Source organism: Peromyscus maniculatus, chromosome 6 (assembly GCF_049852395.1).
Source record: "Peromyscus maniculatus bairdii isolate BWxNUB_F1_BW_parent chromosome 6, HU_Pman_BW_mat_3.1, whole genome shotgun sequence".
NCBI classification, from domain to species: domain Eukaryota; kingdom Metazoa; phylum Chordata; class Mammalia; order Rodentia; family Cricetidae; genus Peromyscus; species Peromyscus maniculatus.
In genome coordinates, this window is record NC_134857.1 from 89675993 (window position 1) to 90238524 (window position 562532).

A 562532-nucleotide genomic window follows, 5' to 3' on the forward strand; every position below is an offset into this window, starting at 1 on the left:
TCAAGGTTCGCCAGCAAGACAACAGTTACCCAAAACGGGGACCAGGGCCCTGCAGGTCCCCTTTTATTAAAAAATGAGCTTCTGACTTGGGTTGTGTGAGATGTTAGCAGGTCACCTTACCTGTCATGGAGACGCCTGCCCAGGCCACACAGGTGCTCTGTCTTAGGTTGGTGAATGCCCCCCAGGCATTACCCATCTCTGAATACTTATTATCATACCGGCTCAATCATGTGTGAGCTGCATGGTTAATTGCTGCCAAAGATCTCAAAGTGGCACTGGGCTTGCAATCTGTGTGTTCGATACAGGAAAGACCAACAGAGGTCCTATCTCACCTATAGCCAGTAGGCAAAAGGCAACTGAGCCATTCCCTTCCTTATCGAGCCATACTGTATGTTGGAGTCCTTGTAAGATAGTATCCCAAAAGCAACTGGAACTTGAATTTATAAATTTATAATTTTCAAAGCCAATCGAGATGTATGTAATTACTGAATTAAATTTATCATGCCCAATAGAATGAAAGATTAACTAACTGTAGTAGCTACTTTTGTTGCCAGGGTCTCCACTGTGCTAGCTGTAGTAAGCAATTATGAAATGGTAATCCCAGAAACAGTAGCAGCGGTGTGTGCCATTGTTATACCAGCAACAGTGGCAGCAGCAATGTCAAATTCTCTCCTGGATTGTGTGGACATCCACTGGCATGGATACAACTCCAGGAACACGAACCGCTAAGGCCCGTTTTTCTTGATCCGAGCATGCCTTTGGCTGGCAGCTCTTCTGGAGAACCCAATCTCATGGCTACAGTTCCTAGGCTTACATTAATGCTTGCTAAAGCTGGCCATATTGGGCTCTCAATCTCCATTGGCATCAGAAGGGTAGATTTTTTTCATGATGACCCATTAGGTCTCTGTCATGTTGGGCTTCAGCAGCAGCCACAGGGCGCGTTCAGAGCTCAGGAATCCAAAGAGGAGCCTCATTGTCCCGAGGAAAGACATAAACCAAACTCCGGGGCCACATCAGCACTAGATCGGGTCTCCTCCACGTGCTAGTAGAAAGATCCTTCCATCGTTCCAGAGGGTGATTTGAAACAGGAGCCCTCCAGTGCTTATCTGCATTGGCTCCTCCAGCAGAATCCACTGATAAACTCCAGCAGAATCCACTGATAAAAAAATTTAAAATATATAAAACAAGGGAAAGAATAGAATGTGGAGAGGAATGATGAGTCCCTAGTTCTCCCTTTTTTTAACTTTAGTAAAATGTTTGTTTGTTTGTTTAATATTTCAATTTTTTCTATTTTTATTGTTTAAAATTTATTTATTTATTTTTCTATTATCATCTTGATAGAGTATGTGTATTCTTATCTTAATAGTGAGATAGAACTAAAACATTTAAACACAAAAACCTCTACTCAATAAAGAATTGCATGAACAGTTCTTGGAAATACAAATGGCTAATACATATTTGGAAAAGCATAAAGCATCCTTAGCCACCAGAGATATGGAAAGTAAAGCAACATTGAGATCTATCTCACCTTGGTCAGTATGGCTGCCATGAAGAAGCAGATGAGAACCAGTGCTGACAAGTGTGTATGCGAAAGAGAGCCAGTGGTGGGAATGTGGCTGGTGCAGCCTCCATGACATGTGGAGCTCCATGTGACCCAGATATACCTTTACTGGGTACATTCTCCAAAGAAGTTAAAAGTTAGCTCATCACAGAGATGCTTGCATCTCTGTGTTAATTATACTAGTCACAATAGCCAAGATATGGAACTAGACCAGGAGCCTGGGAACAAGTGAGTAGATAAACAAAATATGGTACACACACACAGTAGGGTTCTGTTCCGCTTTAAAGAAGAATGAGATGATTGGTTTTGCAGGGAAAGGAATGGAACCAGAGACCATTATGTTAAGGGAAACAAACCATATCCAGAAAAACAAATATCATACATAAAAGCTAGATTTAAATAAACGTGTGTGTGTGTGTGTGTGTGTGTGTGTGTGTCATGAAGATCAAAGTGAGATTATCAGAAGGCAAGGACAGGTCTAAAAGGAGGGGAAGGGTAGGAAGAGAGGATAATTGAGGAAGGACAGATCATATTTATATCTGTATGTATATCTATATTTATGTCTCTTTGTATGACACAAAAGCAGAGGGGTAACTATTTGGGAGGGAAGGAAGTATGAGGGGAGGGTAGCTTGACAGGAGAATGTGCATAAGATGAAAGTTATATATTTGTGAAATGTCACAAAGAGAGCCAATTTTCTAGGTTACTTTTCTATTACCGGGAAGAGACACCATGACCAAAGTGACTTGTAGAAGAAAGTGTTTATTGGGGTTTACTGTTTCAGAGGGTGGGTCCATGACCATCATGTGAGGAGCATGGCAGCAGGCAGGCAGGCATGGTGCTGCAGCTGTAGCTGAGAGCTTACACTCCTTATATACAAGCAGAAGGTGGAGAGGGGGATATAGAGAGAAAGAGCTAACTGGGAATGGGGTGAACTTTTGAAACCTCAAAGCCTACCCATCCCTAGTGATGCACCTCTTCCAACAAGCCCACACCTCCTAATCCCTCCCAACAGTTCCACTAACTAGGGACCAAGTGTGCAAACATATGAGCCTATGGGGGCCATTGTCATTCAAACCACCACATCACTATTTTGTAAACTAATGATCAGTGTTGTTGCCTATGCCAGTGGCCCATCTTCCTCCTCGGTCTGACTGTGCCTCTTCACTGTCTCTGGAGAAAATGCTCATGCTCCGTCATGCTACTCAAGTCCAGTAAAAGAATTAGGACTCTGCATTTTGCTTGGTATAGATACAAGCTAAATGCCAAGAATGATGTTGGGCTATTCTCTCAGATTTGGTATTTTTAATTACCAGTGTTTTCTGCAAAGACAATTATGTATGCTAATACGACATTAAGTGAAACACAAGCCAGGCAGAATGTCGAGGAAGGTTTTTGCTGACAACTTCATTAAACATATATGAGGAAGTGAGTCAACCATTTCAGCTGAAAGGAGATCCAGTCGACAATGGGCAGGAAATAAAGGCATACCATCAGGGCTTAGAGATATAGGAACATGAGAACTATAGTTCTGAAGATGAGAATGATTGGCTTTGGCTTAGATGAGTACCATTATAGAGAATTAACGAGGTTTTGTTTATTCATTTATTTTTCCTGTATCATGTACTTCTACAAGACAATGGGTTGGAATGTGGAACAATACTGGGGGCCTAACAGCCTGGTCATTACAAATCTAAGAAGGTAACATCAAGACAACCATAGGCTAGTTGACAGTTTGAGAAAATCATTTACTATTATTTTTATTTAAAAAAAATCTCTTATTTTTCCCTCCCTTCTTTTTTCACCTATAGTGTTAAGAATTGAACTTAGGTCTTCACACATGGTACAGCAAGTGCTCCATCACTGAGCCGTAGCCCCAGCCCCCAAATCTTTATTTTTAAAATGTATAGTCAGAAATGTATCAAATTAACTGCACAGTTTAATGAAAAGTAAAATACATGGCTGCATACTCATGCTTCAAGAAATAGAACATTATAAAAACTGAGAAGGCCCTTAAGGAACCTTCTCCCAATGAACTTTTATCGTAGGTTGTTTTTGCTCTTTTTGGGGGGCCTGCAACCCAGCTCTCAAATAAACCACATGTGGAGGCTTATTCTTAATTATGAATGCCCGGCCTTAGCTCAGCTTAGTTTCTAGTCAGCTTTCCTTAACTTAAATTATTCCAGGTACCTTTTACCTCCAGGCTTTTCCTTTTCTCTAACTTCTGTAAATCTTATTCTTATTCTGTGGCTTGATGTGTAGCTGGGAGGCTGGCTCCTGGAGTTGTCCTCCTCTGGCTGCTAGATTTTAGATCTTTCTTCCCAGATTTCTCCTTCTCTATACACTCTCTGCTTGCCAGCCCCACCTATCCTTTCTCCTGCCTTGCTATTGGCCGTTCAGTTCTTTATTAGACCATCAGGTGTTTTAGACAGGCACAGTAACACAGCTTCACAGAATTAAACAAATGCGACATAAACAAAAGTACCACACATTAAAGTAATATTTTACTACAAACCTGCTCCCCAATGGTAATTACCCTGAAATTTGTACTAATTACTCATTTTCTGTGGTTATTTTCTTTCTGTATGTTTATCTGCACATTTTTGAAAATTGCAAGTACCTAAGTGAATCTAAATTAGTGCATTTTGTATTATATCTATATCCAAGACTCTAGGACATGTCTTTGGCCTTCCATAGTTTCTCACAACAGAGCTTTATGTTTATTATGTAAAAGGTGAGCCTAAGTGAAAGAAGCCAGTCTGAAGAGTCTACACCTTATCCAATTCTAACCATATGACACCCTGGAAAAGCAAAAATACAGAGACACTAAAAGATCAGAAATTTCCTGAGTCTTAGGGAGGGAGACTAGGACTGTCTTAGGGTTTCTACAGCTGTGAAGAGAAACCATGGCCATGGCAACTCTTAAAAAGGAAAACATTTAATTGGGGCTGGTTTATCATTCAGAGGTTTAGTGCATTATCCTCGTGGTGGGAAACAGCATGCAGCAGACATGGTTCTGGAGAAGGAGCTGAGAGTTCTACATCTTGATTGGCAGGCAGCAGGAAGTGAACTGAGACACACTTCCTCCCATCAAGGCGATACCTACTCCAACAAGGCAACACCTCTTAATAGCTACTTCCTATGAGCCTAAGGGGGCCATTACATTCAAACTACCACAGGAATGAATTGGTGAAGGATAGTGGATTTTTAATGTGGTGAGGCAATTAGGTGTGAAAGTGTAAGACAAATGTGATAATGACTTGTCAAAACCTGCAACATGAAGAAGGCTTTAATGTAAACTGTGGACTATAGTGAATAGAACTACTAAGAGGAATGCAGGGAAGGATGAGAGTACCAAATGGGTATAAGGACCTTCCCATGTTAGCTGTTCAAATGTCCTGTAGATCTAAACTTACACTATAAAATGTCATTCCATTAATTACTAAAAAATAATGCTGGGTAATATTGGCTCACACCTTTAATCTCAGCACCCGAGAGAGCAGGGGCAGGCAGGATCTGGTCTACAGAAGCCAGCCTGGTCTACAGAGCAAATTCCAAGACAGCCATAGAAAAACCTGTCTTGAAAAATAAAATAAATAAAGAATAAAACAATAAAGAGACTACAAAACCTTTTCAGTTTTAATTTCAAAGGTAATGTGTATACCTTTTTTATAAGTGATTTAAAATAAGTTGATATAAAGAAATATAAAAAATTATTATATTATACCTTACTTTAATATAGTACTATATACAAAGCAAGATTCAGTTTGTAAATGACAGGACATATCTCATTAAAATTTTATCCACTAAAATTTAACTTCTCTTGAACACTGGAGACATCAGATTAAACACCTTCTTCAAAATGCCCTGTCAACCATGTTTTAGGAGTTTCTAAACTGTATTTTCTAATGTTTTAGTCTTACTGATCTTAATCTATGGAGTTATCTATGATGCTCTTGGCTATAAATAAATCATTTTTTTTTGTCCTTAATCTCAGTGTAGATGTCTGTTGGCAGTTTAAGAGCAAGAATTAGCTGCATAGATGTGGGTAGAGATTCAAAAGTGACAAGTGACATCAGGACAGTCAACACAACTATTGTGTAGCCCTTCATTTATTTCCTGAAGTTTAGTTGACAGTGGTCATGTGTTCTATTTGAAAACTGTGCTCAACAAAATATATATCTGACAGAAAAAACGTGATGTTAGAAAACATATTCATGTCGCTTAAGAAATTCCTTATCTAAACTCTCACCCTGGAGATGTCATGACGGGTGATATCTTCAGTCAACAATTTCAGATGCACACACCTTCCCAGCCCAGTCCACCAGGCTTAGGTTGGAAGGCTATGACTAGCTCATAGACAAGGTCACATTCTGAAATGTAACAACATGGCATTTATATGATTGTTCTGTGACACAGCAACTGCTCCAAGATCATCTGCAGCGCTCTTCAGAGCTAGCTGGTCATTATCTCTTCTTGCACGAGATTTTGTGGTAAAACACAGAATCTTTAGATGTGATCACAGCTTTCCGATATGGATGATGAGATTCCAGATTAGCAAAGACAGGTAGCTAGATTTCTTCTTCACTGTCCTTTCTTCTTGGCTTGCTGCTTTGAAGCATACATGTGGAAAGTCCAGACAAAGGCTCCGGAAAAGTCTTTCACCAGCAGCTTTCCTTTGTTATAGCCACCTGATTCTCCCTGTTAGTTCATTTACATTAGGCCCAGTCTATAAGAAGAGGTGCTACTGTTTCTTTACTAGTGTGATACAATCCCATACTGATAAGGACTGTACTATTTTGATATCATTCACATAGTTTTACACTGAGTGTCCCAGCTTGGCACGGGTGAAGGCTTTCTTACTGAATAAGGAGGAATGTTGCCATTCCTAGCTTTGTGGGGGCAGAGCACAGGACAGCATACCTATGCTCCAACATGGAGCCAGGGATCCCATGAGCCAAACCGATATTTTCAATTCCAATTTAGCAGGCAGGGTAGATTAATTTTTTTTTAAAGTAAACCATGAGAATTTCTGTGAAAATGTTAACGTAAGACCTTACTTGCTTTATCCTGTAGAATATATTAATTGGTTTCAAAATAATAACAGAAATATTATATTGAAAATGAGACTAGTGAATAAAATTTATTTCTCTACAACTTGGTTCTTGTCCCTATACACCACACTAGATAATAGTTATTAAAATATACTAAGGCCACTTAAGTGAATACTTTTATTTCTCTAATCATCTTATGGTTATGCAACCAACTTGAATATACACCAAATTTATTAGTTAGTTCATGTCCATTTTCTAGTTTTTTTTTAAACTTATGTATCTCAGGGAACATAAAACAAAATAATTAAAAAGCCAAGCCATGTAATAACTTATGTTGAGATAAAGCTTATTTCTAATACTATCCTCTCCTCCTTCCAACAATTACCTTATTTTTTAGTAAAACATAAACTTATATATGTATGTTTTATATGTGCACATGAGCACAGATATGAACTTGCATTTTTTTTTCAAAAATTTTCCTAATCGCAGACACAATATGTTTTTGCTGAGTTAGTTCCCCAGTGAAAACACTTGTTGGTTGTCATATGCTAATTCAGTGTCTATTCCAGCTGCGACCTCCATCAGTTTGGAGCTACAGAACTCTGAACACTGATACCCATACCCTGAACTGCATCCTTGTCCTAAAGCTGAGTTTTAATTGGTGTTTGCTGTGCTCCAACTTCCTCGGTGTTATATTTTGTCTGATCTCCTTGGAGTTGAGAAGCAGTCACCTTCTGCACTGTATGAGTTCTTGAATTTGTGGGCTCTGTTCGATTCTCTCTTGTCCACTAAAGGATCAAATATCTGAACTTAGGTCAACTTCTGGCTCCTTGTTGGAAGCAGCCAGCTGTAACCAAAACATACAACTAACATTTTGTTTTCTGGACTCTTCACTAAGGCATATAAATTCACTTGACAGGTGATCTGCCTTCCAGGTTAGTGACAGTGTTATTCAATGCTTCTGACTGTGTAAACTGGATCACCATTTTAGCTTCTGACTACAGTTTCCGTTTTGCTGACACATAGACCACCAAGCCAGTGTCACAGTTCTGGGCTTATTTTATCTATCTATCTATCTATCTATCTATCTATCTATCTATCTATCTATCTATCTATCTATCATCTATCTATCTATCTATCTATCTATCTATCTATCTATCTATCTATCTATCTATCTATCTTTGCAGAATCCCACTTCTGGTACCAATTTTTGTGTCCACCAAAGTCCACCTAGGTTGTGCGAGAGGATCCCATTCTTTTAAAACTTCCATGGTTTAATGCACTGTTACAAGTTCAGTGAAGGTCAACAAAGGCCCTGTTTGTCATTTCTCCATGATAAAAGCTTCTATGTTCATAGGGCTAAGGAAAAACTAGGGCTGTCCTGGTCATTTGCCTGACGGACGTGCACTTATCTTTATCCCTTCTCTTACTTACTGTACAATACAAGAAGTTGGTATTCAGTAGCCTTGTGCTCTAAGCTCCTATGTCAGATGACTGATTTGTCAGTGGGAGGCACTGGGGGAAAATTACGGGAAATCTCTAAGATTTAAAGTGTTGGGGACAGCTACTGTACAGCAGCAGTTGTGCCGGGCTCGGTACTTGACTGTTCTGAGGCTTTCTGTCACTCCCTCCATCTGTCCTCAGGGTGGCTTTACTTTCCAAGACCCACAGGAATGTGGAGGATTTGTCAACCTTTTTTTTTTAAGCTGGTGTTGAGTATTTATCAACTTGTTTTTTAAGCTCAAGAACAATTTTATTAGCATTTAAAAGAAAAAACCCCTGCAGGGCAGTAAACTAATCTCAGCAGCATGCCAGTGGATGGGAGTGGAGGAGAGAAGGGAAGAAATCTAGGCCTTTTAAGTGGACATGGAGCCAGACATATGGCAGAGGAGCAGCCACAGGATGGGGAGGAAAGCTTTAGAGAGAGAGCAAAGAACCAAAAGTACCAGAGAAAGCTTCCCGAGGTTCTGGCCAGCATCTGAAAGAGAGATGTGGGTTCCCTTTGTCGGCATTTTTAGGTTGTTTTTCTTGGTTTTTACAGGATAAGTTTTGGGGAGTTTCAGTAACTTCACCCTACTGCTATCATTCACTTTGAGGAGGTCCTAGAGGGACCTCACATTTTCTTTGTGAGATCTTGGGGCATGGAGTTTGGGTAAATTTGGACTCTGATCCCCAGGGACTCCTCTGTGGCTGTGAGATCTCAGGAGAAGCTAGATTTCTCGCTGTACCAGCATCAGGTACAGACATACATTCTTTCTGTGGAGAGGGAGGCATTTGTTGCTTATCACCTTTATTCTGAGCATGGTTGAGATTTCCCTCGTTTGCAGGGCTCTCCATGTGATTCTCTGTGTTGTCTAGGACTCAGGGAGTTTGCTTTTCTTTTCCTGGGCATTGTGAGTTTTACTTCATTTGTCTCTCGGGTATTGCAAACCCTTCCTGTAGGGTTTGGTCCCTGCTTATTGTGGAGGATTCCTGCTCTCAGCTCAGTTTTGAACTTCATTTGTACCAGCTCTGGGATGCATTTTCAGTTATTTCTAAAACCATGTTTCAATCTGTATTTTAGATGATTTGATTGGGAAGGTTGTTCAAGCTGACTAAGCCTGTGATAGCAAAAGGAAATCCACTTCTCATCTCTCTTTTTGTAGAATGGGAAATAAAACACTCAGAAAACAGTCTTCATTTTAAAATACTAGGACTATACCTAACTGATGTGGGAAACAGAAAAGATGCTTAGTTGTGGATAACCGGGTTGGTAATGGTTTTTAACTAGTAGCATGGAATTGACTGCTTATTTGTATTAAATTTTTTAGTTCACCTTGGCTGCTGTGATGTAAGAAGGTATACTGAATGAATCTAAATAAAATTGGCTTGGAACCCAATATCAAATAAAAAAGAGAAATATCCACTCCCTGCAATAGAACCAAAGGCTTTTGAAACAGGGGAGGAGAATTGCTTTTAGGTTTGACAGATTAAGCTAATAACAGTAATTTACTTTAAGCATAAGTATATCCCAAGCAGTATTTGCAATATACTTCTGATTACAAATGCTATCTGAAATTAAGATTCAACCAGCAGTCCTGCCGTTTACCATCACCCCACCAATCTCTTCTCCACATTTCTGCTTCCAAAGTTCCTTCTCTTCTGTTTTGTTTACCTATAGCTGTAGGAGGTACAGTTTAAAGAAGGCATTGGAGGCACTGGGCTTGTTAAACACACTGGGATTGTTCCTCAGAGGAAGAAGAATGATGTCTGGTCGCCTGGAATGCTAGATTGAAAGTGATCAAACAACCTGGGGATCCTTTGCTGTTCTATTAGGTGCCAGCCTCCACCTGAATTTCCCCCAGATCCTGAGAATTGTTTATGTCCTAATCCTGGGCTTTGTCTCTCAGAGAAACAACGTATCCTGATGAAAGAGGCTCCATGTACTTTGCATCCTCCATCAATAGACTCCATCTTTCGCTTATTACAAAGCCTTTCTTTCTAGGCCCTAGCCCTGAGCTCTTGGTTTCAGGTGATGAAGGTTGAAATCAGGCTTGTGTGACTTCATGTAGCTCAGAAGGCAATATGAAGTAGCAGTTTGCTTATGCTCATTCTCTGAGCCCAACAGCCATGCCCACAAGTGGTCATTTCTCTGGTGCCCCTTTCTTTACCATTCCTGCCTTCTGTGTCTCCATCTTGTTTTTATCCCCTCCCTCAGCTCCTATTCTATTCTTAGATTCTTTCCCTACAAAAATCTCACAATTATGTGGAACAATGGACTTCTCTATACTCCGCTCTTTGCCCTGAATCCACCTAAGAGTTACAATGGACTTCTCTTTGCTCCACTCTTCGCCTGTCCTGAACTCACCTAATAGCTTTCTGCAACTAAGAAAAATGAAGAAATAATGAACAAAAGATCATCTCTGGACAGACTTCACCACCTAGTTTCGCAGATTGCAATCTTTCTCTTCCTTCTCCTCTCCACATGATCTGTTGTGAGGATAACTGATCAGGAAGGAAGACAGTGGAAAGAAAGACCTACTGGGTACATAGGGATGCAGCTTTGTTGAAAAGAATTGGGAACACCAAATGTTTATCAATTTGGCTTTCCTTTAACATTTTTAAATTGACAAGATTGTATATATTCGTTGAGTTTAGCATACATTCAAAGAATCTGGCTTTCTTGATAAAAAAAAACCATTGAAAGGCTCTTGGAGCATTAATGGATCCAGCAAATGTATTCATAATTTTCTTTAAAATGGGGCCAAAATAACACTTGTGATATAATAAATACCACCAGCTTATGTGACTGCTTTCATCTTGTGAAGATATGTGGTTCAAATGGCATGCTTTTACAGTATTTTATTGATTAACCATTCTTTATTAGCAATTCATTTAGTCATGCCATCAATAAACCAGTTTTTTTTTAAAGCATTATAAATATTACACTACTTCTTATTGCCTTGAGGTACTACAAGTTTTTAAGACTATCAAAATCACATATTTAAAATATTAACTGCCTCGTGAACAGCTTGGCCTATCAGGCACCTTCAGATGACGTGGTGTGACTTTGCTGCTGAGGCAAGTGTCCTGCTGGGAGGAAGTAGAGCATCTCTCGGTTCAGGCAACTCTTGGTGTTCTAGTTTTGTTTCCTTTTGATGTGACCAAACACCCTGGCAAGAGCAACTTAGGGAAGAAAGGGTAGATTTTAGCTGACAATTCCAGCTTACAGCTCATCCAAGTGGGGAAGTCAAGATGGTAGGAAGTTGAAGCAGCTAGTCATGTCCACATTCAAGAACAGAGGGATGGTGGGCAACACACACACACACACACACACACACACACACACACACACACACACACACACACACACACTTACTCTTAGCTTGATTTCTCTGTCTACTCTTACACAGCCCAGGACCCTGCCCATGAATAGTGCCACCCATATGTAGGCTGGATCTTCTCACTTCAATTAACCCAACTGAGAAATTCTCTCGTGGACACACCCACATGCCAGACTAATCTAGACAATTCCTCACTGAGGCTCCCTTCCTGGGTGACTAACTTATATCAAGCTGGCAGTCAGTGGTAACCACTTAGCTTGGACACTTGAATAAGCTCAGGCACATGCCTGCAATTCCATGCATGGGCTTCCAGACTGAAAGGCACTCTGTCCCCAGCTGATGGAATCCATGCTCGGATGCTCCTCCACTTGATGGTATAATTCTATGATCCACATTAACATTGGGCATCTGATCAGGATGGTAAAGAGGATAGAAAGATCACTGAACTTGAATCAAAAGATTTCAGCATGTTTTTAGGACCTTGGATAAGACACTCAACTCTTCACCTGTAAATGACATCAATATTACCCACTACACAGAATTTTTTTGAAAATCATTAGAAATTAGTAAAAGTTCTGTATTAAGAGTGGAATGGTCTGGAAATCTTCTAAAAGTTATCTCCCTCTCTCCACCACTCTCTATTTCTTTCCTATAGAGATTTCTTTCAGGACTTCTTCCTGCCTCTACTACTCAATTTCAATGGAGCCAACTCTCAGATACTTTCTGGTTACTGTGAAGGTGAGAGGCATGCGCTCCTTGTATTCCCTTCCACATTAGCTCTGTGTGTGTTTGCCCACCCTTCACTCCTCTAAGCATCAAAGATGACAGCGTTCCTCTGAGGGAATAAAATGCTTCTCCCCATTTCTAGAAAAAGGTTAGGAATAGTATAAGTTGCTCTCCATCCTGTAGAATATAGATCTGAAAGAAAGCCACACTGCTTACTGAGTGAGATGCTGTGGCCAATGGCTCTCTGTATATCTGGATTAAGAAATATCTTTTATTTGGCCTGGGGACTGAATGGTCTTTATGTAAGTTAAGGAGAAAAAGTTAAATCCTCATTGCTCAGTTTTGTTTATCATTTAATTATGGGTGAAACTTCCTTTCCTTTTAAACAAATCAATAATAAAATGAAATATTGAAGATAGAACAAATTGGATTTCAGCACAAGGAAATTGTCAATAGCCACAGAGTAATGGCCAGTTGAGTTGAAAGTGACCCTAGAAATAGCTTAATCTAATGAGCCACTCATTCTTGAGAGAGATGATCTCTTGCCAAACAGCCCAGCAAAAGGAAGCATCAGTACCTCCTAGAAAATTCTAACTTCACTCTCAAGGTATGCCCAGGTTTGGGATGTGATACTTTGCAGAAAAAAATATATTAGGGAAATATTCTCTAGAATTCTCAACAATATAAACTGGAATACTAAGCGGTCTATAAAAACTCAGAGGAGGAAAACATTTCCTATTTGTTTAGCCTAGAATGTTCCAGCTTCACAGAGACTGTATTGGTTTGGGGAGGGAGCTGCAATAATTACAAAGATTTTTATAGAAAATGAATGCTTTTTTTTTTTTTTTTTGGCATTTTCTCTTTTACACCAGTTATTCTTTATTACAACCCAGGTCATAAGAAACACGACTGATCTATTTTCTTTGTAATCCCTGACGTCTGATGGTCCTTTCTGGGCTGATGAAGTGTGGGTGGGAGGAGAGGAGTCGTGAGGGACTGGAAAGAAAATGTTAGCCTAGTAATTAGTCTTTCCGTCAGGCTTCATATCTGAAATCTATCCTAACTACTGAATTTGCTCAGAGTATGACCTTTCAAATCTGGTCAAATGGCTGCCCTCTGAACCTCAGTGCTCCCCGTCATGGAATGGGCAAATTCTAGCCTTCTTGGCACAGCCTCCAGGATGCCGAAGGCAGCATATGGATGCTGCAGTATCCAACCCTTGACTTTTGAATCTTTGTTGTTACGGCTAGATTTGGTATCAGTCACAGCACCCTAGCTCTCCAATGATATACCAGTAGTGATTCTTTGTAGTCGTGGCCCCACAGTGCCATCTCACCCTTCTTTTGCAGCACCTGGTTTCTGTGATGAAGTCATTATCCTATCCTTATTCAGGTTGTTTATGTAGCCATCCTATGCTCAACGTCAACGTCATTGCATCTGTGAATTTGCCCCAATGCTCCCCTATCTGGGTTCTTAGTAAAGGTGTCACTACTTGGTATTATTCTTGATTCTTAAATACATGTTTTTGTTTCTTGGTTTGTTTTGTCTTTTTACCTTATGTGTGTATGTTTGTCTTTTTCATATACTGAAGATAGAGACTACATTAGCCTCCAAGGCTGAACAATGAAGCAATGCAAACTGTGTGCCTTGGAAACAATAAAAATGTATCTGCAGGCTGCTGGCCTGAAATCAGGTGCTGGCGAAGGCATGTTTCTTTTGAGAACTGTGGGAGAAATCCTCCCTCCTCCTTCCTATTGTTACTGGTGGCTGGTGTCTGCAATGGCTGTTTCCAGGTTCCGACATCTTATTCAAGCAACTGAAGTAAATGTGCTTAGATTGTAAAGTAGCAAGGAAACTTAATTTAAAAGCAAAATGGTAGTATAGACCAGAACATGCTGTCAAGAGCGACAGGGTATCCAAAGACCCAGGTTATTCACTGGATCATCTTTTATGGGGTTTAAAGGAAAGAGGATGATTATTAAGGGGCATAGATTGGGCACTTCTCTATTTTGTTTGGCAGATTTGAGTTACATAAGCATTCCCCTAATGCCTGTAGCCTTTTCCATAATGCATTTGGTTTTGATCATATGCATGCTCAATTATACATGGGTATAAGATGGTAAATAGGGGGTTCTTCTTAGAAGTTTGGTCAGAGGAACCAGTATGTCTTATTGCACATTACCCCAAACTAGTTTAGGGCTGAATTTACCCCCATCCTTGGAGAGATCCTGGGTCCCACGCTCTGATCTAGTCTGCAGAGTCCTGTGGCACCTTCCCCAGCTTCCAGGCTTGGTTCAGGACACATATCCTGTGCCTATCCCGCTCCCTCTGTCTGCCAGACCTAATCAGTTTTTTCAAAATGTTTTGTTTGTTTGTTTTTGCTGTTCACTATTCTTCGTTCATTCACTCTTTTGTGCAGTCTGTCCATCACAACCAGGTACAGCTAAAATCACAAAGCCTGCAGGCTCAGACACATCCATGGTTAACTGAATATCAGTATTTTCTGTGCTGTTACCTCATCACCCTCAAGATTTTGCCTCTGCCTCTTCCTCCACAATGACTCAAGGCCAGCCACAGCACCTGGAGGAAGCATCAGGGATCACAGAGAAAATGAGGCGGCATACTGGTATTTTGAGGAGGTTTCATGCCAGTTGACATAGAACATTTATACTTAACATCTTATTGGCTGCACTGGGTCCCAGAAGACCCTTATCGGTCTTTATTTCAAAGAAAGAGTTGGAAGAATGTACACTGGAATAGAAGAGTTACCATCTCTGCAACACCTCATTCCACCCTTATTGGATTTCAGTTCAACTGCATTCAGTTTAGAGATGCAAATTCAAGGTAGTTAATACTAGGATATCAGATCTCTGTAGCCAGGTATAGCTTTGTCTTCCTTTTATTTATCTTCTGTTTTTTTAAATTCATATGCACTTTTAGTTTAAAGTTTATTGCTAGATGTTTTACAATCTATTTTGCTATATGAGCACTGCTTCAGTTCCACCGTTTTTCTATCTGGCTATAATCAGTTCATGAGGAAGCTACTAATTTCTGTAGATGATGCTTATAACTGGCTTTAGTGACATAATAGTTCTTCAGTTTATTGCATTTTAGTAGATAATTAAGATACTTAAATGTAATGATAACTTTTCTCCACTGTTACTTATTATTCTTGATTCTTTTTGTCATTTTATTGCAAAGGTTAAGTTCTCTAGAAAAATGATCAAATAGGGGAACATTGTGGCCAAATTAATACTTAAGATAACATGAAAACAGATTTGAAAGGGCAATGTATAGGGAGTTAGGTTAGTAGAATGGTACTGATGAACAGATAATAAGGCCTTAAATAGATTGTATGGAAATAGGAACAATGAGCAATGAGAATATTAAAGAAATATGTAGGTGATTAAGTGAACAGGACTTTGTTGACTTATTAAATTATCTGGCAGAGTGGGAGGAGCCATCTTGAAGAGACGAAACCATTTAATAAAAGAGACTGTTGCTGGGGCCATGGATGGCCCTGACTCTGAATAGCTGACCTGTTACCTTGTGCCCCAGCTGGTTCGTAAAAAAAGATAAGGCTTGAACAGGCTAGGAACATGATATTTATTTTTCTAGAGCTTCAGAATCAAATGCTTAGTTAGAACACCCATGTTCTTTAGAATGGACTGCTCAAAGTTGAATGAAAATGAAAATTTGTGCAAGAACAATCCAGAGTTCCAATAAAAGTTGAATGGAATGGACTTTGTTCTGTAGATGACTATGTGGAAATTAAACATATCCATGTGGGTGACAAATTTCTGGTTTGTTGTGGAATAATCTTTTTGTTCACTGTGAAGATGTGTCACTCTGTTTGATTTAATAAAAAGCTGAATGGCCAATAGCTAGGCAGGATTTTGGGAGCAGAGATGATGCTGGGAAGAAGAAGACAGAGATGCCAGGAGACTTAGAGCAATCAAGATAGGCAATACAGAGATAATGTAATAAAGCCACGGGGCAGAAAGTAAATGAATAGAAATGGGTTAATTTATCAGAGCTAGTTAGAAACAAGCCTAAGCTATTTGCTGAGCTTTCATAATTAATAATAAGTCTCCATGTCATTATTGAGGAGCCAATGGTACTGACAAAAAAAAAATCTGCCTACAGAAGTCCTCAGTGTAAGATGGTGGGTTGTGATGTTGACATCAGTAAATAGCAGAACGGTGGAAAGAACAGAATATAGTGCAGTTGTTGTGTGTGTGGCAGGAGAAAAATTTAGGGATGATGTAAGAAGGGGAAATGAATGATGTAACTGATAGAAAATGTTCTGAGGAACATGAGGCATATGAGGAATATGAGTGGAGAATGAAAAATCACTGAGTATGTGGTGGATGTGGAAGAGATGCAATAGAATATAGATACTTTTATATGTGAAATGAGAAATGAGGTGCTGTCGCCCAGTGACAGAGTGCATCTTTATCATGCCCAAGAAACTGGGTTCCAGTACCATCACCAGAAACAAGAACTTGATATGAGAAATAGTGACCGACTCATAGTGCACCTGAAATGGACGGGAGTCACGGGATCCTCACTTTCCATCCCATCCCATGCTGTCCCATCCCACTAGACATATTGGTATTGTAGACGTTATCATATGTCTATGCTGGACTAGACTAGACTAGATATGGGCAGTTGAGATGGAAAGAATAACAATGTTTCCAGAGAGCAACAAGGAGTTTAATAGATTTTTCTTTCTTTCTTTTGTGTGTCTTAGAACTTTCCCAGTCAGTGATAGGAAGGATTTCACAATGATGTCTCAACTATGGGTACTGGGAAGAGGTATAGGAAGAGGCTAGGGCACATTTTGTTCCTTTAATGGTTCTTCTTGGTTATTGTCATGCCAATTGTTAACTGTTACCACACTGTGATGGTGCCATTTAGCATGAGATGAGATTATAATGAAGTTATAGGTCACCTGATGTCACTCTGGGAGCCATCTTGGATCTAGTCAGTTTTGGCCAGCCCGCTTGTTAAGAAACTTTTGACCTTGTAGGTATCTTGTCCTCGAAAATGGACAGGATTAGGAGAAGTGGCCATTCATCTATGTCATGTAGGTGGTATAAGATTAGAGCAGGGCAACCAATCTTCCACTTTTAATTTCACTCCTCATTTTTGAATGGTGTTGAAGGGAGATGTTATAACTTCTTCTAGAGGAATTTAGGTGCCACAGGGATGCCCACTAGAAGAGTTAGAGAGTTCTCTAGAAATATGTTCGGTTATGGCCTGATCATAGGTGTAGCTGTCCATGTCCCAGAGTGACTGTAATCTGTAACTTCATGATTTGTAGTACAGTACTCAGCAATAAAACCAGACATCTGAAGATGGATGGCTGATGGGGTGGGAGGGACAGGAGAGCTATTGTAGGTCAATTGAGGCAGCGACAATGATCCAAGAAGCAGGTAGCTTGATGCTGGACCCCGTCTACCTCTCCTTCTTTTTCCTTTCTCAGCTCTTTCTTCTCTTTATCCTAGCTGTCATATAAGTTAAAGCTGATGGCAACTTGGAGGGAGGCCACTTCCAAGGCTTAGTGCTCAAGATTCTTTTATACCTTTCTTTTGCTGTCTTTTAAAAGTATTTTTATTATTTATTTCTAATATGCATTTGTATCTATGTATGTGTCTATGTGCATGTGTTCTTGTGTGTGTGTGGGGGGTACATGTGTGTGCACATGCATGTGAAAGTCAGAGGTCAACCTTGGCTGTCATTCCTCAGATACATTCCATTTTGTTTCTTAAGAGAGGGTCTTCCAATGGTCTGAAAATCACCAAGTAGTTTAGGCTGACTAGTCAGTAAGCCTCCCCAATGCTGGGGTTGAAAGTATATGGCATCATACCTGGCCTTTGTTTTAAACACGGGCTGTGGGGATTGAACACAGGCCCTTGTGCTTATATGACAAGCACTTCATAGATGGAGCCAGGCCCTACTCTCCTTCTATTGGTGGGGGTATGATGCAAAGGAAGAGGAAGAATTCAGATAGGGAGCCATCTTAGAATGAATTTATGTATAAATGTAAGACTTCACTGGTTCTCTGACCTTCCAGTTTCCTCCCCACGTCACTGTACAGAGGAGGGAGGCCATTACCACTTTCTGTCCTGAAAGGGGATGGGACTCCAGTCTCAAACTCTCTTCCTAAGAAATGCTGTCTCATTTCCATAAGCCCAAATGTTTGAGTTAGAAAATGGAATGAAATATGGTTTTCCATTAATTAACTAATTTTTCCCTAGTTGATCTTTTGAACCTCCTCAATCTCAAATTTCAATGGGTAGAGGGGAACCCCAGGGAAGAGTATGCAGTACCATTAGGGAACCGTATCAGGATTCATGCTGGCTGCACACTGGACTTCTACATCAGTATCCATCTGATGACTTGTCATCAGGCTGATATTTAAAGATCTAAAGCAGCTCCCTGGAGTTTCATTTGCTGACTTAACCTTTGGAACTTGCTGTTTTTCAAAGCAAATGGTGTGAGTTGCTCCTCATGAAGTTAGTGCTGTGGAAAATGTTGAAACCAGATGTCTTTCTCTACACTAAACCATCATTTTCACATGCCCTGGTATGCTGACATCCAAAATAGTCCATCCATGCTAGGCAACTATGATGCTTTGAAAGAAAAGGGCCCCCGAAAGGAGTGGCACTATTAGGTGTGGCCTTGTTGAAGGAAGTGTGTCATTGTGGGGGCAGGCTCTGAGGTCTCTTTTACTCAAGCTTCCCTCAGTGTGATAGTCAGTCAACTTCCTGTTGCCTGCAAGATGCAGGACTCCAAGCTCTAGCACCACAAATGCCTGCGTGCTGCCATGCTTCCCACCATGATGATAATGGACTGAACCTCTGAACTATAAAGCGAGCCACCCCAATTAAATATTTTCTTTATAAGAGTTGGAGTGGTCATGGTGTCTCTTCACAGCAATAGAAACCCAAACTAAGACAGCAATGTAAGTCCACAAAGGTGGAGTGGGTATGTTTCAACACAATATGCCTCTCATTGTAAAAGGCCTGAGATGTTCCTCTGTAATATTGGCCATCAAATGTTGTTCGTCATGGCCTAATGAGGAGGATATCAGTTTTTCAGAATAAGAACACTTTGGCACTCAGATCACACAAGACAGAGGTTTAAGTGTACTTTAAAGCAGTGTTAGAGGATTGTAATGGTGTTAGGCTAGAAGACTGAACACCAGAGTTGTAGCATTGCCCTTTAATTTAATAATCAATTGACCCTGACATCTTTTAGTCCATTTCTGGATAACTTTTCCAACTGCCAATACTGAGCAGATACCGACTTAAAGGTTCTTTTCTTGTAAGTGCCTTTGCTTCTTCACTCAGGCACTGTGATGGCTGGTTTCTGTCAGCTTGACATAAACTTAGGCATGTCTGGGAGAGGAAATCTTAATTGAGAAAATGCCTCTGTAGGATTGGCCTTTAGGCAAGTCCATAGAGTTACCTTGATTAATGATTGATATGGAAGGGTCCTGCTCACTGTGGGTGATACCATCTGCTGTGGGATGGTCTGTATGTCAAATTACTCTGATTGGTCAATAAATAAAACACTGATTGGCCAGTGGCTAGGTAGGAAGTATAGGCAGGACTAACAGAGAGGAGAAAAGAAAGAACAGGAAGGCAGAGGGAGTCACTGCCAGCCATGGCCATGACAAGCAGCATGTGAAGATGCCAGTAACCCACGAGCTATGTGGCAAGGTATAGATTTATGGAAATGGGTTAATTTAAGCTATAAGAACAGTTAGCAAGAAGCCTGCCATGGCCATACAGTTTGTAAGCAATATAAGTCTCTGTGTTTACTTGGTTGGGTCTGAGCAGCTGTGGGACTAGCGAGTGACAGAGATTTGTCCTGACTGTGGGCAAGGCAGGAAAACTCTAGCTACAACCATCCCTGGCAGGTGGTCCAGGATGATATAAAAAAAACTGGATGAGTAAGCCATGAGGAGCAAACCAGCAAACAGCATTCCTCCATGGCCTCTGTTTTGGTTCTTACCTCCAGGTTGCTGACTTGAGTTTCTGCCCTGATTTCCCTGGATGATAGAGTATGAGCTGTAAGATGAAATAAACTCTTTCTTCCCTAAGTTGCTGTTGGTCAGGGTGTTTATCACAGCAGTAGAAACCCTAATTAAGACAGGTACTCAATCTTTTCCTAACACATGTGATGCTAACACATTTAGAGGAGGAGAAAGCCACATTATAGAATCTGCTAAATTGCTAATTGCCAAATCCATTTTATATAGCATAATCTTTCTAAATTGTTTTGATGGAATATTTCTGAATAAAGCTTGTTCTGAAATGTATGAATTATCATCCATAAAGATGGCAAATGTTGGTTCTAAATAGCTACCGACTCTGTTTTCAGAACAATCCCTTTTACCTGTTAGTCTTTGACTTTTTGCTTGATATATTTTTAGTTACGGTAACAGTACACATTTGTCTTCTGTCTTGTCTTTGTTTTGGCAATAGGAGATACAAAGGAAGGATTGTAATCAAAACAGAGGTCTTTTGAATGCAATTGTATCTAAAAACATCATTCATAAAATCACACAACTTGGGGCGAAAAGAAAGTAAACATGATCGTATCTCTATTATCAGGCCACAGCAGCAAGATATTTTATCCATCTTTTTTTTCCCCCTGAATTTATATCTGGGTTGAAAGAAATTGGCCTGTGTTTCTGCAGAGGCCAGGGGGTGTCTCTGGTTCTGAGGAGCCCAGCTGCGGCAACCTTGGCTATCCTGTCCTCTCTGTTCTCTTCCCTGCTTTACCAGCTCTTAATTCTCAGGGACGAAATGACCAGCCAGGCCTGAGCAGGTGCCTCACATAGCTGATGTCAGTCTGTACTCTCGGTAAGCTCTTCATATGCCCATATCCCTGAGGCATCAGGTGTGAGAGAGAGACTCAGTTCTGTGACTGCGGAATGGTATGCTTTTAAGTGAGTCCTAAAGCAACCTTAAAATTCTATCTTCCCTTTGTGTTTGCAAAAGGGACCTGTTCACCTCGAACTGTCAGGGTGTCCTGTCATCATCCAATAACAGTGTACATCGATGATATGTTCATAGAGTAAGGAATTGTCAGTTGCCCCCAGAGAAGCACCTGGCAAACACATTACTTACTCTTGGTCTTTATATAGTTGTCCTTTGGCAGCAAGAAGGTTACATTTGGTGATTGTACCAAGTTTTAGTCTTTTGGTGAAAACCTGGGTTCTCTCTCCCTTAAGGATCTAGACAGAGCACAGTTCCCAATCCACAGAGCTAGCAGGAAAATATAGACCAAATGCTTGGGAGGAAGACATGCTAACAGATGCCTATTTATGAACTCAGATTTAGAAGTATGTTGAGGGTTGGCATGCTTGCTCAGAAATCTTCCTCTGATGGGCTTTCAGAATGGCTGGGATAATGGGATCCTCCAAGATCTCCTGTCCTAGAGAGATGTCTTTTGTCTGCCTTTCAACAACAATGCCATAACTTTCCTTGACTGCTTCCTCAAGCCTTTGAACTTTAAGGAGGTCTTGGATCATTGATGGAACTGTGCTGGGAGCCATGGTAGTGATGCTTGCACTCCTGCTATAATCCTGGAAATACTATGTGTTTGACTTTTTGGAAAAACATTTTATTAGGGCGAGAATACAGGCACATATAGCAGACACACAGAAAAACCCTCCACACAGCAGGCAGACCTGGGCAGCTGAAGCCTGGCCCCTCCTTGAGGGCCGAGGTTTAAAAAGTGTTGTTGGAGAGTCTTACTCCCATAATTTAGAGTTGGTCCATCTGAAGAAAGACAGGTTGGCTGATTGGCTCACATTGCTGAATAAATATATTGTGATCTGGCTTTGAATTTGTTGAGCCACCAAGGACCTGCCTGTGTTGGTACCTGTCAAGATATAACCAAACCTTTAGATCCCAGATGAAAAGGGATTATGTTCCCAAATATTAATGTAAATATTGAGTCAAATAAATAAAATGTCCATTCATGTAATTTATTTTATAAATCAGTTTACCATCAACTTCTAGAAATTAATTATCTTCCAGGTCCCTTGGGCCAAGCTTTTAAACTGGACCCTTACAAAATGGAGGAATACCATATTTCCTTTAGCATCTTTGTTAATTCTACACATCGGATAACACTCCATTTAAAAAAAAAAAGTCATTAAAAACAACTGGATCTTGAGCATTTAGTCTGGTATACACTAGGCCTGTTACTGGCATTGGTTCAAAAATCTACTTAGGTGTATTTATTCAGAGGATCGTAGTTCATGCTACATTTAATTTTTTTTTTCTGTTCTTCTGCAATTACATCATTAAAGCCTTATGACTGGTGTGGGACAGTCCTAGTGTTATGTCTATTATTTGGTATAAATATTAACAGGCCCCCTTTGATGTTCATGTTATCATGGTTTAGACAATCAAGTATACACTTTCAAGTCACCCTTGAAAGGATGCCATTACCCACTCATCCTAGTCAGATATTAACCTCAGGCTTGGCACTCTTTCTGGGGTGCCACTTTCCAGGTGGTGTGCCCACATCCCTGCCTCACACTGTTTCCCCAGACACAGATGGTGTCACACCCAGGAAGGGCAGGACATTTTCCCTTGCCTGGCTTGCTCAATGCTTTGTTCTTCCACTCTTTGGGAATTGAAGAGACCTTTCAACAAGATATTTTCAAGATTCAAATTAGATATCCTAGCCATAAACACTCCAGGAGAAGACACCGCCTCTGCCTGCTGGCAGGCTCTGCACACAGGATAAGGGTAAGGAAATCCCGAGGCCATCCAGTCTCTCCCTCACGGCATTGGACAGGAGCTTGTGATGAGCTGTGGTTGTACCCTCTTAGTGAGGCACACCTTGCAGAACATCTCCAATCAAGTATGTGGTTGCTCCGTAACCCAGTCTCATTTCCTCCTCACAATACCATCAGGTCACCCCATCTTCAGGTACCTGAAATAAAGAGAGGCATGGGATGTGGGCACAGAATCCCAACCCTTCAATGCTTGTAAAGGGTATGGCTTGAGTGACTGTCATAGGATGACTTTAGAGTCCTATGATCACTTGTCACAGTTAAGCACTCCAAATAACCAAGGCCTGTCTATTTTCCTTAAAGAGCTAAATCTTCCTTCTTATTTCTTTTGAAATTTCATGAGTAAAATTTGAAAGTGTTTTTTAATGCCCTTTATTCTCAGTTTTGCTGGAGTCTACTCCATGTCACACATATCATGTCACACAATACCAGTACATGGTGTCCCAGAGTTCACATCATTTTTGTTCTGGACATAGTAGTTATTCTTATAGCAAGAGTGTCCTGGACAAACTCATCATTCTGGAAGGCTATCCTGCCCACTCCCATCTACAGGTTTCCAGGCTTGGTTATCCTCAGACTGATACTCAGGTTGGATGAACTCTTGAACATTACTAGCTAAATTACCAGGAGATCTAGCTTCCCTCAGCATCTTTAACCCCCAGTACCCCCAGGAATTATAAAATGACTGTCATGTTCCCAAGCATGAACTTTTCTATTTGTAGGTAGCACAGGAACTCACTACTGGTTATGGTCTGAACAAACTCCAGAGCTGGCTGCTAATGGAGGATAGCTTTGAAGGTGGCCGAAAAAGAGGGATGGTTTTGCTTCTTAACCCCAGATCCAAATGCCAGTCACACATAGGAATTTCTTCTATTATCTATGCAATTAATCATAAATTTGCTGGGGATAGAATGGAGTCTCTAAGTAAGGCTGTTGATGTCAGTGGGGGTAAGCTGGATGTCACTACTACTACATGGAAGATTTGGCAGCCCCTCTGGGATTTTCAACTGGACCTTACCTCTACTGGACTATTGTCTTATTCCTTTATTCACCACTACTAAGGCAGAGGCCTTTGTGGTATCTCCCCTCCAAGATGGAGATCAGACTTTCTGATATAAACCTATCTCCAGATAGTTGAGTTGGGAAGCACTATGAGATGAGGGAAAATGTGTACTTGACATAGATCACGATCACTTTGGATCCTTCCTCTTTGTTGACCAGGTAAATCCACTGTTCATAATTCCTTCTACCCACATTATGAATTCCCTTCAGGGTTTTCTGAAATTCAAACTCAATCAGCCCTCTCATCCTCAATCTTTGCATCAGACAGTTCACAAACACTCTGGAGTCAGAAGGGAGGGTTTGGGTCTTCAGGAAGTCTTTGCTCATTCTTAGTCTATGAATCCATGGTGGTCATGGGCAGAGACAAAGTCAATCCAGGTCTCAGTGTGGATGGATATACTTGAAGGCACATGATGCCAGTTTCTCAGTCACCTGATCTAGGCCAGGACTTACCTAGCAAACTGTTGTCATATATGAACTAATAATTCATTTGAAAATAGAACATGGATCACATAGAATATTCTCTTTTATAGCCCCATGTTTTTACCTAGCACAATGGACACTATTTTATGACAATGCATATGTTTCTTGGCATTGTTTTTTAAACATATATATATTTAAATTGTTTTTAAACATATACATTTAAACATATATATATATGTATACACACGTGTGTATTGTTACTTTTTATTATGAGATATTTATTCACAGCTCCCCCCACACTTATGAGGTGATTATCCTGCATATCTTTGCATACAACAATGATTAATTTTTTGGAATAACTTCTTAGAAGTGGTATTTTCTGAGTGACATGGTCACACCTCCACCAGTAGCATCTGGGGTATGGTGAAAGGCTGCACCGGCCACCTACCATGAATGAGGGCATGGTCTTCTGGGTTTGCCTTTCAGTGGTCTCTGATGACACGCGGCCAAGGCCTGGAACTGGTCAGACAGGTTCCTGAGTGTCCAGTGAGACAGAGCAGCAAACCGTTCTGGTACCGCTGCGTAATTTTCACATTTGCTTTTCAGCAAAGCATGACGCCAGCTGTGTCTCAGTAATTAGCAGGAAGGGCTTTCTTTCCTCCGTGTTTTGTGTATTTGTAGGTCAAAGGAAGAGCTTTCATATGTCTTCAAAAGAATAGATAATAGTTGAGTGAGGGTAGGGAGACGGTGACATTCAAAGGGCCTCCTGTTCTGAAGCAGCCACAGGGAGGGCAAAGTACTTACTAGCTGGGGGGTGTTTCCCCCACCACCCCTGCAGTGTAAGCAGCCAAGTGCCCACAGTGGTGCTATTTGTCATGCTGGCCTTTGGTTTGTCACAGGGGATCCTCTTCTTAACCTTTGTAAGGCATCCAATGCCACTTTGGCTGACACTTGTGAAATACGTCTTCTTCCCTGAAGGCATAGAGAACTGTAAGGAACCATCTGCGTTTACCCTCAATGGGTGTGAGATGTAGAGAAGCCATTGGTCCTCTCCTCAGGCTTGCTCTTTCTGTCAGGGGCCTGTGTTTGATCCTGTCCCAGGAAACACGAGAGGAAATGGGACAGTTCCACAGCCACAGGGCCTATAGGGCTGGGCACTGTCCCTAGTAATTTCAGACTGCATTCATAGAACAGAAACAGGGGCAGACTGGAGTGCTGTCACTCAGCCCTCTGTTCTCTTCTTCTCCAAGTTCTTCCTACCAGAGACGCCTGCTGAGATGCAGGGCTGAAGAGGCAGAGGTGGCAACAAACATTCTATCTGAAGAATACATTTTGTTTTGTTTTGTTTAAGCAGCTATTATTTTGATTTTACTGTCTCTTTCAGACATACCTAATGACTTCACCAAGCAAGGGACCTTCTGGGCTGTGACGGTGCTGATGGAGAGGCGGCATGGATTTGACCTGGTTAGAGTTTACAGCCATCTCCTAGGTACCATAGTGAGAATGGGACAAATCAGAGGTAGATAGAGTCTCACAGCTCAGGGCATAGATGCAGCAGTGAGTAGCTTTGTCTTGGTTAGCTTAGCTAAACTGCCAACAGATTTCCAACAATTCTTGTCCCTGTTGGGTTTTAAGGATTGGCCTTAAAATATATTTCTACAAGCTGGGAGTGATGGTGCCTGCCTTTAATCCCAGCATTCGGTCTACATACTGAGTTCCAGGACAGCTCAGGCCATGTGATGAAGCATTATCTTAAAGCAGTGTAGACACACACACTCACACACACACACCACATTGGGAAGTGGGGGCATGAAGAGGCAGCCATGTTTATTTGGAAAGTTGGTGTAGGGTCAGGTACTATCACAGCCCACACTCACAGTCAGGGATGTGCTGGCTCACCTTCTTGGCATGAGGGAGCAGCTAGGGCTCAGGGGCCTCTTCACTTTCTCCAACTCCTAAGCCAGATGAGGGTTCAGACTGCGGAGAGAGGATGTTGGCTTCTGTTGTAGGTCACCCACACTGTGGAAGGCAAAAGCTTGATGGGAGCAGCAGACTGAGGCTCATTCTGGTCTGTCCTCTCGAGTTCCCACATGAAGTTAAGCCTGTTCTCTATCTCCACTTCCTGCCCATCTTTCCTTCCTAACTGCCCACCCTGCTGACTTCAAGCCAGCACCACGTGAAGAAGCAACAGCTGGATGTAAACCAGTCACCCACTTCCCACAGCGGCACAAGGTCCATCTCTGCTCTGAAACTCTTGTCATTCAGAAGCTCTTCTTTTCTGATTGAACTCTGTCAGATATCGGTTATGGAGTTTCTAAGAGCAAAGTTGTAGCTTTCTTGTTTACAACATTACCTCCAAAATCCAGAACCATACCTGGGAGTTAGAAAATGCTAAATAGGTGTTTTTGAATAGAAGTTTTCAAAAGGGGAGAGTTAACAAGATTTGGTAATTGTTTTGATGTAGAAGAGGGGGATGAACTTATGACCTGGAATTTTTTTTTTTTAACACCAGGGTAAAACCAGTGCTTATGTCTAGATAGGGAATCTAGGGTAGGGAAGAAAATCATTTTGGGATTGACGTTGCAAAAAAAGGCTCTGCTAAGCTGATAGTGAGTGGAGTGATCACAAGGCAGCTTTTGTACATTTAGGTTGGTGTTCTTAGGGATTTTTTCCCATCTGTATATTTCATGGTGTGTATGCATATTTGCATGTGTGTAGATGCACATGTGTGTTTACATGGAGTGCACTGCAGTCACGAAGTTGGTACTGGGGGTCTTCTTTGAGCACTTTCTACTTTCTCTATTGAGGCAGGGCACCTTGCTGAATGTAAGGCTCACTAGTTTCTGTGGTCTAGCCAGCCAGATTGCCCTGTGGTCCTCCTCCTCTGTCCCTGCTCTGTCTTACAGGAGACTGCCATGCCTGCCTGGCTCTTATGTGGGTTCTGGGGATCAGAAGGGCACACACTTTATTCCCTGAGCTATCTCCTAAGCCCACCAGGAGTTCTTAACGTCAAAGGATGGAGCCCAAGTCAGATAACTTTGCAGAAGAATATTGTTTCTATAGGAAGACAATGGGTTATATTTTGAGTGTATTGGATTTGAGAGGACTATGAGATATTCTTAAATTCAATTCATACTTAAGGTCTGGGATGAAGTTTTGGCAATTATCTGCTTAAAAGCAACAGCTGAAGCAATAAACAGGATTATGATAATTTAAATGTGATTAAGGGAACAGACTGGAGCCTTAGGGACCGAGACAATTTAAGTCTGGTGGCAGAGGAGGAGCCTGAAAAGGACAGTGACAAACAGTGGTCAGTGGTATGAGGACAAGCTATGAGAGTATGGCTGAGGAAATGACTTCAAGAAAGTAATGTGACGTATTAAACAAAGACTCACAGACATCCCTAACGAGGATGCCTGTGACACACTGGGGTGAGAAAGTGGAGTGATACGAGTTGAGGAGAAGACAGGAGATCGTAAAATGAGTGTTGGAGAATGAAAACTACTGTGTCTTGAAGTGTGGCTATGAGAGAAAGATACAAGAAGGGAGAGGAAAGAAGAGTGTGAGCGGGCAGAGGATGGCTGGAAAAGGACGCTGGGGAGAAACAGTTACAGAGAGATGCTCTGAATGGGGATGAGTCTGAAGGTGGATTAGAGAGTGAATGGCTGAGGCAGACAGTCACTGGATAAGCTGTGGAAGAAGTAAACAGTCTGTGAAGGCATTCCAGGTCTAGCAGGTGGCAATAAACACAAAGATAAACCCAAAAGTCCACGGTGAAGGATGAAGAGGAGAGGTTGTCTTTCTCCAAAGAGGAATGTCTTAAGGGCATCTGTAATCATTTATTCATTCACTGTTCAATAGCAGCAGATGCCTACACTAACAACTCAGAGGATTGGTGGAAGGTAACGAGGGGAGCCATTTACTGACCCAGCGGTCTTAGTTACTTGCCTCGTTGCTTTAACCAAATTCCACACAAGAAGCAGCTTAGGGGAGGGTGTATTTTAGCTCACAGTTTCATGGGAGGCACAGTGGTTGGGGCTCTGGCTGTGGTGGTAGGAGCCGTTTGTATAATTTATGGCATTTTCCAGAAGCACAGCCAGCATGAAGTGGGTTGGCTGTAAATTTCAAGACCTGCTGGCGGCCCACTTCCTAATTCCGAAGGTTTTATAACCTCTCCAAACACCATCACTGCTAGTGTTTATACACAAGACCTTGTGGGGGATAGTTTACATTTAAACCATAGTTGTATGGGAGAGAAAATGTGTTCAGATGGATGAGCATATCCTCTAGATAAATCTGTATTTCCTCACTGTTTAGTCCTGATTGCATGTGAGGATATTTTTTTTTTTAAGTACCTTGTTAGTCCTAGCCAGTCTGATTCTATCCAAGCCTCTGCGGGCAGCCCAGGGGCACTAGTGTTTGTCAAACTTCCTCAGAGATCCCTACTACAAAGCCAACTTGGTGAACTGCAGATCAGCAAGGATCTGTTGGCATAAGCGGATTGTACTGATGATGCTGACATGGTGCTTGATACTATTTTGGTGGGTACTGATGGCACCTGTATTTGTCATTAGGGACCTCAGGGGGCAGGATGCATAGGAGAGTTGCAGGATCTGGAGTGTTCCAATTGTCTGCAGCTGAAGCTCTTGGCTGGAAGGAAGGGCCTGTGAGGGAGCATCTTAACATTGTCTGCCTCTGGGTGCCTGAGGCTGGGTGCCCACACAGGAGAGTGATGCACAGGAGGGGAGGCAGCCTGGTGTGATTTCCCACCGGGTGGTCACCAGAGCTTTCTGTTTCTGCAATGTACTTTGAAGAACTGGACCTGTCTTGAGGGGACAGACAGGATAGAGGTTGAATTCAAGAAACCATGCCATGTTAGGAATGAAGGAAGAAACTAGGAACTGGAAGCTGAAAAAGCTTTGAGTGACCCTAATAGCTGTCATGAAGTAGCTAAAAGACTGTCATGTAAAATAGCTTAGGTTTTGCTTTAAAGACCCACATCTACTAAACATTTGAAGTGGTAGGAAATGTGTGCTTTTAGAGACGATCAAAGGACTGGATGGAAAGATTCTTAAATGGTCTGATAAAATTATATTCACACTTTATGTAAGCGTATGATTATACTTAAGATTTGCTAGTCTAAAATTCTAGAAAATTCTTTGATGTAAGTAGGGTAATTAAATGAATTAAAACTGAAAGGTTCCTTTCATATGTATTAGCAATTTTTTAGGCAAAATGAACTCTTAGATTTCTTTTTAAAAATCTAGTATTATATAGGTAAATATAGGTAGCAGTATTCAAGCTGGTCTTTTATAAGTGAAAATTGAGGACTTGCTTCTTTCAATGTGTGTGTTTATAGCTTAGCACATTAATAAAAATGTTTATGGGTCTTGACATTTTCAGAACAATCTGTTAGTTAATACTCACTGTGTTTTGTAGAAGTGGGTCAGTATTTTTATCAGAGGATGAATTTAAGCATAAAGAAATCTGTGACTGGAAGAAAGTCATAGCTTAAGTCATCAAATGAAGCCAAGAATAACCAGCTATCAATAGTTGTCAGGTATGCATTTCTCACAGCCACCTAACACAGATCAAGGCATGGGAAGTATGCCTGTGTTCCCAGAAGTAGGGATGTAGAGGTAGGGGGATCCTGAGTTCAAGATTACCCTCAGCTACATAGTGAGTTCAAGGCCATCTTGGAATACAGGAGGTTCTGTTTGGAAAAACAAAACAAACAAACAAACAAACTAAACCTCCAAACAACCAACCGAACAAAATAAAACATAGAGGTGACTATAAAAGGATAATTACTAGATAATTATATGAAATTAAATGGGAAAACTCTGATAATTCCCTGTCCCAAGAGCTGCAAAGAATAAGAAATAGTAACAGAGTGTTTGGTTGCCAATGATACTGACCTTGAATTAGGAGTGAGTAGAGAAAAAGCAGTTTGTGGCACATACAGATGTTGAAGAATGTGAAACATATCTAGCTGATGGGTGTGATGGTGGTGATGATGAGGGTGGCAGTTGTCCATTCTGACCTTTCAAAGTAAGGAAAGAACAGCAAAAGAGGAACAGAGCTACAGGTCGCCTGGTGAGGATCTGGGTGTCACCTGCACACCCTGCTGCTGATTCAGAGTGGAGGAGGCAATGGACCCCTACTCTGAAAGTGACAACATGCTCTGAAGGTGCAGAGGATATTAGGAAGTGATGAGTCTCCAGAAAGTATGAGTGGCACAAGCCCCAAGACATCTGATAATAGAAAATTTCTTCTTACAATAAAGAGTAGAAACAGATGTGATATTAGTGGCCACTTAGGAAAAGTTGATATGTTTTAGTGTACTGATACTATTTATTTTGTACTTAAGTATAAGCCTAATCTAAAATGAATTGTCTGTTTTTTACAAGTGGACTTATATCTTCTGTTTTATCAAGAAAGCAAAATGTGTCCTGAATTATGAACTGAACATACCAAGTATCCTTGCCTGGGAAGACCCTGGGATACCAAACGAGGTGACCCTGGTGACCCATGGAATCACATTTTATGAGTAAGAATACATCAATCTGTAGAAGGCAGGACATCTCTAAGTTGCTGTTATAACCTGTGAGCTCATCCCCATGTGTAAGGCTGCTTCTGGCAACAGATTATTCTTCTACTCACTTGCATTGTTAATGGATAAGTAAATGATGCAAATCTCAATCTGGGACAAATAGTGGGAAAAGTGTTTCAATCCCTGTCCAGGATACTGTGGTGGAAATTGAATGGTTAAATAGATGCATCTAGAAGTATCCCTTCTGAATTTGGCTTTCAGGACCACCCTGAAGGACTGTTAAAAAGCACACTTGTCCAGACATACCAAATAGAACATACACAAAGGAACTTGTGAGAAGATGCTGTGTATTGGGAATACTGCCAATCAAAATGATGAGATGTGACCACACACATTAGAAGCTAAGGTAGTTTAAAAAGTAAACTGGGGAACACCGAATGCTGGTGAGAATACAGAGCAACAGAATCTTTTCCTGGTTGCTAGTGGGAACTAAAAATGGCTGGAGAGATGGCTCCGCAGTTAAGAGCATGGGCTGTCTTTTCAGAGGGCCTGGGTTTGATTCCCAGCACCCATATGAAGGCTCAAAACTGTCTGTGATTCCAGTCCCAGGGGATCTGACACTCTCTTTTAGGCATCTGTGGTATTGCACCCTCCTAATGCATAGACGGGATGCGAATATACAGACAAAACACTCTTACACATAAAAATATAGAACTACTGTGTGATCCTGTTGTCCCACTCCTGCGTAGATATCCAAAGGAAATGCAACCAGTAAATTAGAGAAATATGTGTGCTGCCATGTTTATTGCAACACTATTTACACACACAAGAAACAGAAGTGACCTAAGTGTCCATCTTTACCAGTGGGTAAAGAAAATGTGGTACATATATACAATGAAATGCTACTTAGCCATGAACATGCATGGAGTCCTGCTATTTGTGACAACATGTATGGAACTTCAGATTATTGTGTGAAGTGAAATAAGTCAGAGATAGAAAGACAAGTACCATGTGATCTTATGATGTCACGTACATGTGAGATATAAAACGTTGGTCTCCTAGGCCTGGCTAGAAGAGTGGTGGTCACCAGTGGCTGGGGAGAGTAGATGGGAAGAGGGATGGGGAGAGGTTGATCAATGGATACTGAGCTTTGGTGGATAGGAATAAGGAGCTGTAGGAGGCTGTTGTGCAGAAGAGTTACATGGGTAGCCATTGTGTTACACACATCTCAAAAGGTAAAAGAAAGGATGTTAAATATTTTTCTGTCAAATATCCCCACCAGAATGGCTGTCATCAAGAAAAGAGGTGGCAAATTTTTGTGAGGATATTACTGTTGGTGGGAGTGTAAACTGATGAGCCACTATGCAAACTAGTGTGGAGGTTTCTCAAAAGAGTAAAAGCAGACTTACCATAGGATCCAGCTATACTACTCGTGGGCACATACCCAAAGAACTCTGTATCCTACTACAGAGACATTTGCAGGTCCATGCTTATTGATTCTCTCTTTATGATAGCAAAGAAGTAGATCAGCCTACACGCTCGCCAACAGATGAATGGGTATCAAAAATGTGGTACATTTACACAGTGGAGTATGACTCAACTGTAAAAAATGTATTATGAGATTTTTCAGGAAAATGAATAGAACTGGAAAATATGTATTAACCGAGGTCACTCATGTCAGAAAGACAAAACCTGTAGGCTTCCTCTCACTTGCAGATCTATTTTCTAGTTTGTACACACATGTACTTATGTGGGAGTGAGTGTGGGCTGAGGTCATGAAATCAGAAAGGGCTCATGATGTGGAAAAAGAGGCTTTAAGGAAGAGGGGTGGGAGGGTGAGAGGACATACTCACATGTTTGATGTGGAAGTGGAAAGGGATGTGCTGGGGGTAGGAGGGAACAAATGGGGAGGGGGTGGAGAGCTGAGGGATGGCTGGGCATGGATCAACCAGAACTAAGTTTGAAAATGCCATAAGAAAACCTGTTACCTAGCTGTCATCATAGAGCCTTTGTCCAGTGACTGATGGAGGCAGATGCAGAGATCTATGACCAGGCGCCAGGCTGAGCTCTGGGAATCCAATCGATGAGAGAGAGGAGAGATACTGTAGGCGGGGGACGTCGAGATCATGATGGGAGGATGTGCAGAGATGACTGGCCACACTAGTGGAAGCCCATGAACTGTGGACTGGTGGCTGTGGAGTACCCATGGGACTGGACTAGGCCCTCTGGATACGGAAGATGGTTGTTTGGCTCAAACTGTTTCGGGGGCACCCAGGCAGGGGGTTTGGGATCTGTCCCTGTGCATGGGCAGGCTTCTGGGAATCCGGTGCCTGTGGTGTGACACCTTGCACAGCCTTGGTGCAGTGGGAAGGGGCTTGGACCTGCCTAGACTCAGTGTGGTGGGCTCTGCTGACTCCCCATGGGAAACCTTAATTTGGGGGATGTGGGGATGCAGGGTGGCTTGGGAGAGAGGGCTGGGGGGTGGGAGGATGGAGGAGGGAGGAGGTGGGGTCTGTGGGTGGTATGTGGAGTGAGTAGAAAATTTCTTAATAAAAAAAATGAAAAAAGAAAGAAAATCTGTTACTATGTGCTGATTAAAAGAGTAAAAATAAATTTTGGAAAGAATGATATTTGAAGAACTTGATGTCTTTTACTAGATTAGAAAATATATGCATGTGGTGATATATCACCTGACACCCCATTAGTATGTAGAATTTTTGAAACTTCTTACTATGCTAATAATCTACTGGAGTCAACCACACAAACGTAAGACTCTGGCAAGTTTTGCTTGAATTCTGTTCTTTTTTGGGGTGTGGGGGCAGGCAACTGCATAGATGAGGTAAAGAATCTGCCCAATGTTTCAAGCCAGGCAGAGGGCAGCCTCTGAGGGGAGGAGGAAAGAGACGTGGGCTCCAGCCTCCTGCAGGTGTTTGTTTCTTCTTACAACATGGGAAGCAGACAGAGCTAGCTGGTGGGGTTATTGCTATATTGGATCTGTGCTGAAAATTATCAGCAATGGCTAAAAATAAACATTTCCAGGAATCAACAATTTCCTTTTTGTCATTGGCCATTTAGTATTGAGTGATAGGATAAAAAGTGAAAAGAACAAAGAACAAAGATATGGTTTGGTGGCCATCTCCTCTTGGGTACAATCAACCTATACGTTTTCATCTACAGAACAGTAACATGAGATGCCAATCTTAATACTTATTCCCATCAATAAGCATCATAAGTTAAATGATGCTAAGGGCATGGATTCTTTGAATTAGGTACATGACTTAAAAAAAATGTATCATATGTACAAAGACCAACATGTGCTTGTCACCAAGTCTAAATGAGGGAGGTGTATTGCCAGCAGAGTGGGTTATGGCCTTGAATTCTGGGGTCCTGTGCCTAGGAAAATTCTGGAACAGTGGTCTTCAAGTGTGGCCCAGGACCAGCTGTATTAGCATTACCTGGATGTATCAGAAGTACAGTGCTAGAGTCCAGCTCTGCAATTGAGCTTATGGGTCCAGCCCTTGATAGGCACAAAACCAACACGTGCAACCGATAGACGAAGAATGATGGATGTCTTAGTACTTGCAGCAAGCAAGGAGAGACAGGGATACTCCAAAGCAATGTTTCTGAACTCAACAGGCAAGGGATTTTACTGGGGGATGTATGTGCATCCATGTTGGAAGGGCTTGGCACTGCACATAGAGGCCAGCACTCTCCTGAACATGCTTAGTTCAGGGTCACGCCTTTTAACAATACATGTTCAAAGATGGTGACTAGAGACATTTCTAAGATGAAGAATTTAGTATTATATTGAGAACAAGGGATGGTAGTCATCTCTTAAAGAGGCTGGCTTCTTATTAAATGCTAAAACATCAGACCTACTACATCTAGAATTTGGGGCTGGAGTTCGACAATGTGTTTGCTAACGTGCCTTCCAGGTAATATTGATGCAGTAGAGAGCCACCAATCAGGGAGATGAGAAAGGAATGCTCTCAGCAGCATCAACTCTACCCCTTCATGTACGCTGAGCCCTGGGAGGGTTCTAGAAGGAGCCTCTGGAATGTTCTCTAAGTTCATTAGGATTTAAGGATGATCTGCAGAAGGTTTTTGTTCTTGTTTGTTTGTTTTTGTTTCATCCACAACATACTGAAATAACTTACCAACCTAATCACCTTTTAGAATGTGTGGGATCCCAAAGCCTTGCCATGTCAATTTGCTATATCAATAGCCCTGTGGCCTTGTAGTAAGAGGAAGGGGGATTCTGTCACAGGTAATAACAATTCAAAGTTAAAGGAAAACCACTGCATTTCCTTGACATTTAGACACACGTTTATAAATTATTGTTTCTGAAATAAAGCTGCTCACTGAAATTGAGCATATATTCAGTGTAATGGTTTCTCCCCACCATGCCAAAATGACTCATAGAGAACTTGTCTTACAACCCACAGTTCAGAGCAGGGGAAATCTGGTGTGAAAGGCAATAGAATGGCCTCCAAATCTACCGAGGGCAGTAAGGAAGCAATTTTATTTTTTCAATAAATTTTTAAAGATGATGTGTTTAATATTTTGCTGCTTTTTTTTGTTCAAATTGTTCCTAAGTGACTCACCAACACTGAACCCTGACCTAGTCTGGGCCTGGGAAGTCAGAATCCCTGTGGAACTTGAACATGAGTAAATTTTAAAGGAGCCATGTGGTTCTAATGTGCCTCCAGTCACAGATTCACTATGCAATGACTGGTCTATAAGTTGACTTTTAGACCTTTGAATACAAACTCATGTGTAGGCAGACTTTCCTGTCCCATCATCCAGCTCTCAAATAATCACGCAGAGATTTATAATTAATTATAAATGCTCAGCCGATAGCTTAGGCTTGTTACTGACTAGCACTTACAGCTTAAATTAACCCTTTTTTTTTTTTTGTCTATGTATCACCACGTGGTTGAGTACCTTTTTTTCAGCATGGCAGGTTCATCTTGCTTTTCTCTGTGTCTCCTGGTGACTCTGCCCTTCTTAATCTCAGAGTTCTGTCTGTCTGGTTTTCTTGCCTATACCTCCTCCTGCTTAGCTATTAGCCTTTTATTAAATTAATGAGAAAAACAAATTTTTACAATGCACAATAAGACTATTTTCACAACAGTCATGTCTAAATTTTGGCAGGTGATGGACACCCATTGCTTCAGTTTCTTTGCTACCATAGGCACAGCTGACAAAACGTCACTTCTCCTAATCCCTTTTCTAATCATGGTCATGTACTCTCACATCTGCAGATGTCTATGTCTGGAATGACACATCCACCTGAGGTCTGCACTCTTCACCTCTTAGGACCAGCTGAATGACTGGCAGATTCTCTTTGCCTGTTCTTATTCTTTAAATGAACTTCATTTAAAAACTGTGCAGCAGATTGGAACAAATACAGAGACCCACAGTCAGAAAGTATACAGAGAATGAGAGACCTTCAAACACTCAGCTCTAAAAGAGAATGTCCCAATCAAATCCCTCCTCTAAGCCTCATGGAAGGAAACAAGACCTTCTGAACAGAATAGGACTACTGTACATATGAACAACAGGGACTGAGGCAGCATGCACAAGCCTGCACAGGTTTGCATTATATGGGGTCCTAGAGCTGAAAGGAAAAGTGGACACATGTCCTGATCCCTAACGCAGAAGCTATCTCCAATTAATAACCACTTGCAAATGAAAATTTAATTTCTTCCAAGGGAGTCTCACCAGGGAAACAAACCACTCTTAAGGGCAGGCTCTGTGCCCAGCAGTAGATGACCAACACACAATGAATTCAACAACATGTTTGGAGGTTCTTTATCTCATAATGTTAAATCAAGGCTTTAAAAAAATCATATAGGTTCTTTTTAAATATATATTATGGCTTCCAGTTCTGTGTTTTTGTGGGATTCCTGTGTGTATGAATGTGTATGTCTCTGAGTCTATATGTATTTCTAATGCTTTTTATTTGTGTTTTTCTCCTGTTCATTTGTTTTTGTTTTTTATTATTGTATTGTATTTTATTATTATTCCTTAGATGCCTATTTGTTTTCTAAAGAGAAACAGAAAGGGTGTGGGTCTGGTTGGAGGGGAGAGAGGAGGAACTGGGAGAAGTAGGGTGAAGGGGAACAAACAATTACATATTTTAAGCCCATCTATTTTTCTGCAAATTATTTAACTTCATGTTTTCTTCATTATCCATTCATCTGTTGGTGGACAACTAGGTTGATTCCAATTCTTTGCTATGGTGAATAAAGCAGCAGGAAACAGGGAAGTAAGCATGTCTCTGTGGTAGAATGGAGTTCTTTGGTTATATGGTAGGAGTCGAATAAATGGTTCCTATGGTTGTTCTGTTTTAGACGTTTGAGCCATCTCCAAACTGCTTTCCACAATCTCTGTAATAATTTGTGTTCCTGTCAACAGTGAATAAGGGTTCGTTTCTTTCCACATGCTCTGCAATATTTGTTGTCGTATTTGTTGATGATATCTTTTAAAAAAATGAAGCATTTATATAAGCCTATTTCTTAAAACACATGTAGGATCTACTAAATTATAAATTTGTAATTAATATCAAGATTTGATCTAAAACATTATTTCATCAGGGCAGCTCTCTATATCCACTTGCTTACTGCCACCACCAGATTATCACCCTAAGGCGAATGATTATGGGCTATCCTTTGCTCATATAATTCACCATCAGGTTGTCACCCTAAGTAGAATGATTATGGGCTGTCCTTTGCTCATGTAATTAATTCACATCAGGTTGTCACCATAAGTAGAATGATTATGGGCTATCCTTGCTCATATAATTTAGGGTGCAAAGGCTGTCAGTATGAGGTCAATTTTGTTTGTGGAAGCTGGAACTTGTGTGACATTGAGCTAAGCCCCCCTTTTTCTTTAGAGCTGGGTATTGTGGCACGTACTCTGAATCCCAGCATAGGGTAGGCAGAAAGAGGGGTTCAAGCCTTAGCTACATAGTGACATCTGTCTCACAGAATAGTAAAACATTAAAAAGATGTATTAGTGAAGAAGTTGACGATAACTGACATGTGAGAAATTAAAAAATGTTCCTCAAAATAAACTAATGAAAATATAACATACACCCATTGGAAATCATTATTTTATAATACCCTGGGTATAGACTCACAGAATCTTATAAGGGGTTTTACATGGCCCTCAACTTCTCCCAAATAAAGAACTCTCTTCTGTGTGTCCCAACAAGCATGTATCTGTCTTCCAAATAGTTCTCATACTATAATTTGTGACTATGTTGTCATTAGCAATTTGTTGCGTCAAAATATTTATTGAAATGTTGACATTCATAATATTGATGCTGAATTGAAGGATTATACAAGTTTAGAGAAAATATGATAATTTTTTTTTGTTCCTACATCTAAGGAAAAAAGGCAAACAAGACTCTAACAACTTATCAATGGAGCACACGATTTGGGGGAGCTTCTGGGGGGAGCCCTTAAGCTGAGAACTAATGTTGCTTGGGACTGGAAGCTTCAGGGATTCGGGGAAGTGAGGGGAAATGACCCGTGAAGCAGGTCTCAAAGTGTGAGCAGGTTTTCGGACTGAAAAGAGACTGGGGAGGTGGTAAGGAGTTTTCAGCAGGACTGCTAAGGGCAGCTCCACTTCCATCCCTGGCAGCCCATGCTGCTCCCCATCTCTCCTGCTTCCTAAGACAAAGAACAGAATCTAGCATTTTTACCCAAGGTATGACTGTAGCTGGAGTTTCCTCTCCAGGTCCTGCCAAGCCCCGGCAGTCTGACAGCCCACTTATAAAATAAACACACAGACACCTATATTATTTACAAACTGCATGGCAGCAGTAGGCTTCTTGTTATCTAGTTCTTATATCTTAAATTAACCCATATCTATTAGTCTACTATAAGTTGCCACGTGGCTTGTGGCTTACCAGTATCTTAACATCTTCTCATGGCGGTGGCTCACAGTGTCTCTCTTGACTCTGCCTTTCTGTTCCCCGAATTCTCCTCTCTCCTTGTCCTGCCTATACTGCCTGTCTGGCTACTGGCCCATCAGTGTTTTATTTATTAACCAATCAGAGCAACACATTTAACATACAGAACATCCCACAGCATATGACTAATTTGTGCTCCAGCCAGCCGTCTTCGGATCACTTGGCAGCATGAAGAGCAATGAAAGAGATATCTTGACAGAGAGAGCCAGTATGGCGTTAGAGAGAAAACTGATGCTAAAGAAATGCCCAGGAACCCACAAGGGTTGACTCTAGCAAAGACTCCTAGCAATGGTGGAGAGGGTGCTTGAACTGGCCTTCCCTTGTACTCAGATTGGTGACTACTCTAATTATCATCATAGAACTTTCATCCAGTAACTGCAGAAGCAGATACAGAGACCCACAGCCAAGCAACTGTGCTGAGCTCATGGAGTTCTCTTGAAGAGAGGGAGGAGGGATTATATGAGCAAGGGGGGGGTCAAGATCATGACAGCTGATCCGAACTAGTGGGAGCTCATGGACTCTAGACTGACAGCTGGGGAACCTGCATGGGACTGAACTAGGCCTTCTGAATGTGGATGATAGCTGTGTGGCTTGAACTGTTTGTGGGGCTCCTGGCGGTGGGACCAGTACTTATCTCAGGTACATGAACTGGCTTTTTGGAGCCCATTCCCTATGATGGGATATCTTGATGCAAGGGGGTGGGGCTTGGTCCCGCCCCAACTTGGTATGCCAGCCTGTGTTGACTCCCCAAGGGAGGCCTTACCTCCTATGAGGAATGGATGGGGGGTGGAGAGGGGGGGAGGTTGGAGGGGGTGGGAGAAGGAGAGGAAGGGGGAACTGTGGTTGGTATGTAAAAAGAAAAAAAATTAAATAAATAAATTTTAAAAAAGTTTAGATTTCGACCCCATGTCTACTGACATGTATTTTAATCAAGGCCTCCAAGTAATCATGGGGACATTAAAGTTACAGCTTGTGTCTTTATTTTCTCACCCTCCATTCAGTGTTTGAAAAGTAATTATGGTGCTGTATAGTTAGCTAATGCATATGGACAGTGTAAATAGTCAGATAGTTCTGCAAAGCTCACAACAAAAACTGGCACTCTTTCTCTAACCTTTCCTGTCTCCATTAATAATGTCCTAGAACAAACCATTTTAATATCTTTTAGTTATCCTAGTATGCACCTTCATCTCTGAAACACCAATGATCATATTACATTTTTAGTGATGTATCTTCTTTTGAAGGAAACTATACCTTTTATCACAAGAGGCAAAAATTTTACTTTCTTATATCACCACCTTGACCTGTCTTTCTCCCCATTTGAATATAATTATAATAAACATTGGTTAACTAGAGTGAGTGGTTTTAGTTTTATGACCGTAATATCATCACTAGCCAAGTAATGCACTCTCTTTTTTTGTTCTGGAGTTAATGATTGCCTTGTTGTTTGCTTGCTTTTTTTTTTTTTTTTTTTTTTTTTACCTATCTGTGCTTGTCCCTAATTCTTCCGTGTCTTTCCAAGAGAGCTGCCCAAATCCTGTCCACACAGGCCGGGTTCTGCCCACTCGTATTCCTTGCATCTCATCTCAGTCTCTTCGTCTTTCTTCTAACCTGGACTGGGCACTCTGTGAGCACCTGGCTCAGTCGTTGTCTGAGAACTTTTTTGTCATCATTCTGGAAAACTATTTTATTTCTCTGTTTTAAACTCTGGGGTTTTATAGGATTTCATGCTCTTATGGAATCCTTCATTTTCATGAGGGTTATTTCCAGAAAGAAATATATGTGTGTCTGTTCCCATCTGGCACCTTCCACAATCTCCTCCTACGTGAGAGAGGCCAGAAGACTAGGGATATAGTTCCCAGAACCCTTCGCCGACAGGGCAGTGTGCTTATTTCGAGTAGGACCACGAAAGGCACTCACGGGACTTGGGAGGAAGTGAAATAGGGCTCACTCTTCTTCCAGCAGAAGCAGTGACAGACTGACATGGACTTCTTCCCCATCTCTCACACTAACTATTCATCACAAGCAGCTGCAGCTTTATGAACATCTATATGGTTTCCTGGTTTCTGGGTATGACCTTTCTAGCAATTCTAACTATTTCACACCAGTGTACGAAATCATTTCCTGCTAGAATAGATTCTAATGTGACTCATACTTACCAAGAGTGACTTAACAAAACCTTAGAAATGGAAATGAAAGTTAAGCTATTGGAGTTGAAAAGAGCTAAAGTTGTGATTTCTGAAGTATTAGCAGTTCATGGCAAAACAGTTATGTAAGTTATACTTGCATAGTTTGAAGTGCTGAACCTCAAAGGTACCGTTTTGAAAGACCAAGTAGCTGCTTTTACATTCAGATACTTTTGTAGTGAAGTCTCCATCTAGGTACTGTGGGTGATGGATATTTCTGAGTGCATTAGAAAGATCAGAGAAAGGAATGATGACCGCAGAGTTTGAAAACATTTTTCCAAAACGACTGTCAGAAAACCATAGAGTTTCTGTGACTTTCTTCAAAATATTGTCTTTTGGAGTAACAGAGCTCTAAATACCTCCAAGTACCAAATGTAACCAAATATGTGACCAAAAATGAATTTTGCACACTGGAGAAATGTAAATCAGGCCAAATTTACTATCCTGTCAGTGAAAGTAGAGATGTTATTTAAGAAAGACTATTATGAACTGAGCTGTGCCCTCCCCAAGTTCACAATTTGAATTCCCAGGCCTCGGTGTGGCTTTATGGGAAGACATGTCCTTTTAAGGTAATTAAAGGTCATTAATTTGACTTAAATAGTTTTCAAATGGGTCATTAAGGTAAAACAAAGCCATAAAGGTGGGACCTTGTTCCAATAGAGCTGGTGGTGCAAGAGGAAGATGTGCCAGGGCTGCCACGCAAAGTCAACCAGGGAGTGGGGCCTCGGGAGAAATCAATCCTATCTTAATTTGATTTTTAGATTCCAGAACTATAATTATAAGTGTAAATTTCCTTTTGTTTTAGCCACCTAGTGAATAGTGCTTTACAGCAGCCCTAGAGAGTATCCCAGCCCATAGTGCTTTATGGCAGTCCTAGAAAGTAATACACTCTCCTTCTGTCTTGTCGACATCTCAGAGGATATTGAGTATCTTTATTTCAAAACTCCCAGTTCTAAATGCTCCAGAATCCAAATTTTTCATCACAAAAGTTTGCCATAGTGGAAAATCCTACAATTGCTCCCACATGGTGGGTTATGTCAAAATCAAGTTTCACTAGAAATATGTAAAATAATGTTTGGGCTAGTTGTGTAAGTTTGTGTTCAGATTCATAAATAAACTTTGTGTTCAGATTCAGTCCCATAATTCAAGTAGTTCTTTATGCATTTGCAAATATTCCCAATTTCTAAATCCCAAACACTCTGGGATTATTTATTATTTGGAATAAGGGACACTCAGTTTATTTAACCTTTATTACATGTGTGAGAGGGACATCAGGCAAGGTTCCAGTTTTTTCTTGGGAAGCTTTCCAGTGTGGCTTTGAAGGCTGGGGTCAGCAGCTGCAGATGCTGCTTCATAAATGTGTAAATGTGGCTGATGGATTTCAGAGTGACAGAGGGGAGGTGACAGCAGTCGCTGCCAAAGTGAGACTAATTAGTGATAATCAGAATAGCCTGGCAGCAGGTACTTCTTATGATGATTAGATCGGCTCACCCTCAAGACATTTATATAACGAATAAATAGAAACCTTCAGGTCTGTGAGTAGAGACAATCACGGATGGAGAATTAGCACACCATTCCATTTCCAGACTTGAACCTGACCTTACATCTGGAAGGCTTGACTAGAAGGAAAGGCTTGCCTCCTGAGAGGAGAAAAATCCTGTGACTTTTTTTTAATAGCTGTGTGGTATAGACTCTCTACAAATAATTCTTCAGATTTTTCTGGAAGCACTATAACTGTCCCCGAGCTGACATTAGTTCCATAGGTTCCCAACTGTCACTGTGGTCCACTAGTTGGAGTAGAAGCTAATTCAGGTCAGACAAGGTCGTGAATTGAATTTAGTTTGCCTGATCCTCCATTTTTGCTCCCTGCAGCATCTTCAGGATGGGAGGATTCTGTTATGCAGCATCAGTTGCCGCTTTGGTCACTTTAGCTAATGATAAGTAGGCAGGTCAGGAGTGCAGTATGTTACCCTGGGCGAGAGCCTTAAGATGCTGTCTGCTTGTCATGTTTCTTTTCCATGAGGTCATCAGTTCAGGCTGCCATCATATCCAGTCTGTGATGGAAATGCTCTATGAACAGGAAGCTGTCCTTTGATTTAGTAAGATCCTGGTATTTGGAGTCAGTTGATATCACTGTATAAAATGGACCATTTTGGTTAACAAAGACATTAGACACCCCCAAAGCACTATCACGGTGAGATTAGTGGGTCCACAGGTCTATCCTATGGTTATTTTAACAGGCTCTGAATAGAGTGTTGGAAGAAATATACCAAGCAATCAGCAAGATATTCACTCTGACCTGTAGTTTATGCTTTATTCTGGTAGAAAAGACAACTTTATGAGCCAGAAATAATACCAAACACCAAGGGAATAGCAGAGATTAATGCTATAATTAAAGACTTGAAGGATACACGGCCCGAATCCGGTCATCATAAACTTCACAAGCTGGCGTCTTAACTGAATCTGCTATGGTTATTGTTTTCTCTTTGCTGTGTTCAATCAATCCAGCCTGTCACACCTGCAATCAGTCTGGAAAATAGATTTTTAACTTCCAAGCTGAATACCAAAACTCAGCAAAAGCAGTTTTCTCTTTCCTGGCAGGGTCTACAGTGTACCTCACTGTCCTAATTACTGAATATACCCCACCTAGTGGTACTTTTGCTACCTGCTGCTTTACGTTTGGTTCTTAAGGAAGAATGGCGTTACTTCAGGCTTGGGAGGATTTCCTTAGTTTTTGTGTTATTTTTATTGTTTTCATTTGTTATTATCTAGAGGGCTATAGGGGATGGAAAATAGTAAGAAATGAAGAGCGTTGGCAAGCAAATAAAAGGAGAAGAAAGGTGGGGAGAGGTGACAGAGAGACAGGACAAGAAGGAGGAGGAGGAGGGAGAGGAGGAAGAAATTGAGAAGATTACCTGTAGGCAGAAGACACAGATACAGCAGTGATAGAGAAGAGGCTATTGTGGGCACAGTGAAATGTAATCCCAACCTTACCAGAAGGTTTTCTATGAGCAAGCACCATTGTGAACCGATAATGTGGATCCCAGGTGTTTACTTGGACTATATGTTTTATTTTAGTGGGGTCTAGTGGAGACATTGTCAGGTACGTGCTGGTCCACTCTCCTGAGCCAGTTTTGAGCCTAATGCATTAAAAACACCGATCTAGCTCAGTGGTAGAGTGCAAGGCCCTGGGTTTGGTCCATGGCTCTGAAAAAACAAAAACAAAACATGAGGAAAACTGTGACAATCTCTCCTCTTTCCTCCATATGGTCATACTAACTCGCTCATCCCAGTTTCAGTGTTCCGTTCTTTACAAACAGAAGTGCAGTGTCTGTTGGTCACTTGCTAAGATGACACTTGTACCATCAACAATGTATCCACATCGGAGAAGTAATCAAGATAGCATATAAACTTCAATTAGTTCTGCGTTAATTGTCCTCGGAATTGTGGAGCAACTTTGGAAAGCTTTAGATCTTATAATTTTTACTGAATTAAAAAAAATGTGCACCATTTCTACTCTCTCAAGTTTATACTCACAGGTATTGACTCTTGGTTTTATGTGTCTTCCTTCCCTCCCTCCCTCCCTCCCTCCCTCCCTCCCTCCCTCCCTCCCTCCCTCCTTCCTTCTTTCCCTTTTCACTCTATACTTTTAAGACTGAGGTAATGCAGGGCCTTTGTGAAATATCACCAATATCTTCAAATGCTTCTCCACTTATCTTCCACCAAGAACAGAATACCTAGAATTTCGTACTTTTAAAACATGAAATCTTCAGTGCCAATTGTTATTCTGAGTATCTGGCCAATATTTAACTTTTCTCTAAAATAATTAACCCTACACTGCATGTCCAACACATTTCAGCTTGCTTTCTTCTGTTATAGACTCCAAGTGACACATTCACTTCCTGTAACATCCAATCACCAACCACATTCTTCTTACTTCTCAGAATCAGGTCCAGGACTTCCATCCCCTGTGGTTTCCTGTGCCTCTGAAAGATGAAGTCACCAGCAGGAAGGAGAAGAATGGCCAGGCACTTAGCCTGTAGCTAAGGATGTGCGTAATGGCTGCTGCTGCTGATGTTATTGGAATGATGGAACTCTACCATGCATTTTTAGTGACCATCAGGAAGACGGTGATGGTCACCCAGCTCAATGCTCTGTGAAACACACATACGTGACATAGCCATTTCTTTGCATTCTTTGTATTTTTAATCCAAATGTGTGTGTGTGTGTGTGTGTGTGTAAGGTTTTTTTTTTTTTTGGTGTGGTTTTTGAGACAGGGTTTCTCTGTGTAGCTTTGGTGCCTGTCCTGGATCTTGCTTTGTAGACCAGGCTGGCCTTGAACTCACAGAGATCTGCCTGGCTCTGCCTCCTGAGTGCTGGGATTAAAGGTGTGCACCACCACTGCCCAGCTCCAAATAAATATTTTTACTTTGTGCAAGTTCTTAGAATCATGCATTCACAGGTAGGGCTTTACCAGTGTATGTATTCTGGAATCCTGACATTTCTCAGTCTCCCTTTTTGTACTTTGTGTGTACCCTTTCTGTGCTAGACTAAAACATCATCTTTTCTAAGTCTCGTACTGCATTCTTTGTGCTGTCCCCGCTGTGCTTTGAAATGTAGCACTTCCATGTACATGAGAATTGTTAAACTATTATTAACCATCAGATCTAAAGATGTATGCTTGTATTATTTAGGCAAAGAATGCTGGCTACACAAACAAGTAGAAACGCATGAACTGTGGACCAATAGCTGAGGAGCCCCCATGGGACTGGACCAGGCCCTCTGGATAGGCGAGGTAGTTGTTTAGCTTGAACTGTTTAAGGGGCCCCCAGACAGAGGGTTCGGGACCTGTCCCTGGTGCATGAGCGGGCTTTTTGGAGCCCAGTGCCTATGGTGGGACATCTTGCGCAGCCTTGGTGCAGGGAGGAGGGGCTTGGACCTGCCTCAACAGAATGTACCAGGATCTGCTGACTCCCCATGGGAGACCTTGCCTTGGAGGAGGTGGGAATGGGGGGTGGATTGGGGGGGGAGACTGGGGAGCCGGAGGAGGGATGAGGGAGGAGAGAGGGATCTGTGGTTGGTATGTAAAATGAATAGAAAATTTCTTAATAATAAAAAAGGAATGTGGACTGCTGTAATGAGACATACCATCAAATCTCAGTTGTTTAATATAAAAGAGGTTTAATTCTTGCTCCTACAAAGTCCATCAAGGGAGTTTGTGCTTGACTGATGGCCTTCTATGTGGGTTTTGGAGATGTGCGTGTCTTGTGCTGCTACCCTCTGGTATATTCTTAGATTTTTAAAATAATTTTTACTTTATGTGCATTGGTGTTTTGCCTGTATGTATGTCTGTGTGAGAGTGTCTGATGCCCCAGAACTGGACTTATAGACAAGTGTGAGCTGCCATGTGGATGCTGGGAATTGAACTCAGAACCTCTGGAAGAGCAGCCAGTGCTCTTAACCACTGAGCCATCTCTCCAGCTCCCTAGATTTTTTCTATTCAACTTTTAGGAAAGGAAAGAGACAGAGAATACAGAAGATCATGAAGCCTTTTTTTTTTTTTCCAAGACAGGGTTTCTCTGTAGCTTTTGAGCCTTTCCTGGAACTCACTCTGTAGAACAAGGCTGGTCTTGAACTAACTCAGAGAGATCTACATGCCTCTACCTCCCAAGTGCTGGGATTAAAGGCATGCACCACCACCACCCAAATCATGAAGTTTTTAATAGAGCAGTTGTAGACTAGACTACATTATATTTGCCCTTATTCCATTGGCCAAAACTCAGTCACATGGTTCTATCAAACAGGGAAGGAGGCTGAGTGTAAACCAGCCATTGAGCAAGGAGGAAGGAGAGGCAGAATTGATAAGCAGCTAGCAAGTCTCTGCTGTCATAATTTAGTGACCATAGTCACAGAACACACAAAACTTGTTCACAGTTCCACTCTTGGCTTTACTACAGTTCTCTAGTGACCTTTTATATCTACTCTCCATTCTTAAACTACAATGACTTTAAGACAGTCCTTTCTTATGATATTTCTGAAGACACACTCTGTGAAACTATGGAGAACAGATAAAGTACTGGAGCACAACAGAATACTGTATTGTGGTTGTCTGTGTCTCCTCAATGCCTTTTATGTCCAGGTTTTTCATAATTTGCCTGTCTTGCTAATCTAGCATTTTCTACTAATCCCTCTTCATACTGGAGTCAACAGCTGAGGTGGTGATATTTGGGCTGGGATTTAAACTTCGAATCCTATGACAGCGCAATCTGCTTCCTTAATCCCAACCCTGGTCAGGAAAGTGGATCTTCAGGGTGATCTCCTTCAGACTTTGACTATGACCTACTACCTGGTGGTTGGGCAGGCCCTTTGCTCAGGCAGTCTCAGGTCATTAGGGTCCTTGGGGCCTCTCTAGACTTGTTCCCCTCCATGCCCACACCTAACTCTCATACTTTAGCATCTCATTATTCTGTTGTTGGGGAAAACTGACTCCAAGAAAAAAAAATACTTGGTTGGTTAATTTTTGTTACATGACTAACTATTCTAAAGCTTAGTGACCAGAAGCAGCAACATTATTATGTTTATCAGAATCCCAACTTGGTTGGTCAAGTTTTGAATCTTGACTTGGCTAAAAAGAATGCATGACTCAAGGCACTAGTTCTTGCCAAGTCTCTGCCACCATGACATTGACAGGCAGGGTGAGGCAAAGGACAGCATAGATTCTTCCTAGCTCAGGGTGTCTCTGAGGAAAATCATCAGGAAAAGAGTTTTCTTAGTGGTGGAGGCAGGAGAGGGGAAGGGAAAAAGAGACAGACACACAGACACGCAAATGCATGCAGAGAGGTGGTGGTGGTGGGAACTATTCTTTTAAGATGCCTTGAATACTGCTCAAATTTTCTAATGCATTTTCTTTCTTTACTTATCAACATCAGCATTTTCTAACTTTGGGGGCAGAAGAATGACAGGGTAAAGGAAAGGGAAGGGAAGAAGATTCTGGAACCCAGCCTAGGCTTGGAACTGTGGGCATGGCAGGGGAACAGAGAGTAGAAGGAGTGGAGACACTCATGGGAAGTCAAGCGGTGTGCAGACAGTGTCGGGATAGGAAGGCGGTTCAGGTGCTGAGATCTGCACATCCCTTCTCACCTCTTCAGCGTGTGCTTACACAGGAGTTTGCAACCTCCTCATCTGGCATGCATCTTGCTTCTATAACTAAAATGTCTCTTGTTTCAGATATTTGCACTTGTTTCCCATTCTTTACTCTTGGCAGGGTCCCAGCTCTATTTGGGACATCAATTTATATGTTGCATCTTCCTCCAGGGCTAGGGATATCTATGTAACACAGTTCTGGCTTATCTCCTAGAGATTTCTAGAAAATTTTTGCCTTTCTGATACAAGTTCTACCATGTCCTCTTTGGTGTTCTTCCTTCCTTCCTTCCTTCCTTCCTTCCTTCCTTCCTTCCTTCCTTCCTTCCTTCCTTCCTTCCTTCCTTCTTTCCTCCCTCCCTCCCTCCCTCCCTCCCTCCCTCCCTTCCTTCCTTCCTTCCTTCCTTCCTTCCTTCCTTCCTTCCTCCCTCCCTTTCTCCCCTCCCTCTCTCCCTTCCTTCCTTCCTTCCTTCCTTCCTTCCTTCCTTCATTCCTTCCTTCCTTTCTTCTTTTTTCTTTTCTTTCTATTCAGTTGGACTGGAGATGAATCAACCATCTCGTGACTATGGTGCAATCCTAAGACTGAGAACCACATGCTGAAGATGAAGTTAATAACATGTGCTCATGTAAATAACCATAATTAGATTCAGTATTATACACACAGCCATGCCCACATAAGCACACATATACACACACTCATATAAAACATATATACAAACACACAACACATACAAATATATACATACATAAAACTTATACACAAACACACAAATACATAAACACACACACATGTACACACAGAGAACCATCAAAGTAGGAGGGACACTTTGTGGGAAGAAGATGAGTTTTAGTGGGAGAAGAAAGGAGATGAGAGAAGACAATGGGGGGCCAAAATGACCAAAAGTCATTATATGCAAATACATACATGTGTGAAATTGCCAAAGTCAAAAAAGTTCAATTAAAACAGTGTAAGAGGAGGTGCTTGGGACATTGTTCAGTGGTTAAGAGGAATTCCTACTCTTGCAGAGACTGGAGTTCAGTTCTCAGCACCAGGTGCCTCACAATCTCCTAGAACCCCAACTCCAGAGGACCTGACACCAATCTGGGCTCTGTAGGCACCTGCATGCATGAACAAATAAAAATATATAATAAGCAAAATTTTAATATAAAAGAAGAGAAAGACTTGATGGTGGTATACAGTCATTATGGCCTCCATTCTTTGTGGTAGTCTGAATAGGAATGACCCTGCAGATTCACGTGTGTTTGAATGCTTGGCCCGTAGGGAGTGGCAGTATTAGGAGGTGTGGCCTTATAGGAGTAGATGTGGCCTTGTTGGAGGAAATGTATCACTGGCTTTGAGTTCTCATATGCTCAAGCTAGACCTATTGTGACAGTCACTTCTGCTGCCTGTAGATCAAGATGTAGAACTCTCAGCTCCTTCTCCAGCACCAGGTCTGCCTGCATGCTGCCATGCTTCCCGCCATGATGATAATGGACAGAACCTCTGAACTGTAAAGCCCCAACTAAATGTTTTCCTTTATAAGAGTTGCCATGACAATCTTACCAAAAGTAATCTCCAGATTCAATGCAATCCCCAACAAAATCCCAACACAATTCTTCACAGACCTGGAAAGAACAATACTCAACTTCAAATAGAAAAACAAAAAAGACAGGATAACTAAAACAATCCTGTACAATGAAGCAACTTCTGGAGGTATCACCTCCAGGCTTCATGATTTCAAGCTCTACTATAGAGCTATAGTAATAAAAACAGCTTGGCATTGGCATAAAAACTGATATGTGGACCAATGGAATCAAAGAACACCCTGACATTAATCTGCACACCTCTGAACACCTGATTTTTGACAAAGAAGCCAAACTGTACAATGGAAAAAAGAAAGTATCTACAACAAATGGTGCTGGCATAACTGGATGTCAATGTGTAGAAGACTGCAAACAAATCCATATCTATCACCATGTACAAAACTCAAGTCCAAGTGGATCAAAGACCTCCACATAAATCCAGTTACATTGAACCTGATAAAAGAGAAAATAGGAAGTAGTCTTGAACACATTGGCACAGGAGATCCCTTCCTAAATATAATACCAGTAGCACAGACACTGAGAGCAACAATTAATAAATGGGACCTCCTGAAACTGAGAAGCTTCTGTAAGGCAAAGGACATGGTAAATAAGACAAAACAACAGCCTACAGAATAGGAAAAGATCTTCACCGACCCCACATCTGACAGAGGGCTGATCTCCAAAATATATAAAGAACTCAAGAAACTAGACATAAAAATATCAAAAAAAATCCTATTAAAATACAGGCTACAGAGCTAAACAGAGAATCTTAACAGAAGAATCTCAAATAGCTGAAAGACATTTAAGGAATTGCTCAACGTCCTTAGTCATCAGAGAAATACAAATCAAAATGACTCTGTGATACTATCTTACACTTGTCAGAATGGCTAAGATCAAAAACACTGAAGATAGCTTATGTTAGAGAGGATGTGGAGCAAAGGAACACTCTTCTACTGCTGGTGGGAGTGCAAACTTGTACAGCCACTTTGGAAATCAGTATGGCAGTTTCTCAGAAAGTTGGGAATCAATCTACCTCAGGACCCAGCTATACCACTCTTCAGCATATACCCAATGAATGCTCAATCATACCACAAGGACACTTGCTCAACTATGTTCATAGCAGCATTATTCATAATAGCCAGAACCTGGAAGCAACCTAGATACCCCTCAACTGAAGAATGGATGAAGAAAATGTGGTACATATACACAACGGAATACTACTCAGCAGTAAAAAACAATGACATCATAAAATTTGCAGGCAGATGGATGGAACTAGAAAATATCATCCTGAGTGAGGTAACCCAGACTCAGAAAGACAAATATGGTATGTACTCACTCATATGTGGATACTATATGTAAAACAAAGGATAATCGACTACAACCCACAGCTCCGGGGAAGATAGGAAACAAGGAGGACCCTAAGAAGTACACATGGATCACCCTGGGAAGGGGAAATAGACGAGATCTCCTGAGTAAACTGGGGGTGAAGGGGGGAAATGGAAGGTAGGGGATGGGGAATGAGAAATAAGGGAACGAGATTATGGTGATATTTTATTTGTACTGAAATGCGATTTTAATTTTATGTTAATAAATAAAGTTGCCCTGGGGTCAGAGCTATTAGAGCCATAGTAAGAGCGTTGTGGTTAGAAGAGCTAGGTAGATTTCTGTGTGTTCAGGGATACAGCCAGTATTGGAGACATACGCCTTTAAGACCTGGAGGGCGGTACTTACAGGCAGTGATGAGGCAGTCATGTGGTTGGGTTTACAACCAATGAGAAGGCAGAACAGAAAGAATATTTAAACACGGACAAACAGGAAGTAGCTCTCTCTCGGGGAAGCTAGGAGCACTGCAGGAGGTAAGATTTTATCTCTGAGCTCTGACCTCTCGGCTTTCTCTTTTACATTGGCTCTGTGTTTCTTATTTTAAAAAGACGATTGGTTACATCTACACGAGATGGTCTAGCTGGAACAGGGACAGAGCAGGAGAGCAGCGAAAGAGATATCTTGATAGAGGGAGACGTAATGGGGATAGGGAGAAACTTGGTACTAGGGAAATTCCCAGAAATCCACAAGGATGACCCTAGCTTAGATTACTAGCAATAGTGGAGAGGATGCCTGAGCTGACTTACCCCAGTAATCAGATTGGTGAATACCCTAACTGTCGTCATAGAGCCTTTATCCAGTAACTGATGGAAGCAGATGCAGAGATCCACAGCCAAGCACTAAGCTGAGCTCCAGGAGTCCAGTCAAAGAGAGAGAAGAGGGATTCTATGAGAAAGTGGCATCAAGATCATGATGGGGAAACCTACAGAGACAACCAAACCAAGCTAGTGGGAACTCATGAACTTTAGACCAACAGCTGTGGAGCCTTCTTGGGACTGGACTAGGCCTTCTGCATAAGCAAGACAGTTGTGTAGTTTGGTCTGCTTAAGGGGCTCCTGGCAGTAGGATCAGGATCTATCCCTGGTGCATGAGCTGGCTTTTGGGAGCTCATTACCTATGGTGGACACCTTGCACAGCCTTGATGCAGGGGGATGGGCTTGGACCTTCCTCAGCTGAATGTACCAGGCTTTGCTGACTCCCCATGGGAAGCCTTACCTCTTTGGAAGAGGGTATGGGTGGTGGGCTAGGGGGAGAGGCTGGGGGAGGGAGTGGGAGGAGGGAAGAGAGAGGGATCTGTGGTTGCTATGTAAAATGAATAAAAAATTCCTTAATGAAGAAAAATAAAAGAGTTGCCATGGTCATGGTGTCTCTTCACAGCAATAGAAACCCTAACTAAGACAGAGAATAATAAACAACTTTATGCTAGTTACTGAGATGGCTGCACTTATCTAACTGATAGACCAACCCCATAAAGCAGCATCTACTTAGTGAACATTGATTGGTTCCCTTCCTCCCTGATATTACTTATATGTTGTGTATCTTCTAATCCTGCTATAACACGTTATCCCACATTTAACGGTTTAAAACAAGTCTTTGTTTTAAAGACTTACAAGTCTAAAATAGCTCATTGGGGCCATGCAGCCTGGGGAGGCTCCAGGGAAAAGCCATTTCTTTGATTTTTCTATAGGCTTTTCACTCCACCGAACATCTCTATTCTGCCATTTTGTCTTTCCTAACACTTACTTCCCATGCTTTCCTCTTTTGACTTTCCCTTTGAGTACCATGAGCTCGGCAGAATGAATAATCCAGGTGACCCTTCAATCAGAAGAGTCTCAACCACATTTACAAAGTGCTATTTGCCATGGAAAGTAGCATAGTCACAGGTTCTGGGCATGAAGACATGGATACCTTTGAGTAACCACTATTCTACTATTGAACATTCCCTATTGTACCAGGCTTTTTCTTTTGGGTCACCAACCAGCTCCCAAATCATGAGATGGAGACTTAGCTTAGCTTTTTTCTGGCTAGTTCTTTTAACTTAAACCTGTTTAAGTTAACTTTAACTTGTTTCTCTTTATCTACCTTTTACATTGAGGCTCTTTATTTTCTTTCTGTATATCTTACAGATACACAATGTCTGTTGGCTGGTGACTGCCTAGCTGGCTCCAGGCTTAACCCTCTTTCTCACCCGTTTTCTCCTTCTTCTCTTGTTCCGCTCCCTCTTCTCAAGCCTAGATTTCTCCTTCTACTTCTTCTTTCTCTGTCTAGCTATTGGTCATTCAGCTCTTCATTAGACCAATCAGGTGCCTTAGACAGGCAAGGCGAAACAGATACAACACACCTTTGCATAATTAAACAAATGAAACATAAACAAAAGTAACACGCCTTTACACAGTTAAAATAATATACCACAGTATAAACAAATGTAACACATTTGTTTACCTAGTTAAAATAATATTCTACAACACCCGATAGTACTTATGGGTGTTTAATTTACTTTTGTAGCTTTCACAATTATGATTATCAAAGATATATTTAAGCCCTTCTTTTTTTCAAGTATAAATCTTCTGGACACATTCATGTACCAGAGAGCTGGGCATACACCAGTTGCTTCTAGAATTTTATTCACAAATATTGACTATTTGTGATAAACATGAAACGAAAGTGTCTTTGTTTACTTGACTACAATGAAAATGTATTCATGGCTTTTATTTCTTGGGACTCTTATTTCTCATCAAGTGACTGAAATATATACACTTCTATAAACCCAAGACAGATCAGTCTCCTTGTTGGCTTTCAGCCATATGTTAGTAAGACTGAACAACACAGGTTCCTTTGGGCACCAGTTAAGGGGGCATTGAATTTGTTAGTCTTTGTACATTTTGATTTGAAGTATATTTTAATTACCAAACTTTAGACTTTAATCACAAAAATTGACAATATACTAAAAGGTGGAAAGACTGTATTTAGTGAATAGCTATGTATCTAAAATAGTGGTTCTCAGCCGGGCGGTGGTGGCGCACGCCTTTAATCCCAGCACTCGGGAGGCAGAGCCAGGCGGATCTCTGTGAGTTCGAGGCCAGCCTGGGCTACCAAGTGAGTTCCAGGAAAGGCGCAAAGCTACACAGAGAAACCCTGTCTCGAAAAACCAAAAAAAAAAATAAATAAATAAAATAAAATAAAATAGTGGTTCTCAACCTTCTTAATGCTGTGACCATTTTAATACAGTTTCTCATATTGCGGTGACCTCCAACCCTAAAATTATTTTCATTGCTACTTCATAACTGTAATTTTGCTACTGTTATGAATCATGATGTAAATAACTGTGTTTCTGATGGTCTTAGGTGACCCCTGAGAAAGGGTCATTCAACCCCACAAGGGGTCACAGCCCACAGATTGAGAAACACTGATCTAAAACTATATTGAATAGTGTACACGTGGGTATTTTTTGACAAGTTATTTTATTTTTAACTGTTATCTCTCTCCTTCCCTCACTCCCTTTATCCCTCCATCCTCTCCTCCCTCTCTCTCTCTCTCTCTCTCTCTCTCTCTCTCTCTCTCTCTCTCTCTCTCTCTCTCTCTCGTGTGTGTGTGTGTGTGTGTGTGTGTGTGTGTGTGTGTGTGTGTGCATACAGATGTCATGGTGTGCATCTGGCACTCAGAAGACAGCCTTGGATATTGGTCCTTACCTTCTGCCTTGTTTAATGGGTCTTTTGACCCACCGTGTAAGCCAGGGTAGCTGTCCCTGAGTTTACTCAGCTTCTTCAGTCTGTCTTCTTCCACTGGGACTCTGGACACACTAAAGCACCTGGCTTTATGTGGGTTCTGGGGATTGAACTCAGGACCTTACGATTGTGTGTCAAGCATTCTACTTGTTCAGCCATCACCCTAACTTTGCCAACTTACTTTACAGTGAATAAATTACAGCTCAATTACCTTTAATTGGGGCCGTAACAGTGAGAATTTATGCACATTTTCTGTTTCTTGAGATTCTTCAAAGGATGGCTGAAGTTGAAATCACCCAATTGTGTCATAGGTTCCCCTTCAAAAACATCTAACCAAGTCACGCAGACTCCATCCTTCCACCCACCAAAACATCTGCAAGCAATTTCTTCTCTGCTTTGAACACATGATCAACTTGGACTACATTTTTAAACTAGCCATGCCATCCTCATTCTTCTTACTTTCTTGGCTAGTTTTCTGGAGAAAAAAAAAAGTCACTCAATTTTTGTTTTATCTGGTGTTGAATCTCATTCCACCACACACCAGCAATGTTTGCATGGCCGGAGACTAAAGGGGCGGTTAATCTGGTCTTCAGGTTTTCTATGCTCTCACAAGAGCACCAGTTTGGGGGTGCTTTATTTGTGAGATTTAACATGCACTCGTTCAATGACTCTGTGCTTTTCACTTTTCTTTTTTTTCCTGCTAGGCAGTCCGTCCCCCCCGCCCCCGGAACATCTCCAAGAACTACCCAGCGCCAACATTATGAATGGAGAAAGTAGAGTTGTGTAAGTGATGAAAGCTTGGAAGTTTTATTCTACTCTCCTATTTCAAATGGCCACAAATGATCTCTTAAACATGCACTTTTCACTTGGAAGTGCAAATTCAGCCTATGTCTTAGAGGGTGGGAGATGCTGCTTTTGGTATGTTTGGTTGTTGTTAATATAAATTTAGTTTATCTTAACAACAACAACAACAACAACAACAAAAAGCACACCTCATAGGGAAATATTAGGGGGCAGAACAGAGTCAATATTTTTCCTCTTTCTGATTTTTTATTTTGTTTTTTTACACCTGCTTCTAGCAAAGAGGGTTATTAACAGTGGCCCTTTACTCCAAGCCTTGCTGAAAACTCCATTCATCATTATTTGAATAAAATGTTTGTCTTTCTGGATATAAATTCTTTTCCATACATTCATTAAATACATATCCAACTTTATTTCCCCTTTCCTCTGAAGACACCAATGTTCTTTCTAACCAACAATTACACAAAAATCCCATCAGTGGTTGTTATTTCTGTAAAAGGTGCAGGCATGTTTTATCATCTCAAGACAGCCTTCCTCTTTTCAGTATAATTTCTGGTTTTCGTTGTAGTCTAAACCAGCACATTGATTCTTCCTAAAATATTTGTACTCACATCTTATTTCCATACTTCCTTTTAACCTTGAAAAGGATGGACCTGGAAAAGAGTTGTGGTCACTAAAAGGTGCATGATCATTTTAGGGCTTTTTGTTCCCTCTATAAATTATATTGAGTCTGGACCTAGTGTTCAAGTTCACCTTGCCAAAGTTCAGGTGTCACTTTTTGATAGGAAATAGATCCACGTTGCTTATTACAAAGCCAGAGAATTTTGTTTAGGTCTGGCCTTTCTTTCAGCTGTTGGGACTTTTGACTTGTGAGGGCTGTGTTAAATGGGAAAGGGAGAGAAGGCAGGACTGGAGTTTGAGGTGAGGCTCTTCTCCTGGTAGTCTCTCCCTGTGTTGAGATGGGAGGCTGAGTTAGCCTGAGGCACGTCACAGGACCCTCCCATATTAGAACTGTGGCAGCGTCAACCACTTGGATCTTGACTGTACCTCAACGGTTCACATGTTGTCTATTTGGTCTGTATACTATTCCACTATTGATACAGGATAGTAGAACCAGTAATGAGCGCAAGGCTACTGAGGGTGTGACCTTGAGGGGATATTGGGGTGGTCCATTCCTCCCTCTCCCTTGAGGTGAGTGGCTTCTTTGCCGTTGCCTTCATGTAGGCCAGGGGACCCTAGACCAAGGACCAGCGGATTACGGACAGAAACCCCAGGAGCCATGAACTGAAACAAGTCCCCTCCCCTTTTGACTGGTTTGAATGAGGCTCAAACACAGATTTCCTGTAATTATCGCAGTTTATGTGAAGGAGTGCTTTTATGCCTGTGACAATTCCAAGGCACGGCTGCCTGGGATGGCAGCTGGAGATCTCTTTGCATGTGACATCTTGAGGCCATAGGGAAGCCAGACAAGTTTGATTTTCCTTATCATTCAATAAACATTTGCAAAGAGAATTTGGCATGCTAAGAGCCTGGTAGGAAAAAAAACTGTCTTTAAAAACATAGAGGGTCTAAAGTTTATTGAAGAAATTATGTTCTATAATAAAAAATAAAAGTTTTATTTATCTTAAGAATCTTATTAATGTCCATAGAAAATGATCAAATACTCTCTTTCCTTGTCTATAAAATAAAATATTTTATCCAGGGGATTTTTTTGCCCTTTTCCAGCTCTGGAATTCTAGGAATCTGTTGTTTCTGTTATGGTTTCTGTTCCCTGAGAACAAGGTTCATATATAGTTTATGGCAATGGGATGGACTCCCTTCCCTCCTAGAGACTGTTACAAGGCAGTGAACCTGGTTTTCTGGGGGTGGTGCTGGGTTTTAAGGTGCTGGAGTTGCCCTCAGTGCTCAGTCATATCATTTTTATTCCTTCAGTGTGTGTTGTGCTTGTGTGCATCTGTGAGCACATGTGTGCAAGTGCACACAACCATGTTTAGGCATGGGGAGGGCAGAAGAAGACACTGGTGTTCTTGGTAAGGCTCTGCCTTACTCACTGAGAACACTGAACCCAAAGCTCACTGTTTTTGGCTCGGTTGACTGGCCAGTGAACTCCTGAGCTTCACTGTGTCTGTCCTCCAGCTCCGGAGTTATAGACATTCATGACCAAGCCTGGCTTTTGTGTGGGCACTAGGGATCTGAACCCAGGTCCTCATGCTTTCACAGTGGTACTCTTATCTTCTAAGCAATCCACTCAGCCTCCACAGTGATTGTTTCTTAACACAATTCTTGGGAGATTTTGTCCATTTCTTCAATCATTGGAGGGTGCTGGTCAAAAGATATCTTTCTTCCCCACAAAACATTTATATATGCCACACGCTAGAAGTACCACCATTAGAGACGTGCTCCTGGTGCCTAAGCCCTGTCCTTCATATAGCCTGCAGTGAGGAATGAACAGCAGACTGGAAGTTGAGTTTTTCCTCTAAATAACTGAATACTTAACTAAAAAAAAATGACTTCACCAATAAATAATTTAGTTTCTCTTATTGGACAAGAATAAGCTAATTGCACTCCAGGTCATCTTTGTTCATATTTCTTTGGCTCTTCCTTCATTGGCACAAAACAGTTGTAGCAGTTGCAAGGTTCAAACTGCTTGAAAGGGCGGTTTGTCCCACGTGCTTTGTGTTAGTCAGCTTCCGTTACTACGACAAATACCCGAGAGGATCAATTCCTAAAGAGAACAAAGGTTTACTTTGGCCCACAGGCTTCGGTGCTCTCATCCATGTTTACAGGCGCTGGATGGCAGCCACTGGGTAACATGCAGTAGAACAAATGCCCACCCTGTGGCCAGGATGCAAAAGACAGGAAGAGGAAATGGTTTGGGACTTACCATCTTCTTCCAGGGCATACCTCTAATAACCTAAAGACATCCCACTGGATTCTACCTCTTAAGCAAAAGTTTTATACTTTCCTGTCCATACTGGAAACTAACCCTTTTCCACATTGACCTCTAGAGCGTGTGAGGGAGGGGGCATTAAAAATCCAATGTTGTCACATTGTCTTTTTGTTCGAGAGGAGACCCTGCCTTGGAGCCTTCATCAGTTGTCCTTTCATTGGTAATACTGTCTGTATATCCCCAGGCCATGTCTGTGTGTGAATATTTTATTAGCAAAGGTGGCATGGATAACAGACGTGAGAAGGTCTGTCACATGTGCCTCTTCATCTGTTCTGTCCCCCAAACTAGGCAGCTCTAACTGGATGGAAAGGAGTGGGTGATATTTTGTTCAGGTGAACAGGTGGAGGGTTCCCTTCTCTTCCTACGCTAGTCTACTACTCTTACTTTTGGGGACCCTGGAGAGCCACTGGTAAAGGGGAGGTTGAGCTTGTCGATCATGTGACATGAAGGCAAAGGACAGAACTGTATTGAGAGGATGATGTACTGACAGGTGAAGGACAGACGGACATCAAGTGAGGGGCTGAGCCTAATGCTGGAGAAGGACTGTAGAATAAGTTGTGGTCAGTGGGAATTGTGTGGTCTCTCTGGGCATCAGGGAAATTTGTAATAGATTCCTGTGATAGCTTGCACCAACTTGTAAAACTGACATGTTACACATATGTAGACTGTTTTAACTCAGATAATTACCCAGAAAGCATATAATTATCTTAGTTCTCTGACCGGCTGCCCAGGGATGGATAATCTTGATGTGGATAATGGGCTTTTGACTTTTGCTGTTGGAATTTGCTCTCTTGGGATCAGTTATTGCCAGAGTGGGCACTATTCTATTTTAGAATGTATTTTGTCATCCTCATAATAACACATAATTAATTTGCTCATATCATTTGTTCAAGCTCAGTCGAGTTTTTGATGTTGTAGAGTTGTAGTGAGTGCATGAATGGGAACCCAGGCTTTAGGAGTGGAAGGAGTGAGATATGCAGAAGAGGTGGCCCAGAGCTTATCTGGCACATAGCGGACACTCAGTATTTGTTCCTTTCCCTTATCTGGATTTTTTTTACCTAATTACTGTTTCCCAAAGTTTTCAGCAGAATAATCTTCTATTTTGGAACACCCCCTAGCCCCACTCTAGAGGAGAAAGAGGAGAAAAACCAGAATTCCAAGACGAAGTCAAAGAAATAGAAATGTACAAGAAAGACATGCTTTATGTGTGATGCGTGTGCTTGGGGTTCTAGCATGAGCGGCTGTTCCTATCTGAATGAGGAGAGAACTAACTTAAGGACAGAAACTGTACAGGGTTTGTATGAGTGCTTAGAAAGTGCATGCTGTTGGGCAGAGCGGAGAATGTTGGGGAGCCTTGCTTGGGATGGCATCTATCTCTGAGGCATGCTCCCCATTTCTGCCGAGGCACAGTGCCCAGGGTCTCTGCTGACTCAAAGGTGGCATGGAAGACATCTGTATTTTTTCAGAAGTCTTAAACAGATTCAAAGATCCACCATACCCATTTACTATAGATATTTTCCCCAGATGATGAATATCATAACGTTTTCAGGATTATCCCATTACTTATTATATGAGTTCTTAAATTTTCTGGAGAGAGATGGCAATGTCATTCTACGTAGACTGCTATCTAAGGAAAGCAGAACCATCTCACCAGTATCTAGCCTCATTTTCCCTCACTGTTGTCTGTTATCATATCTAGTTGATAATGTTTGCAAAGCTAAGTTTAGGTTCCTGTCCTTTGATGAACTACTCATCAGTTTGGGCCTAGAAAGCAGGGAGATCTGGAAAAGCCGTGAGAAAAATTCAGCCTAAAACTCCACTCCAAACCTCATAAATTACGTTTGCAGGGAAGTTTTGGAACCTCTGATGACTTGAGGAGCATGCGTTATGTGTGTCTCGCTTATGTAAGGAGTTGGTGTGGGATGAATGATGGGGTGGCGAACTGGTGGCAGAGGCTTTCACAGTACCTACAATCCTGCACTGGGGCAGAGAGGGACCGCCAGGTCCACGGCCTGTCTGGAGCCATATGCCTCTTTAGTTTCCTACTTTCCATCCCTGTCATACTTGGCCACCACCCCAGAGGAAAGCCACGTGAGCTCACATCCTCCATGGACTCTCGCTCGCATGTTGTTTTGTTCATTTTAGCCCCTGACTCATCCTCCCACTTTTGTGCTCTCTGCCAGCCATTTCAGCAGGTCCTCTGGAATTCCCGTTCACCCTTTCCACCCTCACCCACTCTTGTTTGTCACAGATCATTCCTTCTATTTCCTTACCACACTGAAATGCAGCTCGTCCCCAAGGACACAAGATTCTAGAGTAGAGGCAGCTCTTTTTTTTCAGAGTCCTAAATCAAAGGGTTTGGAGGTTTGGGAGTGGTTTCTTTTGGGTGGGGGTGGGGATTTGAGACAGGATTTCTCTATGTAGACCTGGCAGTCCTGGAACTCACTTTGTAGACCATGCTGGTCTTGAACTCACAGAAATCCACCTGCCTCTCGAGTGCTGGGATTAAAGGCGAGTGCCACCACACTTAGCTGCGGTTTTGGAGTTTTAAAGAGACTTTGGATTTTTAGGAGCTGCAGTTTTAAAGTGTTTAATTTGTAAAGACTATGGGACTTTGAAGTTTGTAACATGCTTTCTATTTGTAATGTTTATTAATATGAGATCTTGGGCATGAACAAAAAAGGAAGTTATTGAAATAGTGGTGTATTGGTGTGTTATGTCAAGTGTCTAGTTTTATGTCAACGTCACACAAGCGAGAGTCATTTTGGAAGAGGGAACCTCAATTGAGAAAGAAGTCCGTGTTGCCTTTTTTGATTGATAATTAATTTAGAAAGGTCCAGCTCACTGTGGGTGGTGCTACCCCTGGGCTGGTGGTCCTAGATGCTCTAAGAAAGCAGACTGAGCAAGCCAGTAAGCAGCACTCATCTGGGGCCTCTGCATCAGCTCCTGCCTCCAAGTTCCTGCCCTGCTTGAGTTCCTGCTTTGGCTTCCCTCAGTTGATTATGACCCTGGATAAGTGAGCCAAGTAAACCCTCAAGCTGCTTTTGGTCCTGGTGTTTTATCACAGCTATAGAAACCCAGACAAGAGGCAACAGGAGCCTTCTCTGCCCTCCCCTCTGCTACCTCATATTCTCCCATTAGTGTTTGCCTATAAAACCCTCCTTCATATACCCTCATAATAAATGAAAAATTAAGTCAGAATTGCTGGAACAAATTTCAATTCCAGGGCTGCCTCAGAAGCATACAGATGTATGAAAGGGAAGTTTCTCATCGTCTTAAACAGATTTCTTTCCCTTACTTACATAGTATTCATTGCAGAAGTTCCATGGTGGGTGTATTGGAGAGTCTGGTTTCCTGTTGCACCTTCTGAGATGGTCTTAGTTTGGATTTTTATTGCTATGAAGAGACACCATGGTCACGGCAACTCTTATAAAGGAAACATATAGTTGGGGTGGCTCACTTACAGTTTTAGAGGTTTAGTCAATTATCATCATGGTGAGGTGCACGGTGGCATGCAGCCAGACATGGTGCTGGGGCTGAGAGTGCTGTACCTTGCAGGCAATAGGAAATGATCTCAAAGTCCACCCCTACAGTGACACACTTCCTCCAACAAGGCCACACCTCCTAATAGTGCCACTCCCTTTGGGAGCCATTTTCTTTCAAAACCACCACAGCAATATTAGGTCTTTCAGTCTCAATTTCTCAAAGGTGTATTAGGAAAAATGAAAGAAGTCCTCTGTGCAGAGAGCTTAGCACAGTGCTGTTCAGTTGGAAGGTCTGCTTCAGTTATCCCCCCCCACACACACCATTTCAAACCCCGCCCCTCTCAGAAAGCCCACCAAGTGGCGCCTCCTCCCCTGGAGTGTGCCTACAGGGTGTTTAAACTTCCTCCTAGAAAGCGGCCATGTGATCTTTCCTAGTCCTGTCTCCCCTTCTCATCTCTGGAGGCAGGAAAAGGTCACCTGGGAGCATTTTGTCCAATAAATCTGGTCTTTTATTTTTAACCGGGCTCCAATTGGCTTACTGCGTCAGCGGAGATACTTAATATCGGGGTACGGAAATTCGCGGTACATTCGCTGGGAAGAGTTTTCCCGTGGGCCCCAGCCATGTGGAAAAGCCCTCTTCTCCCCGCCCCGCCTCTGCCAGACTGGATCGGCTTTTGGCCATCCCAAGTCATTGCTTCTGGAGTTCCAGGACCTCTCCCCGAGCCTACTTTTGGGGTACCCTGCCAGGATGTGGCCATGTCAGGACCCCACCCCATTTCTGGAGCAAAGACTGCCGTTATGCTGTGGGACCCCTTCCTGCAGAAGATGTTCTGCACAAAGGTACACCCCACACCACTCTCCACCCTAAGCCTATAGCAGTGGACACATCGCACAATCCTGTCGGACTTCAGGTTCCGACACAAGCTTGTGAAATGGGCAGCCGCGAGTCTAAGCCCGATCCCCGAACACCCTTGGAGTGTCTTTTGCAAAAGTTATCCAAATTGGGGCTGTCTCATACCAACAATGGTCTGAACTCCCTCGTGCAGGGTTGTGAGCTTTTCACTCTTGCCCCTTTCCTGTTTGCTGTTTCTCTGCACTCCCCCCGTCTTCCTCCCATCCTTCGACCATGCTAGAATTCCACCTGCCGGCTCCAACTGTAACAAATCCATTCTCCTTGAATAAACTCTGCTGCATCTCCCTCTCTCCTCAATAATCTCTTTTTCCAAATCCTCCACTCACTCATCTGGGCTTTCTTTCAGTCTCGGGTGGCCCGCACGACTACTCTGTTTTTCAGTTTTCTCTGCACCACCTTCTCCCCTGGGCTCAGGTGCGTGAGGAGCTGCTGTCTGAAAGCCTGCAGAGCCTCCCGCCTTGGACTCTGCTGCCCACCAGCCTGGCACCGTGAATGGCAGTACCCGGTCGCCCGTGGTGGGCTGGCCCAACAGGAGCTGCCCTATGGCCAAGAAGTCTTTTATTCCTACGGTTTCTTACATGCTGCTCTATGCTGTAAACGCTTATTTCCAGGATTTTTAAGTTGCTCATCTGACATGGTTTTCCACAGAAAGTTTTGTTTGTCTTGTTTAAAAAGTCCTGTTTGTTGTGTGTGTATGGATGTATCTGTGCCTGTACGTTTACTCCAGGCTTAGTTGGATGTATGGATGTATGTGGCCACTGCATGCTTATGTCTGACTCATCTTGTATGCCTGAGTTTACCTGTTCCGTGTGGTTGCTATAACAAAATAGCTGCCTGGGCTCAGAATTCGCCTCTGGGATTTTTCTGGCCCTGAACCTGATGTAATGACAGAGAAAGTTATTTTATGCTGTTCTACCTTATCAAACAACAACAACAACAACAACAACAACAACAAACAGCTAAGAAACTGGGTATGGTTGAAAAATCTGTAATAAAAAGTTAAATTAAAACTGGTAACTCCAAACTGGAACTGCTCTAAAAAACAACATGGTTTGCCACCATTTTAATTAAGTATAGCCACATGGGCAGCTACCATTTTGACTAAGGATGGAGAAAAGGGAGGTCATATGACTTCACCAACATCTTAAATCAAGGTGACCATATGAAGTGGGCCCATCAAGGAGACATAAGGTTTCCAAGATATTTTGGATTAGGGTAGATTTCTGTATGATAGTTCCTGTCCTGTCCTAAAAACAAGGCGTATGAAAGAGGGTTTAAAACAATGAAAACAATGCTGGTTTACTAAAGCATCAATGCTGCACCTCCAACCATTCATGTATAGGGATGCATCTTGCTGGCAGCCAGATTTTGTAATGTAAGGGTAATCCCCTTGATATTGATTTTAGAAGCACTAAATTTTTCCACTGTGAAAACTGAGTTTTGCCTTCTAGAGATACTAAACTGCTTATAACTAACAGATCCCTGATCACTTAACAGATAACGATCCCCTGATCCTCAAATGCTTCAAAGAGCTGAGAATATGGCATTTAATGAAAAAGCTCCTCATGATAGAGACATGCCAGCTTCTAGCAGCACTCTATCTCCTCCAAAGAAGGTGGATGGCCACAGAAGAACTTCCACCTGGAGCTTGTTTTAAATGTAGCAAAGCCAGCCATGGAGTGGAAAACTGCCTTGCACCTTAACAGTTGCTAAGACCCTGTCGAGACTGTGGATAAGCAGGACACCGGGGGATTGACTGCCCCACTTTGCCAAGACCAGGTAGGCTGGTCTCGCCAAATTCCTACTTCACAGGAAAGTCTGTCAGATCTTCTGTTCCTGGCAGCTAAAGAATGATGCTGTCCCTGTCCCCAGTGATCACAGAGAAACCTGAGACTGTCACCTAGTCAGCCAAAAAGCTGTCACACTTCTGCTTACTCAGGTGAAATTCATCCTTCTCAGATCTGGTGGTGTTTGATGACTAGGGTACTGATAGATTCACTAATTTAATAGCTTCCTTCCCCACCCAAGGCTACAACTACCTTGGTAGCTCATTAGTTTATTAGTTAAGTTTCCTCTTAAGAATTCCGACAGGTTTGCCTTGTTCATAGGCTTCAGCGTAAATCATAAACAGGTTTCTATGCTATTATTACACTGGAATTTTGGAGGTTCAGAGTTGTAGCATTGACAAATGCAGTTTTGATAAACTGATAGAGAACTGACTATAAACAGTTTTTTAGAAGTTCTTAGATTTCTGTGGATCTTACTGGTCCCGGCTTTGAGGACTGCATAGAGGCTTTTTCAGCATTACTGTATTGTCTCCAGCCACATAGGGCAAAACTCTGCTGAAATGCCAACTCCTCCCCGTCTGAAACTGGTTAGCATTAAAGAGGGTATGGAAGCCTGCAGGCAAGTTCAACTCTGTCCCTCCTCCCCTGCTCCTCAGCCTCCTTCCCTCCTCCTCCACTTGCTCAACCTCTTTTGTTCAGTAAATTTCCTATGGTTGTCTTCTAAGTACAGATTAAAGGTGTGTTTCATTGGCTAAAAGCAGGCCCTAGGAAAAATGTTCATGCCTTTTAATCCAAAGCCTTAGCCTTTGCTATGACACCAAGGTGTAAATCTGTTACAAACACCTGCATGTTCCTGGGAAAAGAATTCTGCTACTGTATCAAGATATCTGTCACCAACCGGGTGAGGACTGGCGGGTTGACTTCACCCACATGCCCACTCATAAAAAGCTCTATTATCTCCTAACTCTTGTTGACACCTTTACAGAATGGATAGAGGCATTTCCCATCTCCAGGGAAACAGCAGATGTGGTGGCTCAGGTACTCCATGAACACCTCATCCCTTGGTTTGGCATGCCACAGGTCATCCAAACAGACTACGGCCCAGCCTTCATTTCCAGGGTCATCGAGCTCCTGTCTGAAGCGCTCAACATCTCCTGGAAGCTCCATATCCCCTACCATCCACAGTTCTCAGGAAAGGTTGAAAGGGCCAACAGACTCATCAAACAACTCACTAAGCTCTTCACTGAACTCAAGTTATCTTGGCCCTCCCTCCTCCCCATGGCCCTTACCCACCTCTGGGCCACCGCATGCTCTCCTACAAGTCTAACCCCCTTTTGAGTTCCTTTATGGAAGGCCCTTATTCCTCAGTCACTACCTCCCTGTCCAGACCCCTCCACTGGCCAGGTACCTACGATACTTCTCCCTTCTGAGGTCCCTTCTCTGTTGGTATGCTGACAGCTATTTCCCTGGCCCCACACCAACATACCCAACTTCCCCTAATCTGCCCCACTCTCCCCAGGGGACTGAGTACTCCTCAAGCACCTATCTCCTAAATATCTAGAGCTTCCATGGTTAGGACCCTACAGCCTTACCACCCCTTCAGCTGCCAAGCTCCTGGGACATCAGTGCAGGTACCACCTCTCCAGGCTCAAGTGGGCACCTATCCGGGATAAATGGTCTGTCCAGCAACTGGGACCCTCCACCCTCCAGTTCTCCAGAATGTCCCAATGAAGGGCCTATCTGCTCTTCCGCCTTGCTCATTCATCTTTGTCAGTACAACAGGGCACACCTCCATTCATTCCTACTGACAATCTCCACATCATAGGGCCGATGATAACAACCTATTTTTTTCTCCTAGCAACTTGCCTTCTCCACTGCCTCAAGAAACAGATCCCTGAGGTCTCTAGGATGGCAGTTAACTGAATGCTTCTTCACCCATACCTCTTAGGCTCTGTGACCTGCCAACCTCTGAGCTGATTTTCTCTATTCGAAAGAGATCATAAGTTAAATGGGATTTCTCCCAGACCTGTGGGACATCAAACAAACAAACAAACAAACAAACAAGCAAGCAAACAACCAAACAAGCCCCAAAGGGATCATAGCGTAGGGGGACATCAGAATTAGCTGAGGTGATGTGTGGATGATGGTTCAGAACACTAGGAGGAAACAAGGGGTGGTGCGGGGACTCTGTTAGTTTTCCCCTGGACCTTGAGGCTGGCTAAAGCCACACTTGGAAGTCACCAGGACACCAGCCTCTCCAGGAGCCTCAATCCCGGCTTCCCTGGCAGTCGTAACTTTCTTCTCAAATTCAATTAAATCAGCCCTAATGAGTGGCTCTACAGAATGGGAGCTCCTGTTTGCAGAGCTCAGGGAATAGTAACAAGCCAGCATTAATGAGATGGTCACTGAAAATCAGGAGAATTGTTTCTCCCGCCCAGGCAGCAGGTAGAGTTCTGCTTTCAGGTATCAAGGCTCAGACTTGAAGCTCACGCTCTCTCGTGCAGTGGGAGGCATTTAGCTACAGACTTCCTGGGCTTTTCCTTTGTCCTGGCCCCTCTCAGTTCAGCCATTCCTGATCCATGGTTCCTCTGGCTGTTGCCACTACAGACGTTTCTGGATAAACAGACGCAACCACGTTTTAATGGAGATGGGGCAAGGGCAGGAGTCAGGGGGTCTGACATGGAGCTCATATTTACCCTTTGATCATATGTCATTTTGTCAGAAGACAGCATATGCCCTCCTTTGCTGTGTTTTTAAAATAGATTCAGAGGAAGTGTGGAATTAATCTTAACCTTAAACACACTGAGCCCAGTACTTCCTATCCAACTGTAGAATGCACTATCTAGTTTCCTACACCTCGCCCCTGCTAAGTTTAGGTCCTTTGGGTCAGCTGTTAAGAAGGAAAAGAAGTGGGAGGGGGCAGGGCTTCAGGAGGATAACGATTGCCATCCTACTTACTTCCTCACTGCTGTGTCCTACCCTGCTTTAACAGAACGAGGCTCCCCAGGAGCCAAGAACCCTTGTGGTTCTCAGTGTCTCACAGCAGGACTGGGATATTTCCCTTTTTCATTGTGTTTCGCTTTATTGATGTCTCCCAGGAGTGCTGAAAATCAGCCCATTAACAGCATACGTCTTGACTATGTTGCTATTCTCTAGAAGGCACAGCTTTGCCTTGCTTTTTCGAGACTGGCTCTAAGAAGAAAGAAAGTGACCACAATCTCCATTTTATCTGTTCTCCATGGCAGAGGGAGGCAGGGCTGAGCCACACGGCTTGAAGAATTGGTCTTTTCAGGTTTTTCTTTATTTAGATAAAGTTGTTGAAATGACTCAGTTGCAGCCAAGTCAGTCGATATTCTTCAAACTCTGAAGGTATTTATACTCTAGCCCAGGAAGGTGGTGGCACTCAGAGGCTACTGTGTCTTCAACCTGATTTCCCCAGAGCTGAGCTTTCACCCTAGCTTCTGCTGAGTGTTCCACCAATGTTGCTGGAGTGATGCTGCATTAGGGTCTGGGTACCCTTTGGGTGCCAGGGGCCATCTATAGTGCAGGTGAGCTGATCCCGTGAAGTGGACCCAATACATGTTTCAGTGGAGTGTTCAAATTCATGGATTTTTCACCCCCTTCAGCAAGCTGTTCTGCGTTTCCCAGGCCCAAGACTGGATGTCACCATGCTTCCTGTCAGAGACCAGGCCTCCACTTTTCACAGAAGCACAGACAATCACAGAGAGCAGAGTTTCTGGCTTCCCAGGCAAAGGGCTCCGATGAAACCTGGGGAGGAGTTTTGTAAAGCAAACAGAGTGGAGGAGAAAGCCTGCCATCAGTGAAGGCAACCTGATCTGTTTTGTGGAGAATATAAAACATGTAGTTAAAATTTTAAAGAGAGTAAAACATGAGTTCTCATGGGTCCATCATCCAACTTCAATAACTACCAGCTCTCTACTAGTTCACAATGAATCTGTCCTCACCCTGTGTGTCTTTGTGTGTGTCCAGTAGGATTTTACCTTCACAGCATGTGAGTCCTATCTATTCACATACCAGGGAGGCAAAACTAAAATTTTACAATTAAATACTTACTTGTTGAGTGTTTTTGTTGAGATTCTCTAATTTTTTTTTTTTAAGGCTCTGGGACTGGATATTCCAGAATGTTTCAATTAAATGCTAGCAACACAGAAAACAATCCCTCCCCCGTCCTCATGGCCTCTCCATCAGTGGCTTTCGGCCACTTCCTTCTGTCTGGTTGGATTCTTAAACGTGTCCCTGGTCGACTGCTGGTGGAGTCTGTGCTGCTTTGTGGGTCTGTCTGCCTCTGGCACCCACACACTGCCAGGACAAGCTTCCTTTGGGCATTTGAGACCACTGGGGCTCAAACTTTTCTTAATTGCTGTATTTTCAATGAATGTTCTTTTGTCATGGTGCAATGACCCATTTTTTTTTTTCAACCACAGAGCTGATGGGATCAGATGAGCTGCCAGATCACATCGGGGGGATGTGACTCAGAGAGGAGGTAGTGACTCAGAGGTCCGCACTCACGGTGGCTTGGTGGCATCTGTCTTTACGAAACGCTTTCATTTTATAGATTGTTTTGATTACTGCTCTCACCGTGAAAAAAAGAGCTAACGGCACCAGTTTTGATTCATACAGTAATAAAATAGGAAAGAATAAAACAAATCCATAAAATCACATGACTATTTCATGCGAGCATTCCGTGGCAAAATGCCACTCATGGTTCTAAGGCAGAAGCAATGAAATTTGAATAAATGAGGGGAGAGTGAGTGTTGTACACATGTTCCTCTTCCTGCAAATGGGGCTCATCTGTCGTTTTCCTTCTGCTTAAGCCGGAATACACTTAGGAGAAAGATGCATGTACGCTATAAAGGATTTGAAAGTAGAATTCAGAAAACTGGGCTTTGCAAGTGTGAGCATGCTGGATTCCACAGTGTGCTAAAAGGGTCCCAGGAGGCAGAGCACATTTGCTGGATCCTTTCCTGACCTTTCTGCTTCTAAGCCAGTTGGCTTCCTGTTGGCTTCAGGTAATGGAAAGATTATGGAGTGGGAAGAAAGGATAAGCTTGATGTTGGTTTCCTGTGGCTACTGTTGTAAATTACCACACACACACACACACACACACACACACACACACACACACACACACACACACACTTAGTGGCTTAAGCTGCACAAAGTTATCATTTTTGTGGTTTTGGAGGCCAAAAGTCAGAAATTAATCTTCAGAGACTAAACTCAAGCAGGGCTACCCTCGGGCAGGCTCCAGAGACGCTCCCCGATCTTTATAGGAGGTACCCACATTCTTTGGCTTGTGGCCACATCACTTAAATCTCATCCTACCTCATATCTGACCTCCCTCCTTTCTCTTATCAGGTCCGTTGACATTGACATTGAGTTTGCTTGAAAAACTATGGATCTTTCTCTGTTTGAAGACACGTCCACCAATCACAGAAGCAAAGTTCTTTCTATGTAACTGTAACACATTCACAGATTCTGGGGATTAGAATGCAGATGTCTTGTTTCGGAATCATTGTTCCCACGTGTCCTGCTAGAGACATTTCTCCTCCTTCATGCACAAGGTGACCTGGGATTATCTCTCGTAGTCCTCGTAGCCTAGAGCAGCATTCTGCTGCTCAAAGCCTCTGGGTGGCTGCCCTGTTCCCAGGATGGCTCAGCACCCTCTTTGGTAGCAGATCTCCTCCTCATTACTGTTTGGCCAGCTGAAGTGGTCTTCTGGCTTTTGGATGAGGGGAAGTGGTGGTGCTTTAGTGGCCTTTGTGAAGGTAGAGCAGGGGATGCAGGGATGTCCTAGGCCCTTGGGTAATGATGAGCAGAGGCTTAGATTTCCATTTGACAAGAGTTCTGTCCCTCTCCCTTCAGGTGAGGATGCGTGAACAGGGCGGAGCTGTCTGGAGGGCAGCAGCAGTGTGGTATCAGAGGCATGTGCACTGGACCTGTGACTCAGAGCAGTTCAGCATCTGGGTGCAGGCAGCTAGCAGGTACCCGTGGATAGTACCACTAAGAAGAAGTTGGCAAAAGTGCTTGTGAGAAGGGGCTTGATTTCCAGTCAGGATCCTTAACCTTAAAGTTTCCTATTTGTCCTCTTTATGATCTTCAACAAATCTCTGTGTCTCCAGCATGTGTCCATGAATTTGGAAGTGGGACGGTGATGCTCATCACTAAGGTTTGCATCAAAGGTAAATGAAGTAATGATAGAAGACATATTAAAGGCATGTATGTCTTCGATTCCTTAAAGAGTTCTAGAAATTCTGGGCCCCTAACCTTGGGCTTCTTACTGTCCTAAGTCATTGCTCTCCTGGATCTTTTTAGCCCACAGCAATATAGAGACACCCAAGTGTATCTAATTACAAACTTGGCTTAGAAGAAAACTAGAGATGGGAAACAGAAGACACACAGGCTCTGGGGTGGATAGTTTGAGTTATGCTAAATGACCTAAATTAAGCTGATGTGGCTGGACCCAAAAGAGCAGGAAGGAGACTGTGGAAGGTGAGGCTGAGGAGGGAGGCGGGGCCAGACATGTAGGGCTTGGTAAGGGCCCTAACAGGTTTTATGTTAGGATTCTGGGGACCTGCTGAAGGATTTTTGGCATCAAGCATGTATGTGTATTGGATGGAGACTTGGGAAGCACCTCTCTCAATGCTGCCTGGAGAACAGATTGGAGAGAGGGCTGCTTCGTAAAAGCCCAAATGGATGTTTCGAGTAGGGAATGTGCTGTGAGGGAGAAGCTGGGGTCCAAAAAGGGGAGGGCCCTGGGGAGGACCTGGGTTGATTGAGTAGGGATCAATTGTAACTATGGTACTGAACACAAAGGGATGGAAGAGCTTTGGAGACAACTCAGAAAAGATTTTCCCAGCCATTTGGGAGAGGTCTGCTCTGGAGCTAGAATGTACATCGTAGACTTATAAATAACGAACCTCGCCATGCTGTTAAGGTCTTCCAGACAAGCTAACATGCATTGAAGTGTTAGTCTGCAGACAGAGCTCTACATGTGTTACTGTACTAACTCACTTGGTATCTATCACAGCCTCTCGAGATGTTTTCTCTACTTTTACAAACACGGAAACGGAAGCACCAGAGCTCTCCTAGACCTTGCTCAAGGTCAATGACCAAAGCTTAAGAACCAGGATCCAAACTCAGGTTGGCCCTAGCTCGGCTGTTTCTCACCACTTCAGCACACCATCTCCTGGTGAGCACATCATCGCATTCCCAGGACCTACACCGGTTCTATCACAGGACTGGGCTCTGTCCGGTGGACTTGGCTGCCAAAGCTGCACCATCAGTTTTCACGAGTACTGGAGATGTTGGTGTTTCCAGTTGCCATGGTTTGCATAATACACATTCCTCACCTGCTGGAATCTCCTGCCCTGAGTAGCAGCTGCCAGGGCCTGCAGACTGACACATGCCGGAGCCCCAGAGAAGCGTGTGCAGAAGAGGCTGCAGTACACAGCCCCAGGCGGTGATTATCTTTTCAAGCAAAAACATGTTTGAAATGTTGGGGTTACCACAGGGCTCTGCCTCTTTCAACAGGAGGAGGCTGGTCCCCGCCCCAAATAAGACAACTGCTGCCTATAGTAAAACTTAGGTTATTGTTTGTAAGCCAGAAGAACTTGGCTCCCCCGGGCTTCATTGCACCCAGAAAGTGCGAAAGATGCGTTGCCATGACAAAAGGTCTACCAACTTCCTCGGCAGCCCTAGCAGCGGCTTAGCCCAGTGGGATGCCTTCAGCGAGTAAACACCTCCTGCTGCCTGGGTGTAGTCCCCTACCTAGCTTGAGTGGAGCCCAGGGTAAATTATGTAAACTTCTGTTCAGAGTTACTGTAGACAGCTCTGTCTGTTGTCTTGTGCTTCACTACAGCAAGGGTCATGTCCTTTCCTGGAGTGTTGTCGCAGCTGGTAACTGCTTCAGCCCAGTAGCTCAAAGCCCCATAAAACGATTAGATAAGTAGGAAGGTGGGATCAGGTTTGCCAGGCTGGTGGCGCAGCTGAAGCACATTAAAGGCAGTGAGCATGGAGGCAGAGGGTGAAACTGTGCCCTGGATTCATCCCCTCCTGCCAACCAAGAGGTGCGTAGCCGCCTACGCAAGGAAGAGAGGGGTGGAAGTGCGGCTTTCAGCCGTCCTTTTCCCGGGATGCTCTACGGCCTCTGAAGCTCTTTTTGCTTTCAACAGTGGAGCCCCTTGATGAAAAGCAATGTCAGGGGCCGGGGCATGGCTCAGTGGGTGGAGTGGTTTGCCTAACATGCTTAAAGGTCTAGGTGGATCCACAGCACTGTATACAACCGGGCATGGCAGCACAAAAAGTTCAAGGTCAGGCTCACTTACATAGCACAGTGATTTTGGGTCCAACCTGGTCTACACGAGTCCCTATCTCAAAAGAACAAACAGACAACAAGGAGAAGGAGGAGGAGGAGGAGGAGGAGGAGGAGGAGGAGGAGGAGGAGGAGGAGGAGGAGGAGGAGGAGAAGGAGAAGGAGAAGGAGAAGGAGAAGGAAGTCAGGGTTCAAAGGGCATATGAAACAACTCTTTTAGAACAGCAAAAGCTGAGCACTTGTGTGTACATTTCAAGGGCAGCTTCAAAGAGAAGGGAAGCACAGGTCTTCCAGCCCTTCCTCAGGAGGATCATAGTGATAAATCCAAGGCAAACTGACTGGTCTGTGACTTCCAGAAAACCTGGTAGAGCTCTGAAAGAGATGTTAAAAGAGGGAGAGGAAGACACATGGTTGGCAATCGTAGCTCTTCACCTAGGGTCTGATATCCCCACAGATGCCCGCTGGTAACCCCAGTTGTCTTGGGAAGAAGGAAGGCTTTGACAGGATATATTTACGAGTGAACAGGAGGCCATGTGTTAAAGAGGTTCTCACTTTGAGGCTTGGACTTATCGACTTACTCAAAGGTTTTTCTTTTTCAAACTCTTAAAGTGGTCTTTCTTCTCTCTCTCAACTAGAGTTTATTAAGCAGTTGTTAAGTACAAGATATGCAAAGATAATTTGAGTCTAAAAGTTTTCTGTGTTGTGGGACTAGATCCCAGCATCCTCTACAGATAGCACTGTATAGAAAATTGACACTTTTTAAATTTTTTATTATTATTGACATGTGTTTGTTGTACCTGGTGTGGGTTTCATAAAGACAGTTTATTCAAGTGTTTAACCCCACGTCCCTCCCTTTCCTTCCCGCCCCTCACCTGCACCCTCTCCTTCCTCCAGCTTCACCCCTGCCTTCAGGTCACACATATGTCAATAGTTTTATATTGCTCTATAAAATCTAGATCTACAAATGAGGGAGCATGTGTATTCGTTTTTCTGAGTCTGGCTTAATTTTGCTTAGTATGATAATTTCTTTCTTTCTTTCTTTTTTTTTTTTTGGTTTTTCGAGACAGAGTTTCTCTGCGGAGCTTTGCACCTTTCCTGGAGCTCACTTGGTAGCCCAGTCTGGCCTCGAACTCACAGAGATCCACCTGGCTCTGCCTCCTGAGTGCTGGGATTAAAGGCGTGCGCTACCACCGCCCGGCTAGTATGATGATTTTAAGTTAAACCTATTTCCCAGAAAAGAATTTTTTCTTCATAATTGAGTAAAATGACATTATACATACATACATACATACATACATACATACATATATAACACATATATATTTAATTTTAATTGAAATATAGTGACACCACTTATGCTAGTCTGACAAAGTGAGAGTCATAGATTCTACAGACCAATATCCTTGATGAACATAGATGCAGACGTCCTCAATAAAATAAGCAAACTGGATGCAAGCACATGCAGAGAAGAAGTGCCCCGCCAGCTGCAACATCTACCAACCACAACAATTACCAGCATGGCAAGATTCGCAGAACGATGCAGTAAGTATCACTCACATATGGTTGGCAACAAATAGCCCTCTAATTAGACTTTAGGCCCACCCAGTGAGAGGCCGAGCATGCTTGGTCCTGGAAACCTAGCCAGTTTCACAGGGTTAGAAAGGTCATGAACCTTAGAAAAAATGTTATTCATTTCTAAGTCAGGCAACACAAGCCCAAATTCAAATATCCCAAGCCAATCTGCTTCCTACCTCTGTCCTTCAACTCCTCAGTACTTGTCCCCCAAAGGAATCCTGGCCACCACTGACTTACGTAATTCTTAGAAGGAGAAGCACATAAAGAAGTGTATGTGTGTACATGTACACACAAGTACATGCTTGTGTCATGTGTCACTACACACAGTGTTCCAAAATGTTACCTGGGAAAACGTTTCATATCATTGCTTAATTAAATTTAGTAGTATTGATATACTACATTAATCTCCAAACTATACATTTTTGATATATATTTATAGTGATACTATACTTTCAGTATATGCTACATATGTGTGCTACTAGGGTATATTAGGATATACCATTGGAATTATAAATAAATTCTATCCATAATTTATTTAAGCTCAAACTGGTTTAATTTGATGCCACCCTCACTTCCCCTTTCCTGTGAGAATGTGAAATCCCACAGGGACAAGGAGCCTATGTCGTCTGTCAGTGTAACCCCCAACAGTTGGAACACCGCTGTGCTGGCTGGTTTTATGTCAACTTGACAGAAGCTGAAGTCATCTGAGAGGAGGGAACCTCAATTAAGGAAATGCTTCCAGAGGATCAGGCTATAGGGGAGCCTGTAGGGTATTTTCTTATTTAGGGATTGATGTGGGAGGGCCTAGTCCATTGTGAGTGGTGCCACCCCTGGGCTGGTGGTCCTGGATTCTATTAAAAAAAAAGCAGGCTGAGCCAGCCAGTAAACAGCACCCTCCATGGCCTCTGCATCAGCTCCTGCCTCCAGGTTTCTGCCCTCTTTGAGTTCCTGTCCTGACTTCCTTCAGTGAAGAACAGCAATGTGGAAGTGTAAGACAAATAAACCCTTTCCTCCCCATGTGGTTTTAGTCCTCATGTCCCATCACAGCCACGGTAACCCCAACTAAGACAAGCAGGAACATGGCAGGTGCTCATGAAGGATGTGGTGGCTGAATGAGTAAGTTTTCAGGGGAAATTTTTAAAATTTATTTAAATGTCCTTTATTTACTATTAAAGAATTAAATTAGTTTCCATGATAATAGCCCCCCCCCCTCTCTCTCTCTCTCTCTCTCACACACACACACACACACACACACACACACCAGGAAAACAGAGCACTGAGCACCACAGCTGCTAGAGATCCACTCTAGACGTTTTGCTATCTTTCCTCTATACATATTTTAATGTACTTGTGATTCACTTTCCTGTAATTTTTTTAACTTGCTTTCTTTCCAGAAAACTATTTTTCCACGTTAAGAAAAAGTTTATAAGCATTTCTTCCTGAGACAGGGTCTCCTGGAGCTCAGGCTAGCCTGAGATTTGCTATGTAGCAGACAATAACCTTGAACTTCGGCTCCTCCTGCCTGCATCTCCCCAAAGCTGAGACTGCAGGCATGCACCACATCGTTGGCTTTTATGTGGTGCTGGTCACTGAATCGAGAACTTTGCATTTTAGGCAAGCACTCTACCAACGGAGCTACAGCTTGGTTCCTCATAAGCATATTTTAAAAGGGCGATTCAGAAACGGAAATGAATTCTTTAAATTATTAACATACTTTTCTCTTTTGTCTTCCTAAACACCTGGGCTTTATCTTTTTGCATTGGCTTAACTTGAGGCTAATGTCCAGAGAAAGACCGGATGTCTAATATTGCTAATGCTCCTGCAGACAGGACTGTGGTGCAGGGGAGAAAAGGATTGCTACCTTTCTCTAGCCACTTCCCTCTCTGCATCATGAGGTGCAGCCAGGATGACCCAGACCACACTGTCTCTCATGGTGTAGAGAAACATACTTCTGTCCTCTGCAGTCAAGCACGAGCATGTAGCGCAGTGGCTGCAGGGTATGCAATATAGCAAATGAAAGCTTTCTTGTTATGTCCAGAAGAGAAAAGAGAGGAAAAAAAAAAAGAAAAAGAAAATGAAGGAATTAAATGTGGATCCCAATTTGCTGTGCACTTTGTAAGTTGAGCGCACAAATAGCCCTCAGCAGGCTGTTCCTCCTTACCAATTCCTCTTTGGGACTCTAAGGAGGGGATGTTTGGGCACGATGTGTCAGTCTAAGCCAATTAAGAAAGAGAGAGATGGCTGATCAGATCCTCCTCAAAAAAAAAAAAAAAAGTCTGTCATCACATTCTAGAATACCTCTGTCTTTGCCAGAAGCCGAAACTGAGTTCAAGACCAGTGAGAACTTGATGGGCTAGCTGTGGAGGAACAAGGTAATTTTGCAGCAAAGCCTAGAGTGGACTCTAAGGCCAGGGACTGGATGGAGGGTATGATGACTGCTTAGAGATAATCAGATGCTGGGCACCAAGACCTAGGCTGTTCATCCAAGGACTCAGGGCTTAGCCAAGCCAAGAGCCACTGGGATGAGCTAGTGGCATCTCTATTAGTGGTGCCAGGAAGAGCTGAGTAGCCTGGGGTCTGGTCCAGGGACCAAAGGAGGAAGCCAATGCCATACTCTAGGGAGCCCCTGCTTTTCCAGTACCGAAGAACACAGAGGACACCCATATAACTAGATACCACCTGAATGAGGGGAATAGGGGGAGTGAACTTTAGGAAAGATTTAGCCTTGCTCTTTAAAGACACTGCATAACACCTAAATTATGGATACAAGTTAGTATTTGAATCAGACAAGACAATAAGATAATTCTATTTGCCCCACTCAGTGGACTAAGACAGGAATATGAGACTAAGCAGTTGCAGTTTTGGGGCACATAGATGATGTAATGTAAATTAAATTTTGCAGTTCCTTACTAAGTATTGATAAATTCCTCTGATGAATTTACTTAGTTACCTCAGGTTGAAAATCAAGTTATTAGAATTAGTGCATTATTAGAAGTATTGCATGAACATCTTGGTAAGCTTATATTAGTAGCCTGCAGTAACCACCAAATAAACAATACTTAAATAAACCCACCACTGGGAGTGTGGACTTTCTGATGAAGGAGATCTAAATGTTCATATGACAAGGTAATGATTTTCTTCTTATCGTGGATGACTAATGACCGGGTGTGACAAATGAGACCTGTTACCTTCTCTTCAGTAGAAATAAATAGAACTTCACAAGTATGGGAGACATAAACAAGAGAGAAAATGGTCAAGAATATAACTGAAAACCAGAGTCCAACTCAGAGAGATGACCAAGAGACTGTTAGGCACAGATGAGGACTGGGATGGATTTTTGTCTCTGTTCTGTTACATGCATCATCCTGCTATTGCTCTCGTCTCTGATAAGGCCTTTCATCCACACAAAAACATCAATGATGGTTTTATTTTGCTGACTTGTTGGCTAAGGGTAGTGGACATTAAAGGATACGGTCAACTTCAATGTTTTGACCAATGCTATATGAGGAGGGCATATCACAAAACCGACACAATTAGATGATGCATCTTGAGTCTGAAAGAAAGCATTGCCATCTAAGAGGGAGCTTGAATCTGGAGTGACTGGAAGAAGATTGACACACTTCTTCCAAGTCAGAAGTGGTCCAGAGGCCATGGAAAATTTCTAGCCAGTGGAATGAGGGATTGAATTAGTCTTAAGAGTTATTAGAGTCTGGGAGACACCAATTGACAATTGGGGATTTATGTATGTCTTTGACAGCATTGTACAATGAAAAGAGGCTTTCCTTCAATTGTCTTGGGGCTTCCTGCTCATTAGTGTCCTTTAGCAGAGGGTAAAACCTATGCTGGGATGAAGATATTTCACGAGAGAAAATAGAGGAATATAATCTTAGGATCCCACATTATTAATTTTAGTGGGCATAATTTAATAAGCCTGTTGGCTTTTCCAAGATGACTGTTTTCCCCATACTCTATGCCAAGTCTAAAAATTTGATCCATTCTTATCAGGGAAGAAACAAGTTTCATGGGGACCTTAAGCCTATTTCTTGTTTTCAGGCTAAAACTTATCTTATAGATACTCCATTAGTTATTTTCTATTTTTTTTTTTTTGGTTCTTTGGGGCTGCCACCAGATCCCAAATAAATTCACACATGGAGGCTTATTATTACATATGAATGCCCAGCCTTAGCTTGGCTTAGTTTCTAGCCAGATTTTCTTAAACTTATCCCAGCTACCTTTTGCCTCTGGGCTTTTCCCATTCTCTTACTTCTTTTATTACTCTTAGTGGCTTGCTGTGTAGCTGGGTGGCTGGCACCTGGAGTCCTCCTCCTTCTCTGGCTCCTCCCTCTTCCTTTTTAATTCTCTCCTCCCAGACTTCTCCTTCTATTTATACTCTCTGTCTGTCATCCCCACCCATCCTTTCTCCTGCCTTGCTATTGGCCGTTCAGTTCTTTATTAGACCATCGGGTGTTTTAGACAGGCACAGTAACACAGCTTCACAGAGTTAAACAAGTGCAGCATATCTAAAAGTAACACATCTTAAAATAATATTCTACTACACACCATGACCAAGGCAGCTTATGAAAGAAAGCATTTCATTGAGAGTACAGTTTCAGAGGGTTAGAGTCAATGACGGCAGTGAGAAGCCATGGTGGTAAGAACAGCTGAGAGCTCACAACTTGATTTGCAAACAGAAGGCAGAGTGGGCACACTGGGAATGGTGAAAATCTTTTGAAATGTCAAAAACCAAGTCTAGTGACATACCTTTTGCAACAAGGCCACACCTCCTAATTCTTCCCAAACATTCCACCAAACTGGGTCTGTGTATACAAACATATGAGTCTGAGGATGATCTGTCTCATTCAAACCACCATATCCCCAACCCAGCCAGTTCCTCGAGGGCTCTACCTCAGGCGAGATGCTTCCATTGGTAAGTTATTCTCTGTCTGGTCACTCACTTGTTCTGTGCTGTGGTAGGAAGCCCTATCCATTCTCTACCCCACACATTTGAGGCCTTCCTAGAGGTGTTGCTTAACCTTAACACATCCTGCTCACGGTGGCCTCGTGCATTGACTGCCCCCACCTCTCCTCCCCCCTCTCCTCTTCCCTCTTTTCTTTATTTCCTCTCAGTTTTGCTTAGAGGCTCTTTGCTCACTATCCTCAATACAGGAAGTCAAGCCTTCCTGACTGATGGCTGCATTCCTTATCAACACAGTAAAGTCTTATTGATCATACAGTTCCCTTCAGAATGAGACTGGCTTACAGTGCAGGGCATGCATGTTTAGGCAGACTGACTTTCCTCAAGGCATCTTAAAAATGGAAAAAATAGACAAGTCATCACATCACATAATCACAGCCTCTGCACGGGGCTGCCAAAGCCGCCTCAAGGTTGTAAAACAGAGGACACTGCAGAGTAGTCCGCTAAAAGCATTAAGCTTAATTTTTTAAATGACTAAGTTTTATAAACTGCTGACAGGCTTGACTAGAATATCGAGTCTGAGTCAATTTCACATTTCTTCACTCTTGCCTTAAGCAATCAACTGTACTTGGCAGAGCAGGCTGGGAGATAAAGACCCTGCCCAGCACTGGCCAGCTCCCTACACCTGCCAAAAAGTCTGGAGTTGAAAGTAGCCCGAGAACCTGACTGCAAGTAATGTGAAGCCTGGTACAACTGTATGACATGAGGCTCTTGGGAGAATGATGATAAGCCCAGTTGGCAGGCTGCCACTTTCCTAGCAATGGGACATGGGGATAGAAAATATGCAAAGGGAGACGAGGAAGAAAACCACAACCACAAGTCCTCTTTGTTACTTTCTTGTTCTTCAGAGAGCAGAGTGGGAAGTGTGGGGCACAGAGGTGGAGGAAATCCCACCACATCTGTAGGACAATGAGTGTCCATAGGAAGTTTCCCTGGGTTAACACACATTGCTAGTGTTTCCAAGAGATTAACTTCTCCTCCTTCCCTCCCTCCCTCCCTCCCTCCCTCCCTCCCTCCCTCCCTCCCTCCCCTCCCTCCTTCTTGTCCCGGTGCCTCCTGCATTTAGTCATGGACCTTTATACCCCACTATGCCTTATCATTTCAGATAATGTCTAATATATAACAAGACAACCTGAATGGATAAAGATGAGGTTAAATAAGATTCATGTCATTACAAAAACTGATGAGATGAATAGTGTGAATGTTTTTCCAACTTCTCTCCCATTCTATAGTTAAGGAATCTGAGACCCAGGGCTTCATTTTCTCAAGTTTAAACAGATAACAGAATCAAAATCATGATTTCTGAGCTAGAGGCACTTGTTTTTTTCTATTGTTAAGAAGACTTTCATCTCATTGATAAGAATTTGGTTGTATGAGCTCTTTCCTGACCACAGATGTTTCTGCCTCGGAGTGGAATGTATAAATGGATGGGTTTTCTTTCTGTGAGTGATACTGGCATGAAGTAACTGCACAGTGAACATGTCAAATGTATTGTAGGGTCAGGCAACTACAAAGGCGGAAAAAATAATGCCTTTGTCCATGATTTGCTCAGTCTTTACCTCATTCTTTAGAGAGATGACTGGGAGGAAAAACTGTGAAATAACTTAATGGGTGCTCTTAGAGGCATTGTGAGCAAGAAGTCGTGGGAATGGTGAGGCTCCAGCATCTCCCTGTGCATGGGAGAACTGAGGAAGAGCATGATGTAAGGAGAGGTGTCTACCAGGCATGTGCATAGAGTGGAATTAGAACACACACAGTGGGTCTGCAGCATGGGTATGGAGTAGGGAGGTAGAGCTGGAAGAGGGCCAGCTTGTAAGGTCTTTGTAGACCAAGCTAAGGAGTTTGCATTTTATCATTTAGAGCAGATGACTAGAAGATCGTAAATAGGTAAATTGACTTAAAGAGGAAGATTCGATGAAGTGGGTTTTTGATATAAGCCTTTTGAGACTCAATGTAACTCTCTTGAAGATGAAATTTCACACAGCTGGAGCAATAGCTCGGAGTCTTTAGTGTACACCAGAATTCCCTGTGGTGTTTTTCACACACGCAGATTGCTCGATAGCTTCTCATATTTCTGATTGGCTGGAAACTGTTGGGGAATTTGCATATCTCAAGAGTCCTCAGATGCTGTCCAAGCTGATCATCTAGGGTCACATTTGAGACCTTTAGTCTTTGGTGCTTTAGTGCTTTGGTGAAGGATGTGGAAGAAAGGTTCTACCTATCAATAACAAAAAAATCAGAACAGGGGTTATTTATTCTGTTATTTGGTTTGCAATAAAAGTTTCTTTTCATCTTCTTCCTCATTCTCCTTCTCTTCCTCTTCCTTTTATTCTTTTAAAATCTGAATAAAAGGTGGCAACCATCGTCTATTCTGAAGGACAAAAGAAATATATGCACAGGCTCTGGGCTCACCGCTCTACAACACCGGCTGGCTAGCCATGGCTCTTCACCCTCACAATGCACGGTAGTGTCCCAGAGAGGGTCAGGCCAAACAAGCTCACCTCTTACCAGCCCTCCACTGTTCTTATTTCATAAACACAGACTAGTAGCTTAGCTAGAAGTTTCTATATATTGTAAGATTTTCACTTAAGTTCTGTTGTGTTGGTACAATTCTATTGGGAGGAAGTATGGAGCAATGCTAGTTATGACTGAGAGTCATCTGACAATTAATCAGGTGGAAGTAGAAAGCTGGGAGCTGAGTAATAATAGGATATAGTCCAGCGTGGGGGAATTGGCTCCAGACACTGCAGGGATTTTTGTTGTAAAGTAGATGTCTTTCTGAAATTCTCTGACCCCTGCTGTAGGGCATGGAATCCTTTGTCTCCATTATAGACAGTATCTGAACATGTCAACAATGGTTACAGATGAGTCTTCCAACATCAGCTGTGACTCACCCTTTCTGACCTTCAGTCTTCACGCTCATTGCAGGGAGTCTGTTTCATGAAATATTCATGGAGAAGATTACTCCAGGGCAACGCACACAGAATGAATGATGCTGCTTTGATGTGTTAAGCTATCTTCCTTCCTTAAAGATTGTGAGGCAAAAAATAGCCATTAAAAAAAAAAAAGCATGCTTAGGAAGGATGCTCATTTGATTGGCACTAGTACTTAAATATGCGTGGCAGACCTGAGATCTTTCTTCTTGTAAGTAGCACTAAAACTGTGTTCCCTGATAAAGGCCCCCCAAGCTCTGACATGGGCTGAGTGCTCTGCTTGCAATACAGAGGACAACACCATTGCTCATCTGAATTAGTGCAACCAGCTAAAACGTTATGTGTATAGCTCTGGTTGGTGTGTTTGCACTCCGTTTCTTTAGAGCAGGGGTTTTCAGTTGTCATACGCAGGCACACAGGCAGACTTGAACCTTCATAGGTATGATACTAAATTTTACGTAGTAGATGAGAATAGTTTTGGCTACAACCAAACATCATAACAGCAGCAGCGGCGACCCTCTAGCCCTGCCTCCATGCTGTACTTCTCTCAGCACTTGACACACGTTGATGCATTTCGTTCTCACCAGAAACCTAACAAAATGTGTTCTGTTGTCCGAGACATGCTCAGATGAGGAAACAAGCACCAGAGAGGGGGCACTTTCCTACAGGTCCTGGAATAGTAAGTGGTGGCTGTGATTTGTGGATCCGTGCTCTTGCTACAGTGGTGGGATGAAATAAACACTCCTCCATCGTATGCTTGCTCAGCAACCTCTGCGAATCCTTTAGCTCCAGCTCAATGCCCCTCTTTTCTGCAGGTCTTCATGCTTTTTTTTCTAACAACTCCCCCAAGAAAAAAATTGCTACTTTATCTGTACTCTAGAACTCTCATGTGTACCCAGATAATAATCCCATTACTGATGTGTGCTGACACGCCCATCATTTTGCTAGTTAGTGAGGGCTACTGGCCTGCTATTTCTTCATAGGTCTAAAGAGCTAGAGACAGTCCATAATTCTTGTCGTTGGGCTGAGACAATGGATGCCAAGTTATTGTCTAACTCTTCTTCGAAAGATATATAGACACATGTGCTTGCCCCAGATAGAGCACTTACAGACCGAAGAAATAATCTTTATCCAAATCCAGCTCGGTGAATTATTGACTTTACTGTGGTTATATTTGAGAGGCTGGGAAAGAAGTGACTTTGACTCTTGGGCAGCTACATTACTGACAAGCTCCGACTCAGAACGGATGGTGATGACTCATGAAAGCTGCAAGGCTGGAGGTCCCACCCTAATCAACCTTCTACCCCTTATACACTGTACCTTCCCCTCAGCCATGCCTGGACCCCCAGTGGAGGCAGGACTATGCATGGGCAGCTGGAGGGAGTAAGTGGCTGGAGTCTAAGGTGAGGGTCTGATGAGCTTCCACCTCATTCCGTGACAGCGGTTCTCAACCTTCCTAATGCTGCCATCCTTTAATATAGTTCCTCATGTTGTGACCTCCAACCATAAAATTATTTTCATTGCTACTTCATAGCTGGAGTTTTCCCTGCTGTTATGAATTACAACATAAATATCTGATATGCAGATGGTCTTGGGCAACCCCTGTGAAAGGGTCATTCAACCCTAGAGGGGTTGCGACCCACGGGTTGAGAACCGCTGTTCTATGAGGTCCAACAGGCCTTACCTTCTTGGGTAATCACAGCCGCTCCAATGTCAAGATGGTAACAGCAACCTCACGTCCAGTGGACAGAGTTCCGCTACAGTGTGTATGCGTACATGTGTATGAGACAGGAGCATGGATGAGAAGATGGGAGGGAAGAGAGAGAGAATGTGTGTGCATGCTCACAAGTCTGGGTAAAGGCCAGGACTGTCTACATGGTTTGTTTCACTTTTATTTCTTGTGAAAAAGACTCATTGCTAGCTCCAAGTGCCAAAACTGACAGCAGCTATTGAAGATTCACTTTTCCTCTTGAAAGTTTAATTCTATAGAGTTAAAACTTTAGCTATAACATCCGACAGCCCAATACTCTAACCTTGAGCCAACCAAGGTGACAAAGGCCTGTTCAATGCACATCAAGACAGTGTGGCACTCAGAGCTCTCTACTTCCTTTTTTAAATTAGGTTATGATGAATTTAGGAGCTCACCATATCAGGTGACTGAAACCTTTCCAAACTGACAAGATCTATGTATGACTCTGGGCATGTCTATGCAGTCTGTTTATAAGGGGCTTGTGGAATACACATGCAAACATGAAAATAACAAATTGGTTTGTGACTTGAGGTGTGTTGACTTAATTTTGTTTGGAGGTGTGTGGTTTGCTTAGAGGTTTGTTTCTAGAATTTATAATTCACATTTCCTAACTAAAAGATGAATACAATCCCTTGTATGTAGCTGCTGTGCTCTGGGATAGAAGGTACTCATTTGATTACAGTTAGAAGTCCAGTTCCCCAGAGAGACGATCACCCCCACCAAAGAGAAAGAAACCTGCTTTGACCTTCTAAGTGTCTCTGGGTTTCCATTTTCTTCCCTTTGCTTAGTAACAAGTGAAAATGTGAGCTTGGCTTTGGAGCAGAGGAAGTCTGCACAGGCAGCTGTGCTTTCTCATCGCAGGTTGGGCTGTGATCTCCACTTTTTATGTAATTTACTGATTGAATCTTTCGGTCAATATTTGCTAGGTGACATCAGAGGTGTAGGGATGGGAGATCGGTGAGGTCACATTCTTTTCTTTCAGAAGCTCACAGTTCTACTAAAGACACAGATACATGGGTCATAACCATATACGATTTAAAGAAAGACTTATTTTATTTTATGTGTATGAGTGTTGAGCCTGCACGTATGTAAATGCATTGAGTGTGCATCCATTGTCAAAGAGGAAAGCCAGAAGAAAGCTCTGGATCACTTAGAACTGGAGTTATGGGTGGTTGGTTGTACGTGGGTGTTGGGAACCCTCTGGAAGAGCAGCAAGCCATATACATTTTAAAAACAGAACTCTTTGTAGAAACACACACACACACACACACACACACAGAGAGATGTTACAGTTTTGTAACAGTGTTGTAGAGTGTTGTAGAACCTAATGTGAAACATTGAGTTTCAGTGCTAGAAATTAATACATTATTAAAAACAGCATTGGACCATGCTTTCTGTTTCTCTTAGGTAAATATTTTGTCTGCTCACCATACAAACGGTTGATTGAGTGATCTCTGTTCAGAGAGGCAGCGGAGTGTAGCAAACAGGAGGTCAAACGATAGATGCTGACATTGGAAAGATTCAAATCAGCTTGTCACTGAAGGTTCCATGACTTCAGGAAACTGTTTCTGTTATACAAAGGAAATGGAAAAATGGTTCTCAGAGAGTGACTTTGTCAAAGAATGGAAATCAATTCTGGCATTCTGGGCAGTAAGGACTGGACAGAAAGGAGCCATCAGAAAGCCCAGAGGAGTCAGATTCACACACAGACATCCTCCTTCCTGGGTGTTGCAGGCCCTGAATCTGTTGCCAAGCCTGGATGTGCTTAGTGTTATTGCAGCTGCGGCTGTCTTGACTTTGGTTTGGTGTAGCCCGAGTCCCACACCCTTTTATGAACTCTGGATCTTAGTGACTTTGAATCTTGAAAACTACATTTCCAAGCATTCCTACCAACAGGGCTCTGCTTTAGGTCCACCAACAGAGGCATCAGTGTGAGATTTGAGAGGCAGAGGAGAGAGAGAGAGAGAGAGAGAGAGAGAGAGAGAGAGAGAGAGAGAGAGAGAGTTGTGGAATCATTTCTCCTCCACGTTGGAGGTTTATAGCTACTTCCAGCATTCTCCTACAAATCACTGCTTCTAAGAGATTTTTGAAATTTCCTATTTTCTGAAACCTAGCAATAAACCAGAGAACAGCTTTTCCTGTTCTGTATTTTTCAATGGATTTGTGCATTAAATTCCTGCATAGATATTTTCCTATTTAAAATATTCAAGGTGATGTCATTTTTTTCCTGGCCACCAGACCTTCCTGGCAAGCACTTTTCAGTGTCCCTTGCTACATTTCCCTAACTACTCAAAGTAGAAGAGCTTTAGAATTTGGTCCCAGATCCTGTTAATGCTTCAGTGCCTATGTAAACTCACTCAGTCCTAAGTCTTTAACTTCCCCAACAGCTCTCCAAATTATAACCCAAGCCCAGGCTTCCCTTGGGATATAAATCCACACAGTCAGCTTTACCCAGTGTATCCACTCTAGTCCTTCAAGGGGTCATCAAAAATAAGTGTAGATGACACTGAACTCAGGATTCTCCTCTTGTACAGCATCCCTAACTTCCTCCTCCTCTCCCTCCTCCTCCTCTTCCTCTTTCTCCTCCTTTTTTTGGGTTATCTTTCTAATGAAATGAACTTTCCTTCCTCCCTGAGGCTTAGTCTGGAAATGTATGTCTCAGTCTTGATTCATACATCTCTCTCAGCCCCCACCTGCCACTACTAACCAATTCTTGCTGATTCTGCTGCCATGTCATGAACCTGACCACTTCTGTCTGTCCCCTGTCACACCAATCTTTCCTTCATCAACACTCCTAACGGGACCTCTATCCATCTTCCTCCACCTGTGTCCACCTGTTGCCTTCTGTTTTCCATACTAGAACATCAGTTTTTGACGCTTCGTGTCAGACTGTAGTGTCACTTGGTCTAGGTATTGTTTTCTCTAGTACAGCTGCCCCTATACCAGGAGAGCTGTGAATCCGTGCCCAGGCCTGAGGGGCCCTGGAAAGTCTCAACCTATTCCTTAGCCATCCCAGAGTCTCGCTGTCAAAAGCTGCGGCCTTTTTTTCTGCACACCAGCTGGTTCTTCCTCCCTGGAATCCTGCGCCTGCTTATGGCGGACTTGGAGAGTCTGAGTCAGAGTGCTTCTCATGACTCACTCTCGCTGAGCGCACATCTGCTTAGGGAACTTCTCTCACATTCACACGAAGCAGTTTGTTGGGAGTAGGAGACTTTGGTTTTTCTGTTTCAAATTATAAACAGCCTGAGAGCAGACACTTGGCAGTCTCACTTGTTAGTATAATATCAGATCCTGGCACAAAAACGACATTTAATAAATGTGTTTTCAATGAATTAATAGTGCCAAATGTTCTTCCCCATCCCCTCTCTCTTTCCCTCCCTCTCCTCTGTCTTCTCTGTTCCCCTCCAAAAGCTACTACACTTTCCCTTGACCTTACTCTTGTTTCCCACTGGTCTGTCTCTTTCTTTCTTCTCTTCTATCCCAGTGTTTTCTCTGGAATTAGTGTGTGCTAGCAGATTCTCTCTGTGTGTCTCTCTGTCTCTCTCTCTGTTTACGTGCATGTGGTGTTACTTTTGTGTTTCCCCATGGGGTTGAAACCATTTTTTTTAACCTAGTTGAGGTAGGAGGAGACAGATTTCCAGGTGGACGAGAAACAAGACGGCTTCTGTTTCCTGTTAGCATGCTTTCACCCAGCAGTGGACACCTCCATCAGGAGAACTGACCATCAATCATATCTAGATGATCGCTCTAGAGCAGTGATTCTCAACCTTCCAAACACTGTGGTAACCACCAACCATAAAATTATTTTCTTTGCAACTTCATAACTGTAATTTTACTATTGTTATGAATAATAATGTAAATATTTTTTGGAGATAGAGATTTGCCAAAGGGATTGTGACCCACAACTTGAGAATCACTGCTCTAGAGGAAGGAAAATGGGTCAAAATAAGACTAATTTGTACTATATCTCATTTCTAAAAGAACTGCATAAAACAATATTATAAGGTAAACAAGACAGAAATAAATGCTTGGCTCCTTTGAAAAGAGAAAAAAGTACATTGAACCAGTCAAAAGATAACATAATTAGTCAACAGAAAGATTCTTGGCAAGCAGAGCAAGATGAAAAACTATAGAAACAATAATTATTCATGTGAGAAGAAAGTGAGCATAGTCAGTCAGAGGGATGCTTCATGAAACACTGCCCACAGTCTTCTTTTCTTTTCCCCCCTTAATGTGTATTGTATTGACTACATTCTCCGTTTTATTTTCAATTAAATGTGTACACTATAAACTCTATATTCAGTAAAGTTTATAAATATCTCTTCAATATCTACTGCAGACTGGACAAAGACAAATATGGTATCGTGTCTATTTTTACAATATTATAAGAATGGTTTAAAATTCAAGCAGTATGTCATGGGCCTCATATGCTAGGCAAGTATTCTCCCCTGAACTCTATTTCCAGCCCCTTTCCTACCTTTGCACCAGGTTGTCCAGGCTAGCCCTGAAGTCACTTGCCCTCTTCTTGCCTCAGCCTTTTGAACAGGTGGGATTGGAGAGAAATCTCTTGAAAATACGCATGTGATCCTATCGGGACTTTTCTTCTGATGCTCTCCATTGCTGTGGTTCAAGAACATTCTCTTTCATTTGAAGACAGTGGCTTTGGGTGGAGGGGGACATGTGGGATTATCATCTGATAGTCTGGAAGAGACGATTTTTCTAAAAGGGAAGAGCTTCCTGAGTACAAGGGAGTAAGAGTCCCCGGATGACCTCACAGCTTTAAGAACGAAGGGGAGTCTGAAGAGGAGCTTCCTGAGAGAGAACTGGTGATGTGCTCTAGCCTCCGCTCCTCTATGGAGGAGCACTGGTGGTTCTCATTAAGCCTGGTGGGAAGAGCTTCAAGGACACCATGCCCAGAGAGGTTGCGTCTCCTGGAGTCTCTGAGGACATTGAGACTGATGCTGAACCTGTGACGGATGGGACAGAGTATGGGAAGTGAGAGGTGAGGCTCTGAAGGAAGGCACATGTACACAGCTGGGGAGAAACAGGTTTCCAGGAAGGAACTGGAAGTGAGAAATCCAAGGAAGTATAAAGAGAAGGTGATGTCTCTGAAGGAATCCCTTACTGTTCACTGAAGACAGATGCTACTCAAAACATTCATGAATTCCAGTCCACTTTATGCACTGGGAACTCAAATATCATAGGAAAACAACCAAGTGAAAGTGGTGTCAGAATCTACAAGGACGACCCCAGCTAAGACTCCTAGCAATAGCAGAGAGGTCTTCTCCTGGAATCAGATTGGTGACTACTCTGATGAAAGAGAGCCTTCATACAGCAACTGATGGAAGCAGATGCAGAGATCCACAGTCAAGCACTGGGTCAAGCTTGGGAATCCTGTTGAAGAGAGGGAGGAAGGATTGTATGAGCCCAAAGAGTCAGATCACAAGGGAACCCGCAGAAAAAAACCTAACCTGAGCTCATAGGAGCTCACAGATACTAGACACCTGAGGAGCCTGCAATGGGACTGACTTGGGCTCTCTACATATGAGTGGTAGTTGTGTAGCTTAGTCTACTTGTGGGACTCCTAGCAGTGGGAGCAGAGCCTGACCCTGATGCTTTGGCAGGCTTTTGGGAACCTATTCCTCATACCTGATTGCCTTAGCAAGCCTTAATATGAGAGTAGGAGTTTAATCCTACCTCAACTTGCTTTGCCATGCTTTGTTGACACCCATGGGAGACTTGCCCCTTTCTGAACAGAAACAGAGGAGTAGGGAATTGGGGGGGGGGCAGAGGGAGATGGGGAGGGAATGGAAGGAGATGAGGGAGGAGAAACTGTGGTTGGGGTAAAATAAATGAACAAATTTAATTTAAAAAATGTTAAAGTGGTGCCTGTCAAATGAAGCCTCCTCTGTCTCTACATTCTCTCCCAGGATCCTTCACTGTACTTCAGTCCAAAAAAGCCAGGAGCATTCTAATAAGCGGGGAGGGGAGGCTGGGAACTAAGGGGGCATGCCTACCACACATTCCCACCACAGGATTTCCATGTCCACCAGTCTTAAATCAAGAAGGAGAGAAACTTTAATTTTGAATGAAATAGGAATATTTGGATATGGGGTTGACTAGACAATGACTAAAAGTCAACGTCTTGCAATAAGGAGCAAACAGAGGACTTTGTTATCCAATAGCAGCTGGAAAAAAAAAAAACACAACTTACGTTTGAGTCCATAAAAGGGTAGGGAAATTTTCATAGCTTTTTGCTGTGTTTGCATGGCCCCTGCTGAAAGGAAAACTGTGTGTTGTTGCTCCTAAGAATCCTTCTATGTGTAATATACTTCATGACTTTAGCATCCATATCATGGTCGTTCTCTTCTACACATGACACCACTCCTGGCATCTGCTGCCCCCATGTTGAAGGAGATTGGATGATAGTTCAGCAAATGCTTATTTCTTTCCCCTTCCCATCGATGACAGAGTAAACATCCCTGAACTGTTGGTGTAGAGTTTGCTACCAATCAGCTTGTTTTCATCAATGTAGTGTTTACAAGCATGGTATGCCTGTCTGCAGGGTTCAATTTTGCTTTTGCCATAGTGTCTTAGTTAGGGTTACTATTGTTGTGATGAAACACCAAGACCAAAAGCAACTTGGGGAAGAAAGGGTTTATTCAGCTTAGGCTTCCACATCACAGTTCATCATCAAAGGAAGTCAGGACAGGCACTCAACCTGGAGGCAGGCACTGATACAGAGGTCACAGAGTAATGCTGCTCATTGGCTTGCTCTTCATGGCTTGTTCAGCCCGTTTGCTTACAGACTCTAGGACTACTATCCCAGGGATGGTACTATCCACAGTGGCCTGTCCCCTTACACTGCCCCCATCAATTACTAATTAAGAAAATGCTCCTACAGGCTTGCCTACAGCCCCATCTTATGGGGCATTTTATTAGTTATCTCCTCTCCGATGACTTTAGCTTGTGTCAAGTTCACATAAAACTATCTAGCACACATGGTGATTTGTTTGAGATGATTGTGTCTAAGAAGCTAGTGCTCCATTATCCCAGGCCCTGGGCAAACACAGGCATAGATGACTTGGACCAAATCCAATACACTAGCTATTGGGTCAACCCTGGTTGGCCTAATAATCTGTAGACTTGAGAACATGGCACTAACTGTTGGATGTCATTGACTTTGGGGAGGCTTATTATACAGCACTATTGCAGTAATGGGTCACCAATGTAGGCAATGAGTATCATTTTCAGATGTTGGATTTTCTTGCATTCAGTGATATTTTCTCTCATCTTAGCCATCTCCTTCCATGGCCATATTCTAGGTTATGCTGCTACTAACTACACCACACTGATACACTGATTTCAAGAGACTTACTCTGACTGCCCTTTTTTAGCTCTCTTGCTCTGTTGCTTAGATTCACATACTATGTTATGCATCCTCTCTTGCCTTGTCCTCACCATTTTTCATATTCCAGCCTCTCCATCATTTCCCCACTTACCTTCTAACCCAGCTTGTTTTATGTTCCATTACAATACTTGCTTCCAGGCAAAATAGCTGGGAGAGACTCAAGCACCTCCACCCCAAGCCGAGGAGCTATTGACAACTGGTGGCTGTTAGGGGAGAGAGAGTCAATCCTATTGAGAGGTGGATTCTTGGTAAGTTGACCATGCTCCAGTGCATGGCCCACACTCATGCATAATGAGCAGTGTAATTGGACATGATAGGGGATTAAAAAAAGAGGACAAAGAGTGGGAATGGGGGCAGGGAAGGGGAAGGTTGGATCCAGAGAGTAGGAGGCGCATGAAATTTTCAAAGAATTTGAGGATAGAGTTAAAAGAAAATTAATTTTCATTTTTCATGATTCCCAATAAATAAGTGATGGGTAAGATAGTCATTAACTCACATCCTGTATGCCTGGAAACCTTTTCCTCAAATCTATGAAGCTGACATACTTATTTCAAGGCATCTCCCCAGCCACATCTATTGTTTTTTTAATTTTTAAATTATCATTGCTGTATATATATTAACATGAAAGCATGCAATAACTATAACATGATAAACTTACATAATAATCAAAACCAAGGTGGTCTTCCTCGCTCTGTTAAACCTCCAGTCAGGTTGATGATAAACCAAAAAGTATCTAAGATTATTATGTTTAATCGTCCTAGCAAGGTGATCATGTGATTATTCCATTTATTTTTGTAGGCAAGGAAAATGAGGGGATACCTCTTGTCAGCTATGGACCTAGAAGGATCACCACCACAGTGTGCTTGCTCTCATTTCTTGATTGTTTTTGCTCAGTCAAAACCCCCTTTGTCATTTTTGAGGAGACTTACAGGGGATGAGTGGTAACTTGCCTTGGCTAGCCTCTGTCCTTCTCACCTGGCTTCTGTGTTGAACCTGTTAACTATTCTACCCATTCTGGTTGCCTTTTGCCTTGGGTTCCATCCTGTTCAACACAACATTGCACTATATAATAACCAACAATTGTCCAGCCCTGACTCACTTCATTCTAGAACATGCCATCTATACTGCTGGATACGACTCAGAGTCCAAGGGACTGCCTGGCACACTCTTGACCTTTCTTTCACTGAAATGAGAGTTCTGATGGCCAGGAATCTTCTCTGGAGAACCACTATCACCTCTTCAGAGCCCAGGGCACTGCAAGCCTTGGTATCTTGATCATTTACTAAAAGAACTTAGTGAATATTATGTGCTTCAAGGGGAGGCTTGTGTCCATGCCACTATACTGCTGGAGACCTTTAATATCTGTGGACACTGAAAAACTAAATGACTTCAGAGAAAGTAACTGCTAGAAAAAAAAAGACAATCAATTTGGTTTTCTCAATATTTAAATACCTATTTTTTTATTCTTTTAAAAATTACTTGTGTGTGTGCCTGAATGTGAATATATGCATATGAATGTAGGTGTCCTTGTGGGTCAGAGGTGACAGATTCCTTATAGCTGAAGTTACAGGCCATTGTCAATATCCTGAGGTGGGTGCTGGGAACCCGATTCAAGTCCTCTGGAAGAACAGGAAGTGCTCTTAACCACTGAGCCACCTCCCCAGCCCCTTTTCTGGGTGCTCAGAATAAGATTAACTAGTATGGAAACAATGTAAATGAACAAATATTCACTTTAAAACCTTGAGACCTCAGGAGATTCAGGGACGGTTGTATTGACATATATTTAAAGTGCCATAGAATTAAGTCACCTAAGGTGTGCAATCTGAGCTTTATTTTAAACTATTTTGCAATCAAATTTCAGACCATCTCCACCTTTAAAGAAACCCCAACATGTTAGCAATTACTTCCCATTCTCCTCTTCAGTCTCTGGAGACCACTGATGAACTCTCTGTCTCCATCCATCTTTTATTTTGGATATTTCATAATAAAATGAATCATACACTGTGTGATTTTTGTGGCTGGCTTCCTCCTCTCAGTCATTCTTATCAGAGTGTTTGGAGGCGAGTTATGTCCTTATTCTCCTCTGTTCTTTTTTTCCCCGTTTTCCAAGCCTCCATCCTGAGCAATGACTATTTTTTAATGCTTCTATAACATGTAAGATACTTGTTTATTTGTTGCATCATTTCATTACACTTTCCCTTTCACTACCACACTACAATGCTGTGTGTATTGCCTTTTGTATCTATGCCATTTGTATCCCCAGTCCCACACGAGGCTTATTGGTGTAGGCTCCTGTCACCAGTGTGCACTGGCCCCCGGCCCTCATCACAAGCCTCTGTAGACAGCCAAAGCCCTAAGAGGCTATGCTTGAAACTCTTCAGGTGCTGAAACGCCAGATGGAGACAGCCAAGTAGAGCATTAGTGGTGTGAGAAAGACACGATAAGCATTCCCAGGGCATTTGGGTTTGCCTTTGCAGGACTCTTATCTCTGGGCAGTGTGACTCACTGGCTATAACTGACAGCTGGACCAGTGGTGGGTGGAAAAGATAGACCCAGTCTCCCAGCCTGAGACTAGACAGCTAGGGACTGACAATGTCCAGGGACTATAGTGTGAGTACATAGTCCCCAGGGGATGTTTTTATCGACACATTTACTGGCCATTCCTTCTTTGTAAGGCAGTGATGCATGAAGCTAAGCTCCTTTATAATGTTGGCCATCCAAAGTCTTCACAGCGAACCAGACCGTTTTCTCCTGCAGCAGAGTCCTGGGTGGGCGTTGCTGCAATAATAATGTTTTGGCCCAAACCCACTATTTATTTTGGGTACCAATTCTCTGTTTTAAGGGCTTCATATTTAAAGACATGGGGATTTGGGGCCAGATAAATCAGAGACTTGGCAAGGGTCTTCTGTCTATTGTCTCCTTTCTTCTGAGATCAGTGGAGACTTGGTGCACTCAGGGCCGTAGACATGTCACTTTATTTTTGTATTTTCCCTTAAATTTTCATCTGAATCTAAAAACCCATCTTCACCAATGGGTTATAAATATTTAAATGTAAACGGAGAATATGTTATTTGTTAATTATATGTTGTGTCATATAACAAATGATTATGCTGTATAATATATCATACATCTGTATCATATATATGATCAGATATATATTATGATATTTAATATTATATTAAATATTAAATAAATTTACTCTCTTTACAAGGGCAATCATGATCCCATCACCTCCCGCTAGACCCCACTTATTAGCCGTCCTATCACCGCTCAACACATTACCCTGGGAAGTGTATCATAATATTCTGATATATATGATCATATATATGTTATATGATACAGTATATAATGTGGTCACATTTATAGCTGGTCTAGACATGTAAAAGGCAGGTGCAATAGCAATCACTATGTGCTATGAAGTATAAGTGAAGGTATTGGTGATCACACAGGATCTGACCAATAGTAGGTTTTCAGAAGATAATGACATCTCAACTCTAGGGACCTGGAGGCTAGGTTGGCATTTACAGGCTAGAGGAGGAGCAAGCCTTTCAGGCATGTTTTGGGATGCTAAGTGGTCAAATCCCACACTGAAATGCCCTCAGGAGACAGAGCCATAAGGAACACTTCACACCATGTCTTCTGCAGTTTTGGCTTCTCCTTTTACCCCATTCTTGCTTTCACATGTGGAGGGCAGGTGCTGGAAGAGACTCTGCATAGGATTCTTCTATTTGCTTGATACTGTAAGCATCTGTGTGCTCTGTTTGAATACACTAATATCATATGAAAGGTATTTGATACATGAGAAGCTAATGGATTTGGGAGAGGTGATACCAGCTATGAGCAAGGATGTCTTATGTGGTTGATATATTGTGTACACCGATAAACTTATCTGGGGGTCAGAGAACAGAACAGCCACTATATTTAAACATAGGTTTAGGCAGTGGTAGCACACATCTTTAATCCTAGCATTCAGGAGGCAGAGATCCGTCTGGATCTCTGTGAGTTCAAAGCCACACTGGAAACAGCCAGGCATGGTGAGAAATGCCTTTAATCCCAGAAAGTGATGGCAGGAAGCAGAAAGGAATATAGAGCATGAGGACCAGGAACTAGGTCTTGTTAAGCTTTTAGGCTTTTAGCAGCAGTTCAGCTGAGATCGATTTAGGTTAGGACTCAGAAGCTTTCAGTCTGAGGAAACAGGATCAGCTGAGGAATTGGTGAGGTGAGATGGCTGTGGCTTGTTCTGTTTCTCTGATCTTTCAGCGTTCACCCCAATGTCTGGCTCCTGGGTTTGTTTTTATTAATAAGACCTGTTAAGATTCATGCTACAAAATGGATGGAACTAGAAAAAATCATCCCGAGTGAGGTAACCCAAACCCAGAAAGACAGTTATGGTATGTACTCACTCATAGGTGGATTCTAGATATAAAATAAAGAACAATCAGACCACAACCCATAGAACCATAGAGGCTATATATATAGCATGGAGGTCCCTAGGATGACTGTGGCTTATAATAAATTTCAGTTTTACTCAATTATCGAAAAAAAAATAGCCAAATGAATGGAAACACATGAACTATGAACCAAAGGCTGAGGGGCCCCCAGCTGGATCAGGCCCTCTGAATAGGTGAGACAGTTGATTGGCTTGATCAGGTTGGGAGGCAACTAGGCAGTAGGACCGAGTCCTGTGCTCATTGCATGAGTTGGCTGTTTGAAACCTGGAGCTTATGCAGGGACACTTGGCTCAGTCTGGGAGGAAGGGTCTGGACCTCCCTGGACTGAGTCTACCAGGTTGATCGCAGTCCTTGGGGGAGGACTTGTCCTGGAAGAGGTGGGAATGGAGGGTAGGCTGGGGGTAAGGGGAGGGCGTGGGAGGGGGGAGAATAGGGGAACCCATGGCTGATATGTAGAACTGAATGGTATTGTAAAATTATATATATATATATATATATATGAAAAAAAAAGATTCATGCTACAGTCTTACTCAAAGCTTGGAAGACTGACTTCTGCAACCTCAGACACACAGTCTTTCATACTTTAGTTTCTCTCTTTTTTATACCTAAAACTAATTCATGAATGTGGTTAGCACTCAAATTTTAAAAAGTCAAGAAATAGGCTTCACAAATGGTAGCTTTCTTTTTCCAATTGAGTATTCATTTGTTGAACAAAAAACATATTCATATTTGAACACAACTAACCAATTCTGGGCAAATTTAAGTGCCTTGTGTTATATTTTAGTTTACATAATATTTTGGGCCATTTTATGTTGCTATAATGAAATATCTTAAGAAGAAAAAGGCTTTGTTTAGCTCATGGTTTTGGTTGTTAGAAATCCCAGTTAGTTTGGCAGCAATATCCAAGAGCTGCCTTGGCTGTTACACAGCATTGTAGTGAAGTAGAAGGGGAAACCAGTGGAGAGAGAGAGAGAGAGAGAGAGAGAGAGAGAGAGAGAGAGAGAGAGAGAGAGAGAGAGAGACCACCTGAGACACTGAGACAGGAGGCAGGTGAGCATGGAGGATCCAGGCTTACGGTTTTGTAATAACCCACTCTTACAAGAATAGATTAGCTTTAATCTCTTTACAAGGGCAATCATGACCCCATCACCTCCCACTAGACCCCACTTATTAGCCGTCCTATCACCGCTCAACACATTACCCTGGGAAGTTAGCTTTGCATGCAATCCTTTAGGGGATGAGACCTATCCAGACCATAGCACCTGCAATTATCAGGTGGAAACCAGGAGCTCGGAAACTCCTAGAGCCTGTTAGATAATAGTGTCCTCAGGAAAGAAGACAGGCAGCAAAGCCCTCTGAATGAGGCCATGGAGGTTGCTGTGCCAGGAAAGGAGAAGCTGTTACTTCTTGGGCATCTCCTGTGCTCCTCCAGTCCTTTTCAACAGCTCTTCTACTCTGCTACAAACTAACCAGGGGGAGGAGGAAAAGCAGGTGCAGAGGGATGAAGGAAGTGCCCATTGCTTTCTACACTCTGATACAATGGATAAGAGATGCTCAGAAGGCACCTGATGCCAGATCCCTGCCCTGTTTTTCGGGGAGCAGGAAGCCACCATGGCATCTGAGGTTGGAGTAATTGTTGCCACTGACTGTGAAGGAGAGTCTAAAGATTAAGCTGCTGTACCAAAATGACTAGGCAGATGAAAAATAGTGGTATGTGGCATGGGATAGACTCTGTGTGTGACTGAGGGTTTTTCCAGGAGATGTGAGCATTTGAATCAGTAAGTCAAATAGACTGTCTGCACCTGTGTGAGCAGGCATCATCCCATGCACCGAGATCGCCTACAACAGAAAGCTGGAGGAAAGGCATTTCTATGTTTTATTGATCCTGGGCATTCAACTTTATCCTTGACCCTGTGTGCTCATGTGCTTGAGCTTCCAGGCTTCAAGTCTGATAGCTGCAGCCCAATGATTCTTGTGCATTGGTCTTGGACTAGGGGTGATAGTGCTGCTTCCTGCTCTCAGATCAGAGGATTTGAGCGAATTACACCAGAGTTCACTGGTTGTCTAGCTTCTAGACAGCATATCACAGGACCACCTGGCCTCCATAGTCACAGGAGGGTTGTATGCCAGTAAATCAAATATAAGGTGAAATGTTGTAAATGGAAAATTCATTTCATACACATAACCCACTGGGCATCAGAATTTGGCTTAGCTATCCTTAACTGTACTTTGAACATTTACACTGGCTCACAGTTAAAAAAAAACTATCCAATAAAAGCCTATTTTATGATAATATGTTGACTATAAGGGTCATTTATTGAATAGTATGCTGAACCAGAAAACTAGGATGACTTTGTGAGCACACTTTCATCTCAGTGTAAGACTGCAAATGAATAAGTTGAACCAGCAAATGCCAAGTACTGTCTGCATATCCTATTAGTTCAGCTTCTCTGGAGATTCCTGCATGATATAGAAAGATGGAGAACAGTCTGGATTTGCAGTTGGATTTTTCACAGGACGATTAGGGCCTTTGCCTGACAGGCTGTAGCTGAAGAAAATGGTTCCTTCACACCCTGGGACTTTTCAGTGTCTGGGCTATCAGTGAGAAAGTTAATAGTCTCTCCTTAGGGGTGAAAAGGGAAATGAGAGATGAATTATGTTTCATAAAGTAGATATCTGGATCACAGAATTTTTTAACTGAAAAGGGTATTAGAGAGGATTTAATTTAAATGTCTCTTCCTGCAAAAACAGCCTTGAGATGGAGAAATAAACTGCCCAACACAGCTTGGCAATGGTAGAACAAATAATTAAACCCAGATCTCTCCATTCATGGTCAATACTGTGGTTTTTTTAAATTAACTTTAAGTTTCAAAAAAAACCCACTTTTCATCATTTCTTTGACTCATGTTGAGGATAACTTTAGGAAATCACTATAGATTATTTCATGTCTAGATAAAACTCTTGAAGATTCTGGAACAGTTTTCAGTTAACAATATTAGCTAGGAATACTGGGCTGTCCACCATCAAGACAGCCCAACGAACACCTTGGGGGAGGTGAAAATGGAAACTTTGGTCCCATTGATGCGGCCCATACCATATGGTGCCTGTATAGTCCAAGGCTGCACAGGGTTAGACATCCCTGGTGTAAGCGTTCACTGTTAGCTTTGTGATTGTGGCTAAGTTATGTGCCTTCTTCATGCCTCAGTTTGTGAGGTATAATTAATAAGATCATCGGTATTCTCAAGAGGTGAGTCTTTAGAGTGAAAACACCACCCTGGCTGTACTTGGAATCCCCCAGAAGTGTATACCTGAAACAGCCCTGGCTTTCTAAAGTGGTATTTGGTACTATGTAATGAGAGCATGGCAGCCTACCTATAATTGAGGTAGCATTTCTGCATCTCAGGGCCAAGATGAGCTCCCACATGCCCAAGAGGGACTCTGAGGAGGTACACTTCCAAGCTGAAAGAATTTACTTTCTTAATATTAGGAAGCATGCCAAACAAGCATATTCTGCCAGGCTGGAAGGGTCCAACAAACACCACCCTTTCTGATTCTAGCATTGGTAACAGTGTGTCTTGTCTTGCACTATAAGTAGTAAATGTACTGGAAAATGCATGCATCTCACCTCTGTTGACTTGAGAGTACCAGGATTTCTGCTTGTTTCATTTGCTACTTTGTACAGTACCTAATCTGATAGAATAAATACTTGTTGACTGAAACTTGGAAATGATGCGGGAAGCTAGACGGTCCTTTTTGCATTGTGTGTGTGATATGGCTATGAGGCACTAGAAAGAATAGTGCATATGTATATGTATATGTATATGTATATGTATATGTATATGTATATGTATATATACATATATATGCATTGATTAATAAAAATAGCAAGTAAAAGGTTAGAAGTTCTGAACCTCATGATAATGTTTCTGAGAAATGTAGAGTTACTCATCCATTCACATTAATCAGGGAGAAAAATTTTATCTTTCTTCTCTGTGGATATTTCTGGAAGCACTGTGCATTTGATGTCAGGTTAGTTACTGTCCTCAACTGTAATTAGGGAATATGATTCAGGCTAAGTGTAGGTGGTTGATAAATCAATAGCTGGCTCATTATGAATGTTCATTTCATAGGATCTGATGACATTTCATGGGAGACTACAGATCCAGTGTTAGGTGGTATGGATGTACAAGCCTTTTAGTTAAAAGACATATTCCCTTGCTGGAAGGCTTTTAGGTGGTCTGACTGCAATTCCAGACTGAAATCCCTATTGAGAGCTGAATGGCTACATTTACTTAATTCCAGTTCTAAATACATGTTCTAAATACGAGATCATGTTTCTAATGAAGGCCCCTTTTGCCATGGGCCTATTTATACATGAGTCATTGGTATGTTCGAGGGAGGGTACTTCTGCTTTGAAGGTCTATGCTATTATGGTTTTCTCCATTTCCCAGCTAGCTCTCGCTATTTTCTGTAACTATATATCCCAGGCATTTGAGCCAACCATTAGGTTCAGCCATTAAGGTTGGACTCATGCACTTACCTCCAAAAGCAAGTTTCTGTGTGGTGAAGGCCGGTGTGGGGAGACTATAACCTCCTCCTGCTATTGTAACATCACCATCTGTGATCTAGACTCTGAAGTGAGACATTCCCTAGCATTCTACCAAGGATGCCTGTTACTTCCGGCACATTAAAAACTAGAAAAAGAAATCCAGAGTTGGGGGGAGAAATGACATGAATGGTCCTTTTAACAGGGGATATTACTGCCTGATAGGATTGGAGGGGAGCAACTGTCTCTTATTATTGCAGAGAGGCTGACCTCCCCTTAGAACAATACCACAAGCGTCTTAAGAAGCTACCACGAGGAAACAACCTGCCCACCTCCTCCTCCACTCCCTGCAAATGCACTGTGCCAAAAAATGCATTTTAAAAGACCCTGGCATAGAAAAACAACTCAATGCGGCGGGAAACATCAATTTGGTCTTTGGATGAGATAAAGAAAGCAGCCGGCAGCTATTCTTTACTTACAGCATGATTCCTTTCCACCCATCTTTCAAAAGGCTGAACAAAATGTAGCTATATTCATTTCTCTCCAGTGGACTCCAAGGTAAACTGTTCTGAATTTCGTTTACGATAATTCAGCAAGAAAAATCAGCCAGTTTCCCTCACCTGTTGGGAGCTGTGCCTGTCATGTTCATCAGGCTTTCAGAGGCGATTCATCAGGCCATTAGAAATTACTCTACTGTAGCCCTGCAGTCAACCCTTTCCACACTCAGTGGGGCCCAGAGCGCAGCATTGAGTCTGCAGCTTCATGGAGCCGGGTTTGTGAGTCCAGAGCAGAGTGTATGTTTATTTTGTGGGTGCCTGAATTGACTCCCTCTTTTCTTGAGCTCTGCTGCGCTACTTGGTTTCACAAGAAAGCTCTCTGCATTGTTTGGGTATAAATAACCCTCTCTCCCTTCTCGGTACAAAGTTCTGTTGAAAGCTTGTGTTCTATATCTGTCCAAGAACTGCTTCAATATCAAGGTTTTTATTTTTCTTATCCAGTCATGGCTCCCTCGTTCTTCAAACAGCTGCTGATGCAAACCTCGCCCCATGCAGACCTGAAGTCCGACTTCCCCAAGAAACAGTATATTGGGAGCCCTCAGCTCAGGTGGCCTTTGCTCTAGCGTCAGGTGGCTCTTTCACGTTGGTCTGGTGTCATTTCACTTCCTGGATTGTAGAACTCCCACCTGGACCCAGCACGGTTAGCTGCTTCTCCTTGGCTTGTTCTTGGTCAACTAGACTCAAAGGATGCTCGGATGGGTGCTTGATCCATGTGCAGCTGGGGATAGTGAACTTGTTTTCCATCTTCCTCTGCATCTTTGTTTGCAAGTTGGGTATTTTATATGTCAGTTGATAAATTAACAAGAAAGTTTCATTTTATTAAAATGTATCCATAATGTTTACATTGATTTAATTAATTTTTCCCTTTGGAACGGTTAGATAATTACTTTCTGCTCTTTTCCTATACATACAATAATATGAATGGTCTACAGTATAAACATGGCCTATTATAATGGGAACACTTTGGGTTCAGCAAATATTTGCTGAAGCATGATTTTAATAAGTAGATGTATAAATGCTAGTTAGTCAATTTCCAGTGGTTGGAATTTATATTGTACTTCCAATATTTTCTTATCGCAAGCTGTCATTACTATTCCTATGTACAAAGTTTGGCTGACATTTCAGGTTATTTGCTAATGATAAACTTAGATTTAGAGTTAATGGGTCAAAGGGCACAAGCATTTTTCAGATTATTCATACTATGTCACCAAATAGCTCTGGGATAAATTATTTATACTTCCATTAGCACTGAATGTGATTTCCTATTTCATTACGCTTTTATCAGAATTACTATTGTTTTGATAATTTAATATGTTGAGATAATATTGCATTAGTGTTTAAATTTTTTACTTCCTTATTACTTTGCAAGGTTTTCTTTTGGTAGGACTAGGTTTTCTTGTGGTGGCCTCCAACATGCTAATAATGTGTTTTGCCCCAAATAAGATTATTATTTTGTGAGTTTGTGTGTACCTGTGAATTTCTCTCTCTCTCTCTCTCTCTCTCTCTCTCTCTCTCTCTCTCTCTCTCTCTCTCTCTCTTTCTGTATATATGTGCGTGTGCGTGTGCGTGTGTGTGTGTGTGTGTGCGTGTGTGTGTGTGTGTGTGTGTGTGTGTGTGTTCCTATGCATGTATGTATGGGTACACATGCTCATAGGTGCCCAGTTGCCACACCCAGTTGACATTTATGTTAATTTCAAGGATCCAAACTCCTGTTCTCACCCCTGCACAGCAAATGTTTTACCCACTGACCCAGTTCCTCTGACTCAAGATTAACTTAAAAATTTTATTTAGATATAAGATATTTATTTAGATACAAGTTGAAATTTACTAATTAAAAGAGCAGAACTACAAAGTAAAATAATAAATTTAAAGTATATTCAGCAGGCATTTTAATCTTTTGTGACTTATATAAATGGTCACATTCTTTGCTTAATTGCATTATTTGCCATTGTTATATAGTGGCTTTATAGATTTTTTTTCAGTTTGGATTGAACGTATAATATTTTAAGAATATTTCCCTGGACTGATGAAATGCTTCAGTGAGTAAAGGCACTCATAGCCAAACCTGACAGCCTTAGTTTGAGCCCCATAATCTACATGGTGGAAGGAGGGTATTGACTCCTGTAAGTTGTTCTCTGATTGCCACCTGTGGGTACATGTGAACTCTCTCTCTCTCTCTCTCTCTTTCTCTCTCTCTCTCTCTCTGTCTCTCTCTCTCTCGTGCGCGCGGGCACGCACACAGGGCGGGGGAGTGTCGGACTATTTTCTCCTTACTAGGCATTTTTGCTGTGTGTTTTTTCCCTTTTTAGTTTGCTGTTTGCCTCACCCTATGTCACAATCATCTGATATGGTGACATTTTGAATTTGTCTGTCATTTTTCTTTTCTTGCTTTTGTACTTCGATAGTCCTTTTTCAGATATAAGATATGCATTGATTTAAAATTTCTAGTAATTTAATATACTTGTACTCAATTTTTGATAATGATAAACTCAAGTTGAATTTTACTGGAGAAAAAATGCTACCAATTTTTCAAAGAACTTACACAACTATAATTTTTTTCTGAATTTGATATTAATTTATCATTTTCATATAGGAAATATATGATATATTTGGATGTCCGTATTTTTTCTTTCTTTTCATGGTACTGAGGTCCTTATGCATGCCAAACAGTCCATCACTGAGCTATACTGCCAATGATAACTTTTTCTGAACTATCTATTCTAGTTTATTAATTCATCTATCTTCATGTATGCTGTAGTGTAGCATTTTATTTTTTAGAGCTTTACAATAATTTCATTATGGACAATGAGCATATACAAATACAATTCTACAACCCCATCTACTTCTCACTCAGCTTCTATAACTGTTGGTTCATGAGCAATCTTGTTTGGTATTTGCCCTTCCAAGCACTTCCCTTCTCCAGTAGGTTTTTAAACACATCTGTCATAACATTTCATCTGTAAATGTTTCAATATGTTCATCTGAAAGATAATTTTAAGAGAAATAGTCCACAATGCTTTTTCCCCACATCTACACATCTACCAATTTATAATGATGTCTTAGTGAGTGTGTGTGTGTTGCTATAGACCAAACCCTAGGACTTCCACTTAGTAGACAAATGCTCTACCGATGAGCTACATTCCTGTCCCTAAAATAACTTCTTAATAACAGTGTGTGATAAGTATCCATTATAACACCAATGTTCTTACTTTAAACTTCTCATTTAAATCAGAATCCCAGTCACATCTCCATGTTGCAATTAGTGTCTCTTAAATAGTTTTTTTTTGCTTAAATTAATTGCTAATAAATTTGTTTCATTTATATTATAAAGCTTCCCAAGGATTTACAGTTTGATTTCTCACTAACCTCATTCTCTTCCTGTAAACTTGAAACTAATTTCTATCACAAAATTGCTATGAAAATTAAAGACACAAAGTATGCATATCCTATAGTGTAATACTAGGTTAGTGATTGATAAATATAATTTATACATGCAATTATAATTATTGATATGCTCTTGAGGCTGTTGAAAAAACATATAGCAAAAACTGTCTCATTAGTTTGTCACTATTGATTAAGATTTATGAACTTTTTCTTACATCTATTATTGGATTTATAATTTTTTGGCCCATTTTTGTTTAAAGTTTTTAAGGAAATCATCAGTTTCATTAACGTTCTTAAAAATTTTAGTGTATCATTTTTGCATTTTACATTTACTTGTAATTTCTTTAAAATGCCTTTAAATCTGTCATTAAATCCAGGTAGTTTTATTTCTTAAATATTGGGGGGGGGTACAATGTATTCTGACTACTGTCCTCACCGCCCTCTCTTATCTCCCTCTCATCCCTACCAACCCCCTTCATCTCAACCAGGCTTTTCTCCAGATTCATAACTTTCACTTTTAATGACCCATTTAGTTTAAACGGGGCCATGTGTGTGACTCCTGGATTGGAAGTATCTATCGGAGCCTGGTAGGTTCATCAGTGGGTTCACAACTGAAGACAATGATGCTCTGCCCACCCCCTGCCCTAACTCTGTCATAGATAGTCTGGCAGAGGGGTGGGGCTCCTCCATCTGCATCTGACTGTGAGTGGGCCTGTCATTGTGCAGCTCCAGTGCAAGCATCTGCAGCTGCAATGAGTCTGTAATTGGATGGCCATGTCTTACCCAGAAGATGCTGTTTCTCAGCCCTTCTTCCTATTTTCTGGTTCTTACATTCTTCTACAGGGTTCCTTGAACCTTAAAGGGGATGGTACAAATGACTTGTTTAGGACTAAGCACATCCAAACCCTTTGTTCTTATCACCTTGTGCAACCATGAATCTCTGCCTTCACCAGTTCACTGGAAATCTGGAGTGCTCTGATTAAGTCAGAGAATAGCATTTATCTATGGCTATAAGCGTACATATTTAGAAGGCAACTTGACATTTTACATTTATTATTCTGGAGCCTTCAGGGCAACATGACTATTTCTTGAAACAACTACATATGATGAAAATCATGAATAATAAATTGGGTCACTTTGTATGTTCCTTTGTAAAATAAGTGTGTGCATATGTAAAGAGGTCCTTTCCTCTCACATCCAGGTTTCAAAACCTGTTTTAAGTTTGGTACCAAATTATCAAGTTTATTGTGGTGTTTTTAAGGAAAATGGCCCACACAGGGAATGGCACTATTAGGAGGTGTGGCTTTCTTGGAGTAGGTATGGCCTTATTGGAGGAAGTGTGTCACTGTGGAGGTGGGTTTTGAGGTCTCATATCTCAAGAAGTATCTCAGACTACTTCTTGTTGTCTGAATATTCAGATGTAAAACTCTCAGCTCCTTTTTTCAGCCCCATGTCTGTCTGCATTGCTTCCCACAGTGATGATAATGGACTAAACCTCTGAACTGTAAGTGAGCCGCCCCAATTAATGTTTTCCTTTAATAAGGGTTGCTGTGGTCATGATGTCTCCTCATAGCAATAGAAACCCTCACTAAAACGGAAGATGTTGGTACTGGGAATGGAGTATTACTAAGGCCTGACCGCGATTTCCTTCAGAGGAATTTGGCCTTGTTTGGGTTAGGGAAGCAGTGGGATGCTCTAAGTGCTGCTTCATGGGCCGTACCAGTAGGAGCATGGAAGACAGTGGGGCTGAGAAGGATTTGAACTGTGGGGGGCTGGCTCAAGAGGTTTCAGAGAAGAATTTTAGTATGTTGCCTAGAAATCATTCTTGTGATATTTTGGTGAAGAATGCGACTGCTTTTTGCCCTTGTCTAAAATGTTTGCCTGAGGCTAAAGTGAAGAGTTTTGGATTAATTCCCTTGGCAGAGGAAATCTCAAAATAGGCTAGTACAGACTCTGTTGTGTGGTTACTAGTGTTAACTCTAATGAAGATTTATAACGAAAAGGAGCAAGATGAGCAAGGAAAAATATCTGAGGAGAAAAGGAGCACCAGGAAGTGGGATGGAGCTAAGTCCTGTGTCAAGGAGATAAACAGATTAAGAGATAGAATAAAGGGAGTGGTGACCTCTTGGCCAGAGCCCACCCTGCTCACTTGCCAACCTTGTGTAAAGGAATGAAAGAAAAGCCTAGAGCTGGGTGTGGTGATGCAGGCCTTTAATCCCAGCACTTGGAAAGCAAAGGCTGGTAGATTTCTGAGTTTGAGGCCAGCTTGGTCTACAGAGCAAGTTCCAGGACAGCCAAGCTTAGGCAGTGAAGGAAACCATCACAAACAGAAAACTGGAGAAGATATAATTGAAGAAGGGGCCATATTCCAGCTCAGGCAAGCAGCAGAACTTGGTTCTGGCTTTAGAGTTAAGGATAGAAGAAAGGAGTTATGGAATTTGCCTCTGTGTTTAAGGAAAGCCTCTGAGGTCAGGCTTGTGTCAAGGGCTTCCCTGAATAGAGGCCGAGAAAGGCCATTTTGTGAATCTGTGAAGGGGAAGCCGGGATTGCCTTGGAGACCCTAAGATGTTAGAGATGCCACAGTCGTGGGATACCTGCCAAGGAGAGCTGCTAACAGGGAGGGGAACCAGCCCAAGAGAAAGAAGTGTGCTGCAGTCAACAAAGGTGAAAGGAGCTGGAGTTCTGTGGAACATCTTGATGTCAGACATGGAGAAGCAGAGTTGGGAGTTTGCCCAGCTGGTTTTTGGTCTTGCTTTGTCTAGTATTTCCTTACTATGCTCCTTTCCCTACATTTTGTAATGGTAATGTATATCCTCTGTCATTATATATTGGAAGTACATGATCTGTTTTTTATTTTTATTTTACAGGGGATTACAGTTAATAGATTGTATGAACCTCAGAAGAGACTTTGAACGTTAGACTTTTAAGTAAGTTTGAAACTGTGATAGACTATGGGGACTTTTGAAGTTGGAATGGATGCATTTTTGCACTGTGGTATGGCTGTAAGCCTTTGGGGGTAGAATGTGGTGGTTTGAAAGAAAATAGCCCCCAAAGGGAATGGTACTATTAGGAGGTGTGGCTCCCAGCACACAGGCTGTGTCCCAGTCTGGTGGCATTTCGTGGTTGTCCCTCATTGTCTGGGCATAAACTCTGATAGCGACCAGAAACTCTGATAGCTCCTGTTGCCAGGCCCTCAGGCAGACTCCAAGTGGGCTCATAAGGAAGTATATTATGTGCATGCCTTGGCAACTGGTTTGAGCCATTTTCCTCAACCCTATGGACTTGTCCTACTACACCTGTTGCCTGTATATCAAAATATAAAACTCTCAGCTCCTTGTTCAGCCCCATGTCTGTCTGCATGCTGCCTTGCTTCCTGCCATGAGGATAATGGACTAAACCTCTGAACTATAAGAAGCCACCCCAGTTAAATGTTTTCCTTTGTAAGAACTGCCGTGGTCATGGTGTCTCCCCACCGCAATAGAAACCCTAACTAAGACATTTATTATACCAGTAGCTTAAATGATTTCAACAGAGAGATAACTAAGAGCGTGTTATGGGTGTAGGGAATGGTAATAGGGATAGACTACAAACCAGTGTGCTTAGCTGATTTCGGTTATGTGCTTGGTTGGTTACAACCAACTCTAAATAGATGGAGCTTGTGGATTTGTGTTGCTTAACTGTTTCCGTACTCAGGGTCCTGAAATATTCTAATGTCAAATACATGTTAATGATCTTATCTATAACCCTGCACTGGGCCAACTTATCCAGACAGTGGAAAATGAAATTCAGATGCTCTTTTCTGCTGAGTATGACTTAGGACAATTTCTCCACCTACACTTAAATTATTTTCTTTCAGGAATTTGGCAGAGGAACAAGCATCAGATGCCTTACGACATACTTCAATGTGGTTGAGGCCATCCATCAACAGAGTTACAGAATGATGTAAAGAACAGTTGTAAGTACTTGTCTTCCTAATTCTCCTTGCTGATCAATAAAAGTATTTTGATTGTTTGCATTGAATGGTTGTGTGCACCATTGCTTTGAAAACGTACTAGCATCTGTTTTGGTTCAGTTTAATGTATGGGGAAGATATTCCATCCCTGTTTTTGGACATTTCCTTCCTCACATCCTACCCCATCAAGTATGAAGCTCACATTCTCACACTTCCCATTTTACTTACCAACTTCTCAGCTGATGCAAAGCTCTGGTCACCCAAAACACAAGTATAATTGGGAGGACAGTGGAGCGTTTGGGGTAAGTAGTGATATTAAAATGCCTCTTCATTGTTTGGATGGCATGAAGCTCTACGGTAAGCTTTATATGCTTAGCTCTCCTTACTTTATTTCTGGCTACCTGCTTTTTGAGAAAAGAAAACAAGAATGGTGAAGGGGATGAACCTATAAGAGTGAGGATGTGAAATAGAGTAAGAAAATGGGAGGAAATGTTTGAAATTCAGGAGTCAAAGCATCTTGCTGCTACTTGTGGCTCAAATGTTAAAGCCATTTCTGGAAGCTGAATGTCATCCCATTCCTATTCACAGTCAGAATTCAAAGACAGATTGTCATGCACTCAATTTTCCTAAGTATCTGGCTTTTAAATTCAGGGCACTGGATACTTTTTAGGGCAGGGCTAGCTTTCTATAAATTGGCAAGTTGGCACTGTTTCTGACTTAAGCTCATCCTGCGCTCTGTCTTGTCACCCCCCCTTACCAGAAAGTGTTGATATATGCCTATGTCATGTGTATATAAAAATTTAGAGCCTAAGATATATTCACAGTTATATAAAGTTTTACTATTCAATAAAACAGCCTCTAGCCACATGTGATTATTTAAATTAATTAAAATTTGTTTCTGTTACATAATTAGTCATTTTCCAAGTGCTCAAAGGTCACATGTAGCTAGCTAGTGGCTTCTCCATCAGAGAGTAAAGATGCAGCTATTTCAATCCTCTTGGGGTTAGCTGCTGGCTGCACAGGAGGAACCCACTAGATGTTCTTGTTGCCTTGTGTATCATCTTTCTTTAGGGCACAGTTCACAAGGACTAGCAGGATGACTCTTGGGAATGGACTTCATATCAACCAATGGGGTGTATTCCCCCTCCTCCCAGGTCACAAATTCTTCATCAGCAACATTACCTGCATGTAATGCATCTACTGTTGTTCCCTAATGAAAGGTTTTGGGGTCCCAGGTCAGGACAGGGAACTCTCCTGCTGTCTAGAAAGCTGATAAAGAAATCTTGGGGGAGATGGGGTTTCTTGGGCACTCCTCAAATTAGAGTCATAGTTGTCCCTCTAGATTGACAGATGATCCAGCAAAACTGGAGTTCACTGGTCCACATCTTTTTATCTTGAACTGATCTGCCTTCCTAGCAAGCCTTGCTACTCATTGTAAAAGGAAACAAAAACAGTTAACATATATAATCCATGGTGGTTTTAAAATATAGCTTGAAGCAACACTTTAAGCAGCTCTTAAGGTGACTTCTATCCTTCACTCTTGGGTAGTTGTCAATCATTAATATTGTCACTGCTACGTTCTCCTAAAGGTCACATCGGTAAGACACGGCTGGCACTTGAACACATGGTGTGACTGATGTGAATGGTGACAGAGAGGGTGGCTGATGTGCACTGGATTTGGCTGTTATGGCTCTGTCTTAGCCTCTGGTACAGTTGCTTGAGGTCAATAATCTCACAGGCATTCCTGCTCTCCCTCCCATACATCAGCTCCTGCTGACCTGATGTTATCCACTACTGAGGCCCTCCTCCTCTGAGTTTCTTCCACATCCTCCAACTGCCTCCTGGCTTTGGTGGTTCATTTTGCATATAGATCATTGTGAATGGACAGAACTTCCCCTTGGGTTAGTATGAGAAACTTCTAAAATCAGACTCCCCCCCGCCCCCGAAAAAAAATCTGTAAAGAGGAGGTCAAACTTAGAATCTGGAGCTCTCCAATTTATAAAAGAATCTATGTATATCAGTTGATATAAACTGGTGATTATAGTTCAAATGAACAGCCTCTAATTCCTTATGATGAACGTCTGTGGATTAAGTCTGCAATATCTATTGCAAGCTTTACTATCATGCTTTGTCACAGAAGGTTCATCCCTTGAAGATGTTTTTAGTTTTAGTTGTAAGTTGCTGATCATCCCAGGAAGCCTCTGATTTCCCTAGAGTTCTCAGATTTATCTTTCTGGCCTGCCTGGTCCCTTCACAAGGTTCGTTGTTCCCTCTGCTCTGGTGGGCAAGGGATGATGCAGAAATGATAAAGCACTGCATTTGCTATTATCAGAGAATGAAATTAGATGGTCTTTAAAACTTTTTAATTTTATTTTATTTTACAATACCATTCAGTTCTACAAATCAGCCATGGGTTCCCCTATCCTCCCCCCCCACCCCCTCCGCTTACCCCCAGCTCACCCCCCATTTCCACCTCTTCCAGGGCAAATCCTCCCCCAAGGACTGGCGATCAACCTGGTAGACTCAGACCAGGCAGGTCCAGTCCCTTCCTCCCAGACTGAACCAAGTGTCCCTGCATAAGCTCCAGGTTTCAAACAGCCAACTCATGCAATGAGCACAGGACTTGGCCCCACTGCCTAGTTACCTCCCAAACTGATCAAGCCAATCAACTGTCTCACCTATTCAGAGGGCCTGATCCAGCTGGGAGCCCCTCAGCCTTTGGTTCATAGTTCATGTGTTTCCATTCATTTGGCTATTTTTTTCAATAATTGAGTAAAACCGAAATTTATTATAAGTCACAGTCATCCTAGGGACCTCCATGCTATATTTATATAGCCTCCATGGTTCTATGGGTTGTGGTCTGATTGTTCTTTATTTTATATCTAGAATCCACTTATGAGTGAATACATACCATGACTGTCTTTCCGGGTTTGGGTTACCTCACTCAGGATGATTTTTTTTCTAGTTCCATCCATTTGCCTGCAAATTTCATGCTTTCATTGTTTTTCTCTGCTGAGTAGTACTCCATTGTGTATATGTACCACATTTTTTTCATCCATTCTTCCATTAATGGGCATCTAGGTTGTTTCCAGGTTCTGGTTATTACAAATAGTGCTGCTATGAACATAGCTGAGCATGTATCTTTATGGTATGAATCAGCATTCCTTGGGTATATGCCCAAGAGTGGGATGGTTGGGTCTTGTGGTAGTTCGATTCCTAATTTTCTGAGAAACCGCCATACTGATTTCCACAGTGGTTGTACAAGTTTACATTCCCACCAACAGTGGAGGAGTGTTCCCGTTGCTCCACATCCTCTCCAACATTGACTGTCATTGGTGTTTTTGATCGTAGCCATTCTGACAGGTATAAGGTGGTATCTCAGAGTCGTTTTGATTTGCATTTCTCTGATGATTAAGGATGTTGAGCATTTCTTTAAATGTCTTTCAGCCATTTGTAGTTCTTGTTTTGTGAATTCTCTGTTTAGCTCTTTAGCCCATTTTTTAATTGGACTGTTCAGTATTTTGATGTCTAGTTTCTTGAGTTCTTTATATATTGTGGAGATCAATCCTCTGTCAGATGTAGGGCTGGTGAAGATCTTTTCCCATTCTGTTGGCTGTCTTTTTGTCTTATTGACTGTGTCTTTTGCCCTGCAAAAGCTTCTCAGTTTCGAGAGGTCCCATTTATTAATTGTTGTGCTCAGGGTCTGTGCTGTTGGTGTTTAATTTAGGAAATGGTCTCTGGTGCCAAGCGTTCAAGAGTGCTTCCTACTTTCTTTTCTATTTAGTGTAACTGGATTTATGTTCAGGTCTTTGATCCACTTGGACTTGAGTTTTGTGCATGGTGACAGATATGGATCTATTTGTAATCTTTTACATATTGACATCCAGTTATGCCAGCACCATTTGTTGAAGATACTTTCTTTTTTCCATTGTATAGTTTTGGCTCCTTTGTCAAAAACCAGGTGTTCATATGTGCATGGATTAATGTCAGAGTCTTCAATTCGATTCCATTGGTCCGTATGTCGGTTTTTATAACAGTACCAAGCTGTTTTTATTACTATAGCTCTATAGTAGAGTTTGAGGTCAGGGATGGTGATGCCTCCAAATGTTGCTTTATTGTATAGGATTCTTTTAGCTATCCTGGGTCTTTTGTTTTTCCATATGAAGTTGAGTATTTTTCTTTCCAAGTCTGTGAAGAATTGTGTTGGGATTTTGATGGGGATTGCATTGAATCTGTAGATTGCTTTTGGTAAGATTGCCATTTTTACTATGTTAATCCTACCTATCCACGAGCATGGGAGATCCTTCCATTTTCTGATATCTTCTTCAATTTCTTTCTTTAGAGATTTAAAGTTCTTATCAAAAAGGTCCTTTACTTGTTTAGTTAGTGTTATCCCAAGGTATTTTATATTATTTGTGGCTATTGTAAAGGGTGATGTTTCTCTGACTTCTTTCTTAGCCCTTTTATCATTTGTGTATAGGAGGGCTACTGATTTTTTTGAGTTGATCTTATATCCTGCCACTTTACTGAAGGAGTTTATCAGCTGTAGGAGTTCCCTGGTAGAGTTTTTGGGGTCACTTATGTATACTATCATATCATCTGCAAATAGTGAAAGTTTGACTTCTTCCTTGCCAATTTGTATCCCTTTGATCTCCTTTTGTTGTCTTATTGCTCTAGCTAGAACTTCTAGTACTATATTGGATAAATTGTCTTTAAAACTTTAAAGTGTGTGAGGACCAGGCATGGTGGTACCTGCCTGGTATGTTCCAGTATGCAAGAAGCAGAGAAATGAAGATCGCTATTAAGTTCAAGGCACCCTAGTCTACACAGAAAGTTCCAGGCCAGCCAAGGCTACACAGTGAGACCATATATTCTGAAAACCAAAATAATTTAACTGTATGACCAAAGTATTCTTCCTTTTTACCCTTTCTCATTAATTATCACTCTGATTTGCAGTTTAAACACAGATGGAATCAGAGCATATGTCATGTTATTTTTTTTCTGTAGTATGTCGATCTTTTATCTGGACTCCTTTGGTCCAGCTCCAGCTTTGTGGCTAAGCTTTAATGGAGAAGAACCTGACACATGACTGTAGAAATGATGATCCTGGCTCTTCCAGATTTATTAATATCTTAAAGAAGTTTAAATATATTCTGTCTCCAAGGTTAGTTTTTAAGCATACCTTCTTGAGCATGAAGGTAGATGGCAATTCTTTTGGCACACTTGGTCTATTCCATCCTGAGTCTTTTATGCCTTGTCTTAAGGCAGAAGAATGAAGTGAAACATTTTAGAGAAGAGAACTTTATTGGCTTAATTTAGTAAAAATAGTTTTTTTTCTTTTCTTTTTTTCTAAAAAGACAGTGTCTCCTTAATGTAGCTCAAACCTGTCCTAGAACTTGAGATCCTCCTGCCTCTGACTCTTGAGTGCTCAAATTATAGACATAAGCCATCAAATCTGGTACTTAATTCAGCATTCTTAATACAGCAAATATTGATGGCATGAAGACGCAATAAACAGCATTCCTTTGCCTAAGCTCCCAGCTATTTGTATTCACATAGGACCTGTCTGCGTAGGTTTAATGCAGGTCAAACTTTCTTCCTCTTGGTTTCATTGTGTATTGAGCATCTCAGAAGGAAACATCACTTGGGAGATGTTGGAGAGTCTAGGTCCATTTATCAATTGGTGGTCATTGTTGGTGCCTCAAAGAGATCTTTTTACCACCAACTTCTTTCAAAAGTCAACTCTTAGAGTTAGCTACAATCTTATTAGTATGAACAGAGCACCATTTGAAGAAACTTTAAAACAAAAATAAAATAAATTAGATAGTTAGAAATAGCAAGCATTTCTATGTCTGTGGTATATATTTCTATGTCAGAATATCAGTAAAAAGACCACACAAGTGAATAACTATAGGCTTTCATGCCTACTTGTGGAACATTCACCCTTGCTGAAATGCTTCTTTAATTGTTCACCACCCAAGAAGTTTTGGTACTTAGTTCAAACTCTTTATTTCCTCTAGTATTGAACTCTTCAAATGGCTGGTTTTGAAGAGCTTATTTGGGTCTCTCTTAAGACAACAGGGAAAAATCTGTGGCAAGTACACTCTCTGGTTATATTTTAAAAACACTCTTCTTTGGAAGCAAATGTGTTTAGAATATTTACAGGTGAAGATGCACCTCAATGACTCATTATCTAGCCTTGTGACAGAGAGTTAAGGGTTCAAATTCATGATCTATTTATCCTGTACTATAACTCAGTTTGAGATTGCCTTTAGATTCCTGCTTATTCAGGGACTGCTTAAGTAGTATTTATGGCTGCACATTATCTTCTGCGTAGATTCTTGATGATTAATCACATAATCATGGAAGTGAAATAATAATTGATTCCCCCAAGTGTTTTATTTTCTTGATGGAGTTCTTGTTGTCCGAGCGGTTAAATGGGAGTCTGGGAAGGAATTCAGCAGGGACCAAAATCCAGATTCCTTGATATCCATTCAGTCTCCATTCACTTACTCCATCCCTCATTCTGTGCTCTAGCTTCATTCGTTCATCAGCCATTCATTAATTCTCTATGTATTGAATCCTGATCTTGTATGATTCATGTTCAGAACATTATGAAATATTAGTAAACCAAGTGTGAATTTACAAAACAATCATAATGCCTTGCAGTGGGATTTACTTTTGACTCAATACACAGAGGCCAAAGGACTGATACAAGTAAAGGAGAAAACACTGGGCTTTCCCCTAGCCACAGAGAAGCAGCACAAAGCCCGTGTATAATGTCTCAGGCCGTTGCCTTTGATATCCTTTGCCATTCTGGAAACAGGCCCATCAGTCTGCTCAGTTATGCGACCAGTAGGTCAGGCCCTTGCTCAGCATCTCTTCCCTGAAGGCCGCAGAGCCCAGAGCCAGCTTGTCTGTCGCTCCAAGTGTGATCCCCCTGCTTGGGGCATGCAGAGGGGAGGCAGACTTCAAAGGCTCTTTCTGTGGGTTGAAAGGCACAGTCTGGAGCAGGGCGGCTGCCAAGTGCACTGCGGGGACCTTCGTTTTGTTTGGCTTGTGGCCAAGCAACGATGGAACAACAGGTTAAATGTGAGCAATGGGCTACCCTGACTCATGGAGCTTGTCAGCAGCCGGGGAGGGACCGTGTCTGGAGGATGGGCAGGGACCAACGGGAGCTTCTCTGTCAAGAATCTATTTCCCAAGCCAATTCGTGACCCTGAGCACGCATGCTTTATTGATTTCTATCTAGAATTGATTCTAAAGTTTTAAACAGGCCTCTGACTCTTCCTGCCTTTGTGCCAGGGATGGATCACTTAATTAATATTCAAACTCAGTGTCACAGGCGGGCCATTTCTTCAGCGGGCTTGAATGGAGTGAAACCTGAGGTGGCTGAATAGATCAGGGTATCACTCTTAGTGATTTTATTCTTGGCAGCAGCAACACTATGAAGAAAATACCTGTCTCTCTCTCTCTCTCTCTCTCTCTCTCTCTCTCTCTCTCTCTCTCTCTGTGTGTGTGTGTGTGTGTGTGTGTGTGTGTGTATGGGGGATGTGCTGAAAAAAGCACCCCATGCAGCAATGTGCAAACACACAAGACTGCATTTTCAGTTGCTGCAGCAAATCTGTGTTCACAGTGGGCTTGCTTCTGTTGCCCCCCTTAAGGAGCCCTGGCCGGGTATAAACACTACGCTCTCTCTTGTCTATAAGCCCATGTTATGCAAATTTAAACACAGATAAATAAAAATCACTCTCCTAGAACATATGTGGATTGAAAGTTACTCCAGCAAGGCTAAAAGTAAGTAATTAAATTCAGTCTTATACATGCTGAAATTCTGTAATAACCCATTTGCTAACATAATGAGCTCTGGGTGTTTGTTATCTGGATTCACATTGGTCAAATATGGGAAATGTTTTAGCATTAAATGTAAGGATTATGTCCTTAATTCCGTCACCAGCCTGCGATGGCGTCCCAGCCTAAAAAGCCGGTGTGCCCTCTCTGTGCCTTCTTTCCGCACTCTCTCCTTCCGTATTCTCTTCCCTCCACACAGTCTCTCTGTCTCTCTGTCTTTCTCTGTCTCTCTCTCTCGCTCTCTCCCAATAAAGCTCTAGAAAGGTAACCATGGCTTGTGATTCTTCCGCCACTGCAACATCCATTGGCATGGCCACCGTGGGAGGTGGCCAGCCATGAGCGCCTCCGTTTAACCAACATTAAAACTGATTATAGTACTGGAGAGATAGCTCAGTGGTTAGGAAAACTGGCTGCTCTTGTAGAGAATCTGGGTTTGATTCCCAGCACCCACATGGTGACTCCAGTTCTAGAGATCAAATGTCCTCTTCTGGTCCCTGCAGGCATCAGGAATGCCTGTGGTGCAGACATACCTGCAGGGAAAACACCCACAGACATGAAAAACAATCTCAAATAAAGGCCCTCTCAGTTTTCATTCTGAAGCCTGAAATGCCATACAAATAATTCAAAAGTCTTCTTGTGAGAATGACTTCCAAGAGGATGCAAAGAAGCATGTGAATAAAGTTAGAAAATAACATAGGAACAAAATTGAGCCAGGTGAGATCCTGGGAACAGACAAACAAACAAACAATGTTTGCAATGAAAAAATGCAATCAGTCAAATGCAAAAATAATGGAAAGCATTGACAACAGACCAGATTAAGGAGAAGAAAGAATTTTAGAGATGGCAGATAGGGCAGGTAGATGGTAGATACTGCATTTAGACATCAAAGAAAAAGAAAAAACAAAAAACTAAAAAACAAATAGGAAACCACACTTGTAAGGACTCTGGGCCATGATCAAGCGATCAAGCTAAAAATTCAAGGGTTACAAACAGTACCAAGGTAGAAATTAAAGGCAAGTATTTCAAGATACAGGTATATGGAAGAACTTTTTTTTTTTTTTTTTTTTTTTTTTTTTTTTTTTTTTTTTTTTTTTGGTTTTTCGAGACAGGGTTTCTCTGTGTAGCTTTGCGCCTTTCCTGGAGCTCACTTGGTAGCCCAGGCTGGCCTCGAACTCACAGAGATCCGCCTGGCTCTGCCTCCCGAGTGCTGGGATTAAAGGCGTGCGCCACCACCGCCCGGCATGGAAGAACTTTTTAAAAGGACTCCAATACCTCAGGAGATAAATGATAGCAAGATTTGCTGAATGGCAGTGAGTAAAATTAAAAAGCTTCCACAGATTGAAAGAAATATTTAGCAGAGGGTTGAGACATATTTTAGAATGGGAGAAAATCTTTGCCAACTATATATCTGATAGGAATTAATTTCTACAATCTGCACAGAATTCAAAATAGTAAACATTAACACATCGTGCGCGCGCGCGCGCACACACACACACACACACACACACACACACACACACACACGGAAAGTCAGAGTGTCTATCATCAGAACAAATGGCAGCAAGTGCTGGTAAGGATGTTTGGAAAGATGACCTTCCTGTGTTCCTGGTGGGAGTGCAAACTTGTGTAGACACCATGGAAATGAGTATGGATGTTTTTCAAACTACATGAACCTAGACCTACCCTATGACCCAGCTACACCACTCCTGCACACACGTACTCAAAGCTGCACAATTCACAAAGCTAAGAAATGGAACCTGCCTAGATGTTCATCAGCATATGAATAGGTAAAGGAAATACGCTACATATACCCAACGGAGTTTCACTTACTTCTCAGAAACAGTGAAGTCATGACATTTGCAGCAAAAAAGACGGAGTAGGAAATTGTTACGTTAAAATGAGCCAGGTTCAGAAAGATACATGCTATATGTTTTATCTGATATGCAAATCCCCAGATTTTAATTTGTATGTGTGTGTATACATGCATGGAAATGAAGATATTGAAAGCTGAAGGGGGCCATATCACTAGAAGAGAAAGGGTCTGGAGAGACGGCTCAGAGAGATGTCCTTTGTAGGTGATCCGAACTTAGTTCCCAGCACTCATTGGACCCGAGTTCAATTCCCAGCACACATATGGTGGTGCATAACCATATCTAACTTGAGTTTCTAGGTATCCAGTATTCTCTTCTGGCCTCTGCAGGCACCAGGCACACATATGGTGCACAGATGTACATCCAGGCAAAGCAACCATACACATAAAATAAAAATAAATAAATCTCAAAAAAAAAAAAAAAAGACGGGAAGAAGAAGTCTTGGTAGAGGAGAGAGTGATATAAGACATGGGACAGGAGAGCGGAGGAGCCAAGCCAGCAGGGATGTAGGGGTCAATAAGAGAGTGTCATAAACGCTGTCTGCAGGCTCATGACTCTGTACGCTAGTTAAAAAAATGGACAAAAACACATTCTAAAGAAGAAACAAAAGGCAAGAGAGTAAGACCGTGTGTGGGGAGAATGGGTCACAAGGGATGGAAGGGGAAGCATAACGGAGAAAGAGACGAACATCCCATTTTCTCTCATACGCAGAAACTTGGTGTTTTAATACATATTCTATACCATGGGAGCTGGAGGGGTCTATTCGGGAGGTAAAGGAAATAGACTGGAGAAGGAAGAATGAGAAAATGCAATGGGAGAGGGAATATGAACAATGTACATTGTCTAAATATTGCAATGAAACCTATTATTTTGTATGCTTACTAGAAGTTAATTAAAATTATAATGATCAATTATGGTACATCGGTTCCTCAAACAGTTCCAGCTAATCCATGATGATGTCCCAACAAGGATCAGGCAGGTGGAAAGCTAGAGCTTCACTTTCATAATAAATGATTGGTGATGAATTTAGAAGAAATGATACATCAGGAAAAATATCTATTTTGTAGTTGCTGACATAATAAAGTATTCATCTAAACACCATTGAGGATACTGAAACTACCAGGGGAAAAGATTGCTGGAGCACAAGATATAGTATTTCAAAGCATTCTCCTGCAAATGCCTTAAAATTACTAAGGGTAAATGGTACATTTGCAATAGTGATATATATATATATATATATATATATATATATATATATATATATATATATATATATACATTTTAACACTGCTTGATCCAGGAGATAAAAATTAGCATACCCACTATTAGGTAAAACTGACCTTAGGTATCTGATGTGATATGATGTGTTCTATACCATATCATGCTGTGGATATCATTCTGTATAAATAAAACACTGGCCAGTGGCCAAGGAGGAAGTATAGGTGGGACAAACAGAGAAGAGAATTCTGGGAAGCAGAAGGCGGAGGAAGGGAGACACTGCCAGCCGCCGCCGTGACAAGCACCATGTGAAGATGCCAGTAAGCCATGAGCCACGTGGCAAGGTATAGATTTATAGAAATGGATTAATTTAAGATATAAGAACAGTTAGCAAGAAGCCTGCCACGGCCATACAGTTTGTAAGCAATATAAGTCTCTGTGTTTACTTGGTTGGGTCTGAGCAGCTGTGGGACTGGCGGGTGACAGATTTGTCCTGACTGTGGGCCAGGCAGGAAAACTCTCCAGCTACAATGTCATGTATGTAAAATTCTGGACAAAGTGAGGAAACAGCCAGACGAACTAAAATGTAGGAAATCTCCTAAATAACTGATGTAGACTCTTGAAAACATGCCAGTATCATAATAAAGATCAAAGATAAAACAACCAAGACAGTCTTCCTGGGATGAAAAAAAAAATGTGCTGAAGGTCTATGACAGCCCATAATGCAGGGGTCTGGACTGTAATATGACTTGGGGTTGAGGGAAGAGTTATCTGGGATATGAGAGAGAGAGAGAGAGAGAGAGAGAGAGAGAGAGAGAGAGAGAGAGAGAGAGAGAGAGAGAGAGAACCACAACTGAGTTCTTGTTGGGATTCTCAAAGCAACAAAATGAAAAAAAAAAAAACAGCATTAAATTTTATGGATGAAAGTACTCTTCAGCAGAAAGAGAAAACCTAGTCCAGAGAAGTTAGTCAAATGATATGGCTCTGCATGCTTTTTACAGTTTAGGGAGAAATTCAGAGACCAAACGCAATCTCTGTCCAGTGTCCAGTGTAGGGATGGTTAAGGAACACTCTGGATCCTGACCACAACTGAAATAATGAAAGAAGTTTAGACAATTCCTCGAGACTTGAGAGTGTCCTGCTCATAGACGCTGACCTCAGATTTCCTTCTACAGCTATGAATATGCCAAATTTCTTCTGAGCACATTTGGAAGGACAGTTTTTCTTTACAATCACTGTATCTAGCACGGAAGGTGCTTAATAAGTGTACAGTGTTGGTGGTAGTGATAACGTCAATAGTCTCATTGAACACTGGAACACTGTGCTGCATAAATGTATTTATATTTATGCAGTGAATGAATGGACATATGCCTTCATACAGAGGCACATAGGTCATCTTGTTCTGATTGTTTTAGGGACACAGACTCTGGTGCTAAGCTTTGCCATTGGTCCAAATGATAGATCTGAGACTCAAGCCTTTGAGTTTTGTTCATTCTGCTTATCATTCACAGCACCACATCCATGTTCATCTGGAGGGAAACTTTGAACCTGAAGGAAATGAAGGTTTCTTTTAAATATGCTTAACTACAAATATTAACACACAGTCAAGGAATGGTGCAATGCAGTTTGCTATGTGGCTCCTGCAAGGTAACACACAAAGCAAATTTTAAAAATTAAAACAAACAGTTCAGCTGGTCCCCATGAATTTTTGCACATTCATCAGCACATTCCCCTGCCTAAGTAGGATACTGTGAACTTTAGTGAATCTCTCTTCAATATAGACTCTCACAATGCCTGTAACTTGTATCAACCATCCTACAGCAGCATAATGGAATAGGTTTGGGATAAAACTATTGGATGAACTATTATCTCACTGTGTGGTACAACTTTAGGGCCAACCTATCATAGGTCCTAGTTGGTTTTGTTACTATTTATTTATCTGACCTTCATTAAGAACATGATGGTGGCTGAGGAGGTATAGAGATGGGAGAGGGGGAATTGAATTCAAGATTCTAATTACCTGGGTTCCCATCAATGTAAACTTCAAAATTTTTCCAGGTGTTAGGCATTTGGATAAACATTCCCATCAGGCTACTATTTGAAAGGCTCGGTCTCCACAGTCCATGGTGCTATTGGGAGATGGTGCAGGCTTTAAGTGGAGCCTACTGTGGATTCTTCTAGTTATGGGGGGAATGCCCTTGAGGGGATACTGGGACCCTTGACCCTCCTTCTCTCTTTATGTCCAGGGGGTGGTGGCTTTGGCATATGCCCCTGTTTCACTGCAGGCCCCAAAGCAATGGGCCAAAGCGACTACAAAACCTCCAAAACTGTGAGACAAACAGATTTTCCTGTTTAAAATAAAGGTTTATTTATTTTTATTTTATATGTCTAAATATTTTGCGTGTGTGTGTGTGTGTGTGTGTGTGTGTGTGTGTGTGTGTGTGTGTGCATCTTGTGCCTTCCTGGTGCCATGGAGATCTGGAAGAGGGTGTAGGATTCCTTGGAACTGGAGTTATAAATGGTTGTGAGCTGCCATGTGGGTGCTGGGAACTGAGCCCACATCCTCTGCAAGAACATTCAGTGTTCATAATCACTGAGCCTTCTCTCCAGCCCCTAAGCCCTTCCTTTTAAAAAATTGATTACCTCAGGTATTTTATCACAGTAATGGAATGCTGACTGCCACAGGGAGTGATTCTAAATGTGGATGCATATGGAATAAAGTGAATGCACATGAACTTTGAGAATGGAAAGAACAAAGGTTTTAGAGTTGGGCAGCCCTGGCTTTGAATCCCAACTGTCTGTGAGATCGAGGGCTGGTTGTTCTACCTGTCTGGTTTCTTTCTTATAAGAATGGCATGATAATAGAGCATAGAATTGCACAAATTGAAATGAAATGCTCGGCTTATATTAGGCATTCTGTCAATTTTTGTTTCCTAAATCCTCTACCCCTTGTCCCCCCAGTCATATACAAGGGGTGACTCAAGTAGATGGCTAATTAGATTAATAATGCTTTGTCCTATTCTTCAGAGGATTCTGAAGATTTTTGCAGAACTAAAACGTTATGGTAATGGAATGTATTCAGAGGTTTCACTGACATTATTCTCCTTGGTTACAAATGATGAGTCTTACTAATGGAGGGGAGGAAATGAACAGAGTTGATGTTCTCTGGTCCTTTTTTTAGGTGTGTGTGTGTGTGTGTAGTACGTACACATGTATGACTATACGTGCATGGGTATGAACATAGGTGTAGAAGTCTGAGGAGAATGTCAGGTGTCTTCCTCAAGCACCATACACTTTTTTTTTTTTTTTTTGAGACAGAGTCTCTTACTGGACCCTGAGCTTGCTGGACTGGTTGACCAGTAAGTCCCATGGACCTGCCTCTCTCCACCTCGTATGGGTTCATAGTTCTACATGGGTTCTGGGGGATCAAACTCAGGTCCTTGTAGTTCCGTGGCAAGCACTTGACTGAGTTACCTTCCTCACAGTTCTCAGGCAGATTCCAGATTCGAGAAGTTACTGTTTGGGGCATTGTGAGTTGTTATCAGACATTTCAAAGTGGTAGACATGAGTAAAAGGTGATATCCCCGTTTTTTGTCATCCCATCTGACCTCCACCCCACCCCATATCACTTCTTGCTGGAAGATGCAATGGGGCAGAATTAAAAGGGACAGAATTCCAGCTTTGGAGAGGAAAGGGAGTGCTCAGCAGCCCGCTCTATCCTGAACTGGCCACGTGGAATTCTTCTGCAGGGCAGACAGAGATCCAGTTTCTATGACAATCCCAGCTGTTCTGCCAAGACTGCCAGTCAGGGTGCCTGCACAGCTAATTGCTATGCGCACATCCGTTCCTTAGACTTTGACCCAGAATTACCATTGTCTTTCACAAGGTAGGCAGTGAATCATTGTTTTGGGCCCTGGCTTTGTCTCTTTCAGCTGTGGTTTGATTTGTATTAGAAGTACAAACTATGCAAGCCATTACCTCTCTTAGTCAGGAAGGTTGCTGAACTTTTACAAGAGGCTAAATGCTTTACTAGAAAACAGACATTAGTTGTCTCAGAGCTCAGAGAAGCTGAGTAGGACCCAGGGCTGCTGCTCAGTGCCTCTGTGATATTATACAAACGGCATTACTCTCAGGGCCTCTGGGATATTATACCCATGGCTTTATGATGCTGAGCAAGTTATCACAGCCGTGAAACAGGGGTAATAAAACTTCTATCTTCAGAGTTATCATCACGAGACAGACAAATGAGGTGTTAAGAAACTCTGATACCTGTGTTCACATCTGGAGAAGGCACAATAGGATGGACCAAAACATAGATGATTGGCACTCAGGTTCCATGTGCGGGTGGCCCGCCGCCACCGTCTAGACCATGTGTATCTCCCTACAGATGTTGCATCCTTTGTAAGTCAGTGTATTGCCTCTCATTCTTTACCATCTTTGAGTTGGAGATTACTAAAAAGCTGCAAAGAAACCTATGACAACCAAACAGCCATTTGAATGGAAAACAGTTATCATATCCTATTAATCAATCTAAAAGGTTCATTTTGTGTTTTGTAATTTATCCTTTGTACTAGAATCTTACTCCTAGAATTTTTTTTTATTTTTTTATTTTTTTATTTTTTGGTTTTTCGAAACAGGGTTTCTCTGTGTAGCTTTGCGCCTTTCCTGGAACTCACTCTGTAGTCCAGGCTGGCCTCGAACTCAGAGATCCGCCTGGCTCTGCCTCCCGAGTGCTGGGATTAAAGGCATGCGCCACCACCGCCCGGCTTTACTCCTAGAATTTTAGAGAGAAATCTCAAGGTGGGATACTTTATATTGTATAGTTTGAAATGGAACACACTAGAAATTAAATTCAAGTGTGTCCCATAAAGAAGACCAACGTCCAAAAGTAAATATTTGTTGAGTACCATACCTGTGGATCTAAAGGCAGTAATATAAATCTGGGGTCTCGTGATTACGAACAATAACCTTCCAACTTTCTCCTCTGATAGTTGCAAACAAATGAGGGAGATTTGAATCTAGGCCCCTCCACATGCTGGCCCTGGGAGAGTAACCTCTGCCAGCTTCCTGTTAGACAACGCCGTGAAGCACAACATCGGACGCGAGACTCTTAGAGAACAATGGCCTAGTTTTCTTACTTGAGAACCCAAGGTGGGTGTTGTTGCTGGGTTTCGTGTATGAAACCACTGGAAATGAGCACCCAATTTCCTCCAGGGCCCTTTGCAGAGGGAGGAGGGAACTCGGCATCACTAACTTCCCACCAGCCGTCTCATCGGGGCTTTGCGACAGCAGAACAATTTCCAGCTTTTGTTCCAGTGAGGCTTTCTGTTGATGCAAAACCGCTGGATGGGAGCATTCTAAAAAAGTACATTTGAAAGTTCTCATATTTTCAACGACGCAGTGCAACTATCCAAATGAACTCTAATTTTCCCCTGAGGTTATATTCTGGCTTCGAATGAGACCAATTAATTGCCACTGTTTCCAATGTTGCCTGGTTGATGTGGGAGACACTTCCTTGACTGTGTGTGGCTCATTGGAAGCAACTGTCGGAGTAGAGGCTTCTCGGGCTCGGCATTGTTAGCTGCGGCAACTTTTGGCTTTTGTCTGTGGACGTGGATCCTCGCCTCCTCTACACAGAAGCCTTGCCTCTTACCACAGTCCCCACACTACCTAAACAACAAACTTACTGCTTCTCTGGCTGTAGATATCAATCCTTGTCCAACCCATTTATCAAGCTGCTGCTCTCTCTTCTCCCAAACGGACCCTGCTTCGTTCCTAGGAGGACTCGGAGCAGGCAGCGGAGTCTCAACATGTTCCTGGTGTGGGAGGGGATTCTGTGAGAAGGAGTTGGCTGCCACATCTGGGGGAGGGCAGTGATGAAAGATGGCAGCTGGGGTGAATGAGAGAGGAGCCGGTTTCCGGGAGGGAGGCAGGGGGCAGGCTCCTCTATGACTCCCTCCACCTTATCCAAATACCATTTGTGTGAATCAGCTGCCACTTGGCTGCCAGGTGCTCCCTGCCCCCTTCTAGAAGCAAGAGCCGAACCCTTCCTGACCCCTCCACCTGCAGTAGGAGTCTTCTAGGGCCACACGGTGGGTCCAAAGAGTGAACAGCCTAGCAACAGGCCCGTAGGCTTTAAAACAAAACAACATATGCTGGATAGGACGTGGAGTGTGATGACGAAGGGATTGGAACTGCTCTCAGTCACATCATTGAACACGTCAGCTGGCACATTCTCTAACTTAGTTGAGCGTGCAGTGAGTGCGTGACTCTCCTAAATGCATTATCTGCACCATCTCATTTATCCTCACATCAACCCTGTGAAATGCTTCACAGCTGGGCTAAAGGAAGCGGGATTTAACCTCCAGGCTCACGGAGCTGTCCTAGACACTCCAGAACGTGAAGCACTAGGAGATTCTGCTGTCTGAATTGGAAGCTGCTGAGGAGGCTGAAGAGTCAGGAGATGAGCCTCTCTCCAACCTTGGCAGGAGCATGGAAGAGCCTAACCTCTAAGGCTCCTGGCTGCTGTGAGAACCCTCACCCTCTTCTCTCTGAGAAAAGTGCCAGTTGGGATACCAGGTCAGAAATGCAGGGAGGCTCCTGCAGTGGCCCAATAAGTCACCCTCAGGCTCTGCCATGGCAAAAAACGACGGTGCCTTCCTTGTTATTGTGGCCGTTTGCCCCAGGCTGTCCTGCCCCATCCATTTGACATTGCCCTGAATATTTCCAAAATGCCACCTCGGTGCACAGACTCCACCTTCTTATTTTGCCCTTCCCTGAGTCAGGGTGGTGACATAACTAATCCAGGACACTGGCCTCGCTCATGTGACTGCAGAGCCTTGTTTCTCACAACTGGTTTCGTGCTTGACACAGTGTCCGTCGGCCTGTGCTTGCAGAATTTCCCTTTCACATTTAGCCTCTGACATCTCTTTTCTCATCACCTCGTGCTATTTTAAAGCAATGGGTAAATTTTTAGTGATCTCTCTATGAAGCTATAACTCCACCATTCCTGTCCAAATCTTTCTTGTCTGTAGTTCTCTTGTGGGTAACCTGTGAGTCATTAAACTAGATTCAAAAGATTGCTGAGGTGCATGAATTGCAATGTATCATCTAGGATTGCTGGGTTGCCCATGACAGAAACTCAGCCATAAGCAAAGGAGACAGAGGGAAGAAGGGGGAGAGAAGGGAGGCAGAGACAGAGACGATAACCATTTCCTAATCTGTCACTCCACAGGACCATTTTTAGGGAGGCGCTCTAGCTCGACACAGGTGCCCTGAGCAGAACACCTACAGACTCTCCTAGTGACACTGGTGCTGTGGGTCTGGGACATGCCTGAAGGAGTCAGCAGAAGGAGGGGAAACGATGTCTCCCAAGCTGCAGGAACAAATGGAGAGCGGAAGAGTCTCCAACAGCTTCCCCACCACCTCTGCAGTGCGACTGTTTTTCCGTTTACTTACCTCATGGCCTGGAGTGGAAATAAGAAGTCTACTCCTCTAAGAGCAACATTTGCTAATAAAGTCTGGTTTTAACTTACATTTTTAAGGAGGACGGATGACTATGTGAATATTGTTGGCGGGAGGGCACAGTGGCAGCTCTATTCTGCTCTGGGCATGGCAGGGCAGGGGCCTGTGGAAACCTGTGTACTCCAGGTTTGTGCCCGAGGGGTGTATGTATCTTGCTAGCTTAGACAGCATTAGGCTGTGTAGCCCACAGACTCATACTTGAGCCTCTGTGCCTTTCATAGCCGCCCACACAGATCCCCAATGTTTGCGTTAGTCATTTTGCCCTGGGCAAGTGTAGCCTTATATTCAGAAACTGCTAGGCGACGGCCTGTCCTGGAGTCTCTCTACCCCCGTTTCAACAAAGTCTTCTATTCTTCTATTTACCCATATTAGCTACAAAAAAAAAAAAAAAAAAAAAAAATTTTTTTTTTTTTTTTTTTTTTTTAAACAGTGTGGCTTGCACAGCTTTCTTGCTCTGAGAATCTAGGCACAGCAAAGTCTTATGTGTGTTTTCTCCGAGGTGGCTGTGGAATCTTCTAGAATTTTTATTATAAAGTGGATTTCAGCACAGTCTGAATTCTACGAAAGGATTTGCATTAATGACTTTTCCCACTGATCTGACAAAAATGTCTGACAAAAGCAGGCTGAGGAAGAAGGACTTGTTTTGACTCGTAGTTCAAGGGGACACTCTCAGTTGTTTGGCAAGCGTGGCGGCAGGAGTGTGAAGCTGCTGATGGCGCTATCTATGGTCAAAAAGAAGAGATGAACGTTGCTGCTCACTTGGATTTCTCTCTCTCTCTCTCTTCCATTTTTAAATTCAGTCTCTGAAATAGTACCTCCCACATTCTTTCCTCCCCAATTACTTAGAAATACTGTCACAGGCAGACCTAGCAGTGCATCTCCCAGGTGACTCTAAGTCAATCAAATTGGCAGTGAAGATTAGTGATCACAGGTCTCATTAGTAAGACAGCAGAAGGTCCTGACGCGGTGTTTTCAGCTTCAGGCATAAGCTTTGAGGACGGTCTACTTGAGGGACTCTGGGATCCTCCACAGACCTGAGTGTTCTTGTCGTTCCAGCCTTAGTTCCAGCTCTTTGTTTTATAAAACTCCTTCTTTTCACTTCATGCAATATTTTGGTCTATAAAATTTTCTGGTGGTGTGTGTGTGTGTGTGTGTGTGTGTGTGTGTTTAATATGTGCTATCCTTTGTACCAGGCTTTCTTTTGGGGCCACCACCCAGCTCCTAAATCATGACACGGAGACTTCTTAATAGTTATGAATGCTCAGCCCAGCTCAGGCTCATTTCTGGCTAACTCTCTTTAACTTAATGAACTTGTTTCTCTTTATCATCTTTTGCCTTGGGGTTTTTTACCCTTTCTTTCTGTAAGTCTTATTTTCCTGCTTCCTCCAGTGTGAGGCTGGATATTGGCTGCCTGGTGTCTGGTCCTGGGCATGTCCCTCTCGCTCTCCCTCATTCTCTTTTCTCTTCTTCCTCTTGTTCTAGTTTTCTCTTCCTATTCATCCTCTCTGCCTGCCAGCCCCACCTACCCCTTTCCTGCCTAGTTACTGGCCGTTGAGCTTTTTGTTAGACCAATAAGGTGCCTTAGGCAGGCAAGGTGAAACAAATGCAACACATCTTTCCATAATTAACAAATATAGCATAAACAAATGTAACACAGTTTTACATCATTAAGTAAATGTGGCAGAAATAAATGTAACACACCTTTGCACAATTAAAATAATATTCCACAGCATGAATAAATGTAACACATCTTTGCACAATTAAAGTAATAGTCCACAGCATGAACAAATGTAGCACATCTTTGCCTACTTAAAGTAATATTCCACAACAATTCTTGTTCTTTCACACTCTTGCAAACACCTTTCCCTCCCCCGGTGGCTTCCTGCCTTGCCTCTCCCTTCTTGCTCCCACCCCAGGCAGCAGGTTTTTCTTCCTCTGTGCAATATGAATCTAGCTTTATTCTAATACCTTCTTGTTTATAATCAAGCTTTGGTGGTATCTTCCTTATGGTAAATAATCTTTTTCACGTGGCTCCTGATGCATGATAAGTTGTAATGATAGTGACAGGAAGTAGAAGAGTACAGCCAGCGTTCTCTCATAATAGCCAGGAAGGTCCAAGGCAGTTGTCTGCACCTAAAGCTACTGACCATGGTCCTTTGGACCGAAAAGGTGAGTTGGCTATAAAGAGCTTGATGCTTCCTATACATGTTTTAAAAATTTGCAGGTAGTAAGTAGTATTTATTAACTTTTGTAGAAACTGTGGTTGGAGATTGAAAATATAATGGAGACAGGCCCTGCCCATCATTGTTTTGAAGGTCATGTTTGTTACAGTTAAAACACAATGCACAATTAAGTAAAAGAGCAAGGTAGTATTCTGGAGCCAGTCCATCTCTTTGTGGCTGGTTGTTCTGCTCTAGGAAGGGAAGGAATGTCCCCTTCCCAAATTGCTACAGAGCCATATTTTATTATGTAAAAATGCAGATGGTCTTTATCTCAGAGTTCAATCTGAAAAATCATTTTATGAATTTTATTGGAAACTTTTAGCTTCCACTGAAAAAACTTTAGTATCCTAAAAGGAGAGATGGGAGAGTTAGTTTAGGAACTTATTACCTTGCCAAGGAATTCAGGGTCCTGTTTTACATCTCTGATTCTGGCAATTTTTATATATAACCTTTTAATATATGTTTATTTTGTCATTCATTAAAAAATGTATTCACTTTGTAGTATTAAACTATTTAAAAATTGCAGAATATTTTTATTTGCAAAATAAGCATTCAGGTTTATTTATTGAAACATAGTTTTTTAAATAGGGGTGTGTGTGTGTGTGTGTGTGTGTGTGTGTGTGTGAGAGAGAGAGAGAGAGAGAGAGAGAGAGAGAGAGAGAGAGAGAGAGAGAGAGAGAGAGAGAGTGAGTTGTTCACAGGACCCAGTCCCTCATCGGGACAGCACTGTCTGTGCCTAATCTAACATTTCACAGTCTGTGACCATCTAGTGACCTCCTTGGGACTTGTGAAAGTTCTGTAAAACTTGTTTCTCCTTAGTCCATTCTGTCTAAATTAATCAAAGACAACCTTAAGTCACTTAGGTTCAGACTCCTTCACAGAGTTCTATTTTGGTCCAAAGGCATCTTTCCAACAAGCATTTCATGGGTTCTTTATACATGGTCTTGCTGTTTATTCAGCTCTTGGCTCTGTCTTCAGGATAGTCATGCTCTATCCTGTGTGTCTTTCCTCCTTAAATCCTGGTCATTTGTGGCCTTGGCTTCCATTTCAGCCTGTTAAAATTTTTTCACAAAGGCAAAAGTTCTCTCAGTTCTTCCTTTAGATGCCCGCAGAATGGCCGCTTTGATGGGGTGGTGCTTAGGAACTACCCTGGTCTTTTTTCTAGAACCCCTACTCCTATACCAGCACAGAACAAGGGCAAAGAGTCCACTGGCCCAAGGAGTGTGGGCTCCCTTGGAACCTGTATCCTTTCTCCTACAGCTCCAGTGCCCAAGACTCTCATATTCCCTGATAAGACTCTTCCACACTTGTGTCCAAGCCCTTCACAAATCTCTTCCTCATCTTTCTTTCTTCTTGAGGACCGATAAACTACTTGAGTGTCCGTTCTCAGGCCTAAGAGATGGCTGTGGGCAGCTTTCCCATGCAAACTTGAAGGCTGAGCTGAGTTAATCTGTACATCACTGAGGCCCCTGTGGTGTGGGAGAGTCTAGACTTGTGGGGAAAAGATGTGGGTCAGGGCAGGGCCAGGCTGGATCACCCTGAACTTCCACCTTCTTACAAGAACCTCACCCCCATTTCTAATTTGCATTGTTAGTCATGAAAGCATATTTCAGGGTAAAAGCCAAGGGCACATTGTATTCAACTGTTAGCTTAAATGATAACTTTTAAACATGTAGGCATGGACCGTTTCCATTTATCCTCTTGCCCTAGGGCTCGCCAATGCCCAACAGCAAGCCAGTCAACATTCTAGCATGGAGAAGGAATGGGTTCTAGAGGGCCCACCACTAACTACAGAATTATGAACACTTTGGGGGCAGGGATAGTCTATTTTGATTTTTGGTGGTTTTTTTGTTTTTGTTTTTGTTTTTTGTGTTTTTGTTTTTTCCTGTTTTTTGAGACTAGGTTTCTCTGTGTAGTCCTTACTATCCTAGAACTCTCTTTGTAGACCAGGCTGGCTTTAAGCACACAGAGATCTGCCTGCCTCTGCCTCCCTAGGATTAAAGGTGTGGGCCACCACACCTGGGTGCAGTCATTTTTTTTTAAGGGTGTTGCTCCTGGTAGGTCGACCATGCTTCAGTGGTTGGTTCCATACCCACAAGCATGTGAACAGCACAAATGGAAATCCATGGATTATTGAATTAAAGCAAAGAAGGAATAAAGTATGGGGGCGCAAAGGAAGGTGAGGATGTATCTGGGAGGTGTTAAGTGAGGAGTTAGGGGTAAATATGATAAAAACATATGAAATTATATAGAGAAAAATGATACTTTATTGCAAAATTATATACATAAAAATAGAAAGAATACATATTAAATGTATTATAGAGATAGAATTCTTGCTTCTGTGTATAATATATTCTATATAAATGCACATATATAATTTATTTTGTATTCATTTTAGATTTAGAATATATTCTCATTTATAATATAAAATTATACATATAAAATATGAAATATTTTGCATTGTATGTATAAGTTTTTGTACATAGAAATTTAAGACTATATGGGAGGAAATATTTGAATTCTAGAGAGGTACAAGATCTCAGATTTCTTTTCTCTATTAGTCATGTAACAATAAAATGGTCGTGTTTTGTGCTATGTTATACCCAAAGAAAATCTTTGAACAGGATAAAATCTTCAGGACCCTGGGAAGTTTCAATTGAATTTGTATAGTATTATGTAATTCCAGTTTTAAGCAAGGTTAAGGGTCAAGATAGCACACACATTTGATGTAACAAAGCATGCTTTTCATGTTATCTGAATATCATTGTTAGGACATTTGTTGGTTTCTTTATAAAGAATCAAGTGGACTCAGCTTGAATTTTATGTACCACAAAAGAGTATTAAGGTTTCCAGCAGATTTCATATATTTTGTGGTCATCAAATAAAATAATGAAACTTGTTAGACAGACAAATAAATGTTCTATAATGATTTCACAGATATTTCTGAAACTTGGGCAAAAGTTACAAAGTTCTGGTTTCTTTTTAAAAAGATTTTATTTTTTATTTTATGTGTATGAGTGTTTTGTCTGCATGTATGCTCAAGTATCACATGCATGCCTGGTGCCCATGGAGGCCAGAAGAGGGAGTAGGATCCCCTGGAACTGGTGTTACAGATGGTTGTGAGCCATCATGTGAGTGCTGAGAACTGAACCCAGGTCTTACTTATTGAGCCATCTCTCCAGCCCAAGTTCTGATTTCTTGAGAGACTTTTGTGGTTCCCAGACTCACTGACCCATTTTTTTCACCAGTGGTTATCACAGATTGTTCATCATGTTTATCTGTCGTTCTTACTAAAGGGAATAGACTTCTTAGATTTAATTTTTTTTGGCTAATACATCTCTACCAACATTTAGTGGAGTTCATGTTTTTATAAACTGATGACATCTTCAGCCATTGGATTTATTGCTCAATAAATTGGCCACAATTTGTATTTTATGTGAATGTTTGTAAAAGTTTTGGTTCAAAAAAGCCTCCCCACCCCCTAACTGTCCAGTCAATGGTATTTTATTAGACCCTTGAAATCTTGAAATGGCTCACATATGGGTAAAGCAGTTACCTAATTAACCACTTAAAGTTACTATTAATTATTCAAAGAAAAAGTTTTCCCAACTCTACCCTTGAGTCACTGGAACATTTAAAAGGCTCAGTATTTTCTTTTTTTAAACATTTATTTATTTTATTTTGTGTGTGTGTGTGCGCGCGTGCTCATAAGAAATTAAACAATAACTTGAGTTCTTTCTTTCTACCATGTGGGTTCCTGGAGCTCTCAGGTCTTCCAGCCTGGTAGGAAGTACCTTCATCCCCTGAGCCATCTCACTAGGCTAAACAGCTTATGTTTCCCATGTGGAATTGAAACACTGACCTTGTGGTTAGTAGCTGATTACACTATCCATTGAGCCACAGACACAGGCCACTGCTCAGTATTTTCCTATCTATCAGCTGTGTCTCTATGAAGGTATTTCTACCACACTATCTCCAGCTGGACCTGGGGAAAGAAGAATGGGTATATCACATGAGAAAGTCATTTGTCATGAGAAACAGGGGTGATGGCATGCATTCTCCCCTGATCTTGGATTCTGACATCAGACAGACCAGGTGTGGATGCTATTTCTACCATCTGGTAGAAAACTTTGGCATCCAGGTAGAAGTTAGCAAGAGACAAGTCCCAAGGTGAGTTCCAGGGCCCTCAGTGTTATGAAGACCTTTATTTAAATAACATCTCACTCTATTTTGAAGCGCGTCCAACAGGACGGACATTGAGGAACCACTGAGAGTTCCGAGTTAGGAATTGTGGTGGTAAGACAGAGGTGGCCTGGGAAGAGGATGCGGCCCAGGCAGGATGCACTAGCAAATGAGGCTGGGTAATGATTTGGATGAAGTAATGCAGCAAGATATTTCATGGTAAATATCTGATGGACAGAGGAACACTCTAGAACCAGGATTTTGAGGCAGAAAGCACATTAGAAATAAGCTATTGCAATTCATTAGTCAGCAGGCGAAGGAAACCTGACGCCCACTCCCATCCCCAAATTACCCTAGGTTACACAGCCAAATGGAGGGGGGCAGGAGGAGATACAGATCTGACTTGGCACTAAGAGAGCGTCAGCTGCTCTTGGATGTTAGACAATTTGGATGGATAGTGATTAGAACCAGTTTACGTTTTTAAGGAAGAACACATTTCTTTTGTTCTTAAGGAAGAGCACTTCTCTTCTGCTTCACAGAGAATCAGGACTCTAGATATTATACATGTGATATCATCAAGATGGGTATGGTTATTGTTCTTCAAAAAACTGTACAAAACTCACTTTTATTCTGAGAATATGTTGTTTAGCAACTGACTGTATATCTTGTTAATTTCTTTTAACTCTTGGTTGAAAATTCTGGTATATTTTGTCCTGTGCAGTAATTAGGTCACGAGAGGGTAGACATGTGTCGTCTTGGTGCTTTTTCTCTGTACAGAAGTCATGGGGTTTAAATTTTGTCATTCTTGACTATTTCTTACTCAATTGAAGTTGCAGGTTTTATGTCTGAAATCAGCCAAATTATGATAATCCCAAATATTGATGGGAATTTTTGGGGGGAGGAAGGGGTACTAGTTTTTCTCTAATGGACAAAAACTCCTTTTTAATCTCACTCTGTGAACACTTCGAATTCTAACACTAAAACACATTCTTGATGAAAGCTGACATGTTATGGAGCCAGGCAAGCTACAAAATTGATTTTAATGTTTAAGCAAAATGGATTACTTTTCCTGACCACTGAGCCAAAAATATCTCTGTTGAACACTGAGATATAATCTTCCATTTAATACTTTCTTTTTCTTCCAGTTGATGATGTCTCTCTTAAAAGCAATCCTAATAATACAGGAATTTTCTCATTATACCACTTTTATGAAAGAGACAAAAAATGAAGATGGAGGAAGATAGTTGCAATTGTCATTTACATGTGAATAAATATTTAAACTTCTGAACTCCTAAAAGAGCAAGATCAAATCCGTAAAGCTAACACAGAATTTATTTCCCATGTTAAGCCTAATGCCTCTGAGTGATACTTCTTTCTTGAGAACCCGTGTTCAATGAAGAAGCAAGTACCCCGTTAGCATGAATCACTGTCTCACGAGCATTGTGGTGGCTAAGTAGGTATCCTTTGGAGTACTAAAGTTTTCTTAAAAAAAGAAGTATTCTAAATGAATAGAATCCAAACGAATAAAAGCGGCTCTGTGAGAGGGGGTGGGGGAGTGGAAGTGGAGGGGGAGGAGGGGGAGGGGAAAGGATAGAGGGAAGCAGAGGTGTGGGGAATAGTAAAGCGAGCCTATAGCATAGTCCATTTTATCTTTTACTACCTGGGTGGGGTAGGTGAGGTGGCAAGAGGCTCCACCCAGCCGGAGCTGTACTCTGAGCCCTAATCTGTCACTCATGTTTTGTGCACCTCGCTCTTGTCTTCATTTCTGAAGCATCCTGTGACCTGCGTACTAGAGGAAGTAAGGAAGCTTGGGTATTTTTTGCTCTGCTTGTAGTCAGTACCTTTGATTTTTACATTCTCAGCAGGGAGGTGCAAATGGATTGGGGCTGGGGGGGTGGTAGGGAGAGCTTCCTAGGGACTCTCACTTTTCTCATTAGCAGATGCTCTATCAAGTGACAGCCTTAGGGACAATGCAAGAGGGGTCTGTCCCAGGACAGCCCAGCAGGAGAATACCCTGGGGTGCATCAGTGGTGAGGGGTAAGGGAACAGCTGGTGTCATTGGAGTTACCAGAAAGCTTCCTTAGGGAACTGGGAACTGTTACTGACCCCATGACAACTTGAAGGGCATCTTAGTGTGGACAGAGTTCCAGTGCTCAAAAAGGCAGTCCTGGTGGGTAGCCGATGTGCCTCCTACAGTTGCTCCTAGGGAGCATTCTTTAGGCTTTGTGCTTTCACAGTCCTCACTCAGAGCAAAGTCAGAGGGAGTCTGCCAACTCCAGACAGATAAAGGGTTTTGTCCGTCTTACCACAGAACCTCCAGCATCAGAAAAATACAGAACGTTAGCAAATATTTGCTTACTATGAATTCATTATCACAGACCAATTTAGAATCCTAGAAGGGGAACCAGTAGACTCAGGCAAAAGATTAACTTCCCAAGCAGAGTTGGCACCTACCTGAAGCCAAGGAGCTTCAAGAGCTCCTAGTACCCTAGGGAGGAGGAATTATGGGCCAGCATGCCTTCACCTGCATGGAATCTTTCATAAGGGCCTATCTACATCAATATTTCATGAAGCAGACCTCATTTGCCATTAAGTTACTTTGATCTGTGCGTGTGTGTATGTGTGTGTGTGTGTGTGTGTGTGTGTGTCTGAATGCACATGTTAATGTCTGTATTTCTTTAAAGACCAAATGTAAAGGCTTCTGGGGCTCTGAAAGTCAGATACTGACTTGGAGTTGTCCCTAATTTATCATCTAGAAGTCACTATAGAAATGGCATAGTGATGGTTTTTATCATTTAACATCAGTCAAGGGCAGGGTATAAAGGATGTCCCCAGGGGACCAGCATGGGAGTGATCCTCTGGTGGGCACTGACCTGGACTGGGTGATACACAGTCATATCCTGGTTTCTCTCCAACATTGTCTCTTTTTCTGTCAGCCCCCCACTGTGAACAGCACCCCAAAACCAGTAATCACTCTCCAGTGAGTTCTACCCTGAGCACACGGTTTAACTATTCTCTGTGCTAATGGTCTAAGCCCAAGGCCTGCCACACTGCCACCCAACCTCCTGCTTTTTGCTGTCTTCAATGTTACCTATTTTGGTAAACTCAGTTCTTCCAAATACCCAGTTACAAAGATATGAGAGTAGTTTTTTCACATGTCTTCCTGCTATCTCTCCCAAGTCCATTTGACTCTCTCTCAATCATTTATCTTTTCCGTCTTACACCTGACTCAGAGGACTTACTTCTGAATGACCATCCTGCCTCCTGAAGCGATCTTTTCCAGACACACCGTGGCCGCTCCCTAAATGATCCCTTATCATCTTTCTTCCCCCTTCAGAACTCTCAGGACTCCCTGCTCTCCTCGTCCAGCCTCTAAGATTTTCATGATCTTCTGAGAACTTCCATGGCCTGGGCCCCCAGGCAGTCCAGCACAGGTGACTCTGAGCCAGCCTGCCTGCTTTTGGTTTCCTAGTTCTCCAAAAAGTTTGTATAATTTGGATGCTGTACTTTTTGCTCAAGTTATTCTTCACTTGGAAAAGTCTTTTGTTAGAGAGTCAATCAAGTCTTATCCCTTCCATAAAGACTAAAACTATTGCATTCTGGGCTCTCACCTTCTAACACAGCTGGATTTACTGTCCACATTATTCTTTTTGGACTTCGCTCGAAGGCTATTTTGAAGTATGACCTAGTCATCATACATATGAATTTTATCTTCTTTCCTGTGTGCGTATGTGTTTTGCACATGTATGTAGGTGCACAAGTGTTGGCAGGCATGCATGTCAAGGCCAAAGGTCAATATTGTGTATTCTACTATCTCTTTCCACTGTGTGGTTTTTTAAATTTTTGTTTATTTATTTATTTATTTATTTATTTATTATTTGTTTATTTATTTTAGGTAGTGTCTCTCACTAGACCGGACAACACTCATTCACCAAAACTATCTGGCCACTGAGCTGCAGGGATTCTTCTGTGGCTACCTGTCCAGTGCTAGCATTACGGGTGTGTGCCACCATGACTGGCTTTTCACATGGATGCTGGAAGTTCAAACTCAGACCCCCATCTTGTGCAGCAAGCATTTTGCTGACTGAATCATCTCCCTAGTCCCCATTCCATCTTCTGAATTATATGTATCTTTAACAGAACGACTATATGTGTATTTTTATGTATGTGTCAGTTATCAATCTGGTGTCTGTCAATACAAAAAAGAAACCCTGTAAGCACACATTTGCTACAGTTTAATGGAAAGCAAGCCTTACTTAATAGGACATTTCTGAGTTTTCTTCTTATCTCTGTTATTCTAAAGAGTATGTAGAATGAGACTGTTATTGTACCTCATTGGACATCAATCCATTTTTGAGACAGTGTCTCATGTAACCCAGGTTGGCCTTGAACTCACTATATAGCCAAGGATGGCTTTGAGTTCTTAATTTTCCTGCACTTGCCTCCAAAGTGCAGAGATTATGAGTGAGCTACCATACTCAGTTTTCAAATTTTATACTTTAAAGAACTACCTGGCTATTTGACTCAGTGTAGATGAAATAGGAGCATCACATGGCAAAATCCAAACAGTTAACAAAGGTACCTACAGCTTTGGTTGATAACTATTAAAACTGGGGATTTAGTAGCTATTCTACCTATTTTTGAAAAGGTTTAATTTTTTCTCTATGAAAGGTAAGATAAAAATTATCCAGAAATGCTATTTTAACATAACTCAGAACAATGAATTAGTAGATTCCTGTATATCCTCCAAATATCCTGATTTAGTGGCTCCAGAAAAGTTCCAGAAATCTTATTTTTAACAGCTTCACTGTTATAAACACTGTCTATCTTTCTGAACCTTCATCCTAATCTATAACTGGAGCATTACATATTCTCTTCTAGTCTATTTTACGTGAATATGATGTATTAAAATATACAGTCCAGTTCCTGGTTCATGATATGACACAAAATGCTTGCTTAAATAATAGAATCCTGGACACTACACAGAGGATAGCCAATTCATATATACGATCAGTGGCCATTCGATTCCCAAAGATGAATAAAAAAGGAGTAAAGAAATTATCTGAGTGAGAGCAATAGAGATATGTCCTCTCTTTCTCATGTTATGCTAAGTGGTTTGACCCCTTCTTGGAATAAGCTGTGATAATTTTAATTTTAAAAGCTCAGTGATAACAAATTGCCCATCACCACTGTCTTTCATGATGTCCTCACTAGACTGGTGGGTGACTAAGCTAAATTTCAGCAGCTGGAAGGACCTGTGTCTCTCAAACACATTACTGCGCAGGAATGAAAGAAAAAAATATTCTGAACAGCGTCAAGCCCCCACTTTCTGTAAACAAGATGTGATTTTGGAACTAAACAGAGAAGCATTCTATGATTTCTATTAACCATCCTTTTGTTTTATTGTATTTTAATTTACTTAAGGTAATCACAGTAAAATCACATTTAATATCAAAGTTTAACTAAAATATTGACATGACCATGTTCTTTAGTTTAATGAATACACTATGTGTGAGTTGCATTTGTGGCTTGCCCATGGCCTCACCCCCTTATTTTACTCTATGGGCTCTTTCTAACACATTTCTACACACTGAAAAATTGTTCCGAGAAGGCAAAATCTGGACAGCAGGTCAAATATGTACAAAAAAAATTCTAAAAATACTGTGCAGCGTTTTGTGGCTTAGAGACTAAAAGTAGCCCCTGGGACCACGTCTAACGCTATTTGTTCTTCATCCAGTCAACAAATGCTTAGTATGCTTTTGGCAGTTGCCAGAAGACCTAGACTATCGCTATTCCTTTAAAGATGCCTCCATCAATCCAACTATAAGACCTGTAGACTATGATCAGTAGAGGATGGGTGGGTGCTGATGGGGTGAGCCACTAGTCATCAGAGAAGGCTCTTGAGGAGGCTGTATCTTTCGGGCTAACAGGTGTTTAATGTAGGTGGCAGGGGCTGCTCTAGCTCAGCTGAGTTACCCTGGCCCCAGGTCATGCTTAGCAGACAGTGAATATGACCATGGCTCAGGTTAAGCCCAGATTTTTGTGACCACAGACCACAGGCCCCGTATGTGAGGCTTCCACAGCTGGTACAGAAATGGAATCCACCGGCAACATGCATCAAACAGCTGCTCTAGAATTTGCCACAGTGTGTGACTGGGATGAGACGCCAATTTGATTTCAGATCCTGTGGCAAATTGACATTGCTTAGCTCATTCTTGAAAGACCCATTGAAAGGCAGAACTCAAAGCCTGGGTTTCGGCCAGTCTATCTGCAGAGGGTGAGAATATTGTGGAGAACTTTGGACCACAAACTATGGAAGAGAACACATCACATGCAGGCAGTGTCTTTAAACCCGTCTCTCTTTTGGAGTAGTTTCTCTCCACAGCAAGATGCTGTCTACAACTTCAAATGCAGAGAAGCTGAAAGAGGATGGTTAAAGCCGACTTCAAAAATCAATTATTTTGGAAGAGATAAGTCTTTCTTCACTGACTCAACTTTCTGGCTCCTTAGAGATAGAGACTATTTGAAGTTATTGCTATCTGTGTTATTAAAAAATCGTTGGGTTATTAACCACCAAATCAGAAAGCTGTACTGGACATTAGGAAAGCAATTATCAAATTGATATCTGTCATAAAATGCTCAAAGTCAGGGCAGTATTAAGAAAAGACCTTCAGTTACTGGATGAGGGCTCTATGATTACAGTTAGGGTATTCAGCCGTCTGAATGTACCAGGCTCTGCTGACTCCCCATGGGAGACCTTGCCTTGGAGGAGGTGGGGATGGGGGGTGGATTAGAGGGGAAGGCTTGGGGGCGGGAGGAGGAGGGAGAGGGGAATCTGTAGTTGGTATGTAAAATGAATAGAAAAATCTCATAATAATAATAATAATAATAATAATAATAATAATAATAATAAAAAGACCTTTCTGGTTCTCTTAGTATCTGAGAAGTGCTGGCTCTGGGTCAAGAGCATCTGTGGCCTTTTTACTTTTACTAAAAACAAAACTGAGCTGGACATGTTGGTGCAAGCCTTTAATCCTAGTGCTCAAGAGACAGAGACAGGTGGACCCATTTGAGCTGGAGGCTAGCCTGGTCTACAGAGTGAGTTTCAGGCCAGGCTGGCCTACAAAGTGAACCTCTGTCCACCCCTTGGCCAAAAAACTTTTCTGCATCATCAAATTTCAAGACTGTAATAATATTCGGGACCACCAAAGTTATTCCTAGCATGTGGCCTTTAGAGTGGCTAGGTAGATAGAGGGGAAGGGGTACAGTTTAGAAATGTCAGGGTTCTAGAAGATGACAGTTTTTGTTGACTGGCCTGTAGCTGACCTCATGCAGAAAGTGTTCTGCTGGCCTAGCAATACTTCCAGCCCAATGCTTGCCCCTAAGCTGATTCTAGTTTCAGCAGCCACAACCAACTGACAATAAGTATAAAATAGTGCCACCACACAGACAGATCTGGACTGCCTACTTTGTACTGTTTCCCATATCTCATCTTGCACTGGTAGACTTTCACAGACAATTGACATAGAGTTCTTTTTTACTTTTTAACTCATAAACACACATAAAAAATGAGAGGCATTTTTGTGCTTTAGAAGATACTCGAAACATTTATTAAATAATGTAGGCAAATTAAATTTAACAGATAGCAGGAGTTGGGAGGGATAAGGGACAAAACTTCTCCCATCTTAAAAGGTTATTTTTCCTATATTGTAAGACTTTTAAATATATATTAAAAGTTATATATTACAATATATATTTAAAATTATATACTAATTATACATTATATATGTATATATATATATATATCACAATAAACTGTCACCTTAAACATGGTAGAGTGACTTTTATCAAAAAAGCAAAAATAGGGAGGCTGATTGTCGGAGCAGTCTATATCTCAGGGGTAAAGCACTTCACTACCATGTGTGAGATCCTAGGTTCAAACCCAGAACCTCAAAGAAACAAACAAAGATTTCTTTATGTCTACCAATCACTCTAAATTATTATCATATTTTAGAGTGATCCTCTCCCAACTTCTCTTTCTTTCTTGTACTGTGATGTTATAGTCAGATTTACATAGATCTGACTTTTAGTTCCTTCGATATGTCAGAAAGAAGAAAAAGAAAGATTGCTGGATGCATGAGCTGTTTCCTAAGTCTTGGAAACTTTTGTAAGAACAGCTTGGAATTTCTAGCTAAAACACAACACAGCATTTGAGGCAGAAGAAGGACAGTTTTTCTTTCTGGCCAGACCCAGAATTCTTTCAGAGGAGTCAGCGAATGTTCCTCTTCCACTTTGTTTGTATGACTAAAAACCACTGCATGATTTTACAGGTAATATAATACACAGATTGAAATTGGAGCATACAGTCAGCAGAAATCTATGAGTGTGTGTGTGTGTGTGTGTGTGTGTGTGTGTGTGTGTGTGTGCAAGCACATGCATGTGTACCACTAACATAAGTAAGATATATTCTGCTGCTGTTCCTGGTGTTGGGGCTTTCTCAGTCTGTTCCTAGAAAAGCTCACCAGTCTGCACTGAATTCCTCCTGTGTTGTCATTGTTCTGGTAATCAAAGGAAGTGCCAACAGGTATTGTAAAGAATAGCATTTCAAAACCTCATGTCAGCCCCAAACAAAGTACAACATAACAAAAGGGTTACACCAAAAAAGGATAAACAGTGTACTTAAGGAAAAAAAAAAAAACCAAAAGCATTTGAAATTGGAATGTTTTAAGAATAATACCAAGTGACTCCACTAAATAAATTTTTATTCTATTCCTACTATCTGAATAGAAAGAAAGGGGGATTTCACTTCCATGAAAATAAAATAGACAGACACGGTTATGAAGCTACCAGGATGAAATACACTGTCTTATATGCCAACCTAAGAAACATTATTTAAAAAATGCTAAGAGAGGCTGGGGTAAAGCCCATCCCAGCTGGAACTGAACTCAGAGCCCTGAGATGCTAGGCAATCAATCACTCTGCTACTGAGCTATGATGGTTTAGCCCCCCAAATGTATTCTTTTTTTATTTTTCTTTTAATGATGAAGGGTTCTTGCTATGATTCCTGCCCTGGTCCCAAACTTCTGGACTCAGGCAATTCTCCTGCCTTACCCTTCCAGTCTGGGGCTCGTGGCCCTCAAAATCACTTCCAGCTCTAATATGCAATTTTACCTGGCAGCCAACATGGCAGCATGATGATTCTATTCAAAGGGCTTCTCTCTACTGCTTTTTGTTTGCTTTTGTAGTGCCGGGGCAAATCCAAGGCCTCACACATGCAAGTCAAGTGCTCAATCACCGAGCTACAACCCTGTCGTACTCCGTGTTCTATTATGACTGTGAATTGAATAAGGACAATGAAGGCATTCTTATAAGCCAAACAACCAAACAACCCCCTCCCAAAGTGTCTTACTGAAGCTTGCTCATAGTGTCTTTTGGATGGGTCTGTGTCCTACATCCCCAAGGAAGCATTGTGGCATCTTGGTTAAATGTTTGGAACTTAGCATCAGGATGCTAAGTTTTCTGCCCCTTCTCTGCTGCTTTTCTTCAGAAAAGATAACTGAGCTTTGTTATCCTCAGCATGAGGTTTTACAGTCTGGCCTTACTTTCTGTTGACACTTAGCTTCCTGACTGCAACACAATGTGACCAGCAGACTTCCAGCTCCCGCTGCCATGCCTTCCCTGGCATGATGGACTGTATCCTCTAGAACTGTGAGCCAGAGTAAACCCTTCTTTCCCTAAATGGCTTCTTCTTAGATATTTGGTCGTGGCAATAAGAAGAGAAACTAACACGAAAAATTAATACTCAGTAGTGGCCCACTTCTGTGACCAACCTTACCATGGGTTCTTAGGCTTTTGAAACTGGCTTACAGGAGGCATGTGGAAAAGTTTGCAACTATGGCTTAGAAAAGCCCTAGGATGCTGTAGAGTTTAATGGATCATTGTGGTGGAAGTTTGGAAGGCTAGAATACTGAGGGAAATGCAGATAGTCAAGGTCTAGTTCATAAGGTTTGAGCAGATAAACCTTTTATCAAAAAGATTGGCTAATGGTCATTCATGTGATATCCTGGCAAAAACAACAAACAAACAAACAAACAAACGAACAAACAAACAAACGACTGTAATTGTCCATGTCTTGAGAACTGGAATGAGCTTAGATTTGAAGATAATTGAATAGTTTGCTTGGTGAAGAAAATTTCAAAATAAGATGGTATTCAGGCGGCATTTGGCTGTTGCTCACTGCTCTCATCCAGGGAAAGAGAACAGACAGTGGGTCAAAAAGTAAGAAAAATGTGAAGTATGGTGATAAAAGGATTGTGAGCAACCTTAAAGTTTTTCCCAAAGAGAGTGTAGATGACATACACCAGTGATGAAAGAGATTGGCTCCACTAAAGAGAAAAAATGGTGTTCTGAACTGGGACAATAAGAAAGGTGTCCAGAGGCAAGACCCAACGCCTCAGATGTTCCATCTTGTGAAGATGCAAAGAGAGAGAAGGAAGAGAGAGAGAGCCTAAGCTAGGAATGCCATAGAAGGTTTCCATGCTCAAAACAAAATGACACAGGGAAGTATTTCTTTAGAGTCGATACCCAGCTGTGGTCCCCTGGGGCCAGGTTCCATCTCAAGTGTACAGCAGAATTTGGTAGCATTCATTGCCTGTGTGATAACAGTTTTGTAGGCATGAAAGATGCAGAATGAGGGGTCACGGATTCTTGATCATGGCTATAGATGGCTGTTGAGTCCAGGAAATGCGAGACAGGGTCAGAGCCCTTGCAAGGTGTTCCTGGGAGGCCACTGCATGAAGCTGTTAAGGTGAAGCCTTAGTTGCATTGGAGATTTTAGACTGTTGGAGATGCTAGGGTCAAGGAGATACTTGCAGGCATGTGGTGGAGCAGGCTAAAGAGAGAGATTAAATATGTTACAGATGAAAAACATGAGGGAAGGGGCTACCTGAGCCCTTTGGGTCCCAGACGATTTTATCATTACCCTAGATGCTAGACACGGAGATGCAGGATTTGGTGTTTTCCCCATTGGATTTCACTCTTCCTTTTTTTCTAGCCATTATTTGCTGTTCCATCATTCTTGCCTTTAAAAACAGAAATGTTCCCCTGAACCTGTGTGTTGGAAGTATATAATCTGCTTTTTGATCTTACAAGGGCTCACAACTAAGAGATTATCTGGAGTCTCAGAAGAGCACCTGAACTTCTGAACAGCATTGGAATTGTTACAAAATATGATGATTTTAGAAGTTGGAATGAGGGCTGGAGAGATGGCTCAGCGGTTAAGAGCACTGACTGCTCTTCCAAAGGTCCTGAGTTCAATTCCCAGCAACCACATGGTGGCTCACAACCATCTGTAATGAGATCTGGTGCCCTCTTCTGACCTGCAGCCACATACCAGGCAGAACACTGTACATAATAAATAAATAAATAAATAAATAAATAAATAAATAAATAAATAAATAGAAGTTGGAATGAATGAATTTTCTATTATGAGATGGTCATGCACTTCTGGGGGCCAAGTAGAGAATGTTATGGTTTAAATGTAATGTATCTCCCACAGGCTTTGGTGTTTCAATATTTGGTTCCTACCTAGTGGCTAATGGCACTGCTTGAGAAGGTTGTAGCATTTTTATTTATTTTTTTAGGAAGTGGAGCCTTGCTAGAGGAAGTGAGTCAGTAGAAGAAGGCCTTGTGGTTTTATGGCCTGGACTCACTTCCTGTTCACACCCAACTTCCTGACTATGGAATGCAGTGACGATCTGGCTTCTAGCTCCTGCCTTCCCCATCATGATGGACTGTATCGTCTCAGTGTATATCAGAATAAACCCTTTCCTTTTAAAAACTGCTTCTTGTCACAGCAACGAGAAAAGCAACTAATGTAACCATTTTCCTGATTATCAGGAAATTTTGAGCACAGAACATGATAGTCAGCATCTGCCACCTTTTTGCAGCCCAGGATGCCATCTGTCTACTTCTTGTTTTCATACTGTGGTACGAAGGCAAGATCAAAAAGCGTAACAATACAAGAGGGAAGCAGAGAATAGAATTCTCACCCTGGACACCTGCAAAGTCCTAGGCTGGAAGAAAAGAGTTTGATTTCATGTGTTTCATGTGTCTTGCACAAAGAATACTGTTAGTTCCCCATGATGCCTTCACTGTGGCGGAGGTAGGGTAAAATGAGGAGGGGTGTGTAAGAAGGAACAGAGGGGTAACACAGTCCATTAGTGTGTGCATTTGTGCACTCAGCTAAACGACTAATACTTACTGAGAGTGCATGGTATAACAAGCACCGAGAAGCACCGTGGTTGGCTCTGAGAATTTGAAGGTGAGTGTTACCACTTGGGTAGTCCACTATGGCGGCATCCATCTAAGTCAGTAGATTCACTAAGAGGGGAGCTGCACTTCTGAGCAGAAACAATGCAGATGTGTGTGTGTGTGTGTGTGTGTGTGTGTGTGTGTGTGTGTGTGTGTGTGTAATCCAACCTTGCTTTTGTTAAACCTGTAACAGGAGCAAAGTACTTAACACTTTGGATCCACAGAGCCTTGTCTTCATTGTCTTCATTGATAGAGCTCGCTGTGGAGGATGAAACATCTTATTGCAGATAATGTATGTAAGTATTCAGTTTGCTTGACCCCGTGGGCAGTGAGGGAGTGATGGGGTATGAACATCCCTCGTGTGCCAATAAGGAAACATTTTGATACTCTTTCATGGCAGGACCCAAACCTATATTTCCACGTGTACAGAAGAAACAGTTGCCAGTGTCTTCCAAATCATCCTCTCGATGACATATTAAAATTTTAAAGCAGAACACAGCTAAGATGAGCAGTCCGTTGATATTTTTCATTTTTTACCTACAATGCAGGGCCTCCACATACTCAGCAGGTGTTCTGCCCCTGAGCCATCCCCTCCCAGTCCCCACTGCTGGTTTTGTTGGCCAGTTTCAGACATTTTACCATCCCCTGTTGTCATTTAGCTCCTAGATTACTGGAGAGCCCTGCAACTCCTCTAAATTCCTCTTGTAGATCCCCCGTACCACCTACCTGCCTTCATGCCCTCCACACACTTTCTGGATTAGTATCTGAGTATTACGTTTGGAAGCAATATTTTATATATTACATGTGATACATAAAATGTAAACAGTAAAAGGATTTATTTGGCCCTTGGTGTGTGTGTATGTGTGTGTATGTGTGTATGTACAGTGGCTACTATTGAATAGTGTTTGTGAAGCTCTTCCTGTGACATTTACACTCTCTATCAATGCCTTTCAGTTTTTGATGGAAACACATGTATCATCTGGGGACATTCAGTCTGGGTAGGGCCGGAGAGTCTCACAAGGTCCACAGTGATACTCCTATCTACATGTTGATTCTGACTAGCAAGGCATGGAATCATTTGATTCTGACAACCCAAGGAGGCAAGGACCATTTCCCTCATTTTATAGGTGTGGAAAATGAAAGTCAGAGAAATCAAAGTTGCCCGAGATTATCAGAAAGCAGCTTAACTTGGGTTCTAAGTCCTGGGTTGCTTACTGCCACGGTACATATGATCTGGATTTTTTGAAATCTTTTTATCACTCGAGGGTGATCTGATGCTATCTAAAACCAAATGCACAGTTTGACTTTGCTTTCTTTCTTTCTTTATCATTTTTCTTCCTTTCCAGGGCCATTTCTCCTTATGCAGGGGCACAGTTTAAATGGTGGGCCAGGCGCATTTTGTTTGTAAATGTCTATGATGTGTAACATGACTTACAGTACTTGCCTCTTCTCAATGGTTTTGCAATTCTGAGTTTTTAGTAAAGTGGCAGTCAACCGCCAACCAAAAATATCACATGGAAAATTCCAGAAAGTAACAGTCCATATGTGTTAAATAAATTTTATTACAATATATGATTATAATGTCCTATTTATTAGTTGCTGTTGATATTTGTGCCTATGATATGCTATATAGTTATGGTGACATAGTATGCTAGGGTTTGGTACTCCTCTAGTTTCTAGCTTTCAAACCTATTGTGGTCTAGGAAACGTTGTGCTATTGATGGACTCCACAGTGAGCACAGAGGAAGTTGCTGGGGACGGATGCACGCGAGGAAAGGAAATCCTCAGGCTGATTTATTGTTGAAGGCTGGCTCTGTACACAGTGGGCTGTGCTTGCCATAGCCACGCATAAAAGAACCCAGCCTCTGTCCTAACAGATCATGTGTTTTTTTTAAAGTTACTTTCTTGTCCTGTAAAATTTATAAAATAATATGATCTACAATGGGAAATTTGAGCTACAAATATCTAATGCCACTTTAAAAAAATGATATAAAATCCCACCGAACTGGATTTCATTTAAAAAAAATTTTCAGAAATAAAAGCCTGCATTTACAGGGAGCCGTCAGAGTTCAGTGTGTTAATGCCTTGCTATAAATAATGAAAGCACCGTTTTCAGCTTTGAAGGGCAGTGGGAATAAAAAGGACTTGCTTTTGTTTTTTAAAGAAACGTGAGTGCTTTGCCTCAGTGTGACCAAGAGTTGACACGTGTGTGTGTGTGTGTGTGTGTGTGTGTGTGTGTGTGTGTGTGTGTGTGTGGTGGTGGTGGTGGCATCTTCCAACTTTCCCCAGGGTTCTCCAAATATCTTGTCCCGTTTCTCCCAGGGCTGAAGCAATTTGAGCGCAAACCTGGTGGCAAGTCACAGACGCATGCGCAGTCTTGCCTCCGTGTCACCGGCCTGTTTTTCTCAGGCAGGTTTTTGAGGATCATCAGCAAAAGGGGCAGGACTGTATTAGCGAACAGTTCCGAGCCTGAGAGAGATGTGAAAACCACCTCTCTCCTCCACATAGGCTGAAGCTGCAACTGTCCCCACCCCACACACTTTTAAGGTGTCAAAACATCCTCGCGAGAAACCAACTTGGAGGAAGGGGCCGAGGATGGACCTGGAGGAGGCGGAACGAGGGGCCGGTCACAAACTTTCCACGCTGTGTTCTCCAGATGCGCGGAGCGCAGGATTCCTCCTGTCTCCCGGATCCCGGTGTCCCAGTTAAGCGGCCGCTCCTCTGAGACCCTCTTAATTTAAATCGAATTCATTGTTTAGGGTGTCCCGGGGGACACCCCGGCGTATCTCAGTGTTCAGCCACACTTCCTAGGAAGCCACGGCGATGGGCTAATCCCTGGACGCCCGGGGTTGTGCAAGCTCTGCGCATCGGAGGGTTCGCGGGCGGGCGGGGGCTCCGGGATCCCCTTTGTGGCCACCGCCCCCACTCGGCCCGCTCCTCCCCCAGCCGCCCCGCCCTCGGCCCCCGACCCCCAGCCAGGGCGGCGGGCACGCTCGCACCCGCGCCTCCCGGGACTCGCGGACCGCACAGACCGGCCAGGCGCGCTGGGCATGCTCAGTCGCGGGGCGCCGGGCTCGCGAGTCGGAAGCCTGAGCACGGCCGGGGCCGAGGCGCACGGAGAGCGCGCAGCACTCGCTGCTGCAGCGGCGGCCGGGCTGCGGCGCATCCGGGCGGGGAGCCGAGGCAAGTCCCACGCGGCTTCCCCGAGCCGCCGGCAGCGGCGCCCGCTCCGGAGAAGCAGAACAGCCCGGGGGCCACCGCCGGCTGGCGTCGGCGGGGCGCGGAAGATCGGCGGCGGCCACCTCAGAGTCGCCGCCCGCCCCGGCCGGGCCGGATCCCGGAGCCGTCGAGCATGGAGCCCTGGAAGCAGTGCGCTCAGTGGCTCATCCACTGCAAAGTGCTGCCCGCCAACCACCGGGTGACCTGGGACTCGGCGCAGGTGTTCGACCTGGCACAGACCCTCCGCGATGGAGTCCTGCTCTGCCAGCTGCTCAACAACCTGCGGGCACACTCCATCAACCTAAAAGAGATCAACCTGAGGCCGCAGATGTCCCAGGTATGGAGGCCACCCCGCGACCCTGCCGCCCGCCAGAGGCTCCCATTAATCATCCGGATAATTTCTTTGTGTAAATGCAAACATCTAGGTGCGCTCGGCTTGCCCTGCCTCTCAGCTCTCAGCTTAGGGGCTTTTCCTACCTTGCCTTGAAATGGTTTAGCTTCTCAGCTAAATGCCCGGAGAGGGTGTATGGAATCCTAATTGCTTTCTGGGAGGCGGGAAGAAATAAGTTATCTTAGGGCACATTTCACCTTTATGCGCCCCCCTCCCGCCCCCCCCCCCCGTGTGTTAACAAAGAGTCTGATCCAGCTCTAAAATAACAATGACAAAGGGTGAAATGAAGTGATGGAATAATTTCCCTTTGAGTTGTTTTTTACTTTGCATTTTGGTCTCCACGTTCTGGAAAGAGGAACCATGCCATACATGAGGACTCTAGGAAGTGGAGGGCGTTTGGTACCGTTATCTGTATAGAAAAGACCCTGGTCAGAGGAAGGAAAGGGAGCAGGACGCAGAGATGCTTCCAGAAGCGCTCCCCCCTCCCCCTGGCACCCCTCAGCCTGTGGCCCGCTGGCAAACTGGATGGTTGTGTTTACAGCTTGTCTGAAACCAAGAAGGGAGCCAGTCCAGCCTCTCTCACAGGCAGGAAGTGAGAAGTTTCACTGGAGATTCCGCTTTCTTTCATTGGGTCCTGTGCTCAGGTAGTGTGGGGGCCTGCGGCCCTTGCCTGGCTTGGAGCTACTTCTTTGGGGGTTCTGATGAAATGCAGCCCTGGAAGGCAGTCGGTTCCTCAGAGTCAGCTCAAAAGTCACAGTGCAGCTCAGTGCTGCTTTTTTTGGTCCTGTCGGAAAGTTTCTGTTCAGAGGATGTTCAACACAACTCAGAACGTCTATTTTCTCTTTCACAAAAAAAAAAAAAAGGAAACCTTGCAACTTAAAAGGGAAAGGAAAGAACCCCTTTTCATGACACATTTTAGCACTAGCCCTGTATGATACAAGTTTCAGCCGCTTAACCAGAGCAGTGTCCTTCCAGAAGGAAATGACCTTATGCCATTTAATAATCTCATACTTAAAGCAGGGGCACCCACACCCAGCTCTGGTCGTCAGTATCTCATCAGGGTCCCTTCTCACTTCAAATTCTGCATCCCCTGACTGTCTGCCTTCAACCTGTTGGTAGGCAGTCCCCAAGAAAAAATACAGATATGTAAGTGGTGAGTTCCATATGTACTTACACTAAGGATCAATCATTTTACACTCTCTTACAGACTAACCATGACTGCCACTTCTGTAGACTTTTCCAGAATTGTGCCAACTATAGATATCTTGGGGGAGAGGTTCAGTGATTGTTTCCATACCTTCAGAGCTACTGCGAGGAATCAGGTCCTGCAGTGCACAGGAGTAAGTTCCTGGAGCCCAGTTCCGCTGGAGTCGTCGCCTCAGCAACAGCATGGATTAGGATGCTTGCGCATCACGTGCCATGCACATTTCCTGAAAGTTCAGCTTCTGGAATTTTTCAGCAGTTACTCATTCAAGTTGTCCTTAATTGCCAAGTTTCTCTCTTTTCTTTTCTTTCTTTTTTTTTTTTTTTTTAAAACACCTAGGTAGTCTTTGGCTCCCAAAGCTTTATTTGACTAACAATGGATGGAATCTATTCAAATACTCTTTCGTCTTCTTGTGAAATGCATTATCTATAATGTAATCTGTTTGATGAGTGAGGATCATTATAGGCATCTTTAATGAAATGGAGTGTGCATGATTCTCTAAGAGTTCTATTCCTTGTTGAGGGCATCACAGGGAGCATACCAAGATACTTACCCTGAAGGAATTATTACCCACTGATATCAATAAGCCACCAGGTTGTAATGAGGTAAGCAGGGCAGTGAAACTATTCCTCATTAAGTTTTTCTTTTGAGCTCTTAAGTCAGCCCACCTCTGAACTTATGGTTCCAAAATCAGTGATTTCTCTTGTGATGACTTCAAGAGGACTTCTTCTCAAATGTGGTCCTGGAAAGTTAGTACCTGAGTGGGGGAGTGTCTGTTCTTGTTTCCTTCTTGATTCTCGGGCCCCATTGCAGAGAGGTTGAGAGCTAGGTATATGCATTTGCATAATACAGGTTGTCATTATATCATTAAGTGAGACTTAGTAAATGCTTGCATAAAACATGGTGGCATGGTCAACAAACCCACAATCCTCAGCACATACTGTATGTTTAGTAAACATTCAGTATTAGCAAAACTACCTACAGTATTATATCTGCTATTGTCATGTTAATATGGGTATTAGGATACAACTGAAAATCGAAATTGCAGAGATCTACAAGTTCCTGTGTGCTAGCATCTGTATTTCTGCCTCATGCAACTTCTTTGGGAAAGGCTCTGGTTGTTCCTGGTTATGAGGTTCTTGCCCTGTCAGCTGCCATCACAGTGTATAAGGTCAAAGGTCTAGTGTATCAGGTGTGTCCTGTGCTGGAGGCATTCCTGTTTCTTCCCCCCAAGCATCTACACTTCTGTATTCCCTGACTTCCCGCCCCCCCCCCCCAGGTCTTCCACCTAGTTGTCATCTTTTCAGGAAGGGTTTGCTTGGCTTCCTCTCATAAGTTACGTAAACTACCTTTTATAGAACCACGTTTTCCTTGGTTTACACATCCAGCTCCAAAATGAGCTTTGCTAATAGTGACCAGCATCCCAGCACAGCTTGCTTTTGTGAAGTTAGAGGCGCTACTCCTAGTATTTTTTTTGCTATTTCCAAGAGTCGTTCCTTCTATACCTGACTTTTTCTGTTGAAGATATTAACTTGAACTGCACTACTTCCTTACGACACATGATCTGCCAGAGCGGGACATAACTAAAAAAGATCATACGTAAGAGTTTTGGGGTATTCTGAAAATGTTTTGACAAATGCCAACAAAGAGGACTTTATTTGTTGTTTTGCTTACTCGTGTGTGTGTGTGTGTGTGTGTGTGTGTGTGTGTGTGTGTGTGTGTGTGTGTGCTTTCCCTGAAAAGCTATAAAATGCGTAGCCTTTTCAAATAAGGGTGTTTATTCTAGAGGATGGGATGTCATTTCATTTCCCTTTTGTCAGCCTTCTGTCTTGTTTGCATTAAAATGCGACTAACACTGCAAATGATGATTGTTCAATTATAGGCCTGAATCTTGCCGTATTCATAAGCTAACAGGCTTCTTAAAATAGAAACATAAATGGGGTCCTACCTCTCCTGTTTGTTGTTTTTCCTAGCCGTGGACCACAGCATCGTTTTGGTCTCACCATCTTTGATAAGAAGACGGTCTTCAATTAAGAAACAAATACTATGAAATACTAATGTAGAATTTGCTTTCATTCATAATGGCTTAAGGAGGTTACATGGATATGGTAGGGCATGCCTGTTACTACAGTGCTTGGCACTCAGGAGATGCAGGCAAGGGCACCGGGATTTCCAAGTCACCTTGACTGTGAGTTTGAGGCCATTCTTGGTTAAAACAGAACAAAACAAAATAAAGCAAAAAAGGTAAATGTCACACTTGTTCTATATTTAGCGTGTGCTATTATAAAGATTAAAGTTAAATAGATCTCTGATGACCATTGAACGTTCAATACTTTTGTGTCTGTGTATATTAGATAGATTTATTTTTCAATACAAACAGTATTATGGCCAGGAAATAATGAACATCAGTGATTCATTGAGGACCCTATGGATCATTATGCTCTTGTAAAAGGTGGATGGGCTTAGTGGCTTGATGTCATTTTTAGTGGCTAAGAAGTTCTCCACCAATATATAAAACTAATTGGAGATTTGTAATTACTGAGATTATTTTAGTAGTATTGTTTTATTTATTTGGGCCATACTATATCCTGGAATGGCATTCATGTATTTGGCGAGGTTCTTGACCAGTTTATACAGTCTGGATAAACTTTGAGTTGTCTTAACATGACTTGTTCATTCTTAAAGAGTTTCTTCAACAAATAATTATTTGTTCTTACAAAGAGCCTTGTCTAGGACACTGGCTTAGAGCACTAAACTAAACACATGTTACAGAGTCCTTGCCTTAAAGGGATGCGCATGGTGGTGGAGGAAATGGTCCATAAATAGATGCCTATGTGATGTAATGTGCAGTGAGGACGTTTGAAGCTGGGTAAGGGAACAGAGAGAGATGTCATTTTATAGAAGGTAGGTTATATAAGAAAGCCTTCTCCGAGAACGTGATTATTAGGCAGAAACCTGAAGGGAGCCAGGGAATGTAGGAATGTAGAGGTCTCAAAACAAAACAAAAGCATATTTTCAGCAGAGGGTATAGAAATGGGAAGGCCCTGAGGGAGTTAGCAATAGGCACACCAGAATAGCAAGAAGACCAGTGAAGCTGCAGGACAGTGAATGTGGGCTAAAATGGAATGAGTTTGGGGAGAAAACGGGGCTCTAAGTTTTAGTACCCGTGGGTCCTCATATTGAGTTTTGACTTCCATAGGATGAGGGAAATGGGATTCCATAGGGTGGTTGGAGTGACGTCATGATGTGACCTAACTTACCTTTTTAGCAGGGTCGCTCTGGCTGTTGTTTTGCAAGGATAGAAGAGTTGGGTTGGTGCTGCCATTCAATCCAAAGGCCTGGCAGCCATGACCAGAACACGGGCAGCAGATGGTGAAATGATAGACTTCTGTGTGCATTTTGAGGGTAGAGACCAGCTGGCTACCCTGGTGTGCTTAGCTGAGAGGGTATGAGAAGAAGGCGGGAATCAAGGATGACTGAGAGTCTGACCTGTGCGGTCATTGACAGAGATGGAAAAGTTTAGACAAAAAGGTTTTGGATATATGTGGAAGAAAAAAAGGAGGCAGACCTGAAGTTGGCATGCTTGGATGCCTAGTAGCCATCTAGAGGAAGAGACTGAGCGGGTACTTGGAGAAGTTGAAGATGTAGATGCAAATTTTGGAGCCACCAAAGTATAGGCAGCATTTGAAATAATGAGATAGGATGATAGATAGCATCTACTAAGTAGTGGTGAAAAAAGACACAAAGCCTGAGTGAGCTCTGGGCATGCGTGTCATGGAGGTTTAGGAGGAGGAGAGTTGAGAGGGAGTGACCTTGGGTTAGGAAGTAACCCTCGGAGTAGGGGTCTAAGAAGTGAATAAAGTGCTTGGAGAAAGAATGCTCTGATGTGTCAGATGCTGCCGATAGATGAAGGAGAATGAGGACCCAGGATAGGATATTGATTTACATGGTCTGAAATTCCTTGGTAACCTTGACCAAAGAGAAATTTGATAGCCTGGAAGGCAAACACCATAACAGAGGAGAAGAGGAATTAGGAACAGGCGGATAGCTGGTGTAGACATTTCTTTGAGGGTAATTTTGTTAAAAACAGAGTAGAAAATTGAGGTAGTGGCTAGTAGGGAAAAAGGTTAAAAAGAAAGTTATTTTCTAGTGCATAGAATTTTTATTTTCTATCTATTCAAAAACATTTTTGGATTTATACGGATTCTGAGTCAGGTGTTGTGGTTTATACCTGTAATTCCAGCATTTGGGGACTGAAAACAAGATGATCAGGAGTTCAAGGCCGGCTATGACTCTGTGAAACTGTGTCTCAAAAGCAAAAGACAAACCACAAAAGGCCATGCCAATTGTGTGTTATAGTACTCCTGTATATGTTTGTGTATATGTATGTGCACATGTGCGAAAAGGTATTTGCCTGTGAGCAAGCATAAATAATATGAATTCAAAAGGTTCCTAAACGTTTTCTTCTGAATACCATTTCAACCCGAATTACTGCTCTCTACGTTTTTCTATATAATATTGGCCTGTAAGCAGAAAATTAGTGATGTGGCATTTGTAAAAATGACTGACTGTTTTACACAGGGTTACCTTCTAACCTCCTAACACCTGTTTCCTTTTTATGTTACTGTTTTCTAAGCGTTATACAGAGAGAACCTTATTTCTAATGTGCATAACCATGTGTTTAAAAACCCTATAATTGTATCACTTCAGGCACTGCTGTGTGTATTACATGTCTGCACTTTCTGTCTCCAGCATCAAGTGGCGGTGCGTACAGATTATTAGATTAAAGAGAATGGAAGCACAAAAAGCTCCATTGTCCGAAAAGAATGGTTTCTTGGTTACATTTCTAGTTCATCCAGAATAAGGCATTTTTCGTCTCCCCAGAAGTCAGCTACCCTTTTATTTGTTAAATTGTTCCTTTGGAACATCTCCCTGTGTATCAGTCCGTGCTGATCATGGTGGCCTTTTCTGTCAACGTGGCTACCATCATTTAAGGTATTTTAAACATTTCTTCTGGTGGCCTAGTTGGTGGCTTAATCAGAGTTTCATAGAAACTAAAGCATCATCTGTGAAGCATGGTCCAATAGCTGTCATGGTGAGGACAATGAGTCCTTTCCTTTTTTCTTTCTTTTCCTTCCTTCCTTCCTTCCTTCCTTCCTTCCTTCCTTCCTTCCTTCCTTCCTTCCTTCCTTCCTTCCTTCCTTCCTTCCTTCCTCCCCTCCCCTCCCTCCCTCCCTCCCTCCCTCCCTCCCTCCCTCCCTCCCTCCTTCCCTCCCTTCTTTCTGCAGTGGGAGAAATTGTCATGTAAATGAGATTTATCCAATCTATGAATCACTGGATCTCCCCTCTTTTCATAGCCACTTTTCATAAATTCCACAGCAGTTGGAGCTACTGACCACTGCCTTCCTGATGAACCATTATCTTCCCATCACACACTGCAGTCTTATGCTTCTCTTCTGGCTCTTATTCCTGCTCAGTTTCCTTCACTAGCTCTTTTTTATCTGAACATTCCTTTAGCACATTTGCATTTTCACCTTAGTTAGATCTAAGCGTAGTCTCTCCCCTTGATCATCCTGTGGCATCCATGTTGTTAATTTATCACGGTGGACCCTTTATTCACATTGGCAGCTCATATCTGCCTCCATTGTGACAGTTACTTCTTGGGTGAAGTCTGGACATGGTAGAAAACTTAAAACAGTTAGGATGGATTTGCTCTGGCAGTACTGGGCATGGACAAAAGTGTGGATGGAGCTGGATCAAGAGAGGGAGAGGCCAGACCAATGGGTGAGTAGAAGTCTGGAGAGGAATATAGAAGCTTAGAGAAGTAGTTAAGGCATGCAATGGACAGGCTTCGGGGAATCTCTGAATGTGGACAGATTATATCTGACCTAGGCTGAACCCCAGCTTTCAGGCTTGGGTGGCCGGAAGAGATCAGTTCAGGGCGTTGAACTGGTTCTTAGCAGTTCCCCTCTGGTGTCTCGGTTTCAAGCATCCCACTAGGTCACTGCCCTTCTTTCTGGCTTATTCTGCTAATACCTAAAGTCCAGTGATCTTTTGAACTCCTCGCTTTTACCGCCTCTTCCCTGCTGTCCTGGCTTTGCTTCCTTCCTACACGGCTGACTCTCCAGAACCCTTTCGAGTCCTTCCTTGGCTTCGCTTATTTATCTTGCTCCTTTGGGTAAACAGAACCCCCGGCTAAATCCAGAATGTTACTTATTCCCTGCTTACAACTGAGCTGCTAAGGGTGATGGAGGAAAACCATACTACAGGGACGCTTCTCACTCGAAGTTCATGGTCTCCGAACCTCAAGTGAGTGCTGGAATCTACCCTGTCATGTCAATTCTGATTATCTAGACTAGATGTTCTCAAAGCTGGGGAACGCCGGGAAGTTGCAGAGAGCCTTTTGATGCATCCCTTGAGGCCCAACCTCCTTTATAATATTAACACAGCATTCTTCTTTTAAATTCTCTTTTTCTTACAAGTCTACACTGGAGTTTTCCGAAGGTTGCATAGTACTGATATCATTGATCTGACTGACGGTGGACTATGTGCTTGTGTATAAGGTTCTCTCAGTTTTGATTTTGAGTATGTTAAACATTGGTAGATAGACCTCCACAAACACAAGCTGCTAACAGATTTCATAGTCAGGTTTTAAAAGAGTGTGAAGGCGTTTGAGGACTGTTCTAGTCATTGATTTTCTCACTGTCCAAGATGACTCCTTAGTACATTTTCTTTCCTTTCATATATCTTCCATTGCTTCCTTCTCTTCTATCCTTCCTTTAAACTGATGCCCCTGCTTCCTGTTCTGCAGAGAAAACAGACAAAATCAGAGGAAGGCTTTCTTCGGCTCTTACACCTGCCTCTGTGCCCATAGGCGGTACATTCTCTCTTGTGCCATGAGTGAATGAACAGTTCTCCTGGGTGGGTGGGGGGGATAAGTCTCTCCTTCAGCCTTTCTCTCATATTCTCCTGCATCATTAGTTCTCTTCTGTGTCTTTCCATTCGCAAGCCTACATGTTATTTCCCTTACTTGTTTCAGGGGATGCTTTCAAGGTGAAATCACAAAGATAACGCTGATGAACATTGAGTGTATTGAAAAGCAGCTCTGGTTTTGACCCGTACCGCTGGGGCAGATAAGTGGTTTCTCAACTTCCTTATAACTGTTTGGTGGTTCCTGATGGGCCTCAGATTAACTCCAGAATCCTTAGAGAGCGTACAAGCACCCATGGTCTGGTCCTCTTCCATCTTTCGAGGCTCCCTCCACTGTGCTCCTGACTCGTTTATGCTTAAGTGGATGAGCTGCGCTTTTAAATGTCAGTGTGCAGATTTGCATGCCGTTTTCTCTGTTTCCAGAGCTCTTCCTCATTTGCTTGAAGATTCGGTCCAGCATCCCTTTGTGTAGTAGGTCTTCCTAACTCCTCTTCCAGGTGTGGCTTAGTACATGTTGCTTTGTGCAACAACCTAGTATGCATAGGTGGAGTGCAACGTGCCTTGTTCAGCAGTTTTTATTTTTTTCTTATTCATCTCCCTGCCTTGCTGGGACTTGTTGGAGGCTGCCATAAACTACTGATAAGGTGTCTTTGGAAGTTTACACAAGGACTCACACCTAACAGGCACATATAAGTGTGCATTAATTCATTGCTGGGTTAAAAATGATGACTCTTTGTTTACTGTCCTTTCAAAGATAACTGCATGAATTTTTAGACATATTCAGCTCTACTCATGTCATTATAAACCTCAGATACTCGTCCACTCAGTGATGATGCTGATCATTGCAGATAACATTATCCTTCCACTTTACAACTGAGTGGTCTTTTGGAAGTGACGGGAACCTGCCATTTCTTTGAGTTTTCTTATTCCCTAAAATGGACCTACCCAAAAGCATTCCACCTGATTGAACTCAGTCTGTGACTGGCTGTCAGTGCACACTGGATGCTAACAGTTTTTATAAGAATCATTACCACCACGTCTGCAGAAATCTGCTAATAGCGTCTACATCTCACTTAGGAAGCACCTGTCACATATTTTCTCATTCAAAGAGGCAGGCAGAGTGATAGACACTGTGAGTCCAAGCTGGGTTAAGTAATGTGTACTAAGAAGTGGTTCATGGTGGAGTCAAGGTTGGAATTAGAACATTTAAAGTGAACTGAGTCCTCTCACCAAGGCCATTGGCACAGCTGAGCATGAAATGAAGAGGGATCTTCTTTCCTCCATTGTATTGCTGTCTGTGACACTATTTTGTTGGAGTGTTCTCTGATTGGCCTGTGGATGTTGTTAATGACACTCTGTGCTTGTCAGATACTGAATTCAAGATATCAAACACTGCATTTGGATGATTCGATACTGATTATCTCACTATTCAGAGTAAAGTGGGGTTAGACCTTTGGCAGGTGTTTGATGGACAAAGAGAATACACTCATACAGGAAAGCGAAGGGAATTAGTGAGGCCTGGTTAATACTGTGCTTTGTGATAACTGGGCCAGACTACGTGTGGTTTAATGCTATGTCTGGAGTTAGGTATGCTTATGATTACTTGGGAGCCAGGGGAACCGCTGCTTTAAATGAACGCTATGGCATGGTCTCCTCTCTCTTCTGTGTTGTAGCTATGCTTATTAATTCATATACCCGTTATTAACTAGTGTGTGGAATAATATCATTCTATAGGTTCTCTCCTACCCTCTCATCTCTACTGCTCATGAAGACAGACTTTGCATAGGGCTATGGCCAATGTAATCTTTATTTTTTTGCTTTTTTTTTTTGTCTTTGCCATTCTATGGAAAGAACCACAGACCAGCAAAATGTCATTGCTTTTGATTCCCGTGGACAGCATGTATTCGAATGTGTTTTGTGCTCCTGTCTGAGTGTCCTTCCAAAGTATGTGTTGCAGAAGTGTGGTTGGCCTTTGAGCGGCTTCCATAAAAGAGAGCTAACAGCATGGGCTGTTCACATGGGAATTCTCTAAAGGGTCAATTAATATGGAATATTTAATGATACACTTGATACCAACCTTCCGTGATTTTAAAAGTGCTCCTCTTAAAATAGACTTGGAGCAGCTGGTCTGAATAAATAAGCGCTGCATCTCTTTATGTCCTTCCCTGGGATCCTGGGGGCAGCGTGGCCAAATGAAAGGTCTTCAGAAGGTCAGGGATGGGGAAAGCTGGCTTCTTGTCCCAGCCCGGCCTCCAACATACTCTGCGACCTTAGCCAGTGACTGCTTCTCTTTGTCTCCACCTGTGCATTTAGAACAGTATCGGCAGCTGTGGATTCGGTCTCACTTAGAAGACATTATGGTTTTAGGAAGATCAGGGGTCAAGCAGAAGTGGCTGAATTCCAAAGGATGACCTTGGGAAGGTTATTTTACCTTTGGATCGCAGTTTCCTCTTGTGATGAGCAAAAAGTAGTGAAACCCAGTTTTGCAGGACTAAGGTGAGAATTAAGCAATGCATTAAGAGGCACCGTGCACAGTAGGTAGTCAGCAAGATTATTTCCTTCCACCTCTGTTGTCCTTCCCCGTTCTCTTCAGTCTGTAAGGCAGGAAGAGGATGGTCTTATCACCGCTCTGCAGAGGAGGAAATTGAGATGTGCATGGGATGAAGGGCTTTTTTTCAAGGTCATACAGACAGGAAGTGGTAAAGACAAGATTGGAGTCCAACTGTTCTACTTCCAAATTCAGCAAAATTTCCCATTTTCTGCTGCCAAACTCTATGGTTATCTGGTGATTTGCATGAGGAAATGTCTGGGAAAGTATTTGCCAACAGCAAGGCATGCTCTGCAAATGGGACATAACACTATGGTTTTGCATTGAAAGTCTGTTTAAAATAAACACACGTCTATAGTAATGATAGTCTTGGGGCTACCTGCTTGCTGTTTGGCGTTGTCTTCTTGGTAACCAGTGCCCGTGGGCTGATTAATTAAACTATCAATGTGTCTGCTGCATATTAGACTCTGTGGTCGATCCTGAAGACGCAAAGGGAAGTAAAATTCACTTCCTGGCTCTAGTTTCTTGTATCCTGCATTTGGCTTGCAACCTCATCCCCATCAAACAGGGCAGGGGAGCCGTTTAAATTAGTGTGAGTGGACTGATAGCTGTTTGGTAGATAGGGCATGCTTTGCTCAGTTTTGCGTGACATTAATGTCACAAAATTGATTTCTTTTTCATGTGCAGGGGGGTTTAGAGTGTTTCTTCCCATAGACTTTGCCCAGTACTTCATATGTGTGGGGCACAGACAGCATAGAGATAAATCACACAAAGTTTCTGCTTTTGGGTGGCAGGGAGAAAATAGATTTTGACCTGAGAGTCAGACTTTTACAGAATGCAGAGAGGAAGTCAATCGTTGGATGGTGCAAGCCCAGTGCGGCCATGCATGCAGCTGGGGGAGCCAGGCGAGACCAGGAAGAAGATGGAGACACACGTGGTTCCTAGAGAGGAAGAAGGTTTGAGAAAGAAAGCTGGGTGGGAAGAGAGGAACGGGCAGTGACATCCAGACCTCAGTAATGCCAATGAGACAGTTGTGCTGAGCAATGATGAAATACCCTTAGTAGCCATTTGCATCTGGCGTCCGAAGACGCGAAAGCAGCTGTCTTTTGTGTGTGGACAGTGGCTTCAGTGGATATTCAAGAGAACATCTGGAAAGCTGAGGGGGTACACGTAGCAAGGCTCCTCGGTATGTCTAAAGCAAGGTGCCGAGAGGCAAGAGCCCTCCCCACTCTGGTACCGTTAGAGTTAGAATTGCCCCCCCTACCCCCGTTTTCTCCTACCAGCTGAGCTGTTCATCCCTCCCTGGCTCTTCGGTTGATGGGCACTCCCTCTGTCCTTGGCCCAGGCTTGGCTGGCGACTCCTGAGTGCATCCACCACTGGCCTTTTCACGTTCCCCCCTCAAACCCTGGCTTCCTTGTAACGTTTTGTGGTTTTTCTCTACTTCTTCACCGTGTCTCCAACAGACTCGTGGTTTCTAGATTTCAAAGTACAGACTAGGGGAAAATGCAAAGCTCTACTTCTAAATCCTCAGCCACCACAAACTCCAGCTTTCCAAAGGCCAGATACCCCAAGTCCACAATTCTGCTTGAGGCCCTGCTTGTCATCATCATAACCACCCTTGTCTTCATGAGTCTTAACTTGTCCCCAGCCTGCCCCATCCCACTTTCCACATGGTGACCGTTAGTTACTGCAGATACGAGAAGTAACAACTGTTCTGAATTTTGCAAGTTACTTTCGAATGGACTATTTATTTATTTATTTATTTATTGCTTCCTGACACTTATGAGTGAGTTTTGGCCTTGAAGAGGACAGTCAATAAATCAGAATCCCAGAGAGTTCCCGGAGCTGTGAGAAGTTTGACTTTGAGAAATAGGACACTGTATGCTAGATGTACCTTTTCTGATTTCTGGTCTTCAGAGCCCAGTGGTGTGAGTGAGTACAGTCGGTGAGCCAGTAAAATGCAGTAACTGTCCTCCACCAGGGCAAAGCAGGACTTGAGCTCTGAAGCTCACGTAAACACTGGCACAAGCTGTGGGTTCTTCCAGAGGTGGTTTAAGAGGAGAACATGACATCATTACTGCTCACATCAGTGTTAGCCCCATAGAAAAGCTGGACTCTACTTATGAGGTAGCTCAGACCATTATATCCTTACTGAATTCTCAAGCCTTTTGAATACATAGTTCTGTTTTTTTTATTCGCTTTACATACCAACCACAGATCCCCTTCTCATCCCTCCCCCTGCTCCCCCCTCACCTTCTCCCCCATCTCTTCCTCCAACAGGGTGAGTTCTCCCATGGTGGGGGGACAGCTAAGCCTGGTACATTCAGCTGAGGCAGGACCAAGTCCCTCTCTGCTTTATCAGGGGTGAACAAGGTGTCCAACTATAGGTAATGGGATCCAGAAAACCAGCTCATGCAACAGGGATAGATCCTGATCACACTGCCAGGGGCGTCTCAAACAGACCTAGCTAGACAATTGTCTCCCGTATACAGAGGGTCTAGTCCTGTCCCATGCAGGTTCCACAGCTGTTGGTCTAAAGTACCTGAGTTCCTTTGAGCTTGGTTCAGTTGTCTCTGTAGATTTCCCCATCATGATCTTGATCCCCCTTGCTCATATAGTCCCTCTTCCCTCTCTTTGACTGGACTTGTGGAGCTCAGCCTGGTGGTTGGCTGTGGATCTCTGCATCTGCTTCCACCAGTTACTGGATGAAGGTCCCATGATGATAGTTAGGGTATTCATCAATCTGATTACTGGGGTAGGCCGGTTCAGGCACCCTCACCACTGTTGCTAGTTGTCTAATCTGGGGTTGTCCTTGTAGATTCCTTGGAATTTCTCTAGCACCAGGTTTCCTTCTTACCTCATAACATCCCCCTCATAACATTTCTATCAAGAAAATACCATCTTGAGTGAGGTAACCCAGACTCAGAATGACAAACATGGTATGTACTCACTCATAAGTTGATACTAGATGTAAAGTAAAAGATAATCAGACTACAACCCACAACTCCAGAGAAACTAGGAAATAAGGAGGACCCTAAGAGGGATGTACGGATCACCTTGGGAAGGGGAAACAGGATATCCCGATGAGTAAACTGGGGATGGGGGGCCAGTAGAGGGAACAGGATGGTCAAGCTGGGGGAGGGACAGAGTGGGAGAGCAATGACATGGTTCTGGTTAATGACCACAGTGAAGAGAAAACTAAGGAGAAAGATAAAAGCAGTTTACCAGGATTCTCACATGTCTAGCTTTGTGAGGATTTGATTTTTTTCTCTGTCGTGTCTAGTAAATGCTTCCATAACTTCAACAAAGAATGTCAATTTCTTACCTGTCTGGTTACCAATGAGCCAGCCCTTTGACAGTCTTGCTCATCCTTGCTACCAAATCCCCACCTCCCGGGGGCTTACACATGATTAGCTTGATAAAAAATAATGCATCTAGAAAATGGTAATAAAAATATTCTCGCCTCTTGGTAGAGGAAGAAATAAAATATATTTATTAAACTCTGTTTATCAAGCTACACATCTTTTTCTGCCAATCTTTACAGGTCCTGAATTCTGACTTCAAGCTGGAGGACTTTTAATTAACTCCCTGTTTTAATGGACCTTCAAGACAATAGGTTCTAGTAGACCTTACATTGTCCTTGATATAACCTGGCCTTGAGTCATAGCTCTGCTGCTTAAGTACTGGACAGCTTAACTGATTAGATCTTTAGTTTTCATGTTTATGAAATAGAGGAGATGGCATGTAATTGAAGTGTTGGTAGGACTAAGGTAATTGCAGTAGTGCATGTAATGTGTTCAGTTCAGTATTTGGACTGAGAAGCTTTGCATCATTTTCATTAAGCCTGTTTTAAGGACAAAGATGCTATTATATGTAGACTGAAAGTTATAGCACAAAGGAGGGATAACTGAAAGTTAAGCTGGCAGTATTCAAAACTGTAAACTGTGGACTTGAGAAGCCTGAATCGTTAGTATTGGACTGTGGAGCCTACAAGAGCCTTCATGCACAGCCCGAGGTGCCCAGGAAAGACAACATGGGGCTGGAAGTTCTTTAGAGATAATTCTAGACCAGTAATTGGTTTGTACAATGAGCAGCCTCAGGCTTCTGATGTGTGCAGAGATTTGATCAAGGTCACTTCATTTGGCAAAGCCCAGACCCAGGTTCTCTGAGCCATAGTCCCTACCTTTTCTAAGAATAGTAATGACCTAAGAAAGGTTTAAGTCATGCTTATATAATTAAAAATATGCTTATAAAGATTAGAAAATAAGCCAGATGTGATAGATCATGCCTGTAATCATGGCACCTGGGAAGTGGAGTCAGGGTGGGGGTGGGGGAGTGTTAGGATTTCAAGGTCACCTTCAGGGACCCAGTGAGTTTGAGGCCAGCCTGTGCTACTTGAGATGATGCCTGGGCGAGGATTAGGGCTGGAGAAATTGTTCAGGGGATAAAGTACTTGCTGTGCAAGCGTTAGGGTCTGAATTTGGATCCCCAGGACCCATGTAGAAGCCAGGCAGAATGTAACCTCAGTGCTGGGGTTGGAGCGCAGGCAGAGAAAGACAGATAGATCACAGGGGCTTGTTGATCAGTCAATCTGGCCAAAAGAGCGAGCCCCAGGGTCAGTGAGAGAATGTCTCAAAAATAAGTGTGAGAGTGATAGGGGAAAACCTTAGACATCAACTCCTGGTCCCTGTATAAGCAGGAATGGCTGTATGCAATACCCCAACTACATGCACACATTAGAAAGTGTTTTGGTTAATAATAATTACTCAAGTGAAATACATCTTATTTATTTATTTACTTATTTATTTTGCACTTTGGGACACAGTAAGGGTAGAAGTTCAGGGTCTCAAGTTTTGGATCCCAGAGCCTCCTGGCAGAAATGAAAAATGACTAAAGATTGAAAATGATGACATCAGAGAGCTGATCTACATGAGCAAAATCTCAGCCATGTGGAATCTCAGCCATCCAGCATCATGGAGCTCCCAAGAGGGCTGAAGGGTTGCTGTTTTAAGCCAAATCCTAAATTTTCAAAAACATGAATATTCATGTGTATTAGCACCATTGTAAGTTTTGCTTCTGAATTGTGAGTTCTATGAACTTGGGAACTTTGTTTTACAGCCTATATTCTTAGATCAGTCCCTGCTACAGAATGAGGACTTCCCTATGTGGGTACTGAGTACCTAATTGTCCCTGATATTGCTTAGGTAAGAAGGTGATAATACTGTTTTTCTGAAGGACAAGAAAGGTAATGTTCTACGAGTGTCTTGCATTGGGAGTCATCATGTTATAGTGAGAGAATGTGAATTTTAATATCAGCAAATCTGGATTCAGGTCACACCCAATTAGGTGAATATCTGTGGTAAAGTTCCTAAATCTCTCAGTGGCTTCCTTTTCTTGCTATAAAATGGAGACAATTCTTTTTTTTAATTAAGAATTTTTTTTTATTCATTTTACATACCAAAGATTCCCCTCTTCCCTCCTCCTGCCCCTCCAGCCTCCCCCTCCCAACCCACCCCCCATTCCCTCCTACAAGAAGATAAGGCCTCCCATGGGAGGTACATTTAGTAGAGGCATGTCCAAACCCCTTCCCCTGCCTCAAGGCTGTGCAAGGTGTCCCACAATAGGAATTGGTTCCAAAAAGCCAGCTCATGCACCAGGGATGGATTCTGATCCTATTGCCAGGGGGCCCCTTAAACAGACCAAGCGACACAACTGTCTCACTATGCAAAGGTACTAATCCAGTCCCATGCAGGCTCCACAGCCATTGATCCAACTTTCATGAGTTCCCTCTAGTTTGGTTTGGTTGTCTCTGTAGGTTTTGCCATCATGATCTTGATGCCCTTGCTCATAGAATCCCTCTTCTCTCTCTTTGACTGGACTCCTGGAGCTCGGCCTGGTGAAAATGGAGACAATTCTTAACTGCAGAATGTTGTAATGTGCAAATGAGCTCAGATGGGCAGATTACCCAGCATAGCACCAGGGCCATTTCAGACACTTGGCAATCCTCTTTGTCCATTTCATCATCTATCATGTGGTCCCGGGCTCTTCCCACCATTCTTCTGAATGACATTCTGAAGATCTATGGAAAAGTTCTCTGCTTTGTTTTTGATTTTATGTTTTTCCAACAGCTGTCTTACTTATACTCATTCTGCCTAGGACTTGAAATACTGTAGTTTTAAAATGATTTAACTGACATTTTTATCTGTTCCTTTATTGGCTGTTAATTTTATATGTGGCAGCCATTATGTAACGTAAAGCACAAACTACCCTTTCTGGAGTTGGAACAGTTGCGTTTCCATGCTGGCTTGGGTCATCCACAAGATCAGTGATTCTTGAGCCTCACTGTACTCAAGTGTCTCTGAGGTTCAGTTTCTCCTTGATAACCAGGGAAGAGCAGCCTATTACAGTACAGAAAAGACAAAGCTCCTGTGTTCAGTGTTTAGCTTTACTGCTGATGAGTGTGTGATATAGAGCAGGCTCCTTTACCTCTCTTTCCCTTCCGCTTTGCCTTAGGCTGTTATGAGGAGATAATGTATCCCAGGTAACTTGCTCAGAGCTCTCTACTTGGTAAGTTCTCAGGCAACCGGCAAAGATGCTACCAAGATGCTGCAAAGACACCTTCTAAGAACCAGGATGATTAGCATCGCCAGCACTCATTTTCCGAGGTGGTTGAGAGACAATTGAGAGCATGTATTACATTAGCTGAAGGAAAACACTCAGCAATTTTCTCAAAGCCACATAGGAAGTAGTGATCATGGAGTAGTATATAGCTGTGAAAATGAAGAACTGTCCCCTTATTAATACACTTGCCGAATTTGGAACCAGCCCCTCAGGCTACTTTCCAGTTTTCTCTTGTAGGCAGCATGCCCCTATACAGATTATTTTTTGTTTTGGCTTATTGACTTCAGCTTTATGGTCCAAGGTGAAATTTCTAGGTCAGAGACTGACATTTTCACTGATTTTGTCAGAATATTGCCAGATAGTTAACAGAAAAATAAAAGCCAACAAAGCCATTTCAATGGGTTGGAAAGGGCAAGTTTCCCAAGTCTTGTTTAAAAAATGTCCTTGGTGTCATTTTGATTTGATTCCAGTTTTAGCTACCCATTTGCTGAATAACTGCCCTCTCAGATTCTAACTTTTCTCATCTGTAAACTGGGATCCAATTAGACAGCCTGCCTGCCAAGCACTTGCTTGGCACAAGGTATTCACAGTGCTCAGCCTTCATAATCTACATTATTTCTCCTGTACTCTAGTTATTCTCCCTCTGTGTGTTAGACTTTATTACAATCCATTCTCTCAAATGTATCATCAGTAACCTTAAAATATGAGAAAGCCCTCCCCAAACACCAATGTGACTACAAGGGTGTAACTTTGTAACTACAAAGATGCTTCCTTGTGCTCTGAGGAAGAAGTCCGAAATCCCTCAGTGACACCTTCTGTAGTCTGGCCTCCTCATCCTCTGCCCTCTGTAGTCACATTGACTTATTTCCCTTTTGAATTCTGCAGCAGCCACAGTAGGTGTTTTTCCCTTCTCAGAATTTGTAACCTCTTTTTCGTTTTTCTGATTCCAGGACTTGACATTTTGTTTTTATTTCCTAGCTTTGAAATTCCCCTTTTATATAATTCACCTTACAAATGATTATTTCATTCTGGCTTTATGATAGCAGGGGTCACTTACATTTTATTAACCGATGATTCCAGGGACCCAACATAGAGCCTAGCACTAATGCCTAATAAATACTTGGGAGTGCTTAACTAAATATTCACCGACTATTATTATTACCCATAAACACAGGCAAGGAAAGGAATTCATTTTAGGTATAACTTGTTAAAAGTCTGGTTTCAGACTGTTCTGAAACTATATATGCATCTATTACTTTCGGGGGTATTATAAAAACTGGAGTATACTTTTAATTAAATAGGATTTTGCTTCATAAGAGAACCATCATCTTTCATGTTAGTGAAGACAAGCCTGAAGAGAGGGCAAATACTTGCAGAAAGCATAGTTTAATATCCAGTCATCTTTCATCTTAGCCAACATTTTTCATCTAAGACCTGTGATCAGAGAACCTGAACAATGTAGGAGTCTGGCCAGAGAACCGTCTTGAGTCAAATCGCATAGCAGGAGGACTTAATGGTGAAGATGAGCATTCCTGAGAGATTAGATTATGCCTGGTCCATTTCCTCTCACTTGAGATCTCCAGCTCTTTGGGTTTTCACGTCCCAGAAGGACCAGCGATCTTATATTACACTCTTAATGTCGGCAAGCTCAAAACTGCATTTTGTTCTTTCGGGAGTGGACTTCCTTTTTTGGCGCATCTGTCTGACAGGACTCATTGAACACACAATCAGCGATTAGGCATTGCCAACAAAGCAGAGAACCAGGGCTCGAAGAGAGGTCTGTTTAAGGGGAGGTGTTTTCTCCCCACCTCATCTTTATATGTAGAACTTCTGTTAGAGCATTAGCATACTCTTGGGTATGTGTTGCTTGGTTTCTTTGGGCTCTTGCCTTTGAGACCTACCTACCTACCTGTAGAGACGGTGGTTTTCTGTCTACTCTCATCCACATGCCAACTAAGTAGAAGAGATCCTATCTTCAAGTGCAAAGCCTATAACACTGATTTTATTTTTGTTTGTTTGCCTAAATGGTGGGTGTAGGCTAGGTAAAGATAGGGAAGCTTCATCCTCAAGCCCATTTACTGGTTCTTATTAGCTTTTATCAATAAAACACATTTTGACCCGTGTGTGTGTGTGTGTGTGTGTGTGTGTGTGTGTGTGTGTGTGTGTGTGTATTACCCACTAGATTTTTCACTCAATACAAAAAGGGAATGTTTATTTTGCCCCTGGGGGATGGTGAAGCTGATGGCAGCCAAGGCTGCAGGTAAATGGTCATTTTTGCCAGGCACAGCTGTTTGTGATGAGTGTTGGGCAGAATTAGTGCAAGATGAACTGAGGCTATACAGAGGGACAGGCTGAATTTGGGGGAAGCTTAGATTTTGGGGATTTTTTTTTAAATATTGCTAGCACTGACATTTTAGATGAGGTGAAGAAAGAGATTGGACCTTAGTAGTCACTTAAGATAGAACCGATTTGACATTCTCATTGTATTTTGGTGTAGGCTGCAGGCCAGGGCTGCTAACTGCAGAAGTGACATTTCAAGACTGCTGTTGTGTCAGTGTCCTTCCTTCAAATTATGAAAAGCAGGCCAAGGAAGGAAGTGATAAATTAGCTTTCACACATACAGTTAATTTCATTCTGGGGCAAAGGAATGGGCTTGAGGGATGACATTATTTGGTTGTTTATCGACAAGATCTTGATAGCCCCCCCCCGGCCCCCCCCCCCCCCCCCCCCCCCCCGTCTTAGACCTAAATGAACAGGTCTCAGAGAGGACCGGAAGAAGCTGAGCTATGTATAGGACAGAAGTATTTCTAACTCTAGCGGAAGTTCCTCCATAGTGAACCACAACTTGTATTTGTACGGGGTTTGTTAATCATAAACGCTCTAGCCATTAGATCCTGAACTGTACCTTTGCCAGCCAAGCATGAGTTGTATTTGCTGTGGGTTTTAATTATGTGAGTCTGCGTGTTAGATCATGGCCCTGCAGCTTCACCTAGGGAAGAACTTTAGATTTTATTGATAATTAGGAAGGAATGGTGTTATTCTTACTTAAGAATTGTATGTCTGGGTGTGGTGACATATACCCTTGATGCCAGAACATGGGAGGTAGAAGCAGGCACATCTCTAGTGAGTTCAAGGCCAGTCTATATAGTGAGACCCTGTCTCAAAAGAGAGAAAGAAAGAACAAAAGAAAGAAAGAAAGAAAGAAAGAAAGAGAATTCTGTGGAACATTCTTAAGTTCAGAAAAGACAAAGTAGTCAGTGTGATCATTGCAAAACCAATATTAAGATGATTGGTTAAAGGGGTGTGCCTGCAACACCCACATTTTAAAGGTCATATTTTTTTTAGGAAACCGAGGAGAAACAAGGGTGACTTGATTGGTCGTATTAGGAAAGCAGTGGTAGTAGACTGAGAAACCTAGGCCAGAAGAACAGTCTGCATTTATGAACACAGGTGAAAGGGGGTACGTGAGGTCCTGAGGCAGCGTAGGCCTGGCCAGATGTGGCCTCCTTGGAGTGACCTCTTGGTTGGGATCCCCTAATGCTGGAAGTGAAGGCTGACAAAATTTGCCTGAGTAATCAATATTTATGAGGACATAGTCATAACTTTGCAGTTCTCCTTCATAGAGGAGGTACTAGACTATACAATATTGAGGACTCTTTTAGAATATTAGAAAAGCCATGATCTGGTACAGGAAAGAAAAGAAGTGAGCCATGGTGTTTCCTTTGCAGAGGTAGCTCTGGACTGGAAGGGAGGGAGCGAGCACCTTTGAGTCTTTGTGTGTGAATTCAGGATCAGCGCAGAAGAATTAAACGTGAGGGGGCATGTTTGACTTCTGGCAGAAAACAAAAGTCCTGAAGACCTGGCTTTTAAAATGCTCAGGAATGCTCATGTCTGGGGCGTCTACACAGCACTGCAGGTCGAGGGCTGTCCTGTCCTGGCATCTGCTGGGGCTGGGTTGGCGGAAATGGGAGGTCTCAGAAATGGCCTTCCTCAGGAAGCAGTTTTTTTTACAGCGCAAAGCAATTACATAGCAAAAGGCAGTTGCAACAGATGCTGTGGCCAGAGACTCAAAATTCCTGCTTGTGAAAGACTGTGGTGGTGACGAATGTGAGGCAGAGCCCAGATCTTGTCCCACCCCTGAGTGACAGAAACATGGGTTTAGGTGTGACTCCGGAGATGAGAAATGTTCCATGCCCAGGGTCCTTAGGGACTAGGGTTGCACACCTCTAAGCCCGACAGAAGCAGTAAGCAAATGCTTAGGACTAAAACTAACCTCATTAGGTTCTGTCTCCGAGTTGACTCCGTGTAAAGCCTTGTTTGTTTTTGCTGTGCTCAAATACATATGACATAATCATAGTGATTACGGTTACATGCAACTGTATCATTTCTAAGTCACGTTTCAGTGTCGTCAAGCATGCTCACTGTGTTGTGCAGCCACCATTTCTTGTCTTCAGAACTTCATCATCTTTCCCAACTGAAATGTATACATATACATTTATACAGCTATAACCCCTCCCCCTCCCCACTAGCCCCTGGCAGGGCAGCCACCGTTCTGCTTTCTGTGTCTGTAGATTCAACTCTTCATGTTGCTTCGGATAAATTGGGCCGTTCAGTTAGGATAAAGCCCATCCATGCTATAATAGATGTCAGGATTTGGTTTCTTTTTAAGGCTAAGTAACGTTCAATCGTTTGTTTTCCATCTAGTTTATCCTTTCATCCTTTTGTGGAGACTTGGAAAATTGACATAGTATTACAGACAGCCTGGTGCAGCAGACAGCGATGTTATTGTAGTTCTCTGTATTCTTCCATCTTTCAAAGAATAAGGTCTTTCTTTTCTCTGTTTCTCTCCCCTGCCTGTCCATTCCTTCCTCCTTTCTCCCCCGACTCCCTCCTCTGTAGTTATATGGGTGTGTGTCATGCTGGGCGTTGGGAGCCGCTCTTGAGGACTGACTCTTCTTTTAAAGTTGGCAGCATTGGCAAGTGACAGTCCCACTTGTTCTTGACAGTCTTTGGGTCCTTGAAAAGTAAAGGATATAAAAGTTGAGATGACGCTGGATTAATGTCCAGCATTCTGAAAGAATTCTATCCTCTCAATTATATATTCAAAAAAAAAAGAAGAAGAAAAGGAAAGGAAAAAAAACCCCAAAGAAACAAAAGGAAAAAGAAAACAAATGACAGGGACGAAAAGCCCCACCACACTGCCCAGCATCAGCAGCCGCCCAGCCGGGGCTATAGCATAAGGGAGCGCAGAGGATGCCCTTGGGTTTCAGGACTGTTGGACTTCATGCTGGCTGCCTCCTGAGTGTCACTGGAAGATGCCCTCTGCCTCTCTCCTGCTGCTCCATCCACAACAGCCCGAAGTTCCTTGCCGGTTGCTATGAACTACACACGTGCTTTTGGACAGCACCTTCTCGGGGGCCTCTCACCCTCCCTTCTCCCTTCCCATTCTTCCCGCTCTGAGCTTCTCTCACTACCGTTCCTGGTTGAAAGGTTGTAGACAAGTAGGAGCACATAGGCAGTTTTGAAGAGTCATGTCAGAGTGATGGGTTCTTTTGCCCATTGGGGGACAGGAATGGTCAGGTGAAATCATTTTTTTTTTCCCTCCAGGAGAGGGCAGTTCAGAAGCATGCCTCCTAGGACTCCCAGAAGGGGGAGTGGCCTTGAGCGCCCAACCCCAGCAGTAATGCTCACTTCTGTAATGCCTTCTGAGCTTTCCCTCTCTGGTTCTCCATTTCAGTTCCTCTACTACAGTGTTCCTCAGCTTGTGGGTCGTAACCCCCACAGGCAGGGTCACATATCAGATATTTATATTGTGATTCATAATGGTAGCAAAATTACGGTTATGAAGTAGCAACGAAAATAACTTTATGGTTGGGGTCACCACAACACGAGGAAGGTATTAAAAGACCGCAGCATTAGGGAGGTTGAGAATCAGTGCTCCACTACCTCATTCCTTTCTGGGATCGCTTCCCCAGCCGGTCACCTGCATGCAAGCTTTAGCTTTAGTCTTTACTTCCTGGGAAACTCAGGCTAAGATATTTGGAGTGGTGCAACCATTGCTATCGTTTAGAATGCAATTCCTTTGGAATCGCACATTTTCGAACTTATAATTTGCAAGAGGCAATGGCAACTTGAGAGGAAGAGGAGCTTTTTTTAAAAAAGTATATTGTATGTATATTTGTGTATGCATGTGTGTGCATATTTGTGGGTGAGGGTATATGCTTCCAGGGATCCTTCTATCTCTACCTTCTTAGCGCTGGGATTATAGGTTTTTTTTTTACCCCTGTTCCCAGTGTTTTTAATGTGGGTTCTGGGTATGGAACTCAGGTTCCCACACTGCTGAGACAAACATTGTCTTGATTGAACTATCTTCTCAATCCCAGAAAAGAGGGTTTCATTGAACCACCCCTGTTCTCTACTGGTCAGGGGCACTTGCCTCTCTGGATTGACTGGCCAAAACTGCTTTAAGGAGGAAGGATCAGTTTTGGCTCATGGTTTAGGTGACTGTCAATCCATCCAGGTGGAGAAGTCGCGACAATGGAGCTGGTCAGGGCATGGTGACAGGGGCCTGCCGTGTCTGCTTTTCACATCTTCGTAGGTCAGAAACCAGCAGGCTCGGTGCTCAAACCACAAGTAAATCACCCTGAAGTCGTCCCCTGCTGATTCACTTCTGCGAGCCAGAGCTCCGAAGAGTCCGCAGCCTCCTCACATGGCACCAATAGCTAGGGACAACTGTCAAGCATGCGGTCTTGTGGGGGGCATTTCAGAAATCTTGCCCAGAAGCCAAGACTATCAGGGGGTTTTCAGCTGAATTTTCTGTTTATATTTATCTCTGTATTGGGATTTTTGTTTACAGTTCTGTTCAGAGCCCTTCCCCAGTGATTCTAGAGGCTACCAAAAGGACAGTGGGTTGGGCAGGAAATGGCCTTCTCATCCTTAGCAGGGAAAGGAGTTTTTATTAAACTGATCTCTCTTCCTTGGGAGACAGCCATACTACCAATAGCCCGGGGGCCTTACTGGGTAAGAAAAAAATTCAAGTGATTGTTAAGGAGCTTATTTATGCTCAGGCTTTCTGCTTTCATAATGAGGACTTCCAGTAGAGTAACATTGCTAGCTTTTGTTCTTTCTTATCCAGAAGAGAGGTGACTTCTTCCTTGGGCAGGTGTGATGTGACCCCTCCCGTGTTCTCTCTAGGTTCTGTCGCCCTGCAGTAAAGACACGTTCTAGTTTGCTTTTTACTTTGGCCTCTATCTTGCATTTGCTTCTAAGTGCATATGGAGAAAGAGGGATGCTATTTGTTAGAGTCCCTGTGTTATCAACTTTTGAGCATTTGAGGCTTGGAGCTGGAGGAACGTTTTTGTGGTGTCTTTGCAGAGAGGCCATTAAAGTCCCACAGGCTTCTAGAAAATGAATGTGCTTATAGAGAAGCATACCCAGTGCACATTAATAGGTCTAAATGACTTTAAAGACAGTAAAGGGTGGCCTTAGCCGTCCACACTCATTCCTTTTTCTTTTCCGGGTGAGCTGATTAACACATGCAAGGTCACAGTTTTGCTGAGGTCACACGAAGGAAATCTCATTTTGCAGCAAGGACAAACCATCCCCTTCTCATTATTATTTTTTTTTGTTGTTGTTCCGTAAATACTTATTAAATGGCCTGTAGTTTCAGCTGTGGAGGTAATTAAAGCCACATAGCTCTTAAGGATGTGAAAATACTTGAGTGTGTGTGTTATGGGCTCAATGTCCCGAGATAATGGCACACAAATGTGGCTTATCCAAAACAAGAAGCCTGGAGAAGAAGGACAGCCAGTTCCTCTACAGGGCCTCCTCTGACTTGTTTTAATATCCCAGTCTCTTCCCCAGGGTACAAGTTCTCCTTCAAGGACAGGGTTGCCCTTCCTTGCACAGTGCTCCTCCCCCTTGTTCCTCTCTCCATCTCTCTATTCTTCTGCCTCTGCTGGGAACAGACATTTCTGCTTTGAGAATTCATGCCTGCAGCAACTTGTGGTTCAGCTAGCCCTCTGAGAACCAGGGTTCCTGAGGGCCTTTGCGTCTGTCCTGCCTGGCTTTACTCGGCAGCTCTTTTCCCCTCGGTTTTTCCTGAAGGCAGGGGTTACCTTTGGCCCTTGTGCCTGAAGCCTGGAAGGGACACACATCTGAAGTTGGCCACCTAGGTTTCTGGCAGTGGTCCCCCTCTTTTCTTTTGGACACACTTTCGGTATTTTCAGCCTCTTTAGCTTCCACCCCTCCTGTTTATGCTTGAGGGGTCCAGCCTGGTCACAGCTCTACTCTATTCTCCTTGGCCTCCTCAGTGAAGAGAAGGTCGTGGCTTCCTGCCAGATAGATGTGTGTGTGTCAAAAAGATTGCTAACCAGCCCTGTGTGATGATAGGTTTTGCGATGTTTAAAAACCAAGGAGCTAAAGGTCCCAAGATTTCTTTTTTCTAATTTCAGTTTCTTTTTGAGGTAAGGTGTTAACCTAAGAACTTCAGCGCTTTAGCCTTATTTTCTTGGGAAAATGGACCTTGAATTCTAAGTACTACAAATTTTGGAATGGAGCCCATTAATTTTTTTTTTTAAAAGAGGGCTTTTTATACCTTATACCTGCATTGTGGTGATGCCTTATACCGGTATATGATAAATTGCTGGTAAATTATACCTTTTAATGTTGATATATTAAATTGTCTCAATGATTGAGACTTTAAGCCTCATCCAGAGTCTTAGAACTTTATTTAGTTATTACAGTTGGGAACCCTGTGATAAACCCAATGGCCTTTTGGATGCAGTGTATTTGGACTGGATGATTATGCATAGTTCCAGCAGAGTGCCTGGAAGGTACATGGCTGAGGCTGAGAAATAATTGTCTGTCGGTGGTGGGTGTTCTGTGTTTACTTGGCATTCAGCTTAAATTTGTGGGATGCTTTCTGGTTATCTCACCTGGAAGAAAATAGAGCGGTTGTGTTAAGTATCAGAATCTCATGGTCCCTGTCCTCCAGCAAGCAGAGCCCAGCAGGAAGGAAATGACATCCTGGGAGTTGGCAGGCAGAGAGGGAAGTTTTATTTGAAGAAAACGCTTTGTGCTGATCTTATGGCTGCAGTCTCTAGCCACACTCATTGTGGAAGAGCTGGAGTGTTTCGCAGTCAGTGTCTTTTCACACACTGGTTCCATCTTTTAGGAAGCATCACTTAAGTGGTGGTATATCTTATGTAAATAGTTATGTACCTGTATCTTGTGGTATCTATTGCTACTTCTCCAAAGACTGTGATTTGTGTGTGTGTCACATGTATGCTTTTTGTTAAAGCAGAGCAGTGACATGAATGATGGAGGTTTTGGCGGAGGGAGGTGCTTGTATACAGAGTCTCTCCACCTTTGCAGGCATCCTCACCCACCTGGTTTGAAGGTGTGGCACTGGAGGAGCAGTCGTTCAGGGCTTCCCATTTCCCACAACCTTTCGGAACCTGATTGGCAGCATTGAGAAAAGTAGGTGGGGGCACCTTGCTGCTTGTTGCTTCCTTACATGGAATGGCTTCTATGGAGCGCGAGCTCAGTCTGGGAATGAGTGGAATGTGACCCAGGTATATTGTTTCTGTTGCTTGAGATGAGGCCTAAACTCTTAAATTCTAACCTTTGGAAGGAAGTGCAGAGATGCCTCCTCTCAGGATATTCTTATCGCCCTGGCTAGATGATTGCTTTGGCTCCCTGTCACAAATTCCCCAACTTGAAATTCAGGCCTAGTGCAAGAACTTGCCACTCGGCCGCGGCTGCTTAAGGACAGGAACTCTGACTCATTCATAGCTCTCCAGCCAGCTAGAGTTTCCTTACAGTCAATCAAGCAAATACACGAATCAATTAAAAGCAAGCTGTAAACTCAGACTAATCAAAGATGGGTGGTAAGTTGTGCATGCCATCATCTTTGTTTCTCTAGATGATCAGGCTTGTGGACACTCACTGAGAAACCAGCGCTAGTATGTGGATCTCTTTTTTAGAAACCCCGGCACAGAATCCGATGAGCCTTTTTGGTTCCAGTCTAACCCTATTGTAGTTTAATTCACAAGTAACCTATATGTTAAGTATACAATTTTTCCTGGGTTAAATTCCCATTTTCCCACTATTTTTAAAAGCGCTGTAAGTTTTATTAAGATATTAGTTGGTTATTCATATTATTTTCAGATTTATTTAATTTAAAATTCTGTTCCTTGAGAATTTTGTACAATTTGTTTTGATCATATTCACCCCTCCCCCAACTCCTCCCAGATTTTTGCTCCCCTTCCCTACCTCCCCAACGTTGGGACCTCTTTTTCCTTCTTTAAACCCGTTAAGTCTGAGTTGTACAGCCCAGAGTGTTGAGTGTGTGGTCTTACCCTGAGCTCAGTTGCCCTACTAGAGGCTATACTTTTAAAGAAAACTGACTCTCCAGCTACCATCAGTTATCAGTTACCAGCAATTCTCTGCTAGGGTAGGACTTTGTACCCACTTCCCCTTTCTGTGCTTGGATTTGGTCTGGGTTGAACTTGCACAGGTCTTGGGCATGCTGTCCCAACTGCTGTGAACTCATCTGTCAGCTGCCCTGCTGTCTCTGAAGTGGTTGTCCAACTCCAGCTTTTACACCCTTTCTGCTCTCTCTCCTGAAGTGATCCCGAGCCATTGGAACAGGGGTGTGATATAGATGTCCCATTTGGGCTGGACATTCTACAGTCTCTGATTATCTACATCTTAACCAGTTGTGGGACTCTGTGTTAGTCATCGTGTGTTGCAGATAGAAACTGCTCTGATGAAGATTGAGAGCGGCTGGCATTAATCTATGCGTATAACAGTAAGTCATGTCCACTCAGTGGAGTTGTAGTATTAGGCTCTCCCCTGTGGCCTAGATCTATCTAGCCACAGGTTCTCAGCTCTGTTAACAGTGTAAGGCATGGATTTCATCTCATGGAGCTGATCTTAGAGCCAATCAGAAAGTGGTTGGTTACTTTCATAACATTTGTGCCATTATTCACTAACTGGTATATCTTTTTTTTTTTTTTTTTTTTTTTTTTTTTTTTTGGTTTTTCGAGACAGGGTTTCTCTGTGTAGCTTTGCACCTTTCCTGGAACTCACTTGGTAGCCCAGGCTGGCCTCGAACTCACAAAGATCCACCTGCCTCTGCCTCCCGAGTGCTGGGATTAAAGGCGTGCGCCGCCACCACCGCCCGGCCTAACTGGTATATCTTATCAGACCAGTTGTTAATGTAGCTTACAGGGGCTCACAGGTAGGTGATATTGATGATTACCTTTCTCCTTCAGTACCATGGTACCTTCCAGCATTATGAAAACTAGCAGGTAGAGATAAAACTTTTGAATAAGCACCAGTTTGATTTCCCCATGTTCTGTAGCTCAAGAACATGGTGACTTCAGCAATAGGGACTTAACATCAAGTCCATTTTAAACACACACATATCATTAGAAGCACCTTCTTAGATTTGGGCAATTCCAGGAAACTAGAATGTTTCGAGGATTGTGTTCAACAGGAAGGAGAGCTTATGAATGTCCACCAGAAGTAGAATTCCAACCATGTTCTCATTGGAAAATGTGGCTGATACAGATGCTGGCCAAATACATTCGTACTCTATCAGTTAGCTTGATCCGTGAGGAGGAAGACTATTTTATGGAAGAGAGTGATAGAGGAAGTTTAGAGTTTATTGCCAGTGTGCAAGGGCTTCTCAGAGTAACTAAATGCCTGGGGATTTCTACCATCCTGCATCCTGGTCAGAGCCACAGGAGAGCCTTTCCTTTCTTTAATTCCTTCCTCATTTTCTTTGATTCCAACTATATATTATTCATTGTCTCTTTATCTCAATAAGAACCAACTGGTTTACAAACTTCCCCAAAGAGTAAGCATGCGTTCTGAAATTTTCTGAATGTGATATTAGTTTTAGTGGTTTAGTTTTCATCCTATCTTTGACACTTCAGATTTCTCTTTAGAGTTTTTTGATGTGGAAGATGACTACAGGTTTTAAGAGAACTATCTGTTTTTGGTTGGATAGATCTCTATTTTCCCTAGGAGTCATTGGGATACATCTTTGCCAGAAACAATTAGGGATTTGTAAGTAATCACTATTATGGTTTATCTTAGCTAAAAGACAAACAATTCATTTCACACCTGAGGTTTCCTAACAGAATCTGCTCAGTTCAGTGTGAGCTGTCACAGATAGATGAAAACTTCACTCTGCCTGAAGATTTTGGTGTACAACCACCCAGCTCGGGATTCCTTCCAGGCAGTGAAAAAGCTTATGATTTTACACTAAGAAGAGCTATGTCTGTTCCTTGTCTTAAAGATGACATTGAGGAAAGGACTTACATTTTTTTCAGTGTTTTCATGGAGATATTTAAAAGGATGCATGTTTTTTGGTTTGATTTGAAACAGGGTCTCATGTAGCCCAGGCTGGCTTTGAACTGGCTTTTTAGTCAAGGATGACCTCTATTTCCTGTCTCCACCTACAGGTGCTGGCATAGAAGGTGCCCTTGGCCATACCTGGCTAATAGAAACTCTAGACTTTACTATTTCTGCTTCTAAAGGATGTTAGTATCTTAAGGATGAAACCACAACATTCTTAGAGTTCTGAGTAGACATCCCCTTTGGAAACTTTCCTTGAATAAATCCAAGTGTTTTGGATTAGAATTAAGAAATTGCTTTTTTTGTCAAAAACTGATCTTTATGCCCTGTTCACACAGGGCAGCCTGAGTCCCGAGGTAGTGCTCTCATATTTTGATCTGGTCACAGTTGAATGCCAAGTTTCTGTGATAAAATGGAACTAATCTTACTTGTGGTTATAGGAATGTTACTTTATTCATGCGTAGAATGCTTTACGTATCCTTTTCTGTAAGTAGAAAGATTCAGTTTTTAAGTTTCAGTTCAGTTTTATGTCAGTTACAGGAAATGAGCTGAGGAGCTTTAGAATTCTTCCCCGCTAATCTTCCCACTTGTCAGTGTACTAGTTAATGGCAACTGATTTTGAGGACATTGATATTCAGGATTGTGTGTGTGTGTGTGTGTGTGTGTGTGTGTGTGTGTGTGTGTGTGTGTGTGTGCGCATGCGTGCTTGTATGTATGCATATGTGCTTGTGTGAGTTGTGTATGTGCATATGAGTACTGTACCCATGTGTGTATAGGTGGATGTCAGAGGAGGATGTTGATTATCTTGCTCTATCATGCTTCATCTTATTCTTTTGAGAAAGGTCTCTCACCGACCCCTGGAGTAAGGCTGGTGATCCTCATGACTCCATCCTCTCCCCCAGTACTGGGGTTACGGAAATGCAAGTGATTATACCCAGCTTTTTACATGAGTGCTGGAGCTTTGAACCCAGGCCCTCGTGCTTGATTAGCACCTATATTCATAATTTCTAGTGAGCAAAATTTAAAGAGCAGCAAGTTCATCTTTATTTTCAGTGCTACATATTGGTTTTTATCTTTTCTGTTCCCCAGACTTCATATGGATAGAACCACACAAAAGACACTCCTCTGAGTTTTGCATCTTTTATTCTGTGTTTGGTTTGGGCACTTCTCTATGTCACTCCTTATCACAATATTTCATCCATCTTAGGTGTTTACAGTTTATCTGTCTTCCTGCTTTCAGTCACTGGCATTATGAATGATATTATATCCTATTGTATTTCCTGATGACCACATATACACTCTTCATTTGGGTATAGAATTAGGGGTGGCTTTGACCTGTAACCGTCTGATTTTGTACCAGTTCCTAGATTTACCTCAACTATTTCTTATATTCCTCTGCATTATTCATATTTACTAAGATAAGAATTTTCAAGCAACATATGATTGATCCCAGCTGTTTCATTACTTAATATTTACTACGATAAGAATTCTCACGCAACATATGATCCCAGCTGTGTTTTTTTTTTTTTTTTTTTTTTTGCTATGGATTCTACAAAGAAATAGGATACATATTCTGCCCTGCCATCAACTTTCCAAATAGATTTGAACATCCTCTTATAGTTGCTGTCAGTAGACATCATGTAGTTCTATATGTAGCTATGCACATGATGAAGTTCCTTAATGCGCATTGCACTTACAGAAAATGATAAAAAATCCAAAGGTACAAACTAGTTTTGGTGGTCACATGCTCAGAAGTTGGCAAAAATGAGTGGTGACTAGGAGATAGCATTTCCTTTTTGAAGCAACAGATTTATATCTTTAATTTTGGGGATTGGCAGTATTCGTTACTATGTTTACTAGAAGGTTAAATTATTATCATCCTGGCAAACATTTAATAACATTCAAGACGCTTTATGTGGTAAAACCCTAGAGCAGCTGATCACTTATATAGGCATGAAGGCAGGGTCATAGTGTTTTACACTGGTTTGCTTTTCATTTATTTTTAGTGTGTGTGTGTGTGTGTGTGTGTGTGTGTGTGTGTGTGTGTGTGTGTGTTGTGTGTGTGTGTGGTGTGTTGTGTGTGTGTGTGGTGTGTTGTGTGTGTGTGTGTGTGTGTGTGTGTGTGTGTGATGTGCACAAGCATGCATGAGTGAATGTTTACCACAAGTGTGCAGGTGCTTACAGTGGCCAGAAAAGAGCATCAGTTCCCCGAAGCTGAAGTTGCATGTGGTTTTGGGTCACCTAACATGAGAGCTGAAGTCAGGTCCTCTGCAGGAGCAGCGACTGCTCTTACTGCTGAGCCGTCTCTTCAACCCCTGTACATTGGAATTTTAAAAGATTCTCTGTCTTCAGAATTGCAATGGGTTGTTGACAGATTTCACTTCTTCCGAATAGGCATCTGTGGAGAAAAGGATGTAAAATAGAAGTTACATCCAAGGCTACCTCCATTTTTTATGTCATAGAGTCCAGTGCTCTGGAAACTGTTCTGAAAGGACCCATTGTGAACAGTACAGGGTTCCAGGCAGTAATATGCTTGTCTGTTTGTGCTACTCTAACACACTATCACAGTCTTGATGGCTTAGGAACAACACGTGTTCTGCTTCAGGAGGCTAAGTCTAAGATAAAGATGCAGGTAGATTTGGTACCTGGTGAGGGCCTGATTTCTGATTCATACATTCACAGTCTAACTTCCCCTGGGTCTGTTTTATGTAGCTGCTAATTCTATTCATGATTGCATATTCACATAGTGTAACCACTAACTTGTGGGGTGAGGAGTTCACTGTATGAATTCTGCAGGGCTATACATATTCACATGATGAGAAGTGCTGGAGATGATGAGGTAAGACCTCCCACACTCTGGGAGAGGTTACTGGCTGGGATTGGGTTAAGCAATTTGAAAACAAAACAGCCAAACTCCCTGCCCCTCAAAGAGAACTGTACTATATGAGTTTATTTATATAAAAGTTTGGAAAGTGCAAGCTACCTATAATAACAAAGAAAAGTTTGGTACCTGCTGGAGACATTGGAGGATAAAAGGAGCCCAGATGAGGTGGCATGGAAAAATGCCAGTGAGTGGTTGGAAGTGATGGAAATGTTCTCTACCTTGTTTGTGATGGCGGTTTCCCAGATCTATGTACCTGAGAAAATACAGCAGATTTTTACTTTCATGTTTGTGGCTTGTTGACTATCAATCACACCTTAATCAAGCCATTAAAGTGTCATCAGTATATCAACATAATTTTTGCTTGTGTGTGTATGCATATGTATTTGTGTGGATATGTGGGGCTCAGGATTGATATTACATCTCTTAATCAATTGTTGTGCATTTTATTTTTTTGAGATAAGATTTCTCATTGAACCTGGAGTCCATGGACTGCGATAAGCTGGCTGGTTAATGAGCTCCCGAGATCCCTTTGTCTCCGTTCTCCTTCCCCAGAACCAAAGTCAGACTTGCAGCCATGCTCAGCTTTCACACGGTGCTTGTTCCAACTTCAGGTCCTTATGCTTGTATGGCAAGCCCTTTAGTGGCCATCATCTCCCAGACCCCATAATTTTTCTTCATAGTCTTAAAAATGAAGTGAGTAGTGATGGTTGGGAAATTACCTTCTAGTATGTGTTTCAGGGACAAAACTCAAGCTATTATTACATAGTATTCCATATAATGTAACTTTATTGGGTACTTGTGTCCATACAGCTCCACATACAGCTCTACAAAATAAGAGTCACAACATAGATGTCACAGTGTGCTTAATATGTTGCCGTTCCTGTTAGTTTTTAACTTTGGTAAAATTTGCCTTCAGCGTCCCTTGTTCTTCTGCCTAGATAAAATGAAACACATATTTTTTCTTGGATGCTGAAACGAAAAGAAAATAAGACATTTCTGCTCTATGGGGGTTTTTATTTTGGCAATTAGACATGTAAATACATTTTGTGATACAGGTTGAAATGGGTAGCCCCTGAGGTGGTATGTGGGGTGGCATGGTGATCAATTTGCTGGCTGGAGTGGGGACATATGATATATGAAGAAATGCTTCTTTTTCTGTAGTTTTTCTTATTCATTTGATAACTCATGTAGATTAAACAGCTAATTCATGGCTGTCATAACCATTGAACCTTTTTTAGAAGAACCTATAGCTTATTCTGTGAACCATGTTTGCAAGGCATGTGAAAGGTGGTTTGTACACATAAAAATGAAGATAAGAAATAACTAACTAGGTTAAGGTTATTCTGTTAACCTATATGGTAGCATGGGACAGCAGTAATATTTTTAATTCTTGTACTTTGTTTATCCTCTTACAGGACTTCATAGATTTTAAAAATCAAACCCATATGTACAATCCCTTCTTATTTTCAAATTATTCCAGAATGTTAGAGTAGGCAATTTCACCATAGAAGTTAGATATTTGGAAAATTAAAAAAAAATCATTTAACTATTATGGGCTTTAGCATCATAATTGTCATTTAAGGGTGTTTCCTTGGGTGCTTTGTTGAAAATAGGCTATGCTGCCTGAAGGATGACAGGTTCCATGTTTGAGTAGTGTAAATTTTTCTGCATCTTCTAGAATTATAGTAGTGGTCATGTCTTATGTATCACTCTAGGATTTAGTGTTTTAGGCAAGTATTCTTGTAGGTGATTTCTAGCTTTTTGTTACTAAGGGCCTTCTTAGAATTTAGAAAAATTTAGAATTTACTCTTTCAGGCTTCCTAAGATCAGCAGTGTAAGAGGGGACTATGCAGCATGCACCAGGCACAAGGTAAGGACTGAGAAGTTCTCCGCCCCCCTCTCTCTGTGCTTTCCTCCCTCCCTCTTACTCCTCCCCCCCCCCCCATGTAGGCATACACATGCAGAGGTCATAGGACTAACACTCACCTTGTTTGAGCCAGGGTCTCCTGCTCACTGCTGTGTGCACAGGTTACCTGGCCTGTGAGGTTGTGAGATACTAGGGGTTATTCTGTCTCTTTGTACACTGTCATAGGAGAGCTTGGATTATAGATGTATCACTGTGCCTGGCTTTCCATGGGTTCTGGGGCTTTAAACTCAGATCTTTGCTCTTGTTCAGCAAGTCCATTACCCACTGAACCACCTCTCCAACTCCTGAATAGTATCTTTGAGGCAGGGGTGTAATGAGGTTACAGCATTGATGTGGAGTGATGATATGCATGAATTTCCCCAATGTATCAGAATAGGAAGCTGAAGCAATGGAAGAAGCTAGACCAAGGGAGATCTGCAGCCAGTAGTGGGGTGCAGTAGCCATACAGGAAGGACCTGCATATGACTTTGACCTTTGTGGAATTCAGAAGGCATTGAAGGATTTTATGTAGCAGAATAATGTAATCGGAGCATTGCTCCAAATAATCCGGAGGAGCATAGTGAGACTGGACTGTAGCAGAGGCAGAAGCCAATTAAAATGCTTTATGATGGTGTCTGTACAAAATCCAATATTAATTAAAAAGTTAATAAGGATTTCACACTACTCACATATCTTCCTATTTTATAAATGACACGTCTGATGTTACATAGTAAAGAAAGTATAAATAAGGATCTTTTCTCTCCAAACTTAAAAGATACAGGGAGGTAAGAGTACATGCTCTCTCTCTTTATGTGTGTGTGTGTGTGTGTGTGTGTGTGTGTGTATGAATATATGTACAAATAGATATATGGTTCTATGTGTCTATATCAATATGGATTATATATATGTATATATATATATACACACACACACACAAATAATAAGGGAATTAATGTTGATCACTGTACGAGGCATAAACACTGTTCTGGGAAATTCAGTAGGAGGTGGGATCCCTTCTGACTGAAGGAAAGGGAAATATTTGTATTTGGGTTTTATTTCCATTTGCTTTAATGTTTTTTCAAAGTATTTCTTTAAAAAAACCACAAGGGCTGGGTCTGCTGCTTAGTAGTAGAGTGGTTGCTCAGCATGCATAAAGCCTAGATTTGACCCCCAGAATTGCATAAAATATATAAATAAAGTAAAAGAGTTTTCTAGTAAACCACACAGGGTAGTTGGGGAGCTTCTCTATCAAAAATAAGTCATTTGGGGAATGGAAACTAGCTGGATAGAATTTTCTGATGTAGACATGGATGATGTAAATGGAGAATCTGACCTCACATCACTATAGATAAGATAAAATGCTCTCCCTTACAAGGCAGCAGTTGGTGGACAAGCTTGTCACTCTCCTTGGCAGTTCTAGGATATTTTGTACTGAGATTTTTTTTTCTTTACAAACTAATTACTGCAGAAGAGTTGGAAGCCTCTTATTTCCTCCAGAGTTTTGTTTGTGCATGACTATGTTTATATTCTGCCAGGAGTAACTGAACTGCATTTTCACTAGCTTTCTAACTACTGATACTTGGTGTAATTCTGTGGTTCTCTACCTGTGGGTCACAACCCCTTGTGGGGGAGGGTAGCACGACCCTTTTACAGGGGTTGCATATCAGATATTCTGCATATCAAATATTTACATTATGATTCATAAGAGTAGCAAAATTACAGTGATGAAATATCAATGAAAATAATTTTATGGCTGGGGGTCACCTCAACATTGGGAACTGTATTAAAGGGTCACAGCATTAGGAAAGTTGAGAACCACTGGTTTAATATGTCCCTTAACATTGCATCATCACACACTGTACACTGATCCAGTTCAGCAAAGCCTTGGGCTATGGTCCTATTTTAATGAGTTATGGATCTTGAAGTTTTCACACACCATGTTCTGGGAAGAAAGAATAACTCCTTCCTGTTTTGTGGAGACCAAAGACAGCTCAGCAGCTTTTGTACCATGGAGATAAGATCAGGCATGAAAGACATCACAGCTGCGTTCTCCCTTCCAGTCCTTTCAAGTGAACTCAAGGTGTTAGTCGGTAAGCCATCTTACTTTTTGAAAATCAGCACCAGTTTCCTTTCCTCACTGACTTTCAAAAGACTTACCTTTGTTACATGTTAACGTTTTATATTTCTGACTTCTGATTCTAGAACATTGAGTCTGTTTCTTTTAACTTTCTGTCTCATTTTGAAGTCTCATTTGGGATCAAACCAAACCATGGCTCATTGTGATTTTATGATAGTTTGAATTTGAGAGATTATATTTATACATGTCTATAGATCTCTGTGTAAGCATACTACTATTTGTATGTTTCCGTGCATATATATTAAAATATGCTCGAAGTATTATATAGTATTTAGAGGAAATTATGCAAAATGTATGCATTCTTCTCTCTTTACCCATCCATTCATCCTTCAATGCCTAAGATCTATGTCTGTCATGTTGGGAAAATTATTTAACCTTTCCTGGTCTTCATGTCTCATCTTTAACACAGTAATACCAAAAAAGATAAATTTGCAGACTATTTGCATTTTAAGATGTCTGATTTACCCAGAATTATAGAAAGCTTCCAAATGGTATTAAGAATAGGCTAAAAGGTCAACTCTCAAAACTTATTTGCCACATGAAAACTTCATTAAATAGGCTCTTTGGAACCACACAATAGAATTATTACAGTCAATACACTTTATTCTCCTCTTCACTTTAATGAAATCACATACTAAAATTGCTCTGTAGCAGTGTAATACCTCTATAGTGAATGTGATTCATACAACAGTTACATTAAATCTTCTTTGTAAATACCCAGTGCTGTTCAATAGAGCTTTCATCTTTTGCCTCTTAAAGTAGATATAATATTTGGTCATAGGTTACTGAGTATATTTCATTTTGTTTTGAATTTTCTTATATAAATTTGTTTTATTTTTTAAGGATCGATTTATTTTTGTTTTATGGGTGTGGGTGATTTTCCTGCATGTATGTCTGTGTACCACATAGTGCAGTACCTGTGGAGGTCAGAAGAGGTCATCAGACCCTGTGGAACTGGAGTTATAGGTGGTTGTTATGTGCCATGTGGGTGCTGGGGATTGAACCTGAGCCCTCTGGAAGAGTAGCTGGTGTGCTTAACCACTGAGTCATATCTCTCTAGCCCTTAAGTGTAAATTTATAAACAGTGACTTGCTTGTTGCTGTTGTAAACAGTGACTGAAACATACATTGGAGAAGAACTTGTTACCTACTGTATCAAGTTCATAACTATAGGTGTATTGTTTGAAGTATGCGTCCATGGTTTTTAATAATATTTTTTATTGATTATTTGGGAATTCCTTATCATGAACCCCTTATCCTCACTTCCCAGTCCTCTCAGTCCTTCCCCTTTACCCTTGGGACCTTCCCCCTAAAAAGCAGAAGAAAGAGAAGGAGGAGGAAGAAGAGGAGAAGAAAGGAGGAGGAGGAGAGGAAGAGGAGGAAGAAGGGGAGGAAGAGGAAGAAAAAGGGGAAGGAGGAGGAGGAGGGAGAAGAAGAAGAAGAAGAAGAAGAAGAAGAAGAAGAAGAAGAAGAAGAAGAAGAAGAAGAAGAAGAAGAAGAAGAAGAAAACCACTCCAATTTGTGTTGCCCATATACTCACCGGAGCATGGTCAAACTCCTGGTAGTCAGCCCCTTAAAGAAAACTGAGTCCTTCCCCACCCGCACCCCCGCCAGAAGCCATCAGTTCTGGAGAGCTACATTTCAAGCATCCTTATCATATTTTTTAAGAGTTCTCTTTGACGGCTTTCTCTCTAGGCTGTTACTTTCGGTGGGGTGGGGTAGGAGTAGGGGTTGTCATAGAAGCCTTCTTTATCTCCCTTCTCAACTGTGAGCCTGCAGTCATCAATGCCATGGCAAAGTGACTTCCTTGCCCTTTACAGTCAGCAGGAGCACAGATCATGGGCTTACACTTGGTTTCTGGTGACAGTGCAGACCGTGGACATGCACTGGCATCAAAGTGTGCTACCAACCTCAGCATGGTCTCCTGTGGCAGTACAGACTACCGACATCAACCCAGCCCTCTGCCACTGCCCAGGCCCCGGACACCATCACATCCCTCAGCAGCAGCACAGGCCAAGAACATCAGCATGGCCTCAGGTGGCAGTGCAGGTCATTCACATCAACATGGCATTTGGTGGTAGCATGGCGCACGGACGTCCACATGACTTCAGGCTGCAGCATAGACCATGGACATCTGAATGGCCTTTGATGCTTCCATGTTCTTTTGTCATTTGGCACAGGCAGCTTTGGAGATGCATTTAAAAATATACCTTAAAAAGTATTCCACATGTTTGCAATAAAAATTCATGGCCTTTAAAAGCTCATGGAAATCCTGTGTAACAGGTTACTTGATCTTTGTGGTTCATTTTCATGAAGTCTTTTCTTTTTCTGTCAAAATACCCAATTACTTAAAATTCAGATGCACTGAAAAAATTCTTCTGAAGAATGCTGTGCCAACTAGCCTTTGTTTCTTCTACATGTTTGATTCCACTTCAGCCTCCGTCTCTTCATTGACCATTGTCCTCTTTCTAATGATCTGGGTTTCACTGGGAATCATTCTGTGTTCACAGAGAGCTAAAGGCTGGTCCATGTTGGTGCAGACATGTGAAGACCTGGGCTCTACAATCCCTTTTAACAGATGCTAGCAGAACTGCTGTCATACGCATTGCCGTATCTATTTCAGACCCTGTGTTGAAATCTTATTTGGGTTTTCGTCTCCCTCTGGTAGGGATTTGGTTTCCAGCATGGTCTGTCTCAATTCCTGTGCTGTCTTTCCCACCCATGAATTTGGTGCTCCTCTAATATATACGTACACTGCCAAGTCCCATTAATTCCTTTCTCTGTATCCAAATTTGTAAGTTACTCAAGGACAGAAACTTTCGTCTTATTTACTTTCTCAGTTTAGCCTTGAGCCTGGCATAGGAAGGGTGTTCACAAAACATTTTGATGGGCTAATTGAATGGTATTACACCCTATTACTGTATTCAGTTGCTTCTTGGGCCTACCTTGAATGCACAGTCTACCTTGTCTATCTTGGACTCTTCTTTCCTGAAGTGGACACGTGTCCTTGGCTATTTGTAACTTTAACCAACACATCTAAAACCATGTTCTTTGATTTGATTGACAGCATCATCAATCTCCTGGCCATTTAGCTTTGAAAATGTCTAGGAACTTAGAGTCCCTTCGCAGCCTCATAGCTTAGTGGTTCAGATCTGGAAACTGAGTCAGACTACATTCTCTACCTGTAAAAATTCCCACCCCTTGGAATTGTTTGGAAGATTGTGCCTAAATATTGGGGAAAGTGCTTACTGAGGCCTCTGGTGCATGGTAAACACTGAACACATTATCTGGCTGCAGGTGGTTTCCAGGGGCCTTGAGAACTGTGGTGATATATTGTGTCCCCCAATATATTGTGCATCCTAATAAATTTATCTGGGGTCAGAGGACAGAACAGCCACTAGATAGACATAGAGGCCAAAAAATGGTGGCATACACACCTTTAATCCTATCACTGGGAGGCAGAGATCCATTCAGATCTCTGAGTTCAAAGCCACACTGGAAACAGCCAGGCATGGTGACACACGCCTTTAATCTCAGGAAGTGATGGCAGGAAGCAGAAATGTATATAAGGCGTGAGGACCAGGAACTAGGGCTGGTTAAACTTTTAGGCTTTTAGCACCAGTTCAACTGAGATTCATTTAGTTGAGGCCACAGAGGCTTCCAGTCTGAGGAAACAGGATCAGCTGAGGAACTGACAAGGTGAGGAAGCTGTGGCTTGTTCTGCTTCTCTGATCTTCCAGTATTCACCCCAATATCTGGCTTCTGGGACTGATTTTATTAATAAGACCTTCTAAGATTCATGCTACAGAGAACATTCTGTTGGTACTCGTGGGCTGCTGTGTCATTTCTGTTTAGGATGCCCTGCCCTCACTCTTATTTCCCTTATGCCTGAACTTCCCAGTAGGCTCTCTGCTCCGCCACTCCAGGACGCTACCCATGGACATGTTCTGATTGCATTTTTCCTCAGCAGAAACACTGATGACGCTGTAGTCAGCTTGGTAAAGTTTGCATGCCTCTGCTTAATGGTTACACCTTTGGGTAATATGACCCTCACCAACATTTGTGTCTTATTTTTGTTTCATTTGCACCAACTTCCAATCATTGCCTCGCACTTGGCATCTCCTCACCTTTTCATTGTTCTTAATCTTTCCCTGATGGTCATTGTTGGCCCTAGATTCTCGTTTTGCATGAAGATTTCACACAGCACTCTTTACAACGCTGCTTTCCTTGCCCAGTGTGCACACGTCATTCCCTCCTGTGATCCCCCACTACCTGTTGAGACAGTGATTGCAGCCACATCTTTGCATTTCTAGGCCCTCCACGCTGGTGATTTAAGAAGCTGTGAAGACTGAACTCTCCCTGAAACTTGGATATTTATCAAGATTTGTTTGTTAGGGAATGGCGTCTTCGTGTAATTTTATTTATTGGACCCATGGTGTTTTTATCATTTGGATTACATGCTTCTTGATTTCTTGATATATCCAAGTTTTTTTCTGTATTCCTATATATCTCATCTGATATTTTATGTAGAAGAGAAACCCAGCAAATACTGGTTAAGTTGGCTTGAGTTTTGAAATTTCCACTAGCAAACGATACCACTTGGGATACATTTTGAACCAGGGAGACATATCCATTGTTCCTCATGTACTAGATCCTTTTAACAGAAATATCTGCATAGATTGCTTATAGTAATTAAGGCTTTTATGATAAAAAGTTGGTTACATATATCTATCTCATTTGATATTGCTTGAACTTATTTTTTCTTTGAATTTTTTTATAATAGTCATTTTTCTTTTAATATGCTGTATGAAGTAATATTTTAAAAATTAGCTCATTTGGAACAATATACATTGAAGGATTAGCGCTTTGTGCTATTCTAGGGAGTTATAGAAGTAATTGATAATGGTTGCTTGGCTTGATGTCTTTATGACCAGACCCATCGGATGTTCCCTCTTCAGTCTGTGCACTGTAGCCTCTGAGATGCCAATTTGCCACACTTTCCCACAGTTGTAATTTCTCACCCGGCCATAGACTCGCTGAAGGCAAGAGTCCTTTCTGCTTTTTCTTTCTGCCACTTCATGTTCCAGGGCTGAGGAAATGTACAGCACGTAATGCAAAGGGTGCTCTTCAGTGATGTATTGCATTGCATTCGATGCTCATTAAATAATCAAAGACTTACGGCATCCCTGCGCATGCCAGGGACTGAGGCAGGCCTCTGCATTTGCAATGAAGGTAAAGCAGAGCCTGCGCCCTTGGGGAGCTCATCAACTAGAAAAATGGCCGGTGTAATTCTCCCTTGGTTAACATTTATACACTGCTGAAAGGCTCTAGAATTTCCTTCCATATTTACGCCTCAAAGAAAAAGAAAACCTAACCATGAACAGGGATTGTTTTACTCTGAGGGACAGGGACAAGTCACTCAGGTTTACACTGGAGGGACCTACATTTTTCCATCCCCTCAGTGGTCCATCTGAGACTTCTGTGGCCTCAACTTGGTGGTGGTGACAGCCATAGGCACTCTGAACTTCACTTATGAGAAACCCAGTCTTCTGACTTGGGGGCCTTTTGTATTTGCCTTAAAAATGTGGCAAAGAGTTAAGGTTAGGAAATGAGCTGACTGCTGATTGAGGTTGAACATGCCACATAACCTTTTTCTCATCAGCCCCAGCCCCTGTTCCTTTGAGAGTGTCTCGCCACTGTTGAATTTTTCCATGGTTGTGTTTTGTTAAGACCATTGGCTTTGTCTAGTCACTGTTTTGGTCTATCGGATGATGATGATGTTTAAAGATCTTTGCTTGGTGGGCACAGCCCCTGTTGTCTGAAGAGTTCATGTTTCTTTTCCCACCCTCTGTTGAAGACGTTGGTCTCTGGTAGGGTCTCCAGAAACACTACTGCCTGTTTTATGCTAGATCATTCTTCAGTGCCTTTTATACACTTCCGGTCTGGTCTGTTACAGTTGGAAACACCTCCTGCCTTTAGTTTTTGAGGTCTCGTCTACACACTTAGCCCGCAGTCACTTATGGTTCTGTACTTTGCTGCTGCTGCTCCCTGTGAGCTCGTTCCTGGGGAGACACTTCTCTTACAGAGCCAACACCAGCCCCCACCTTCCTTTTCTGTCCCCTCAGTGTCTAGAACCGTGTGCTGGCCTGTGCCCCTGCTAAGTCAGTGCTGCACTTTTGACTGAAGTAACCTTTAACTATAGAGGTTGTGTTTGGTTGTTGTGGCTGAAAACCTTTGTGCTTTACAAATCTTAGGGTACCCTGGAGAAGGACAGCTGGAGGAGATGCCATCCTCTCTCCTAGAGCAGGGGCACTCCTCCTTTGTGTGTACGTGACCTGTTGTTGAGTCCTTTTACGCTCATGGGTTTTCTTCTCACACTCATGTCATGGGAGGAGGTCCTTTAATGCCTTCCAGGCTGATAGCATCAGCACACGGTAATTTAGCTGTTAATCACATGCTGGAGCTGTACCTGATGACACCTGATTACCACAGGAGGGACAGGAGTCACAGGAGCAACCAGGCCGTGAACTCCAATGGGCTGGCCCAGAAATGCATATTGCACATCATCCTTGCAAAATAAACGGAGGGTTTTTGTGCCAGATGTCCACTGACTCCCTCCATGCACATGCTTCTGCTTAGGTCTGCTGGCACAATTGAGTCTGTTTCTTCTTGCTCAAATTTCACCACCAGTTAGTTGTTTACACCCACCTATCATCTGTCTGTCACTTTTGTATGAAGTATATAAACAATTAGACATTTACTGTGTGAAAACAATCCAAAGCCTTAAACATTGTAAGAATCCTGGTTGTGGTGATTAAGTATTTCGTTGGTACTTTTTTTCACTCAGGTTGAGGTTTCTGTCTATGGGTTGGTGAGTGACTGTTGCCAGCACGAAGCTAGAGATTTCAAACATCCTTGTTTTGAGGAAGGCAGATCCTTCTGTGTACTTGCATACCAACATTGATCAAATCCAATGGGATATATCCTTGGATATTTATGCAGAGTGATAGGGTTGAATGCATTTCTTTCTGTTGGTGGCATAAATTGGGCTGGGAAAACATTTCTTTAGTTATCTGATCATAAATTAGAGCATGCAAATTTTGGTTTTGATTAGCAGTGTAATTTCATTTTGGACTCTCAGTTTTGTATACACTCTGCACACAGAAATTTGAGGACATCAGATTGGGGATTCTCACTTCAGCTGAGGCACATTCTGTGTCAGTATTTCCTGTCTGTGACCTTCTCACGTTTCTCCAGGGAACATTAGCTTGTGAAAGTCTTCCTAAACATTTCCTTTGCTTTTGGTTTATACAATTGGCTGCCAAACCATTCTAAACATGATTAAAAATTTAAAACATTAAAAATAGATTTAGATCATAGACAGTATGTACTCAACAAAGACAAGACCGGCTTCTGCTATGTTCTTGTTATAGTTGTAAGAAAGCCACAGGAGATCTGGGTATATGTTCCTGATGTAGTGTGGTTGGAATGATAAGAACAAAATTGGTAACATAGACATTAAATTTTAGTCACCATTTGCCCTAAGTAGTAGTGTCTTGTGATGGTTGGAAGTCTAAAGTTATCTGAGGTTGCCTGAGCCCCAAAGCACAGGCGGTAAAAATGCAGCAGATAGGTTCAGTTTTTAAAACTTTAGTCTGTCTTTGGAATGGTTATTTCCATGTCAAAATGATTTTGGAAAAATGATAATTCCAGGTATGTTTTCCATATGTTGTACAAATTACCCAAAGCTTCATTTTTCATAGAAAAAGTCCTCTCTCTCTCTTTCTTGACTTGGTATATGATTTCTTTTTAACTTGGAAGTTGTTTAGCCCCAGTCTAGCTGCTCCGTATTATTTATGCTTTGTGGCTCCTGAGTCTTTATGTTAAGATCAACTACATTTTTAAAAATCTAAACCAATGCTGTTTGCAGTAAATTTACTGTATTTGTGTCGAGATAAGATGATTGAAGACAGAAGAATCGACAAGTTCTGTCCAATCGTTTGCGGTAAAATTATAGACAAAGGCTGCTAATCTCAGGCTGTGCAGAGTTTCCTTTTGCATCCTCCTTGGCAGTGCAGCAGAGCTGGGAGTCTCCCCAGGGTTTATAATGGAGGTTGTCTCCTTCTCAAAGGGGAGGTCTAACAGCTAATTTGCACCTAGGTGATAATAGTATCACTTTTTATTTTCTTTCTACACTAGCTACCTTTGTGGTGGCTTATTGCACCAACAAAACTTTTTTAAAGTATTAAGAAAGCAGATAAACTTTTAAATGGCTTGATTTATGTGTTATTTATTTTAACCATCTGGTGAGATTAAAAATGACTGAATCAGTTTTCAAAGTAGGTGACATATCCTGCTATAGTATATTCAAAAATTCGTTTTGTTCTTAGAAGTGCAAGGAGGCTCAGAATTTATTTTATTAGGTGTTTCTACCTAGGTTACCTCCCCTTTCTTATGTTCAACTTTTTTTTTCTTGAGTCAGGGTATCTATCATTATGCAGCCCAGCCTGGCCTTGAACTTGCTATTCTACTGTCTCAACCTAAGTGGTGGACAGGATTACAGGTATGTACCACCCTGCTGGACTCAACTAATTCCTTCTTTGTCTATAACACACACACACACACACACACACACACACACACACACAAGAGAGAGAGAGAGAGAGAGAGAGAGAGAGAGAGAGAGAGAGAGAGAGGATATAAGGCTGGGAAGATAGATAAGTCACTAAGGTGCTTCTTGCCATTTGAACATGAGGACCTGAGTTCAATTCCCAGAACACACATTAAAAACAAAGAGGAGCAACAACAAAACTTGATGTTGTCAACCCTGCTAGAACAATCTTAGTGCTGAGGAGGTGAACACAGGTGGATTTCCAGGGCCTATCTGAATTAGGGACTTGCCAGCCAATGAGAAACCCATTTTCAGAAAATAACGTGGGAGGCTGAGTGTCGCTTGAGATTGGCCTCTGGCCTCCACAGACACACAAGTGCACCTGCACCAATACACATTAACCTATATACATACCAAACTTAAAGAAAAAAACCCCAAATATTATACAAATATGTGTGCAACTGTTTGTAAGACGACAAGTCACTTTTATAATTTATAATATTTGTATTTTCTGGCTTTCAAAATCTTAAACTTTTTTTACTTAAAAAAAAAATCTTTTCACCTAATGTATTTTGATTATATTCTTTCTCCTCTCCAGCTCCTCCAAGATCCTCCCCACCCACCTTCATGCTCACTCATGCCCATGTCGTCCCCAGTCATAAAAAAGAACATTAGCAACCAAAACCAAAACTTTAAAAAACCGACAACACAAAAAGAAAAATCAATGAGACCAAAAAAAAAAAAAAAAAAAAAAAAAAAAAGAAAAGAAAAGAAAAAAAAAAACCTCAAACAAAACAAAACAAAAATCAATGGAGTCTGCTTCGTGTTGGGAGCTACTCCTGGGCATGGGGCCTCCCTTGAAGTATGGTAAGACACTTAGTGACATGCTGAGACTGGAGACAACGGATTTTTCTCTTGGCCAGGGGGTCAGGGAACATCAGTTTCCAATAGCTCCTTGGTTATGGGTGGGACTTGGTGTTTACTTTCCCTTCTCAGGGCTTGGATTTTGTCTGGTTTGAGCCTGCGCAGGTCTGTGTACTGTCACAGTCTCTGAGGTCATCATGTGTGTATCCATCCTGTTGTGTCTAGAGGATGCAGTTTCCATGGTGTCATTGACCACCTCTGGCTTTTACAGTCGTTCTGCCTCCTCTTCCGCACAGATCCCCGAGCCTGGAGGGAGGGCTTTGAGAACACCTAGACTCACTTCCTGAGATGGAAACTCTACCTGACACTGCCGGAGTGGCCAGAAACCCGAGTCTAGCTAAGTCATGGGCCAAAGGGGAACTTACTGCTATTATCTGCTAAAGGACTCCGAATGACGTGTTGCTATACAGGTAGAGCAAAGCCTCACTTGACACTCGTCAGAGAAACTTCTTCTTGAGTAGATGATAATTAACAGAGAGACCAACAGCTGGACAGTGTGCGAGGGAGAGGAACATTAGAGCATTCACCCCTAACTGGGATCTCTGTAGCTTTTAAAACCTTAGCTCATAATATTCCTATCAAAGGAAAAGAAAACTTTGAAAACCTTTCCACTTTAACGGATTGTGATGAGTTACATTCTCACACATTTCTGCTGTGTTGTGGAAGGTAGGAGGAGAGGATTGTTGCTAGGTTTAGGGCAGGAAGTCCCAAGGAATGGTGTGTTTGTCCGATGATGTAGCACAGCTGGACACAGGATCTGCCTGAGTGAATTTCACATGACTCACATAGAACCTTTCAAAGCCCAAGTTTTAGTTTTTCAAACTTAAGATGAAATTTCATGGTATTAGTTTTGCATATTTTTAGATTTACTATGGTTGACCATAATATATTGAATCCAGTTTAACCTTTTTCTGGAATCAGGGCTACTACTGTGACTCTCACTTATTTTAATTCTGACCTTTCTCTTGCAGTCAGCTGTCACTGATATGGGCTCTAAACATGGAGCTTAGAGGCAGCATTGAATGTGATTGGCTTGCTGGCTGAAGGGTAGGGTGAAAGCTTCTGTCACTCATGGAAGCCAGTGGTTGCCTTCCCCAGCATCTGAGAGGGGAGTTTATGATTTATGCTCCTATAAGCATTTGAATAACTGATAACCCAGAGGAGATACTTGCTTTGTCTTGTTTTCATTCTGGTGTGTGGGAAGGTTAGATTAAGCGTTGGAAGTCTTTAGAGTTAGAGAGGTCTGAAAATAAATTCCAACACCACCACTTACTAGTTATGTGATCTTAGGTGTTCCACTGACCCTTGTCACCATCACCGTGGCTTCCTTATCTCCAAAGATGATGGGTGTCTTTTCATCACAGAGCTGTGAGGCTTAGAGGAGGATTCTAACATTGTGCTTATAATATTTCCTGAGCTTGTTCGATGTGTGCAATCAGTAATAACCATAATAATTGTGGGCTGTGGTGTTAAAATGAACTTCAGTGATATTTGTCTCTTCTTCGTTTCATTATTCAAACAATTCTTAATGGGTTTAGAATGTGAAGGTGATCAAAGATGGTTGGAGTGATTTATATAAATGTTAGTTTTGTACCTGTATATAGCAGCTATCCCTATTTTGCTGAGGTGTGCAGGGAAGTTCTTCCCTATGGCACATACTTACAGAGTAGTGTAATGAGTATTTTAAGGAGTTTAGGGGTGTTGGTAGTTGCATACATTTCCCCCCACCTTTTCTGACTCCTTTCTTCTCAGTGATCACCCCTCACTCCATCTTCTGTCTTTTTCCTTTTAACATGGGAAGCAGGAAACCAAGATTTGAAATGTTGTTAGAAAAGCATGCATAGTTTATATATGCCAAGGACCTAGAGAGGGAATAAAGGGATGAGCTTAAATGTAACTGTTGAACCTTCCCATCCCTAAACCACCTCTCCTGGCACACCTGCAGCATATGTTTATTTTTTTAAAGTCAGAAAATACAAACAACAAGAAAAAGGTCGTTTGCAATCTCACTATATGTGATATTTTATCTGTGTACATTAATAAAACTTATCTGGGTTTAGAGAACAGAACAGCCAGTAGATTAGACATAGAGGCCATACAGTAGTGGCACACATCTTTAATCCTAGCATTTGAGATTTCATGTATTGCTTGGGAAAGACACATGTCTTTAATCCCAGGAAGTGATGGCAGAAAGCAGAAAAGTATATAAGGCTTGCAAATGAGGAACTAGAGTCTTTTAAAGCTTGTAGGCTTTTGAGAAGCAGTTCAACTAAGATTAATTTGAGTGAGGATTCAGAGGCTTCCAGTTTGAGGAAACAAGAACAGCTGAGAAGTTGGCAAATTAAGGTTAGATGTGGCTTGTTCTGTTTTTCTGATCTTTCAGTGTTCACCCCATTACCTGGCTCCAGGTTTGCTTTTATTAATAAGATGTTTAGAAATTTGTCTACATCACCCTCTAGAAATCATTGTCTCTCTTGATAGCTAAAATTGGAAAGAAAAAAAAAAAGTTATAGTATAGGGGGAGATGCTTGCCATCATTGGGACTATTTCAGGGAACGAAGAAGGCTGCAGCCCCAGGGAGCATCCATCTAAGATGCTAGCCACCTCAGCAGAAAAAAGTGCTGGAACTTTAGCCAGGAACAGTGTGTGTGAGCAGTGGCCTCACATCTGTCTCCACTTTACTGGTCATTGTTTGGGGGAAATATGGCGTCTTCTCTCCAGTCTTAGTTCACATGCTGTGTTTTTAAATCCATGAGCCTAACATAGAAGCTTGCAGGAATATGTTGTTTGCCATGGGTGTTATCAATTGCTTTAGTATATGTATTTCTAAACCTTGAGGTCTCTGTGTCTCTGTGTCTCTGTCTGTCTGTCTGTCTGTCTGTCTCTCTGTGTATGTGTGTTTTGTACTATCTTTTTGGGTGGCACTTTGAATTCCCTGTGGATTTAATGACCACTCAGTTTTGGGTAACTTAGATTGTTTTTAACTTTCACTCACACACCAGTGGTTGTTGGAAACCAATGGCTAAATCTTGTGCGCAAACTTACTTTTTCTCCTTGGGTAAAATTCTACAAACTTTAATCTCTGCTATAGATGGCATGGCACAAGGCCTTTTTGAAATGGATTTTGTTTCTTCCCAGGTACATTTTTGCTTCCCATTTCTTAGGGAACTGGGTATCAGAAAGTTGTTCTGATACACTAGAATCCAGGGTGGCTTTACGCGCTAGACTTGTGGTTCTCAACATATGGGTCACAGGGGTTGCATATCAGATATTTATGTTACAATTCATAACAGTAGCAAAATTACAGTTATAAAGCAGCAACAAAATAATTTTATGGTTGGGGTCACCACAACATGAGGAACTATTGTAGTCAGAATTTTTTTTCCAGTCCCACCTGGTCCCTGCAGTCTAGTGGCCTGCTTTTATAAGTGATTATTATAAAATAATATTATTTTATAATAATCACTCAGAAGCTTATATTAATTATAACTGCTTGGCCACTAGCTCAGGCTTATTACTGACTAGCTCTTACACTTAAATTAACCCCTAATTCTTATCTATGTTTAGCTACGTGGCTTGGTCCTTTTTTCCAGTTCTGCCTTGTCATTTTGCTTCTTCTGTGTCTCACTGGTGACTCCTGACTCTGCCCTTCCTCTTCCCAGAATTTGCCTTTTCTGCTTACTCTGTCTATATTTCTGCCTTGGCTACTGGCCAATCAGTGTTTTATTTATCAACCAGTCAGAGAAACACATATTCACAGCATACAGAAAGACATCCCACAGCAAACTGTATTAAAGGGTCACAGCATTAGGAGGTTGAGAACCACTGCTAGACCCTCCTGAGTTTGGAATCTTTTACTTAGTCATATGAGGTACTTGAATCATTGTGCTTGCTTCCCATGTCATGTCCTTTTGTTGTCAAATTATGGGTGGTTTTATATAAAATTTTGATCTTAAAATTATTTGGCTACTAGTATCCCATTTAATCTATAGTTGGCTATAATTATTTATGGTGACTGGACATATGGAGGATTCTTTTAGATTAAAAAGAATCTAACAGAAATTAAAATTTAACAAATGCTGAATTAAGTGAGCCCTTGTCCTTATACCTGTGACATTTATGGAATCTAAAAATTGTGAATTTTCTGGATTTTTTCTCTGTTTTTGTGATACTACATTTAAAAACAATTTTGGGGGCCTTTGATACTTTTATTATTCTGAGGTATTTTGTCCCTGGGTCCTAAGAGCCTATGCTCTGAATAGTTAGGAGACAGAGATAAGAAGCATGACATGGTGGTTCAGAGAAAAATGCAGTTGGAGACTGCTACCAGGTTAAAAAATGACATACCGTAACTAAAGCAGCAGGGACCTGAAATTGCACATGCAATCAGTGTGGTTTCAAACTTCAACATGATTCCTAAAGCCACATGGTCTTGGGACAGTTGCCAAAGTCTCCAAGCACCAGTTCCATTCTTTGTAAGATAGATAGAATACTTAGCTTCTTCGTGAAGTTACAATGAATATACACTTGAGAATCCACACAAGGCCCATGGTACGCTCCTAGCAGATGCTAAATAGTTGTACATAGATTCTTTTTAAAAATGTTTTTATTTATTTGTTATGTTTAGTAAAAATTTCCTGTGATTGAACAGAGGGCCTTGATCATACTACATAAGTACTCTACCATTGGGCTACATCCCCAAAGTGGATGGGACTTTTGTTCATTTGGTGCTGGCTGCATGGAGTTGGGGATGTTCTGTGTCTTACACCCAAATTACAAGGTAACCTATCTGGGATGACTGAAGGCTCTTGCTCTTGAATAGGCAGAGTGACTGTGGGGTTCTTTCTTGTTGGCATGATGATGATGCTTTTTATGTGAGAATTGCATTTAAAGTCTGACTTCATAAAGGTGTTTTCCAGGCACTAATTACAAGGACTAAGTACCCAGTATTATCTAGCTGTGGATTCTTTTGACATTTTTCTGTCTCTTTCATTCCATTAAATGATACAGCTCTAAACTCCCAAGTGTGGTGAGGGTATGTTGACACAAACATGGCCAGCTATTTTCTAATTTAAGTGCTAGAAACAGAGGGGATGTTTAAGCTACAGAAAGAAGACATTTTTGGAGGAGGAAAGGAACTACATAATGATAATTGTTAAGAATATTAAAGCTTAACCACCATACAGGAACCAACAGTCCTTCATGTCTGTCAGGCATATTTTGTGAAAGTGGCATCATGCAGGATGTTTGTAGTTTACATAGCAGTTTTGATTTTGATTACAAGAACCCCTGCCAGCTAGGTGGATCTTTGTAAGTTCGAGGCCAGCCTGGGCTACAGAGTGAGTTCCAGGAAAGGTGCAAAGCTACACAGAGAAACCCTGTCTTGAAAAACAAAACAAAACAAAACAAAACAAAACAAAACAAAACAAAACAAAAACAAAACAAAACAAAACAAAACAAAACAAAACAAAACAAAACAAAAAGAACCCCTGCCACAATAGTTACCGAAGCTTTCCTCAAGAATGTAATGAGAATCTCTGCATCTTCTTCCATCAGTTACTAGATAGTTTATCTCTGATGACTGTTAGGGTAGTCACCAATCTGATGGACAGTAGATGGACAGTCAAGCACTGAGCTGAGCTCAGGGACTTTTGCTGAAGAGAGGGAGGAGGGGATTGTATGAGCCAGGGGGAGCCATGATGGAGGAACCCACAGAGATAGCTGACCTGAGCTTGTGGGAGTTCATGGCCTCTGGACCACCAGTTAGGGATGCTGCATGGGACTGACCAGGCCCTCTGCATGTGTGTGACAGTTGTGTAGCTTGGTCTGTTTGTTAGGTTCCTAGCAGTGGGATCAGGACCTGTCCCTGGTGCTTAGCTGGCCTTTTGGAAACCTGTTCCCCATGCTGGGTTACCTCGCCCAGCCTTGATCCAAGGAGATAAGCTTGGTTGTAGCTCAACTTGATGTGCCATGCTTTGTTCAAGCCCATGGGCGGCCTGCCCCTTTCTGAATGGAGGTGGAGGAGAAGTGGATGGGGAGTGGGGGAGAGAATGAGAGGAGTGGCTGGTATGTAAACTAAATGAAAAAAAAAACTTGTTATTTAAATAAAGAATGTAATGAGGAACATGCAGTTCCACTGACATCAGTTACAATACTACATACTCAGGCACACCTGTCCTCCCCCTTCCCTCCCCCTCCCCTCTCTCCCTTCCTCCCTTTTTCCCTCCCATTTCTTTCTTAGCTGTCTCTTCCCCTTTCTTTCTTTTTTTTCTTTTAGCATCCTGTGAAGCAGACACACAGTTTCAGTTGTGGAGCTGGTTTGGGTGTGTGTTCTCACCATAAGGAAGCAGACCCTAGGAAGCCATCATGAGAATAAGAAGCCAGCCCTAATTGGGGCTTTGGGCCACAGTTACAGCTTTCTATCTTTTTGATGCACAGGGGTTTATAGATGTTTTCCCTCCCAGCCTTCTTGGAATGGGTTGGGGGTTGTCAGTAGATCTCCTGGCATTAAAGACTGCATCCTTGGTCTTTTAAAGAAATGAATGACTTCCAAGGCAGGAGATTTCATCTTCAGTATAAGACCAGACCCTTGGTAATCCCAACGTTCTGCAGGGACCCAGGTCTTGACCTTATTTAATAGACACTCCACTTGTGTACCAGGAAACTGTACATGCCTCTTAGCCAACACCTACTGGAGAATCCCTGTTTGACTTTGACTTTGCTCTTTTATTATTACTGATAGCTTTCATATTTCCTTACCAGACCATACCCATTTCCCCTGTTTAGTTTTAAAAAAGAAATGTCTTTAATTGATGGGGAGAATTAAAGATTTTATAACTTAGCAATATTGCAGTAAACCAAAGTATCTGAAATGACACATGAATGATTAAATTACTTCATAAAATCAATAAAATTGAACCAACTGAAAAATTGATTTGCGTTATCAATATGCTTTTTGAAGTATTTCCCATTTCATTTTTCTCAGTGGATTGCCATCTAGGTGTCAATATAAACTTTCATTGATAAAAAGTGTTATGAGGTTCTTATTTAATGGAAGAGTCCTTTGGCAGCAGTTTCTAGGGAGTGATTATGGGTATAAAATGTATAGGGCATTCTGTTGTATCGGAGAAACATGATTTCAATTCCACTGTCTGAATGCAGCTGGGGATGCACCCAGGGTATGCATCTAGAGAGAGAAAACACATACAGAGTAGTATAAGGTCAGGCATGAACCAAGTACAAAGAGCAGGATGTGTGCTCATTGGTTGTGTCAACCTGGCAGACGCAGCGAAGGTTATGGGGAAGAAGAACATTAACTGAGAAGATACCTCTATCAGACTGGCATGCAGGCAACTCTGTGGACCATTTGCTTGATTAATGATTGATATGGGAAGACCCAGCCCACTGATGGCAGTGCTACCTCTAGGGAGTGGTCCTGGGTTGTAGAAGAAAGCAGGCTGTGTGAGCAAGCCATGGGAGGGGGGGGGAGTCAGTAAGCATCATTCCTCCATGGCCTCTGCTTCAGTTCCTGCCTTTAGGTTCCTGCTTTGAGTTCCTGCCCTGACTTCCCTCAGTGATAGAGTGTGACCTGAGATGTATAAACCAAATGAATCCTCTCCTCCTCAAGTTGGTTTTAACCATGATATTTATCAAAGCAATGGAAAGCAGACTAGAACAGTGTGTGCTAATTCGATTTTAAGCAACTGGAAATGCAGTATCTTGAAGAAAGGGGAAAATGCCTCTTGTAACACATATAGAGGGGATGTTTGGTCAGTGCCTACTTGGTGACCTTGAATGAAGAGAAGTCCACAAGTGCTTATTCAGCCTGTTTTTGATGCACAAGAAAGAGGAAGGGCATGTATAGAGAGTTCTAGAACAGGTCCTGGGTAAAGTTTATCTGAGGCAGAGGCGATAGCAGGGACAACAGAATATGGGCCAAACATCTCTAATAAGAAATATTTCTTATTTTGAAGTGCCAGGGGGTTGGAATATTTGCACAGATGTTAGCAGTTGAGCATACCAAATCCAGAACTCCAGAATCAGAAGTTTTGCTCAAAATACTTTGAATGTTGGAGCATTTCAGATTTTGGATTAGAGATATATTTCTAGTGTCGCTTGAGATAGCTGACAAAGGGTCACATTGGATGTGACTGGGAGCAGATGGTCAATAATGATGTCAAGGCCATCGAGTAGGGTGATGAGGAAGATATAAGTTAAACAAGTGAAGGTACTGGTTCTGAGCATCGGAGGCTTTGTTTTGACCATGCTTACTTTCAGATGGCTGGGAATGCTAAGGTAGAGGTTTCTGTCAGGCAGATGGAGTTCTTGAACAAACTTAAAGGAACTGCTTTTGTCCCCTTTAGCTGAAGTCATGATGTGGTGCCTTAGCTCCTATAGTATCTTGGGGGTATTAGTGGCCATGCCACCTTGAGAGACTGGTATTGTCATTGTACCTGATGTTAGAGAGACTGACCCTGTCTGTCGCCTATAGCTGGCAGCCAGTCCTGTGTCGCTGCTGCCTTCAGAGCTCTCACTGCTGCTGTCTGTGTTCCGTTCTGCTTCTGCCCTTGAATGGCACATGGGACGTGGCTAGCGGGTTTGGGGGAATTAACAAGGTCCTGGCAGAATCTACTTCCCTGCTGTCCCAGTTCTTTCCTGAGGGGCTCTATTTCTTCTGAAAAAAAAAAAAAAAACAAAACAAAACAAAAAAAAAACCCAGAGATTCTCTTCTACCTGCTCATATTTTTCTTTCCCCCAAATGTTCTCATGCTCCTCTTTTTCTCTCTATAATATATTCCCATGCCTTGATTTTGATGTTTTTTATTCCCTTCCTGTGTATCGCCTGACTGGGGAGAAGGCTGGAGGCCCAGCTCAAGCTCTGCCAGACAGTTAGAGCTGCTTCACACTGGCAAATGATCTCATTTAGCTCTGCCTTTTCACTCTCACCAAAGGCAAACTTAACAACTCAGACCTGTCAGCCGTTGAAATCCATTTCTTAGTAAGGAAACACTGGCATCCGTGGCTAGGAAATTCATAAGTTATGTATTTGGTTTGGCCAATATGGCTATGAATATACATAAGCAACTTGTCTTCTTACAATTATGTCAGTGAAATATATTTTTGAATTTTTAAATTTCACTGGCTTCTGACCACCCCACTTGCATGCATACATGTAGTCTCTGGATGCATGAATATGACCATAAGATGTGTAGCTTCGTGACAGGTGGCATACTGGTATAATTTCATTTTTTTTTTTTTTTTTTTTTTTTTGTGGCCCGGTGAGTTTAATAGTGGTTGCTTGCCTGAGTATGGCCACACCACAGAAGAAAATGACTCTCCCTTTCCCAGCAACCATTAAATGCTGGTCGCTGTGCAGGGAGGGGTGATGGGCCTCATGAGCAGCCACCCACCGCGATAGAATGTTGACAGGTAGCAGTGTCTTGTGCAGGTAACCGTAGCTCTGTGTGTTCATGAGTACAGTGGCCGCGCCATACCGGTAGAACATTGGTTCACATCACTTTGCCCTATTCTCTCTCTGGCTCTTACATTCATTCTGCTCCCTCTTCCATGATGTTCCCTGAACCCCGAAGGAAATGAGATAGACGTCCTGTTCAGGGATGAGCAGAAAAACAGTCACTTATTATCAGCTTTTAATAAATAGGAGTCTCTGTGAATTAACCGTAACCTACGATTAGCAGAGAATTCTGAGACAGGGGCTGAGGGCAGCTCATCTGTGGGTATAAACATACTTACAGAAGACAGTTTGACACTGTGTTCATTTAGACAAACAATGTTAGTATGTTACCTACTAGCGTCTATGACTTCCACATCCATGGGCGTTTGATGGAGTCACAATACAAGGTCTGAGTTCCATTCTGCAAAGCTGGCCAATCAGAAAATATTTGTTGACATCCCCTGCCTCCATGACATTCCTGTCCCTCTTGAATCAGTGGACATATTTTGCCTGGTGGGTTGGTATTGTTGCTTCCAGGATTAAAAGCTAGGGAGGCAGTTTAGGATGGTTTTTTTTTTTTCTTTCTCAGCATCCTGTACCATGTAGTACCATGCAATCTAGTCAGTAGAAAGACTCCCAGTTCAGTTCTCTATGTCCTGCAACCAAAGTGTGTGGAGTCTTCAGCATTGGGTCTTACCATTACTAGTTCTGGTGGGCAACTAAGGACAATGGCAATAATCTGTATTGGTTTGGGGTATCCATGGGACCTCCATGATCAACAGCTCATGGTGGGAGGTATTTCATACCTGACACTGGAATTTTTGTGTAATAACTTATGGCTTCTGGGATAAATGTTTTCTTGAAGGTTTAAACATATAAGGCCTTAGACTATTCTAAAATGCATTGAATGCAAGAGAAAATAATAATATCTGCTTACAGTTTAAATTATAAAGGAATTTCAACCAGAAATCTCTTCTGTTGGGTTACTGGGCAGTGCTTCTACATGTGGCAATAAGGGATAGAGAAGAGGTGATGTTACACAAAATGGAAAGGTTATTCATCCCAAGTGTGAAAGAAACATTACTTAATTGCTTACAAAAACAATTCTCATATTTAGACAAATGACACAGGATGAAAGATGACCAAAGTTAATGTGCGAATGAGGAAAATATATATGGTAACAATGATATCTCCATGTATTGTATGGATAACATAAAATACTACTGTACATTCAGTTATCAATTGCCCTTTAGTCATATTGGGAGTGTCGCAGAAGAGCGGGTCAAACTTTTATTTGACTCCTGGTCTGGCCTTCTGTCCCCTCAAACTTTACTGGTTTGCAGAATATTTGTCTCTATTTCTCTGTTTCATCCCTAATCCATAACCATGTGTGCATCTTGGAATAGTACTACTCTTATTTTCTTTTCTACATCAAACGTTCTGTAGTCACTTGTACATCCCAGCAGTTCTTAATGTCCAACTACAAACATATGTCCCCCAAAACAATGCAGTGAGCTCATTCTGGAACTGTGTAGTAATTCCAGCTGGCAGTCAGTGTGGTGTCTGACAGATGTTGAAAGTCCCTGCAATGCCTTTGGAAATACAAAATAACTTACCCTGTCCCCATGACATTGTTTTTGTGTTCTAGGGTGTTCTGGACTTAGTTTCAGATTCTCAGATCAAAGATCATAACTAGTAGGTCATGAGGGAGATGGAGAATTACTTGCCTCATATTAAATTGTCATCTTCAGTGTCTGGGACATAGCAGGTGCCAGCCTACTTGAATGATCTTTCTCTGGTCATATTGCAGTCATATTTTTTTAGAATTGTTTGACCTATTGTACATTTATAGTCTAATAATTTTTACTACATAAGTATCATATATCTTATTGTCAGTGTTTGAATTTATTTGTCAGTGGGTGACATTTATTAACTGAGTCTCTGGCATAAGGCAGATGTTTTGAAAGCCTTATTTACATAACACAGTAGGGCAAAGAGAAGCGTTCATTAGCAATGTAAGTGAAGAAAGAGCATGTGGGCTCTGTTTTCCTGGGAGCTTAATTGCACAACAACATTGCCAGGAATAGCTCTGTGTAAGATGTGAGTCTGGGTCAAGCGTCAGAGGCTGCAGAGTCACTATTATGAGGTTGTAACTTGATGCTGGAGCCATAGGTACTTCATGCCATGATGTCACGATGAAGAAAGCTATTTCAGAAGGCCATTGTAGGAAATGAAGGGAACTATGGTGTCAATCACACCGCTTACTATATAGCATTACTTTGCTTGTGGTGTAGAGGCAAGGAGATTGTATTCATCAGCCTGCTCTCCTGGGTAAGGAACTTATCTTGACAGCAGATCCAATCCACCAAATATGGAACCAGTACCGTGTGGCCCACTCACAGCTTTAGGTATTATAAGATATAACAACGTTTCTTTTTGAATTCAGGAGAGAAAATTTCTCACCTCTATGTTAAACGTTGAAGAACTTGTAGTTAGAATATCAGCATCTTTTAGCCATTGTTGCAGACATTCCAGAAGAATGCATAGACAGTATCACATATGTATGCAGTGGTAGGTGTGTACTGTGGTATCCCTTATAACTACATTATATTAGGTTTTCACTTCATATAGCCTGTTAATTTCCAATGGGCTACCTAAATGCCATGACTTGTCTATCATGTCACAAAGGGATCTTTACTCATGTACAGTTGTTTCACATTATCAAAACATCTCTATGAGTTTTACTTTGCAATCCTTCCATCATAGATTCAAGTTTCTGGAAAAGTAGAGGAAGAAGTGATTTTAGTTAGAAATGCTGGTTGATCATAACAAGTATTCTGTAAGGAGTCTAAACTATTGATTCTTTAGAGAGAAAGTATAGTCAAAAGACCTAAGGACTTTCTTGACAAGTTTCAGAGAACTGAGATCAAGCCAGTCAGGATGTAGACAAAAGCCAGTCTGTGTAATTGCACACCTGCTCTGGGAAAATCCAAAGCAGCCAAGTAAGACTTTTGATTTACTTTCCAAACCGGATTGTACCAGTTATTAGCTTGGCTTTAGGCGAGTTACTTCACCTAACTGTATATACCTCACCTAGAACATGGGAGGAATGCCTACTTTATAGGATCCCAAGAGGGTAATGAAGAAACACTACAAAGAACCTTATTCAATCTTGGTACATCATACTGCTTTAGAAAGGCCCACAATTGAACTCTCTCTCCAGAGTTCAAATGTGGCTGCCTGCTTCTTGCACCTTCCCTGAATATATATCACCCGTGACTTGGTAACCATGAGCATGTGCTATTGTGGGGGTTTATTAAGGCAACTACACGTAGTTTAAAAGGAGGTTTATTTTGGGGGTAACTTGCAGTAAAGGAGTTGGTTAAAGGATCTGGGAGAGTTTAGGTGCAGTCCAGCAGGGTTCTCTGGAGAACTCTGACTTGGTCTGTCTTCCAGCATCCAGGATCACCAGGAACGAAGAGGGCCAGCTCATCTGGATCTCGGGTCTTAAGGGCTCCCATCTGGGACCCACCCCAGGGGCAGGTCATAGGTAGGCATGGAAGTTACCAGAAGCCTCACTAGGGGGTAGTACTTCCAGGTCAAAGCTGGAACAGCTATCTACTACATCACACTGTAATGGCATTTATTAAAATATGTTGGGATAATTGCTTGTTTCTCTCCTACAATATGCTGTAAAGTCATTGAACATGGTGGGACCTACTATTTGTTACCTTGCACAGAGTTGGGCAGGCTCCAGAAATGATGCTTAGTGAATGTGTTGATGGGATGGCTGCTTCCTTCTGCTGGCCCAGCTTTCCTTAGGCTCATTGTATTAATATATCTGTATGGCTATACCTTTGCTATTCTATCCTAAGTTTTTTTATGTGCTTGGTAAAATAAGATGCCATCATAATTCATATGCAGTAAATCATATCTCAGGGAAACAGGTTATCTAGGAAGCTTTTTAAATCTCTCCTTCAGAGAGAATAGCCATTTCATTTTGCATGCTCTTAGAGAGCAATGAATAAACTTTCATCAGCTCCATCATATGCTTGAACTCACGTTTGCATACTTATTTCCCTAATGTATAGTATGCTCCTTGAGGGGAGGTGCTGCATCCATTTCATCTCTTCCTCTGAGATTTAGAAGGTATTGACAGTGTGTCTGCAGGTGTTTCTTTCTTAGGCTGAAATGTACAGCTCTTGATGAAGTATTTTTAAGTATTTAAAACATATTTTCAAATTGAATTCCAACATCTCCCTCTAACTCCTTTCATATATTCTCCACTCCCAACATCATGTATTCCTATTTTTCTCATAACCCACTGAATTCGGTTTGTGCTGTTCATCTACAGATAAGTATGGGGCCATCCCCTGGAGCCTGGTCTGCCCATGAGGGACCACACCCCTAAGTAAAACCGACTCTCCCTTCCCTAACAGCCATCAACTGTCTGTGGCTTCTCAGCTAGGGATGAGAACTTAAGAGCCCCTCTTCCATGCTGGAATGTTGACTGGCTTGATCTTGTCGTGCAGGTCTTGTGTAGGAAACCACAGCTCTATGAGTTCATGATACATAGACTGTGTCCTGTCCATGTCACCAAAGTCATCCCTGACCTCTGGCTCTTTTATATTCATATACAATATATTCTCATGTATGAACATTTTACTAATATATTTTATGAAATGTGTGATTCCATAGATGTTTTAAAATATCAACGGACTTTCAACACCAGACAGCATTTGAATGTTTGAGTCCAATAAAATATAATCTACAGAATGCTTTCTGTTACCTCTTGGGGACTCCAAGACTGGAATCTTTACTTTGCAAGAGTCACCTTTATGTTAATAATGTGAATGTATACTAACAGGGGCTTTATGAAAATCCCATTGTCTACATGGCTGGTGCATGGGGTAGGTCATGCTTTACCCAGAAGGCTACTGGCCATTGTAGAAACTCACTGTTCCTTCATGGAGTTGATGGCAGATACTTTTTATTCCACATTATTCTTTTTCTCAGTTAATGGTTTCTAGGAGCTTTGTGGGAGACTTGGACAATGGAGGGTAGAGAGGTGATTGAATCGATACTAGTAGTTGATACTACCTTTTGTGTGAAAACAAACATAGCTATCTAATGGAATAGAGGGCAAAATTGACATATGACAAAGAAATTCTGATGCTACCATTAATCCCAGCACTGGGAGAGTCAAGAGTTCAAGGATAACATGGAGGCACAGTCAGTTTGATGCCAGTTTGGGCTACATAAAACCTTGCCTTAAAAAGAAAAAAGCATCAGTCAAGACAGAAATTTTAGATGTATAATAGACAGGGCAACTTCAGACAACTAGGACACTAGGATGTGTTTTTCTGCTCTGTTCTTAGGAGAGCTTCTGGGATATGTTTGAGAATATATACTTGTTAACTCTAGCCAGAACAGACAGAAACTTCAGATGCCTTTCAGCTGCTGTTTCTTAGCGCACAAGCAAAATGCTGCAGCATTTGACATACACCAATACAAAAATCCAGGCATTACTAAGAAAGCATCCATCGTCTTCAGTCATCCATAGTCTCATCTTTAGATTATCTGTGTATGCCTCTGTCTTCCTTTGAGATATGTCTGTCAAGATTTAGGAACCTCCTTGGCTTTTCCATGCTCCTAATCATGAAACTTCATGTGTTAAGAGATGTGTGTCAACTACTTATGATGAAGTTTTAGGGTACTTGAAATTTCTGAGAGTTATTCTGGAACTTTCTGCAGTCAGGGAGAAATGACTGTGGAGGAGGACAATTGACCCAGTAATCTGGTGCCACTTTAAATGCCGGTTTTTCCCTACCCTCCCATCTTTAAGAAGAGAAAATCGCATTTTTATCTCGTTTCTAAATACTCATTCTAGCCTACACTCATTCTGAGACTACCACTGGCTATGAGTTTTGCTCAGAGGTCTCTGCCTCAAAATTCACTTTAATTAGCATTTAATTGCTGCTAGGCATTTGTACCATAGTGACTCTACCTGCCTGAAATGTTCAGTGCTCTTTCTAGATGTATATGAGAAATACTTTGGGCATTTGTAAGTGTCTTTGAAAGAGGATATTGGCAGCCATGGAAGTGTGGCAGCCCCAATCAGTACCTTGTGTATACCCCAGCTGGCTTATGTGAGTTACTTTGCTGTGCCCCCATAGACATCCTTTATGGAACCAGTATATTCATGGAACATCATGACATGTTATTTTTACATGGTAGGGTTTTTATTACTTTGTGATCTTGTGGGGATATTAATAACCATGTCAGCTTAATTAGGAAAAAAGTTGGCCATTGTAAGAACACTATTATATTTTGTGCTTAATTGTTTAAAAGTAATTTCATATACCTTTGTTCAGAATGCATAGGCTCTGAAAAATCAAATTAAACATTTTCTGTGTGGAATTTGTCTTTCTTATGATGTTGGGAATGGATATCCTTGTGAGAAATATTTTTCCTAGACACAAAGATCAAATCTGAAAAAGAAGTCAGTTTGTAAGATAAGAGAAAGGCAGCCAATGTATCACAACAAGGCATTAATAGGTAATCATTTAAAATGTTATTGTAGCTTCTTGCTTACAGTCACAAAATGAAGTCATAGTGCTAAAAGTGTACCTGTTGTTCAGTGAAAGAATAACTGATGGCACAGATCATGTGACTCATCTATCTATCTATCTATCTATCTATCTATCTATCTATCTATCTATCTATCTACCTACCTACCTATCATCTATCTACCTACCTACCTACCTATCATCTATCTATCTATCTATCTATCTATCTATCTATCTATCTATCTATCTATCTATCTATCATCTATCTACCTTCTACCTATCATCTATCTATCTATCTATCTATCTATCTATCTATCTATCTATCTATCTATCTATCTATCTATCTACCTATCATCTATCTATCTATCTATCATCTGTCTGTCTATCTATCTATCTATCTATCTATCTATCTATCTATCTATCTATCTATCTATCTATCTATCTATCATGTTTTTGAAGTCCAAGTTTTATTTTTGTACTTCCTGATTTGGTTGAGCTTTTCTGGTTGTTTCATCTAGAACCATTTAGCACATAGTTCTCAACCTGTGGGTTGAGACCCCTTTGGGGGGTTATCAAAGACCTGTTCACAGGGGTCACATATCAAATATCCCACATATCAGATATTTACATTATGATTCATAACAGTAGCAAAATTACAGTTATGAAGTAGCAATGAAATAATTTTATGGTTGGGGTCACCACAACATGAGGAATTGTATTAAAGGGTTGCAGCATTAGGAAGATTGAGAACCGCTGATCTAGGTAGTCCTTTGTACTACTGATGGACATCACTTAGCTTAGTGCTGACCCCACAATAAAATTCTTATGGGAAAGGAACCAGCTGAGAGATCACTAATGCTGACATTTAAAATGATTTGGAACAGAGAGCATCTACACTAAGAAAAGCTTATCTTGTTTGCAGACTACAGTCTCAGGCACATGGAGAATGTGGCACAAGAAAACCTGTACTTGACTGGCAAAGATCAGGAGAGAGATTCCTTCTCTCTCTCTTTTTTTGTGACTCATTCTCCTGCTCATCAACTCTTTAACTTGGTGACCTGAATTTTGATGAGGTTTAATATTATTACCTTATATAAGGAAAAACGCAAAAAAAAAAATGAGTTATAAAATCAGTAAAATATACCCAACTCTGTAGATAGACGTATGATTGATTCATAAATGGACTGATGTATAAGTACTGTAATAAATATGTTGAATTAAATGCATTTATTTACAAATTATAGGTAGCCTATAGGTAATAGACACACAAATCTCATATTTCAATTTTTGTCAGGATAGTGACTTTGCTCAGGTACCAAGCTGTCCTGCGGAAACTAGGAAGAAACGCTGAACATCATTTTACTGTAATATAGATGGTAAAACCTAGAGCATAAACCAGAAGGAAGGCTCCATGTCAGGTAATAAAACTAAACGTTGGCAACACAAATAAGTGGGGATTTACCCCAAGTTAATTCCCACAGTCAGCTTCCTTCCGTTTTCTGTCTTTGAGTCAAAATTTCCCTGTGAACTTAATTTTAATCAATTAAATGTCAAGTCCTTTAACGCCAACTCTAGCAAACACTTTATCTTCTATGCTCTTCAGACTTAACTGTCTTCAGTCTCCAGACACTTAACCATTTTTCCACCAAATTGAAGGTGCCTTTGGGTTGTATAACTTGCTGAGTCAAGTTGTTTCTTTAGTATGATAAATATCCATTGCCTCCCCAGGCAGATGCGGTTTATATAGTTTAAAAGATATTTTAAAAACTATAGTTTCATTTGAATTGTGCTGTGTGATTTTTACCGGCCATTTGCAGTGCACGCCCTATTTCTAAAAGGGAAGATGGATGTCATTATTATCCATGGTGACTCTTTTTTAAGTTCTTTTAGCCTACTGCAGTATTTAAGGTAAAAATGCCCTAGCCTGGACAATGACTTACAGAGCATTCTTGATTCTTTTCCTCTGTCTGGAATATCCCTCATTCTCCACAATACCACTGGACTTGTGTGTGGAGCTTCCTTTCTCACTCAGTGCTGGCCCTGGTCATCTCAGATGCTATATCATTTTTGTCAAACATTCCTTTGGTAATGGTCACTCAGTTGTGCAGGGAGAGAATTGAGTTTTCAGCCATTGTTGTTTGCCCATCAGTGCTCACTTATTCCTGACTAGGGGAACAGAACAACTAGGAACAAGCAAAAGTGTGGTTGTGGATCCTGACTCTGCCATCAAAGTTTTGTCACTTCTGCTATGAAACAGTTTGGAAGCTGCTCAAAAACCCCAAACAGAACTACCACATGATCCAGCTGTACTCTGCCTGGAATAATGATCACCAAAGGAATTAAAGTCATATTACCCTGCATATCAGTTTAATCAGTGCTCTAGTCATAATAGCCAAATTGTGAAATTAGCTTAGGTTCCCATCAACCGATGAGTAGACTGGGGAAGCATGGTTCATACACACAGTGGAATACTGTTCAGCCACAAGACAATGAGCAAAATAGCATTGGAAGAAAAGCAGATGGGAAAATGTTAAGTTGTAAGCGTAAGTGTACATGTTTTCACTTATTAGTAGAATCTTAAAAAATCCCAGAGTAGACGTCGGATGAGAAGGGGAAGGGGAGAGGTAGGAGTTCAGACTGAGGAGAAAGAAAAGGAATAGAGATGGCATATGATCAAATGATACACATATATATGTATATATACATATATATGCAAAGAACAGTCATAATGAAGCATATACATATAACTTTGTATAATTTATATATGTTAACAATTATAACTGATAAAGGTTATAGGAAGATCATTTAGTTTATTGATTCATTATGGTCCCTGACAGATTTGCATCCATATCACCCACCCACTGGCTAGGTTTACTTGAGAAACTCTTTTTTTCTTTCTTTCTTTTTCATTAAAAACCCATTTTTAAAACTTTATATTTTTTTCACGTTTCCTTTTCTATTTTTCTTTTATTGAAAATAGTTTTTTTCTTTACAATATATTCTGATTATATTTTCCTCTTCCCCAAATCCTCCTGACCATCTCTCATCATCAAATGAGGCCGCCAGTACAAGGAATGGGTTACATCTAATCAGTTTGTGACTCCATGGGAATCTCCAAACCACCCAGGCATTGCCAAAGCTATCGGGGAGATCTTTTAGTTGTTCTAAGCCCTTGACTGCAAAATGTCAGTGATCATGTCCTTTGACTTATGTAAAAGTTGATGTTGATGCTAAATTTGGAGGGATGTAGCTACAGAGACAATATGAGAGGTTAGAAATGTGGGGAGATACAGGGTGACATTTAGCACAGAAAAACAATGACTGATAAGATGTGGATAATTTTGTTCCAGACTTAATCTGTGTGAACTTCAGCCTACTCTGAACATCTTAAGATATAATGTCACAATAATAATCAAAGAAAAACAGCCCATCCATTGGAGAGGAGGCATGGGAGGGCTTAGGGAGAAGAAAAGGAAGGATGGAAGTGATATATTTTAATTAAAAATGTATTAAATAAAAAAGAAAGAAAGAAAGAAAGCTCTCTCAAGCATCCTGTGGGGTAAGGTGGTTTAAAGCTAAGGTTTCTGCTGACTTGAATTGCCATTTAATATTTTGTTGTTTTGGTTACTTCAGAGAGAAGTTATTTATGGTTCTCCTTTCTGAAGTTGAACTCAGGTGGGGAAATGCTGTGTTTCATTTTTAATTGCACCTCAGAAGTCTCCCTGTACAGTTACAACGATCCTGCGGTGTAAGGTTAACAGCATTGTCCTCTGTCTTATTTAACAATGCTGTAAGATCATAAAGTAGCCATTAATCTTCTTTTAAAAAACTTTTCTTTATATGCAGAAATTAATAAAGATTTTGACATTAAGAATATATATTTTTTAAAATCATCCTCAAACATTTTTAGAGGGAACCAGAATAGCAGACTGGTTGATAGAGCCTGGATAACCTGTTTTGTAAAACTGATCATCTTTTCCCCCCCTTATTTAATGATTTATCATCCCTACTTTATTGTCACAAAGAAATGAGCAAGCAGAAATTAAACTGGGAAAATTGAAGGCTTGAAGGCTTGTCAGGACAATTTATATGGATCCCAGATAGAGAGATCAGCCCACACAGAGTCATCAGTCAAGTATCTGAGCATGGTGGCTGTGATGTGTGGGTTGCAGTACCTTAGTGACTCCATGCAGAAGTGGCATTCCTGGGCCCTGGCTTCATGTGATTAGACACTAAGAGTTTTGAACTGAAAATACTATGGCATTTGCCTAGCAATAAATTTCTTTTAAAACTTGTTAATATTCAAATTTGGGAATTGGGGAATTTATCATGGAGCTAGAAGGAAAATAATATCAAAACATAGACTTTTTATCTAAAGAAAAACAAAAGACAGAATGAATGGTTGCTGATTTTATGTGTTGTGATAATTTAGGATATAAAGTAATTCTACTCTAAAGAATAATTAGTGAGGTATTTACATAATGCTGATATAATGGACTAAAATCATTATATTTTACAATTACTCTCATTAACAACATCACTATTACCCAAAAAATCATTAAGGTCAGTTCCTACTTGAACCTGTTGAGATCAAGCTGTCTTCCCGGAGTCTATTGAAGTGTGTTTTCTTAACCTTTGCTATTCTAACTGGAGTAAGATCAAATGTCACAGTAATTTAATTTGTGTTTCCCTGGGGGTGAGGATGATGAATATTTTGAGAATATTTTGTCGCCAATCATAGTTCTTCTGAGAGCTCTATCCAGCTCCATAGCCCACTTTTAAACTGGGTAGTTTGTTTGATTGGTGTTTCATTGTGTGAGATTAAGGTCCTTCATCAGATGTATAGTTGGCCAAAATTTGTCTCTGTTCTGTAGGCTACCTCTTCAATCCCTTAACCATTTCCTCTGCATTCAGAACGTTTTTAATCTTATGGAGTCTCACTTATTCCCTTGGCAACCGGAGAATCAGAAAAGTCCTTCCCTGAGCCTATATTCCGAAGTGCACTACCTACTGTCTCTTTTAGAAGTTTCAGAATTTCAGGTCTAACATTGGGATATTTGATCTATTTGGAATTGGGGGGTGGGAGTGGATCTATGAGGAGTTAGTTAATTGAGGAGTTGGGAGGATATACAATCAAAGTACATTGTATGGAATTCTTAAAAAATTAATAAAAACACTAATAACGAAAACACAAAACACATTTAACATTTGTTCCTAGTATGTGTGAGAGGCAGATTTGTAAGGCTTACCTTTGAAAGTGCCAGGCTGCAGAGGTGAGTGCTGTTCTCTAGGGAGGAACTGCCCTAGCCTTCACCCTCCTGAGGTGACAGAAACAAGGTGATTCTGTTCCCTGGTCCAGGAGAGACTTGTTTTTTTGTGTGGCCTGCTGTTCCGAGGAGCTCCTGCCTGGGATGGTCCCTCAGTTTCTAACCTCGGTGTGGGTGCGTGGGCTGGGTTCACCCTCTCCAGGTCCATTGCCACTCTGCTTAGCACTTTCTCACTTCTCCTGCTACTCTTGTTAACCACTGTTGTGGCATCACTAGAAACCAGAGTGATGGTGACTATCGGCTAGGGTTCCCTGAGAATCAGCCAGTAACCCACCATGGAACCATGCATTGGAAGCTGAGAACCCAGACGAAAAAGTTATGACCAGCCCAATAATCTGAAATCTTATTCATTTTATTTGTAAATACCAGTACCACCAAGTCCTTAAAAATGTTTAAGATTTTTAAAAAATTTAAATATGTGTGTGTGTGTGTGTGTGTGTGTGTGTGTGTGTGTGTGTGTGTGTGTGTGTGTGTCTGTGTCTGTGTCTGTCTGTGTGTATGCAGGTGCACACAAAACCCAGAAAAGGGCATCAGGTCTCTGGATCTGGAGTTACAGGTGGTTATGGGCCTCCTAACTTGGGTGCTGGGAGCCAAACCCTCATCTTCTAGAAAGAGCAGCAAGTGCTCTTAACTTCTGAGCCAACTCTCCAGCCCCTCCAAAAGGCTTTGAAGCATCAATAAAAAAGATACATTGCCCTATTGACACAAAGGTAAAAGGACATGATGACAGTTTAATGTAAAAATGTACTCTGAGTTGCCTGACGGCCTAAAGATGATTTGTTGTTAGTTTTTTTTTTTTTTTCTTTCTTTCCCTGTAAACAAGCTGCTTCAGCATCCATTCAGAAGTTTATTTAAAGCCAGGTGCTGTTGGAAGGGCTCCTGGGGTACAAAGGTGGAACATATATGCTCTGCTCTCAAAGTGTTTACAGTTTCTTGGGACAATAGTTGGGCAAACTGATATTACAATCCAGGGCGCCCATTTCCAGAACAGGTGTGAGTCAGGGGCAGCAGAGCAGAGCAAATGGATGTGTGATCTGCAGGTTAGCCCTACACTTTAGAGCATAATCATTCCAGTGAAACTACACTTTCCATGCATGTACACTGTCATTCAGTAAGTGTCAAACAAACAAACAAACAAACAAACAAACAAACAAACAAACAAACAAACCAACCTGGTGGACTAAGGGGATGACCCAGTGAAAAGCACTTGCCGTTCAAACACAAAGTGCTGAGTTTGGATCCCTGACACCCGTGCACAGCTAGCCACTGTGTCGAGTGTGTGCATTCCCAGCACTCAGATGGCCACCTCCCTGGTATACATAGGAGTGAGCAGCAAGAGAATCTGTTGTAAAGCAAGGTGAAAATCAAGGACTGACCTCCATATGCGTGTTGTGGTATCTACCTCACCCTCAAAGATTAAGAACAATCAAAGAACAAGAACTCTAGCTGAAGTTTTCCTGTGTCCCACCTGGCCAGCAGTAGGTAGCTAGTGTTTTCTCCAGTCCTGCCCGGGCCTGCAGCCACTCAGACCCAAATAAACACACAGAGGCTTATATTAATTAAAACTGCTCAGCCATTAGCTCAGGCCTACCACTGACTAGCTCTTACACTTAAACTCAGCCCATTTCTGTTAATCTAAATGCCACCACCTGTTCCATGGCTTTACCTGTGTGTTGTTACATGCTGCTCCCTGGACGGCGGACTGGCATTTCCTCACTCAGCCTTCCTCTTCACAGAATTCTCCTTGTCTGCTTATCCTGACTACCTATATTTCCTGCCTGGCTACTGGCCAATCAACGTTTTATTAAATCAGTGTACAAAAGCATTATTCCACAGCAAAAAACAAAATAAAAAAAAAACTTTCTGACTTTAAGTGCTGTTAATTACTATATTTTGAGTGAGTGATTTAAAAATATTACTGTGATGATGTTTTGTTTGTGCTCTAACAAATAAAGCTTGCCTGGAGATCAGAGTGCAGAGCTAGCCACTAGTTAACCATAGAGGTAAGGCAGTGGTAGCACACACCTTCAATCCCAGTACTTGGGATCTCATGCCTTTGATCCTGGTACTTGGGAGGCACTCACACCTTTAATCCCAGCACTAGGGAGGAGGAAACAGAAAGTGATATGTCTGGGTAGAGAGAGGAATATAAGGCAGGCAGAGACAGGAGCTCAGTACCCTTTTTGGTCTGAGGATTCAGTAGAAATAAGAAGGCTGCTTTATGTCTCTGATCTTTCAGCATTTATTCCATAACTGACTCCCGGTTCTTATTATTCAGAACAATTAGAATTCATGCTACACTTTACAAATAAACTGAGATCAGACTGGGAGGAGAACTGTTCTGGCATTTTGAGTACCTGGCTAGTATTAAGGAACCTCTTTTCCCCTCTGTCTGCCTTCTTCCCTCACTGTCCTTGAGGTTATTGTCCTATTATGGTCCAGATGAAGTACTTTGAAGATACCATGCTACCAAGTTGCATTTTATTCACAGAACAATGCCCATGAAACCCCATTGGCACATGCTGATAGGAAAATGCACAGGTATGGTCCTCAGCAAATGAAGACATGTTTTTATTTTGCTTTCAATTTCCAGGAGTATAGGATTTACCCAATTTAATTAAGGGGAGGGGGCGGTGAGGTGGCTCAGCAGGTGAAGGAGCTTGCCCCAAGCCTGACGATGAGTTTGGTCCATGGCACCCACACAGGAGAGAACAATCTTCAGCTTCTTGCTGCAGTGCCTCAGCCAGGAGTGGGCCTTTGTGAGCTGCTCCTGTACCCATGCTGGGATTTTGACTGACAGCCGTGGTCTCTGCACTAGCTGTTTGATTAGGTCCAGAGTGCTTTGGCCCGTTGTATCTTTTTAGGATGTCACAGGACTTGTTGGTGCTTTCCTTTCCTTTTTGAAGGTCACACACAGATGGTGAGTGCCTTTCTGCCATTTCTGTAACTCCAGTTTGAATACTAATCTATTTGTGTCTTTGTTTAGGGGCAGAGAGAGACGAAAAGGGCAAGTGAATGCTAGGTGGTTTTGCTATTAGAATTCACCACTCAATCCTGGGTATTCCTGAGAGGCAAGTCAGACCCACACATGAAGAATAGAATTAACTGCCTCAGCCTGTCATCTCTTTCATACACTTTACACTCCATTTGCTGTTACCATTTCAGTGACTGCCAGTGCTGACTGTTCCGTGACTAGGGATATGGGTGCAATCTTACGTCTTTCTTCTCCCACCCCTTAGCCTTTCCATATGACCTGGAGTTCCTTCTTTTCCTGCTTCCACCCTTCTAGACTCAATAACTGTCATCCCTTGTTAGGTTAATGCACCTAGTATAGTTCTAAGTGTTTTGTGTTTCCTGTCTAACTCATGTCATGATAAAAAGAAAGCTGTATTTTCCTTCGTGCACTGCAATGTGAAGTTGGTGTAAGTTAAGGGTGTAGGCATTGAAGTCAGAAGGCCTGGACTTGAATCCAGACTCCACTACTTTGGCAAATGTGATTTTGTAAGTTTGAATAAGTCTCTAGTCCTCTGTGGATATAAAAGAAAACCAAACTTTTCCTGACTGGGTTGTCGTGAGGACTAAATAGTATCAATATTTCTCATAGAACCTGGAACAGAACAATCACTCAAAACTCCTGAAACGTAATGCTGAGCTGTGCTCAGTTCTTCTGCCTAAGACCCTTTGACCTCAGCACTTCTAGGATGAGATCTCTTTGGCCTGCTCGGTAACCACAAGCTCCCTCAGTCCTCTCCAGTCCCTTCCAGGTCTGTGTCCAGTGTCAATCACTTCCTCTGGCCACCGTGGACCATGCCTTACCTCTCTCTTCTTTTCACACACACCTTGATGCTGGCTCATCCCTTCCTCATCCAAACACCAGCCATTTCATTTGTAGCGACTTTTACCTCTGAGGTTGCATGGTGTTCCAGTATTTTCAGAAAGTTGCCCCCACGCTCCAGGACTCCCAAGGAGACTTCACTCATTTGTGTAGTGGTTGCCACCCTGTTGTGCAACTCCAGGTTTCTGTTCTGTGCTCTGAATGACTGTAGTGAGGCTTGGATGAAAGATTCTGGGTTCTATTTACTTTTGGACCCAATTTTTGGTACTAATAAATCAGAATCCACTTGGGGATGTATCTTTGGAAATTCACAATATCTGACACATAATTGGCATCTCATGAATGTTTTTCAAATAAACATATGGCTATTTGAATTTCATGTATCCTTATTAAATATTCATCTTGTATAGAAACATAAAATTTTAAAAATTAAGTTATTTAATTCTGATTCTTAAAGTTTTACATTCTAAGACCACCTAAAATGATCTCATGTAAGTAAGTGAGAGGGTTTCATAGAGTTGCATAACTTTTGGTCAAGATTAAGAGATGGTTATGAAATAATAAGATGGGCTTGTTTTGTGCTGTGAAGTCTCTCTCTGAAGGCAGTTTGTTTAAGCTGTTGCAGATGATACAAAAGACTAGGAAATGCATTTGAATCCCAAAGGATGAATAGACTGGAGGAAAACTTCTGCTGACTGACATTGTGGGAGCCAAATTTCTAGCCATGGGTCTTCTTCAGTCATCTCCAGTTTCCTTTCTTTAGAAAAGATTGAAATGCATGTTGGCTTCTTAGGCACTCTAAGAAGATTATAGGGTTCTGCCAAAGGTGCATTCAAGGCCTCTTGGCCAGTTCTGTTTAAATGAGGTCTTTCCATAGAAAGTGCTAGGTCACTTCTGCATATGATTCACTGATTGCTGTTGTCTGTAATCTAGGAGTTGCTGGATGCTCTTTTGTTTTCTAAATACCATTTACAAATGAAAACAGATTTGCCTGGGGCAGTGGCTGATTTCAGAACCACAGATCATGAAAACTGTGTATTGGAGAATTTGATGTAAGAGAGCAAGAACTCAAAGTGTAAGGGAGATGTGACAAAACGACACAGGGACGAGTTCCAAGGGTCTTTCAGGGCAAATCTAGTTTCACATGAAAATCAGCTCTTATTCAAAAGGAAAAGTACAAGAAAGATGGGAAGATTTTTTTATTTTTAAATAAAAGAGTGTCAATTAATACATGAGGAAGAAAGAAGTGAAAAAAAGTCATTATTTTACAGTCCCAACTGGAGGAACTGATGGCGAGGATGGTCAGTGGTACCCCTTGTGAGAAATGGTTTAGAAAGAAAACAGACAAAGGACTTTCACATTCATGCTATGTAGGAATATAAAAACCAGACATAGAAAGGTGGGGCAGTGACCAGGAACCATCTAAACCAAATGGTGGACCTTAGAACTAGCCAGGAGATGTGACAGCTCAACATTGTGTGCCTTCTGATGTGATGAAACGCAAAGTTCGCAACCTGAGTTATTTCTGCCAATTAGACTTCAGTTCTCAGGCAGTGTAGATGCTAGAAGAATGGGTTAGTGAATCTATAGTAAATTATCAGACAAATGAATAATGCAGGATGTCTTATAAGACAATCAACCTAGGCTCTTCATAAAACTCAATATAAAAGAAGAAATCTTAAAATATATTATATCTGCTCTGAGTTTACCTCTTCTAGAAATGGCTGCATAAGCAAGACATGAACAATGCAGTATCAATAGGCATGCTAATGAGGAAGGGGAGAAGTCTGGGGTCCTATCCCCAGACAAAGAACTATAGGCAACTAATGGCTGCCGAGAGAGGGAGAATTAGCCTCTCTCAGGGATGAGCCCCCTCCTTGGTCACCCAATAGAAAGCGGTCAGATCTGAAACCATACACACACAAACAACAAACATGGACTTAGCAGGTTGTAGTTACATATCAGTGTGTGTAACAATGATGTAAAAGATTAGAGGCTATCAAGTTGAGGAGTAGCATGGGGGGGGGGTGGCAGAGGGAGGGCCTTGACATAGGAGGGGCCTGAGGGAAGAAAGGGAAAGGGGGAAGTGATTTGATTACATTTTAACTAAAATGTGCTAAAAAAATTATATATTACAAAGGTAAGATAGCTAAATGCAATTAAAACCACTGGAGTAGATCTTAGCTTGAGTGAAAAATATTATAGAAAGAGATTGAGGATGGAATGGTAGAAATTTGAATAGCTAATGGATATTAGTTGTTAATTTTTTTTTAAAAACCAAGTTTGAAAATAAAATTGAGAGCTGAGTTTTTGATGTGTGCTGATGTTATTGGTATGTAGGAAACATTCCGACTTCTCAGAGATGCATGATGAATAGTTTAGTGGTGAAGAAAAATGTCTGTAACCCTTCTTTCAAATAGGACAGACCAAAAAAATGTATAATAAAGGACACACGCAGAAAAGCACGTAGAACACTATTGTGATTGTCACAGATTGGAGTATGTGATGTATTATTCTTTCAACATTTGTGTTAGATTTCTTAAATAAACTGGAAACAATGAATAGAAACAAAGCATACCAAATATCTTAGTGGGCAGGCAGTCTGATGGGCTCAGCTGTGTTTGGGCCTCCCTAATGATGCCACAGCCCATCTCATCTGTCCCTCAAACTCTTGTTTCTGTTTGTGCACACAGCAGAACACCCAGGAGTGTACAGTGCATGGCGAGCTTAGTGCTTTCAGCCAAATTTTGAGGTGCTGTGTAGATCCCCTGGGAATCTTACTAGAGAAGCGTAAAGCAGAGCTTTTTAACATGTCCAGCATCTATGATGTTGCAGGCGTTCAAAAATGGTTGGCTAAAAGCAGGTGTCAAACAGGATAATCAGGCTTGAGGCTTGCCTGGAAAAGCAACAGCACCCGAGTGACATTGTTCAAATCCAGCCAACCACTTGTGGAGCTCAATAGAATTGAACTTGTGAAAGTTAAGAAAAGTTAACATTGGCTCCAGTAAAGGCACTGCCTGTTTTTCAGGCTTCGTGAATGTTTTTCAACTCTTTCAACTTTGAATGATGGTTCTTGCTTTTCTGACTTCATGATCAAAGCACTTTAGTAGAAGTTTTTCCTACACTTGGGGAAAATGTGGGTTTGGTGAGACATCTTCAGAGGGTGGCATTTGCAACCATGGTGAGCTATGAGTCTCTTGTCACTTAATTATGTAAAAAAAAAAAAATACTGCAAGAGAGCAGTTGCATAATCCCCCAGAGAGTAATTATTGCCCGGCTTGGCAGAATGCAAGGCTTTTAATCTGTAAATAAGCGACTCCGTGTGGAGGGGCAACCTGCAGAGTGGTGCTGTGTTGTGAAGGTCTCATGAATCTTTAAAGGGACCAGCAGTGGCTGCAGGTGCTGATTGGTTGCTGTGTGCATGTCAAAGGGTTGATGATGCTTCCCTTGTGGTTTTAACCCCTCCTGAAATATTTAAGCCTCTGAGAATAATTCCTGTAAAAGGTGTCTAAGTTAAGTCCATGACAAATCTGAATGCAGAAAAAGCAAGATGAGCTTTCTCCAAATTTATCAATACATGAAACTAAAACAAGATACAATATTGACTGTCAGCACTTTGGGAACAAATAAAAACAAAGATGCAATAATTATCTGATGCGTTACTCATTTATTGGAGTTTTTTTTTTTTTTTCCTGTTCCTTAGTTTTGAGATGGTCTCATGTAGCCCAGGCTAACTCTGAGCTCACTATATAGCTGAGGATGACTTTGAACTAATACTCCTTCTATTGCCCATGTAAGTTGGGATTACAGGCATGTACCACACCAGCCATCAGAAGATTAGGTTTATGAAATTATTTTGGTATTATTGACATATAATAAGCCACATTTATTGGAAGTTTTGACATAAGTACATAAAAATTTAAGATGTGTACCATGGCAGCTCATATTTCCAAAAGAATTAATTTACCAAGCTGAGAGTGGTCATTGCTTATGTCTGTAACATCAGTGCTCACTTTAGAAACTGAGGCAGAAGGATTATTTTGAGTTCAAGGCCATTCTGGGCGACGTAGTAAGTTCCAAGTTAGCCTAAGTGACAATTTAAGAACCTGTCACAAACAAGCAGGCAAGCAAACAAACCCAGAATGAATTTGCTTCTGAGATATGTGTGTAGGTGGATATGTGTCTTTTAGATATCAAAAGTGAACCCCAACATCTGGTTCTTGAGTTGTCCATAGATAGCATCTTCCTGTTCACCTCCTGTTCCAGCTCAGCATGCTCCAATCCAAGGTCAGCCTCTGCATCCCAACACAGGAGCCCCTCTCCTTTGCTCGAGGACTTCGGTGTGTAACGATGCCTCTTTCTGGGTAACTTTCTGATCCCCGTCATGTTTCCCTTTGCAGTGCCCCTCCACAGCCTCTGTCCTGCCTCCACTTTCTCTCCTCCATCCCCTGCCCCCTGCAGCAGGATCTGCTCCAAACAACCTTTGCCCCAGGCCTAGTCCCATAGATCCTCCTACTGCCCAGGACCTTATTACCTTAACTGCCAAGTTCCCTAGGCAGTACTAATCTCCATCTTACCGGGCCCCTGGAGCATCTGACTTAGTTTGTCTCCCCATACATTTACATGGCTTTGGGGACACCTGCTCTCCTGAATTCTCCCCTTCAGCACTGGCCACTCTTTCTCAGACTCCTTTGTGGGCTTCTCTTCTTGATCTCCTAAGACTTTGCGGCCCAAGTCTGCCTCAATCAATGTCAGGGTTAATGCTCTCTCTAAAGTGGTGGTTCTCAACCTGTGGGTCGCGACCCCTGGGTGGTCTCATATCAGATATTTACATTATAGTTCATAACAGTAGCAACATTACAGTTAGGAAGTAGCAACAAAATAATTTTATGGTTGGAGGTTACCACAACATGAGGAATTGAATAAGAGGGGGTCCTGCAGCATTAGGAAGATTGAGAACCCCTGCTAAAGATTCCAAGACTTAGCTCTGAAGTCCATACCTCTATCACCTGGACTGTAGACCTACACATCCAGTTACTGACAGACAGTCAGTGGCACCTCAGACGTAACACAGTGCGAGTGTTTGTCCACAGTCGTGTCTCACTTGGTCTTAGTGCAGTGGCTCCTGTGTCCCTGCCTTGTGCTTCCCCCAACGTCCTTCAATCTGACTCCAACACGGCAGCTCCTGAAAGACCCTTAAAAGCCATTGCCTTTTGTCTCACCGTTGGCCCAAACATCTGGGGTTTCCCATATCAGAATAAAGGCTACCCAAGAGGCCCTCCCTTGTCTGATCCCTCCCTTTCCAGATCGCCTTGATTTTCCTCCCCAGCTCTAGTGTCTCTTCCAGACACTCCTACCTCAGACCACCTCACATCCCTGTCCCCACTCTATAAGATTGTGTCTAATCCTAGGTAAGCTCTACTTGCCCGTTTCCTTGCTCTCCAGATCCCTTCTCCAGGCACCATGTGAAAACATAAATGAACCGTTTAATTTAGGGGTTTGCTTCCATGTTTGTGCTTAGGTGTCATCTCATATTGCAATATAAGTTTCAAGAGGTTACAAACCATGGTTGTCTGGTTGCAGCCAGTTCAAAGGACTGCTGGCTGGTCAGAAGCACTAAGGTGGCTTAGGACGCTGGGTATTGCGTATTGTCACTGCTGTGCAGAGTCTAGATTTGAGAAAGACATGAAAACAGAAGGGGGGGTATTTGCAAAGAGGAAGGGAACTAGAAGGTGGCGGGGGTGGGGTGGGGACAAGAGAGGACAATAGGTGATGAATGTGACCAGCTTATACTGTTTACATGGAGAACATTATTTTGTATGACTCATAGACACATGAAATGATAGAGCAAGAAAAAAAAAGCACAGATTGGTTCTTTTGTGCTTGACCATTTTATAGTAGCATATGTGTCACACTTAGAAAAATTCACTGCATACTCTTGTTTTCTCTTCCTCAGTTTCTCTGTCTGAAGAATATCCGGACATTTCTGTCAGCCTGCTGTGAGACGTTTGGAATGAGAAAAAGCGAACTCTTTGAGGCGTTTGACCTGTTTGATGTTCGTGACTTTGGAAAGGTATTGACTGTCTTCTTGATAATTGTTTTTTGAAACATGGTTCTGGGAATTGAACCAGAGTCTTGCATGTAGGTAGGCAAGTGCTTCACTGTTGAGCTACATACATCTCTAGCCCTTGGTATTTGACCAAATCAAAGAGGTCGGTGTATCTGCATTATATAGTTGAATGTCACATGCTGGTGGCTTAGCAAATAAGAATAAGGCACATTCCAGAGAGCAAAATCAAACAGCAGCAACAACGCTGGGGGTGAGTTCAGAAGTCCTTGGTGATTTAAAGCAGGGCACCTCTTATCCACTGGTAGTCCTCCTACTCCTGCCTCCTCCAAGGGAGGTTGCCATCCCACATGTCCCAGGGCCAATATGCTTTTCCTCCGGCCTTTTTTCTGTCTGCAAGGCATCTCACTTTTGGAAGCTGAAAATGTGAACTTGCCCTGTTCTCAAAGTAAAAACTTGGAACAATTATTTGAAAAAAGATGTGAAGTATGGGTATGGGGTAGTGCTAGGTCAAACCCCGGGCTTCATACACACTAGGGATGTACTCTCTCTGAGCCCCGGTACTGCTGTGAGATTACATTTCAGTGACATTTTTCACATGGAAAATGGTTTTAATATTTATGTTATTTGGTGAACACTAAGCCCACAGTGAAAGAAATCATATTTTTGATCAGGTGAGATTGCTCAGTGGGTGCCCATGCTTACCACCAAGCCTTGTGGCCTGTGTGTGATACCCAGGACTCATGTAGGGGAGAGAAGTGACTCTTGTGAGTTGTCCTTTGACCTCCACATGCCAACCATAGAATTTGGCACCCCCCCCATAAATTAATTAAAGTTAAAAAAATCATACTTTCAAAAATCACAGTCTTATCTGTGGAGTGAGGTGAATCTAAACTCCTTTCCTGTGAGTAGCCCTGAGTCAGTTAACAGCATTGCATTATGATAGCAGGCATGTGTGAAGAGGAAGAAGAGTAGGCTGAGTCTGGGGTGCAGCTCTGTGTTTCAAAGCCTGTCTGACATGTGCAAGGCTTTGGTTTTGATCCTTAGCTGCAAGTTGGGGCGGGGTGGAAAAAGCTAAGTTCTTCTTTCTCTTAAGAACTTTTTACTTTATTTGTATGAGTGCTTTGCCTGCATGTTTTTCTGTGCATGTACCTGCCTGCATGTACCACAAATGTGCCTGGTGCCCTCAGGGGCCCTGGAACTGGAGTCACAGATGGCTGTGAGCCACCCTGTGGGTGCTAGGAATCCAACCTGATCTTCTGTAAGAACGAGTATTCTTAACCTCGGAGACATCTCTCCAGTCCCCATCCTTGTTCTTTCATTTGGTTACTAGTATCTCCCCAAATATCTACCTGAGACTGGCATTTCGCTCAACTTCTAAGATGTAATATTTGGCCATGTAACAAAGGCCAAGCACTGGATGGGTTTTCTTGGCAAAAACTTGTCACAGAGATATTAGAATTTTCATGCTGATGTAGAGCAAAGATGGGAAGCTTTTTCATGTCGGGAGGGTGAAGGCTGAGCCTCTTTCTGGCTTAGACTAGAGTCAGTCTGTGATCTTTGAACAGTTCCCAGCCCTGTGGGTCATCAGGCTTTTTGCCAATGTGGATGGAAATGGAGGAGGTAACAACATGGGTTGCCTTTATCTTTGACTGCCTGGCATTTAACTGACTTGGGGTCACAAGTAAAGTGATGGAGGGTAAAATACGGTAGCATAAGGAACAGGAAGCCAGGCCATGAGTGAGCAAAGGGAACCCTGTTTCCGGCTGTGCTGTCCCACCACTGAAGATAGGGAAATCAAGTGGAGGTCCAGATGGTGGACACCGAGCTATGCTGCTGTTCTGGAAACTACGAGAGTTGTTCCTGTTTTCATAATTCTCCAGTCCTGTCCCTAACCCGTACATTATCTTTTGAGGAAATGGAAAACGAAAATGATTTAAGGAAATGAAAACTGAAAAAAAAATTGTCTTTTTAAAGCTTATTAAGGAGCCTCCCCCATTTAAGTTCACAAGATAGTTTGATAAAGATGGGAAAGTTATAGAAATACCTTTACAAATGCATAGGTTGGTTTCAGTGGAGTTATGTGGCCTGTCTGATTGATGAGACAATAGAAGCTTTGGAGGAGAGCTGAGATTCCCAAAACTTGAATGTAAAGGAATGAACTCTTTAGTTCTTGGGGACAAGCAAATTCTATTTCTGGGTTCTTAAAATGTTTTGACAGTGGTAAGACTGGGAAAGCATAAAGCCTGGGTTGGTGGTTTGGACTTGAACCAGTACTGGCTACTCTACAGTCCTCAGCTTTTGCTGATGATTGTATTGGTGATCTGTCTCTTCAGATGGTGTTTAACATAAACTGGCAGAAAAATGCCGTTGTGTTACTACTATTAAATGCTCTGAGTGTGATTGGTTAGTGCCATCAGTTACTAAACACAAAGCTGGCTTTAAATTTTTTTATGTATATATTAATTTTTAATTCTCATACAGACATAAGGGAGGCACTGGTATTTTCCTCATTATGCTAGTGAGGAAATCTGCACTTCAGATCACATATCTAACATGGGATGGAAGAAGGGTTTGAACTCAGATCTGGCTGATTCTCTGCACTGCGCTACAGTACTAGCATGGTTTCCTGGCCATTACAGGGCACATGCTCCTTGGTGCTTTGCATATTTGTGGGTGTAGTTCATTTTCCAATCCTGCTGAGTAGCTACTCTTCTTCTTGATTACTCCTAGTTTGGGAGTGACAGGCCTGAGGTAATTCATGCAGTTCTAAATTTTTTAGTATAAAAATATTGAATAGACTGTTAAATCAGAGATAAAATAATTTCTAATATTGGTGATAAGTTTTAGCACCCCTAAGGCCTCTCCACCGATGCTGCAATCCAAATTAAACTGAATCAGACCAAATTGGAAAAGCCCAGGTTTAATGGGTAAAGTATTCCCGGTGACTCCCTGGCCCCTCAGAGAGGAACCATGTGTTTCTTTTCTGGGATGCAGCTTATATACCCCGTGGAGTGTGGTCTTGAGCCTCTCTGGGAGAGGAGCTGTGACTGGCAGGCTTTGAAGGGGCGGGTTTAGGGAAAGAGATAGGGGAGGGGAGTTGAGGTGGATCTTCCACCAGAACAATTGGGAATATGGATGTAAATGGACTTGGACAAGGCTGGTGATATAGCTCAGTGGTAGAGTGCTTGGGTAGCTTAAGTGATTCTGTGCTGTAGCATGCCACCTTCTTAGTGTAAACAGCCATTATCTTCATCAAAGCAGCTGTGACTACTTGAAAGCAACACCTAAGATCAGACTTGTTGATTGTTGATGTTAACTCATAGAAGGGGGTGAGGAAGGGGGTGAGGAGAGTCATCAGACACTCACTCACCCGATATATAGGACCTTCCTGCCTGCTCCTCTCAGCCAGTTGTATGTAATTCTGTCCTAATCACACAGGGTTTTGTGCACCCATGGGGGACTTGTCATCCATGCTGGGGTAAGACTTTCCATGCTTTGAGGTCCTTCATGCTCTTTTAAGTAGCCCCTCACCTGTACTCTATAAGCTCACTGTTCCCTCAAGTTGCACTCAAAACATTTGGTTTGTCCTTGGAGTCCTGTAAGGAGGGCTAGCAGTGAGTGTGTAGGTAGGAACCCTACATACACACCCAAGGAAAGAGTTACTGCAATGCTTGGTGTGGTGGAACCCAAGCTGAGTTTGGAAGAGCAATGCCCTACCCTCCTCCAACCACTCCCCCTCCCATGGTGGCCAAGGAGCCAGACAACTGAAGCTAAGCTGTCTGATGGAATGTCTCGATATGGTTGTCTTTCTCTGTGGTGTGAAATGGTGTACCCCCTTACTGTCATAGCAATTGCAATGTCCCTGTTATGGGTGGTAGGGTAGGTAATTATAGCTGAGCCTTTGGGGCTGAGGTTTCCGGATGAGGAGTCTTCTTGTCTATGATATGGAGTGGCGTGCCTGCTTGATGAGTGGGAGTGGAGAATGTACTTCGGTCCCTGAAAGAAGCATGTATGGGATGGGATCTCAAGCAGGCTGTGGCATCTGGTGCCTGGCTTTTCTTGTGGGAGCTAAGACATGCAGCCAAAGCTGAGCTGTCAGCCCAGAGAGATTTGCACATCCTAAGGGAGAAATTAAGACAAGAAAACGACATGCTGATGTTATCCACGGTGTCAGCCTCCGATTTGTCAAGTAAATTGGATGAAAGAGAAAACGAGGTAGAAGTGTTTCTTTGCTGTTTCTTGGGGGTGGGGAGGCAGAAGAGAAAGAGCACAAATTAAATCTGTGTTTAAAAACCCTTCCTGGTACTTAGAATTTTGAAACCCGTGAGAAGAATCAGAGGATGAGATGGAGAAGTGGTAGGAAACACCTCCTCCTGGTGAGGAAGGGAGAACCTGTGATTCTGCATGCAGATGGAGACCTTAACAATGTCTCAGTCCAGGAGACTGTTAACCAGGGAATAGTCCATGTCTGACCTGCTTGAATTGCTCTAGTATACAGGGCATGGGAGGTTAAGCAGGTACTCTATCTAAGCAATGGGAACTCTTCATTTATTCTGGGGTGATATATTATGGTGGTGCAGGCCCTTTGAGGTAACCCATGTGGACATATATGTTGAAGTGCTTCAATTCCTACTCAAAGTAAATTTAGAACTCACATTTATTTGGTGGCTTTGGGGGTCTAGAGATATAGTGACAATATCTTGTATTGTTTTTAAACTGCACTTTGAAGTTTTCAGAGTGCTTGTTACCAGTGATTTATGTGATTCTCAGAAGCGTTGTGAAGGTAGCCTGTAAATGTGATGGGTAAAGGAAGGCACCGAGGGTTAGACCGTGAGGTTGAGGCCACCTGCCTTGGGATAGGAACAGGATCTGGACTCTGGCATTCTGGCCTTTGACCTCTCTACTCTTCCTTGCTGTCCTCTTTTTGGGTCTCACCGGATGATCAGGGAAGAGGTTGACCATGTAGGAGAAACCAAAGTTGTGTGTGTGTGTGTGTTTTTTTTTTTTAAATTAAAAAGCATAAGAGATTCATTGGCTTTGAATCCAGTATTGGCCTGGTCCAGCTGTGAGGAAAAGTAAGATTCAGAATGCTGTGTGAGGCACAGGGTCATGGTGGCTGAAGTGAAAAGTCTAGGCAGACAAGGGTGTCATAGGTTCTCACTTATGCACAAATATCTCCTCTGCCCTTTGCCCCCTGTGACATCATGCTGTCCCCTAGTCTCTGCCTAACCTCTTCTTTAGTGTTGGTTTTGGGAACATATTTAGAATCATAGGCTTGACATGGATGTGTTTGCTTTTGGAAATTAGGACTCTCCTGGGAAAATGTCAATCAACCTAGATGAATGATAGTTTTCTTATGGTGAAGAGCACATATTTTTGAGTTCTGTAGAATGGCTTATAATTATTTTGCCTTTCAGCGGTTCCCTGATTCCTAGTTTTGAGTTCTTTATTCACTGCCAATTCACTTCAATTTGCTCTGAATTAACATCAACACAGATTCTAATTGGGTCTAATTATAGTTTGTCTTATCTGTCAGAGAAAGGTTGGGATGCAGCGTGAGCCCCAGCATAAGATGGCTGCTGTTTCTAACTCAGAGTGGACATGCATTTCATGAGGGGACTAGGGCAGGGCTCGGTACCTTGAACTCTTTTAGGAAACAGCAGAGGCCTGAGGTTAACAGATGACTGTAGGTTTCTTGCGTGCTGAAGAAGAGGTAGGGTCCCTACCTGCCTCTCAGAGAGGCCAGCCTGCTCTGGAGAGAAGCTTCATTATTCTTTCAGACCTCTCATACAGTTTCTCTTTGTCTTTGAGTTTATATTTTGAAAAAAATCATAATTTTCTAACTTTTCAAAATAATGGATCCTTTTCTGGCTTTATGGTAATGACCATAAGTAAAATCTTGTTAGTTTCTTTGCTTAAAACATGTCTTTTTAAAATCATGTTTCCCACCCCTGGAATTATCTTAGAAATTCCTTGTTCTATTCTTTTCTCAGAATCTGGACATTTGTTCGTTTCATATAGTGCTGTTGGCTATTACTATGTCCTGATTGCCATTTTGATTGACTCAAGCTGTTTGGAAGTGTTTCCTCCCACGTTGTCAACTGGTACATGTGTGGTGCATGAGAATGTGGGGGTTTCTTTAATGAGGTCATTTTGAGCATGTTGTAGGACTCGGGCTGAGGCTTCCATGCTACCCAGGTGAGTGATCAATGTCTGTCCCAGCTGCCCTTGACCTGTAGACTTTGTGTCCTTGGTTCCAGGGCTTTTAGGGCACCTTGAAAGTATGAAGTGATCAGTACATCTTTTTGAGTCAAAGAGAATCACACCTGGCCAAAGGTTATTACAATAGCCTGTAGGACAGTTTCAAAATGTAAAGGTTCAGAGCAGTCACATCAAGAGGAATCTAGAGTGTCAGCGTAGAGCTGTGTCAATGAAACAGAGAAGAACTTGGAAGAGATGGAATTCTAGTTTGGTTAAGAACAGTGTTTCTGAGGCAGATCTTGGTTTGACTTCTGTGTTCCTTACTGGGCTGTGGTCTTGAGTGACTAATTTAACCTCCGTGAGCTCCAGCGTCCTGATCTATAAGTTGAGGATCAGTGTATCTTTAGTAAAATAATGTATGTAAAGGGAGAGTGCATCTGTGTAAGGTTAGGATTCACGAAACACTAGCTATTACTATATCCATTGCTATGATTATCACTAATGTTGTATTTGATTTTACTCACTGGAGGTAGAACCGAGGGTGTTGTACATATTAAACAAGAACACTACCTCACTGTACATATCCTCAGCTGGTGCCATTGCTTCCCTCTCCCCTTCCCTCCCTCCTCCCCTCCCTCCTCCTAGCTCACTAACTTACCCAGGCTGACCTTGAACTCATCCTGTAGTCCAGGCTGGCCTTGGATTTGCTGTTTTCCTGTCTCATTGTTCCTAGTAGCTGGGATGACAGACTTGGGATACAAGGGCTGGCTAACACTGTTATTTTTAATAAGTTTGAGATTCATTGGTAAACCTCTAGAATCCAACTTTGAATTAAGTGTAAGAACTCATATCACTGTGTGTGTGTGTGTGTGTGTGGGGGGGGGGGTGGTTAGGAAATCGACCGTGGTCTTTCAGCAGTATTCTGCACAGCCGCCCTTCTCCCTTTTCCGCGGCCTTACATCTCCTTTGGGAAAGCAACTGTTCCCTTTCTCCATTTGGTTCAGCTGGTTTGTTCCGCTGGGCTGCACGCTGCCTCTGATGTGACGGGATCTGGGGTGTTGTGTGCCATCACTTCTGATTTGCTCCCTCTGAGTTAGAAGTGTTGCACGCGGGTCCATGAGACTTGGAGGGGCCACAAGGCATCTGGGTTCCACATTTCATTTCAAACGGTCCCAGTTTGGAGGGACCAGAGCCTAGGAGGAGGATGCTGACATCGAGTGCCCAGAGCTGAATGCCTATGTCTGTGGATTTTTCCATGACTCCAACCAAGATGTTCCTCATTCTCTTTTTCCTTTGAGCCAATTTCTCTTAGTTTTCTCAAGCAAAAGTGGCAGAAAGTAATGAGATTGGTTGTGTTTTACAATTCAAATGGTTTTAAGCGTACAGAAATGTTTCATCTTTTGTTATCCTTATACCTGGGAGAACATCGGCGCCAGTCTTCCTGTCTATTGTTTCGTGAAGGGGAAGAAAGAGACAGTGTCCCAGACCCTCTCTGCTTTGAGGTATATTCATGGCTAGCAGAAGTATAGTGCTGGCGTCATGGTAAATACTTTCCTTATCATCTTAATTGACTCAAAGGATATCAAGGTTTTCGGGTTTCAATGGTTTTCAGGTTTCATAGTCATCAGGAGTCTTTCCCATTTCCCTTTATGCCTTGTGGGGATCAAGGAAATGAACACAAGAACCTCTGCAGGTTGCATGTGACTGACATTGGGCCTGTTTTGAACGATATGGAAAGGACAGGTTGAAAGGCATTACAGAGCCCTCCCTCTCACCCGGAGAAGAGAGAATGCCTTGAACAAAATGGTTGCAGAAGGCCGCAAATGCTGCAGTAAACGGTTTAGTGAGACCTCACCCAAGCCTTCTGGTTCTTTGTCTGTTGATGGAACAAACCATACATGATTGTTGTGTTATGCAAATGTCTGGCTCACTGCCCCCAAAATGATTGAGTAAATGAATTTAGAACAAGTGTAGAGCTAGTAGTTTGGGTAGATACAGATCATTCAGAGTGCTGAGTATGGGCATGGGTAGGGTCAGAAAGAGGACTTCAGTGGCACTTTTGCTCAAACTCAGCTTGCTTGATGACGTGATAATATGCATTCATTGTTTATACCCTATATTGCCCTTGGCTCATATAAGAATATCTTATTAGATGTTTTTGTGTGGAGACTTAGATATTGTACTCTGTAGTGCAGCTATCACTGAAGGCAGCTGCTGCATTAAGCTCATCAAGTTGTATTTTCTTTAAATCTGTAGCTGCATCAAAATAGATTTAGGGTAAATGATGAGTAGAGCCTTTAGCACCTTAAATGCATTGGATGTGCTGAGAGAATCAAGGGGTACTCAGTTAACTTAATATTGAAAAGGGCTTTTAAATGATTTGTTTGGTAGAAATCACCACCTGTTCTCCCCACCCCTAGACAGATTTTTCATGGTAACCTGCTGCTACCCTTCCATTGTGAGCTAAATTAACTTTTTAGCTCATAACGCCTCATGGTAGGTTTAGCTAGTGATGTTGCTAAGGCTGCTTCCTACAATTTGTGTGTTTTTACCCTTCTCCCTTTCCAAACTGATGTGTACACCCCACCCATATCTATGCCTAATGGACCAAGGACCTTTATCTGCCTAGTCTGTGATGAAATGCCTGGCTGGCTTCCCAACCCTTGGTACCTGGATAACTGAATCATCTCCACATCTCCCTTCTCTACTTTCAGTCCTGGTAGACACTGAGAATCTCACCTTTCAGAGTACCTACACTAGCGTCCTGCATTTTGATGCTTGAGAGCCTGTATTGGATTATCTTCTGGAACTCTTTGCCTGGCTTTCTCAGTCATAAGAAACTCTGACTGACCAAAGGCTTCTGAGTCTTTCCTGCCTGAAGATGCTCTAGGAACCTCATGTTGGGTGGCTTGAAAGAGCCTTCTTATCTAGCACAGGCACAATGATCAACAACTGTATATGTAACCAGGATGAACTGAGGTGGCATGTAAAAATAGAACTTTTCTCTCGGTACAGTAACTTGTTTGGACTCTCACTCTTACTAATAGTGTTACATTTCTCTTTTGAAGTCTTACCCACCTTACATTATGCAAAACTTTCAGAGGTTATGTAGGCTGTAGGGCCCTAGTTGTTTCAAAACCCTCAAAGGAGCTGATCTGCATGATTTCTACGAGCCTGGTGCTGTTACAGACTGGTGCTGCGTGGTTCCTGGGATGGTACCCAATGCTGACATGCTCTAGCTTCCATCACTGTTCAGCTCAGGGGCCCAGCCATCCCCATAACAGTTTAGCCTCTGCACCAAGTCTGGTGAGGCCCTGCTTCCTTACTTTTATAGCACTTTTGTTCAGAGGATCCTTGGAATCCATTCCTTCCAAAAAGCTTGGGTCAGGTCTTCTTTCTGTGTAGCCCACATAGGTACCTTCCAGCCCCAGAACAGCACCCAACATCTTCTGTTTCTTCCTCCCAAATGACTCTGGACTTTTTCTGAGTCAGCTTACTTCCAGTCTATTAGAATACGCCAAGAGTCAACAAATGGCTCACAAAGGCCCCCTTTACTTTGTCTCCTTGAAGAGGAGAAGTTGGTGTGTCTTTCTATAAGTAAAGAGTGAGTACTTCATAACAAAGATCACCCTTTCCCAGCTCTTCTTGTGTGTTGATTTAAACAGAGAAGAGGAGCACAGCTTTCAGCCTTCCCCAGTGTGTGTGTGTGTGTGTGTGTGTGTGTGTGTGTGTGTGTGTGTGTGTGTGACCGGCTGTTAATATAGCTCCTGCCTCATTGGCTGTATTCTTCTCCTTGATTTTGAGACAAAGCTGACCTTTTCCAGGAATGTAGACTTGTCTCACTCTCTTAGGGGTATTGAATACCTGGGTAATTTTCCCATTCTTATCATGTCTTGTAGAACTCTAGTACCTGACCTGTACGAAGGTCGCTCTATACCAGGGTTTCTTAAACTCTTCTACTCACTGTGGGAGCCCGTTCTGGGGTTCCTCTTGGCTTTACCCAGCAGGTCCGAATAGAGGATGATCAGGACCACGGGCCTGAGTGCAGGTGTCTGAGATGGCCTGCACTTGGCTGTGCTGGGGGAGGAGGTCTTTTGCTCCACCCCTTGGCGTCTCTATAAAAACCCTGGACCAGAGACAGTCCGGGCCCGTTGGATTAGGTTCCAGGCCCTCTCGAGGCTATCCTTTATTTTCTATCTGTTTATCTCCGCAAGATTCTCCGCTATAAATCCTTCTATCTAATATTTCCTGCTGATCGCACTCAAGAAAACTCTGGGAAGCTGTGGGGGTGGTGGGTAAACGCCCCACAACTCACCAGCTCTTGACACTGGAGAAGTTTTTCCATGGCCCCAGAGATATAAGGTATATAAAACAGACATGCAATTCAAACATTCAGTGGTTATAAATAAAAAATTTATGCCAAAATAATTCCTTGTTATTACATAGATTTTTACCATTTAGTAAGAATGAATGCAAATTTACGTACTAATTAAATGAATATGCTTATTAGAATATGCTTATTAGTCTAATAGTACAATCCAAAGTTAATCTAATTTGATACTTACATGTGGAGGAATGATGTAGGAAAATATTAAGCATGTGTGTTTTTTCATAATTATACCCTTATTTTTATTAGAGCAGGAAACTGTACATAAAGTAAAAACAATGCAAAATCTGTTACATACAATGAAAATTTACCATATACAATAGACACCGTATATTTATAATATATAGTTATCTTGAATCTGAGCTGGTGTATGTCTGGCTGTTTGTTGGTGTTGTATGGCATAATGGCATGTGCAGTGTGTGTGCTGTGTGTGCTCAGAATGGAGGCTTCAGTGAAGCCATGTGATACAACTTGGGTGAGCACTGCCAGAGATACTTTGGATTTGCTACATGCTGAATTTCAAATTCATTTCTGCTTGGTGCTCATTCAGAAACTTCTCATCATTGTCATTTTCTTCATAACCTCCACACCCATTTACATCACCCTGCATACATGGTGGAAGTAGTTTTGCTTTATATATTCAAGTTCATCAATTTTGCGGTCTGCTTTTTATAGTTTCGGAGCCCGTTCTAAGTAAGTAAATAACCACCGAGAACTGTAATCACAGAGTTGAAAACTTCTGTATTAGTATTTCCTAAGTAATTTCCCAAGGAGCCTTAGTATTCTAAGAAATATTAATAGGAAGCTTGGGAAGAAAACTTTCTTGCTGGGCAGTACTGCATGGTCTGTGAGGTGTAACAATACAGGCATTGAAGGTCTTGCTTAGTCTAGGGTTTCTCATGACTGTATAGTTAGGGGTTTAGGTACCCCATGGTTGTTTCATACTTATGTGTAAAAACCAATCTTTCTTTCTTTTTTTTTAAACTTATTTGCTGTGAGGTAAACCTATTGGTTCATCCTGCCCGGAAGCACACAGTAACAAAGGCTGCTTCGTTAACTGTGCTTACTCCTGCCTTATGAAAGCTCTCATTGCAGGGGTTGAGTTACTTCTCACTTTGCTGTCAGATTTAAGTCATTTCTTTTTTATTATTATTAAAAATTTTTTTATTCCTTTTACATACCAATCACAGACCCCCCTCTTCCCTCCTCCCGCCCCTCCAGCCTCCCCCCCCCACTCCCTCTCCCCCATGTACCAGCTTTAAGTCATTTCAAAGGAATCTTCAGATTAATTTTCCATAGCTCCAAATCTGACAGTTTCACTTGGGCATTTCAAACTTGTTAGTGGACCCTTGCTACTTGTAAGGAAATAAAATACCCCTTTAACATCTCTACATGGCCCTGGCCAACCAGGGCCTGCTTCCTTTTTCCTCTTAAGTCATTATCTTATGTGGCAGGCAGGTCTCACTCTCTATGGAGCCAAGAATGATCTTCCTGCTCCTCCTTCCTAAGTGCTGGGATTACAGAAATGCACCATCACAGTTGAGTCTAAGAGGTGCTGGGAACTGAACCCAGGACTTTCTAGGCAAGCACACTATCAACGGAGTTACACTCTGAGCCCTGGCTGATAGGAGAAAAGGTCTCTGTAGAGTGTCTGGTTTTTTGTGTCATCTAAGGTAGTACTGGAGTTTGTTTTTTTTGTCCCTTGAAGTCAAGCCCTGAGGAAAGGGCGCTTCGTGTACGATGTTGAATAATGTTATAGACATAACAGCTGCAAAGGGGGGTTAATTTTGATATTTGTGATGTTGCTCAACTGTCTCCTTCAACTGAGTTAATAAATAACCACCATTCTGCTAATCTACAATGCAAACAAAATTGTTAGAAAGCTATAGCCATTAGTCTAGGTCATCTGGTTACGGGAGACAGTTGTTTAGCTCGTACTGTTTGGGAGGCCCCCAGGCAGGGGGATCAGGATCTGTCCCTGGTGCATGGGCAGGCTTTTTGGAGCCCAGTGCCTATGGTGTGACACTTTGCACAGCCTTGGTGCAGTGGGGAGAGGCTTGGACCTGCCTCAGCTGAGTGGGACAGGCTCTGCTGACTCCCCATGGGAGAACTTGATTTGGAAAATGTGGAGGTGGGGGGTGATTGGGAGGGAAGGATGGAGGGTGGGAAGAGGGAAGAAGTGGGATCTATGGTTGGTATGTAAAGTGAATAGAAAATTTCTTAATAAAGAAAAAAAAAGAGGTGGGATGGGGGAGCTATAGCCAGCCTCACCTGATGGTGCAGGCTTTTGGCATGCTCCTCAGGTCCTAAGCTAGCCTAGAGGCCTAGGCGTTGGTACTCTAAGGTTATAGGTGGACTGACTACCACTGCAGTTTGAGGCAGGATTTTGCTTTGTGGTCTTTGTTCTCCTGCTCTCACATAATGAATACTGGAGTATAACTATGCACCACGATGCCCAGCTTTCTGTTTATGAGATAGGATCTCTCCACATAGTCCCAGATAGACTCAAATTTACAATCCCCCTGCCTCTCTCTCTCATCTAGTGTTGGCCTTGCAAGTGTGTGCCATCACATCTGATTGCTGCTTCCCTATTAAATTCCCATTAAATTACTAATCATTGTGACTCATTAGATTAATACTTACTAATATCATTTTCTTTGCCTGGAATGCCCCTTTCTCCTCACATCCATTAGCTGCTTCTTTTTATTGATTTAGTTCAAGATAATACACCCTGCTTCCAAGCTGAGAATGTATGCTTTATCCAAATCTTTGAGTCTAGTTGTTTTCTGAGAGGCACTGTTTCTCCTTCTGCCTGGCTTTTGCTAACTTGTCTCTGGTTATTCTCTATTTGTGACAAAGACCCTTATCTTCTCTTCTGTATCATGCAAAACTGACCTAGCCATATCAAATTGTCTTTCTTCTTTGAGGTTATGAAATCAGGTAAAACTGCGTTTGTTCTTTCCTTGTCCCATGTGATGTATGTATGGGAAGTGTGTGAAAAATGGCCCTGACGGTGATCCCTACTCCATGGAGTTGAATTGAGGAGTTCGGGTTAGACTTTGAGGGTAAAGCAGTTCGAGCGGGATGGAGCAAAGAGTAAGGGTAACTTTTGAGTACAGGTTTTCTCCTGATGCCCCTCCCCCACCTGAATCTGAAGCTTTTGCTTTCTGCGGTTTTAGTTAACCATGCTTGCGCATAATCATAAAATGGTAAATGTCAAATTTCAAGGTGGACTCATTAGTTTTGAATCTGTTCACAACCAGTGAGAGAAACAAAGGTAAAGATACAGGGATTATTAATAGCTAGTCAGGCTAGGGAATCTTAGAAGTTCTTTCTACTTCTTCTGCTTAAATAGACTTAGATGAATCTTAGGGACAACCATGGCTGATTGTTCTGAGTGAGGTGAAGAAGCTAATGCTATCTCATTTTGACCTGAGTTGGAAATCACCCTTTTGTCCAGCATTGTCTGGACTGTGTAGCAATCCTTATTTTACTTAATTCTAGTGTTCCCTGTACCTGTATTCAACCTTCCCAGTGGATACCTGAACACAGTACTGAACCCTCTCACATATATAGTTATATATGGAGATTTAATGCCTTCTCTATCACAATTATTTGCATACCATGGATATAATCTTCATAGTACTGACATTTCATAGCCAAAGTCATGCATGTCTCTTTTCCCTTCACAGTTTCATAGGTGAAGTTTTGTTCTTGTCATCTACCCCAGCAACCCCAGGATACATTATTTTCTTCCTTTTAATTAAATTGAGAACTTTTACCTTTTCACCTACAAGGGACTCTTTATGGCTTCTCGTTGTCACATTCAAATTGCCACTGTTACTGCTCTTGTCCTTTTGAGATGCTATTGAGTTAAATGAGAGTCATAACCTTTAAACATAAACCTACACCATTGTGACAGTCAATTTGAGATCCAAGATGGCTACCAAGCAGCTAACAGGGAGGTAGTATTTATAGTGTGGATATATTGGATGAAAGGGATGATGTTTGGGCTAGGAGGGATGGAGTAGTATGGCCTGAGATGTTATGTTACTCAGGATGGCTAACAGGAGAAAACTTAATAATTATTTCTAGAATTTTCCATGAAATATTTTCAGACTGTTTGATTCTAGGTAAGTGAAGCCAATTAAAGCAAAACTATAGACAAAGTGGGAGAACCGTCGTGGTCTCTAGCCACAGAGTAGTGCTCTGTTCACCCGAAAGGTTAAAGTTCTTGACCTAAGACAGGCAAAACAAAACAAAAATGTTAAGTACTGATGCTGCTGAGATCTCTGACAGCAATGAATCATACGTCTGTGAAACTGTGAAAAGGAAGAAAGAAATGTGCTTTTGCTTGCCGTGGAGCGAGCCCCTCATATGGAGAAAGCTAGGACCACAGTTCATGGTTACAGTTGTTCATGACAGACATGAGCAGAAGAGAGAAATGTCTTGCACCAGAAAGCATTGAGCTCACACAAAGACTCCAGCAAATGCTCTCACGTGAGTGAGGCCAAGGCATCGCTGCAATAAGGGATGGTCAATTAAGAGTTAGACAGACCCCGGGGTTCCACCGCTCACAGAGAGTGGCATAGCAGCAACAGGTGTCTTAGAAAGTGGTCTTTGTGGATAAGGGGCCATTTGCCATTCTCCTAGTCTCCTCCTTACACTGAAAATACTAGAAGCCAGGGATGAGTCACTGATCTGTAGGAGCTGGCAGTCAAGGTCTCTCTCTCTGGCCCTTAAGGTTGCTGAGTTGAGGAATCAAAACAAACAAAAGATAATTACAAAGTTACAGTGGGAAATGCTACTGAGGAAATAAACAAAGTGAAGGGTTGAACAAACCAAGGAAGCCTGGCAGGCAGGGGGGAAAGGAAACATTCTGAAATGCTAAGACCTCAGGAGAAGGACCGGAGTGTTACTGTATCACTGCACATCTAACTTACATTTTAAATAACTCCCAGAGGGCTTTTTAATTGGATTCTGGCTTTACCTTTTCCAGTATGTCCCCTAGAGTTAGTTCTCCAAGTTGATCTCAGTTTCCTTCAACCCTAAAATCCCTTCTGGTGGTCAAACAGCCACCCCCTTTGCAAAGGCAATGCGTGCATGTTGTGTTCTCCACGGATGGCTTTGCTTTGGTGGTGGTTGTGTAATCCCCTCCAAAAACACCCATGTTTCGACTTTTCCTTTTCATCTGGGTCTGCTCCACTTTCAGGGTAGTGACAGTCTCTTAGTACTGTGAGCTTCCAGGAGGCACAGAGACTTCTGCTCTACCCATACTTTGGGGAGATAAAGGTATTCTAAAGAGAGAGGAACAAGTGCAGGATGTCACTCTGCTTCTGTACCTCCTGTCCACCTACCCACTGAGAACATTATGTGCAGAACTGGAAATGTAGTTGGAGGATTTAAGTTTAACTTCCAAGTCCTTCCATAGATTAATTAGTAAATCTTTTGGTTAGATTTTTAAAAATTTGATTGAGTTTCAAATAGTAACTATGTAAACAAAAATCAGTTTATATACCAAGATGTTATACACACACACACACATACACACACACACACACACACACACATACACACACACACACAAGATTTTATACATATATATATATATAAAATATTCTCCATAGAGGTATAGTAGTGTACTGAACTACATGTTTATAAATACATGCACACACCTAATTTATGTTTCCCAACTTACATACATTCATCAAAAACCCGATAGCTGGATGTTGTAATTCTCATTCTGTGATGACTTGAGTTTCATTATAGCTCTAGTTTTTCATATGTAATATACAATCTCTTGAAGAGGCTTTTAGGACAGAAGTGCTGTTGGCTTTGTTTTTAATAAATGCATCATATCATATAATATATAAGTAAGGAAATAAATGATTTGCAACAATAGGCATCAGGAAAGGTCCTCTGAGGGAACATGGGAGAAAGGGATCTGCCCCACCCTTCATATGGTGAAGGAATACTCCTTGAATTTTATCCTTCTACTGAATCCAGACAGGGCAGCAAGGATGCTGGTGCTGGCCATCATTTTACCAGGCAGTTACCTTATTTTTATGTCCTATGTAGCCATTTCGTTCTTTCTCTACAACAGTCCTGTTATGTTGGCATTATCCTTATTTTATGACTGAGGAATATTAGGTCAGAGAGATGAAAATCGTAGCTACGAGGCATTGGCAGAGAAATCTGAGACAGCATCTGTCTAGTCTCAGAGACATTAAAAAATCACTTACTGCCTTGCTTCCAAGCAAAGGTGAAAAGATGCCTCTGGTTAGAGAGAATGCCCTAAAATAAGGCACGGAAAAGGGATCCCCTTGGAATATTGGGGTCCCACATATAATCCTTGCAGCTCAAGTATAAGATATAACCAAATGAGCCGAGTCTTGAGGTCCAGCAGAAACTGAGCAAAAGTGTAAGACTTGGGGCCTTTTAGGTGTGCCCTGGGGGTTTGATGAGCTCGCTTAGCAGATGTGAGCCTCATGAACTCCATGCCTGAGTCAAGCACTCTGTCAGTGAGAGGAGGCTGTGTGGTTGTCATTGCCAGCAGCAGGACAAACTGGTGTGGCTGAAGTACTGTGGTTAAAAAGAACAGTGCAGACCTCTGAGAGTGAAGACGTGAAGGATGCATGGTTGGAAAGTCTCTGGGTGTTTAGGAATTGACATTAGCAGAGAGAGGGAGACAACAGAGGGACCAATAATTCCTAGATGACTGGGAGGGAGTAGAGTTTACAGAAGGGAAACCATGGGTGCAGGAACAGTGCTCCTGACAACGTCTTAAAATTGATGGGGAACATTAAGGGCATTTGCATTTACTCACTGTAAATATATTCAGCAACTCAGTAGGCATTTTACTTTAGCAGGTTTTAACTAAATTTTCCCATTCTAAACTTTCCTATAGACCCCCTTTGATGTTTTTGTTTTATTTTCTTAGTATTCGGCAGGAGCTTAGTCCCTGTAGTGTACTTAGAAACGTTGGTCTCGTTTCTTTTCAAGTGACTTTCTTTTTCTATTATTAGAGTCTTTGAAGGAATATTTGTCTGTATTTGCAAGGCTGTAGCAAGTTCCCACATTCTTACTGTCAGCCTCTGGCTGGACCGTATTCCATCTTAGCTGTGCTGAGAGATCCTTGACCCCATTGCCTCGGCTTAAGGCTAAGCTATGGTTTATCTAAATTGTACAGGGCACTTGGCAAGTCTAATAAGTCATTGCATATGATGGACGAGAATTCCACAAGGATAATTGGTGAACTCCGAGGAAACATCTCTCAGTAGCTGGTCCACACCAGCAGCAGTAATGCAGAACTCTGAACCTTGGGTCCTTTGGTTGTGATGCCCTTGTGTGTATTTCTTATATCCACACGACTCCATCAAAGGCTTATTTGCATAAGGAATATAGTGATGATGGTGGGGATGGAAATGCCCGGATGCTCTTGCTTGCCAGGGCTTTGTGGAGGAAGTGTGCTCCGGGAAGAAGCATGTACCTGACAACTGCAGGCAAAGGAGCTTGCCAGCCCCTGCAACTGTGTGGAGCCTTGACAAGGGAGGCTATCCCGGTGTAGTTCTGTGTCACTTGTTTTCTACCCAAAGCACCTGCATCTCTGCAGGGCTCCATTGTTGATCACCAAGCCTTCTCTGGCTCATCTCAGTGCCAGGTAGAATGCCTTTTGAATATGAACCAACCTAATGAATCCAAATCCTGTCTGAGGAGCAAAGGTGTCAGGACTTGTCAGTTCATGGAGGAGTCAAACAGTTAGGTTAGAATGAATGTGTTTAAGTCTAGAGTAGTACCCATGGATGCATGTGCACACAGACAATTTTATCTGAACTGTGCTGGGTGATTTGGGGTATAGGTTTTTTCCTTGCTACCCTTGGCCTGTTTTTTTTTTTTTTTTTTAAATTAAGATTTTTTAAATTCATTTTATATACCAACCACAAATCCCCTTCTCATCCCTCCTCCCACTCTACCCCAGCCTTCTCCTCCCCAACCCACCCATCCCCTCCCCCAAAAAGGTAAGGCCTCCAGTGGGGCATCAACAAAGCCTAGTACATTCAGTTGAGGCAGGTCCAAGTCCCTCCCCCTGCATCAAGGCTGTGCAAGGTATCTCAGCATAGATAATGGCTCTAAAAAGCCAGCTCATGAACCAGAGATAGATCCTGATCCTACTGCCAGGGGTGGAGGGGTGGGGGGTAGGGGAGCTTAAGTAGATCAAGCTACATAACTGTCTTGCTTATGCAGAGGACCTAGTCTAGTCCCATGGAGGTTCCAAAGGTGTTGGTCTAAATTTCATGAGTTCCTACTTGCTTGGTTCAGTTGTCTCTGTAGGTTTCCCCATCATGATCTTGATGCCCCTTGCTCATAGAATCCCTCTTCTCTCTCTTCGACTGGACTCCTGGTGCTTGGTTGTGGATCTCTGCACCTGTTTCCATCAGTTACTGGAGAAAGGCTCTATGATGACAGTAGGGTATTCACCCATCTGATTACTAGGGTAAGCCAGCTCAGGCACCCTCTCCACTATTGCTAGTAGTCTAAGTTGGGGTCATCCACGTGGATTCCTGGGAACTTCCCTAGCATCTGGTTTCTCCCTATCCCCATGATGTCTCCCTCTATCAAGATATCTCTTTCATTGCTCTCCCACTCAGTCTGTTCCAGCTAGACTATCCTGTTCCCTTATCTTATCATCCCCTATCTCCTACCCTCTATTGCCCCCCTCACCCTCAGTTTACTCAGTAGATCTCATGTATTCCCCTTCCCAGGGTGATCCATGTGTCCCTCTTAGGGTCCTCCTTGATAGCTAGCTTCTCTGGAGCTGTGGGTTGTAGTCTGATTATCTTTTGCTTTACATCTACTATCCATGTGTGAGTGAGTACATACCATGTTTGTCTTTCTGAGTCTGGGTTACCTCACTCGGGATGATATTTTCTAGTTCCATCCATTTGCCTGCGAATTTCATGATGTCATTGTTTTTTACTGCTGAGTAGTACTCTCGTGTATATGTATCACATTTTCTTTATCCATTCTTCGGCTGAGGGGCATCTAGGTTGTTTACAGGTCCTGGCTATTATGAATAATGCTGCTATGAACATAGTTGAGCAAGTATCCTTGTGGTATGATTGAGCATTCCTTGGATATATCTTGGCCTGTTTTTTTTTTTTTTTTTTTTTTTTTATGAAGACAGAATATAGATAATACTTGCTTATGAGTTAGCAGGCAACTTATAAACACTAATTATATATATATATATATATACATATATATATAATATTAGTTTTGAATTGGTATTAGATTTTACTTTTAAGCAGTGAACTAATTAAAAATTTAAGGACAATTATTTTGGAGGAGAGATTAGAATGAATGGAATAAAACTTATTTGTAGAAAAATTTTATATAAGTCTCAAAACAAAACTACGTTCTACCCTTCTATCTTATCCCTTTTGTAGTGAAGATATGGAAAGTAAACATGGAAATTTTCTTACATTGAGTAGACAGTCTGTCTTTAAGGATGGTTACTTTAGTTAACAGATGGTTGCTACCTTGACAAAATTCCTAAGGTTCCAACTTATAAAAGGAATGAGCTTGTTTGCTTCATTGCAAAGCCAGAGTGGGTATAGTTTGTTCAGGATAAGTTTTCATCACCTGTATTGTTATTATATACTAAATAAATAAAACTACTTCCTATTTGGGAAATGTCAGTCATACAGTATACATCGTATGCTTTTCTATGAGAGGTTGCCCATGTGACCTGCACAGCTTTCTCCCCATCCTCCTTTTCTAGCACCCACTAGTCTATAAGGAGCAGCTGGCCTTCACTCCACATCATGGGAAGCACAGCAAAGCCTTCAGATATTCTTTTTTAGCGACAAGCCAGTCGACATATTTTTGATTCATTCTGTACTCATCCTGAATATTTTATGGCAAAAGCTTTTAGTTTTGTTAAAGAAAAAATTCATCTAGATTTGCCAAAAAGCAGAAAACAACAGACTCACAAGACCATCTATAATGGTGGAAGAGCAGTTGAAGATGCGCTGAGGGAGTCTTCAGGGCACAGTGTCTCCTATCATACTAAGTCCACACAACAGATTGTCCTGGGAAATAAGTTTCTACAGTCTTTCACCTTAGAGTTTCAAATAAACCATAAAATTTGTGTTCATATTTAGGGATTTTTGATAGCACCAAATGTACAACTTCATATCATATTATTTTAGTATATCTTTAGAATACAATTTATTGGTTTTGGCTGAAAAATTAAATATGTTAGCAACTTAATCATCTCAAGACAGTCTTTGGCAGTCTTTATTCTCAGCCAGCTTCTGTTTGGTGCCTGTGTTTGCTGGTTTAAAGCCTTATTAATTTTTCTTTAAATGAATGTGGGCTGTAGGATGATAAAGTCTCAGGCAGCTTTGATGGTGATTCTACCTAATTGTTCAAGGAAACTCATTTAGGACAGAAAAAAATGGCTCCTCACCATAAATCAAATTGTTTTACCTATCCTGCATCTGCATGGCTTTTATTAAAGCAGGCAATATTATGTGTAATGTCTTCAGCATAATACCTGGAAAAATCTGTGCTCGGAAAAGGCTCACTGACAAAACACGTGTTTTGACTTAATGTGTAGGGCAGGTGGGCAGTTCCATTACATTTTTGTCTACATACCATTCCTTCTTCTCGACACATAACCTCTCCTCCCGTTACAATTTGTGTTGCATGCATAGCCTCAGTTAGAGTTAAAGGTACGTGGTTAATCTTTGCAAGGAAGAAGTAAGAGTTAAAGAGGGATAAAAGCCCAGATAAATTGTAGAGAACATTAGCTGATCGCTCCATAGTATTCAGTAGCTGTTACAATTCATAGCTCTTTAAAAATCAGATGCATAAGCTCAACCATAAGAAAAGTTGAATTCTATTTTGGTTTAACCTAGAGTTTTGCCAGGACATTGGCTTTGAGGTAAGAAGATCATGAGATGTAGATGATGGGGTTGATGTTTTCTACATGCCTTTATTTTCTCTTAAGCTATATCCAAATGAGTGCACACTGCAGGAAGTCAGATATTCCCCTATCATAAAGAGGAATTTAGAAGCAGACTGTGTATAGAAGAAATGCTTGGAATTAGTCATGAGAACTAGGTTTCCTAATAAGGAGTTTAGTAGTTCTAACTCTTATGATTGCCTGGCACCTCGTATGTTGAAATAGGCATTTCAGGGGAAAATTTAGTGTCAACATTTTGGAAATCTAAATTGTCCAAAGTTGGACCTTAAACTAATAGACTGTGTATGTGGAAATTGTGTTTTACATTCAAAATGATTATGTTAGCAATCACTGCTTAGTGGTGTTGTACCAGTTTGTCAGATTTTAATTTCTTCAAGAATAGCATTTTGTGGTAGCAAAACTCAAGAGATTTAAACTTGTTCTAGATGTTGATTGAAGCTCTAGAAAAGAAAATATTTACAATAGTGAATGAAATAACTTTGGAATAACTTTCCCTCCCTGCTTCTTGTTCATCAGTGGTAATGGTCAGAGGTCATTTTTAATGACAAACGTTTGGTTTGCACAAATATCAAAATATTACTGCATCAAAGGGTGATGTTAATACAAATAGCTCCTAGAAAATTGATAAATGAATGTTACACAGGTCTTTGAAATTTTATGAAGATAACCTCAAAAATCACATGCGGATAAACTGAGTATCATGTTCCATGGGAACTGTGTCAGTTTTAAGAAGTTATGCAAACTGTAAATCCAGTGATATCTTTGCTGAAGAGAAACACTGGGATTTCAGGAGAAGATGGTGACATCAGATTATAGATGGTCTTTTTAATCAATTCTCTTTCCTTTGATTGTGCTTATGAAGAATGTAACTGGTTATGCTAATAAAGAGAGGGAATGCTCAGCACTAAATTGGACACACACAGAAAAAGAGAGAGAGACAGAGAGAGAGAGACAGAGACAGAGACAGAGACAGAGACAGAGACAGAGACAGGAGATAGCATAGATAATAGTCACTGTTTGCCATGATTATGTGGGTTTTAAGGCGTGGGGCTGAGATATGAAAAATGTCATATTCCAGAGTGCACATCCTCAGCTGCTGCTCCCCTACATCAAGACACAAAGCTCCCGAAGAATAACACTCAAAGGATACAGAATACTTGTTCTCACCTCAAATACTCCCCTATATGGGCATATGCTTGAGTCTACTCCTTAATAACAGTTATTGACAGACATGCTTACACATGTTCAGAATTATAGCAAGAATCAATACAAATCAAAACCCCCACAAATTTAATTTTTGTCTATCAGATCTAAAAATCTGTTGTTTGAAATGGAAATGAGAGTTGATAAAAGTAGAGTGAAATGTAGGTGGTTGTGTGGTTAAATAGAATTCTGAAAATGTTCTTTATAAACTGTTGTTGGTAAGATTGGTATGATGTATCCAAATCCAGACTTTTTATGGTCTGATATCATCAAGCATGCTCTCTGTAGCAGCAGGGAATGTCAACTGTAGCAGCTTAAGAAGACTGTGCAGAGACTTCTACTCTAATGACATCCTTGACTTCCGGCAGAGAAAAAAAAAATTACACGTTAGTGAAAGTGAAGCTAGAATTTATTAGGAGTAGGTTTTAAGATAGTCATCAGCACAATCAGAGAGGTGAGGGAGAAAGAAGGCCAGAAGAAAGGGGAGGGGGGGGGAGAGAGAGGGAGACAAGAGGAGTGAAGGACAGTTTCACAAGCCCAGGGTGAGAGTGGGCACTAGTTCAAGAGAGAGTGAGTGTCACATATAAAGGTCTAATGATAGCCATGGGTAAGGTTTGGTGCCTTTTCAGCTCGAGTTGTTCAAAGGATTTCGAAGAGTAAGCAAAATGTTTGGTATGCTTATTTTAATCTAACCTTTGAAAAAAATGAGTGAGATCTTAAGGTGGTTTATGGGGTACACTGTACAGGTTCACAGGCTGGTAAGATAAAGACACAGCTTAGAGAAGGCCAGAGGAGCCCTCCTTATTCACCAGTCATGGGCTTGAGGCTTGCTTTGACTCTTAGCACACTCCATGTCCTGCTTGTGAGAGTCTCTTGATCCTCAGCCAACAGGGGGGAGGGGCTCCTTTCCCTTCCCATGTCTCTTTAATTTTCCCATTCTATTCTCTCCCATTACCTTCAGGATTTCTCTAAGGAAATAAATACTCATAAAATCTCACCCAGATACCATGTGAGAGATGTGATGTTAATTTAATAATTTGTAATAAAAGATAGTAACTCAAATAGCTGCCCACCAGGGGCGAGTTACCTAAATGAGTTTTCAAAGATGTGTAGCCTGGAGAATTCTGCAGCTGTTTAAATATTTTACAAAGAAGAAGAGAGGGACATAAAACATCTCCATAAAATAGCCCCATAATAGATGAGTGAAAATAAGTTGTAAAGCGGTGTGTAAATTCTGATGTTTTCTTGTGCTTATATGTACATAGAAGTGCAGAAAGAAGTTACCAACATGCTCATGTTCAAGTTCCCTCCCTCCCTCCCTCCCTCCCTCCCTCCCTCCCTCCCTCCCTCCCTCCCTCCCTCCCTCCCCACGTGTGTGTGTGTGTGTGTGTGTGTGTGTGTGTGTGTGTGTGTGTGTGTGTGTGTGTTGTTTTTCCTTCTTTTGAGACAGGCTCTCACTTTGTAGTCCAGGCTACCATTACATTTTTAATCCTCCTGTCTCATCAGAGGTTACAGCCATGTGCAACTGATCCCTTGTAGTGTATATATTTTTAGAGGTTATATTAGATGTAGTTTTTGTCTTATTTCCCCCCCTTTTTTGGCAAAGTATATGCAGTGGATAATTCATCATCAACCAGAAACAAGTATTTTTTCATTTTAAAATTATTTATTTGAAAATTTCATGCTGCTCACTCCTTAACGTTTCCCATCTCTTTCCCATACCTGTCATGACCCTCTCCCCACTAATTGTTACTCTCTCTTTTCCAGATTCATGATTTGTTTTTGTGTGACCCATTTACTTTAATGGGTGTTCTGTGTGAGTACTGGATTGTAGCTATCTTTTGGAGCCTGGTGGATTGTGACTCCCTAAATCAAATGTTGAAATTTGAAACGGGGTACTTATGAAAATGTCTAATTAGAAGTAAAGAATTTTCTGGAGAAACCATTTTGCTTAAAACCATGTGTATAAGAAGATATCAGAGAGTCTCTTAGGAGAATACCTGCAAAGTTGCTTTACAGTTGTTTTTGGAAGGTTGTAAACTGCTTCTAAAGGAACAGGGCAATGAAAAAGAGAAGCAAGAAGTTGAGAATTGTATCATTCTTACAGGGTAAACCACACTTCCTAAGCACTTCATCTGAAATCTGTATTAAAGGCATAGGTTCAGTCAGTTCTGTTTAAATAAGCAACTACAGCCTCTGGTAATTGTTCTCTGCCATTAGCCGTCCAGGGCTATCATCCCAGGATGGAGATGTAATAGCTCATCTGTGCTTCATAGGCATAGCCTTTCCAGGAATTGGCCATTTCAGTGAGAATGACCGGCTTAGAAAAAGTCTATAATGTAATCGAAATTAAGAATTATACTTACATTCCATTGTAGCTCATAAAACCTGAAAATTTTTATATAAGTCAGAAAAATAGGACAAGGGAATCAATGTCTCTATATTTTCCCTAAATATTACATTTAAAAAGCGCTGTATTGGATTGATGGCACAGGTTGTAAGTGGGGGACATTTGTGTACTGACGCAGGCCTACCTGATGCTGCCTAATGTCGAGCAGATATGTTAAGAACATCTTGTGTGTTATCTGTTTATTTCCGGCCACATCCTGACCTAGCAGGAATTATTTTTCAGAGCCTGTTCCCTTTGGGGCAGCATCCTGTGGGAGTGAGCACTGTTTCCTCTTGACTTCCTGTGTATTTAGAGCTCTCTTAACAAGAGCTAGTGAAACATATGTGCCGGTTTTATTTTCTCTTGCCAATACAGATGAAAATATTATTCCTCTCTAAGTTTAAAATGCATAGAACACTTCCCAAGTCAATAGGCAAAAGTCCAGATTAAAGGTAAAATGAAAATTCACTATCGAATACAAAGCTCATCTCCCCCTCCCCAGTGTTTATGAATTAAGGTAGGCTGGGAGATGGGACCGCAAGACTGCTTGATACTGATGGAGGGGAATGGCTGTGAGTCACATGTTTAACCCCCCCCTTCCCTCCTCTCTCATGTCTCTTTCCATTAGGAGTGGGAGCTGTAGTCCATTCCCTGGGGTTGTGCTGATTTGTACTAATTCCCTGCTGTGTCCTGTGCCAACTTGCGTGTTGGATACTAGCTGCTGCTTTGCTGCTGATCAACGCCTAGACTATAGGACATCCAGTACCTCCTGTCCAAGTCCCATTTCTATGTAGGGCAGAGCTGAGTGTATGTTCACTGTGGCTGCAGCTCACTTTCCCATCGTGCAGCAATCCAAGGGAAACATAAGTGTGGTGGACTGTAATAGGTGTTGTGAGGATGACTAGCTTAAAGTGATTGATTTGTCTGTTCCATAAGCTCAAAGGAAGAAAAAAAGTGGTTCAAGTAAAACCTTTTCGGGAATCTCCATCAGGAATCCTGGGTTCCCACCCTCCTTCCTGTGTAGTGACATTCTCTTTTCCTCCCGCTTCAGGAAGAATCCTTTTCTTTGAACCTCCACAGTCAAAACCTCCTCCCTTGGTTAGGCTTATGTTTTAGTTTATGATTGTACAATGCTTCATCAGCCAACAATGAATATTCGCTGTCTGACCTGATTAGCCTAGAATAGCAATGTGGGGAGAGGGTGGCCTGCACAGAGGAGTTGGTACAGACAGTATGGTATGAGTTCCAGTTTTCTATGTCCCCACCTCTTCTGAAACTCTTTGGTAGGGTAGAAGTTTCAGGGTGCCTCTGTATTCATTTCTGGCAGATTGCTAATGGCTTGAGCCATCTCTGTTTAAAGTGTGTATACACAATTTTTTCCCTTCCTATACCAGTTATCATTATGAAGATAATGTAAATCTATATTGGTGCTGGCTCAGTGATGTAAAGTACATCTTAGTGCTGGCTCAGAGCTGTAAATGGTAGAAATCTGCTTGGGCCAACCTTGGCACAAATGACTGACTGTAATATGCTGAGGGCCTCATGTAAATTCTAATGATGGCTTCGTTGGGTATGGACGTTTTTTCATTCCAAGTTTATACAGGAGAAAACTGAGGTGCAGAAGGCCTGGGAACAACATATTCAGGATAAGTATTAGGGTCAGGATTTGGTAGCTCTGTAATTAGGCTTCCAATTACAGAGCTACCAGCTTCATGCTGACTTCAGAGCTGATACCCTGTGCTGGCCATAATGGGGAGAATTTACTGACTCTTCATCTCTTCCAAATTTGGAACAGTGAAGCTGATGGAGAGAGTAGAGTAGAGGAACCATTGGAACCCCAAATTTAAATACTCTTCTCTGCATCTATTATCTGTCCCTTTTCTCAGTACATCTTGGTTTTTATTATATACCATCCTCTTCACAGGAAGAGCACAGCTGTCAGTAGATCTTGATGGGCAGTCCTCCTTATGGGAGGAGCATGGCTGTCAGTAGATCTTGATGGGCAGTCCTTCTTATGGGAGGAGCATGGCTGTCAGTAGATCTTGATGGGCAGTCCTCCTTATGGGAGGAGCATGGCTGTCAGTAGATCTTGATGGGCAGTCCTTCTTATGGGAGGAGCATGGCTGTCAGTAGATCTTGATGGGCAGTCCTCCTCATGGGAGGAGAACTTGATGCTCAGTAGAACTTGATGTTAATATTTCACATCTTTTTCCACTATGGAAATTTTTTTCTGAGTTACAGTTACCGAAATCAGGTGGGAGAAACTTTCTGAGAGATAATGACAATGACCTAAATTTATGGCCTCTCCAAAAGTACCCTGAAAAAAAAAAAAGAAAAAAAAAAGAAGAAGAAAAGCTAAAAAAAAATGCACAAAAGAACACTCACAACATCACTAGAAAATCAAGACCTGCCAGTTAAGGAAAAGAAGAAACCAGATCTCATGGAACCTTTCTCTCACATGTGTGCCTCAAGCTTTCCACATAGAACTCTTAGAAGCTACATGTAAGAAAAGAGGGTCCTAAAACTAATGTGGGCCCACATCAAAGCCAAAGACCACACAGTGGGTGAAAATGCTTAAACCATTTTCAATTTGTTCCACAAAAGCCAACTCTACCCTTGTCTAATAGAGACACAGATCATAGATAAAATGGCTGAGCGCCAGAGTGTGGGCTAGCCTAACCCCTCTGAGTACACCGTGTCCAGCTGTGCAGAAGGCTTTGTTCATCCAACTCCCTTCCTCAGCTGTTGAGTGACGTCCAGGGAGATGAGCTCATTTAGAATTTGGTAACTTCCTTTGGAACTAAATGTTTAAAGCGGTATGTGAAAGAAGAGAGACATTCTCACAAAAGGGAGGTCCAAATACACATTTGAAGATAAACAGTTGTGGGAGAGATTTTTTTCTAAATTCTCTCTGATTTTCTTATTCTTACTAAATTGACATTTGTCAATATTTTGCTGCATGAGCAACAGAATAGAAAAAGCAATTAATATATAATAAAATTGCTTTGAAAAATGCTTTCCTCCAGAAATATAACTACAAATGCATTCCATGTATGCAATTTAGATTTTTCTAGTTAACACAGTAAAAAGCAAACATAAATTTATTAATGTTTTGTTGAATTCACATCTAAAATACAAAGATTAATGAGATAGCTTTTGCTCCCCCACTCCAAAACTCTTACTCCTTAGAATTCAGTTTGTATATAACTTGTAAAAACTAGCAATTTACAATAGCATTGTTTCCAGTGTTTCAGGTATGTACAGTTCAGACCTAGAAAAAGAAGAATCATTGAGTCATTTTAGTCTTAGGAATAGAAAATAATACTCACCTAAAATTGATTTATTCATTTGGTACATAATTTAATATCTTGGCCAACTGAGTCAAAGTGTATCCCATTAAATTATTTTGTGTTTTTAATGTTAATTTAACTGTTTCAAATAGGAGTATTATCTTTAGCCCAATATAGTGACCACTTTTCATTTTTAAATGAATTTGCCAGTAGGGATAGAGTGAAGAAAGATTGCTCTCTCATCCGTTAGCGAGCTATTTGAGTAAAGGCCTTCATTATAGAGGCTTTTCTGAGTAGGCAAAGCAACAGTAACTCTACCTGCTCACACATCCATATCCACAGTTCCTGTACCATTTATATTGTTTTCTTTTCTTTGTAACTGTTGTTGCATCCAACCTATCTTCTGTGCCTTCACAATTGTTTCTCTATTTCCTTCCCTTCCCCTACACCTACTAGAACATGAGGTCTTTTGAGGGTGGCAGCATTATTTTGTAGTTACTGCTCTGCAACCACATCCTTTGAACAGAGACGCTTAGCATTTCCCTGGTGCATGAGTGAATGGAGACCTCACAGCGTTCATTCTTGCTGTGTATACAGAGGCTCCTGCCGTCATTTCCTGTGTGGTCTCCTTTTGTACCCACCATCTCATTGCTGTTGGTCAGCCCATCTCCCAGTGCCTCTAACAGGGACCACTGCAGGAAGAGGTTCAGAGTCTCAGACTCCCTACCCTCTTTGTACCCACCATCTCATTGCTGTTGGTCAGCCCATCTCCCAGTGCCTCTAACAGGGACCACTGCAGGAAGAGGTTCAGAGTCCCAGACTCCCTACCCTCTTTGCAAGTCATTTGTGTGCTGAATGAGAGTTGCATTTGTCCCTGCTTAAAACTCAGCTCTTTCCACAGTTGTAATGTTTTCCACTCTGGCCATTTGGGGTCCCTGTAACTTGTTGGGCCTGTGTCCAAGTAGAATATTTGCTTCAAAAAATGAATACATTGCATGCTTTGTCCTCTTCTGTTCTTTTCTGCATACTGCTTTTTAATCCCCAGATATCTTTGTCCCATTCTGTCCTTAGAAGAACTCCCGACTCTACATTGCTGCTGCTTCTGTATTTGCTTGGGACATGGTAAGGACTTTGACCAAGGAAGCGCTTCCCTGACAGGGTAGAGGAAGCCTATAAAATCTGAATAGACAAGGGCATGTCCTCAAAACAGTATGCTTGACAAAGGTGCTGGTGGTGAAACACCCTGGGAAGCAGCATTTGTGGCCAAGTGTGTCGTGAATGTCTGTTGAAGCTCAGGGGCACTGAGAAAAGGTATGTGTGGTATGTATGTCCTTGATAACCGAGTCCCAGACTGCCATGCGTCTCTAAGTGGTGCCGGCCAAAAACGGGTCCTCAGACAACCTTAAGAAAGGGAATTCAAAGGAAGAATAAAGTGATACCTTTAGCATCCAAAAAGATATCCTCTAGTGTCTCAAAGCAGTGACTTTTTCATTGTGGAATGGAAAGTCACCTTCCATCACAGTGAAACATATAGGGCTTTATCAAAAAAGATACATTTAGGAAATGTTCCTGGCCATCAGTATAAAAATTAATATAGAGGAAATAGTGTTTGGGTATTATAAGTTCAATTTTAGATGACTAAGGCTTTGTAATGTCTACTTGGGCGAATATAAGGAACATGAAGCTTGATCCTGTGAGTTGCATAGCAACAACATTAATAAGTGATGATTGGCAACAAGGACACAGTTTTCATATTTCTGTATGTCTCTTATCAGGCTTTCTCCAGCTACTGAACACAATCTATCTTATACTACCCAAGACATTGATGGCTGTTCTGTTACTTAGGAATTTACTTTAGAATGCTTTTGTTTGTTTATTTATTAATTTTGGTGCTGGGAAACAAACCCAGAGACTAGCCTGTATGAGGCAAGTGCTCCACCCCTGAGCTATACTTTTAGCCTTGTTCTGGGTTATTATCTAGAGTTTTTACTATGTGCCAGTTAAACAGATGCTTAGTTTTATGGTTTCATAAGCCTCATTTTTGATGCAGTTGTATTTATTTTGGTTCACGAGAAGAAATCAGTTTGGGTCATATCATAGCTCTTTGCTGACTATCCCTTTGCTTTAGTAAGTCAGTTTGAGTGTCTGATAGGTGAAGTGACCTCAGTTTATTCAGAGGCTCTGTCTTTTCCCTTTATTCTCACTAGCTGGTAGTAGATCTTTTTCATGTCAATTTAATGATTGATATTCATAACTCTTTCTCCATAATTTTCACTGATTTTTCTAGATACTAAACAAATTATGTATATCTCTTTCCACCTCCTCAGTATTGTGTCAGGCTTTCAAAAATCATTTCATAGTCAAAATTCCAAGTGCACAAAACAGAATCCCATAGACATTCATGCAGCCACCATCCAGCAATGATAGAAGCTTTGCTGTAGAAGCAGATGGCGTAGTTAGGAGAATGAGAATGAAGACAGTTGGCCAGTCCTTTGTGTTTTTCAGTGAATAGTCAGAAATATATGTCATCAGAAAGTAAACAGACTCTTTTAAAGTGAGTGTTCAGATTGGATTATAGATGATAGAATTTTAGATTTGAGGAGAGCTTTTTAGTTGGTTTAACATTTTATTGAGATATCACCTATGTGGCTGTCTCATCAGCTGACAATTTTAGTTATTAATAAACCAAAAAGGAAATTTTTTGTTGGTCCTAAAAACAATTGATATATTTATAAATCAAAATATGGAAGTCTTTTTTTTTTGTCCAGCATGACTATATTCAAGTACCAATTTATAGATGCTATTTGCTTTGTATACATCCTATTTCATTTAACTACCTTTCTTTTCTTTTTCTTTCCTTTCTTTTCTTTGTTTTTCTTCATTTCTTTCTTGTCTTGCTCTGTACATCTTTGTACTCTTTGTGAGACCCAGGTTTGTCTCTAACTCATGACAGTGTTCTTGCCTCAGCTCCCTCTGGGTTAGGGCCACAGCTGTGTGTCACCCTTCTTGGCTTGTAAGAGGAGGGAACAGACTGTAGGTTGTGTTATCATGGCCATTCTCGCATTGCTGTTGTATCTCGTTAGTCCCTTGGCTGCTAGCCTCTCGTCCTCCCTTCACCCCCTCTTTCATGGTCAGTTGCATGTAAGACCTACTTTCCTTTCTGTCCTGTTGGTTTGCGTACAAGCTCATCTGGTTTTAGACCAACTTCGGGATCCAGTTCAGTAATCTCTCATGGGCTGAGTAATGGCACACGCAAGTCCCTCGTTTGGGTTCTGCATTGGTGATTGGTTAAGGAGCTTTTCAGCCAAGGGCAGCTTTTATCTGAACTCAGCAGACCCTGCTCACTGCATTTGGTCTGAGTTCTGGTGCTTGTTCTGTCTACTATACAACAAAGATCTTGAGAGCCAGGATATCTTAAAAAACAGAAGCAGAAAACTTAAGGTCCACTTTGAACAAGCTTACATTGATCCTGTGGGTCAAATATACTTATAAATGCACAGGGGAGACTATATCTAAGTGCCCAGGTGAAGAGAAGGGAAATCAAAGGACAGAAAACAATTGACTGAGAGAGTAAACTTTACTTGACATGTGCTGTCATGAAACAGGAGGAAAGGCCATTCTGGATAGACAATGTTAAAATTTACATTGTAATACGTATGGAGGGATACTTTTTAATTATTACATTTTTTGTATATGTAAAACTCTACTCATCTTTGGTCATTTCCCCTGTCATTTTGATCTCTTTCTATTTGCTCATGTTATATGAAAAGAGGGACAATTCACTGAATTCCATTTTAGTTAATCTCAAGACAGTAGTATCAAGTCGGTATTATCTGGGTGTTTTAGCTTACCTGGGTAATTTTTAAAAATTATTTCCTCATATGTTCATATATACAGGCTGAAACATAGTACTGAAAAATCTTTACATTTAATTTAAGAGTGTGTATGAAACCCTATAGTCTAAACCTCCATTTTTATCATTTATCTTATTATTTTAGCAAGATTGCCTTAGAAATTTTGTGGTTGAACCCCACATCCGATTGATCTCTTCTAGTACTGAGTAAAAATTTTAGAGGAAATTACATTCTCTAGTTTTGGAATAACAAACTAGTTTTGAATTAGTCAAGATACCATCTTACATACAAAATAAGCCTTCCTTCCTGTGGGTTGCAGTTTGTTTAGACTCCTTAAAGAAATGAGTTACAAAATAAGTAGTGGCCTCATGCTTCAGGAACCCTCAATTTAGGGACGCATCTTCCTTGGTTGTCTTTTCTGGTATGGCATGGGAAATCCACTAATATTAAAAGTTGAAAGGAACCACGCCGCAGCACTGGTCTCTCCGGAGGCTCTAAGGCGCTTGGCAAACACGCACTCCCTTTGGAGGGAGGGTGCTGATCTTTGGTTGAAGAGTTGTGAGTTGTGTTGCTGTATTGGCTCCTGTCTATTGTTCTGTCTCTATTTAAGTCCTTCACAGAAAATTAAAGTGCCACGGGTATGTGAGGTAGCAGATGTCCAGACTCTGAGATCCTTCTGACAAAAAAAAAAGTTTCCAAGGATGGTATGAAAGACCTCTGTTTGTTCTAAGTAAAATAGGTTAACTTTGGTATCTGTCTTATAGCTGTACAATATTTAACATCTTACGGATCCTTTTTAAAGCATCTACTTAGCTTTGAGTGGAAATGTGGAACTGAAGCAGATGGAGTAAGTGTTGATAGACTATGTGTGACTACAGCTGCCAACTGTCCCCATTCTGAGAAAAAAAAATGACGTGATTATTTCACAGGAAATACTGTACAGGACTGTGGTTTATGCAGAGGAAATACCCACAAAGAAACCAAAATATTCTTAGCACTTAATGGTATGGCTTATTTGAAATAAACATGAGTTGCTATAAACAAATGTTTTGCCTGGGCTTTGTGTTCAGAGTCTGAACTGCAGTGCCGGACATGTGATGGCTTTGTTTTTGCATGCCTTGCGGGAAGCATGCCACTAGTTGAGGACACTCCATAAAGGCTGTGTAAATAATGAGGACAGATGGCGGAGAGACAATTGTCTGACTTTGATAGCGTTGCACCAGGAGTCAACCCAGATTCCAAACACAATAGTGCCGTGGTGAGCAGTGCTGTCCGCCCTTTCATCTGCCCTGAGACTAAGCAGATTTGTGGCTGTCCTGTTATATTTCTTTCCACGCATCATTGGTCTGTTTTACCAGCGTCTTTCTGCGTAATTGGCTTATCTCGGCGAATGGACTGATTTGTGTGTCTAGAAGGGATAAAGGAATGCGTGTGTGCTGCCCTTCAGCAGCCATACTTTGTAAGATGCTGCTTGTTAGAATTCTTAATACAGACCCATATGAATAAGGGCTGAGGAGTCTTTAGAAACCGTGTATTCATCCTGTCACCTTGCAAGGGCAGTAGACTAATGGCCGCTCAGAGATAGGCCCCCCTGACCTAGTCGTTGGAGACTGAGTATGTTACCTTAAATTACAAAAAGAACTCTAGAGATGGGGGCAGGAAGATAAGTATGGCTGGGTTTAGCTAAACCTTAGTGCTAACTTGTTAAGCTGTTATAGAAGACCTATCAAGCCACCCAGTCAGGAGTTAAACAGTATTATCTCCTAGGTCTCTCTCAGGGGTGAGTGCCCAGTGGAGTGCTCAATCAGGTGCTTCTGAGGGCTTAAGCCTGGCACCCCTTACCCGAGATGTAACTCAGGATTGGTAAGAGGAAGTGCTTGCTGACTGAGTAACCGAGATACAAGGACCAGATGTTCCAGAGGAACCAGGTGCTACAGGTGGCTTGCGGCCATGGCTAGTTTATGTTCACACACCAAACGCTTTAGATTCAGGAGGACCTAGAGTACTACCTCTCTTCAGGTGTGTCCAGCTAGACCTATCTCCAGTGCCCCAGAAAAATCAGGGTCCTTCTGACTAGTTCTGAAGCCCCGTTGATCATAAATACATGTGAAATAAATTCACAAACAAGCAGACTTCTAGCTCTGTTCCTGAATGCTGATCCTGCTTCCTAGAGAGATCTTTAAAAATAATTTGTCATTGACAGAACTAATGAGATATAAAATAAAATCAGTATTAAATCTGAGATTCAACAGGGACAAGGGTATAACCCCCGCCATCCTAATCTGGAGGTTCACATCCATTTCATGTCATACGCCAATTCCGGTTTACTTGTTACGGCTTTTTGGAACAGTGTTGAAAGGTTGTTGAAACCAAGTCCTTTATTAAGTAAAAAGAATTCTGATGGTGTCTGATGTGGGCAGCTGGGGTAACACTCATCCACTTCCTGGAGTTCTCACCGTGGGCCAGTCAGTTCTGTAACCACTGCTTCTTGCATGTGCTATTTCAGTTGGTTCTAAACCCACCTGAATGAGCTTTACCCCACTCATGGAGTCTTCACTGGGTCTAGGATGGAAAGATATGACAGGATGAATATGTGAAATATGGGGAGCCCAAGCCCATTGATGATAACACTTGAAGGATCAAGAGTAGGTTGAGCGAGGCCAGAAATAACTTGCAAACAGCCCTTTCCTTTCCATTCCTGTCATAGGCTGCTCTTTCACTTTGCCTATGTTTGGCTTCATTGCAGCTACTTATATTTGGTTACTGAACTTTTGATGTCATCATAGATGATTCAGGATATGAGAAAATGGAGATAAATCATATTTAAAGGGAGAAGACAAAAATATATTAAAGAAGGTTCTATGGCTGGAATAATACTTTCTTGGAAAGTTTGGGAACTGAAGTGTGTCCAATTTTTAGGTATATTGAAATATCTGCATATATCTAATGAGGAAGGGACACAAATCTAAACACAAAATTATCTTTACACATGTAACCCAGAGGAAGGTAATTTTATACAGGTTTTTTTTTTTTTTTTTGACAACTTGACACAAACTTAGATGTATTATTTGGGAAGAGGAAAGTCAGTTGAGGAATGCCTTTGTCAGGCTGGCCTGTAGGCAGGTCTGTGGGGGGCATTTTCTTGATTAATGATTGATGTGGAAGGGCCCAGTTTACTGTGGGTGTTGCCATCCCTTGGGCAGGTGGTCCTGCTTATATATAAAGCAAACAGAGCCAGCCATGGAAATTCAGCTAGTCAACACTGTTTCCCCATAGTCTCTGCTCCAGTTCCTGTTCCACTTCCCTCAGCGACAGTGAGTGATGTGGAAGTGTAAGACCAAAAAAACTATTTCTTCCCTAAGTTGCCTTTGGTTATGGTATTTATCACAAAAACAGAAAGCAAACTAATATAGTGTACTGCATTTTGATTTTGATACATCACTAGAGGCTAGTGTGGAATTTTTCACTTGTTTTTAACATGGCTGTGTTCAAGAAATTTCAATTTACTTAAATTTATAGCATTTTGGGGTTTAGATTTTTGGGTTAATGGCACTTAATCTTTATATTAAAAAAACCTTTTAGCAAATTAAGTCTTAGGTTATTAATATTTTTAAACCAACATTTTATAAGATTCATAAGGACAGTGGTAGGTATAAGTTAAATTTGTAGCACTTTTCATATGAAAAATAGAAAAAGCAATAATATTTTAGTATTTAGTATTTATCTGTTACCTGCTTCAGAAATATAAAACCAGACTGGCATTATATCTTTTATTTTCCATTTGTATATTAGCATGCTTTCAGATCCTCTCAGGAAATCAATTTGATTAATGCGAAGCAATCTCTCTGACTCACCTTGCAGCATAGCCTTTTGTGAGAATGCTTTGTGTATAATGAGCAGTTGACCCATCTATTGAGTATTATAAGGCTTAAGTGCTGGAATCACCCTGATTCTTCAGTTGGGTGGAAAGGAGAGTCAATCTAAGAAGCATCGAACATCAGTCAAGAGGGCCGTTTGCCAGCTTAAGAAGGCAGAGCAGAAATGGAAACAGGACCTTACAGTTGTGTGACAGCTTGATTTCTTCAGAACACTCAACACTTACATCAGTGCATTGAACTCCTCCACTGTGAACTGCACCATGGAAGGGCCCCTATTCTTATTATCTCTATTTGCAAATAAAATACAGAAGAGTTAACCATTCTCTAAAACCAGTAGGCATTGGGATTAAAAGAAACAAATTAGCAACCTTAAAAGTGTACATTATAGTTTCTAGTTGAAAATGTATTTCATACCAATGAACCCTTTAAGTCTAATTGTATAGCCCCTACCCCCAAAATAACAGCTTAGACAGAAAGCCGTCGAAGAGAACTCTTAAAAACTGTGATAAAGATGCTGAAGTGCAGGTCTCCACAATTGATGACTACTGGTGGGAGTGCAGGAGGGGAAGGACCCAGTTTCTTTTAAAGGGATGGCCACCAGGTGTTTGTTTGTTCTCTTTTTCTTCTTTTTGGGTGTGGAGAGGGTCACAAGGGTGCAGGGGTGGACCTGGGAAGTGAGTAGGCTCAGGGTTCTTGATGTGAAATTCCCAAATAAATAATAAAAATGTTATGGAAAAACAAGGAAAAGACTGAACTTTTACTACCAGAGACCTGTGATGACTGATGCCATGTTCTCATTAAGAGGGCATGGGCCTCTATTCTCAATTACTGTTGATTGGGTTGGACACAGGATCATGGGAAGTGACTTGTTTCTACCAGTTTGCCTGTTGTGACCTTTTGTATAAATTGGCACCGATCTACAGTAGTGCCAGTGTTACAGAGGTGCCGTGAACATAGGAGGGAGGCTCAGCTTTGGCTGGGATGAGCAGAGGGAGATGGACACAGGTGAGCTAGCTGGGCTTTGAAAGATGGCTGAGAGACTCGTGGCTATTTTATGAGTGACTTTTATTTTGATGGAAAGGATTGAGGATTACATTCTGGCAAAGGCACTAATGTAGGGAAAGACTAAGTGTTTGTGGGAAGAGCAGGAGACAGAATGAACATTTTCTTTGGGAGAAAGAAAGCTATTACTTCTCATGAGAATGAGAAATCGTCAGAAGCCCCTCTTATCATGGGTCTCTGTCACTTTTCCTCCTTCTTTAACCTGTTATGGAGGATGATCTCTGGCATTTTTTTCACAGCACAGCACTTCTATGCTGGTTAATTTTTGTCAGCTTGACACACTCTAGAGTCACTTGGGAAGAGGAGACCCCAATTGACTCCATTAGATTGGCCTATAGGAAAGTCTGTGGGGGCGTTTTGTTGATGGATGTGGAAGGACCAGGCCCACTGTGGGGGGTACCACCCCCAGGTAGGTGGCATAAAAAATCAATCTGAGCAGGGCATGAGGAGCAAGCCAGTCATCAACATACCTCCATGGCCTCCGCTTCTGTTCCTGCTAGAGCTCCTGCTCTGGATTCCTCCATGATAGACTGTAATCCAAATAAACCCTTTCCTCCCCACGTTGGTTTTGGTCGGTGTTTTATCATCAACAAAGAAGGAAACTAGGAGAGCTTCTGAATATGGTCTGTGGTTGTAGCTCAGTAGCAGAGTGCATGGTTAACACATACATGGCCTTGGCTTCAGTTCCCAACAGCAAGTCGCAACACACACACTAAGTGTAGTAGAAGAAATCTATTATCGTCTCTTTGGTAAAGGGCAATTGTATTAATTCTCATGTTTATTTTTAGCTATTTACTTCCTGTTTCCAGCTTTCATTGTTTTGTTGAAGCAAAGTATAGGGTGGAGATAGAAGGCAATGAAAGAAAGGCCCATTATTGGTAAACATAGGATGCTGCACCCTATTATTATTATTATTATTATTATTATTATTATTATTATCCTGCACCCATTGTAGGATGGTCCGTCTGTAGTCTGGCAGCCCTGCCATTTTGCAGGTTATTCAGGTCAAGGGCCAGTAAACATCTTCTATAAAACATGCATTCAGAAACACTTAGGCCTTTTAAGTCACAAAGTCTCTGTTGCACCTTGGCAAACCAGCAGGTTAGCGGCAAAGCAGTCACAGCACATAAGGGTATGGGCATGGCTTTGTTACAGCAAAACCCGATTTCAAATACCGGTGGAGGCCACCTCTGAGGCTTTGCTGACTTTCATTTTTGGTGATATGTGACCAGAAGATTTTTAAATAGCCAGAATCTAGATTTCTTGACTCCCTAAGCATCTGTGGGCTCTTAAAAAAATTTAAAAAACTTGTAAATTAATTCTTTGAGAATTTCATACCACTATTCATACTCTCATTCCTAATCTTTAAAAACAAAACAAAAGCTGAGCCCCGTTATTGCTGCTTCTATACTCCAGGGTGTTTATGGGTCTCTCCCTTTCATTTTGTGTTTCTTTCTTTCTTTCTTTTTAAATATTGTGTTTATATTATAGTAATTCGTAGTAAGATTTTGTCTGGGCCCGAATGCACACATCTTTGTAACTATCTAGTTATTGTTGGGAATTGTACAGAATACATAGGCTTATAGTTGAATCATAAAATGCACTGCTCATTTTAATCACTTATTGTTCTGACTCCTGGTTTCCGCGGTGTGGCTAACAGTGCCGCAGAGGTGAGGTGTGCTGCCACTGTAAGCACAGGTAGAGATTTCATGTTCAAATATTTTAACTAAGGAACATCTGTAAGGTATTGGTTTGGAATCGTGTTTGCTTTCTGAAAGGCTAGCCTTGTTCACCTTTGATCCTTCCAGGAACCTAGCAGAAAACCATACATGATGGTGTGAAACATTGGTAGGACATATCTTATATTTTAATCTCTGTGTGAGGCCATTCTCATAAATGTGTTGCATGTGTTACTACGTCTTTGTTGCCACCTGTGACTCTCAGGTTCATCACGTTGCTTTTTTGCCGCCAGCCTACCCCAGTAGGGCATCTTCTTCCTTACTGCACTAACAGTGGCATACATCAGCAGCACCCCAACACTGACTGTCCCCGTCCCAGGGCATTCTCTGTCCTCAGTCACCCTTTCGTCAGCAGGGAACCCTGTTCACCCCTTTCTGTTTGTTGAAACCTTCCCTTTGCTCTGCTTCCTCAGAATGGCAGCATAGCAGTCATTTTAGCTATAACTGGGCAGGGGTTCACGTTCATGGAGTTCTAGAGGCTCCAAGTCCAGAGTCGAAGAGTTAACACCATTGTTTTCTGGTGAGAGCTCTTTTCCTGTTTGTAGACGGTGGCTTTTTCACTGTATGCTCACATGGCCTTTCCTTGGGGCTAGACATGGAGAGAGGTTAGGAAACTCAGGGTCTGACTCTGGTCCAGGCTGGTTGGGAATGCACCGTGCAGACCAGGGCGGCTTCGAACTTGTGGCATTCCCATTGCCTCCTGGTAGCTACTGCTCTCAGTTTGGTTGGTTCCTTTTTTTTTTTTTGTTTTGTTTTTTGAGACACAGTGTCATATTGCCTAGGCTGTCCTCAACCTCACTGTGTAGCCGGGGATGTAGTGCTGGAGATTGAACCCAGGACCTCATGCGTGCTAGGCAAGCAGCTTATCAACTGAGAACACATCTCCCTTTAGTTTCTCTTCTCATCAGGGCAACATTCCTATTTGATCGGGGCCCCACCCTTAGGACCCCATTCAACCTCAGCCACTTCCTCAGAGGTCTCATTCCTAAATACAGAAACAGTAGCGGTAAGATTTCAACATGGTTATTTTCTTTTTTTCAGGGATCAGTCTGTATCAGGTATTTTCTGGCCTTCCTATTACCTCACTGGCTAGTCCCCTTTCTTCCTCTGCTTGACTTAGAAACTGTGGAGGATTTCAGCTCCATATTCTAGCTCCATCCTTGTTTTACACTGCAGAGCCCACTTGGGCAGTTTCAACCAACCCATCCATCCCATGTGTTCACTTCATCTTTCCGTTCAGATTCTCTCAGATTCGCATCTCATATCTCTGAAAAACTCCACACTCGTACCCCGTATATATTTCACAAGGCTTCAAATTTATTTATCAAAAATTCCCACCTAATTTGAAGACTTTTACAGGTACTTACACTTCCTAAACCTCTATTTTGAAAAAATGGCAGCATCTGTAATTTTTAAAATCACAGGCCAGTTTGTAACTAATTCATTACTCCTCATTTTTTTTTTTAAATTATCTCTTGAGGTGCTGGGCTTCACACATACTATTATAATATACATAACATATTAGTTAGGGTTTCTATTGATATGAGAAAATACCATGACCAAAAGCAACTTGGGGAGGAAACAATTTATTTCAGCTTAGAGTTCTATACCACACTTCATTCCTGAAGGAAGCTAGGGTAGGAATTCAAAGAAGGAACGTGGAAGCAGGGACTGAAGTAGAAACCATGGAAGAGTACTGCTTTCTTGCTTGCTCTTTATGGCTTGCTCAGCCTGCTTTTATAAGCACCCAGAACCATCACCAGTCTAGAAGTGGCAATGCCAACAACGGGCTGGGTCCTCCTACATCGAGCATCAATAAAAATAAAGGCTCCATGGTCTTGCCCACAGGCAAGTCTGGTGGTGGTGTTTCCTCAATTGAAGTTTCCTCTTCCAAAATGACTCCACTTTGTGTCAAGTTGGCAGTAAACTAGCCAGATCACTAGGCAAGTGCTCTGCCATGGATCTGGACCCACAGTGCTTATTTCTGATTCTTTAATGTTATATGTAAACAATCTGATGGATTTGATCTAGATTTACCTGGAATTTCTTCAGCTTTCTCCTTTTTTATGCTTCCAAGTATTTTCTCATCAATTAGATCTTTGATTAAAAAAACAAAAACCAAAAAACAAAAAGAAAACAAAAACCCACAAAGCAACACAGCCATTCTTGATTGTGTTTTGTAGTCTTCACTAAATTGTGTCCTCATCATCCTCCCTACTTCATAAACTTCATTTATTGTCTTCATAACATCTTATCAGCCAACTTTTATGACTATTTAAAAATTTATAAGAACAAAGAATCTTGTTGGCCCCACTGATTTGCACCATCTAGATATGTCTGAATCACAGTAAGTGTTCAAAAATGTTTATTGTGGAAGGAATGTATCTATTTCCCAATCATTTTGTCTACCCCGACATAATCCTTTGCCTATACTACTGTAGCAGCATCTTAACTTACAAGTTTCCCCATTCTGGCTCTTGCCTTCCTCCAGCCTCATTCCACAGGGCCAGACATGTAAAATTGCCTCCCAGGCTGTGTAGCCATCAGATGCCAGCTTTTCTTTGGCTCTGATATGTGATTTACCCCCTCTGCCCTTTTCTGCTGTGGACATAGGGCTATCTGCATCTCCTGGAATGCACTCAGCACTGCCCTCCAGGGTCTTCACTTCTGAATCTTTTTCTCCGGTCCTCCCCTTCCATGGCCTCTTCTCTGTGACTCCTCCATAGAGAAACCCCTTCTCTTCAAGGTGGATCTCTTTTTTTCAACAGCTCAATAACAAGAAGAGTTTCTTCAAAGAACTACACACCATCTGAAATAGTTTTGTGGATTTACGACCTGTTTCCTACATTTGTATCATGAGGAAAAGGTGTTGTCTTTTGTGTGTGTGTGTGTGTGTGTGTGTGTGTGTGTGTGTGTGTGTCTTAATGGTCTACCTCCTTTCTTGGTGATGTCTGCTGTTTCTAAGTCAGTGAATATATGTGCGGGTCCTCTTACATCTCTCCTCTGTGTCTGAGAGTACTTTACCCATTTTTAGAACTTTGTCCTCTAATGAAATAAGAACAGAAGTGATCATTATAGGAAATTTGAATTCAAGATGAAATCTTCATCTCTGATACCTTCATCCATAGTGACTACACAGGGAGAAGATTATTTCCTGACTCCATGTTTCTCCAGCCTTCTGAGCCAGTGATGCATTCCCACACATGGCTTACAGGGCATAGTGGAACAGGACACTGCTCACAGCCTTTTAATGCCTGTAGTTATCTGAGTCCTTAGGACAGCTGTGCTTTCTTATTATATAGGTACTAAGAAAGGCTTTCTCACTTATAAATGAAAAGTGATGCTGACTGTTACTTCTTTTAAATGTATTAGATACAAAGGATTGCAAGAAAATAACAGGGAATGTGACAATGAAACAGAATTATTTCTATCTGGCACCTTGGTCTTGAAAAGAGGAAAAGGCAATTGTTGCTGTAGCTGTCATCGTAGATTTAACCCAGCAGTCATCACATTTCCATGTTAAGAAAGCAGTTTACAGTAAGTCCTTGGACAGTGTATTTGGTTCAAAGGCAATATAAAAAGCACTCCAAGTTTCTCCACCCTCATTTTCCCACTTAAATTAGAAAGTGGTATATTTCCATTATTCCAAGAAACAGCATTTAGAAATATTTATATTACTTACTCATCAGTAAGATTTAGGAAATAGCCAACATTTTGTCACATTTGTTTCAGATCATTTGTTTTAGACAAAGTCTTACTATACAGCTCCAAATGGCCTGGAACTCACTATGTAGATTAGGCTGCTCTCCAACTCACAAGGATACACCTGCCTCTGTCTCCCAAGTGATGGGATTAAAAGCACGTAGCACTACATTCAGATTTCTCTTCTTTTCATAAGAAGTATTGTTTTATATGTAGCTAATACTTCTTTTTTTTTTTTTTTTTTGTTTGTTTGTTTTTCGAGACAGGGTTTCTCTGTGTAGCTTTGCGCCTTTCCTGGAGCTCACTTGGTAGCCCAGGCTGGCCTCGAACTCACAGAGATCCGCCTGCCTCTGCCTCCCGAGTGCTGGGATTAAAGGCGTGCGCCACCACCGCCCGGCTAATACTTCTTCTTACTGTCATGTGAGTTTCTTGCCCATAATTGATTCTTTTCTCTCCTAAGCCACACACACACACACACACACACACACACACACACACACACACACATATAATGTATAGAATATATATTATTTAAAATATCTTGAATCTCTATGATAACAAGAAGAGAAATATTTCCTATTGCTAAGAAGTTGATAGTGATGCATTTTGAAGGCAAAAGAGGGAGAGTTCAATTATTAAAAACAAAAGAATTAGTTCATTGAGAGACTCTGTTTGCTATTTCAGCTGGAGGAAATGTCAGAGGTCAGTTTGGCCTCCTAAGTTTGAGTTAAAGCAGAGATCACTAATAGTTAAGAAAACAATCAAAAGAACTGACACAGTAATAAATGTGTGATTTTAAAAGCAATTCTGTGGGGTCATAAAATTTAATGGAACAAAACTTCATATACATTTTGACTACCAAAACCCAGTATGTCAGAGAAGTCATATACTTGATGAAAGACTGGTGAAGTGTGGTGTGTGTGTGTGTGTGTGTGTGTGTGTGTGTGTGTGTGTGTGTGTGTGTGACAGAGAGAGAGAGAGAGAGAGAGAGAGAGAGAGAGAGAGAGAGAGAGAGAGAGAGAGAGAAAGAGAAAGAGCGAGCGCATGTGGAGTCCAGAAGTTAACCTCAAGTGTCATTCTTTGGGAAGTATCCAGTTTGTCTTTTGAGGCAGGATCTCCCATGGGGATTAGAGTCTAATTGATTCAGCTAGGCTGGCTAACCAGCAAGACCCAGGGATCCACCTATTTTTGCCTTTATGGTTTTGGGATTACAAGCATACCTCCATACATCTGATTTAAAAATGTTTCTTTTTCTTCATTTTTAGTTTTATTTGTATGGGCATTTTGCCTGCAAATATGTCTCTGTACCATGTACCTGCTGTGCCTAAAGAGGCCAGAACAGGACATTGGATCCCCTGGGACTAGAGTTACGGAAAGTTGTGAGCCACCACGTGGGTACTGCAGATGGAACCCAAGTACCCTGGAAGAGCAGCCAATGTTCTTAACTGCTGAGCCCTCTCTCCAGCCCCAACATCAGGATCTTTATTTGGGTGCTGAGGACTGAACTCAGGGTCCTCATGTCTGTGCAGCAGGTGCTTTACCAACTGAGCTGTTTCCACAGCCCGTCACCTTCCTTTGCTCTTTGGACGTGTCAGTGAGGAGGGCAGACCGAGAAACTAGCCAGTGAGACACTTGCTTTCAGGAGTGTCCTTGGCTTTCACCCCTGTGATAGTGTATACTTTTACTACCTTTGTCTATACTAAAAAGCATTATTTATACTGCCTATATGTATCTAAATTTACATTTATATATTATATGCACATTTATATATAATATATAAAAATTAGAATTAATAACACAATCTATTGTTTTTATTTTTTTTTGTCGCTTTTGTGGTTAAACCCCAGAGATACATCATTTGAGTTCATAGTTTATCTATTCCAGATAATACTGCCATATAACAATTTTAGTTTATTAACCCGTCTGCCCTTTCCTTTCCTCTCTACTCTCCCTTTGTTCCAGAACTTGGACCTATGTGGTTCTCAGGTAGTCACTGCTGAAAGCATGATTGGCATTTCCTGTTAGAACACTCTGGGCACATTTCCACTGAACTTAATGGGGACACTTGGACCAGAGAGAATGCAGCTACATTGTAGAGGGATGCTGATTGGGTGGGACAGCAACCTTTGGGGTTGACTGTAAATCTGGAAGGCTGTCACTGGTTTAGACCAGTTTCCGTCACATGGTGCAGAGGAGCAGATCCTGCCCCTCACTCCTGAATTCGACCCAGGAGGGAACCAGATGGGAACAGTTGGTATAATTGAGAGTTCCTATGTGCCATTTAGTGATTATTCTGCCCCCCTGGTGTCTTTTCTGAATGTATTGCTTATGCGAATGGGTATCCAGTGTGGTGATATTGTGACCCCAATGTATTGTTCACCCTAATAAACTTTTCTGGGGTCAGAAACAGAACAGCCACTAGAGATAGAGGCCAGAAAATGGTGGCACACACACCTTTAATCCTAGCATTCTGGAAGCAGAGATCCATCCAGATTTCTGTGAGTTCAAAGCCACATTGAAAACAGCCAGGCATGGTGACACACGCCTTTAATCTCAGGAAGTGATGGCAAGAAGCAGAAAGGTATATAAGGCATGAAGACCAGGAACTAGAGCCTAGTTAAGCTTTTAGGCTTTCGAGCAGCAGTTCAGCTGAGATACATTTGGATGAGAACTCAGAGGCTTTCAGTTTGAGGAAATGAGATCAGCTGAGGAATTGGTGAGGCGAGGTTAGTTGTGGCTGGTTCTGTTTCTCTGATCTTTCAGCATTCACTCCAATACCTAGATCTGGGTTTGTTTTTATTAATAAGACCATTTAAGATTCATGCTACAATCCAGAGCTTTTGGGGGTAGCCTGTGGGGCATTGAGTCTGCTAAGTCTTGGTTCCTTGATGAGCTTGTGAGTACAGAGTGGCCTAGTCCTCCTGGGAGATATTTGTTAACAGAGAGACTTTTTTGTTGGTCTTCTTGTTCAGTTTGCACTTGGAACAGGTACAGATGTATCTATACTTCCAGCTCCAAGAGATACGGTCCTGTCTGATTATCTGTGCCCTCTAATGGTGTGATTGCTGTTCCTGAAGTTCTCTCCTTCCTGTCTTTACGCCTGCCTTCAGATGGCCCTGCATTTTGCTTTCTGGCCATTGCAGAGGTTACTTAACTGGCCTCTCTGATTCCCTCTGTCTTCCTTCTACTCAGTAATTCCTTAACTCAGCTGTTTTCATTTCTCTTTGCACTTTTGTTGGCTCCCCATGCTACAGAGGGAAACGCCTGCCTTTCTTAACACAGCTTGGAAGACTTTCCTAATCTACCCATAATCTGCTTATTCAGTGTCATGTCTTATCTGTTTTTCCTTTTTGTCGCATGGGCCTTGCTTTGGCTGATGGCTCCCCTTCCTTCCCCAGACATACTGTGCACCAGCCGGCACCATGCTTCTCACCATGCATCTGCCTCTGTAGTTTGGAGTGCTCCTCTCTCTCTGTGGAACTAACCCTTCAGGGCCCTTTATGCCCAATGCACATGTTACCATCCCTGCAAGCCTTCAGGGATTTCTGCTGCCATGGTTGGAGTTTTACTTCCCTCCAGGGTCCTTTTAGATCTCCCCTGACTCCTTCAGCCTTTTAGCCCTGTTGTTTGTCAGGCACATACCACTCACCCCCCACTGAGTACTAAAGCTGCTTTAGAGACTGGAACCTTTCCTTGGAAGGATCCCTTAGGACTTTTTGGAGGCTCTTGCACTTTTTAGAATCTGATGCTTGTCATAGGAGGAACATTGCTTTGGAGACTAGGGAGTGTGATACCACTTCAGTCTCTGGACATGCAAGCTAGACGATACTAGAGTCATGAGGCCCAGGCTAGAGGGCAGGACTGTAGCCTGAGTGATGCCAGCGAGCATCTGCAGATACTGAGTGACAGCTAGTTGGTATATGAAATGGTGATAGAGGTGATGAAGAGGCCCTCTTTGCCCTTCTCCATTTCATTTTGCTCATTTGGAGCATCAGAGTTTGAATAGACATTCCTTTAGATTGCTTCTAGCTGTCAAAGGTTTGTGTTATTGCCCTTGCCTTGCATTCCCCATTCTTTCTAAATTGTCTACTATGAGGATGTATCACCCTAAGAACTTCAGCTGCCAGGCTCAGGTTCTTACGACTCACAGCAAGCAAAAGAAAATGAGCTAAAAGAAACACATTAAGCCTAGATACCAAAAAGCACCTACAGGCGGGCCCATCTGGCGCCTAAGTGAAGTTTATTAGTGGCTCATTTGACAGTGCCAGGAGGTTGGCAGAATCAGGGTCAGAGAGGAGACTGTAACCAGGACTGGACAAGGCTGCGGTTACATAAGGCTGCAAATGGCCTGTGTTTGTCAACTAAGAAGCCGGTGCTTACTCATTTCAAGACCCAATCAGGCACATTTGACACGAGTTGAAGATTTTTGTACCTATGAATCTCATTTGACTCCCAGGATTGGCTTGAGTATCACAAAATTCTGTGTGAAAAATGGGCTCAGGTGTGTGTAACTTTCCTAGCTTATTCAAATATTCACTGTATTCTAAAGTCTGTGTTCTTTTTGTTAATATAACATGCTACTTCTCTGTTAGGCAAGGAGATACATGTCTAAGAGGGCTATTGACAAGACCTGGAACTTGGAGATACTGTCCCCAGATTCCTAATAGTCTAAACAGAGAGTGCCCTAGGATAGACAGTGCTTGAATCCTATTGCAAATTTCCCATCTTCAAACAAGCGTTTTGCTGAGGGTTCACACGTTGTTCTCCTCTATGTCTGTAGGAATCTGGATTTGTAGCTGTAAGTCAAAGAAACAGATGCTGGCTGAGGTAAATGGTAGAAAGGCTGTCAGGTGGAGCCCATTAAGTCACTCCTTGAGTCTCTGGCAGGGCCTTGGTGCCCAGCAGGCAGGAAAAGTGTCTGCAGTGATCTGTGGGGCTTGTCTGGTCATGTGAGCTGCCAGGCTTACTGTCTTTGAGACAGGGTGGTTGTCCTGGACTCAAGCCACTGCCCTGGAGCCCTGACTTTAGATGTTGCTCACTGTTTCTGTGAGAGTGCAAAGACACATTTGTTTGCTTCCTTCATGAGCTTCCAAGTGGAAGACTGGAACTGGGGTATCTAAGCAGCATGAACTAGGTCATGTGGGCAGGCCCTCCTAAGCCTAGGCTGAGGTACAGACTGGGATGTGAGTGATGGACAGCTCTATGTTAGAGTGGAAAGTGGGCTCCACCTCTTAAGATAGGCATTCTTCATGCACAGGGAGGTGATAATGAACACAACATACAAGCAAAAGACAGACACTGGAGCATATAACCGAGTCTTCATTATAACTTATTTCAGTGGAACGGGGCTTCTTCTCATTTCAAATGTAAGGAAAACTGAGCTGGGATTTTCATTCCTTTGGGCCCAGAGCTTTGGAACTCTCTCTTGTGCTCATCACTGGGAGTCAGTTACCACTGTAATCTGAAGATGCTTTTAAATCAGGCAGCCTCCTTTCCATGATGGGGGCCATCACACCAGCGTATAGCTTCGAGACCTTGACTTTGGAGTTCCTCAACAATCTTTGTCTCCTGTTACTTTAGTACTTTCTCCTCTCAGATCGGCCATGCCCATGGCTGCCAGCCACTCCCCCAAAGTCCTGCTTTCCTCATGCCTCCTGTTGTGCACACCAGCCATTGGCTAGTCCAGGAGTCAGTGGCCTTTGGATCACTTTTGGCTTGAATTCCCTTCCCCATCAACTAAGGATGGGAAATGTAGAGAGTGAATATTCTTGACCTGTCATTCCTGTTCTTTCCTAATGTCCACTTTCTGCCTTTTCTTGGGTTTAGTTGGTCTCTCCTTTTCCTTGACATCTTCATGCCACCACAATCGCCTTATTCAATAATATTTTCATATTTAATTATTTATGACATGCATTTGGGTTTAGAATTCAGTGACATTTTTCCTTTCCTAGTTCAAAATTCATCAAGTATTTTTAATTCCTATATTTTTATATTTTTCCTACCCCCTTCCTCATCTTTAGAAGGGTGCCCTTTGCATATATATGTTTTCCTTCCTGTGTTGAGGATTGTACTTACAGTACTCATTCAAGCATGTGTAAGGCCCTATTGCTGAGCCACATCCACAGCCCTTGTCCTACTAATATTAGACTCCAAATAGGTTCTTGATTGATGATTAACTGAACAAGAAATAAGCCTTAGGTGATGGTTTCTATTTAGAGAGGGAGAAAGAGAGAGGGAGGAGAGATAGAGAATGCAGAATGTGTGTGGAGGCCAGATGTTGATGTCCAATATCTTCCTCAATCCTTTTCTCCCATCTTCCAGTGCTGGTATTATATGTACACATTGCTGATGTTACAAGAGCACAGGGAGATTTCATCCCAAATCTTCAGGCTTCTGCAGCAAACACTTTTCCAATGAAGCCATATCCTCACCCCAGTGTTGTTTCTAAATTACAGAACAAGGGAACTTGATTTAGCAGTGCAACATCAGTCATTTACTTTGGCTTGTGAGTTTTGTATACACTACTCTCCATATAGAATTAATACTGTTGAATGTCTTGAATAGTTGTGTGTGTGTGTGTGTGTGTGTGTGTGTGTGTGTGTGTGAACTACTCATAGCTGATATTGTGATGTTGACTAGCTTCATATATATATAACTTCCTACTCTTTGGAAACCAGACTAAGAAATAATAATGATGGGCTGATGAGATGGCTCAGCAAGTAAGGGAGCTTTAGCCACTAAGCCTGAGGACTTTTGTTTGATACCTGGGACCCACATGGTGGAAGGAGAGAACCGACTCCCACAAGCTGTCCCTTGACCTTTACATATATACTGTGTGCTGGGCCTTTGTCAAAGTAAATTAAATAAATAAGTAAAAAATAATATGGAAAATACTGTCGCTAGAGTTTACTGGGTTTACTACAAAGAGACACACCAGTCACATACATAGGAGATAGTTTTTGTTTTTCCTTGTCTGTTATGAGATTTCCTTTCTGTATTATTTACTTTTCTGTTGCTATGATAAAAATACCCTGGCGAAAGCAACATAAGGAAGAAAGGGTTTATTTTGCCTTACAGTTCCAGAAGGGTAGAGTCAATCATGGTGAGGAAGGCGTGGCAACAGTCAAGGGGAAGCAGGAACTGGAAACTGATGGCTCTCATTTTCATCCACACACAGGAAGCAGGCAGGGGATGAGAGCAGGAAGTAAGACAAGGCTGTACAACTTTAAAGACTGTCCCCAGTGACATACTTCCTCTACCTCCTAAGGGTTTCATAACCTTCCCAAACACATCATGTGGGAATCGGGTGTTCAGACACAGGAGCTTTTATGGGAAGCTTTTCATTCAACTCAGCAGTACTTTATGTGTTTTTCAGAGCTATCACTCTATCAAGACCATTTCTCATTGTGCATAGGTACTATCTATATTATCTATGCATAGGACCGTCACCTTAACTGGCTCATTGGTAGAACTGTAGTGTATTCAGATAATTTACTATAAGCTAACCTCATAGAACTCACCCTCTGTCTGAGCTTCTGTTAATGATATTATTTAGACATTTCTTTCAAAGTGTAATTTTATTAGGAAATGTGAATTTTGTTTAGTTTTGTGCTTTTGTTATACAATCATAATTGAAAAAAAAAGGTGTCAGTGTTTTCCTGTTGCAACTTAAAAAGCCTTACAACACCCTTTCCCCCCAGCCTCTAGTTTCTGAGCCATGGATTCTTCTTGTTACCCAGAAGGCCCCTGAGAAGTGGATGCTTTGTGGTGTGTTTACAGTCCTTTGTTCTCCTCTTCTGAGTGTGTGCCTTGCCATGATTTTTTGTGGTTATTAATAGTTTTCATATTGATTTGCAACTGTTGTTTAGACGCTAAAAGCATTTTCTTTTTGCTAGCAATGTACTTGCCTTTGATTAGGTTTCTGGGTAACGATTCTGTTCTTTCATGAATTCCAATCTACTGAAATGGTCTCCTATTACTTCTCTTCTTCCAAGATGTTTGTAATCTCACACAAGTTTGGGAAATATTTAATCTAGAATTCTTTTGGTATAAATCAAGGTATAAAGCAAAATATATTTGACTATTTTGCTAAGCATCACTCTCCACTTTCTGTTATTCATTGTTGATGCCTGTCCAGATATTCCTACTTTGCTTTTAATCCATGGGGCTCCCTCAAAATGTCATGCTATTTTGAGCATGATGTCAACCTGCTTCACTTGTATAAATGGCGAGTCATGCCCATGTCACTCCATGCTCTGAGTGTCAGGCTAGTCGTACACTCATGCCCAGGTGACCCATGAGTGTACCGAACAGGGTGTCTTGGGGTCATCACTCCAGTGTTTTGCCCAATAGATCTGTTCACATTCTAATGAGCTTTAAAATAAAGCAGCAAAGCATGGCATCTTTTTTCCTTCTGTCTTCTGTATGTGGCCTTTGGTATCTCAAAAGTTAAAACTGTTACCCAGGCACTGGTGGCGCACACCTTTGACCCCAGTACTTGGGAGGCAGAGGCAGGAGAGTCTCTGTGAGTTTTAGGCCAGTCTGGTCTACAAAGTGAGTTTCAGAACAGCTAGGACTGTTACATAGAGAAACTCTGTCTTGAAAAATAAAAAATAAAAACAAAAGAAAACAAAAACAAACAAGTAAACAAAAAAGTTAAAACTGTTAATACAGGGCATGCATGAGGAAAAGCAAGTTCAAAAGTTGAACCATGTGTCATTCCCATTTTGACAATGACATCTTCCCATCTATTTACTGCTTTCTGGTCTTTCTCTCACTTCATATGTTTCCTGTTTAGTTCCATTTTCCTCTACTGTTTTGGTGGCTGCCCATGCTGCATTCCCTTTACTGCCCATTCTTTCTTCTGACTGGCTCACTGTCCACTGATGACCTTGACTCATTTCCTGCTGTCTTCCTTCCTGCTCTCTGTAGGTTGATCTTAGGACATCCTGGGTGAATAGGAAAAATGTGTTTGGAAGGCAGGTTCGGATATGATCATCTACTCAGAGATTATGTTTGGACAGAAAAATAAGATTGCTCAACTGAAGAACTGAGAGGAATTGCCCCTAGATTAGTAATTGAAAAGCCTAAAATTGTAAGAAAACATCTTAGTTTCATCATGTAAATATAATGATTAGAATTAGACTATGTAATAGTTTATCAATATTCATTAAATACTAATACTAGTGAGAATGTTCCTAGTTCCTACCAGCTTGGAGTCTATCATCATTTCTTTGGTCATGGATGAACATGATTACATAAATTTCAAAGATTGATCTCAGTTTCCTAGGCAGGACCATAAATTCTTGAGTTTTGGTTCTGAGAGGAAAACATGTAGAGACTCCCATTCCTCTGTTTTTTTTTTCTCTCTGTTCTCATCTCTGGTGTTCTGAGGTTCTAAGGAATAGGGACCACTGAAGGAGAGATGTAGATGCCACCCATAACTCACAGGTGCCCGAGTGATACCAGCACCTGTCTGGTGACTTTAGAGGCTGGAGCTTGGGGAGGTGCTGAGATCGTGACTAGGCTGCTGTTGTTAAAGAGTTCACATCTGTTTAGATTTTGTCCTATTATTGGCAATGTCTCAGTGGAATTCTTACCAACTTTTTCTTTTGTGGTCAAATATTAGCAGAGGAGATGTTATTTCTGAAAATGTGACCTCTCAAAGCATTGTTTGTTTTGAAATCTGTTGTGTCTCTTGTAAAAGGTCCTTTTTAGTAAATGACACCATAGCTTGACTACCTTTAAAGGGCTTCTAGTGAAGATTTTTTTTAAAGGAATCCAGATCATTAATTGGTTCCAAATAGTCTTCTATGCTGCAGTGTATAGAAATACAAGGGTATTTTGTGATATTTTCTTCTCTCAGTCTCAGTTTCACCCATGGCTCATTTGGGGAAGAAGATGTAGAGCAAATTTGATATTACAGTGTTGCTTTTGCTACTTTCTCACTGGGCTACAACACAAGACAGAAGCAACTTAGAGGAAGGAGGATTTGTGGTCTTTTGAAGTGATTTCATGACAGGGAAAGCGTGGCAGAGTTCATGGTGTTGGGAGCACATGAAGTAGCTTGCTGCATCTTACTAGCTGATAGCAAGCAGAGAGAAACTTGCACAAGAAGCTGATTGAGCTCTTACCTTCAAAGCACAACCCCTAACATCCCACTTTCTCCAGTTAGGTTCCACAGCCTCCCAAAGAACTGTTGCCAGCCAGAGACCAAACCTTCAGACAGTATGAGCCTGGGGGACACTTTACACAGTGGAAGGGTGGTATTAAAAGGGATTTGTCTATAGAAATCTATTGTAATTGTGGTAACAGGGCAAGTTGGTACTGTTGTCTTGTAACTTCTACACTGTCATTTGGGAGTATTTAAATGTTTTTTCCTATTGCAATGCAGTTTGAATATACTCTTGATTGCTTCCTCAGATTTAGGATCACTCTTTGATTTTATACATTCTGCTTTTCTTACGACATTTAGAACAGGACCTTGCATGTTGTAAATTCACATAGAACATTTTCAGTTTTATTTAGCTATGAATTAGAGGCATATTAAGGATTCAGGAATCTAGAGGGTGCCTGTGCCCCAATAATTATTACACTACCCAGGGATTAAAGAGTTGCTCTGACACTTCACCTCTCATTTCTCACTGGAAATATGATATTCATTGACTGTGTTAAATACTTTATTCATTCCTTATTGTCCTTTTCCTGGGAAGTCGAGCAGGGTTGATTTCCCCCAAAATTAGTTTGTATCTAAGTATAGTAATGATTCCACCCCAAAATGTTGCTGAACTCAGAGGGATAAAGGAGAACTTAAGGAAGTGAAGTTCAAGGAGAGGAACTATAAGGCTTTGGTTATTTTCTTATTTGCCAAGGATAATGTAAGAAATGCTCTAAGAAAGGGAAAATCCCAAGATCATCTCTGGATGCTTCTCAGGGATTAGAGAGGGAAGAATCTGATGATAGTCAAGTAATCTTGTAGGTTTTAGGGCAGGTTTCACTCAGCCCCAGGAGCAGCTTAAGGAAACATTATTCATAGGGAAGTTAAAGCATACACCACCACCACCACCACCGCCACCATCACTACCACAGCCACCATCACTACCACCACCATCACCACCACCGCCATCACCACCACCGCCACCACCACCACCATCACCATCACCACCACCATCATCACCATCACCACCACCACCATCACCACCATCACCACCACCACCACCATCACCATCACCACCACACCACACCACCATTACCACCACCACCACCACCACCACCATCACCACCATCACCACCATCACCACCATCACCACCATCACCACCATCACCACCATCACCACCGCCGCCGCCGCCGCCGCCGCCGCCGCCGCCACCACCACCACCACCACCACCTACAAACCTTTGTAGTCTAGTGATCTTTATCAAGAACTTTTAAAAACATAGACATCTTTTGACTCAGTAGCTTAACTTCTAAGTATTTATTTTTAGGAAGTAATAGGTAATATGCATACATATTTACATAAGAAAGTATTATTCTTTTAGTTGATTACAATTACGACAAACTGAGGGAAAACCAGGGCATTGGGAGATTATATGAGGAATAAGAAGAAGCATTATGATATCTCTTACACGATAAATGGTATAGATCTAAAAATCATCTTAATATGGAAAGTAAGAGCATGTGCTCCAGATATTAGGGCATATCACAGTCTGCTTTTGTTGTTATACCAGAGTGTCTGAGGCAGGTATTTTATAACAAAAGATGTTTATTTGGGTCCTTGACTTTGAGGACTGGAAAACCCCAAATGTAGGGCTACATCAAAAGAAGAACACAATGCCACTTCAACACATGCTGAATATGGTACAGGAAGTAGCTGTGTGTGGAAGGGATAAAGTATAACAGGTGACCTGGCAGGCCACATGTGCATGTGTACACCTCTGATCCTGAGCCCAGAACAGCCAAATGCAGGAGGATTGCCATGAACTTGAGGCCATTCCAGGGTACTATATAGCATATTCTAGGTATTCTTGATTCTTTCAAGTTGGAAATTTATTCTAAATTCCACAGAAACTGTAGCAGGGTATTATTTCAGTTTGGAGCCCCTCTGAACTATCCTGCATGGGGCTTGTGTCACAGAGTTCTGGATTGAGGGCGACTTGTGAAGGCATCTGACTTTGATGGAAATTTCAGTAATGAATAGCTCTCAATGTAGGGTTGGAGGAAGGGGACCAAACACATGACCTACAATGTAGAACAATGGGCCGCTTTCTAACTTCCTAGTTTTACTGCTATAAATTGCCTTTTCTTGGCAGTTTTGTTGCTTGGCTTCCAATAAAAAATATTATCCTATAAAACAGTGCGCTGAGTTTTAAAAGCAATTTGAAAAAATATGTGTGTATCTGCTTTGAATTTTACTATTTTATGAACATTTTTTCAACAGTGCACTTTCATCTGGGGCCTAGTGTGCCATATCATTCATCTTCACAATGCCTGTGTTCAGCAGTTGTCCTCGAACACAGGCAGTTCAAAGAAGTAATGTCACTTAGCACGTGTCCCATATTTCTGTTACAGATAGAAACTTTTAAAAGTTAGCTCTTTGTTTCTTCCTTTTCTCATGTGGTCTTCATTTACCATGGTCTCCTATTCCTTGTTCTCCCTCTCTGTTCTTGATCCAGCTAGGATCTCCCGCTCTCTTTCTCTTGACCCTCACCCTTCATTGCTCCCACTCATGTCCAGGCTGTTCATGTAGATCTCATCCATTTCTCCGTGTCTTTCTTGGGGTCCTGTTTTCCAGGTAGCCTCACTGGTGATGTGAGTAGCAGTCCAGTCATCCTTGTTCCACATCTAGCATCCTCCTATGAGTGAGTACATACCATATTTGTCTTTCTGAGTCTGGGTTACCTCACTCAGGATGATTTTTTTCTAGATCCCTCCATTTGCCTGCAAACCTCATGATGTCATTGTTTTTCTCTGCTGAGTAGTATTCCATTGTGTATATGTGCCACAATTTATTTATCCATTCTTCAGTTGAAGGGCATCTAGGTTGTTTCCAGGTTTTGGCTATTACAAACAATGCTGATATGAACATAGCTGAACAAGTACTCTTGTGGTATGATTGAGCATTTCTTAGGTATATGCCCAAGAGTAGTATAGCTGGATCTTGGGGGAGATTGATTCCCAATTTTCTAAGAAAGCGCCATATTAATTTCCAAAGTGGTTGTACAAGCTTGCATTCCCACCAGCAGTGGAGGAGAGTTCCCCTAGTTCCACATCCTCTCCAGCATAAAGTGTCTTCAGTGTTTTTGATCTTAGCCATTCTGACAGGCATAAGGTGGTATCTCAGAGTTGTTTTGATTTGCATTTCCCTGATGATTAGGGATGTTGAGCAATTCCTAAAATGTCTTTCAGCCTTTTGAGTTTCCTCTGTTGAGAATTCTCTGTTTAGTTCTATAGCCCATTTCTCAATTGGACTGTTGGTCGTTTTGATGTCTAATTTCTTGAGTTCCATATCAGCCTAAGCCTTCCAGGACATATCTCTATTTCAGGACACCATTAAATATGCATATTGGAAGCATTTTCTTAAAAAACAGAATCTGGCTTTGGAATCAGTTGTTATTTGTCAGGGGTATAAAAATAGCCAAATTTGTTATGATAATCTGAGCATTGTATTTCTATGAAACGTTAGTCCTAGTTTTTGGGAGGCAGATACCAAGAGTTGATTTCAGTGGGTTTAAAGTAGCCCCCTTTAGAGTGATGAACACTAGAAGATAAAGTCCACTGTACATCTGTGGTTGTATCAGGGCTGTGGAATCTTCAGTTCCACCCTACTACTTCCTGTGTCTTTCTATCTCTCCTGAATGCCCTCTGAGGCTCTATGATTACTTTCTGTCAACTAGTTGCTAATGAAGCCTCCTAACCCAAGGTTAATTTTATTTAATTAATGCAAATGCAAACTTGGGGTCCACAGTGTGACTGAATATCCCCCAACACAACATGCTTTTTCAAGGTCCTATGTACTTCTTGAGAAACGAGGAAGTTGTTATTGCACAAAGGCCTCTGGACCTCTGCCTCTCCCGTGCCTCTTTGCCTTACCCACTGTGTTTCTGTCACTCTTCAGTACTTGGCCTCTGATCAAATCTAGTTGTGTTGGGGTCTGTGAGTCGTCCCCAAAAGACCACCATTCACATATGCAATTAGCAAGAGTGTTTATTTCTTGAGAGTAAAAATTCCAGCATGCAGGGGTTAGCCAAATGACAAGATGGAGATGACCATGAGGGGAGTATGTAAGCTCCTTTGAAGCTGGGGAATTCCAGCTGTGGTTAAGTGCACTTTGAAGTGATTGGGTATAGACCCTTACTGGTACAGGAATCATTTTATGATTGGTTCACAACTGCCTATTAACTCCAGCTGGAGGGGATGCAATGCCCTCTTCTCACCTCAGTGGACACCCATGTAAATGTGGCATATACACATATAGATACACATACAAAATCAAAATAAAAGCTACATCTTAAAGCATAAACTGACTATGACTCCAGGCCCCTAGAAGTACCCTGTAGGGTTGTGTCATTCCAGACTTTTCATAAGACTGAAACACCAGCAACAATCCAAGAGTTGCTGAGTTAGGGATTCATGGGCTTCAACAAGCACAAGAAAATCTTGTCCACCCAGCCTTTTGTTTGAAGGAGGCTTTCCAGTGAGTTATGCTGAAATTGTTTCAGAAAACTATTAGTGATGTATCATGTAGCAGCAGAGGATAAGGATATCTTAGTATCTGAAATGTTAAACAAACAAAAAACAGCTATAGAACTTAAGAAAAATTAGGTGGAACAGTGGTGGTGCATGTCTTTAATCCCAAGTTGAGGCAGAGGCAGCCCGGTCTATAGAGTGAGTTCCTGGGCAGCCAGGGCTACACAGAGAAATGCTGTCTTACAAAACAAAATCAACAAACAACAAAAAGAATAATAAGAACTTAAAAAAATTGTGTTTGCCTCCATGACGTCATTGTCATTGCCTGAGAAGAAAGGTAAAAATTAGCAGAGAACCAAAGAGTAGAAATAACCAATTACATTTAACCTTATTTTAAAAAGTTTTTCAGCTTTTAAAAGATAAGGTCTTACTATATATAGATAGAGGGTGGCCTTGAGCTTCCAGTGACCCTTCTTCCTCAGCTTCTTGCATGGTGTGATTATAGGTATGTATCACTGCAACTTCTCATTAAATTTTTTATACATACCTGTAATATAGGCTGCTCCCTTGTAGATATTTAATCCTTCTGTTGGTCCCAAACCATTATACATTTTAAAAAGAAATTGGAGCTCAGAAAGTTGGTGGCCATTAAGTATTAAGACAATCCTGTATTCCATACATGTGGTAGAAAATCCAGATCCTTTCCATCATCATGTAAGAATCTGTAATCACATACATCAATGTATCGAATATGAATACATATGGGTAGTTGAGCAAACCAACTCCAGTGCATGCCTTGTTTCTGAAAGAACATAATCCATAAAAAATCACAAGTGGTGAGGCCATGCCCTATTGGCTCACTGGTGAGGTCCAGAGCTGTGGCCACTTTGTTGGGTCAAGTTGAAGTTAGAAACCTGTAAATTATTGTAGGACTTTGTCTCCTCGGAGGTTCATCTGCTAGAGGCTTGTTCCTTGGCATGGTGATGCTAAGGTGGCAGAAGTTTTAGGAGGTGGGCCTAATGCGAGGTAGTTAAGTCAGTGTGGATGCTCCTTTGGGTGGGTTAGTGAGTTATCTGGTGAGTAAGTTGTTACCTAGTGAGTGAGGCTAGCACATGCTCTTGTCCTCTTCTGTTCACTGTTGTTTGCCATTTACTGCCATGTGTCACTGTCAAGGGAGCCCTCACCAGGGGCCAAACAGTTAAGGTTGCCTGACCTTGGACTTCCAGCTTCCAAGATTATGATAAAATACCATTTCTCCTTTATCCCCTCTCCACTCCCTCTCCTTTATTCCTTTTCTCCCAGGATGATCTTGAGCTCAGAGGCTCCATCTGCCTTCGCCTCCCGGGGCTCGGTCTACAGGTGCACACATTTGGACCTGGCTAAGCTCCATACCTTTGGCAAGCGTTCAGCTTTGGGTATTTTATTAGGGTGATCAAAAACTCATTATATAAGACCCATTCTAAAGCCAACAATTGTTAGAGATGAGGGTCTGAGGCCCAGAGCACCCCAACCATTTTCTGACAAGGCAAGGCTGCAGCCAGGGTCCAGAGCTGCTGATTGTGTGGTACTTTGAGGCAGTCATGTTGGCAAAGCTGTTTTGTATAAGCCACTTTGATACAGTGTTTTATGCCAAGGACTTTGTGTGTGTGTGTGTGTGTGTGTGTGTGTGTGTGTGTGTGTGTGTGTCCTGGAAAAAATGCCATTAGGTTCTTCTGTTAGCTTTGTTCTGATTCAAATAACCAATTACCCAGTTATTGAGATTTTGTTTTATAGTCAACAGTAAGAATTATAATCTTATGGGATGAGAGTTAGGAGTCCCATTAGGATCAAGGAGGGCAGGGGTTTGATGGGGTTTGGAGTGTCTTTCAGTTCCTTCCTTCTCAATCAACAGCTTTTTTTTGACTAGAAATCTCCCTTGTATCTACTTTGCAACATTCCACTCAGAAAGTCCCTTGGTCTGGATCATCAGAATATCAAGACTTAAGCCATCTGCGTCACCTGAGGGCTGTTGATATCTGCTCATATTTTCTTCCCCATGATACTGAAGGACTCAACCACTTACGCAGATGTTTGTAACTGGGTACAATATTTGAGTCTGGCCTGCCACTTTAGGGTATTTCTGCCTTATAATTCAAATTGTTGTCCTTGTCTGTGGGAGAAATTCTAGAAGATCATCCTCATTTAGAATGCTTTTGAATGTTGCATGTTTTCACAGAGTCCTTGTTTTTGGAGGAATGTAAGACATGGGATAATCAGAAGAAGAGAGGAAGCCAGTGAAAGGCTCAGTGGGTAAAGGCACCTGCTGCCAAGACTGATGACCCGAGTGCATCCCCCGAAGCCACACAGTGGAAAGCGAGAACCCACAGCTGTCCTCTGACCTCCACATTCATACTTTGGCATGTGTGTGCCCATACATATACATAGGAAATAAGTAAATGTTAAAAAAGGAAAGCAAGCAACAATATAAATAAAAAGAAGCAACGTTAGACCACAGTGTATACTATGGAGTCGAAGTCAGTATACAGCAGGCTCAGTACACAGTAGGTCCACCCTGCTTCTCTGCCCAAGGAATTTGTTTACTTACAATATGTAAAAGTTTTCATATATAGCACCATAGGTACTTTGAGGATACCATCATGGCAGGCATTTCAAGGGTGTGGATAGGTTAGACATAAGTTATTTTAGTGATTTCATCTGTATACATGTGATTTCCCATGTAGAAGTTTTGTTCCATTCCTAGACTGTCCATGGGAAGATGGAGCTGAGCTCTGTTTGACTGAGCCAAAGAGTGTTGGCTGTGTCCAGTGTCAGAGGTCCATCTTCAAAGATTGTTGGAAAATGTCTCGGGGCCAGCTTTGGAAGAAAGGGGCACTGCTCTTTCCTTTCCTTTCCTTTCCTTTCCTTTCCTTTCCTTTCCTTTCCTTTCCTTTCCTTTCCTTTCCTTTCCTTTCCTTTCTTTCCTTTCCTTTCCTTTCCTTTCCTTTCCTTTCCTTTCCTTTCCTTTCCTTTCCTTTCCTTTCCTTTCCTTTCCTTTCCTTTCCTTTCCTTTCCTTTCCTTTCCTTTCCTTTCCTTTCCTTCCCTTCCCTTCCCTTCCCTTCCCTTCCCTTCCCTTCCCTTCCCTTCCCTTCCCTTCCCTTCCCTTCCCTTCCCTTCCCTTCCTTTTCCTTTTCCTTTTCCTTTTCCTTTTCCTTTTCCTTTTCCTTTTCCTTTTCCTTTTCCTTTCCCTTTCCCTTTCCCTTTCCCTTTCCCTTTCCCTTTCCCTTTCCCTTTCCCTTTCCCTTTCCCTTTCCCTTTCCCTTTTCCTTCCCCTTCCCCTTCCCCTTCCCCTCTTTCCCTCCCTCCTTCCCTCCCTCCTTCCCTCCCTCCCTCCCTCCCTCCCTCCCTTCCTTTTTTCTTTTTTGTCATCCAAGTAAACTCCACATGTTCTTCCAGTTAAAACCTCCCATCCAAGGTTGAGATGAATCAGACTATAAATAAAAAATTATGTGTGAGAGAAAAAAGTGACCAACTCTTCCCCATTTAGTGCAGGGGACTGATGTCCCCCTCCTCTCAGGGCTGCAGCCTAAGCAACAAGCTACTTTGCTACATCCTCTGAGAGGATTATTTTCTCTGATCCAGTTCTTGGTAAATACTCAGACCCTAAAGGAAATTCAGATTATCCTGGATTAGTCACTTATACTCAGAGCGGCAGTGACTAAAAAGTGTTCCTTGCTGGTTGAAAAATATCTGAGATTCAGAAAGAGACGCCTTCTGGGGATCACAGGCAAACATCTCCCTGAGGAATTAAAGGTCACAGATGACAGAGTTTTAAAACCACAGATATTGTCATGCTGTTTCAAAAATATCTCCGTATGCAGTTCTGTGACAGTTACTTAAAGAGGGGAAATCAAAGAGGTGGGGTGGGAAAGAGGAGGGCCCCCAAGTGCAGTTAAACAAGAGCAAATGCTAACCTTCAGCTTTTGCGTGAGTCATGAGCCAAGAGAATGTTTAAAAGCCGATTAACGGTAATACGTGAAGTTGAAAGTAAGAGTTGATGTGATTAGGTCTGGCCCTGAGCCAAGGCTGACACTAAGAAAAGGCAAACGAAGGAAGAGAAGCCCGTGGATCAATCCAGTTTCCACAGAAATCCTGTTTTATTAGTATTCGGCTCGATGCCTGCTGGAGTGGCGGAGTGATCAAGTGACATTTATGGACAGGGGAACTAGGGAATAAATAAATCCTGTATGGAGGGTAGTTGCCTCCTCCTCGCAGGACTCACCACCATAGTCTCCCATCTCTGTGGCCCTCCTCTGCCCTGCTTCAAAGGGCAGAGTAAATCTGGAGAGTGAATTCATGGGATGTGTCCTTGGGGTCTTCTCTCTCTCTCTCTCTCTCTCTCTCTCTCTCTCTCTCTCTCTCTCTCTCTCTCTCTCTCTCTCTCTCTCTCTCTCTCTCTCTGTGTAGCAGAGGCCAGTGATCAGTATCTTCCTCAATTACTCTCCAACTTAGTATTTGAGAGAGGGCTTCTCACTAAACCTGCCATTTGGGCAGAGCTGGCTGGTCTGACCCTGTCCACTGACAACAGGTGTTAGAGATGTTTGCAACTGTTTTTTTTTGTGTGGCTGGAGATCTGAACTCAGGTTCTTATGCTTGCTCATAAAGCACTTTACCCACTGAGGCACGTCCCCTGCCTCACACCATGTCACATTCATTCGATGTCTTCAGTCCATGCTTTCTGTCATTGAGGACATGGCTCCCTTTCCCATCATGATCTGAGTACTCTGAAGAAGGCCTCTTCTAGACCCCTCTTCTCCAGGACAGCAGTCCGCAGCCACATGTGGCCACTGTGCCTAAGATGTAGCTGGCATGAATTGAGATGAACTGTAATTATACTTTTGCATGTGAGTTGCTGAAGATTGATGGTGGAAAAACAATAATGTAAAATGGCTTGAATTTTACAGTAATGACATGTTGGAATAATATTTCACTCATTGAATAAATATATGCAAACATTCATCTTTAATGTTCTTGTAATGAATCATTTTGCAAACTTTACGTTATGTGTGTGTCTTACATGTTTGCGCTGACTCAGCTTTGGTATGGAAGCTACAGAACAATGAGTTAGTTTACCTGCATTTGAAACTGTTCAGGCACATATGAAAAGCAACACTTCCAAGCAGGTTATAAAATGACCAGTGTTAGCAAGCTAGCTAGAGTGTGACCGCCATTTTATGCTTGTCCTGGTGGTCATTTCTGCCAGGTGGTTTGCTGATGTTTGTCTCTGTATTCTCCCGTAGGTGCCCTGAGGTTGAGACAAGGCGCGGTATCTCCAGTTGCTAGTCAATGCCACATTCTTCTTTACTGTGAGGCCCCCTCACTCCAGCATTGCCTTAATTTTTCTTTTTTCTTTTTTTTGTCGTTCTTCATGTCATTCTTTAAGGTGACCATAGTCATTGGCCACCCTCAAGAATCAGTGTCCTTCCCAGCCAGTTGTATGATTTTGAAAGTGAATTGTGTTTGGAGAATATGTTGACTTTGCTCCACCTGTATGATGTGTGGGCAACTGTTTAAAATTTTCAAGTCCTTTTAGCCACACAGAACTTCCTTAGTCTCTGTCAGCTCATATCAACACCTATGACCTGATGGGAACACATAGGCCATGCCCCTGGAAAGTAAGCCTGTGAGTCAGCAGTGGCTTCCCTGGGAGCTGGTCATGGCCACAGCCTCCTCTCCACTGGGATGGGGCCCTGAGGAAATGTTGTTCCCTCCCTTATGTTCAGCTTAGTTCTCGTCCTTGAACTTGTTTAAAGCTGCTATGAGCTCTCAGTAGCTTGTCTCTCTAGCCCCATCTTAAAGGCAGGGTGTGGTTCACAAAGGCGAACACATTTGCAGAATGGTTTCTTTTATGGATGTGAATGGACAGTTGAGTTTCTCATTCAGGATATCCTCCCAGGCATTTGGACCAGGGTGGTAGAACAATGAAAAATTTCTCCCAGTCTTCCAGTTGATGTGAGAACATTGGCACTGTTGTTCTTGGTCTGCCGCATTCCACCTGTCTTTTGGCAGGAAGCATTTAATTTTGAATACCCCTGTGTAAATTATAGCCTAAGCAGTGGTTCTCAACCTGTGGGCTACGGCCCTTTTGGGGGGGGGTGTCAAAGGACCTTTTCACAGGGGTCGTCTAAGACCATCAGAAAACACAGATATTTACATGACGATCTATAACAGTAGTGAAATTACAGTTATGAAGTAGCAATGAAATAATTTTATGGTTGAGGGTCACCACCAACATTTGGAACTATATTAAAGGGTCGCAACATTAGGAAGGTGGAGAACCACTTCTCTCAAGGTAGGATTCTAGGACCTGCCTGGAGCACAACAAGCAGTGTGGTTGGATCTGGCCTAGTATTGTCATACTATTGTCAGAGGAGCCAGGGAATGGGCTGGAGGGACAGAGAGTGTAGAGACCCTGGAGTGTGCTGCTCAGCAGTTACAGCTCTTTACATGAGGAGCACAGGTATAAACATTCAGGTGGGCTGGGGATATCACAATAACTGTTTGGAAATGTCCTTCAGCCTTCACAGTAGCCAGATAGAGGGTGAATTTAATGAGAGAGGAACTGGAAGGCAGAGACGAACAAACCAGGTAGTTATTATTGCACATGGCATGAGACAGAGGGCCCTAGAGCAAGGCAGAGGTACAGGGAGAGAGGAGAAAATTGCATCTGAGCAGAGTTCAATGGGTAGATTGACAAGGCTTAGATCTGGGCAGGCTTCTAGAAAATCTTTTGATTGTCTGACTCTGGGCGAGACAAGAGTGGGATTTAGGGGGTCACTGAGAGAGGAAGCAGGTTCTAAGGGAAAGATGCTGCTCTTTGAGGGTCTTTGGAGGTAGAGGGTCGAGGCTGGCAAGGCAGGAGGGTAGGACCATAGGAGCACGGGAGTGCCTCCTGAGACAAGTGTACACCCAGAGTGCTTCATTTTCCCCTCACAACAGGCTTGTGTCACAGGAAATATTTTCCCTGAAACTTCACATGTGAGAGGGAACCAAGTTAGAGTGTTCCATATTAACCCAGTCCGTGGGAGGTGGAGGTTGGATTTGAACTCAGAAAATCTTACCCCAGTCTGCTTATGTAACAACCTAGCCCACACTATTCCTAAAGGAGGTAGTTACTCTTGATAATTTCAATTATGGTGCTTAAAAAAAAAGAAAGAAAGAAAGAAAAAAGAAAAAAAAAGATTTTTATATTTGTAACCACCGAGGTCAGCACATGCTGTAATTTGACCCATTTAAGCTATGTACGTACACTGTTCTTAAGAACAATGGAAACCCGTTTTCCATGGCTTACAGTCTTGATCAGAAAGGATGCTTCGTCTGTTTCCCCTGGCTGTATTTCTTTGCTTGGCCCCTGGAGATGGTGTTCGGAGCCTTTTTCTAATGGCACCCTACAGGCAAAAGCCACAAAAAAAGCAGCAGCCAGTGTTCAAGGAAATCTCTGAAACATGTGGCTGGAAGTGACGCTGAGCGGCAGCGTATCCTAATGGGGTAATTTACTGTGTGAAATTGGAATTGCAAAGAAAATTAATATAATGAGTTCTTTTGATTTCCTAGGAGACCGAAGGTGAAATATATTGCTAATCTCAACTCGCCATCTGGCTGGGTTTAGAACTGGGCTTCACTGTCAAGAATCCAGAGTTAAGGGCTTCTGTGTGATATGCTGGTTCCCCCGGTTGCCTTTGGGTCACAGCTGACCTCTCCTGCTGCTTTTGTCTGACTCCAGACCCACACCCCGAAGCCCCCATTCCCAGTTACCTATTTTGGACCCTGTGTTTGTCTCTACTCCATAGGGCATTCGCTCTGAGCCTGCGGGAGCCTCGATGCCGCACCTGGGTCTCCAGCCACAGCTGCTCACTTGGGCTATTGGGCTGTCTGTCGTGCTATCCATGACAACGCCCTCCCGAACCACTGAGCCAGTTTTAGTACTCATGGCTCAAGCCTCTGGTTGCCCCTGCACAGCCCACCCCTCTGTAAAAATCACTGCTCCAGGAATTCTTATGGAGCCAAGCTATTGGATCAGAGAATAGGTGAAGAGGGAAAATCAGGAAGGTACATTCACAAATATATATATGTATATGTATATGTATATGTATATGTATATGTATATGTATATGTATATATATATATTGCTGATATGCATGTTGGACCCCATTGTTTCCTTCAGCTATTCTCTGCAACTGTGGCTTCCTTAACTCAAGACCATCCAAGGAGCTTTAGCAATGCTCCTGTCTACGCAGATGGCTTGCTTCAGTTGCAGGTTCCAATCGTGATATTAATGTGCCGGATAAGCCAAGAGTGGGATCGTGTCAGGAGTCTCTTGAGGAGAATAGTTAAAAAACGGGAAGTTTGTCCGTTACTCAGTATTGCATTTAGCTTTATGTAATGGGGCTTTTAAACGGACAAATGGAGTGGTAAAACAGCTCTAACCAAAGAAAACTCATCGTCAACCGAAAAAGTGACAGGAGCCTCCTACGCTCCTTGTTGGCTCTAGGGTTGAGGAGCTGGGTGAGCTAATATTAATTTTCAATGGGAGTTCCTTCTTCAGTTATTTTTTATTTCCCCCGCTTGCGCCAGGCTAGCCCTTTACACATTCCAACCCCTGCGATCTAGGATCTTCTCAGTGATTTTTGCAAGGCAAGTATTACTTGTTCACTTACTCGGGCAATGGCTAGTTATGTCCAGTGACTCTATGGGAACCAAACAGAGGGCAAGTGGCTTGGGTCTCCTGCCCTGAAGACATTTCCTGCTGTTGGAGAGCTGAGTAACTATCACTGGAATCCTTGCTGCATCCTCACTGGCCCTTCAAGAGTGTCTAAGTTCATGTAAGCAGTTTAAAGAATGTTCCTCATTCCTTCCCCCATGCGCAAGCACCCCTCTTTACCGTTCTTCCTACAGCAGAGCCTGCATATAATTGAACATGCATTTGGCAAGGATGTGACTGCTTGCTTTGTAGCAGAGTGTTATAACCACTTACTGATGGGAAAATGGCAAAATCATTAGATTATTTACATATGCTGGAGTGTCACACAGCATTAAAATGAACAAAGTACATCTGTGCGTGATGGCATGGCTGTGATTGATGGTTAGTGACAAAGCATGACTCTGAATGTTTTAGAAAACTCTTAGAAAGATTTGAAAAAACAGCTTTATAATAAATCTCACTGTTTTTGAGACAGGGCCACATTCCATAATGTATACTCCCCTAGAACTTGCTATGTGTCACAGGTTGGTCTTAAAGTTGTAATAATCCTCCTGCCTCAGTTTCCTAAATGTTAGGATCACAGATGTGAACCATCATGCCAGGCTAGGAGCCAGGGATTCATTTATTAGAAGAGGAAGAAATAAAAGGAAAAAGAAAAAGAAAAAGAGGATGCAAGAATTACAGCAGATTCTTAGCTGTGGTCCCCTCTGGATAGAGCTCAGAGAGGTGGCGACTTTCATATATTAATATTTTAACTTGAAAAAAATCTTGAGTTCTTTTGAAAAAAATTGAAAGCTGATTTTAAAAACCTTAAATAAAGTAATAAGTGCCAGGGCAGAATTATAGCCATGGTCTAAGAGAGGGTACATGAGACCCAGGCATGGGGTGGGAGTGGATCAGAGAGAAGGTCCCTTGGAGGAACCAGCAGCCTTGCAGAGCTCTGGCCACACCCCATCAAAGCTATGGGACTTTGAAGTAGGCTTTCCAGGAGGTGCATCTGAAGGGATACTCCTGCATCACCCAGGCTCCTCTCCCCTCCTGAGCTGTCACAGTGCTCAGCCACAGTTCCCAAGGACATCTCACATCCCAAGGTCTCCTTGTGGCTACCTTGGAGTACCCTTGAACGATTGAGGAAATTCCTGTGTGACTTCTGGCTACTGGCTGCTCCCCATGACTTCCTGTCCCCTCTGTTCACTCCCCGGGTTCTCCTTCCCCAATGCAATTAGCCCTGTTTTCTCCTTTCTCAAACATTCTCAATGATCCTATGGCTTCTGGGATGTAATCTTCAATTTAAAGTGGGAATGAGAAGCCTTGCTCACTTCTCTCGCCTTCCTCACACAGTAGGTCTAATTTATCTTACCCCAGTTATAACCTTGACTTCTTTACAGATGCCTTTTCATACCCACGAGGCTAGAGGATGTGGGTACAGAAAGGAAGTCCAGGATGTGGAGTCAGTATAGCTTATTGTTACAACATTCTTGCTATCTCATCCTCCTTTCTGGGAATTGATGTCCATAATTTATCATCTTGAAATAACCATTTAAAAATCAACCTATTGAGCCGGGCGTTGGTGGCGCACGCCTTTAATCCCAGCACTTGGGAGGCAGAGCCAGGCGGATCTCTGTGAGTTCGAGGCCAGCCTGGGCTACCAAGTGAGCTCCAGGAAAGGCGCAAAGCTACACAGAGAAACCCTGTCTCGAAAAACCAAAAAAAAAAAAAAAAAAAAAAAATCAACCTATTGCATGGAAAAATAAACTTCTTAGTGTCTTTCAGTATGTTTTCTTTCATAAATACTCTTGCCGGTCTGCTTCAGAGGGGCAGGCCAGAGAATCCACACAGAGGGTTGGAGGATCTGGCATTGGTTTGTGTACTCCCCACTTTCAATCTGTAAACACTATCTTTATAGAATAGACGTTGTTCTAAAAGCACCACATGGACCAAACAGCGTTTATTTGGTTTGGCTAAACTTAATATTAGAACTATGTGAAATAGGATAAGCATAAAAGTGAGGGGTCTGACAGCTAGTCATTATAAGATCACCTTACACTCTTTCTATCCCTTGTAGCATGAATTTGTATCTGTATTGTCTTTTAGATTGATTAATAAACAGTCTTCATTGAATAAGAGGAGTTGCTTTAGCTTAGTTTTCTGTGCTTAAAGGTAGTCAGTAAGACTGAGGTAATAGACTATCGTCTGTCTCCCTCTGGTGGCTGATGGATGTTACGTGACAAATCAAGCTGTTTTTGTTTTGTTTCTAGTTTCAGCTTCCCCTCTGCAGTGAGGGGGTAGGCACGTGGATGTAAAAATACTGTAGTTGTTCTGAGTGTTGGAAGATAAAAGTCAAAAAGCGAATTATTTTGTAAATCTATAATAATTATACAACTATCTTCGAAGAACCAAATTAATTGCCATTAAAATGCATATGAAAGTAGCACTAATAATATATTATTGCTATGTTATTTTTCTTGCTAAACAGGGACTGAGACCACAGCATAAAATACAACAAGAGGCAGAACGTTCTCTGGGATTCTGTAGCATTGGCACATCACGGTAGGGTGTGTCTAAACTCAACACTAGTTTAACCAAGGGTCTGAATACTACTTCTCAGATTATTCTAGAAGCTTTTCCAAAACTAGACTTTTCACCTAGAAACACGTGGTTTTGGCACCTTCAGATTTCTGTTCTTTCTCTTTCCTAGTGTCTCAGTAGGAGACTAGCATTAGATGTAGAATTTGGGGGTCAGTACCTTCGTAACCCTGGTTTCCAGATCTCTTGCTTAATTGTACCCCTAGGAACTGCCCTAAAGTATCTTCTGTCCCTTTGCTCTTTTGTTAAAAATGTTGAAGCAGTTTTTGGTTTATTTGTAAGTTAATAAAACTATACACATGTCATGTATAACATGCTGTTTTGAGCTATGTGTGCACTGGGAGAGTGCTTCCATAGAATTGATTGATATATGTGTCCTCTCTACTTTCATTTTTTTTTTAGTGCTGATGAGCCACATCTATTCTTTTCACAATTTTCAAGAATCCAGGACAACAGGAAATTGCTATTTATAGTCAAAATATAATTACAATTCCCTGTGTAGCTAATTTTGCTTTCTGTAATAAAACTTCACAAGCATTTGATGAGCATTCTCATTTTTTTCCCAATAACTCTGTGCAGCAGTTAATTAGCTGTTTTTAATCTGTGTTTTCTAGAGGCTAGCAAAGGTGAGTTTATCTGAAAACTAGCAACCATGGCTCCAAATAGGCTCACTAGTGAGCCAGGTGTTTTGAGACCCCACCTGTGGGGCTGGTACCCTTTAGAACTTTCTCTGAGGGAAATCATTGCTTACATTTCTGCCTTGGAGCTGAGGAGTTTTAGAAGAGCACTAGACTATCTCAGTCCAGGCAGACACCTTTCCTCTCGTTTCTCCCCTTACTCTAAATGAATTGCACAGCAGAATCTCCTTTGTTGTGCTCAATTATGAGAGTTTGAGCACTTGTATTTGTCATAAAAATAAGGAAAAGTCAATGAGGAAAATGCATTCTCAATCCTGGTTTCCTAGTGATGTCTCTGACAAAGGTGATGTTAGGTCCAAATCATTGAAAGAAAGATGAGTAGAATCACTAGGTATGGTTGCCAAAACTGTTCGCGGAGTATCCTTGGGCTTAGGTGCTGAAGTTCTTCATGAGGAGCTTTTGAAATGCATAATTAAAAGTAATTTAGAACAAAAAATTCTTGAACACACTCAGAATTAGAATAAAGCAATTTGTTCTAAGTTGGCAATTATAAAGAATGGGTACCTTTTAACCATTTTGCATGTACTGTGTTATTTCATAGTCTACAATAGTCTAATGATCACTAGCTAGTATCTGAGGCCTTATCTAGAGGAAGAAGCCAAAACTAGTGAATGTAGCTGGTTGCTTAGAGTTACCGTAATGATTGGGAAACATGGGTTTGAACTTGTGTCATCAGGCTCAAGAGCCGGCAATCTCAACCACTTTGCTGCTTAGCAATGCCTGCTGTGGTGTGGAAATATCCGATATCTGTGTGCTCCAAAAGGCACCAGAAACCGTGATGACTGAGTGCTTCAAATTTGGCTAGTATAGTCAAGGAGATGGAATTTATGTGGTTGGTTTTTTTTTTTAAATTTTGACTTAAATAGCTTCACATATCTAGTGGAACACTGATTTATGTGATATTTAAGGTTTTTCAGTATTAGGTATTAGTTAATGAGTTTAACTCCCCATTTTATTGGAAGGAGACTGTCACTCACTTCTTAGTAATTTGATTTAAGTCATAAAATTGGAAGGAACACAGGTATAACCCAGGTGTTTAAGCTTCCCAATCATGACACTTTCCATTTACACTTTTTGAATCTATAAATTTATCTTTCTCTAACCATTGTTAATATTGAATGGGAAAACAGCTGCTTTTGAGAAAACCGTTAAGCCTTGTTAAATACATGTTCAATGAACATTTTCCTCTTTTTTTTTCTCCAGGTTATAGAAACATTATCTCGGTTATCCCGCACACCAATAGCGTTGGCCACAGGAATCAGGTAAGTTCATGCCTCTGTGGTCCTGTCTTCCATGTAGCTCATTGCAATGTTTTTTTCTTGATTTCTTAAATGGCTATTGTTTGCAAAAGTCTTGATATATTAAATGCCACACACACACATTTGAGATTTACTGAGAAATTAAGAACTGATTCATAGAATTGAATGAGGTACAATGACTGAACGTTCTTCTCAGCTCCCTGGTGACTGCCACTGGTTATGGCTCCTTTAAAATTTTTTCTTCAGCATTTATATATGTATAATTCATTAAGACAAATGCAAATGTTTTAGTACATAAATATTTAAAAATATAATGTATCTGGTTCCTGTAGAAGAGACCATAAAAATAACTCACAACTTTTATGGGTTTAAGGAACAGCCAGACAAGCATTAAATGGTAGATGCAAAAGGATGTGTGTTGAAGGTTGGGTAATACATGAAAAGTTTGGAAGTAGATGTTTATTTGTACCATCTCCACGTAATAGAGTATAATACAGTTGGTAAGCATGGCAGTAGAGATGTGTTAGTTGTTCAAGTTTTTTCTCTTTTAGAGACTACACACTACTTAAGTTGGAGATGTCAGTAAAGAATAAAAGAAACAGGGAATGAAGAAGATATAGCCAGGCTACATGGAAATAGAATTTTCATTTTGTACCTTATTTCTTCAAGACTTTGTGTTCTAGACTCCATCCATGATAGGGCTTTGTAAGCCTCTATCTATGTCCTTTGGTTTCATTTTTCTGTGCCCAGGTTATATCACTGGGAGGGAGGGGACCCAAATGTGTTCCTGAATGCCATCACAGTGGTCTCTGGGAGGACGTCCTGAAGACCGTTGCTCAGAAATGGGCCCTGATTTGATCACTTTTCTGTAGGAATAGATTATCAGCTGGTTCGTTCTTCAATTCCTTCTAATTTGCTCTTCAATAATGAGTACCTGTTCATGTCAATAAAAATTTTGTGTCATTGTATGTATGGAGTAGACTTTGAAACAAGCATAGTCTTGTTTTGTATGTATTTTTGATTCTGAAAGGACACCTATCAGAAGTCTCTTTTTTCTTGAAAATTTCTTGTCTATATTTATAGCAGTGGACTATAATTTTCTATAGTGAATCTATGCAAATATGAAAGCTTGAGAAAATGTGCCTGTATCAAAAAAGAACAACTCTGAAAGCTTGGTGACATGTGTTCATTTATTTGAAAAAAAATGTAGGTCCTTTTGCTATCTTAAGTATGAATTAATTCATGATATCTCTAAAGTCAAAATTGTTTTAAAAAATAAAAATATAGCCAAAAAGTCTGACTTTCAATTAAACTCTTTAGCTATTATTTAAAATTTATTATTTTGATGGTTCCTTTTTTATAAACATGAAACATACTTATTGGCGAAGAGTAGAACGTTTGCTATTACAATATAATTGCTATGGTGATTTTGTTAGGCATACTTTTAAAGCATTATTTTGGTCATAAGATGAAATGTTATGATCCAAACAAAGATGTCAAATGATAGGAGTGGGGAAAATTAAAGTGTGGTGTTTTTAACAGGGGACAAAAACAACTTGTCGGTCTCTTTGAAGTCTACTTAGTTATGTTTCCAAAAATGAAAATAGAAAAAAAAATGCAACTTAAACCGTGATGTCTAAATAGGAAAGTCTGCCAGGATCCAGATCATATGTGTGATGTCTTTGCCTTCTAATACTCATCACACTTCCTAGCGAGCTGAGCCATGAGAGATGCTTTGCGGTCAGAATCTTTATTGGGTCAGATCTTACAGCTGGAGTGAGGGTGCTGAAGGCATGGGCATGGGCAAAGCTGCTTGTCTCCTGAACTGGGCACTGTGCTGAGTGTCATAGGGTGGCCCTGCAGGTATGTGGCAGGAGGGAGATCAGGTAATCACATTAGCATGTCCCCAGCTGCACGTGTCTGCGGAGACTGGCTGTATGCTGGAGATGATTTAGGGTAGCAGGTGTTGCTGTCTCCCCAGGGGAACCCCAGGCACAGCTGCTGGGCAAGCACTTTTGGAGAAACCCTAGAAATCATTCAGCATGACGGCTTGTTTGAGTGGCAGCAAATTTTACTATTTAATTGGAGGTAAATGCTCATCTTGATGGCTCACTCTCCCATGTTTTTCCTTCCTTCCCAGGCCTTTCCCTACAGAAGAAAGTGTAAATGATGAAGACATCTACAAAGGCCTTCCTGACTTAATAGAGTATGTTAAATATTTTCAGTAAAATTAAGCCACTGCCTGCCCAAATTTGTGCTCAGCGTAGATGTGAACTGTAATAAGCTCTCTGCAGGGTAAAAGTGATGTGATGATTAAGGCATAATAAATATTATCTTTAAAATGATGATAGGACGTTTCACAGGAAATATGCTCCAACTGGCTGTTTGTTCTTTTCCTGTGTTCCTGTGAAGAGAAACCTAACTGTAGAGAAGTAAAAACTGGACATTTCTCAAAGGCATAATAGAGAGGTAGATAAAACTGGAATTACACAATTAGGGAATAATAAAAAGGAAATAAAGTTTACTACTGGAGTTGTAGGGCTGAGAGTGTGTGCTTTGTTGCCAGCCCAAGGAAGGACGGATACAGGCTGGAGCTATTCAGGGATGTATCGGTAGATGGTGCTTATGCCGAGCAGAGGAGAAGAGGATTCTATGGGCTTTATTATTTAATAGTCAAGAAAGGCAGAAGGTCTTGCAGCTGATTATCTTCTGCTGATTGAGTGACTTGTGAAGATTAAGAATAAATATAAAGCATGATCCTCTCTCCTCAAAGACCTTATGGCACAGCTCAGGCATGTTTGCAAAGAATTCTAAGAGATGGATTATGCTCCAGGGGCAATTCTTGGAATCTGTGGGAATCCATTCTTTCATCTGTCCAACACTGAATGTGCCTTTCCACTGGCTGTTCTATCTGCTCGTATTGCTGGCCCCTCACCATTTGTCCATCTCAGGCATCTCTTTACCTCCTCTGGTGACCCATCGAAAATAGCCACCACACCCTTTCCTTGCTCTGTGATTTCAGAGTGTTTATTTCTGGCTATGGCAATGTGGCTCGCTTCGCTTGCTGTCTGTGTCTGCCCTCCAAGGCAGCGACAGCAGGAGCTCTGGGCATGTCTGTATTCTTAGAACTTTAAACTGTGATGGACTGGAGGGATGGCCCAGTGGTTAAAGCACCTATACAAGCAAAAACAATCTGAGTTTGGATTCCCAGAACCCTTTTTGAAATAGTGGGTAGGCATGACAGCTTGCCTGTAATTCTAGCCCCAGGAAGCAGAGGCAGAGGGGTTCCTCTAGAGCAAGCTGGCTAATGAGACTCGACATATGGGCGAGCTCTGAATTTGATTGAGAGGCCCTGCCTCAGTGAATAAGGTAGAAGAGCCATCAAGGGAGATTCCAGATACCAACTTCAGGCCTATACACTTATACTTAGCTACACACATATGCACACATACCTATATCTCTACACATGCAAACATGCGTAGGCACATGCAACTATACCATATACACAGATACATGGAAAAATGAGGAAAAAAGAGATGAAGCTGTTTGTGGTGTGTACACATGAATAAACCAAAGGAACGTTAAACACCTACTGTGTGCCAGGCATTATGCATTAGGGTTGAGCTATCCAATCATTCAATAGTAAGGGTGCGTTGTCTGCTCATTTGCGCACTAGCAAATTCTGTGCATTATCTCGTGTAATGACTGTGTTACGTTCCCACTGTTATAATTTAGTGAAAAACCAAATTTGTACATCCAACTAACTTTTGTGAGATGACCTCACTCATGGTAGTCCTCGAACCCAGATGTTTCAGACCCTGGAGCTAGAGGTTCCTCATTACTGTCCTGGAAGAGATGTGTGGTGGTGACTTGGTGCTCTGGGAGCGCTCAGGAGAAGAGCAGGTGAGAAGAGTCCTACTGGTGGCCTTAACAATGGGCAGAAGGCAGCTTTTTCTGGACTACGTGACATTTGGAGTGGCCTTGAAGTCATATATTTTTAAATGCCCTTTGAAGATAGCTTCTTACTGCTTCTAAAATTCCAAGAACTCACTACCATTAAGTAAAGTAGATGATGATTATCTCCTTAATTGGCAACAATGTTTTATGAAGTGACTGTAAGGTTATTGGTCTTGTAATAGGATCTCAGGAAGAACACATTAGATCCAGTGCTGTGATGATGTTCTTTTCAAAGCCCCTCATGGGCTGAATACCACTGATGGCCACTAATGCCTACCATCTGCCACCTTGTCCTGCTTAGTAACATTGTTAGGTGAGATATAGTTTGGAGGGGATGTTAGGTGTCAGGTAGGAGGAGACTTTCAATTCACACTGTCAGGGGATGGATTCCACATCCGTTTTGCTTCTGGCCAGACTCCTCCCACCAGGACCAGCCCCTTCCTCAGTTGATTATCTCAGTTAGCCGCATCCTGATCTCAGCAGACTTCTCTGCCCTTTGATGGGTTACACAAAGTGCCCAGAAGCACGGCAGCCAGGGATGGCATAAAGAGACCCCATCTCACCCACCCCGGAGACATAATGAGACAAAGTGCTCCGACTAACCCAGTCGCCCCACTGTTTTCTAGCCAAACTCCATCAAGTACCCTGCAGTGGGAATCACAGAGCTCCCAACATGGCTTGACTCCTCCGAGTTCAAGCCAAAGTGAAAGGCATCTTTCATTCTTTCTCCTCGCTTCCTAATTCCAAATAGTTTCTGTGTCTGATGTCACAGTCCTGTGTTTGTCTCCTTCCTCATCAGCCTTTAGCCTGGTTGCAGCTCTCAGCCTCACAGCGTTGGGCCTCTTGGCTTCAGGTCCCCCCTGCCTGTTTTCTCCTCCCCACCTTCCCTCCTCTGCAGTGCCCCTGCTGCTTTCTAGATATCCCAGTCAAGGCTGGGTTCACTGAGTGTGTGTCTCTTTATAGTTTGGCTTCAGCTCTTCCCTCCAGTGGCCCAGCACACTGCTGTGAGGGGTTGCCAAGCTCAGCATCCCAGGCTGTCTGGACTCCCACCTTCACGCTATCGCCCTTTTCAGGAGCACAGTCTCTCTTCACTTGATGTGGGTGTGTGCCAGCCTTATTGGTATGGAAGTTCCACTAGGGTAGGCCTTGTGACTGCAGCTGTGTCCCCCTAGAAAAAAGTATTTTTACAGCAGATATCTATTGAATAAGCTGACATACTCATAATCTAGCTGAGCCATATGACCTCTTGGAAGCCTTCCTCGACTTTCTTTAGTGATTTTTCTCTTCCTTGCTTCTTTAGTTTGTGTTAATTTCTCTTGTTTTATATATATAGAACTATATCTTTATAGGATGTTCTCCTGAAAAGTCAGTTTATGTGTACTTGTGTATTGTGTATGATGTGCGTGCATGATGTGCATATGCATTCATGTGTGAGTGGGGGTGCATGGGTGCCCATGTGTGTGTTTGGAGGTCAGATGGCAACCTTGCCTCCTACATTATTTGAGATTGCATACACAGGCTGGCTAGCTGGCCCACACACTTCCAGGGATTCTCTTGTCTCTGTCTTCTATCTTACTGTAGGACCCTGGGATTACAGATGTGCTAACATGCTAAGCTTTATGCAAATTCCGGGAGTTCAAACTCAGGTCGCCACACTTACATGATAAACACTTTACACACTGGTCCGGATCCTCAATGGGAGAGCTTTTGATCTAGATGTTCCGAGTCTTTGGAGCGTGGAATTCAGTCAGTTCTTCAAAAATATCTGCTGGATGGATGAGCAGATGGGTAGGTGGGTGGACAAGTATTTCTGAAGTGAATTTTTCTCAGAGCGTAGTTCTCTCAAGCTTCAGTTCCCTCCTTTAATATACCTTCCTTTTCTCTGGGTTTTGACAGTTCGCTTCTGTCAAATGCCTCCAAATAATCTTTCATGACAAACATAAACAGCCTGTGATTGTACCAGCTTTGAAAAATGTTCCAAGTTGCAGAGCGTCACCGTTATAGTGTTCTTACTTTTGTTCATGTCAATTTATAACATTCAGCCTGTACAGGCTGAAGAGGGGTGCTCAGGGCTGGTCATATGAAAAGGTGGAATTTCATTCTCAGAGAGATTAATATTGTATTCCAGCATCTCTATATTGGTCAAGGCCATTCTTTAGGGTTATGTTAGTAGAAGGCATCTATAGAAGTTTTAAACTAGGAGGGAAAACTGGAGAGGGTAGCAGTTATAAAACGGAGGGCATGCCATGCTTGACCATGTTCATAGTTTCGTAGGAGGGGCTTGGGAACAGTGCCCTGGTCAGCCACTGGTAAAGTCCAAGTGCTCATGGAGGACTGGAAAGTACAAATATTTCTAAGAAACCGATATGTGGTATTTAATGGCTTTAAAGTAGATTTTTTTTTAATATTTTAAAGATCTTTGCCTATCTCCCCCTTTTAAAAATAAAATACAAATAGTTAATACAGATAAAGGCAGTTTGCTTGTAGAGAGGCATCCATATATCTTCTAAGTGCGCTGCTAGAAGCATGGTTTGCAAAGAAATGGATTAGGTAATAATAACGTTACAGCAACTGTTGCCGTTTCACTATGTCACCTATTCCTTAACTCTCCTGTCCTTCCCACACTGGGCCCTTTAATAATATAATGAAGCTGAGGCCATGGAACACTGGGATGCAGAGGCAGTGTGACGAGACTGTTAAACAGTGTAAAACAAGCATGTTTTTAGGTCATGACTCTGCTGTAGAATGGATGGGTTACCTTTGACAAGTCTGGTGACTTCCAGGTCTCTCAGATTCATCATTTTTCATAGATCAAATACTAAGCCATACCCCTGTGTCAACCAGTGCCCAGAGAATTGGAGCTGTGGCTAGCTGCAAGATGATCATTAATATGGTTCTGTGAAAGTAAATAGCCAGTTAGGTATTAATTAGCACTGTCCCCATTGCTGGATTCTTCTGTCTGTCCTTGAGATAATTGGGAGGGACAGAGTTATAATGAGAACTTCTTGACTCTTTCCACTAATTCCATTTTCCCTCTTCTCTGAATTTTCTGCTGAAGTCAGCAGGAAAATTTCAGTCTATTTTGGACTAAAACCTATAGGGCATGTCTCAGTGTTACATCCACTGTACTAGAACACAGCCTTTATAACTGCATTCCTTGTTTCAGCGAAACCCGTGTGGAGGACGAAGAAGACCTCTATGACTGTGTGTACGGCGAGGATGACGGCGGCGAAGTCTATGAGGACTTGATGAAGGCGGAGGAAGCTCAGCAGCCTGTAGGGCTTTCACTTGTTTTTAAAGGAACTCTGAATGGTTTTTATTTTATTTTATTTATTTTTTTTTAAGGAAGGCTATTGGTTAGAAGATTAATTAATGTACTTTGAACTTCTGTTGAAATACTTAACCAAAACTCCTTGTTTGCTTATAACTTATGTAACTAGAACTTATTTGGAAATGGAAGCTGCTGGTTTTGTTTGTTTAAGTTCAAAATGACTGTAGGACTTTTTGGTCAACCTTTCTTTTCTTAGTGAGGAAACTGAGTCTTAGAGGCTAGTGCCATGTCAGTTGGCTGAACAGTGGCAGAGTGGCAATAAGATACAATTTCAGCAAATGATGAGATTGTAACTGCGGAAGTCATCTTTTCCAAAACAGATACATTCTTTTCCTTTTAGATTTAACATAAGTTTAGTCAGTAGCTGTTCCCTTTTGCTCATTAGCTCTTGTCAGAAGTGACTCTCCCCTCTTGTTTCCTTTCTTTTTTTTATTTTTCTCTAATGCATTACATCCCAACTGCAGTTTCCCTCTGCTCTTCCCACTCCCACCCCCAGCTTTTCCCTCTCCCCCAGATCCATTCTTCCTCCGTTTCCCTTCAGAGAAGAACAGTCCACCCAGGGATATCAAGCGAACGCCGTATAACAAGTTACAATTAGACTCGGCACAAACCCTCATATCAATGCTGGGCAAGACAATAAGTTTTTTTTTTTTTTAATGTCTTCAGATACTAGCATAACCAGTGTGTCCTCTCAAAGCTTCCATCCATGCATATATCTAGAATATCCAGAAAGAACTGCTTTGAACTGCCTTCTCATCCATAATTTGAAAATTTAAAACGTCAGCCACTTAGACATTTATTAGCATATTCTTTTATCCTAAAGACTTCTTCATCAGCTGGGTGGTGACTTAGCTTCTTCAGGGGTTTCACGAGTTGGCTCTGCTCTCTGTGCTCTGGCTTTTAATCAAGGGCCGAGGGAGGTTGTTGGGTTCCACACTGGGGAGTAGAGGCACAGAAGTAGGTTGGAAATATAATCACTGTGTGTTTAACTTGATGTATGAGAGGTGGACTCCCCTGGCAGCATTTTCCAGAGGGTTTCAGGTGCATCTCTTCTGTAGCTAGTGCTTCCAGGCACTCTGATCTTTAGGGTCTCCTCCACCCTCAGGACAGTCTTCCCCCACTACATAGCTCTGGGTGGTTGCCATGGGCTATAATTAACAACAATAATAATTTAGACTCCCTGGCAAGGTGAAACGTGCTTTACATGGCTTTTGTCACTTGGCACTCCTTGGGTTTAGTGCTGTCCTCCTGTTTTACAGAAGCGAAAACCAAGTCACAGAGAAACTCAGTAACTTGTTTATAGTTATAAAGATAACAGAATCAGTGTCTGGACTGAATTCTGTTTTGTCTGTAAGTCTCTGACCTTGATGTTATACTGAACTTTAACACTAAATGGAAGAACCATGTATTATGATAATGTGTAAAAACAATGTTTGAAGGATTTTACTTAGTGTGTGTGTGTCTGTGTGTGTGTGTGTACGTGTGTATATGTGTATGTGTGTATGTATGGGTGTATGTATGTGTGTGTTGCTGATGACTGATACCTTGGCCTGATATATGCTAGGCACCTACCCTGCTAATGAGCTATATCCCCAGCTCTCACATTCCTTTTAAGTATTTAAAAAATACTTTTAATATTTTATAGTCATTTCTGTAGTACACGTGTAATCTGCAATGTATGAAGGAAATGCTTAGACTATGTTACCAGATTCATTAACATTTGAATAAAGGAGGTGCCTTTATTTAAGTAGAATATCTATTTCAGAAGCTTATTTTAGTCACTTAAAACCTTTTCATTTATAGTGTTGAAAAAATAGCTCCAACAAAATATATCACAAATGCAGCTAAGTATGTCTTTTTTAGGATGGAAAGTGATTTTGATCTTTTCCTAGATAAGCTGATATGAGAGAGAATTCCACTAAATGACCTTAATTTTACCTTTCTATATGCAGAAATCACAAGAAAATGATATACGAAGTTGTTGCCTAGCAGAAATTAAGCAGACAGAAGAAAAATATACAGAAACTCTGGAGTCAATAGAAAAAGTAAGTCATCAGGTATCTAAGCCCCAAGGTTGCTTTGCATAGTCTATGTGCTAGACCAACTCCTTTTGTAGTGTGCATATGTGAATGTATATTCTAAGATTTACACCAGATGCCAGGCTCAGGAAAGCAAATACCACATGTGCTCACTTGTAAGTATAATCTAAAAACACTGCAGTCATTCAAGTGGCAAGTAGAATCTGACATTAGTATAACCTTGGGTGGTAGGGATTGGAATGGTAGTTCAAGGATATATGCTTATATTAGAAAGGAAGATTTAAAAATCTATACCCAGACTAGACAAATGTACAGACAGATCACACACAAAAAAGCAATTGCCTGGAATTTTAGGGAAGAGTAGTGTGTGTGTGTGTGTGTGTGTGTGTGTGTGTGTGTGTGTAGTAGGGAGGGTGGGTTGTCTGAGAGGAAACAATGGCGCATGACCACTAATGTCTGTGGGGTGTTCTATGTGATAAACAGTTTTAAGTTTGATGGTGATAGCTGTATAGCTCTGAACTTCTAAGAACCATCAGACTGCAAACTAAATAGCTGTGTTGTGAGAAACATGAATTATGTCTCGATAAAACCCTCCCAAAGAAAAATAAAGATATCAGAGCAGATTTATACATTCTATAACCATTTATTGCTATCTTGACATCTAAATGGCACTGTTTCAGGAGCTGAGGACACAGTGGCAGAGGCAGGAAGATGGTGGGTTCTTTTGGTAGTTTCTGCATCATGAGAAAGTTTAGGCTGGAGGCAAATAGGTGTGCCATGTGGGTGGGGTTACCTGAAGAAAAACCAGGAAGAGGGGATGGATGGGCATGGGTTAGAGATACCGCATTGAGTCTGGTGATGGTAGACCTCTGTGTAAGAATGCGGTTCTTAGTTCATCAACTGAGAAGGTTGTGGGCCCAGGCCATGTGTATGTTCTAGTGAAGAGAGTTCTGGGGGAAAAGCTCTCTCATGGTGGAGTGCCCTAGGGAAATCTGATGGGAAAGGACTCAACTTACGCATCATGGAACAGCAGTGGTCCAGTGTGGTAGATGGAATGGGTGGAGGAGACTGAGAAATGGTGGAGGCCAGAGAACTGGTGGGCTACCCAGTTACATAGGGACAAACGCTAGAGGCTTTGAGCAGACTTGATGTAAAAGTGTGTAAGCTTTTAACGTGGCACTCTGGCTCTTGTGAAGCAAGAATGGGAAGGAGGAGAAAAATAGAAGGATATTAAAATAACCAGAGTGACAAGAAATCATAGCACCGAGGGAGATGATAGGGGAAGTCAGACTTTGGGAATAATTTGTCTAACTAGAGCCTACAGAATTTGATGGTGTAGGCAAAGGATTGTGGAAGAAGGAAGAGCCACAGACAGCTGCTAGAATTTGGGCTGTGTGAATGCATGAATGGTGATGCCAGCTAACAGGATGGAGGGCAGGGAATCATGAATCTGTTGGACATGTGAGCCTCTTGTTCTCCCTTAGACTTCCACTGGGATATATTGAGGCAGATATTCAATATGTAAGTCTGGCTTTGATAGGAACATCTGATTTGTATACGGATAGGGCCTTTAGGCTGTAGTACTAAGCAAGGTCACTTCAGGAAAGACATGTCCTTAGGGAATAGGTTTGAGGCCACCCCTAGTGAGTCACACATTTAGAGGTTAGCAAAATGAGAACCAGGTGAGAGCTTTTTTTTTTTTTTTTTTTTTTTTTTTGTAGTTACAGGAAAAGAGAAAGTGTGGACGAGTTGCTTAGGAGAGTGAAAGAGTCAGTTTGTTGGTTAGGAGAAGTGTGAGCATGTGACATTACTGAGCCCCTTGACCTTCGTGATCTTATTTAAAACTAAAAAACTAAACTATCAGTATAGTATATGGATCTGTAAAATATATGGTGAGATAGATAGAGCCAAAGGTTTTGTGTATCTAGAAAAATTGAGTGGGAGAGAGAGAGAGAGAGAGAGAGAGAGAGAGAGAGAGAGAGAGAGAGAGAGGCATTCTGATGGTGGTTCTTGGGCTGTAATTGGGTAGAGATGGTGGTTCTTGGGCTGTAATTGGGTAGAGAGGGGAGCAAGGCCATGAAGGATGTGAAATGCAGTAAACTGGACACAGTAGGGCTAGAGAATTCCCTGAAAAAAATGAGCTTCATGGCTGGATATAGGGCTCAGAGAGATGGCTGCGTGAAATTAATGTGTGAAGCATGCACAGATGTTGATAATGACAATGTCTTGAGGTGTGACCATGAGATTTGTGAGTTGAGTTCACAATTGTTGGAAATAAAGGAGCCGACAGGCCAAGTTCCTAGAAGGGCCATCTATACAGATACTGAGATTGCTAACAATGAAAGAGAAGTATGGGCTGGATGCCCAAGTCTCAAGTGATGAATGGAAACGGTGTACAAACTACATGAGCAGATTATTCCTCTCAGGAATCTGTATTAGAGATTTGGAGGGATGGTCTACATACATCCTCAAATATATCTCCAGACTATTGCAGTTGTTTGCCTGCTTGGCCAACAGCTTCTAACTTTTAGAAGCATCTTGTTTTACAATTTAAATGTTTCAGCTTATACTTATGCCTTTGTTTGCATGCATATATGTATATGGTATGCATGAACGTGTGCTTGTGAATTCACATGTGTGTGCACATGTGTATACAAGTGAGTGGATTCTTGAAGTTGACATCAGATGTCTTCCTCTATTGGGGTAGGGTCTCTTGCTGAAGTCTAAGATCACCAACTGCAGGAAGTCCCCAAGAATCCTTGACTTTGCCTTCCAACTCCTGGGATTGTAGGTGTCTGTCACATTTGCCCAGCTTGTTCATGGGTTCTGGGGACCTGAACTCAGATACTCATGCTTGTGTGGCAAGCACTAACCATGTCTCTAGTCCTTATTAAGTCCTTATAGCTGTTCAGTGTAGAATTTTAAATAGAGAGAAAATAATTTCTACAATTTGTGTTTATAATGCTAATAAATAATTGACTTTTAACCAATTTTGCTGGTTAATAAAAATTCATTGTATAGATTAGGCAAAGTTATGTTTAATTAAAGTTACTTTTCTCTTCTCTCTTGGTAGTATTTCATGGCACCATTGAAAAGATTTCTGACAACAGCAGAATTTGACTCAGTATTCATCAATATCCCTGTAAGTAAAGATGTGACAGGTAGAGCTGTGCATTTCTAGAAAGTCTTTACTTATTGGTGGATTCCAGATCCACACGCTGCCTTCTGTTTTCTGTGAGCTTTGCTTCCCAAGTTTTCATATCCTTTTCTCTTTGAAAAACTGACATAATATCTTTAACCCAAGTTCAATTACGAATGCATGCTGTACACAAACGGATAAGTAAGGTTCATGTATTATCCATGCCTCATTATTGTGAAACGTACTCCCAATTAAGCAATCATGGTGTTGCTGTCTGTTTGTCTGACTATTCCCTGATGTAGCCACTGGGATGTCATTTGCCTCCCTCCATTGACAGTTAGATCAACTGTTTCTGATTGTGCCAACCTCAACTTACATTTTCAATTCGCAATATCCTTTCTTCTTTTTTTCCTTCTTCCTCTCCTCCTCCCTTTCTTCTTTTTTTTTTTTCTGAGACAGTATTTCTCTATGTAGCCCTGACTGTCCTGGAACTTGCTTTGTAGACCAGATTGCCCTTGAAATCAAGAGATCCACCTGCCTCTGCCTCCCAAGTGTTGGGATTAAAGGTGTGCACCACCACCACCCAGCTCTTCTTCTTTATTATTGACTTATAACTGGAAGAAAATGTTCACAATATCAAATGGAGATGTAACATTAAAAACCCAAACCTGTACATTGTAGGAACCCTGAACCCCTATGGTGTTCTCATTCACCGTATTTGATAGTCCCTACTCTTATGGTTTTTATCCAGCAACATACTAGAGATGACTTAGTCATCTTAAATGTTCAGCGTACAAAGAATGGGCGTGCTGTTATGTTTCTTTGTGCTCCAAGGCACAGAGGAAGAGATAATGGGGAATTGGTACCTTGATTCAAATTCCTCATTCTCTCTTTGTGACATGCAGTCCCTGACTGCTGAAAATGACTTGCTTATCAGAATGAAAATGAAATTCTGACATTTGAGTTGCTCCAGCAGACTGTCTAGCACAATTTATTTGCTTCATATTTGTGTCCTTAGTTATCTGGTTTCAAGCAATTTAGTCTGATTGTTGTTAGCTTAACACTAGGACACCACTAATTGACCAAACTGATTTGCAACTCTGTGTCCCAAGGACAGGAATCATTACTTTAGTCTCTCAATAAAACAGTAAGTACTTGATGAGTTTTATTTAAAAATTTGAAGTGATTATAAGATTGAAAAGCCACATATATTTTTTATGCAAAGGAGAAATTGCCCTATAATAGCAAGTAGGATAGTTTCTGTTTTCACCGGGCACTGATATTTCTAGTCCTATCTGGAATTGCTATTATCCATGCCCATATCTTTCTCCCTCTTCTCCTGCTTCCTCCTCTCCTCTCCTCTCCTCTCCCTTCCCTCCAGCCCCTGTACCCCTCTCCTCACTGAGCCACAAGTCTGGCCACAGTGGTAGCTCTGGAAGTAAGGTATGGTTCTTTTTGCTTCTGATTCCTTTTTTTCTTTCACAATGTTTTCTTTTCTAAGGACCTTGTGAAAGTTCATCGGAGCTTAATGCAAGAGATTCATGATTCCATTGCAAATAAAGATGACCAGAACTTGTATCAAGTTTTTATTAACTACAAGGAAAGGTAACTTTTACATTTAAACACATGTGGGCATTGATTCAGAATTAGAATGAATTAGTATTAAAAATGGAAAATGTACATTTCTTTTGTTTATTAAAATACTTCCAGGCAGAAATTAGAACATAGCATACTTCATCTTAGGGAAGTAGTTTGAGCTTTACATGATGATGATGATGATGATGATGATGATGATGATGATGATGGTAATGGGCTGGACAGATGTTCAGCAGTTCAGAGTGCTGGCTGCTCTTGTGAAGTTCAGTTCCCAGCACTAACATGTCAGCCTACAATGGTCTTTAACTCCAGTTAAAGGGGATCTAATGTCCTCTTTGGCTTCTAGGCACCAAATATGTATGTGGTGCACATATATACATGCAGACAGACACTTACACACATAAAATAAAAGTTGTAAAAGCATGCCTAGTACAGTGCTCAGACTTTTACATGGCAGAGCAATAGGCTGCGGGCCTTGTTCAGGGCTCATCACTCCTGAGTGATGTAGTCTTCACTGACTCACACTGATGCTCACAGTCTCCCTTTCCTCTCTGTGGTGATGGGAGAGGAAGAGCTGGTACTCTAATATTTTACAATTTATGATTTCAGAACATTAGATTTATAGTAAAGGCAGCAATTTCTTGGTCTGGGGAGACAGCTTGGTAAAATGTTTACCATGTGAATGTGATGAGTCCTCAGAATCCTTGTAAAAATTTATATTCCCAGCACTGAGCATGGGGGTGGGGCAAGCAGACACAGGCAGATACTTGAAGTTCCCTGGCCAACCAGCTTAGCTCTAGACCAATATGAGACACATACACAAATGCACACATAGGTACACATATACACACACAGACACATATAGACATACACAAAACACACACATATAGTCACAAACACACAGACAGACAGGCATACACACAAAGACACACAAATGCACATATACATGCACACATACAAATACATACATACATACATACAAACACAGCCACATATGGACACACACATATAGTAACAAACACACAGACATACACACAGACACACATACACACAAATGCACATATACATGCACACATATAAATACATACACACAAACACACATACATATACATACAACACACAGATACATACATTTACACACAAACACATATACACAGATACACACAACAATATACATAAGTACACACAGAGAGAGGGAGAGACAGAGACAGGGACAGGGACAGAGATAGATAGATAGATAGAGAGAGACAGACAGACAGACAGCGACAGAGATATCAATCTATTTTTTCCTAACATGGAATATCTTTTTTTGCCTAAGATATACGGCTGTCTCATTTTAAATCAAGTAACATAATTCCTAGTACTAAGAAGTGGCTAATGAATTGCTTTGTGTCAACTTTTAGATAAATATTAACAGTTTATTAGTACTTTTAACCAGAGGAGAGATAAGAACAGCAAAGCTAATAGGCTTTTTGCAAAGTGTCTGTATTGTAGAACTGTCCTTGGTGAGCGGGCTCAGACCCATGCAGTGTGAGTTATCTTCTACCCGTGGTGTTCAGGCCTCTCTTCTCGCTTCTGAGATGATGTATGTTCCTTAATTAAATGCAGTAAGGAGTAAAAGGTTTATTAATGAGTGGAGTCCTGGTAATTGTAATAAAATTGTAGTAGAAAATATAGCTGTCTTGAGGATGAATAAACAGTAAAATTTTACCTCCAATAAAAGCGTAAAGAATTTTTTAATTTAAAAAAATTTGATATATATATTCAAATAACATTAACAGTCATTAAGCCCTATTGTAAAATCTGTCTTCCATAAAACATACATGGACTCAATCTTATTCTAATTTGGAACCAGAATTGTCTCTTTGCTGCTGTAAATGTGAGTGGCCCTCACTCCGCATGTAGTGTGTGTTAGAAAGAGTCTTGGGCCTGGAGAGAATGCTTAAGGGTGGAGAACACTCGATGCTTTTGTCGAGGACTTAGGTTCAGTTCCCAGCACCCAACACCCCAATTGCCAGTCACTTCAGTTCCCGGGCCCCCAGCATCCTTATGGCCTTGGACCTCCATAGTGTGGTACACATACACGCAGACATGCACAGGTGTGTAGTAGTAGCCCCGACGGTAGCTTTAAAGACTGAACATTCTCTCTTTCTGCCTCTGCTTGTTTCTTTCAGCCTCACAGGTTTCTCCTCTTCCCTTTCAGATTGGTTATTTATGGACAGTACTGCAGTGGAGTGGAGTCGGCCATCTCTAACTTAGACTACATCGCCAAGACGAAAGAAGACGTCAAATTGAAATTGGAGGTGCCTGTTTATTTTTATTATTTTTTTATTGCTTGAAGTTAAGCAATGTATCCTTCTACTTGATGAATGCAATAGTACATCTCCTCATGGGTGCGAACTCTAACTTCACTCTAGTTTTATAAAATATTTCTAAGGATAGCTGTGGTAGTCAAAGCTGTGCTGATAATCGTAGCAGGAGCAGAGCCTAACTTTGTGGCTGTGGGTTTTATATACATTATCTCCTTAGATCCTCTTTGCTGTGATGTGTGTCCTAGTAACTCTCTCATTCCATGCTTGAAAAGGTTGAATGCAGGGAGATTATGAGTGAGCTACCAAGATAGTGAGAAGTACAGGATGGATGGGTCTCTCTCTCTCTCTCTCTCTCTCTCTCTCTCTCTCTCTCTCTCTCTCTCTCTCTCTCTCTGTATGTATGTATGTATGTATATATGTATTTCAAATGTTTTTGAACAGCATAAGACATTTTTGCATGTATAAAATGCATAGGTATTGCCCATAAGAAAGAAGAGTGGACAGACAGATACAAGCATAAAAAGTCAAAGTGCTATGTGACCATGACCATGAGAAAGCCTGTGAGCAAGTTGGAGCCATCCCTTTGATGGACTAGATGGATAAGACTGGAGGCTTATGCTAAGTCATGGTTTTGGAGGTGAGAATGGTGATAAACATCTACAGTCCCAGCATTTAAGGGCCTGAGGCAGGAGGATTGCAAGTTTGAGGTCAGCCTGGGCCACACACAGACACACAGACATAGACACAGACACAGACACAGACACAGACACAGACACAGACACAGACACACACACACACACACACACACACACACACACGTCTGTAGATATATATGTGTGTGTTTGTGTGTGTGTGTGTGTGTGTGTGTGTATCTTGAGACCCTGTCTCAACCTCTTCTCTTCTCCAAAGTCATAATTTATGTGTATTAATTATATTGTACAAGAGTTTATACATTTAAAGGACTTCTAAAAATGTTTGTTTTATGAATTAGCATCTTTAGGGATACTTTTGTGCTGTTGCCTCTTCAATATCTCCTTTCTCTTTTCCTTTGTTTAGTTTATTCATGAAGTCAGGTGAGGGAAAAGAGGGAAAGCCTTTCAAATCCTAGTCCTTTCTTGATTTTAATACAACGAGCATGATTTCACTGTTTCTATCTTCCACTGATGAACATTACTGTTAGGAGGTGTGCCCAATATAGCAGGGAACAGAGTCTTTTATAGTGTCCCTTGACGACGGTGACCTTCTATCTCGAGACAGTTTAGTCACCACTAAATGACATCTTTAAAGTATCATTAGCACCAAGGGTTAATGCTCCTCTTAGAGAATGGATACTCGTAAGTCTAGAGGTCTAAGTTACCTTGACTCAAATTAGATATGGTAATAAAATAAAACTTTACAGCTCATGTTATTAGTCCGGAGTGGAACAATAGTTAAAGCACTTCTTTTAAAAAAGAGAGATAGAAAACTATGGTTCTAGATGGGAGTCAGCACATCATCTATCAGGCCTCTATGGTTCGCAGCCCTGTTGAGGGACTGCTCTTCTATCAGAATCAATGTCAAAGCTCCGCACAGGACAAGCACACCAGGACTGTACATCCTGTACAGTTTCTTCCAGTCTCAGGAGAGGAGAGGCCTCAGGCTGAGTTGAAAAAGCTGCCAGCGAGAAACTGCAATTCAGCATGCAGCCTTTCACTCAGCTCAGATGTCTTCTTCTGAACAGGGCCTGACATGGGAGAATGTAATGAGAAAGTGTAGCATGGGCACCCCACGGGATGTTATGAAAGCTGTCTTACTCTCGATGCCCATCATTTCCATCTTCTTTCCTTGATGGTTATTTTTTCTTCTGGTTGTTATTATTTTGTATTATGTGTGAGTATGTGTGTCTTTTCTGTGTTGGAGTCAAGATAACGTAGGGTATGGGGTAAGAGAGTCTACCTTTTCTTCTGAGTCTAAGGTTAAACTCAATGATAGTCCTTTTGATTAAGATTTAGTTTAGGGCAAGTGGTGATAGATTACTTCAGAAGAATTATGTATGTCCCTTAATTACTTTCAGTGATGAGAACTTAAACCCCAGTCTCCATCTGCGATGTAGTTGATGCCAATAACGTTCCTCCCACCGAACTTGAAGCTTAAACAAACTGATATCCCTCCCAGTAATTTTAAATAAACTTCTGTGATTTTATATGTACAAATTTCTATTCCTTGCACTAAGTTTGGATGGCCTAGAATTGAAAAAAAAAAAAAAACAACTCTTCCATCCCAAAGAGCTTAAAATGCAATGGAGGAGAGAAGACCCAGTCATTATAGTAATGATTTGACCTCCTAGTTGAGACTCATGATCTGGAATGTTCAATAATCTGTGGAATGCAAGAAATCAGTTGAACTCATGGGCTGGGGAGATAGTACAGTCAGTAAAGAGCTGTTCGTGTAAGCATGAGGACCTGAGTTCAACCTCCAGAACCCACATAAAACAGCTGGATGTGATGGTGCATGATTATGCTCTCACCTCTGGGAGGTGGAGATGGGAAGACCCCCATCTTGAGACTTGCTGGCCAGCTGGTAGAGCCTGTCTGCTGAGTGACAGGCCAGTGAGAGACCCAAGAAGCCGTGTGAATGGCTCCAGAGAAATAACGCCTGAGGTTGTCTACTGGTCTCCACATGTGTGTGCACAAGCTGTCACACACATGTTCATCCATCTACATACAGGGAATCTGTTGAAACATTTATTTTCCTAATGAACTGTGGTAGTTAAGACACAGATAACCAATCAACACGTTTTTCTAGTTCATTTTGCCCTAGCTCTGTAATCAAACAACACTCATAAAGTCATCATGGTTATTAGAATCACTGATGTTAATGCCATAGCTCCCAGGAATGCCTTTGAATGTGCTAGAAAACCTAAGACCAAGTAAAGGAATAAATTCATGACCCACATGTTATCTTAAGTAACTCCATACACTGAAGAAGTCCTTGGTCGGGCACTTGCAATTGTATGAGAATGTTGAACTCACAGGGTTTCTCTCTAGCAATTCTTTGACATTTTGACATCTTTGGGAATAACAATGTATATATGTTTTAGTCAAGGTTCTCTAGAGAAATTGATAGAAAGAATCTATACCATACTCTTGGTACCAAAATTTTTATTAGTCAGATTCTCTAGACCCTATCTAGAAAGAGGATTTATTAGAATGGATTAGAGATGGTGGTTCAGCTAGTCCATCAATGGCTACTAATGGGAAATCCAAGAATCCAGTAGTTGTTCGATCCACGAGGTTTGATGTCTCAGCTGTTCTTCAGTATGTGCTCAAATCCCAAAGAAGTAGGTTCTAATGCCAGTGAAGAAATCAACTAGTCAGTAAGAGAGGGCAAGCAGGCAAAGAGCAAAAGCTCCCTTCTTCCATGTCCTTTATATAGGATTCTGCCAGAAGGTGTGGTCTAGATAAAAAGTGGATATTCCTACCTCAAAAGATCTGGATTAAAGGTGGAGCTTCCCACTTCAAATTATTTAATAAAAAAAATCCCTTACAGGTATACTTAGCTACTTGGGTTTTAGTTAATTCCAGATATACTCAAGTTAACAACTAAGAATAGCCATCATTTTACACACACACACACACACACACACACACACACACACACACACACACGTTAGTATATATTATATATTATGATGGATATATATGAGAAAGGGTCAAGGGAGGATAGTATTTGCCCAAGTCACATAGCCAGGGTTTCATATATTAATACTTAAAATTCAAATTATTTAATCCAAGGTCACAGCTGCAATCAAGAGTGAAGAAGTCAATATTAAAGTAAACTTTTTGGTTTTTTGTTTTGTGACAAAGTTTACTGTGTAGCCTCAAGCTTACATCAATCCTCCCATCTCAGGCCCTGAGTGCTACAGTTATAGGCATGCACCACTATGCCCAGTTTAAAGTATTTTTAAAAGAGGATTAAATAAGTAAAATCTGAGGCTTTAAAAATATTAACTGTGGTAGCAGGTTTCTATTTTAACATATTCAGTCACATTTTCCACTTCATTTAGTTCAATAAATATTTATTAAGCAAACAGAGAGTTTTAAAAAAAATAATTTTAGAGGCTTAAGGGACATGTCTTTAGTCCAAAAGGTTATATTGGGGCAGATACTCTTTACAGTGATAATTAAATGGCCACAAGGTGTACATGTACACAGACCAAAAGAGGGAGGGATGGAGGGAGGAGGGGAGGAAGAGATAAAAGAAATGATTTTGATTGAGATTCATCTTAAAGCCTAGCAGAATGCTTTTGAAAAGGGATGTTTTTTTTTTTGTTTTGTTTTGTTTTGTTTGTTTGTTTGTTTGTTTTGGCGTGGGGGCGGGGGGGGGTGGAGGAACGACTGGAAAGTGTAATTGGATAGAATTCATGACACCAAGCAAGAAGGTGAATGAACCCACCACTTTTAATGAGTGGGGGGCTTGCTGCTATCTGCTTCATAAGCCTATGGGGAATGTGGGAGTCCACTCTAAAGGAAAACTCTGGAGGGCTAGGATTATGTGCTATAAAAATAATCTTCACTGATGAAATAGTTCATTTGATTCATATTACGATTATGAAATATTCTAAGACTTGCTTTAAAAAAACTGAAGACACTTTATTGTTTGAACTGAAGTATTGTGAAGGAAAAGAGCAAAAGTATTTTAAAAGGATTCTACTTGTAGACTTTTCATCTTGTAGTGTTTTATGACGTCCTTTGAGAAAACTAACAAATTTGAAATCCATTGCATTAGGAATGTTCAAAAAGAGCAAATAACGGGAAATTTACTCTTCGAGATTTGCTGGTGGTTCCCATGCAGCGTGTACTGAAGTACCACCTCCTCCTCCAGGTCTGTACTTTAACCACGCTCTACCCTGCATTTGTTCATCCCACAGGACACCGTGGCGCATCAGCAGCATGCTGCACGTTCTCTGAATTATCAATGTTCAGTGTGAAATGACCAGGACAACTAAGCATTTTATTTTCCTTTTAGCAAAAAAAAAAAAGATCTGTATTTACTAAAAAGTCACATTTTGTGTTCGTCAAACAGGATAGAAAAAAGGAAAAAAAAAAAAAGGGAGTGGAACAAATACAGATATGCTTTCAATGGCATCTTTCGGAATTAGCAATAACCATTTGCCAGTGAGTCAATGTACCTGAATCTGATCAGATTAACCTCATCAGATTCTCCATCTTATCACAATAATTAATAGAGGAGTGTGTTGTGGGCTGTATTGCTTTTTCACGGCACTAAATGTAATAAGGCTACACTTACTGTGAGGTGATTCTTACTAAAGCCCACGAAGTTTATGGTTTCCACAGTTAGTCTTCTAATGAGGGTGGAGAGTCTTATAAATTTAATTTGATAGCTATACCAGGAGGCTTATTAGTTCTGCTCCAAAGAAATGTCTTATTGTATTAGTGTGCCAACCCAGCTGATGCTCCTGGAATGTCATTGTAAAAAAACTACTACCTGTACGTGAAATAGAATTTTGAGTCTTCTGTGCTTTGTATATCTTGTATATTACATTTCTTGAACTGTAGCCATGCAATTATTAGTCATTTCTATTTTGGTTCTACTGAGAAATCAGAAAAATTCAAGCCCTGATTATTTCTTAAAAAATGCATTAAAACATTTATGAGACCTAAACTCAAAGCAACTTAATCAAATTGAGTTTTATGAAAAAATAATAAGGACGACTCAGGCAATCAGCTTTCAAGATATCATGGAGGTAAAAACATGTCCAAAATAAGATAATGATTTATTTTGTTGCTTTGATGGAGTGAAGCAGTGATTGAAGAATTCAGAAGATTTCAGATCAAGAGAAAGACTCTGCGACCTCTTAAGATTTTTGTCCAGCCTCATAAACTAAGGAATACAATGACATGGTTTTGAAACTCCTGACTTGACCCACTGGTTTTTTCTCCTGATGTTTTGTATTTTAGATTTCAAGAGATTCCATGATGGTGTTTAAAAATAGGGAGCTTTATTCTGGGTACTACATGGAGATAAAAAGTTTAGAGTTTTTTTTTTTTTTTTAATTTCGATGTGTTTTGGAGCAAATGTCTGGTGTCTAGAAATTTGTTAAAAATGTGGTTATTGGTTTGTGATTTTTCTCCTTTCTATTGCTCTTTCATGATTTTATAAGGAAATCATTTTCAGCTGTTGGCTGATTTGATGATCATGATTTATAAAATTTAAAACATTTTATAGGGGGAGTTTTGGAACCATTAAGAGTAATTTTCTATTTTATTTAACAAAGTGAGAATAAAAACAGGATTTTGGCGGGTTTTTATACTTGGTAGTTCTCTCTTTCTGTAGGTCCTGTTTGTAACAGGAAACAGAACCAGCACTGAGGCCTTTAGAGAATTTTGAGTAGCTTTTTTTGTGTGTGTGCCAAACAGTGTTAGGAATGTATTGTGTAACAGGACCCACCCCAGTAAGCTGACCTCTGAAGTCTAGCAATGTGATGGGCACACAGAAGGGACACAAAGGAGTCCACTATACCTCAGTTCGCTGGGGACCCCAGGAGAGGCTTCATCTTCTATCTTCCTAGAGGGATGGTTTGTGAATTGGTCTTTGAAGGACTAGTGTAAGTTTGGCAGGTGGATGAGGGGAGGAGCTTTCTAAGAGAGAACACCATGTCCTGTGCATTAATAAGAATACCCTTTGAGAACTGTAGGTTACTTAGTGTGGGCAGGAGGTAGGTTGTCTGGGTGGAAGTTGAGAGAAAGGGATGAAGAGAAGTTTGCAGAATCCAGACCCAGCGTGTGAGAGCTAGGAGGTATTGGGTAATAATGGAAGCCTTTGGGGACTCACTGCAGTCTAACCAGTGTGGGGACAAGGTAGAACTCAGAGTTTAGAGACCTGCTTGGTGTCAGAGGCATGAACAGATTATTGGAAGGAGAGAACCTAGGTCCGAAGTCTAGTTCGAAGCACTTCAGAATAACCTGTTGAAAAAATGACCGCCAGGAAAGTAAGTGCCCTCTAGGGCAGGATCAAGGTTAGCATCAATGAGACATAGGGGAGGAGAGAGGATGGAGAGCCTGGGACACCATTTCAGGCTTTGGCTTCAGTTATCACACCAATGGGAATGCCACTACTTAATCCAGCACCGTCAGTGGTCCTTTCATCCTGGATAAGGGTGGAACAAGTTGGGGATTTATTGGACTTAGGGCTCTGTGGGACTATTATTTAGTTGGACGTGTGAGTCTGGTGTCGGGTGTGGTTTCTGGGTTGAGCAGGTAAACTGCAGAGTGATGGCCTCATCGGGTGGCAGTTGATATGACAGTGGCTGGGATCAAATTTGGAGGATGTGTAAAACGAGAATAAAAGGGTTAATATTTAGGGAACAGCTACTCTCTAAAGAGAAAGGAAACTGAGACAGAAGAGTATGTAGAGATGTAGGACATTTAAACAAGACAGTAACAGCAGAACACACAAAGCATCCTCTTGTCCCCAAAGTGGAGATGTGGCATTAGAATCGACAGTCTTAGAGAAGCAGTGTGTGTGGGATGGGATAGAGAAGCATCCATTCCTCAGAGGTTAGGCCATCCTGCATAACATCCGGGAAACCGACGGGCGTGACGGTGAGGGTAGAGTATGGCTGAAAGGGACAGTCAACATGAAAATTATCACGGTGTGGAGAGGCAGATATTGGCGTCTTTAATGTTTTTCTCATTGGTGTTTTAAAAATGTTCTGTTTGTTTCTTCAGTGTTAGTTTTAAATTTAAGGAAAGCATTGCTAACCTGCGTCTTCCAAACAGGAACTGGTCAAACACACCCACGATGCTACGGAGAAGGCGAACCTGAAGTTGGCCCTGGATGCAATGAAGGTGAGAGAGCTGCAGCTTGCTCGTGTCTTCTATTCCTGCCTAGAGACCATGGGACTCGAACGGCTAGCGTGCATATGTGTGCCCGCCAACATGCATGCTTGGTATGGGTGAGAAGAGCAAAGTCGCTTACTGAGGGAGATATTTGTTATGTCGTTATTGGTGTTTTTTTTTTTTTTTTTTTTTTTTTTTTTTTTTTTTTTTTTTTTTTTTTTTTGGTGGTTGTTGTTGTTTGTTTTTGTTTTCTGAGACTAGAACTTCCTGGTACTTGCTGTCACCCAGACTGGCCTCCATCTGTGGCACTCTTCCTGCATCAGCCTCTGAAGTTAGAATTTTTATATGGATTTAAGTGCTAGACTAAAACATGCCAAAAACCGAGAGGTATGATAATACTACTTTCTGCCGTTTGCTAACTTTTATAGCCTCCAGGAACGACTCGCTATGTGCTGTTTATGTGCCTGTTGGCTTGAATAAGCAGAGGGCCATAGGAACACCAGTGTGGTTCTCCTTCCTCAGACTGATCCTCTGCCAGGTTGTCCATGGTGGATGCTGTACAAGGATTTCACTTAGGGATTTTGTTCCCAGTTAAACCTGAAAGTCAAGAAGGCACATAGAGGGATAAAGGCAGGTGTTGTGAACTTGTTGGGGGCATGTCCAAAAGCCCAAATTTCACATTATGCTTAGTCAACTTGACTCTGAGCTCTAACTGAAACAGAGTCACGTACTTGTTTTTTTGAAAGGCAATGACGGTGCATTGTCTAAGTATTTAACAGTGCTCTGGACTACTCTTCGCACTGGCTCTGCTGTTTAGATGATGTTAGCATGGGTGTCATGACCATTACTCGGTCATTTATTGTGGCTAGAAAAATCAACAAATGTTGTGTCCTTAAGGAAGTCATTTATGGATGGCTCCTACCAAAAGCCAAGCTTCCCTGAGAACATACTTAAGAGTTGCTGTTTGCAGAGTTCTGTTCCTATTGGTTGCTTAAAACAGGGTAAAGAAAAAAAAAAGAGAGAAAACAAAACTTAGAAAACAGGAAAATGTAGATCACACAAAATAAAAATAGCCAGTTACAGTATGGGAGGATTAGCTAATGCTTTTGCAAATTTAAAAAAAAAAAAGCCATTTTAAGTTAAGTGAAGGCAGGTCGAGAAGAATGGCTGGAGGTTTTTGTTCTCTTTTTCCTGTTTTTGTTCAGCTCTGTTCTTTACCTCTCCCATGTTTCTCGTTTATTAACTCTGAAATTGAACTAGCCTTCTTGACTGAGCCTTCTCTGGAGCTAACAAGACATTAACTGGTTTCAAATGACCGTCTTGCTAGGGCACCATGTAACTTTGTTACTTTTTCCTAGCTGCTAATCCTTCAGCTCTGCCCTTCATCTAACCCGGGAGAGATGCACCCCTGTCAAGGTCGGCCATTAATGCTCCCGGAATTTAAAATCTCCTGACCTACTTTCCGTGTGGCTTTGTATTGCTGCAGATTTTTTTTTTTTTGTCTTTTAAGGCAGCAGCAGTATCCTTCCTCTCCTCAGGGGTGTGGTAAACGGCAACTCTTCAGACTTCCCAGCTGCATGCCCCACATTTTAAAATGGGCTTTGAGACGCAGCTTTGATTGACTGAGTGTTCATTTCATTGTCACTGAGAAGTGACGGTGGTGACTTTCATCATTGATGGAATTAATGATGTGTTTTTCTTTCAAAGCAGCTTGTATCGCTAATCTTCCTGTGTGTTCTTTCTGCACCCTTCTTCCTATTCTTTAGGACTTGGCACAATATGTGAATGAAGTGAAAAGAGATAATGAGACCCTTCGTGAAATTAAGCAGTTTCAGCTATCTATAGAAAATTTGGTATGTAATTATCCTCCCATCCAGCTTCCCCTTGTCCCCAAATCTTGGGACGCCCTGAGTGCGGCTGTTGAGGAAAAGATGGTTTACCTTCAACTTTCGGCTGTCCGGCCTTGGTTTTTCCCCCTCCTGTGTCTGTTTGGTCTTCACACTCGTGTGATGTCACCTGTGACTTCACCATTGCCTGGGAACCTCTGGTGCTTGCCTCTCTCCCTCAGTCTCTCACGGCCTCTTCTCCCAGGAGTCCTAGAGGACAGTAAAGAGAGTCCGAGTTGAGTTTAGGTGTTAATGGCTAGAGAAAGTCCTTTCATGTCACTTCATTTGAACTGGGTCCAGAGAGTGAGAAGCCAGAAGAAGAAATATTGGGTCAGTGATCCAGGCAATGCCTTGAAAGTGGGAAGTCCAGAGATGGGTAAGAAGCATTTGGTGTGTTCAGGAAGCTGAGAGGCAAGGGTGGCTAGAAGTGATGAGAACAGAAGGTGATGAGCTCTCTGCAGTCACAGGGGATGGGAATAGCTTGCATAACCTTGGATCCAAGGATAGGTTAGGGCTTCATTGTGACTGCTGCGGAAATCTAGGACAGCTTCTACCTGCCCTAGAGTGGAGCGTCCCAGCTGTGTTTGTATTTCAAGGAGTCCCATTAGGGAGGCAGCTGAGTTGCTATTGAAATGGTTTCCAGAGAGAATGGAGGGCTGGCTCACCTGTAGGAAGTGCACAGAAGAATGGCTTTGAGGTATTTTTGGCAAAGTGATTTCACCGCTGTGTTCCGAATGCCCCTGAGCATTCCTTTCTTTTCCCATGTACAGCCACCTCTGTTTCATTGGTGCCATCGCCTGCTTCCTTGACAGTCCCTGTAACCAAAAGTCTCTTTATATGTTTTGTTTTAAACAACTGTTTTCTAATTAACCTTCTTTCCCAAGCTTGCCAAGACTTTTCCTGTGGTTATCAACAATCACCCATTTAAAAGTACGCAATGATGAACTTAAAACATTTTCTGAACTCATTCGGTGAACAACTGCCCACATATTTTACATCATGGGACTTATGCTGTTTTGTAACTCTCCAGTTTTCTAGAGCTTTTCGTGGTTCTGTCTTTGAACATATTTTATTCAGAGCCTAGAGTATTCTTCCCCATTATAGTGTCTCACATTCCTTCAAGGTCCAATCTAAAGGCAATCCCATTTCCTAACCTCCCATCACCCTTTCCCTTTTAGAATTCCATAGTGTATCTCCTGACAGGTACATAGCATTGACAGTGTGATAATATGAGTAACATTAAATTGACCACCATAAACATTTATGTGTACATATGACATTAAGTATATTTATAATCTTGTATACCCATTGTTTCCATCCAACTCCAGAACTCTTAATTCTGTGAAACCGTGTTCACTGAGCACAGACTCCCAACTCTGTTCTCTCGGCAGTCCCTGGCACCATTCTTTCTGTCTATGAGTTCAGCCCCTTTGTTGCCCCATATGGTATTGGTGCTCTTGTGACCAGTTTATTTTATTCAGCCTCATGCCATAAGCATTCATTCATGTTGCAGAGTGTGAGTTTTGTCTAGGTAAGGCTATCTGATGTATCATTGTATGTGCAGATCCCATATTATATCTTTTTATTCAGAGGACATTTGGTTGCTTCCTCTTTGAAGTGTCATAAATAATGCTGCGGCGTGTGGTATGCCAATGTCAGTTTGGATGTCCACTCCAATTTCTTTAGGTTCTATAGTGGAATTTCTGAACTCTATGGTCATTCTGTGATTAAATTTTGAGTAATATCCACTCCATTCTGGAGAGCAGCTGCCCTTGTTTGCATTCTTACTAGCAATCTAAATGGATTCCAGCTTCTCCATAAACTTGACCAGCACTCATTTTCAGGCCTCTTTTTAATGTTTCATTTTTCTAAGCACACATGCAAAATATATATCCAAATGGACATGAAATCATGTCTGCTTCTGGTTTTGATTGCATTTTCCCATGATTAAAAGTATCGAACACTGTTTTGGGTATTCATTGGACATGTTTGGAGAAATGTCCATCTGAATACCTTGGCTAATTTTGAGTCCTGTTATGTGATGTGGTGTGTGTATGTGCCTGCAGATATGTGCATGTGTGTTTGTAGGAGTTATTTATACATGTGTATACCCATCAGTCCCTGTTCCACGGGTACTTGAGACCCTCTTCTATAGATAGCGTTGGTGATGCCCTGAGTTCTCATTTACCCACCTTTCCTTTCTTGCCTATACATCCATCTAGTGTCACATTTAAGAACTCATTTCTAAATTTAATTCTGTGAAGCCTTTTCTCTATTTTCTTGTAAGGCCTTCATAGTGTCAGCTGTTACGTGTAGATCTTTGCTCCAAGGAGTCATTTTTTTTTTTTTTTTTGGTTTTTCGAGACAGGGTTTCTCTGTGTAGCTTTGCGCCTTTCCTGGAGCTCACTTGGTAGCCCAGGCTGGCCTCGAACTCACAGAGATCCACCTGGCTCTGCCTCCCGAGTGCTGGGATTAAAGGCGTGCGCCACCACCGCCCGGCTCCAAGGAGTCATTTTGAGATACAGTATAAAGTTAAGGTCCAACTTCATTCTTTTTTTCTTATAGACTTACAGTTGTCCTAGCATCATTTGTTCAAGAACAGTGTTTTCTCCCATTGAAGGTTCTTGGAACTTTTTGAAAACAATTGTGGCTAATATGTGAGTCTTATTTCTGGGATCACTACTATTCCACTGGTCTATTGATCTGCTGGTCTTTATGCCAATGCTGTACTATTTTAGCTATTCTAGCTTTATAATAAGTTTTGAAGTCAGGGAGTATGAAGTATCCAACTTCGTTGTTTTTCAGGGTTCATTTAGTTATCCAAGGGTCCCCTGAGGTTCCAGTATGATTTTTTTTATGTCTTGTTTTTGTTTTCTTTGACAGGTTTTCTCTGGGTAACAGCTCTGGCTGCCCTGGAATTCACTCTGTAGACCAGGCTGGCCTCAAACTCACAGAGACCTGTCTGCCTCTACCTCCCAAGTATTGGCATTAAAGGAGTGAGCCACCATCACTTGGCCCCCTATATGAATTTTAAGATGAAGTTTTTATTCTGTTTATTCTAGAGTATAACAATGGGATTTTGACAGCAAACATTTATTATTTTATCATTTTCTTGAAATCACATATCTTTTATTAGAATGAACTTTCTAGATGTCATTTATAATGTTTAGTTAATTCTTTTTTTCTCTTAACAAGTACTGTGTGTTTATTAGTAGTTTGAAAATATTTTATTTCTTTGCCTTTGTGGAAATATCTCATTTAATTGTTATATCAAAATTTTTCATCCTGGAGCTCTTAGCTTAAGGAATCCATCCCTGAATCCCTAGATGAAATTATATCCCCTTCCTATCCTCTGCTTTTGGGATAATTATGTATCTGCAATTACATGCTTCTGTAAGTATTGCTTCCCTGTGGGTGGTATGTTCTATGAAGATAGAGGCTGTGTTATGCCACCCTGAATGTATGACAAATATTAGTTACTAGAATCTTCTTCCAGTTAAAATTATTACAGTATTTCTTTTTTTGGAATTGAACTTCTTCTTTGAAATAATATTTTTTATTTTTTGAGATTATAATGTAATTACATCCATCATTTTTTTCTTCCCTTTACTCCCTCCAAACACTTCCAAGTTACCCCCCATCTTGTTCTTTTTCAAATTCATGGCCTCTTTTTTGCTAATTGTTGTATAGATACAACCTGCTCAGTTTGTATAATGTTACTTATATGCATATATTTCTGGAACTGGCCGTTTGGCATTGGATAACCAATTGATGTACCCTCAACTCAGAGAAGGCTATTCTCTCATTCTCAGCATTTCTTACTTGTCTTTATTTTTTTTTTATTTATTTATTTTTTTTTTTGTCTAGGTTTGAGTCCTTGTGATCTTTCCTCTTCCGCATTTGCAAGTCTATCTGTCTTTGTTCAACTCATGTTTCGGAAGTCCTGCTGGGGAAACTTCATGGGTATAGCTTCTCTGGTATTTTAGGAAACAGGGTCTCACAGAAAACTTGCTGTTCCTTGGACTTTTACAGTTTTTCTGCCTCCTTTTCTGCAATGGTCCCTGAGCCTAAAGTTCAGGAGTTGTGTTGTAGATATTTGAGTTAGGACTGGGCTCCACAACTTTGCATTTTAATTGGTTGTGCTTTTTTGTAATGAAGTTTCCTTGGTGAGGGGTGGGGACTACACTTACCTGTGGGTATAAGAATCACTACTTAGACTGTAGTTAGGGATTGTGCTAGTTCAGTAAAGGGATGGTAGTAGGTTCTCCTCCAAGATCTATGACTTCGCTAGCCCTAGCTAACTGGATAGGTTTCCAGTCCCGGGCAAGATTTTTTTTTATTGATGGGCCATAAGTCCAATTAGAGAGCTCTTGGTTACTGTCAAGTTCTGTGAACGTCTATGGTTATTATGCCATGCTGGTCATTGATGTGTTTCATAAGCATCATAGCTGGGTGGGACGGCTGGTTGCTTCCTACCTTTGGAAGCTTGAGAGGTACCTTCTGGTACCATGGCATGTAGTCCTCAGGGAGGTTAGATCCAGCTCTGGTCACTTCCCTTTTAAGATCACATGTAAAAGTGGTGTCGGCAATATGCCTGCTGTAATTACAGAGACAGATGGATTTTTGTAGCATATCTAATATCAAAGTCTTGTGTGTTCAGAGTAACTGTGTTAAAATAAATAAAAATGATATCAATTGTAATAGGGTAGTTGTCCAGGAAAATGTCTTTACTAATGTTTACTTCTGTTTGTATGTGATTGTGAAAAGGTCAGACACACATGTTCTATTTATTTACAAATGCGTTTATGTTTTAGAACCAGCCAGTTTTGCTCTTTGGGCGACCTCAGGGAGACGGTGAAATCCGAATAACCACACTGGACAAGCATACGAAGCAAGAGAGGTGAGAAGATCGGAGCACTGCGCCCTTTCACAATTAGTAGTTGCTGTCACAGGCACGATGGCACCTTGTGTCCGTTGTTCTAGGACGGGGTGGGGGTGGTCAGGCACGGGGACAGGCCAGTCGGTGGTCCCTTACATTCTCTAATGTAGGCTTTATGGATTACCTCACTTTCTAGTCTGTACTGTGTTGATTTGCCTAAGTCTTTAAGGGCTAAATGAAAACCCTTGAAAATAAGACAGGTGAAAAAATGACTCCCGATTGTGAAATGCCACCAGACAATTGCCACAAAAACCATGATTGCCTTTAAAAAAGCAGATTCATTTAAAAATTAACTAAAAATAATGCAACGCACCCAGAGAAGAAAGGTCAAATGGGGACTATCTAGTTATATTTTTATTTAGGGAAGCTTTTGGACAGTGTCCTTGAGCAGTCGCCACTAGGAAACATGATTGTCAAACTGGTGCTTTTGTGGTGATTTCCTGGACTCTTGCAGAAGAGAAAGTCTGCCAGCAGGGGGCAGCATCAGCTCTTGCTTCCGCCTTGACGCCCGGATTCCACAGGTAGCTCTCAGGAGCCACACTTCTGAGTCTGAGGATGAGGAAAGTGTTTGAGCACCGTGAATATGTCATTGTCACAATCGTTGGTTAAGAATATGTGTGTTAATCACCGAGAGTTTTAAAAAAGCACGCATCTATTGCGGCTGGATGATAAGGTTAGAGGGTTCATTTCCTTCCCCAATTAACATGGCTTTTAATAAGGAAGAAAAAAAAAGAAAAAGAAAAAAGAAATATTAGCACAGAAACTTAACCATCGCTTTCCTGTTTTTGCAGTTTTCTCTTACACCCAAGCTGTGCTTAAGGTGACCCATTAAATTGTGACACCCAACGTAAGGAGCGAAAGCGCAGGCTCTAAAGTTAGCCTGGGTGTGATCTTACTCTGTACCACACCATCAATATGACCTTTGGCGATTCACACACATCCCCCAGCTTGGGTTCACTCACCTAGAAGGACAGTAGTTCCCACCTGAGTGGGGACCCTGGGAATTTATTTTCTGCCTTGTCTGTGGAAGGGATGAAGAGTTTTCCAGGCTTTGAAGGTAGTAGGAGAGCTACTGTCCTGATTATGAACACTTTTTCTGAGTTTTTGGCTTTTAAATAAGAGATCAGTTATTCATGAGTAGCTTTATGGCTTACCTCACCGTGTACTTTCAATATATATTTCAATGTAGTCTATATGCTGCTCTTCTTAGGGTGCTTCCCTTTCTTGTTGTTAAGCTGAGGGGAGCTGGGGTGGAGTGGCACCATTTCTCCACCGATGTTGTGGAGGCCTGTGATGCTTCTGTGAGCCTGCATTCCTCATCGCTTCCCATGTGGCCCGAAAGAAGAATGCTTGGTTGGCGTAATCACATCCAGGAAGCGAAATGCATGAGCTCCTAAATCATGTCTGTCAGTCAACTGCGCTGTCTCTCTTTTTCAGGCACATCTTCTTATTCGACTTGGCAGTGATTGTGTGTAAAAGGAAAGGGGATAACTATGAGATGAAGGAAATCATAGATCTGCAGCATTACAAGATAGCCAACAATCCTACCACTGACAAAGAAAATAAAAAGGTGACCTTCCGGGACGTTGCTATTAGTAATTTATGTAGAGCTTTCAATATTCAAGTGCAGCTATCCCTTGGTGTCCAGACCACCCCTTCCATGGCAGATGCCTAAATCTGCAGACACTCAAGCCTTTATACAAAATGGCTTAGTGTCTGCATATAGCCCATGCATGTCTGTCCCTATAATTTCAAATATCTCTAGGTTCTTTCTAATACCTAAGACAACACTTAAGTTCCTGTAAGCAGCTGTTGTACCATATTGTTTAGCAAAAATGACAAGGGGGACAGTCTGAACATGTTGAGTACAGATGTGGTTAATGCTGTTTTCATCTGCAGTTGTTGAGTATTTGAATATAGAACCTGCAAATCTGGAGTCAGATGCACATTAGTACACCTTACTGCTGCTTACTGGTTCAGGAATTTAGTTTTCAGAGACTGATTTGGTACAGGCTCCTGTGAGCTATGATGGGATCATTACATAGCTAATCTGATCATTTTTAATTCCTAGGATCGATATGGTAACAATGATTTTCTCATCAATATGAAGTTGGTTATAATCATCAGTATTAATGCTGATTGAGCTATAAGGTTTTATGTGGAGGGTTAGGCACTCCAATAAATTTGGATTTTTTTTTAACAAATGATAATTATTAACTTGAAGACTATTCATTTTCACAGTGGTCTTATGGCTTCTACCTCATCCATACCCAAGGACAAAATGGGTTAGAATTTTATTGCAAAACAAAAGATTTAAAGAAAAAATGGCTGGAACAGTTTGAAATGGCTTTGTGAGTATTTTTACTTTAAAAATTTATTTGTGTCTATGGTGTGCACTTGCACACACATGTGATGTGTGTGTGTGTGTGTGTGTGTGTGTGTGTGTGTGTGTGTGTGTGTGTCTGTGCCGGGGGCATGGCAGGCTGGAGTATGACATCGGGTATCTCCCTGGTGTCTGCCTTTTATGTAGTGAGTCAGAGTCTCTCAGTTGGACCCAGAACTCACTGATTTGGCTAGACCTGCTGGCCACCTTGCCTCTGGGATCTCCTCTGCCTCTCAAGCTCTGAGATTAAAGGCCAGCTGTCACCTCTGCCCAGCTTTTCCTTGGGTGCTAAGGGTTCACACTTGGGCATTATGCTCGGCTGGCAAGTGCTTTCCCCAGTGAACCATCTCCCCAGCCTACATTTCTCCTTTCAAGCACTCTTGGTGTCCCGTCCCACTATTTAAATCCTTGATGAGTCACAGCAGCTGTTCTCTGCTAGTGCTTGGTAGCATACAGAGCCTCTGAGCATGGGCATGGGCAGACTGAGGGCTGGTCATCTGGTCTCCGAGGACAGGAATGTTGGTGAATTTCTTCAAAAGAAAGAAAGAGGGAGCTCAATCCTTCCCTTTAACTTTCTTCTCTCAGGAGTATTTTCAGTTTTTACCTTTTAACCCCTCAAGAAATGGAATTATAAGGACAAGATTTTCCTGCAATTACTATGTTTTAAAATATATCCTTCAACTAAACAGAAAACCCACACATATGTACATATGTGCAAATTCTTTGCTTCTAATATAAAGACAGATGCCCTCCCTCTGTTTTAAACTCACTTATTGTTTCATTCCTTGCTGAGTTTCGGGTATATTCAATGAATGCTTCAGGACTGGGTTTCTTTCAGTGTTGTTTTTCCCTGACTTAAAGAGGATGCTCAACAAAGTGGTGAAAATACCCAGGTCTACTTCAAAAGAAACAGGGCACACAGAGCTGTACCCAGCAAGAACACGCTGTTGGGTGTTTCTTTGTAATTTTGATATTTATAAACTAAGGAGGTACATAATGACCCTCCTCGTGGGAACACATTGGTTGCCCTGAAAGGAAACTGTTAAAAAAGATGGAATTAAAAGGGAACACTTTGGAGGTTTGTCTCATTGTGTTCTGGCATTGTTCACCACTTGTTGACCAATTCTATCAAGATTTATTGCTTGTTTCTATTTTAAGAAATGCTTGTGTTAATACAAAATTTGAGATTGAATTAGGATGGTTTTTGAAGTTCTGGTGAAAAATATTTTATGTTTTTATTTATTGTGCTTGTGTGAGCGTGCGCGTTTGTGTGTGTGTGTGTGTGTGTGTGTGTGTGTGTGTGTGTGTGTGTGTGTACATGCATGTACAGCACAGCATGTCCATGGAGGTAAGGGAGCAATTTTCAGGAATAGATTTTGTTCTTCTACCACCACATGGGTTCTAGGGATAGAACTCAGATCATCAACTTGAATATGAGGAACATTTACCTGCTGGGCCATCTTGCTGGCTCAAGACTCCCTTATCTTTTAAAAGACAGGATTGTATAGATTTTTTTTTTAATTAAGTTTAAAACAAGTCTGAGTTGTGCTATAATTACAGGTGTAGCTCTCTGCAGTCTTCACTAAGTTATTTGTCCTCTGAAAGCCTCAGTTCCTGCATCTGTAAAATGGGGATACTGATGTTTAGTCAATTGCAAATACCATCTCAGTGAAGTTCCAGCCAGATGCTACAATGTAAGCCATATGGTGTTTATTGATAAAAGGGTGCTGTCTCTTATTACTGCTGCTAGTAGTAGTATTTTATGTTTAAGATCATAATATGTATATGAGCACAAAGCTAACATTTTTAGTTCAGTATAAAAGGTCAGCAGTATTAAAGGTTGCCTTAACATGGTGCCTTCATTACAGGTTGCATTCACTTTTGGCACAGGTGGTAAGTGGGCAATGTTGGTCTAGTCTGTGATCCAGAATGGTCAACCTCATGTACCTTGTGCTCCTTCAGTGAGGCACCTGGAGTTGCATGGTCCAAATCTGTAGCATGGGATGCTGGGGACAGTGAGTGTATCCAGAGGCAGAGTGGATCTCAAGCTTTTGGTCTTTGTGGAAAGATGTAAGACTGGAATTTTCTGATGTTTTTCTTGGGCTGTAGAATCTCTGAGTGAAGGAGTTTCTCCAGGGGAGGGCAGCTAAGTGTCTTGTCTCAGAGGAGGCAGGCTCCTAGGACTGAATGATAGACATATCAGTGACCATTTTGTTCAGTTTTTTTTAAGTCGAATAGCTCATCTGTACTACAAGATAAGTGATGAAGTAAATGCTTATCCTCTCTCATGTACAAGAATCTGTAGTAAGCAGAGGCTGTCTAATAGGGTGGCTCTCCGAGGATCAGCTGTCTGTCAGGCTTACGCTTTCTTCTGCTGTCTTTGCATCTGCCTTCTGTCTTCAGTGTTGGTCATTTTAAAGTATAAAAGAGCTACTGGAATTCTAGCTATAAAATCCACATGGTAGGTGGCAGAAAGTAATCCCTCTCTTTTAATGAACCTTTAACAACGTGTATTTTTCTTAAGTCAAGCCAGAACTTGGTCATATGACTGCACACGAGAGGGGAGGCTGAGGTTATCATTCCTGATTCAAGTGGGTTTGTATCTGGGTTGGAATCAAGGTTCTCTTGCTGTGAAAGACGGGGTGGGGGTGGGGGGAGTGGCATTTTAGACACAGGCAGCTAGCAGTCACAGCTTTACAAGGTACACAGGGGTGTAGATAGGCTTCAGTTGCTCCTCTGCACTCAGGGTGGCTTCTGCACCTTCAGGGAACGTGGCATTCTACATCTGTGAATACTGTTGAAGCAGCCCAGGAATATAATGAACTATGAATGAGAGTCATATTTTTATTTTGGAGTTCTGTTGACTGCTTGGGAGAGGTAGAAGGTGGACATGCTTTTCTGCAGAATTACTCAGAGTTGGACCTGAGGGTGTCTATAAGCAAAAGTTATAACAAGTAGGGCCCGATAAAACCAGGATTTTGTTAAGGTATTGGGCTACCCTATTATCTTTCTTCCTGCTTCTTTTTGAAGCTCGTTATACCAGGAAGCCCTAGTAACCATGCTGCCAGATTTCTAAGACAGGTCTTACCTTGTTCTTCGTGAAACAGAACAATCTGGGTAAATCCTGATGCTTACAGTTTTGCTCAAGGGTCAGATTTGTCCCGTTTTGTCCATTATCTCAAATCATTATGCTCTTAGAACTCATGGAAAATAAAGAAAACCAAGAGCCCCGTGGTATTTTAACAATGACGGAAATGGAGCAAGCCTCCACATCTCTGCAGGTCAGCCCTTGCCGGGGATCCTTAGCCCTATCCTGAGTCTTGTAAGCCTTCCTGGAACTCTCTGGACTGTGGCTTAGAGGTGCATTGAAAAGGACCGTGGTGGCTGATCAGCAGAATTGCTATTTTTAAGACAGATGAAATGCTTCCTAGTGTTATTTACCGAAAACGACAGTCCTGTTCATAGGATGACTAGACTTTTTTTTTTTTTGTTTGTTTAAAATAATTGCAGACACCTTTAAGGCATTTAAATCCTGCTCTTAATTTGGGACATTAGAGAGGAAGGCAGAGAATCTGCAGGCACCGTAAACAATGAGGATGTACTGAAAGCAAGGCATCTCCCAGAGGCCACATGAATCTCAGCCTCTGTCTTTCCCAAGCACACCCCCATCCTTGCTCAGCAGCATATTCTCTGACCTTGTTTGGCCATAACCACTTCCAGCATTTAGAATATGCAGTGAACCACAGTAGAACTTGGCAACCTCCTTAGAAAAGGCTGAACAGAGAGAGACAACAGTGACCCACTTGGACAGGGAGGGAAGAAGGAGTTTTCTCTCCTTTTCCCTGCTAAAAGGGGTGGTGGTTGAGACTGTGGAAGGCATTATGGGGCTAAATGATGCTTAAGTGCTGAAGAGCTGGGAGCCTTCTCTAAGCATCCATTTAAATGCTTAAGAGGCTGACTGGTTGGGAGGCATTGCCTGCTTTTGTTTATTCCAAAAATGATTTTTGTTGCCATTCGTCTCCTATAATTCCATTTGGTCATCTGAGAAGCAGGGTGGCAAGTGTTTATATTCAAGAAAGCTGGTTTTCATATGGATAGGAGTGCCCGCAGACAGTGGTGCTTGAACTTTCGTTAGGAGGCTGTTGATATCTTCTCAAATCCCCTATATTTACTGTGTTTTTAAGAATTCTCTGCTTAGCTCTAAATGAATAAACATCCCACTCATTTTCCAGTTTAGGAAACTAGTAATCACAGGACCATATCAGCAACACCGAACAACATTGAACAGCAACATTATCACAGAGTTTGGTATCTCAGTGCACAGGGTTGTCTTTATCCAGGAGGGCATTAAATATCCAACTGCATTCAGATTTTGTTATTTAAAATAGATTATTTTTAGTTGCTTTATTTTGCTTGTTTTTATTATGAATAATACACAGGGGTTATTTATATATATATATATGATTGGTGTGTGTATATGTGTATGTGTGTGTTTGTGTTAGTAGTGCAGGAATAAGTTCAAACTGTGTAAATTATAAAATAAATGGACTCAAAGAACAACAAAGTCTTCTTTTCTTTTCTTTTCTTTTTTTTCTGAGACAGAGTTTCATATAGCTCAGGTTGACTTCATTCTCATTAGTAGCTAAAGTTGAACTTGAACTCCTGGTTCTGTCACGTCCAGGTTTCCAAGTGCTGGGATGGCAGGTGTGTAGTGTGTGCTACAGTCCAAAACCTTTTAAAGGAAGGGCTGGAAAGAGAAAGAAAAGATAAAGTGAGGAGAGAAGTAGATAAAGCAGGAAGTTCAGAATTGGCCTCTGTACCATTTAGGGGCAATGGAAAGGTCCTGTTGCCTTGGATTTCTCCTGACCAGCCCAACTACATTCTTGAATTTTTAGCCATTTTTATTTAGTCCTTTGAAGATACACAGGCCATTATCATTGGCGCCACCTCAGATTTCTTAACTGTGTCCTGGAGGGCACAGTGCTCAGGCACAGAGCTCAGGCAGTCCCTGCTGAGGTAGTTAGCCCAGGATGTTCATTCACTAAGTAGCAGGACTGATGGTCAGGGCAGGGAGAGAATGGGAACGGAGATGGAGAGCATAGAGTTAGGGAGGGGCTCTGGGCCACACTGCTTGTGGCACACCCGTCATCTAGACAGGTGGCTCCTGAGCTTCCAGTCTCCCACGATGAGCTCAGGGAGAGCTGCCCCAAAGGAGGGTGGGTGGAGATGTAGCCACAAAGCTCCACAAGTTTGAGGTCCATTCACCGTGAGATCCGGTGTACCTTCTTAATTTATTCACTCTCTCTTTCCCAAAGGAATGGAAGTCACAAAAAGAGCACACATGCCACAGAATTAAAAAGAAAAATTTAAATAACCAAAGGTCAAATAAAATAGCATTTCCTTCAAACTCACACTCTACCAGGGAAGAACATTTTCTTGAAACATAGTTTCTATATAGAGTGTATAAATGTGTGTTCTTTCACATTTCAAACTCAGAATTATATTTTATCAAGTATAATTTGTTTTGATCAGAAGTATTGCCTAGGTATTCTGAATATCAGAGGAGTAATTACAATATAAAATTGTGTTCATTCTAAAAATTTTTATTGAGTACTTCCTTGTTGCTGGACCTATTAGAAGCTGTGGGCATAAAACATGATGGGGCCATTGCAGTTGAAATTAGACACATGTATTTCTAAATATAGTAGTGTTCAGTTAATGTATAGTTGATTAAATTTCAGTCATGAGCCCTTGATGTTTCAGCCCAAGTTGTGTCTTCCAGTCTCATTTGCTCAAACATCAACAGATGGAGGCCAAGAATGGCATTCCCATAGCCCTCTGCCTCCACCTCAGATCAGTCTCCTACCAGGCTCTGCTGGCTTGCACTCTTCCTCGCCACACACTCTTGTGTGAGTCCTCTGCATCCCTAGCTCCTTGCTTCTCACCCTCTCAATCACTCTGATTTCACTGGACATGTAGGCCATCTGATCATATGCTGACCCACGTTCAGTCTTTGCAGATGTCTATTGTACTTGGTAAAATATAATTTTATTTTTACCACGACCAAAGAAAACCCTGCATCTTTTTTATCCCACCTCTCTTTCCAGTCACACCTCTCCCCATTGTCCCCTGTGCCAGTTTTGCTCTGGCTATATTGTTTCAGTCCCTAGAGAATGCATGGTACTCAAGCATTCATGTACAATAAATGCCTGGAGACTGCGTGGAGAAGTCTGTGGTTGATAGCTGGTCTAGATGCCACAGGTCTTGGCTTTAAATGTTACAAATGTGCTACTCCTGACCTCTATGCCAAATCAATGATCCTATTTCCCCCATATTCCCTCACAATTTAAATTATTTTGCAACATAAGGAGTCTCCACACACAACATCTGTGACTTTACCTCCACTCAGTGATCACCCTTCCATTAAAGAGAATCTACCACTTTTTTTTTCAGTTTAGCTTATATTGTATTCTGCTGAAGAGGAAGGATTCTTTATTCCTTATTAAGATAGATGCCACAGTGAACATCACTGTTAGAGCTCAGAGAGGTAGATAAAGAATGTCTCATGGGTCTGGAGATGCGTCTGGAGGTTTAGGTTTTGGTGTGAGTTAGTTTTATTTCAGGTTTTGGATTTGGAGTTAGTTATGAGGTCTGAGAGGGTTGGGAATGGTATCAGGAGATGCATGTCTGTGAACTGTGAAATACATTCCCTTTTGTGTTCTTCGAAATACTGAAAGTGAAATTACTTTTGTATTGTTTTGACTGCTGTGTTTGTACATTTACAGTTCCTAGGCTGACCTGCCTGGGGCCTTTGATCTTTGTGCCTGTCTGTCTACTTATGGCTGCTTCCTCCACTGGACTGTGAACATCATGGGGGCAGGCAGGAATCTCATTAGTGTTACTCATATTCACAACCTCTCTTAGCACATCACATAGAACATAATAAGTTATTATATTTTATTGTAAATTCAAAATTTTGCTTTTAGAATTTTATGACAACTAATGAAAGCAAAGAAACAAAGACGTGATGGGCTAGAGAATTCTAGTATGTAAAAAACTCTCAACAGCCCATGGATAAAGAGACTTCTTTAGTGTTGTAGGAAGGTATCCACTGTTGATTCTTCATCAGGCGGCATTGATTTATTTTTGTAACTTAGGAAGTTGGTATCATTCTGTCTTATGCCATTATTAGCTTTCAAATATGACATTGTGTTTTTCCTAAGGCATTTTTATGGACAGGTGACCTGATATTAGATAGACTGCTTTGTGACATTCTGAGTCGATGCTTCGGTAAGATTCATGGAACAAAGCAGGATGGATAATTTTCACATTATCCAGCCTGTCTTTTAAGTAGCATTGATCTCATCCTCACATGAGCTAAAAACTGCAGAAATAATTTGCAGCTTGTGCTACGTGCAGTTTCCTTGTCCCTAGGAGATTTAAGCAGAGCTTCATCCAAATTGTATTCTAGAGCTGGGATGCTCAGAGTCCATAGCTTCCTCATATTTGTCTCCTCTTCCTCCTCCATATTCCTGATTCCCGGTGGCACTTGCCTCCCCTCACACTCCACCTTCAGCCCTCAGTCTGTCAAATTCAGAAGCTTTACTTGTCCTCTATTCTTCACGTATAGTCCATGTGGTTTAACTTACGTGTTCTGATAGTATGGCAGGGAAGACTCTTGTCCTGCCCCTATCCTTTCCACTGCTCAGCAGGTTTCCTTAACACCCTCATCAGCACCTATGGTGTGACAATTCTCCCCATAATGGCCAGTACTCCTCAATTCATCCTTTCTGAGGAGCCACCACCCACTGGTCCATAAAGAGCACCTCTCTACTCATCATGAAATTAGATTGTTAACACCATGTCATGTGTCCCCTCAATTCCAAAGAAAGTTCTAGGAACCTCAAAAGGGGATGGTCTTTGTTACTGCTTTTGAAAGACCCATGCTGATGATAGCAGATGTACACATCATTTTGACAGGCACCATTTCAGATTTCTAGACTCTGTACTTGGTAGCAGGCACAGTCCTACAGGGAATATCTAAAAGGAAAGGAGCACAGAGGCCAGTCTCTGGAATGCTATTAAATAGGGGTGACTGGAGGTGATAAAGGAGAGAATGAGAATGCAGACCGTAGAGCTGGGGAGCCTACGACTGACTTTGTTTATACTTTTGCTCAGCTGGACTTGCCTCCCTATACGAAGCTCTGCAAGAGATTTCTATAGCATGACCCTTCAGGAGCTGCCTCTTCCTCCTCCTGTGCCACTGCCTCCTTTCTTCATCATTGTCTTCATGAGCGGGCTGGGCTGTTGGAATCTCCTCAACTGTATGAATGTGGGTATATGTTGTGACAACAAATTTTAGCTTTTGGACCAGGGAATGGTAAGCTTTTTCTAGGAAGCCAGAGAATAAATATGCTATGTAGGCCGTCAGTCTCCTCAGAACTGTTGGGTTGTATCAATGTTGAGCACTAATGCTACAACAGATAACATGGAAATGAATGAAGGTATGTTCCAGAAAATGGCTGGGGGGATGCATATTTGGTCCCTACACTGTACTTACTGATTCTTGTGTAGAGCACAAGAAGATGCTTATACCTTGGGAATGCAGTATATATGTGTCAGCCATCAAGGTCTCAGCTGTCATGGACCAGCAGTAGGGCCAAACATTTGTAGAACTTTGTGGTTTCGTTGTTGTTGTTTGTTTAGTCCAGTAGCCGTGATCTAGCTCCAGAATGCTCTCCATCCCACCAAAACAAAAACAAACCTGTGTGACTTGTCCATATTTGGCAATATTTTTACTGTCCAGCTGAATAGCATAATTGCCTGCTCAATGAGTCGAGGGTGCCTATTTTAGTAAGTCTTATTTGTGGGTTTTTAGAAACAAGACTGAGGATGAGCCCCATAGACTCTAGGCTGGACACAATCGCTCACTGAGCTTTGATCTGAACACCAGCCCGAGAGGACCAGTGAGAGAAGACTTTAATTCACGATGATCTTGGTGCACTTGAAGCATTATCTTCCCAGCATGAACGCACTTGTGCCTGTTGTTTATCCTGACACTTTATCCAGGGAATTCACTGAGGAACACTAGAAAGTTCAGAGGATACTGGTACAGTAGTGCTGGCTAAAGAATGGGTCTCCTTGGGTAGGGTGGTGAAACGGGTGACATTTCCACTGTGTTGATACCTGCTTTGTCTTCTTCTGGATGTTTAAAGCCTGCCAGTGTTTTCATGGGAACTGTCAGGCTTCCTGGCATAATACCCCAAATACCTACTTACAAGCTTTCTCACTTTTTATCTGTCCATATTTATATGTTGGTTAGTTTGAACTGTCACCTTGTACAACCTAGAATCACCTGTACCACCTAGAATAGAGTCTTAATGAGGAATTATCTAGAGCAGTTGAGCATGTGTGTGAGGATTGCCTCCGTTATTGATGTAGGATGATCCAGCCCACTGTGGGCAGCACTATTCACTAGGCTGTCCCCTCAATGAGGAGAAAACAACAAACAAGGGTCAAGGTGTTTATTGCTCTCTGCTCTTGACTGCATCTTGAGTGTTGATGTGACTAACTTCTTGAGTTCCTGGCTTTCCTGAATTGATGAGCCATAACCGTAAGTCAAATAAACACTTCCTTCTCTAAGTTGTTTTTGGTCAGGATATTTTGTCACAGCACAGAAATAAAACTTAAGTGTATATATATATATATATATATATGTGCTTGTGTGTGTGCGTGAGTGTGTGCGTGCGTGTGTGTGTGTGTGTGTGTGTGTGTGTGTGCGCGCGTGCACGCTATAAAAAGCAATTTCTTCTAGTTTCTCAGATGTTTATTCTACCATATGAAAAGACTTTCATGGGCCAGTGAGATGGCCTGACAACTTGAGAATTGAGCCCCTGGACTTACATGGTGGTGAAATGAGAGAACCCCCAGCAAGTTCTTCCATGATTGCTGCACACATATGCACAGGCACATGATTGCACACAAACACACACAATGAATTAATACATGTAATAAAAATAAAACTTAGATAGCTTTCCTAACCAGTTTTAATATGAAGAGTTTGTTTACAGGTGTGGAATTCAGGCTGGCATGATTTGCTACCCCTGGATGGAGCTGAGTCTCACAGAGATATTCATATTAATCTTCCATGTTGAAGCCAGTTCAACCTCCCTGAATCTAATGCATTGTCTATAACCTTTTAAACTTGGCAGTAAAGTTAGTATAGGGAATTATATTGGCAGTCGTAAAAAGAAGCAAGATAGGACAATGCTCAGAACAATCTCAGCTGTCATTAAGTGGAGCCTTTTAGTATCTTTCTTTGTCCAGAAACATGGGAAAGTAGTTCATGCACAACAAACCATTCGTAAATATTAAGCAGTACTCTGGTTCTGGTTCTGTTTGGTGGGGATCAACTTCTCTTTCTCTGGTTGCATTCAATGCTTATTTGACATTTTTTTGGCCCTGGCTGAATATGCTTAGGAGGAAGGAGAAATCACAGGCAGAGGGAAAGATGAAGGATTGCTATCAAAAGTTCCATCAGCAAACAAGCATTACTCTGGTTAAGATGAAATGCAAATAACGTTATTAAGCAGAGTTAGTGTTGGTTCCCTGAGCCTTTGTAACAGAGCCTTTGATCTGCCAATTTTCTTTCAATACTGGACAATCACAGCATGACCAGGAGAGGTTCACCTGTCCTGTGGTGACTGTGCTGTCTCCAGCTTGTCTGGAGACTAACACAAAAAATAAGTGTGCTTTGGAATTGGTGGTTGTACTGAGTCAACTTGGCATACGGTTTCTGAGAGGAAAATGACATAATTGTCACCTAGTGACTTTGCCAATATTAAATAAGATTTATCCAGTAAAATCTCAACCAAACAGCAACATTTAGAGTATTTATTCATAAAAAATGAGAAGATCTTGATCCATATAACACAAGTAAATGTGCATTTGGAAATTGCTAATCTTGGCTGTGGAAGCAGGAAGGACTTTGTTTCTGTTCATGATGTAGTAGGTAAGTTCAGGCTGGCTAGAGAGATTGGAAGGTTGTCTCTGAAACAACTTTTAAATATCAGTGTGTATTGTACATCTCTCATCATTAGTTTGTCATGTGTTTTGAGTATTACATACATCTTCAACAGACACTCTAGGCACTGGAAATATTTGTGATAAATTATCTTTATTGGAATTCATGTGATAACTATGTGTTATATACTTTACATCCATGGATAGTATTTTCATGTCAATCTTACAAGGCCCATGGAATGGCTTATTCCCCCTGCTGTCTTAGTCTAGGGAGAATGGCACTGGGAGTGTCAATAAAGAAAAAGACCCATGTATGTGATGACACACATTCAGTTATTAGCCCACTGGGGGTATAAAAATTTAGGGGATCTGCAACGGAAGACATTTACTTTTCCAAGAATTGTACATTGTGCTTCTTTCCAAGTTCAGCATGTACTTGAATGCCTTGTGTGATGAAGTTCCTGGTGGAATTATTTGCTTCATCTTTGGTCAGCTCTCATGGTAAAAACATGCTTCCTTACAAAGTGCCAATGGCTCTCTACTCAAGTAGAACCTTCCATTGCCATAGTTCTTGTTGTTTTGAGACAGGGTCTCATGCAGCTCCTGTTAGTGTTGAACTTGCCAAGGATGACTAGGACTCCTTGTCTTCCTACCTCTACCTCCAAAGTGCTGTGATTCCACATTTTCACCACCACACTTGGTCATCGTCACTTCTTGAATCCAAGCAGAATACTTTTAACTCTCCCTTAGATGACCCTCTTTAGGATTTGAGGAGAGACATTTTTCCAAGTCTGTACTTAATACATATTTTCTTTTCAAAGGAAAAGAAAATCCAGTTTGAAGCTTTCCTTAACTACTCCAATTAAATGCTAAGTGAGATGAAAGAAAGGCATGGATGAATTCTTTAATTTCTGTCCAATATCATGGGCAGGTTCAAAGGAATGCTAGATGCTATTACTGCAAAAAATTATAGACTTGATATAGTTGAGATGTTTACGAACAAATTTTGGGATTCCTGGTTGAACTTTGCACAGCTTTGTATTATCTTGATTCTTAGTGTGTTAGGAAAGATTCAGATTTTAAATCTTCATAGTAGAGTGTTTAAACTCGAGTAGCATATCGTGATAATTCCTTGCTATTATACAGTGCTTTAAATTTCAAAAGTGGTTTTGGGATAATACCTCATTTGATACTTAAAGAATCCTGCGAGGTAGCAGGGAAAGTATTAGTCCTTAAAAAATCAGAAAATAGAGGAAAGATTAAGTATTCTGCTTGTGGTTTTTATTTTTTTTCTCAGTTAACAAATGGCAGAGGCTGAGCTTCACCTCAGTCTAGGTCTTTTCTGCTCTCCATGTTGCCTCATTTACAGCAAGAATGGCTACCACTGTTCTCTGGGGAGAAAAGTTGCCCTGAATTTGTTTCATAAGTGCAAGATGCTCTTGAGTAATACATTTGTACACTAAATCAAACATAAGACTTAGAATTTAAATATGTCGACTTTTTAGTGTTTTTATAAAACATATTTGATGGTTTTATAAAATCAAATAATAGGTAACATTGTACATATGAGAAACAATTTTTAAAGATGATGTTAGCTTCCAGGAATTTCCTTGGAGCAAAGGAAATAAAATATTAACTTGTAAGTTAATTCAGATCATGATTTTGAGTTGCTGTATTGTGACCACAGTGTTGAGCCTAATAAGAATTGCAAATCACTTTTATTTTCTTTGTTTTGATAGTGTTTTTATTCTTCCACTTGTTTCAGTAATGAAATTTTAGTCTTGGAGTAAAGGAATTGGGAAGAAAAAACCCCATGGTCTAAGAATAATGCCTGGCTAGTTTTCAGGGTGAATTAAGATGAGTCTGAAATCTGTGTCTTTTTCATTTAGTACTTAGGTGACACTGGGTGCCTACCACACATGTTGATGAAGGGAGGAACAGCAAGATGCACCCTCATTCACCTTCATGTTAAACCTGGGATTAAGGGTTGCAAGGCTTGATTGGACATAGATATCCCAGCCATCTGTCTGATCCACTTGGTCACTTGTTTGAATAGTAGCATCTCTTCCAACCATCTTCCTCTGGGAAAATACTAGTGCTTAGGAACTTGCATTATCTACTTTAGAGGTGGCTAGAATATTCCAGGTACCAATACTCTGTGAGTCATTAGTCCTTGTATTTTATATATCTTTACAATTACACCATCTCTGTCTGCACAAAACAGCCAGCTCTTCGAATAAGTGGAGTCACAAACAGCTTGACAACCTGAGTTGGATCCCCAGAACCCAAAGTGGAAAGAGATTACTGACTCCCAGAAGTTGTACTCTCACCTCCAAACCTGTGCGTTAGACTATATGTTCAAATACATACACAATAATGATAAATAAAATTAAGTAAAAACAATAATGTGGAGAGTAATCAAGGTAGACACTGAGGTCAACCTTTGGTTTCCACATGTGTGCATATTCATATGAACATATGCATGCAGCACACACAATAAACCTAAGGTTTCTACCTCCTAAGGTCAAACTTTGGAGTTCCTATATTTTGTTTCTTTTCCTTGCCTCAAAAGAATGTCTGTAAGAAAGTTCTCTGATTTGCTCGTATCTACCAAACTTGATTTCTGTGGCCTTTGACTGATGAGCCATTGGTCAGAATCAACTCAGGGGTCTATTCTCTGATAGTACATTAATAATATATATGCACTAAAGCTTCTTCCCAGAGAATATTTGAGCTTTGACATATTGAACAGTAGCATTTTAAATTAAATCTGCTGCTGTCGGTGCATTAAAAAAAAAAAAAAACTGGATAGCTTAGAAATAGCGTTTCATACATTACAAAACAAACCCGAGGTCATATGTAGTTTACTAAGACTAGCCTGTTTAATTGTGGTAGGGGCCTGAATTGAGTTTTTCAATTATCACAACCTCAATGTCTTTCAGAGCAAGAAAAAAATTAAACTGTTTATTCCCACGTCTCAGACTTTGATTTGGTAGGGAAAAGAAGAGCATAAGTAATCTAATGGATTCTTTTCATACCATGAGGGTTAGTAATAAAGAATTATGGATTCGTCGGAGTTCTTCAAGTTAGGAGGGCATCGAGATTAAAGGGCTACTTCAGAAAATAATGACTACCTAATTGAGCCCTGAGCTGCATTATCACTTCTTATCTTGAAGATACTTTTGTATTTGGTTATATTAGCCAAGCATTCCATCTCAGGAAGGATTTCCTTCTCAGTGCTGGATTAGTAGTGCATGTTGGTACATAGTCTTGTTAAATATTTCCTCAAGGTAGAAGAGGGGACATAGTACATATTTTCACACACACACACAGGAGAGTCTTGAAGAAATTTCTCTAGGGAAATGTAAGTCCCGGGTTTGGAACACAAAGGTCAGGAGGACTTCCAACTTCTCTCAGCCAGTTTGTAGCTTGTCAGTTAACAGATAATTTTTTCCCTTGAATTGTCTACATCTTAGATGATCTCAGACTTAGTTCTCATTCATACTCAGGACAGGTTTACCCGAAGAACAGCTTTTCCAGAGCCACACAGTATCAAATAGTAGATACCAGCCCTTTAGTTCATAGCTTTCCTTCTCCCCTGGAGGCTAGCTTATGCTAGAAAGTACCATTTCTTTAGAGTATGGGCTTCCTTTTCTTCTATATCCCTGTCAGGAAAATGTGCCAGTCCCTGCCAAGAAACCAGTGGATGAGTGTAGGGAAGTAAGCTTCAGCCTCAGAGGAGATTAGTAACAGTACCTATTGCCCACCATCTATTTGCCATTAACACAGGGCTTCCTGTGGCTAGTGCAGACCAACCTTCAGCATGACATTCCTGACCCCTGAATACTTGGCTGTAGCATGAAACATGCTAATTGCAGACTACAATGAAATCTAAAGTGAATTAGAACTTTAATTAAATTGCTTGTGTGTTTAATTGCATAATGCATTGCACAGTCCAAGTTTCAATTCCTTATTCAATTACAATGAAACTCCCCTTCAATTGAGTTTGTTTGGGGTTTTAAAACCAACTCTAAAAGTGTATTGATGCTTTAAGAGAATCCTTGGTCTTATAAAATTTCACCCTAAGAGATGGAGTGTTTTAGTATTAGGTTTGTATTGACTCTCGATATTGGTACGAGTCTAGATGTGCAAAACCCACAAAGGCTAAATCCCAGGGGCTTATGTTTAATTTAAAATATGGCCAGCTGGCCATTGTGAACAGATCTGATAGCTTGACAATCTGAAAATATGACTGGTTGGGGAAACGATCAAATATTAATTTTAAATGTTTATTAGTAGACTGTTTGCAGTTGGTTTTTAAATTCATTTGGAAAGTGAGGATTCACAGTTATTTAAAATTTTCAATAAACCCCATTTCATAAAGGTGTTTGGAGGTTAAATGCCTAATGATTAATTTATGCATAAGTAATGCTCTTAATAATTTTGAGGAAAGGTAAGGCAGCTGAGGATAATGTTAGAGATGAATAGTAATGAGGACAGAAAACCTCCCAGATTTAAATGTGGAGCTCATATTCATTAGCCTGAAAACAGAATAGGAAACTGGATAGAAAAGAGATTTTTAAATACTGGAGTTCAAAGAGTATTGGACAAGGAGAGGGGAAAAAGTTAGAGAAGGATGTGGCCACAGGACTCCAGCCTGAAATTTTACTCATTCATCACCTAAGGAATGTTGAAAATTATTTATGACCAATGTTTGTCCCTTTTGGCAAGAGAAAATGGAGGGAGTATAGAGGTTAGTTGGGACATAAAAATAATACTGTCATTGAATATTTTATTTTTAGTTTCTACATAGGAATTGCAATGTGTTTCCCTTGGTCTGGTTTTCTGATGATCTTTGTAAATACAGTGGATGGTTCCTATTCACTGTAAGTAACAGAGGGTATTTAAACATAGACATGTACATGGACACACTGGACAGTTTCCCTGTCACAGTTAGTTATCATTGTAAACCTGACTAGACTTAGAATCACCATGGAACCATACCCTGGCTTTATGTCTAGGAGTATTTCCCCAGAAATGTTTAACTGAAGAGGGAGGGCGTCTACCTAGAATGTGTGCAGCACCATCGCTAAGTGCTGTGGCTCCAGACTGAATAAAAAGGGGAATGTGAGACAGAACTGACATTTATCCCTTTCTGCTTCTTAACTGTGGACACAGTGTGTCCAGCTGCCTCTTACTTCTGCTGCCGTTGATTCTTCTCTACGATGGACGGTGCCACCAAATTGTGAGCTTAAAAAAAAAGCCCTCTTCCCTCAAGTCCTTTCTTGCCAGGCATTTTGTCATGGCAGTGAGAAAAGTAACTAATACAGGTCTGTTTGTTAAAGCTTTCATGTGCTAACGCTGATTGACTGCTTCACATTTTCTGTATTGCATAGGCTTTATTTCATCCTTGGAAATATACACAATGGTAACATAATGATCAGAATGAGTTTCATTGGTTTAATTATAAATGAAGGCACTGTTAGCATTCAAAATCTTCTAGAAGAAGCAAGACTGACAGTGTGTGCTGATTCAACAGGGTATATCCTCTTGTAAAGCTCAGGGCATTAAATGTGAACCCATGATCAAAAAGCTCAGCCTGTGTGTGATCCAGGGAACTTGATTACTGGATTTTTTGGAGGAAGCCTTTTGATATTAAAAGCGCAAGAAGCCAGAGCATTATTGGGTAGAGAATTGATTGATAATCATTGCCTTTCTCAAAGACAGTTTTGAGACATGCCCTGGGAAGCTGACAGGAGCCTGCCTGCCCTTAGAGGTCAGCACTGTCTCATGAGGAAAGTTAACAGAGCGCTCTACAGAGCCAGGGCTCCTCTGTGGGAATTCTTATTGTTTGTTGCTTTGTGAGGATCAGAGCTAAGTACAGTTTAATAAAATTCTGCTTCAGAGTGATTTGTCTGTCTTCGGTGAGCAATTTCTTTCCCTGCTTCCCCTTTTCCTTTCTGATTGATTTATGTATCTGTTTGTATACTCCTTGTGTGCCTTCCCCCGCTCGGAACCCAAAGCACTTTGCAAATATCAGAGCTCAAACTGTAAAAAGATCATCGATTTTCCCCCACAGCCCTGAAGGTAAGCCGTCACATATCATCATTTATTTCTGAGACTGGGGTATTGATAGCATAATATTAAATTCTTTCATTAGAGTTTTTTTTTTGTCTAGCCACAACCTAAATTTGAAACATTTTGTATTTCCCTTCATCTACCAGAATTACTATTTACAAGTATGTACATCCCAGAATTGTGTGGTTGGTTACCTTGTTCAAGCTATCAAGAAAAGGGATCATGTTTCAATAATTATTTTCTTTGCCTTAACACTTCTTTGGTAACTGCCAAATTATTACACAGGAGAACCAAAAAGCAGGCCTCTGACTTCCTGGTTTACCCAGTATGTCCAAAAGTTTTTGAGTTTGGTCAGTGATGGGAAAACCCTGAGTGTCTTCTGGACCTAGTGACCACACCCCTTTCCTCACTTCCATGCACCCCTTACCATCTATAAAGAAAGCTCAATTCTGCATACTCTAGTTTTTCTACCCATATGACCATTGGGAGGATTTAAGGCCCTGCTCATGATGACATGTCTCATGCAGAAGCAGTCTGGAAGAGGGAAAATAGGGGACAATCTATGATTGCTCTTTGGGCCAGTTTGCCTCCTGTGATCTTAAGGGTATGCCCTGTAAGCACTCAGCTGATTTGTACAAGAGTAACTCTTCAATACCAACCTCCTAATCCATGTGACTATTTGGGTTGCTTTCGTCTTTAATCTCTGACTGTTTGTTTTCATTCCCAATGCCATCGTCTTAGTTCAGGTCTTGAAACCTTTTCACCTTCTCTACGGAACTTTGGATTCAGTCAGCTTTGTAACATTATTTCTGGGAGTTTTCTGTCTAATATAAGTAAATAGGACCTGGCTGTCTTCCTGGAGCCATTGGTGCACGTTCGTGGCCCTTGGAACGAGGAACGATTCCTGGATGATGCTAGAATCTGGCCTTTATCCAGCATCAGTGTTATGTTGTCATTATGTCTCCTACTGCAACCAGAATGAATTCCTGTCAGTTGCAGAAGATAGCAGGGCCCCTTAGACCTCTGAACTTTTGACTGATATTTTTCACTGACTCTCTTGAGGTGCTAGGGAATACCTCCTTGTTATTCAAGACTGAGAATAAAACATGGGACATACACTTTAAGATCTAGGTAAAGGTAAGGACTTGGTGAGCAGAAGTCCAGTAGCCCAACAATATTCCTGAGAATCAACAAAAGGAACCACATGAAATTTAAAAGTTTTTCCATAACAAAAGACATTAGCATCAGAGCAGACAGACAGACAGACAGCCCACAGACTGGGAGGAAATTTTGCCAGCTTCACTTCATTCAGGGAGTTAATATGCTGAATTTATAAAGAACTGTAAAATTGGGCACCACTAACCCTGTTAATCAACAAATGGGCTAATGAGATGGGACCTAAACTACAGAGATTGGTAGCATTTGGAGTGATAGGGAAGAAAAATATTCATGAGAAGGAATGGTGATTTGCAGCAGAGAGGTAAGTACTTAAGGATACCTTGAAGTAAATGGGTCTCTTTTGAGCCCATGATGGGATGATAATAGTAGAGATATAATTTTCCTACTTCAAGCATGTTTCTCTTCATGACCCACATTATCATCTCCAAAGTACTTAATACTGTGAGGTGACTAAGAACACTGTGTGTTAATTGCTTAATGGACTTGGGTAAGTTGCTTGGATTCACTGAGCTATCATTTGGGAGTCACAAAATTGAGATAAAGTATCTCATGGCATGTGCTTTGTAGCATGCAAACAGGATAGCACTGTTCACTTGTCTTTTGTCTCTTCCTGTCTTCTGCTACGTGCATTGCAGTTTTTCATATGTCTTCTTCATTTAGTCTTCATGTAAGCTTTTTGTTGATTAAGAATTATATTTGTTCTACTGCTGGGCAGTGGTGATGCACGCCTTTAATCCCAGCACTTGGGAGGAAGAGGCTGACGGATCTCTGAGTTCAAGGCCAGCCTGATCTATAGAGCGACTTCCAGGACAGCCAGGGCTGCACAAAGAAACCCTGTATCAAAAAACAAAGACAAACAAAAATTGGAAAATGGCTATATTAACAATAGAAATGTGTAAATATGAAAGGCATCATTAATTGTCTTGGGGTTGGGCAGTACAAGCAACCTGTGTATGATGACTGATAGCGACATTTAATTATACCAGTATATCATGAGACTCTAGAGAGAGTTGGGTCTGTTCAATTGTGGCTGCTCTATGAAGCTGATCATTTTAATATAGCTTCAGTTCACCAGCCAGAAACATGGCCCCAAGATTGCTTGTCATACTGAATGCCTTTCTGGGAACTAGAATGGAACTGTGATGAGATGATTAGAATGGAACATCCTATGGTTACAGCTGAGTGCAATGGGTTAGTGTGACCATAGGCATAAATAGACATTCTGTAGAATGTTCTCATGGGCTGCGGATGTTATTCTGCTCATTGTCTCAGCAATGGCCCCCATGAACATCCCTAGAAACCAGGACCTCTTAAAGTTCTCTTTTTATTAAACTCCAAGGTCATAGAACACTTGAAAGCATTAACTTTGGAATTTAATAGGAAATAATTGAATCATGCATGACACTTTTTTCTAGTTTTGTGACCCCTAGAAAATTATTGAAGCCTGCTAAGCAGCAGTTTTTTAATCTGTAAGTGAAGATACCAGTGCTTTGTCTGCTGCTTGCAAAGTTATATGAGAAAAGTCATGTAAAGCAGTGGGTCAGTGTGCTCTAGATATCCTGAGCGCTTAGTGATGGCGGATGCTGGAAATTCCATCCTTCCTTCCAGATTAGTGTTGTGCCAGGATTCTGGTCAACAGTTCTGTACAATGACTGTGAACCTGTTTGGTCAGTTCTTACAGGTTCTGATTCCTGAGGCCAAAGACATAATCTTAGTAATAGCAGGATATCTAATGATGCTAAGGGTTCTTTCTGTATATGATAGGAAATAAACAAAGAACTTTTCCCCATCTGCTGTATTTAGACTGATCACATTAATTTTCAGTAACTCTTTCTTCTCTGAAAGTTGGGATAGAATTCCAACCCTGTGATCATGTGGTTGGAAACAGGACCCCCCCCCCCCCCCGTTCTGAAGCTGGCCAATATGGTTATAAGGAACAATCTCATTAGAACAAATGATGCTCAGGATATCACAAACATGTGGAAATCGGGGTTAACAATATTATTATAACAAAAGATTTTCCTAGCAATTCAATCTGTAAGGGTTTCAGAGACTCTGTCAGGATTAAGTTACGAAGAGCACTGTGTCTTAATGTTTCACATGTGTCTCCCTTAGCTGGATGTTGTAACGAGAAATCTAAGGGAGTCTGCTTAAAGGGTAAAAGGAATTTATCAGGAAAGAAAACTCACTAAACGGAATAGGAGAATCTATCGTAGCAGGGTCCTGGAAGGCTGAGGTACTGTCCCACGCTGGTCTGTCACCTAAGTCAGTCTGCACCATCCAAGCCCATGTGGGAGAGAAGAGCGAGGCCTACAGGTGAGGCCTACAGGCATCTCAGGTCTTAAGGGCAGCCCCGAGTCCATGCTCCAGGGGCTGGTACTTCAAGGTCATAGGTAGGTAGAACAGGTATCCACTAAAGGTTGTTTGCGAAGAGACCCAGGCTCAGAAAAACTCCGTTGCAAATTGAAAAGAACTAGAGGTCTGGGAGGGTTCACTTAAGGGTTGAGTGTAGCTGAAACATTTGTATTTGTGTGGCAGGGGAATGTATGTGCAAGCTCGTGTGTGTGTGTGTGGGGGGGGGGGGGGTGTGGGGGTGTGTGGGTGTGTTGGGGTATACATGTACTAGGAGGCCAGAGGAAGAATTTGATGTTTGGTTTTACCAATTTCTGCCTTATTCCTCTCAGTAAATGGGAGCTAGGGGCTGGTAGTTATCAAGCCCCTCAAATATTCCTGTTTCTACCCCTCAATCATGTTCCTAACCATGTTCAGTTTTTCCTAACACATAGGTGCCAGGATTTAAACGCAAGTCCTAATACTTCTCAACAAACACTCTTACCCACTAAGCCATGCCCCTGGCTCAGCCACAGGACTTTTATGGGCTGTTTGGTTTTTGGTTGTGAAAAAAGCCCCATGAGTACTATATGTTGTGGGCACAAGCCACAATGAACTCTGAGGCTGTGGTGAAAATTGGACATATGAGACTTGAGCTGGGAAAAGAGGCAAGACCTTGAGGGGAGCTATTATATTGGGGGAGGCACCTTGAAGCTTACGCATCACTCAGCCTTTCCTAATGCTGGGACCTGGAAGGCTTTGAGGGCTTGATTGAGTCCTCTTGGAAAACAACCCTCTAAGGTCAGAGACTTAATCCTATTTTTATTGCATATTATCCAGTACACAGTAGGTACTCGATAAATATTTTGAAGTCCTTTTGCTAGGATGTCTTGAGAACACTTTTGAGAATTTTTGATAGATTATCATGGTGCCAGTCAGACTGTTGTGAATTTTGTTTTAGGAGTAGCCACCTGAGCTTTGCTCTTCTGTATGCTTTTTGTCTCATTTGGGACTTTAAATTATTTCAAAATGGATAGACACTGTAGAAGAGGAAGTCCCAAATCACAAGACAATTTGAAGTTCATTGACAAGGATAGTGGGAAAAGTGTGCTTTGCAGAATATTTTAGTCTGAGTTTCTCTAATGTAATTAGTTTGGAGGGGGTAAAAAGCAACATTCAGCAGAAAGACTGGAGTAGAGGATCAATCTGATACTTGACAATGGAGAGTGAGGCTGGCTTGTGCATCTGAACATTCTGAATCACTTATGCACAACTATCTCCGCAGAAAACAGGCTGCCTTGAAATACCCCTTTCCTACTCATTCTTTGGCATTCATATGGGAACCTCACTGGGATATCATGCCCAATTCAAACCAAAGGTTTGTGGATCCTAAAACTAACTTGCCTTCATGTCCCAAGAAGGCATTCTTTGCAATCACAACTCTGTCTCAGGTTTGGATTAGTTTTCCTTAGACATATTTGGAAAGTGTTACCATCCTATTTTTGTAGGATGGATCTAGAAAGAAACAGTTTGAATGCTCTGGGGTTAGAGGGAGTAGAAGTTATCTGGGACTCCTGCTTGAAGGGTGGATAGTTAGTGTTGGAGACATCGAGTTTCTTTCAGGCTCAGAAACATTGCTCAGAAGGTTCAAGTTCCCCCAGGCTTCATGCGGGCACAAGGGCAGTGCTGTTTTCTCCCATAGGTGGATGCTGTCTGCGCATGGGTGGGTGTGTCTGCATTTGTTTGCACTTACCTGCCCTTAAATTGAAAGCACCACTTGCACTGTGCTTCTCTTCTTCTTTCCCTGCTCTTTCTGTTTTTTTTCTGTGCCATAGTCCTTTCCTGTCGAATCCCCTGCCCCTTCATGTTTGCTGGCCCTGTACATGGAGGTGATTTGCCTTCTCAGCACTTTCTACACACTCCATCTTGCCCCACCACTGGAAGCCTTCTGGGCTTTGGTTGTATTGTCAGCTCTCATATTCACCTGTTGTCTTAGTTACTTTTCTGTTACTGTGAAGAGACACCATAACTAAGCAACGTATAGCAGAAAGTGTTTAATGGGGGCTTGATCACAGCTTCAGAGGGTGAATCTATGACTCCCAGGGAACATGGGAGCAGACAGGCAGGCATGGCATTGGAGCAGTAGCTGAGAGCTTGTATGTGATCCGCAAGTTAGAGACACAGAGGAAGAGCTAATTGAAAAACCCACCCCCAGTGACACACCTCCTCCAAAAAGGCCACGCCTCCTGCCTGATCCTTCTCAAACAATTCCACCAATTGAGGACCAAGCATTCAAATATATGAGCCTATGTGGGCCATTCTCATTCAAACCACCACATCTGTAGCAGCCTGTGCCCTGTTCCAAGAACGCCTAACATACTAGGATAGACATACTGCCAAACAGGTGTCTTGAGACAAATCACATTATCTTAATTTATCTCCTAAATGTCTTTCTCTAGCCCTGTTACCTATCTAGTTCTAACTCAGTTCTTATATATTAGTGTGGTCTTGATTTAATGACCCTATCCATTTTTTTTAATCTATCCTAAAACTTTGGTCAACACCTCACAATTTGTTCCCCCAAACAAGTGTTTGCCTAAGGTTCTCCTTGGAACCCCCGTCCCTCCTTTCCAGACTCTAACACAAATCGCTGATGTTTCACTTCTGCCCCACCTCCATCAATCACTCCCGTAACAAGACAGCCGCCAGACCTCGCATACCTGTCTTTTGCTGACCTCTAATTCTTGTGGTGGAAGTGACTCAAGCAGACCCTAAGTCCTGCTCAGATTATCTTGTCATAGGTTGTTGAATTTGAGTCTTGTGTTTTCAGCTTGTGGGGAGCTCAAAGAGACAGGTACCTTATAACCCATATGTCCTGCCAAGCCTTGAATCTCAACAAACAACCCTTTAAAACATGTCTTTTGGGGATGGAGAGGTAGTTCAATGGTTAAGACTGCTTCCTGCCCTTCCAGAAGACCCATATTTGGTTCCACGTCAAATGGATCATACCTGGCTGTAACTCCAGTTCTGTGTGCATGCACATGGCATGGTGCCGGCACACACACACACACACACACACACACACACACACACACACACACACACACACTCTACAAAATTAAAATAAACAAATTTAAATCTTTAAAAAATATAGTTATTGGCCATTTTATCAAATAAGGTTTGCAAATTACTACACATATGATTACTATCCTTTAATAAGTGGATTTAACATTTTAAAGCTTTCTTCAAAGAGTAAGTTTTGATATTGGTGGGTTACAGTAGACTTAAGTTATGATGAATTTATTGAAATCCTTCTCAATTTATAATTTTGTATACATGTCTAGTATCTACACACACATATGTAACAATAATAAATAAAGAATGTAATGGGTAGCTGTTCTAGGTTTGACCTGGAAGTACTACCCCCACTGAGGCTTCCCATAACTGTCATGCCTAGGAGGTGGGGCCGAGAGAGGAGCCCTTAAGTCCCGAGATCCAGATGTGCCGGCTCTCTTGGTTCCTGGATCCTGGATGCTGGAGGTAGACCAGGTAGACCGAGCAGAGTCTTCCAGAGAACACCGCTGGACTGCACTCCACCTCTCCCGGACCCTGTAACCTATCCCTTTACTTGTAAGTTAGTCTGTGAAATCAACCTCCCTTTTAACTACATAGAGTTGCCTTAATACTTCCACCAATAAAAGAACTGCTCATTAATTTGAAAAGTGGGTACAGGAGGAAGGCAGGGGAGGAAGGGAAGAAATAATATAAATTCAATGCTCATGTGTGAAACCCTTTAAAAAGTAAGTTAAAATAATAAAGTAACAGGAAAAGGCTTTGTATGTAGAGGATGAAATGTTGATTAAAGGTCTTTTTTCACCCATAATTATTTTAGACATTTAAAGGGAAGCATTAGAAAGCCTGTCACTTCCTCCTTTTGTTCCTTACAGCTTTCCTGGTAACAATATCGATACTGTTCTCAAACACATTTAATAGCCAATTTCATATGTCATAATTTAAAATTTTCTACAGCTTAAATTCACGTCATCTTTTGTGTTTGAATTATGTAACTGGTGTGTTGGGTCAGAGAATGAAAATCTGTAAGAATCCTTAGAAACCAGTCCTTACCTAGAAGGCAAGATATCTTGTTTAAACATGAACACCAAGATACCTCTCTTTGTGTTTTCTTCCCTCTCTTGTACTCACTGATGTGCAAATGGACAATACATTTTACTGGGAGAATTGAAATAAAGCACAATAGCCTGGCTAAACAAGAAATCCATGATTATAGTTCTCAGATAAATAAGTCCACCGTTGTGTTCCCAGAGTTCTAAAATGGCTAGCCCATAATAAATTTTCAATTCATTTGTTTATCGTATGAACAAATAAATTGTATTCTTAGCAAAGAGAAGTTTTACTATGCTTAATACAAGGAAAGCTTTATTCCCATTTATTCATTTTTGAGGTGGTAGATATGTCCTCTCTACCTTGATAAGGTCTCTAATTTTTCTACTAAATATTTGGCATTTATGGTGACAAAAATAATAACAGAATCAACATCCAACATACAGTGATTTCCTTCCTTTTATCAATAGAACCTATCAAAATGTACATGTGTACATTTTTATTTGTCCTCATCAATTTTGAGTCACACAATGGATAACAACAAATGAGGTCCTTGTTCCTTCTCCTTCTCCTGAATGTTGGCCTTTTACCTCAGGAATAACAGATCTGATTTTGTAATTAAGAAAGTAAAAATAGAAAGACCATGTTGGATGGAAAAAAAAAACCCCGTCATTTCAAGTGTATAAGAAATATATCCCAAATTACCCATAATCTGACATTTTCCACTGTAAATTTATTATAGACTTAACTGAGTTTACATTTAATTCAATAATTTCCTTGAAATGTCACTGAAACATAGTGATGGATGTATATTTGAAATTACTACAAAACCAGCTTTGAATAAAATGAAGGAATGCAATATATAATAGATAAGAAAATACTATTTTTCAGAGCCAAACATTATCTTCTTTTTATTGGTATTTTGGACATCTTTATTCATTTCCCTGGAGAAGAGACTGCGTGATTTGGAATATAAGAAATTAAACTTGCAGTGATTCATACATCTTTTTTGCTTTCCTTCTTTTTATCGATCCTTAGGAAGAAGTTCCTTCTGAACTCTGTTATTTTTAATTGTTTTTTGAAGGACCTGATTGTTTTTTTTTTTCATTTTCTTTGTCCTTGCAAATAACCAGCAGCATAATTAATTAGTCTACCATGTTGTTAAGGGAATACATTGTGAAAGAAACAAGCAAGAACTGAGCATTGTTTATGAAAGATCATGTGGATGTGTTTTTGGTAATTTCTATTACTGACATAGGGGACTCAACTTCAGTTCCACAGAGTAGGCCATTTTTAAATACTTAGATTTTACTTTGGAGTTTTCCGTTAGAGAAAGGAATTACCAACATTTAAAGATACTCTGAATGTTTTATGTGTATATATGTATGTATGTATTATAGAAAAGCATATACATTTGAGATGCAAAATGATTAGTCTCGTTTTGAGCCTTAGGTGAAGAACGTTTCTTTGTAAGTGGAGATTTTAGAAGTGTTTCTGATTTGACAGCTGGGTCAACTCTTGTGATCTTTAAAATCTAAAACCATTATGGTGCATGTGCCTATGTGTGTACACATTCGTGCACATATTACGGTGTACACATAGAGTACAACTCTCAGTCAGTGCTCTCCTTCTACCATGGGTTCCTGGGGCTGAACTCAAGTTCTCAGGCTTGTGCAACAAATGTTTTACCCACTGAGCCATCTTGCTGGCCCTCTTCTGATGTACTTTACTACTTAGTTGGTGGTTCTAAAAGGATAGGAAGCATTTTAGCAAGCTTGATCAGTGGTCCAGCTGGCTCAGTGATGTGTTGTGTAGTTGGGGCTGTGTGGGGAATAAGAGGTCTTGTCTGTCAGTCTCTGTCTTAGAAACACTAGGTCTTCTTTGGCCTTTATGGATTACCTGTACCTGATCTGTCTTTAGCCTTGATGGAAGATACTATTACTCATGTAAGAAAACATCTTTACATTCATCATAGCCCATTTTGTTTTAGAGATGATTTGCAGTGGGCACTGACCAGCTCTACTCTACCCTTAAATCTACGATTCTAAGGGAGTTTTGGTGGAGGCACCGCATGCATCTTACTCCATTGTGAGCTGGTGAGCTCTGGACATTTGTGTGTGGCTTTGTTCGCATGCCATTTTGAGATATCTTTATCTTTCCTTCATTTCATTACTCTTCAGTTTCTTTTCTTGAGTTTCCCTAGTCATTCCAACAATGCCATTTCTAAAGGAGAATTTTGGGTATTCTCCATATATTAAAAACATCTTTCCTTCATATCTGCCTTGCCATATTGCATTGTTGAGCTCTTTTGAAAAAAGAAAGATTGAGTAATATAATGAGTTCAGGAACTTTGTTTAATTTATAACAATTACAATGTGCATGTTTTTATATTGAGTATGCTTCTTCCTTCCTCTCCCCTCTTTTTGAAAACAGGATCCAGCTATGTAGCTCTGAATTGCTTGGTATTTGCTATGTAGGCCAGGCTGGCCTTAAGCAAATCATAACCCTGTCTCAGCTTCGTAAGTGGTAGGATTGCGGGCAAACACCATTGCATCTGCCTTTTACCTACCTACCTTCCTTCCTTCCTTCCTTCCTTCCTTCCTTCCTTCCTTCCTTCCTTCCTTCCTTCCTTCCTTCCTTCCTTCCTTCCTTCCTTCTGATATCCCTTATCACATTGTAGAACTATTTGTAATAACTACTATTCATAATACCTATCTAGTTTGCTGCCATTTTGATCAGAAGCATGTAAGACCTTCTCACTGTTACCTCTTTTATGGGGCAGGATATCTTTTTGTAGCCCAGGCTGCCTTTGATATCCCTGTCCTCCTGCCCTAGCCTTCTGATTGCTGTGGTCACATATGTGTACTTCCTATGTATGATACATTTGGTTAAATTTCTTGTTTGGCATCTGTTGAAAAATGAACAATACTTTTGAGTTCATTAATAATATGATAAATTGTTTTAAGTATGCACATTTTAAAAGTTTTGAGGATATATATATATATATATATATATCCTGAAGCTAAAATAAAATTTTTAAAACACCCTCTAGAAGACAGGTTAGTTTCAGCAGTATTACTTAGAACTATTTTTTGCTACATAGGTAACAGAGGTTAAATAAAGGTTAATAGGAGGATCCAGTAGAAACATCCATCTTATTATTTTGAGAGTCAAAATATTTTAATAGAATAATTATAATTGTTTAACATCTTCATCAAGAATAATTAGAATGTAAATTTTCTGAATTTGAACAATAAAAATACCCATATCTACCCATACATTTTACATATCTGTGGACTTTGAGTAGACAAAGCCGCCTGGATTCAGGGTTTTGGTTTTTGAATCACCAACATTTGCTTTTATCTCTCATTTTAAGCACAATAGGATGGAATCACTAGTTCATATATTTTGGATAATTGTCAAACTGTCTACACTGGAGAGTTTTAAATATGCATAATACTGATAGGAGATAAGATGTTATCATAAATTGATTATAATATTATTTCCCGTGTAACTGATTGGTCATGGCTGTTTTATGTGACTTCCTTTTGCTAGTATTTGCTTTCTGTGTTCTAAAATTATTTTAATATAGCAGTAGTTTATAAATTAAAGTCTATGGTTAAAATAGAGAAAAATGTTCATTTTAAACATAAAATGTGTGTGTGTGCGCGCGCGCATGTGTGAATATAGAAGTAACCATCTTATTAAATAAGAAACACAGAGCCAATGCAGAGATGAAAGCCCAAGTGGTCAGACCTAAGAGCCTTACCCTTCACTGCTGCAGCTATCCTCTTCAGCCAAGAGACTGACTTCCTGTGTGTTTGTCTTTATATAGACTTTCTGTTCTGCCTTCTCATTGGTTGTAAACCCAACCACATGACCGCCTCGTCACTACCTGTCTGTACAGACCTCCAGGTCTTCTATGGTTGGTATTGAGATTAAAGGTGTGTGTCTCCATGCTGGCTGTATCCTTGAACACAGAGAGATCCGCCTAGTTCTGCCTCCCAAGAGCTGGGATTAAAGGCGAGCACCACCACCACCACCACCACCCAGCTTTTGCTATGGCTTGCTAATAGCTCTGACCCCCAGGCAACTTTATTTATTAACATACAAATAAAATCACATTTCAGTACAAATAAAATATCACCATATTTCCCCTTTTCTATTTTAATAAAAAGAGAAAAGGAAAAAGGTTATAGCTAACATAAGAAAAACTATATACAAAAGTACAATAACTATATACCATATATACAAGTAATAAATACCTAAACAATGTCTAGTCCATTTGTTTTTTTTTTTTTTTTTTTTTTTTTTTTGGTTTTTCGAGACAGGGTTTCTCTGCGTAGCTTTGCGCCTTTCCTGGAGCTAACTTGGTAGCCCAGGCTGGCCTCGAACTCACAGAGATCCGCCTGGCTCTGCCTCCCGAGTGCTGGGATTAAAGGCGTGCGCCACCACCGCCCGGCTCCATTTGTATTTGACAAATTCAGAGAAAATAATTCCATTATCTATCCTATTTTGGTAAGTCCAAAACATACCTAATTCACTTTCTATCCTAACTAATCTTCAACTATAACTAACTAATCTTCAACTCCCTCAGAGATCCAAGAAGGAAAATAATATTACCTAATAAAAAATGCACGCACACGCATTTAAACAGGCAGGAGCAGAGGGGGACATCAGAGAGGTCCTGCACTATTACTTTCTATTCTATTCTCTTGAGTCAGTGTCTCTCAGTGAACCTGGAGTTCTTAATGTTTGGTCAGTCTCACTGGCTAGCAAGCCCCAGCAAATATCCCTGTCCCCTCATTTCCATCAGTGTTGGGATTAGAGCTGCCCTTGGCTGCACGGGCTTGTGCATGGGTCTGGGGATCAGAACTCAGGTCTTCATGCTTAGACAGCAAGTGCTGATACCCACTGAGCTATCTCTGCAGTCCCTAAAACTGTTTTTAATGGCCATATTTATCACTATACTATTTAAAATATATTTGTGTGTGAAATTATAGACTTTATACAAGAGGATATTAGTTTTTCACAAAGAAGAGGTCTAGATAAATCAATACAAAGTATAACATTTAACTGAAATTCAGTTAATCATTATGTTTCTCTATTGCATCTCGTATTATGGCAAAGAGCAGACTTTTGAAAACAAATGCAGAAAATGGTACAGTGTAAGTACGTTCCCCAACTGAAAACATTTGTAAGTACCTAGCAATGGATTTTTCTGGTTCAGTTTTTGTTGACTCTAAAGAAGAGGCAGGTTAGGAAGGGGATATCAGTTGCCTTGTCCTCAGTCACATAGAGACATGCAGTAATACAAACTTGCAGTGTTGTGTGGTGATGTCTTTTAAAGTTACACAGTTGACAACCTCCTCAGGAGTCTGTTTAAGTTGCCATTGGGTATCAAGGAACACATTGTAGAAGCCAAAATACCTGCAATTGAGCATTGCAGTCTCCCTTTCCACTGGGAATTGGCCACTAATACCTATGTACCTATCATCACACCACTGCCGCCGCCGCCGCCACCACCACCATCACCACCACCACCACCACCACCACCACCTCCATTTAATATGCCTACTTACTCAGGATTTGACACAGAAAAAGTTGTGTGTGTGTGTGTGTGTGTGTGTGTGTGTGTGTGTGTGTGTGTATGTAAAGGTTGAATGTCTGAGGGGGTAATTTTAAGGATGCATCTTTAGACTTTGGTTACTGTTTTAGGGAAGGAGAAACACAGTATGAAGGAGAGGGAAACGTATTGTGTGATTCAGAAATTTCTAGGTTGGAAGATGAATTAGATGCATCAGACATGTCAGATAGGTGTCTAAATGGGTTTTATATGTGCTACATTTAAGGTGCCCAGGGAGCAGTTGGGAGAATTAAGATCTGGGAAGGTATCTGGGCTGGTGGGAGGCAAGCATGTCTCAGCTTGGATCTGTGCTGGGGTGAGGTAGGAAGAAGAGCATGTCCAGTGTGAAGAGGCCAAGAATATGAACACACCTCACTCAACACACATTTAATTGCCTTTGCTTTTAATAAAAATGGGACCAGTGTAAAGTGAAAAAATGGGAGCATATTTCTCAGAAATCTGTGAGACTGCATCCAAATTCTCAAAAGTTATTTTTTTTTATTGTTGAAGTCTCTATGTGTAGCTACATGACTGAGCTAACTTGTTTCCTTCTCAATGCTCTTCTGCAGAGAACCCACAGCGTCTTTGATTTCTCTATGTCTTCTCTTGCCTCACTACAAGGAATTCGATATGGAATAGCCACTAAGACTTGTTGTCCTTTTTGATCAACTAAATGTGATGTAATTTTTTATACAAAATCTTATTTCTTCCCTTGCCCCTGTTGGCCTCTTAGCTCATGTAAATCGCCCCTCTTCACTTTCTAGGCCAGGGCTGAAGTCTCTGTCTTCTCTTTTATCCTCAGAAAAAAGCCTTTATAGTAGTTACTCAGTAACTAGACATGAAATGAGTGGGTGAGTGTGCTCAGATTTCCTGTAAGATGTCCAATGTGGGAAGACATGTGGAGAGCTTGGCAATATGTGGTGTGCATTAGAGGTGTAGGTTAAATGCCATTTTTGACCATTCTTACATCTTTTCAAACCCACAATCCTGATTTTTTTGCTGGCCTCTCTGGATCCATTCTACTCTTCCAACTCTTCTCATCAGTGATTCACTTTGTTTGGATTCTACAAGCTCATAGGCTACAGGCCATGTGGTTGACTTCATTAAATCCTCTGGGTTTTTTGCATATACGCCTTCTATTGAGTGATTCTGTTCCCTAGTGTACTTAAATAGTTCTGTTGAAGCTGGAGATGTAGCTAAGTTGGGAGGCTAGCTGTCTAGCGTGAGTGAAGTCTAGGTTTGATCTCTAGTACCACATATAATGGGCATAGTTACACATGTCACCTAGTTAAAAAGTGGAAGATCAGAAATTGAAGATCATCTTCATCTTCATAGCAAATTCAAGGCCAACTTGAGCTACATGAAACTTTGCCTCAGATAATATTAATAAATAATAACAACAACAACAATGACAATAGTTATTATTATTATTATTATTATTATTATTATATTTGGCTTTGTGGTACAAAGGACATCACTGAATAACAGCTTCCTGAGTATGAAGTCTTGGGAGAAGAAAGATCCTCTGGGGGTTTCATTGTGACAAACAGTGAAACTTGACCACTCAGGAAGCATTACCCTGATCACACTACTGTCCGGTGAACTTGATATTCCCACTCCATTAATGATAGCCCATACTGAATACCAGCTCTGATTCAGGCAATGTCTTAAGCACTTTATATACATTACTTTGCTTTTGAGTTGATTCTATTAGTATTCCTGTTTTATACTTACCAACTCACCTGAGGTCACTCTGTTCTGATTTGCAAGTGAGGATTTAAGCCCAGGTGGTCTAATTTCAGATTCCTACCCTCAACTGTGCTTTTGTATTCAATAGTGCCTCTACAGCAGTTCCAGGGTCATAGAGTTAACGTTTATTCTTTAATGTTTGATTTGAAACTTTGAAAAAATAATATTCAGCTTTAGTTTTAAAAAAGTCACAGTTTCTCCCTATCATTCTGTTCTATTACTTCAAATTTCATTTCCCTTAAGGCAACTACTGTGAACAATATTTTCAGAGTTTTTTTCCTAATCATAAGATTAAAAAACAAAAAACAAAAAACACCTGTGGTGTGTTTGCAATTTTCCCTTCAGCTTTTTGTCTTCTGAAAAGGTAGCCTGTTCTCAGCTAGCTGGTAAAAGTTTTAAGTAAAAATGACTTAAACACAACTCTGGTACACATGCATGTGTGTTCTTATGTGTACCTTGTATATATCTTATACGTACTTGTATGTATAAGTGCATACACACATACATGTTTACTGTGTAGAACTTGGATCGATTCCAAGGGAAAGGTGTGCCACCCATGTCCAATGAAGACTGATGAAGTTAAGTTCTTAGCTGCTTGGGGATCTACATATACAGTTTTCTACCTGATAGAAACCTAGTTTGATTTGGAAACTCCAGGTGGATGATTTTTTTTAAATTCTCAGGAATGGAAATGTTATTTCCTTCAATTTAGAACAAGCACTGCTTTAGAATAAGCTTGACAATGTATAGATGACTGAGTCATTTTGATGCTTCTTGAAAAATGAACAGCAGCCCTTTTCAGCTATGGAAATGGGTTTTGAGGCAGCTTTCGGTGCCTGACTTTCCGGCATCAGTGTGAGAGTTTTGTTTCTAGATCCTTCTATGAAGAAGGGCACTGTGATTTCTAATCAGCAACACACAAAAAAAAAATAGCATAGTGGAAATAGCCATGCTTTTCGTCATGCACTGGACCATTTTCCTAAAAAGAGAGGTCACCAGAAGCACGTAGCAGAGAACTCCCAGATGGCCCTCAGATTTGATTTCCTTTCAGCAGCTCCTATTCAGCAGATGAATGGGAAGGCTGACCTCTCTGACACGTCTGCATCACTGCCTGCTACTCCAATTGCCTTGGTGAATGTTTTTTCATAAGGCTTCTCCTGGTACCTCAGAGATTGATGCCTGACTGCCTGCCTGTGTTATGCTTCATTACGCTGCGACTCTGTGAGCTTGAGAGATGCTATATTCTATAAAAAGGGGAAATCCTAGCTCATCAGAATCTCAAACGTATCTTACAGTCTCTCATGTTGTGTGTAATGTCTCAGAAGATATTATCTTTCTAGATGAACCTCTAATTCATATCCATCTAAGGCTTATTTTATTTTATTTTTCTGTGCTATGGCTAGATTAAACACAATGCAAACAGTGCTCTAGAAATGTCTATATTTGACTGTTTCCAGCACACCCATTAAGTCTTAAAGCCCTAGCAATTTAAATGTAGATATTGTTGATTTTCTTCTATCACTGTAGCTTTAGTGGCTGAGAACACATACCTTGGTAGAAACTCTTCCTTTGCCATTTCCATCAATTTAGGGGAAACCAATGCTTTAGGATAAGCGTGCTTCCTTATTTGTGAGCCACGGCTGTTATTCATGCCAGACAGTCAGGACTAATGTGAAAGTTAAACAAGCAATGAATGGCAAGTGTTTTCTCTATCTCCAGCATTTGCTAAATGTACACTGAAATGTTTCTTTGAGGTATACATGAGCATTTTAAGTGCCTTAGCATATACCATAGGTATAATTCAAAACACAAAGTGATTTTGTTCAGGCTTATTTGGACTGTGAAGCAAGCAGATTGTTAAGGAAGAAGTATTTTCCTGATCAGATTGATGCATTGATGGTCAACCTTCTCTATGAGGACGACTTCACTCCCTTCTGAAGACCCTCACATAATCTGTGTGCTTTGTTAGAGATGAGCTCTAGAGACACACTGCACTCTGCCTTACCTCCCATATCACCAGCAGGTTTATATTTTTATGACATGGCAATTCAAAGAAACTGTCACCAAACATGAATATCCAGCTGTTTCTGGTTTCCAGAAGGCTGACCAAGGTAGTATTCTGCAGAGACCTCTATGACCTGCGGTTCTGGGATGTGTCAGGTTGCAGTCTTCTCCTGTGTCACAGATCTCCACACAACTGGGCTTCAACACAGGTTTTAGTGCTAGCAGACTTTGGGCTTGGAAGCCTTTACACACTGGCTGGCTCACCTTGTAGCTTGAATTGGATCTCTTCTTGATGCAGTTTTGATGAACTTTGTTCTTCGATTGCCACTTTGTTGTGAAACTTTGTTTAGGAAGTGACTTTTCCATTTCCACAGATCTAACATAAGGCCAGACTACGCAGACTCCAATTTCCACGACTTCAAGATGCACACCTTCACTCGGGTGACGTCCTGCAGAGTCTGCCAGATGCTCCTGAGGTAAGCTTTCTTGTCAGGCCTGTTTTCTAGTCTAAATGAACTGCTAAGTATTTAAGACTTTTTAGCAAGCTACAAAGGTGTCCTGAATTAGAGTTGTTACTTTCCCACTTGAGACACAGTAGGTCCTTGCTGGCCTTGGGCCTGTGATGGTTCCTCAAGAATCCCATAGTGATAGAGATCTGATGGTACTTTGGACAGCATCATGATCTCCTCTTCCTAGTCCTTGGACTAGTGATTTTACAAAGCACAGCTTCCACATTTTAATACACATTCTCCACTTTTACCTTGCAGGGGAACATTTTTTCAAGGCTATTTATGTTTTAAGTGTGGAGCAAAAGCACACAAAGAATGTTTGGGAAGAGTAGACAATTGTGGCAGAGTTAATTCTGTTGGTAAGTCATGTTTATTGTTGGGATTTTGTTTTTAATGAGGACATAAAACTTACTAAATACAATTAAGGCCCAATTTACTCTTAAAATGTGTTTATTGGAACATATCTTTTTGAATACATCATTAATAAGTACAATTAGAACATTGTTTAAGATCTGTGTGACTTTTCCACATGACTTGGTTTTAAACTATTTAATATTTATTTGACTTTTATATGTACTTGGAAGCAGATATCTTCAGGATACACTTGGATGGTTTCATGGCACTCCTTTCATTTACCTCAGTCCCATAATATATCACCAAGTTGTTTGAATATTGCCAATACAAACAGTAATGAAAACAAAAGAAAAAAGAAAATATTCTTCTATCTTGAGCTCTTAAACTTTTTCTCTTTTAAATATTTATATCAGATTCGTTATTGGTTCCAGAAGCAAACATTACACAGACTAATTCAAGAATTCATGAAGTGAATACATTATCATTTTCCACATTAAACAAAGCATATATCCTTTGGATTTATGTAAACATTTTCTGCTTGATTTTTAAAAATAGCACTCTATAGCTTGTTGTATGAGCTCGTTGCAAATTATGCATTCAATAGCCTTTGCCGCTCTCTGCTCCTCTTGGGCTGTCTCCCTTCTCTTTCTTTTTTGGCCTCTTTATTCTTTCTCTTTCTTCTTCTTTCTCTTTGTCCTTTTCCCCTGAGTTCCTCTGTGTTTTATCAATAAGACCTTTCAAAATCAGGAAGAGTTTTTGAACACAAGAAAGGATCTTTAACAGCTTGAGTTCAAAAGGTAGCCATGTCAACCTTTGATTTTCCCAGAGGAGAAGGTGGACATTGAATTATTTTGGATAATGTGAAGAAGAGTGTAACAGAAAATATCTTATTTCAGAGCTGAGTTCAGAAAATGAACAGCTGTAGAAAAGGTGAAACCTATTCGAGGGCCGAGATCACAGCACAGCCCTGTCCCTCTGCTCCTTTAGTAGACAACTTCAGAGGGCCCCATGTGCCATTCTCTGTGCCATGCAAGGACAATCATGCTAGCAAAGATCTTGACATTGACTGAATACCTCCACTGTGTTGAGTACTGCCATATCTTACAGAAAGTATTTAGTTTTTAGAATAGCCCTTCCCATGGCCAGTAAGCTCAGAGGGCTTCTGCTACTTGCTGAAGGAGGTAAAGTGAAGCAGATAAGGTTACCATTTTCATCAGTCTGAAGGTCACAGCAGTTTACAAAGTGGTGAAATAAACAGCAATACTATACGTTATGACTGTTATTCTTCAACCATCAGCCTGATATGGCAAAACCTAGTTTTATTGTTTCACCCATACACATCTTACTCTTCAGTGAACATACTGTTTGCTTATGATAGGCTAGCATGCTTGCAAAAGTCCTCTAGTTTCAGATTTGAATGTCCTGAATTACTGGATGAGGGCCAGATGTTCTTAGTGGCCACACCTGTCCTCCCCATGTAAGAAAACAGGCTTGTGAAGAGTTGAAAATAAGGCAACTGAAGATTAAGAACGATAGTGTCTGGTAGGCTCCAGATAGTGAGATACAGAGATATCATCCATTAAAAGGTAGCAGCATTCTTTAAATTCTGTTTTCATAATTTACCATAAAGCAGAGAAAGGGTTGTTTTTGAAACCCTGGCCACATTACATGAGCACACGCCTTTGGGCTCTTGAGTCTCTGTCACTGAATCCCCATATTGACCTACAGTCCCCCACACTTTCCACATCCACAACGTTCTCCTCTCTTCTTATGCCCTTTCCTGCTTCAGACTTCAGACAAGAGGTGAGTGAGTGGCACTGAATTCTCATAGTTCACTGGGAGTATGACATGTTAAGAACCTGATTAGCAGGCTTCTCTTTTCTTTCAGACCAGGCTTTGTAATTTAGAGGCCTCATCTTCAGGGTGAAGGGGCTCTCTGTGATCACTGCATCAGTACTTTTCTCCCCTGTCCCTCAGCAGGTGCCCTCTAAACACTGGAAGACATTAAACTCTGTTCTCAAACGCACTCATCCCTGGACCAGTGTGGATAGAGTATCTGTCTGAACTGGAAGATCTGCTGGGAGTGCGGTAGAATAGACATTAATTATGTTGGGGTTATGGGAAAGCTACTCTCATGCTCTCTTCTCTGGCCTGCTGAGAATCCCTGAATGCCATGTTTTGCATTGAGATTTCACTATTTGGAAATTGCACATTTGGCAATTCATTTAACCTAACTTCTGCAGTATCTGGGGCAACACAAGCTCAGGGCAGGGAGGAGGAAACACAAGGTGCATTTGGGGGTAAAGACATGGTTTACTTGAGTGGGAAATTTGTGTGGAGTGGAGTGTACTGCTTAGAGAACTTGACTTTGAGGAAAATGACCCCAACAGGCAAATCGAAAACAAGTTACTAGTGTTGATTTAAGGCAAAGTTAAATGCTTATGTAATCATTTCCCATGCAACACAAATCATGGTTTGAGACCCATTCTTACTTTATAGGGGTTTCTAGTTCCAAAGCTTAACCTAGTCTAACTATATTCTCAAGAGACAGGGAGATTCTGGCTGGTTAGTGTGAGTCAGGAGCATGTTTGTAGATCAGGGTGCTGTGATGAATATGCCATCCATATTGTAATAAACCTTGGACAGCTGTGGAAGGAGAACATGCAGCTTTCATTTGAATTGGCCATGCACACAGAAAGAAGTGTGGAGGTGAGGAAGCACAGGTGTACAGCATGACAGAGTAGACCAGGGTCTCAATGAAGGCTCGAGAATCCCTACTTTGCTGTCATCGACATATCCTCGCACCTTCCGGCCATCTCACCACAGGCCTTGCCTCTCTCACTTTTTCTCATTGGAAACTGTTAGCCAGTCTCCGTAATACTCTTTCACACCCCATTGGCCCACAGGCAACCTTTGAAGATCGGACTTATTTCTCTCACTTAAGTTGCAACCCATATCTAATGAAGATTAGTGTTGGCTCCATCTACATGTTTCCTGAAACCTGGATTTAACACCTTCATCTTCAGCTGACATGTCACCTGCCAGTTGCCTTCAAGTAACCTCCAGTGCTGAGTCCAAAGCCATTTTGGACTCAATACATGCTTTCTTAACTTTTTATCCACATACTTACCCAAACCCAGGTGTAAAGCTGGTGTTTCACCCTCTTTACCCACCTATTCTTTTCCTATCTTGCTTAGAACCTACTGCTATAGCATTGATTTAAATGGAAATCTCATTGTTTGTATTTTTCGTTCTGCTTTTCATCTTTTTCCTTCTATAGACTTTCTGAACGGGTCTTTCAAAATCTATTGTTATTATATTACTCACTTTCTCCTGTTCTTTCCATTTCCTACAGAATACTGTCCAAGCTTTCCCCTCAACAGCTAGAACACGTAGTTCTGGGTCATTATCTGCCCCCTTTGGACCATCCCTTAACTTTCCCCGCTGACATTGAATTTCTGTCTATTCATAGTTCTTCAACTACTTTTCTCATATATCTTCTTTATTTCTCTTTCAGTCTTCCCTTCCTCATTTTGTTCAGTTTGAAGACTCAATGCAAATATTACCCCACTTGGAAGACTTTCTGGAACTCTGCACACCTGGCCTTTCTTAGTCTACCAGTTGTCTGTGTTTTCCTGCCATCTTATAATTAACTTTATCATAGCATTTATCACATTTATTATAATTGCCATCTGGCTGATCTCTCTAATTAGGCTCAACCATATGCAGTTGATGTTTTGACCTCAGGGAAGACTTGGTGTGTGGATATGTGGCTGGATAGCCCACAAGAGTGATAGACAGATGAATGAGTCAGGTTCCTGGGCCCTGAAGATCATTATCATCTTAGATCTAGAAGCAGTGTGGAAGTTTATGCAGGACTGGGTTCCATGCTTGTGGAGGTAAGAGCTTGATAAGATGGTAGACAAATGAAATAATAAAAATAAACCCTCATTCTGTGATTCACTGGCTTATACTTTAAGAATGAAATAAACTAAGTAGACCTTTTACATTCCTTTCTGAGTAGTTATGTAAGGAAAGACTTTTGCCCCAAGCATTGATTACCAGGCAGTGCACCTGGGGTAGGTTAGTGAGAGACCAAAAAAAAAAAAAAAAAAAAAAAAAAATGAACCAGCTCACACAGCACCTGGTGCTTAAAAGGAAGCTTCTTTCATATAAATCTACTTCCTGATCCAGCTAGTTCCATTATTAGGATTCTTATTTGGCTCTTATTGCTACCTCTAGATAGAATATTCCCTCTTTTCTCCTTAGCAATCCCGTCAGCCCTTCCTTTTCTTAGGTCCTATCCTACTTCCTTGCCAATCATTAACATCACCTTGATCACCAGATGGTCATGTGAATTCAATTCTTTAATTAGCTTAGAGGGTAGGACTCATTTAGTTTTCCAATGTTAGGCTGTACTGTGATAGGTGATAGCCCTACCCCCCACCCCAGACTCTAGTAGCTTTAAAGTTTAATTAAGTGAACACACAGTTTACTGGGAATTCATAGGTCCTCCAGAGCAGGTCCCCCACCAGGCATATGGCCGTGCAGTTCCATCTATGCCTACCAGCATGACAGGGTGGCAGCTTTTTACACACATGTCCTGAAAACAAACATTTTTTAATCACTGCCATTGGTGAAAAGCACATACATGGCCCCAGCTCAATTACATGGGAAGCTGGATTGTAGTGGAAGCTGGGGCTCCACTCCAGGGAACATTGTTGTCTTTGCCCCTCATACTTTCTCTCATAGGTTATATCTGCCTTGGTGTAGAAGTGAAGGGAAATGTGGGGAATATGTTTCTTATCTTTTGAATCCATCCTTTGTTCCAAGTCCAAGGGTAGGACACTTAAAATCAGGTTATCACTTTCCCCACAATAGAATTATTTCAATATAAACACAGTTCCAACAATACAATATATGGCTAAACATTAACCACCAGGCTTTAAAAGATCTCATACACCTTCAGTTGTGGAAGTTAGCTTTATTGTTTAGGTGTTGTCTTCTCTTGGTTTAGAAACCTTTTTTTTTTTTTTTTTTATTTCACGCTCTATTATTCTTCAAATCTATTGAGTCTTCATTCACCCTGGAAATAATAATTACTTGGCAAGAGATGCAGTGCATTTTTGAATGAAGCAATCTATTCACATTAATACATGACCATGACAGATTATTACCTTAAGTATATCTGAAGTATGAGAAAAATATGCATGTATTTTTTTAGTAAGACAAAATATGCAACTTGAAAAGAAATTTGAAGGTTGGCTAGTTAGTTTGCACCTTAATGCCTGGGGATTTGCATGGACATAAATAAAGGCCCGGAAGGAAATTCTGCTCTACATCTTTTGTTGAACTTGACTTGACTCCTGCATGTTCACTATAGAAGCTTTGATGATCACCACTCACACAGGCTCTGAAGTCTGTGCCAAAACTTTCCAATGATAGTAATGAATAGGTATAAGCGCCATTATATGAGACTCTTAGCAAGTTACTGCAAAGCTGATGCAATTCTAGGGTGGTGTTTCCTTCTCACAGTACACCATGGGGGAAGGTCTAATCCCAGATTGCAAACTTCAGTAACATATGACTAAGCCCCTTTGGTCCCCTTCCTACCCTGATAGTGATCAATACAGCACACAACTTTTTTTTTTTTCATCTTCCAGATTAAATAAAGAGAGTAGCATTGGATGCAAATATCACTGGAGCAGACAACTTTGGTTTAATGTATTTTTTCCTTCAGTAAGAATGCAAGCCTCAGCTGCTCTAATGTTTAAATGAAGCAGGTCCCCATTTGCTTATCTGTTTAATTGCTCCTTTATCTAGGTCAGCTGCTGCTGCTGCTGTCATAGCCAGCTCTAATAGAAAGGAATTTGCCTTGGTATCCTAAAACTTAAACCTGGGATATTGTTACCTAGAGCCTGTACCACAAATTGGCATCTGAAACAGGCTCTTTTTTTTTTTTTTTTTTTTTTTTTTGGTTTTTCGAGACAGGGTTTCTCTGTGTAGCTTTGCGCCTTTCCTGGAGCTCACTTGGTAGCCCAGGCTGGCCTCGAACTCACAGAGATCCGCCTGGCTCTGCCTCCCGAGTGCTGGGATTAAAGGCGTGCGCCACCAACGCCCGGCTTTACAGGCTCTTTTATAAATAGCATTGCATATTTTAAGATGAGGTGTAACTTGTGGAGTAAAACGTTAGTTCAGCCTGCTACCATCAGACATTTTTATCTTGTTAATTTAACATAAACTGAGCCTTGGTCTCTGATTTCATTACCAAGAGGTGACTTTGCTTCTGTGTAAGGGAGCTTAAACCTTTTGTATAAATGAGTCATTTTTTTTTTTGATTCATCAAGACAATTTTATATGCAAGAATAGTTATTTTACTTTTCACTTGACAGTTGGGGTCAGCTTAGTGATATATTAATAATTGTTAAAAATAAAGAATTGGAAACTGTCGTGTGATTAAATTCAAGTTGAAATCAAAGCGTTCCCCCCATGAATTATATATAGCTTGTGGCTTTCTGTTCTTTTCCAAAACACCACTGTAGATCAGAGCAGTGAGTATAGCATTCACGTACCATCTTCCTAACATTGTTCAATCCTGTTGTATGTTTCATAGCAATAGCACGTTAGTCATGAAGGCTAGGTACCTTCCATTATAAAACCTGTAATTGCTTTTATGCGGCCCTTCTTATGACAACCAATCTTACTGGGCATTGGTTTGTTTAGTCTTAAATAGAACTTCAGATAAAAGACAAAACAAATTGTGTAATAAGGTATGAATTGAGAGCCACTTCTATTGGAAAAAACAAACAGAGCAGGACTGAATTTGGTATTTAAACAAGCATATTATGGAATGTGAATCCAAAACTTCAGCGAAAATCATTTATCATTCCCAAATATGCCCACTGAGCTCTGCTGGCTTTGGAGATGGAATTCGGCAAAGGCTCCAAGCACCTTCGTTACAACCACTTCTTAGAATTATATTAAACCAGTTGAGACACGATGAAAGAATGCAAGTTATACCCCTTGAGGGTCTGTAAGTCACCATCTAGAAAGGTTCCTGAAAGAGTTAGAACGTTTTATAGTTTGATCAATAGGAGCCTGAGAAGTAGGCTGCAGGATAAGGAGAAGTTGAGGATTAAAAACTTTTAGAAACTTGAAGAATTGCATAACTATCCTGAGAAAGTTCCCATGAGAAAATAAAAGAGGTACAAAGAAAAAGAGATTTTTCTTCATCTCTCAACCATCCTTCTAGGTCAGACTTCAGCCAATACTTGAAGATAACCAGCCCTTATTATCCAAGACGTAATTGCTGTCCCATCCACATACAGAGTTTTCTAGCAATACAACCTCCTGCCACAATAGATTTGGATTCATACCAAGAGACAGTAAAGGATGGGACTGAAGGCTTCAAAATGAGCTCACCTTTCCCATAGAACCCTTCTTGATCTGTTTTTCCAACAGGAAGAACTTTTACTTTGAAATATACCTGAACTAGTACAGTGATTGGCCTTGTCTCTCATGTTACCATTGCATTACTATAGATTAATGATTTATTGAAGTAATGTTTATGTGACCTAAGATTATGTCTATAAAGGAGTCAGTCCAGTTTAATGTTATTGTAACTGTCAAAAAAATAAAAGTATGGGCAAAGGATCCTGGCTAAGAATTTCTGAACAGAATAGATTATAAAACAGAAAATTACTATACGGTATGACCACATAAGAACTCAGATTTTAAGAATGTGTTTATTTGTGTTTTATCAAACAGAGCCAGTTCAGAGTACTGGCTACTCTGTGAAGAGTCTATGGAAGTAAGGAGCCCATGTCCCTAGTGGCCATGAGGATGGGGCATAGACAGGGAAGGAGAAGGGTCAGCACCATGTAACTGCTGTTACCTTGGAACTGGAGACTCATCCAGCTCTGAATTCCTTCCTGTTTTCTTAGCTGGTTTACACTGAGAAGCTTTGTATAAAGTGATTCTTAGTGCCTCAGCTCAGCGTGGTGAGGAAAACTGATTATCTTGGCATTACCCTAAAGCAAGTAAGGAAGCAAGCAAGCAAGCAAGCAAGCAAGCAGAAGATGGTGAGAAGAAGAGGAAATGAAGGAGGGAGAACACACTGAGTAGACTGAGTCAGCCTAGTCATAGTTGTTTTTTTCAGTGGTATTAGTCTGATCTGAGCCACCCCAGACCTTTATGCTTTCCCGAGTTCTGTGGTTGCTAACACTCGGGCCAAGAAATGACTGTCTTGTTTGTAGCTAGCCCTACATCATGAGAGGGGAAGGCTTGGGAAGGAGGGCCTTCTGTTCCTCACATGAGGAAGAGGTGCAGTTGTGCCCATAGTAAGGTAGAAACTTTAATCCCATTGCTTCCTTTGCCCAAGCAGCACCCAAAGAGCCCACCTGAAGCTGAGTGATGAACACTGCCACAGGGCAGGTGTCAGTTTTACTCAACAAATAATACATTTAAAAAAGGTTGTAAAAGACCTGCTTTACAAGGATCAAAACACTCCCATGCACAGAACCAGAAAAGAGGGATGTTTTGAAATTAAAATTAAGGTGCACGGTAAGCAATGAACTCCGAATGTGAAAGATGTGGGAAGCCTCCACGTCTGGATCTCTGGGCAGTGCCTGAGTTTTTCTTACAATGGGAAGCTTAGGCTCTATTCCTATGGCTTATGGTTGGTACTTTTGGCTGTTCATCTGACTTACCAGTGGAAGAAGATGGTAGTTTAGGGCATCCTGGAACGCACAGGATTTTCTGGGTACACCAGTGAAGAAGGGACTCCAGGTGTACTTCTAAGGAGACAAGCTTAGGGGCTGGGATGGGTCAGAGGGTCAAAAGCTTGCTGGGCAGGTATGAACATCTGAGTTTAGAACAGCTCTGAACCCACATCAAAGCCAGATGCGGTAGAGCACCACAGTAACCCCAGCACAGAGAGATGGAGACAAGTGGATCCTGGGAGCTTGCTAGCTAGTGAGCCTGCCTATCTGCAGTGGCAAGCTCCAGGTTCAGTGAGAGACCCTGGATCAAAGAGTAAAGTGGAGAAGCAATGAAGGAAGACATCAGATATCAAACTCTGTTTTTTACCACACACAGGTAAGTTTTTCCACAAGGATATACCACCAATACGGGCAACACACACACACACACACACACAGACACACACACACACACACACACACACACACTATAAAAACATGGGTAAAACCAAACCATACCAATCCAAACCAAACCAAGCACCAGAAAACCCAAGTTCAATTAACCAACGTTCTGAGGCTGGCTAAGATAGAACTCTCATAGCCTCCCTTCCCAGTTGGCTCTCTTAGGTCTTAAATAGTCTGTCTCCTGATGCGTGTTTCTATAGGGGAGAAATAGAAGTGAGCTAGCCTTTCTGTCTCTGTCCAGGAATACTCCTTTGTAAAGGCTGATTTCAGGCCTGGCAAAGATACCTTCAGAGGGGGCAGTCAGTCATCTGTGAAGCTAGGGTGATGGGGTTTGAAATTGACAAAGGGGGGGCAGACTGATCTTTTCTCCTCTAGAAGGTGACTTTCTGCTCATGGAGCTTCCATTGCCATTAATCTGGAGTTGTCCTTTAAAATGAAAAAAGGAAAGAAAAGAAAAAAGAAAAAAGTGAAAGCCCACAAAGGGACCTCCTGTTCCTTGCCCCAGGCAGTGTTCTTGTGCAAGCAGACCTCTCCAGTAGGCCAGGTGTCCTGGTAGGGGCTGTCCCTGTGAACTCTGGCCCCATGGCTTCTCCCAGCCTTTTAAGGAAATATCCCACAGCGCTCCTATCTAGGCCTGCCTTTGCTTGTCTTTGGTTGCATCTGTTTTTTCCCCCATCAGGTCCTTTCTTAGAGATTATTTTGGATGGGAAGAGTGCAGGCATGGGCTCTCAGTGGTGAGGGATTTTGACTCTGTCTGGAGAAGTTATAACATGTTTAGATGCTGCTAGATGTAGGGAAAGGAAGGAGAAAGGCGCTCATCAGTTTTCCATCTGCAGTGTGTGCTCGTACTTACTCGGCTGTCCTTTGGCCGCTCAACCAGGTTACTCATCTGAGGGTCTCAAGACTCTGCCAGTGTGAATTAGTTTTAGGAACCAAACTATAGGAAAAAAAAATAAAAAAGATACTGTGTCTGTTCATAAATATCTGAAGTAAAAATGAAACGTTGAACAATTGAAACAATGAAGTAAAAATGTTGGAACTGGATTCTGACTGAGGTGTTTAAAAAAATTTCTATCTGTAAGCCAAAGTATAGTTTATCTAAAATAAAAAGTATGATTACCAGTTAATGGAAATTTTCTCATGTGGAATGCTGTGCTGGGCTCAATTTGCAGTTGCAGGAACTAGTCTACACAATACCATTTAACAGTGTGTTTAGATGTTAAAATCAAATGTGTTGAAAGAAAGGCTTGCAACTCAGGATCATGCATATATATATTTAGTGCAAGTCCTTGTTTTAAAGGAGTTTTATGAGGCCAGATTGACATTGCTTAATAAACAATTGAAAAAGTTAAGCGTAAGCCACAAGTCATTTAGAAGTATGAGTCACTCTCCTGACAAGCCAATAAGGTAAGAGAACCCGGGTTGCAAAACAATTACCAGCCCAGCCCGAGGGACCCTGGAAAGGTATTACAGGTATCAGTTAAGAAAACAAAGCGGTAGTGTTTGGCCACTCTGCGGAGGACGGGCTAAGGCTGCTCACCAAACCGAACGACTGCACTGACCATGCCAATTTTTACATTTGTTTCAGAACAAGGGCCATTCAAACCACCAGAGGTAAGACTGACATTTCAACTCTTTACGGAAGCGTTGCATTTCGAGGTGTTTGCTAACTTAAACGGGCTCGGGCTCTTACGGTGTTAAATGTGCCTTTTCCGATGGATAGAGTGAACGAGAGATGGAGGGAGCTGCCAGGTGCTTGTCAAAACATGAATGGAATCAGGCATTTTCACAGCTGTTGTCTGGAAGCCTCGGGTTGAGGAGAAAAGTGGGTATTTTAGTCTAATGCGGAATGCAGTAGGGGCTCTGTGTGATGGGAAGGGTGGCCCTTCTCTCGGAACGATGGCAGACCTATTGCCCGCCGTGAACTGTTGCTTCCCAGCCCAGTAGTAATCTGTGAAAATTCTGCCGTAGTTCCAAGAATACAGGTTCAGATTTCTAGTAGCTTCCCCTTGCCCACAAACTTGGTCAGTATTGTGCCCCGCTCATCAAATCAAGCTCTGAAGACATCTCCTTTTGGTTTAGCATAGCCTGACTCCCAGGGGCTCAACAGTATGTGGTTCCTGAGTATGGCTCTCAGAAGAAAGTAACGTCAAAAACGGAAAAGAATGTAAAATATGACAGATTCCACACCACCATTCTTTTGGCTGTCAATCAAAAGTAACACAAATTTTACCTGACTCTGCAAAAATACCATACATAGCAAACATTTAAGATAAAAATTAGCAGAGGGAATTAAATATAAAATGGAAGTGAAGTGAGTAAAAAATAAGGTTACCTGAGAATTTCAGAATGAAAGAATAGCAGTCTATTTACTGAACTGATTAGCACGTTTATCTGTCTTTGAAAATATCTCCAGTTTCAGCACCAAAAAATATAGTAAAATAAAATGTCTCCAGGCCAATAATGCAGCTACATTATTGACATGCTTTCATCAGCTAGTATTTACATAGTTGGTGAAAATATGGACAGTGCAGGGAAATGCCTTCAGAGGTCTCTGTCTCTCACTTTTAGTGTATGTATGTAACTTCTGCATGCAGTGTGTCAAGGGTGTGGAATGCGGAACCTTGTGAGAGATGCAGCTGCTCAGTGTGCTAGTTCGGTGGGTCTTGAGAGCTAGATTTTAGACCAAGGAATGTATAATAAGTCAACCATATTTTCTGAAAATAATAGAGCATAATGGCTTACTGCAGGCTAATGCCAGTTACCCTAAATATCTGTTACTGTTTCTTAGGGAGGGAAGTTTTTGTATCAGGGCTGTCAGGATCCTTCCTAGGGTGCATGATCTTGCTAAGCATGATGGTTTTAGATTGTTGAGAAGGATGCCATGTGGAGGCTCAAGCTTCAACTCAAAGGTAGTTCACATTTATCCTATTAGACGTGTGTATTCTTTTTTCCTAAGAAAATGATTTCACGGAAGTAATGTGAAGTGGGTGTATTTGCAGATGGAAAGTGTGCTAATAAGAAGTGGTTAATCATTCTAACATGATATTAAATAATTCTCTCAGACACATTTATACCCTTAAAATTACATGTGAGCCTATTAATAAAAAGGAATTAATTTTCATGTTGAAAATTTAAAAATGTAGCATCGGTGTTGTAGTGATTGTCTTAGCTTTTGAATGTAATAAGTGCAATTTTCATTTAATGTGTAACTTCACTAATAACCTCAACTTTGTCTGGATAGAAGATTACAGTATATTCTGAGGCTAGCCAAGTCACTTGGAAACTGCTTCATGTTAGGAAGAGTTATAGCAAAGAATATAATATGAAGAATGTGGTTTTATTTTGTTTCCTTTTTTTTTCTTTCAAACCTCCTGCCTCTTTTGTATTGGATTAGCATTCTCTTTCCCTTTTGGTGCCAATGGGTGTATGATTATAAAGTTTTGTTTTAAAATTTCAGCTTCATTCTCAAGGCAGGCCAGTTTTTTCCATGGCCACGGGATCCTTAGGCTTGCGTAGCTGTCTGGGGGTGTTCACCTCACTTGTCGTCTAGGCCTTCATGGCTCCTTCTGACGACACAAAGCAAGTTTATTCTTCTATGTCTACTCAGCCACTTTCTACCTGTTCCCCATTGTGGAAAAACCAAAGCTAACGTCTATAAACAAAGGAAGCTTTCCCTTGTGTGGTTGGTGAAAATCCACAGAGAGAATTATTTTCCTCCAAAGATGCAAGAAAACCAGGAGAGTTTTAGATAATAAAAGTATTTAAAAAAAATAAAAAAAGACAAGACAGTGAAGCAAGACATAATGGCCTTATTATAATTATAAAATTAGGTTTGCCTCCCCAACCCCTCTGGGTAGATCAAAGAAGAGTCAGACTCCAGAGTCATGACTTTCATGTCCCTGGGCCTGAGACTTGAGAGCTCCCAGAAGAGGCAACCATTTATGTCCTTTGTTTCCCATCATCTACCTGCAGACCAGGTCTACCCAGCCCTGTCCAGGCTTTTGAGAAAATAGGTGCAAAGGGGATATATATTAGAGTCAGGGACATTAAATGATGCATTTCAAAATTTTTGTTTTGATAGAAAATGTTTTTGAGGTGTTTTTTTTTTTTTTGGTTTTTTTCAAGACAGGGTTTCTCTGTGTAGCTTTGTGCCTTTCCTGGATCTCACTCTGTAGCCCAGGCTGGCCTCGAACTCACAAAGATCCGCCTGGCTCTGCCTCCCAAGTGCTGGGATTGAAGGCTTGCGCCACCACCACCTGGCATTTTAAGTATAGTTAATCATATTTTTTTTCCAAATGCACTTTGTCTAAATAGTTGAGGTTTCCTTTGGTGTGCAGAATTTCTTTATTCTATAGTTTGTTTTACTGCCTGCTTCTCCTACAGAAAAGTTTCTGTTTTGAGGGTGAGTGACTTAAATGACTTTCCAGAAGTAAGAACATAAAGCAGTCAGTAGGGCAATTGGGATGCAGGCATGCATGTCTGCAGTCAGTCATGCATGCCTGCAGTCAGTCATGCATGCCTATAGTCAGTCATGCATGCCTGCAGTCAGTCAGTCATGCATGCCTATAGTCTCAGCTCTGGGGAGGATGAGGCAAGAGGATCTCTTGTATGTTTGGTTCAAAGTCAGCTTCAGCAGCAGAGTGAAATCTTGGTTCAAAACCACAACAAGATATAGAAGCTATAGTTTCCCAGAATATATTAAGTTTATATAGGATAGGAACACTAAGGAATCACTTCATGATTCCAAAAGCTTAAAAACAAATGAACCATCACCACCATCCCAACCAAGTAAGCACTAGAATAGTTTTTCCTGGAAGATGGGAAAACCCAGCAGAGCTGTTTTGATTTTGAACTTAATCTCCTTTTCTATATGATTATTAACCACATTGTGTCACCTACTTTAATCTTAAACTCAAGGCAAAACAGGCAAAGACAGTTTCTGTTGTCAGCTGGGAAGGTGATGGTGTTGGTGGGAAGCATGGACTGGCAGGCTGGACCTCACTATTTATTTTCCTGTTGAATCTATCATGAGTTGTATTGCTTGGGGCCCTTTCTATAGAAAGCTCAAAATTTTTAAATAAAAATTTGAGTAAAAATGAGTTTGTCTTTGACATCAGTTTTCTTCCATATTTTCAGAAAGGCATCTGTAGCCCTTGGGCCTTCCTTTTTATATCTTAGCCACCAAGTAGCCCAGGGCACCAATTTCTCTCACAGTGGTGCCTTATAATGGTTTTCCTAGTGTAGATACTCTGCTTGCTCAACAAAGAGTCCATGCAGAGTTTAATGATCCTATTAGTCTTTTACAAATACATTTTGAAAGTAGTTGGAGTAAAAACAAAAATTACCTGTTTAAAGTTTATTTTATTTGCTTTACCTAAGAACCTTAGAATCTTCAGGATATGGCTTTGAGCCCTGGAGAAGGTTAAAAGACCCCATTTCAACATTTCAGTGACTTGACTTATGAATGAAATCAACCTGAGAAGCCACCCTGAGAAAAATCCACGGCTTATGTGTGTTTCTCAAAGTGAGGGATCCTCTGACTGTACACACAATGGCAAATTCCAACACACATAAAAAGCAAATTCCTCTCATTAAAGTCTCCATGATACGGTGGTCCTCCATGTAACCATGTCTGCTGTGTAACAAAAATTAAAACAAATCAATCCTTCATTAGCAAGATTACTGCATTAATTATAGCTAAGAATTCAATGCTTGTGAAATCAAATGGTAACCATGCATTTTCAGATTTAAAAATCCCTTGTCTGCCTTTCATAGCATGCAGTTTTCCTTAGGAATTCCTTTTCTGTAATATTTGATTTTGTGCTTTACTTAGCTGCATGTATTTTGTTTTATAAAAAGGTATCAAGATACAATTCCTCTGTAATTAAAACACATTATTATTTAATCATTTTCTGGAGCCAGGGCTTTGGGCCTTTGGTTTGAGACTGTGCTTTCTTCAATCACTGGTCTGTCAAGGCCCAGAAATAAATAATTGAGTTAGAATTTTTACAGATCTGCTTAACACTGTATTATTCGTATTTCTTTGCTGGGAATATTTTCTAACCTAAAATGGTTCTATGGGATTAGTCTTCCTAGTTTCTGTAATTGTAGGATTTTAAGAAATATTGGGTCAGAATATATAAATTAGGCAAATAAAAGTATTTCTGTTTGTGTCAATGGTTTATAAAATGTAAAGATATTCTAATGGAAAACTTACCAGGGGAATTATATTAAATTATAAATACGAACATTAATATCATGTTTTGTCCCATTTAGTCATGTTTTTAATTGGAACTAAGGCAACATCGATTGCCAGAGCATCAGTGTTATGATTTTATGCCATGTTACCAATGTGTCATTGTGTTGTTTTGTTTTATTTTTCCACACAGAAACGGACCAATGGACTCCGGCGAGCTCCCAGACAGGTGGACCCAGGTGTGTTTCTCATTATATATTCTATGATAACTCCAGTTAAGTGATTATGAAAGTATATGGGAATTGCTGTGAGAAGTTGGCTGCATGGCTGGCCTTTGTTCTCATAGTTCAGTCTATACCTTGTGACCAGGAGGTGAAGGTCTAAAGTGCAAATCATTCCCGGGTGACTAACCCCCAGCTCTGTGCACTTTCCACAGTCAGCAGGTGAGCTGGTTATTTGCTTACTGAACAGCCTCAGGGTGCCTGCATAATGCTAACATACCCAGCACCCTCCCCATTTTCCTCCTAAATCAGGTAAGAATACCAACAAGCTCACTGCCACTTAAAAACAGTGTGTTCTAAGAGGGTAAGGGAGAGCACATGACTGCTCCTTTCCCCATTTGGGGAAGTTTTCTTATTCTCCATCTGTATGATTTTATATCAGGAATATGGTTGTCAGGACACCATGAACATGTGTCCTCTGGAGACCAGTGATTCAGCTGCAGAAAACGGTAGTTTTTCCTAACATTGTGGTTTGCCTCTATCATTATCTTAATATAATCATTTTTTTTTATCCATTAAGAAATGCCTTCTGCAGTTTAATCACTGAACATTTTGTTCTGTTCATGATCCCATCCTTGGAGGTATAAAAGGTATTCACAAGTACAGCATCCACACATGTGAATTTGATGCAAGTCCATCCAGTAGCCTTTCTGGGAAATAGTCTGGATTTCTGTTTGGCATTGTGTTCTCATCATTGGCGCTGTTCTTCTAGCTATAAAGAGGCTTTTTCAAAGCATAACATCTTTTAACTGAAACCACACCCAGGCTGGCCCTGCCGGTTTATGAGATGATAGAGATTATGGAAGCCCTGTTGCCTCTGGCTAGAAATTGCCTCATTTACGTCTTGAGATCAGTTTAACTCTTTTAACTACAGAACAAAATTGATGCCATTAAAAACATAGGGTTCCATTTTCCTTTTTAATAGTTCTAACTTTCCCAAGCCAAGATCTTTTGCCGGGGTCTGTGTGATGCCGTTTAGAAGAGATATAATTTGTTGTATTTAGTAGGAGTACTGTATGGTTGTGTGATGTGTTTTTTGTTTGCTTGTTTGTTTTGTCTGAGCTGTATTTCTATTTCAGAAAATAATCTGGCCTTTAAAAGTGTTATTTTGAAATTTCTTTTTCACCTCTGTGCATTTTTATTTAGACTATTTCCTCCTAGAGAAATGCATTTATTTATAGTGTCAGACGATGCACATTTAACTCTTCACAATTTACTTAACCAGTTTTCTACAATCTTTTAAAGGAAAATATAGTGACTTTTCAGCTTATAAATATAACCATGTACATCAGTAACAAAATAAATACATACCACTTTATCATAAAGTACTGTACGAATTTACAAATATACAAGAAGTACTTCTGTACATTTTGGAATATTTTCCTGTAGCTATGATGTATGTATGTGAGTATATTTCTCATTCTTCACATTTCTGTGAAGAAGTAGATAGCTGATGATCTTGTGGTTGAAGCTGCAGTGAGGTTCTCCATGTTCCTCACCTGAGCCACTCCTGGATTTAGGCCTGAGCTCCTCGTCTGACTTGGTTGCTTTTGCATCCCTGCCTCCTTCTGCTAACCTGCAATGCTTCTGTGCTCAGAATGAACCCTTGTTTGCAACTGTCTTGTGATCAACTGATGTAACTGTCATTTAGCAGACCTTCACAGTTCTTGGGAGATGCTTATCCAAGACGTTTAAAGAGATATCCATGCAACTGAGGCAGAGTCAACAGAGAGCATTGTCTGCCATTTGTATTTTGCTGTGGAGGTTGCTTTGACCATCCTATCTCCATTTCTAACTAATATAATTGACTTCTCTAAGTCCTAATATCCTGATTGCTTTCTAGAATCCCATAAAGGGTGTATTGTAGAAAAATAAATTATTTGAGGTGATCAAGTGTACTTACTTCATCGAGTTCAGATTTCAGAGTCATGGGCAAAACTAAATCACACATGGGCCTTTTGTGTTGGAAAAGGACTTTCATACATAGTTATGTGGACAGAAGATTTTATTAACTTTGTTACACAAATTAGTGAGTGACCATGTATTTTCCTTAGGTTTTGACTCTCTTGCTTTTTATTTTTATTTATTCTTTTAATCATTTTGGATAAAATATAATTGTTATAATAATTATTGTTACACCTGAGTCTCTTTATGTTCTTTGTGTGCATATGGTTTCAGGGCCCATCACTTTGTATTGGAGAACCAATTAAGGGGCTCCTCCCTGGGAGAGGCTAACTCTCCCTCTCTCAACAGTCATAAGTTCTATAGTTCCTCATCAAGGAGTGTGACCCCATAAGTTCTCCCCACTTCCTAGTTAGTATGTCTGTTGATATTGCCACTGTTTAGATCTTGATTATGCAGCCATTTCTATGAGAGACTGATTCACCACAAACATCATGGTGTAATGGCTACTGGGATCTATGTGCCCCATCTTTTATGTTGGTTTCTGAGCTATGGAGGCAAGAACTGAGACACAGATGTATGCGTTGGGACTGGGCTCCCCCCATGATCTATTGATGTCTTCATTGTGTCCAGTTGTGGTTTTATGTGATGGTCTCCACTTGCTGCAAAAAAAAAAAAAAAAAGAAAAAAAAAGTTTCTTTGATGAGAGGTGGTGGTAGCTACACTTAACTGTGGGTGTGAGGATAAGACTTAGAATGTAGTTAGGAATTATTCTGATCTAGCAAAGTGACTGCAGTAGATTCTGTTCTAAGATCCATGACCTCACCAGCCTTAGGAAGTCAGCTAAGTTTCTTGTACCAGGCACGGCTCCCTCCTGCTAGTGGGCCATTATTCCAATTAGACAGCAGTTGATTACCACCAACATATGAGTGACACTTATTCCACCTTTATGGGATATCTTGCCATGCTGGTTACTGTTGTGGTTTCATAGGTGTTACAGCTGGGTAGGACTATTAGTTGCTTCTCTCCCTTGTCAGCTTCCAAGTATTTTATGGTAGCATGGAAGCTAGGCCACAGGAAGGAGGTTTTCAAGTTATATCCAACTCAAATAATCTAAGTCCTGTGTTCTTAGTGTGCAGCGTTTTCAGCAATAGGGGCCTACCTTCAAGTCCTGTGAGGCAACCAAGGACAAGAGCCATGGTTTGGGGACTCAAGTGAACTACCCTGACTAACCAACCATTCTAAAGGCGATTTCTCGTGCCTGGTACTGGGTTTTTTTAATCTACGATTCTTGTGGGGAATATTGTTAATCCTAGTGTCATAACTTCCTTTAAGGTGTGTGTGTGTGTGTGTGTGTGTGTGTGTGTGTGTGTGTGTGTGTGTGTGAACACTTATATGTATTGTATATGATTTTAGGTAAGGGTGTTTAATAAAAACCCTTGAGGCTTTATCAAACAACCTTGGTGACACTGTCCCTTTGCCCTCTTTCTCCTTCTGTGTTGACCTCGCTCCCACTTTTCCCATTTGGAACCCCTCCCTCCCTTTCCCTTTCCCCCACTTCATTTCGCCTGTATCGTGCTGTTCTCTTACTGTTTGAATTCTACCTGTTGACATAGTAACAAGCCGTGTCGTGGCCTGGTGTTGGGAAGTGTGCCTCTGAAACCTGTTCGAACTTGAGGCTGGACTTAGCTCTTTGCATGCTGCTTCCCCTCTTCAGTTCACTTCCCCTATTGTGCTGTGGTGTTCATATTTATGAAAGAAGATTTGTAAGACTACTTGCCTCACAGGTGTTGTGAATATGATGTGAGGACTATTGAAAGTGCTTAGTAAATACTCATTGGTAGCAATAATTATATTGATTAATTTGTCCTACAGCAAGTGATTTCATATTGGACACTTCGTGAAGTGGAGAATCAATATTTGCAAGTTAAATCTTTGAAAACAGATGCAATTATATATTGAATTTATATTGAATCAAGAAGTTGCAGCCTGCTGTGCTGGTGCACTTCTTTAATCCCAGAACTAGGGAGGCTCTTGATCTCTGTGAGTTGGAGGCCAGCTTAGTCTACACAGTGAGTACTAAGACATTCAGAGCTCCATAGTGAGACACTATTTTGAAAAAGTAAACAAACAAACAAAAAGTTGTATAATTATAGTAATTTTCATATTTCCCTTTGTTTCCTGTTTGCCAAACAGTTTTTACAATCTTTTGATTATCTTTACCAAAAGATGCAATAAAGAAAGATGGTTGAGAGTGATTTATCTTGGGTATAATTGTTATAATTTTTTATTTCAATTAAGGCAATGAAAACTCTAGTTGAAATTTGTGTGTGTATGTGTGTGTGTGTGTGTGTGTGTGTGTGTGTGTGTGTGTGTGTATTTCTATCACAACCCCAAAAACATGAGAGCTACATGTTTGTGTTGTGGCTTGTCTGGACACTTAGAACATTCTACTATATTGTACCTAATCTTTATACACCATGTTCACGACAGTTTCACTCTGTTTCCTTCTTCTCTACTGGGCTAAGAATTTTTTTTATCGATTTTTTTTATCATAACTGCTTTACAGATGTAATAATATGTCAGATGCGAATTCTGGTAGCTCTTTTGAGTCACTTATAACGTGTTTTCGTCAGTTTGTACCTCTCTGCCTGACACAGATGTTGGTATCAAAGACAACAACACTTGTACCAGACAGATCAATTATTTCAGGAACATGGTGGTGCTGGGCCTTTGTCAAGAACATGAGATCTTAAGTTCTCAAGTAAATTCCAAGCACTGCTGTAATATTTTTCACCTCAAGTGGCACTCAAGGTCAAAGTTACCAATTAAATTTTAATACTTAGATTCAAAAATTTCCTTCTATCTTAGTAATGCAGATTTAAGATTGATTTCTGTGTGCATGCAGTATATCTGTATGCCAGAGCATGTGGTCTTTTCAGTGAGTTCACATTTTTAGACTTTTGTAAAGTTGCCGTACATTTGTGGACCTCATAACCTCCTGTATGTGAGTCCATAGTCATTAACTTAACAAAAAAAAAATCAGGTTTTTGTTCTTTGTTGTGCTGTCAAAATATTAGATGGAGAGGATGGGAAATGTTTTGGTAGCTTTCTCTCCTCTGAGCTTAAGCTGCTTAGGTGCACTGTTATAAACTTCTGTAATAAATGATCAGATAATGGCTAAGTGGATGAATTTTTTCAGAGAGCAAAGGCTCATTGTTGCCCTCCCGATTATAGAAACAATACCTATGACTTGGAAAGGCTGCGTTCTTATACCCTTAGGAGGGGTCTTAACCATTTCTTAGCAGATGCATCTTCAGTGATGTTCATGATCTCCTCCAGATGAGCGGGACTGATATTCACGTTCTTCCTGTCTTTATGTGAAGAAAGGATTAAAGTAACCTGTCATCATCAACCTCATGCCTTCTGTGAAATTAAACATAGCCAAGTTGTGAATTATAAAAACAACATGGTCCTTCTCCATAATATTTATATTCTTTTAGGAAAGGAATAGATAAAAACACCAGGTTTCAGTTGCATAAAAGCATATGTATATACATTAGTTGTAAGGAAATTTAACATTGTGTAGTATTCTGCATATAGATCCTTTGGACTGTGGGATAACTATAACATAGTATCTTAGAAAATAGTCTTACAAACATAGGAAACTATCTTTAATTACATAGTCCATGCAAATAAGCTAAATGAATTAGAAAAGACAAGAAATTGTGGGCTCAGATTACCATTAAACTGATTTATGTGTAGATACTTTACATTCATGTAAATAAACATTTTGTTATGCTGGCCTGTGGTATTGAATTGAAATTTAATATGGTTCTCCTTGGTCCTTTAATTTCAAAGGATTGCATTCTAAATCTAAATAGAATTGCTGACTTCCTTTACATTTGATTTTAAACAGAACAACTTATTCAATAGAGAAATCTTATATTTTAGTTTCCAAGTGATGAGAAAAAAAACAAACCAGCAGCTCATTATTTTTAAAATTCTGGCTCTAAAAGCTTATTTTAAAAATGATATTTTTCTTTTAAATGAGGGAAACAAATGTACCTTCTTGACGGTTTTTGTAAGTGAGCCTTTGTCTGCAATAAACAAGAGACAAATTCAGTAGATTGTCATATTTCCATATTAATCAGTCACTCCCACTTCTATCTTTTCTTTCAACCCTAGAACTAATTTTTCATGAAATATATAAGTCCGATCCTAAATGGTGGAAGCATAGTTATAAATGTGTAAGAATACATTTCACATTAAGAGAAATACACTTGAAAAAGTAAAATGGGGCAAGGAGAACCTAGTGATTAAGATTCATTGCAGAGGAATGAGAAATCCAAGCTGTGAACGAAGCTGGAGAGTGTGCTCTGGTTTTTAAAATAGCTGATTTTCCTCCAAGCTTCTATTAAACTACGAACAATAAGACTAGTTTTGCACTGAGGCAGTTGATCCCCCTGTAGTTATTTTTCAGGACTACCTTTCTAATTCCCTTTGCCAGGATAACAGATTTCTGAAATGAACATCACAGCACCTGGCTCACGTCTCTTTTGGTTTGAGGATTTATTTCTCCTTTTCAAGGCTCATTCTGAGTTCACAAAGGACCACTACTGCTTTCTGGCAGGTCTGTACAAGCCTTGCAAAGCCAGTCTTTTATACAGCACAGGTACCTTTAAAATAGGAACAAAGGGGAAGTGAATATTCATAGATATACATGGGGGGTCCTTTTAGATGGCAAACAGTATCAGTTATGTGATTATTGAGAGGACAAAATATTTGTGCTATAATATACAGAATCTACTTAAGGTCATTTATAAACTTGTAGCATAATCTCATTAATAATGTTATCTTTAGATGATAAGGTATGCATCTATTAAATGTTTAGAAAAGCATTCCAAAAAGGAAGTCATAAATGTAGTGAGCTACTTTGAACATTTATCACTGATAAAATGTTCTTTACTTGGAAGATGAGATATGACCTATGTCTCCTTCTCTATATCTGTGGCCATGATCATTAGCTACTGCTCCATATGAGAAGACAAAGTATGTGCCATGCAATACTAGATAAAAATAGAAACTTCAGAAATTTGTTATAGGCCAACCACTTCTGAGAGCCAGATAATCTCATTTCAGAACTGAGGTCCCAACTGTTAGATGAAAGAAACCAACTGGATCAAAACTTATTACTCTCCAATAACAGTATTTGGTGTAATATCTAACTGATCCTGGGAGAGAAGCTATTGATAAATTAGGTTATGATTATAGTATTACCACAGTTTTATTTACAAATAGGTTTATCACATTAACTGGAACATGGGAGTACAGTTTGTAAAATTTCAGTCAAAATAGCATATTTGTAGTTATTTTTTCACCATCACCAAATTGATTTTTTTAATTTGAACAAAAAGAAAACTTTACATTAGGTTCTTAACATTTGTTTTTACAGATCATTTGGTAATTTGGGGGACTAACACATTTTTTTTTTCTGTGTAATTAAAAGTAATATAGGGACATTTCCTTGCTTTTTATGAACATTTTTTTTTCCTGGAAGAAGGAGAACTAAAACATAACATGCTTAGCAGTAATACTGTTCAGCCTATGATGAGCTGCCCAAGTCAATGGTATAGGTTTATGAATGGGATAGTCAGCAGTTAGCAGCTGGGGAAGAATTTCATTGTTGGTGGAGGCAAGACAGAGCGAGAGGAATGAAAAGGTTGCAAGCTATATCAGTAATTTCAGTAGATTTGCAAATTTCCAATGAGGTGAAGTAATATCAACCATTATGCTTTTGCTTGTGACAAACACAATTCAAAAAGTTTAAGAAAAAGGGGGGAGGCAGCTTACCAGTAGAGGTAAAGGGTAAGTCCAGAGTGCTTGGTTCAATCAGAATTGTATCCGAGGGCTCAATGGAAACATTCTGAGTTCAGTTTCCCAACAGTGTCTCACCTCTTCTCTTCAGACTTCCTGTCATCAGGCACCCTAGGCACGTTGGTCTCATTTCCAGGCAAAGATGTTCTCCTGTAGCTCTCATTGTTCACAGCAGCCAGTGAATCCAGAGAAAGCAAAGTGCCTCTCCTTCTCCAGTATGCTAAGAGTCTAAGGAGAGCTGTAATTGTCCTGGTCTTGACCAGGTTGTCATCTCTGCAGCAGTGGCTGTAGTCAGAGAACCCTGCGATGGGACAGCCTGGTTTCTATGCTCGCCTTCTCTGATGGAGGAATGGAGAACTGGGGGTGACAACCTAGCTGCATAGACTTCCTTCCTTCCTTCCTTCCTTCCTTCCTTCCTTCCTTCCTTCCTTCCTTCCTTCCTTCCTTCCTTCCTTCCTTCCTTCCTTCCTCCCTCCCTCCCTCCCTCCCTCCCTCCCTCCCTCCCTCCCTCCCTCCCTCCCTCCCTTCCTGTTCTATGTGTATAGAATTGAGAAGCAAAAGGAGAACACATTTTTTTTAGACATTTCATTCTTGTGTGTACTGTGACAGGCTTTCCCACATCCCCTTCATTCTTCTTTTACTACTTGTAGGTTCTTCTAAAGTAAATAAGGAGATGCATAACCTAAAATAGGAGGCAGAGGAGACCAACAAACACCAATCCCAAATGGTAGCTTTCATTGGCAGCAAAGCCAAGAGAGGAGCAGTTTTCTTGTCTCATGGTTTCATGGTTGTTTGTCTAACCATGTCCTTGTACCTGAAACACCAAGCTGGCATTCTCCCATGAACACAGACACGGGCCTTTTAGAAGGCAAGAGTTCTTTGTTCCACTATTACCTACCCAATGTTAGTGAAGATTGGTTCATTTGATTAGAAAACCGAGCAAACAAGATGCTAAAGTATCATGCTTTGTGGGGACAAATGGGAAGAAGGTGCCCTAAGTGCTCGAAGGGTCAGGAAGGAAAACCATAGACATGGATGTATCACTTTAGGTCATAGCCTGCAGCTGTGACAGAAAGCAAATAATGAGGGAAAGGAAGGGGCCAACCATAACTTTGTCTCTGTTAGTCAGTGTGTGTGTGTGTGTGTGTGTGTGTGTGTGTGTGTGTGTGTGTGTGTGTGTGTGTGAGAGAGAGAGAGAGAGACAGAGACAGAGAGACAGAGATAGAGACAGAGACAGAGAGAGAGATTCTATATTAGATGTCCATATTACTTTTTCCAAAGATCTTTAGTATTATTTATTTCTCAACATATATTCTCCTTTACCTTGGCCTACCCTCCCTCATCTGAACTTAACCCTTTTCATTCCAGCATTCCTTCAATTTTCACTTATTTCAGAATTTCCAGAGGCTGTGGTTTATACTGAGGGCTCTGCATTGGCAGAGGTCAGCATGGATGTATAATCTTGGGAGAGTTTGCCCATGTTTATCACCTCCACAATAGGGAGAAGTAGCAACTATTTTCTTGTGTCATAATGAAGGTCGAATTGATTAATAGATGAAGCAATTTCCCATAATGTTAGCACATAGTGATTTGTAAGTGATGACTGTCACCAATGCATATACACACCTGCACTGGTTCCATACAGGTGTGTGACAGGTTGTCCTAAACAACATCTTATAGTTTCTAGGACTCTGACACCTGAGCATGGTTTAGCTCAGGTTTCTCTGCTGCAGGTTTGCTCACAAAGCCTCATTTACTATGTAAGGTGATGCTAAATGTCATCTGGAGGCTCAGCTGGGGAGTAGTCCCTTTTCAACCTCACGTATCTGGAAGCAGCATTCCATTTCCTTTAGAGGACTGAACTAAAGGCCCCAATGCCTACCACACATTGCCAGATGTTGCTCCCAATTCTTTGTTGTGTGAACTTTTTTATGTGGATGTCTGCTTCACCAGATCATGCAAGCCAAGAAGGCAGTAGGGCACCCTAGCAATTAAAGCCTTACAGGACACAATCATGGAGTGAAGCTGTTTCATAGATTCTTGCAGAATCATGCAGTATATGCTGGGTACCAAATTTACTCCTACTGTTTGAGCCTAAAGTACCTCTAAAAGATCTGTGCTCTCTACTATCTTTGAACAAAGAAAGCTTATTTCCCAAGGCTTAACTGCATAGGACACTGAAAATTAGTAGTGGGGTCTGGTCTGTTTTGCAGAGTTCATTAGTGGTTGCTGTGACAGAGCAGATTCATGGCTGATTTTATTTTATGCATTATTAATTTTGAAAATGTTAATCTCAAATTGCTACAGTATTTCAATTAATTTGGACGATTAAAACTTAGCACCAGAAGAATCCTTTGCAAAAGATAAGGCGGCTAATTAGAGGCTCTGAAACAAACAACTGGTAGACCCTGGCTCAGAAACAAGTTGGGTTGATGACTCTGGCAGAGCTCACTCCTCTGAACAGTTTTGAAATAGAAAGGATGATTTCTGGCAGGCTACATATTAAAATTGAGTTTTTAAAAAACATTTTCAGGCATTAACTGTTTAATATATAATTTAAGATATGATGCAGTTCTGAAAACTGCTTTATGTTTACTTTGCTGTATTATCTTTTGAGCAACAATAGCAGCAACAGAAATGTAACAATTATTCATTGTTCAGTTATGAGTTAAAGGGGTGAGGTAGAATTGAAAATAATTTGACTTTCTTTAATTTTGCATTCAGAAATTTATTGTAAAAATTTCAGAAAACAGCCGGGCGTTGGTGGCGCACGCCTTTAATCCCAGCACTTGGGAGGCAGAGCCAGGTGGATCTCTGTGAGTTCGAGGCCAGCCTGGTCTACCAAGTGAGCTCCAGGAAAGGCGCAAAGCTACACAGAGAAACCCTGTCTCGAAAAACCAAAAAAAAAAAAAAAAAATTTCAGAAAACATAAAGGAAAATTTCCATAAAGCTCCCTGAAGAAATATGTCAGATCCACTCATTCAAGTGACCCTCCCCCTTACAGTTGCTCCTCATGCTTCTTTTCTCTCCATAGAGTAACATGTTTGCAAAATGTCTTAATGTTTTTATTGCTGTGAAGACCACTATGACCATGGCAACTCTTATAAAGAAAACATTTAATTGGTGTGGCTCATTTACAGTCTCAAAGGTTCACTTCATTATCATCATGACCAGGAACATAGCAGCATGTGGGCAGACATGGTGCTAGAGCTGAGAGTGCTACATTTTGCAGGCAACAGGAAGTCGACTGACTGCCACACTGTAGGAAGCTTGAGGAAAAGAGATCTTAAAGCTCACTCCCACGGTGACACACTTCCTCCAATAAGGCCACACCTCCTAACAGTGCCACTCCTTTTGGAGGCCATTTTCTTTCAAACCACCATTCAAAATGTCTTTACTTTTTAAGGCTTAGTATTCGGCTTTTAACGCTTTGTTTCCTGAACATATTTGTTTAACAATTTGTCAAGTATGCAGGCTTGGGGGTTGAGTTTAAAGAGTGAATGAAGCGTGTTTTTGCTCCCAGAGAACTGTCAAGGGAGCAAAGGTAGTATTGAAGTCTGGGAATGCAAGAGACTGTGAGGGGTGCATGGTGATCAGGGAATGAGATGTAAAGTGAGATGCACAACACACACAGAAGGTTGATGAAAAAAATGGATTTATGATAAATGTGGATGTAGGGAACAGCTTTGCTCAAGGCCAGGAGATGTTACAGATACAGAATGGTAGAGGGAAAGCCATGTATAAGAAACAGGGTAACGCATTTGTTATTCTACACCAGGAAATTAAGAGTAGAGTATACCCCGAGGAGCCTGTTGAGTATTGGAAGAGTTGTAACTAGAAAAGTGACATGGTCAGCGAGGTTGCAAAGACCATCCTAGCCAGAATTTGAGGGGAATCTTGAATTATTAAGAGCTCTTCAAAAATATGGAGTGATTTTATCCTGATATATTGTCAAATGTCACTTCTCTAGTTTTTATTATTATAAAAATGACCTGAGCAGATGTGGCCATATGGTTGATTGCTATTCAACAACGGAGTCATGAAGGTAGAATTTCTGGGTCAGTGCAGACAAATGCTCAGAGAGCAGTGACTGTGTGACTATGTATGTATGCACCAAAAACTTCCTTTAATTTTAATTGCATTACATCTCCATTGTTATTAGCATAAGAAGATATGTCATATGCTTTTGATTATTAACGCAGTACTTGTTTTGCTATAAGTCATTTGATAGGAATATAGTAGTGTGTTGAAACTTATCTCCTAGAACAGATGTTTCTCGACTTTATGATGGTACTCTGTGATGGTAAATCTATTGTAAGTTCAAAATATCATGAAGCCAAAATGCACCTAATGCACCAGGCATCATATTTCTAACTCACTGTACTGTCTTGTGTGTGTGTGTGTGTGTGTGTGTGTGTGTGTGTGTGTGTGTGTGTGTGAGAGAGAGAGAGAGAGAGAGAGAGAGAGAGAGAGAGAGAGAGAGAGAGAGAGAGAGAGAGAGGTGGGGGGAGAGATCTGACTGTCTATGTTATGCTGGGGACCAAACTTAGGGCTTTACACATAGTGGGCAAGGACCCTACTAGGAGTATCAGTTGTTTATCCTCATGATCATAACCAACTGGAACTGTGGCTGGCTCTTGTCACCCCGCAAATGAAGAGAATGTTGTATTGTATTTGGCTAGACTGGGAATATATATAAATTCCAAGTGTGGTTTCTCTTGAATGTACATTAACTTAGTACTACCAGAAAGTCAAAACTCTGGGCCACCTTCGGTTGAGGACCACCTATAGTTATGTGCTAGTAAGTTCAAATATGAACTGCATTTGAGATAAGATATTTGTTTTTAATTTTATGGGTTACTTATAGTATTCTCAATTATTAATTACCTATTTGTTCCTTACCTATTTTTATTTCCAAAATTTATTGTTTTTCCAAAGCCTTATAAGAAAGATACATAAGTAAATAACATTCTTTAAAAAATACTTGGGTAATTTTCTAGCATATTTGTTTCTATATAGGTTTTAAATTTGTAAATTGTCTAAGATTTTATTTGTATTTTATGCTTTTATATTTAGAAATTTTAATATATTTGTAAGTGCATCCAATATGGACATCAACATTTTAAGTTTTGTAATAGTATTTATCTGTTTATTTCCAGTTAAGTAATAACTTGCTTTAATTTTTAAAATTTTAAGTAAGAGACTGTTTTCTCTGATCAGCTCTAAAGTATACATCAAAATGTTTTCAATGATTTTTTTCAACTGCTTACATATTTAAGCAGTCTTTTTTATATGTTGCTTAAAATATGCATTTTGTACTTTGTAGCTTTGCATTTTATTATATTCATAGTTTGCTTAGACCATGTTATCTAATACGAAATATGCTACAGTATATGCTCTGTGGAGCTAGAAAGATAATAACTTTTTATATGCATATCAGTGGTCTACATGGAGACAGTCAGATTTTCTTGTTTATAACATATGACAAAAGTAAGATTACATTTCTCATGTCTTCTTTTGATGTAGGAAGAAAATTGATATATGTCTGTCCCCTTGCATTCAGAGTGACTCTTCCATTGTTCTCTCTAGGCTTGAAAGTCAGCATCTTCCTTCGTGTTTTGTGTCCTTCTCATGTTCATTTTCTCAGCTGCCCTCAAGAACAAGACTAGACCTATGACATTAGAAGATCTTTAGTGTTGGTAATTGTTATGCAATTTTCAGTTTCTACTTAACGTGAAGCGTGTAGTAGACACTGCCTTATCACTAGCAGTGTGGATGTCTGTGCTTTAGGGCTCTAGTTTGGGACGTTTGTCCAGCAATCATGGCTCATTGTGCCTTTGCTTTCTGTTGTTCTAGTGGCCCACAGCCACCTGCAGACAGACATCACATGGAGAATTGAGAAATAATCAATTCACGGCCTTTATAATTATCCACCATTCTGATTAGCATGATGAAAGCTCCCATCGTCCACCCTACCCAGGACAAGAATAAACTGTATCCACACTGTGCATCTCACACCTCAGTTACTCAGTCAGTAACAGTCTTGTGTGCCTTATATCCGATGTACTGATGTGGGACACAGAAATTCAGAAAATCTGACTTTCCTTAGTGATGGCCCCTGGGTTCTAAAGTAGTTGTGTGAAAGAGGCTTCAGTGGGAGAACAGATTAACGACAGTGCTAGTGATGGTGCCAATGTGCAGGCAGGCAAAAGTATACTGGTACCTGCGACTTTTAGTCATCACCAGAAGCTCTAAAGCTCTCCATTGTTGGGAACCCATCTTATATTTAAGAAACACTTCCCTGGGGGAAATTGGTAGGACCTAGTTGGAAAAGTACCTCTGGTGTTTTGCCTGGCACATTGCTTTTCATTGAGAAAACACGTTTCTGTGTGTCCACATGAACACAGGACTGCTTGCAGGTTCCTGCTCTGTTCAGTGGCCCAATCAGGATAGCTTGATGCCTTCAGTTGGAGACAGAAAGTTACTTTCAGGAACTAAGAATTCCTTTTGTTAGTTGTTTAGTTTAAGTGCCTGAGCAGGGTTATGCAGGTGCGAGTGTCCACACATATTTCTTCACCACCACCTGCAACTTTCACCTCTGAAAAAGAAACTGGCCATTAAAAAAAAAAATGGAATGCTGTGCTTCAGGGAGCCTGTGTTTAAATACAATTTGCATCTTCCATTTAAATTCAAGCAATATCCAAGAACAAATCTAGCCAATGGTTTTGAGAAAACGAAATGGCAACACCTTCTTGGAATCTCAAATTGTTCAAGGATATGTATTTTTCCCACTAGCAAAACAGGAAGAAATTGGAAAACATATGGACTCAGGTTGAGCATATGATGTATTTTCAACTTGAATTGGCACTTTATTCATATTTGTAGTGAGTCTTAAAATTAATTTTGGTGAAGCATTTAGATTTAAGAGAGGAAAATTTTTTTTTGCTATCTGGGACTAAATCAACATTTGCGGCATCTCATTAATCACTGCCTTATGTAACTGCTTTCCTACCTGAGAGAAGCCACTGAGATGAGAGAAGTTTATAATATCAATGCCAAGTACAGATCTTGCCTCTCCAAAAGGAGTTCATTAATCATCATCGAAGCACAAGAAAGAAACATACTTCACGATTCATGCCAATTTCTTAAGTAACGTTTCTTAAAAGGAAAAAAAAAACGCACCATTTTTTAAAATCTCATTTGAAAAGGTTTTAATTTGGCTGTTAATGTGTGGTGTTATGTAAATTTAAACTGTTCTGAGAATTCCTGTCCCGAGTGCACAGCCAGCAGTAGAATGTATTGAGTAAGAGTTGGAGCTCCTGGCAGACAGCAAGCTGGTTCAGTTTCTTGGCCTTGTTGCTTCCTGCCCGTGGGGTCATAATACATGCTCCATGCTTCAAAGGCAAAGCTTGGCACCAAATGTCGGGCCAGTAGCCCCAGTATCCTGACCTGCAGCAAACAGTAAAACCTTAAAGTTTGAAAATCTGTTTCAAGCCAACCATCTGTGTAATTATTAGGGCCTTCTGTGTAACGCTTTAATAGGCTTTGGCTTTCTTGTCGGTAGACTGGTCTGAGAATATCTGCTTTACTTACACCATAAGGTTAGTGGTTATGCAAGGGAGGCAACACTTCGGTCCATAGAAAATGGAATCTCTCCATGGCATACAGAGTCATGCAGTGAAATAAAAAGCGAGAAACCTGGAGGTGGTGGCGCACACCTTTAATCCCAGCACTTGAGGAGCAGAAGCAGATAGATCTGGCCAGCCTGGTTTAGGGATCAAGTTCCAGGATAGCTTGAGCTATACAAAAAAGAAACCTTGTTTTGAAAACCAAAAATAAATATAAAAATAAAAAGTTAGAGGCAACTTATGAATTTTTATTTTTTTGACATGGGACTACTACATAGTTCAGGCTGGAGTGGCATGATTGAAACTTTAGATTCCCTTTTCTCAGCATTCTAGGGCAGCAGACCATGTCCCTTTCTGGCATCTTTATTTTGCCATGTGTCTTGCCATCTTGAAATGGTAGCATTATTTCAGTGGTGATCAGCCCTGTGGTTAACATGTCATCTATGCAGGTCCCGTCCCATCCCGTCCTCATTGTGTGTGTCCCCCTACCCCATTTACTGGAGAGTTTAACATTTTGTTACAACTGTGCATTTATATCTGTTTGTTTATTTTCTAATTTACAAAACTGTTTACAACTTAGAAAACATGTAAGGGAAACAGTAAGTCATCATTAGATGGAAGGAACGATAATATTCAAAATGAAAAAGAACTCATGCTGACCTCATGAAAAGAGATTCACCAATTTTAACATCGTAAATGTTTTTTGATAAAACCTGGAGTAGAAATCAAAGGGGCTCCAATCTCTGTTTATGACCATCAGCAGCCAGGTATGGCATAGGAATGGATTCCTGGAGGGAGTTCCTCAAACTCCTGAAAGTGAGTGTTTTTTTTTTTAAAAGAGGCTTTTCTCTTTCTTGTTTCTTTTTTTAGTTCTTTAGTCTCTTCTAGTAGAAACATCACAAAGAGACAGAGACCAAGATGTTATAAGGATATGGTTGAGGATGTAGCCTGAAGTTTCTGAGCAACACAAGAAATGGACAGGACCCACATCCAGCTACAATAGCCTGGGCAATTCTTTCTGTCCCCCTCTAAGCAGCCAGGGATAAAGAAAAGGTCATATCAATGCCTAGGGAGGTTCATTTTAAAGATCAAAATAGCTTAGAAAAGGAGATGGGGCAGCGAAGGACTGGAGGAGGTTTCTGTAAGGTGGAATAGAATCAAAGCACAGGTCGGAATTTTTCTTTCTTCAGTTTTAAAGAACACTGGCTTGGCAAGTTTGTCTTTTTCCCCTGCATTTTTTGACCTTCTTATCAGCTCTGGACTTTCTCCCAGGGGGATTTTCTCTGTCTAGTCAGCACTGACTTCTTCACAGAGCCTGACACTCCCACACCCTTGTTGCCAAAGAGTCGATGAGCATTAACATGCTGGATAAATAGCCTGGGAACTTTGGCGTGAAGCCTCGGTGACAGGACACTGCTAGCCCAAACCCCATTTAACATGTGTCACCTCGGATGATAGACTAGACCTTAATTAGAAATTCCTGCTGAATCACGCAGATTCTTCTAAAATTTCACCTAGTCCTTAGCAAGCTATTTAGATACCATATCTGGGTCCTGTTTATGGGATCTTCCTGCTGCAGTGTGGAAAAAATTGACAATTCACTAGTCTCCTTTTTTTTTTTTGCACACTTTATTGAACACAACAACCACAAATTGTTGTATTAATAATACAAATAATATGTAGGTCCATGCATATGTTGTGACTATATAATGCACTACATGTTTATACTATTTTCAGTTCTCACAATAAATGAGGAAGCTATGCTGATAATTTAAAGCATGTCCAGATTCAACAGAAGTGATAAGCCCAATTTCCATATAACCTATATACATCCTCCCCCATATGTGTTAAATAATTGCTAGACTCTAGACCCAGTACAACATAGATTCTGTATGGTAGCACTTTTATTGTATTTTGGGAGACAAGCATCAAGGAAAAAAAAGCCTGTGCAAGCTCAATTGAGATGCAGTATCTTTCTCCTGAATGTTTTGAATGTGTTACAGGTGGAATCCATGAATGTAAAACCTGGGGATACAGAGGAACAACTGTGTATGTTTTCCTATCCTCATTTAAAGAATTCAGTATTTTCAACTGATTTCGGAGTCTAGGAAGGGAATAGTCACTGCATTAGTGTACTTTATCAAGTGATTCTTTCTGTATCCAGACTAGCCAGAGCTGTGAATGCTGCCAAATTTTAGGTCATGGAGAATGTCCACTAAGAAGGACGAAGAAAAATAGCCATGGTCAAGTGGCAGAGGAAAAACACCCCTAGTTGTAACTCCCAAATAGAGAAAAGGCTAAGACTTTGGAGTCAGGTTTTCTGGGGAGAAGCAGTCCGTGCTATTGCGTATGGATCTAGATCCCAGAGGAGAGAGGGCCAGCTGAAGCTGAACCTGAGAGGGTTTCCTCTGAAAGGCTTCCATCGGCAAGATGGGGTGAGTAGGCACAGTAAATGCTCTCAAGCTTCTGCTTCCTTTGATACTTCATTTCCAAGTAAGGTAAAAGAATTCATGCCACAGCATCTGGACCTTTCTTTAGTGTGCCTTTGCTGTGGTTTTTAAAATTAAATAACAAAATTGTTGTGGAATTTTAGCAAATGACCCTGAACTCTCAAGGCCACTGTTTGCTCTTTCTATGCACCTTTTCTGTGATGTTCTTCTATTTGTGTGGAAATGAGGGTTTGTGGCACAGTTATGCCATTTAAAATAATTTACATATACTGACTGTATTTCTGTCTTGAGAATTATTAATGGTAGTATATGTGTGCATAATCCTAACAGAAACATCATCAGTCAGGTATCTCCATTCAACTGTAGCCATATTCTTTATAATAAATATAGTCACATTATTTTTGGAAAAATTTTAGCTTATATAGAGACCTTGTTGGACTATTCTCCCTGTACTATTGTCCTATTATGGGAGGACACTCTTACATCCTTCACACATCATACAGTGTGTGTGAAGCCTGATAATGTCAGTGGTTTTGCTTGGCATGGTGGCATATGCCTGCTACACTAGCAAGGAGGAGGCGTAGTCTGGAGGGTTGTATGTTTGAGGTCAGCCTGGGCTACATGTATGAGAACAGATCTCACAAGCAACAAAGAAGAGAAAGAAGAGGGAGAAGGAAAAAGGAGAAAGAAATTGAAAATGGAAAAAATGGCTTAGTGTCATCGACGTAAGGCTCAGCATTTCTCTATTTGTGATTCATCCCTAGGAAATAAAGTCCCCGCTCTCTTAAGTTCACACTCTGTTCATTAGGAGTGATGTTAGCATCTGCCTCATCAAACTGCTGTATATGGATCAAGGAGAGAAGGGTTTGTAGAGCCTTAGCCGTGAGCCTGGACCTTTGTAGGTTCCTGCTGAGGATGGCTTCTCACAGTCATTACACCCATTTTCAGAATCCTGGATTAAGACAGCTGTGAAAGGCAAGCTGAAACCTGTAGGGCAGGCCACATTAGTTCCGGACACCCAAGGTTAGTGGCCATGCTTTGGTCTTGTTTATTCTGATTTTAAGGATCTAGTTAGTTCTATTACCACCTAGGCAACACTCTCAGCTGTGTGCTTCCTTGTGTCTCACTTATAATGCTGCTTTGGAAACTAATTTTACAGAGATTCCAGAGCAGACCTCAACTATAGCCATATTCTTTAAATCCAGTTTCTGCTCCTCACCTGTTCAGTGACCTTACCTAAGGCACATATGCCTCTTTGCCCTAACATGTCTTCTTCATTCAAAGGAATATCACTGTAAGACCCGCTTCTTGGGATTTCCATTACATTTAAAAGATGGGGCTCTTAGAACAGGGTCTGGCAGATGATAAGCATTTTATAAGTCTTAGCTAGTGTATTTAATGAGAAATAGTTTATTTTTCCTTGATAATGGTATAAATGTGTATGACACATAGATCAATAGAATATTTTAAAGGTTACTATAGATGAATATTTAAAGAGTTGAAAATATACTGATCAGTTAGTGCAGTAATTTCAAGGAAGGCAGCAAGCCGGGTCCAGCGCCTGTCTCAGAAGCAAGGGTGCTTCTGTGTAGAAAGATGTACACCAGAAGTTAGTAGGATTGTCAGTTCCTACCATTGGCAGTCAATAAAATAAAGTCACATTTTATTTGTATAAACCAACTTAACTTGTGTCGATTCTCTGCCCCTTCCTTGTTAAGACTATGTCTCCTGTGGGAAAGTATGGTTTCTGCCTAGGAATGTCTCAAGGCTCAAGTCCCAGGCTTGCCAAGCACCTAAAAAGCCACCACATAGATACCACAGAGCAGAAAGTCATCCTTGATCTGAGACCCATGCACCTCTGTCCCCCTTTCCATCCAGGCCCCTGCCTTACTCCTTAGTTCTGCTCTGGCAGCTGCCCTGTTTTTCCTCTCCTTTGAAACACCCAGCAGCTTCTTTTGTAACTCGGTAATTATAGAGGGCAAAAGGAATCCGTGGCTTCTGCAAGCCTTTGCTCTCTACCCTGCAGTGCTCCCTAAGGCAAAAGAAACAGAGCTCTCAGCCACCTGCATCTAAGAACGAGAGAGGGAGGACCCCACAGAACACGAATCCAGGAGTATTTGAGAAAATGGCCTTGCCCACCAAAGATAAAGGTTTCTGATGACTGTGGGAATAGTGGAACCGCAGATTTCAGCTGCCCGTAATGGGGGCAGCTTCACAAGGGAAGGTCCCCGTTCATTTCTAAAAGGTAGACACGGCTATGGTCCTCCTCAAGGTGCCTGCTTTTGAGAACAAGCACTTTAGCAGATAGGACTGTCACTAGCCAGTGGTGTGAATTGGTGAGTCACTGAACATTCTGGGATGAATTGGTGAGTCATTGAACATTCTGGGATTTATCCGATACTTGGAAATTGATGGGTTGAAGGTGGTGATTTCTAATCCCTGTTCTTGAACTGGGGAGAGCTACACATTCTTTCTGTATTCACAGAAAAGAAATAAGGTAGATGAGTAGAAGGAAGAGGAGAGAATGAGAAGGAAATATGGAGACACCTGTTTTCTTTAGGGCATGTGATCCTACTTCTGAACATGGTGACCCCAGGCTCCTTTCTTTGTGCTGCTGGTAGGATATATCCCTTTTCCCCAGCAGTTTGGCCTTGTAGGTACCATCCACTACCCTTTGTTTCTTATTTGCCATGGAGTAGGTGTAGTGTAGAGGCGGCACTATTTGGGACAGTGGTTCCTAGTGAAGAGAGGGTATGCAGTAAGATTTAACATGGGGGTCCATGTCCTTCCCCTGGATCAGGTACTAGGTCAGGATTGGGGGTCTCATGGTTGGTCTATGAGAAATTGGCTCTGTTCTCAGCAGATTTGGCCATATGCAGGCAGGGTTCCTGAGTTAATCCCATTGCATCTAAGAGTCAATTTGGAGAAAGTGAATTTGGGAGCTGTGGTTAATGAGAGATGCATGCCACCTTAGCTACAGGGCTGATTGTATCTTTGAAGGGTAGTGTTTGCTGTTTACCTTCTGAACACAATGTTCAGCAGTGGTTCTCAGGGCAGGTGGGTGCAGTGAGAGTAGTCTGCCCACTAGTGGGGACAGCTGTTTTATCTGTGACATTGCAGAGACTTTATGGCCCAAAGAACAAGCAAATTAAATTTGGTAAAGTTAGTTTTCTTGTTTTAAATAAGAAAATGCATCTCTTATTTCCTAGTCTGGCATGGATCACTTCCAACCTCTGTTTTCCTCCAATCCTCCCCTCCTCCTACACCACCAGTATTTATAAACTATTATTCAATTAATTGGCTATTATAACAATCTCAGCTCATCCAAACCTAAGTTCCTTTATTGCCTCCTCCAGGCCATTGGAAGAATAATTGCCAAAGTGGAGAAGGTACTCCCTCCTTTCTTGTTCACACTCATAAGGTGATACTCGGACCCTTTCTCCTGACTCAAAATATAGAAGACTCTGAGACCCTAACTTCCCTCTGTCTTGTTCCTTGTTTGCTTATCTCAATTTCTGCAGTAACAGGCCTCTGATGAGCTTTCACATACACTGAATTCTTTCTTGCCATCATGTCTTAGCTCATGCTTTTATTTTTTGGCTAAAATTATCTTACTAGACATCAGTATCTGGTTAATACCTATTTATCTATCTATCACCCATCCATCTAAACTCAACTCCAGTATTCATATGTTCCCTCTTCCAACAGCTTTTCTGAGAGGACCCCACATCTGGTAGGCCATGATGGTAGATTCCTTTTCCAGGCCAGCACCGTCACCATATTTTTTAAAAGTGATCTGGTGCATGATACTTCCTACAAACTTTCATAAACTATTATCTGGAACTTTGTCCTTCCATGTTTATGCCTTAGTATCAGGAACATAATAGGTAATCAGTCAATATGCATTTAATGCAACTGTGAAACTGAGTTTATAAAATGTAACCCTGGGGTATATTCTGAAAATCATCTAACCTTCTTGTAAAGCTGCTGCATATTTCTCACTTGGGAAGCTATGAAGTTAGCTTGATAATAAGACCAACAATTATATTTTATTGGTGTTTATCATCGAGGACTAGTATATATATGTGACGAAAGGCATTACATTCTTATGCTGATGAGCATCTTCTAGCTTTGTTAATGTCTATGTTTCAGAGTATAAGAAAGATGAATAAAAGATTCTAAAAAACAACAATACAGAGGATGGCCTGTTTAAAAAGTGATATTTTGATAAGTTTTGCAGGAGTCTTTAACTGAAAATAAATTATCTTTATCATCCATTCAGAGCCAAATTGGAACAATAGGAATCTCATTTGGGGTCTATAATAACCGTAGCAGAATATCACTCTCACTCTGCTCACTGGCATTATAAGGAGGCATTTGCTAGCATAGAAAGGCAAAGGAATAAAAATTTTCAGCAAAGGTAAAATACTAGCAAACTCTTCATTATTTCAAATTAGTATTACTTTGAAGCTCTGACTACCTTGTTGGCAATTATTTTAAATCACATTGTGTGTGAATCTGCCTAGTGTGTTTTCTAGCTTTAAAATACTGGATAAAAGAGAATGTTACGAAGCCATTCCTTTACTGTGTTTATTTCAGTTCACACCTACCTCAAATTAAGAAGCCGAGAGACCCTTTACCCTAGACGGTATGGCAGTTACAGTACACTCAGTGGCTACTGTGTTTGCAGGGACCCTTTACCCTAGACGGTATGGCAGTTACAGTACTCTCAGTGGTCACTGTGTTTGCAGGGACCCTTTACCCTAGACGGTATGGCAGTTACAGTACTCTCAGTGGTCACTGTGTTTGCAGGGACCCTTTACCCTAGACGGTATGGCAGTTACAGTACACTCAGTGGCCACTGTGTTTGCAGGGACCCTTTACCCTAGATGGTATGGCAGTTACAGTACACTCAGTGGTCACTGTGTTTGCAGAGACCCTTTACCCTAGACGGTATGGCAGTTACAGTACACTCAGTGGTCACTGTGTTTGCAGAGATATTTTCAGACCCTCCCTGTAGAACACTGTGCATATTTATTTTGCTGAGTGACTTGAGAGGGACAACTGGAATATTTGTAATGGGACAATGAAGTTCTTGCCTCTTTTTTTCCCCCATTGTATGTTTCTTTCAATACACCAAACTTATACCAGCCCTTTCAGTGATGGAAAAGATCATGTGTTGAGATTCCTTGTGGCCGCTTGAAGGATGGCTTGGCAATAAGATCACTTACTGCTGTTTCAGAGGATCTGAGTTTGATTTACAGAACCCATTCCCAGCAGCTCAGAACCACCTGTAATTCCAGGTCCAAGTGGATCCATGGGCCTGTACAGGAACCTGTGTTCACATGCATATACCACTTATACACACCATCTAAAATAACAAAAATAAATCTTAGCAGATACATTTCATTTACATATCTCCAAAGGGCAAATCTGTTTTAAAGTCCTTGGATACTCTTTTTGCAATGAAAATTATCACCGTTGGAGATCTGTGAGGAATCTTGACTGACTAGAACAACAGAGTCAAACCTTACAAAAGAGCTTATCTAGAGTTACCATGCATATCTATATCTTTAAGCCCTACATTCTTTAGCAGATTTCAAAGGTCGTTAGATTGATGAGAACTATAATAGTAAAATCCTAGGCACCTTCAGGAAGACAAGGCCGGCCTTTGAAGGCAGCAGCAAGTGTGCAGGCTGGAAACCGAAGGTCTCTCTGGTGCAGAGTCCTCACCCTCTGACTGATACCTGTCCATCTGTCAAGTGCTTTTAGTGGCTGTATTTTAAGTGGTGATGGAGTAGACTTAGAAGTTTGTAGCTGTATTTCCTTCCTCGTTACTGGTGTGTCTATTTTCACCCATTAGGCCGACAGAAGGTGCATCTGTTAGCATTTTTCTCTGAAGCCTGGTGTATGGCAGAGCTCTGGCTTAGTTTGTACATATCCCTTCTAAGACATCCCTAGGTAGCCTGTTCTGGTTGGACGGGGGCTTTAGGAGCTTTGAGGCCAGTGGCCCTGAATAAAATCTCTTCACCTCTTAGTGCTTTTAATCCAATAGAAATGTAACCACTGGGGTCCTGAAAGCAGTGATCATTGAGAGGCAGCAGCCTATGGGGAAAAACATGTTCCCCTTATAAAATCAGTTTGGGAAACTTTAAAATTGAGCAGTAGAAGATTTGAGAAAGTATCCTTTAGTGTAGGTTTTTTTTTCTTCCTTAAAACCCCCTCATTTTTCAGATTTAACTCTAGGCTTCTTAGAAATAGTTGTCACATTTCTTATATAATTTTAATCTTTTGGAGAAATGGACTGGATGTACAATTGTGTTGATGATATGTGTGAGTACAAATTTGTTGACAAGTTCATTTTGCAAAGTGGCTTCAATGAGGAAAACATATAGCGACTCATTATTTTAAAATTGCAGAATCTCAAATATAGTGCTTTGTGTTTCAAATTTCAGAATCAGACCATATAAGCAATTATTAACATTAGAAATTAAAATTTCATTTGCTTACAGAGCTGTTAAATCATTTGCTTGTGGACAGGTAATGATTTGAAGATCTAAATAATAATTGTTCATTCAGAAGAGAAAACAATTTCTCTCAATCAACCTGACATGCTAATTTTATTTTTGCTGATATTTATTTTAACTGGTACATAAAAATAAAGGCTATAAATATAGGCGAAGAAGCATGTGTTGTATATATTATATAATGCTTGTTATTTTAAACATTTCTCTCCACAAATAGTTATACATTTATAACCCAAGATGTTTGGAATTAACAGTGCATTATTTTATCCACAGTCACCTTAGTCTGCCTAATGCTAGAGTATAGTAGGTATAGAATGAAGCTATGGTTATAAGGATTTTTGTTCTAAGAATTGATAGGCTAAGCCATGCCTCATTTAAAATATAGAATTGACAGCATGCTTTTCCGGGAGCTCCCAGAAAAATTTTGGTTACAGTATCAGAGTGGCTAGTACCCCTTTTATAATGGGAAATAAAGGGGAGCTGGAGGAGAGTGTATACAGTATGCCTTCAATAAGAAGCTTCTTGGAAGGCAGCCTTGCATAGTTAGTTGTCTGATATTCCAGCCATGGGATCCCTCGCACAGAAACTTGTTAATAGTAGTAGGTGCCTTGTGTTTCTCATCCAACTCATGTTCAGGTTATACTCTCTAACCCTCATTCTGGCACAGAGAATCTGGCCATGCCTTCTACATAATGTCATAGGGAAAATGATCCTGTGGTAGACTTTCGTTTTTCAAATAGGAAGCACAAATTTATTATACTGCTAGAACAGAAAAGAGATTGAAAGATTTATTACTTGAGGATCCTGGACAATGAGGATGAAAGGCATAATGAATCAGAGGTGAAATCCTCCAAACCTGGAACAGAGATGATGAGTCGGGCAGATATTGAGTCGTGGGTTGTGGTTCGTCAGGGCATAAGCAAGAATTGGATGGTTTGTTAAAGGAGAAGGTATGTTCTTATGCCTCTAAGTTCTTATGTTTCTAAGTTCTTATCTATGGTGACTAGATGAACTATTTGTGTGTGGCATACTCCTGGAAATTGAAGCAAGGGCATCTGAGTTCTACTTTTGATACAAGAAAGTTAAATTTGAAGTCATAATGATGCCAAAGCAACATAAAATCGCGCGCGCGCGCGCACACACACACACACACACACACACACAGGCCCTATATCGTGCTTATATTTATATAAGCAAATTAACTAAGAAATATACTTAAATTTATTAAAATTGTTTTAAATAATTTATCATTCAATGATAAACAGTGATTCAGCCTTTCATTTATTCAGCAGGCATTTATTGAGAGACTATTGGGTACCAAACACCATACTCAGGATAAAGAGTTGAATAATTTATGTTGTTTGACCTTGGGAAGCTTATAGTCGAGTGGAGATGAAGCAGAATTGATGCATAATTTATATTTCATCTCCTAGTTCTCATGATGTGAATCCTGAAGGCTGTAGGGATTCAGTGGGACAAAGGCATATGTCTGCCTGGGAATGGTAGGGGTATGCCCCAGTGACGGCTCCTCTGAGGGACTGCATGATCACGGAGCCACCTGCAGGGTCCTGTGCCATGGGAGTGTATAATCTGCTTGATATCATTTTTTTTTACTTAATTTTTCAGGCAATAAATATTTTTCATTGGAGGATTTGTTCACTACCAACGCCAACAAAATAATATTTTAAATTAAATAACCTTTGGCTAGAATATGTGGTAGTGGTAGAGATGAACTAGGTTCTAGGCTCAATTCCTAGCTTCCAAAGACCTCCAATTTTCCAAAAGAAACAAGTTTAACTATGCAAAGTTAAAATTTACATCAATAAAATGTCTCATAATTTGACAACATATTGTAACTCATTACCATTATGCCATGTGTTATCACAGACGTTTTCTGGACTTGTGTATACTTTGAAAATAGAAATGGTATCTTATTGTGAACCCTGCTATAATTTGCACCATCACCACCAATGACCTACTTGACATGATTCCATGTGTTATAACAGTCATTTATAACATTATTTTCCAAAGTTTCCACTTATTGTTGAATAGTTCCATGCATACTCGAGTTAACATAGCAAATTCCTTACTGCTGTTAATTTACATTGTTTCCATTTTTATATTATAACTACTACAAAGTATAAAAAGAAACCTAATGATGTTTTAGAAATTCATTGCTATGTTATTTAAAAGGCAATTTAAAAAATTATTTTAATACTATTTTAAGGTTGTTTTCTCAGGAAAAAAGTTTCATTTATCAGTTAATGGACATCTAGGCTCATTTCATTTTCTACAAGTTGTTAATATAGCAGCAGTGAACATGACTAAGCATGTAGGTGTGTGGTGGGATATAGAGCCCTTTGGGCATTTGTCTAGGAGTGGTAGTGCTGGGTCATATGATAGGTCTATTTCTAGCTTTTGTGGGGACCTCCATACTGATTTTCTTAGTGGCTGTGTTAGATTAAGTTAGGGTTTCATCTTTCCCTTTATTAATACCAGAATTTCATTATCATTTGATATTCTGATGGGTGAGATGGAATCTCAAAGTAGTCACAATTTGCGTTTCTCTGATGCCTAATTTCTTTGAACACCTTTAACAATGTTTTTTAGCCTTTCTTTTCAGAATACTGTTCAGATCTATGGCCTACATTTTAATTGGGTGGTTTGTTTTCTTGATGTTTAGTTTTTTGAATTGTGTATTCTCAATATTAATCTTCTTTGGCGATATAGCTTGCAAAGATTTTTCTCCCAATCTGTAGAATGCCTTGTGGGAGTCCACACAGGCTATCTAGCGAGACCTTACTCAGGATTAGAGAATCTGACCTTGCTTTACCCAGAAGGGCTGCATAAGGAGATGATTTGGTCATGGGCTTGTTTACCAGGTGTTTGGAAGGGTCTAGACTTGGCTGTACAGTGTGCTTTGATCCTGCAAGGGGGTCTTTTGCTTCCACCCTTTGTATATTATAAAAAACCCTTTTCATTAAAGGTCAAGGCTGTTGAGTCTTGACCCAGGTCCTCCTGAAGCTATCCTGTGTTTCTGTCTAAGTCTCTCTTTCTATCTGATATTTCCTCATTCCTCTCTCCTCCACCTAAGAATCCTTCAACAGGTAGGAGATGGACTCCTACACTGCCTCTTCACTTGACAATTTCCTATACTGTACAGCAGTATTTTAATTTCATGAGATCCCCTTATAGAGAGAGTACTGTTCCAAAAGTCTTTACCTGTGTAGGGAGGGCTGTTGTGAATTGGACTGTGTCCTTTTTTCTTTTTCAACTCATTTGTCATAGGTTTAAGAAGGCCACTATTTTTTGCTTGTTAATTTCTTACCCTATTACTTTGCTGAAAGTATTTTTCATATCTAAGAGATTCTTGTGGAGTCATTAGAGTCTCATGTATAGAATTTCTCATCTTCAAATAAGAATATTTTGAGTTTTTTGTTTCCTATTTGTATCTCTTTTATTACTCTCTTGTCATATTGCTGTAGTTAAGACTTCAAGCACTTTATTGAAAGCAGTAAAAAGAGTGGACACCAATGTTGTTTTCCTGACATTAGTGAGCATGTTTTGAATTTTTCTTCATTTATCATAAACTTGGCTATGGGTTCATGATATACAATTTTTGTTATGTTGAGATATATTCACTCCATCCCTAACCTTCCATGACTTTTATCATGAAATAATGTTGAATTTTTGTCAAAGACTTTTGCTGTATCTGTTTAGGTGATCATGCAATTTACATATCTGATGTAATGAACTACATGTATTGACTAACATATGTTGGATCATCATCTATCTCTGGAATGAAGCCAACTTGGTCAGAATGAATACTCTTTTTCTGTGATCTTGAATTTTGGTTTGAAACTTTTACACCCCTGTCTTGCTTTATATTGTTTCTTGTGTCATCTTTTTCTCTGTCAGGGTCTAAAATTGTGAGCAGGAACAGACCTATGCTATGTGTCACCTTATTCACATTCAAGGTACAAAAGAAAAGTTTATGGTCAGTTTGACAGAAGTGAAACGGAGGAAAGAATGCATGCTTTAGCAAAAAGAGGGAAAAAAAAAGACCTAAAAGCCGAGGAATCAACAAAAACTTCACCTCCTATGGTCTCCTGTACTTTATAGTTTCACTGAATGACATGCTTCTTTATGGAGTGTGTATCACCATGGTGGAGAGGACCATTCGTGTGTAGTTCCCTTTCTGTAAAGCTATAGCTGGATGCCTAAGGAATGAGGCACGTGAATGAGTTTCTTTTCTAGTTAACTTGTTTCAAAGCCAAATCTTGAAATGCCTTCCCACTCACTTGGGATAATTAAGATAAAAATAACAATTATATAACTTGGTGCTGCAAAAAATCCTTCAGAGTTTAACGCCTTGGAAGCAGTGTTCACTCCAGGCACTGTTATTCAAGGAATAATAGCCACATGGGAGATGTATGCAAAGAAAGGAATTTCCCTTTCTAAGCATCTCACAGTTCAACATGTTAGAACCTGAAGCTGGAATAAGAAGGAACAAGCGAGAGAAGACAGGGAGTGGGAAAGGGGGAGGGCAGGTAAAGTAAACATGAATCATTATCTGTAAAAATGGCTTTTAGAGGCCAAGTATTTTTACTTTTGGTTGCTTGGGGTGGGTCTACCATACAGTGACATTTGAAGAGTTCTCTGTGGAGACATGTGGGCAAGAAATGAAGATGTTTGTCCTATTAAATGCAATGTTATTCCAGGGCACAGACCAGTTGCCAATTAAAATTGTGAAGATAAAGACAAGAAGGGTCAAGTTTAATCTTCATACTCTGCTTGTTCTCATTGGAGGTTCTTTACCTAATCAGTAGATGTTTTTCCCTAGAAAATTGGTTGCATGTTTACATGTATACATGAAAGGAAACCTCAACAGAGCAGAGAGCAGGTAATTGTGGCCTTGCATAGTAATTAATACACAATAGCATCCAGTATTTCCTAAAACTCTTAACTTCACATGCATTACTGTAGCTTCTAAGAGTATTATACCAATGCACAGTTATTATGTAAAGAGTGCAGTATTTTCTCATGAAAAAAAATCATGCACACTATCAATGCTCCTTAGTACTTTAAGGATGAAACCCAGAGTTTTGTTTTGTGTTTTGGACATTAGAAAGTGATGAAAACTATAGGGCACTTAGATATGTAAATGATCTTTTAAACTGGCATTTATTTATTTACAAAAGTCAATTTCTTTGATGCATTTATCTAATGCTCATTCTTATTTCCATTGTGTAACTTGCAAACAACTAATCTTTTGTTTTCTTGGTATTTTTAATAGTCATACATTCTATGTGTATAAAATGGTACACTTAAGAAGCCCTTTATTTGAAAGGGAATGGGCCTTTTTTTCCCTTAAAAGTGATATTGAAGAATTATGCACAGTAAGGGAACTGAGTCAAAACAACGTTTAGGAGTGCTCACATTCTCATGTAAGTTCTAAATGCCCAAGTCAAAGCTAAAAGCCATGCTTCAGCTTTCAGGTTATGTTTCTCCTGGGGGCTATCCTAATAGCAATTAATTTGCCATCTCACTTGAAAAGTTCTACTGATAAAGTGTTTGAAGGTTTAAGTGCTTGGATGAACATTTTTAACTATACCTGTGAAGCACTTTCAAGTATCACTGAATTACAAATATGAAAGTGTTGTTTTAATTTTCGGCTCTGTTTCATGTTTATGATTAATATAGTTTTCATCATGAGATGTGTTCTATGAATCCCAGAAAATTGTCATAGTCTGCAAGAATCACGAGCTTTGTTTTATCTTGTGTAGCTATGTGCAGCTTTGGTTGACCTTGTCTGTGTTAGACAAGATCAGAAGTACCGTGCTCCAGATTATATGAACCACGGTTGAGTCTATGAGAATATAAACCCTGAGGCAATTCCCAGGACAGAATGTCAGGAAGGATGAAGTCCTCATGTGTAACAGTTCTTTCTGAGCACCCCTCATCCACAGTGCTCATAACCTGAGGTAGCCAAAAAGGGAAAAACAAAGAGAATGTGGGTTATGAAATGTGAAATTTTGCTTAAAAACATACAGAGAGTCTTATTTGGGGCCATGACTTCAAAGATGTGGAATTTGCTCATAAATGTCACTTTGATACTATGTTGACCTAACCTTTGTTAGATTGCTTTGTTTCATAAGATGAAATCTTACTTTAATTACTGAGCCAAAGAAGTTATTGTCTGGCTTGAGTAGTGCGTTGTAGGCTATGCTGAGATTGGAGGTAAGGGAGGAGTAGCCTTTAGTCATTTTCTTCTCTCTGAGGACATTTTCTGGGAAGGTTATTATAGGGCAGTCACAGGCAGCCAAAGGTCTGGAGGAGGAGGGGACATTGTCATTAGCATGGGGACTAGGGACATTATTTTATACAAACGCACATTCATTAACAGTTGAGTATTTTCCACTGTCATCATTGCCTCTCACACATCAAATGTAGATAAAAATAAAATGGTGGTGATTTAAATAAAGTTAGTTGCAGCAACAATATTTTAGCACATAGCAAGTTGTGTTTGTTAATTTTATTCATTGAAGATACTATTTATACTCTGTGTTTCCTGTAGCATTCATGGTAAATAAAGGCTGCATATCTCCCTTTTAAAAGCAATTTAAAATGCTTTGAAGTGTAGTACTTTATCAAAGAGTCTTTAATAAAATTTGAAAATACATTTTAAGCATACTAAAAAAATAGCATAATATAGTCCCATGTACTTTTCACTAGGAATATTTAATATAGTATTTTGCCTTATTAGATCCTAATTTAAAAGGTCTATTTCCATGGTTACAAAGCCTTCTTCTTTCTTTCTTTTTCCTTACCTACATAGTAGGTCTGGCTGTGCAGCCTTGTCATCACCCAGAGTTGTCCCATTAAATACATAAAAATCATTTTTTCATTCCATTTTTAGAGACTTTCTGTCTTTTGATCCTTGCCACATATCTGCTCATTAGCCCTTTCCATGTGTTCCTTGCCCAATCAGGACAATTTCTGTGGCCCAGTATTCAGCCCCTCTTTATCAATATCAGAATCGACCCTTTCCACTTCTATCATGGGACTGTGTTGTCCTGGTGAAGATGGTTATTCACACGAAGGTGTGTGGCTTCTTAAGTGTGATTCCTGTTAAATGTCCTCCCTAGTGCCTGACCACTGTCTGCTTACACATGAATCTCAGCTTAGAGTCCCCTACCCTCGACATTTGTGACCTTCTTGGTGTCAGGATCTCTGCTCAGGGCTTCCCAGCCACTTTGCTGTCCTTTCGCAGCACCTTCTTCTCTCTCCTCTGCTAATTTCAAAACTCTGAGTGTAAGAGTCTTTACTCATTGTCACATGCCTGGTATCTAGGATAATTCATGAGTAAATGAAGCATCTGGTGATGAGCCAAGGAATGAAACAAACCTGAAGATGGATGTGATTTAAATATATGTAACTCCAAAACACTGTGTATTGGGGAAAGTACTTACAACTTTTCAAACTGCCTTCAGACTTATTGCCTCAGTCTTGTACAAAACCATCAATTTTGTGTTGTTGAAATTTGACAGAAACAGAGATGTATATTCTGTATGGATCTGTCTATTCAGGAGATAGGAAAAGGAAACAGAAGCAATTTAGAAGTCAGCAAAGAGCCTGCTCTATCTGGTATAGGTAATGAAATCACCGGACCATATAAGTGGCTTATGAGTTCATCTTTTTGATGCAATATCTCCTGACATTTCTTAGAATTTGAGAAGTAATACAGCCCTCTGAGTCCTCAGATAGGTACCCTGGGTGGCTCTCCTTAATTATGTTTTTACCTATTCTTTTTGTTGTTTAATTAACAGTGATAATAAAACAGCAGCAGACAATACCACAATTTGTATTTTTAGTGGTTAAATCAAAGTGGTTTTAAGAACAGTTGTCATCAATTCTTAATCCCTAGAGGTGATAGGAAAAGGAGGTATTAAAATGTCTGTTTTAAAATTCACATCAGACCCCTGCAAGGTAGTATTTTCTTCCTAAAATTGTCATTCATTGTTATTAAATTTTCATTAGTGGTCCAGGTAGGGGTTAGCAAAACAAGGTTGAATGAATTACAGAAGTTTTTTTTTTTTTTTTTGTAATTTCTTAATATATAAAAAAGTTATAGAAAGTAGTACAATTTTTACAGAAGAAAATACAGGGCTTTTTACCACCACTAATTATGTTCCACAGCTTCAAAGGGAAAACATGACCTTTCTCTGGTGAAACCTAAAAAAATACTGTGCCTAGCTTCTTCCAAAAGGGATATAGCTCACAAAGCAGGTAGGAATGCCATAGTAAATAAATGTTGTTAAATGAATTGAACAGAGTTATTAGTATTTTTCCATGGAGCCATTATCTAAGGATGCATAGGAAATACTCTGTTCCAAACAGAATAATTGCCCATTTCCTCTCACAAGTGAGCTTGATAAGACCTTTTTGCTATAACGCTGTGTTTGATACTGATTACAAGTACGTTGACACTGTAGATAGCTGCCTTTTTTGTGTGTTTAAATTACAGCCCAATTAGCCCATCTCTGTATTCCACATAGTGCATTACGTACATCAGTGGAGGGATGAAAGATGAGAGGCTGGAAAAGAACAGTTTTGTTTATTTCCTTGGGAGAGTTTGTTTTCAGTGAAGAGCAGTGAAATCAGCAGACTATATAACAAGGCAGGAAAAGGTCACTGCTAGTAGGGTCATCAATTTTTTATAGTAAACGATGTTAGTGAGAAATCAGTAGTTCAACTATAGAATGATGGGCTTTGTCAGAAGTTAATGTTTTATTTTCGGGTGCTTTTATAATCTATAATTGCATAGGAACAGTCCCTGATGTTTTAATTGAGAGACGAAACAAAACCTAAAGTTCTGGTTCAGGATGTCTTTTCTTTTTTTTTTTTTTTTTTTTTGGTTTTTCGAGACAGGGTTTCTCTGCGTAGTTTTGCGCCTTTCCCGGAGCTCACTTGGTAGCCCAGGCTGGCCTCGAACTCACAGAGATCCACCTGGCTCTGCCTCCCGAGTGCTGGGATTAAAGGCGTGCGCCACCACCGCCCGGCCAGGATGTCTTTTCTATACATGACCACAGTGCTTCTCAAATGTGGGAGGATTAACTGGATATAGTGTTTACCAAAATTAGAGTATGAGAATATGTGATGTCCTGTTTATCAAGGAATGAGGTCACAGACAGTGTTTTGTTCTTTATGTGAGTTTAAAGAAATAAATTGCTATTAGGAACATTTACCTAACCTTATCCTAACATACATTGATAATGATAATGATATGGTGTTGAATAACATACATTGGTCACCCCAAATAACTCATATTTATATGCATCAGTTCACATATTCAAAATTCAGTTCATGTCATCTCCTTTAGGAAGCTGAGACACACACACACACACACACACACACACACACACACACACACACACATATATACACATGCACATGTGCACATACACGTCCAGACTCATACACAAATGTGTATATTCATTATTCTTTGAGAATGTCATACATGCAAAATATTTTGATCATATCCATCCCCTACTCCTCCTGTACCTACAGTGCCAGATCCAGATCCACCCTTCCCCCTTTTCATCCATTCCTGATTCTGAGTACTCTTTGTTAGCCTTGCTTTTTACCACGGTAGACATTTTATAGATGAATCATAGTTTCTTGGCACAATTTCTTATTATTTCAACATATTTTCCTCTGTAGTCCACAGTTTACACTTTAATCATTATGACTTTTATGTTTTATTATACCCTTAAAATGCAGGTACTATTTCTTTAGTATTTTTCAGATGACTAAAAGGAAGTATGTGTCTGACCATGGAGGTAGCTTATTATGATTCATTTGAACAGGCTGAAATAGTAATATAATGTTGATATTTAAGTATAATTAAATCGTTTATGTAAAATAAGATGAGAAGTTAAACATTTAGTGAGAGAATTAGGCCAACCATTTAACAGTTAAGGAAGGAAAGAGGAAGATTAGGAAAAGCAGTAATTTTTAATTGATAGGGGAAGGAAAAATATTGAGGTTTTGAAGGACAGAGAAATATCAATACCATTTCTAAAATCAATATTCTATTTAAATGAAAATTTTTATTTTTAATTATTTCTTTTTTAAAAAATATACACCACTTCCCTTCCTTTTTTTCCTTCAGCCCATCCCACATACCTCTCTTTCAAATACATATCCTCTTTTTTTCCATTAATTATTGTAACACACACACACACACACACACACACATACACACACACACACACTCCTGAAAGAATAAGTACAACCCGTTCAGTGGTATATAATGTTGTTTATATGCATAATTTCAGGGCTTGCCATTTAGTATTGGATAGCCAGTTGATAGCCTTCTCTCTGGGGAAGACTGTTTTTCTTTCTCTCAGCATTTCTTAGTTGCCCATAGTTCTTTGTGTAGGGTTGAATCCCCTGTCCACATGTCTGCTCTTTCCTTGTTCAGCTTCTGTTTAGGCAGCCATGTTGTTAAGACTTCATGGCGTAGCTTCTGACATTCCTAGGAGACACAGCCTTTCACAAAATTCCATGATTTTCTGGTTTTTACAATCTCTCTGCTGCCTCTTCCCCAGTATTCCCTGAGCCTTAGGTGATGAAGATCATACTCTTATAATATGATTTCACCCAAAAGGGCCTGCCTGCTAATACCATTGCTTTGGAGATTAGTCGTTATATATGACTTTAAAGAGACATAAGCATTCAGTCAAAGCTGGTCTGAGCTTTACAGAGTAGGAGGAGCCCTTGGACTCTTGCTTCCTCTGTTGATGAGGGGTGACTTGGGTACAAAAAGCAAAAGCATGCTTGACAGGAAGAAAGCACAGTGGGTTGAGGAGCACTTTGCTTGATGAGTTCATTTCAAATGCTTTCACAGGATTAGTGTAGGAAGGGGTACTGAGATAGACCAGACCACCAAGGCTGTGTGTTATCAATGTTGGATTTCATCCTTTGCTCCCATGTGGCCTTGCAGGCATGTTCCTACCCTTCAGATTCTTAGAGCTCATTCTTATCTCAGCCTTCATGTTAGTGGTTCAGGTTGCCCATTAGTTCCTCTTGCCCAAATTTGTATGTTTTTCTCTTCTAGTCTTGAGTGTACTGCTCACCTTCCCTTAAAGAAAGCCCTCTCCCTACACACCCCACTACATTTTAGCCACAGCCTCATTTTCTGTGAGGTGTTTTAAAGGTGACAAGCTACAGAGTGGTGAACTGAAGCAGGAGCATTGCTGATTCTAGCAATTTTCCTAATTGCTTCTTTATAATATTTATATGTGATCCTACGTTTACCACTGGTCTTTTTGTCCATCTCATCTTCTACAATCCGGGATTTGAGAAATAAACATGGTTTTATAGCTGTCTTTACATTGGCTAGGCAAATCCCTTCAAGTGAGTGACTTGTAAAGTTGTTGAGTAAATGCGTGGACCCATAATACAAAGGGGAAAAGTAGGTTGTGAAGTTCCTTTAATCAATTTTATTGTAATTTTGTTGTTTTGTCCTTTAGGTATCTCTTATGAGTAGATTTTTAAAGTTTCATTTTAGTTTCAGGACAGAAACATACTCAGTTGCTGTGGGGAAGAGCAAGGTCTATGCTGGGAAGAAGGAAAAAAACACACACTAAGGCATAGGAAGTCACTCTGGATTTCTCTGCTTTCCATGGAGGACAGTATAGTAGGCTTGACGAGATCTTTCTGGAAAATAGTGATCCAAGTATCTTTTCTTCTTTGAAGCCAGCAATCACTGTTCCCTGCTGGCTTCTCTAGCCAGCACGCTTGCATTTGCACTAGAACAAATTTGATCAGCAAGCTCCTCAGTCTCCAGTAAGAAGTGAGTACCCACTGGGCAGTTCTCTGTTTCCTCTAAGCTACTGGTATCTCTCCTGCTTGTTCTGTTTACTGTCATCTTTGGCGTGGTTGTGAGACACTTAGATGTGGCAGGAGCACAGAAGGATGAAGTTTAAATGATTATAACTTTAGGCAGATAGAGCTGTGTGCAGCCACCTGCCCACAGACCCACAGAGCTGCATGTGGATACGCCAGGGCTGAGTTTCATAAAGAGACTTTAATTTTTTTTTAATTTAGTTTTTTGAAGCTTTGTCATTAGAATATACCAGTAGGGGTTACCACTTTCTCTCTAGCATTTAAAGTGACCTTTCAGAGTTTCAGTCTTGCACCACTTGAAGGAGAGTTGCGCGTCCCTCCTTGCCTTATTTCTAAAGTGGCACTGGCTGCCCGTCAGGGAGGCAGACTATGTTGAAACATGCATGCGTAGTGGCGGGAGCTGTTGCTCAGCCACAGCCTCATTTTCTGTGAGGTGTTTTAAAGGTGACAAGCTGCAGAGTGGTGAACTGAAGCAGGAGCATTGCTGATTCTAGCTTACTCTCTGCTTCTAACCATGTGGTTGGTGTACTCACGACTTTGTTTCTTAGTTTTATAGCACAAAAAACGATGGTGGTTAGACCAGATGATGCTAGTATTTGAAGTCATGCAGGAGTGTTCTTTTTGATCATTAAAGGCCTAATGAGACAGCTTAGAGTTCTGTTCCTCAAATTGTACTCCACACCTACATAGGAATGAACATTCACTAGACATCCACGGCATGTTCTCTCAGGCCTTTGGTCTGACATCAAGATGTTAGAAAAATGTTTTTTTCCCCCAGCAATAAAATGTATATATATATATATATATATATATATATATATATATATATATATATATTTAAAGCACTGCACAGGAATTTATAATTCTTTGAAACTCAGTGGGATATAATGTCTGTTTAATCCATTAAAAAATAAGTCTCAAAGGGTGTTATCGTATCTTCCACTTTTAATTCACAATTCACTAAGACTTCAGTAGGCAACACCAGAGAGTGACTAATCTGTTTATGAGATTGAAGGAAGGCTTCTATGTATGATCCTTGTTTATATATGAGCAGTGACTATTTCCTTTATTTGATTCATTATAGTTTATAAAAGGAATCTTCTCTAGATAATTTTTTTTTTTAAAAAAATCATTGACAGTAAGTGTTCCCTGTGTGAACAATTAGTTCTTTAAGGCAAGTTTTTTCATCAAATTATCTGCTTATGTCAGAGCAGATGGTTCCCATCCTGAGGCTCCTTTTGCTTCTCAAGGAAGACTACAAATGCAGGAAGGAACAGCTCTCTCTTGGAAAGAGACCTGGAAGGCTTGGAACACAGGGGAAGCCTGGCATCCCCCACCCAGCCTAGTCTGTAGAGCTTGATGCAAAGACTATTTCAGGAGGGTCCCAGATAGTAATGTGTTGATAATTAATTAATTTTGTATGCATGAATGTATGTGGTGTTTCTCTCTCTCTCTCTCTCTCTCTCTCTCTCTCTCTCTCTCTCTCTCTCTCTCTCTCTCTCTCTCTCTCTCTCTCTCTCTTTTTGTTTGTGTGGAGGGTGAGTGGTGGGAGACCAGGGAAGGATATCAGGTGAGTTCTGCTTTACTACTCTGCTGTATTCTTTCGAGAAAGGATCTCTTACTGCCCTCGAGCTTGTGTTTTGGTTGGGTTGGGTAGCCAGCAAGTCCCAGGGATCTACCCCCATACCCCTGGGCTGTTGTTACAGGTTCACAGCCATGCCCAGTGTTTTTACATGGATGCTTGGGATGCAAATACAAGTCCTCATGTGCACAGTGAACTCTCTTGCTCACTGGATCATTTCACCAGCACCCTGTGTTTTGATTAAGGAGATTTAGTTGGAGATGCAAGACACTGCTTACTTCACTCTAATTGTCTCAAAAGCAAGTTTCCTCATGGTGAATGTTGGTCATGAGCTTCAGACATGTATCCACAAGAAGAGATTTCAAAGCCTGCCTAAAGTTTGGAAGTCCCAGCCAAGAGACTAATAGTAAATAATAAAACACATAGCTCAGGATCCTACCCAAGACTTAACTAAACTAAAAAAAATATTTTTTTCTAAAAATCCTGTGGATAGTAATTTAACACCCCCCCACCCCCCGCAAGGGTATCCATTGCCACAGGTTAAATATTTAGGACGTTATATATTTGTTATATAACAATTTGTTGTATGGAGAGAAGCAAGCCAAAATAAACATTTGGCAGGGGTTCTGACTTGGGCTAAGCCATTTTCACAATCTTCCCTTAGAGATGGTTGATTCTGTAAAATTTGGGGAATTTCCAAGAAGGTCCAAATGTCTATGTTAAAATCGCACATGGTTAGTTTGCCGTTACTGCCTGAGGGTAGTACAGTGTGGCTAATCAGAGCTTGGTGAGCTGCCCTGTGATCGCACCAGCATTTCCAGGTTTAATAGTTCTGGAGCAGAAAGAGAGCAGATAGCTCTGAACCCACAGAGAAGTGACTTTCTCGAATTGTTGTTGTTGATTTATAATGGAGTGAAATGTATGATGTTGGTCATTTTAAAAGAGTAGCATTGACTATTTGTTTCTGATTATTATCAATGAGGAAAATTCTCTTTTTACTCTTATAGTTCATGTTCTGTTTGTTTTGTTTGTTTGTTTTGTTTTTGTATTTCAGAAGTCCTTGATAAGTAGTCCACCCAAGACAAATATGATTTTTAGTTTTATTTTAGAATTTAGGGATTTTTCTTGAATAATTTTTGAAAGGCTAATCTACAAAACAGGGTTTTTGCCTTCTTTGGAGTAATTCCAAATGGAGGGAGGCAGGTCAAGGGTGATAGGCCACACTGGGAGAGAGATCTTTTAGTAAGACGAATGATAAACTCGATGCCACAGGGACTAAGTTTCCATGGGGATGTAGGGAGCTTGTTTTGCCCTGGTCAATTTTAAACAGAGTCTGGCAGGCTCTAAGTAGGAGAGACGGACCTCCAACTAAATCAACAGCAAATGCCTATTCCTAGAATGAGCATTGGTAAATGTAATTCACTCTCTGTTCTTGAGCTCATTTATGGAGTGTGATTCCTGCTTTAGTAGTAGATTGTGCTAAGTATTAAATTGATAGCAGAGTGCTGATGTGAAAGTTTAACCCATTCTTCTTTTCCTTTTTAGTAAGATATTTTTATCTCAGTTACTGTGGTTATGTTCATGACAATGTTTTTGGGTTTTCTGTCTGTCTTTCTTTTTTCTTTTTTGGTTAACAGGGTTTCTCTTGGGAAGCAGCCATTCTTCCCATCAGTGTTGAATGCCTGCTAAGGGCAAAGTGACCATTTTCATCACACCAATCCACTCTCATTTCATTCTTTTATCCTCTGATCTCTGTAGTTCCGTCTATAGTTAACAATAGACAATGATGAAATGGGAAATATTAACCCATTAGAAACAAATAGCCACAGATTATTCTGGAAAGGACAAAATATATAAATTCTATTATATCATAAGGTTACAATTTATTTCCAGAGAAAAAGCATTCCAGTTGAAGAACCCTGTACTTGCCAGTTGGTTTGTAACTAAACTGAGACCAGTTGCAACGTCCTTTTGAATACGACATGGCTGAACCTTCATCTGGCAAACTTAACACATTTTTATTTTAGGAACAAGCTGAGCATCTTGTCTTTGTTAGTGTGCCATTAGATCAGCTGCCCTTAAGAAAGTAATAGCTAAAAAGATAGAGTTGGTAAAAAGGAGGAGCAAATAGCACTATGAAAGCCAAGTCCATCATAGCTACTTTGCAACATAGAGCATTTCTGCCCAGTCAATCCATGTTCATCTATGTATTATTTTCTATTTTAAGTGTTATTATTTTACACGTGTTATGGCAGTCCAGTCTACATAAATAGACCTGAGGCAGCATCACTCTGGACCTGCTTCTCATAGCATCGTATGCAAACTGGAGATTTTTGTATTATAATTTCTAATATTTACTTAGATTGTGAACTGCCATCAAAGTTATTGTGTTTCCCTGAATATCTATGCATTTTTAATCCTTCCCTTTTGAGAAGGCATATTGACGACAAGAGAACTCTCATTATCAGGTGTCACACAGACAGCTACCGTGAAGGTCATAGCTCTCCAGTGGCCTTGCTATTTAAGGTCAGAGGAGTATTTCAGGATTAAAAACGATTCTTTCTTTCCTTTAGCGTATTTTTTTTCAAGACAGGGTTTTTCTGTGTAGCTTTGCACTTTTCCTTGATCTCGCTCTGTAGACCAGGCTGGCCTCAAACTCACAGAGATCTGCCTGCCTCTGCCCCCGACCCTCCACCCCCCTGAGTGCTGGGGTTAAAGGCATGCGCCACCACCGCCCAGCTAGCATATTTTTTTAAATGGTATAAAATCAAAATTGCCTAAGGAATTTACTAAATCAGATATTTTCCAAGTACTGATGATTCGCAATTAAAGAAGACAAAGTACAAATCAGAGCCTAAATGTGAATGACCCATCATACAATCCAGACTTCAAATGAAGACTTCTCTATATTCTACTGAATCCTTTTTCACATACTGGGTTTTTTTTTTTTTGTTGTTGTTGTTGTTTTTTCCTTCATGTTGGTTATGTGTATGAGATGTGTGCTAGTAGCAATTTGATAGACTATAAAATAAGCCCTCTCTGTGCTCAAGGCATTTAGCATGTGGGAAGCAAGTCTGACCAGTGCTTCACTCTGGAGAAGTCACTTGGGGTGCTATTTTTAGGGAGAGACAGTGAAACCTGTTGTTTGTGTTAAGGTGCCACCTTATAACATCTGGGAGGGAGGCGCTCCATGGAAAATTAAAGTAGGGTTAAAGTCACCATCCCTCCAGGGATTCTGTGGCACTGAAGCAAAGGGGAGATGTAGCAACTTATATTGTACCTCCAAAGCCATAGCAACTGAACTGGAGTGAAGGGCAAGGAATTTCAGCCCTCTGCCCTCCATTGACAGGATTGACAAGAATGCATTGACTAACACGTTCATTCCATTTCATTTATAGCCACTCCCCTGCTCTTGGTGGGGAGCAGGTGGTGACTGAAAAGGATTTTGAGAGCTCTATTAACCCTTTCCTGGAACATTTCAGGTAGCCTTTTAAAAGTATCTGGGATATCCAGAACCAAATGACAGTCATTGGTCTTCCATATACTGAGTACATGTTTCCACCCAGTTACCACAGTCATTAGAATAAATACTCCTCAAGTATAATAAACAATAGCTCATGCCCCCAAATGGGTACGAGTTGGTAATGTTTATGAGTGATTTCTCTCTGAGGAGGGAGCAGCTTTACCTATAAATGAAAAAAAATGACTGTGAGGTTATACATTTGTGAGTAGTATTGGTGCAATTAGGCCCCTATATAATTGAAGCTGTCTGTTCTCTGAAATGAAATATTGAACCAAAGCCCTCATTGCACATTGAAAGAAATGCAAGACAGGGATGGATCTGTGTTTTTAATATCACTGATGCTATTGGCTTAGACATGTTCCATTTGTTGGGTCTGTTTTGCAAGCCTAAATTTGAGATCAGAGACATTCTTCATATAAATGTCTCAAGAATTGCAGTCACACATCCATCACCTTTTTGCTTTTGGATTACAAAGATAACCTTAAGATAGGAGCCTTCTACTGGGCAACGTGATACGTACACAGAAAGGGTGAGCCTCCATAGTGATGGAATCAGCCAGTGCCCAAGAGGAAAGCAATAGGCAGAAAGGGTAGAGCTGATGAAAAAATTGATTCTTTTCCAAAACGTGATATGTTTTTTATGAAGCAAGCATCAGCTGAAAGAGAAATATTTTTTTTTCAACTAAAAAGAGACGGACAGTGAGGGAAGGAAAGGTATTCAAGGGACCAGGGGATAAGCATGTGTCTTATTCCCTCACCATCACCTGTGAAGAGGAAGTTGAGAAGTATTCCATCTGGGGTTACTTCAGATGTTGACCTGAGACTGTTAGAATTAAACATTTTAATGCTAATAATGGGCTTTACTTTTCCTTTCTCCAAAGCACGTGTAGCCTCCACACATCATGGTCTTTTCCATTGTAACCAGTGTGTTGTTTGTTTTCAGGTTTGCCGAAGATGCAGGTCATTAGGAACTACACTGGGACCCCACCCCCAGCTCTTCATGATGGACCACCACTGCATATCCAGGCAGGAGACACTGTGGAACTTCTGAGAGGAGACGCACACAGTGCATTTTGGCAGGTACTACCCAGACAGATGAGAGCTGTTTTGATCTAATGGACGATTGACTATTGAATTCAAGACAAAACACTTGCCTTTAAAAACTGATTGCGTACTTCAGTTTCAGAAACCTTACATGCTTTGGTAGGGTTGTTGTTTATTAAACTTCCCTGTGTTTGCAATGCCAAGATGGTCAGGAGTGTTATAACACTAAAGAAAAACTGTCAGTGCTGTGAGTCATAATTATCATTTTTATTAAAAATTCATACTTGGCTGGAACATCTTCCCAAACCTAGTACCTGTGGGTATGATCTCACATGCATGGCTTTAATATATTAAGAGTTCAGTCCATGGAAGATACCTGACTGACTTTCCAGTGGCCATTTGGGGCCCTATTTGACTGTTTGCACACCCACACATGGTACCTGAAAAATCTTAGAGGCTCTCTAGGCGTTATTCATAAAATATGTGAAATGGAAGAAATAATTGATTTTGTTGGTATTTGCTGGTGATGAATCTCTATTTGCTAATAAGCCTACCTCTGATTTAGGTATTTTTGTTGAGAAAAATATGATACAACAATAAGATTTTATATAGCTGGCTAACAGAATATTGTGGTTTGTTAAGAGAGTTGGTATTTTCTATATGTGTAGAAATATTTACCAATAAAGTTGAAGAATGTGTTAACTATCCACTGTACATGGAGGATAGCAGAGGAAGGGTTGAGGTTAAGGTGGGAAGAATGGCAGGAAAAGAAGGCAGAGAAGGACCATAGGACAAAATTGCCCACTATGCACACAAAAGTGCCATCTATCTTATTTGTCTGTAACTGTTTCACTGATCTCTTGTCTCTTCAGAATGCTCCTAGATCTAACACTTATCCCTGCCATCATTGTAACTGCTGTAGCCAATGACTTTCCAGAAATCCCAACATTTTCCCCAAGTGTCTTTCTCCTTTCACTCATCATCCTTCCCAGAAGAGGAAGAGAAAAAAATTAAATGTATCAACTCTTATATCCTTCCATCTAAACACGAAACATCTTCATTTGTCCCCACAGGGTCTCCTTACTCAAGACTCTGTTCTGTTTGAATTTTCCATCTTAAATTTTCACCTTCCTTGTCCACTGGCATCTCTTCTATAGCACATTTATATGTTCCCATTCCTCATGTTTCGAAACACACAACTCAACATTTTTTCTAGTTTGTTCTTTCAGGTTCCTTCATTTCCTCACCCTCAAAGCTAAACTCGTTGAGGAAGTAGTCTGTACTCAGTTTTCAACTGCTCTTGTGCTAGTCACATCTAGCACCCTACAGAGTCTATGCTTAACTTGTGTCAATAGTGCCACTTAGAAAAAACAAGAGCAGCTTTGAAGTATATGATGAACCATACATATTTGAGATGTATAATTTGATAACATTTGATGTGTGTGTATGTGTAGAGATCACTATGATCAAAGTAATTAATACACCCACCCATCTCAAGTGTGTCTTATGTCCATTGATGATGTTCTTCTGGCTCCTACCCTAAGGCAACCATCATCTGATTTCAGGCTATTGATATGATTGCACTTTTTAAAGAAAAAGTCATTTATTTTTATAACAATGTATGTTTTCTTTTTGTGGAGATTTTTAGTATGTTGAGTGCGGGTGTGTATGTGTGTGGTATATGCACATGTGTGTATCCAGGTCTGTGGGCTACTTCATGCAAATGGAGGCCATAGGAAAGCAACTAGTATCCTATTCTATCACTTTCTGCTCTAGTCTCTTGAGACAGGGTCTTTCACTGAACCTTGCACTGAACCTACGGTGGCAGCCAGTGAGTCACATCAATCCCTGTCTCCGCCTCCCACAGTGCTGGGGTTCCAGGTGTACAGGACCATGCCCTGCTTGCTATATGGGTTCAGAGTATGTGAGCTCAGGTCCTCATGCATATGCGACAGATGTTCTTATCTACTGAGCCACCTTTCCAGCCTACAAGTCCTGTTTTTTACATTGAGTTTTTATCTTGTAATGACTCTTATTCTCCGTTATTCTTAGAGTTTTCTTCATCATATCCTATCAGAGGTTTCATATAAATGACTATTTTTACTTCATCCTTTCCAGGCCAGATGCCTTGAAATTCTTTTTCTTACCTTGTGGCAGTGGCTATAACATCTGTAAAGTGTTAAGTGGAAGTGATAAGAGAGTGTATCATGCCTGTATTTCTGATCTGAGCGAAAGAATCAAGTTCTTACTTAGTATGATGCTACCTGGGAAGTAGGACAGTTTCTTTAAAGTAAAAAGTAAATTGCTTTATGGGTAAAAAAAAAAAGCTGCCTGCCCTTATCTGATTTTTCTTCAGTGAGTTAAGGTAGTTGGTCTTTTTCTAAGAAGCTGTGTATTTCATCTGTCATTAAATTTAATGGCCTGGTGGTCATACTAGTAACTGTTGGTTTAGTATCACTGGAGTCTATAGTGGCATGACCACTTCCATTGCTCCTCATTCCATCCCCATACTTTTCTCCTTGGCTTCTCTCTTGGTCAGCTAGGTGACTATGATGTCAATAGTTCTCAACATAGAAGTTGGTTGTGCTTTCTCGCCCTCACTCTCTCTTTCTCTATTTTTCCTTACATCATTGATTGCTGCTCCTGACATTATTCTTATTTTCTTCTCTTACTTTATTAGCAGTTTGAAGGTTTTGCTTTTAGGCTTTTAGGCTTTGTGTATTTTGTTTTGCTTTACTTTCCTAACAGACAGTAGTACTGCAATTCCTTTTTTTTTTTTTTTTTTTTTTTTTGGTTTTTCAAGACAGGGTTTCTCTAGGTAGCTTTGCTAGGTAGCTTTGCACCTTTCCTGGATCTCACACTGTAGACTAGGCTGGCCTCAAACTCACAAAGATCCACCTGGCTCTGCCTCCCAAGTGCTGGGAATAAAGGCATGTGCCACCATCACCTGGCATGTACTGCAATTTCTAAACACTACTTCTGCTGCCTTCGTAGACTCTGGTGTACTTCATTTTACTTTTAGTTGGTCCAGAATACTTTCATTTCTTTGTCTGGGAATTTAGAAAATAGACTATTTAGTTCCTAGGTATTAATGGATTTTCCATATGTTCTTAATGTCTTTTTTTTTTAAAGACATTGTTCTTCCTTATTGGCATGTAGAAACATAAAATTATACAGGGTAGTGGCAACTTGTGGTCTTTATATTTATGTATATATTACATAGTGTTAAAGTCAAGTAAAACAGTTATCTTTGTTATGTTCTTCATTTCTAATTTCATTTCACTTCACAAAAGAATATAGATTGTATGACTTGATCATTTTAAAATAGTTAAGCATTATTTTATGGCCCATAAAATGATCAATCTTGATGAATGTTCTGTGTGAGCATACAAGGGATATATACTCTGTTTATAAGCAGTGGAATATTCTACAAATGCCATTTAAAAATAATCGCTAATATTGCTTAAATGTTATATATCCTTATTGACTGGTTCTATAAACACCCAACTATCCACCCTCCTGCACTCAAGTCTGATATTTTTGTAGATTCTGTCTTCCCTCTCATTTTCTCAGATACATCTTTTAGTCATGAGTTCCTTCTTATTTTAGCTTCTGAATCACCTTCAAAGTATTTCTTCCTCTCCATCTTCATTATAGAATTTTTGCTTAAATTATGATGCTTGCCCTAACTTTCATGTCATATGACATTTGGGATTACCTTTAATTTCTATTCTCACTTGTAGAATTTGTCTACTGCAGACATCTTCCATAATCCTGCAAAACTCAGATATGATTGGATAATCTACTGATGTCTCTCAATGTTTTCTTTCTGGCCACACAGTGTTCATATTTCTTTTCTCCAACCAAGGTGTTTATGAACCACAGAACCTCAGTGCTGCAATCTTGCTACTTTTCTGACTTCTTATCTCATCATTCTCTCATTTAACCATGTAATTCTCATTATCCTTGTGATGATTACCTTTAATTGTCAACTTCACACAACATGGAATCACCTAGGAAGAGAATCTCCCTGAGGGATGGTCTAGAGTGAGTTGGCCTGTGGGCATGTCACTGGGGAATTGTCTTGATTATGCTAATTGATATATAGAACCCAGTCCACTGTAGGAAGCACCATTCCCTAGTCAGGGGGTTCCTGAACTATCTAAGAGTGGATAAATCAAGTTGTTCAACACAAGCAAATAAGTGACTATGCATGTATTAGTTTCTCTCTGCTCTTGGGTGTGAATGTGAGTTCCTACATTGACTTTCCTACAATGATAGACTGTAACCTATAATTGTAAATTGAAATTCCCAAGTTGCTTTTGACTGGACATTTTATCCCAGCAACATGAAGGAACCTAGATCAATCTACAATGTGCTACTTTATGGCATTTCACTAAAAGCTCCACCTGGGTTAGCATTCTTATCCTGTCTACCTTCTCACTTCCACCCCTATTATTGGACAAAACTTGGCATTTAAAAAAATCCATATTAAAGTGACAATGGAAGCACAAACAACTCATGTTTATTTTACAGTTTTTGGATACAAAGTAGATTTATATGCATATTTTACATGTGTTAACACATGTATTAGTAATGAGAATTCTGGAAAAACAAGAATTTCTGTTTTAATCCTTATTTTAAACATAAGCAGGCAGAGCCACTGAGTTGTTGGTAAGCCTGCCCAAAATTGCATAGTTACTAGGCAGAACTGGGAATAAAACCCAGAAATTCTTGACCCCAGGACTAAGTCCTTAACTTTCATGCTGTGCTGTGTCTTCTGAGGTCCTCTCAGCACTGAATAAGCTCATGGTGCCCCAACATGCGCTGCAAGCCTCTTCATGCTGATTGAAATGTATTTGTTTTCAGTGTCATGAAGGTCCCTGAAAGTATTCCAGTCTATTTCCACTAAATAGTGACTTGTGGGTTGTTACAATGTTGTAGGTTAACAAGATGGCTCTTCTGCCTTATTTGATAATTAGCATGATGCTCAAAAACTGAGGGCCAGCAGTGGCTAGAATCCCAGGATGGACACTTGAGACTGGCCCTGTCAGGAACTTTGTGGAGGTTGTGGACCACAGATAGCTCCTTGGGAACTTTTTAGACTTCTGTTCACCATAGTGGTTTCAGGGTCAGCCTTTGCATGTTGCAGCTGCCTCCTGGGAATGCGAAAGTAGAAGCTGCCGGACCTTAAGCTTTATACCCAGAGCTGGTACAGTTACTTCTGATGCTTTGCATTGGTTTAAGCATGGAGCTCAGATACAGGGAAGGAGACTATGATAATTGAATACCTGGAGAGAGAATTCACTATAGAACACCCAGGTAATGGTGGACCACAGACAAGACACTGTGGGGTTTGTCTGAGCAGTGCTAATAATAAACTTACTTTGTAAGCCATCCTTGAGGATGCTAAAAGCCAGTCAATTTCTCATTCTAGAGAGATCAATAGAAAAATAGTGAAGCTAAGCACAAATATTGGAGCTATTGGGGCACATAAGTGGTACCTGAACAGTGGTGTGTTTGAGACCACAGTGAAGAGCATGGGGATGGCTCAGCAGGACTCCTAGAAGCCTGCACAGTGTGTGCCCACAGACATTTAACTCTACTGAAGAGGGCATTGTAGACATCATGCTTTCCTAACCAAGCTCTCTGTTCCCTATTTTTCTCATGCTTTAGATACATAGCACTTAATTATACCTTTTAAATTTTTATTCACTATTTTTTTTCAGCACAGTAGGTTTAGGTGATGCTTTGAATATTTTTCATAGTGTTTATAGATTTATATTTATTCTTTATCTTATTTCCTACAGCACACTGTTTTGAAAGTAGGACTGTTTAGGTTTCGTTCCAGTTGACCTCATACACATTTTACTAAGTTGTACTGCCTTCTATCCTTTCTAGGCAAAAAGAAAATTGTTATTAATTGCCAGTTCCTTTTCAGTTGCCTGGATGTGTGAAGATTTTTCTGGTGTGGTGCTAAAAAGGCACTGGAAATACTCAAGAGAGTCACAAGATAAATGGGGAGAAACACTGAATGACAAACTGTGTCTATGACTTTCCTTAGTGGAATGCAGATCTAATGGTTAGGAAGAAGAGTGGTTGATGCTTAGAACAGAGAAGAACAGTGAGCACATTTGTTCCAGGTAGCAATTATGCATTGAGTGCTAGCTCTGAACTGCTCAGACGCCCTCACACTCCAGTTTGAACTCTCATTGGTTTGACACTAGGTCTCCTATTTTTAGAGGAATCTTTCATGCTTGCTGCCAACTAGTAATAGGTTTATATTGTCAGACATATGTTAAAAATTCACCTAGCATTTATAACATGTGCCAGCATTGTCTTATGAGTACCTATAAATTATTTAAGGGATATTTAGCTGGACTTATTGGAAGGAAAGTAGCATAGTGAGAAATCCTGGAGTGAAGTCATTTACCTGTGGCCAAATAGCTAGATGGCTTGGATGAGGTCTTTCAATTTGCTATATGGCTTAATTTTAGGTGTCACATAAAGTGGGCAGACAAGAGCCATGTTCATAGTGTTCATAACACTGATTAATATCACCTGGGAGGGCTTTATAATACCAGCATACAGCCCTGTTTCTAAAGATTAGGATACAATGGGCTTGGTTTTTAACCCAGGCTTGCAGTAAGCCCCAAATAAATCTTATGTGAGCCACTGAGTAGATGATCAACTTGGTATGGTGCCATGGTAATTATGGCATTATCTCCAGCTTGTCATGTGCTCATTGAATGAAAACTAAACTATTAATATTGCCAAAACCCCAAGGCGTTCCAGTGAACTCAATATTTTTTGGCCTACAATAGAAACTAAATAAAGGTAGTACTTTCAAATTATTAGCATATAATAAAGATACCCCAAACATTAAATTGACATATTTGTTTTCTGTATCTAAAAAGTGATTAAAGATGCTACAACGTCTTCAAGGAGGCTGTCATGATTAAATAAACTTTTATTTTACAGACTGGATGTGTGGAAGGTTCATAGTAGACAACTGTCCAGTTTAATGCCATGTTTTATTAAAAAAAAAAAAAAGCTAGAGTATTTTTTACTTGTTGGTTTTCAGATATAAGGAATACTTCGGTTGATTTTTTTTTGAAGTTCTCTGTGTGTAGGTATGTATACAGGGTCTCCATGTACATATTTTATTCATTTTCATACTCAAAGAAAATATATACTTTGTACCCTTTGGTATGTGACTTCTTCTAAGGGATTGTATTTTTTTAATTGCTTCAAGAATGCAGTTTCACACACCTCTTCTGATACCTTATCCCATCTCATCTGAAATTATACATAATTAGCACCGGAGAAGCAAGTGAAGTGTTTTTCACTTCTATGCTAGCACTTAGGAAATCAGAGCCCCCTTTGCTGAATTTTACTGGCTGTCACCTGCCAGTGTGGTCGCCTTAAACAGGTAACTAAGGGCTTCCATTTTATTACATGAAAAGTGGGGGTGACACCGATCATTGTAAAATAAATCATTAATATTGTAATGTAGTCACTAAACAGTATCCAACCGTCCAGACAGATCTATCAGTCTGTCCTCTATTTAATCATCCATCTAAATACATAAAAATTGCCTACAGTATTTTGTTCACTCTGTGTTTTATATTGGAAGGACCAGAAACAATACCACCAGTTTCTTATCTGAATGATCAAGACAGCTGATGCATTATTTTGAGTTTTCTTTTTGCTAAGAGGTTTTTGTAAATCCTATTTTGAAAAAACACACAGAGGTTAGCTTGTAGATTAAAGTTTGAAGTACTTACCACAAATGAATTTGCATTTGAATCTTGAAAAGGACTTTTGTACTAGTTAAGAGCTTTGGCCTATTTGTACATTTTCAAGGAATTTTGCTTTCTGAGCTGCTTTCTCTTTCAAGCGAGTCACTCCACTCATTAATGCAGAAAGTCAGATTCTATTGTAGACTGTCATGTTTTCCACACACGCCATGCCTAGAGCATACAAATTACCCTCCAAGATGTATCAGGGACTCTCTTTCCTTGAATAGATATTAGTCTCCTCTGCATTGTTATTATCACAACAGTAATTTCTGCTGAAGTAAGTGGGTCCTAGGCGTTTTCATTGTAACTTCTTTCAAACAATGGGTTGTCAATTGAGCTGTGAAGATGCACTGTGTTCTGTCTCCTCTTCTTAGGAATTCACTTAGGCAGCGTCTTCTTTCTTTGTCTTTTCTTCTCCTTGTCGGCTATATAAAACTGCCTTCAAATGAAATGAATAGCAAGTAGGGAATTGGCCATTTAGGGTCAGATTTCCTGGTACAGGTGTAAGGCATGCCTGTTTTCTAACAACATGCACAACAGTTCTGTTCACACCAGCTGACCGTGGACAGCTGACCTGTTGCTTTTAAGTAATATGATATGTAAAGACAGAGAATTTCTCCTGCTGGGGTGGCTTTTTCTTATGAGACGTGTTTTCATAGAAAATATACAGATTATACTCATCAGAAAACAGATGGAGGGAGGGAGGGGCAGAGGAGGGAGGGAGGAGGGGGAGCAGCAAGCAAATATACCATCTACAATTTCTACTCAATGGAGTGCTGCCTGTGTGTTTTCTCCTTAGATTAAAAAAGTCTTGGAACAATGAGGATCCACTGTCCTAGATCATGAAGTTTTATTTCCTCCATTGTCATTTATGAATATCCAAATGTGCCACTGGGGGAATTTGGCGGGCTAATTGGAACCAAAAGGCAATTATAAGAGTGAAATTGCAATCAGTGCCAAAATATATGTATTTTTAAGCCACAAAGAAAATTAAATAATGTAGAAAACAGTCATGATACCTTTCAGCTACAAGTCATGCATCTACATGATCTTTATTTTAAGGACTGAAAGTGTTTTTGCACATGTTCTGATTAGTTCATGGAGCTCTCCACCAAGAGAGTAGATGGAAATTCACGTTGTTGAGAGTTGAGGGTTTTTTCTTTCTTTCTTATTTTAATCGAGTGCTAGTTGCAAAATTATAAGCAATGTCTCCTCTGTTCTTCTGGTCTCAAGATTGTATGTTAGGTAAGAGTGGCAATCATACTTCTTTCTTTTGTTGAGAGACTCATTTTCTATTTCTAACACCTAGGACAATGAGTTTCCAAAGTCAGTTATTTTGGCGGAAAACTTGAGAGGTAAAAATCATTGCTTTATGTTGAGAAAAGTTTTTGTTTGTTTTGCCTTGTGCCTCAGTAGAAGAGTTCTGCAAAATAAGTAAGTAAGTAAGTAAATAAGTAAATAAATAAATAAAATCATGGATTCAGGAGTTCCCAGGAGGAATGAAACAGTCATTTCACTTGAAGCCAGAGGCAGTGAACCTAGAATTAAGAGGTCGTGAACTGGACATGCACAGCTTGACCAAACATGTGTTTTCTTCCTATTAAGCTAAGAAAAGAAAGAAACAAAAAAAAAAATAATTGACTTGGAAAAATCTTCTTCACAAGATTCATGCTTTCTCAAAACCTCCAGCCTTAGATATTTTACCCTCTGCCTTCATCTTTACCCTGTCTCATTTTCTTAGCTAAAACCTTCTTTGCCATTATACACTTACCCTATACTAAGGGCATTTTCTTCAGGGTCTTATTTAAAAATAGTTTTCTAACACACCTACCACACTGCATCTTGGTCTGCTTGGCTAGAGCTCCCCTGAAAGATGAGACCATCATTTTTTATCTGTTTCTAGGGCCTAGAAGAAAATGTGTCTCAATATAACTCTTCAGAGAGACTGTTTCTAGCATTTCTTTCTCATACATTTCAAGGTCATCATTACCTCCGAGTTATACTTCATGTCACTTGAAAGATCACTAAGGTATTCATCTTGTCAGAATGTACTCTTACCTTCCTCATCTATAAAATGGGAGTGTTGACTTTTAAATGACTCATGGGGACTTTATGAGGTTCATAGGAAGCAAACATGAAAAGAAATTGAAAGGGAAAAAATTGTATGTCTGTAATGATTAGCAATTTTGAAGAATGTGCTTCATTTTCCAGGAGTGGAAAAATGATTTTCTGGAACTTTCACTTTTTTATCTAAATTTCATATTCATCACATTTAGTTTGTATAAAGGGGTTGGGGATTTAGTTCAGTGGTAGAGCGCTTGCCTAGCAAGCACAAGGCCCTGGGTTCGGTCCTCAGCCTTGAAAAAAAAAAGAGTTGCACTGACAATGTGGGCTTTTGGAGACTATTTCGCCCTTCACATACCTATACTTGATTCCTGAAGTTTCTTTAACTTTTCCTTCATTATTTTATGGTAAAGTAAAAATGATAATTCCTGAAGGGAATGGCTGATTTAAGTACAATATTAGTGGAGACCAGGAGCCCTTTCCAGGGAGCTGGTGGATGAGGAATACCTAGGATATCTCAAGGATTCAAACTCAAGGGTGGTGTGGTTAACAGTCAACAGTTTACAGACAAAGAACTTGGCTCAATGAGAACTTACCACAGTCTTAGATCAGGAGAGAAGAGAGAAGTGCAGGGAGAAGGGAGAAGGGGAAGATGAACTTCCATCTCTGCAACGATGGAAGTAACTGTAAAGCATTAAGACCACACTTTCCTAATAGCTGTAGAACACATAAGAATATTAGCTCCGAGAGCATTTCCTAAAACTGTGTGTTTTTTCCCTTGATCTAAAGTTCAAGTGTCTATCTGTATCCAAGTCAGGGGCAAATAGAAACATTGAAGAATTGTTTATAAACATTATCAGATCCCTCTTGTTAGAAAAACAGATTCCTAAATCCAAAACAAAACCAACTCATTTCTTTGATGTTATAAGAAGTCAGCATCATGGTCTCTGTGGGGAATGAGATATTTTTCTCAAGTCGGATTCTTGCCATGAAGATATTTCTCCATGAAGCCGAAGACTCAGTTCTGATCATACAGCACCCCTGTTGAGTGTGGGAGCTGGGTGTTAAGAAGTATCTGAGTTTACCTGTGCTTCTGTTCTGTCTCTCAGTCCTTGTATGGACTGAGAAGCCATCAAGGCAAAACTGAACTTGTACGTGTGTAGATACAAAGCTATTCCTAGTTAGTCAGAATATCCTATAATCACCAGACCTTTATTTTGACAGGTATTTGCCTCAAAATATGGAGTATTTTGACCCTGAGAGCATCATGGTCCCTAATTACAGGAAAGGAGAAATAGGCGGCATATGACTGTAATGGAGCAAGGAGGGCCCTGGAGAGATGATTACAGAAGATAATAGACATTAGTAAAGGATTGTAAGAAACACTTTCCCTGGGTAATTGCCAACTGGCTTTGATTGAATAGATCATAGACGGGGTTTGCGAGAATGTTTCCAAGTGTACAGACGGTATTCTGGGAATTGGCAAAGCTCCTGACACAGTGAGAGCCTAATTGTTAACTCAGGAGATGGACACTGATGGTTAGTTCTCTTACTTGCATTTTTACTTGCATTTCTGAATTTGGTACAGAACAAAGCATAGGTTGTCCTGCACTCTGAGGAGGTTACTGCCACCTAAGTACAGATTCAGATGGTGAGTCCTCTTTTAGGAGGAAGTCAAAGAGAACCTCTTAGGGATAAAGTTCTGAGAAATTCTGTCAACCATTTCTTCCGTTATGTTACTTCCATGTAAGCTACATTCTCACACAATTACTGAAAGACCATGTCAGCAAAAAGTACATTCTGTGGGCTGTCAGTCTGGAATTGCCTCTGGTGTGCCTATGGATTGTGTATTATAAGTTCACTAGAGCTTGAGCATGTACATTCCCCTTAAGACATTGAACCAAATGATTTATGAATTTATAACATGTTGAATTTTAGTTATTTATGGTTCAAATCACCAAAGAATCAGATCAGTGGTCATATCAAATTCTTAACAAGCCAATCCTATGTGCTTGAGTAAACAGACAACTTCATACTGAGTCAAAACGAAAGTTGGAGGAAGTCCTTATCTTCTGTCAGTAAATGCTGTCAGGTTACATGACTGACCCCTACCATCCCTGATGAACAAGTTTTGGATCCAAATCCTGTGGCGGGGGGTGGGGGGTGGTGGGCAACAATAACCAACTGGGAACCTATAGAACTTGTGAAGGGTGCCTAATTAGAACATTTGGCCAGACCTGGAAACCTTGGGAATCCTTGGATCAATTCTCTGCTTCATGGAAGAGGATATTGAAATTGAAAGAGACTGAGTGACACATTTAAGATCAGAAGGCCAGAATCAGAACACCAGGCGCCAAATGCCCTGATCACAGCAAATTATTACTTCATGAGTTCGTTGTGATCTTAAAACCTATCAAAATCTATGAAAATACACCAAAATTGGAAAAAAAAAAGGTAATTGGTGTTGTCAAGTGATTCTTGAAAAGTGACCATATCTGTTCCTTTATATTTCACAGATGCCTAGCACAGTGAACTGTACACAGTGAAACATCAAACTTTTCATCAAAGTGCTAATTTTGCTCTCAGTAGGAAGTAATTCATTTTAAAATGCCTAATGTTTTATAAACATTTAACCCAGAGAACTAGTACTTAGAACATTTCCTTTGTGCTTACTTTTGATTAGAATTGCCAAGGCTGCAAAAAACCATACTTGTTGTTGGCCATGATTAGAAAAACATTTCTTTGGGCCTTTGTTGAGCCTGGATTAATTTGGGGAGTTACACAGCTTTTCTCCAAATAGGATGTTTTCCAAAATGTAGCCAAATCTTGCTCTTCTTTGCAGGGTTTGCGTTGAGCAACTGCTTGCAATTTGGCTCACTAATGTGCTGGTTGAATTTAGCTTGTTAGATGTTTTTCTTCCAACAATAAAACTTCTTGTTTATTTCACCAGAAAAAAAAAAAAACAAAAACAAAAACAAAAACCCACTGCTGTGGGAATATGGGTCAGGATTGCATCATGTACATCTTACCCAGTAAGAGTTGGGAGGGAGACCTCACAGTACAAGTAACCATAACCAGAACTCTCTTTTTTTGTTAGAGAAATACAGAGACCTTGTTATAGACATTTCTCAAATGTATTGGGAAGACTATTCCACTGGTTATACTTACCTCACATCTAACAAATGTACAAATATAGATTCTGGCTTTTTAATGTTTTTCCCCCTCAGGATATATTTTACAACTTTTGATTTTAAGTTTTTTTTTTGTTTGTTTGTTTTTTTAATTTCTGTCAGCCAAAATTCCAGAGAGGGAGGGAGCAAAGAGAAATAATTTCTCATGAATTAGAAAATCTATTGAATATAATTGTGGATTTTGTCATATATTTTGGTGACTTGACCCAATGTATGATTTCAAAGATGGGGCCCAAGGATCAAGTTTGGCAAAGTCATGTATAACCGTTAAGTCAGAATTGCTCTTTATGTAGATAGATGTAAACGAATCAGAAACAGGAATTTCAAGTCTTTATTTCACTTCACGAGCTTTTAAATCTCATACACTAGCCAGATTTAAATACCTTTTTCAACATGAAATTACAAAGTAGGCCAGGTTTCATTTCATTCTTTTGTGTGTGTACATGTACACTTTGGTATTCTTCAGAGTGACCCTTCAGTACTTAACTATACACAATGGCATTGACAACTGTCAGTGTTCATTGGTAGGAAAATAGCTACCTTCCTCCCTGTTTAGGAGACAATGAATGATGAAAGAATGTGTTTACCTACAAGAAAACCTTTGTGTAAAGCAGTGGACTCTCCAGAATGTAGATTGCCCATTGAAATGAAAGTCCAAGTTATTTTTGACTTAGTACATGTGCCTGGATACAAGGGGAGTGATGGGGTTAAATATATAGGTTTAAGCATTTGTATTTAATAACATGTGAATGGTCAATTTGCAGTGAAATTTTTGAAGAATAATTTGAGAATAATTGAAAAGCAATATTATGGATGAAAGAGAAAGTGACTACTCAGCATCTTCAAAAGTCTTCCGTGCATATTAATTCCTTCATCCTTAAAACAACCTGACGAGGCATTTATGGGAGATCTTGTCATTATTATTGCTTACCTCTGTGACTTGCCTATGGTTGCATAGCTTTTTATAGCAGACTAGGAAATAGAGCAAGTTATTCTGGTGCCCCCTTCCTGTGACACTACTTCTATATGCATTTTAAGAACTAGCCAGGACATGTGTGTCACAGAATGTGACAGTTACAATATGGCCACAGCTGTAGCCATGAGTCACTCTTTAGTGAATGCCAGTTTCAGACTGTTCTCCTTACTGTTATTGGTCCATTGGTTTCATTACTTGTCTTTACAAAGCTCAGCAGAATGATTTTAAAAAAAAAGTGCTTGCATCTATTCTATTTACCTATCTAATCTACTTTTAGCTATCTTTTACCTACCTGTCCACCAATTCCTATTTTTAACCATCTATATTCCAATAATTCATGGCCTTGCTATATGTTCTCCCCTCCCAGTGGCCAAGCCATTTATTTCTGTTAGTGGAGATATGACTGGGCAAGGTGGAAGTTGCTCTGGTGACTAGCCACAGGAGATAAACTGCTCAGTAATCTCACAACACTGCCATGCATATATTCTGAGTGTTTAGGGCACTGAAATGGGGGAGAATTTCCCACCTTTCATGAATAACCATGCATCTAGCCTTTTTACATTTGGCTTTCCAAATCTGTTTCAAATCATTCTGAGCTTTTCTAGGAGTGCATTAAAGCTCCAATCCAGATAGTATTAGGGGGATAAATGAGCCACAGGGAAGAGATGTCATATTTTTCTTAAAGCAATTTGTTCTCTTTTTTTTTCACAAAGTTAGAAGCCAAGCAATTTATGATTAAGATTTTTGGAGGACATCCTCCGTCATGTGAAGCCTTCTTGTCTGTGGTTTTAAAAATGCAGTCTTTGCTATGGCATCCTGGCATGCATTAATGTGCTTCTCTCTACAGGTAGATTACAGGTTTATTTCTACTGGCAAATGTAAAGTAGCTTGAATTCATTATGATCCACTGTAGAGTCTTTTGAGGAAAAGTGAGGAATAGTTAAAACCTAAGGTCAGTTAGGAGTAAGTAAGTACCTGACGATGCATTTGTATTTGTGATATTCAGGAATAGCAGAGAAAGTTATCAATAATTTTAGTTTAATATATTTTCTACAGAATGCAACCTGCTTTTAAGAAAAGGGGCATTATTATTATATGAATTGTAATTCAATATTTTCTCTGTGTCTGCTTTAATTTATTTAATGAGTCATAAAGTTTCCTCTATTCTCACCATATGCAATTCATGACCTATTTTCTCAGGTCCTTTGCAAAGAAAGTATTTCATAAAAAGACTCAGACCTGTAATGTTAAATTTACAAAAGTCCCATCACATGATGCAAGGTTCCCTGCAGAATACGTGCATACAAAGATAGCATATGGCATATCAGGTGACACATAGTACAAAACAGGAATGTTTTCAACTTGACCTTGAACATGTTAAGGGACTCACAGAACAAATACCAGACAGGAAAATAACTTAGGGATTATTCACTATGCCTGGCATTTGCAATAGACAAAATAGATGACAAGCTGATTATTTGACCCAGAATAAAATGCTCATAAATGTATACAAGTAGAAAATTCAGGTATATGTCTTTCATCAAGGTTAGTAAAACTCTCATAGATAGATCATCACATTAAGTACACCAAATCATTGCCTTTGAAGATGGTTTATTTCATAGTTATAGTCTGCAGTTCCATCCATGTGTAAGGGATTGACAGCTGGTCCACCCATTAGTATTAATGAATTACCAGCGTGCATCCCACACACATCCACCAAGGAGACGAAGACAACCCGCCTACACACTGCTTTGTTTTGAATCCTCCAAATGTTGTAGAGTGGCTATTTCCTTAATAAATGAAAATCATTGAATATAGCGTGCATTATCTCCCAGAACTCAGACAAATGTCTTACAAGATTAGAGAGGAACTCTAACTTCATTCATCTGATAAGATAGGTCACAGTACCTCTCATTTCTCTGCTTTAAGGGACATGTGGGATCCTTATACAAGTATAACTGCACTGCTAGGGTATTTCATTAGGAGAAATTTTATAAAAAAATTAAAACACAGTTGACAGTGACCATTGGCAATCTGTTCAGGGAAATCTGCTCGGGTGCTATCTTTGAGGTGAGGTAATAAAAAATAAATAATACTGTTCTTTAAAAAAAAAAAAAAACTACCCAGAGTTTATTTAGCTTAACAGGTTCTCTGATTGAATGAAAACCTAGGATATATGCACATGTAACCTCCACCCTCCTGCAAAGAATAACCCCCAGATAACAGATAACCCAAGATAAAAAAGGGCAAAGTTCTCTTCACAGAAAGAGATAAATATCTTCACTTCCGCAAGATGTTTCCGTGCCCCATTACACATCTTTTTCCTTGGACAGCTTCTGAGCCTTGCTTTTTATTTTTCATGTTCTTTAACATGGATACATTTTCCAGTATGTCAGTCAAAATTGGAAACTGGATCTTGCTACCATGTATTGACACCTGCTCCATTTGTGCTACTTGACCATCTCTGTTCATGACAGTGATGTTAAACATATGGCAATTCATGTTTCCTGTGCTTCCATGCGCTTCCCTCAATATAGCTTACCAGTGTTGGTCTCACATGTTACTATGTGGCCCTCAGTCTTGTGCAAGACTTTATTTAATCAGTACACCAATTGTCATCTTGGCAGGAAGAAAGTTCCACTGCAAACTCCATTTTGGTTCCAGCACATTAGAAAGTGAAGGTGTGAAGTGAACAATATAGTTCTTGATGTGATCTCTACATGCACTTGCCATCACTGAGATCCAGAATAATCACATCTTAAACCTTTTACCCTGACATAATTATTAATTACTACTAATTACTTTAAAGATATCCTAGTTTGTCTGGAAAATTATGTTTGCTCCTTGTAGGATGTTTCTTAGGAAGCTACTATCCCTTCTTCAATCATCAGGATGACTTGTTTCCATTCATGCATTTCTTCCAGCTCACTTGTTCTAAAGTGGAAAAAAAAATTTATATGTAGTTGTCAGTACATCTTCATAAACTATCATATTCAATGGACTTACTTTCTGTTTTGTGACATTTTTCTTCCCCCTACCCCCATACACACATACACATATTCTAACACACTCATTACACAAAATGCTATAGAAAGGTCAGAGAATTTCACTGAAGGAATACCGTTGTATAGAAACAGTCAGCTTTTTTAGTAGCTGCATATAAAAATGAAGTGTGATGTATTTTTGCCAAATGTGACATAATTTGAGCTCATAGTAGTCATTGGCAGGGACTATCAGATTGAGAGAAAGATACTTTAATTAGCAATCATTTATTAAATACCTGCAATGCATCCAACATCAGATTACACAAAAACAACTAAGACCTTGTAGTCAACCTCAAAGAACCTATGGCCTAGTCATGGAGATGACCATGTAGAATAACAATTGTCCATTCTACTAAGTTTGGACTGCTACTTTGTATGCTATTAAGAGGATGTGAACGGGCCATGGGTCAGTTAGTCGTGGATCTAATGCGGATATGCAGCTTGCGAAATGCTTTACATAAGAGAAGAGAAAGTGGGTCATATGAGCTTTGGAAGGGGAGCAGACTGTAAGTATGAGGAGGCTCTGTGCTGATTTGGTGCTGAGGAAGTGGATGGTATGATATTGGCCATCATTTACTCCTACAAAAATATCATTGCTTCTCCTTTGTTCTGAATTCTTTAGATTGAGATCTTTTGTGCTGATCTAGTAAAGAATGGGAAGTGACTAATATGGCTTAGAAAAAATAATTGTAAAGCTCTGCCCTTTCGTCTGACACACACACACACACACACACACACATTTCTTTTAGTGCAATTTCAAACATATTATTTTTATTTCTCTAAGAAATATTACCTCCTTTGTTTTTCTTCTGAGTTTTGTAAGGGTATGGTTGCTTTCAGCATTGTGGTGTACTTCTATATAAAGATCTAGGTGATGATATGTACTAAACAACATTCTTATTCTTTCATGTCAGGCTTCTATTAAAGTACTATAAAATACTCAGTAAATACAGATAAGTGAAGAAGCACTTCATTGCAGTCTTAATTACTGTGCTTCCATCCCTCCCTAGTTTCTGAATCTTCCTTCCTGAAGACTTCTTCCTGCTTGCTGGTAGCACTAGTGTCTAATTATGTCCTCTTTCTGCATTTTGTCCCATCATAGTTTTTTTTTTCCTATGTTACCTAGATCTTCCTCTGTATGATTCATGTTATCTATTTGAATAGGTTATCTGATTAGTTCCTGCAGTAATAACTGACCTATCTCCTAGTCTTTAACTCTGCTAGTATTCTCTGCTCAAATCTAGTTCACAGGTAAGTTCCACAGGTGGTGGTGTCTTTAATGCCTATGCTTCCGCTTCCAGTTTCTCTTCTCGCACCATGGTACCAATTCCCTAATGTCATTCTCATCTCCAAATTCATAAGAAATTTTTCATGTTGATGGAGTTTAAAAGTATGCACTACCTTTGGCACAACACCATCATCAGTGATAAAATTTAGATGTCATAGAGGGGCTCCAGCTACCTTTCTGTATTGTTTTCCAACACCCTCTTTGATGGGCCTTATTCTTTGCATAGAGAGGTTGTATAAAGCTGTAATAGGAACGCCTGAGTTTGAATTCAGGGTCTGGAGTCTGTTAGCACTACCATCACAGGGAAGTCCTCTACTTTCTCTATGCCTCGCTTCTCTCTTCTACAAAACTGAGGGTAGTAATCGACTCTGCCATAAAAGATGACTGCAAGAATTAATGAAAACTCAGAACACTATGTAAAATACAGTAATAATGTTTTAAGCATCAAACCTTATTAGACTTCATCTCCATATAGGATTGAGAGATACAAAGGTCTCAAAGTCAAATAGTATGTTGACAAGTAAATGGATTGTTTTATAACCATAACCTGAAACCACATGGAAAATCAACAGTGAAGAAAAATGTCTCTGCTTTTGCTTCTTCTTCTGGGTCCATGAGTTAATGCTGAGTACTAAATGCAATATGTAAATAACCCCAAGGATCCCAAGTTGAACAACATTGTATAAACAACAACATGGTATTATCATTTTGTTCTCAATGGTATTTTCTTTTTCCAATTTAGGGACGGAATTTATCTTCAGGAGAGGTTGGATTTTTCCCAAGTGATGCTGTCAAACCATCTCCATGTGTAAGTTCTTATATTTCACTTCCTTCTAGTTTAATTTTGCTTTTGATGCTATGATTAACTGTTCAAGAAGGTTCAAAGTATAGTGACTGCCTAGATTCTCATCAGTTTTATTAATATTTTGTAAGGAGGGCAGGTCTTACATGAGCATAATCCCATAGATAATACTTTATGCCAAAAAATACTTCAAATGTAAGAAAAGATATGCAGGATGGAAATATAACTTAAAGTTTACAAAAATGTTTAAAGGTCCCTAGGAGAAGTAACCGAAGGTCACAGAGTGTATTGGGCAAGGTTTTCTTTTCTCTGGGCATAAATGGTATGGTCTGACTTATTTCTGGTCACTCGTGTTACAGGTAGTCATTACACTTCAGCTTGTGTCTTTGAAAGGATGGTAGATCAAGCTAATTTATCCAGAGGGCCTGATCCAGTTGATCTGCTTGGGAGGCATCCAGACAGTGGGACCGGGTCCTGTCCTCAGTGCATGAACTGGCAGTTTGGAACCTGGGGCTTATACAGGGACACTTGGCTCAGCCTGGGAGGAGGGGACTGGACCTGCCTGGACTGAATCTACCAGGTTGAATTCAATACCCGGGGGAGTCTTTGCCCTTGAGGAGATGGGAATGGGGGGTGGGCTGGGGGGAAGGCGGGGGGGGGGTAGAGGGGGGAGGGGAGAGAACAAGGGAATCCGTGGCTGATACGTAAAATTAAATTTAATAAATAAATTTAAAAAAAAGAAAGGATGGTAGAGAGTAGAAAGTTCACAAATTCTTCAACTAGGGCTCTGACTACTTTTTCTATGCTTCATAATATCCTTTCCTGTTTATTTAATTTCATAATGAATTTTTCTGAAAGTGGATAAAATGGGAATGAATGACAATTATACATGAGTGAATATCATGCAAATGTATTTCTTTGTGTTTTGTTATGTTGATTTATTTCTATATAGCATTATTTTAACATCATAATTTTCTCCACAATTTTAAAGTTAGTGAATGCAAAGTAATGAAATTTCTCTATTAATATGATGCACATGATTACTTGAGGGGAAAATGCCCTCAAAATTCTTAAATATTCTTGTTATATTCCCATGGCATCTGTATTTCTCAACTGCACATTCTTTTTGATATTACAAGTGTAATATCTGTCACCTTTAATTTGGGAATGTAATCTTACACCATTTATCCAAGCTTAATTATTTTTGAAAAGCAAAGAGAATTAAAAGAAAAGAGTTGCTGTTCTCTTTGTTGTGATAGATAGGTTGAATCTCATAGGTACAAATAGAAGCAATAATGTTTACATAACAGTAAATGGCAAGAGATTTTTAACATCCCAACATTTGGGAACCTAAATAAGCATTTAATATACAAAGCACTATTTTCTGTTTATATCTTACATGAGTTTTAGAAATTTTGTTTTAAAGATAGTCTGGCATAAAAGCATATTTAAATTTGTTGAATGGATGTACAAAGGATAAAAAAGCAAATGTGGATCCCTCAGTGCACATAGGCAATTAGTGAATGAAATCAGCTTATGGAATCTTACTGTAACTGCCTAGAAGGAAAACCATACTCAGATATTTTAAGATACTAGAGATACACAGTAATACATAGCCAGGAAGAAAACAGCCAGATAAATATGAATGCTCCTATAGCTTAAAGTTAATAGATAGCTACTAAAGCGAACTACTTATGTAATGACATTATATACTTATATTTTAGCTATAGGACAAGCTGAATGAAAGGAAGTAGACAGATTAAAGAGGGGAAAGCATTGCATGAGCTGGAAAACTGCATCCCTTTGTATATGTTGGTTATCAGGGGGCTGTGAGTAGTGCTGTGAATTCTATTCTGAGTTGAAAATTTATTTTTCTAAGTGTATTATTCCTGTGTCTTCAAAAGTTTTGAGACATTCTAGTGGCACCCTCCAGGGTGGGAGACATAGATAAAGCAGTTAATTTATGACAATAGAGTGATTGGAGACAAAGGCTGGGCTGCAACATGGTACAAAGTTGGATAAATGTGAATCTGGCAGTTGTCAGGGCATGTTCCAGTAAAACTCCACCTAACAGAAGAGAGAATTCTGTTGGTCTTGGCTCTGGGTTAGATAAAGGAAAAGAGAGGTAGGTGCGGGGGATGGCAAGCATGAGAGAATGCTCCCTTAGTGATTCCTAAACTTAATGTAAAAGTCATCCATATGTAGGGCTGGAATTCATACCAGCCCTGTGATCTAAATCATCCTTAGCAAGAAACGTAATTTAAAATGACCCGACGTCAGTTGTTCTCCAAGTAAAAATACATTGTCTGTCTGGTTTTAGCCTCTTCACAGACAGCCTTCAATGGGTTGTTGCAGATAAAGTTCCAGAGAATAGAAATTCAACAGTTGGAATCATCCATTCAGCGAGGAAACAGACCACCTTAGGCTAAGGTTAGCAGACACAGAATATAGAGTTAGTTTCATGAAGTAGATACAGGACAAGATACTTAAATGAAAAAGTCTATACTTAATGCAACTAAAAACTAAAACGTAGATATGAGGAGATTACAACACTTTATGATTGTCTGGGCTTCTCTATAAAAGACTCAGATCTAATAATTGAAGGGAAGGCCTTAATGGGTGCATTCGATGGCCTATCAGACATGGTTGAGTAGACAATTGGAAGAGAAATCTGAAGAAGTTTCTAAAATCAGTCCAGAGAGATTAGGCAATGGAAACTGTAAGGGAGAATGAAATAAGATTTAAATGTACCAAATAGAAGAGATTAAAGATAATTGTAGAAAAGCAATATTCAAATAAGTCATGGCCAAGAACTTTCCAGAATTTTTGATAAAACTAATTTTTAAAATAAAGATGAGTAATTTAAATTCGTCAACAGCTAGATATATTTTAGTGAAACTCCAGGATATTGGAGATGACATTAAGTTCAACCTGAGAGAAAATACAAATGCCTGTGAAAAGCATTGACAATTGGATTCCACACTAACAGCAGTGGCAACCAAAGCTACAAGCTTCTTTCTACTGATGGTCAGAGACTAGCTTTCCTTTTGCTAGTTCTCAGACATCATATTTAATGAAAATCATGAAATACTAAACAGTCATGAAAACCTGTCTGAGGCTACTAATTAGCAAAAGGTTGACCTGTGGAAACAGGAGTGCTTTTGAGTTTCCTGGTTTGAATACAGTCATGGGGTTATGGCATTCTGTATGGCTAAACTTCAGATAGAAACCGCACAGTTCTCTGCCTTAAAGAATTGGAGTATGGACTTTGAAGTACCACAGCACTTGTGGAAGAAAACATTACAAAGGATGGAGTTATGGAAGGGAGAAACCTCAAGTTCTGTGTATAAACTCAAAATCTCTGATTGGGTAGTGAAGCCAGTAAATCCCTCAGCTTGGCCTAAACGAAGTTAAATGACAAATCATCAACTGCTTATCATAGGAGACAATCTAAAAGTTATAATTTAGCCAGGTTAACTTCCTGCTTTGAGACAAGAGACATACTATGTGGGAATATAAGAAGCCACAATTACAGCTTGAAATATGCAAATATGATATGTAAATAGCATATCATTTACAACATCCATGTATAAAGAAGCAGAGGAACATAAATCACACTCAGAAATCAGCTGTATATCCATGTTCAGAACACAAAGGAAAATATGTCCCTAATGAATGAGTAGATTAGAAACCTCAGCTTAGAACTTGAAACTGTTACTAAAGAACTGGATAGAGATTCTAGAACATGAAACTTCATACCTGAAATAATAAAAATTAGTATGTTCAAATTTTTTGCAAGAAAATCACTGTCAATTTAGAAATTTAATCCCTGCTTCATATTTCTATATCAACAAATACAGAGAAAGTGTATCCAAGTGCCCCATCTAATTTTACAAACCACACTTCTGGTTAGGAAGGATCTATCATACATATACATATTCCCAATAAGTTATTTAAAAGCCTGACTTGTCCATAGCATAAATTTAACAATATAAGACATCTATGATGAAGGCTGAAGATGGCATTAGAGGACTATGTACTTGAAGGAACTATATACTTAAAGGATGAAAAGGTATCCAGAAGTGATCTACAGCCTTAAGTGTGGCACAATGATGTGTCTGTTAAAACAAAGCTCCAAAGTATACTAAAGAGAAATTAGGAGGAGTATGTGAGATGGGATTGGAGATGAGAAGATGGTTGTATTATTAGTTAGTTTTTAATTGTCAACTACTCTAGTAATCTTAGAAGAGAGAACCTCAATAAGAAATTGCTCATGTAAGATTGGCCTGTGGTCATGTGTGTGAGATTGTCTTGATTGAGAAGTGTGCAAGAGGGCCTGGCCCTCCGTGGGCAGCACCATCCCTAGGCAGGTGTGCCTGGGCTGAATAAAAGCTAGTTAAGTATGAGTCAGACAGCAAGCTATCAAGCTAGCCTTGGTTTCTCCTCAAGCTTCTGCCTTGTGCTTCTACTTCTACTTTCCAAAAGGATGGATTATGATCTGGAAATACAAGTTAAATATGTATTCCTCCCCTTAGTTGCCTTTGGTTAATGTTTTATTACAGCCACAGAACATGCCCATGGAAAAAGAAAAGGCTCCTCTAGGCAGTTTGGGGATGGAATAGCCTGAGTTGTTTGTCTATTGTGAAATTATATGTCACTCTTCAGTTCTTGGATATCCATCCTTTTCCAGCCAAAGGAGAGAACCCAGGTAGAATATGTGGGAGTTCTTACCCACTTGTCCCCAAACCTGCAAAGTAAAAGACCCAGGAACATCATGGATTGTGTCTGTCAAAGACTTGGCTGATTCATGAAGGTTTTTAAAACTCAAAATAGACTATCTATATTCTACTTTTTCCTCAATAGCTTGTAAATCGCCACTTCTTCTGTGGCGTGTTGACGTATTGGGTATTTTTTGACTACTGGTGCGTATTCTTCGGCTTTCTTCATTTCCTAGTTACCACCATCAACTAGAAGATGCTTTCTTTATTTGCACATAAAACGTAATAATTGTACTTGTGCAAGTCTCTATATGAAAAAAAGAAAGTGTGGATATTTTCCACAATGTGATGAATAAAATGTTTCCCTGCTGGAAGCTTTTAAAAACAGAGTTTAGAATTTGTGGAAAATAGGATCTACATCCAGTGTGTACTGTTTATTGTACATGTCTTTTTTTTTCTTTTCTTTTCTTTTTTGTCTTGGGGAAGGGAAGTGCTATTTGGTTTCTTTAATAACCTTTTCATTTTAGTTTTCTATGTTGGATTAAACTGTCTTGTGGTAAATATTGAAAGTTTCTAGTTCATATTTTTCTTCTATCTCTTCCCTGGAAGGTATAGTAGAAAAATGCATGAAAGAATGAAATAAAGCAAAATGAATTATTTTCTACTTATCTGACATACACTATGATTCATTCTGTGTAAAGTCGCTAGTGGATAGTTCCAGGACTGTGCTACTTAAGGGTTTTATAGAGCTGAGTCAGCTGAGCTGAGTTAATGATTGATTTCTGAAAGCTACCCTTAAGTAAACTTAATCTATTTTTGCCTTTTTATGTCCTAGGTACCTAAACCAGTAGATTATTCTTGCCAACCCTGGTAAGTATTAAAAATGTTTATGTTGCTAAGTTGAAATACCATACTCCTAGCTCGAGGACACCTTAAATGTGTGGTTATAAACCATGTTCTATTTCCATTTGTCCTTGCTAAAGGTGTTTTCACATGTAACAAAACATCATAATGAATTTGCATATTGCTGGACATTCTCTATCATGATTGGATTGTGGTGTCTGTATGTGTGTGTGTCAGTGCACGTGACCATAAATGTCTGTAACAGCCACAGAAAGAAACGGGATGTATCCTGATGTATCTCCTATTTTGGAAAGATAAATCTCATGAAGCAGAGAAGAAAAAAGTGATTATACTATCTAAAACTAAGAATTACCTTTAAAAGATAGTAACTAAAATTGTAGTTGCCAGTGTCGAATAGGGAAATAAAATATATCCATGTCTGATTTGGGTCTTGTGTGACAGTCTTTATCTGGGAAGATGCACACACACGTCTACTCATCACAGAAAGGGAGGCCTTAACAGGTCAAAGTAATGATTGGACAGGTGTCCATCTCCGTGACCTAGTGAGTTTTCACTGGCATTTCAAACAGAGTTCACAAGGAACAGGGTTGACTTAAAGCAACCTCATCAGTGACAGTCCCACCTTAACGCAGGTGACCACTTAGGAAAGTGACACCCCTGGGACTACCTTAACAGTCTAATAATTTCTCCCTGACCAGCTATCCAGTCTCCCTCCTCTAGCAGCTGTTCACTCCTTCCTTGACTGGTAGAACGGGGCCCTTGAGATAATTCCAAGGTTCTGTTCTCCCAGAAATGTGACCTTTAGTTTACCTCCTGAGCCTCCTGAGCCCCCCTCTCCCTCCTGAGCCCCCCTCTCCCTCCTGAGCCCCCCTCTCCCTCCTGAGCCCCCCTCTCCCTCCTGAGCCCCCCCTCTCCTGAGCCCCCTCTCCCTCCTAAACCCCCTCTCTCCTGAGCCCCCTCTCTCTCCTGAGCCCCCCTCTCCCTCCTGAGCCCCCTCTCCCTCCTAAACCCCCTCTCTCCTGAAGCCCCCTCTCCCTCCTGAGCCCCCCCTCTCTCCTGAGCACCCCCCTCTCCTGAGCCCCCCCCTCTCTCCTGAGCCCCCTCTCCCTCCTGAGCCCCCCTCTCCCTCCTGAGCCCCCCTCTCCCTCCTGAGCCCCCCTCTCCCTCCTGAGCCCCCCCTCTCCTGAGCCCCCTCTCCCTCCTAAACCCCCTCTCTCCTGAGCCCCCTCTCTCTCCTGAGCCCCCCTCTCCCTCCTGAGCCCCCTCTCCCTCCTAAACCCCCTCTCTCCTGAAGCCCCCTCTCCCTCCTGAGCCCCCCCTCTCTCCTGAGCCCCCCCCTCTCCTGAGCCCCCCCTCTCTCCTGAGCCCCCTCTCCCTCCTGAGCCCCCCTCTCCCTCCTGAGCCCCCTCTCTCCCTCCTGAGCCCCCCTCTCTCCTGAAGCCCCCTCTCCCTCCTGAGCCCCCCTCTCCCTCCTGAGCCCCCCTCTCCCTCCTGGAGGGAATGTTTCAACTAGGAGAAAACAGCCACATGACAGGTCTAGATGGAGCGAGCATGTTTACCACTGAGATGATGGTAGTATAAGTAGCAGAATCAAAGATGGCAATGGACAGTGGTTGTTATTTTTTAGATATTTTCAATTTTAAAACTACACACAGGAAGCAGAATAGTTAAGACTTCATTATGTCATAATAAGTAATATATGCTGAGTATTTTATATGCACTTACTACTTTAAGTATTTTATTTCACATTAAATGTGAGGTTGTATACCATTTCTCATTTCTGTTTGTCCTGTAACAAAACTTTTCCCCAAATTCCTATATGGAAGATATTACTGTCATTGTTTTTTGTATTTTTATTTTATAATTAATTTAATTTTACATATCAACCACGGATTCCCTTGTTCTCCCCCACCCCCCCCCACTTCCCCTCCAGCCCAACCCCCATTCCCATCTCCTCCAGGGCAAAGACTCCCCTGGGGATTGAGTTCAACCTGGTAGATTCAGTCTAGGCAGGTCCAGTCCCCTCCTCCCAGGCTGAGCCAAGTGTCCCTGTATAAGTCCCAGGTTCCAAACAGCCAGCTCATGCACTGAGGACAGGTCCTGGTCCCGCTGCCTGGAGGCCTCCCAAACAGTTCAAGCTAATCAACTGTCTCACTTATCCAGAGGGCCTGGTCCAGATCCATGGGGGCTCCTCAGCTATTGGTTCACAGTTCATGTGTTTCCACTAGTTTGGCTATTTGTCCCTGTGCTTTTTCCAATCATGGTCTCAATATCTCTTGCTCAACTCCTGGAGCTTCACCTGGGGGTAATGGAGGGCAGGGGTCTGGGGTAGAGGGAAAGAGAGCTTAGGGGAGTGGGAGGTCCCAGCTGGATCAGGAACAGAGTGGGAGAACAAAGAAAGAGATACCATGATAAATGAAGACCCCATGGGAATAGGAAGAAGCAGAATGCTAGAGAGGCCCTCAGAAATCCACAAAGATACCTCCACAATAGACTACTGGCAATGGTCGAGAGAAAGCTGACCTACTCTGTCATGATAGAACTCTCATCCAGTGACTGGTGGAAGCAGATGCAGAGATCTACTGTCATTGTTTTTATTGAGGGAGAAAACGGTGAAGGCCGTGGCACCAGTTTGCTGTAGCCCCAAGACTCTAAGTGGTGCCCTTGTTCATTGCCATCTTGCCCCTCAAATTACAAAACCTGGGCATTTTGCTGGGTTGTATATGTTTCCCTGGATTTGTGTTTGACTTTTCTGAAAATGAATGAACCTCTTTTCCCTGATATTTGTCTGTGCTCCCAGATATGATGTCATTTGAATGTATATATGAATGTAGTATCTTGAGGCTCTATAGCACTAGCTCAGTTTGCAAATGTGGATAGCACCTAAGTATCTAACATGTATGATATATATATATATATATATATATATATATATATATATAATTTTTTCTGATTCCTTTGTGGTATAGCCAATTTGTAGAAAGTGTATGGAATTATCCCCAAGCCTCTTGCTGGCTCACAGCACTGACATTTGCCTCCTTGTCATTATCCACAGTCTCTACTGCACTCTTCTTGGCTTTAGCCCTGAGCTTGCCAAACAAATTGGATCAAATTGGCAGTCTTTGATACATTTGAACATCTCTGACAACAATTTCCAAATTTTTGTTTCTGTGGGATTTAAAACCATATTAATGACAGAAGTGAAGTTTTCTTCCATACAACTAGATTTTATAGTTAAAAGGTCAATAATTTTAGAGATAAATACTAATGTTTCCAACCACATGGATTTTATTAAATAAGCCAGTCAGGTATCTGAGAACTGTTGAGACACAAGAGAGTGGGCAGGTTTATACAAAGTGCTTCTTTTTAAAATGTACTCTTGCTAGTGTGTAAAATTCTGTTGAAAATATAACCAGTTAGAATAACATCAAGATGCCAAGACAAAGGAAACACTTTAAATATAGGAATTAACAAAGACATTTCAGAGTAAAAATTCTAAATTACATTTTCTTCTCTTGAGCAATCTAGACAGTTCATTCAAGTAGATGGTTTCATGTAAAATGTCTTCAACTTGGGAACAATTATAAACTACTCAAGTAACTTTGAATTTTAGGAATATGAGACTCAACAGCATCTGTTTATATTATCTGTTATTTATTTCCATCTTTAAAGTAGGTTTATCCTGTCAAGTAAATATTGTGTCTATAGACTATGAAATAAAATAAAATCAACAAGACTTCTTTCAATAGCCCATGTTTTATGCATGAGATATATGAAATGCTGGGATATGGTCTGAAGTTGAAGATAGGGGAGCTTCTTGAAGTCTGAATGTGGTAGATGCCAAGGCCCCTATGGTTTTTTCCCAGTGTCAAATAACCTGCATTTTTACACTGCCAAGAGACAATGTTGTTAGGTGTATTACATGGGAAAACAGAACCACACAGGGCTCTGACTTGGAAAGGCCAGGCCTAACAGAGACTGGGGAGATGGCGCTCTGAAAACCACTTAGATTAAGGAAAGTCTTTATATCAAAGGTGAGAAACCCTGTTTCCTTCACATAGCTTAGATCTGGCATGGAGCAGTTCCTCTCACACTGTACCCTTTCTTTGAATGCAGAAATGAGTTTAAAGAACTCTAAAGAAACTGAATAAACTCAGTAAAAATCCAAACCCCTAACATTTGGATATCTCCCAGCCCAATTATCAGATTTTTGCCAAATTAGCAGACTTCTGCACAGTGGTGTACTTTTGGACCTGCACACATAGGACCCTCCCTCGTTCCTGGATTCAGCTTCCTTATATATGAACAAACAAAAAAGTGAAACCAGACATTTGAGGAAAACTTTGAAGTAAGTACATAACAAATATTTTGTAAGAGGAATGATAAGAAAATGGGAACGCTTTTCTCCCTATTTTTATTAAGAAATTTTTTATTCATTTTACATACCAAACACAGATGCCTCTCTCTTCCCTCCTTCCACCCCCTCAGCCTCCCCCACCCCTTAACTCCTCCAAAAAGGTAAGGCCTCCTGTGGAGAGTCAGCAGAGCCTGGTACATTCAGTTGAGGCAGGTCCAAGCCCCTCTCCCTGCATCAAGGCTGTGTGAGACATCCCATCATAGGTAAAATGGAAATGCTTTCATCAATTAAGAAGTATAGGAGCTTGGGAAAATGTTGAAAAAAATTTCAAAAATACCAAAGAAAGAAATAAGATGGGAGAAATGTTTTAAAATTAAATAGTTGACATGAATTCTTGTTAGTATTCAACTTATAAGAACTTCCTAAAGAAAAATAAATGCCTAAGGGCATCAATTACTAAAGAAATAATACAAAATTTTCCAGAGTTAAATGCCATGTATACAGTTTGGAGATGCTGCTGAATCCATAAGAAATTATTTTATCATTAATTTTTTTTAGTATAGAAAATACAAAATCCAAAATTTTCCAAGAGAAAAAATATCAGGTCACATCCAATGAGTCAGAAATTAGAATGAAATCAACTGGAAGTTAAAAGATAACAATGTAATGTCATTTAATATTTAAGAGGTAAAATTATTTCTCACTTGGAATTCTATCCCAACCAAAGTACAAATTAAGTGTTGGGTAAAATGAAGTATTTCGTAAGTGTTGGGCTTCAAAGTATTGCATCCCATACTCTATGCATAGGAAACTTAATGATGAATTTTTACTCCAAGGCAAAGAAAAATGCAGAATCCAGGAAGGGGGCAGCAGGCTTAGTGGACAGGAAGAATCAATTAGTTTAAGTGAGTTGGGGACTCAGAAGCCATTGGATTAAGAGTGAGAACTTTGCAAGTAGAGTATATAACATTGAAAATGTATTGTTAGGGAGTTTATGTAGATAATTTGGAAAGAAAACAGCCTAAACAGAAAAAAAGTTTGTGTTTACCTTTTTACAAGTTAAATATTTTTAACTACTACCCTGCTCAAAATGGGCCTGATGATGACTTGGCTTCACAATAATCTGTCACAGAGTATGTCTGAAGAAAAGTGGCTTCCCTTCCTTATGCTCAGAGTTGTAAGTTAATGAATTGTAATAAAAACATAATTGTTTAAAATATCTATGTAGAAATAAGGAAAAAACAGGTTAAATATTTGACCCAGGACTTGGAGTAGAAAGCTCATATGATGGACTACTGCTTTTCATTGTAGTGTAGATTACAATTTTTAAACTATATTTTAATTATATTAACACAACTTTTGTGTACATATATATGTATATATACATACACACATACACACACATATATAACATATATTTGTGGTGATGGCCACGACAATAGGGATACTGTAATCAGAATGCTGGAGTGAGGGTTACATATGCAGGACAGTTCTTTAGATGGATAGACAGGATGACTCTCTAAACCTGGATGACAAGATCAATTGTGTTGATAGAAGTGTGTGTCCATGCAAGAGCATGGTCTATGAGGGACCTTACAAGCATAAGGAAACTGACAATCTCTAGATATAGAAGGCTGGAGAGTAGAGATGCAGAGGTTAGAAGAAATACGGCTGATGAGGTAAGCATGAAGCCGACTCTACTAGATCTTAATAGGTCATAGGTTATCATAACTGCCTTTAAAAAAAGGTGCCATTGCTACAAAATGCCATTAACTCCCCTTTATAATTGGTGCAAGATTGCCTGCACCTGTCTTCACAAACTTTCCTTAAATGTCTTCTGTGTACATATTAAATAAATGGTGTAGATTAAAGGCTGAAGTTTATGCTGAGTTTATGATTCGATATGTGAGTCAGTTTTCTGGAATATTAATTCATGAATAGCTTGAAAAGAGCCAATCCAAAGGTAGTTCCCTTTTAATTTCAATTGTTCTGGATCTTTGATATTACTTGCCCCTATGTGGTATGCTTACATTTGATACAAAGAGTCATACAAGAATAATTTCACCCAGAGTTTAGGTATTTTGCTATGATGGTTATTGTTTTGATGGAATTCGGCTGTGCTTAAGGCCCATATAGTCTAGGGAAACTTGAACTCTGGTTTTGAAAAAGTATCTGCTTTTGAAAATAATTCCTTCATTACTTCCTGCTTCTCTAGAAATTTGTCAAAATTTATGAACTAAGATAATTAATCTCACATCCAAATAGTAATTATTTTAAAATAGTTTAAATTATACCAGAGTCTTTTAAAAAAGGTCCTCAAAAGATATTTGAAAATATACATAGGAAAGGTGAAGTTGTGTGTGTGTGTGTGTGTGTGTGTGTGTCTGTCTGTCTGTCTGTGTCTTCTGCAGGGCCATGCCTCCCATAGTCTTCTCCCTATGTGTTCCTAAACTTGCCACAGCTGTCCTAAACAGTCTTTCTGGTCTAGTATCTTCTGAGTCTTTTCTTTGTCTTTGTCCCTTGTGTTTATTGGATATTCACTGGTGCTCACTGGGTCTTTAGGCACTGTTTATTTTGCTAATGTAACATTGTACCACATTTGTGTTTAGACATATTAACGAGACTTTCTGAATTATTATTTAAAGCAGTGTAATTAGCATACAAGTAAAACCATGACAGATAATTATATTTAGCCTCTCTTTTCAGATACATTTATCCAATCTTTTTGTTTTCCTGTGTTTTGCCAGGTATGCTGGACCAATGGAAAGATTGCAGGCAGAAACTGAACTCATTAACAGGGTGAATAGCACTTACCTTGTGAGGCTCAGGACCAAGGAGTCCGGAGAATATGCAATTAGCATTAAGTAAGTAGGCCAAGTGCTTTTGTAGAAATAGATTTCCTGTGTTCATAACTGTGGAGGTCATGTGACACCTCTAACGCTGAAGTTGAAAACCAAGGTTCTAATTACAGCAGAAATAATGCAATTATCCAGACAGTTCATTAATACTGGAAAATATCTGTAAGGAAAACAGTAATGGGTGTTATAGGCTGTTAATTGGCATAATGGATTTCTTTCATAACATTATATTTTGTTTATTTGATATGTGTGTATTTCTAGTAAATTCTAAGAATACAAATTGCTAGATTTTGTCCTTTTTTGTACTCTCAAACTGAACTTACTAAGTAAATTAAGCACAATGATTAGTCACATCCAAATCTTCTTTCACTTCAATATTGGTTATATCTTCAACCCACCTGGTAAATACATTTTGTTAATTAGCTGTCACCATTGTATTGGCATAAGTATATATTTTGTCTTCAGAATTAATTCCTATAATGTTATTGGGGCATGCCCTCTGGTAATTATTGATTTCTACTGATTAAAAACACATTTATATTCATAAGTTATTCATTGCCCACAGGTACAATAATGAAGCAAAACACATCAAGATTTTAACAAGAGATGGCTTTTTTCACATTGCAGAAAATAGAAAATTTAAAAGCTTAATGGTAAATATTGATTATTTCTTTTCAATCTATAATTCCCATTTTCTACTGTTAAGTTAGTTTAACTCTATAATTTCTTAACAATGTTACCCATTGAAAATTATTTAAGGAGAATAATAGTGTAGGCTTTAGCAAAATCCTAATTTTCCAGGTTGAAGAATTCCAATGAAGTTTTACATTGCTCAAATGCTATTGCTCATTATAAATGAGGTTTGTAAGTTTAAGATAATATTTTAGAGTCTATACTACTCATGATTCTTAAAGCAATGGCCAACTCAATTATAACTTTCAGTTGCTTGTATGGGTGTTTGAGTGTGTTGTCTCAATGGCAAATGACATCTTTACTATGTGATCCTCTTCTTTTGTCCTCTGTCTCTTCACTAAGCTATTTTGTGTCATTATAAATTATGGGACAGAAAAGTGTTTATTAATAAAATACCTCCTACATTTAGGTGTATTTCATACAAAGTTTAATATAAAGTCAATTTAAAATTTGTTTATATTTTCTGCTATTATAAATTATCTGTGTAATGATAGTTCTCATTCATTACATTAGACAAGCATTAGTTATTTTATATTTTTGCTGCATACAACAGTTGATATCGCAGAGAAATTTATTTTGATTAGAATGCATTTATTAATTCTGTCAATTTATAAAAATCTCAATAATAATTTATTAATAAAATAATAAAATAATTTTATTAATAAGTATGGTGTGTATATGTCATACAGACCATATATACATATTATATACACACTATTAACAGTGAAGAAATTTTATTTTCTTAGAAGAGGCTACAAGTCTATTTTTTTCCCACTTAGGTAGTTTCTTTAACTAATATAGAATTTAGATATATGACACAAGATACATTTGTAGCTGCTAAGATCTTTGATTAGTTTGAGAGGGAAGAATCATTGATGTAGCTATCAGTCAAATGATATATACTTTATCTTTCTGTAAAATAACAGAAATCACTTAGGAATACAAATGAGTTAAAATTGAGTATAAGAAGGCTTACAAGCTCAGCCAGCTTGAATGCCTTATCTCAAAACCATTTCAAGATAGAGATCAGTGCCTTAAAGAAATCAAAACATCTTGAGCTGAGAGAACAAGAAATAGGAAGAAATCTATAGACATAAATGGCACATTTGAAATTTAAAAGCAAAGGACAGGCAGCATGGACATGTCTTGAAAAAATGGAAACTCTTGTCAAATTGGTAACCAAGATCCAGGCATCCTCACTGCTGGAAGTAACTTATATGCCTTGCACCCATCAGGCTGTGAGAGAGAGCAGAGAGTGAGCTTGACCAGAGGAGGTTCTTTATATAATAAAAACCTAGAAAGGATGTAGCAAGTGGGTGTACAGATGATGAATGACAGGCACAGCTCCAGCATGATGAAAGCGTGCACGGGCACTCCACATCTCTGCAAGACATGCCTGCAGAACTTCTTTAGGTGATAATGAGGCTTCTTCACAGTGTTACAGTTTATATGACACTTAAAAAATGCTGCAGGGCCAATGATAACTGCTAGCCCTCCAGACATTGAAAGTAGCAAAGGGAACTCTCATCAGAGAAGACACATAAGAAGGATGAAAGGAATGGCCATTGGAAGGGGTCAGTCAGTGCAGCTCTGTGTCGCCTTGGTTCAGCCCAAGGAAGTCCTTTAGCAGGGAATGTTAGGGATGATAAAAGCTAGTGGCACCATCATGAGCTGTAGATCTTCTAAAGCCATGATTATACTAAAGTGAATAGACATTCCATTTTAAATAATTTGTATCCGAGACCATAAAAATTTATTCACTGGTCCCCTGGAAAGGGAAGTAAAGATACATGTCCCAGAGTTCAAATAAGTGTCACAAAATCTGTGTATCACTCACAAATGTCACTGTTAGGGATGCATACACATGCCTATGTTATTTTCTTTCTTTCTTTCTTTCTTTCTTTCTTTCTTTCTTTCTTTCTTTCTTTCTTTCTTTCTTTCTTTCTTTCTTTCTTTCTTTCTTTCTTTCTTCCTTCCTTCCTTCCTTCCTTCCTTCCTTCCTTCCTTCCTTCCTTCCTTCCTTCCTTCCTTTCTTTTTTTTTCTTTTCTTCCACACCTGGAAATCTTTTCAGAAAAGCTCAGACTATAATGGTTCAAAAGAGGTAATTGAGAATTATTAACAGCAAAAACACAGAAACTAAAAAGAAAAGAAACCAGCTTAAGGATATTTGAATAAATAAATAAAGACAAGAAAGAGAAAACCTTCTGTTATAAGCAAAGACCTTTTGCCAGGTTTAGCAAATAATTACCAGTTGTTGAAGAAGCTGCTGAGCTAGTTGAAGTTAGCACTACTTTGTGTTCATATGTTGAATAAATTTATTTTGAATCTTTATTTTTAATTTTTGGAATTGTGTATTCAATAAATTCAATAAGCAGATAATCAGTGATATTTAGGTATAATCAGTGATATTTAGGTATTATAAATATTTTTAAATTAAATGTTTTACTTTTACAAAAGACAGACTTGGATTCTCATAAAACAATTTAATAGAGCAAGGCACAATGTTTAAGGTAGAACTCACAAAGAAGGGCACGTAACCTTATTTTGAATCTTAAAAGACTCAGTCATGGTAGTTTTAAGACACTTCAAAATAAAATGACTCAACTGATCTAAAATAGCTTACAAAATAGGACATGCATGTGTGCTAGAGAACTCAAGATAGAGGTATGCTATAGACCTAAGCTGGGAAATGCCAAGTGGATACTTGCCAAGAAGAAGTATTTCATATGATGGTAACAGATTCTTTCAGAAGATGGAGGAGGTTCTAAGATGTAGGGAGTATCTTTAAAAAAAAAAAAGGTTATACAATCTGTAGCAGACACAGTTTATTGTGTTGTATTACATTGCATAGTTCCCATTGCTGTAAGTATTGGTGTGTGGATTTGAGCCATTCCCCAGGAGTAATTCAGTATCTCAATATCTATGTTACATTATGCTCTTCTGCATATGAACCACAGTATAGTGTGGAATAAAATATTTATCAGAAAGGATATGAAACACAAGCAGACTTGAAAGCTTATTTTAAATTAGCTGATGTCTCACAGAGAAGGCTGTATTTGGTGCTTGGGACCAGAGCTTCTTCCCTTGGGTTTCAATAGCCTGGTTAATCAAACTCTTTGTTTTTCTTCGTCATTAAGTTCCAATCCTAAATGACTTTCAGATTCCAGATTACAAGGCATTAATTTTGTTCTGATTTTCATGTATGCCAGACAAGCTATATCCAAATGCTGCTTGTAAGCCATCTCTACAGCCTGTTTCCTTGGTAATTGGAATGGCTGGCCCACACTCATTATTTCCGAGTTGGATTGTTGACACCACTGTGTCGGCTGCGATAAGGGAAGCTTAGAGATTTCTTTTGTTTAGAATCATCTTATTTGCTTGTTGTACCTGAAGGTCAATGACAGCTAAAGCAGGGGTGGATTAGACTAAACTACAGAGAGCAGAAAGCCAGGAATTGGAAAAGATCCACGGTGGTGCTCCTTAATTCTACTCAGGAGCGTCTTAGGAAGATTTACCTGCCTAAGACTGTAAAAATGTAACTAAAATACCATCCACGTTTGGCCAGGTATTAAAGACTGTCTGCAGTTTACTAAACTGCCTGACCCAGGTTCTTAGACAACCCTTTTTTTTCCTTTTTTTCTTCTGTAAAAATATTATATGACTGCAAATCCTTTTATTCTGTTCAATAATTCAATAGTTTATGGCCCACTTCTCATTAATCTTAATTAATAATGATTTATAACAAAATTTATAAAATTTATATTCTCTCTCATAAAGTTAAATTGAAGTTCAAAGCTGTTGAACTACATGATTCATTTCAGATTTGTATTTATATTGTCAAGCAAACAGCACATCTTAATTGAAATGTAAAGACTAGAGGAACAGCTCCTTGGTATCACTGTTATCAGTGACGCCATATGCAAACACATAGTTTTCCTTAAGTGTTTTATTTCATTATCTAAAAGAGACTGATTATATTTCACTAAGGACATTTTAACTTCTGAACTATGCTTGCCAAACCATGTCAAAAATCAGTATAACGCAAATGCCATATTCTCATATTGGTAGCCATTTCCAAGATCCAACATTCTATTTGGTGTTTTGTTTCTTTTACCCTTTGTTTTTAATGGTTAGTCAAATTCTACATCCCTTTGTTTCATCAAGCACTCCCATTCTCTGGATACAAAGGAGAATACATACATACGTACATACATATGCACATACATACATAATACATATGTACACACATACATACACAGGTACACACATACATACATACAAACATACATACATATGTATGCACATACATACATACATAAATACATACATATATACACACATACATACACACATACATACGTACACACATACATACATACAAACATACATACGTACACTCACATAGACACACTTTTAAGTTATAGAATTAATGTATACAAAGAAAACAGAATTGCTGGTATGTCATAGCAAATATGACTTTCATCTGCTTCCCTTTTCTGTATTTACATTTGCTATTTATTAATAACTTGATGTGACTAAAAGGACTCACTCTGGACAGATGTAAGTAATGTAGTAAATGAAGATAATAAATAAAAAAGAAAAGGACACGACTGCTCCTAGGTATGGTGGGAGGTAAAGTTTATTGTAGATAAAAGGGAGAGCATAGCTAGAGGCAGAAACATCTGGGAGAGTCCAGAGTGGACACAGGCCTGAGCTATGTGAGGAAGAGGGAGAGTGGAGATGGAGAGCCAGACCAAGAGGCCAGGAGGGTGAAGGGTAGACCAAAAATGGGCAAGTAACCAAAATGGCTGGATTATATAAGAAAGGGCAGCCTAGCCCCTGGTCTGAAGAGGTTTAGGATAGGGGGCAGGGTGTAGTAGGCCAGGAGGGTCCTGTAACAGGTAGCAAAGCTGAAGGATGTAGGGAGAACCAGGTGACCAGTGTCCACTTTGATATGTTAATGGGCACCTCAGCCATTTGTCACTGGTTTGAAACTTAACATATGGACTGCACACAAGTTGGTTAACTTTACCAAGTTTCTTGCATCCATGGTTTGAAGCTCATCTCATGAGGTTCTTAGGTTAAGATGCAAGAAGACACATAAGGGCTTGTTACATGGAATAATGGTAGTTGTGATGATTACTCATATGTACCAGGCATGATCTGTGACCTGTGTGAAATGTTTTATGGCTCTCATTTTCCAGGCATGGGAAGTGAGAAAAAAGAATCTTCATCTGCTTTATCCAGTGTTTTAGATGTATCACTGCTTCTAATTTGTTACTGTAACTGTGGTGTGTGTGTGCACGCGCGTGTGCGTGCATGCACACATGTGTGTGCATGTGTGTGTTAAAATGTCTGTGCTCTATGCACAGGTGCACATACACAAGAGGAAGATAGCAGATGTTGTAGTCCCTTTCTCTCCACCCTATTCACTAACAGACCCTGGAGCTAGGTTGCCAGCAGTGAGTCCCAATGTTCCTCCTGTCTCCTCAACCCCATGGTTCTGGATTTACAGGCACAAGTGTGACAATGACCTGCTTTCTACATGGATGGCTGCCATTTGAAATCAGGTCTTCACCTTCATGCTTCTGTAACAAGTGCTTGTATTTGCTGACCCATGTCCCCAATCCGTGACAGCGATTTTCACTTTGCCACCTTTATGTCTGTTCTCAGCCCCAGATCTCCCCATCTGAAGTGATCCCTTTCTCATTGCTAACTATTGGGGTTTTTACCTGGTCTCTGATTTAAAGCAAGCCACCTCCATCTTGAAGTCTCCTCGTTTCCCAGTTGAACACATTGAAGGAAGTATGTGTGTGTGTGTGTGTGTGTGTGTGTGTGTGTGTGTGTGTGTGTGTGTGTGTGTTTGAAGTCTTATAACCCTTCACTTTCCCTTTTAGGGAATCTTGTCTTCAGCATTTTCTGACCCCTGGCACTCCCAGCACAATGCAGTGCACAGCACATCTTACTTAGACAGACGAGAATAAATCATTGATGATTCATTTTTTTTTTTAAGTTTTGAGTGGGTACTGGCCTGATTGATTTCTTTTAGGAAATTTGAACTTAACCATGGACTAGATGTGTTGGATCAATTGACAGTGTATTTTTTTTCAAATAATGAATTGCTTCTCCAGTCCTTTTTTAGGGTGCTATAACAGAAGCATTGGATAATTTATTTAAAGTAATTCATTTTTATTTTCATTTTAACTATTTATCAGCTACTTTATATCTGCCACATTCAGCTACTGATAGTATTTTCATTATGAAATTGTTATTATTTCAGTTCATAGTAGAGTGATTCAGATTTGTGTAGAATCTGAAGCCGAGATTTTTCTGAAGATTTAGATTGAAATATGGTAGAAGTTTGTATTAGGCCTTGAGCTGTTTAAGACACATTATTTCTATACAACAATTAGAAAGAAGCCCCTGTTGCCTTCTGTCAATACTGGGAGACACTGAAAGCTGAGACACACATTGACCCCTCATCAGCGTAACCCAGGCATGATACTGAACAGTGTCCAGTGCTTATCAACATTTCTCTTAGCTGTGGAAAAGTACATGTAGTATTAAGTTTGTTTTTCTGATAAGTTGAAAGAAAATGGGGGGGAAGTAGAAATTGCTATCTAGTCAGGCAAACAGCTGTTCTTTTCATTGTTCTTCAGAAAGACACGTCTCTCACTAATAACAACAATAATTGCTACTCTGAGATTGAGGTTTAGCATGGCTTCTTTTCAGTACCACATCTGACTGAAGATAAACATGATACTTTGCATGCCTGAAGAACAATATAGGGTAACCATCGTGGATAAATGTCTCCAGTAAACTGGATAGTTGCCTGGGTGGGAGACAGATCCATTCAGATAGCAGGCAGAGCTCTCCTTTATACTTTCATAGATTTGGAAATGTTAAATGTTAAAAATGATCATCCTTGTATTCTATATAATTATGGATTAAGGAGTTTATATGAGAATAAAAGTATCAAAACCTCTCTTTAATTGGCTCTCTTAAAGGAACTTGTGGAGTACTACAAGCACCATTCTCTTAAAGAAGGGTTCAGGACCTTAGATACGACGCTACAGTTTCCATACAAGGAGCCAGAACATTCAGCCGGACAGAGGGGTAATAGAGCAGGCAACAGCTGTGAGTATTGTAATTGAGAATACACTTTTTTTCTTTCAATTTTTGGTCACTTAAGGGCATGGAAGCAAAATAACATTAAACATCCTCGTTCTGAACTTTGAAATATAGTCAATTAATATGCTAATGCAATGAACAGACACCTTTTTTTTTCTGGAGCTAAGCAAAGTTATAAGGACCGAGAGGTTCGTCAATGTGTCGAGTTATCGGGTTTTGTGCCAAATTAAAAATTATATCCGTGTTAAAATAGCCATCACAATGTAAGTGATATGTTAATGTGTAAAATTTTATACTTTTCACTGGATTTTATATTAGCCATGCTCTCTTTAATTTATACATAACATGTGTGGCTGTAATGCTATTTGAAGAATAGTATCTAACAGATCTCTTCCAGTGTGCCTGGAATCCTAACTCTGCTAATGCTCCTGTTTCAATCCAAAATTTGAAAGGATTAACACATTTTGTCAGTAGTTTTTAAGCTATACATTGGTCACTTTCTTGAAGAATGTGTACTGCACTATAAATAATGATAAAGGATGACCACACACAAACACACAGACATACAGCTGCATCACTCTTTCAATGAATTCAAGTCACAAACTTGCTCTGCCTCACCATTTCATGTGAAGTAACCTTCCCGGACATAGACGCAACCTAAGAAGAGAACACTGTAATGAAAATGTAAAGAAAACACGTTTTTACTCCCTTGTTAAGAAATCTTAACAACAACAACAACAAACCGAAAACAATAAAAACTACTTTGGGGGAGAAATGAAAACAATTTTACTACTGTTAAGATGAAGAGGTAGTTCTAAAAAGGATTCGCACCAGTGTAGTATCACTTGAAGTTTATTTTTCCCCTAAAAACTTACACTAAAGGGAGCTCAGGTTTTCAACATCAGGAAAATTCCAAGTACTTCAGAATGGTATGGAAGTCATTTGTCACATCAGCTGAGAGGTGGTTTTTTGTTAAATTTTGTAAAGCTTCATGGTTTTTCTCATAATGGTCATTGACATATGTCCAAACCCATGAACTGAAACTAGTAAGAAGGCACTTTGTCTTGAATGTTTAAATACCTTTGCAGTTTCACCTAGTTTATCAACTTTATCTATTTGTAGCTCAAGATTGCCCGATTATCTGAGATTCTCACACAGGCCATACTTTTTACTCATTCAAAATGAACGTTTAGCCTAAAAGGTGGTTTTCCTACAAACTTCTTAGAAGTCTATCTAAGTTATGACTTCTGACCTCTTTTTATATGATTCCTTCTTTTAGATAAACATAAATTTAAACCCTTTTTCTTTTCCTTATCTGCCTTTCCAGTGGATGGGCATAACCAAATTGCAGAAGAGGTCATCTGCATGTGGAATAGTACTTGAATAGTTTACTTGGTTCTGCAGAGCCCTGTGGAGGAGTGGGAAACAAAGACGACATTACCAGAATGAGGAAGGTCACGAATCCACTATATCCATACTTTCCTTGTTTCTATGACCAAATAATGTCAAGAAGCAACTTAAGAAAAGTTTGTTTTGGCTTGCAGTTTGAGGGGATACAGTACACCACAGAGGCTAGGACTGGCAGTGTGTGTTCCAAAGTTACTAGAGGGATGCTGGGACACTCACCTACCCTCACCTTGAGAGGAATCAGAGAGTTGACAAGAAGTGGAGCCAGACTATAGAAATCCAAGCCCACCTCCAGTGAGTAGCTTCCTCCTACAAGGCTCCCAAACAGTGTTGCTAACTCTCCGTACACAGCACACACTAGATTTCAAAGGGTTGTATAAGCTTATATTTGTAGTTCTCATAGAAGCCTGCATTATGCTTTGATGCTTCATAAGTTTTTCTTGCTAACTTTTTATTAAGCCTTGATTTAGGATTAGTCCTTAATGAAAACAACACATGTATTTTTTTTTCTTAACTTGTGCTGCATATTCTGTACACAACGGTTGCTTGCGGGCACTTTTAGTCTTCATCCCTGCTTTATAGCCTTGGTCATGCTGCTGAATATCTAAACATAACTTTCACCAAGCAGCATTGCCTTAAGGTACAGATTTAGGGTTGGAGAGATGCCTTCACAGTTAAGAGCACTGCCTGCTCCTCCAGAGGTCCTGAGTTCAATTCTCAGCACCCACATGGTGGCCCACAACCATCTGTAATGAGATCTGGTGCTCTCTTCTGTCATGCCAGCATACATGCAAATAGAGCACTTATATGCTTAAATAAATAAATATTTTTAAAAAGATACAGATTTAGACCGAGATCTTGCTTCTTTATTATTTTCAAAAAACAATGTAAGATGCAGAGCCAGTAAGGTAAAACCCAGTACCTTCTTGTGTTCTCCATAGAGGCGAGCAGCGAGCTCTACTTCTTCCTAGTAGAACTGGCTGGCTAGTGATAGCAGTGGCTGGAACTTGTGTAGTCACCTTGGAAAAGAAAGGCTTGGCTCGGTTTTGAAGTATGTAAAGTATGGTAGGATTATGGCAGAATTAGTGTATGCAGATGAGAAATTATATGTAGAAAGGTACTAATTGGTATCAAACATGAGCCCATAGTATCAGGCAGGGAGCATTATAAGTTAGAAAGCCATCTTGTGCTATCTCTGGACTGTCTTCCAGGGTGTCAGGATAGTGTGGGTTGTTTTTGTTGTTGTTGTTCTTTTAATAGCTTGAATGTTTCCAAAAGAGGAGAAAAAGAGAAAGGAGAGGGAGAGAAGAGAGGAGAGAGAACTCAGAGTGTAATGGTAAACTGATTTCCCTCCATAGATAGGAAAGTTATCCAGTTTGAACTTCAGCCTTCCCATCCAAAGAATGGAGAATGAGATTGGAAACTGTATCATGTTCTTTGAGAAATCCCACCCTAATTTTATTTCTTTGAATGCATGGGAGGAGGTGGTGGAGTGCAATTCTGATGGATCATTATGCTAGCAGAAGTACGGGATTTCCTAGTTTGTGATCCCAAATCAAACCTTAAACATTTCGCCAATTCGTATTTATGGAGAATTAGGTCAGTACCAGAATATAGTTGCATTATTTTTTTTAATGAGTGACCATAGTTATATAAGGCAAAAGTCTCTCTCATGATGACTTACCAAGTATAAAAGGAAAAACATCAACATCTTAACCAAGTGATCCAAGTTAATATCGCCAGAAATGTGCTATTAACCCGGACCACTTTGATGGTCCCCACTCTGCAGTTGCATAATCTCAGTCTGACCACGTGGAAGCATCAGACAAACAGGAATTGAAAGGCATTAACAAAGAATCAGTCTGGGTTTGTAAAAATGTCAAAGTAATTAAGGGCAAAGTCTGATGATGCATTTCAGATCAAAGACAAACAAAGAGATAGGATACCTACAGAGCATGGGTAGAATTCTGATGAGGTAGGCAGCACATTTTGTATGTGCTATCATTTATGTTGCTATAAAGGGCACGAGTAGGTCAATTAGTGGAGTTTGCATTTATCCTATATATTAACCAGCTGGATTATATCAGCACAATTTTCTGCTTCTGACAATTGTGCTGTGGCTAGAACAGCGAATATCTTTGTAGGGAGAACATACTGAAGAATTTGACAGTAAAAATGTATTATGTCTCCAGTCTGTATTCAAATGGCTCAAAAACAAGCATAGACTGGCAAAGCAAACATGGGAAGATGTTAGTATTTGGGTACCGTGAATGAAGTATATGAGATTTGTGTGTGCTGTTCTAGTCTCTTTCCTAAATGAATTATTTTAGAATTAAAAATGGTCGATGTGCAGAGAACCCTATCTGCTGGCCACGCCCAAAGGGATCACAGGAAGGCAGCAAGATCTATTTTTCACTAGCGCCAAATGCAGAGGAACCTAATCACCGATTTGGAGATGTGTAGAACACCTGTACACTGAGTGATTCTCAAGTAAAGCCTTGCTGTGATCTCATTACATCTGTTTATTTGTTCCGATACTCAACAAGTATTTAACACTTAACCATGTGCCAATCCTTGTGCTAGATGCTGGAGCTACAATAATAAATAAGACAGTCTGGGAAATGGGAACACACAAAAGACAAATAAGATAATATAGAATTCAATTAGCCTTCTGAAGCCAAAGAACATAAGCTAATGTGGCATTAGTAGGAAGGGCATATCCAGCCTGTGGGTATGGAGCAAGATTTTTTGAAAAATGTCATTTAGGATAAACTTAAAGCATCATGTGAGGTGGTGTGCTCCAACAGTTCCACAGCACAGTAGCTTTGTGGAGGTGCTAAACTGTGCCACTTGTGTTTATTAATCTCAATATTGTGTATTATTGCTGTCTTATTCCTGAGAAAGCCTGACAATTTTATTAGTTATATTGCAGCACAGTAAAGGATAATATTCTTTTAAGCTCCTTAAATATACACTTAAAATAGTTGAGCTTTCTGCTGTTCTAATTCAACATGACCATATTCATCCACTCTCATTTTATGATTGCTTTATTTTATGCTCAATCTTTTGTCATCTTTTCACTCATCATTTGTGTTTGATACCTAATTTTATTCTGATAACCTTAATATTAGTTTTAACCTCATATTAGTCTCCTAGGACAGCAATAAAAATTACCATACAATGACTTTAAGGAAAACAACAGAACAACAACAACCATCAGAAATTACTGTGTGCTCTGGAGGCCCAGTGGCTAAAGTCTAAGTATTAGCCATGTGTCTATGGGCTCTGGATGGCTGAGCAATACTTGGTATTCCTTGATGTATAGATGTGCCATTCGAGTCTGGGCATCTTCCTCTCTCCCTTCTGTATGTCCTTGTCTTTTCACTTAGAAAGGCAGTTGCCATTGAATTTAAGGCCCTCCCTAGATGGTTGGTTTTAACTTGAGATCCATAACATCTACCAAGACCTCTCATTTTTTTTTAAAGTGAAGTCATATTCCACAGGATCAGGCTGGAAATATCTTTATATGAGTGAGGGGGAGACTGCTGGACCCATGGTAATCTCACTGTGTTGATTTTAACTATTTACCTAAAATTTATCTAAAATTTACCAAACTGATTTCCACTTTTGTTGTGTCACTGGGTAATAAAGAGACTTTGAAACATTGGTGCTGGCAGGCCAAGTGCTGCAGGTGGGCATTTTTGGAGAAATGGGCTTCACATCAGTGAAGTACTTTCAGTGGGTTACAGCTTTGCCCCCATGAAATGCACCCTTCTCTTGAGAGGAAGCACTGTGAACCAAGGCATGTTCTCAAGCATCTCTGCAGAGTCGGTTGTTTGAAGCAGGGCCTGAAGTCTTCAGTGTAGAATGTGAGAACCAGAGAATCCTATCTGATCTTCAAAATTTGTCAATTAATAGAACATGACATTATCAATACCCTTTTATATACATTATGTTAAAATCTCCAGTGACATATTCCACAAACCTCCAGCCCTGCAAAACAAAAACAAAAACAAACAAAAAACACTGTGAAAGCTTTGCCCTGTCAATCATGTCTACACAGAATGATGCAAGCTTGGTGTAGTCCTGTGGTGATAGATTGTGTACCTGAATAAAATTGGCCTGAAGATCGGAGAACAGAACAAGCCATGAGATTAAACATAGAGGCCAGGCAGTAGTGGCACTCACCTTTAATCCTAGCACTCAGGAAGCAGAGATCCCTCTGGACCTCTGTGAGTTTAAATCCACCCTGGACTACATGAGATTGACTCAGTCTAGGAGAGAAAACAGAGCCAGGCAGTGGTAGCACACACCTCTAATCCCAGTACTGGGAAGCACACACTCCTTTAATCCCAGGAAGTGATGGCTTGGCAGAGAAAGTTCTATAAGGCGTGAGGAGACAGGAACTAAAGGCTTTTCAGCAGAAGCGTCCCTTTCAGCTAGAGGCTTTTTCAGCTGAGGAAGCTCAGTTGGCTAGAGGCCTATCGGTTGAGGATTTTTTAGGCTAATGAGTTGGTGAAGTAAGAGGCGGTAGCTGTGACTTGTTCCTTTTTCTCTCTGCTCTTTCAGCATTTACCCCAATATTCTGGTTCCAAGTTTTTATTAAAAGACCTATTAGAAATTCATCCTACATAGTTCCTTACAACAGTGGTTCTCAACCTTCCTAATGCTGCAGCCTTTTGAGACAGTTCCTCATGTTGTGGTGACTCCAACCATAAAATTATTTTCTTGCTACTTCATAACTGTAATTTTGCTTCTGTTATGAGTTGTAATGTAAATATCTAATCTATAGGATATCTGATGTTTGACCCCCAAAGGAGTCTCAACCCACAGGTTGAGAACTGAACCACTGCCTTAGAGGAAAGAGTTTGTTTAGAGTTTCCTAGTTCATCTCACCACAGACCACTGCCTCTTGGTGTTTAAATTTGATGCTCTGCTCCTTACAAGAGTCAGTAGGTGTGAAGCACTTGGAGGACTGTCTGGCACGTGGGCAGCGTTGGATGCTTTGGCTCTTGCAATCACTACTGCTGTTCCTGACACCACTTCCATATGTTCCACGCTGATGCCCAGTGTGAAATTTTATGTTAGCCTCATTTGGCAAATTTAAAACACTGGTAAAGCCCTTTTACTTTCCCTGGGTACTTTGGTCCCCTACTTCCTGGGTTTCAGCTCAGCTCTCTCACTGTGTACACTATGGGATAAGTTAATTGGATCATTCTCCTGACATTTTCTTACTTTCCTCCTTCACATGTCTATGATATCCACAGATGATTCAGTTCTCAAGCAACTAGTCAACCAAAACTGTGCATCATTATGATTAGGGCATGCTGGGCTCCTCTTTTTATTTAAGCATTTCAAGAGCTTCACTGGCTACTCTAAGACATTTTTGTTCTGAGGGTAATGGCTCCAAAAATTAGTAATCATTTCTGGGATCCCATAAGAAAATGGCTTACAGACTTAAATTCAACAAATTTAGATAACCTCATCCAAAGCTATCTTTTTAATATTTCATGGCTCAAAAAGCAGTACTTACATTCTTAGCAGTTCTTATCTTAGCAATGTCCAATCTTAGAAGTTTTATTTCTAAATTAAAAATTGACCTCAGTGTAGCTAATACATGTAATCATCCCATAGTGACTAGATTGCACTTGTGTGATAGCCCTGATTCAAGGATTTATTTGTCTAGTAGGTCTTGCCTAGAAAATATGCACACTTATCTAAATTGAGAAAATAATTTTTCTTTCTAAAAAATTCCATCAGGGTTGTAGCTTTCCAAGTCAATGCTGAGAGCTTTTATCTGGCTTGATCTATTCCACGGATACAGTACTTAGCTACTGAGTTCTAAGTTCACATATGACAACAAAAATTATCCATGCAACTCTCTTTGGTCCTGTCAGCATTTAGAATGTGAGTAGACCATCAGCCCGAGTTTTCATTTGTCCCTCTTTTTCCTTCATTCATTTTTCCCACATTCAGCATTTATCTGTTTACAGCTAACCCTGTAGTATATATACCTTTTGGGTGTTACACAATTACAGCCTAATGCCTTAACAATAAGTCTGAATGCTGCAGAGTTCTTCCAGGATCTAGGCACCTCAAACTTGCCAGCTCTGCAGGGAACTTTTTGAGCAAATGCATTTTATTGCATTCTTAGAAGGTGGTCATCCGTCTTTGCTTGAGCTATCACACAAATCATTCACCTTCTATCTTGAACAAATTTTTTTTCAGACATTAACCATAAATATGGCTCAGTATGGCTATTATAGCTATTTTTCAACTATAACAAGTACATAATATATATATTTTCCCACTGTACTATACTAACCTCAGAACATACTGTGAAGTCATCTCTTTATTTAATATAAATACCGTAACCTTTTTATCAGGTATGGTGTTTTCCTTTCCCTACTGTATATCCTTCTCCTACCCTTCTTTAAATATTTATTTTACCCCTTATCACATGAGTGACTATCAAATATTTAACCATCCTAGCTGCTGTTCTAGGAATACACTCCAATTTATCAGTACTTTGCACAATACATTTTGGTATAATTTGACTTGTTTACTAATTTTCCCCAGTGCAGAAGTCATTCTTCCCTGGAAATGGTGTTGTGTGTATGTAATCTCAGCACTTAATAAGCCGAGGCAGGAGGGCTACCACCATAAATTTGAGGCCAGCCTGGTCTGTATGACCAATTTCATGCTAGCTAGGGCTGTATAGTAAGCTAATTTACAAACAAACAAATAAAACCAAAGGACAAAATAATCAAACAAAAAAATAATAACAAAAACTATGCCACTATTTTCCAATTAATTTCCCCTGTCTTTTATCCCCTTATGTCCTTAAAGAGTATAGTTCTGCAGACTGGAATTAACCTAAGAACTTATTTTATCTTCTCTGTAGTTATTATATCCTGTTCAATATCTCTCTCCATGGATCATTCATCCAGTCCTCATCATGACCCTGCTCCAGAGCAAGCACTATCTAAATTGCTGGGTATATAGAGCAGTGAGTGAACAGATGAACATCAGCCCTTGTGGAGTTTATATGCTGGTAGGAAAGACAAACAATGGGTTGGGAAAGAATTATATAGTTTTAGAAATTGAGAATTGCTTTGGAAAAGTAACATAACAAGGCAATGATGCTCAACATGCTAGAGAATGGTTTGGGGTTTTAACTGGGCTGCTTGGGTATTGAGCAAAATTAGAGATCCTTTAGCCATGATACAGAAAGATGGATTAGCAGTTCTTATTCTACCATTTGACCAGGCTGACACCAACTACTACCCCTAAAGTTCTCCTTTCTAATAAGGCCATTCATATGACCAGAAGATTCTCCGCATTATAAATTCCTATAAATATCCTGACACCCTATCTGTTTGTAGAGCAACTAAAACCTAAAACTTTAGTCACTGAGTGTATAGATCATTTGTGCTGACTTAAGAGTTACTGAGAACAATGGGAGGTTAGGCATTACACTCTCTCTACTTACTAAATTACCTTCACAATTTGATCAGTGTCAGCCAGTTGTTTTTAAGTTGTATGTTGTTCCTACAATAAACTCTGTTTTCTTTCTCATTACATGGGGCCATGATTTGTGTTCATGGGTTTATGGAATGTCAGGGAAGGTTCCGATGTAAAGATCACATTTGCATAAAGGCACTCAGGAATGTAAGAGAGGAAATAGATGGTACATAGGCAGAACATGCACGACATAAGCAATGCCAGCAGAGCAAGAGGAAGACTATTAGAAGCAAGGTGCAAGACGTACGGAAGGCTAGACTCTGTGAAGTCCTACAGTGCTTTAAATTTGACTTTGGAAGAAAATGGGAAGCCTTTGGAAGAATTTAAACAAAAGAGAAAGCTCGTCTGACTTTAAGTTTTAACAGCATTGTTCTGGTTTCTGTGATGAAGAGATCACAGGAAGAATGGTCTAGGGAAACAAAGGAAGATGAAGACACATTAGGAGGTTTACCTTCCAGGAGAAGGTGCCATTGACTGGGACCAAAATATAGTCACTTGGGTGACAGATTTTGAAGATGATCCAGTCAAACTCGAGATAGCAGATGTGAAGTGGAACATTAAGAGAAGACTTGAGTATGACGTTAGGATTTTGAATCTGATGGTTAAGAGATTGGAGGGTTTTATTTTGTTTTCTGGCTTCCATGAAGCCTAGCATCTGTCATAGACTCTCACTCTGAAGTGGAGTCTTTTCATATTTGTATATAATTTCCATATGAATCTGTTTCTTCAATAACTTGTAAGCTCTTCTGAAGTCAACGGCTCTGAGTGTTTGTTTTATCTTCTTAAGTATCTTAGTGTAGACCTTGTACCTTAACAGTTTAAGAAGTATCAGTCAGTTATTCTTTTTTAGAGAACATGGATTTAGAATCCAATCCATATCACCAGAAAATATATGCCTATAAATAATCTGAATCCCCAAGGTGGTGTCAACTGTCCTATTTTCCATAATGATTGGGAAGACCTTGTGCTTCTTTTCTGGTTAATTGACTATATCTTTGCATGATGGAGCATTGAATAACATGCAACTGTTCAGTTCTTACAGTAATCTCATGCATAACTTTTCTTTGTTGTATCTTTAAATTTTGTGTTCAGAGATTTGTTCGCTTAGATGTCAGCATTCAATTAAATGGAATTCATCTGAATTATCCTTATTTTTTTCCAACAATAAGACATAAAATATATAACCAACTAAGCAAGAAGTTTTGGGTTTGTTTTCTTTGAGATAGGTAAAGAAATAGATATTTGGTAATATGTTATTGGATATTACTGGAAGTTCACAAAACAATGTCTGTGTTCTAAAATAAAATCAGGGTAAGGATAACAAATTTAAATTAAGCATTCATTAAATTCTCAGCATGTTTTCTGCTGTTAGGCCATCTGTACACAATCTTGACAAAAAAAAAATCCAACTTCCAGGACAGTTCATCAAAGCCTCTCACTTAGGAATTCAAGGCTTTGGGAAACCCTCTAGGCCACTGCTGGGCAGTAAGCACACATCATTGTCTTGATGAATACACTGACCCAATTCTTGCTAAAATTTTGTGTTATGTAAATTAATGTGAATCTATGTGCTGGTTAAAACTGAAAGTGTTAGATGATGTCTCAGGTACCAGAGAATAATTAACAAACACTTAAGGAAAAGGTCTGTAAAATAGGTAATGGATAATTAGGTGTTAGTTAAAAAATTAGTTCATGACTTGATAACACAACCCTTTAAGAAAAGTGTTGATTGAATTTTGTTTCTAATTTCAATGTTACTATAAATTGAATACACTTTGACTTGCACATGAGCATTGGTAGCTTGGTCAAGGCGGACTACAATGTTGTAAAGCAGGTCTTAGTTAACTTGATAGTAAAAGTATAGATTGGATATCAAGTCATTGAACTTTTAAAAAATTCTCCTGTTAACCTGTTCTTTTCTGTTTCTTTTTCCTTTAAATTAAAATAGTTCTGTGTTCTGTGCCTTTATCTTCCCAGTCAAGACTCAGAACCATATGATATCTGCTAGTGACTAGCCACTCAGTTATTATGGCTATGCGCATGTATTCCATTCCCAGTTTATTTAACAGATATCTTTGGTTTCTGCTAGAGAATTCTAGCACTTCAGTCTTTATTTTATTTGTTGATCTTTGAAACGTTGATAAGTAGTGTTATTATGCTCTTCATCTTTTGTAATTGCAGCCATTATGCCACTAAACTGAATCATTCATTTGATAACAATGTTCCATGAATGGTACCCCAGTAACAGTTAGGTGCTATGCATATGTCAAACAACCCTCCTCCAAGGTCTCACCAAGGAAGGTTGTCCTTTGTGCTGATGTGAAGTTGGAATGTTTGAAGAAAGAAAGTAAATAGGCCTTAATTGAAGCATGCACCTAACCAAGACCATGCCACTGAAAAGGAACTCATTGTTGATTTCATATTGTGTACATGTACACAGCCATGAGTGGCAGAGAGACTGCTCTAGGAGCTCCCAAAATAAAGAAGTATGAGTGGGTAGGCTGCCTGTGATGATAAACAGGCAGTGAAAGGAGAGTCCAGGAGGTGACAGCCATCAACACTCCCATTTGGATGTCAGTTCTCCTAGGCTCTTCCTAATTCTGTTCCAGGACATGCACCTGCCAGTGACTCCTGTGCTAAGGTGTCCTAATAATGTCTGATAGGATAAATTTAATGAAGAAACTTTTCATCTTTGCATGTGTAGAGACAGATGTATATCTTTCTAGTGTGGAGGTAACATAGTCTATAACTTAAATCACTCTAAAGAATATATTATCAGATGCCCAGCTCTGACATTACTTGTGTCTAGAGTTGAATGCATACTTTCCTAACTTAGCATGTTATCTTCAGTAGGTGCCAGGACGTTCAAATACTGATTTTATAGCATAAAAGAATCAAGGACCCAGAGGCAGAGAAAATTGACATATAGAAAGAGTGGCAACCATAAATCATGCTACAATGCACAGAGAAGTGGAAATCATCCCTATCAACCCTTAAAAGGCTTGGCTGAGAAATATATATGCAGTGGCAGAAGAAACTGATTAACCTTTTACTTTAAAAAGAGTCCTCAGGCAAACAGTATGGTTCATGCCATGAGACATTGGTGTTTAATAGCTGCTCAGCATCTCAGAAGAGTGGTTATTGTAGGAATGCCACTGCTTTCCTTAGAATGCCTAGAGAATAGAGCCTGAGTAGATTTCACTTTCTTTCCTTTATGTTTTGCCAGTTTTTTTTTTTTTCTTGGAAGTCCTACTGAGCAGATGAGTGAGTGAAATATGAGCTGAGACAATAGGAAGTAGAGACATACAGAATTACATAATCAAATACTGGGCTAAGATGCTTGTCTGTCGGGTGGAAGCTGTTGTATAGCACTGAGGCCTGTCCTGTATGAGATGCAGAACTGCTCTTGGCCTTCCAGGACTCGTGTCTAAGTGGAGCTACATATGCAGATGTTAAACAGCAGAACCCAGAAGTGCTGTCACACGACTGAATGCCCATCAGATGGCTAGGAGAGGACAAGAAAGGACAGCTAGAACCTGGGTTGGTTATCATGGATCTTGGGAAGGCTCTGATGTAGGCTTTTGAACCAGGGAGCCCAGGGTCAGGAGAAATATTCTAGAATAAACCAAAAGTTCTCAGTTGGAAATGTAGCTGAAAGCCACAGGGAAATAGGAAGCTGGTCCAGGAAAAAGAATGCGTACGTGAACTTTCTAAAAGGTTTGGTTAGAAAAGGGGGAGAAACCAATCTAATAAATTGTCATGTGATTCCACCCAAGAGTTTGAACTTCATAATTTAGCAAATTGATGAGAGAGTCTACATTTGGGATGAGTAGCTGAGAGGCAATGTTTAAAAAAGAAAACAGTTGAAAGCAAGAAGCAAGTTGGAGGCTGTTTGCAGTTATTGTGGTATATGCACCTGGATTGGGATAGCTGAGCTGAGAACTATGGGAGGAATAATTAAGCTGCTATCACAAAGGCAGAGGATGCTCAATGTAGAGGTTGGATAGGAGGAGCCTAACAGTGTATGATTTTGTAAGGTTGTCACAAAAGTGGAGTCATGGAAAGAAAAAAAAAAGGTAGGTTTCTTAGATTTCTGTCTTAATTAGGCTTTCTACTGATATGATAAAACACCATGACCAAAAGGTAACCTGGCGAAGAAACAGTTTACTTCATCTTACAGTTTGCAGTCTATCATCACTGAGGAAGGGCAGGGCAGGAACTCACGGCAGGAGCCTGGAGGCAGGAACTGGTACAGAGGCCATGGAGGGACACTGCTTACTGACTGGCTCCTCCTGGCTTATTTATATCACTCAGGGACATCACCCTAGGTGGCACTACCTACAGTGAGCTGGGTCCTCTCACATCAATCACCAACCAAGAAAATGTACCCCAGTCTTGCCCACAGGCCAGGCTGGTAAAGGCATTTTCTTACATGAGATTCCTTTCTCTAAACTGACTCTAGTTGTGACAATTATAGAAAACTAGCCAGCAGAGTTACAATGGGGAGATGGTAAGTTTAGTTTTTGACAGGTGAAATCTGAGATTATGCTGGTCTTCGGAGTAATGCCACTGAAAATGTTTGAAATCACAGGATGGAGCTAAGAGAGCCAAGGTCTATCTAAGAACCTGTTATATTAATCAGGGCAGTAAATGAGCACCATAGAGCCGGCAGGAGGGCTGAATATACCATTTTATTTCATTTATTTTTAATTATGTGTATGTATATATGTTTGCTGGTATTTACATATAGATGTGGGACCCCTGGAGGCCAGAAGACAATGTCAGTCCCCTAGAAGCTGGCACTCTAAGTAGTTGTGAGCTATTCAATGTGACGGACAGGAACTAAACTTGGGTTCTCTGCAAGAGCAGTGAGTACTCTGAGCCACTGTGCTGTCCCTCCAGTGTCCTAGAATTATGCTACTTTAGATCTAATTGAAGAAGTTTTGAATTCTAGCTACTTGATTGTAATGCAAATAATTTTAAGGTACTTAAGGTTAGATAAGAGAAAGCAGGAACCCACTACAGTCCTGTTGACATAGACTCACATTCCTTGGTAAAGCATTACCTATATTCAGACATTTTAGATTTTCTGATTGTAGACTGGTTATCTGTTTAATTTGTCTGCCTAGTGTTGAAGTTATTTAAGTGGCACTTAATTCTATTGTCATTGATTTCTCATTTCTTCCCTTTTGAGATAAGTTATCTGTTGTTATATTTCACTCTTAGCTCTTAGCTTATATTACTTTCATTAGAATTTTTTTTTTGAGAAATGCAGTCTTTTTTTTTTAATGAATGGAATTGGACCAGAGAAGGAATCAAATAGAAAACAGTCCAAGGGAAAAAAAAAATCCCATTATCTATCAGTGCAACGTGTAGAACATGGCTTCTAATCTAAGTTCTCACAGACAAGGGATCGGAGTCTAGCAATCTTGATATTACATGTTTGTCCTTAGTGAGGTTAGTTATGGGCTGATTACTTTCTTAGAAATGTCATCCTCTCTTCTCTCTGGCAGAGGGTACATCATGACCTCCAGAGGGTAAAAACAAGGGGCTGGGGAGATGGCTCAGTGGGTCAGAGCACTTGGTATGCAAGCACAAGGACCTGAGTTCAGATCCCTAGCACTGACCTAAAAGACTGTGTGGCCAGCCACACATAAGTCTGCAAACCTGATACTGTTAGAGACAGAGACACAAGGACTGATGGACTTTGCTAATTGACTGCACCATGATCCCAGGTTTAGTGAGAGACCCTATCTCGGGGGAGTAAGGTGAAGAGTGATAGATAGCAGGACAAAACTCTGTTTTCTGTATACATGCACACTCATACATCACATCACATGCGCACACACACACACACACACACACACACACACACAATGGGGGAGGCAGGGAGGGAGGGAGGGAGGGAAGGAGAAAGAATTGTCATTTATATTTCATAGTGGTAATTTAACTTATCATATTATAAAATTAACTGTGATGGCATGTAGCAGTGTATGTTTTTTTTAACTGAACAAGCAGATGGAATAGAAAAAAAATGTGAGACCATTCATGACACAAGAGAGTCAGACATCGGTCCCTGTGCATATGAGGGCTTCACAGTCAATGATTTCAAGAACAACTGAACTCCTCACAATTCCCTCAGCCAGTTTGCTTGTCTGGAGTCTGATAATATATTTAGTAGGTCACTGCAGCTGTTGGGATCCTAGAGAGCCCACTTTCAGATAACAGTACTGGCTTGTAGCATTAGGCAACTCCCTAAAGAGAGGTATATGGAAAGAAATACTGTCTCATCCCAGTTTGCTCAGTCCAGTTTTATTACATCTTTGATGATAATGTTTTAGGTTAGGTCTAGATACAAGTAACAAAAAATCTAAAACTATTGGCTTAATCAGGAAAATCAGTTTATTTCTCTGTCCTATAAAAATGTAGAAATAGCTCAGAGCTAGCCAAAAGGACAGGTTACCTGTGCTCCATAAAATCTTAATAATTCAGCTTCCTTTGAGTTCATTCTCTATCTTCCTCAAGGTAATATTTTCCCTTTTTATGGACTAACATGGCAAATTTCACATGTCAGAAAGCAAGATAGAATACTCTAGATGGAAAGATCCCAAGAGTTCCTTCATGATGTTTTTGCTTTTAATAGCTTTGGTCAGGACTGTTTAGTTTTACCAAAATGTAAGGGAGATGGGGAAATGAACTCTTCCTGCTGGCTGAACATGGTTGAATTCAACTGTCTACTAGATGGATGAAAGGGAAAATAAATATATGGATAAAGATTATAACCCAGGTCTTCCTTGCCTGTTCTCATGGAACCATGGAGTCAGCAAGTTAAATATTAGAGGTGTGTGAGCCACAGTGCTCATTGAAAAGAGCTGTGCAGCTGAGGTTAAGAATAAGGACCATAAGCGGGGTGGTGGTGGCTCATGCCTTTAATCCCAGCACTCGGGAGGCAGAGCCAGGCGGATCTCTGTGAGTTCGAGGCCAGCCTGGACTACCAAGTGAGTTCCAGGAAAGGCGCAAAGCTTCACAGAGAAACCTGTCTCGAAAAACCAAAAAAAAAAAAAAAAAAAAAAAAAAAGAATAAGGACCATAAAGCCATATGTGAATCCAGATTTTTCTCAGATGCACAAGAAAGAGAGCATCAGTGTCTTCCTCTTGTTTACTGTAATGACTTAAACTGTTGATATACTTAATTTATTGTGCAACAGTAACACTTCAGGACCACTTGACAATGAATACAATCAACTCTTCTTATCGATGCCATATAGTGAACAACAACAACAACAAAAAAAAAAAAAACAAGTGCACAATTTCCAGTATCTTTGTTGTATTCCTCTCCAACTTGATTTTCCAGGAAAAGATTCAGGGTGCCTTTCATTTCTAATTGTATTTTCTCTATTGAAAATAAGCTGTGATATGCATGCTTGACTGGGGGAAGGCAGAGTCTTAAGAAATTGTCCGAATTTAACTTAACAAATGTCTTGGATTTTCCATGGTGTCTTTATGTGTCATTGACACAGCCCTATAGGCTCTTATCTGTACTGTTTTTTTAAGCTCTTACTTATTCATATTGTTTTTGATTAGGACCATATTTATATCAATAAATTTCCTTCCTGTTGTTGTAACAAATGTGAACCAAGCCATCTTTGGAGGGATGGGGCTCGGGTGGCAACATGGAGTGGGTTTGCTGTTTGCCTATAAAATGATAGACAGCTCTGAATTGCAGAACTACTGTCAATCAAAATGTAAAAGTCTGGCATGTTTCTCATTCAGAAATGGTGACAGGAGAACAGTGGGTAAGAAGCACAGCTTGGTATTGCAACTTGGATGTGACAATTTTCTTGTGATTACAAACAACAAAGTCATTGTATTGAGAGGTTTTTGTGCCAACTCTTAAATGCTCTTTTGCTTCTTTTTCTTTCCCTCTCTAAGCCCCTCCTCTGTTCTGTGGCTTTTCTTTTGTAACTCCTCCAGACTACAGCTTTGTTCCCCCTTCCTCCACTCCTTTCTGGTCAGGTACTGCTTTCTGCTTTTATATGTCTCCATAGCTCACTTCTGTGTGCAAATGCAATGTTTGGGCTTCTGTGTATGGCTTCCCATGTAAAGACATCTCACGCACAATTCCTAGAGTTCCATTGTCAACGTGTACTTCACTCTTCCCCACCATAGAGTCATTGTTTGCCATGACATTCCGTGTGTGTGTGTGTGTGTGTGTGTGTGTGTGTGTGTGTGTGTTAGCCATAACTTTCAATATGTCATCTTATATTGCATCATGTCTCCATTCAGAGAGGTTGGAAATGGGTCAGGGAATGGAAATTTAAAAGGAGATGAAAAAACATCTGAAACTCTGAAAAAACATCCATCTTTTCTGAGGACTGGAAATCATAGTGGAGAAAAATCAGTGTTTGCTCATTTCCATGAAGAAAATATAAAAAGGGCCCCAAACTCTCAACTTCCCCTCCAAATAGAAGCATAAGATTCAGTATGCATTTCTTAAAACGATGGCTCTTGTCCACCATTTCTACGGCTCTTCACCTGGTGTCCAGGCATTGTGATCTGAATTTCTCTTGTTACCTGGAGAGTTAAATGACTATTTATATGGCACTGAGGCTAGATAAAGTACGTTTTCTTGTGGGTTTTTTAAAAATTAACCTGTAAGTCCCAACAGAACATAGAATTCTGAAATAGACCTTAGAAGTCAGCTAGTACAAACCTTTCATTTTATAGATGAGAAAAATGTGGCCTAGAGGGGTTGAGAGGCCTGTGCGAGGTCACACAGTTAAGTCTACAATTGGGTTTCTCCATCACAGGGGTGTTTTTATGTGCACTGACTTTAAGAACAGTGCCTTGGCAATGGGACCATTTTCAGTAAGGAAACCATTAAAGTGGTTTGTGTCCTGAATGGTAAAATAAAATGACCTATTTTTACTCCCTTTACAGTTCTGAAATCTACAGTATTGCCTTTCGTTTATCTTATGATGGACACCTAGAGACTTAAAAAAAGGCTGTCATTATAAAGCCATGAATGATAGGCCTGAGGTCCCTGCTGCCAAGTGGATGGACTTTTCCAGGGTAACATGGGTCATTATGAGCTACCTGAGCACTGGGAACTGTTATAATACAGATGGATGGTGTTTCCATTTGTTTCTTTTTCTTACACTTAAGTTCCTTTACCATTTAAGATTTATAAAGTTCCACCAATCTCTGGTGAGTGATTCGCAGAATCACTGCACATATAATTGAAAACACTTTATGACCCCCACAGAGCAACAGGTGGAAATGTTACTAAAAGCCTAGTATGAAGCACTGGAGACCAAAAATCACATTTAGCCTGAATGGAGTTTCCCTTTCAGACTGGGCTGACTCCTCTCCTGCCACCTAGGATATTAAAAAAAGAAAGGAAGGAAGAAAGAAAGGGAGGGAGAAAGGGAGGGAGGGAGGGAAGGAGGGAGAGGGGGGGAGGGAGAGGGAGGGAGAGGGAGAGGAAGGAAGGAAGGAAGGAAGGAAGGAAGAAAGAGAAAGAAAGAAAGAAAGAAAGAAAGAAAGAAAGAAAGAAAGAAAGAAAGAAAGAAAGAAAGAAAGAAAGAAAGAAAGAAAGAAAACTAACCATAGGAGAAGAAGACAGTACTTTTATGCCTGGATTTTGATTAGGCATTGCAGTAAACATAGACTGCAAGTCAGTGTTTCCATGAAAAGAGGATTCTGTGTTCTTTCAATGAAAGCTGTTTCACATCTTCACATATATGAAAATTGTATATGAAACAATAATTGAGTTCATTCCTGGATGGTTTAAACATAAAAAGCTTGGCTTGGGTGGGGGTACAGCTTACTTAGAAATGATGATGTTAATTGGACAGACTTTCATCAATGCCCAGAATTCAGTTGATCCAAGTTTAGCCAAAGAAGTTACTGGGTAAAAACCACAGAAGCTTCACTTCAGAGGTTCTGGTGAGAATCAGAGTACAGTGCCCTCAGTTGTAAATTTATGTTAAAGTTATCTCAAATTTATTCACAAAGTCATTTAAGTTATTAGCCAGGTGGACTTTAGTTTTACAAAAGCTTTTATTAAGAGCACCAAAAGCAGAACAGTGGTTATTTAACTGTCTGGAGTGAACTTGCTCACATCTGATTGGATTGAAACAGTAACCGTGCTGTTTTCAAGCTCCACTGTCATTATCACTAATCTGTAATGAAGTCACAGCTCTGCATTTGATAGCACCAGTAGCAATGGTCTGATGAGGTTCTGATGGCTGGCTGCAACCAACTGCACACTGACTCAGACTCTGCCTTGTTTCTCTACAGTGCTAAGTCCCAAAGTACTGGGCATTGCCATCGCTCGGTATGACTTCTGTGCAAGAGACATGCGGGAACTCTCCTTATTGAAAGGGGACATGGTGAAGATTTACACAAAGCTGAGTGCAAATGGCTGGTGGAGAGGAGAAGTCAACGGCAGGGTGAGTTGTCCCTGTGAAAGTGTCTTCATGAGTGTAGAGGCTGAACAGTCACTGGCAGCTCTCCTGTGGTAGAACTTCTCCTCTCAGGAGCCTGGCTGCCAGAGGCTGGGCCATGCATTTTTGTTTAAAATGAGTTGGGCCTGACAAGTGGGAAGACTTGAGGAGCATTTCCGATTTTCTTCAGAAGCTAAGTGCCAAAGCATGCAGTTTATATGGAGCGCCAAGCATTTCTAAAAGCTCCTGCTCCTACTTGGAACAAATGGGGTAGAGGACCTCTGTAATACATCTTGTCCTACAACAGAGGTGGGGATCACCGTGTTGGGCCCCATGTTGCCCTCATTTGTGTATGAGTTTGTGTTCTAGTGGATTAGAACTCTGCTGAAGTTTATTTTCTTCCTCAGTTGCTATCGCTGTCTCTATGAGGCCTATTCTAGCCGATAAGCCATTCATCCTCACTACAGTGGGCATAAAAACCCAGCTTCATTAGAGTGTTAGGAAAATGAGGGAAATGCTGTCTGTAGAATCCTTTGAAGCAGCAGAGGTGTTGATATGTTGGTTGTTTTTCTTTCACAGGTGGGCTGGTTTCCATCCACATACGTGGAAGAAGATGAGTAAGGTCCCAACTGCACCAAAATCTCCAAGAAGGGATAAAGAGAAGCCTGCACTGTGTTATGAGTTAACTGAAGTATTTAGAAAGCAGCATTTCTGGCTGTTTAATACCTCCCTTCTTTTTTTTTTTCTCCTTAGTCTTAATGCTGGGATTTCTAAAGATGCTGGTCCTGACAGATTAATGGCTTGCCTAGAGCAGTGCAAGAAACAGCCTGCCAGTCTGTCATTGTCAGGGACTGGGGCAAAACCAAAAGCTTTTCTTCCCCAAAGAGCCCTGCAAATACATCAGGTCAGGGTTGTCCTACTTCATTGGGTCAGGCACCATGGATGTTAGCCATTAGGAAACGTTTCATGCATATTTACTTTGTTCTTACAGCTTTTGATGATACAAAGAAACAGAAGTTTAATTTTGCTTTTTCCCAGCATGAAGAAAAAGTAGAGTTCTGCCATCTGGGAATGATCCAGCTTGCTGGAAAGATCCAGCATTTCTTGTCTTAAATTGTTCAACAGGTGACTCATTGCCTGGCAAACACTTTTATCCCCAGATGTTACTTGCGATCAAATGAAAGCAGCTCATGCTCAGGTTTGCATCGTAAGTGATAAATTACAGAGGGGGGTTTTAATTATTTATTTGATGTCCTGATTGTATTTCCACACTTCTTTATAAAGAAGAAAAAGAAAAGCACATGAAAGGAAGTGTCTTTGTATTAAAGCCTCACAACTTTCATGATTTCATAGGGTGTTTTGGAAATGTCATGCTCGACAAAGGAAGCTTGGCTAGGCAGGTCCTGCTTAGTTGCCAGGAATCCCAGTGAGGTGGAGGTATTTACAGAGACATATCAAGGGTTGTAATCCACAGGACATCCTTGTATAGCAGCAATACTGTTAACACGAACCTTTTCCTTCCCCTTGGAAAGATCCAGGGCATATTTTCTGATTTCCATTCTTTTTTTTATTTTTTTAATAGTGCACAAAAGAGCTTTATTGAGGATTTGGGAAGGAAAGTCCATTGTTTCAAGAGAGAAGGAAAGATACCAGTGTTCTCCTGGCGCCTCTTTTTTCCCTTCTGAAGCCATTTTAGCTATGTCTTAATCGGTAGTGAGATCCATTCTGCCGTGTGTTTCTTTCACAAAGCCTTCACTGTGTTCTGTAAGGGGTCTAAGTAGCTTTCTCTTGAGATGCATGGAGTCCCTATTTGAGGCAGTCAAATTAAGATGCTAACTTGGTCCTTCCATGGTGGACTATCTCTTTCATAGCAGTAGCTGTGTTCTGACAAGATTCAGAAAGTGTTCCTGCTTGGAGGAAAAAATAGAAGTATTTTTTTTTTTATCATAGACATGATCTAGAAGCTTCTCGTACCAGATTTTTCGGTCACCTCTGACATGAAAGGGCTGTGACAGCCTGTCCTCTCCCAGCTCGCATGAGTGCCAGAACTTGTTCAATGGACACATCTCCCTCCAAGAGACCCCTGGTGGCTAGGACTTCTCATTTAAATAGACTCAAGATCTTTACCTCAGATTATGTAAACTGTGATTGTGTTTTAGAACAATTAAGCTTTTGTATATGTGTAAATGGTCATGAAAATGTATTTTATAAAACATATGTACAGTCAACTTGTGCTGGCAAGGTCTACTCTTGGAATGGATTCCTACCCAGAAAGTCTTATCTGTGTCTCGGGGATATTTTGTCTGTCACTGTCAGCAAGTGTCGCTCTGGAGAGTACAGCTTCCCACAGACTGAAAGGCTCCTGTGGACAGTATTGTAGCATGTATGGTTTATTTCAGTCAATAGACTCCATGCCTCACAAGTGGTATGTGGTCTTCCTGTTGCATTTCATTGGCCTCAGAGTTTCATAGCAGAGGACAGAAGAGCCTCTTTTCATGACATTACCAATGGCAACTGTGTCTACATTTAGTACTTTGTATTGGAGATTTTGAATGCCACAATCTGTGTAGATTTCTAATACCAAAGACAGAAGTAAATGTTTTCCATGGACTTTGTCTTGCCTGTCTGTAGTCCCTGTGTAATATGGTGAATTGGAATGGTATTTTACTTTGTAATATTTTGTAAATATGTCAATAAAATAGTTAATACTTGCATTAAGAGGATTTATCTCTTTTTATTTTTGTGTGTATGTGTATATATGTATGCGCGTGTGTGTGTGTGTGTGTGTGTGCGCGCACATGAATTTGTGCACATGTGTGGTGCTAGGGATAGAACCCAAGGTCTTTTGCATTCTTTGCAGATAATCTACAATTTCTTGAGGGTTGAAGATTCTTTCCTCTGTATGGTCCTGTAACACATACAACAACCTCATAATTATCAAAGGAGTATTAACCTTGATTTTAGTGTGATTAGCTCAGGACTGCTATCAAATCTATAAAAAAAAATCTTAAGATAAACACAATATTTACTAGTACCATCTATTCCATATGTTGATGAGATGCTCCATGGTGTTCTAAAGCCCTCATGGGCAGTTAAAACTACCTCATTATCTCCTATCATCTATATTTTCAGGTGAGAAAACAGAGGCATGTTAGTAGGTTACAACATTCCAGAGGCCACATGGCTAGTAAGCATGTGACAAGAGATGGGGCATCTGGTTGTGGCCAGTATAACCACTGCACCATACTGCCACACTTTATAAGGAAAGAGAAAATTTAGGAGTGTTTTGAAGCTTGCAGTTCCAAGAAAAAGTTATTTGATACTAAACAGTGATCCAGATAGTTTAAAATATGTACAGAATTCCAAATTATTCGGCTCCTCCTAGTCCCTGAAACTCCTCTTATGTAGAGACAAGTTTGGTCATCATCATTATCACTGTCACTATCAAGTAAACAATTGGGTAGTTGCTATACTAACTTTTTAATTCTTTAGACACAATTCAGGCTCATTTATTATATTGAAGTGGGAAGTTTGTAGGGTTTAAATGAATCCCGCTGGAAAAGGAATTGAATGAATTGGTGTCATAGGAAGACAGAGGTTTTGCACTAATTAGTTGTGGGTTCAAACCCTAGCTCTGCCACTGACTCTCTAGAACAGATGTTTCTTCATTTATGATAATAACAATTATAATGAGAGCTGAAGAAGATACATCATATGAAAAAATGCTATTTGTATGGGCTCTGGTGCATAGTAGGTATTCAAAAAAATCTGGTCTCTAGCGTAATTGCCATCAGAGAGGCTTCACCCAGCAACCGATGGGAGCAGATGGAGAGACCCACAGCCAAACATTAAGAGGAGCTGAGGAATCCTGTGGAGGAGGGGGAGGAAGGATTATATGAGACAGGGGGTCAAGGGTACCACAAGAAAATGGCCCGCAGAATCAACTAACCAGGGCTCATGGGCATCATAGAGACTGAACCAACAACCAGGGAGCATGTATGGGTCTGACCTAGGTCCTCTGCAGAGATGTTGTGGTTGTGTAGCTTGGTGTACTTGTAGGACATCTAACAGCAGGCGCTGTCTCTGACTCTTTGACTGCTTTTGGGACTGTTTTCCTCCTATTAGGGTGCCTTGTTCAGCCTTAATGTGAGTGAATGTGCCTAGTCTCACTCGACTTCATATGCCATGGTTGGTTGATACCCCTGGGAGCTGGGAAGCCTCCCCTTTTTTGAAGGGAATGAGAAGAGGAATAGGTCTGGGGAGGTAGGGGAAAGGGACTGGGAGGAGAGAAGGGAAGGGAAACTGTGTAGGAATATATATATATATATATATATATATATATATATATATATATGTATATATATATACACATATAGTAGGTATTCAAAAAATTATATATTAACAGAAAAAATCTTGGTCTCACCCTTGCTTCAAGAACCATAAAACATGTACTCTGATGCCAAATTATAAGCTTGCTGTTATTATTCTGAATACAATGGGGAGTGTAGGCTTTGTTTCTTACTCACAGCTTAATTTTCAGCATTCAATTGATAGGCAGACTAAAAGATGTATGTTCAGAGAGATTAATATGCAAACCCATAAACAAGCTCAGAAGTGGCATTTAACAGCTCCACGTGATTTTAACTAAGAAGACAGAATATTCACTCAGCTCAGACTCATTTAGACTCTGTCCATGTGTCACTTTAGTTTGCACTAAAGCTAGCTTTATGGGATTGCTTGGACTCTGATGAAAATGTGATACACCTGTCTGGTCTGGCAGACTCTAGAAGGCACTTCTTTTAAGTAATGAACACTTGCCAGAACAGAGGTCAGAATGAATCTTCTCTCTCATTAGGTGCCATTGATTAGACTAGATTTTTTTTTGAGCGGGGGGAGGGGGCTGTGACAGGAAAACAAAGTCCTTTTAAAGCACTCTAGATCCTGCCTTAGAAAGTTCCAGAATTTCTGAGCACAGTGTGACTGCAATTAATTTTACAGGCACATGGCCAGATGGCAAGAACTCTCAGTACCAAGTTAAAATTCATACAAAGTCACCTCATATCCTATCTCATGAGTCTTGAGCAAGATGAACTCCAAAATAGCCCAGTGTCCAAGCTGGGATCTGGCTTGTTCATGACGTGACAATAAAAGGTACTGGCAAAGTAAAGGCTCAGACCTACATTTCCTGACTCCAAGTCACACAAATGTCCTCTGAAGTACCTGAGATACTCTTAATTTTCTAGTTGATGCTACAGTTCCTCTGGCTTTTCTTCTGGCAATCACTCGGTAGGAAACTGCTGGGACCCTAGCTCAAGTAAAACTATATCAGAGTGAGGGGTCTTTGTTTGTTTGTTTTTGATTTTTGTTGTTGTTTTTTGAGACAAGGTTTCTCCATATATCCCTGGCTGTCCTGAAACTAGCTCTGTAGACCAGGCTGGTCTTGAACTCACAGAGATCCACCTGCCTGTGCCTCCTGAGTGCTGGGATTAAAGGCCTGTGCCATCACATCTGGCTCAGAATGATAGATAATTCTTGCCACTCTTGCTGCCAGAAGGTGCTGATGAGTTTGACTATCAGTAGACCCTAACACAACTCTTGAGTCTGATCAAGGAGTGCCTGTGGATTTTTCTAGTGCTCCACTAGACTTCTTTTCAGAGAGGACAAGAGAATTGTTGTGCACCAGTCATCGGTTGTGTGTTCTCTCATTTGTCCCACGTAATCATTCTGAGAGTCCATGAAAGATTGTTCTAATCTTGGAATCCTCAGATCTCTAGTTCTGGTTCTGTGAATCTTCTAACACTGGAGTTTTTCACTAAGGCTTTGGAATGTTTCAGTCTTTCATATGACCCATCTCTTTTTCTAAGATATGGTGAACGAGTGGTTGGGGATTTAAGTTTAGACCCAGCCGAGCTGTCTCTTCTATGTAACCAGCTGTCTAAAGTTGCAAACGTTGCGCACACTGCTCATCCTTCTTCGTCTCCCACGGTATAATAACATGACGGCACCTGGCAGCAGAGGACTGGATAGGCTAATATGTGTAAAGTGTGTAGAGAATTGTCTGGCAGACATGCAGCAAATGAAAGAGATTTTTTTTGAAATTTTATTTTGGCTGCTATTTTAAATATACACACACAACCAAGTGTCACAAATTTAAAATGTTGACTTAGATAAGGAAATAAAAGTTCTCTTTGAACGTGTTTTTAGTCTTTGGAAGAAACATCTTGAGTTAACGTCACATCAGAAATGCCTTAAAAAAATCCCACTATGCACAAGTGGAGTGCCAATCAAATGCTCTACTAGAGCATGGTGTATCAGTTATCTACTGCTATGTAACAAATTACCCCAAAACTTCACAGCTGAGGACGACATTTACTATTGTACCATTTCTATGGGTCAGGAGCCAAGGAGCTGATTAGCTGGTTATTTTCAGCTCAAGACTTCCCATGAGGCTTCTATCAAGGTGTGAGCCAGAGTTACAGTTACTTCCTAGCCCAGCAAGGGGAAATGTCTCCTGTGTAGACTTCACAAGGCTGCCTCATGACCTGGCAGCTGACTTCTCCCAAAATAAGCATCCAAAGGGAAAGTGCGAGAGCATGCCAGATGACAGCTCCTGTTCTTACAACATTCTCAGAAGTGACATCCCATCACTTCCACACTGGGTTATTAAATCCAGTTTCCTCTCCAGGGAAGGGATTACACAAAGACAAATACAGAGGCCTAGGGATTCTAGAGGAATTCCTGATGGCTGCTTGCAGCAGATAGGTGAGCTTAAAAGTCTTGAAGTCCAATAGGATGTCTGGCTGAAAGACATGGTTATTTTGAAAAAAAAAAAAAAAAGATAAATCTGTATTTTAGGTCTTAGTAAAAAGCAACCCCTTGAGGTCTCCTTAGAGCTATATTTACTGAATAACACACTCGCTCAATACTGGTTTCTACAGAGGTACAAGGATGGATGGAATGGGGGAGATCTCTTCAGGAGGACTCACATCTTTTCTTCCTTCTCATTTAGGAAATTCCCTTCCTGAGGTCCAGAATGTAGGAAGAAGGAAAGTTACTCAGTATGTAATAGGTGGGATCTGTATCATATTTAAGGAAAGGAAAATAGAAACATTCCCTGGGCATGCCCAGGAAGGGACCATAGAAAATTTAAAACTATAAATTCTCCAGTTTCTGGAAAATCACTTCTTCCTCTCCTTATTCATTCAGCAGATATTCTTTGAGTTCTTTCTGTATACAGTTCAGTTCTAGACATCAGAACACAATCACAAACCTGACACAATTCCTATATTTGAGGAGCTTTTATACTTATAGATTACAAACAGGAATAAACCAGAAAAATATGTAATGTGAGATACCGCTAAGTATTATTATTGGGAGGAGACACACACACCACACACACACACACACACACACACACACACACACACACACACACACACACACACACACACACAATGAGGAGAGTGTTATTTGGCATAGGTGACCAAAGATGTCTCTATGAGTTCTATGAAATTTTTGTTTAATTTAGAAACCTAATTTAAGTGATAAAAGAAAAACAGTATGAATATCTGAGTGCTGAGTGTTTGGAGACCCTCGGGGGCCCAGAGCAGCTGGAGAAGGTGAGAAAGAAAAGAGGATAGCGGAAATGGAAATGGTAGATGTCATGTTGAGTCGGATAAGAACAGTGGGAGGGACTTAAGGGGGCTGTGAACTCGTTTACATTTCAGAAAATTCACAGTGGACGTGGAACTAGGCCTGTGATATCAGTACCGCTACCATCCCCCAAACTCCTGTGTGCCTAGGGTCACCGTGGTAGCGACAGGAACTCATTATCTAAAATTTCTAGAAGCTAAAGTCTGAGGTTCAGATACCAGCAGAGCAGAGCCGCTAGCCCGCTGAAGGATGGAGCATGCGCATGAGCAGAGCCTGCGCCTAGAGGCTCCCTTCTAGAGTTTCTTGACTCGTTGCAGCACAGATCTAATTTGCAGTGTATGTGTGTGTGTGTGTGTGTGTGTGTGTGTGTGTGTGTGTGTGTTTCTTGACTCGTTGCAGCACAGATCTAATTTGCAGTGTGTGTGTGTGTGTGTGTGTGTGTGTGTGTGTGTGTGTGTGTGTGTATGTGTGTGTGTTTTCAAATCCCCACTTCTTAAACAGGTATGAAGTCACATTGCAATAGAGTCCCATGCTACTCCATTATGACTCATCGTACGTAATGAGTTGTGAGAAAACAGGTCACATTCTGAGAACCCAGGAATTAGCTTGGACATATGAATTTGGAGGGTAGAGCACAGTTCAATTTATATTTATTCTCTTCCTTTTTTCAGATTATTAGAAACATTTTTTAAATGCAGGTGTTTTAACAGATATTGAAAGGGCCAAAGTGCATGGGAAAAGGGAAGTGAGCCTAAGAGAGGTTTTCTTTTTTATCAGGCTACATGGAGCACCTGTCAGTCTGGCTCAGTCCCACCGTAACAAAGGTTTGGAGCTGGTAGGAAAAACCAGCTCTCCTGGAGACAGTACTGCTCCACCTATGTATTCCTCAGCTTCTCAGGCCAGCATTTCCCCTAGAGAATTACCTCCTCCTCTCTCCCCATGTGTCAGGATCACACATCCTCTTGCCAGCAGGGGAAAGTTCCTGGGTATTTGTGTGAGTGAGCTCATTAGGAACAAGCACCCCATTTAAATGAATTAATGAAACACTCCTAAATTCTGTGCAAATTAGGCCTGCATAATATGTCGAAGGGAAGAAAACTGTGCTGTGGTTCTACAGGAAAGTGGGAAATGCCCTCAGCATTTATTACACTTAATGATTAGATATTGTTGCTTAGTGGTTTGAAGGAGAAAATTTGCATTAATAATATCTGAAGCAATGAATATAAATTTGTGTTGAAAAGATGTTTCTTTTATCTTTATTCAGCTTACCTAGTCCACTCATTACCTGATTTAGGTTTTGTTTTTCTATCTTGTTTTTAAGGTCCTACCTGAAATAGGACATTGAGTGGATATTGAGGAGGGGCTGACAGAAGATAAAGGTGGCAGATAAACCCTCAATTAATAACCCTGGAATGAAGCATGTGGTTATTTAACATCACTTCAAAACTGTTGAACAGAAACGTCTAGTGTCCCTTCTTGAGACTTCTCAGCACAGCCCCAGACACAATTCAAACCATGCAATGAAAACTTTTTTTTAGTTCATATAGATTGCATTTTGTTGTTGTTATTGTCCTCTGCTTATGAATCTTTATGGTCACTTGGCCAGCTATTTTTAAGACAACTAATTCCATAGTTCTTAGGATGTATATATATTTGACTGCTGCAGTTCTGCAGTAGAGCTAATGAGGAGAAGAAAAGTTCACCAGACTGAGGAATACAGCAAACCAGGTCTAGTCTCACCTCTTCTGCTAACAAACTGAAAGGTTGGGAGTAGAATCCCAACCCTCTCCGAGGCTGTTCCCAGAGCCAGACACCAGCTCCAGTGACTCTTGTGTCAGCTCTTCTCGAATGCCATCACTGAACATCGGGACACTCAGTGAATAATCCGGCTATGGTACATCCACATGAAGCCATGTTTGTAGATGGGATAGAGAATAGAGGTACAAATGAAACTTTGAAAGGCAGATGGTTTGAATTGCTTCCTTCTTAACATCACCATCTCTTCCATCTCACTCCAAATTCAACTAGATCTCACATAGGTCAATGTCTAGAAATGGTGTCACCCACAGTGAACTGGGCCCTGCTGTGTCAATAACACTCATGTCAGTTCTCAGAGATAAGCCAATGGAACAGCCTGAAAGTACAATTACTTGAGACTCTTTGTAGGTGATTCTAGGTTGTATCGAACTGACAGTTAATGCTCACTAGGGCATCTTGATGCAGAATAATAAGAATGTTGGAATAGTGGGGAATGAAACAAGATTTTATCTGTTTATTCAAAGTATCGTCATGGCTTCCAGGTGTAAGCTTCACTAATAGGAGAGACAAGAGCATAACCAGGGAGGCCAGGTAACCACTATTGTGTAGCCCAGGTAAGAAATCCCAGTGCTTCATATTATATTATAGCATATTATATTGTATTTTATTATACTACATTATATTATGACTTTGCCAGTGACTTAAATATAGGCTTATAAGATAAAGAAACATGGGAGCTTTTCCTCATTTTTAATTCTTTCATTCTTTCACTATGTTCTCTGAGGATCCAGTGTTAACTTTTGTTCAAATAGTGATCTCAAAAGCATGAGACAAAACATGTTTTATAAGTGATGCTGGCATTTTTGGTTTATGATACTTTCTTTGTGCCATGATATACATGGTTAATTGTGAGCATCTGACTGAGGGTGGGGATGATAAATCAACTGATCACTTATACGCATATTAAGCTTGACTTGTCCGTTCAACATTAAGTTAAAATGTCGGGTATAAGAGAAAAAGCTTGGTTTGAGGAGAGAGGTTGGGGTAGAAGAAACACCTAAGTGTTGCATATTTGAAGTTTTGGGACTAGATGAAATTTTCTTAGCAAATGGTTATAGGAGGACAAATAAGCCCTTGGGTACTTCACTATTTAGAACAGGTTAGAAATATTTCAGCAATGGAGATAATTAGAGTAGACTGTCTACCAACTTTCCCCAACACACCTACTCATCTACTTATATCTGCTCCAGCATCCTCAGCTGTTGCTATGGGAACTGTGTCTGTGCTCTGCAAAGCCCACCATTTCTCTTACTCATGGAACCTATTCTTCTGAGCTCTAGGACATCATGGCAAACTGTCCCTCCTCTATTTTGCAAACCAAACAATTCATTTCTATTCCAAACTCTTCCATAGGACATAAATATCTTCCTTTAAAAAAATTAAAAGAGCAGTCCCTTTGTCCTCTCCATGGTTTACTTTTTTTTTTGCTTTAAATTTTTTATTGATAAGGAAATTTAGCTTAGAGATTCATGGTAACCACTGACTTACACAAATTGTTAAAGGCAAAATGATGTCCAGGTCAGCAGTGGCCAGTGAGTGCTCTGGCTGCCAACATTTATTAGTTGAGTCTATTAAGATCTTTAGAAGTAATGATATTGTTATTTGATGAATCCAGTGATTAATAGCAAGCTCAGTGCTAAATACAGACAATGTGGAACTACTTTTATCCTCTCTAAATCAAATTCCCCCCAAACAGCTTGCTTCAGTTGCTACCATTGATTTCTGCTCTTTTGTCCTCACTCGGGTTTGCTCCCCTCTGGCTTTTGATTTCAATACTCTGTAAAACCTTCTTCCAAAGCTTCCACACAGCCGTATCCAAAGGTCAGCTCTCAGCAGCATTTAAATTGCTGATGATCTCTTTCCTTCTAGAAAATGCTTCACCTAGCTTCCAAAAGAGCTTGTTCTTATTCTTTTTCTCATCTTAGTAGCTGCTATTTGCTGGGCTTGAGAGATATTCAATCTTGCCTGTGAACTTCACTGAATTGAGAAACACCTATGAGATTACTAAAGTGTACCTCTGGATGTGACTGGGAGGGAACGCATTTTCAGAGAGAATTAAAAAGGAAGGGTAGCCCTTACCTGAATCTTGGTGTTATCATTCCATAAACTGAGACCTGAACAGAATGAGGCGGATGAAGAGCAGGCACACATAGTCTACTTTCTGGCACCATAATATGAACTGCTTTGCTCTCTCACACCCCTCTTGCCGTAACAGTCTGGAAAAATGACATTAAATAACCCACATCTCTTACTCTCATAGAACACGATACCGTAGAGATGGATAATGGTATTTTAGAAGACCAGTGAAGACAGTTTCTCAAGAAACTGTGGGTGTTCATTTGGTCACGGTAGGCTGAAGATAAGTGACCTGGGAGTTGTGATTAACCACTGAATTTGGCAGTTACCAAGTTGATGGTGAGTTTTAGTGGAGAAATAGAAATGAAAATATTTGGAATGGGTTTCAGATCAAATTCTAAGCTCTAGAAAGTGTAGTCAACCCCTGACAAAACACTTGAGGTAGGCCCACCCACCCTTACTTTTTCTGAAATATTTTTCTGTGCTCTTTGTTTTCCAGTTCCCAGTTTTGATGGTGCTCCGTAGAAAGAACTCTTTGTTCACCCTGTCTAAATTACTTCTCATTTGTCACATTTCCTCACAGGCCCATCTTGTTTTTCTCCACAGCATTAGCATACTATAATTATAAAGTTAGTATTTTTAAAAATATCCTCTACTTTATCACTGTTCCACTATTCTTTAAGCTTCATTAAAGCTGTATGGGGAATCTTTGGATGGAGTTTCTAGAATGTCACTGGTACAATATACTGATTTTTTTGGAATGGAGGGAATTTCTTTCTCTGGGGTGGTGCTGCATTGAGCCACATCAATTTGGTAGGCAGAATTACATTTCCCAGAATTGCATCAGCTTTATGACTCCTAAGCACAGTTGCTAAAATGGGTTTTGGAAAAATGAAGTAAAGGAGTAGTTACAGAAGTTCTCACAGCCAAGGCTATGGAAAATGGATAGGATTAAAAGTACCAGAATGAGCCTGTATGGGCCTGAGCTAGGTCCTCTGCATAGATGTTATGATTGCATAACTTGTTATCCTTGTGGGACTCCTAACAATGGGAGTGAGGATTGTCTCTGACTCTTTTGCCTGCTTTTGGGGCCCTTTTCCTCCTTCTGGGCTGCCTCACCTGGCCTTGATATGAGAGTATGTGCCCAGTGCTATTGTAACTTGTTACACAGTATTTGGTTGATATCCCCAGGAGGCCTGCTCTTTTCTGAAGGGAAATGGAGGAAGAGTGGATCTAAGGGAGAGGGGAAGTAAGGGGAAAGGAATGGGAGGAGTGGAGGGTTAAATAAATAAAAATTACCAAGAAGATTCTAGATTGCCAGTTCTCTTACCCCTTTTTCTTTTAATAATAATAATAATAATAATAATAATAATAATAATAATAATAATTTTTTGGTTTAGCGCTTTTGTATGGCTAGTTGACCTGACTCATTGACTCACGAGTTCAGATATTTAGTTATGGATTCACAAAGGTGAAAGGGCACAGAGTTCACAGTCTACAATAGTTTTACCAAGGTTTTTTTTTTTTTTTTCAGTCTTAGTAGCCCCATATGTTTCCCCAAAGCCAGTGTTTTGGGAGAACTGGCCAGTAACTTCATTTACTTTTCTTCAACACTCCCTTTTCTAAATCTTCCACAGAACTTCCCACAATTATATAAAGTTCTAATTTTATAATAGGTTTCTCTTAGAAAATAATCAGAGTGGCTCTAGTTTTCTGATTAAAGCTTGATTATTTACATTGTTGTGCATGGGCTCTGCCACAGGAAATTCTTCTACTCTTCAAGGCTGATCTAACCATAGGCTCTGACTTTGCCTAACCTGTGAATAGCAGGGACCTTCCTTGAGTGCTGAATGTGGCACCATTCCTAAAGATAATCAGCCTGCTCTCTGATTACATTGGATCATTTCCATCACGGGAGGCAGAGCTTATTCTTACTCTTCTCTAGATGCGGATTTGTCTTTTAGGCTCACAGTATTGCTGCCCAAACCACCACCGAATAGACTTACAGAATGTCCTACCCCTAGCCCATAGGGTACTATTTCTATCCAAGCCATTACTTTTCTAACAAATTAGGTATAACAATGGTAGGTGTGGATATAATTTATTTGTATTACCATAAGTGAAAGCAGATGGCCTGGTAAACCTAGACACTCTTACATGGTCCATCTGTCTGGCAGTGCTACAGAGATGGAGTAATATATTCCAATATGTAGTATATACTGTGGATCATCAACCAATATGCATCCTTTTTTTCCAGTGGAGGTGGGGCCCTGTAGATGAAAGTAGACTACCAGAGATGAGCATGAGAAGGTGATAGCACTCTCCTGGCTCCAGTCTGTGATCTTAGCTTCCTGTATGCCACAATGTGACGAATCCCCACCACGTGTCCTCAACAGGATGTCTTCCCTAAGGTGACACACTGAAATATCTCTGAAACCATGAGCACAATGCAGTGTCCGTCAAGTAAATAACAGAAAGTTGGTATTGAGGAGTGGAGTAAATATGGCTGTGAAAAGCCGGACTGTGTTAATTGTTTGGCCTGTGCAAATGATTTGTAGTTAGAGTTTGGAGAAGTTGGGAGATGCACACTAGAAAACCTTTAGGATGCTGCATGGTCTATTTAATGGAAAGTTCTTGGGAACTTTAAAGATAAGAGTTCCAATGGAAATGTGGACGGTAAAGACCATATTCACACAATTTCAGACAGGAGCAAGGCCTCTCTTTATAGATGGCCTCTAGGAAATTCCTGTGATATTATAGAAAATAATATGGCTATATTTTAACTTCATCCTGAAAATTTGAGTGAGACTGAATTCAAAGGTAATGGATGGGTTAGAGAGATGGCTCAGTGGTTAGGAGCAGTGTCTGGTCTTCCAATTCCCAGCACCTATATGGTGGCTCATGATACTGTAAAACTGTAGGTCCAGGGTATCCAATACCTCCTTCTGACCTCCACAGACACCAGGCACATAAATGATTCACAGGCATACATGCAGGCAAAACACCTATACATATGAAATTTAAAACATAAAAAGAATAATGGACTAGTTCGTTTGTGGGAAGAAATTTTAAGAAAGTATAGCACACAGGCTTGTGTCAAGGATATTGCTTAACGCTCGTGGTGCTTTGGATAAAACTATCCCCCATAGGCTCGGTATTTGAGCACTTGGCCCCCAGTCAACGGTGCTCTTTGAGAATGTTATGGAATGTTTCAGAGGTGGCACCTGGAAATGCACCACTATGGGTGGCCTTGGAGTTTAGAGTGCATCACCTGACTTACTGTTTTCTCTGTCTGTGTCCTGTGTGTGGATGAGGATGTGATCAGCAAGCCTCTCGCTCCTGCCTCTCGCTCCATGCCTTCCCTGATCCAAAGTTCCCATGGCTTCCTGCCATGATGGACCCGATCCCTCTGAAAACCGAAGACAGAAAAAGCTCTTTAACTCTTTTCTAAGTTAATTTTCATGTAGTATTTTATCATAGCAACAGAAAAGCCACTAATACACTGCTTTATCCAGGGTTGCTGTGAAAAATGTGGGCAAAACTAGAACAGGGTTTCAAAATAATGACTTTTGACCATGAAAGCAGTATACGTAAACAAGTGGACAGAATGGCTGTCATTGTTAAAGAACTTGGTGCTGTCAGAGGGAATGGTGGACTTTGTAGTAGGACAATAGAAAAAATAAATTCCTTGAAGGCAAGACTCCACTCCTCAGAAGCTCCTGAGCATAAAAATACAAACTCATTTGAAAGCCTTTCCTTTGAAGTAGTCGTTTTCAACCTTCCTAATGCAGCAACCCTTTAATACTGTTCCTCATGTCGTGGTGGCCATCAACCATAAAATTAGCTTGTTGCTTCTTCATAACTATAATTTTGTTGCTGTTATGAATCCTAATATAAATAATTTTAGAGATAGAGGTTTGCCAAAGGGGTTGTGACCCACAGATTGAGAACCACTGCTTTAAAAAGAAACATTTCCATCTCAAATAGGACCCATTAAGAAAGTGTTTTCACAGGTTTGGCTATACAAGCACTCAGAAGTCACTGTAACCATGAGACAAGTGCAGAGAGTCAATTTTCTTTTTTTTACTACGTGGGTTCTGTTGTCAGGCTCTGTGGCAGGCACTTTTACTCCATGGACCCATGGCTACTTCTTAACTTGGTGGCAGAATTGAACACTATAGACTTAGTGCTAGATTTTCAGACATTCAATATAAGAATGTAAGAATGGCTTGTACCATATTCCAGAAAAAAGCCTGCAAGTCCAGGCAATGTGTATCAGAATTAAATTCTTTGCATGGGTCTCCTAAGCAAACTATGTGTAAGGTTTTGGAGATGAACATTGAGTTGTAGCAGAGTCCTCAAGATATTAGGCATGCAAGGAATTTGGGATGTTTGTCAAGGAAAGCTGGAGACACTGAGTAGAGCCGGCACAGAAGAGAAGAGAGTCCATATGTGCTACAGGTGGCAGGACCTTAGAAGTGGGGCTAAGCCCATTTCAGTTCACATCAGAGCGCTATACACTCACTCCAGATCCTATCCATGGAAGTGCAAGACTGACTGGGGTGTATTGTAAGAAATTAAAAAGAGTAAAATAAAAGTGTGTTGTATTGGGTTTTAGTCTTGCTTTCTCTTGCTCTTTTCCTATTCATCCCTTTGGAATGGGGAATAATTGTCATGTACCACTGTATACTACAAGTGTGTAACTGTGAAAAGAATTCAAGGGTTCATAGCTAAAAGCTTCCCTTGAGTTTCTCAGAAAAGACAATGAGCTTTGGGGGGCATTATTAATACTTTAGGGACTAACAGTATTTCACACCAGGAGTCCCCTATGTGGATTATTAGTAGAAAGTTTGAATCTAAAATTTGCCCCCGCCCCGTTCATGTTTGAGTGACTGACTCCCTAGCTGGTAGCACTTGTTTTTTCATGTCCAACTTTGGATTGATGGGTGAAGGAGAGGCCACCAAGCCTCTGGAAGGTGGGACTAGCTAGCTGCAGGCTGTAAGTAGGAGTGTGAGTTGAATATAAGAGCCTGAGTCTTACTTATTTTTGTCCAGTTTCTCATATCTGGGACAACTGTGTGATTCATGTCTGCCACAGGTTCCAATCACCATGAGCCTAGCAACTCCATTATGCCAGATATGCAGTGACAGGCGAAAATTCCTGAAACCGGGGGCTAAAAAAAAACCTTGTTTCTCTTAATTAGCTTCAGTCAAGTATTTTGTTGCTGAAATTCGAAAGTAATGACTACATCTTACATGTCAGTATTTAAGTCACAGAATAAAAAAATAGGCATGTTATTCAGATAGAAATAAGAGTTGGAAAAAGGGGTATATAAGATTTCTTTTATATCTTCGAGGGGAAGAGGTCATATATTTTCAACTAACTTTATCATGTTCTATATTTTACTGTTATCTGTAGGTATTAAATATGCTAAAAAAAAACCCACAGGAATACCAGGAAGTCTGCTGTAAAGCAGTCTTTCGTAGAAATAGTTGCATAAAAACGATCTGAACAATGGTAATTTTTTGGGGGGGCGGCAGGGGTGGGGGTGGGGGGGAGGCGGGGGTTCGAGACAGTGTTTCTCTGTGTAGCTTTGCGCCTTCCCTGGAACTTGCTTTGTAGACCAGGCTGGCCTGGAACTCACAGAGATCCGCCTGCCTCTGCCTCCCGAGTGCTGGGATTAAAGGTGTATACCACAACTGCCTGGCTGAACAATGGTAAATTTAATAGACAAAAGGGGGAACATCTTGTGGGATCACACTCCAGGACAAGAAACTACAGGAAACTGATGACTACTGAGAAAGAAGAGTTAGGCTTGCCCTGGGATAAGCCCCCTGATTGGTTGTCCAATACAAAGTGATCAGCTCTGCCTGAAAGCATATATATATAAAAGCAAACAAACAAACACAAAATGGGCAGAAGCTTGTGTGTGTGTGTGTGTGTGTGTGTGCGTGTACGTGCGCTTGTGCGCTTGTGCGTGTGTGCGTGCGTGCGTGCGTGTGTGTGTGTGTGTGTGTGTGTGTGTGTATGTAAAACAATAATTATTGAAGAAAAAGAGGCTATCAACTTGAGAGTGGAGAGGACAGGGAAAGAATTGGAAGAGGGGTGTAGCTGGAGAATTTCTCTCCAGCTCCCACCGCCAAGTCCCGCCAGTCCCAGAGCCCACTTATAAAATAAACACACAGACTCTTACATTATTTAAACTGCTTGGCCATTAGCTCAGGCCTATCATTGTCTAGCTCTCACTGTTATATTCAGCCCATTTCTATTAATCTTTACTTTGCCACGTGGCTCGTGGCTTACCGGTACTTTACATCTTCCTTGTCCTGGCGGCGGCTCCAGCCAGTCCCCCCTTTCCTTCCTCCTTTCTCCATTCTCCTCTCTGTTAGTCCCACATATACTTCCTGTCTGGCTATTGGCCAATCAGTGTTTATTTACATATAGCGATATCCACAGCAAGGGGCTTTGCGATGGGCTGAATGGAGGAAAGGAAAGGGGAAAATAATGTATTTATATATATTCAAATATATATATATATATACAATTATATGTAATTATGTATACAAAATATATAAAAATAAAACATAAGTAAAGTGAAAGAAAACAAACAAACATGTAAAACAACAACAAGATGCTAAGGAGAAGCATTGCGATGGAATGACCGTGGTGGTTTCTCTTGGTTGTCCACATGACAGGTTCTGAAATCATCCAGGAGAGAGAAATCCAGAGAGACGTAAAGTGTAAGACCTACCCTCAGAGTCAATGTCACTTTCTAACAAAAAGCCCAGACACAAAGAGGTCCTAGGACACAGCAGTACTGCCTGCCTTCCTTGGTATCTTCCTGAGCCAGTGTGCTGGATGCTGGTGCTAGCATCCTCACTGCCAGCATCCTCACTGCCAGCATCCTCACTGCCATCAGACAGAATACCATACCATCTACTCTTGGAATGGTCCAGGCCCTCATCACCAGATATGGACTGCAGAAGCCTTAAGCTTTGTAATCTGGGCAGATGAAAGTGCTGTGTTTATCCAGCATGCAGACAGTTGGACTATCCAGGCCTCACTGTGTAAGCCAATCTACTAAATCCTCTTTTATGAGATATATTTATACATTATATCAGTTCTGTTCCTCTAGAGATCCCTACCTAATAGAACGACTTATGCTGTACGATGCTGCATTGTTTTGGTTACTTTAAGCAACATATTTCCCACAATTCTTTTCTCCATGTATTTTCAGGTTACAACTGAAAAGGTAAGAAACTTGCATGGGATCTGGAAGCTAGAAAGGAAGCAGTGACCTTGATCTCCTAGTGAGATAACTGGTACAGAGGAGCCCAGCAATTTCCAGCTTATCTCCACCTGCCCCTTACTTCTAGCTCTTCTTTCTGCTCACTGGCTTGTTGACCAAAGGCGGTGCCCAGATCTCATATTCCTCTGTGGATTCTCAGAGGTGGTGGTTACAGAGGCAGAGAACACCTTTCCACAGGCTTTCTTCCTGACATCTGTCAGTCCTTATCAGTGCTGTAGGCTGATTATGACTTGTTTCCAGCTTCCCTCCCCCAGACATTTACATCTGCTGTGGCTTGGAGTCTAACTCGTAAAACAAATCCCCTAGTGCTCACAGTGACTCTCCCTGCCACACTCATTGACTCACTGAAATTATCCATGAAAATATCTGTAACTTTCATTAACTTCTATACCCAAATGGGCCTAAATAGCCATATGTTTTCATGGTAGTCCTATCCATTATCATATGAAAAATATAAAAACACAGTTTACTTTTATTCTTGAGGCTGATAATAAAGAGAAGGGCAAGTATCAAATATTTCCTCAGTTAAATTTTGAGGTGTTGCTGTTGAAACAAATTTGCTTTGTGTTGGTGATCATCTTGCCTCAGGATCTTAAGTGCTGAAGCTGTAGATGTGTGCCACCATGCCCACAACTTTGGATATTTTTGTGTTAAGTTGCTAGGCATTGGAAAGACAAACAAAATGTCTAGTGTTTTATTAGATGCCAGAGTGAGAAGAGCCCAAAACCTCAGATCATATATTTAACATGATTATTTTAAAAGAGGCAAAGGTTAAAAAAATATCCTTACTGGTGATGCTAACAATACTTTATGCATTGCACATTGTTCTAGTGAATTATTACTTGTCCTCCAACATCAAATCATCATTCATGGTTATTTGGCATTTTCTCTATATCACCTTTCTGCCTTGCTGGAGAGTAAACCTGTGTATCAAGATCCAATTATCCATCTCTTGAATCATAACTATAAAGGACAGCAAACAATGAAGGATGACATTTTGTTAAAAAAAATTCTGAAAGGCAATCCAAGAATATTTAAAAGAAATAGAAATAAATTACCGAATAGTCAAGTGTTTGTAATTTGAGTTTGAATTATGAGAAGAGAGTGATTTTTCTTGTGTATCTATGGGATTAAATTTCATGCAGTTTGATAGAATATACAGGAATTGTATTGGTGAGGTCCCCAGAGAAGTCCCATGGTACATAAGTAATAAAGAGTTGACTAAGGAATGTGTTTACAGATCCCCAGCCAGAGCTAAGTGAAAACAGTGAACCTTGCTAAGGCCTCCTGGGCTAGGAAGACTGGGAACAAAGGTCAGACAAAGGAGCAAGGAGACTGCATGGAGAGCTGAAGGAGGCTAGATGGGAATTTTGAGATGGGTCACTGCCCACTTATAACCACATAGACTTTGACCCCTGCTGAGGAACAATCTTTTCGTACACTATGATTATGTATTACTCTCATTGGCTAATAAAGAAGCTGACTGGCCAGTAGCTGAACAGAATAAGGTTAGGCAGCAGAGCCAGAGTAGGAGAATGCAGGGAGGAAGAAGGGCGAAGTCAGAGGAGTCACCAGCCAGATGGAGAATGAATGAATGGGACACACAAAATGGGATAGAGGTAAGAGCTATGAGCCTTTGGGAAGCAAAAGATTAATAGAAATGGATTAAGTTGTAATAGCTAGTTAGAAATAAGTCTGAGCTATTGGCTGAGCATTTATAAGTAATCTTAAGTCTCCCTGTTGATTATTTAGGAGCAGGCGGTCAGGATAGGAAAACTCCACCAACAGACCCCTAGAAACATGGGCTTTGACTTCCATGCCTTCCTCCCTCCCATGCTCAATCACAGGGTATGGGACTGTATTTGGTGCAACATACACACCTGGGGCTTAGAGCAGAATTGGGAAAATCAGGGAGTGAACCTAGTGCCAACCGGAAATGTCTGCTCTAGACATCGGATCTAGGTATAGATGGAAGATAAAACCACCATTGCTAGTGGTATCTTTCCTGCTGTGAATGTGTCTGATGTGAAATATTTCACTCTATAGGATGCAGGCAGGCTCTATACAAGTTCTGTACCAAGGTTTGAAATATAAGTGACCACTCAAAGGGAAAATCATTTGGCTTGAATGTTTCAATGTATATTTTGTATTTTTGTATATTTTTAAGAATATAAGGACATGGGTTTTTAATGTAGCCACAGTATTTTATGAAATCAAAACTCACTGCTCTCATCAGGAATCATCCAGTTAAAAAAACCTGAATAAATAATAAAACCATTGTCATTAGGAAAATTAATTGAAGAGCATATAACATTTGATGATGCCTACACAGTGATTCCTGGTCTTCTTAAGTAAATTAAATTGGATATTGCCTTTTCCTCTTTCAACTTTAGTGTTTTCATTGAATGTCACAGCATTCTAAATATCAAATGATTCTAATGAGAAAAACAATTCAAGCCATTTTAATCAAAGAAATGGCATTCAATAATGCAGAAAGTCTATGTGGAATGATTTGTGCTGGGAATTAACAAGATTTCCCTCTGGCATAGGGTAGGCAGAAGCTCAGCTTCATCTCCCTGCCCATCTGTTGGCAATGGCAGGCTGGGATTTCCCATGACTAAGAACTGGATCCCTTGATTCTGCCTGTCACTAGGAATGGTAGGTCACGGTTCTGTCATAACACCTCTGGGGTAATTTGTTTGTCCTTGACCAAACCACTTGGTTACTGTCTGCCGATGTCTGCTTTAGGATCTTGTCCACCTTTGGTCTTTTTCCTACTCTATGCTACTGAATAAAATTATTGCATGAAAGGCCATAACCATCTTCTTGCACCTTCAGAAGGAAGAGGATCCTGGTTAAAAAACAAACCATTTGGGGCTGGAAAGATGGCTCTGCAATTAAAATTCCATACTATTCTTTCAGAGAACCAGGATAGGGTTGCTAATACCCACATGGAGGCTCATAACTGCCTGTAGCTCCAGTTCCAAGGGACCCAAAGCACGCTCAGTCTCCAGGGTCTCCTCCATGCATATGCTGTGTAAGTGTGTGCACAGAGTCTCACATATAAACCAAAAACCAGTACCTATTAAGAAGTTTACTTCTGAAAGTTTCTACCTTATTTCTTCCTATGTAGGAAAGTAAGATTGTAATTCTAGAACTTGAGAGAAGTATTGGAGTGGAGGAGAAGAGAGATGCATTCCTTCATAAGCAAAATATTCATTTGTAGTGTCCTGTTTCACTGATGGAGTTCATATAGACTTCATTGTGAGCCATAATATTATGAAACATAAAAATAACCACATTTTATACATTTGAAAGAAATGCAGCTCTGTGAAAATATGCTATATCTTTATGTGTCCTTGGAACATGACTATAAAATGTTATCTGAGAAACTTACCTATCAAATTATACACATATATAGCATATATTTATAAATAATGAGCATATGTGTTTGTGTGTGTGTATTTTTGTACACACACACACACACACACACACACATATGCACGCACACACACGCGCGCATGCGCACACACACAAACACTCATGGGTGCACACCTAACATGATTATGAAGGTATGAATCCTGAGAAATAAACTTTCTAGAATAAGTTTTACCAAGAACAGTCAAACCTTGGTGTGCCATGACTCTGGAACCTAGTGTCAGGAAATTACCCTGATCTTCATGCAAGAGGAACATCTTCATGGATGTACACAAACATAGAGCCACAAAAGTGTTCATTACAAGAGCACCTGCCAGTCTTAAAAGTCAGGATGAACCTTAATATTCATTAGCTGAGAAGTTGTTGAGTAAACTTTGGCATAGCCAAACCTAAGCCAGTGCTTCAAATATCTGTTGACTGACTACCTAGCCACTATTTTTCTCTTTTATCTTCTAAAAGAATCTACATTTTGTTAGGATATTATTTTAGACACTCTTAACTCACTTATTGCTGGTCCTCAAAATTAGTGGCAAAGTTTTTTTTTTTTTGTTTGTTTGTTTTGGTTTGGTTTTATGAGACAGGGTTTCTCTGTGTAGTTTTGATGCCTGTCCTGGATCTCTCTCTGTAGACCAGGTTGGCCTCGAACTCACAGAGATTCGCCTGGCTCTGCCTCCTGAGTCCTGGGATTAAAGGCGTGGGCCACCATCACCCAGCTAGTGGCAAAGTTTCAATGAAGTGTTAATAAAAATATGTATTTAGCAAATGTTTGTTTTTGAATGAATAAATGCATTAACATAAATATATATTTGCAAAGAAATATGTTTGATCAGATCATGTGTAGACTTTTCTTCTTGCTATTGTTCCTAACTCAAACAGTACAACTACCCACATAGCATTTATACTGTATTTGGTATTATATGTAATCTAGGAACGCTTTGAAGTATGTAGAATGATGTTTATAGGATACATGCAAATATCCATCATTTTATGTTGGGTTCTTGTAGATATTGGCATCCAAAGTGGCCCCAATCCCCTGCAGTCAGCTAGGGAGACCTGAGCATCATCTGCTTTCAGAGCAACTGGTGATTTGCTTAAGCCAATCTCAATATGCCTATTTTTTTCTTTTGCTGTACAGTTATTGGGTCAGGTGCTCAAGCTTAGGCAAGCTATTTGTCCATAATGCTTCTTATCAGGATTGACTTTCTTAAATTCTGAATTTCCCTGGAGCTCAGGTTTCTTTCATTAATATCTCTCAGTAGAATATAATAAATTGAAACTTGGAATATGGCAGGAAGGAAGCCCACTTCCCAATGATGATGTCCACACACCTGTGTCTTGCAGCTGCCTACATCTCTGAACCCATGTGCTTCCTTATAAGACAGAGAAGGCCCTAGGCACCTTGCTCACGTGAGAGCATCACAGATGCCCTTCTGACCTCCTGTTCCACATTTCTTGTCTATGACAGCACTGTCACCCATCTTAGAGGGTTGAGCATTCTCAGACACAGATGATTATTCTTGTCATTACTTCTGCCCGGAATCAAGCATCTAGTTAAAGACTCTAGTAAAGTGCATCTCAGCATTCAATTCAGATCCCACCTGCTCACACCCCAGGTCTTTGACACCATGCCTCTGGCTTCCTTAGGAACAAAGCCTGACAAGATTCCTGACAATGGAGATTCGATTTTCAAACAAGAGGAGCTGAATAGGAGCTGAGGAATGGGAGAGCTATTTTTGACTCTGATACTTTCTAACTGTGACCGTGGGTAAATAAATTCACCCCTCAGGACCCCTGTTAACTCATCATAAGGAGAGTCTGAAATAGGTGTTCTCAGGAGGCACATCCAATTTTAGCAGTGCTATGTATGAGTGAGACAAAATCGTTGGTAGTTTTTTACAAACTCGATCTTTATGCAACCTAAGGTCAACCCTGAAATGTCTTTATTCACATACATCTTTTAAAATATGCCCTTTAATAATTTCATACAGAGCATAAAGTATGAAAAAATAACAATTAAAATGTAGTTCTTGGAATAGCAAGGTCCAGGGCATATTATAAACTGACCTCTATGAAAAGTGCTGATATTATATCTTATTACACCCACAAACGTGCGATTTTATGTAGCCGAACCTAATAAAACATTAAAATGAACAGAAATTAAATGTGCTGTATCTATCCTAAAACATCAGCAAATTAGAAATAAACTGATATAGGAATTCATGTTTTTCTCTGACTCCATGTGTTGATGCCAAAATCATTTGAATTTATTTCTATTGGTGGGTGTGTTATTATTGTATTTCAATTTCTATATAAGACACACAAAAAAGGTGTTGGAAATAACTTCTCAGCATAGAACCAGAAAGCCCTTCCAGGTCGTCTTCCCGGTCACAGCAGGGATTACAATGTGCCCAACCTGTGCTCTCTGGTATTCTGTCCTGCCCAAGTTTAATAGGCCTCTTCATGGTAACAACCACTGAGCTCTCCCACGCACCCTGTGAAACTTGTTCTAACCTGGTACTTTGAAAGGATAAATACAGAGCCCAGGTTTATGGCAATAAGCTGATAATCCACAGTAGCCAAACTTGTGCTCTGCTCATTCTGGGCCAGGTACTAGGTAAAGTGCTTTGTATATATTGAGTCATTTAATCTTTACTTTGTGTTAAAATATGAACTATGGTGGCCCACTTTACAGATGAAGAGGCTGAGGCACAAAAGACTTTCTTGCTTGAGATCACCCAGGTAGCCCATGGCCCGGAGAGGACCGCCCTCTGCTATAACCTGATGGTTTGCTGCCATCCACAGTCACAGGCAAGTTATGAATGTACATCAAGATGAGTAACATGCCCGCTCACAACATTTTTATTTCTCTCAATGCACTCCCTCTTTTTATCTAGAGGCAAGTCAGAATTTCCAGTTTGGGGGTGGTAAGATGGCTCAGGTGGTAAGAGAAATTTCTATACAAGCAGAAAGATCTGCATCTGATCCCTAGCACCCACGTTAAGAAGCCAGGGATGGCTGTGGGCTCATGTAACATCAGTTCTGGATTTTAGGGAGTAGGGAGACCAGTGGATCAGTGAGGCTTGCTGGTCAGTTAGCCTAATTGAGAGACAGTGAACTCCAGGTTCAACAAGAGACCCCGTCTCAAAGAAAATAAGATGGGGAGTGATGAAACGAAACGCACGAGTCTTAAAAGGTCTTTTTAATAAAAACAAACCCGGAGCCAGGTATTGGGGTGAATGCTGGAAGATCAGAGAAGCAGAACAAGCCACATCCAACTTCATCTTGCCAATTCCTCAGCTGATCTTATTTTCTCAAACTGGAAGCCTCTGAGTCCTCATCCAAATGGATTTCAGCTGAACTGCCATTAAAAGCCTAAAAGCTTAAAGAGGCTCTAGTTCCTGGTCATCACTCCTTATATACTTTTCTGCTTCCTGCCATCACTTCCTGGGATTAAAGGCATGTGTCACCATGCCTGGCTGTTTCCAGTGTGGCTTTGGAATCACAGAGATCTGGATGGATCTCTGCCTCCAGATTGCTAGGATTAAAGATGTGAGTGCTACCATTTTCTGGCCTCTGTGTCTATCCAGCAGCTGTTCTGTCCTCTGACCCCAGATAAGTTTATTAAGGTGCACAATATATCAACCCCAATGGGGAGTGATGAAACGGGACACCTGACATCCTTCTCTGGACTTCACACATGTACACACACACACACACACAAAAAAACAAAAAAAAAAAACAAAAAAAAAACACCAAAATTAATTAATGTGTTAACATAAAATAATTTCCAGGTTTGTTAGAAGCCAGTATGGATTTTGTAAATAACTCTCTAAGATCTTAATGTATTTCATTCCTATTTGAATCTCTGTCCTAAGTACTGGGGATAGAATCTACTTGGAACTAATTCTATTGCTTTTCAAGGCCTAGATAGACAAGGGAATACCTTATTTTTTAGTAAGTGTATTAACAAATTACTTCCTCTGTTCTTACATTTCTAGCATTATCTACCTATTCTAAATGAAAGAATTTCTAAAAGGCGAGCCTGTATGACTGCACCTTTCTAATGTGTGTTATTGTCTCCAAGGTGCTACTTTGAGGAAGTGTCTTCTGATTTTGTTGGTGTTAGTGGTAAAGAGCTTGAAAACCTTGTCAGTGATTGGTTCTCTGAGCTGATTTAGGACAAAGAACCCTAGCTGGTAATCCATCGAGCACTCTTGTGCTGAGCACAAGGAAATACGATTGCCGTATTCAAGTACGGACACAGCAAATGGTGGCACAGGCCCGGATGCCATGAGCACTTACCCAGAGTCTTGGCTCTGTGGGTGGGCACATGCAGGAGGGGATGAATCTTCTTAAATTGAGGCATTACATTTTTTAATCGACCGAAGGTTTCTCATAAAACCTTGCAGGTGGGTGATGGACTGTCTGTGGAGGTTGGCTGTTTTCCTCAGATGCACTTCTGAGTCTGAAAAATTTGCATATCTTTTTCCTTAGCAAGCAAGTTATTTTAAGGGAAGAAATGTTTCACTCATTTAGCACTGTAGACTCAAGGAAAAGATTTTGTCGTTTTTCAGGTTGGGATTTTGTAATTAAACAAAACAAAACAAAACAAACAAACAAACAAACAAACAAACAAACAAAAATGTTACTTGTAAGGTGACATCTACTCTCAATTTACCCACAAAATTTGTTTTAGGGACATAATGGATTTAGGTGTCCCATCTTTAGGTCAATAGTTATTTCACTACTTTGAGAGGGCCTGAAAGGACATTATCTGATGATGTCCTTGGTGGCCCAGGCACAATGATTTGAACACATGCCCATAGTTATTCCTTTGCCTTCTTCATCCAGACTGGAGTCCTTTCACAGCCCCATCTGGAGCTCTTGGCTCAGTGCTATAGAGGGACAGATCCCTAGCAGATGGTTTATCAGAGGACCTGGCACATGCTCTGTCCAAGAAAACCTTGTCTAATACTTATGAGTTTGGGAAGCTTTAGTTGGAAGACGTAGCTCCAAGCCTTCTGCATAAGCAGGAGTGTTTTGCTTATTAGAATTTTGAAAAACATGCTCAGAGTAAATATGGAGACAGCAGCAGTTCTAAAGATCTGGCTCCATAGACTCCACTAAAATATCCTCGAAGACTGATTTTATGGCATCTATGAGATTTGGGATCAAGCCAAAACCTGTGTCTGAAAGGAATGAAGCTAATTCTAAGATGCATCAGCCATTTTGACAACTGATAGCTTAATTTAAAAATATAACTCTGATCAGCATGAGATGTCTTGACTGTTAGTTAGTACACTGCCTAAATTAATATGCTCAAGCCTACTCCTGTGTAGTTTATTCATTTCAGTTAATGCAATTCTTCTTATCTATTGGCTCAACCCCAAATCTTTAGAACCATGACTGAGTCCTCTAAAGAAAGATTGCAACATGTCATCTGTCCAAAGAACCTGTCATCTCTCACTTCAAAGTCTGCTGCTCATTCAGTCTCTCTGCCATCACCCTGCTTGGAATTAATATTACATGTCAGCTGGATTACTGCAGAGGCCTACTCTCTGGTCCACTGGCTCTTACATTTTCTATTGTTTAGTCTAATCACAACAGAGTTATAATCTAAGTAAGGTTGCTGAAACTCAGGTCATTGTGCTGAAAACCTGTAGCAGCTTCCATTACCCTCAGGAGTAAGCTCCACAGACCTACCAAGCCCCATGTGCATCATTTCTGTATCTTTTCTTTGCACTGTCTCTCATTGGCTTGTCCTCTAGCCACACAGGCCTCCTTCTGGCTCATCAACTCTAAGGCATCAAGTCATATATCTATCTACGACTTTTGAAGCTATCCACTTTGGTAGAGGTGTCTTCCTCCAGACTTCTGCGTAAGTTTTCTTCATCTTCTCTATTCTCACCTAGATTTGCTCTAGAATGCTATCTTATATCTTTCTTGATAATTCCTTTAAATTCCATCCTCCTATCACATGGCTTTACTTTCCCACCACTATTTATCTATAGCATTTATGGCCACAAAATATAGCATGTTAAATCATGTCAAACATATTTCATTCATTATGTATTTTCACTTTTTTTTTCTGTTTCTCTCTGCAGGAACATAGACTGCTTAAATGTAACATGAATCTTAAAAGGTCTTATTAATAAAACCAAACCCAGTGCCAGTTATTGGTGTGAATGCTGGAAGATCAGAGAAGCAGAACAAGCCACACCCACCTTACCTTATTAATTCCTCAGCTGATCCTGTTTCCTCAGACTGGAAGCCTTGGAGTCCTCATCCAAATGGATCTCAGCTGAACTGCTGCTAAAAGCCTAAAAGCTTAACCAGGCTTAACCTAAAAGCTTCTAGTTTCTGGTTCTCACACTTTATATACCTTTCTATTTTCTGCCATCACTTCCTGGGATTAAAGGCATGCGTCACCATGCCTGGGCTGTTTCCAGTGTGGCTTTGAACTCACAGAGATCCAGATGGATCTCTGCCTCCAGAATGCTAGGATTAAAGGTGTGCGTGCCACCATTTTTTGGCCTCTATGTCTATCTAGCAGCTGTTCTGTTCTCTGACCCCAGAAAAGTTTATTAAGGTACACAATATATTGGGGAACACAATACCACCACAGCTTAAATCAGGGAGTCTTGTCTCTTTTTTTAAAAATTAGGTATTGTTTTATATGATCAGTACCAAGAATAGAACCTGAGACAGAATAAACAGTTAAAAGCATTTTTCAATAAGTGAATCATGTATCTCCCAGACATGTGGCACATATGCTACTCAGTAGGTATATAGTGATAAACAAAAGAAAACAGGACTCATGACCTTATTTATCTTAATATCTAATGGAAAAGAATATTGAAAATTATCAATTAATTAATTAGACAGAGAAATGAGAAAGAGTTGAAGAATCTGAGACACTAAAAAGGGTGATCTGAGCTAGAGAATAGAGTCTGAGAACTGTGAGGGTGAGACTAAGCCCGACTGAGTTTTGGAGAGTCATGGAAGCATCTGACACAGAAGAATGGCAAAGGCTTGTGCACAGTATCACTAGTGAAGAAGTTCAAGAGATGAGGAAACTATTGGCCTCTATCTGGAGGAAGAGTGCTCCATCCTTAATCATGGGGAATCACGGAAGGACTTTAAGGAGATGAGTGCCATATCCCTGTGTACACTTTGTAAACTCTCCTCTGACTGCTGCATGATAATAGATGGGGTGGTCAAGATGGATGCAAGGAGATGCAGTAAGTGGTGTTTGCTAGAGTGCAGGAGAGCAATGACGCTCATAGAACGGGATCGTCTATATTAGAGAGTGCATCTGGAGCCTACTTAGATAGCATTTGGGTGGATGTGAGTAGTTAAAGAATGAGAAGAGTCAAAGATGACCCCCTGCATTCTCCCTATGTCAGGAGATTCCGCAATGCCAAATTATTAAGCGTGAAGGCAGAAAGAGGTGACAGATCGAGGCACATGCAGCTCCCTTTAGTGATATGCCTATGTCAGAGCACATCTGAGCAGAAGCTATAGGTCAAGATCATTAGTTTACACACAGATGTTATTCAAAATCTTGAGGTATATGGGGTCACAGGCAAAGAACTGAGACAACAAAGGATATCTGGGGCAGAACATTGACTATCGCTAGCATTGCCAAGTTTAGTTGAATCATAATAAAAGCCTTTTGTGGAGGTAAGCAACAAACATCATGTCAAGGACGCCAAGAGAAAGGGTTTTACAGAGAAGAGTGCCGTCAATTGTTTTCATTATTAGTGAAAGACTGAGTGAGGTAGAGACTAAAAACAAATATGGAAATATGGAGGCTGATGGTGAACAGTTTCCTGGGGGTGGAAGGAGAACAGGACAGTCAGGCAATTATTAGAAGAGAAGGGAAGGTGGGAAAATGGGAGCAGAAGCAGAGGCTCCTTGTAAAAATGAGCTGTGAAGTCAGAAACGCACACTGCCAGAGAGCAAAGAGGTAGCTGGATGACTGCATTGTCTCTGAGGAAAGGGAGACTTAAGTGGGCTTAAGTGTCTTCAGAGAAATCATTGGTCAGGGAGTGGTGGCAAACAGATTATCAGCAATATAAAGGCCAGAGAGAAAGAACTCACCGAAGGAGAATGACCAGGGCTTAAGGCAGGACTGGATTTGGCACAGCTGAGAGACAGAACAATAAGTGTATTTGAAGCCTAGTGACAAAGCAGTGGAGATGACCTTGGCTACTTAGGCTGCTCCCAGAGTGTCCTCACAGCTATAGCATGACACCTGTCCTTCCATTAAGCAGGACACTAAGCCCTGGGATGAGGTATAATCAAATGTCACATGAATAAATGTGTTGCATGACTTAGGTGAGGGATGACTTTCTTCTTTCCTGACCTCAGAGCAAGGATCACTCTTCCTTGTAGCGTACTCCTCTACCTTCTCCCCTAACGCTAACTCTTCAGCATGCTCAGATTCTCAACAGTACACCTTTAGAAAAGGATGAAAGATCAGAAATAAAACATGTCACTCAGAGAAGGAAGCATGTGTTACGCATGTGATCTACAGAACACTGTCCTAGATGCTAGAATACAAGATCACCAAAGAGTGCGCGCCCCCCACTCCGCGCCCCTGCCTGTTGACACAGTCAAGTCTAGTTCTCTTAGTCTCACAACAGGTCTGCTTCACTGACATTGAGTCAAGGTCCTTCTGATTTAAGAATCACAGTGTGTATCCTCCATCCATGTTTAACTCAGCCTTCCCTCTCCCTCCAGGACAGGTGAGTTCTTGGTACCAAAGCTGAACCTGCATCTTCCTCTCCTTTGAATGTGTGCTCTTTTCCTGAGGATCTCCTCGGTCTTCCTCCTCACTGTATGCAGTCCTTCATTGGAATATCACCTTTCTAATGAAGCTTTCCCTTTAGCACTCCTGCACTTTCAGTACGTTTTGCACGCAACAGCAGTCAGCTGTTGCATGGTGTAATGTCTATTTTATTTAATCTCGCTCATTGTCATCTCCTCTGAAATTCCAGCTCTATGTGGGCAGGTGGCTTGTTCTGGTTTCCATGCCGATAAGTCCCTGGCACTTAAAACAGGTAAGTGAGGGTTAATTGTGCATGAACACTCTAAGGGGACAGTGATGAGGTTGATTTGTAACTCTGGCACATAGACATTCAGCATTAAATTGCTGAGTGGATGAGCATGTAGCCATTGGTCTTGGGTAGGAAAAAAATAAAGAACATCTCTTTCATTTCTACAGGATGGGAGCAGGGAGTTTGAGCTTACAGATTTGAGCTAATGATTTTAAGCTATTCCAGTTGGGAGGCCTTTACTTTCTTTGCAAGGTGGCAGGTGAAGCCGGAAGTGTGGGTAGAGCTGAGAGGTTAACAGGAGAATGGATAGGGACGATTCACAGTAGGCATGGGGGAGAAAACCAATATTACATGACCATAGAGACAGCAATGTTAACAGGCAGTGCCGAGGATAAGGCTGAGTCAGGGGACTGTGGGTTTATAGCAGCACTGATGTGCTTGGTTAGGAAATGTCTTACATGAGCAATCAGCAGGCCAGGTGCAGGTGTGGAGAAAATAAAGCACTTTGAATTGTGGTGTGGAACTGATGTGCCTGCAGTTATTGGAAAGAGAGTAGCTGTAGAGGGGAATCAGCAAATCTGAGCTGGATTGGTAAACACAAAAGGAGTTGTTTAGAGGAAGGGCTGAAGACAGTGCACTGTTTCCAGTCCTAACAACTGACCTGTGAGGTCGGAGCTTTGTCTCCTGACATTAGTGTTTGCTATGTATTTCATTGCTGGTACCCCCAAGGTCGACAAATGTGTCTGGTTCTATCAAACCTATATACCACTGAACACTCTATTCCTTTTGTTCCTACATGACAGGCAAGAATGAGAAGCATAGGGAAAACATAGGAAAACAGAGCAGTCTATGGTTTGAGTGATTTGAGGATTTAAAGTTGATGTGAAAGAGGTACAGATTATAGATCAAGGGGAATGTATAATTAGTTTAGTTGAGAAGAGATGCTTCTGAGAAACCCAAGTGGAGATGTTAGATTAATCTGGATTGTAACAGACAATAGTGCGAGGACTAAAGATGGGCATTTCTAAATTGTATTTCAGGCAGGTGGTAAAGGTGATCAGGAGAAAGGGACAGGAAGAGTGAATAGAGAAGGAGCTAGCGCATGACACAGAGCTCACTTGTGTTTATGAGACATGTAGGGGAACATGTAGGCAAGGGGACTGAACAGAAGACTTCAGAGAGCTGAGAGGAAACTGGGAAAGGTGTCACAAGACAAAGGGAAGAAAATTGGGGGAGTCAACAGGAACATGAACAACAGGGGATCATCTAACACAGGTACTGAGAAGAGAGGCCAGGGCATCTTTATCAAATAGCTCAGAGGCAAGGAACATGGAGAAGTGGAGTTACCACAATCATAGACAAGCACTATGGATACAGCAGGAATGTTTTATGAATTTTACTCAAGACTCTTCAGTTTTTGTAAGTCATGTATAGAAGTTGGGCTCCATGGTTATTTTTCTACTTTTTTAACAACAAAGAATTGCCCTCCTTCTACCAAATGTTTTAATGTCAGTTCATTAAGATCACCCTCTGAGCAACCTGATGTAAGGAAACTTTGGTCTTACCAGAAGACTCTCCTATACAGAGAGAAAGTATAAGCATTCTACTTTGTTTGGAAATGTCCTAATCCAGCCCCCGACCTCTCTCTCTACTCTAAGTCTGTCCTAGGAGGCAGTGGGAACTTAGGGATTTCCTAGTCCATTACCATCATTAGCAGACGCTTCCATACAGGACACTGGGCTACTGATGAGGCAGGATGACCATTTGTCCAAAACTGTGTTGGAAAATTTCAAGCAATCAGTGGCATCTGGACTCAATGACCTTGTTATTTTCAACCTAACAAGTCATATATCGTCTGAGGGGAGCCTCATTTGGGTTACTAATTTTGTCAGATTTCTCAGAGGCTTGCTTTCACAGAAGATTTCTTCCCTGGTTTGCATTCGGCTTTCACTCTGCTGGTCCACTGAGAGAGGAAATAACTGACCTTGAGAGCTGGTGAATGAGTTTGTCTCTCACACTAACAGTACATTAGGCAGTTTCTGTTCTTGGGGAAGTACCCCACCACTCATTTAGAATGTTGGGGGTCTAGAGTGTGGGACTAGATCTAGAGAATCATAAAGTAGGGGTCCAGGGTGTACTTTGAGGGGGCCATGTTCATCTCCCACAGGAAAGGTGTCTGCCATGTTCCTTCACACTTGCATTAGTCCTTAAATGTGCTTTGTGTTTTCTGAGGCTCTTACATAGGACTTCCTCCTCACAGTGTTCCTTGGGACTCATGTCATAGTTCTGGATTTCTGCTCAAACACCTGGGACAATTCTTCCCAACTCTCCATCTAAAATAGAACTCTCATCACTCCATGGCTTCATGCTGCTTCAGTTGTTTCTTGTTGAGTTCCTATCATTTATTATATCACATATTTACTTCCTCATTGGCATATGATCTGGTTACCTACAGTTTCTGGAATTCAAACTCTAGAGAGTATGGAGTTTCTTCATCCGGAGTTTACCTGCTTTGTTCACTGGTACATCCTCAGTGCCTGAAACTGTGTCTGAGACACAGAGGAGATCCTCAGTAAACTCTGTTTATTAAACAAAACAAATAATGAGTGAACTGTGCATATAATTTCTAAATTCCAGCTGTGAAAAATGTCTCAAAGGAGAAATTAGAGTGCTGTTGAAATGCATCTCAGAGGGCAGTTAGGGAATAGCTCCTAATGTTCTAGATGACACACCAGGGGGATGATGGCTGACAAAAACTAGTTGAATATTTCAAAAATAACAAATAGAAAGGATTTTGGATTCTCCCAACACAAAGAAATGAGAAATACCTAAAGAGATAGATAAGGCGATTACTCTGATAGCATTACAAGTTGTATGCACGCAATGAAACTTTGTATTATACCCCATAGGTGGGAATGATTTCTATATGTGATTTTTTAGAGGTGTATTTTAAAATGGCATCTCCATGTTCTAAAAAATGAGTCTTCAGATATAAACGGGAAGGCCGAAAGAGTCTCTTCTGTTGTGCTGGCCTGCCAAGAAGCCTAGTCATTGTGGGATTTGCCTCTGGTGCCAAATGCTCACAATCTCCCCTGGGCCTCTGCACTGCTTCCCTGGTTGTCCTGTCTCCGGCATCTCAGCCAACACACACATTTCAATTAAGCATGAAGGTAATTAAGTAAGTTAAGAGGCCTTAAGATTTTATTTCTTTGTCACGTGCTTCAAGCGTAACGGTGACATTTCAAAAATTCAGAAACCACATATGGCAGGTAGCTCCCATATGAAACAGCACCACTTGGATAAAAACTATTCTGTCATTGAAGACAGTTCTAGTGGGCTTTGCTGGATTAGAGTGTAGTGGAAAACCAGCAGGTTACTAGACGTGGCATGAGAAAATGTACACATTTGGCATCTTTGTGTATTCTTCTAACAGTACTGGGCAGGGGTAGGGGATGCTCTTACTAAAGACTCCCAATACATCTTATGGTTCTTAAGAGCCTGCTCTTACTACTGATTATTGAAAACAAAACAATCCCTTCCCCATGGTTTGTCCATTCTTCATTCTCCCCTTGCCTTAGGCATATCCACTTATCAAAACCCTCCACCCAGCAAAGTAATCTAACAAATGTTGCCTATAGATGCACACTTTTCCTCCAGGAAGAAGAAAATTGACCTCTTTGACATTGTCTACTTAGGAAAACAAAGGAAGAACTCACTCAGATTTTGGATGCAAACCCATTGAAAGCAGTGTTGAGAAATAACTAAGTAGGGTGCATGGCTCACTTGCAGGTTGAAATGTAGTATCCTCAGAGGAGAAATCATAGAAAGTCATCTTTGAGCCTCCAGAAGAAAGCATCAACAGAAGGACCAGCATTATTGCTGTGTAGGCAGGCTGCTTCAGGAAATTTGTTTCCTTCTTAATCCTTCCTTATGCTCTTTTGGTGTCTTACTTCTTTTCGGTATAAATATTTACTTGTAGGATTTTCTATTTTGTTAGGTTTTTATTATAACATTTGTAGCCATGAGCATATTTTATCTATATATCTGAAGTAATGATTTTATATATATATATATATGAACATGTTATTCTAATTATTATATGAATATGTTGTTCTAGGATATAATTCTTTTTCTCTCTTTTTTAAAATTTAAATTCACATTGTAGCCCAAGCTAGCCTCAAACTCATAAAGTTTCTCCTGCCTCAGCTCACCAAGTACAGCATTTACAGGCATGAGTCACCATGACCAGATTACATTCTACAATTCTTATCTGCTATAAAATGGTCAGACCTGAAAACAAGCATACAGGTAGCATTATATAGACTGAACATGTTATATATTTAGGAATATATATATATATATATATATACATATACATATATGTATGTATAGATAATATGTCTGTGCATATATGCATGTAATATATATGCATATACATACATAGATATACCTATGCATATGTGCATGTAATAGCAATTAATGAAAAAAGAGGGCATGAATTTGAAAAGAGAGAAAGGAGGGGTATATGGGAGGGTTTGAATGGAGCAAAGAGAAGGGGAAATGATATAATTTTGTTATAATCTCAAAAATAAAAGAGATATTCAAAAATTTTAGAACAAATAATAGTATCAAATATTCTCACAAAGTTAAGAAACCTACACCTAAATCTTTTCCATTTTCCCTTTCTTTCTTTCTTTCTTTCTTTCTTTCTTTCTTTCTTTCTTTCTTTCTTTCTTTCTTTCTTTTTCTTTTTTTACAGCAGCACTAAGCAAAACCAGGGACAGATTTTTGTTCCCATCTGTGCCAGAGAAATCCAGAGGTTTTAGCCATTTGGGGGTCAGGCTGGTGATAGAGAAATTTGCTGTGAATAATTCCTTGGGGGAAGTGACACTCTGTCAGACAATACTGGATTCATCTGAAGAATTATTTCTTTCTGCCTATAGCTTCATCTTCATCCGGGATGCTTAATAGGAAATATAATGACCACAATAGGCTCCAGGCATGAGGCTTGGTGGTAGAGCACAGCACCTGTGCCTTGAACCATGGGGTATATGCATGAAAGTCACATGTTTGCTGTTATTTTGCAGGCCTGGATTGAGTGGCCAGAAAGGAAGAAAACTCAAAAGTGATTTATTAATGTATGCATAAATTATTTCTCATTACTTATTTAAAGCAAAAAAGAAATCCTACTGATAATGTTAATTCATTCTAGTTCTTGAATGAGTTAGGATAGAATTTTCCAGGAATTAGCATGCAAATCATAGGTGACTGTGGTAGTTATTCTGGGTTGTCAGCGTTACTGAATCTATAATCAACTAAGTGTTGCATCTTTGGACTAGTTGGTGAAGGTATTTCCTGGAAGGACAAAGAGGAGAAGCTCCTCCCCTAAGTGGGTAGTACCTTCTAGTGGAGGCCCAGATAGAAAGAGAACACACAGTTTCTCTTGCCTGCCCACTTTTATTCCTTAATGGTAAGTGCATTTCCCTTCTGGCTGTCATTGGTGCTATAATCTTTCACTGATATCAGAACCCAAATGTTTGACCTTTTAATTCTGGTGGAAGACTAGAACCCATCTTGGAATTCTCTATCTTGTCAGTATCAGACTAGATCTGCTAAGGCATCTAGTCTTGTGGGCTGAACAACTTCCAGGTACTAAATGTCTATAGTGTATAGGCAGCCATTGTTTGCCTACCCAACATGCATTGCCAAAACAATATAATAAATCCTAATTGTAATATACATATTTTCTATTAGTTTTATTCCTCTAGAGGGCCTTGACTAACACTGTGACTATCTATCAAATATGCTCATTGCCAGAGATCATTTTCAAGTGACAAATTCCATGCCTGCAATAGCCTTTGTCATAGCTATTGTCTAAATAGGCAGCCTTTCTGGTGTCACTCCAATGACCAAGGAGCAAATAGGAAAAATGAACCATCAATCAATTTAATACTAGCCTTTTCTTTCACAGAAAAAACTTCCACTCAGCTGATGATGACTGACATAAAAACTAAATCCACCTGCTTTATCACTTCTTTCCAAAAGGACAGTCTTAGAGCCAGGGAAGAGAAGAAAATGTGATGTGAGATTAGTCTCACCTTTAGCTACTGGTTGCTGTTGTACTAACAATCTATCTGTACGTGGAAAGAAAGTCAACTGCGAGAATAGTCTCTTGCTATTCAATGCAAGTTCGGTATAGAATTTGGAGACGTGAACTCAAAGTAAGGTTTGTAGGAACACAATGTTTTGAGTATCCTGTTTAATATTATTAGAAACCACTGTAAAGTGAGTATAACAATATGTCTAACTCATTTGTTTATTTCTTCATTTATTAAAGAAGTATAATGTTAGTATCTATTAGTTCTCAAATGCATGCTGGATATTGAGATGTGGCTAAGCTATAGACAAGTTCTTGTTGCCTTGGATCCCATAAACTGGTAGACAAAACAGACATTTAATAAGTACCAAATAAGTAAATCAGCAAGATGGATGTGATACAACGAGAGTAAAGGGTGTTCTGAGTACATATCCCTAGAGTAGAATAAGCCATGGTGAGGGTAGTAATTGATGGTGAGGGATCCCTTTCTAAGAAACAGATAGTAAGATGGTTCAGGAGAGTAAGCAGAATTTAGATAAACATCTATAGAGATAAGGACATGTGTAAGTCTAATGCAAGAGTGAACGGAGGACATTTTGGGACTCAAAGTAAGACAAGAATAGTTCAGAGAAATAAGGAGTAAATTGTCACAGTGTTAAACAGAAAAGTTGCAAGCCAGTCCTCAATAGACTTGTTAACCTGTAATGGTGAAAAAATGTATAGTCATGTGATGGGAAGAGGAAGACAAAGAATTTAAGTGCAAAAGTTAAGTCTTTACAGAGATCTCTCTAGTGGAGCGAATTAGCCAGAATGGAAGAAGGAAAGAGGCAAGAGGTGAAGGCAGGTACTGAGTGCAGTAGTCCAGGTGAGATAACAGTGGCAGGACAGAGTAGGAGGTGTGGGCATGTAGGGAAGTAGTCATGTTCAACAGACCAGGAGATAGAACTTACTTGATGGTTGATGGTGGAGAAGTAGAGGTGAAGCAAAGACAGAGCCAAGGGTGAGTCTAGGATTCTGGTGTAAGTGATGTGATGTGTGGGCATTGTGGTTTCATTTCTGTTGCTGTGGTGAAATACTGTGGCAAAAAGCAACTGGGGGAGAAAGGCCTTCTTTTAGCTCACAACTCCAGGCCTGTCATTGCAGGGAAGTCACAACAGCAAGAGCTGGGCACATCACATCACATCACATCACATCACATCACATCACATCACATCACATCACATCACATCACATCACATCACATCACATCACATCACATCACATCCATAGTCAACAGCAGAGAAAGAATGGACACATGCATGCTCACTTGCTTGCTTGTGCTCAGCTCCATTTCTTCTCTCTTACACAGTTCAGGACATCCTACCTAGAGATGGCGCTGTCCACACTGGTCTTGGTCATCCCACATGAATTAATGTAAGTAAGACAGTACCCCAGAGACATGCCCACAGACCAATTCAATGCCTCATTGAGAGTCTCTTCCCAGATGATTCTAAGTCGTGTTAAGCTGTCTGTGACAGTGGGACAAGATTGGGGGGGGGTGTCCAGAATGGGGAAGATGGGAGGAATATGACAAAGCTTACCTCTAGAAATGTTGAAGTTAACTTACCTACAGAACATTTAAACAGAGACATCCAATAGTCAATTTGATAGACGGCTCACACTAACAGAAATGAGTGGACATCTACTCACTGTCATCTCCAGCTTTCTCTATCTACCCATTTAAGTAAAGACAGCTAATAGTTGGGGGAAGTTACTTATGAGTTACAAAAATATGTCTGTGTCTTTTTCTACCTTCCTAACTTCCTGTTTCTACCTCTGAGAAAATTTTCCAAACAAATTATTCAGGAAAAAGATAAAAACATATAGATTGAAGTTCAGTTTATATTTTCAAATTTGGAAACAATGTTCACATTTAACAGAGGTTAAATAAATTATTAGCAAATAAATAGACTTATGGCACATAGATTCTAAAAACAGTAAATTTAGCTTTTTATAGTAAACCAGAATAAATAATAATAATAAATAACTAAACCAGAAAGTATTTTATCATTTAAAACTAGCTAGCAACATTTTTTAAAAAAATCAATGCTATGATTAGCATTTTATAAAACTGATTATAGGAAACTCCCAAAAGGATGCCTGAATAGGTAGAAATAATTGGTTTGCTAAGAAGTAGAATTAAGATGATATTTTTTGTTTTGGTTTGTTAAGATGTTGTTTATAAAATAAATGTATTGAACAACTAAGGTAAATATGGTTCTGTTCTTGTTTCTTTTTCCCAAAAGGCAAATTAGTCTCCATCTCAGACAAACTTAGGCACTGTCCTGCTGAGCTAGGTCATGGAGTTCAGGAGCTGTGCATGGCTCACTGGACTTTGTCAACAGGGATCATGTCTCACAGATCAGCCTCAGTTGCCCAGGAGTCTCATCTCTGAGCATGGCCTAGTTTCTCCACCAGAAAATAACTCTGTGCACCTTGAGCACATTGGAGTCTCTGCTGGGTTCCTGTAGGCTTGGACTTTCAGCTCAGCTCTCCTTTCATTCCAGTTGCTTTCTGTTCTCAGGGGACTGAGCACATGATTGATCTGTTTTCACCTTTTCTCTATTCTTGACTTGCCTTAGGAACCCAGTAAGAACTAATGAGCAAATATCCAAAAACAGTTCCTACTCCATTTTATCTAAGGCTTTGTCATTTCCTCCATCTCAGACCTTCTCGTTAAATATTTGCAAATTGTCATGTGGATGAAGTACCAACAGGTTCCAAGGGAAAGGTGTGCTGTAGATGATAGGTGTCTGTTTTCACATTTCCTGTCTATTTAATTATATGCACTTCATGATCAACAGGGAAGCTGTAGGTCTGTGCTCAGAGGGGAAACTTGTATAATGATAGTACCAGCAACAGCTGAGCCAGAATGCAGAATTCTTGGGTCAGATGTCATCCGGAAATAGGTTGTGAGAAAGATCACTGTTCTGGCATGATCCTTTGTTTTTTCCAAAAAGAGAAATGATGTCTGAGAATGAGTTGGGAAAAAACTCCAGTGGCAGTGGATAGCAAGGACAGATTTTATGCTTTGAAATAAGCTGGGCTGTGTGGCAAGGCAATCAATGCCAATGAAATAATGGAACATAAACCCTCAGAGGTAAAGGAGCTCTTTCCATCCTGGGAGGAAAAAACAAAACGGAGCAAAAGACGGATTTTAAATGTCCTTGGCTTGTGTTTATGACAAATGGAGACTGAAGCCGATTAGCTGGGTGGGTTCTCCGGGAAGAGATAAAAATGACTGAATATGTGGCCTTCCCTTTTTTCTCCACAGGAGCCAGCAAGAAAGGTGCCCTGAATGCTGCAGGGGAAGCCAAGGAGAGGGAGCCCCACAATGTAGCCAGGAAGAACATTGCTGAAATCAAAGTTCTTGTTCCAATTGTTCTCTTCCCTAAGATGGGGGTGATTTAATGTGCCTTCTAGAATGTGACAGTCCCTTGGGAGGTGGTGGGCTAATACCTGGGAAATTTAAGAGCTTCTTCTTCTTCTGTGTTGACTACAACACCTTCATGGACTAGCTGCGTCACAGTGTGTGTCTTTATAGTTGGCAAAGTGTGGTGTGGCCTCTGTGTGTGTTTGGGTAGTCATTCTTCAGTCACTTGAGATTTACAACAGAATCATAAAGATGATGCTGGGAGTTCTCACACTCCTCTCATTTACCCTCCTCTAATATTAGCTTCATATCCAGCCATGGTGCAACTTTCAAATATGGTAATTAACAGTGGTACATACGTGACTCAGAGTTTACACAAGTTCCCACTTTCTATCCAGAAGCCAGTTCTCTGGTTTCCTTATGATCTTCCAGGTTTACTTAGTGAAAATACTGGTCATATATTTTCATGTATTTTGTGGAATGTCTCTCAGTTTGGGTATGTAAGATGCTCCCTTGTTATTAAACTGGGATAGGGACTTTAGGGTAGAGTGCAACTGATTGGAATGTTTTTCATGCCTCCTCATATCAGAGGGAATGTAAGAGCAGCATCACTTAAATGCAGTGCCGTTGATGTTGCTCTGGTTATGGCAGTAAGCCTCAGGTACCACCACTGTAGTACTACTAACGTTCCCTTTTGATGCTTTTTCTCATAAATGAGAGATAGTAAGTCAAACACATCTAAAGGGGAAGGAAATTACATCTCATCTTCTGAGAGAGTTGTATAAACTGGCATTTTTAAGTTATGATAGTGTGTGTATGTATGTGGGGGTGGGTGGATATAGGTCAAATGTTTTTATTACTTTTACAATAGATTTATTTTTTGCTGATTACCAAAGAATAAAACTGAAAATCTTAATCTTACTAGTCTTACAAAAAGTCCAGATTTAAAACTACGTATTGCAAAGTACATAATTGTTTATACATGTGTGTACATATCTTTGCTTCTTTATGTGTACATGTGTATATATGTAAATGTGTATAATTTTTTGTGCATTCATGTCTGTGTGCATATTTATGTATGTGTACATGCATTTGTGTATGTGGATGTGTGAATGAGCCAGTGTGCATATGTGAATGTCTGGGAGTATGTGTGTGCATGTATGTGTAGGTGCATACATATAATTACAATCTGGACACTGATTCTTGAACTTGGTGAACATACTTTAATGCTAAGCTGTATTTGGGAAGTCTACAGAGCATAGCCTGAATCATGCTCTAACGTCTACCAGTAACAGGAGCTTCAGATCAATTAGGTTGAGCTTCACGATTCTGTGTGTTTCTAATTTAGAGCCTTATGACAAGCAAATTATAACTACTGTTGAGGTTGTATACATGGGGACCAGGTCTAAAGTCAGCAGCACTATAGAACCCTCTAGATTACAGACAGAAAACACCCACTCTCACCTCATAGTCGCAAGGCAGAAACCAAACCTACAAGTCTTCTATGGTGAAAACCATGACATTTAAATATTCTAGAAGGCCAGCTTAAATTTCATTCAAAAATCAGTTACTGTTTCCTGACAAGAAGAGGAAGGGGAAGGAGGAGGAGGAGGAGGAGAAGGCACTTTCTTCCTCATTGTAGGAGCCTTCAGCTGGGAGAAGGATATCCCAGGATGACGATTTGGATTAATTGCTTACACCAACTTGGGAAAAGCCAAAAATAAATAAATAAAAGCCTAGATGTGGCAGTCTCTCCCTGTCTTTGCGCCTTTCTCTTTTGCCCTATGCCCTTGTTACCATGCCTCAGGGTGCCAGATGTCAAGGGGAGGGAGTGTATTAAAGCAATACTAGTGTTATTGAGTGTTTATGGGCAACTTATACCCCCGCAAAACTCTTATTATCTGAGACTAGCATTATTCACTTTGGTGCTAATGCAAGCATGGATGAGGATCAACTTCATACTTAAAAACACCTTGAGAAAATTATTTGTCTTCCTTTTGGGTTGGTTTCTTGGTCATCAACAAGGATGGTGTAAGTGGTCTTCGAATGGTTTAAGTGGCCACCAGAACCAAGGTGACTTGATAAAAAGATGGTGACTGGGCTCCATCTACAAAGTGTCTGATGCATTAGATCTGGGGTGAGGCAGTAGCACTTATATCAAATTTCTATGAGATGTGGGTGTTTGGGGCCTGAGACCATGTGAGTGACTTCCACAGTCCAAGCCACTTGTGTAGACTGTTTTGCACAGGTTGCTGTGCTGACGAAGTAGATGTAATGAACTAATAAATGCAACATGCGGACAAAACAAAATTCAGTCCGCCTTGCTATGATTTCCCTCTAATTAACATCTGCTCTCTCTTGGGCTTCTTGAAAAAAAAAAGTATTTTGCTGTTTATATCTGTAACCACCAAAATGAGCTCCATGCCAAAAAATAAAAATAAAAAATTCAATTGCCAAACATTTTGTTTGTGATGACAAAGGATTTTCCTTCTTGCCTTAATTTGAGAGCTGTTGTGTTTTGTCTGCAGTGGTGGCCTGGCCAGGTGTTGTTTTCCCTGGCACATCTGCCAAGCTGAATGGTTATGGCTTTTCTGATGTTTGTTCACCTTGCCTACTTCAGAACCATGATGTTCTAGGGCCTGGGTTTTGTCTTGTGTTGGGAATCCCTTGCAACTTAGGCTACAGCTCTTTAATTCTTGGGTAGAAATCTGTGACTTCAGCTATTCGAGCCTTAAAGTTGAGTGAAATAGTGGGATGAATACCACAAGTCCTTGGCGTTCTTCAGGGCTCTAATCTAAAACCTTTATCAACTCATGTACTGGAGATTTCCCAATCTTACCTCAAGGGACCACTCTGGAAGGTAGAAATAGGACAGGAAATGAAATTGCACAAAAGGAGGGGACAATGAAATGATACAAGATATTAAACAACTTTTTTTTTTCTTTCTGGATGATCATTATTTCAGAGGGAATTGAAAGCAGGGATTTGGAATGGCAAGGGGTAAGATTTTATCCTTATGATTTAGCACATAAGCAAAAGCAGAGCCCTTTTGGCGATCAAGACAGCTGGTGCAAAGCTAAGGGAAGAGTTTGCTGGGCTGGGCTAATGCCTAGTGTGACCAAACAGGCACGTACAGCTGAGGCTAGCAATTGGTGGGACAAGTAGGGACAGGATTATGGTTACAGGTGCCTGACTAAGACAGAGAGGTGAAGGTAAGAGGTCTACGTGTACTTGAGCACTCTCAGGCTTGCTTGGAGTTAGAGTGGAAATGGGAATACGAATGTGACTGTGCCTGTGGAGTGGAGAGCAGGAGTATGTGTGTGTGTGTGTGTGTGTGTGTGTGTGTGTGTGTGTGTGTGTGTGTGTGTGTGTGTGTGTAGGGTGGCTGGGGAGCTGCTTCAGAGAATGGAGTAAGCAAGTAGAGCCTGATGAGGCTCAAACAGGCCAGCAGATAAAGCAGAGAAAGCATAGTCAATTTTTAATTTCAGGAGCATAGTAAGTACTGGCAACATACTTTCACTTAAAAACTACTCATTCAAAATGTAACTGTGTGTACTGTTTTTTTTTTATTTTGCTAAATTCTACCACCATAAATTCAGGAGGCAGAAGTTAGTGAAGGCAGATGAGTGGTGCTCTCCTGGCTTCTGCTTAAGGGTAGGGCTTGCTGGAGTCTGTTCTTGCTTCTTGAGAGCAAAAGAAGAAGGGTAGGAGGTCCTAGTGGTCAGAATGATGCTGTCAGGCAGAGACTGTTATAGCTGAGTTTCCCTGCCTTGCCCACAGTCAGGACAAATCTTTGTCACCTGGCAGTCCCACAGCCACTCAGACCCAACCAAGTAAACACAGAGACTTATATTGCTTACAAACTGTATGGCCCTGGCAGGCTTCTTGCTAACTGTTCTTATAACTTAAATTAATCCATTTCCATAAATCTATACCTTGCTACGTGGCTCGTGGCTTACCGGCATCTTATCATGCTATTTGTCCTGGCAGCGGCTGGCAGTGACTCCTTCTGCCTTCCTGTTCTTTCTTTTCTCCTCTCTGTTAGTCCCACCTATACTTCCTGCCTAGCCACTGGCCAAACAGTGTTTTATTTATTGACCAATCAGAGCACACATTTGCCATACAGAACATCCCACAGCAGACTGTAGGTCTGAATGCTCTCTAGCTAGCCTGTAATTGTGACCCAATTAGAGCAGGAGTGAGGAAACTCATGGCTGACTACAACCAACCAACCAATGACTTGGACTCATATCTTTTTTATTTGCTACTGTATTCATCCTTCTTAAAACAACACTGTGAAGAAGGATAGTGGAAGTTCCCATCAGTTCCCCAGCACCACATAGCATATTAGACTCCATATATCACTCCTGTGATGTTTACTTTTCTCCTTGTGAAAGAGTACCTGGCTGAACAATTCAAAGGGAAGACGATGCATTGTGGCTTGCAGTTTGGGAGTATAGAGTGGTGGAGATGGCATAATGGAGTTCACAATGGCAGACAGTGTGACTTATCATGTCTCCATACCCAGGAAGCAGAGAGAGAAGGCCAGAAATAGAGCTGGTCTATAACCTCAAGACCTGTCCCTCCAGCCCTAAGTTAGTGAGTTAGTCTCGTGTCCAAAAAGTTTTACAACCTCCCATAACAGTGCTGGCACCAGCAATTCAAAAACATGAGCTTACGAGGATATTTCACAGCAAAATCATAATGTATCTCCTCCCCTATGTACACATCCAGAGCCTGGACATATCACCTCTGATTTCCTTGTATATTTGACTATTGTTTATGCTGCATCTAGAAGAAACTACAGAAACTTTGGAATGGTTGACAGAGACTGAAGCCTTAGTCGGGGAAAGAAAAGAAAAAGTCACGTCACAGGAACTCAAGAGATCAGGCCTGCCATCTAGGTGGCCAGTGTGCAGGAAGCAGGAGGATGAGAAAGACAGAGCAGAGACCAACGTGGGCGGAAGGACAGTGATAAACTATGGCAGCTCCCCGTTCCTGCTGGACTCAGCTGTCCTTACAGCTGGTCTGGCTGAGCCATTCCTTTATCATTCATCCTAATTTTGTTTTATCCTCTGAGTGTCTTCTTGTTCCCCTGCCCTTGCCCTGCTAGTCCTAACATGCCCTCACTTTCTGAAGTGTCCCATGGAGTCTTCTATCATGGCCAAAGGTGTTCATCATGTGTTTCATTTGGGGTGGTGTAGAGAAACAGCAGAAATTTACTTAGACCCAGAGGCATGAAAGGTGAAAGAAATGCATGCTGAAGTCAAATGATTGAGAAGCAGCCTGGACTGCTCTTTCTCATACACAAGAAAGAGCAGACTCTCCTAACCCTACGGTTCTCAGAGAGTACCGAGCTACCGAGGAAAGCATGGTTGGCTTGGGCTTTGTGCTCTGGTGGCTGGAACCTCAGGGTTAAGTACGGCAATGGAAGTGTCGGCATAGGAAGCTGGACATAGAATGGTTCTCTAGCATTGCTAGCTCCCACTGGCTTCCCACGGAAGCTACAGAACACCTGACTTACAGCTGGCCCCACAGCAGACAGAAGATGGAGTGACGGCACCAGGCCAAGTGGTTCCTGCTCTCCAAAAATGAGTCTACAGGAAAAGGACAGAGTAAACAAAAGATGTTAACTAATTAAGTAAGCTAATGCAGATGTACAGCAAAGTGTGAAGGAGAAATACAAAATGAGTGGGGAGGCTGGCAGAGCAGGGTGTCGATCACTCTAGTGTTGACATTAGTTAGTTCAAGGGGAAGTCCTGACCCTTCAAAAATGTCCTTAAAGGCTGCAGGTCCTTTGCATCATGAGTATAGCATTCATCTCCAGAGCAAGAGAGACCCAGGAGTAGGGCAAATGGACCGGTCTACAACATGAGAAGGAGGAACAGACAGTAGCTGGATGCCAGAGTGTATAAACCCTATTGACTTTCATGTTTCTGACACATCACTGAGGGTTAAGGTGTTTAGGATCTTCATCAACTTATTGGAAATCCATTTTTCAAACCCAGTTCACATAATGGCTAAGTGCTTAATGTTGAAATGACTAAAATTGGTGAGGTGCATTCTTTACCTAGGCATAGAATGCCTTCCTACAGTCTTGTGGGCAATGTCAAGCAAGATCAGGATCCAATTTAGGGACTGTAGGAAGTCAAAAGGAGAAATAGGCATACTCAGAGAGTGAAGCTACCAATCTGAGAATGTGACAGGCTATATTGGAGAGAAACCCATTTGGGCGGCATACGTACATCTAACTTTTGAGAGGGTCTAGGCATTTAAGATAGGAAATTAGAGAGAAAACTGAAATTCTACTTAGGAGAACTTGCTAAGAGTTAAACAAAACAATGTCTGAAATCGCAACCTCAGAGAAGCCATGGCAAAATCAAAGCTTGGGAGAAATGTTATTGGATGACTGGTGCCCACAACAAGGAGCTATTGGAGGAATCGATTTTTGGAGAATTGCTTCATCGTAGTTCCTTTCCAGACCTGGTGGTTCAGGGCACTTTTCTGTTTTTCTTTGATTCAATGTGTTTATTTGTCAACTCAGAAACTCACAATGGCTTCAGATAAAACAACAATAGTAATTTACTAGAAGGCTATGAAAGGACCCTATGTTATTGAGGGGAGGATCTAGCAAACATGTAGCATGATTCAAGTGGATTCACAAGAGCTGCTTGTGCCCTGCTAGAGATGCGTCCATCCTTGCTTTCCTCACAGGACTGAGAGGTCCTTAGCCTCACAACCCATGGGCGGCACATTGGGAAAGAACTGATTTGGACTCGTAGTTTAAAAAGTTTAAAGAGCTGCTCAAACTGACCAGCCCAAAGACATTTCCCAAGAGCAATTTGGAGGCAGATTCCAAAAGAAGGGTTTGCTGTGGGTTGACCAAACAAATGCCCTTCCAAGATTTTGTGAGGAGCTAGAAATGCTGTCTTCTTGTATCCACAATGCAGTTTTTGTTGAGACCAAAGGACAAAAGTAGTCATTTCTCAAGTGAAGACACCTTCAAGTCTCATCTTCCCACCACCAACATAACGGGAGTGCCTCCCTGCTTTTAATCCAGAGGATGTAAGAGTGCCCCCTTATCTCAATGGAAAGTAGATACATACTCATGGGAACAGAAAACCAACTGGCCAGATTAGGCCCCACTTTGAACACAGCAATTGCTGTTTAATAAATCTGACAGGGAATTCTCATGAGGAGGAAGAAGAGAGAGTCTGGGCCAAGAACCCAGTTGAGGAGTCCTGTGGTGTTCTGTAGGAATCAAGGCTGCCCAACCTGGCCTTGGGAGTGGGCAGGTGGGCTGCGTGCATAGCGTCCTTCATCTCTTTGAAAAGTGGTGGAGAATGAATCAGGTGGTAGCCCTGCCAGTCACTGCATCAGCTGGTTGGGTAGTTGTTTCCGAAGTGGTAGCTGCGGGCTGGGTTCACGCCCTTGCTTTTGGAGGACAGATGCGCCAGGCAGGGATCAACAACAAGGGAACAGCTGGACAGCAGTGAGTCAAACAGGCCCAATGACTAGTTTAGGAGTGTCACCTCTCCATTGTTCTTTCAGTCCTATGGAAAGGTCACACAGTGCAGCGGGTACAGAGGATCTGCCACCCCACCCTTAGCCTGTGTTCTCATCATCTCAGGATCCAACATATTTTGCTTAAAAGTGAGTCAATAGCTTCTTCTGAGGGTATACATTGCAGCTCCCTATCAGAGAACCCTAAATTCTCTCTGTATGGTTAGCACTTCCTTGCCAGCCCCTAGACACCCTGACTCCTTATTAGTCAATCTTGTTGCCTCTGAAGTTTCTCTTTAAAAAAAAATATAAAAAAACTACAAAATTCAAGTGATACGTGTTCTATTTTTGCAAGTGAGCCTTTTCTCCTTCTGCTTCGAATAAAAGAAATAGAAAATATTAAAGAGAATGAGAGAGAAGTCACAAATGCCTAGGCCGTTAACTGACAAGATTGCCTGCGGTTCTGATTTTGGTAGTTTATATAATAGCTTCAAATGCTGGTGAAGAAGGCTCAGTCTTGCCAGAAATGATCTTTAAATTAAGTATCCATTTTCTTTTAAATTATCTCTAATGGCACAGTAGAACCACATTATTTGCAGTCTAAAACGAAGGTTTGCAGGGATATTTGGTCCTACTCATTTCTACATTGGGGGTCAGGCTCTGATATCACATGCATTATTCTCTCCACTGGAAATGACCCATCTTTCCCTGGTGACTTATTCTAATGTGTTAGAGGTCCTGTGGGGTGGATCAGGATGGCTATGTTTGACGCCATGCATCCTAGCTTACTGATAACACACAGCTGGCTGTCAAGGTTGCAACATTACCCATTCCACCACCTCATCTGATGTCTCACATCCATGATGCTGTGGGTGCTCAAAATAATTGGCTTAAAGGATGACATCCTACTGCTGAGGCAGAATCCTTTGTTCTTCAGAAATACCTAGAAATAGGTTCCTGATTCTTCCCTAAGTGTAGAGAATAGATTCCATCCCCTGCCTATTAAACTTGCTGAAGACACAAAGGTTCCCCCAGCTCTTTATGCAGCTGTACCCCCAGACCCCAGGAGGGATTCTAGTTTGCCTTCCATATCATCTTCACCAGATTTCTTTGGAATGGAATTAGAACCTACTCTCTCCCTTCACTATCATGTGTGACATCCTTTAAAAGGCGGGCAGCCTGGACATCTGGGTAATTATTGGAGTAATAGAAGATGTGGCTTCTGGTCCTAGACTAAGCATGAACTTTCTGTGTGCTCAGTCCCTGGCCCTCAGTATTGATGCCAACTGTTAGGGCATTGTATATGGATCTTTGATTTATCTCACATGAAGGAGTGTGGGGAACATACTCAGAGAAAAGGATAATAGGAAAAGCCAGCCTTCCTAGGCCAGGTCCTAACCATGATCCAGTGTGTGTTTGGAGACCTATGAACCAGTATGGAGAGTATCCCAATGGGTCTTCTGTATTCTAAGCTATTCAGACATATTCATGAATCAAGACTTCTAGTGAACTTCTGTGGAACTTGGAAGACTTGGAACTTGGCAAGAAGGCAGTGTAAAGCACTGCCTGGAGCCTGCTTCTCTTGCTTGCATGACTGGCCGTTAGGACTGTCTCATGAAGGCGATGTGACGGCCCCTCTAGTGATTACGAAGCACGTTCATTGTCAGCATCGTTTAATGTTCCAGTAACACTGTGGAGTAAATAATATTTCTTATATTTTGGAGATGAAATCCCTGGGGTTTCCAAAGCTTTCTGACTCATGAACTAGTTCTCAAGGGCTAATCTAGGACTTCTGACTTCAAGTATAATACTCAGGGCTGTGCCTTCAAAGCACAGGGTTTGGAGGACATATCCCAGGAGGGCGAGGGAAGCTGAGCCATTGGAAGCACCATCGTTAGTGTTTTATTTTATATTTATGTGTTTCTAGGACTAATTTAGTTTTGAATAAAAGGTTTTTGGTTCTAAAAAGGAGTTTTTGGCCAAACAACATAGCAATGGCAAAAATAAGATTTTTCATCAGCCCTCTGTCTGGACTTTGCCCTTATTCTTTGTCCCAGCAATCCCTTCTGGAAAATACCTTTTTGAGTAGGTCACCACAAATATTCTTTCTTTGCTTGTTTTAGAGTCTGCCTTCTTTTTTTGTGGACCCTTCACAGGAACAGTGTTCAGCAGCTAAGGTACCTGGCACTAAGCCAGATGCCATTCATCCTAGATCAAGGCCCTTCTTTTCTTTACAAGAATTGAACCACATGTTCCAACTTGTCTCATAAATATAAAAAGAAAAGGCTAGCTTCCATTTTAATGAGTGGAAATAATTACATGTCACACACCACCTAAGCAGTTCTGTGTTTGCTCTGACTGTAATGCTGACATTAGCATTCAAAGATGCTGCTCATACTGTGTGCAGATGTGGGGTTTATGGGCTGTCATGTTCCTAGTAGCCACAAGATGTCAGACTAATATGGTCATGGGTTGTAGGTACAGGGAAGTGTCTTGGCTCCTGAATGCCATTGATGAGTTCATTAGCTGATTAAAATCCTTCCAATAAGCTTGTTTGGAAGAGCCTAGGGAAAGTCTATGAAATGTGTCATATTGTTATCCTGTTGATGGAGACACTGAACACCACTAGCTGGTAATCAGATTAACATCAACAAATATTGATTGTACATGCTTGCACGATTAAATCTTGAATAATTAAAGGCCACTGAGTTTCCCAGCTCTCATGCGAGTGTGTGTTACCATAAGCAACATGCACTGTTTACAGAGTACTGGGCTCACACACAGAAGCAGATGCCCTTGGAAGTTGCTGCTTGAAAAGCTTATCAACTAAGGAAATGCATTTTTAAGTTGACAACTGTTATGTAAGTATGAGACTTTCTACCAACTGAAATATATCCCATTAGCAGAGCCGCAGAGCTAAACATAGGCATGCGTGCAGTGTAGGTTTGTTTACTTGGTGGTTAGGAAGATTTGTCAATTAAGAGTTGATCTGACTTGCCATCCCTTGCTGTGCCTTTTGTCTCCAGAATGACTTCCCATAGCAGTTTCCTTGGGGGTCTGGTGGACGGAAGCAATAATGACAAGCAAAGGTTGGAGTCAATCAATACATGGTTATTGAGTTCCTACAGAGGGCTAGGTGCTGGTGACAACCCAGCAGACCTGGAGGGCAAGGTCTTTGCCAGCCTCTTCCTTCCTCCTCATTTATCTTCCTTTCCTGATTTTTCTGTTCTGTTTCTTAACCCTTCGAATCCTGTTTACTGCTGGGCTAGACAGTGGAGAAGGTGCTTTTGTCTATTTGTCTCCGAGAACACATTGATCTCCCACACATGGTAAACTTGGGGTTGGAGACTCAGAGACAGAATTAAAAAAAAAAATGGTTTTTCCTTTTGTGAGGGACATTGTGGATGTAGAGAACACATTCAAATACTCCACACATAACACCCTGTGTTGGTGATGTAATCAAACAGCTGTGCCATAGAGGGATTGAGTCTGCTTCGCGCTGAGAACATAATGTGCTTTACAGAAGCAGAGAGGTAGAATTCACTAAGTGGACAGTGGATGGGAAGCTTGCAGAATTAAAATGTGTGATGGTGAATCTGTCAGTGCAAAGCAAAGCTACTGTCGCAAGTACATAGGCAATGTAGTGACTTGTTAGGACACATGCTTGTTTTTCATATGACAATCAGAAGGTGGGCAGTCAGTCTGCCTGGAAGTTCTGCTCCGTAGAACCCTATCCAGGGATATCCTTATTTGGGGATCACTATCCTCCCAATTTCTCTTTCCAAGACTCCATAGGTATTTATTCACGTGAGTGGAACGTCAGCTGGCTTGCTACTATGTGTAAAATTCAATTATAGGAAGGAGAGAGTTCCAGGGCAAAGTCTTACATCTTGGTCAACTGATGCAGAAGTTGCCCATTTCTTATAGTTCATTGTATCTGAGAATAAATGCAAGGCCACATCTACCTACAAAGCAGACAAGGAATTATGTTTTGTTTTAAATGAGGTGGCTGTGTATTCATGGCAAAGGAATGAATGTACTGTGGGAAATAATGAGCAGCCTGACCTAGAAAAGGTGAGTGGAAGGGAATAGTCTGTGGCAGAACTTACATGTGGTATAGTACAGCTGGATCACAGCTCATGGGACTTGCAAAGCAGGGCCAGGGTGTGGAGAAGTCAGAATGTTACATTACTGAAAGCATTTAAATAAGGTTGGTGAGCTGTGATTTGTATTTGGGGAAGACTCTGGTACCCAGAGTTGAGTCATAATGGAATGGTTAGAGTATAAACAGATGGTAGTGTGGCTTGTAGCTAGAGTTTTCCGCCTTGCCCACAGTCAGGACAAATCTTTGTCACCCGCCAGTCCCACAGCCACTCAGACCCAACCAAGTAAACACAGAGACTTATTTTGCTTACAAACTGTATGGCCATGGCAGGCTTCTTGCTAACTGTGCTTATAGCTTAAATTAATCCATTTCCATAAATCTATACCTTGCCACGTGGCTGGTGGCTTACCAGCATCTTCACATGCTGCTGGTCATGGCGGTGGCTGCAGTGTCTCTCTCCCTCAACCTTCCGCTTCCCAGAGTTCTCCTCTCTCCTTGTCCCACCTACTTCCTGCCTGGCCACTGGCCAACCAGTGTTTTATTTATTGACCAATCAGAGCAATTTGACATACAGACCGTCCCACAGCACTTCCCCTTTCTTTTTTTTAAAAGGAAGGTTTTAACTTTTACACATCTCCAAAGTCAGCTTGGTATATTTGGGAATTTGGGCGTAGCTTCTCTTACTACTTCCTGCTGGAGGGGGGCGCTGTATCTTATGGGGACACAAAGAAAATTTTAGGATCATGGAGTAGTCCGTGAGACCATATTGTCTGAGCCAGTTGCCTTGAAACGATTCTGGATGTTGAATCATCTGGGTCATGGTGTCATCAGAGAACTTTCAGGTGGTCTTGGCTGATCAAACCTGATGTATCTTAATCTGGAACAAATCCATAGCCTCTGGCTTTCTGTGGAAACAAAACCAGAGCCTCTTTTCCAAAGCAACATATCCTTATATCCAAATTTTGAAGTCAAGGTACCTTTAAAATACACATTTTGGCATAACTCAACAGCTTTTGCAATCAAATGTTTTTCTTCAGTTACAATTATCAAAGAGAACATAATCCAGATTCTCTGTGTGGTAGCCATCTTTACATGGCTTATTTTTTATATTACCTTGAGCCTATTGCTTAAACTGCAGCCTTTTAAGCCTGAAACGGCGCTGCGGCTGCTGGCTCCGCCCACTTCAGCTTCCCAACATGGCGGTGGTACCTTTTCCGCCAGCTCTGGGAGCCATCCTGGGTCTATGCTTTTATCCAAGCAGTGTGTAGCCCAGAAACCTCTTTTTGTTTTGTACTAGCAAAGGCTAAATCCACCATGCAGCTTAATGTGCCACTTGCAGAGGCCTCATTCCCGCCATACTGCAGATGGAGTGAGCACGCCAGGAACCCGCCAGTAGCTCAAACCGGCAGGCTGCCGCTTATTTGAGAGAGACAATTAGGAAGCTGTTTTTAGCTCCATTTTAGAATCTTTTCTCAGGTTTTAGGTAGAAACTCTTGCCAACATGTTGGGCGCCATTTGTAGCTAGAGTTTTCCGCCTTGCCCACAGTCAGGACAAATCTTTGTCACCCGCCAGTCCCACAGCCACTCAGACCCAACCAAGTAGACACAGAGACTTATTTTGCTTACAAACTGTATGGCCGTGGTAGGCTTCTTGCTAACTGTGCTTATAGCTTAAATTAATCCATTTCCATAAATCTATACCTTGCCACGTGGCTGGTGGCTTACCAGCATCTTCACATGCTGCTGGTCATGGCGGTGGCTGCAGTGTCTCTCTCCCTCAGCCTTCCGCTTCCCAGAATTCTCCTCTCTCCTTGTCCCACCTACTTCCTGCCTGGCCACTGGCCAACCAGTGTTTTATTTATTGACCAATCAGAGCAATTTGACATACAGACCGTCCCACAGCAGTGGCTCCTGGTAATCGAGGATGAGGACATCACTCAGAAGTGGGAGAGGGTCAAGTGTAAAGGTCATGTGGATCTGAGAGACATTTAACCCATAATCAAGACTGAAAATGACTTGATTTCCACTGGTCACCTCAGCTAAAAACTAAGAAACCAGTCAGTGTGTCTGGTGTCTGCAACATCTCTTCAATCGAAATAAACAATTATTTTCTTTGCTTAGGGTCTCTAGTCTTCACTAAATGTGTTACTCTTTAGAAAATACATTTACAGAGTAGATCCTTTATGATTGACTGCAAACACAAATAGAATAAAATAAAGTAGAGTAAAATAAGAAACAGGTTGTAAGCTGGATTTACAGTTTGCTTACAATTCCCTGACACCCTGGCCAGCCCCCGATTATCTGTGTGCTCATAAAACTTTCTTCAAAGATGATTCCAAACTATTGATTTTCTAATAACTCAATCTTAACCATGTTCAGGTTTTCCTCCTATGTGTTCCCCCAGCCACACTAGCTGGAATTTAGGGTGTCTTTAAAAGAAGAATTCTTCATTTATTCCCATAGGAATGTGTTGAATATATTGTGTAGACCGCCATAGCTATTCCCAGAAGCCAGTTGTGTCCCCTGCCCCCCGAGTCTGAGAGTAGCAGCTCTCCAGCCATCTTTCAGATGAGCAATCTTAATCCGAGAAAGGCAAGTCCATGGCACAGCTGAGATTAGATGTGTAATCATCTAAGTCATGCTCAGCATTCTTCCAGTTCTGCCAGGCTTTCCTGGGTAGGGGACAAATGCACCAAGCTCCATATAGAGATTATAGGTAATATGGTAATATGGCCATGATAGCTATAACTGAAATGTAAACCCGAGTTCATTGCCTTTATATCCTCTTCATATCTACAGCGAACATATTTGTTCCAGAACAAAGAGTGCAATTTAGTCATTGAAGCTGAATCAGGTTCTTGTATCTCTGTGTTGGGATTTAATCTCTGTACTCCATTACATTTACAGCCATGAGCAGTATTCCCCCATTATCCTGATGAGGGGGTGCAACCAGAAACAGTCTTCAGCTCTCCGTCAGTGGCTCCTTCATGCTGCCAGGTCCAGCACACAGGGTTCTGAAATGTCGACTTCTATGTCCCTCATTGTTACTGTAGTTGTTTTCCAATCAGTGAGCAACAGCCTGTTACACTTCTATGATACTCCTTCTGACCTTGAACCATACCCCTGTAGAAACCAAGCACTCACTCTTCCCTGTCAATCTTGCTCTAAGGCTTACAACTTTTAACAGGCTTGCCTATTTATATGACTCTTCTTTTATTTCCTTTGAAGGCAACAACTAGGTTGACTCTCTCTGCTTGGAACATGGTCTGGGTCTTAACAGTTGTTCTATAAATATTTGATAAGAGAAAAGGATTTCTGATGCAGCTTTATCTATGCATCCTCTAAATGATAGGTGTATGGCAGAACTTCCTTTTTCCTCCTCTTAGTGTCTTTCCTGTCTGCACTGAGTCTCGCCATAGGACAGACCAAATTTTAAGTGCTTTGTATGCCATAATTTCTGTACTACTCTGTACACTACTGCATACTTTACGGTATAGCAACTCTGTATGTCAGCTTGAATTGGATTCTGAGTTCTTCACTACTTAATAACGTGACTTCTTGCATGACCCCCCCCCATCCCAGCTTTCCTTGTCTGTGACATCATCACGAAAGATGATGGTACTTAGCTTGGAGGCCTTATGAATTTTAAATGAGTTAGTATATGAGAGTTGCTTAGCATAGTATCAGGCAGAGAAGCAGAGCTGCATCAACATTAGCTGTTAGCATTAGGCTCAGGAGATAGTACACTCATCTATCATATATATATATATATATATATATATATATATATATATATATATCGATCTATCTATTTGTGTGTAAAAGCACATGTGTGGAAGTCAGAGAACAACTTGCGTGAGTGGGTTCTCTCCTTTAATCACATGACTAGCAAGAAATTCAGACAAATGCCTTCCTCAGCTTAGCCATACCTGTGGCTGCTGAGGTGGTACTAATAAATGAATATGTTCCTCTTTCCTATGGGCCATAGCATATAATAATTATTTGCCATCACTAATTATTCTCAACGGATTCAGGAGCACACCTAGCAATCTTGTATCACAAAGAAACCCAAGTAGATGGAGCTATGACCACAGCGCACAGAGATACAAAGAAGGAAAGAATGAGAACAGTAGGACTTCTCTGAGTCCAAGGAGACCAACATCGGTACAATTTCTCCCATTTTCTGGACTCCAAACATTCATGAGACTGCCTGAGAGTAAGATTGGATTCTCCCTGGTAATGGATGCTGTGGCCTTCCAGACACCGCACAACATAATGGCAAGATTACAAATGTCTTACTTAGTTGGCGAAGCAGTTGATCAATAATTATTTATTGGGTGCCTAGAAAATCATTGTCTTGAAGGACTGTAGCCCCCTTCCTTTAAAAAATGGTCATACATCAGCTTTGTCCTGAGGCTAACAAAAGGGGACTAGGAAGTAGATTTCTGGCAGTGGAAGAAAGGAAGCCTTCTTGCCAGAGTGACACCAAGGTGTAGTTCATGGGCATGAGGCGGACTGTGGAGAGGAAATGATGACAAGGGTAAGACATTTTACTACATGAAGGTCTACTGACACACACCATTCAAATGGAAATGAAAACCATGACTAATTAAAGAAAATTAAAGGCTCCTCTTGCTCATTCCCACTGCAGGATAAGTTCTGCCATGCATGGCCCAGTCAGGAAGATGAGAGAGGTCAGCATTTTCCACTTCCAAATATACATCAGAGTCACATTAAGGAGGAAGCATGCTGAGTGCTTTTAGAAGCTGAGGCGTGCTGAGCAGGCTCCACCAGGAGATGGTTTAGCAACATATCCTGATGGTGGGGCCTCCCCAGGACCTCTTTGTCTACTGATTCCAGCTCTGGTTCCTGCCAAACACACTCCTTTCTAAGCTTGTGCCTTGCAAGTGGTAAAATCATCCTTAATATCATATGTGAATATTGTTACAAAGAAATTTTCTCCCCTCCTGGCTGTACAGTTGTCAGTTACAATATGCTATAAATAAATAATGTTTCTGTAAGAGCAATGAAAAGGAGGGGAGGGCAATGTTTATCAGCTAGCATCCCTGCCTGTTAGAAGAATCTGGATAGGAATGTTAACATGGACTAAACAGGAAAACACGCTGCTGGCAATGAATGTTCAGGTGTAACCAGCTCTGAAGGGATGCTGCAGGGGCGTCTGCCAGGCAGGCTGCTTGTAGATTGAAGGTGTGTGCTGTCTCTGGCAGGGCCATGAACAAGCTCCAAATTAGTGCAACACCTGCCCCTTGCTGCTTTGACAATGCAGGCAGCTCTGTGGGGAAATGTCTCCTGCAGGGAGACACCACAGGACTGGGGGAACGCTAGATCTCATAGAAAATTAACCATGAAGAAAGAGCAAAACAAAAGATGTTCAGCTAACATCTTTTGCATCTTATAATGGTTTGATAGATTTAGATCTTTGCATAGGGTTTTTTTTTTTGTATGGGGAAAAAAATCTATTTTGCTCTCATTTTAATCACCTTCTGATTTCTGTTTGGGGTTGTTTCTCTTCACCAATTTGAGAAAAAAATATCAAAAAGACAAAGATATGTTTTTAAGGAAGACTGGCAAAGAGATAAGGGGAGATGATAAGTGAAATTCACTAATAAACAAATGTTCAAAAAATAAGTATCATGGTAAAAATCATGAATTGGAAGAATTGGAGTTATGCTACAGAAATAAGGGAAAATGGATGGATATATTAAAAATGATACTTTTAATATAGCAGACAGAGCAATCCTTGTCAAAGCAAGAGGTGACATGTAGTCAAAGATGTAAAGGCAACGTGAAGGTCAGATATGAGGCTATCTGTAGAAAAAAATATTCCAGGAATGTTCCAGGTAGAGGAAGGGCAGGGAAAGGAATTATCTTCTTCTTAAGACTATAATGAATACCTAAGATTATCAATTTATAAAGGAAGTTTGACTTTGGTTCATAGTTTTGTGGGTTCCCTTGGCCTGTGCCAAGGCGACATATCATGGTGAAAGGATTTGGTAGGGCAAAGCTGTTCACTCCGTAGTCGGGAAGCCAGAGGGAAGATGGTAAAGACAGAGAGACCCACAACCCTCTTTAATGACATCTCCACTAATCTTCATTCCATAGGCCCTACTTCTTCAAGTTTCCACTGTGTCCCAATACCATAAACCCAAACGGAAATTAAGCCTTTGATATCAAGTGCCTTGGGGGATGTTTGTGATGGAAATCACAGCAGGATCAGCATGACTGCAGAGTGTGGCAATGTCATAGAAGATTGAGAGCTTGATCACATCTCTGTAAGCCTGACATGGGCTCTTAAGATGATATAAGACAATGGTTCCCTCTGACACAAGAGCTCTGAGAGGACAACTAGCCAGGATGCCTGCTACTTCTGTAGTGGAAGACTCTGACTGATCAAGGTGAATGTGGGCTGACAGTGGTCAACTATTCTCAAATAGTTTGGGCAAAACCACTAAGGAGTGGCAGTTTCTGTCTGATAAACTCAAAATGAAAATCTTCTTTCTTATTTAATTTTATGTGTGCTCTTTTCTAGGTGGCAATATGTTGAGTATTAAGAATGGATAAAAAGTGAATCAGGACAGAACAAGAGACATTTAGATGTGTAGAAATCAAATGGGCTTGTTAGATATGTCAGAGTCAGTAGGAAATATAAACTAGTTGTTATTTCTTGCATGAGGCCTATCTTATAGCATAGGTCAATAATTTAAAAATAAGCAAAAGGGAAAAGGAGAGGAGAAAGAGGATAAAAAGGTGGAAGAAAAAATAAAACAATAAGTGTGTTCAGGAATTTCTTAGTGTGCTATTGGGTTTTCTGTGTCGTGTCTCTCCCATACCGAATGCATATTAACACATTGTTTCTAACAAAGGAATGTGATCAACAGTTTTGAAATATCATTAACTTCTCATTGGTGTCTACTTGACCCCAACAATCTTAATTGCTTGGAACAAAAGCTCTGTGAGACAAAGGTGAGAATAAAGAATGCAGTTGTATGTTCCAATGTTAAGTATATTGGCTTTAGGGTAATTTGTGCAATTTTAAGACATGTTGATTTATGAACTAATTAATGGCACACAATGAAAATACATACAGAACTTGTTTGACTCCCAGTCTTGAAAACCTCCAAACAACAGGAAAATGGGGTTTGCATGTTAGAAAATTAAATTCAATATATATTTATGAGGCCATTCAAAATGTGGAGTCCTTTTCTCCTAAGTCCCGAGTAAGCAGAAATGTCCATGTATCAAAACCTAATTGTGCCAGAGAGCGAGGCTTGGCGAATAAATTAAGTCTTAAGCTACAAAAGACATTGGACATTAATTTTAAGGCTTATTATAGCTCTGATGATATGGGCATTAATAAATCCAGTAGGAAGAAAGAATGCAGCAAAACAACAAATAAGACGTATCTCCTGGCTTTCCTTGGCAAATGCTGATTGTTGATAATTCATTTAAACTGACATAGATATTTCTATACTCTAGGGTCATTGTTCCAGCAGCTTGTTAATGGGGACGGAATAGGGTTTTGAATATTTTATGGATTCTTAGAAGTCCATTTCTTGTTTCTGAGGTGGGGAGGGAATGGAGAGAATTTTAGGCTATGTAAAATATTCCACATTCATCTTGCAAACCTTTATTGAGCACTTCATATGATAAAGTGTTATTATAGGCTATGGATGAAGTTTAACAGGCATTCAGGGAAAGGGGTGTGATTGCAGAGCAGAAGGAGGGTTGTCTTTAGAACCAGCCTTTGAAATCTGTGTAGATCTTTGAAAAGTCTATAGGACTTACAGATAGAAACTGTAGTTAGGAAGGAATCCAAGGATAAGGGTGAAATGAGAATAAAGGCAGAAGGCTGGGAAAATGAACATGTAGTAAAAATAATAATGTGATTGTGTGATAAGGACCATAATAGGAGCTTGAGGGTGGTGGGGTCCAAATATTGTGAAACTTGAAGTTGTAGACAATGCAATTATCTAACTGACTTTTTGTTTATTTTTAATGAGCACATATTTGGGCAGTGGCTTTTGAATAGCACATGCTGCTTATTTGCAAAGAGATCTCCATTTTTGAGAAGTACTGTTTATCATAACATAAAAATAATTTTATCTCCAAATGAAAAGAATATCATAAAAGAGTAAATGAAGTCTCTATGCAAACACACTGTCAGAGCACTTAATATATTCTGGAGGGATCAGAAAAGATTTGTAGGATAGATGACTTTTGTTTTGAAGCCTGGGAATTTGAAAACAACAAAATGAAATCGAATGATACTATGTTTGTGAAATATGGAGTTATTTCAAGTAGTATTTAGATTATAAAATGGAGATGAGAGTAGCTGAGGACGAGTTTGGTTAGATGAACAGGAGACAGACCAGACAGTGGTTAGTAAGTCATGACAAACTTTAGCACTATTCATTGTCATCTTATTGCTGTCTATTAAGTCCTTGTTAGAGGGGCACATTTTTATGCCCTTTGAAATCAAATATAACCATGCAATTTCCTTTGGCCAATGACTATCTGTAGGAAGTCTATCTACTGCTGCTTACCTCTGCATCTGGCACTTCTGTTGCTTTGAGATCATAAAAACAGATGTTATTATGGAGATGTAAACCCAAGCCATTGCAGAAAGGTAGGACTCCTTGGAGAGTCATGGTACCCCATAACAAAATTTAAAAGCATGAAAATTGAATACATTCCTTTGGAATACTGAGACTTTTAGATTGCTTGTTCCAATCCGATTCTGTTCTAATTGAGACAAAGTATGATGAAGAATCTAGATTTTGCTATGGAAGAAACTATGGTTAGTTTGTGTGTGTTATACTTTTTAAAATAATCATGTAGTGAACTATCCAACTGGCCCTCTGTATGTTCAAAATTAAACAAAAAAGAGGGGGAAATGTTATGGAAATTCTGTCTTCAGTTTGCTAGCCAATTGAGAGGGGCATTTTGGTCCAAGAGGCAGGGTTTTCATTAGGGGATAGATGTGACCAAGGAAGAGGCAGGCCCTTCGAACAAGGATCAAATAGCAGGGGATGTAAGCGGTGACTTGTGACTCAGTTCAGGTTCCCCATTTGTCACTTAATATTTGCGCATAGATTTTGCCTGTTAATAAATGGTAAAGAAATTATTTACCACCAGACGTTCAAATAATCACAGACCCAAAATACTGGACAAACAAACGTATATTCGTGCTAAATATGCAAAACTTTTTTGTCATCATCCCTAGATAAAACAGCAATTTACATATCTTTGCATTTCTTTGGGTGTTAGAAATGACTTAGACTTAAATTGTGAGGGGACATTTATAGTTTACATACCAAAAATACACTATTTAATATAAGGGGCTTCGGCCTCTGTGGGTTTAACTATTTGTTAGAAGGCAAGATTGTAGTGTCCTAGAAACTTGATTCTGCACAGATAGTCAGCTGATCTTACATTTAAAAATACTGCTCTCATATCAGTCTACAAGAAAATAGAAAAATGTGTTCAACAATATGGGCAAGAGGCAATGAGAGCAAGGATTAGGGCAGTGCCAGTGGAATAAAAGAGAGACATGAGAAATAGTGTCATGAGTGCATCCATAAGAACCTTTAAAGGACTCAGCTAAGAAAGATGAAGGGGATATCTAAGATGAATGCATTTCCAGTATCGAGTACTAGAACTCTCTTGTCTTTGATATAAATGAAAAACGTAGTAACGCAACTCGGCTGAGAAAAAAATGTATTTGGTCTATGAACCAAGTAGAAATTAAGAATTCACCTGTAGTTCAGGTACAGGGATCACCTGATTGAGATGGTAGTGGAAGCAGACAAGGAGTTAACTCATGCATTTTGGAAGCAAAAAGGAAGAGTCGTCTGAAAAGGTCCATTGGCTGGTCAAGGCCCATCTTATGAAACTGAAGGAGGACAGACTTTCTGGAGGAAGTAGCACATGTTGTGGAGACACAAAGAAGAATGAAGACTAAGAGAATACCTTCAGAACTGAAGCTCGATGTAACAACAGTAGGCCTCTTTGAGGAGAGACTTTGGAGAAACATTGTTGAAATAAAACAAACTTAGGGAATCGGAGGGTGACAAGATGCTGAGAATGGGGAGGATTAGGTATAGATGAACCTCTTAACAGTTTTGCAAATATATGAAGAAAGAGGAAAAATTAGACTGAAAAGAAATCAGAATTAAATATAAATAAAACACAGAAACTTATGTAACATGTTGACTATATTGATAATGGATGCAATTAATGAAGCATTACCATTGTTAAGACTTTGTCTGTTTGTCCCAGTGGGGTTTTTTGGTCAGCTTTACAGAAGCTAGAATCATCTGGGAAGAGGAACCTCAATTGAGAAAATGATTCTTTGAGGTTGCCTGTAGGAAAATCTGGGGGCATTTTAAAAATATTTATTAGTGATTGAGGTGGGATAGTCCAACTCCCTGAGAGCATTACTACTTCTGGGCAGGTAGTTCTGGGTTGTATAATAAAACCAGCTGACTAATTCAGGGGAATAAACCAGTAAGCAGCATTTCTCTGTGGTCTCTGCTTCAGTTCCTGCCTCCAGTTTCCTCCCTTTAATTCCTGCCTTGGCTTTCCCTGATGATGGCAAGCTAAATAAACCCTTTCCTTTCCAAGTTGCTTTTGGTTATGGTGTTAATCACACCAATAGAAATCTACCTAGGACATTGATGCATTATATGGATTTAGATTTAGGTCCTGCTTTTGTCAATGACAAGCTCTGTTGCAAGAAGACCCCACCAGAGTCCCAAACCCTCTTCCTAAGTTTCTTCCTGATGGATGGCCTGCCTACCTGTTTGATTGTATATAAGTCTTCACTCTCCCATTTAGTAGAATTAAGCCATTGGCACATAATAGAAGGTTCAATAATCAGAGCTATCATCATCTAAATGCTTTAAGAATAATTTGGGGCGAGGCAGTAGTGGCACATGCCTTTAATTTCAGCACTCAGGAGGCAGAGGCAGGTGTATGGTGTATCTCTGTGAGTTCAAGGCCAGCTTGGGCTACAAAGTGAGTTCCAGGAAAGGCACAAAGCTACACATAGAAAACCTGTCTTGACCCCCACCCCAAAAAAAGAATAATTTGGGGTAGGACTGAAGAATTTCTGTTCTTAGATACCAAGGCTCTTGTGGAATTCTGAATTGCAGTTGATAACAAACATGTGAGGTGATGGTGGGTAAAGAAGCATGAAGGATGCAGGGATTTTTTCTCATGATTGGGTTTTGTGTTAGTTACCATTACATCATTTCAATAAAATACTCGACATAAATAACTTTAGGGAGGAAGGAATTCTTTTGGATCACAATGCCAGAGGTCATTTGTCTCCATGTTTCTGAACTTCTGGTGAACCAGTACCTCATGGTGTCAGAAGTGTATAGTCTGTTTACTTCATGGTAACCAGATAGCAAAGACAGAACCTGTATGCTGGCCTTCCTGTTTTGCCTTCTTGGATGAGGGTCTCTGTAGCATAAATTATAATTGGTCCTAATAAAAACTTAGAGTTAGATATCAAGGGTGAAAGCTGAAAGATCAGAGAAGCAGAGCAGTCAGCCACCAGACTTCTTCCCTCTACAAATCCTCAGACTGAAGGGGCTCGAGCTCCTGTCTCTGCTTGCCTTATATTCCTCTCTCTGCCCAGCCATCTCACTTCCTGTTTCCTCATCCCTAGTGCTGGGATTAAAGGCTTGTGCCTCCTAAGTACTGGGATCAAAGATATGAGATCCCAAGTGCAGGGGTTAAAGGTGTGTACCACCACTGCCTGGACGCTATGGTTAACTAGTGGCTAGCTCTGTACTCTGATCTCCAGGCAAGCTTCATTTGTTAGAGAACAAACAAAATATCACCACAGGTTTCAACCATTCACACTGAGGCCTCCTACTCTGGTTAATCCTCTCTAGAAATGTCCTTACAAATACACACACAAATGTGCTTTACTGCTCTCCCGTCCATCTCTCAATTCAATCAATTTGACAACCGAGGCTAACCACCACTGGCCTGCTCACGGCATAGGTGGCTGGGCTACAAAGCAGGAATGGCTTGGTCATGGAAAAAGAGTGAGCTTGGTTGAAAGGATGTGTGTTGTTTCCCTCTTCATGACCAGCTATGGTGTCGTCCCATTTCCCTTATTTCCCAGCCTTGCCCATGAGCACACAGGGGTGGTGCCTGGTCAATGTAAGGCATGCAAAGAGTTCTTTTTCTAGCTATGAGGATGGTGGAAATATCTCCCAAAATTCAACCTTATTTTACTAACATGACTGGATTTAAAAATCATGTAGGAAATAAAGCTCTCTCTCTCTCTCTCTCTCTCTCTCTCTCTCTCTCTCTCTCTCTCTCTCTCCTCTCTCTCTCCCTGCCTCCCTCCCTCTGTTTCTTTCTCTCTCTCTCTCCTCTCTCTCTCTCTCCTCTCTCTCTCTCTCCTCTCTCTCTCCCTGCCTCCCTCCCTCTGTTTCTTTCTCTCTCTCTCTCCTCTCTCTCTCTCTCCTCTCTCTCTCTCTCCTCTCTCTCTCTCTCTCTCTCCTCTCCTCTCCTCTTCTTCTTCTTCTTCTTCTTCTTCTTCTTCTTCTTCTTCTTCTTCTTCTTCTCTCTCTCTCTCCTCTCTCTCTCCCTGCCTCCCTCCCTCTGTTTCTTTCTCTCTCTCTCCTCTCTCTCTCTCTCTCTCTCTCTCTCTCTCTCTCTCTCTCTCTCCTCTCCTCTCTTCTTCTTCTTCTTCTTCTTCTTCTTCTTCTTCTTCTTCTCTCTCTCTCTCCTCTCTCTCTCTGCCTCCCTCCCTCTGTTTCTTTCTCTCTCTCTCTCCTCTCTCTCTCTCTCTCTCTCTCTCTCTCTCTCTCTCTCCTCTCCTCTCCTCTTCTTCTTCTTCTTCTTCTTCTTCTTCTTCTTCTTCTTCTTCTTCTTCTTCTTCTCTCTCTCTCTCTCTCTCTCTCTCTCTCTCTCTCTCTCTCTCTCTCTGTTTCCAAAGCTATTCAACAGAGACAGGAAGACCCACCCTGAATATAAGTGTTAGCATTACATGAGCTGGGGTCCAGACTACACAAAAAGGAGGAAGTGGCTACGACAGCAGCAGTCTTCTTTCTCTGTGCACAATTTCTTCCTGATTGTGGACACAATGTGACCAGCAGGTCATGACCCTTCCCTGCTATGATGGACTAGATCCCTTCTAACAGAGAATGTAAACACAACCCTCCTTCGTTGATTTGCTTTGTCAGATATGTTGTCACAATGCTAAGAAAACTAATGTCAACACTTAATTTGATATCCAGGCCTTGGTACGTGGGGACATTTTCATACGTTATTATGTGTCTAAGTTTGGGTTATATATCAAGAAATGAGATTTTGGCAATGAAGGCTACAGAGGCATCTAATGTCTGTGAAATACTTCTCTGAGAGATAGACTTCTTGTTTTTATTTAAATAGAAAAGAATTCTTGGTAGCTACGGCTAGGACTGAGCCCTCAGTTAGAGAATGGAGGGCCTTTCATGCTTCTGCTCAGGCTCTTCCCTGACCCTACTCTGTCTGCAGACAATCTGGAGAAACAGGAGAGATTTAGTGATCATCCTGGCTAGCTCAGGATAGAGCATCCCTTGGAAACTATTAGCTCATTACTCTCTGCTAACATTCTGTCATTCAAGTATTTCACTGGGAAACATCTTTCCATGAATGATTTCTAGTGCATAAGGAATCACGGTTTCAGGGCCCACTTCTAAGTTATGTAAATCCTTGGTTCCACTTTCACTTAGCAGAGGAGACTAGCTGGTGTCACTTCACACCATGCCTATCTATATCATGCTGCCGCAGAATATGTAGTATTGTGCCCTAAATATCACAAATGGCTTCCCAGAGATAATCCAGCAGATAAATTTTAAGACTCAGACTTGCTGACAAGGAGGGGGAAATGTATGCGGTCATGGCAAAGAACTAATTGTCTGCATAAGGACAGGACGTGTTGCTTGGAATCTCAATTTTGGACTCACAACAGCCCCCTCACAGAATGAAAGGAGTTTATTTGACAAAAGAGAATGTTGTCTTTCTTGTAAAAGCAGACTTCTCTGAGAGCCTGAATAACTCTGCTCATAGGTCCAGGTCTTTGGTGGAGTAACAGGTGTATAGGGACTTGTCATCTTCTTTTTCTGTTATCTTTGCAGCCTGTCTTGCTGAGCCTTCATCACATTAGGGCACACAGATGTCACATCTAGTGATTTACAGGTATTTACACACCTACAATATACTGAACACCAGAAAGCAAAATGAAGCCATGGCATTTACATTTTAATTGGGGCACCAAGGAGGGATGAAGTTATGTTTGTGTGCACACATGTATACATGCACACACACACACACACACACACACACACACACACACACACACACACGGAGAAAGGGAGAGATCGTGATAATTGGTGCTAAATGGTATGGAAAAGGAAAACAAAGGCAGAGACTATGATGACAAGCGGGGGCACCTTGGTCGAGTCTCTTTAAGAAGATGGCTCAGCAGCAGAAGCCTCAGTGACTCTAGGAAGGAGCCACAGGAGCAGCAAGAAGAAAAGTGTTCAAAACCCAGTAGATACCACACGTGAAAGCACTGAGTTGAAAACAAGGAACCAGTAGTACAGAGGCTTGATTGACAACATAGAGTGAGTGCAGGGGCGGGAGCTGGGGAGAAACACAGTTCTTGCTGCACCTGTTGTCCAAGATTTTGGGCTTTGTTCTTGCTTCTTGTTAGTTTTTCCTCCAACAGGCAGTGATTTTTGTTTTCTTCTTCCCTACATTGCCTGTAACAATCACTGTCCCTGGCACACAGTCAGTCCAAACCTAACGTTGGGGTCGGAAAGTCCTTTAAGCAAATTCTACCTTTCCACTTCATACCTGTTTCCCAGGCAAAGCATTAGGATTCCTTAGGCACCCATTTCCATATTTCCATAGGACACTAAAATTCCCAACAAGAGGGATAGCAAATGCATGAAAGGTAGTACATCACATGAGCTCCTTGGCCTAGAACCAATTCACTGTGAATGCTTGATAAATCACTAAAGGTTGGTTATAATAGGTGACAGGTCCCAGTCTACTGCATGGTCTTTTAGGGACAAGATTCTGATCTCTAACTCACAGTGCTCAGAGAACCTCCTTCCTCCTCCACAGATGATTAAATTGGGAAGTCTTTCTTTCTAGCTTATCACTTTAAACGTCTAGCAGGACTCCATCACTAATTAGCTCCAATCTCTCCCTTGTTAGTAGCCACCATATGGATCATAAACTAAAATGTTTCTCAAAGTAGCATATAGCCTTTATAAAAGCTCTTTTCTCTGGTCCTAAACTGCTGGCTTGAGTGAACTGGAGCTGGGTTTTACTGTTAATTAAACCCGTTCCCGCTATGTGCCAAGACAGAATGACATTGTCCTCTATGTGTTTCCGTGGGTAGTCCATATGTTTATTCTCTGTGTTAGCAAACAATTCATTGTGTGGTAGTTTCTGGTTTACTGGTTTGATTGAAAGCCATTTGATGGTGGAAACTGCCAGATGATCCTTCTTACATCCCACCGCTTGGAGGGCATTTGCTATAAAGCTGTTTGCTTCATCCTAATTTGTGCCATCCTTACTTGGCGGGAAGTGGGGGGGAGGTATTTAACAAAAGTCCACATGGGTTCTTATTTTATCTAAAATTGAATAAATAAGATACATTAACTGCAATCAATCTAACTTTCTATTCTTCATTCTCTTCTGTTGAATCCTGTTGAAGTAACTTGTGGGTTCAGCTAAGAGAAGTTTGACTTTTACACACTACAGCATACACATGCACACACATGTATACAAACTTAATTATATAAATTTATGTGGCTCACGTTTATTGCTTTGTGTAGCTAAGTTATGGCTGGCTGGTCTAGCCCAAGCAAAGCTCCCAGAAACAGTGAGCTGCCTGCTTATCTAATACAACAAGATGCAATAATGAAGGGCCAGAGACTACCTTTGAAATGAATGCATTGTGATAACACTGGGTTGAGGAAGTATGTGCACCCCAGAGAGGAAAGCAGTTTGAATGCCATGGTGCTTGAAGTCAGTCTAGGAAGACTATTGCCCTCCTTTGCTACAGAAAACCATATGATCTGGTTCTGTTTCTGTAACCAAATCAAAACAGAGGTTCTTCTTTTGAAAGATACTTTCCCAAAGTTGATGGGAATTGTCAATCTAAGTATTACATTCCTGATAATGAGTTATGAAGCCAATAAAATCACTTTCAAGCTACCAGTTATCAGAAACAAATTTTCATCAATGATCATGAAAGAAATAGCAGAATGGCCTTTCTGCTTGCAGAAAATTCCATCAAAACTCATGGTGTTGGAAGAGGTGATCAAGAAATGTCTAATTGAAGTTATCAAGAAAGAGACATTATATCAGTGCTCCCGATAGCAGTTGGTACAACTATTGTGATGTTTTTATATGTTTTTCTGTGCTTGTCAGTTTTTGACTTTAAAATTTTGCTTTATTTATTTTTCATTACTATAAATGTGTGCTCACTTCTTTTAACCCATTATTCATTCTTTTCTGAAAAGACCCCTCAGTTACACACACACACACACACACACACACACACACACACACACACCACAGTACATATTGCATAGCCTGATACAAGTTCGTTATACATGTTCATTAAGTACTTATTGAATTAATGAAAATGTGACTGGTAATGTCTTTGGGCTTGTTAGCTGTATTTTCAAAATCCTCTTCTGTCTACAGTGAGGAGGTAGGTGATGCTACACCCAGGTCACCCACATACATTTGTATTAAAATGTTTCTAAGTTGATGAATTTTGGGCTGCTGGAGTCAAATCTTCATGTTCTACATATTTTTAGTTCAGTCTTTGCCCTTGACTGAGTGTTGATGTGAATTTCATCATTCTAGCTTACTACTCTTTGTGGAGTATATTCTATCAAATCAATATTTGAATTACCATCACACCGTCCAAATAGAAAGGTCTCATGCAGTCCAAGGATCAGATGGCAAGGTCTGTAATTCCCAGGCACTTTTTTGTGCACACCATTACTCTAGGACACTGCTTTATTTTCCCCCAAGGAGAATTTTAAAATAGTATCTGACACCTCATGTGTTATTCTCTTAAAGATGACCCACAGGAACATGGTGTATGAATGAGGACTGGCATGTACATCCTATCTGGAATTTGCAAATTTAAAACAAGGAAGCATTCCTCAGAAAAACTTGGCTAGAAGTGTTTATTTTCTTTTATTTTTTCAATGACAAAATTTAACTATGGTGAAAGCCCTATCATCAGAACATCCCACACACTCTGTTCAGAATATCTGTGGCAGCCTGGAATAATTTTTCCCCCAGTGTTTAGCTTTATGGTTACTTTAAGCATCAGACACTTTCTCACTCCTGTGATGTCTCTTCACACAGTGTTAGGGGGTAGATGTAAGTTATGTGTGTATCCTCAATTGTGTCAATTGGAATTGAAAATATGCCAGTTTTCTCACTACAGAGTACTTATTTCACAGGAGCATGGTGTCAAGAAAGCTGCCCACTGGTTGCTCAAGAGCCACAACCGAGAATATCTTCTTTTGCTCCTTGACTATAGTTCCTCTAAAAGTAATTATCCCTTAAAGTAATTGAGAAATTCAAAAGGGGCACGGAAGTGATTAAGTTTGTTCCTCACTGTATGACTATCTTGCAGTTATTGACTTTAATTACATTAACTATTTTTGGTAAAATTCTAGGCAGCATTTGTCACTGTCCATATTCATGTCATACTTTCAGAAGGTAATCATCAGTTTTATTAGGATATCTGGGAGATTTAAAAAAGGGATTGGATCATGCTACGCCATATAATTCAGACATACATGCATCTGAGGAATTTAATGTTTCTCTTCATCTGGCATATTTAAAATGCTATGTGCCATTCACAGACTGACGTACAAGAACTTCCTGTGGTACTAAACAAAGTACAGTGATTTCAGTCCTCCATGTGCTCCACAAGCAACAGTGTGGATCTTTCCCCCTTGTCTGCTCTTTTCTTAGTAACTTAACCAGCGGTGGTGGTTTGAAAGAAAAGGTCCCCCCAAGGGAGTGGCACTATTAGGAAGTGTGGCCTTGTTGGAGAAAGTGTGTCACTGTGGGGGCAGGCTTTGAGATCTCTTTTTCTCAGGCTTCCCTTAGTGTGACTGTCAGTCGACTTCCTGTTGCCTGCAAGACGTAGGATTCTCAGCTACTCTAGACCACATCTGCCTGCATGCCACCATGCTCCCCACAGTGATGATAATGGACTGAACCTCTGAAACTGTAAGCTGACACTTCAATTAAATGCTTTCCTTATAAGAGTTGCCATGGTCATGGTGTCTTTTCACAGCAATAGAAACCCTAACTAAGACACCAGCCTTTGCCCCGTGCTCAGACTAACTAATGGACGCTTGCCACAGGGGGAAAGGTGGGAAAAGCTTGAGCTCAGTAGGAAACGTGAGAGAGCAGAAAGATGTTTTTGCCATTTAGCAAAATAGAAACAATAGGACCACATTTTATGAAGAACAAAAACAAACATGAAATTCATACTTTCCTTAGATTGAAATAAAAATAACAGGTCATTTGCTTTCACATCAAAATAAGAATGATATTTTTATCTACTGCCTCTTCTTTCCCTTCATGCTTCTGACTAGGTGGTTCCCAGTGGAGCATAGTAGAAGACAGCATGAACCAACAACATCAGTGTGCGGAGACTTGTTTTTGGCTCTGCTGAACTTGTAAAGCAAGTATCAAATACACACTGATCCCCTCCATATCTACAAAACACAGCAGTTTGTATGTAGGCCCAACAAAGGGCTTCATGAGCTAACGGCAACCAGGTATGTTTTCTTGCCCCCTGAATACTTGGTGAATGTGCAATAAATATTTATCGTGTGAACCCGGAGATGTAGAAATGGAGGTTAGACCTCTCTCGACACTTGATCATAGATATTTCCAACCACTCATGCTGAAACACATTTCCTAGAGTCCCTTAAACTCTACCAAATAAAAAGATTTGCTTTTGTTTTGCCATGGGAAAGCCATGAACTCCCCTATGTCAAGACTTTATGATCAAATGATTCAAACTGTTTGCTTAAGAGGAACATAAAGACACTTTTCTAGTACTGAAGGATGATCAACCTTTTACACCTAACCAGCTGGACACTTTCTTCTCTGGCTGTCTCTCCATCTCACTGCCAGTGAGTTTATGTGGTTCTGTCTTTGGGTCTGCTTTACTGATTGGATGCTAAGAATAGTAGCTCACGGGTGGTTCCGAAGTTATCTCTTATGAAGTAGTAAGGATAACAGATGTGTCATATAGGCTCTGGGGATATCAGGCATGAAAAATAGGGAATGTGTGCAGATCATAAAAGTTGGAGTTGCAAAGATTTTATTTTAGAATTTTTGTTTTTTTTATTTTATAATATAATTTAATTTTACATGTCAGCCATGGATTCCCTTGTTCTCTCCCCTCCTGCCCCCTCCCCTCCGCCTTCTCCCCAGCCCACGCCCCATTCCCATCTCCTCCAGGGCAAAGACTTCCCTGAGGATTGAGTTCAACCTGGTAGATTCAGTCCAGGCAGGTCCAGTCCCCTCCTCCCAGGCTGAGCCAAGTGTCCCTGTATAAGCCCTTGGTTTCAAACAGCCAACTCATGCACTGAGTACAGGACCTGGTCCCACTGCCTGGATGCCTCCCAAACAGATCAAGCTAATCAACTGTCTCACTTATCCAGAGGGCCTGATCCAGTTGGGGGCTCCTCAGCTACTGGTTCATAGTTCATGTGTTTCCATTCGTTTGGCTATTTGTCCCTGTGCTTTATCCAAACTTGGAGGCTACCTAGAAAACAGGACCCCAAGAAAGACACAGGGATTGCCCAATGACAGAGAAATGGATGAGATCTACATGAACAACATGGACATGATTGGGGGTAATGAAGGGCAAGGGTTGAGGGAAAGAGAGCTTAGGGGAGCGGGAGATCCCAGCTGGATCAAGAACAGAGAGGGAGAACAAGGAATAAAAGACCATGATAAATGAAGACCACATGAGAATAGGAAGAAGCAAAGTGCTAGAGAGGCCCACAGAAATCCACAAAGATAACCCCACAATAGACTACTGGCAATGGTCGAGAGACAGCCCGAACTGACCTACTCTGGTGATAGGATGGCCAAACACCCTAATTGTTGTGCTAGAAACCCCATCCAATGACTGAGGAAACCGGATGCAGAGATCCATGGCCAGGCCCCAGGTGGAGCTCCAGGAGTTGAATTGGCGAGAAAGAGGAGGGTTTGTATGAGCGAGAATTATTGAGACCAAGGTTATTTTAGAATTTTTGAATGATAAATAAAGCTCCAACTATCCAATTCCATAGCTTGAACATATGTTAGGAAAAAACACCTAATTCATATGTTTTGGTTAAACGCCTATCTAGGGAGTCTCATTAGCAAACACATTAATTAGGAGCCTGCTTACTTTTCTACTGTCAACAGTTGTTTGTTTGAGTTAACCTATTCTGCCTTCCTTAAAGAAAAGCAGCAGTAGTCTGTTGTGTGATATTTTGTTTGTGTTCTGACAAATAAAGTTTGCCTGGAGATCAGAGGGTGGAGCTAGCCACTCATTAACCATAGAGGTCTGGAGGTTTGTACAGACAGGAGACAGGGAGAGACAATGCTGGGAAGAGAGAGGAAGTAATAAAGCAGGGCAGAAACAGGATCTCGGCCCCTTTTTGGTCAGAAGATTCATAGAGGTAAAAAGTCTCTGGTGGCTGCTGCTACTCTGCTTCTCTGATCTTTCAGCTTTCTCCCTCATATCTGATGCCTGACTTTTATTGATAAGACTAATTAGGAACACACTCCAAAGTCCCAAAATATTGTTTATGAATGTTTGTTTTCATTTAAAGAGAATTGGTTATAAATTGTTAATGGTCATCCTCAATCTCTTTCTAAAAAAGAAAGGGGGACATGCTGTGGAATAATTCTCTTATATACTGTAAAGATTTGTTACTAGAATTGATTAAATAAAACACTGATTGGCCAGTAGCTGGGCAGAAATTATAGGTGAGGCAACCAAACTAAGAATGCTGAGAAGAGGAAGGGTGGAGTCAGGAGTCACCAGCCAGATGCAGAGGAGGCACAATGATAATGCCGTACTTAGAAAAGGTACCAAGCCACATGGCTAGACATAGATAAGAATTATGTGTTAATTTAAGTGTAAGAGCTAGTTATTTATAAGCCTAAGCTACTGGCCGAGCATTTATAATTAATATAAGCCTCTGTGTGGTAATTTGGGAAGAGGCTGCTGGGTATTTGGGAGTTGCTGGTAGGACAAAAACTTGCACTTACAGTAGTCAGTGCATGAACCTACACTTTAGTTTTACAAGAAATTTAGGACCTGTGTAGATTTTGTATTTTTCTGCATATTTTCTGATAATCAAATATTTAAAAAATAAGAACAAGTCCAAAAATTAGGGCTCAACATAGGTTACAGTATACAATGGAACTATAAATTATATAATCTTTTAATGATATTTATATTTTGATTGATTCTTTTATTCATTCACATAGTTATAAATATCAACCATGGCGAGATAAATAGACATGTTCCTTTTTCCATGAAGCTTTCAATAAAGTAGAAAACAGAAGTAGGATGTAAATATAAAATGTGAAACAAGGACACACCCACCCATCATCTTATAGATATAAATGTGGGTAGGATTGTATGAATATACTAAATCCAACACTCTAAGTCAGGACTCCACAAACTTCTGCTAAGAGGCTGAATCTGGTCTGTCTTTTGTGTTTGTAAACTTTTATGGAACATAGCCACACCCATTTGTTTTCCTTGGCCTCTGGCTATTTTTTTCCTGCAGTGATAGAATTGAGTAGCTACAACAGAGGACAGCAGAGCCCATGAAGCCTAAAATGTCCACTACATGGCTTTTAACAGAAAAAGTTTTCCTGAGCCTTATTTCTGGGTCTCCTGGATGTTTGGGCTATCCCTGTAGTTTTAATATGTCAGTTCTGATCTCAACTGAGAGGATTGTCTTGTTGAGGAATAGGGACTCTGTAGGCCTCCTTTGAGGCTAGGTAAAGACACCAGTGGCCTCCAACCGTAGGGCCACTACAACAGGACTGTGGTGGTTTGAATAAAAATGCCCTCATAGGTTCACATATTTGGATATTTGGTCCCTAGCTGGTAGAGTTATTTGGGAAAGATAGGAGATGTGGCCTTATTGGAGGAGGTGTGTTAGTGGGCATGGGCTTTGAGGTTTCAAGACTCATGTGATTCCCAGTGGAATTCTCTCTCTTTCTGCCTTGTGGTTGTGGATTAGTCGTTCCATTGCTCAGCTATCATGGAAATTAAGTAATTTCTTTTATAGGCTGCCTTTGTCATGATGTTTTATCACAAAACTAGAAAATTAACACAAGGACCATCATTCTAGATGGCTTTGGAGGCACTTGAGGCCATAACTTTTACTGCCTGCTTTGAAGACTGTGTACCAAAGCATCTCTCCCCTTAACCCCCATTTGTGGAACCAGAAGCTTGTTAATGTTTCAGGGTACTGCCAGCCAAAATGGAATAACATGAGACAACCTCTCATATATACTCTTAATCAAGCCATTTGGGTTGACTATGGTGAGAGCTCTCCGACTGACCCATTTAGCAAGTATCTGGGAGCAAGCTGTAAGATAGCTATTGTGATGACCCACACTCTAGCAGGAATCTTAAAAGTTCTTATTAATAAAATCAAACCCGAGGCAAGTTATTGGGGTCCATGCTGGTAGATCAGAGAGACATAACAAGCCACAGCTAACCTCACCTGGTCAACTTCTCAGCTGGTCTTGTTTCCTCAGACTGGAAGCTTCTGTGTCCTCATCCCAATGGCTCTCAGCTGAACTGCTGCTGGAAAACCTGAAGCTTAACCAGCCACATGCTTAACCAGCCAAATGCTGCTAATTTCTGGTCCTCACGCCTTATATATCTTTCTGCTTTCTACCACCACTCTCTGGGATTAAAGGCTGGCTTTCTGGGATTAAAGGCGTGTGTCACCATGCTTGGCTGTTTCCAATGTGGCCTTGAACTCACAGAGATCCAGAGGGATTTCTGTCTCTGGAATGCTAGGATTAAAGGCGTGTGCTATCACTGCCTAACTAGTGGCTTTTCTGTTCTCTGACCCCAGATAAGTTTATTAAGGTACACGATATTTTAGGGAACACAATACCACCACGCCATACTCTCCATTTATCCCTGTGACCTACCCCAAACTTATAGTCCTCTGCCTTTGTTTACTTCTTGTGGGTTCTTCATGGATCATAAGCATGGGCTCTGTTGCCCTCTGGATACTTCTGGGGTTGACTTAGATGCAAAGATCAGAGCTGGAGAGCAGAAGGTTATTCCCTAGGATTCCTTCCTGCAACATGAAGGCTGGCAGAGGATGTTCCCTTATGGATGCTCAACTGCCTCCTTCAGTTGTCAGGCTCTTTTGTTTTATTGTGATGGCTGGCTCTTTTGATGTTCCAGGCCAAGAGGAAGAGAACTGTTTCTCCAGCCAAAAGGGCTTAACATTTTTCACCAGTGTCTTTAAGCATAGTCCCTTTAAGTCAACATGGGCAGCGTCTCCCTTTGAGTACCTGTCATTGTTTGCTTGAGTCCACTTACCTCTAGTCTTATTTGATGAAGAACTCCCTTGCCAGAAGGATAACTGTTTACATTCAAAATTCTCCCCTATGACTTAGGCTGTAGGAGTAACTGTAGCTAGAGTTTTCCTGCCTTGCCCACAGTCAGGACAAATCTTTGTCACCCGCCAGTCCCACAGCCGCTCAGACCCAACCAAGTAAACACAGAGATTTATATTGCTTACAAACTGTATGGCCATGGCAGGCTTCTTGCTAACTGTTCTTATAGCTTAAATTAATCCATTTCCATAAATCTATACCTTGCCACATGGCTGGTGGCTTACCGGTGTCTTCACATGCTGCTGGTCATGGCGGCAGCTGGCAGTGTCTCTCTCCTCAGCCTTCTGCTTCCCAGAATTCTCCTCTCTCGTTGTCCCACCTCCTTCCTGCCAATCAGTGTTTTATTTATTGACCAATCAGAGCAATTTGACATACAGACCATCCCACAGCAGTAACTCCAAAGTCATTTTTTTTTCTCTTATGGCTCTTTATAATCTTTCTTATAATTTGGTCTTGGGTGTGAGCATCAATGTTGGTATTTTCATAAGTCAGAGACTCAAATGATACAAATTGAGGATAAACAGGAATGGAAAAAATTGCTTTCTTGCTCTCCTTGGTGGTATCTGAGCTCTGAGTTCTCTTGATGCCAGTTCCAAGAGAGGCAAAGGGAGCCAGGGAGGAAGGACTACTGTTCTCCTGGGGGCATATGAGGCCCAGATTCCATTTATCCCTAATGTTCTATTTCACAATCAATATATTGGAGCATCATGCAGCTGTGGACATGTTTTATGTCTCCTCCTAACACAGTGCATAGCTGAGGGGTACCTTCTAGGCATAGGTTCTGATACAGAAACAAGCTGCAGTCACATTACCACATCCTCACATTTACAAGGACCGTGCAGAGGCAGAAGCATAAAGAAGAAGTGGAGTGTTCAATTGAGTAGCCACAGCCTGTGAGCCAGGGAGGACTTGGGAATACCTCCTCATTCCACCTTAACTGCTCTCTCAGGGGAGGACTTGGGAGGACTTGTGAATACCTTCTCATTCCACCCTAACTGCTCTCTCAGAGGAACCTCTCAATTCTGCTTGACTTCCCAGACTCACCTTCTGCCTCAAGGCCCAGGTCTAATTCAAGAGGCTCCTCTTGGGTTTGCCATTCTGACTGATTTCATTTTGAGAATTTCTCTTCTTCACAAGGCAGCAAAGTTCACATGCTTAGCTATTATGTTCAGGAAGCATCTTTTTTGTTGTTTTGTTTTACAGATGCCATTCTGTGACATTGGTTGAATTTTCCTTTCTGTACTATTTTCTTTTTCCTCTGTGATTCTTGGCCTTGAGATTATAAGGTCCTACCAAATAGTTTATGGCCATGTCTCAAAATACACATTTCCTTTTTCTTTTTTTTCTTTTTTTTTTTTTTTTTTTTTTTTTTGGTTTTCCAAGACAGGGTTTTTCTGTGCAGTTTTGGTGCCTGTCTTGGATCTTGCTCTGTAGCCCAGGCTGGCCTTGAACTCACAGAGATCCACCTGGCTCTGCCTCCTGAGTGCTGGGATTAAAGGTGTGCATCACCACCGCCTGGCCACATTTTCTTTTCTTAAGGCTTTATTGCCCAAGTGGATGAGATTACAAATAACCATGTGCATAATTCCATTCTTGTCTTCAGAGGACAATTTCTTGGTGAAAGGGGTGGGCCAGGACTGGAACCATCCAGAGATATGTAATGTGGGCCATTGTATAATCTACAGACAGATGGATCAAGGAGAAAGAAATCTTAATAAAAGAGGGGATGGGTTAGAAAGCAAAGAGCACAGGTACCATTGCTTATGTTTTAGTGTAGCTAGAGATTTCTCCAGTCTTGCCTGGCCCACAGTCAGGACAAATCTCTCTCACCTGCCAGTCCCACAGCCGAGTAAACACACAGAGACTTATATTGCTTACAAACTGTATGGCCACAGCAGGCTTCTTGTTATCTAGTTTTTATATATTAAATTAACCCATTTCTATTTGTCTATAAGTTGCCATGTGGCTCATAGCTTACCGGTATCTTAACATCTTCTCATGGCGGCGGCTGGCCAGGTCTCTCCCCTTCAGTCTTCCACTTCCCAGAATTCTCCTCTCTCCTTGTCCCACCTATACTTTCTGCCTGGCTACTGGTCAATCAGGGTTTTATTTATTAGCCAATCAGGGTAACACATTTAACATACAGAACATCCCACAGCAGTTTAGTGTCTTTTGGAAAACTGAACTTTGTAACTCGGAAATGGAAGCAGTATCAGAAACTCTCCTGTAGTCGTTTTTTTAAACTGTTTTCCCTGGTGTCATAGCACTCCTGTGGGGCTGAGGCTTAGCTAAGTGGTAGAGGTAGCAAAATGCTTGCCTAACCATGGACAAGGTCCTGGGTTCAAGTTTCAGTTATACACACACACACACACACACACACACACACACACACACACACACACTCCTATAAGGGGAAACAGATTCTACATTTGTGAACCCTAGAATGTGACATATGGATTGCACATCAGCTTTCAAGCCAGAAGACTCAAAGAATTGGTAGCACTTGCCTAAAGACACACAACTTCTTAGAGGTGGTGTAACACCAGCCTAGACCCATAGATCCAATGGGCAGGTTAGCAAAGTCTTTCCTTGTGGCAATCCTGCCCCACGAAGCTACTTGGTTTTCCACAGTTTTGAAAAAAAAAAAATGGAATGTTGTGCTCTTGGGCAAGGTGTATAATCCCCATCATTCTTATGGTCGTGGCACTGTGTGGCCACTGAAGACACTTGAGTTGTGGCCTCTCTACACAGTTCCAATCTACTTATCTATCTTGTTATAGCCAACTTGCTTCCTGTTACTTTCAGATGGGAACTGCCTCAGAGCAATTAGATCAGTGCTCTAACAGAGACTCAATAGGCACATAGAAGTGGGAGGAGCATGGATAAAGGACAATCTCTTATTCGGCTCGTTGGCAGCATCCGAGCCCCCTTTCACATGTATTCATCTAATTAAAGTAATTTACTGATTA

General features: G+C 40.9%; 1 protein-coding gene and 1 long non-coding RNA gene across 3 annotated transcripts; both read left to right on the forward strand.

The window, feature by feature from the left end:
• Positions 1–126009: 126009 nt before the first annotated feature.
• Positions 126010–127305, forward strand: LOC143273770 (uncharacterized). The gene is made up of 2 exons (XR_013051944.1): positions 126010–126350; positions 127006–127305. It is a non-coding gene; the product is annotated as an uncharacterized LOC143273770 (long non-coding RNA).
• A 21981-nt stretch (positions 127306–149286) lies between these two features.
• Positions 149287–486042, forward strand: Vav3 (vav guanine nucleotide exchange factor 3). 2 transcript variants are annotated; one of them, XM_015998110.3, is made up of 28 exons: positions 149287–149567; positions 226897–227013; positions 297617–297675; positions 299813–299878; positions 304796–304904; positions 306913–307005; positions 310073–310141; positions 311640–311743; positions 313938–314037; positions 318814–318909; positions 321828–321896; positions 323654–323740; positions 328588–328673; positions 330150–330282; positions 330954–331063; positions 365581–365682; positions 365974–366074; positions 376822–376847; positions 381626–381671; positions 424058–424194; positions 443266–443331; positions 448879–448913; positions 456012–456128; positions 456688–456775; positions 463824–463953; positions 480811–480894; positions 483181–483332; positions 483906–486042. In XM_015998110.3, the coding sequence occupies exons 1-28, from the start codon at positions 149364–149366 to the stop codon at positions 483945–483947; spliced, it is 2628 nt and encodes an 875-aa protein (XP_015853596.1). In that variant the 5' UTR covers positions 149287–149363; the 3' UTR covers positions 483948–486042. The 2 variants fall into 2 exon arrangements, with proteins under 2 accessions (XP_015853596.1, XP_006979508.1); XM_006979446.3 differs by lacking the exon at positions 480811–480894 and having other exon boundaries at positions 483906–486040.
• Positions 486043–562532: the final 76490 nt, after the last annotated feature.

Bases quoted from the DNA above. Each gene is read 5' to 3' on its own strand.
- Vav3 (XM_015998110.3), top strand. From the start codon at position 149,364: ATGGAGCCCTGGAAGCAGTGCGCTCAGTGGCTCATCCACTGCAAAGTG. The intron at 297,676-299,812 runs GTAAGTTCATGC...CTTCCTTCCCAG, and splicing joins GCGTTGGCCACAGGAATCAG to GCCTTTCCCTACAGAAGAAA. The intron at 443,332-448,878 runs GTAAGTTCTTAT...TTTATGTCCTAG, and splicing joins CTGTCAAACCATCTCCATGT to GTACCTAAACCAGTAGATTA.